Source organism: Ranitomeya imitator, chromosome 10 (assembly GCF_032444005.1).
Source record: "Ranitomeya imitator isolate aRanImi1 chromosome 10, aRanImi1.pri, whole genome shotgun sequence".
NCBI lineage: Eukaryota > Metazoa > Chordata > Amphibia > Anura > Dendrobatidae > Ranitomeya > Ranitomeya imitator.
This window is the reverse complement of record NC_091291.1, coordinates 130,294,792-130,803,533: the sequence shown is the minus strand read 5'-3', so window position 1 is coordinate 130,803,533 and position 508,742 is coordinate 130,294,792. Positions and strand designations below refer to the sequence as shown.

The 508,742-nt window shown below is 44.8% G+C and overlaps 2 protein-coding genes across 2 annotated transcripts; both read right to left on the bottom strand.

The window, feature by feature from the left end:
- Positions 1-23,237: 23,237 nt before the first annotated feature.
- On the bottom strand, positions 23,238-255,899 carry DSCAML1 (DS cell adhesion molecule like 1). Its single transcript, XM_069741278.1, has 33 exons — positions 255,751-255,899; positions 215,884-216,201; positions 208,354-208,500; positions 88,437-88,583; positions 87,193-87,471; positions 77,481-77,756; positions 76,122-76,418; positions 65,415-65,687; positions 63,297-63,575; positions 52,241-52,360; positions 51,759-51,935; positions 47,104-47,303; positions 46,902-46,998; positions 46,685-46,813; positions 45,312-45,479; positions 44,629-44,699; positions 44,225-44,465; positions 43,299-43,445; positions 42,017-42,172; positions 41,745-41,884; positions 40,134-40,287; positions 39,925-40,042; positions 38,921-39,084; positions 38,712-38,810; positions 38,293-38,481; positions 37,912-38,199; positions 33,488-33,643; positions 31,946-31,976; positions 31,551-31,669; positions 28,258-28,410; positions 25,874-26,068; positions 24,342-24,650; positions 23,238-24,156 (listed from the first exon to the last, which is right to left on the bottom strand). The coding sequence occupies exons 1-33, from the start codon at positions 255,791-255,793 to the stop codon at positions 23,708-23,710; spliced, it is 6,129 nt and encodes a 2,042-aa protein (XP_069597379.1). The 5' UTR covers positions 255,794-255,899; the 3' UTR covers positions 23,238-23,707.
- A 156,147-nt stretch (positions 255,900-412,046) lies between these two features.
- TMPRSS13 (transmembrane serine protease 13) lies at positions 412,047-449,202 on the bottom strand. The gene is made up of 13 exons (XM_069741295.1): positions 448,826-449,202; positions 436,354-436,480; positions 433,278-433,382; positions 426,759-426,881; positions 424,359-424,491; positions 423,079-423,177; positions 422,957-423,000; positions 421,798-421,972; positions 419,756-419,922; positions 417,113-417,211; positions 415,412-415,554; positions 414,092-414,244; positions 412,047-413,021 (listed from the first exon to the last, which is right to left on the bottom strand). The coding sequence occupies exons 1-13, from the start codon at positions 448,838-448,840 to the stop codon at positions 413,004-413,006; spliced, it is 1,401 nt and encodes a 466-aa protein (XP_069597396.1). The 5' UTR covers positions 448,841-449,202; the 3' UTR covers positions 412,047-413,003.
- Positions 449,203-508,742: the final 59,540 nt, after the last annotated feature.

Here is a 508,742-nt window from a genome sequence, read left to right as displayed (position 1 = left end):
TGGTAAAATTGTGAAAAAAATGCAATTTTTTTAAGGGGTGGGTTTTGATTCTAGGGGTTCACTGTGCAGTAAAAATGTCCTGGTTACAGGATTTGCTTGGTCAGTACTATTATGACAATTCCAAACTTTGTATAGATTTTTTATTTTAGTGATGAAAAAAATAACAATTTGTTAAAAAAAAAAAAAAATTTAAAATTGTTTTGGGTTACCATTTTCTGAGACCTGTAACTTTTTTATTTTTCATATGAGCTAAGTGAGGGCTTAGTTTTTGCATGACAAGCTGACATTTTATTGATACACTATTGGGGTAAATACAAATTTATTGATCACCCTTCATTGCATTTTATTGTTTTTTTTGCAGAGGTGTGACGACTGAAAAAACAGCAATTCTGGCAGTTCAATTTCCTTATTTCTTTTCATTTACTATACGAGATTGAATAATTTTATAGTTTGATAGCAATTTTATGAATGTAGTGATACAAAAAAGGGTTTTTTTTGTTTGATTTTTTTTTAAGTGTTTTTGTTTAATCTTTACACAGTCATGGCCAAAAATATTCACACCCCTGCAATTCTGTCAGATAATACTCCGTTTCTTCCTGAAAATGATTGCAATCACAAATTCTTTGGTATTATTATCTTCATTTAATTTTTCTTAAATGAAAAAACACAAAAGAGAATGAAGCAAAAAGCAAAACATTGATCATTTCACACAAAACTCCAAAAATGGGCCAGACTTGGCACCCTCAGCCTAATACTTGGTTGCACAACCTTTAGCCAAAATAACTGCGACCAACCGCTTCCGGTAACCATCAATGAGTTTCTTACAATGCTCTGCTGGAATTTTAAACCATTCTTCTTTGGCAAACTGCTCCAGGTCCCTGATATTTGAAGGGTGCATTCTCCAAACTGCCATTTTTAGATCTCTCCACAGGTGTTCTATGGGATTCAGGTCTGGACTCATTGCTGGCCACCTTAGAAGTCTCCAGAGCTTTCTCTCAAACCATTTTCTAGTGCTTTTTGAAGTGTGTTTTGGGTTATTGTCCTGCTGGAAGACCCATGACCTCTGAGGAAGACCCAGCTTTCTCACACTGGGCCCTACATTATGCTGAAAAATTTGTTGGTAGTCTTCAGACTTCATAATGCCATGCACACGGTCAAGCAGTTCAATGCCAGAGGCAGCAAAGCAACCCCAAAACATCAGGGAACCTCCGCCATGTTTGACTGTAGGGACCGTGTTCTTTTCTTTGAATGCCTCTTTTTTTTTTCTCCTGTAAACTCTTATGTTGATGCCTTTGCCCAAAAAGCTCTACTTTTGTCTCATCTGACCAGAGAACATTCTTCCAAAACGTTTTAGGCCTTTTCAGGTAAGTTCTGGCAAACTCCAGCCTGGCTTTTTTATGTCTCGGGGTAAGAAGTGGGGTCTTCCTGGGTCTCCTACCATACAGTCCCTTTTCATTCAGACGCCAACTGATAGTACGGGTTGACACTGTTATACCCTCGGACTGCAGGGCAGTTTGAACTTGTTTGGATGTTAGTCGTGGTTCTTTATCCAACATCCGCACAATCTTGCGTTGAAATCTCTTGTCAATTTTTATTTTCCGTCCACATCTAGGGAGGTTAGCCACAGTGCCATGGGCTTTAAACTTCTTGATGACACTGCGCACGGTAGACACAGGAACATTTAGGTCTTTGGAGATGGACTTATAGCCTTGAGATTGCTCATGCTTCCTCACAATTTGGTTTCTCAAGTCCTCAGACAGTTCTTTGGTCTTCTTTCTTTTCTCCATGCTCAATGTGGTACACACAAGGACACAGGACAGAGGTTGAGTCAACTTTAATCCATGTCAACTGGCTGCAAGTGTGATTTAGTTATTGCCAACACCTGTTAGGTGCCACAGGTAAGTTACAGGTGCAGTTAATTACACAAATTAGAGAAGCATCACATGATTTTTCGAACAGTGCCAATACTTTTGTCCACCCCCTTTTTTATGTTTGGTGTGGAATTATATCCAATTTGGCTTTAGGACAATTCTTTTTGTGTTTTTTTTCATTTAAGACAAATTAAATGAAGATAATACCAAAGAATTTGTGATTGCAATCATTTTCAGGAAGAAACTGAGTATTATCTGACAGAATTGCAGGGGTGTTAATACTTGTGGCCATGACTGTATATATATTTTTTTTACTTTTTAATCCGCTTTAGGGGACTTGAAACTTAGATCAACTGATCACTCGTTCTGTTTTCTGAATTGCAGATGTATTGCAGTATATAGAGACAATTGCGGTCTCTTATGAAGCGCAGCGTATGGCTGGGCTTCCCAGGAGTACCGATATGCCAGGCTTGGGGGCTTTCACATGAGGAGGGTGATGGGCAAACAGAACGGCGTGTGAGCATAAAATGCTGCAGACCGCTTGACAGCGGCATTTAAGGGGGTTAACAGCAGCAAATGGATCGTGGCTCCGATCTCTGCTGTTAGAGGCAGATGTCGGTTGTGTACTACAGCCAGCATTCCCGGATATGATGCAGGCTCAGCTCCTGAGCCCGATCCGTACTCCTGCACCCGATGTGCTGTACATGTCTGAAGGATGGAAGGGGGTTAAATCTCATTCATATCATTTATACTGTAATAAACAACGGATTTTCCAAAAGCAAATACATTGAAAAAAGTTCTGTAACTTTCTTGCGTAGGCTAATTGCAGTAGTGATACGTATGCATAACGGCAGAGTCATAGAATCGGTGGTGAATGTAGCACCACTCTCTGACATGGACATGTTGGAACAAAAGAAGGTGAGCCGAAAAACAGCAGATCAGCACTTCCGTTTCCATCAGAGACTAGCGAAACATGGGGGCTTTTGAATGGTGAGTAACACTTAGGCTATGTTCACACGTTGCATTTTTGCTGTGGTTTTTTTTTTTTCCCGGGCATTTTTGCTGTGTTTTTTTTTTTTTTTTTTTTTCCCTCTGCCCACCCATTTTTTATTTATTTTTTGCTGTGTATTTAATGTTTTTCTGCTTTATTGTTGTCTCTGCATGCTGATAAAGTTTAGCGCCCCCCCCAAAAAAAAATCATGATGCAACTTCCTTAAGGTTTTTTGCACCAAAAACAACAACGATACCTGGGTTCTTGCACTTATTGCTTTCTATGGGTGAAAAAAAAACGCTGAAAGAAGTTGCATGCTGCAGTTTGTGCAAGAGATTTCGGAAATCTCAGCTTTTGCTGGCACTGTAAAACGCAACTGAAAAATTGCACAAAAAAACTGCAGCAAAAACGCAACGTGGAATCTTTAGCCTTAATCTTCGGTTTACAGTGATCACATCGATCCGGGAAAGTTGTCTCAAACCTCTTTAAAGTGAATGTGTGATTAGAAAACGATCTGTTGATTAAATCAGGTTTTATATTTAATGTATCTAACCCTGTTTGAGAGTAATATGGAAAATTGAAAAAAAAAAATTTATATTAAAAACAATGTTAAAAAAGAAATCTTAAATTTTCCCTAAGCCTAAAACTGGACTCGCCTCCTATTCTGTACAGATGACTTTCCAGCACTCCCATTATCATCACAGACAGGGATACAATGAGGGACGACACCTTTCTATCGAGAACACACGATTTGCTATTCACAATAAATGATGTGAAGGCCGGATACAGCCGAAACATTGTTATTTTTCAGCATTTTTTCTTGATTTTTTTTTTTTTTTTTTCTCTTTAAGGGTAAAGGCTAAAGTGGAAGCAACAATTCTCTGTAAAATATGGGTGACCTCCAATGTAGAAGCGGTAACTTTTCCCGCAGCGGATACATTGGTGTCTGCTTTGATTTAACTCTTCATCTTCCAGGTCTTCACCCCCCTCCTCGCCTTAGTTTGCTTTGTTCTTCCTCTCTCCCCAGAGGGATTACATCCTGGGACAGCAGGTGCCGGATGAAGTCCTGTAATCCTATTACCAGAGTTCAGCTTCTGCCAGCCGGCGCTGGCCACTTCATAGACTGCGGCGGCTCCTCCAGCACCATGTTGGCGTCCCTGATGACCGCGTTGTTTTTCGTGGTACGAGTAATCGGCAAGGTCAGTATCTTAGATCATTGCTACCCTGTATAGTATGTACAGTTGTGGGCAGACATCCCGCTGCCAGTCAGTCCGTGATCGTAATCGCAGCCAGCGCCATCCACTTACTGCAAACGCGCTCTCACGCACCAGCGGTAATTGCACGGTTTGTTATACGCATGTATTAAGTCTTCATATTTCTCTTGTAGCAAAGGAACAGCTAATTACTGCTTTGGGATCTTACCTAGGACACGCATGCCACGAATCTGACATGCTACATTTAACCCCTCTCTGTCCTGGCCAGTTTTCGTTGCTTCCTCCTCTTCCAAATTCCATTAAAAAAAAAAAAAAGTTGTGTCCATCACTGTATACCTATCAGAGCTTCTTTTTTTGGCAGTTTTTAATTGCCAAATTAATTATTATTTTTATGTTAATTATTTTATTTATTTCCTCTGAAGTTTATCAAAAAAGGATTAAAATGCCAGTAACGCCTGTATTTATCTTTCACGATGGTTGTTGTGCAGTAAAAATAATCCAGTTCTTATATGTTGTAGCTCAGTACAATTTTGGCATTACTAAATATTGGTAATGTCGCAGGGCCTTTGATGACATTGTGGCCTGCATTGGTGCGCGGTGCCAGGGTATGATGGAGCTTATCTGTGCCCTCATAGGGATTAGTGATGAGCGAACATGCTGGGATAAGGTGTTATCTGAGCATGCTCCTGTCCTAAGCGATTGTATTTGGCGTGCTCAAAAATATGTTCAAACCCCCACGTAAATCACTGTCGAGTGGCCAGTTAGGCAGACCTGGAACCTTTTTGGCACATCCACATGTAGCCATAAATGTCTTGTTGTGCTCATGTACGTAAAGGCTGGCACATGTACAAAGCCCAGGTCCTACTAATGCTCTGGACAGGGCAGTGTGAAATGCGCAGGCGCCGGCATTTAAGGTGATCTGTGATGGCACAAGATTTACAGCTTGATGTGGATGACCTAGGAGACGTCTTAGTGTACAGGCTTAATCAGTAAATTGAGAGTAAAGGACGAGGAGAAGCAGCAGATTTCTCCTATACCGCAGTCTAGTTGTGGTGATCAGTGAGAGTCCAAGTGTTCGGACCACCAACTATCTAGCATTTGTCATCTAACCAGTAAGAAAGTGATTAATGCTTCAGGGTGAAATAGCTCCTTAAGATCAATACTAAAGCGAAGCGGTCACCAGATTTCACAAAAGAAACTGAGAATAAACATTAGACCTGATGAAGCTGGTGTACTTACTTTGGAAATCCATGTCAGAATGACTGTATAATATTGATGTTGACCCTTTAACCTCTTAGACCATTTTCATGTTTGCACCTTCGATATTTTTTTTTTCTCTTCTGCTTCCAAGAGCTATAATAAATTGTATGTATATGTATATATGTGTATATATATATATATATATATATATACACACACACACACGTGCATCTCACAAAATGAGAATATCATCAAAAAGTTAATTTATTTCAGTTCTTCAATCCAAAAAGTGAAACTCATAGAGTCATTACACACAGAGTGATATATTTCATGTGTTTATTTGTTAATGTCGATGATTATGGCTTACAGCCAATGAAAACACAAAAGTCATTATCTCAGTACATTAGAATACTTTATAACACCAGCTTAAAAAAATTATTTTAACATCAGAAATGTTGGCCTACTGAGATGTATGTTCAGTAAATGCCCTCAATACTTCGACGGGGCTCCTTTTGCATCAATTACTGCATCAATTGGCATGCGGCGTGGCATGGAGGCGATCAGCCTGTGGCACTGCTGAGGGGTTATGGCAGCCCAGGTTGCTTTGATAGCAGCCTTCAGCTCGTCTGCATTGTTGGGTCTGGTGTCTCTCATCTTCCTCTTGACAATACTCCATAGATTCTCTATGGGGTTAAGGTCAGGCGAGTTTACTGCCAACAAGCACAGTGACACTATTATTTTTAAACAAGGTATTGGTACCAGATAGTCCTTCTACCTGCCCTGACTGCCATATACTACCTCTACCCGCCCTGATCCCCATGTTCTCCCTCTACCCGCCCTGACCGCCATGTTCTCCCTCTACCCATCCTGACTGCCTGGTTCTCTCTACTTGCCCTGACAGCCGTCTTCTCCTACCCGCCCTGACAGCCGTGTTCTCCTACCTGCCCTGACTGTCATGTTCTCCCTCTACCCACCCTGACCGCAATGTTCTCTCTTTGACCGCCATGTTCTTCCTCTACCCGCCCTGAGGTCCCTCTACCTGCCCTGACCTCCCTTAACCTGCACTGACCACCATGTACTCCCACTACCCGACCTAACCTCCGTCAACGTGCCCTTACCACCATATTCCCCCTCTACCCACTCTGACCGCCCTTTATCCTGCCCTGACTGCCATGTTCTCCCTCTACTAACTCTGACCTCCCTTTATCCTGGCCTGACCGCCATGTTCTCCCTCTACCCTCTCTGACCATCATGTTCTCCCTCTACCCGCCCTTATCAACATTTTCTCCCTCTACCCGCCCTTACCGCCATATTCTCCCTCTACCTGCCCTGAGGTCCCTCTACCCACCCTGACCCGCCTCTACCCGTCCTTACCGCCATATTCTCCCTCTACCCGCCCTTACCGCCATATTCTCCCTCTACCCGCCCTGACCATTCACTACCCGCCCTGACCTCCGTCAACCTGCCCTGACTGTTATGTTCTCCCACTACCCCTCCGACGTCCCTCAACCTGCCCTGACCGCCATCTTCTCCCTCTACCCGCCCTGACCTCCGTCAACTTGCCCTGATCGCCATATTATCTCTACCTGTCCTGACTGCCAAGTTCTCCCTCTACCCGCCCTTAACGCCATGTTCTCCATTTACCCGCCCTCTACCCACCCTGACCACCATGTTCTCGCTCTACCCTCCGAGTGCCATATTCTCCCTTTACCCGCTCTGACTGCCATGTTTTCCCTCTACCTGCTCTGACCTCTCTCATCCTGCCCTGACCGCCATGTACTCTCTACCCGCTCTGACCGCCATGTTCTCCCTCTACCCGCCCTGAGGTCCCTCTACCCGCCCTGACCACCATATTCACCCTCTACCCGCCATGACCTCCCACTACCCGCCATGACCTCCGTCAACCTGCCCTGACCGTTATGTTCTCCCTGACCGCCATGTTCTCTCTCTACCCGCTCTGACCGCCATGTTCTCCCTCTACCTGCCCTGACCTCCCACTACCCGCCCTGACCTCAGTCAACCTGCCCTGACTGTTATGTTCTCCCACTACCCCTCCGACGTCCCTCAACCTGCCCTGACCGCCATCTTCTCCCTCTACCCGCCCTGACCTCCGTCAACTTGCCCTGATCGCCATATTATCTCTCTACCTGTCCTGACTGCCATGTTCTCCCTCTGCCCACACTGACCACCATGTTCTCCCACTACCCTACCTAACCTGCGTCAACCTGCCCTTACCGCCATATTCTCCCTCTACCCGCCCTTACCTCCCTCTACCTGCCCTGACCACCATGTTCTCCCTCTACCCGGTCTGACCTTCCTTTATCCTGGCCTGACCGCCATGTTCTCCCTCTACCCTCCCTGAACATCATGTTCTCCCTTCTCTACCCGCCCTGACTGCCATATTCTCCCTCTACCCGCTCTGACCTCTCTCATCCTGCCCTGACCGCCATGTTCGCTCTGACCGCCATGTTCTCCCTCTACCCGCCCTTACCACCATATTCTCCCTCTACCTGCCCTGACTGCCATGTTCTCCCTCTACCCGCTCTGACCGCCATGTTCTCCCTCTACCCTCTCTGACCTCCCTCATCCTGCCCTGACCGCCATCTTCTCCCTCTACCCGCCCTGACCTCCATCAACTTCCTCTGATCGCCATATTATCCCTCTACCCGCCCTGACCGCCATGTTCTCTATACCCGTCCTGACTGCCATGTTCTCCCTCTGCCCGCACTGACCACCATGTTCTCCCACTACCCGACCTAACCTCTGTTAGGCAATGTGCACACGTTGCAGATTATTTGCTTTTTTAGCGTTTTTGCGCTATAAAAACGCTATAAAACCGCAAATAATCTGCATACATTAAGCATCCTATCACTTTTAATGAAATCTGCAATTTCTGTGCACATGAGGTGCGTTTTTCCCGCATGAAAAACGCATTGCGGAAAAATAATGAACCTGCTCATTAATTTTGCGGTTTTTTTCGCGGTTTTCCCACTGTCTAATGCATTGGGAAATGTCTGGGAAAAACCGCGCAAAAAAACGCATGCGGATTTCATGCGGAAATCTGGCAGAAATGTCCGGATTTCTCCAGGAATTTTCTGCATGAATTCCTGAACGTGTGCACATAGCCTTAACCTGCCCTTACTGCCATATTCTCCCTCTACCCGCCCTTACCTCCATCAACCTGCTCTGACCGCCATGTTCTCCCTCTATGCGCCCTGACCGCCATGTTCTCCCTCTACCCGCCCTAACCTCCGTCAACCTGCTCTGACCGCCATGTTCTCCCTCTATGCGCCCTGACCGCCATGTTCTCCCTCTATGCGCCCTGACCGCCATGTTCTCCCTCTATGCGCCCTGACCGCCATGTTCTCCCTCTATGCGCCCTGACCGCCATGTTCTCCCTCTATGCGCCCTGACCGCCATGTTCTCCCTCTATGCGCCCTGACCGCCATGTTCTCCCTCTATGCGCCCTGACCGCCATGTTCTCCCTCTATGCGCCCTGACCGCCATGTTCTCCCTCTATGCGCCCTGACCGCCATGTTCTCCCTCTATGCGCCCTGACCGCCATGTTCTCCCTCTATGCGCCCTGACCGCCATGTTCTCTCTATTTGTCCTGACCGCCATGTTCTCCCTCTATGCGCCCTGACCGCCATGTTCTCTCTATTTGTCCTGACCGCCATGTTCTCCCTCTATGCGCCCTGACCGCCATGTTCTCCCTCTCTGCGCCCTGACCGCCATGTTCTCTCTATTTGTCCTGACCGCCATGTTCTCCCTCTATGCGCCCTGACCGCCATGTTCTCCCTCTATGCGCCCTGACCGCCATGTTCTCTCTATTTGTCCTGACCGCCATGTTCTCCCTCTATGCGCCCTGACCGCCATGTTCTCTCTATTTGTCCTGACCGCCATGTTCTCCCTCTATGCGCCCTGACCGCCATGTTCTCCCTCTCTGCGCCCTGACCGCCATGTTCTCTCTATTTGTCCTGACCGCCATGTTCTCCCTCTACCAGTCCTGAACATCATGTTCTCTCTCTACCCGCCCTGATAACTATGTTCTCTTCCTACAGTTAGGTAGCTCACTATTTCGAGAGGAACAAGCCCCATATTTTATGTACCAGCCCCTCCCGTGGCATGTGCAGTATGTATCACAGAACAGAAGAGCCAGTCGAGACCAAGAGGTAGGAGGACATGTCTATGTTGTAGTGCAATTCTGTATGTGGACATTTTCGATAAATCATTTTTCTCGACAAATAATGGAAATACCTGTGAATAAAAGCTGCATGTCAGACTGTACGGCCCTTCAGCCCGGGGCAGAGTCCCTTTGCCATGTACCAGATAATAGTGCATACTTACCGGAGTCTGTTCACCAGTGTATGGGGTTTTTTTCAACTTTATTCCTTTGTAGAGAAGAAAAGGAGACTAAAGCAAAAAAACACATGTATGTGGCCATGCAGCCTAGATACATGGACACCCCTGAGATATGCCAAATTGCTAGCCAGGGCCGGCCTAAAAATCAAGGGAAAAATAAAGTTGTGTGGATTAACTAAGCCAGGCCCCTATGGTTGGTGCACAGCCCAAGGAGGGTCTGGCTTAGCTAATGAGCCGAGTCACCAGCCAGCCCCCCTGCATCACGTTCAGTCACAAGAGGGGCCTCATTGTCTGTTGCACTAAGGGTCTTGCTGGAGCTTGGAAATGGGGTCTAAAATTGGGAAGCATAAGCCTAGTAACAGATTCTCTTTAAAAAAAACAAAAAAAACATTAATTACTATGTCACGTTATCTACGAAAAGGCAAAGAGCAAGACTGCGGTGGGCAAGACGAGCCCCCTGATCATGTGCCGCATATTAATGTGTAATGTTTTTTTTTTGCGTGTTGTAGAGGAGAGGAAGCTGTCAGTACACGTGTACGACCTACCCTGCAAGAGACAAGAATGGTCAGTATTCCTATATATGAGGGTAGAACGCATGGAGTCCACGGGGAACGTTAATGAAGGGGGTCCAGCTGTACTCCTATTTTTTTGCTCCCCAAGAAAGCATTGGATGTCATATTTGTTAATGACTTGGACTCTGTTACACGATGACAGTCAGCAGTTATCTGCATGATTTTATTTTTTTCCCACAGGGATCTAAGGGGTAACGTTTTCTCCTTGTGGAGAGTGACAAGCCAGGCTTGGCCTGTCAGAGTGAGGAGACTTATGGGCCATGCATGCTGCTCTGGGAAATTAAATATGCAAATTGCCTCCTCAGAAGGTAAGAGGACTAGAAACTCCCTGCCACCTATTGGAAGCAGCGATCCAACAAGTCAATGTCGACCCTTTTTAACGAGCCTTGCCATATGACTTGGGATAAAAGACAAACTAGAATCTTAGTTTGCAGACACCGTGTTTCGGGGTTTTTGCCTCTCATCAGAGCAAAGTATGAGATCTGATTTGTCTAGGTGAGAGGTGCTGGCCTAAGGGGTAACATTTTTCAAAAGTCACATAGCAAGGCTCGTTAAAGGGTCTATATTGACTTTTAGGATTACTACTTCCAACAGTGTTGCTAGAGTTCTAGTCCTCTTCCTCTCTGAACTGTGCCTATTTTTCCCCAAATAATGTATTTTTCTGTAAATTTTGCCAACCCCGTTTCTGTAGTCCCTAGGCACCTGCCAAGATTGCCTTCTGATTGCTATTGTCAACGAATTACCTGTTGCTTGTACAAAATAGAGAAATTTGGAGTAATTTTCTGCATTAGTAATTTGTCCTCTGGCGCGGTACTGTAATCGGATCAGATCTGCGGTAATCCTTCCAGCTGAAGAGCGGACAAGTGGCTGCTATATATAGTAGATCAGGAGATGTACAGAAACAGGACAAATCTCTCTTGTGTCTACAGGTCTGAAGGGGGCAAACCCACAAAGTGACTTGTCAATGCAAGACGCCACGGAGCAAGCTGCCCTCACCATTCAGAGCCATTACCGGAAATACCAGCAACACAAGCACCAGCAGGCGTAGACGGACCGGGCAGCGATGGCGCCAGAGAAATCCCGGAACGGAGAGAACCTGCTCATCACAAGACCGCTGTAATTAACTGTATGAACACGTGTGACACCTGAGTCCTCGCACACAGAAGTCGGGGGCTTCTACCTCACAAATGGGGTCATGTATGAAAGTGGGGCTTATACCACAGCAATAATTCTGATCTTCATACTATCCTACTGTGTGCCTGATTAGCATCAGCATAGTACTGCCTGTTTTCATATCGGGGGGGGGGGGGGGAGGAGTACTGTCTTTTCTACATAGTTCAGAAAGAGGCAGTACTGTCTGTACTGACATAGTACTGCCTCCTTGTTTCATTGTAAACTATCTGTTCCTGCATTGTTTATAGTCAGTGCGGTTTCCTTTTCTTCTTAAAGATTATGCGGGAACAGACAGTACTGAGTCATCATCTCTCTAAGTGATGCAGGAATAGACAGTACCATCTTCCTGTAAATTATTTAGAAACCGACAGTACCATCGCCTCATCTCCCTGTAAGCACTGGAGCAACAGACATTCCCATCTCCCTGTAAACGATGCAGGAATGGACAGTACCATCTCCTAGTCTTCCTGTAAACGATATAGGAGCAGACAGTACCATCTCCTAGTCTCCCTGTAAATGTTATAGGAGCAGATGGTACCGTCTCCTAGTCTTCCTGTAAACAATATAGGAGCAGACAGTACCATCTCCTAGTTTCCCTGTAAGCAGTACTGTCTGTTCCTGTATTGTTTATAGGGAGACTAGGAGATGGTACTGTCTGCCCCTATATCGTTTACAGGGAGACTAGGAGATGGTACTGTCTGCCCCTATATCGTTTACAGGGAGACTAGGAGATGGTACTGTCTGCTCATATATCGTTTACGGGGAGACTAGGACATGGTACTGTCAGTGCCATCTAGTCTCCCTGTAAACGATATAGGAGCTGTCTACTCATATTATCTCCTAGTCTTCCTGTAAACGATATAGGAGCAGACAGTACCGTCTCCTAGTCTCTCCGTAAACAATATAGGAGCGACAGTTCAGTCTCCTTGTCTCCCCGTAAACTATATTGGAGCAGACAGTACCATCTCCTAGTCTCCCTGTAAACAATATAGGAACAGACAGTACTGTTTACAGGGAGACTAGGAGATGGTACTGTCTGTTCCTATATTGTTTACAGGGAGACTAGGAGATGGTACTTTCTGCTCCTATATCGTTTACAGGGAGATTAGGAGTTGGTACCGTCTGCTCCTATATTACAGTGCTGGCAAAAAAAATCTTTACATTTGCGCAGCAAAAAAAAACTTTACATATAAAATCCACATCATAATTTCACTTTTTAAAAGTGTACACAATGGGGGAGATAATAAAAAACTGTCTAATATTAAAGCTGGCTTTATTGCAAATATCAACGCTCAATTTTCACTTCTCTGGTAAAGCGAAAGCTGCCCTCTGATTTGTTGCTATGTGCAGCTCAGCCAGTTTTGCTATTTGGCAGTCTTGTAAAGATTTTTTTTGCCGGCACTGTATCTCCTAGTCTCCCTGTAAACGATATTGGAGCAGACAGTACCATCTCCTAGTTTCTTCCTGTAAACGATATAGGAGCAGACAGTACCATCTCCTAGTCTCCCTATAAACAATGCTGGAATGGACAGTAAACAAAGGAGAAAAAGCACTGATATCAGCTTACCAGATATGGGAAAATGGCTTGATAGGGGTGCAGTTCATAGAAGCTCCAGACCGGCTTCTCGGCAATGTAGACGACAAAGGGACTTAGTCCCGGCATCCGCAAGGAAAAAAAAAAAGTATAAAAATTAATTAAACCTCACAATTATTGGTACCCTTAAAATCAGGGAAAAAATAAAATCATGAAAAATGGGAATTTAGGTGAGAAAGACACTGGGTCCACGCGTTTCGAGCTCACTGCTCATAGTCCTGACAAAGTCTGTGCCATCTCAGTAGAGATTTATGAAAGGACCCTGAAAGGAAATCAGTGGGCGAGAGTGAACACCGTGTTAAAACCCCGGAAAAGGACTACAGATCAGGTAACGCTCAAAGAAAAGTACATGACCATGTGAATATATCCAGCGACTGATTATATCTACGGTATGTGTGTAAATTCATGGATGCACCATAAGAAGTAGATATACGGTAAATCAAAGATCTGAAGAAGGTGAATAAAGTGTCACAATTAGTTTTGAAACTACCGTAATTGAATAAGTTCCCTTTTTTTTTTTTTCCATGGGTTTTCACTCTTTGGTTCTTGGAAATTACGGGCTTGTCAATTCAAGTTTGTCTGTGTAAATATTGCAGAACATTACTACTGTATGGAAAGTGAGACATTTCCAAGAATATTTCATCAGTTTTTGGTTCTGTAACCTCCTCACTCATACATGACCCCGACATCTGTTATATCAGAACACATTCATCGTGTGGGGACTTTACACATATCCATAGTTTAGAAGAATTAAAATGAGACTTTTTATAGTAGTTCTTAGAAGAAAGATCAGTATTGCTGCTTCCAACCTGACGGCTTTACCATTAGGTCCCTGGACAGGAGTTCTTCAGGTGCGCCCACGCTGAATAGAAGGCGGATACATAAGACGTGGCCACCGCAGGCCCATTGTTGGCCATGATGGCGTTGGAAGGAGTAAAAGTGGAGACTTCCTCTGCAAAAAATCTGTCTGATAACTGTGCACATTATTTGAGTTCTGTTAGTTGTTTTTCTGTCCCCACTCTGGTTGTGAATGTAAACCTTCCTTACAATAAAGAATTTTAAAAATCACCTAATTTTCTTACAGTTTTTGCCAATTTTCAACACAGTTGCTGCTACAGGAGGACAGTGTACAATAAGTACTGAGCATTGTCGCGGTTATGTAGATTGAGACGGTAAAACACCTAATAGAAGAAGCATCGGCACGGTCTCCGTGTATTTCTGCATCAACTTCCTCCAGTCTCCATAGATTTATATGAACAACAGCTGTAACCTGATCTCTCAGTGCGGCTGCTAATCTGTCTCCTCTCTCCCTTCCTGACTTTAACCAGTGAATTGCACAAAGCAGAGAGAAAGAAGCATTTGTTTTCTGAAGTTGGATATATTACAAAGTTTTTGTTATTTTTTTGTAATTGTTGTTTGTACTACAAAGTTGTTTAAAATTGGAGATAACTGTTATTATTTTATATTATCTTTTTGTAATAATGCAAGATGTATATCTTGCATTATTATAAAAAAATAAATAAAAGTGAAGCGGTCCTCCTGTGAAGCCCAGACCATGATTTTAGATTACATAGAATATATAACTATAATATATATAAATTTTCTTTTAAATTTCAGAGATATTTTTCTATAAATTTTAAAAAATATTTCACAAAAAAAAAAAAAAAAAACTTTACAAGGTAAATGGAGCTGAGCTGCACAGTAGGATATGACTTGTAGACAGAGGTGGCGCTATTTTTTTTTTTTTTTTTTTTAGAAGAAAGTCCTGTTTTTCTCGCTTTAGACAACCCCTTTGATTAAATCCCCTGGCTGAGTTAGTAATGCTTCTACAAATTAACCTGTTTGTCTTGTAAAACATATGCACACACATTAAATAATAACGCGCTCTGTTTTTTTTTTTTTTGAGCCTTCAAGCTTGGATACTGGCTTTTCCGTTAACAGATCCAGTGGTGTCTAAATAATGCAGAAAATACACAGCAGGCATTAATATTTATAACCGCCCAACTGGTACTACAACGTGGATTACAAAACCGCGCAGAATCTGTAGTTGTGCAAACATTCCATGTGATTGGATCAGAAAAAGAATTCTCTCATAGCCCTCTGAGCATCCACACTGTGAAATATTCTTCTTTCTCCACTAATGAGCCAGTTCTTTTCTTCCTGGACTCATTCTTCACTATGAAAAACTGCTAAAATCTACCTTAGACAAGGCAATGTAGACTGCTAGCTCACTGAAGGATCAGATTACAGCTTCCTATTAAAGCCTAGAGCTGCATAGGCATATAGTCGTCCAATTGTAATTTTCTAGTAAGTGTTTTATTTAACCTTCCAGTGCAGTATTCACAACTACACTGCTCAGTACTGCTGCATAGTGTCCTCCATGCTTTTGCGGCTTTTGAATATGTGCTACACAGAGACAAGAGAGCAGAAATCCCTCATGTCTGTGCGGTGTATGGAAGGAAAACATAGCCAGTGGTACCATGGTATGGATAGAAAAACATTGAGGGCTCAGATGAGAGGTCAGTTTTGAAGAGTAGATGAAAGCTCATTGCGGAGATGGCTGTGCGCAGGAGGCGATGCAAACACAGTATATGGGTCCTTTGTAATCCAATCCTCATCACAATATCCCTGTGACAATAGCAGCATTGTCTTTTGGAGGTAGAAGTGGCCCTATTACCTCTAGGGCCCTTGTATGACCGCACAGGTTGCATGCACCAATGGTATAACTGCCACTGCTGTGTTGCAAAATATTTTTCCATTTGAAGAGTTCCAGTAATACTTCTGAGAATGGTTTCTCTTTCAGTCTGTACAGGTCATTCTCCACTGTCAGATGAAGCGAGACTATCGCCTGAAACGCGTCACCGAAACTCCACAAATAGGAAAATATTTTACTGCTCAGCCGTCTCCTCTATGAATCTTCCATCTACTCTGCAATGCTGAGTATCCAGTAAGACCATCAACAGGTTTTCTTTCTCCATATCATAGAACTACTGTGTATAGGAAACATCATAGCAGCAAGTCTCCCCCCCCCCCCCCCACTAGCTCAGAGACAACTGAAAGTTAGAGCGTTTGTGTTGCCACATTACAGCTTCATAAACGTTGATAGTTTTCTATGGGTCCCTCATATGTCTCCAATGTCATACAGATGAGATTATATATACTACATTATAGAGGTACTCTCTTCTACGGGTATTGCTTCTGGAGGAGACTCGTGGTGGCACATGGAGTACCCACAGTGTGCACAGAATTTGCAGGATTTAATTGTATCAGGATTGATGTAGAAAAGCATAATCCATAGTTGAGGTACAGAAATATTTGAAAACTTCATGCAGTAAACTGCCGACTTTCTTGTTATAACGGGAGTCTAATGATACATTCACAGGCAGCGGAAACATCCCAAATTTTTCTGTCTAAATTATTGGGTTGAAAATTACATAACAGCTTTTTGTTTTATCTCGAGCTATGTCGATTTGATGGATGAACGCTCTGTAGGAAAATGGATCTTCTCCAAGCCTAGATAGGTCCACCAAAGTCTTCACCTCTGACATCTTGATGGTATCAATCCATCGGGTTGCTGGTCTTCCTCTTTACCTTGTTCTTTCTATTCTTCCGACCTGATGTCCTTCTAAGGCCGAGGTCCCACTTGCGAGTGTGATGCGAGAAACTCGCACGAGTCTCTCGCATCAATACCCGTCACTGCCGTCGGCACTCAGACCGGAGCGTGTATTTCTCGCAAGTGGGACCCCGGCACAAAGTGATTGCTCCCTTCCTATGATGTGTCTACAGTAGACAAGTCGTAAGCTTGGTGATCCTTTTAGTGACATGCCTGGCTTGATTTGTTCCAAGATTAATTTGTTTGTTCTTCTTGTAATCCATGGTATTGATAACATCCTTCTCCAGCACCACATTTTGAAGGCGTTGAATCGTCTTCTGTCTTGTTTATCATCCATGTTTCCCAACCAGTTGTTACTACCCCAACCAGTTGTTACTACAGAGAAGACCAAACTATGTAATAGTGTCTTCGAAACAAGTTCAAGGTTCCTTGATTTGAAGACCTTATCCAGCGACTTCATTGTTGATTTGCCCATAACTATTCTATTGACTTCCGGTGTCATTGCTGCATCTTGAGTGGTCGTTGATCCGAGTAGGATGAAGTCCTTTACAACTTCCAGTTTGTCACCATCCTTCTCAGATATGTCCCAGTTGTACCTGGCCGTGGTCAATAACTTTGTCCTCTTTGTGTTGAGTAGCAGTCCCATGTTCGAAATTTCCATCATGACACTTTGTAATAAGTCCTTCGTTCCATCTACGCTCGTTGCTATCAATGTTGTATCGTCTTCGTATTTAAGATTGTTGATTATTCGTCCAGTAATTTTGACTCCTATGATAGCTGGGATGCCAGACGGTCTCTGGATAGTCTATGGTCAATAGTAGGGAAAATCTGCTCCAAAATCTTCATGATTTGGTGTGGATTACCCACTTGCTGAAGCAATCTCTGGCAACGAGCTGATTTCTTGGGTTCCAACTCTTCGTGCAAATACTAGCCTGACTGCCTATCATGGGACACCTAGTCCTGCAGTGATAATCTCCTGCTGATGGAACACATCAAGTGCCACATTACTGGCATCAGACAATCTGCCTCTACATTATGCTCATCAGATTAAAAAGCAAAAACCTGCTGACAGATTCCATTTAAACCAGCAAGGATCCATTTTTTTTTCATAGTTATACATAGATATGTTTCAAAAAGGTTCTAAAAATTCTACAACTTCAAATGCAACAGAAGTTCCACGGGCGCCACCTCACTTCTGTAGACAGCAAGGACGTTTGGCGCGTTACAAGCCAAGATAAAATAAATTCATATAAAAATAGAATTCCGTCCCGGATGATTAAAATTAATGCCGCCAGGGCACAAATCCAACAGCATCATCAGAAGGTGGAAGGTCGCCTTTGATTCGTTTTCCTGTAATATTAATTACTACTGGAGGCATTTTAATTTATGGGCTTTGTTCACCTTTAAAGCGGTGGTCAACCGTATACGATATATGATGCAGAACAAACGCTGGATACAAAACCTGCAGCTCCTATCTAGGATTGCCGGGCAATGTTATAAAAATGATCGGCAGCGCTAAGCAAAAATTTCAACCCCGGAAGACTTAGAATGTTGGATTCTTCAGAGCGATTACAAATAGGAGATTCAGAAAAATATCTGTCCCCATAATCGCTACTGAAACTTTAGGCATCTTCAGTTCAGAGACCTCCAGGAACATTTACATACATGGGATGGAGTAATATGGATACATATGACTAAATGCAGAACATCTCTAACAGATCAGTAGAACACGTGTAAATAAGCAACTATAATATATTTTATCAGAGAAATCTGCTTTTTTTTTTCTCCTGGATTGATCATTCAGTCTCAATTCATGGGTAAAATCTGTATTCAGTGAAGACAGATGTTCACATTAGTGAGATAGGAGATGACAGCTAGTGCTCATAAGGTTCTATGAAGAGAAAAGGGGACAGTTGAAGGCAGACAGACATTCTGCTGCAAGTTCTCCTGAAAAGAAACATAGTAACATAGTTAGTAAGGCCGAAAAAAGTTCAGTTCAGCCTATATTCCATCATAATAAATCCCCAGATCTACGTCCTTCTACAGAACCTAATAATTGTATATTACAATATTGTTCTGCTCCAGGAAGACATCCAGGCCTCTCTTGAACCCCTCGACTGAGTTCGCCATCACCACCTCCTCAGGCAAGCAATTCCAGATTCTCACTGCCCTAACAGTAAAGAATCCTCTTCTATGTTGGTGGAAAAACCTTCTCTCCTCCAGACACAAAGAATGCCCCCTTGTGCCCGTCACCTTCCTTGGTATAAACAGATCCTCAGTGAGATATTTGTATTGTCCCCTTATATACTTATACATGGTTATTAGATCGCCCCTCAGTCGTCTTTTTTCTAGACTAAATAATCCTAATTTCGCTAATCTATCTGGTATTGTAGTTCTCCCATCCCCTTTATTAATTTTGTTGCCCTCCTTTGTACTCTCTCTAGTTCCATTATACCCTTCCTGAGCACCGGTGCCCAAAACTGGACACAGTACTCCATGTGCGGTCTAACTAGGGATTTGTACAGAGGCAGTATAATGCTCTCATCATGTGTATCCAGACCTCTTTTAATGCACCCCATGATCCTGTTTGCCTTGAAGAAGTTACGCTTTAAATCTATGGTTTAAAAAAAAAAAAAAGTTAAACTGTCATTTCAGGAGAACTTGCAGCATAATGTCTGGAAATATCTGTTAACCTTTAACTCCCCCTTCTCTCTTCATAAAAGATGATGGTTGGTGATCATAAGATTCTTTCGAGAGAGAGAGAGGAGGAGTTTAAGGCAGAGACAGCCATTCTGCTGCAAGTTCTCCTGAAAGGACAGGTTAATTTTTTTTTTTTAAACCATAGATTTAAATTGTTTCAGTAGAACTAGCAGCAGAAAGTTTGTTTCTGCCTTTAAGTCCACCTTTCTCTCTTCAACTGTCATCTTCTATGCAGAGAAAAGGGGGAAGTTAAAGGCAAACACAGATATTTTCAGAAATTTGCTGCAAGTTCTCCTGAAACAACAGTTTAAATCTATGGCTTAAAAAAAAAAAAAAAAAAAGTTAAAGTGTAACGGTCGATTCAGAAAAGCTTGCAGCAGAAATCTATCTGTCTCCAGCTCCTCCTTCCCTTGCCCTCCATAGAAGCTTATAAGCACCAACTATTATCGATAATGTGAATATCCATGAAGACAGATTTTTACCTTTAACCCATTGCTTGCCAAATTAGAAAGTTCCATTTTAGGGATTTTTCAGAAAAGGGCGTCCCAATATTCAATTACATGATTTCCTATTTTGAAAACATTCATTTTACAAACACAACACAAAAAATTGGACCTAATTATAAAAATTATAAAATCTTAGTTGCTAGAAGCAAGAGATTAGGCGTCCCAAAAAAAAGGACATTGGTGGATAATGGGTTAAGATTGAGAAATAATGATCACTCCAGTAGGAGAAAGAAGCAAATTTCTTTGAGACATATTACAATGGTGCCTATTTTCACGTGTACTATTAATTTATGAAATAAAAATTAAAATAAGGGTCACACATTAAGGTGACCATTCACATTAGATAGCCATCGAACAAACTCTCGGCTGACAACTCTCTCCTGTCTTCCCCCACACCCATGGACTTCAGGTTCTCTATGTGTGCGCTTGTTCTGTGTAGAGAGAGTAAATCGTTGTCAACACCCTTGGTGGGGGATTATCTTCTATGAGATCAAAAAACTTGAGGGCTTAGATTCCATCTGCCCATCCTTCTCTGCCCCAACATAATCTGTCAGAGAGCAGTTGGGAGACCCTCATAGACATTCGATAGCTAATCCCGCGGTAATCAGCCTTTAGCTTTGGCCAGATTTTCTTCTATGGTTTTTTTTCTGCCTCTGCATTGACCTTTTCTTAAGAAGACCACCACTTGTAGACAACTTTTTTTGGCTATTTTAAGTGGTCTTCGCAAAGACTTCAGTGATGGAGTTGTTTTGTGGGAAAAAAATAAAAATGAAGAAAATCTCATCTCATACATTTCTAAATGACTTTAGTTAGCCAGTCTCGCTTGTTTTGTCTAGGGCGGTAATGACTATACATATAAAATGGTCGCTGTCTTGTTTCACTGATATAAACCTGTTCTAGAATATTAATAGGACAGGTGCTTGTGAGCTTGTGCAGAAGGAAGCTTCACTGCAGTCACCTGGCAATAACCTATATCAAGAATTATGAACTATAATTAGGTCACGGCATCCGCTCAACATTCAGATAGACATGGTGGAAAGCAGAATGAGCAGCCTCTTCTTACCTCAGCACCCCTGAAATCTCCAGTATTAGATCAGATAGACAGGGTGGACAGTAGTGTGAGCAGCCTCTTCTTACCTCATTACCCCTGGTATCTCCAGTATTAGATCAGATAGACAGGGTGGACAGCAGTGTGAGCAGCCTCTTCTTACCTCAGCACCCCTGAAATCTCCAGTATTAGATCAGATAGACAGGGTGGACAGCAGTGTGAGCAGCCTCTTCTTACCTCAGCACCCCTGGTATCTCCAGTATTAGATAAGACAAACAGGGAGGACAGCAGTGTGAGCAGCCTCTTCTTACCTCAGCACCCCTGGTATCTCCAGTATTAGATAAGACAAACAGGGTGGGCAGCAGTGTAAGCAGCCTCTTCTTACCTCAGCACCCCTGAAATCTCCAGTATTAGATCAGATAGACAGGGTGGACAGCAGTGTGAGCAGCCTCTTCTTACCTCAGCACCCCTGGTATCTCCAGTATTAGATAAGACAAACAGGGAGGACAGCAGTGTGAGCAGCCTCTTCTTACCTCAGCACCCCTGGTATCTCCAGTATTAGATAAGACAAACAGGGTGGGCAGCAGTGTAAGCAGCCTCTTCTTACCTCAGCACCCCTGGTATCTCCAGTATTAGATAAGACAAACAGGGAGGACAGCAGTGTGAGCAGCCTCTTCTTACCTCAGCACCCCTGGTATCTCCAGTATTAGATCAGATAGACAGGGTGGGCAGCAGTGTGAGCAGCCTCTTCTTACCTCCGCACACCGGGTATCTACAGTATTAGTTGATAATATCTACTGGGAGCACCTTTCCTACATGGAGGGGCTGGAGCTTCCTACTATACACGCTCACCTGTCCCATTAACATTCCAGGACAGGTTTCTTTAAGTGTAAGACGGTGGCCATTTTAATGTAGTATACTGACTACCTCCCTACACAAAACAAGTGTGATTGGGACTTATTAGTAATTTATTTCTAATTACGGTACATTTTCTTAATAAATATTTTTTTCTGTTACAGTAGTACCACTTTAAAGTTTTCAAAGTAGTGTTGTGTTTCATTCTCCTGTAAATAGTTATTTTGACTTCCTGTACTTTTTACATGATCCGAGAACATTATGATCCAGAGACAAAAAATTATATTTAGACGCACCTCATTTGCAAATTTACTTTACACAGGCACAAAGGAGACCAGACTTTCTAAAGGGAACTGTTGCCTTTTACATGAAGTCCCATAGAGCAAGACAACCTGAAGAGATTCATATAGTTTTGTAGTAAAAGATCCAATATACTGTAATTTATATACAGTATTTAAAATTCCTACTCATTCTGGTCTTGAGAGTCCAGTGGGCGGTCCTACTCAGTGATTGACAGCCTTCCTTATGTGACTACACATTCAGAGAAAGTCACTGATCACTGTTCAGGACCGCCCACTGGACTCCTAATTCCTAGTAAAGCTGTGATTTTCATTACTAAATTAAATGTTAAACTACTTTCCCCCCCACAAAACTACCGCATATGTTCAGCTCCTGTTGCTCTATAGCTACACCTACAACATGACAGGTTCACTTTAAGTTTACACGTCGACCATAGCAGCTGGCTTCCATATTGTATTTTAAGAACTACCTTGTGACAGTGTCCATTTCCCATAAGTTTCCTTTTTTTTTGCAGGATAGAACTAGATTTCGGATAACAAAACCATGAAGTTACCACCGCTAATGGATGTAATGATTTTCCATTTCAGAATGTTATGGACCCATCCATGTCTGGATTTAAGACCAACCCCTGATTTCCAAAATTAAATATTTGTGATGGTCCAAAAGACTTTCATAATTAAACATCTCAGGTATTATAAATGTAGGTATAAAAAATAGCTAGGTTTTGTCCCCTATTCAAAGAGGACCTATCACCAGTCCAAATGTCCAGGGTTTGCTTTTATTTTGTTCTCGCTGCTCCCTTGAGTATTCCATTTTTTTATTTTTTCAAATCCGCCATACGGTTCTAGAGATATGGCTAGTTTTTATAGATTTCACAAAGGGGCGTTGCTCTCAGGATCCTCTGGGGCGTGTCTCTAGGCTGATCTGCATAATTACCCTGTGAGCCACGCCCTCTTAGTAAAGACCATAAAAATTAGCACTAAGTAAAAAAGTCCAAATCTCTGGAACCGTAAGGCAGAAATTAAAAAAACGAAAAATGGAATACTCAGGGTAACAGTGGGAACAAAATCAAGCCACTTTTAGTGATGTCTATACCTTTATTTGTAGGATTATTATTTTTTTCTTAATGCCCTGGAATCGCCACCAAACACACTGCAAGCTCATTTTTTCAGTCCAGTTCAAACTTCCTTAAAGTGCACCTATCCCTCACCACGAGTCAACAGTGCAAAGCAATTTCTAGAAATTCTTTATTGGATTGTAAACACCAGATATGGCTTTAGAAGTGGGTGACAGGTTCACTTTAAAGGTTACGTTATATACGTACGTGTCTGGAGATTCGGATGAACATGCGACTGCTCTTCTTTAACCCTCTGGCCACCTTCACTTACATTCGCCACACTCATTCAGAACACTTTGCACTCATCGGATTCTCACACTCGCTCTTACTTCGACCTCTACAGATAAAATACAGGTTTCTTTTCTTATTATTTTTTTTTTTATCCCGAAGAAGAAAATAGCTATTTTTTCATACAAAAATGTCTTTTTATCACCAAGTTTTTGTTAAATTCTTCGTTCGTCCTTTGTAGTTTTTTTTCTGTTTTAAATGTTTTTCAAAATATAGAAATACAGCCAAGACACTGCGGAGAGGGGAAGGGTCTTTGCAAGTCTGTGAATAAGTGGGGAGGGGATGTGTTTGCATGGGTAGGTGTCAGACCAATGTGTAAGATTTGGAGTAAGCTCCAGCTCCTTGTTTCTGTGCCCGACTTGCTCCGGAGCTGCTCATTTCCAGCAAAGAGTCCCGGGAGCCCCCCATCTTGCTGTGTTGGGTAGGCAGGCGATTTTCTAAAGGTCCAGCGGAAGCAGCAGGGTCAGCAGGGGCGGAGGGTGCTGTAGCTGCTGGGGCTGATGGGGCAGAGGCCGATGCCCCGGCCATGTGTAGAGTCCGTTGAGGTAAGTTCACACTAGACGGGGCTTGGTGTGATAGACCAGGCGGGGGCTTGGCGCCTGGCTCCAAAGTAAGATGGCGCGAGTGATAACTCCGAGATAGATTGCGCATGGATGCCTCTCTTGGCGGCACCACTGGACAAGAGTCATGTGGGTCTGGTTTACGAAAGTGGGGGTCGGACTTCATGTACATGGGGAGGTTGCAATATTCACCTGAAACAGAGGAAAAGAGCACAACGCTAAGTGATCAAGTCCACTTTAGGACTACAGCAGTGTAAGCAGGTCTCATATAGAAGGCCACCGACGTGACCGGTAACACGTAAGAAACAAAAGGCATTTTTGGACTCTTATGGACTGCATAAGGGTATAAAACCACATTGTTGTACAGGGCAGCTTACTTTTTGCTCTGTGGGGGATGGGCACAGCCACATTCTTGGTTGGATCACTGTCCTGTGGTTTGGGAGGAGACGCAGTGAAGCGGCAGATGCCCGGTTCAGACGGAGTGCTCAAGGAGGTCATGCTATCCCCATTGTCATTGGTTCCGGTTGTCATTTGATCAGAGGAACTGTCTGAGATAAAGCACTCAGTGATCTCAAACTTGGCATGCTGTAACTGCTCTTCTAGCTTGGCATGCTCATAGGCCCGGGCCAGTTCTTCATACGTGGAGGATGCACTTTCGGTGGAGACCATACTGTTGCGACCCTTATCTACAAAGAAAAATGTGCAAAGTAACTTCACCGCAACTAGCCATAGAAAGCAGATCTAGTTTCTGAGAAGCTGCACATCATATAAGTATATAATTTTTCACCTAAAGAAAAGTATAGGCACCTTTGGACTGTTGGTCTTAAACAGCCTCTATGTATCACAGTACATAACAGCCTGCAGAATGAGAATCCAGTGAATCTGCAGTGAGCTCACTTGTTCTGACCGCAGTCTATAACTAGTGATGAGCGAATAAACTCGTTACTCGAGATTTCCCGAGCATGCTCGGGGGTCCGCCGAGTATTTTTTTAGTGTTCGGAGATTTAGTTTTTCTTGCGGCAGCTGAATGATTTACATCTGTTAGCCAGCAGAAGTACATGTGGGGGTTGCCTGGTTGCTAGGGAATCCCCACATGTACTTATGCTGGCTAACAGATGTAAATCATTCAGCTACGGCATGAAAAACTAAATCTCCGAGCACTAAAAAATACTCGGAGGACCCCCGGGCATGCTCGGGAAATCTCGAGTAACGATTATATTCGCTCATCACTATCTATAACCCTTAACTCTCTTCTCCTGAATCTTCCAAGCTAGTGCATAACCAAGTCAAAAGTTGAACTAAAAACTGGTCATCGATAAACTTAGATAAGGGTTACAGATTCAGCAGACTGTAAAATGAGTTACAAATGAATCAGTGAGCTCATTCTGATGGTACAGTCTGTAACTCTTATCTCCATTCTCTTGAGCTGTCTTCTAACTTTCATCTGGTCATAAATTAGATTAGAAGATGGTTTTGGAGAAAAGAGATAAAGATTACAGAAGCAGCAGACTGCAGAACGCAGTTACCAGTCAATCCATCCGTGAGCTCGTTCTGACAGCTGAGTGTGCAAACCTTATCTGTCTTCTGTTGAACTGTTTTCTGAGTGGGTTGATGACCAAATCTAACTTCAAATTCGAACTGATCTTAAATTAGTTTAGAAGATGTTCAGGAGAAGAGAGATAAGAGTTACAGACTCACTGATGGATTCACTGGTAACTCATTCTTCAGTCTGATGGTCTAATGTTTCTGTAACCTTTATCTCTCTTCTCCCGAACCATCTTCTGATCTAATTTATGACCAGCTGAAAATTGAACATAGTTTATCTCATCAACCAATGCAGAGGACCATTACTGACCATAGACCATTCTCCACCTCGGTAATGCACATGGGCATAAATGACAGAACATACCCGTGTCCTGAGAAAGGCTGGCACTGTAACTATCGCTCTCAGTCACAGTAATGCCATGTTGAGAACCAACAGTCCTCCAGTCAGAGGTCAGCGTTCGTGCAGGCGTAGAACTCTGGCACTTGGTGAGAGTCCACTGGCTTGAATATCTGTTCCTGGTACTGTGAGCAGACTTTACACTTTTCCGAGAAACCGGATCTAGAATTAAAGCAAATCAAGTTAGAACTCAAAAAGGCTTGTGTCACCCTAGGTTAGTTTTCTTTACCCCTGCAGAGGGTAATAGCGCATCAGGGTTTGTCAGTGGGAAAGGAATTCTGACTTTTAGTATCAAAATATGTAATGTTAAAATTGTTACATAAAACATAAGATGAGCAGATAGGTCAGAGGGGGGAAGTTCCTGCTGCAGACAGATCAGAGGGGGAGGCTCCTGCTGCAGACAGGTCAGAGGAGGGAGGCTCCTTCTGTGGCTAGGTCAGAGGGAGGAGACTCCTGCTGCAGACAGGTCAGAGGGGGGGGGGGGGGAGTTCCTGCTGCAGACAGATCGGGGGGGAGGTTCCTGCTGCAGACAGATCAGAGGGGGAGGCTCCTGCTGCAGACAGGTCTGAGGAGGAAGGCTCCTGCTGCAGACAGGTCTGAGGAGACAGGCTCCTGCTGCAGACAGGTCTGAGGAGACAGGCTCCTGCTGCAGAGAGGTCAGAGGGAGGAGACTCCTGCTCCAGACAGGTCAGAGGGGGGGAAGCTCCTGCTGCAGACAGATCAGATGGGGGAGGCTCCTGCTGCAGAAAGGTGAAAAAGGGGCTCCTGCTGCAGACAGGTCAGAGGGAGGAAACTCCTGCTGCAGACAGGTCAGAGGGAGGAAACTCCTGCTGCAAACAGGTCAGAAGGGAAAGGTTCCTGCTGCAACCAGTTGTCTTACCGCCAGACACAGGACAATGAGAAAAGGGAGAGGGGACATGACTGATCTCCTGGGACAGACTTTTTGAGTTAATTCTCTTTTTGAGGCTTCGTCCACCTTTAAAACATTATTTTACTTTATTTTTTAGAATTAGATAAATGATTAACATAGTAATCTATATATATAATTGCCTAAGGGTTTTTCCGTCTGTCTGTCTGTCTGTCTGTCTGTCTCCTCGACCAATCAGCGACGGGCACAGCGACGATGTCATAAAGGACGTAGACATCCCGCGTCTCTGATTGGTCGAGGCCGCCAGGCCTCGACCAATCAGCAACGGGCACAGCGACGATGATGTCATAAAGGACTTGGAAATCCCACGTTTCTGATTCAGCGACGGGCACAGTATCGACGTAGATGTCATAATGGTTGCCATGGCGACGATGATGTCATAAAGGTTGCCTCGACCAATCAGCGACGGGCACAGTCTGCCGCGAATTCTGGAATCATCATTGTCCATATACTACGGGGACATGCATATTCTAGAATACCCGATGCGTTAGAATCGGGCCACAATCTAGTTAGTACATAAAGTCCAGATCTGCATTGCTCAATTTTGGATAGTGGGCAAGTCTGTAGACAGACGTGGCCCTAACAACACAGAAAGTCTAGTGTCCTGCTTACACTTCAAAGAATGCAAATTGATCACTGAAGCAAACAGTGTATAGAGAGTGACCCTGCAAAGAATGGTTGGAGATTTCAGCTCTGGAGCTTGCACTGTATAGAGCAGTGTTCCCCAACTCCGGTCCTCAAGAGCCACCAACAGGTCATGTTTTTAGGATTTCCTTAGTATTGCACAGGTGATTGAATGCTTGCCTGTCCAGGTGATGCAATTATCACCTGTGTAATACTAAGGAAATCCTGATAACATGACCTGTTGGTGGCTCTTGGGGACCGGAGTTGGGGAACACTGGTATAGAGAATGACCCTGTAAAGAATGCTGGGAGATTTCAGCTCTGGAGCTGGCACTGTATAGAGAATGACCCTGTAAAGAATGCTGGGAGATTTCAGCTCTGGAGCTTCAATTGTATAGAGAGTGACTCTGCAAAGAATGCTGGGAGATTTCAGCTCTGGAGCTTGCAAAATTGTTAACGCAGCTCTGGACTAGAACGCAGCCTGTAATTTGGCAAGAGCACAATATTTAATCAATCCATCATCTCTAACGTCTATACACATGTTGTAAAGCAGAATTTATACTGTTCCCAATAAATACGATCACTGCAGTGAAAACATGCCCGTTGCTCCTAATTATCACAGATTTCAGCAGCTACACAATAAAGCGGCGGTGGAACGCAGCTCGATTCCATAATGATCTGCCCACAGATCACGCTCTTTTGTGTAGCATTGCTCCTGTTATGAGGGTCTGCGCTCCGCACATATTATAGCAGGTTTCCTGCAGCTTCCGGTAACACATTACTATGCATCGGCCACCTACTTGTTCCTGGTCTAATGTCGGACATATCAATGAGCGGTCCAGTGTTTTGGATCAAGGCAGGATGATGCAAGGAAACGCCAGTGCAGAAACTTTGTGGATTTACAGTCGGGCTGAATTCAGGATCGGTCACAGGCAGTGTTGCTTTATCGTCACCTGCTCAAGAAATAATAAAAAAAAACCATACGAATGTTATTATAATGTACAAAGGCCAATAATAACCGAATATCGTAAGAACTGGGCGCTTTCAACATTCTGGATTCTGATGCAAAGGGCAATGCTTTACACCTCGCTATTTTCAATATATTCTATCAGGAATACATGTAGGGTGGGTTCATAGGACCATTGCTTTCTTGTTGTAGCCACATCTAGGGGGAGCTCACTGCATACAGAATAATACAGTGTGTATCAATGTAGGGCAAGTGCAACAAGCAGCTGCAGAGCGTTGAGGTTGTAATGTGTTTTTCCATACATTTAGCTCGTATGTTTAGAAAGCCCCTGATGTATGCACTAAATATTCCCATTTTACGAAAGGCCAAACAAACACATTCATTAAGCATATCCGAGTTCTGGGATAAGAGCCATACATGGTGAATGTCACTATAAGTCATCCGTCACTTATTGGTTAGGTGATTAGCTTCTCAATACATTGTCATTAAAATTAACTCCTAGCCTCTTCTACATCCAAGCAGAAAGCATTCGGCAACCTAAACCATCAGCCAGTTACGGCAGTGACTCAAAACGTCTCTAGACCAATAGTGATATTACTAGGAATATAACCACTAGGCCTGCGTGGGAAGCAAATGTGTAAGGCAAAGAAGATATAGTTATTTAGTCGATATGATGGAAACAACAAACAGGTCCATCAAGTCCAACCTCTCATCTTCCTCCATCAAGTCCAACCTATCTTCCTGCTTCATCAAGTCCAACCCATCTTCCTCCCTCATCACGTTCAACCTATCTTCCTCCTTTTTTAAATTCTAACCCAGCTCTCCCTCCCAAAAGTCCAACATACCTTCCTCCTTCTTGAAGTCATCTATATTCTCTCTCCATCAAGTCCAACCAATCTTCCTCCTCCATCACGTCCAACCCATCTTCCTCCTCCATCAAGTCCAACCCATCTTCCTCCTCCAAGTCAAACCCATCTTCCTCCCCCATCAAGTCCAACCCATCTTCCTCCTCCATCACGTCCAACCCATCTTCCTCCTCCATCACGTCCAACCCATCTTCCTCATCCATCAAGTGCAACCCATCATCCTCCCTCATCTTGTTCAACCTATCTTCCTCCTTTTTTAAATTCTAACCCAGCTCTCCCTCCCAAAAGTCAAACCATACCTTCCTCCTCCCTCAAGTCCAGTCTATATTCTCTCTCCATCAAGTCCAACCCATCTTCCTCCAGAATCAAGTCCGACCCATCTTCCTCCTCCATCAAGTCCGACCCATCTTCCTCCAGAATCAAGTCCGACCCATCTTCCTCCAGAATCAAGTCCGACCCATCTTCCTCCTCCATCAAGTCCAACCCATCTTCCTCCTCCAAGTCCAACCCATCTTCCTCGTCCATCAAGTCTAACCCATCTTCCTCCTCCATCGCGTCCAACCATCTTCCTCCTCCATCACATCCAACCATCTTCCTCCTCCATCACATCCAACCATCTTCCTCCTCCATCAAGTCCAACCCATCTTCCTCCTCCATCACATCCAACCCATCTTCCTCCTCCATCAAGTCCAACCCATCTTCCTCCCCCATCAAGTCCAACCCATCTTCCTCCTCCATCAAGTCCAACCCATCTTCCTCCTCCATCAAGTCCAACCCATCTTCCTCCTCCATCAAGTCCAACCCATCTTCCTCCTCCATCAAGTCCAACCCATCTTCCTCCTCCATCAAGTCCGACCCATCTTCCTCCAGAATCAAGTCCGACCCATCTTCCTCCTCCATCAAGTCCGACCCATCTTCCTCCTCCATCAAGTCCAACCCATCTTCCTCCTCATCCAAGTCCAACCCATCTTCCTCGTCCATCAAGTCCAACCCATCTTCCTCGTCCATCACATCCAACCATCTTCCTCCTCCATCAAGTCTAACCCATCTTCCTCCTCCATCACATCCAACCATCTTCCTCCTCCATCAAGTCCAACCCATCTTCCTCCTCCATCAAGTCCAACCCATCTTCCGCATCCATCAAGTCCAACCCATCTTCCGCATCCATCAAGTCCAACCCATCTTCCGCATCCATCAAGTCCAACCCATCTTCCTCCTCCAAGTCCAACCCATCTTCCTCATCCATCAAGTCTAACCCATCTTCCTCCTCCATCACGTCCAACCATCTTCCTCCTCCATCACATCCAACCATCTTCCTCCTCCATCACATCCAACCATCTTCCTCCTCCATCAAGTCCAACCCATCTTCCTCCTCCATCACGTCCAACCCATCATCCTCCTCCATCAAGTCCAACCCATCTTCCTCCTCCATCAAGTCCGACCCATCTTCCTCCTCCATCAAATCCGACCCATCTTCCTCCTCCATCAAGTCCAACCCATCTTCCTCCTCCATCAAGTCCAACCCATCTTCCTCCTCCATCAAGTCCGACCCATCTTCCTCCTCCATCAAGTCCGACCCATCTTCCTCCTCCATCAAGTCCGACCCATCTTCCTCCTCCATCAAGTCCGACCCATCTTCCTCCTCCATCAAGTCCGACCCATCTTCCTCCTCTATCAAGTCCGACCCATCTTCCTCCTCCATCAAGTCCAACCCATCTTCCTCCTCCAAGTCCAACCCATCTTCCTCCTCCAAGTCCAACCCATCTTCCTCGTCCATCAAGTCTAACCCATCTTCCTCCTCCATCACATCCAACCATCTTCCTCCTCCATCAAGTCCAACCCATCTTCCTCCTCCATCACGTCCAACCCATCTTCCTCCATCAAGTCCAACCCATCTTCCTCCATCATGTCCAACCCATCTTCCTCCATCAAGTCCAACCCATCTTCCTCCTCCATCACGTCCAACCCATCTTCCTCCTCCATCAAGTCCAACCCATCTTCCTCCTCCATCACGTCCAACCCATCTTCCTCCTCCATCACATCCAACCCATCTCCTGCCTGCATCACGTCCAACCCATATTCCTCCTCAATTCCAAAATTTGACTGAAGAAACCCTTTGATCAAACTCCCAAGACAGAGAAGGCATCAGTGTGGTTTGGAAGCCCTAGCTCAGCATCGTGGTTGGGGTGGTGACATGCCTAGAAGGGGGCCAATTTTTGCTCTGTGACTCTCAGTCTTCTGCGTATAAGCATATTCTTACCAAGCTGCTTGACGCCCTCTTTATCTTCAATGAGGAGCTGCACCCTGGGAATATCAATGTGTAATCTGGGTCCAGCAGGCGGACCCTTCACAGGTGTATCAAAGCTGCGATTGTTTTTGCTGGTATTAAAAGAAAAAGATCAAGAGTTCAGAGTCTAATGACGACTAATGATGAATAACTGCAACGCTTTCTGCCGTCCATTCACATGGAGCATGCAGCAATGATTTCACACTTCCCACACAATTAGAAAACACAATGTGACGACGGTAAAATAATCACCATACACCATAAATCCCCACAATCTACAATAATAATATAGAAATTAAGCATTTACACTGGGTGCTAAAAGCACAGGTAAATATTTAGAGCGATCCAATTCAATGTTTAACTCTTACCTGATCAGCATTTCGGCCAAACTTTTTGCATCTGTAAAAGAAATGTAATAATTTGTTCGCAAATAAATTCTTTATAATGAGGAATCTTATTGACAGAACATGGAGATCCCAGTAAGGAAGCAATAATAAAGCCATAATATAAAATAAGCATCTCGGCTCTAGAAAATACATAAAATGAGAAACAAGCTTTTATTCTTAATTGCTTTATGAATGAACTCACCATCAGCTCTGAATACTACCTTACGCTTATAAATCATACCTGTAAATCAGACGAATTTTCAAACTAAGCTCTCCTGTGTGTGCACTTAATGAATAACAATTTCTAGTCATTGTATGACTAGTATTCTGCACTTTCACCAGTTTTCTGCTATTTCTAATTTTCAGTTGTCTCTGAGATAGTGGGGCAGGCTAGCTGCTATGATGTCTCCTATATACAAGCACACAGACGTGAGGGATTCCTTCTCTCCTGTCTCTATGTATCACATGTTCAAAAGCAGCAGCATGGAGGACATTATACATCAATACTGAGCAGTGTAGCTGGCAATCCAACTCCGGGGCGAAATAAAACACTAACTAAAAAACATCAGCAGCCACAGCATGAAAGACATCATACAGCAGTACTGAGAAGTGTAGTTGTGAATCCAACTCTGGAATGAGATAAAACTATCAAGAAATCAACAGCAGTAACAACATGAAAGGCATCGTACACTAGTACTGAGAAGTGTAGTTGTGAATCCAACTCTGGAATGAGATAAAACTATCAAGAAATCAACAGCAGTAACAACATGAAAGGCATCGTACACTAGTACTGAGAAGTGTACTTGTGAATCCAGCTCTGGGGCAAGATAAAACACTAACAGGAAAGGAAAAATATCCACAGCATGTAACACATAATACACTAGGTACTGAGCAGTGTAGTTGTGAATCCATCTTTGGGAGAAGAAAAAATTAAATAGAAAGCAACAACATTAGCATAAAAGTGTCGTTGTAAATTCTGTTTTGGGGCGGGAAAAAAATAACTACAAACCAACAACAGCTACATCATAAAATACATCATACACCAGTACTGAGCAGTGTATTTGTGAATCTCGCTTTGGGTCGAGAAAAAAAACTAACTGGGGAGCAACAGTGGCTATAGCATATGGCCACATTCACACATTCAGTATTTGGTCAGTATTTTACATCAGTGTTTGTAAGCCAAAACTAGGAGTGGGTGAAAAATGCAGACTTGGTGACATGTTTCTATTATACTTTTCCTCTGACTGTTCCACCCCTGATTTTGGCTACAAATACTGATGTAAAATACTGACCAAATATTGAACATGACCTGAAAGACATCATACACCAGTTCAGAGCAGTGTAGTTGTGAATTAGGTTTTGGGGGTGAGAAAAAACTAACTAGACAGCAACATCAGCTACAGCATGAAAGATATACACCAGTACTAAGCAGTGTAGTTGTGAATCCAGCTCTGGGACAAGAAAAAACTAGAAAGCAATACTGAGCAGTGTAGTTATGAATCCAACACAAGTGACTCCACTCACCTCTCAATCTCTTTAGTCTCTTCTCTTTCCTTTTCTTGCGTATTATAAATAAAAGGGCGACCCCCAGTGTGGCCAAGATCACCGGACAAGCGATAGAAAACAGCTTCTTCACATCGTCTCCCTCGCCTTGCGCAGACTTTATTGGGGGAATAGTACCTGTGCAGAGAGAATAGAAATGATCATATTCAAAAACAGTATGTAGGAAAAATAATGGAGTTATCTGGGACTAAGATATTGATGACTTATCCTTAAATCGGTGGGTGGTCTCTGCTGATACCTGGTGGGTGCTGTGGCTGCTGGAAGTGCACAGTGTACAAAGCCAGAACACAACTGCTCTGTGTATTGTGTGCTGGCCATTGAAGTGAATAGGAGCGGAGTGGAAAGTATCAGATTGTGGGGGTAGATTGAATATTGATGACCTATTCTAGGGGGTAACCAATGGAAAGGATGAAAACCTATGGTTCCCAATAACAAAAGCCAAGCAAACAAAGGACAATAGGAAAAGCATAATGATATCTAGGGGTTAAAATAAAATCATGGATCTATGGTGAACTCTAGACACCCTCAGATATAGCTTCGTCATGTACAGAATTGGCCTCTTCTACACTAAAGGAGTTGTCCACTTTTGGGGACAATTTTTCCTTTCTATTATTTGCATGTATTTTGGGCTAAAAATCTTTTTTTTTTCATTGGGTTTCCTTAAAATTTTTGCGGTTTGCCTTCTCTATCCTCTGCGCTGCACTGGCTATTGCTGGCTGCAGAATGGGTTAACTGAGATTCTGTCAGTGAGCTCGTTCTCACGGTCCAGTAAGAGAGCTTCTAACTCTTTTCTTGCTTTTTCTGAGCTCCTCTCAGCTGATTTATGACCACATCAAGGTTGAATTTTCTGGAGAACAAAGAGCCCGTAGAAGCTGAACGGTCCATTTCTTCTGAGCACAAAATCAAAGAAAATAGTTCACGTGTGCGGAAACCTTTTGGAATGTGTTTTCTCAGTAAATTAAATCCTATCACAAAAAAAAATAAAGTTTCCATAAACCATTCCAATAAAACTATTTCTGGAGATCAAAGGCTTGTTAAGTGTGAAAATGTGAGGTGTGAGGTTTAGAAAATGAATAGAAATGTCTTCCTCTACATCAAACACTCCGGTGTGTTTACATGGACGGACGCCCCAGAGCTTCTGACAGCATAAAGATTATTAAAGGGAAAAATGGGTTAGATAGAGGATAACTTACTGATGGCTAGGGGTCCGACGGCTGGGATACAGATGGCCTCTGGAACGCCGTCCTGGATGGGGCAGAGGAGCACATGCTTGGCCTGCTCTCTACTTATTGTCTATGGGTCTGCTGGAATAGCTGACCACTGAACTCAGCTGTCCCATAGATAATGAATGGAGCAAAGTCCGCACCTCTGCTCCATTCAGGAGGGATGGCGGCATGCATGGAAGGGCAGTGCACATACATGGAGGGATGGCTCACATGCGTGGAGGGATGGCCAGCTTGCGTGGAGGGATGGAACCTTTAAGTGGAGGGGTCGCCAGCTTGCATGGAGGACTGGACAGCTTGCATGGAGGGTTGTGTGGAGAAGTGGCCAGCTTGTCTGGAGGGGTGGTCCGTATGTCTGGAAGGGTGGCCAGCTTGCATGGAGGGATGGCCAGCTTGCATGGAGGGTTGGAACCTTTATGTGGATGGGTGGCCAGCTTGTGTGGAGGACTGACTCTACAGCTTGCATCGAGGGGTGGCCAGCTTGCATGGAAGAGTGTGTGGAGAAGTGGCCAGCTTGTGTGGAGGGGTGGCCAGCTTGCGTGGAGGACTGACTGGACAGCTTGCATCGAGGGGTGGCCAGCTTGCATGGAAGAGTGTGTGGAGAAGTGGCCAGCTTGTGTGGAGGGGTGGCCAGCTTGCGTGAAGGAATGTGTGGAGAAGTGGCCAGCTTGTGTGGAGGGGTGGTCCGTATGTCTGGAAGAGTGGTCAGATTGCATGGAGGGGTGGCCAGCTTGCATGGAGGGGTGACCAGCATAAATGGAGGGATGGAACCTTTATGTGGATGGGTAGCCAGCTTGCATGGAGGACTGGACAGCTTGCTTGGAGGGGTAGCCAGCTTGCATGGAAGGGTGTGTAGAGGGGAGGCCAGCTTGTGTGGAGGGGTGGCCAGCTTGTGTGGAGAGGAGGCCAGCTTGCATGGAGGGGTGTGTGGAGAAATGGCCATCTTGTGTGGAGGGGTGGCCAGCTTTTGTGGAGGGATGGCCAGCTTGCATGGAGAGGTGGAACCTTTACGTGGAGGGGTGATCCGCAGCAGTAGAGGGATGGTGTGAATGACTGATCACTTGAATGTGAGAACTGGACAGCTTGCATGGAGGGGTGGCCAGATTGCATGGAGGAGTGTGTGGAGAAGTGGCCATCTTGTGTGAAGGGGTGTCCAGCTTGCATGGAGGGGTGGCCAGCTTGCATGGAGGGATGGAACCTTTATGTGGATGGGTGGCCAGCTTGCGTGGAAGACTGGACAGCTTGCATGGAGGGGTGGCCAGCATACATAGAGGGATGGAACCTTTATCTGGATGGATGGCCAGCTTGCGTGGAGGGGTGGCCAGCTTCATTGGAGGAATGTGTGGAGAAGAGTTCAGCTTGTGTGGAGGGGTAGTCCGTATGTTTGGAAGGGTGATCAGCTTGCGTGGAGGGGGGGGGTCAGCTTGCGTGGAGGGGTGGCCAGCTTGCATGGAGGGGTGGCCAGCATATATGGAGGGATGGAACCTTTATGTGGATTGGTGGTCAGCTTGCATGGAGGGGTGGCCAGCTTGTATGGAAGGGTGTGTGGAGGGGTGGCCAGCTCGTGTGGAGGGGTGGCCAGCTTGCGTGGATGGGTGGCCAGCTTGCGTGGAGGGGTGTGTGGAGAAGTGGCCAGCTTGTGTGCAGGGGTGGCCAGCTTGTGTGGAGGGGTGTACAGCTTGCATGGAGGGGTGTGTGGAGAAGTGGCCAGCTTGTGTGGAGGGGTGGCCAGCTTGTATGGAGTGGTGGCCAGCATACATGGAGGGGAAGCCAGATTGCATGGAGGACTGGACAGCTTGCGTGGAGGGGTGGCCAGCTTGAGTGGAGGGGTGGCCAGCTTGCATGGAGGGATGGCCAGCTTGCATGGAGGGATGGAACCTTTATGTGGATGGGTGGCCAGCTTGCGTGGAAGACTGGACAGCTTGCATGGAGGGGTGGCCAGCATACATAGAGGGATGGAACCTTTATCTGGATGGATGGCCAGCTTGCGTGGAGGACTGGGCAGCTTGCGTGGAGGGGTGGCCAGCTTCCTTGGAGGAATGTGTGGAGAAGAATTCAGCTTGTGTGGAGGGGTAGTCCGTATGTTTGGAAGGGTGGTCAGCTTGCGTGGAGGGGGGGGGGGGGGGTCAGCTTGCGTGGAGGGGTGGCCAGCATATATGGAGGGATGGAACCTTTATGTGGATTGGTGGTCAGCTTGCATGGAGGGGTGGCCAGCTTGTATGGAAGGGTGTGTGGAGGGGTGGCTAGCTTGTGTGGAGGGGTGGCCACCTTGCGTGGAGGGGTGTGTGGAGAAGTGGCCAGCTTGTGTGCAGGGGTGGCCAGCTTGTGTGGAGGGGTGTACAGCTTGCATGGAGGGGTGTGTGGAGAAGTGGCCAGCTTGTGTGGAGTGGTGGCCAGCTTGCATGGAGGGGTGTGTGGAGAAGTGGCCAGCTTGTGTGGAGGGGTGGCCAGCTTGTATGGAGGGGTGGCCAGCATACATGGAGGGGAAGCCAGATTGCATGGAGGACTGGACAACTTGCGTGGAGGGGTGGCCAGCTTGAGTGGAGGGGTGGCCAGCTTGCATGGAGGGGTGGCCAACATATATGGAGGGATGAAACCTTTACGTGGATGGGTGGCCAGCTTGCGTGGAGGACTGGATAGCTTGCATGGAGGGGTGTGTGGAGGGGTGGTCAGCTTGCATGGAGGGGTGTGTGGAGAAGTGGCCATCTTGTGTGGAGGGGTGGCCATCTTGTGTGGAGGGGTGGCCATCTTGTGTGGAGGGGTGGCCAGCTTGCATGGAGAGATTGAACCTTTACATGGATGGGTGGTCCGCAGCAGTAGCGGGATTGTGTGAATGATTGATCTCTTGAACGTGAGATAAGGAGCAGTGCTCGTAGCAGCCATTAAGCAAAGTGTAATGGGTCGCTGTGTTCCGGCTCGGCACATTGCGTAGATCCGTCTGCCAGTGCAGGTATCAGATGATCAGTGGCAGTGCTTGGGTTTGGATCCCCCAATCTCTTATTGATAACTATTTCAAGGATCGGTCATCAATATGTTGGTGCTGGACAACCCCTTTCATATGAATCACGTAAGACATGGAGAAGTGCGCTGCTGACTACAGAAGACGGCAGTCATGTTTTCTTAATTCTGGAGAGCCACCTTTAATACGGACGACATACTCACTCCCGTCATAATCCAAGGTTGCAAATTGTGCTGTCTCATTCCCACAACCGGCGCTGTTACAAGCCCTCATCTTCAGCTCATACCAGGTGGCCTCCCGGAGGTCGGTCAGGAAGACGTCGCTGGTAACGTTGGCCCTCAGACTTTGCCATTGCCAGCTGTTTCGCGGACGGTACTCTAGGATCACAGAAGTAATGGGACATCCGCCACTGTTCCAACCATGGAGGTTCAGCCGGGCGTGAGTTGAGTTGACGTGAGTAAAGAGGGGCTGATCTTTGTTAAAAGATGGTTCTGTAAGAAACCCAAATATAATAATGGTGACCACAAGGTGAGAGCTGAGACCTAGCAGCAGCCATGGAAGTTCCACGGTAAGGAAGTTCTCACCTCTCCCGTGAGTCTTGGCTTCAATGATTTCGCTGATTCTTCCGGCCCCGACGCTATTCTTGGCTGCCAGCTTCACTTTGTACCAAGTTCCACATCGTAAATTCTCCAGACGGAAAGATCGCTCCGAGGAACTGATAAAAACATCCCTCCACTCCTCACCATTATCCACAGAGTACTGGAGGACGAAACCTGAGGAGGACACAGGTGACATGGTGATGAACGAGGAACATGTAGAAAATAAGGCAACATGGCAACATGAATCATACCCAGAATTTTCCGGCAAGATCTGCAGGCAGGAGCGTTTTACAGAAAACTGGATGAAACTATTATATATATCATCTATGTGATGCGGAAAAAGAATAGCAGCTGAAATATGGTGTTAATGTAAGTTGCACTGCTCGATGGAAATATAAATGTACCTCTGATCGAGCTTCCACCATTGTCTCCTGGGATCCAGGCCAACGTTATGGAGGAGGCTGAGGATTTCGACACGGTGAGGCGAGGTTGATCAGGAGGGACTTCAGAGGAAATGAGACGAGCAGTCAAGACACAACATTGGTGCATTTCTCAGACATTTTCTGGAATACGTTTACCCTAATTTTTCATCCACACCTTCCGTGCTTCTTACCTTGCACAAGGAGATTAACAATTATCGTATCAAAACCCAAAGTGTTAGTGGCCGTGCAGGTGTAGTACCCGGAGTCTTCAGCTTTGACGGACCGTAGAGTGAGCGTGCCATTTGGATAAATTGCTCTATGCCCATCTAATGCCACTGGAATAGCCGAGTCCTCACTAGGGTAGAAGAGACAGATATTGCATTGTGCCATCATGCATCAAACAAATGTGTCCTTATAGATGGTCATCAAGTTAAGGTCAACTAGATGACCTTCACACGTTCATGATCGGTGTGGTCTAGAGAGCACGTGTTCTCACTGGGGATAGGGGCCACTGCCTTTGGCGGCAGTCTATCACCAGACGGAATTATTGCATTGGGCGTTGATACTTCTTTCCTTTACATTATTTGTCGAGAAGAGAGTTGGAAGGCCCCATACTCATAAGGTAGTCAGCTGGTCCCACCAAATCCACAGGCTCAGCCAACTCTGCTCTTGTATGTATGGGGGGGCGCTTAGATAAAAACCTTCTAGTAGGGCAGATCTTGATCACTCTGTGCCAAGCGGAAGCCAGATAAACACACGATGACTATGATGGCAATAAGGTGGAAAGACATTACTTTGATTGAAACCGGCATACCTGCTAATAAGGCTGGGGCTAATTGGCGACTTTGGATATGAGACCGGTTGCGCGACCAAATATCGTTGCATCATAGTGTAACGCAAATGTACGGGGTCACATTGTAACATGTTAGGAACCAGAGCCGCTCCAAGAAAGTCGCAAAGAAACCCAACTGGTTCTGACTTGCTTGTTGCAGTACCTTGGGGTTGCAATGAGACCTTTTATTCATTCGGATTATGCTGCTGGATGTGGCAGCACCATATGTGGATCTTTGGCCACTTGACCGGTGTTGCGGCCAAATTCTCAGTGCCGACCCAGCAAAAAGGTGAGCTCTCTGATCTGGAGTGACGTGATTTTCTAACCTCCGATCATAATGCATAGTCTAAAACTCAAAATGACCTGTCTTTAGTCCACTTCATGGCTGGAGCTGGTTCCCCTACGGAACTACACGGCAGCCGGACATCTTTCATCCACGGAGTGCTCACGGTACCTCCAAATGATATGATTTTGGCGGGAGCTATGACAGAATTTATATAGATGAGCATGATGGATGGATTCCATACTACATGCGATTATTATTGCAAATGTAGAGAAAAATCAGTCCTTACCTTTCCCGGCCGGCTCAATCATCACCCGCTCACTCACATTGCCTCGTCCGGCGGAGGTCACCGCCGCTACCCACAGCATATACTGCTGCCCTCGGAGAAGGTGCATAATGCGGTAATGCAGGAATTCAGGACTTGTCTCATATTCACTAGGGGCCTTTGAAAAACAAAAGAAACCAAAAAAGAAAAATGTAAATCAATTTAGTCGCAAATCAAGAAACTCCGACAACATTGACCCAAGCAAATGAAAACCCATAACGATTTGTTGGCTAAGGTGGCAATGTCGTGCCCGCAATTAAAAAAAAAAAAAATCAGTTTGGTGACAAGAAGCAAAAAAGCAGCAAAACCGAACACACAACCACATAATGTGGCTTTAAGAATTGCATATGATCAAATCATTTTACCTCGTACATAATTAAGCCTAATTAGCCGCCGCTTCTAGCCAGCGGCATCATCTTTTCCATCTAGAGACTGAAGGGGGGGAAACTTCAAAAGAGCAAAAACTTCAAACGATTTCCATTTTATGCTGATGAATTTTTCTCCTTTAGAGAGAGAAATGGAGGACGGGGGGTGGCGGAGAAAACCGAGCGCGCTGGGAAGTGTAGTAGTGGAAGACGAGGGGACAGAGGGGAGCATATTTATTAGAGGAAGGGATCAAAACCATTGGTTATTGTCAACATCTATAGAAAAATTAGATCTGAAGGGCTGTTCTGAGGTTAGAAAAATATAGTGGATCCTTTTCTAGAAAGTATTGCTCTCGGGCACGGGCTGTGTCCAGTCATCCAGCTCCACTTGATTGAGTCTGACCTCCAGTACCGGACAGAACAACTGGACTCTTCTCCGTAGACGTTCGCGAGTGGCCGTCAACTCCTCATGGCCTTAGTCAGGCATCAAGTGAAGAACCAAGGGGAAAACTAAGGCCCTCCTACTGGTGATCGCTAGAGGGCTCATCACTGGCACCCATACTGAACGACCAATTATCACCCATCCAGTAAATAGGGGATCACTTAGGCAGGCTGGAATACCCCATTAATTCCTTGGTGACATCTACCGTACAATGTATGGAAAGGACTTTGGAACTGAGACCACTCCATACAGCGCTGACGCCGGCTGCGTTACACAGCTGGCACCCGAAAAGTCACTGCTGTGACGCTCTCAAGTTCGTCACGCTGGAAAAAATGGACTAAAATGGTGCCACTAAAAGCTACAGCTCGTAGTGCAGAATAAAAATAAGCCGCAAATCAAATATTGAAAGTTATTGATGTCACAATATAGAAACTGAAGGGGTATTTTTAACAATTTTTTTTAGTATTTTTTTTTTCTAAAACAAACTAAAAATCAATGTAACCGTACTGAATCGTATTGTAGAAACTAAAGCCCCAAAACTATGGAATTGCAACCTATTTGGTCAATTAAATGTGATCATTCAAAATTACAACTCATCCTGCAGAAAAAAATAAATAAGTCCTCATAGGGCAATGTCGACAGAAAAATAAAAAAGGTGATGGCTCTCGGATGGAGATAAAAAACGAAAGCGCAAAAACTGAAATGGGCTGTGGAGGGAAGGGGGTTAATTATAGGAAGGGATGTGGGTATACACAGTATATATCTTACAGGCTGACCAGATCCGGGCACAGAGCAGAATATGGTATATTTCCGGATGATGCCGTTTGGTTTAGTTGGAGGAAGCCAGGACACCACGACGCTGCTGGACGAGGCGGGCACGGCTTTAATTCCTGCAGGGGGGCCTGGGACTGGATGGAGCAGAATGTGGGAGGATTAGCAGAGTGTACTGGTTATATACACCTATATACTGTCCTGTTACGGCAAGTAACGCTCTCCTACAGATATAGCGAGCATGCGTCCTCGGGAGCCACATTACTCACTGTCCTCCTTGGTTTGCAGGTACAGCACGCTGCTGCGCACTCCATCCCCGGCTTGCGTGTACGCCAGGACTTGCACGCTATAATTGGTGAACTTCTCCAGCGATTTCAGCTCCACACGCTCTCGAGGGGTGGTTATATTCTGCATCTCTCCCCATTCTGTCAACAAAAATGGTTTGGAGTCAAATCGATGGGAAACGTGTGCAAAGGAGAATCAAGCGTAATACTAGGGTTGTCCGGAGACACAAGACGTTTTCCGGATCTTTTGCTATTAGAAACTAATTGAACTTAATAATATAATTTAATTATGAAATCGGCGCCGATCGGTGGATCTCAGACCCTCTTATGTTCCAGAAGGCTTCACTTCCATGTTTCTACCGGCAGTGACCAGGGAAGAGGAGGGCTGAGCTAATGACCGGACCTAGATATCCAGCCCCCTTTATCACTTACCGAAACATGGGAACATGTGCCGTAACAAAAAAATTGAGATGCTAGGACCATAACGGTTCTGCAAACGAGGCAATGGTGCAGTCAGTTATCCCTTTAAATAAGCCTATTTGCACTATAATCTCACCCCTTTAAAATTTGCAATAAGCAAGATATTCTCGGAGACCAGGACTGTACAGAGACACTGTGCGTTGCGTGCAGCCAAGTGTCTGTAGAGCCTATAGTCTATGCACCTGCTGTTTGCAGTGCAGTCTGCGCGCATCATGCACATTGACTGGAATCACAGATGGGGACAACGGGTAAACAATTCGCTGAACCTACAAACAACCTCTATAGGAATTGTAACATCTAACAAGGATTGAAAAAAAAAAAATGTTCCACTCCAAGTCAATATTAAATTTGTGCTTTTATTAAACCCATTCTCCCCTTTGGACAATCCCTACTCATTAGAAGGGCTCCTAATAAACTGGTCAGAAAACTCCAGCTTGTGGAGATCCTCAGTGATCAGCCTTAGTCTATAGGGAAATCAGGCATTAACCATTCAATTTTCCTGCAGCACCCCCAGAGGGTAAAGCAAGCATTGCATAGTGTCCATTCATATCAACAGAATATCTGTGTGATGTCGGACAAGACGGGTCCTCCAGAGCGAGGGGCACTCTTGATTACTGCTCTTGACTTTGGCCACTGATGGGGGATCCTGAACAGACGCCCCCAAAAAAGTGTATAAGAAATGGTTTTCTAAAATGGACTACCCTTCTAAGGCAAAAATAATAAAAAGATGCTTTTATCAGATTTCCTCACTAACATGACTAGTCTTATCCTCCTGGTTAAAACTTACCTCCATCCGGGTAGAGTGACCAGTAGATAACTCTGTAACCCTTAAGAACCCCATTGAGCGAACTTCGAGGTGGCTCGGACCAAGAAATGACCGCCACGTCAGATGTGATGGAAAGAGCTCGTACGTTCTCTGGAGGCTGGCTAGGCACTGTGGGCGATGCACAATGGAATGCACATTATGATCTATACATATACCGAAAAAATTACATTCTCAATAAACTGAGTATGATGGTTAATACAGTCACGGATTCCTAAAATTAAATACTCTCAGGTTATTAAATTGTTTCGTTAGTCTGCAGGAAAATAAGCAAGTTTGCAAGTGACTTGCTTTTTCTATTTTCTTTTATTCTCCTGGAATGAGAACTTTTTATTTCACATAGTGTACAGCACAACAGTTACATTCCAGGATAAGAGTTAACTCCTAAGATCCTAGCCACCTCTCTTCAGCCCATTGATTCATATACAGCAGTTATCTGTTCACATCTCACCCTCTCCGTTTTAGCTCCTGACAAGCTGCTGTTATCAGTCTTGTAGAGAGGACCGCCATCAAGTCATTACTGCCCTTACTACCAGCTGCAGGATTCTGTCAGTTCAGTAACTGAACGTGCACCCTCAGATGCACATGCAGTTAAAATCTATGACTATGGGATGCATTACACTACTATGGATAACTAAGGGGTGCATTATACTATTATGGACTTGGCTTTGGTGTGTGCTGACCCTTTAAGCCCAAACACGTAACCCATAGAATGAGTGATGATCTACAATGGTGCGTAGGATGCTGGCCTCCAGATGAGCCATTAGATCGTTATATCTTGATGCGTCAGACTGGAGTTTCTTGGCCCATCACAAAAAATATTCTGAGGACCCATCTTTAAAACATTACAAAGAATCAGGACAGGTTAGGCTATAAAATATTGCACTCACCATCTTCTAATGTAGTAGCATTTATCTCGGTGGAAGATGGTCCCGTTCCCGCTCTGTTGAATGCTTGGACAACCACTCCATACTGGGCAAACTTCTTCATGTTGTCCAAAGTGTAGACTTCGCCATCGCCTGTTGCTTTCATTTCCACGATGCTATACTGGCCGTTACTACCCGGACCATTCTCTCTATATCCAATCTGGTACCCTCGGATCACGCCGTTCTGTAATTCTTTTCTTGGTGACTAGAGGGTTATATTTATTTAGTCACGCATCAAAAATCAAAATCTGAGCAGAGAAACTGGACAACGCAAACAATGGATGAACTACGATACAGAAAAGGCGCCAACAAAGGGTAATGCTTAGTACCAAAGTGCTGAATCTTGAGAAGCCCCCCATCCTTCCTACCTTCCACGTCACTTGGATACTCTGGGATGTCAACGGCTGAAGTGTAACATCCATGGGTGGTCCATCGGGAGCTGCAAAAATAAGGAACATATGAATGTCATCATCATATGCAGCATAGAGCTCACTTCAATGCTTTGTTCTTTGACATGCAAGGTGGCCATGGATCTTCAACAGACTAGTGGATGAAAACCTATTCCTTCCAACACCTCTATACATATGAATGTACGGCTTGGAGAAGCAAGCATGCATTTTCAATGGGTAGAGGGGAGCAAGTCACATTTAGAGACTTATTGCATCTTTCATCCATGGACACCAAAAAGCAATCGGTGTTGGAATTTAACAAGTCTGATCTTTCTCTCTCCCAACATCAGACCATGAGGAAGCCCCAGAATCCTTAAGATAGTAAGGTTGCCAAACTGGCAACTTCGAACGCCTTTTCTGTAATGTTTATGTGGCCTTCTCACCTCTTGTCTTGGCCAAGAGTCAAATGTTCATGTGTATGAAAAGTCAGAAGAGATCGCTAACAGTTTACAAGTATGAGCACCAAGGAGATGAACCACTAGGGAATAACGGCCTACACTGTGGTGGCTTTATGGAAACCATCATGCCTGCCATATTTTCATAAACATCAATCACTTTTTATTTTATATTCTCCTTGTCCATCCCCGTCAGGGATAACTCACCGGCTTCTTCGGTGCTGATGGTGAGCTCCTTACTTGGCTCGCTTCGCCCAATCTTATTGAAGGAATACATTCGGATGCTGTACACAGAGGCCGGGTGCAGATCCACAATGTTTGCCTGGTTGATGATCGGGGAGATGTTTCGAGTGGATTGTTTAAAATCCCAGGTGTCTAACGGAAACGGGAAAGATTGTTAGAAATGTTCCTTCAGTGCTAAAACGTCTTGTGCATAAGGCAATATGCAGTGGTACTGTGAGCCCCTCCGACCTTCAGCAAAGGAGGGCTCTCGAATCCCACTTCCATGTGCTGCCAACAATATGCAAACTGTATAAGGACCAAATCGATCCTACATCTGCACCCCCCATACTTCGCAACACCAGGGCTAAGTTACCGTAAGTCCCACATCAAGCCCAACCCAGGAAATCTCTAACCCAAATGCCACCGAGTTGAGACACCCCTAATCCTGGGAGAGCTCCGAGTCTGCTGGGATTGTACCCCCAAAATATGGACAGTTCTGCCAAATTCAGGTCTGTTTACAGCTATACATCAGCTAAATAATGCACACAGTGAAATCACATGTATGTATAGCGATAATGCACACAGTCATGTAACAGCATTGGAATAATGCACACAGTGATGTAACAGCATGGGAATAATGCACACAGTGACGTAAAAGAATGGGAATAATGCGTACAGTGATTAACAGCATGGAAATAATGCACACACGGATGTCACAGCATGGAAATAATGTACACAGTGATGTCACAGAATGGGAATAATGCACACAGTGATGTAACAGCACGGGAATAATGCGCACAGTGATCTATCAGAATAGGAATAATGCACACAGTGATGTAACAGCATGGGAATAATGTGCACAGTGATGCAACAGCATTGGAATAACGTGCACAGTGATGTCACAAAACAAGAAAAAATGTGACATAGCTAAAAGTCAAGGACCAATTTGATATCACAGATAGGAAAAATAAATAGTGATGTCATAGCTAAAGGATGTGATGTCACAGAACAGGGAAAATGAACATGATATCACAGCTAATCATAAAGTGAAAAAACATTGTGATGTCACTGCTAAAGTAAGGAAAGTGATGTCACAGAACAGAAAAAACCATAGTGATGTCACAACTCTAAACTAAGCACCGCAGTGATGTCACGTAACAGAAAAAACATAACGATGTTACAATGAAACGCGAAGGACCACAGTGATGTCATAGAACCTTGATAAGAAACATGGGCTATAAAGTACAATGGCCCTTAGAAGCTTTAGGTCGGAGGGGCTCAGTTTTGACTGCAATCACCCCTTCCCCCTCTAGCCCCCCCCGGATAGAGATCATTACATAGACAAGACTGAACCTTACCAGATTTGTTTTTGTATTCGATATCAAACGCAGTAATGATGCTGTTTCCATCAAACCTCTGCGTCCAGCGCAAGTTCATGCTGCGAGCTTTCACTTCTCGAATTTCCAGCTCAGGTGGGTCTGGAGGTTCTGGCAAATTTATTAAAATCGGAAAAGGTCAACAACTAATAAAATAATAAATATATATATGTATATATGCATTGAATATGGTCCGTACCTTGCACAGTGAGCTGAATGAGGCCCCTGTTCTCTCCATAGGAATTGATGGCATGACATGAAAAAAACACAGAATCTCCGCGCTCCGCCGGCTTAAGCTGGAAGCCCAAAAAGAACCGTTAGAAGAAGACGATGCTCCATTTTTCTTATATCATCATTGATTTCTTTATTTTCACAGGTTCCGATGAATCCGCCATTCTTACCGTCAGAGTGGAGATAACTTCGTCGCCGCTGTCTTTGGTGGCGATCACATAGCGCAGGTTCCGGTCCGGATCTATGACAGTGTCCCCTTTTTCCCAGCGGATAATAATGGGGCGCTCTCCTCGTGCCGTGCAGTTTAACCCCTTAGTCTGCCCTTTGATTGCAATCGTTGTGTTGGGGTGAGAGGTGATGGTGGCAGGAACTAAGGGACGGAAACAAATAAAAGCATGGAAGGATTAGGCGGTGTGCCAGGAGGGAAACAGATTGGTTTATTGGAATACTGCACACTGCGCTCGTCTGATGCCAAACTCGGAGACAATGTTTTATGAAGGGCACTGCAGAAAAACACGTCTGACCCTACACGGGCCACTGACACACGGCGAGAGCGTACGGTGGTCCGCACGCTCTCGTAATGCAAGCATTCTGAGATCTCTCCACCTGGGGGCACTGGCCCCCTCCCGCCAGTGATATTACAGGCTCGGGTCGCTCTGCAGAAGCAGACGGAGGCCGCGGGCAGCAGAGCTATCTCTCGCTGCGCCTGTAAAGCCGTCTCCAGTGAAGTGGCAGAGAGACACGCTCCACATCATTTCAATTTGTAGTATGGAGGAAGAGAGGGGGAGAAGGATGAAAAGAGTAGGGAGGAGAGAGAGAGAGCAAGGGAGAGAAAGGAGAAGGAAAGAGTGGAGTGACGGAGGCACGCAAAAGAAAATGGGCAGATGAGAGCCAGGAATTACGTAAAATATGGCTCGTAAGCACAAGTTTTATGGAGCTGTAATATGGCACATATACAAATCTACAAACCCGAATTAATGTGGCGGAATGGAATCCATAACAAAAAATATATATTAAGCTAGGGCTATGCAGCGGCCAGCAAGGTACTGCATCCGCAGCAAGCAAGTTACTAAAAAAAAAAAGCCAACCTGTTCAGACTTTTTATGACTTATGACTGCTTGCAGCGGTAATTTGCAGGTTGCAATTTGACCCTAAATTCACTTACCGTAATAGTAGTGGCACTAAGATCTTTTCCTGCATGAAACACATCGAAGCCAAAGTTGCCGCATATCCCCAGCTTTATTATACGCTTCACAATATACACTATAGCAATGCGTCTAAGGATCGCTACTCCTTTATTATGGTTGGTTGGTGTATGGAGAAACCATATGGCGACACATTGAACCAAAGGGTCCCACATTTAAGGCCTGTTCACATGTTGCAGATTTTTCACATCTAGAGGATGAGGATGGCGGATTAAAGTAGCAGCAAAGTGAATAAGATTGCAAAAATTGGACGCAGACACGGCTGATCATTTCTGTGATTTAATTCTGCCAATTTTCCCTGTGTATGTGGTGAAATCTACAGGTAAACCGCAATGGATTTTTGCAGTTGTGTGTGCTGTGTACCTCAACACTATCTTCGCTCACTATACAAATAGAGGGTCAGACGTATGCAGAATTGTGACAACTTCACTTTTGCTTCCTCCCCCCCGCTGTGCTATCTATACACAAAGTCATCTTATAGGGGTTCTCCACTCCTCAGACAAGCTCTTCTCAATCACTGGTTTCCCCTAGTAATACCGGCACTGGTGTCGGCACTGGCTCTCCAAGGGATCACATGACATAATGTCACACAATCCGCGGAAGAGCCAGTGCCAGCTGGAAGGTCGCCGGAATGGGAGGTGAATATAGGTGTTGTTTTTTTTACTTTTCGAAAACAGTGATAGAGAAAGGGTTGTCTAGTAGTGATGAACCCCGTTAAAGTTTTCGGCCAATTTGCATCATGTGCACATATCGATGTGGTCTGCCTTTCCTTTGAGCTGGACATTATATTGATGTGGTCTTCCATGGCTGTGTGTCTACTAGCTGGGCCCAATCCATCTCAGCCCTTATCTACATACATGTCACTTGACAAATGGTAAGGTTTTTAATAATAGAGTTAGGACGGTCCCAATTACGGTCACCGTGAAGAGGTGGGATGGCTTTCGCATGTTTTTGATCAAAAAACAAGTTTTGCTTAATCTGTTAGGGTCCGACTGCTGGTACTCGCACCCCCATTAGAATGGATCAGAAGTGCACATGTACGACCACAGTTCCATTCATTCCCTGCGGGGCTGATGAGTACTGCCTTTTTTTGGAGGCCCCATGGAGAAAGAATGGAGCAGCGATAGGACGTCCCATTTGCCACTCCATTTTGTAACCCCACTGATCAGTTCTTGTTCCAGCGGTCAGACCCCCACTTACTAGTCAGTTATCATCAATTGGTGATAACTTATTTTAACTGGACAGCCCCTTTTAACTCTTCTACTATATTATACGTTTTGGTATTTTTTTTTAGATAAAAGTCTAAAATTGACAGTGCCAATCGCCATTTCCACCATATTGAGGTCTTACACCCTAAAATTATTTTGCAACAAATTCCCTTTAAATCCTTTTTTTTTCCATATGTTAAGTGCACTTATCTACAAACAAAAAAAATCAGATTTAATACAATTTCGACTACTGAACACTTTTTTGTGCCATGGTGTTAGCAGAGGTTTGTGCAGTTCTCCTGCATAGTAAATAGTATGTATATTAGCAGGTTTAATTTTGCAATCTGTGATGTATATTTTATAGGAGCGTTTTACATTGCTGACCTGAAAACGCTAATGTAGAGCCGGGCCAATATTAATGTAGAAATAAAGAAATAACACGCTTATAAAAAGTGCAGCTCTCCTCCGTCCTGGGGATTCATAGCAGGCGGAGTGCACAAGGTAAAAAAAAAAAAAAAAAAAGTGTGGCTCTGGTGCCGGAACCTTGTGCTGATGCATAGAAACAAAGTCCTATCTTGGCTTCCCCCATCTTCTCCGACATTCTCCATGTATCCCATGGTCAGAATTTTGTGGCATTTTGTATCTCATGGTTTTTTTTTGCCTTTTTCCCCCCATTTTTTGTAGGGCGCGCCAAGATATATATTTTGCATCCTCTCCGTATCTCTTTGTATCCAGTTCACCCTGATAAAGTTGCATTCCTAGGGCTAAGTCCGGTTGTCTTATAGGGGTACTACAAGATTTAAAAAATTGCAAAAAAAAAAAAAATTCTACTTGGGGTGGAGTGTTGAAGGGGAGTGATACTGGGGTGGTACTGGAGGTCGAGGGGGGTGCAATCCAGGCGTAAAAGAGGAGGCACTGACGGTGTGCACTACAGACGTGGAGGGGATCTGGTACTGGTGAAGGCGCAATACAGGTGTGGAGGAGATTTGATTGAGGTAGTGAAGGTGAAAACTTGTGGGGGTGTGGAGAAGGCCTGGGGTTGAAGGGATGTAAGAAAAGGGGGGGCACGGCAAAAGAGCGGAGGGCGTGGCAAAAGAGCGGAGGGGAGCGGCCAAAAATGGAGGGGAGCCGCCAAAAATGGAGGGAAGCGGCATAAGAGCGGAGGGGAACGGCATAAGAGCGGAGGGGAGCCGCAGAAGAGCGGAGCAGCCAAAGAATTGAGGGGCGCAGCACAAGACGGGAGAGGTACGACACAAAAGGGAGGGGCACAAAAGAGGAGGGGCACGGCAAAAGGGTGGAGGGCGTGGCAAAAGAGCGGAGGGGAGCGGCTGAAAATGGAGGGAAGTGGCCAAAAATGGGGGGGAGCTGCAGAAGAGCGGAGGGGAGCGGTAGAAGAGAAGAGGGGAGCGGCAGAAGAGCAGGGGGAGCGGCAGAAGAGCAGGGGGAGCGGCAGAAGAGCAGGGGGAGCGGCAGAAGAGCAGGGGGAGCGGCAGAAGAGCAGGGGGAGAGGCAGAAAAGCTGAGGGGAGACACAGAAGAGCGGATGGGCGCGGCAGAAGAGCGGATGGGCACGGCAGAAGAGCGGATGGGTGCGGCAGAAGAGCGGATGGGCGCAGCAGAAGAGCGGATGGGCGCGGCAGAAGAGCGGATGGGCACTGCAGAAGAGCGGATGGGCGCGGCAGAAGAGCGGATGGGCGCAGCAGAAGAGCGGATGGGCGCAGCAGAAGAGCAGGGGGAGCGGCAGAAGAGCAGAAGGGAGAGGCAGAAGAGCAGAGGGGAGAGGCGGAAGAGCTGAGGGGAGACGCAGAAGAGCGGATGGGCGTGGCAGAAGAGCGGATGGGCGCGGCAGAAGAGGGGATGGGCGCGGCAGAAGAGCGGATGGGCGTGGCAGAAGAGCGGATGGGTGCGGCAGAAGAGCGGATGGACGCGGCAGAAGAGCGGATGGGAGCGGCAGAAGAGCGGATGGGAGCGGCAGAAGAGCGGATGGGCGCGGCAGAAGAGCGGATGGGCGCGGCAGAAGAGCGGATGGGCGTGGCAGAAGAGCGGATGGGCGTGGCAGAAGAGCGGATGGGCGCGTCAGAAGAGCGGATGGGCATGGCAGAAGAGCAGATGGGCGCGGCAGAAGAGCGGATGGGCGCGGCAGAAGAGCGGATGGGTGTGGCAGAAGAGCAGAGAGTTGTAGTGGGTGATGATCTGAAAAGAGGTCATGTCTATAGAAACAAATGTACACTCTGCAATTTGCAAGCCACAATCTCTTGCCTCCCAGGTGGCCCCCTTGGCTGGACCTTTGTTGCACATTATGGCCACTGGCTGATGTTTGCCACTGTGTGCGTACACAGCGGGATATGCTGATGCTAAATGTGGGGAATCCTCCAGATGTGAACAGATCCTTATACATTCCTTTAGAACTTACTTTTCACAGTAAGAAACATTGACTTGCTGATGTCGGTGCCCACGCCATTGCTGGCTTGGCACAGGTAATAGCCAATATCCTCTTCGAGCACATGGCGGATAAGTAAGGAGCTGTTGGGCAGGATCTGGATGCGTCCAGTGAGCGGCACCGGGTGGTATTGTTGGGGGTTTCCACTGCCTAGATTGAGACAAGAGAAAAGACATTTGATGAATATAAAAGAGAATCCGACACGTCTTCTTCTTCTGCCGCATGTGCGGAGCGGAGACTTAATGATGTGTGACAGGCAGAGCTGTAGCCCATAGTGTCGCAGTACAATACATGATGGGAGGAAGATGCCGCATCTGTTTGATGCCTATATGTCAGCGTAGTGCGGCATGATGGCGAGCTGTCACAGCCATGTAGTGCACTAGTGACAGCATGTTCTGGTATGTGAGCGTGTACAGTACGTGTCCATACAATGCCCTCAGGACCCCCGCTCTCACCTTTGGCGTGTTTCCAGACCACCTTAGGAGGTGGATAGCCGTCGACAGAACAATTCAGGACCCCGGCTTTACCGTAGATACCGTCCTGGTTGTTAGGCTGAACAACAAATCTGGGGGGCACTGAGACAAAAGGGAAGAAATAAATCTCCATGTCACAGTGGATCATAATACAACAACAGGGTGTTTATAATGCATGTCATTACTGCGGAGCACACACAATGCAGAGCAGTTTTCTTTGAAACCACAATGAAAAGACAGCTCTGCTTCTTTTTTTTTCCCTTCTTCTTCGGATCCTGTATCGCGCTGATCCTCATGGAGACGACTGCAGAACACTTCAGATTTTATGCTGAGCTGCACCAACATTCAGATTCTTAAGGGATTTTCGATTTGAAGATTATCTTTCCTATAATCATGCAGAGCACTGCACCTCTTACCCAAAGACACAGACCACTGTACCTGGTACCCAAAGACTCACAGAGCACTGCACCTTCTACCCAAAGACTCACAGAGCACTGCACCTTGGACCCAAAGACTCACCGAGCACTGCACCTTCTACCCAAAGACTCACCGAGCACTGCACCTGGTACCCAAAGACTCACAGAACATTGTACCTTGTACCCAAAGACTCACAGAGCACTGCACCTGGTACCCAAAGACTCACAGAGCACTGCACCTTCTACCCAAAGACTAACAGAGCACTGCACCTTGTACCCAAAGACTCACAGAGCACTGCACCTGGTACCCAAAGACTCACAGACCACTGCACCTGGTACCCAAAGACTCACAGAGCACTGCACCTTGTACCCAAAGACTCACAGAGCACTGCACCTTCTACCTAAAGACTAACAGAGCACTGCACCTTGGACCCAAAGACTCACAGAGCACTGCACCTTCTACCCAAAGACTCACAGAGCACTGCACCTTGTACCCAAAGACTCACACAGCACTACACCTTATACCCAAAGACTCACAGAGAACTGCACCTTATACCCAAAGACTCACAGAGCATTGCACCTTGTACCCAAAAACTCACAGAGCACTGCACCTGGTACCCAAAGACTCACAGAGCACTGCACCTGGTACCCAAAAACTCACAGAGCACTGCACCTGGTACCCAAAGACTCACAGAGCACTGCACCTTGTACCCAAAGACTCACACAGCACTACACCTTATACCCAAAGACTCACAGAGAACTGCACCTTATACCCAAAGACTCACCGAGCACTGCACCTTGTACCCAAAGACTCACAGAGCACTACACCTTGTACCCAAAGACTCACAGAGCACTGCACCTTTTACCCAAAGACACAGAGCACTGCACCTGGTACCCAAAGACTCACAGACCACTGCACCTTGTACCCAAAGACTCACAGAGCACTGCACCTTCTACCCAAAAGACTCACAGAGCACTGCACCTTGGATCCAAAGACTCACAGAGCACTGCACCTTGTACCCAAAGACTCACAGAGCACTGCACCTTCTACCCAAAGACTCACAGAGCACTACACCTTGTACCCAAAGGCTCACAGAGCACTGCATCTTCTACACAGACTCACAGAGCACTGCACCTTGTACCCAAAGACTCACAGATTACTGCACCTTGTACCCAAAGGCTCACAGAGCACTGCACCTTCTACACAGACTCACAGAGCACTGCACCTTGTACCCAAAGACTCACAGAGCACTGCACCTTGTACCCAAAGACTCACAGAGCACTGCACCTTCTACCCAAAGACTCGCAGAGCACTGCATCTTGTACCCAAAGACTCGCAGAGCACTGCACCTTGTACCCAAAGACTCGCAGAGCACTGCAACTTGTACCCAAAGACTCAGAGCACTGCACCTTGTACCCAAAGACTCACAGATCACTGCAACTTGTACCTAAAGACTCACAGATCACTGCACATTGTACCCAAAGACTCACAGAGCACTGCACCTTGTACCCAAAGGCTCACAGAGCACTGCACCTTATACCCAAAGACTTGCAGAGCACTGCACCTTGCACCTAGAGACTCACAGAGCACTGCACCTTGTAAGCAAAGACTCACAGGGCACTGCACCTTATACCCTAAGAGACTCATAGAGCATTGCAACTTGTACCCAAAGAGTCACAGAGCACTGCACCTTGTACCCAAAGACTCACAGTGCACTGCACCTTGTACCTGAAAACTCACAGATCACTGCACCTTCTACACAGACTCACAGAGCACTGCACATTGTACCCAAAGACTCACAGAGCACTGCACCTTCTACACATACTCACAGAGCACTGCAACTTGTACCTAAAGACTCTCAGATCACTGCACCTTGTACCCAAAGACTCACAGAGCACTGCACTTTGTAACCAAAGACTCAGACCACTGCACCTTGTACCCAAAGACTCACAGAGCACTGCACCTTGAGCCTGAAGACTCACAGAGCACTGCACCTTGCACCCAAAGACTCACAGAGCACTGCACCTTGTACCCAAAGACTCGCAGAGCACTGCACCTTGTACCCAAAGACTCGAAGAGCACTGCACCTTGTACCCAAATACTCGCAGAGCACTGCACCGTGTACCCAAAGACTCGCAGAGCACTGCACCTTGTACCCAAAGACTCACAGAGCACTGCACCTTGTACCTAAAGACTCACAGATCACTGCACCTTGTACCCAAAGACTCACAGAGCACTGCACCTTGTAACCAAAGACTCAGACCACTGCACCTTGTACCCAAAGACTCACAGATCACTGCACCTTGTACCCAAAGACTCGCAGAGCACTGCACCTTCTGCACATACTCACAGAGCACTGCACCTTGTACCCAAAAACTCACAGATTACTGCACCTTGTACCCAAAGGCTCACAGACCACTGCACCTTATACCCCTAGACTTGCAGAGCACTGCACCTTGCACCTAGAGACTTACAGAGCACTGCACTTTGTAAGCAAAGACTCACAGGGCACTGCACCTTATACCCAAAGACTCCCAGAGCACTGCACCTTGTAGCCAAAGACTCACAGAGCAATGCACCTTGTACCCAAAGACTCACAGAGCACTGCACCTTGTACCAAAAGGCTAAACGATAACTACACTTTATACCCAAAGACTCACAGAGCACTGCACCTTGAGCCTGAAGACTCACAGAGCACTGCACCTTGAGCCTGAAGACTCACAGAGCACTGCACCTTGAGCCTGAAGACTCACAGAGCACTGCACCTTGAGCCTGAAGACTCACAGAGGACTGCAGCTTGTACCCAAAGACTCACAGAGCATGGCACCTTGTACCCAAAGACTCGCAGAGCACTGCACCTTGTACCCAAAGACTCGAAGAGCACTGCACCGTGTACCCAAAGACTCGCAGAGCACTGTACCTTGTACCCAAAGACTCACAGAGCACTGCACCTTCTACCCAAAGACTCACAGAGCACTGAACCTTGTACCTAGAGACTCACAGAGCACTGCACCTTGTACCCAAAGACAAACAGACCACTGCACCTTGTACCCAAAGACTCACAGAGCACTGCACCTTGCACCAAAAGACTCACAGACCAATGCACCTTCTACACAGACTCACAGAGGACTGCACCTTGTAAGCAAAGACTCACAGAGCACTGCACCTTTTACCCTAAGAGACTCATTGAACAATGCACCTTGTACCCAAAGACTCACAGAGCACTGCACCTTGTACCGAAAGACTCACAGACCACTGCACCTTCTACCCAAAAACTCACAGAGCACTGCACCTTGTAAGCAAAGACTCACAGAGCACTGCACCTTGTACCTAAAGACTCACAGATCACTGCACCTTGTACCCAAATACACACAGAGCACTGCACCTTGTACCCAAAGACTCACAGAGCACTGCACCTTCTACACATACTCACAGAGCACTGCACCTTGTACCCGAATACACACAGAGCACTGCACCTTGTACCCAAAGACTCACAGAGCACTGCACCTTGTACCTAAAGGCTAAAAGATCACTACACCTTATACCCAAAGACTGACAGAGCACTGCACATTGTACCTAGAGACTCACAGAGCACTGCACCTTGTACCCAAAGACTCACAGAGCACTGCACCTTCTACACAAACTCACAGAGCACTGCATCTTGTACCCAAAGACTCACAGAGCACTGCACGTTGTACCCAAGGATTCAGAGCACTGCACCTTGCACCAAAAGACTCACAGACCAATGCACCTTCTACACAGACTCACAGAGTACTGCACCTTGTACCCAAAGACTCACAGAGCACTGTACCTTATACCTAAATACTCACAGAGCACTGCACCTTGTGCCTAAAGGCTCACAGAGCACTGCACCTTGTACCCAAAGACTCACAGACCACTGCACCTTGTACCCAAAGACTCACAGAGCACTGCACCTTCTACACATACTCACAGACCACTGCACCTTGCACCCAAAGACTCACAGAGCACTGCACCGTCTACACATACTCACAGAGCACTTCACCTTGTAACCAAAGACTCACAAAGCACTGCAAATTGTACCCAAAGACTCACAGAGCACTGCACCTTGTACCCAAAGACTCACAGAGCACTGCACCTTCTACACACTCACAGAGCATTGCACCTTGTACTCAAACTCACAGAGCACTGCACCTTGTACCCAAACACTCATAGGGCACTGCACCTTGTACCCAAAGACTCACAGAGCACTGCACCTTGTACCCAAAGACTTTCAGAGCACTGCACCTTGTACCCAAAGACTCACAGAGCACTGCACCTTGTACCCAAAGACTTTCAGAGCACTGCACCTTGTACCCAAAGACTCACAGAGCACTGCACCTTGTACCCAAAGACTTTCAGAGCACTGCACCTTGTACCCAAAGACTCACAGAGCACTGCACCTTGTACCCAAAGACTTTCAGAGCACTGCACCTTGTACCCAAAGACTCACAGACCACTGCACCTTGTACCCAAAAACTCGCAGAGCACTGCACCTTCTACACAGACTCACAGAGCACTGCACCTTGTAAGCAAATACTCACAGAGCACTGAACCTTGCACCCAAAGAGACTCATAGAGCATTGCAATTTGTACCCAAAAGACTCACAGAGCACTGCACTTTCTATACAGAGACTCACAGAGCTCTGCACTTTGTACCCAAAGAATCACAGGGCACTGCAACTTGTACCCAAAGACTCACAGAGCACTGCACCTTGTATCCAAAGACTCACAGAGCATTGCACCTTTTACACATACTCACAGAGCATTGCACCTTGTAACCAAAGACTCACAGAGCAATGCACCTTGTACCCAAAGACTCACAGAGCACTGTACCTTATACCTAAAGACTCACAGAGCACTGCACCTTGTGCCTAAAGGCTCACAGAGCACTGTACCTTATAACCAAAGACTCACAGAGCACTGCACCTTCTACACATACTCACAGAGCACTGCCCCTTGTACTCAAAGACTCATAGGGCACTGCATCTTGCACCAAAAGAGACTTGTAGAGCACTGCAACTTGTACCCAAAGACTCACAGGGCACTGCACCTTGCACCCAAAGAGATTCGTAGAGTACTGAACCTTGTATCCAAAGACTCACAGGGCACTTCACCTTGTACCCAAAGACTCACAGAGCACTGCACCTTGTACCTAAAGACTCACAGAGCACTGCACCTTGTACCCAAAGACTCACAGGACACTGCACCTAGTACTCAAGGACTCACAGAGCACTGCACCTTGTACCTAAAGACTCACAGAACACTGCACCTTGTTCTCACAGACTCACAGAGCACTGCACCTTGTACCCAAAGACTCACAGAACACTGCACCTTGTTCTCACAGACTCACATAGCACTGCACCTTGTACCCAACGACTCACAGAGCACTGCACCTTGTAGCCTGAGACTCACAGAGCACTGCACCTTGCACCCAAAGACTCACAGAGCGCTGCAACTTGTACCGAAAGACTCATGGTGCACTGCACATTATACCCAAAAACTCACAAAGCACTGCACCTTGTACACAGACTCACAGGGCACAGCACCTTGTAACCAAAGACTCACAGAGCACTGTACCTTGTACCTAAAGACTCGCAGAGCACCTCACCTTGTACCTAAAGACTCACAGAGCCCTGCACTTTGTACCCAAAGACTCACAGAGCACTGCACCTTGTACCTAAAGATTCACAGAGCACTGCACCTTGTACCTAAAGACTCACAGAGCACTGCACATTGTACCTAAAGACTCACAGAGCACTGTACCTTGTACCTAAAGACTCGCAGAGCCCTGCATCTTGTACCTAAAGACTCACAGAGCCCTGCACTTTGTACCCAAAGACTCACAGAGCACTGCACCTTGTACCTAAAGACTCACAGAGCCCTGCATCTTGTACCTAAAGACTCACAGAGCACTGCACCTTGTACCTAAAGATTCACAGAGCACTGCACCTTCTACACAAACTCACAGAGCACTGCACCTTGTACCCAAAGACTCACAGAGCACTGCACCTTGTACCTAAAGACTCACAGAGCACTGCACCTTGTACCCAAAGACTCCCAGAGCACTGCACCTTGTATACAGAGAATCACAGAGCCCTGCACCTTGTACCTAAAGATTTACAGAGCACTGCACCTTGTACCCAAAGACTCACAGAGCACTGCACCTTGTACCTAAAGACTCACGGAACACTGCACCTTGTACCCAAAGACTCCCAGAGCACTGCACCTTGTATCCAAAGACTCACAGAGCACTGCACCTTGTACCCAAAGACTCACAGAGCACTGCACCTTGTACCGAAAGACAAACAGACCACTGCACCTTGTACCCAAAGACTCACAGAGCACTGCACCTTGTATACAGACTCACAGAGCCCTGCACCTTGTACCTAAAGACTCACAGAGCCCTGCACCTTGTACCTAAAGACTCACAGAGCCCTGCACCTTGTATCCAAAGACCCACAGAGCACTGCACCTTGTACCTAAAGATTCAGAGAGCCCTGCACCTTGTACCAAAAGACCCACAGAGCACTGCACCTTCTACCCAAAGACTCACAGAGCACTGCACCTTATACCCAAAGACTCACAGAGCACTGCACCCCGTATCCACAGACACATAGTGAATTACATCTTTCTTCCAGAGAACAGAGCACTGCTTCCTGCACCTGAGCCTTGTATCTTGCACTCACAGCCATGTGACACCTGTCCCCAAGCCCCCAAGACATGGCACCTTCCTCCTAGAACCATGCAGAGCATTGCACCTTACTTACAAAGCCTTGCATGTTGATCAGCGCAGCGTACATGATTTTATGTTCTGCATTTCACTGGAGACCACTGTATGATAGAGCGAATAATGTCACCTCCAGGAGCCAGCGGAGCTTTATTCGCCTCTCAGATAACACTGCAGAGCATCGCGCCTCCCACACATGATAATGCACATACCGCGCACACTGCTCTGCAGCTCGTCGTCCCCGGATCTTCCTGCCATATTTATTCCAGGCAGCGCAGACCAATGAATATTTATCTGTATGTGTCTCTGCTCATTATATATTCATGATTATATCAACATGCGGCACTGAATCACAAGCTCATTACATATTCATGCTTACATTAACACCGCGCATTAAAAACTCGTTAAATCCACAGGGCCCATTAACCCTTTAGAAGCCGTCACTCAGGAGGGAGCCGTCCGAGAGACATCTCACCATTTCTGACAACTGCACTCTCCTCCTTAGGTAAGGCTCATTTCTAGAAGAGAGTGCTCCAGTTTTTGCATTGAAGGAGCTGTGTAATTAAAGGGCTTTGTGCTGAAGGAGGTGCCTGTCTACCTACATATACCTACCCTATACGGACAGGATATGGTCTATACCTAACTATACATGGAAGCAACAAGGATCGGGCTGGTCGATTCCAACATGCCCCATCATTTTATCCTTCATAGATGTGTCTGAAAGCAGCTTTCTCCCCTCTCTACATTGAGAACACATGCACACTCAGATTAAATGAGCATGCTTGTGCTTAGAGTGGATCCAGCTATAGGCGTCTCAAGTATATGGCAGCCTTGTTTAACGTCTAGATTCTGTGTCCACTTTAGAATACCCATTTTTATATACCCCTGTTAGTGAATTCTCAGTTAAAGGGGTTGTCCAATGCGAGGATATTGATGATCTATCCTTGGAATAGACACATGCATGCTCAATTCTACAGAGCGTACATGTATTGTCAATGGAGAGAGAAGAGTACGCTGCTGGAAGACAGGAGAACAAAAAGATCATGCATGTTGGAATCAATCAGCCCGATCCTTTTATCATCCAGAGATAGTTATAGGCTATAGATCTTGCGTCCTGTCCAAAAAGATTACTTTTATGCAAACAGACCTGGTATAGGCCATCGATATTGGCGGGGGTCTGACACTTGGTACCCCACTATCTGCTTTTACCAGTTCTGGCAGTGGTTAGCTGTGAAGAGAGTACAGAACCAGAAAACCACAGTTGATTAGAGTCGGACCCCAAAGTTACTAGGTCCGAAAATGTTATGTGGCATCAAACTTGGGATTTGTTTCTGCGGCACCAGGTACAGTCACTATCAAATGTACAGAGCCCCTCTGTCACTATGCTAAAAACGAGACAAAAGTTAAAAAAAAATTGTTCATGTTTCCGGACAATATTTTACTTTCTTACCTAAATGCATATAATTTGTGCTTAAAAATCATTTAAATAATTTTTGCAATTGGGTTTTGTAAAAATATTTGCATCGGTTCCCTTTTATAGCCTCCGTCTTGCACTATCTATTGCTGGCTGCAGAATGAGTTAACTGGGAATCCATCAGTTGGTCTGCTAGGATGGTCTGATGGGGAGTTTGTAACTCTTTTCTGAGCTCCTTTTAGCTGATTTGGGACCACAGACCACACTAAAGCTGAAAGGGACGGAAAACAAAGAGCCTGTAAAAGCCAAATGGTGCAACAATTTTCATATAACCCAATTACAAAAATGAATTTTATCTTCAAATACATGCATTTAAGCATGAAAAACCGAGGGAAGGAGGACAACCGCTTTAAGTTTAGAATTTTATTTATACTTCTTTTTGCAGTGAGGTCCTCATTTCGGCACGTTTCCTCCACAGATCTTCACCATTGGGTTTTGATAGAGAAATTTCATAGAATTAAGTCATTTGCACCCAGATGGGAACATCTCTACTCCAGAAATGGAGAAAATAAAGAATCGAGAGTTGGAAAGTGAGGTTCCAGGAGAATGTATATTTTAGGAGGACCTCTGGGATCCCGATGTCAGGTCTTCCCTTACTTGGACTTGGTTGATCTGCAGGAAAATCTTCATTTTTGGTTGGTGCCGGATTTCTTGACGGCCATTACAAGATGTATCCCGCTCCGAATATGGAGGAGAGATGGAATGATGTAGCTTAGACTAGGATTCCACCATGGTCCGGTTGGTGGGAATGTCCAAGTCCTGCTAAATGTCCATCCCAGAGGTTAGGAACCCTAGGATCTCTATGGCATAGGTGCACCACTGGATATACAGCGCGCTTTCCATTTTTTCTCTTTTGCATACTGGTCAAATTTTTTACTCAACTGCTAAAAAGTAGATGAAGGTGCCCCAATATATAAAGGCAAATGCATGCCAACAGGACTAACAGAAAGTCATGGGCATGTTTCGGTGGAGCATAGAGTCTACATGCAGCGTGCAACCAGAATGCCATAGAAGCCACTGCACCTGGGTTACTGAGCATACATGTTCTAGAAAGGGTCTCTCAATCATACCCTCAAACGTAGACCCCATTGTTTAGGAAGTTCTCCAGAAAATCCCTCTTAAAAAGCAACCTGTACTTTACTCACCCTCTCTGTCTAGTATTGTCTGCAGCAGTGACATCAATGACAGCTGACAGCACTGCAGACAATAACTGAGCTCAGCGGCTCTGTCCAAGTTGATGGCACCAGCTGCTGAGCTCACCGATTGGGTGCAGCGTTGTCAGCGCTGCAGGCAATAACTCGGATAACCAGCAGAGACTCAGTGTGGGACCCAAGGAGGGTGACTGAAGCAGAGTTTTGTTTGTTAAAGAACAAAGTGGGCCTGGGAACCGAGATTTTTTTCCAAAACTGAAAAACCCCTAAATATAATAGGATAGGTGATAAATGTATGACCCCCCAGGGGTCGGATCGTCAGGGATCAAAACTAGAGAAAAGAGGTCTGCAGGTGTTACCATCACTCTATAGACACTGAATTCAGTGCTGGTCAAGCATGCGCAGCACACTACTGATTGCAGACACAGGGACCCTCGATCTTATGATTGCTTGGACCCCAAATGATCGTTTTTCTCCCATCTGATGGGGAGAATAAAGGTGGTCCAGTGTCCCTCCTTGTGAATGAAGTGGTAGTGCGCATGCATCTCCACCCCTTCATTCACTTCTACGAGAGCTGCAAATGCGCTACCACCACTTCTATACTCCATGAACAGAGCGCTGGACACATGTGCACTACCGAATCATTGACATGGTGGGCACGGGATCCCTGCTCTTGTTACCCCATCTGATCACGAGAGAGGGGGTCCTCCTTGTCAAGTGGCATTCCGTGGAATCTATGGAAGATTGACGCGCATGTGTTACCACCAGAACGATGTGCTGATCGCGCATGCGCACTACCAATTCATTGACACGGTGGGCGTAGGATCCCTATTCTTGGACCCCTATTGATCACGAGAGAGAGGGTCCTCCTTATCAAGTGGCATTCCATGGAGTCTATGGAAGATTGACGCGCATGTGTTACCACCAGAATGGTGCACTGATCGCGCATGCGCACTACCAATTCATTGACACGGTGGGCGTAGGATCCCTATTCTTGGACCCCTATTGATCACGAGAGAGAGGGTCCTCCATGTCAAGTGGCATTCCATGGGGTCTATGGAAGATGGACGCACGTCTTACCACCAGAACGGAGCGTTGGTCGCGCATGCGCACTACTGAGCCATTCACATGGTGGACACAGGATAACTTGGACCCCAACCAATCATATACTTGTAGATAGGCGGTGGGACCGCCACTTTAACTTCCCAGGTAATGAAAGAAGTCAGAGTTAAAGGCTCCTTCTCTTACCGCGCACTATGAGCTGCCGCTCCCGGCTCACCGTAGCCGCGTCATTACTTGCTATGCAGGTGTAGTTGCCATTGTGCTTGAGGGACACGCTGGAGATCTGCAGGGAGCTCATGAATTCCTTGGTCTCGATAGTGATGCCCGAGCTGGAGACTATAACCTGCCCATCCTTGCGCCACGTGATCCGAATGGGCATATCTCCGGAGGATACCACGCATGGGATGTAAAGCAGCTGTCCGATGGAGGCAGGAGGGAACTCAAAGGGCTGGATAAGAGGCGGCACTGCGGGTACATAGAGACATAAGAAGGCATTAAAAAAAATCATGGAAGCTGCGCATTTTCTCTGTCCTGCATTGCTCAGAACTTCTGCCGTCCGTCCCTCTGTAATTCCTCCTGGAACACTATATACTGACCGCTAGAACTTACCATTCCCTTATTAATGTGGTGCCGGACACCATCCAATCAGCAGCTCATGATCTGCACCGAAATTGTGCAAGTTTCTATTTATTTATTTTTGCTATAAAAAGGATTTATTTACCTAAATTTTAAGATGTTTATTAAAGGGATGATCCCCTCGGCAATATTTACGACACATTTAAAGGATATGCCATAAATGTCTGATAGAGGAGAGTCCCACACATTAACGGGGTCAGGAATCGCTTTCCATTCATCTCTATGGCAGCTCCAAACATTGTGCAACCCCCATTCTTGCCATTTACGCAGGACTCGCATCTATTGGACACCTGCGGCATATTTGATTAATATGCGCACAATTATGCACAATCCCTTAAAGCAAAAAGTTGAAAAATGGTGCAAAATTTGTTGTAAACCTTTTTAGACGAATGGACTGTCCACTTTTGAGGACAATTTATTTTTATTTCTTACTTACGTGTATCTATTTGAGGCTACAAATTATTTTTTTTTGCATTAAAAATGTTGCACTTTTCCTGGCTGCAGAATGAGTTAACTGAGATGCATGTCAGTGAGCTCACTGTGATCTTCCAATTCGAGAGTTTCTAACCCTTTATTCTGTCTTTTTTTTTTTTTAGCCGATTTATGACCACATCACAGTTGAATGTGCCAAGAAAAAAACGGTCTACAAAAGCCAAACGATGCAAAATGGTTAATAAAACCCAATGGCAAAAATGATTTTTTAGCCCAAAATACATGCATTAAAGCAAAAAAAAAATGGAAGTAAAAAAAAATGCAGTTAATCCCTTTAAGTGGTGGATGCCTTTAACACTTTGATTCTAAAATATATATAAAAAAAAAATTAGACTGGCAGCAGGAATAAATGTAACGTGTAGAACATTAGAGGCCAATGGAACATTTTAGAAGCCTGATAAGAACTTTCATAGACATCAACCAAGAAAAGAGCCAAGAGTGGCCATTTTCACGGCCCGCCGGAGGATGCAGACTGTTATGTGAGGACATGATGCAGACTATATAGGACTTCTAGCTGCTGGATGTGAGTGCGGTAGATGTGGCGGCCACAGCGGCGGTGTAAAGTAACGCAGGGAAGCCGTGCACAATCTCAGTCTATTCATTAGGAAGGATCTCTCCCCGGGTGCTCCTGAATAATGGATGCGCTGGAGAAGCTTTTAAGTCTCCGGCAGATCTGGGAGACCGCGACGGACACATTATTTTTTAAAAGCCAACAAACACTACGGAAAACGAGAGAGCAGGGGCTGGGAGTAAAGGGCAGGGCATTAATACGCGGTGTTTACACAGCAGGTCCCTGCGCTGGGGCTTGTCGGAGAAACAGATCAGGGGTGAGGAGGGGGCCGCGGCGTGCAGCGCCGAGCCGCGGCGTTACGTAGAGCGGAGTCAAGACGTTGGCACACGAGGGGTTAATTCTCCCCAAGTCGGATGGATATCACCCCGCTGCAAACGACATAGGGATGATGAAACGAAGCAAAGCCAGTAAAAGGGGTCCCCTTTGGGGACTTTAATTTTTTTTTCTTTTATAAAAAGCATGCCACTGAGACTAAAAAAATAAAATAAAATAAAAATCATTTTCACAATTGGGTTTCATTAAAAATTTTGCACCAATTGTCTTCCGTAGCCTGTGTCGCGGGTTATAAGTTATAAGGCAGACATGCGGTTCATCTCGCCTCTGACCTTTCACGGTGATGTGGACGCTCTGGCTGATGGAAAGCTGCGGCTGTATGAGGACGCTGCACAGGTATTCGCCTTCGTCCATTCCCTTCTGTACGTCGCTCAGCATCAGGGTCCCGTTCTCGAACACCACCTGCCTGTGGTTATCGGGCAGCAGCAGCGAATCCTTGTACCAACTGATGAAGTAGTAGGGATACCCAATTACCCGGCAATGAATGAAGCTGTCTCTCCCGGCCACTGCCGTCAGGTTCTTCATAGGTCGGATACTAGGCGGTCCTGGAGTGAGGTGCAGGGAAAGTACATTAGGTGGACACAAATCAAGGAGATACGGAAGAGTTAGGGGCAAGAACGTGAAAGACAAGGAGACCCCTCCCCCGAGGAGCAGTGGAGAACTCATACGGAAATTATTGAAAAGTGCAGAAAAGAGAAAGAGGAACCGAAATGGAAGGTGAAAGGGAGGAATATGGGATATGAAGGATAACCGAGGGATTAGAGGATGGAGAGAAATGAAAGATTTCACATAAATGAAGGATTACAGGAGGAGACTAAAGCCGACGGACATGTAGAAATGTTTTACATTATGGAAGAATCTACTATTTCGATATCCATTTATAAGAGTCTAAATATTAAAGACCATGTTTCAATATTGAAAAATGTTCTGTGTTTCTGTTAAATATATTTAAGAATGTTTGTAGATTCAGTTTTTTGTGTTTTTTTTACATTTTCTTCCTTGTCCTATTGCTCTACTTTTTTTCTTAAACTGAAATCTTGCAGTTTGTACTTCGAGACTCCTAAAATGCTGCAACTTTTTGTTCTGTACAGATAATTTCTCAGCAGCCATCTCATCATGACAGGCCAGATTACAATGACCTCTATATACAGTAGATAACACAGGATCCACCATTCACAATAGGTGATGTCACAGCTCACCTCCTCCTCCTGTACAATGACTGATAACACCTCTATATACAGTAGATAACACAGGATCCACCATTCACAATAGGTGATGTCACAGCTCACCTCCTCCTCCTTCTGTACAATGACTGATAACACAGGATCCATCATTCACAATAGGTGATATCACAGCTCACCTCCTCCTCCTATACAATGACTGATAACACCTCTATATACAGCAGATAACACAGGATCCACCATTAACAATAGGTGATGTCACAGCTCACCTCCTCCCCTTCCCTGTACAATGGCATCTGCACAGACCACAGAGCATGCTCACAACATTCTTGCATAAAAGTAAATGAAGTTTTACTGTCTGTTATCTTCTAAGGACTATGAAGCTCTGTAAAGCAAATCCCGGCATGCAGCTTAGGCATGTTGGCCACCCCCATGTCCATGTCCACTAACAGTTGTTGCGTTGAGGTGGAAGACCCTTGTCCTGTACAATAATCCTCTAAATAATTTGAAATCTGAAAAAAAATTGTGACATAACTGGAAGTCTGATAGAGGATATAGGGAAACCTTTTGTTTCCATCTGGTTAACGGATCTCTACAAGCCAGGCTATTTTATACAAAGTTGAGCTAAACTTTGATGTGGTCATAAATGGGCAGAGAAGAGTCTACAAAAAGACAGATAAAAGAGTTACAAACTCACTTTAGAACGAGCTCAGTGACCGATTCTCAGTTAACTTGTTACGCAGCCATCAATTTGCAGAAAACCTTATTGAACGGGGCACTATTATCCTTGTTAGACAGGCGCAGCGACATGGGTTTACAGAGACAGAAAGCAGCCAGAAGACCACAGCTTCCAATTTCTCCTACTCCTGCACTGATTAGAAGCACTTCACCTTCTTATTGAACGGTGTAAGTTTCTTTTACCAGTGGTTAATCTGCTCAGTTGAGAGCTCCTGGAAGCTTTCCTGCATTAAGGTTCTCAGCTGTTCACTGTTAGCCACTCCCATCTCCTATATAATCTGGACCCTGACTAGCACTCATTGTCAGAATTAGCTTATGCTGCATGGCTGTAGGTTGTTATTGGAGAAGGCATTTGGTGGATTTATATGTGACTGTTTCTAGGTTCTTATTGTGTGATAATTCCCTTTCTTCTCCTACTTTGGTTTAACACCATCCTCCGCTTCCCAGTGTTTATCTCTGTTGTACAGGTCCTTCTCAAAAAATTAGCATATAGTGTTAAATTTCATTATTTACCATAATGTAATGATTACAATTAAACTTTCATATATTATAGATTCATTATCCACCAACTGAAATTTGTCAGGTCTTTTATTGTTTTAATACTGATGATTTTGGCATACAACTCCTGATAACCCAAAAAACCTGTCTCAATAAATTAGCATATCAAGAAAAGGTTCTCTAAATGACCCATTACCCTAATCTTCTGAATCAACTAATTAACTCTAAACACATGCAAAAGATACCTGAGGCTTTTATAAACTCCCTGCCTGGTTCATTACTCAAAACCCCCATCATGGGTAAGACTAGCGACCTGACAGATGTCAAGAAGGCCATCATTGACACCCTCAAGCAAGAGGGTAAGACCCAGAAAGAAATTTCTCAACAAGTAGGCTGTTCCCAGAGTGCTGTATCAAGGCACCTCAATGGTAAGTCTGTTGGAAGGAAACAATGTGGCAGAAAACGCTGTACAACGAGAAGAGGAGACCGGACCCTGAGGAAGATTGTGGAGAAGGACCGATTCCAGACCTTGGGGAACCTGAGGAAGCAGTGGACTGAGTCTGGTGTGGAAACATCCAGAGCCACCGTGCACAGGCGTGTGCAGGAAATGGGCTACAGGTGCCGCATTCCCCAGGTAAAGCCACTTTTGAGCTACAGAGAAGCAGCACTGGACTGTTGCTAAGTGGTCCCAAGTACTTTTTTCTGATGAAAGCAAATTTTGCATGTCATTCGGAAATCAAGGTGCCAGAGTCTGGAGGAAGACTGGGGAGAAGGAAATGCCAAAATGCCTGAAGTCCAGTGTCAAGTACCCACAGTCAGTGATGGTGTGGGGTGCCATGTCAGCTGCTGGTGTTGGTCCACTGTGTTTCATCAAGGGCAGGGTCAATGCAGCTAGCTATCAGGAGATTTTGGAGCACTTCATGCTTCCATCGGCTGAAATGCTTTATGGAGATGAAGATTTCATTTTTCAGCACGACCTGGCACCTGCTCACAGTGCCAAAACCACTGGTAAATGGTTTACTGACCATGGTATTACTGTGCTCAATTGGCCTGCCAACTCTCCTGACCTGAACCCCATAGAGAATCTGTGGGATATTGTGAAGAGAAAGTTGAGAGACGCAAGACCCAACACTCTGGATGAGCTTAAGGCCGCTATTGAAGCATCCTGGGCCTCCATAACATCTCAGCAGTGTCACAGGCTGATTGCCTCCATGCCACGCCGCATTGAAGCAGTCATTTCTGCCAAAGGATTCCCGACCAAGTATTGAGTGCATAACTGAACATTATTATTTGTTGGTTTTTTTGTTTGTTATTAAAAAACACTTTTATTTGATTGGATGGGTGAAATATGCTAATTTATTGAGACAGGTTTTTTGGGTTATCAGGAGTTGTATGCCAAAATCATCAGTATTAAAACAATAAAAGACCTGACAAATTTCAGTTGGTGGATAATGAATCTATAATATATGAAAGTTTAATTGTAATCATTACATTATGGTAAATAATGAAATTTAACACTATATGCTAATTTTTTGAGAAGGACCTGTATATGTGTGTATATTTGTATGATCGATATTTTCCTTTATCCCTGTTCGTATTACCTTGTCAGTCTGGTTGGTGTATTCCAGTACACTATTAAGGTACCGTCACATATAACGATATCGTTAACGATATCGTTGGTTTTTGTGACGTAGCAACGATATCGTTAAGGAAATCGTTATGCGTGACAGCGACCAACGATCAGGCCCCTGCTGGGAGATCGTTGGTCGCTGAGGAAAGTCCAGAACTTTATTTCGTCGCTGGACTTCCAGCGATGTCTTCACTGGTAACCAGGGTAAACATCGGGTTACTAAGCGCAGGGCCGCGCTTAGTAACCCGATGTTTACCCTGGTTACCAGCGTAAACGTTAAACAACAAACACTACATACTTACCTTCAGCTGTCTGTCCCCGGCGCTCTGCTTCTCTGCACTCCTCCTGCATTCTGTGTCAGCGCCGGCCAGCCAGAAAGCAGAGCGGTGACGTCACCGCTCTGCTTTCCGGCTGACCGGCGCTGACAGTGCAGAGGAAAGCAGAGCGCCGGAGGACAGACAGCTGAAGGTAAGTATGTAGTGTTTTTTTTTTTTTAACGTTTACGCTGGTAACCAGGGTAAACATCGGGTTACTATGCGCGGCCCTGCGCTTAGTAACCCGATGTTTACCCTGGTTACCGGGGACCTCGGGATCGTTGGTCGCTGGAGAGCTGTCTGTGTGACAGCTCTCCAGCGACGCTGCAGCGATCGAAATCGTTGTCGGTATCGCTGCAGCATCGCTTAGTGTGATGGTACCCTTACTCTATTACTCCCCTCTCCCCTGGGTTGGGGAAGGGTAAAGTGAGTGAGGATTCAGGAGCTAAAGCAATGTACGTGGCCCCGGCGTCTTCACCATCAGAAGTAATCTGGGAACAGTGCGAGCTAGGGCGCCCCTAGCATTAGGGACAGGGAAGGAGCCTCTGGTCCCGGGACTCCCAACAACAGAGTTGTGACACGTAGCATAAGGCATGCTCCACTTTTTTCCTATGAGGCTACAGAAAACTGTGGTTGGGTTTTTCTGAGAATCAATGGAGCAGCTATTTGGATGCTCCATTCTAAAGGGAACAAAAGCACCCCGTTTGGCATGAATCCCAGCGGTCGGACCCTGCCGACTGTCCTGCAGACAGGCGATAACTTGTTTTCACCGGACAGCCACCATTAAGCGCTTAGTCTATGAATGCGGCAATCAGACCAATGATGGATAAAACGTCTTCGCCTGCTCTCCCAGACACCTGATGGCTGAACTACATGGGAAATAACAGCAATCTTGCAATTTTTGGATACTCCGTCCTGTGCACATGGCAGCTCAGATGCCATACATCTCCATAATGTCAGATAAGTAAAGTAATGACCGGCAAAGGTTCCCGGGCAGCCATAATACGTTATTTCCCTACAAGTGTAAGCGTGGCTCTTTATTCTCTTGACTTTTGGGACCACCTAACAGTAACAGACGAGGGGGGGGACTGAAGGGATATTTATCAAAAGCTCGGGTTTTCCTGGCGCCGTTTCAAAGCATCTGCACGATTTGCACAACAAACGGCCAACGAAGGCAATTTTTGTGAAAATAGGCAGCTTTCTTCCTGCAAAACTGGGGGGTTCAGAGGCTTCATGTTTTGTTACTTCAGTGTTTCTCTGCAGAGGAGGGGTAAATCTGCCAAAAAAAACTGTCTGGTCTGGTGTACCTGGGGTGTGTATAATGCCATACTGATGTAACAATACTAAGAAAATGGTGACATCTGCAGCAAAGGAAACAATGTGACTTCATGAATGTATCACCGCTGCAATAACGACTTCTATGGCAACCAGATACCTGACTCTTAAAAGTGATTCCGTAATTAATAGAGGTCACCGGGCAAAAAGGCTTCTAAAAGGTGGAAATGAGATCTTCCGGAGGACCGAGTTAACCCATTCATTATGCAAAGTAAAGAGGAATGTTGCCAAAACGATTTGCAAAATATCAATTTGTAGGTCAATGATGGCCGGCACCGGAGTAAGCCGACGTGCGGCGAGCAGACGCTCGGTAAACAATGAGATATTTATGATTGTAAGCAGCGCGGCAGATTTATGGTCGCTAATGAAAATGTGATGTGAAGGATCGGCAACGTGGATCACCCAGAGATCTGATTGCAGGCTGCAAATTAGCTGATACATAGTCTGGGAGGCTTTTACGGTTCTCAAGCGGGAAAGTAAAAATCAGAGCGGTACTTTTATTTCTCGGGGTAATGATCAACTTAACACAAAAGTGTGGCCAGTAGTCATCTATCTCTGCCCTATTCTGGATCTAGTAAGCCAGAGCTGTCAAGCAAAGGAGAGGATAGAGGGGGAACAAGCAGGTGGGAAGGTGCAATGAAATGTTTGGCCACGCCGAGGGTGCACCGAGCGCCTGGTCTTAGTGTGACCGGTCACCCTGCGCTGTGACTCCCTATGAAAGGTTATTGATATCTAGTCCATTCTGAATTTAGACCATTTGGTTTCTACAGCCTCTATGTGTGACAGTACATAAACTGCAGAAGGAGCTCATTCTGGTGGCAGAATTTGTAACCCTTATCTCCTTTCTCCTGAATCATCTTCTAAGATTATTTATGATCACCTCAAATCTTATTACAGCCATCCCCTGCAAGTACTACAGCCGTTACCTGCAAGGACCACAGCCTTCCCCTGCAAGTACTACAGCCGTCCCCTGCAAAGACCACAGCCTTCCCTTGCAAGGACCACAGCCTTCCCCTGCAAGGACCACAGCCTTCCCCTGCAAGGACCACAGCCTTCCCCTGCAAGGACCACAGCCTTCCCCTGCAAGGACCACAGCCTTCCCCTGCAAGGACCACAGCCTTCCACTGCAAGGACCACAGCCTTCCACTGCAAGGACCACAGCCGTCCCCTGCAAGTACTACAGCCTTCCACTGCAAGGACCACAGCCTTCCACTGCAAGGACCACAGCCTTCCACTGCAAGGACCACAGCCTTCCCCTGCAAGGACCACAGCCTTCCCCTGCAAGGACCACAGCCTTCCACTGCAAGGACCACAGCCTTCCACTGCAAGGACCACAGCCTTCCACTGCAAGGACCACAGCCTTCCACTGCAAGGACCACAGCCTTCCACTGCAAGGACCACAGCCTTCCACTGCAAGGACCACAGCCTTCCACTGCAAGGACCACAGCCTTCCACTGCAAGGACCACAGCCTTCCACTGCAAGGACCACAGCCTTCCACTGCAAGGACCACTGCCTTCCACTGCAAGGACCACTGCCTTCCACTGCAAGGACCACTGCCTTCCACTGCAAGGACCACTGCCTTCCACTGCAAGGACCACTGCCTTCACACTGCAAGGACCACAGCCTTCCCCTGCAAGGACCACAGCCTTCCCCTGCAAGGACCACAGCCTTCCCCTGCAAGGGCCACAGCCTTCCCCTGCAAGGGCCACAGCCTTCCCCTGCAAGGACCACAGCCTTCCCCTGCAAGGACCACAGCCGTTACCTGCAAGGACCACAGCCTTCCCCTGCAAGGACCACAGCCTTCCACTGCAAGGACCACAGCCTTCCACTGCAAGGACCACAGCCTTCCACTGCAAGGACCACAGCCTTCCACTGCAAGGACCACAGCCTTCCACTGCAAGGACCACAGGCTTTCACTGCAAGGACCACAGCCTTCCCCTGCAAGGACCACAGCCTTCCCCTGCAAGGACCACAGCCTTCCCCTGCAAGGACCACAGCCTTCCTCTGCAAGGACTGCAGCCGTCAGATCTGTAATACAAATATGATTTTTAGCATTTTTATATAGTTAAGTAAAATACGCTCCACAGGATTTTATTTGCACTGAATGGTCCTTCCTGTATATAGTCAGTGTATTGCCATTTATTGCACACACTATGGCGCTGACCAGCACCTTATACTGTTTCTTTTTCCACCTGGCCATGGTTGTGCTCGGTCTCCACTGAATGTATTAAGAAATCAAACGTTGATGAAGTATAAACCATAGAACATCACGTTCGTTGTCAGTCTGGTCACCCAGCTGTGAAGCAATTTTTCCATAGAAGCAGAATATTTTCTAGAACGGCTTCTTTCAAAAATTAGCTCTGGGGGATATTGCTTCTCATTAACAGAGAAGCAGCAGAAGTATGGAGTCTGACAGGCAATGCTCTATGGGAAAAAAGTATGCAAATTAGCTCCCCTCCAGAAATGGCTGAAACGGTCTCTTTACTGATGAAACACAGGAGCTACCCAATAGATAGCGCTAGGAATGGTTTTCTTCCTTATAGTGGAGAGCTGCCAATCAAATAGCAAATTGGGATAAAAATGGCAGAGCCCACTAGTTCTGATGTGTTAGGGGCTTCCCGACTCATCTACGGGTGACGTTAGGGGATTTTAATTGCTGGCTGCAGAATGAGTTAACTGAAAATCCTTTAGCGGGCTCATTCTAATGTTCCAATGAGGGAATTTCTAACGCCTATCTTTTCTTTTTTGCCCAGGTGATTTATGACGATAGAACCGACGAAAACTGAATGTGCAGAGAAACAGGAATCCTGTAAAAGCCAAAAACTATGCAAAATGTTTAATGGAACCAAACTGCAAACAAATATTTTAGTTCTAAATACTTATATTTAAGTAAAAAAAACTGTCCACAGAGGTGGCCAAGGAAAGCCAGAGAAGTCAGACAGCGGCTTTCTCCCTTTTCCCCCTTTAAAGCCCATATGATAGCTTTCGAAGGTGCATGGGCACAATGAAATTACTAGAGACCCCTCCCATTAATAGTCCAGGGGTATTTCTGGCCCCCTTTTTTCCCCTCCAGCACCTGAACAATACGCAGGCACGGCACGATCGTCCAATTATCAGAGATGGTTTTTTCCTTACTTTATGTGACCTGTGCACCAGTTCACTAATTAATTCATTTACTTATAAAATATGTATAAATATTCAAATCTGGCATCCTCACGGGCAACACATCAGTACCATCAATCACTCAAGTCCCAGGAAAGCGCAGGCGGACGCGGCCTTTTAGAAACGGATAGACTCCAAGCCGGATAATTGCTTGCAGATTGGAAGGAGCGATTGATTGCAAATGGTGAATTGTAAATCTCCGGTATGTAGTATAGTGGTAATAACAAATGCAGAAGTGATACCGGGGGGCTAAAGTACCGATACTAATTTACCCTGACCAGTTATGTGACTCTTACAAGGCAGGATGCTGACTGTAAGGAAACTTGGCAGTAATGAAAGGGCAAGTCAACTTTTAAACAGTTTTGTTTAGTAATGTTTATGGGTGGTGGTCCGAGTCCCGAGACCCCCACTGACTGCACAAACCAAGAGACAAAGGGTCTTAGCTTATTCTTGAGCGGTATCTGGACCAAGAGACTTTATTCTGAGCAGAAACACCTCTCTGCTCAATAATGACCCGAGTGCTCCGACCCCTTAGAGTAACCAACTATATTTATTTATTATTTCATATATCAACAGTACATATCAAAATAAGAAACTTTGCAATTTATCTTATCAGAGAGATCTGCTTCTCTCGTCCAGGACTGATCGTTCATTATCAATTCACGTGTAAAATGTGCCTTCATTAATTACAGAATTTCCCATTAATGAGATATGAGATGACAGTTGGTGCTTATAAAGTTCTATGGAGAACTGTAACTGTTCTGCCTCTAGTTCATCCCCTCTCCAGAAGACGAAAGGACAGTTGGTGGTTTTACAATCCACTCTCAGTAATGTAACAATCTGTCATCATTGAATACAGATTTTACCCCTTGAGAGTGAAAGATCAGTTCAGGAAGAGAATGAAGCGGATTTCTCTGATGAGATAAATTACAAAGTTGCTGATTTTCAAGTTTATTATTGATTTCTGAAATAAAAATTAAAGCGACGGTTACACTTTTAAAGCCCCCCTTACACATGGAATGGTTGTGTGTGGGGGTCTCCTGATTCTAAGCCCCAACAGATGATGTTGGGGAAGATCAGAATCAACAGGTTTGAATTTATTTTCGCTGATCCTTTTCTTCTGTAGGCAGAGAAGGGACATTATTATAGGAAGGGGCCAAGATCAGGGACATTATTACAGGAAGGGACCAAGATCGGGGATATTATTACAGGAAGGAGCCAGGATCGGGGACATTATTACAGGATGGGAGAAATTGTTACATGAGAGTGCGAACACATATTTCTTCACAGGATATGGAATGCTACAAGGGTCAATACATCTGACAAATGTGCATGTGGGGACTCAGGTCCTAATTTTGAATTGGGGCCCATTGGACACTAGTTCCGCCACTGTTTATGGAGCAGTCAGGAAAGATAACTGTTGGCCGTTATCTTAGGTATAAGCTTAAGTTTGAGGAATTGGTGGGAGTGTCCGGACTAAGCCCCAATAATCATCACTACTAACCAGATAGAACTGATCAATAAATATAGAAGAGTTTAGTTACCCTTAAAATATTGTGTTTGGGTAATTGGCTGATTTGAGTTGTCAGCTGATGCATTAACTTTTTTTTAATAAATTAATTTGTGTGTTGGATATCAAACAACAAATATATTTTAAGAATAGGAAGAAAGACGAAGAAAATAATTGGGATTGAAATAAAAAAGAAAAAGAAACACAGCTTAAAGGCTCATGCACACAGTCATGTCATGGATAGTAAGGGCATAGGACTTCCAAACGGTACATGGATCTCTACTACTGTGTGCCTCCAAGGTCACACATTAGTCTGTTTCCTTGGACAGGTTGGTTTTCTGCCTTGGAAGCTTGGTCTCTTGGGGAGATTTTCTCTATACGTGAACCACCTGTGGGTACCAGTACGGATGCCCGCAGTGGCTGGGAGTCTCTGCCCACCGCCACGTATGCTTCTTCCATGTGCATGAGCCCCAAGATGAAGGTAGAGTATACGAGATGGGATGTTGGAGGAAAAGAGTGAAAAAGAAGTGAGAAGACAGAGGGTGCCCAGGTAACACGCCCAAGGAGGCATCACAGACCCTATTCTGATATGTAGAAGTAGGACAGGCACCTCTTACGTTTATTCGAGCTTGGTATTCTGCAGTCCCCACAGAGTTGCGAGCGGAACACCTGTACACACCCCCGTCCAAAATCTGTGGACTGCTCACGTTCATGTAGCTTATGGTGCTACCATCCGCAGCCGTGTATTGATTGGAGCGGTGGCCTGAGTCTCGCTGGATGGCTTCATCGTCCAAGGTCCAACTTATGGTGGGTGGAGGAGCTCCTTTTGCAGAACACATGAGTGAAAAGGGCTCCCCGGGGTTCATGACTTTTTCACTGAATGAAGAAATTATGCGAGGTGTCCCATCTGTGAAAACAAAAGAAAGACATCAGCTACCTCTCCTGACTAGCCCCCATAAATGTGTAATAAATGTGTAATAATCATAATCATGTGTAGCTGGGGAGGGGAAAAAGCTGCTGTCTGTCGACTCTGTCAATGACTCGTTCGATCCCTGTTTGGGCGCCAAACTTTACAAGTTGGTGTGCAAGACCAAATTAGAGGTGTTGTGATGAACAAACTCGGAGAATCAGCAGACAGCACACAGTGTCTAGCAAGAGATTCTGTTTTAGTGAAATGCGGATGGGGTTTATATACACCCCTGACAGAAAGGGCTTTATGCCAAAAAGTAAGTATTTTGTGGCATTTAGAGATAGATGTATCTAAGTGCCTGGTTTTATTCAGTTTCTCAGACACTTGAAATGTGTAGGAGTAGGTGGGTTCAATGTAAAAGGCCTATGTGATAAATTTGGAGCATAAAATAGGGACTGAGAAGACAAAATGAATCCTAATTTCCCACATTCCAGAGAGCAAAAGGATCAATCATGTTGAAATCCAACAGCCTAATCCTTTTTCCTCTAAACATCTTCCATGGAGAGACTGCCATTAGGTCTCCATACATATTCAATTTTAGGCGACTTCTTAGATCAGTGATCAACCAGTAGAATTTGGTGATTGCAAGAAATTTTGATCTCCAAGCAATGAATTTAAAGGACTTAATTATCACCTATCACCAAGGGATGGTATCGAGTTACTGGTTGGATTGGTATTGTGCATGCGCATCCACCTTTCCATTAACTTCTATGCAACTGATCCTGATTTCTGCTAAATTTGGAGGACTCACAAAGTGAATGGAGTAGGGTCACTGTGCGCTCCTGCTCCATATGTAGAGGGGATGAAGGACCTCCATTTTCGTGAATGTTAGAGGTTCCAGCACTTGGATGCCCGATGTGCAGACACTTATCACCTTTCGGACTGATAGAGGATATGTTCTAATTATGGAAATCCCCTTTAAGAGCAGACAATATATGCAATATATCAATTACTGGTGTTACTCTTAGGTCTTGTTCTATAGACAGAGGTCTTACTTACCTTCTAGCACCACAATGGCAAAGTCTTGTACAATTTGCATTTTCCGGCTTCCAAAACATTGATACGCTCCGGAGTGTATTTTTTGAGCACTGCTGATGACCAGTGTTTCGTTATCGGTCCCTCGTATAGAGATGAACTCATCGGCTTCGATGGGTTCTGTGTTCCGGTACCATCTCACAGTGTAGCCCGGTGATCCGCTGATGGAACAGGATAGGATAACTGTGCTGCCGATCCCCGTTTTTAGTTTCTTGGGTGATAAAGTCACTCGGAGCTTTTCTGTTATGGGAAGAAATTTAAAAAAAAGTATTTACTAAAGCAGACTTGTACGGAGAGCCACCCGTCCTCCTTAAAGGAGTTCTGCGTTTTAGACAATAAACAGATCCCAAATGCCTTTTTTGATGCTAGAACCTTTAGCAATCAATGGCAATCTGTGGTGGGAAAATCTGGCAGCATGTGTTCATTTCTCCTGCGGGGGCACTGCAGGGAAACTGAAGCATTACACAATGTCCATTCATATTAATGGGTTGCCTGTATGCTGCAGGACGGAGCAGGTCCTCCAGAGAGACAATTTTTGTAACCTCTCACGATGGCAAATCTCAAACAAGGAAATACCTTCAATTAATTCAGAATTGCCGAGTAATGAGTTTTATAAACGAGAAAATCTCTAACTATCAAATGTAAAAAAAAAAAAAACAAATCTGCAAAAGTGTTTTTTTTCCTTTTTAAATCTTCTAAAATTAACTTCACAAAGTTTTCCAACCAATCAAAATTATTCCTAAAAGGATTGATACTCAACCCAACTGATCCACCATGGCTCCTGTTCAAGCCCTTACCTGGTCCCCGCTGGTCTGTGCTTTCTGGTCTTGTTTTTAAAAAGCTCTTCTCCAGCTCCCATCAAAGTTTGTATCCCCTTAATATATTGCAGTCATCATATTATACAGCACTGTGCACTTACAATTGCTCATTTTGCCTTTCTACCCAGATAATTCTTCTCTTTTCTATTAGGTCAATGATATCACATGATTAACCCCTTAGTGACCGAGCCAAATTTTTTAAATCTGACCAGTGTCACTTTATGTGGTAATAACTCTGCAACGCTTCATCAAATCCCAGTGATTTTGAGACTGTTTTTTCGTGACACATTATACTTTATGATAATGGTAAATTTTGTTCAACATTTTTGGTGTTTATTTATAAAAAATATCAAAAATTTGAGAAAAATGTTAAAAAATTAGCAATTTTCTAAATTTGAATGATTATCCCTTTAGTCCAGATGGTCATACCACAGCAAACCATTAATAAATAGCATTTCCCACATGTCTGCTTTACATCAGCACCATTTGTAAAATATTATTTTATTTTGTTAGCAGTTTAGGAGGTTTAAAAATGTAGCAGCAATTTTTCATTTTTTCAAAGAAATTTACAAAATTTATTTTTTTAGGGACTTATCCATGTTTGAAGTGACTTTAGGGGTCCCATATATTGGGAAACCCACAAACGTGATACCATTTTAAAAACAGCACCCCCTGACATATCAAAAACTGCGGTCAGGTAGTTTATTAACCCTTCAGGTGCTTTACAGGAATTAATGCAAAGTGGTATGACAGAAATGAAAATGTGTATTTTTACCACCTAAATGTCTCTAACTTCTAAACAGATTACTACAGCCGTCAGACTCTAAAGCCGCTATTTGGCCATGAATTGCCATGGCAAACAGCAGGACAACAAAATCATGATATGAGGGTACCAATTGGGACAAAGAAGAAGCCCCCACGCTCTGTTAACCATTTATAATGATGTAGTCACTATTGACAGCAGCATCTAAGGGGTTAAACAGATTTAGATGGTGCAAATACTGATCGTGGCTGGTACAGCAAGTTGTCAGCTATAGTGTACAACCAACAGATGCTGGATTGTTACCTGTATGGGGAGGCTCTTCTCTTTTATCTCAGGTCAGTTAAAAGACGTATTGGCGGTCATTAAGGGGTTAAAAACACACTAGCTGAATCCTTCTCAGCTCCATGTAGAAACAGGATGTCTCTTTTCCCCACATGAGTCATCATTAGGACTACAAGTCAACATCAGTGTAAAGTCCTTGGTAGGGGGAGGAGCGGAGCAGCTGGATCAGGAGTTGAAGAAAGGGTGGAGCTGGGCTGCCAAGGACTCTGCAGTGATGTAGAGTTGTAGTTCTATTGATGACTCATGCAGGGAAAATTTACCTCCTGTTTCTAGATGGAGCTTTGAAGGATTCAGCTAGTCTGTTTTTAATCATGTGATGTCAAACATAATGGAAAAGAGAAGAATTAGCTGGGAAGAAGGGCAAAATTAGGAATTGTAAGTACACAGTGCTGTGTAATATGATGACTGCAATATATTAAGAGGATAAAAACTTTGATGGTCGTGTTTCTTTAAACACCGTAAAAGTGGCCAAAAATAAAGGCTCAGTCATTCACTGGCAGCAGTGGTGACCAATATCAGCGACAACTGGGCCAGGAAAGGCAGATCATCGAGGAATGAATGAGCTCTTGTATTAATTTTAACCTCTCTGATCCATTTTTCAGAAAAAAAAAAATCAAGTGAAAAATCCTATTAAAAAACAAAAACTATGAACATATTTTAAAATCCTCTTCAATCCCTTCTTCTAAGAACTGTTATCATCTTATCTCCCCACATTTAGCCTTCAAAGAACATTTCCATTTAACCCGACCTGTGAGCTCCTCTTGCAGTAACCCCTGCCCTAAATAGCACAGTATCTGCCCGGCTCTGTGGAAATGCCACTGAGCAATATCACACTTGTCTACTTCTGCGCGTTTTCTCGTCCGGAGTCTTCACACGCAATGACACAGTGATGTGCCCTAAAGTCAAGCGGCTAAACGCGTTGTTACACGTAGAATGTCACTTAGACAGGTAGCATCATGTACTGTATCCAGAAATAAAATATCCAGTACATACTGGTTTCCATTATAGGGGAATTTGTCATCAGAAAATGACCCACTGGTTTATTTTTGGGGGTGGAGGGGGATTTTTTTTTTTTTTTAATTTCACTTCAAAAAAATATCTTGAAATCGTACAATTTTCACTTTGAGCCTAATATTAGGCTGATACTTCTTATTCTGTAGAGAATATTTCTTCAGTCATTTCATTATCATCACAGGAAGGATTACAATGACAGATAACACCTTTATATAGATAACACAGGATCATTTACAGTAGGTGATGTCACAGGTCACCTCCTTCCCGTACTGTACAGTGACTGATACCTCTATATACAATAGATAACACATGATCCATCATTCACAATAGGTGATATCACAGCTCACCTCCTCCTCCTGTACAATGACTGATAACACCTCTATATACAGTAGATAACACAGGATCCACCATTCACAATAGGTGATGTCACAGCTCACCTCCTCCTGTACAATGACTGATAACACCTCTATATACAGTAGATTACACAGGATCCACCATTCACAATAGGTGATGTCACAGCTCACCTCCTCCTGCTGTACAATGAGTGATAACTGTTATGATGAGGTAATTCAGTACCACAATGGACATAGAAGTCAGAGCACATACAGTGATCTGACAATAACCCAAAAACATAGAACGAGCTCTGAGACGTGGGAACTCTGTTGACAGCAATCCCTAATCCTCTCCAACCACACTAGAGGCAGCCGTGGATTGTGCCTAACGCTCCCTATGCAACTCGGCACAGCCTGAGAAACTAGCTAGCCTGAATATAGAAAATAAGCCTACCTTGCCTCAGAGAAATACCCCAAAGGAAAAGGCAGCCCCCACATATAATGACTGTGAGTTAAGATGAAAAGACAAACGTAGAGATGAAATAGATTTAGCAAAGTGAGGCCCGACTTACTAAACAGAGCGAGGATAGGAAAGGTAACTTTGCGGTCAACACAAAACCCTACAAACAACCACGCAAAGGGGGCAAAAAGACCCTCCTTACCGAACTAACGGCACGGAGGTACACCCTCTGCGTCCCAGAGCTTCCAGCAAGCAAGAAAAAACAAATAGACAAGCTGGACAGAAAAAAACAGCAAACAAAATAGCAAAGTGGAACTTAGCTATGCAGAGCAGCAGGCCACAGGAACGATCCAGGAGGAAACAGGTCCAATACTAGAACATTGACTGGAGGCCAGGATCAAAGCACTAGGTGGAGTTAAGTAGAGCAGCACTTAACGACTTCACCACATCACCTGAGGAAGGAAACTCAGAAGCCGCAGTACCACTCTCCTCCACCAACGGAAGCTCACAGAGAGAATCAGCCGAAGTACCACTTGTGACCACAGGAGGGAGCTCTGCCACAGAATTCACAACAGTACCCCCCCTTGAGGAGGGGTCACCGAACCCTCACCAGAGCCCCCAGGACGACCAGGATGAGCCATAAGAAAGGCACGAACAAGATCCGGAGCATGGACATCAGAGGCAAAGACCCAGGAATTATCTTCCCGAGCATAACCCTTCCACTTAACCAGATACTGGAGTTTCCGTCTTGAAAGACGAGAATCCAAAATCTTCTCCACAATATACTCCAACTCCCCCTCCACCAAAACCGGGGCAGGAGGATCAACCGATGGAACCATAGGTGCCACGTATCTCCGCAACAATGACCTATGGAATACGTTATGTATGGAAAAAGAATCTGGAAGGGTCAGACGAAAAGACACAGGATTAAGAACCTCAGAAATCCTATACGGACCAATGAAACGAGGTTTAAACTTAGGAGAGGAAACCTTCATAGGAATATGACGAGAAGATAACCAAACCAAATCCCCAACACGAAGTCGGGGACCCACACAGCGTCTGCGATTAGCAAAACGTTGAGCCTTCTCCTGGGACAAGGTCAAATTGTCCACTACAGGAGTTAAAATCTGCTGCAACCTGTCCACCACAGTATCCACACCAGGACAGTCCGAAGACTCAACCTGCCCTGAAGAGAAACGAGGATGGAACCCAGAGTTGCAGAAAAACGGCAAAACCAAGGTAGCCGAGCTGGCCCGATAATTAAGGGCGAACTCAGCCAAAGGCAAAAAGGACACCCAGTCATCCTGATCGGCGGAAACAAAGCATCTCAGATATGTTTCCAAGGTCTGATTGGTTCGTTCGGTCTGGCCATTAGTCTGAGGATGGAAAGCCGAGGAAAAAGACAAGTCAATGCCCATCCTACCACAAAAGGCTCGCCAAAACCTCGAAACAAACTGGGAACCTCTGTCAGAAACGATATTCTCTGGAATGCCATGTAAACGAACCACATGCTGGAAGAACAATGGCACCAAATCAGAGGAGGAAGGTAATTTAGACAAGGGTACTAAATGGACCATCTTAGAGAAGCGATCACAGACCACCCAAATGACTGACATCTTTTGAGAGGCGGGAAGATCTGAAATAAAATCCATAGAGATATGTGTCCAAGGCCTCTTCGGGACCGGCAAGGGCAAAAGCAACGCACTGGCACGAGAACAGCAGGGCTTAGCCCGAGCACAAATCCCACAGGACTGCACAAAAGAACGCACATCCCGCGACAGAGATGGCCACCAAAAGGATCTAGCCACCAACTCTCTGGTACCAAAGATTCCAGGATGACCAGCCAACACCGAACAATGAACCTCAGAGATAACTTTATTCGTCCACCTATCAGGGACAAACAGTTTCTCCGCTGGGCAACGATCAGGATTATTAGCCTGAAATTTTTGCAGCACCCGCCGCAAATCAGGGGAGATGGCAGACACAATTACTCCCTCTGAGGATACCCGCCGGCTCAGACAAACCCGGAGAGTCGGGCACAAAACTCCTAGACAGAGCATCCGCCTTCACATTTTTAGAGCCAGGAAGGTACGAAATCACAAAGTCAAAACGGGCAAAAAACAGCGACCAACGAGCCTGTCTAGGATTCAACCGCTTGGCAGACTCGAGATAAGTCAGGTTCTTATGATCAGTCAAGACCACCACGCGATGCTTAGCTCCTTCAAGCCAATGACGCCACTCCTCGAATGCCCACTTCATGGCCAGCAACTCTCGATTGCCCACATCATAATTTCGCTCAGCAGGCGAAAACTTCCTGGAAAAGAAAGCACATGGCTTCATCACCGAGCCATCAGAACTTCTCTGCGACAAAACAGCCCCCGCACCAATCTCAGAAGCATCAACCTCGACCTGGAATGGAAGCTAAACATCTGGTTGACACAACACAGGGGCAGAAGAAAAACGACACTTCAACTCTTGAAAAGCTTCCACAGCAGCAGAAGACCAATTGACCACATCAGCACCCTTCTTGGTCAAATCGGTCAATGGTTTAGCAATACTAGAAAAATTGCAGATGAAGCGACGATAAAAATTAGCAAAGCCCAGGAACTTTTGCAGACTTTTCAGAGATGTCGGCTGAGTCCAATCATGGATGGCTTGGACCTTAACAGGGTCCATCTCGATAGTAGAAGGGGAAAAGATGAACCCCAAAAATGAAACCTTCTGAACACCAAAGAGACACTTTGATCCCTTCACAAACAAAGAATTAGCACGCAGGACCTGAAACACCGTTCTGACCTGCTTCACATGAGACTCCCAATCATCCGAGAAGATCAAAATGTCATCCAAGTACACAATCAGGAATTTATCCAGGCACTCTCGGAAGATGTCATGCATAAAGGACTGAAACACTGATGGAGCATTGGCAAGTCCGAATGGCATTACTAGATACTCAAAATGACCCTCGGGCGTATTAAATGCAGTTATCCATTCATCGCCTCGCTTAATACGCACAAGATTATACGCACCACGAAGATCTATCTTGGTGAACCAACTGGCCCCCTTAATCCGAGCAAACAAATCAGATAACAACGGCAAGGGGTACTGAAATTTAACCGTGATCTTATTTAGAAGGCGGTAATCTATACAAGGTCTCAGCGAACCATCCTTCTTGGCTACAAAAAAGAACCCTGCTCCTAATGGCGACGATGATGGGCGAATATGCCCCTTCTCCAAGGACTCCTTCACATAACTCCGCATAGCGGCGTGCTCAGGCACAGACAAATTAAACAGTCGACCTTTTGGGAATTTACTACCAGGAATCAAATCGATAGCACAATCACAATCCCTATGCGGAGGTAGGGTATCGGACTTGGGCTCATCAAATACATCCCGGTAATCAGATAAGAACTCTGGAACCTCAGAAGGGGTGGATGACGAAATAGTCAGAAATGGGACATCACCATGTACCCCCTTACAACCCCAGCTGGACACAGACATGGATTTCCAATCTAATACTGGATTATGGACTTGTAGCCATGGCAACCCCAACACGACCACATCATGCAGATTATGCAACACCAGAAAGCGAATAACCTCCTGATGTGCAGGAGCCATGCACATGGTCAGCTGGGTCCAGTACTGAGGCTTATTCTTGGCCAAAGGCGTAGCATCAATTCCTCTCAATGGAATAGGACACTGCAAGGGCTCCAAGAAAAACCCACAACGCCTGGCATACTCCAAGTCCATCAAATTCCGGGCAGCGCCTGAATCCACAAATGCCATGACAGAATACGATGACAAAGAGCAGATCAAGGTAACGGACAAAAGAAATTTTGACTGTACCGTACCAATGGTGGCAGACCTAGCGAACCGCTTAGTGCGCTTAGGACAATCAGAGATAGCATGAGTGGAATCACCACAGTAGAAACACAGCCCATTCAGACGTCTGTGTTCTTGCCGTTCAACTCTGGTCAAAGTCCTATCGCACTGCATAGGCTCAGGTTTAAGCTCAGGTAATACCGCCAAATGGTGCACAGATTTACGCTCACGCAAGCGTCGACCGATCTGAATAGCCAAAGACATAGACTCATTCAAACCAGCAGGCATAGGAAATCCCACCATGACATCCTTAAGGGCTTCAGAGAGACCCTTTCTGAAAATAGCTGTGAGCGCACCTTCATTCCATTGAGTGAGTACGGACCACTTTCTAAATTTCTGACAATATACCTCTATATCATCCTGAGCCTGACACAGAGCCAGCAAATTCTTCTCTGCCTGATCCACTGAATTAGGTTCATCGTACAGCAATCCGAGCGCCAGGAAAAACGCATCGATATTACTTAATGCAGGATCTCCTGGCGCAAGAGAAAATGCCCAGTCCTGAGGGTCGCCACGTAAAAAAGAAATAATGATCAAAACTTGTTGAACTGGGTCACCAGAGGAGCGAGGTTTCAAGGCCAGAAATAGTTTACAATTATTTTTGAAACTCAGAAATTTAGTTCTATCTCTAAAAAACAAATCAGGAATAGGAATTCTTGGTTCTAACATAGATTTCTGATCAATAGTGTCTTGAATCTTTTGTACTCTTGCCGAGAGCTGATCCACACATGAAGACAGACCTTTAATGTCCATCGCTACACCTGTGTCCTGAACCACCCAAATGTCTAGGGGAAAAAAAAGGCAAAACACAGTGCAGAGAAAAAAAAATGGTCTCAGAACTTCTTTTTTCCCTCTATTGAGAATCATTAGTACTTTTGGCCTCCAGTACTGTTATGATGAGGTAATTCAGTACCACAATGGACATAGAAGTCAGAGCACATACAGTGATCTGACAATAACCCAAAAACATAGAACGAGCTCTGAGACGTGGGAACTCTGTTGACCGCAATCCCTAATCCTCTCCAACCACACTAGAGGCAGCCGGAGGCACCCTCTGCGTCCCAGAGCTTCCAGCAAGCAAGAAAAAACAAATAGACAAGCTGGACAGAAAAAAACAGCAAACAAAATAGCAAAGTGGAACTTAGCTATGCAGAGCAGCAGGCCACAGGAACGATCCAGGAGGAAACAGGTCCAATACTAGAACATTGACTGGAGGCCAGGATCAAAGCACTTGGTGGAGTTAAGTAGAGCAGCACTTAACGACTTCACCACATCACCTGAGGAAGGAAACTCAGAAGCCGCAGTACCACTCTCCTCCACCAACGGAAGCTCACAGAGAGAATCAGCCGAAGTACCACTTGTGACCACAGGAGGGAGCTCTGCCACAGAATTCACAACAGATAACACCTTTATATACAGTAAATAACAGGATCCACCATTCACAATAGGTGATGTCACAACTCACCCCCTCCTGTACAATGACTGATAACACCTCTATATACAGTAGATTACACAGGATTCACCATTCACAATAGGTGATGTCACAGCTCACCTCCTCTTCCTGTACAATGAGTGATAACACCTCTATATACAGTAGATAATACAGGATCCACCATTCACAATAGGTAATGTCACAGCTCACCTCCTCCTCCTGTACAGTGAGTGATAACACCTCTATACACAGTAGATAACACAGGATCCACCATACACAATAGGTGATGTCACAGCTCACCTCCTCCTCCTGTACAATGACCTCTGCACATATCACAGAACATATCCACAACATCCTCAAAGAGAAGTCAATGAACATTTCCAGTCTTTTGCTCCCTATACTCCATGTGGATGTCAAACTACATAACTACCGGGCGCACATGTAAAATGGAAACCCCCATTATAATATACAGAAAATAGAATTAAAAAATCTATAATCAGAAAAAAATAAAAATAAAAAAAATTACTAAATATATTAGAAAAAAAATATTTACCACTGGTTTTAAAATGGCAAAAAAGGTAGATGACACATTCCCTTCAAGGCAGACAGACAGTGTACCAACAAGGCGCCTCTCACCTATGATGGTCAATGTGCCGGTGACCTCCGTAGACCCAAAGCTGTTGGTGATTTCACAGATGTAGGTCCCGCTGTCTTCTAGACGGAGTTCTGTCATACTCAGACCCGTGTTACGCTTACTCCAGCGACTGTCGGAGGGAACAGGGCGGCCATCTTTGATCCAGCGAGAGGCCAGGTTTGGGTATCCTGAGGCAATGCATGGCAGCTCCACTTTCTCCCCCACAAACACCTCGTGGGATTGGAAGCCGTCCAAGAGAATGGGGACGGACTCTGCCGGCTCTGTGGAGGTGTAGTGAAATATGTATAGGTATGGATGTATGACTAGCAGTAATTTAACATCTGTCCTGACACTGCAGGTGGCACAGGAGTCACAGCATGTGTTATCCTAAGAAGGCGGTCTGCTGTCTCCAATCTCGCCAGGGGGCCTTGCTAAGAACCAGAAGTGGAAGCCTTTCACACCTTCTGGCTCTTTTGAAGAGAGATGCCAATTACAGCCTGACACTATCTATCTATGAGAAACTTTACACAAAGAGTTGCAGAGAAAATAATATATTCATTGGTGGAGTGGCCATGGTCCAGTCACAAACCAGCAATTATAATATTAACATGAGAGGCTGGTCTAGACATTTGACCTCCAGGTTGAGTCTATAAATTAGGCCTACACACAAAGAAAGATGTTCACATGTGGGGGCAGCCTAGAAAGCTGATGTGGGCCATTCCATATTTCTCCCTCTCTCAGGGACAGAGTACCAGACCACACAGTCCGATATTTATCTAAGTTTTTCTCCCTTTTAACTGTTTTTGCATATTTGTATGTCACTTTTTATTCCCATATTTTTATACTTTTTTATTATAAGCATTGTACCTTTTCTATTAAAGCTTAAAACTTTAATAAGTCAACCTTGTATGCTCTAAAAGAACCCATAGCCTTAATGTGTGTGATCCTTATGATTAACAGACAGCAGTAGTAATATTTCCGGGACTCATCGCCCATGTGTTCAGTGAGTGTTGGCAGCGTGTATGAGTGGGGTGCATGGCCTGTGAGGGCGTGTGATTTATGCTCCCATTACAGCATAGGACAGAGGTTGAGTGCTGGACTGAGGGAGAGGAGATAGATTAACCTTGCAGGCGCAACCCCAAGTCACGTGCTGAGAAGCAGGTACGTGACAGGAGGAAATAAAGAAGTGTAGTAAGTTGTGAAACTTCTGGGCCATTTTTCACAAATGTTTCGCTTTGAGACTCACCCGATACTATGAGGCGCGCTCCGTTGCTTTGCCGCGTCTCTCCACTATAGCGATGTCTGGTGATGCACCGATATGTAGACAGGGCGTCCTCCTTCTGGACATCCAGGATGTAAAGTGCACCTGATGGCGAGGTGACAAATCTTCCCTCTGAAATAAAAGGACATTACAGACATAAGTGGTCATAGAGGACGTGAGGACGGAATGCATTTCGCCACCGCAGGTCAGACGGGGCTCACACACCTCTACGATCATAAATCTAGACCTCAGGGGGTGCTCTCAAGTCAGACACATAGGGTATGCCATAACTATTTGGTTGATGGTGGTCCCAGCATTTCAACAACAGGGTCTTGTGCTGCAGCGCTGTGAGTGGAGCACAGAATTTCCAATATAAATTCCACGATGGAGTCTACCGCTTATCCGCGGCAAGTTTTACATGTATGATGCCCAAAGTTTGCTGCACATTTCACTCTTATAAAATAAACTACAGGGGTTGTGTCATCACCATGAAAGGTTACATTTGCTGATAACTTTGTAAAAACAATTACTTGTTCTTAAAAAAAAAATCCTCTTTGTTTTCAAGAACAAAGGGATTTTAATTTGCACTAGTTACTGCTCCTTCCCTAGGTTACCGTCCACCTCTGCAGTCTTTCAAGTGGTGGCTGGTTGAGTAAGGAGCGCAGCGCTACAAGCTCTTTGCATCCGCTCACTCCTCCGATGCTGCACAGACCAGACTGCTTCTGCTTGCAGCAGCGGACAGCACAACTGTTTGATTGACAGTTCCGAACCATCAATCAGGAGCGCACCGCTGTCCCCGGCTAGAGGAATGGCAGGATGCACGGGAGCCATGCACCTTCAGAAATGGACTAGGTTATCATGCATCTCTGCAGTCTTTCAAGTGGCTGGTTGAGCGAGGAGTGCAGCGCTTACAAGCTCTTTGGATAAGATTTGGTCACCCTGAACTCCTCTGATGCTGCCTCTGCTTGCAGCAGCGGAGGGAGGAACTGTTTGATTGAAAGTTCTGAACTGTCAATCAATCAGGAGCACATCGCTGTGCTGGGGAAGTGGAGGAGTCATGCCCCCGCTAAAATAATAATTTCAGAAAATTTCTACGGGACGATAAAATCCATTAATACGTTGCAAATACGCCGTGTGTGCATTTATCCTAGAAGTTCCGACATTTCTTCCATGCTGTATAATCCGTTACAATGTGTCAGAAAAAGAAGCAGGTTTCAGTTGCTGCTCATTAGTGAATGTGTCAATCATCTCCACCTACCTCCACTGTCAGCACGGCAGGCGCCACAGCCGTCACCTACGCCGCTTCCCGTCACACAGCAACCCTGCGCCGCTCCGGATGCTTCCTATGTGCAGCGTTATGTAATGTGGGAGCGCAATCTGCCCGACACTATATATAGAGCATCGCCTGACTGCGGAGTATGGCACCGGGTAAATATAGATCTATTACAGCTGATCCGTGCATTGCAATTACCATGGATTCACGCGCTTCCCTGACATTCCAGAAAGGCTTCATATTTTGTAATAATTCATATCGGCATCAATAGTGCAGTGCACAAGTAAAAGTCCCGTCCGCATCTAATTGGCTAGTTCCCGTATATAAGCTACTCGCCCCCATCCATTCCTGCCTATCATGGCATGTCAATTCTACAGGGGTCCACCGCTCGATGGCCGACACGTAAGACTACCGGCCCCATTCATATTTCCTTTTTTTTTTTTTTTTTTATTTATTTATTTTTTTTTTAAGTATTTCATTTGCGCTTCCTTTCTTTTTGCAAGTTACATTTATTTTTAAAGTCTTTTTTTATATTCATTCTCCTCTTTTTTTTTTTCTTCTACTTTCTCCATCGTGGACAGCTTTTGACCCGATTCATCCATGGCGACCTTTTAAAACGTTTGGTGCATATGTTCTCCAGTCGGCCTCCTTTGAAACGATTTTATGTGGAATTTTGTGCAATTTTTGCAACATTTTAGAGGAACATGGGAATTTTTTATGCCAAAAACTCACAAAAAAAGAAGGTTAAAGGACGCTTTTGACCCTGAACAAAATTTATGAACCGCTTGGGGCGTTTTGAAAATTTGGGCGCAAGAAAAAGTCAAGCACAAAAACAAAACAGTGGTTCGCTAAGAATGGGACCCCACACTGATTTTCTGATCACCACTTACACCTCCATTTTTAAAGGGGGTGTCTAAGCATTCTTATGCCGCCATTGGAGATCACTCCTTTATAAGTTTGGTTTCAAGGTGGCAGGGCTTGTTAAAGGGTCATACTTCTAGAATGCGTAGGATAGCCATCTCCAATAGGCGGCATTAGAGAGCCAGCTTTCTTCCCCCTGGAGGAGAGCTTATTTGCATATCTGTTTCCCAGGGTGCTTTGCCCAACTTATAAGACTCCCTATGCCAACTGGTGGTCTCCACATGTGAACGGGACCCACACTGTAGTCCAGCACTGCATTCATAATGCTGCCGCTTGCAATTTTTAACAGCCAGCATGTTGTTAGACAAACCTCGGATCTCTTAGCTGAGGTCCTATAAAATATCGCAGAGGTTATTCCTTACGCTATATAATGACTGGTATTAAGGCTACATTTCTTTATTCACTAATGAATATTGGGAGATCTGAGCTCTAAATTCTGCAGAATTATGAATGCAGCTCTGGAGCATAATACAGGCTATGAGTCAGTGGAAAAGGTATTTACTCGACTGTTTAGGCAGAATTTATTAGAAAGAATGGAAATACCACGGATACTCCAATAAGGTTTATGTTCTGGCTTATAATATCCAGATGCATTTACTATTGTGACTGTGGGAGGATGAAGAACTGTCAAACATCTGCTAATAATAAGATAATAGAATCTGACCAAGAAAAATCCAACACGTCCAATCCATTATCCTGCAGAAGCAAAAGTGCGTCCGACAACCATAACTAGACAGGAGATTGTCAGAGACGAGTACGGAGCAATTCATTTATTCATGGTTTGCAGTAGTAAAATGGTTAAAATTGGAGCCGAAATTCTGCAATTGGTGAAATACCTGGGGGGCAAATCCAACTACACGACCCAAAGGAGAAGAGATCCGCACCTCACAAGGAGGGTCTATGTACAGTATGAGGGTCCCGTCAGCCTAGACATTCCAGCAGAAATTCTCCAAATGGTAACCTGGGGATGCCTATAGTGACGGGACGGCGGAGCCGGAGGGTGAAGGTCCAGCCCAAAACACCAATGTGAACGGAGCCTTATATGTAAGTGACGGGTTACCGGGTACTCTGCGCCCTACAGCAACAGCCGGATCATATAATGATTATCTTTTTTTTTTCATTTTATGCTTGTCACAGGCTGGAAACTTGTGGAAAGAGAGATTAATGAGGAGCGCGGATGGAGGGTCAACAATGTGTCACGCTGTCATTTGGATTTTTGTAGTGAAAAGAGAATCGGGAAGTGCACAATAATGAGACTGTGTGCACGGTCTGTCTATACATCCATCACTCCACCCATGTCCCTATCTGTCTATCATCCATATCCTCATCCCTCCAACCTCCCAATCCATCGCCCCAATCCTTTCCTCCATCTCCCAAATTCATCCCTTCATCTATCATGCCACCCATGTCTCAATCTCCCCATGCATCCATCTCCCTATCCCTTCACCCATCCTTCTCCCCATCCAGCCATCCTTCTCCCCATCCAGCCATCCTTCTCCCCATCCAGCCATCTTTCTCCCCATCCATCCCTTCATCTATCATGCCACCCATGTTCAATCACCCCATCCATCCATCTCCTCATCCATCCATCTCCCTATCCATCCACCCATCCTTCTCCCCATCCAGCCATCCTTCTCCCCAATCCATCTTCTCATCTATCATGCCACCCATGTTCAATCACCCCATCCATCCATCTCCCTATCCATCCAGCCATCCTTCTCCCCATCCAGCCATCCTTCTCCCCATCCAGCCATCCTTCTCCCTAATCCATCTTCTCATCTATCATGCCACCCATGTTCAATCACCCCATCCATCCATCTCCTCATCCATCCACTTCCCTATCCATCCAGCCATCCTTCTCCCCATCCAGCCATCCTTCTCCCCATCCAGCCATCCTTCTCCCCATCCAGCCATCCTTCTCCCCATCCATCCATCCCTCTCCCTAATCCATCTTCTCATCTATCATGCCACCCATGTTCAATCACCCCATCCATCCATCCATCCATCTCCTCATCCATCCATCTCCCTATCCATCCATACTTCTCCCCATCCATCTCCCAATCCACCCATCCATCTCTCCATCCACCCCCTATCCACCCATCCTTCTCCCTCCACCCATATCCACTCTCCATCCATCTATCTCCCTATCTGTCCATTCCCATCTCCTCCATCCACCCATCACTGCTAAGCTCCTTTCCGCACTGCGTACGAAGACTCTGTTCGTTCCATTTCTTTTTCCTGCCATAGAAGCGGAAAGACAGACTTCATGTAGAATATGGATCCTCCTGGTCAATACGGCCCTTTTGGTTCTGTTTGCATCCAGTCAATACCATATCAGGGTTCTATCAGAATTCTTACTGTTCCATTCTAAGAACAGAGAAACAAACTGAACTGAAAAAATCAGCTGTGAACAGAGTCTAAAGACCCCCATTCATATTGGACGATCCAACGAACATTCAGTCACTGGTCAAATAGCCCAAAATACAGACTATATTGGTCAATATTGTATTTTTTTTTTTCAGACAACGATCATCATTGGTTGGAAAGGGATCCAACTTGCCCAAACGGTGTTTTAAAGGATTACAAAACGATGTCGGTCAGTCATTGATCGATGTGACCAAGGGTTAATTTAATTGAGCCTGCCAACGAGCATCAAAATCAGCCATTGTATTCAAATTTAATCCAAGGTTTACGGGCTCCCATAAGTGTCTATGGGCGAAGAGATTTCCAAAGATTTTCCATCGAGGTTTCGGCATGGAAAATTAACATCAGACTAGAGGAACAAGCAAGTGGATGAACTTTTATTAACTCTCATGAATACACTGTGAAGCTTTTCATGAAGCAGTACCCCCCCTAAAAAAAGTTATCGCCTCTACAAAGTATAGGCAATAAATGGGGACCCCAGCATTCCCGAAAAAGAAGTCCTGAAATTCCCCATCAGAATGGAGCACTGGCCGTACATACTGTACATGATCTGAGCGAAACTTCTCCGTCACAATGTGTGCCTGGATGTGGTCAAAAAAGCCTCTGGTACAAGATACAAGGGTGTCCCCACATTAGGAACCAGTCCACCAATTTCCTCAGAAGATCAGAATGTAGGAGGAGCACAGGTCCACACCAGACAGGAGAATATCAGATCATGTGAGGACCACGAAGTGAGAGCGGAGCTTGGCCAGGAGTGCCAGTAGCCGGGCGCGGCTGACATTCATGCAAATATTATATTATCCTCTTTCACAAATTTACTTCTGCTTTTGTACGAAAATAAATTAGGTAACTGGTTGAATGAATGCTGAGATCCTGCTTTTGTCTGTACAAAGTGAACTAATGTATTGGCCAACCGGCTTACTCTTGCATAAGGGCCCACCGGAGGATTCTCCTGTTCTCCTGTGGGCCAGTCCGAGTCCGTCACTGTGGACCTGGGAAATGGAGACTTCTACTTTGTCCAGACCAGCAGACTTCATTGCGTGCTTAACCAATCATAGTGGGAAAGTCCTTCTGCCAAAGAGACTCAGGTCAGATTCTGACATGTTGTCTACATTGTTGCCGGCTTGTCGTAACTAAACCTGCTGTAGCCCAAGTGACACATGGACATTGACCGTTCCTGATCCGAGGAATCACTTGTGTCCATTGCTCATACGAGATGTCCTTTACAAACTACAATCCCTTTATGTATAAACTTTACATTTACCATCCCGGAGGGACTATTCAGCACTGTAATCAAACAGTTATAGGTGGGAAAATTGCTTCTTATTCAGAAGGGAGATTACACGGAGAACGAGAGAGCAACTCATTAGGCTGCAAAGATTAGGCAGAAGTCATAGCTCCAGCTTTGGTAAAGCCGCTTATCCTTTGGCCACCTAGAAATCAGCTGTATTCGCTTCCCCATGTGCCACTTAGTGCTAATTCTAACAATATATGACATCCAAAGAAAAACAACGGAGACCTGTGTCCTGCAGGGCAAGCATCACACCTGACGTACTGCACCATTCTGCTGCCCGGGGGGCGCCACTGAGCGCTCGCCGTTCTCTGCCCATAAACTATCAGGTGACATGTCTGTGTAGGAGTTTTTCCCAGGATGTATTATTATAGGCACATACAATTCACAGCCAGGCCTTGTACTGATCTATAACAGACCCCCATAGTTTCACATGTCCCCAACTTCACCATGTCCTGAGAAAATTCGCACAAGATGACTAGTTTAAAAAAATAAATAAAAGAATTTTGTGATATTCTGTTGGGACATATTTATGGTATACTAGATTGTGACCCGATTCGAACGCATTGGGTATTCTAGAATATGCATGTCCACGTAGTATATTGCCCAGCCACATAGTATATTGCCCAGCCACATAGTATATTGCCCAGCCACATAGTATATTGCCCAGCCACATAGTATATTGCCCAGCCACATAGTATATTGCCCAGCCTCATAGTATATTGCCCAGCCACATAGTATATTGCCCAGCCTCATAGTATATTGCCCAGCCTCATAGTATATTGCCCAGCCACATAGTATATTGCCCAGCCACATAGTATATTGCCCAGCCACATAGTATATTGCCCAGCCTCATAGTATATTGCCCAGCCACATAGTATATTGCCCAGCCTCATAGTATATTGCCCAGCCTCATAGTATATTGCCCAGCCACATAGTATATTGCCCAGCCACATAGTATATTGCCCAGCCACATAGTATATTGCCCAGCCACATAGTATATTGCCCAGCCACATAGTATATTGCCCAGCCACATAGTATATTGCCCAGCCACATAGTATATTGCCCAACCACATAGTATATTGCACAGCCCACGTATATTGCACAGCCACGTAGTATATTGCCCAGCTACATAGTATATTGCACAGCCACATAGTATATTGCACAGCCCACGTATATTGCACAGCCACATAGTATATTGCCCAGCCACATAGTATATTGCCCAACCACATAGTATATTGCACAGCCCACGTATATTGCACAGCCACGTAGTATATTGCCCAGCCACATAGTATATTGCACAGCCACATAGTATATTGCCCAGCCACATAGTATATTGCCCAACCACATAGTATATTGCCCAGCCACATAGTATATTGCCCAGCCACATAGTATATTGCCCAGCCACATAGTATATTGCCCAGCCACATAGTATATTGCACAGCCACATAGTATATTGCACAGCCCACGTATATTGCACAGCCACGTAGTATATTGCCCAGCTACATAGTATATTGCATAGCCCACGTAGTATATTGCCCAGTGACGTAGTATATTGCCCAGTGACGTAGTATATTGCCCACTGACGTAGTATATTGCCGAGTGACGTAGTATATTGCCCAGCCACGTAGTAGATTGCCCAGTGACGTAGTAGATTGCCCAGCTACATAGTATATTGCACAGCCCAAGTAGTATATTGCCCAGCCACATAGTATATTGCCCAGCCGGCAGCCACATACTATTTTGCCCAGCCACATACTATATTGCCCAGTGACGTAGTATATTGGCCAGCCACATAGTATATTGGCCAGCCACGTAGTATATTGGCCAGCTACGTAGTATATTGCCCAGCCACATACTATATTGCCCAGTGACGTAGTATATTGCCCAGCCACGTAGTATATTGCCCAGTGACGTAGTATATTGCCCAGCCACATAGTATATTGGCCAGCCATGTATTTCACAGGTTAAAAAATAAAAAATAAATACTCACCTTCCGATCCGAGGGCCCCTTGTAGTTCTGTCACCGCGCCGCAGCTTCTGGTCCCAGGGGGTGATGACGTCGCGGTCACATGACCGTGACGTCATCGCAGGTCCTTCTCATGCAGGCGCGCAGGACCTGTGATGACGTCACGGTCACATGACCGTAACATCATGGCAGGTCCTTGTCACATACCATTATTGCCACCGGAACCTGCTGGTTGCATGGAGCGGTCACCGAAGCGTCGCGAGGAGCGGGAAAGGCGGTGGAAGGCGAGTATAGAATGATTTTTAATTTTTTTTATTATTTTTAACATTAGACGTTTTTACTATTGACGCTGCATAGGCAGCATCAATAGTAAAAACTTGGTCACACAGGGTTAATAGCGGCGGTAACGGAGTGAGTTACCCGCGGCATAACTCGGTCCGTTACCGCCGGCATTAACCCTATGTGAGCGGTGACTGGAGGGGAGTATGCGGCGCTGGGCAGTGACTGCGGGGTGGAAGGATCGGCCATTTTCTTCCGGACTGTGCCTGTCGCTGATTGGTCGTGGCTGTTTTGCCGCGACCAATCAGCGACTTGGATTCCATGACAGACAGAGGCCGTGACCAATGAATATCCGTGACAGACAGAACAACAGACAGACAGAAGGACAGAAAGACGGAAGTGACCCTTAGACAATTATATAGTAGATGTGTCTACTCGCAGCCTCCCAGTGGGTATGATGTGAATTGCAGCCTATTGACGGGTTCTCTAGAATATTACAATAAAATATTAAATTTGGAGTCATTAATGAAAACTGGAGGCATCTGCTCTGAAAAAAAAAAAGTCAAGAGTCCCAGATTTTCAGGGACTGTCCAGAACTGTTGGAAAATATGGGAATCTCCTGGGCCAAAAAGAGGAGGAGCGTACACGGAACTATCCACAAATAATTAGTCCTGGGCGGAACTAAAACATCCCGACACTGCCATCATCAATGGTAACTAAGTGAAAGAGACTGATAAAAAGTTTGTAATCCTAAAGATTGTGCTAAATCTATCTAAAAACGACCTGACCTGAGAAGCGACCATGCACAGGGGCATAACGACCACCATTGCGGATGACACCATTGCAATTAGGCCCATACCGGTGGGGGTCTGCCAATGTCCGTGCAAACTTCAACTGAAACTTCCTCGGACGCACATTCAGCTTAAGTGTATTGCGGCGCAGACATCAGTCTGGTCCGAGCGCGGAAATACATACTGCTGGCCAATCACAGACCAGCAGCTGACGTCAGCGTGCAAGTGGCCGGGGGCTTATGGCAGCGACGTCATGCGCTCCTATCACTTGCATGCTGAAGTCAGCTGCCGACTCCAAAAGAGGACACCGTGCGGCGGGGGAGCGGAGGGAAGGGGAGTATAATGGTTTATTTTTTCTATACATTAAGGAACAGCAGCAGAATGGGGGACACATACCAGGATAGGGGATATGTATATCAGGATAGGGGATATATTAACTAGGATGGGGGATATATATATATATATATATATATATATATATATATATATATATATATATATATATATATATACCAGGATGGGGGACATATACACCAGTAAGGGGGACATATACACCAGGATGGGGGACATATATGTAGAGGTCAGCCTGGGCCGAACTCGTGGCGGATCTCATTATGCTTGGTGTGCCCTGACCTCCCTCCACAATATAAATCACGTTTCTGTTTCAGCTTACTTGTTTCTCCGTACACTGCGCCGTCGGAGTTCTTCCTTGGTACTCCAGGATCACCTCTGACCATTAGTGTTATAATAGAGACACAGCCCAGTAATAACTCATAACGCAGAACTTTACTTTCAAAACTTCGCAGTACTTCCATGTTTAACACAGCATTCTCAGCAGGTGTCACATTACACATTACAGATTTCCCTTAGCTTTCCAGCCTGTCACACAGTTCGAGATCAGGTCGTACTGCAGTGTACGTTTTCCTGTTTGGGCTCCCTTCTACTGGGTGTTCCCTCAGCCGCTTCGCACTGGATCTGAGGGCATCTACCCAGGCTGGAACCTGCCACATGGTGAGCGACCCGCCTATCTGTCCTGCCTTGTCCACCTTTTTAGCTTCCATCCTTGAAGCCCCTGCTTCTGCAATAACTGCAGCTGTTTCTGTGCTATTTTCCATGCACTAGATGTCTGGGCACTCTCTTGTTATCAAACGTTACAGGTATCTATTTTACTCTTAAGCCCTTCTGAGCTTTATGAGCGCCCAGGCGCTTCTGCCTCTTAACAGGAAGCTCCCCTCCTTTTACTACCATGACCCCTCCTACATTAACTATTTACACTGATCTGGAGCATTGCTAGTCTATATGCACAAAATGCCCCCTTCTAGTGGCTATATATATATATATATATATATATATATATATATATATATATATATATATATATCAGCATTAAATATACATTTTAACAGCAGTACGAGACAACGTATATACATTGACACATACTCAACCCCGGGACATGCTCGGGGGCTCAGGACGGCTGCTGTGACCCCCTTACATATACACCAGGATGGTTCCAGGATGAGGGATATATATATATCAGGATAGAGGATAAATATACCAGGATGGGGGACATGTATACCAGGATGGGGGATATATGCAAGGATGGAGAATATAATATATATATATATATACACATATACATACACACACAGTACAGACCAAATTTTGGACACACCTCCTCATTTAAAGATTTTTCTGTATTTTCATGACTATGAAAATTGCACATTCACACTGAAGGCATCAAAGAGATAGAGATATATATATATATATATATATATATATATATATATATATATATTCACACACATGTATCCAGAGTGAAGTCTGGAGGACTGAATGGGGAGCGGCAGTACAGATGAGGGACGCGCCATAGACAGGTGAGTGAGCAGTTTTATTCGTTTTTCATCCCTTTTGAAAGGCTTTTTGGGCCAGTTTCAATTTGTTATGAATGAATTTGATCCAAATTGCATTTTTTGGCTGAATCAAATTGTTTAAAATTTGTGCTATTCCATGACACAGACATCCAAGTCCTTAGTACAGTTAAAAATATTGTAAAACGTTCCAAATTCTGCTATTTGCAGGGAACAGTTACCCGCTTCATTCTTGTATCCGATCTCTTAGAACTTTTTGCATTCAGCATTTTTTTGGATAGGATTCTCTAATTCATATATAAGTCTTCGGCCCTTCCCCGACCTCATCAAGAAAACGAGAAGATGGAAAATTATGACTCGTTGCCAGCTTCTTGAATTTAAGATCAAGTGATATTAGTGTCATAGTATTTCTAGCCCGGCACATTAAAGCGAACATTCGCACTTCTTTCCGAGAGGTGTAAGTGATATTATTGTAGCAGCTAATCCATACCGAAACAAACAGGGCTGATCGATCAGCAGCAGTTAAAATAAAGTGCAAGGTGAGGGCGGCGGAGGCGGGAGGAGGCCATCGTCTCATTACTTTGGAAGAAGTGAGCCAGAGGGAAAGCAGGAGGAGGAGGAGGCCGCCCCATCGTTCAGATTAATGTGCGCTGGATGGAGCCCTGGCGGCCAATCTGGATCGATCGACATTTGTCATAACTGAATTGGGGAGTCCCCGAGCAGCTCAGCACGGGGCGTTCTCCAAGGAGGGGAAGGGGACGAGAGAGGAGCTGGAAGGTTTGGAGGGAAAGGCTGAGCGGAGAAGAGAGAGGTGCCAAGAGAAGAAGATACATCACCTGTCTGATACTACTCACGGCACAGATACAATATGTCAACCGTGACACAAGAATCCATAAAACCAAAGAGTCTCCGGATCACCGAGTGCAATATATCCATTTTACTTTGCAAATATCTACCTGAGTGAGTCGCACTTCACAAACATATCCTCCCTAGGTGGCAGTGGTTCAAGTCATTGCGAGAGGAAAGACAAAGAGATGCATATGGCATATACGAGATACCCAGCGTCGCGATGGTCATTTTAGGACAGAGACAGCTGAGGTCCCTGGAATATTTGAAAGCCAATTCAAAGTTTGTTAGAAAAGTTTTGCAAGTTTCTAAGATAATAGTTGAAACAAAAAGTTTTTTTGTATTAGTGAATAGAAACTTTCTTTACTTTCAGAGGATCCAAACCTACTGACCCAATATATGTCCCATGTGCAGTAGTGATGAGCAAACGTGCTGAGATAAGGTGTTATATGAGCATGCTCGGGTCCTAACCAAGTGTCTTCGGCGTGCTCGAAAAATAGGTCTGGTCTCGTGGCTGTTTGACAGCCTCAACACATGCGCGGACTGTCTAACAAACAGACAATGTGCATGTGTTGCAGCTGTCGAACCCCCGCAAATGAGCCCCAGCGTGGAGTGTTGCAAAATAAGGCAAATTCTTGGAACTTATGGGAGCTCGAATGGTGGTGATCGTATGTGGATCCAATTTTCTTAACCAGTATGGTAATGGTGTAAAACAATGAAAGAAGTCATCTGAACCTCCGCCGGCCCAATTACACCACTTCCAGGGTCCAGCACCAGACTTTATACCTCTTGTTCTGCCTGGAGAGACATGTGATCACTACAGCCAATACTTGTCCACAACGGTGACATGTTGGTCCTCCACCAGTTTCCGTCTCTCCATCTGGACAGACATGTGACTGCTGCAGCCAATCACTGGTCACATATCAGTCCAGATGGAGCAGGAGAGATCGGTAGAGACCTGGGAATTGTTGGCATGGGAGTAATGAGGGATAGGTATGCAGATTATTATTTCTTTTAGTATTTTGAGCAGTTTTTATACATTTTTTCTTGAAATTACCATATTAATTTCAAAAGATCAACTCCATAGCTGAGGATTTTTCCATTTTGGGGATATCTAATTATTTTTTTTGTGTGTAAGCTCTGTTATTCAGGGTAATAATACAGTTTTATACTCTACAGATCGTCCGGAATGAATTGACAATGTTTTCCCATGAAAAAAAAAAGATTTTTAAACTCATTTTTCAGGACGATGCACCAAGTAAACTCGTCTCCATAGAGTAATGCGGGCAATATACTCACCTTTGCTATATCCTGTCCCATAAGTTCAGAGTGCCGGATACCCAACCTATTGAATCAGGGTCGGACTGGCCATCGGGAGAACAGTAGAATCCTCCGGTGGGCCCCCATATAGAGACGAGCTTCTCCACCCCACTGAGAACTAGGTGGCACAATACATGTTCCACTACGTACAGACAAGGGCATCATCTCAAACTTTAACTAACAAAACTACCCCATTTATTATTACATTAAACAGGAAAAATAGAACAAAAATTATATATATTACTACTAAAAAAAGTATCAAGGACAACAGGTATACTCCAAAGCATAAATGTGTACACAGAAAAAAAAAAAGAGTATAAAAAAACCCGTTTAAATTATCAAAAAAGATCTTTTTTATTTAAATTACCGTACATCACAACATCATATTCCAAAAGAAAAAAAAATTATATGGATCAAAGAATTCAAAAGGTGAAATACACGAACAGTCAAAGGTCAAAAGCAAACACAAATTGTTGATGGACCGGGAAATTAACCCCTGATGGAGACTGATAAATATTGCACTTTTAGAGTCCCACAGTACACTGGCAACAATAATAAAACCATCAAAGAAGAAAAATCTCATAAAATTGAGGTTGCCATTAGTGCTATATCTGTATTTGGGGCACCACACCTCACTGTGAATCAAGAAAGTGTCATAGTGCCATCAGATTGGATCTTACCCATACAAGTCCTTGTGCGCAAATAGACCACGCAGCCCCAACGCGCGTTTCGCGTGGGCTTCTTCAGGACTACCCCATTTATTATTACATAGAAATACAGGCAAATTTGTGAGTGAGGGTAATGTGATATTTGCATGTACATGTAGCTGAACAGTGTGCATTCAGAGTCAATGTTACTGGTGGGCCCCTTGGCACCCCAGACCGGCACTGCTTGGCTTGATCCCGATCACTAAGGTAAGGGGTTAAACGTCTGTCTATTGGCTCTTTTCACTACTCCCGGCTACAAGGTTTTATTTCTAATTAAGCTGTAATCAGAGAGGGAAGACACCCAGGGTTTGCACCAAATGACTTGTACATACTCTGCAGATTGGGTCCCTACTCGGCCACACTGCAAGAGCATTCTCCCTGAAATTCATTAGACATGCATGAGAGGGGCCTTATGAATAGAATTGCATTTAAATGGATTTTCTGAGAGAAGAGAAAGCAGCGGAGGAGGGGGAGGGAGGAAGGGGCAGAGTGTGTAGGAGGAAGAGAAGCAAAAAAAAAAAGGGAGAAGAGAAAAAGGGAGAAGAGAAAAAGGGAGAAGAGAAAGGAAAGGGGTAGAGCTAGACCCAACGCCACCGGCACCGGTCGGCCCTCGCGGGCATGTGGAAAGGGACGGTGGGGCAGAAAGTTCTCTGAGGGCATAGGGTTAAATAAAAGAGAAAATTAAAGAGTCATGAAGTGGAAACTAAGGAAAACGTAGGAGGGATGATAGGAAGTGTTGTTAGCGAGAAACGGAGACAGCAGAAGAGGGGGTGTAAAGTGTGAGACAGCGGAAAGAAGATGAAGAACGGCAGAAGAACAGCAGAAATGTGGAGGGAACAAATCTGGACTCCTTGGTTAACCAATTCATTACAGTTGGCACCAAGATGGAAGCTTCCAGGGTGGCATTACCGGTAGCTGCCCATGTATGCCCGTCTCCCGAGGAATATAATCCCAGCCGAGCAGCTGCAGCTCGTTCATAGGATCAGCTGCCACGGGTGTAAATTAATTAGTCTTCCCAAAGAGGCCCGAAAAAGAAAAGGAGAGAGAGAAAACATGGGCTAATACCAGAAAACGACAGCCTGGGAGGGCAGGGTATTAAAGAGAAGGAGGGAGGCTGCTAATCCCATCAACCAGCTACTATCTGATCAGAACAATTAGGATTGCTGTGGCGCAGAGAAAAAGGAAAGGAGCGATGTGGGTAAAATTAGCAGACTAGGAAGGTGGCAACGTTTGAGACAAGGTTTGGTAGGATGAAAGGGGTGGGGGTGGTTATAGAAGACGGGGATGAAATAAAAGTGGAAAAAGGGAATTATAAATATGGGGTTGGGACACAGCTAGAAGAGAACGGGAAGTGGAGTGAAAAATATGGGGTTAATGAGAAGCGTGGAAAAGGGCAACAAATGGAGGAAAGAGCATGGGTAATAGGGCCATGTGGGGTGGAAGGTGAAAAGGTGGAGAAAGAAATCGTGGAGACCTCAGGTAAGAGTCAGGAGGACTGAAATAGAAAAAAAGCCCGGAACTAGGACCTTGTTCAGACGACTGATTTGTTATGTATGCAAATGCTGTCTGAGCGTCATCGGTGTTTTGGATCGGAGGGTCATCGGTGTTTTGGATCGGAGGGTCATCAGTGTTTTGGATCGGAGGGTCATCAGTGTTTTGGATCGGAGGGTCATCGGTGTTTTGGATCGGAGGGTCATCAGTGTTTTGGATCAGTGTCATCAGTGTTTGGTCCGTGTGTCAGTTTTTACCATCAGAGTGTCACATTTGGATGAATAATTATAACACCTCTCCTGGACATTACAATGTTAATCACGGACAGAGCACCGATTCCATCCATGTCCATCTGTCTGCTTAGAGACATGACAGTGTAAGGAGACTTGGAGGCCGTGTCTGCAAATTGAGATTCTGGTTTGGCTTTTACCCTAAGTCATATGAAAAAGGCTCGTTAGAGGGTCGATATTGACTTTTAGGATCGCTGCTTCCAATAGGTGGCACTAGAGTTCTAGTCCTCTTCCTCTCTGGAAAAAAAAACCCTAAAGTTCTTCAGGCGGGTATTTTGGTGATTTATTTTTTGGGGGTGGTTTCTGTATATGGGCTTCTTTTGTGCTTCATTTGATTCAGAAGTCAAGCTTGGAGTGTTTTTTTTTTCCAAGTAGAAATACTTTTAGGACATGTCGCTTCTAGGTGGAAAAACTCCACACTATGGATTTCCTCACTTAAATGAATAGGAAGCTTATTCACAGAGAATTTGATGTGGTTTTTGGAACAGAATCCGCTTCAAAATCACATAAAAAAAACCATCAGTGTGAACATAACCCCCAAAAAATCAAGTATTAAATATAAAAAAAAAAAAAAAAAAATAAAGGCCTGACTTAGTTGTAGCTATAGACAAGCTACCAATTATTCGCGGATGTGAACAGGTCAGTAATCAACAAAACGCTTGTTCATTGTGTGAGGAAATGGTTAATGAGAGCAAAAATATGATTTTGTATGGGGACAGATCGATACTAGCGATCATTTTGTCCTGATCACTATTGGTCGGCAAGTGTGACCAGACCAGTAAACCAACCAATAGTCGATCGGCGCTCGTTAAGGCGCATTGACGGCATAAAATCGGCAATTCTAAATGCAACATTAGAATCAAGATTAAAAAAAATAAATTAAAAAAAAAAAAAACAAAGACCAGAACTAGGAATCCGGACTGTGATACAAAAGAAAAAAAATAAAAAGAGAGATCTAAAATGTGATACAAAAAAAAATAAAAAATGAAAGATCGGGACAGTGAATTCCTGCTCCGCCACAGTCGCTTTGTCTAAGAATTTCCCGAACACTGCCGCGTGGAGCTTAATATGGCTGATCCAGCAGTGAAGCAGTTAATGAGTTTATAGACATATTTACATCCTCTGCAAAATGAGCAGCGCCCAGAGAAGCTTCACCAATCACTGATGAGGGAGAATAAGTGTGAGAGCGATGGAGATGAGAGAAAGCGAGGGGGAGAGCGAGCAGGAGGGAGACATGTATATATGTGTGTATGGATATGTATATCTCCATTATGAAGGATAGATGGGCAAAGTGAAAGAGGGGAACGCGTGGGAGGGCAACGCCGAGAAAGGGGGAGATGCTGCAAATAAACTGACTATATACAAAAGAAAGGATGAAAGGGAAATCAGAAATAAGGGTAAATAGGCAAAAGTAACAAAGTAGCAAAGCTGAGCACTAACATGGCACAACTCACAGAGTACGTGGATTTTACAAGGTAACTTGGTTTTTTACTTAGGACTGGAGGGAAATCTGCAATATAATCATAACTAAGGGCCCATTTAGATGTCTTTCTGCATACGAGTGCTATCCGTGGTTTTCATGGATAGCACTCGTACCTTATACTGGAGGTGTCAGGAGTGCTGACTGAGGTAAGAAGAGGCTGCTCACACTGCTATCCACCCTCTCTATGTGATCTAATACTGGAGATACCAGGGGTGCTGAAGAAGAGGCTGCTCACACTGCTGTCCATCCTGTCTATGTGATCTAATACTGGAGATACCAGGGGTGCTGAAGAAGAGGCTGCTCACACTGCTGTCCACCCTGTCTATGTGATCCGATACTGGAGATACCAGGGTGCTGAAGTAAGAAGAGGCCGATCACATTGCTGTCCACCTTGTATATCTCATCTAATATTTGAGATACCAGGGGTGCTGAGATAAGAAGAGGCTGCTCACACTGCTGTCCACCCTGTACATCTGATCTAATACTGGAAATACCAGGCGTGCTGATGTAAGAAGAGGCTGCTCACATTGCTGTCCACCCTGTATACCTGACCTAATATTGGAGGTATTAGGGGTGCTAAGGTAAGAAGAGGCTGCTCACACTGCTGTCTACCCTGTCTATCTGGTCTAATACTAGAAATACCAGCGGTGCTGAGGTAAGAAGAGGCTGCTCACACTGCTGTCCACCCTGTCTATCTGATCTAATACTGGAGATACCAGGGTGCTGATGTAAGAAGAGGCTGCTCACACTGCTGTCCACCCTGTATATCTGATCTAATACTGGAGATACCAGGGTGCTGATGTAAGAAGAGGAAGCTCACACTGCTGTCCACCCTGTATATCTGATCTAATACTGGAGATACCAGGGTGCTGATGTAAGAAGAGGCTGCTCACACTGCTGTCCACCCTGTATATCTGATCTAATACTGGAGATACCAGGGTGCTGATGTAAGAAGAGGAAGCTCACACTGCTGTCCACCCTGTCTATCTGATCTAATACTGGAGATACCAGAGGTGCTGAGGTAAGAAGAGGCTGCTCACACTACTGTCCACCCTGTATATCTGATCTAATACTGGAAATACCAGGTGTGCTGATGTAAGAAGAGGCTGCTTACATTGCTGTCCACCCTGTATATCTGACCTAATATTGGAGGTATTGGGGTGCTAAGGTAAGAAGAGGCTGCTCACACTGCTGTCCACCCTGTCTGTCTGATCTAATACTGGAGATATCAGGGATGCTGAGGTAAGAAGAGGCTGCTCACACTGCTGTCCATCCTGTCTATCTGATGTAATACTGGAGATACCAGGGGTGCTGAGGTAAGAGGAGGCTGCTCACACTACTGTCCACCCTGTCTATCTGATCTAATTCTGGAGATGCCATGGGTACTGAGGTAAGAAGAGGCTGCTCACACTGCTGTCCAACATGTCTTTTTGAATGCAGAGTAGCGGCTGTAACCTGGAGATAGCTTGGTAAAGAGAGAGAAGTAAAATGAAAAGAGAAAGAAGAGAAGATATGCAGAAGGCAGTATGGATGACTCGTAATGTCAGGAACCAGAATTGTTGTGGTAACAGATGACAAGGGGTAGAAGGAGCTTTAGCAATGACTATTAGGATATTGGAGGAGTCATTGATGTGTCCTGTGCGGTAGTATGTGAAATCGTCTTGGCCACACGTTTTATTCTTCCCACATCTGGGAATCTTTCTTATTGTTTTACTTGAGTTATGAATGCATGCGGTATATATACAGGATATATGGCGAGAGATGGCGGAATAATAAGTGTTCCTAAGTCTGCGGAGTGTCCTGATCCCACCCTTCTCTCTACCCTTACACTTCTCCAGCTGCACCCACCTCCTTCTTCATTGCCATTCACGCAGTGTGGAAGCTTGTTAGTGATTCCTAGCAGTCTGTCCGGGGGGCATAATTATTATTACTGTTAAAAAAGTAGCACTGTCGAAATCACAGGAAGCAGAGCATGCTGGGAGAAATAAAGTGTCTTCTAAAAGATGCAATCCGATAAGTGGAGAAAGCGGATAACAGAGACCACAGAAATGTCGAGGTTTTCTGCTCGGCTGACGGGACACCATGAAAACAAATTTATAAATTTTTTAAGTTTACCTTTAAAAAAGTAAAAATTATTTTTAAAGAGGACCTGTCACTTGTCCTAAATACAGAATTATTTTTACCTGGTGTCAATGCCGCTGCTCTCCTAAATCCAGAGATGTTGTTCCTGAAATATGGTCCGTTCTTTATCTAAATCCATCCTTGTTAGCCAAGTGGGTATGGTCCTGAACTCTTCAATGAAGGAGTTTTCTTGAGGGCACGCCCATTTGGCTAATACGATCAGATCTATATACAGGGAAGATGGGGCCATATCTCAGGAACGGAGAGGCACAGGAACACAAGTAAAACAACGCCGGATTCAGGAGAACAGCGAAACGACACCAGGTAGAAATAATTATGTATTTGTAGCAAAAGGTAGGTCAACTTTAAATATATTTTTTCTTATTTCCTTTTCCAACATATAGGTCTACACACATATGCACAAACACTGGTGCCATTTAGTTTAGAAAACTCCGGATATCTATGCTGGATCCCAGGCTTGTGTACCAGCCAACAGAATTAGGTCACTGGGTCCTTTCTTGGACAGTACCACGATGAACTTTTATTGGGCAGTAAACGTGGTAACCCCTAGAATTACTCCGACGGGCGAGCAGTGCCCACATATTTACCCGGATATAATAGTACATCTTGGAAACCAGTAGAGCCAAAGCTAGACTTAATCTGTAAGGTTCATTCTCTGCCCCGATCCAGTGTCTAAACAAATCAAATAAATGGATCCAAGCAACTTTGTCAATTTATTACTACAGCTTAAAAGGTTCCAGATACGTTAAAAATATTGCATCAAGTGCAAAAAACGACGACGCGTTTCGGACAAAGAGGTCCTTAATCACGGTGTATCTAAATACCCTGGAGACAAGGTGGCTTGCTGGTACCCCACCCGGCACATAGGACCCATGCCCTCATACCGTAATATTTGGAGATATATTTGCAACATTGCTCTTAATAAAGATCTCTCTAGGCGCAACGTATGGTGTCGGACTATCCGAAATATGCAGAAAAGAATCCGGAACTCAAGAGATTCTTTTCTATATATTTATGGGTCTGGACCCTATCCAGCACCAACCATTTCTAGGAGTGCCGTACGTACTTCATTGCTATACCATGTCCTAAATATGTGTTATGAAGACCAAGAAGGTGAACACTCAACACATCCATGCGATGTCTCTTTCATGGTCAGTATTGACCCTACTGCAGACCCGACTATCCCCCATAACGGGGTCCTTTTGTGCTTCATAAGGGACACCACTATTCCTCCATTCTTTAGGGTCGCCTTTTCTAATATCTCTATCAAAAACGCCCAGCAGGGCTCAGGTATGAGGGTGTCCGCCTTGCTAGGTTATAGGCGACCTGTGCCGTTTTTGCACCTCATTATGAATGGAGCGGTGAACATGTTGCTCGTTTCGCTCCTGGTTTATGAAGCGTAATGAGGCGTCTGGACCTCTTCTTACACATTGTGACACAAGCGTGGCCATTCTCTCCAATACAAATATAGCAGAAGGGTTTATCGACTCTGACGTGGTCGCGTCGGACAGATTTAATGTAATTTTTAATGCAACCTATACTATATATTTAGGCAACGCGACATTCTTAGATCCATCTTCTCATGTTGCATTTTTTTGATCCCGGTGTGTCAATCTACGTGTGCACTATGGCCTGGCATAGAGCGCCGGGTAGAAATTCCACTAGGTACGTTTGCAAATAATTATATAACCCTGTGATCCAGCGCGTGGGATTGGTGACAATAACTAAATATGGCTTCATGCAGATGAGACCGCGTACACAATCTGCAGGGTGGTGGGTGAATGTGGAAGCGGAAAGAAAGGAGAGGCGGCGGGAGGGAAAACAATGAGCCACAGAGCGATGCAAAAGAGGTGAAAGAGGTTCAAACTTGTATGCGGGATGCCAGGGAGTATTAGCCGCGGAGAGGGCAGAGATGACGGCGCCGTTTCAGCACCTTGGACAGCGTACATTCACAGCACACACGCTGCATGCATTTGCAGTTGGGTAACTCAATTTCTGGCGCTCAAGTGGAATATAAGTGAATTTAGAAGAGCATAAAAATGCACAGTGCATTGTCTCTGCATCTGTTTACGCTCCTCCGGTTACAGGATTGATGCACATAAACCAGAAGACATATTTTAGGGGCCTCTTTATGGTTCTGCAGGAGTTTGTTCACATAAACCACGTCAGGTGAAAGCACAGACACATCTGCATCAAATTGCACCAATGTTCGTGCAGATTTTCTTGCAGCACCTAAAAAAAAACAAAAAAAAACAATATACAGTGTCTTTCCAAAGTAGTCATCACCCCACCCCCTTGGCAATTTTCATGTTTTGCTGTCTCGCAACTTGTAATTTCACTGTTTTTTTTTAGGGTTTGCATCAGTTCATGTAAAGAACCTGCCTACAACTGTGAACCTTTGGTTTTCTTTTTTTATTATGAAGCAAACAACAAAAAAGGCCAAAATAACTGAAAACTTCAATGGGCATAACTATTCACCCCCCTTAAGTCAGTACTTTGTAGAGCCTCCTTTTGTGGCAATTACAACTGCAAGTCACTTTGGATAAGTATCTATGAGCTTTCCACATCTTCCACTGGGATTTTGCCCATTCCTCTAGGCAAAACTGCTCCAGCTCCTTCCAGTTAGATGTTTTTTTTTTCTGGTGAACAGCAATCTTCAAGTTTGACCACAGATTCTCAATTGGATTAAGGTCTGGGCTGTGATTAGGCCACTCCAGAACATTTACACGTTTCCCCTTAAACCGCTTGAGTGTTGCTTTAGAAGTATGATTTGGGTCACTGTCTTGTTGGAAGGTGAACTTCAGTCAGTCTCAAATCACTGACAAACAGGTTTTGCTCACAAATATCCCTGCATTTCTCACCATCCATCTTCCACTCAACTCGAACCATTTTCCCTGTTACAGATGCCGAAAAACATTGCTACAGCATGATGCTGCCTCCACCATGTTTCACTGTGTGGATGGTGTTCTTAGGGTCATGAGCGGTGTTACTTTGGCGTCAGACATAGCATTTACCTTGGTGGCTAAAAAGTTTAATTTTGGACATTTGGGGAGTCTCTCACATGGATTTTGGCAAACTCAAATAAGCTTTACAATTGTTGTCTGTAAGTAAAGGTTTTTTTTGTCCACTCTTCCATAAAGGCCACCTCTATGGAGTGCATGTCTTATTGTGGTCGTATAGACAGATACTCCAGTCTCTGCTTAGGAACGCTGCAGCTCCTTCAGGGTCACTTTTGGTCTCTGTGCTGCTTCTGATTAACGCCCTCCTTGCCCGGGCTGAGCATTTTGGCGAGCGGCCCTCTCTTTGCACGTTTGTTGTGGTACCATGTCCTTTCCATTTGATGATAATGGATTTGATGGTGCTCTGGGGGATCATCAGAGATTGGGAGATTACTTATAACCTAACCCTGACTTGTACTTCTCACAAACTTGACTGACTTGTCTGAAGCTCTCCTTGGTCTTCATGGTGGTGTTTGGAGATCTCCTCAGTCTTCATGGTGGTGTTTGGAGATCTCCTCAGTCTTCATGGTGGTGTTTGGAGATCTCCTCAGTCTTCATGGTGGTGTTTGGAAATCTCCTTGGTTTTCATGGTGTTGTTTGGAGATCTCCTTGATCTTCCTGGTGTTTGGAGATCTCCTTAGTCTTCATGGTGGTGTTCGGAGATCTCCAAACACCACCATGAAGACTTTGGAGATCACCAAAGTCTTCATGGTGGTGTTTGGAGATCTCCTCAGTCTTCATGGTGGTGTTTGGAGATGATCTCCTCAGTCTTCATGGTGGTGTTTGGAGATCTCCTTGGTTTTCATGGTGTTGTTTGGAGATCTCCTTGATCTTCCTGGTGTTTGGAGATCTCCTTAGTCTTCATAGTGGTGTTTGGAGATCTCCTTAGTCTTCAAGGTGGTGTTTGGAGATCTCCTTAGTCTTCATGGTGGTGTTTGGAGATCTCCTTAGTCTTCATGGTGGTGTTTGAAGATCTCCTTCTTGTTGGTGGTGTTTGGTTAGTGGTGCCGCCTCCGTAGCCTTTAAAAAAAACCATAAAGTGTATATACTGACAGACATGTGACACTTAGATTGCACAAAGGTGGACATAATGTGACTAAACATGTGACTCATGAAGGTAATTGTTTGCACCATAAATTTTTATGGTGCAAGCAATTTTCATAGCAAAAGTTATAGTTATTTTACTCCATAAATGTAATTCTTGCTTATATTTTTCCGACTTAACTTCACCAACTTAGACTATTTAGTACTGATGAATCACACACATCAGATTACAAAAATATTTAAACATAGCTTGTAATGTAACAAAATAGGTAAACCGCCAAGGGGACGGAATACTTTAGCAAACCACTGTATCCAATTTTTAATTTTCTCTGGTCGCTCGATGGTCTCTGTATACTCCATGATGAAGCTTGATGCGAAACCCGTCGGATGCATTTTCATTGATAGGTAAAGTGTAATCCATGCCACTGTGCATTACTATCATTAAGTGAACTTTAATGTAAAATCACGTTCGGAGCTAATTACGTAAAGACCACCAGGTATCGTGCACGTGTCGGGTTTCCGGGAAGTGTGCATCTCTGGATGGCGCCAGATAACCCTTTAAAAAATTAGTGATGAGCGAATGTGCTGGGATAAGGTGTTATCTGAGCATGCTCATGTGCTGAGTGACTTCAGCGTGCTTGAAAAATATGTATGGTGGGCCATTCATTTGTGTGTCTGCTTGTATTGCTAGACTGATGGCAGTCTTCACTGTCACCCTTGCATTCTGTTCATGGAGTAGGGCGATTAGGGAAACCCCTGCTATAGGGGCCACCCAACAGGAGTGCCATCCCATGCAATAAGGAGGCGATAAGTACAAAGTAAATCATTAATGCTACATTGTTTCCTTGGATCTGGCTTCACGATTTGGTCTTTATTTTATTATCGTCTTTTTAGAATTCTCCATCCTGATTTCCTCGGTGTGGAAGTGAAGCCGGCCTGGCAATAATCCGCCTCCTCATTGATCCGGATTCTCAATGTAATTAGTGTTCCTAAATTATTACCTTTTGTGAAGGATACACAGGAATCAATGCGGCCCCGCAAATAACCTGCGGAATATAAACACTTCCAGAGCGATTACCCAGAAGCGTCTCGCTGCTCCTTATGTCAAGCACAATCTATGGAAGCTCGCCGCCATCAATATCAATAGCCTGAAGATAAACGATGCGATGGAGTCCGGACTTTCTTGCACGTTTACACATCCCGGGTCAATAAGGAGAATTTAACACTTCTTTATGGAGGCAGAAAATGCATCTAAGATTTGCACGGTGATCACTGATCGAGGACCCTGCCTTCTCTGGGCGTTTTGGCACAGAAGAGGGGCAAAGCATTCTCATAGCAAGTCATGGCATGTGCAGGGCTCCGTACGTAGGTGGTCTGTGCAGGGGGCCGTACATAGGTGGCATGTGCAGGGGCCGTACATAGGTGGTCTATGCAGGGGGCCGTACATAGGTGGCATGTGCAGGGGCCGTACATAGGTGGTCTATGCAGGGGGCCGTACATAGGTGGTCTGTGCAGGGCGTCGTACATAGGTGGTCTGTGCAGGGGGCCGTACATAGGTGGTCTGTGCAGGGGGCCGTACATAGGTGGTCTGTGCAGGGGGCCGTACATAGGTGGTCTATGCAGGGGGCCGTACATAGGTGGTCTGTGCAGGGCGTCGTACATAGGTGGTCTATGCAGGGGGCTGTACATAGGTGGTCTGTGCAGGGCTCCGTACATAGGTGGTCTGTGCAGGGGCCGTACATAGGTGGTCTATGCAGGGGGCCGTACATAGGTGGTCTGTGCAGGGCGTCGTACATAGGTGGTCTATGCAGGGGGCCGTACATAGGTGGTCTGTGCAGGGGGCCGTACATAGGTGGTCTGTGCAGGGCTTCGTACATAGGTGGTCTGTGCAGGGCGCTGTACATAGGTGGTCTGTGCAGGGCGTCGTGCATAGGTGGTCTGTGCAGGGGGCCGTACATAGGTGGTCTGTGCAGGGGGCTGTACATAGGTGGTCTGTGCAGGGCTTCGTACATAGGTGGTCTGTGCAGGGTGCTGTACATAGGTGGTCTGTGCAGGGCGTCGTGCATAGGTGGTCTGTGCAGGGCGCTGTACATAGGTGGTCTGTGCAGGGTGTCATACATAGGTGGTCTATGCAGGGGGCCGTACATAGGTGGTCTGTGCAGGGCGCTGTACATAGGTGGTCTGTGCAGGGCGCTGTACATAGGTGGTCTGTGCAGGGTGTCATACATAGGTGGTCTATGCAGGGGGCCGTACATAGGTGGTCTGTGCAGGGCGCTGTACATAGGTGGTCTGTGCAGGGCACTGCACATACCCTGGTCATATGTATCTTCCGTATGAGCCATTTCTTTATAGACATGCATGTTTGGATTGCCCAAGCTTGCTTGTTTATGTCCCTGATGGTGGAAGGTGGTGGTGCAATTATAGATTCACTTTGAAATGTTATAATATGCAAACTTGGAATACATGAAATTGGAACAGCGTTACTGCTATAGAATATATGTTAAAAAATGCACCTGTTCACACTTGTCTTCTTCTGTTTGGAGGTGCTGGTCAGTGTTTTCATTTTTGTGCAATTCAATGACTGAAGCAGAGATTGTTTTTTTTCTACCGGATGCCAGAGCCAAACAAATGCAACTGTAAGAAACTCAATCTACGTCTCTATTCTGCTGGATCCGTTGGCTGATTGATCTGAGAATGTTGAAAGGAACTTGTCATCTCATACCAAACCCCACATACTGCCGCCATTGCACTAAATAGGATGGCAATTAGTTAAGATGTTGCTCTATAAAGATATGAAGATAAAAGGTAACTGCATGTGAAGAGTCCAGAAGGAGATCCTGGCCATGTGAAGTGTCTGGTGGGAGGTCCTGGCCATGTGAAGAGTTCGGTGGGAGGTCCTGGTCATGTGAAGAGTCCGGTGGGAGGTCCTGGCCATATGAATTGTCCAGTGGGAGGTCCTGACCATGTGAAGAGTCCAGTGGAAGGTGCTGGCCATGTGGAGAGTCCGGTGGGAGGTCCTGGCCATGTGAAGCATTCGGTGGGAGGTCCTGGCCATGTGAAGAGTCCGGTGGGAGGTCCTGGCCATGTGAAGCATTCGGTGGGAGGCCCTGGCCATGTGAAGAGTCCGGTGGGAGGTCCTGGCCATATGAATTGTCCGGTGGGAGGTCCTGACCATGTGAAGAGTCCAGTGGAAGGTGCTGGCCATGTGGAGAGTCCGGTGGGAGGTCCTGGCCATGTGAAGCATTCGGTGGGAGGTCCTGGCCATGTGAAGAGTCCGGTGGGAGGTCCTGGTCATGTGAAGAGTCCGGTGGGAGGTCCTGACCATGTGAAGAGTCCAGTGGAAGGTGCTGGCCATGTGGAGAGTTCGGTGTGAGGTCCTGGCTGAATTAGGAGTCATGAAGTCATACGCCCCATCTAGGTGAACTGACATCCCCACAGCCCTGTTCATTGCAGCATTTGGGGCATGTGATGTAAAGCTGGTTCTTCTGATTTGACAGAGAACATGTGATTTAGCTACAAATTTCACTACGTATCCATTTTGCTGGATTCTGAACCATTTTAAAGAAAGTCAATAAACTCCTTTGGTTAAGTCTCCCCAGTCTTCCACGTATCAGTCACCGCCTGGTCCTTCGATCAGCTCCTCTTACGGACTTCTCTCTTCTGGTGCTGCCATTGACTTCACGCCACGTGGTCACTCAGGAGTGTTTCCCGTCATTGTACTCGGGAAGGGGTTACAAAAAAAATAAACTCCTTGAAGTCAGAGACGCAAATAAATTCTGAGGTCACTGGAGGGAAGATCCGCAAATTGCTTTCTACCTGGTGGAATCCCCCAGCCCCTATTCTCACTTGTTGGCCCGGAGCAACGTCATCATTATGGCATGAAGTCACGCCGAGCCTACTGCCATAATTAGGCGAGACTCCAGGATTGCCGGCAGATTGGAGGCGGTTTGCAGGGCTGTTGTCTGGCAGCCACGGACTACTCATGTGGCCACTTGACCAGGGGTCCTGCAAATAGATTCGTTTCTGCTGCTCAGAAACATCGATTTGAACTTAATTTATGCAAAGTAAGTTGTATCCTCCCAAAATTAAGCAAATCTGTTCCAAATAAAATTTTTAGAAGATTCGCTTAATGAAGCACTCCTCCTATCAAAATTTGTATCCTCTTAATATATTAGTCATCATATTATACAGCACTGTGTACTTACAATTGCTCATTTTGCCTTTCTACCCAGTTAAAGGGACACGGTCACCTAAATTTGGAGGGAACAATTTTCAGCCATAGGGACGGGGTTTTCGGGTGTTTGATTCACCCTTTCCTTACCCGCTGGCTGCATGCTGGCTGCAATATTGGATTGAAGTTCATTCTCTGTCCTCCATAGTACACGCCTGCGCAAGGCAGAGGAAGCAGCTGGGTCAGGAGTTGAAGAGGTGAATGATAACTGCAGGGAAAACAGACTTCCAGTTTCTACACAGAGCCGAGAAAAGAGAAGAATTATCTGGGTAGAAAGGCAAAATGAGCAACTGTAAGTACACAGTGCTGTATAATATGATGACTGCAATATATTGAGAAGATAAAACTTTGATGGGAGGAGGAGGAGGAAGAGGAGGAAGAGGAGGAGGAGGAAGAGGAGGAAGAGGAGGAAGAAGAGGAGGAGGAGGAGGAGGAAGAGGAGGAGGAGGAGGAAGAGCAGGAGGAGGAAGAGGAGGAGGAGGAGGAGGAGGAGGAAGAGGAGGAGGAGGAAGAGGAGGAGGAGGAGGAAGAGGAAGAGGAAGAGGAGGAGGAAGAGGAGGAGGAGGAGGAGGAGGAGGAGGAGGAGGAGGAGGAGGACGACGACGACGACGACAAGGAAGAGGAGGAGGAGGAGGAGGAGGAGGAGGAAGAGGAAGAGGAAGAGGAGGAGGAAGAGGAAGAGGAAGAGGAGGAGGAGGAGGAGGAGGAGGAGGAGGAGGAGGAGGAGGAAGAGGAAGAGGAGGACGAGGAGGAAGAAGAAGAGGAAGAGGAGGAGGAGGAGGAGGAGGAGGAGGAGGAGGAGGAGGAGGAGGAGTGCTTCTTTAACACCACTTCCCATCATTTTCACACTCGCATTAGCCGGATAATGCTGCATTTGGCTCTTAGATTAATCGCTACCTGTGTGATGTCAATCAAACCATTTTTTTATGACTCCTTAGAAACCTATTAGTCGTCATGAAAAATACTCTCCCCCGATCGATGATTTTGAGGGAGAGAAAGATTGGGGCAGTTTAAACCCAAGCACCTGATCCTTTCGCTTCTGCTGGAAATAAGGCACCAAGAAAGGAGTCGGACAGTGATATCCGCCTCTCTCCCCATTGGAAAAACACACACACTCACCCAAGCCGAGAGTTCATACATTTGGGGGTTTGGGCACCTGAAAAGTCCACCATTAATGGCGGCACCATTGTGTAATTGCCATGTGTCCAATTGGCATCAATGGAAGCGCTTGCAGAACCCCAGAGTTATATAGCAGTTGGTTTTGGAACTGGATTGGGACATACATCTAGAAAATGTCCCCTTATCTCAAATGGTCACACACAAGGTATATCATCTATATATTGCATAATGGGATTACCTAACCTTCTCCTTTGGCCACTTGCCTGGTTTGCACGGTTCATGGCTCTATAAGAGTTTAGCTTTTGCAATGTATCACACCCATCAATGCCTGCGGAGGAATATCGGCTAGCGGGCTTTGCCGATCAGCACTTGGTTATCAGGATATATAATGAAGTCCCTAACTTACCCAATTATTTGACTACCCCGTTCCACACCCACGACATTTTACCAATCCTTCACTTTTTTCTAATGAACGTTAAAGGGTTTCCCTCAAGGGGTATTATGTGAGACTAATGAAGAGTCCAAATGTGGAGCAGAATGGAGAGAACATGATAGATCACCGCCATCATCAGATCAATACTCCGGCCGGGTTTCCGTGCGTATTCTAACTGTAGGTCACGTATGAAAATCTAAACTAAAAGATGCGACACTATGCAAAGAACAGAAAAGGACGTCATCCACGCCTACAGAGACAGATCAGGGCTAATGATGGGAAAATTATCTGACCCATTGCATCGTCCATCTAAGCAGAATGGGAAATAAAAGAGATGGATATGGACGGAATTTACCAATCGCTTAAATCACTCGCTCAAGTCTCTCCTCCTCCTCCTCCCTTCCACAAGATGGAATCCAATTAACAGACGCGGCATGTAAGCCGGGCCAGCAAAATAATTAAAACAGACAATGGGTTTATGAAATGGGACCTGAGACTCTGGTCACTGGGATAATAATTTGGTTATAATCAGAAGGTGCAAAATAACAGAGCGGAAGTCGGGGATGAGAAAGGTGAAACAAATAGAGACAGATACAATGTATCAAGGATGTTCCAATGTTACTGTATCGGAGATACAGCTAAGGACCTGTGCACACATCTGTAACAAATACAGTATTAAAAAAGAGCCATGGAACTTAGTATTTCTAAAGTTGTAGTTTCATTCCCTGGATTTGCTGGTAACTTGGTGGAAAGTAGGGAAGCAAACGGAATAGCCTTTATGGACAAAAAAAAAAGGAGATCCATAACCATCTTACCAAAAAAGGAATGCAAAATGGAAACCAACGTTTCCATTTTTTAACAGATCTTTAAAAAGAAAAAAAACATTTAATAATGATGCTTTAGTTCCATTTTTGTTCCTTTTAGAAGGGATCCGTTATTATTAAAGGGGTCTCTGCTTACCCATAAATGCACAGTGCTACAAATCAGATCCGCTAACGGATGACATAAAGGACCATCTGTTATGATCCACGACCTCTATACTCCAATGTTGGGAAAAAAAAAAACAGATTTATTTGCTGGTCGTTTTTTCGTCCAGACGAGAAAAAAAAGAAAATTTGCGCAGACTATATTTTGTTCTACTTAGCAAACCAAGGAAAATGGGAAGATTTATAACACTTTTCTGTGACTGTGGTCATTCAATAGCAGCAGAGCTCCGGATGGTAACAGGGCAAGTTATCCAGGACAGCTTTCCTCAGAAAACAGCGCCACCCTAGTCCACAGGTTGTGCGTGGTATTGCTGGTCAGCTCTATTCACTTTAATAAGAGCTGAGCTGCAATATCACACAACATACATAGGTCTGCGAGACGTTGTTTGTACAATTAACCAACCATGTTATTTTGAATCATGTAACACCATCCTGCAAGATGACATACTATTATGTCATGGACCGGGTGCACGTGTATGGGGTTCAAGAGCTGCGTCTATAAAAACCGGATTTATGAAAATATTAAATTATTTAACCCATTAAATAAACATTATAAAAGAAGAAATAAATTGTCTCTTCGGTCACCCACCGCATCTTTGTCAAAAAAATCAAAAAATCGATAAAAAAAAAAATAATTGTATGTGCCCCAAAATGGTCCCATTAAAAACTAGTGCTTGACATGCAAAAAAAAAAAAGTTTTTAGGGGTCAATATTTTTTTTTCAATTATAATTATAGTAAATTGAAAAAATTATTGACCTCTAAAAAAAACATGTTGGCTTATGTCACCATTTTCTTGCTGTTTTTTTCATGCCAGGTTCTTTAGTTGTTAATGGGACCATTTTAGGGCACATAAAAAAAAATTGTCTAATTTTTTTACATTCTTTTTGAAAGTTGCGGGGATCAAAAAAAGTGATTTTTTTATATTATTATTATTAATACAGATTTGATATCACCATAGTAATACTGACCTGAATAATCAGTTTGCCAGGTCACTTCTACTACACAAAGAACAATGTAAAAACAAAGCCTAAAATACAAAGGCACATTTTTTTCCACTATTTCACCCAACTTGGAATTTTTTCCCCCCCGTTTTTAGTACATTATATAATAAAGGAAATGGCGTCATTCAAAACTATAACTTGACCCAGAAAAAAAGAAAAAAAAAATCCCTTGCACGTCTACATACATGAAAAAAAAAAATGATTGTGGCTCCCAACAAAGGGGAGAAAAAAAAAAGAAGAAAAAGATTATAAATCATGGCGGGTAATGGGGGGGGAGGGGGGGTTTGGAATCTTAAAAATACAGCGCACTATACAGAACTAATATACCTGCATATTTATAAATATATAATATCAATAAATATAAACAAATGTAAATAAATACAAACATATAATATAAATATATCTATATTTACTTAGAATACAAATAAATAAATATAAATACATAAATCTATAATATAAATACAAATTACATATATATATATATATATATATATATATATATATTAATGTAAATAACTAAAATACAGCAGGCATGCCCACACTAAAAAAATCAAAAATGTAAAAATTCTGATAGTATGGGACAGAAGTAAAAAAAACTTTTTGAGTTACATTTGTTAGATTTAATAACATTTACTTTTTTTTTTTTTAATTTTTAAAGGTCTGTTTTGCCCCAAAAATCTTCCATGCCAACTACAGTGCCACAGGACTTGGGAACTTCTCGGCTGGGCGAAGTCTATAAAATGAGCTTCAGGTTTCACATAAATTATAGAAGAGTTTTGCGTCAAGAGGATCAATGACACGGTGTAACCGGAGGATGGCGGTGACAGGTATGGACCACCTGTCACCAGGAGGTGAATTCTGCAGAGAGGGGACTCGGGCACCCACTTTATCATCACCCAGATAAACCTTTATCTAGAGGAACCTCCCTCTGCAGCAAATACAGGCAGTGTTACACTTTCTCCATGCCCCTCTATATCCCTAAAGCCATCTCTTTCTCTGTAGTCACCCCTCCCGATCCCTCTCCGTCGCTCCATCATGGCCATGTTCAGAGGAGGCCATCTGTTCAGGCACAGATGCACAGGACAAGGGCTGCCAAGCAGGACAGCGAGCGGCTCCTGACACTTCTCATGCAGATAAACCTGCACAATTATGTACAAGCTCATTTCATAAAGGATTCAATGTATTCATATTTTGTAAACAATAAAGGAAATGTATCAGCAGCCGACCACCAACCATGGCTGTCCATGCATGACAATTCTGCCCACTTCCATGGGACAATGCAACCCCTAAGGGCTCTAGAGTGAGGGGCTTCGGAATTGCTGAATTGCTCTTTTTTTTCCCCACCACACAGAGATTTTCATATTTGTTAATGATTCTTCTGTCTTTTTTTTTTACAGAAAAGGACAAGAAATTGTTAAAGGTGCGTGTGCCAGGTCCCCGAGGGGCTCAGAGACAAGCAGATGTCTCTCTGCCCAACATCCTTGGTGAGACGACTGTCCCCGTATAGTCACCCTTAAACCGGTCATATTCCATGATTTTAGAATTACATTCTGTGTCACCTGGGTGCGAAGTGAGCAAAATAGATAAGAATATCACCATAGATTGTAATATTATTAGTAAGGCTTATTCTTCAACGCCAAGAAGTTCTGCAGCGCCTTACAATTCAACACCCGGATTGGACTTTACATGGTAATAAATGGATCGAGGGCGCTGAGCAGAAGAGCTTACAATCTATTGGCAGAGACGGGCGACACAAAAGGGAGAATGCGCTTGTTTGGCGGAATGGATCTGGCCATATACGCACCACTATATATCCATCTACATGTGCATCATGTGTGTGCAACAAGGACGCTGCAATGTGACAGCTGAAAGGTCATTTTTTTGGTGAATAAATCCTCTTTTTTCACCTTTATTTCTTGTAGTGCTGCCTCAATTTTTGTTTGATTGGAGGTTTACTCGTTTTATTTATTAACTTCACACTTACATCTATCTACTTATTTATCTATACATAGACAGAGAGAGAAAAAAAAAAGAGTGAAAGAAAGAAAAAGATACAGAAAGAGTGAGAAAGAAATAAAGAGAAAAATAAATAAAGAGAGTAAGAAAGAAAGGAGTGAGAGAAAGAAAGGAGAAAAAGAAAAAAAACAGAAAAAGAAAGAAAAGAGAAAGAGAAGGAAAGAGAAAAGAGAAAGAAAGACGGAAAGGGAAAGAAAGAGAAGGAAAGAGATAGAAAAAGAGAAAGAAAGAGAAAGACAGGAAAACAGAGAAAAGCGAGAGAGAGGAAGAAAGAAAGAGAGCGGGAGAGAGAAAGAAAGAAAAAAAGAAAGAAAGAAAGCTTGAAAGAAAGAAAGTTAGAGAATAAGAGTGAAAAGGAGACTGAGGAGACTAAGAAAACATGAGAGAGAGTGAAAGCAAGAAAGAGCGATGAAGAGAGCGAGGAAGTGTGAGAGCGAGATAGAGAGCGAGAGATTGAGCAAGAAAGAGCAAGAGAGCGAGAGTAAGAGAAAAGAAGAAAAAGAAAAAGAGAAATAGAGATAAAGAGAGCGCGAAAGAGAGGAGAAAAAGAAAGAGAAAAAGAGAGAAATAGATAAAGAGAGAGTGAGAAAGAAATAAAGAGACAAACATGCACACACCTTATATAATTATATAACATATATACATGATACTCATACAACCGAATGAGACAGACTGTAGCCAGTCTTTGTGTCTACCCAGATGGTAAAAGCATTGAGGTATTAGGAGTGTGGGCGATATTGTTAGGGGAAGAGATCAGGTTTAAAGAATAATGTAGAAGTGGGAGTAAAAAGAAAGGAGTTAAATCAGGTAATATCATAGATTTGCCTAAATAGATGCAATTTTTTTTTTTTGGGGGGGGGGAATGCTGAAAACTATGGATGTTGACATTTTTGCTGATTGCCCAGGGTAGTGCATTCCAGAAAACTGGTGCAGCGCAGGAGAAGTCTAGGAGAATGGAGTGGAAAGCTCGAATAATGGAGGCTATTAGATCATTAGCTGAACATAAAGGACAGCTCAGGTGGTAAACTAAGATTAGGGAGGAAATGTAGGAATGTCATTAAGGTCTAAACCTGGAGAAAGTAAAGAGTTTACGTAAATTGCTGAAAGTGGAATTCATTGATAACCAATATAGCCGAGGATCCATTAAAAATTGCTGCCACAACAGGAGTGACGTGAGATCTTAGCTAACACACATTTGCTCTTCAAGTCCCAAAAAGAGAGACAGTAACATTGAAACGCACAGGTCTCTGACACTCTCCCAAGTAATCCGTTTTAGTGAAGCCCTCACCATGGCTTGGCATGAATTCCCTTTACGCCCCCCACCTCTGGGGCGAGAAGAGGATTATGTTGCATAGAAATTTCTGGCTATGTACTTAGAGGATGAAGGGATATATAAATGTATAATACGGGGATTGTTCCGGGAATCATGGGATATAATATCACCGAGTACTGAGCGTGGAGAACTATGGAGACTAGAGCTGACACAGGGGCTACAGATGGGTCCATATTTTAGACCCTTAGTGCAGTCTTTGCACCACCGTATGGGTCCGTGAATACAAAAAAAAGCCACGAGTATGAAGAATGAATACTTATATATGTGGGAAAAATGGGTAATAATGTAATAAAGTGAGCAAAATGGTCACAAAATGTGAGTGAATGGCGTAAAAACGTAAGAACAGGTAAAAAAAAAAAAAAAAAAACGCTGCGGAGGTTCAGGTTGTAAGGTTGTAGTGTCGTGGTACCAGAGCGCTGCCGCCTACCATGAACCGGATTTAGTGTGGGAGCTCGTGTACGTTTAGATTCATGTCACATGTGTGATGGGTCATCGAGACTGACATGAGACATCCCTGTGCCTGACAGCGCCATCACCCTCTGCGGCATGACGAGACGTGGCCTGCCAGCAGAAGAGTCAGCTGTATGACACTTACCGTACTCGGCCCTCACAGACCCTATTGCCCCCGATTTGTCTAGACGTTTATTCTGTTTCTGTCTCTATCTACATATACTGTATATACGGTACACAGTGTACCACACATGGCTGTAGCAGAACTAATGTTAGTGGTCTGGGAAGATGGGACAAGATAGGTCAATACCATAAGGAATCAAATGGGGTGTGAGGGGTAATGGTGGCGCTCACCTGTCAGGGTTGTGTAAGGAAACACCACCTGTAGAAGCCCAATGTGTCAAAGCTGCAGCTCCGTGGCTGGAGGAGTGTAACGTCCCGATTGCAGTTTGGCAAAGCGGAGATGATCACGCGGAAAGGATGAGATGTGGAGGTTTTTATTCACACCAACGCGTTTCGTCCCCTTTCACAAGGTAACAAATCAAATGGGGCTTTGTGGCTTAACTTTTTGTGCAACACCCAATCTGTATAATAATGCAAACTTAACATGAGAGCTTCTATGACAATAGGACTTGGTGGTCAATCCATAAATGATCCCCGAAAGTAAAAGTGATAAAACTTAACATTTCAAACAACAGAATTATTGGGGGTCCGGTAAGGGGGGCAAATGCTCAACTGTACAATGTCAAACACTCTGGTGAGAAAAGTACTCCGAGTGACACCAGTGGCACTTGTAACTAGTCTTTAATATCATCTTTGATCATGGAGGACGTTCAACCATAGGTTGGAGGATATCAGGTCTACAGCTTTTAGGGGCGATTAACTTGTCATCAGGAATAGTTAAAATTGCAAAAAGTTTGTAAAAACAAACTTTGCAATTTAAGAGTTATTAAAAATGTCTCCGTTCTCAAGAACAGAATTTTCATTCTTTGGTTTACTGCTCATTTTAAAGATTCCCGGGGACTTCTTCCGGGACATGGGACTTCTTCTGAAAGTGGTCGGCGTTTAGCATCTGACACTAACTGTTCGGCGTTCCGAGGTAAGGAGAGAAGGAGAAAAGAGAGGGAGAGAAAAAAGAGAGAGAGAGAAAGAAAGAGAAAAAGAGAGAAAAGTGAGAAAAAGAGAGAAAGAACAAGAGAAAAAGAAAGAAGCAGAGAAAGAAAGAGAAAGGGAGAGAGAGTGAAAGAGTAAGAAAGAAAGAGAGAAAGGGAGAGAGAGTGGAAGAGAGAAAGAGAGAAATTCAACTGAAAAGTTCAAGTCCTCATTGTTTTCTGTGGGGTTCGGATTCAAGTTCGCGTAAAGTTCCAGTACCCAAATCGAACTTTGGAAAAGCTTGGGTAGGGAACGAGAACTAAAATTTGCACGGATCTGCTCTTCCCTGCAAAGCTCTTCTAAGCTTGTTCGCGCTGCTTTGAAGATGGCCAGATCTTTGGATCTGGGTAGCTTTGGTGCCTTTGTGCTTTTTTGATGCAGCAGATGTAAATCGGCCTCTGCTTGCATCATCAAAGAGCGCACGGTTTGGACCAGTGGGACATCCATGCCTCTGATCCAAACGGTAGATTAACCAGGAGCACACCGCCACCTGCAAAGCAGGAAGCCGGGAGGCTGGGGAGCGGTGCGCTCTGGTAGATTGAGAGCAGCCGCATAATTCTGAAATTGGCACATCAAAAACAGCTTGCACATCTCTTCAAAAATTTGGCTAAGAGGGAAAAATCACTGCAGAGTCCACGTGGGTAGAGGGGGGATTGTCATCGATGTGGCGCAGGTTGTGAATGTTGCCACCGATCACTGACTTTGGCGGCACAGGGGGGGATCTACAGAGCGGAGCCGCTGGATTGGCTGTGGATTTATGTTATCATAACATGCATCATTTTCTAAAAGGAAAATACTAGACAGACCCCAATATCAATGAACGTGACCTTCTGCACACTACGTATCTGCATCCGCAGCACCTATGAGAGCAGGTGGTCCACAGAGGGGGAGCGCCAGATAAGCTCATTACAGATTTACGATCTCTCAGAACCTGTCCTCAGTGTACCCAAACGAGCCGAGGCAAATTATGGAGGGGAGAGGGGTCTGTGTGCAGCGACGTGGCATGGTGGAAACCACACGGAGTGAAGCAGGGGGTCATTCCTGGGGCTCAGCCCCGTAACCATTATCTTAGCCCCATCTCATGATTTATCGTAGAACACCAATACAATAACCGTGGTGTCAGCAAATCCTCCCTAATGGCCTCTTAAGAGTTTTAGATCACAGACTTATTTTCTATTATAGGAGCCATGTTCAGCCTTCCAAATAATTAAGGAAAAATAGAAAAAAAATACAAAACTATAAATTAAAAAATAATAATAAAAAAAAAATAAAATGCAAAAGCAATGGATAATCCAAAATTAATGGGACAGCAGTGCGTGCAGAGGAAGGGTACAAATCTAAGACTAAGGATGGAGAATGCCAGAGTATTGGTGCGTTACTGTGAACCCACCAAAGTGGGGCAGAACTGCACAGAAAAAAAAAATGCAATAAAACGACTAAAATCCTAAAGATTGGAGGGGAGGAAGGAGAAGGGGACACAGAAACGGAGAGCTGGAGGTAATGAGGATGGATGTGCAGATCTACCTCTGGTTAACTCTGCTCTTCACGGTGGGGAGAGAGGAGTGTGAGATAGGGTTCACTACACTGACTGATTATTACATTACAGGGAGACACCGCAGAGAGGGGAGATCAAGACCGGACGTGCCTGGAGGGAGAAAGCGGGACAGAGCCAAGACGCTGGAAGATGGGATGATGGAAGGAACAAAGGCACAAAATGTAACATCATTAATGGCGGTCATACAGCCCAAGTACATGTTGGCTCAGTTATTTCTCCCGACCCCATAGAGATGCATACACAACTTTGATGAGCGCGCATGTGTTTTCAGACAGGAGTATGCTGCTCTTAGACCCCTCTGGAATTGGCTGATCTTCCTAAAGAACCAAAGATTGGGCATGCTGAAATGCAACATGCTTGATCCTTTTTTCCTCCTGGGTAACGTTGGGACTCAAACGCATACATTGGATAGGCGGGATGGTCTCACCAAAATGGCTGTGCTTGTCCAACTTATGTCTCATGTGTATGTCTATGTTCACATTTGTTGTAACATGCAAAACTATCGACACCACAATGTCAATTGAGTACACTGGTGTTTTCCAGGAGCATATCAATACCAAAATCCTGGCACTCCCAAAGATAGGATCATTGAAGGAGCCAAAGATCTGTCATCAATAACAAGCTTAAAAAAATGAAATCAAATAATTCGTAAAAAATCCCTGAACTCTCCCAATTCTGACACTTTTTTTGTATTTTATGCTGCGTCGTTCCATTGTAGAGATATTCACATTTGTTTCTTCTGGTGCTCAGTATGTGAAATCTCTGCTTGTAGTGCAACTGGGAGTTTCTACAGAGTCTTCTCTGGAGGCGTGCACTTTCCCCTTTTCCTCCCAAATGCTGCCAATCACAGCATGGCAGCTTCTCAGACTGCTAAAGCAGCTGCTGAACTGTGATTAGCAGCGTCTTGGACGGAGGAGTAAAAGTGCACGCCCCCAGAGAAGACTCTGTAGAAACGCCCAGTCGGATTACTAGCAGAGATTTCACATAGTGCGCTTCAGAAGATAAAAATGTGAATGTCTCTGCAATGGAGTGATGCAGCACAAAAATGGAAAAGAGCAGCAAATACAGGGGAACTCAGGGAGTTTACTTATATCATGCTATCAACAATCAGGAAAACAGGGGTCCCAAAGTTCAGGGTGTGACTGGAGTCTTAGTGAGCATGCGCAACCACTGTGTCATTCACTGCTCAATGACTCCAGTAAAAGGTACTTGAGAGAAAAGTTTTTATCCTCTTAGAAAGTTTTGCACCAGAAAAAAACCCAGTGCAATCTAAACTTAAGTCCCTGCATTATGGACCATCCACCTCAAGCACTGCACAAGACACAGCTTCAGTTTTACCTCGAGGTTTTCTTTTTTTTTTCACTTTAAAATATTCTATTCCCAGGTTTTTATGCTTCTCAATCTGCAGCAGCAAAAATAGCGATAGAGACCCCGATTCTGGTGATGTATCACTGACTAGGCTCCAAATCACAGTTTTATGTGCTGCAGCTCTGCAAGTCTTCTCGATACGGAGTTCTGTAATACCCCAACCACAGCAATGATTGATCGCTTCCTGTGTATACTGTGCATAGGCAGAAATCTGCCAGTCTAATGAAGGGCTGGGGATAGCCAAAGCACATGAATTGTGAGGGCTCTATAGGAGGAGCTCATCACGGAGAAGACTAGCAGAGCTGCAGCAGATAAAATTGATGATTTTACCAAAACTACAAGAAGAAGCCCAGTAAGTGACCCAGCACTGGAGTCAGTGGCCCTGCCCATACTTTATACAGCTCTCAATTAGGGTAACAAAAACCTGGTCACAGTCTCCCTTTAAATAAACCAGAAAAAAAAAAATCTAGTATTGGAGGTCTAATACTAATGCGCTCTGTGCACTTGTGCAGACCATGGACGAAGTGCTGGTCACGCTACAAGGCTCGCTGTATATGACCATCTAATGATCGCTCTCCACCATCTTAGTCAGCAGATTTCTACGGCTTGATGGACAACTAGACGTGAGCGGCTTTTTTCTTTTTTGCATGCTTGCAATTTGTAAATAATCTGCAATAAATCACGTGCCGACGCAGAGAAGCATGCATCATTTTCCTGTCTATCGTCTGTCCATCGTGGCTTATGATTTATATAATGTAATCCCATTTTACTGCAACTCTGATGTAATAATGGAATTACACACTTCATCCAAGGAATTCTGATTAGGTAAGAGTGCAATGTGCCGACTCAGAAAACCCTCTATTCATCATGACTGCGGGAACGAGACGCTCCATATTAGTTATAGTACTGGGAACTTCCTCTGCGCTCCCAATATTAGCAAATTACAATTGCGCCTTCATTTTTCCAGGTTGACGGATCATTGACTAAAAGGCCGGGTCGATAGCTCCTACTGAAAAAAAGCAACCAAATTCTCTAAAACCAGAAATAATAAAAATTACATATATATATATATATATATATATATATATATATATATATATATATATATATATATATATATACATATATACACACACACACACACGATGGTGGCCCGATTCTAACGCATCGGGTATTCTATAATATGCATGTCGACGTAGTATATTGCCCAGCGACATAGTATATTGCCCAGCGACATAGTATATTGCCCAGCGACATAGTATATTGCCCAGCGACATAGTATATTGCCCAGCGACATAGTATATTGCCCAGCGACACAGTATATTGCCCAGACACGTAGTATATTGGCCAGTTACGTAGTATATTGCCCAGCCACGTAGTATATTGGCCAGCCACGTAGTATATTGCCCAGTGATGTATTGCCCAGTTACATAGTATATTGCCCAGCGACATAGTATATTGTCCAGCGACATAGTATATTGCCCAGCGACATAGTATATTGCCCAGCGACATAGTATATTGCCCAGCGACATAGTATATTGCCCAGCGACATAGTATATTGCCCAGCGACATAGTATATTGCCCAGCGACATAGTATATTGCCCAGCGACATAGTATATTGCCCAGCGACATAGTATATTGCCCAGCGACACAGTATATTGCCCAGACACGTAGTATATTGGCCAGTTACGTAGTATATTGCCCAGCCACGTAGTATATTGGCCAGCCACGTAGTATATTGCCCAGTGATGTATTGCCCAGTTACATAGTATATTGCCCAGCGACATAGTATATTGCCCAGCGACATAGTATATTGCCCAGCGACATAGTATATTGCCCAGCGACATAGTATATTGCCCAGCGACATAGTATATTGCCCAGCGACATAGTATATTGCCCAGCGACATAGTATATTGCCCAGGGACATAGTATATTGCCCAGCGACATAGTATATTGCCCAGCGACATAGTATATTGCCCAGCGACATAGTATATTGCCCAAGCGACATAGTATATTGCCCAAGCGACATAGTATATTGCCCAGCGACATAGTATATTGCCCAGCGACATAGTATATTGCCTAGCGACATAGTATATTGCCCAGCGACATAGTATATTGCCCAGCGACATAGTATATTGCCCAGCGACATAGTATATTGCCCAGCGACATAGTATATTGCCCAGCGACATAGTATATTGCCCAGCGACATAGTATATTGCCCAGACACGTAGTATATTGCCCAGACACGTAGTATATTGGCCAGTTACGTAGTATATTGCCCAGCTACGTAGTATATTGCCCAGTGATGTATTGCCCAGTTACATAGTATATTGCCCAGCGATATAGTATATTGCCCAGACACGTAGTATATTGCCCAGACACGTAGTATATTGCCCAGCCACGTAGTATATTGCCCAGCGACATAGTATATTGCCCAGCGACATAGTATATTGCCCAGCGACATAGTATATTGCCCAGCGACACAGTATAATGCCCAGCGAGTATACAGCACAGAGCCACGTAGTATAGAGACTTAAAAAAATAAATAAACATATACTCACCTTCCGAAGGCCTGTTGAAGTCCTGCTATACTCACCATCCGCCGCCTTTCCCGCTCCTCGGGACGCTCCGGTGACCGCTCCATTGCAAGCGGCAGCTTCCGGTCCCAGGGCTGGTATGAGCAGGACCTGTGATGACGTCGTGGTCACATGACCGTGACGTCACGGCAGGTCCTTGTCGCACACCAGCCCTGGGACCGGAAGCTGCCGCTTGCAATGGAGCGGTCACCGGAGCGTCCCGAGGAGCGGGAAAGGCGGCGGATGGTGAGTATAGCAGGTTTTTTGTTTTTTAATTATTTTTTACATGACATTTTTACTATTGATGCTGCATAGGCAGCATCAATAGTAAATAGTTGGGGACACACAGGGTTAGCAGCGGTAACGGAGTGCGTTACACCGCGGGCCGTTACCGTTGCCATTAACCCTGTGTGAGTGGTGAGTGGAGGGGATTACGGAGCGGGCGCCGGGCAGTGAGTGCAGGGGAGTAGGGGAGGGACTAATCGGACTGTGGCCGTCGCCGATTGGTCGCGGCAGCCATGACAGGCAGCTGCCGAGACCAATCAGCAAATGAATAACCGTGACAGAAGGACAGACAGACAGACGGAAGTGACCCTTAGACAATTATATAGTAGATAGATGCAAGGGGCTTTTTAAAGGGAACTTGTCATTTTCTACAAGTAGACTGATCTGTATAGAGCTGGAGAAAAACTTGTATTTTATGCATGTAAATTTCTGCCAATTCTGGGTTTAGGAGTCCGGTGGGCGGTCCTAAGAAACGATCGACAGGGATTAGCGATTGGTAGGAATTAGCAATCGTACGGTTAGTCAGGGATTAGTGATGGACAACGATCAGGGGTTAGTGATCCACATTTCCAGATGCACACTGATGCAGGGAAGGTCGTCAGTCACTAATTAGAACCACCCCCTGGACTCATGTTTTTTTTTTTTTTAAATCGCGCCATGAATCACGTCATGGCATCCCACTTGTTTTCTTGGCTTCCTGTGATGCCCCTTCCATACCACCTCTCATGTATCTCGCTGTGTATGAATAGTCATCAATGACATAATAGTTGGCGGAAATGCTCAGACAAACACGGCGTATGCGCAATTCAGCTTGGCGTGATCGACTCGTGTCGTTAGGGCGCCTCCAATGTGCCGGTGCGAAGAGTCTCTGCACATCAGTAATGCCTGTGGTTGGAGCTAAACAAGATGCCTCAAGGAACATAGAAGCTTACTGTATCCATTGTTCTCCTGACACCTGAGGAAGGCTGGACACAATCGAAACGTGTTGTAGTTTTAATACTTTTTTTTATTCTTTTTAGTTTTTTTACTTCTTATCCTGTTCAGTTTCGGTGAACACTTATAAACATATATTATTTTTTCACTCTCATGGGAGCGTCTAATACCTGGATTCTCTAACCATAAGGGATATCTAGGCAATAAAGAGAGGAAACTGCTGCAAACCAAAAGTACAGCGTCAAAGCCAACTGGCGCGTTTCACAGCACCTGTCCTCTTTAAGGAAAGGCAGTGTAACGGGGTCTACCAAGCTGGGGTACCTCTTTCAGTACCACCCCGTGTTTCAGGAGGCCCACTCTGCTTTGGCTGGAGTCTGAATGAAGGACGCTGGCTGGAATTGCTTGGTTACATGGGCGCATATAAAAGATCACTGCTTCTCCACGTATTTCCAGTCTGACAACACTTTACTCACATGACACAGAATATATCACACAGATCCAGAGGGCAGGCCAATAGAAAAGCGGCAGGCCAGACATACATTACAATAGCCGCAGGTGGCCGGAGCCTGCCGATATTTACTGTGGGAATTACAAAGGTGGGGAGCGGACAAAAGGGGAATATCGTGTCCCCTCTGCCCAGGGTCGCAGCCTGAGGGCTGATGGATTAAGGGCATGCATCTCACATGGAACCTATTATACATACATATAACTGCACAACATATTCTGGGTGCTGAGTGGTTCCGTAACACGTAACAGGCAGGAAAATTGAAAAATGATCTATATACTAGGAACAATCTTCTATCTCTAGAACAATGCCCTTACTGTTTAATTATATGGAAGTTCCAAAAAAAGGGAAAAGACCATCGACGCGGATGAGGAAAGATACGCAGGCGCAACACTTTGTTATTTCTGGAGAACATGATGGAGCCCTGTTTTTTTGATACATGAGATCATCATTTATGGCATATCCCATGGATTGACCACCGATGTCATAGATTGGACAACTCCCATAAATGAACTAACACCAGATTTTTACCTTGACAAAGGAACCAAAATGCGTTAGTGTGGAAAAAAAAAACAACCCTTGCCTATACTCTCCGGATCTCATCCTTTCCATGAGTGCAGCCCGCACGTCGTGATAATCTCCACTTTTCCAAAACTGTTATCTGGACGATCCTCTCATCGAGTCACGGGGCTGCAGCTACGGCACATCGTCAGGCTTCTACAGGTGTTGTTTCCTTACACAACCCTTACATGTGAGATCTACCATCACTCAGCCCGTCACCCTGTTCCTTACGTTACTGCCCTGTGTGCTTTTGTCCCATCCAAATGTTCCCAAGCTGCAATACCAGAGACAGCCTTGATGCAGTAGTGGTGCTGTTACCAATCTTACAGAAATACTTTTACCCCAGAAAAGTGAACGATTGAACATAGTTTCCGACAAAAACAGAATGGAAAAGTTGGATAATGAGGTTTTGAGGTCCGCATTGAGTGAAGAATACAACTGAGGTTCTAGTGTAGGGGCCAAATACGGTGCGTCCACGCTGCAGCCATCGTGGATTCTATACGGTTATCTGCCATGATTTTTAAACCATTAGCGAAAATACCGTGACTACTAATCTTTCATTTGTTCGTTCGCATTGTATGGCTGCATTAGGATTTGGTATTCATCTAAATCTTTTGAGACAGATTTAGTATTTAGCAGCGCACACAAAATGGATTTCATGTGTCCTTGTACAGCACACAGCGATTCTAAGCGGATCGTGTCCCCACTTTATATAGCGGCTATGAAAAACAATTGGAAGCACCTGCAAAAGCGACAATCAATTAAACAGTTAAAAAAAAAATCAGTCCCAACTGCAATAATTGATAGAAGCGTCAGGGACTGTTCACATATCAGCAACAAAGCAGATATATAATTCTGCTGTGGGTATGATGCAGGGCCATCAGATCTGCACAAGGCTTCTGGTGTGCAGCGACTCAATGATGGACCACTGAGGTCAATGATTAGTTCCGCCCACTGGACTCCTAAGCCCGGAATGAGTAGAGGCTTCTTACTAAAAACCATGCTGTTGTCTTCGGTCAAAAACGACCGACCTTGAACTTCAATAGTCTTTAAAATATTCAAGATGCGACACTTAAACCCGTGGCCGACCGACCCATCCTCATTTAAGTCAATCAACCACAAGTTTCACAACCGCATCTTGAACACCCCAAAAAATACCAAAGTTCAAAATCGGTCTCCCCAGACCGAAGACAACAGCAGGGTTAAGAAGTTATACAAGTCTCCGCTGCTGCTCGCGGTGTCTGTTATGGTCTGCAGCACCAATGTCACGCCTAGAGCGCTGCAGCCAATCAGTTAGTTCTTGATGTCAACTTGCGCAGAGCCGCTGAGCTCACTGATTGGCTGCAGTGCTGCTTACATGACATCAGCACTTCAGCCAATATCAGACACTGGGAGCAGCGGCCGAAACTCGTTGCTGGACCAGGGAAGGAGGAGTAAAGAGTATTTTGTTGTTTGTTTGGTTTTTTTATAAGCAAACTGCCGGAAGGATAGGGGTTTTCCAAAATCAGAAAACTCCCTCAATTGATGGTGAGAAATGTGCTCAATTGCTGTTTTTGAGACTTTTCTGCAGCTTAATGAGCAATTTTTCAGATTTTGGGGGCTCGGTTTTTGCTAAAAGCTGGTGTAAATTGATTAATAAGGGTGGACCATCAGTTCTTAACGCTGTATACAGGAACGATCTGGTGGCACGCTCCATGATGTTCAGAAAGAATTTTGAATATTCGGAAAAAAAAAAAAAAAAAAGAAGAATTCTATAAGAATTCTATTTCTAGGAAGCGGAGCAGCAGGGATGAATCGGTTTTCTGCGAGGATGTGATGCGAGACTTGTTTCTTGTGACTCCATATATTTATGGCGCAGTCTATAATTCAGCAACATCCAATGTTCTCCCCTTCAGAGCCGCGTTATTTGTAAAGCGACGACACTCGTGGTTATTAATGTAAGATGTCTGATATAAAGCAGATTTAGGTCATGGGCACATTTCCATGGGATCTTTTATTTTATTTTTTATTTATTTTTCCCAGCGGTAGAAATTTTACCAATTTCCAGTTTTTCATTGGCCCGTTGGTAAGAGTTTAAAAGGTGCTTTCCAGGACTTTAATATTCATGGCTCATCCTTATTTTTATGCTCCTTCTAAAAAGTATACAGAGGCTTAAAAGGTGGCTATAAATATAGGAAGCAAAACCTATGACTAGAATCCCCCGAAGCGCTCTGTCAAGACCGGAAGTGATCAGGATGGAAACATCTACTTGGTTATTTTTAAATCATCTCATGAGAGAAAGACCCCAGTGGCCATGGATCGAGTCCAAACTCACTTCTAAATGCAAGAACTTTGAGACCATTATAGTTTCAGAACCCAAGACCACTGGTGGGACAATTCGACCCTTACCTTGGTGGCAGAACCACAAGTAATGCCCATCTCCAATGATGAGCTTTATAAGGTACATGCACACATGTCATATCGGCAGCAGATTTTCCAGACGGTAAATCGGCAGTATAGACTGTGGATGAGATTTTACAACTTCTCCAGCAGAAAATGAGTCTTCCTGTGGCTTTGGAAACCTGTAACAAGTGAACGTATGGTGAGTGTCAAATGTGCATCCAGTCCATGAAATCTGGAGATTGTACGCTGCAGGTAAGTCCCCTGGGAATGGTCCATTTATATGCCGGATGAGAATAAAATATCCAATTGAATTTCTTGTCTTCATAGTGGAGAAAAAAAATCTCACGAAATGAGAATCCTCGGCGGATCTTCCGTAAACCTTCAAGATGTCCAATGGGCGGTGCTGAAGTTCTCCCGCGATAATGCCCGTCAGACCCGACGCATCGGATCATATTCCTTTAGATGTGACTGTATCCACATTCATTACTTTATCAAAGCTCTTAATTCAGGCTTCTTTTCCAGCTCCGTCATGAATGGAGCGGATACAAAAGAACAAGGTCGGACTTTCTTCTATGACCTCACTAAGTGGCCGCTACTCTTTCCATTATTCGGCAGAGCGTCCCTCCCTAAACATTAGTGAAGGATATATCATTTATGTCTCCAGAAGCACAAACACTTACTGTGAAAATCACAGCTCGGAATCGGGTGCCGGGAGACTACGGGCAAACAATGGAGGCAGGTAACGCCGTGTGGACTTTACAGACTTTTTTTTTTTCTTCAGAAATTGTTTGGTTCGCTGAACCCTGTGGAGATGTATAACACGGAGCTAAAATGTAATAATTCAAGTCCTGGGTAATAAAACGCTGTACTATATAAATTGTAGCACTTTACTCCTGCGTCCGCTTAGGATTAGGACACGCGGCACTTCGGGGTTAACAAGACGCTAAGAACAGGGTTTTAATGTACGTTTTCTGTACGGCTTTCTGGAATACGCGGTCAAGTTTTTAATAAATGATAATAATGGTAATTGGAAGCGGCACCCGGACCGGGGCTAAAGTGGAGCGGAGCACTTGAGAATATGAAACAAGTTGGTACTTCTACACTGGAGTGCTTTCTTCTATCCCCATGGATGTTGATTACACTGGTAATGTAGGAGAAAAGATGCTCTCTTGATACCTACGAAGGTCTCGTCGGCGCATGCGGTCAAGGTGGGCGGTCTACCGGCCCATCCCTACGGTCACAATACAGTCTCCTAAAAGACAGGCTGCAGATACTTATCTTCTCAACGCAATTTTTTTTTTTAAAGTTCACTTTCTAGGCCAGAATTATTATCAAGTTAGTGCAATATTATTAATAATTAACAGGAAGCATTCATTAATATGGTAATGGGAATTAATCATTCATGGCCATGACAGACTGAAAAGCGCAGGACTAGATTTCTTGCATAGATGGAGTGAAGCACAATGGTCAAAGCTCGTCATTACTAGTTATCCTCCATCTATTGAAATTACGTTAACTAATAAGGAGGCAAAAAAATGTCACAATCCTGGTCCGGCGCCCACCTTCAAAGCAGTGAGAACTTCCTACTCCGGCACCTAAATGCTGGACGCATTTTGCAATTTCTGACCCCCAGCATCATTATGTATGCACCTCCCTCACGTGACCTCATAACATATGACGTGGGGGTCATATTGAGCCAACGATGCGCCCAGAATTCAAGTGCCATCAAAATAAATTCTCACTGTCGTAATCCGGCATCCGCAAAGTACCAGACTGGTGCTCAGCTCAAAAATGTGTGTGAGGACTGTCGGGGCATCATACTGTGTGTGAGGACTGTCGGTCGGGGCATCATACTGTGTGCGAGGACTGTCGGGGCATCATACTGTGTGTGAGGACTGTCGGGGCATCATACTGTGTGTGTGAGGACTGTCGGGGCATCATACTGTGTGTGAGGACTGTCGGGGCATCATACTGTGGGTGAGGACTGTCGGGGCATCATACTGTGTGTGAGGACTGTCGGGGCATCATACCGTGTGTGAGGACTGTCGGGGCATCATACTGTGTGTGTGAGGACTGTCGGGGCATCATACTGTGTGTGTGAGGACTGTCGAGGCATCATACTGTGTGTGAGGACTGTCGGGGCATCATACTGTGTGTGAGGACTGTCGGGGCATCATACTGTGTGTGAGGACTGTCGGGGCATCATACTGTGTGTGTGAGGACTGTCGGGGCATGATATTGTGTGTGTGAGGACTGTCGGGGCATCATACTGTGTGTGTGAGGACTGTCCGGGCACCATACTGTGTGTGAGGTGTTGTGGGGCATCTTAATGTGCATGTTTGGCACTGGGAGGGCATCATTATCTGGGGGCATCATAATGTGTATTGGAAATATGGAGGGCACCATTGGGGGCCTCATATTTTGTGGAGGATATACTATGGCGGCATAATATTGCACTAGAGGTGCATTATGTGGGGCATCACAATCAGGCGTGACGCTGCAAGATGAAATCGAGCGTCATGAGACCCGTAGTGTGAACAGTGGATCTATGAGGATATGAATAACCTTAAGATATAAAGTGACTTTAACAGAAACTTTAGTCTTTTCCATCCCCTTTAATATAAAGGTGTAGAGTGACGAGTGCTGTAAGAGCTGAGGCACAGAGCTGATGGCAGCCATCATCACCGAGCTATACAGTATCACCGGCGCTCGGAGTCTACGAGAAAAGATGTTCATCTACAGTCTGTGCGCCGCGCTCTATTGATCCACTATTGACGGACGGCTTTGCTGTGTTTTCCCTTCAGGAGCGCTGTACAGAGAAGGAGTATAAACTGTTGGTCAATTGTTCTCAGCAGGGTGGACCTCCCTATTCGATCAGCGAATGGTGGGGGGAACATCTGAAATGGGGTGAAATAAACCAAAAAAAAATCAGAGATCTGATACAGAGACAGAACAATATTCTGGATCAGAACTACAACATGTTTCTGCCTCTGTATAAATAAACCTTTCCTTAAAGTCCTAAGATGAAAACTTTTCTCCTATGGCTGGAGGCCAGATGACTTCTTCTGGCACATCCTGATACTTACAAGGAGCCAATGCTTGAATGTTGCGTCCCATTGGAGCCTATGAACCCAAGGTGCACAATATGGCGACAACGTCATCAAAAAAGTATACATGCAAACCATAGCAACTTAATCAGTGGAGTCAATACAAAAAAAGTGCCGCCATATCGGTATTTCAGGAACTGAAGGCGAAACGGTCATTTTACCAATGGTCTCACGTGACAATTAATTAGAGGCTATAAGCAGATAACATTTCCAATTGTCACTTCTGCAAAAAAAAAAAAACAACCCTAAAAACATGGTCAATGTGATGGGTAGAAATTTCCTTTAAGGAGTTGTCCAGCTAGTAAAAGTTTCGTTAAGCAAGTTATGTAATTGACTAATATGCTTTGTCCACTGGCGGACGCAGGAAGGCAGAAAAGGGCCCCTGCGGAAGAACAATATTTGGGCCCTTTGGAGCCCAAGAGCTCCTAAAAATGCAAAATTGCACCAGCTTTGTAGGTAGAAATGACCCACCTTTCCTCTTGGGCCCCTATCTTCTAGGATTCTATGAGACCAGCGACCAGAGCTTGTAGCTCAAGATCTTAGCACCATTTGGATACAAGTGCATTGTATTAATAAATTGAATAACTTACTAAAGTTAAGCTAATTGAACTGCAAATTTTCGTCAGGACAACCTCCCGAAAGTTGCACCTTGTGGCCATGCGCCTGACATGGCTCATTATGTTTCAGTTGTTCTGTAACATAGTAATTCGCTAAAGCTGCAATGAATGAATACAAATAATCGGAATCCTCTGTTATGATACAAAGTGACAAAAGTAAACGAACATAAAATGTAGCATCGCTTCTTAGTGCTAAGTTTTATGGATGGTCAGTGCTTCGGAGTCTCCACATTTTTCGCTTTTGGCATGGTACAATAGAAAAAAAGAGCAGCTGAAAAGGTTGGGGGAGAGGACTGGGGTACGAAGAAAGTCAGACACATAAGTAGTGAGATAGCAGAAAGCAGGGGGTGGAGTGATTCCCATGATCCATGAAGGATGCAGCCTGAGGACTCCCCCCCAGAACCCACATGTTCCCTGTCAGATCCATGCAGAGCGCTCCGCTGATGTGAGAGGCTGCGGCCCTGGGCGCTGCACACGCAATGAACCCGCAGACACATGCAGACTAAACACACAAGGTCCGCAGCAGCAGAGCCCAGGCAGTGATTTATACAGAACTCACACACATCTTCCATACTGCCACCGCCGGGGCCTACATTGTGTAGAAAGATGGAGCCCATAGGCTTTCTGCGCTTCGCCACACAATCAGTTATATGGACGGCAAAATCACTCCCCAAAAACAGCGTGAAGTGATACTGCAAAATTAGGCTGCGTGACAATCCCGTAATCCAATACTCACCCCTGGTAGATACAGGATTCAAGCAAATTGGGGATAATGCGCACGAAAATCGTCACAGAGGAGCAAATGGAGATGGATATTGGAGTCTTTCTCCCCAGGAGGTGCATGGAAACTATTATTTTTTTATTTCTTCACTTTTTTGTTTGTTTTCTACAACCAATTTATAAAGGATTGTCCCATGTGCTCTCCTCAGGAGTGCACTGCTCCCTAGCTACTCATAGGGCTATGTGCCCTGATGTCTAAGGCTGCTTTCATTGTTGTGAATTCTGTGGCAGAGCTCCCTCCTGTGGTCACAAGTGGTACTTTGGCTGGTTCTCTCTGTGAGCTTCCGTTGGTGGAGGAAAGTGGTACTGCGGCTTCTGAGTTTCCTTCCTCAGGTGATGTGGTGAAGTCGTTAGGTGCTGCTCTATTTAACTCCACCTAGTGCTTTGATCCTGGCCTCCAGTCAATGTTCTAGTATTGGACCTGTTTCCTCCTGGATCGTTCCTGTGGCCTGCTGCTCTGCATAGCTAAGTTACTCTTTGCTATTTGTTTGCTGTTTTTTCTGTCCAGCTTGTCAATTTGTTTTTTACTGCTTGCTGGAAGCTCTGGGACGCAGAGGGTGTACCTCCGTGCCGTTAGTTCGGTACGGAGGGTCTTTTTGCCCCCTTTGCGTGGTTTTTGTAGGGTTTTGTGTTGACCGCAAAGTTACCTTTCCTATCCTCGCTCTGTTCAGAAAGTTGGGCCTCACTTTGCTAAATCTATTTCATCTCTACGTTTGTCTTTTCATCTTTTTTTTAATTCAAATAAATTTTTATTAAGAATAACAAGGCAATTAACATGTTACATTTACATTTTCAATATAGAGTATTTCCCCCCCCCGTCCCCCTTCAAACAGCCCCCTTCGATCCCAAAGCCCCCCACCCCCACCCCACAAAGCAGCTCATCTTGTTAATTACTACCATCATTAAAACAATAGAGTATCTAATCCCTCAACCATTCGTATAAGCCACACTTCACATTACTATCCCATAGCAATCCATGGAGACCACATTTTATTGAATGTTTCAGTTTTCCCTTTCTTCTTATAAATCCCTTTTTCTAGTGTCAGGCCCTGTTTCACATACTGGAGGAACTCTCCTCTTGACGGCGGCTCTACCCTAATCCAGTTTCTAGCTATCACCTTCCTAGCCATATACAACAATCTGGCTATAGCTATCTTTAGGTGTTTATCCACTCCAATCTCATCCACGCATCCCAACAAACAGACAACTGGATCCCTTGGCACCGTGCATCCATACGCACCTTCCATACGACTCAAAACTACCACCCAGAAGGCAGCCAACCTCGGACATGTCCACATCATATGGAAAATGTCTGCATCCGTAGACTTACACCTCGGACATTCAGAGTCATTACGCAATCCTGCCTTATATAGCACCATCGGAGACCTATAAACTCTGTGTATCACATAGAGCTGTGACAGTCTATACGGTTCACTCAGTGACAGTCTTGGGATCCATTCCCATACAGACTCCCAAGTCTCGTTATCTATTGGGCCCAAATCCCTTTCCCATTTAGCTCTTGCCATTATTGGAAACCCCAATAGAAAAGTGTGCAACAGATCCCTGTACAGAGTGGATATGACTCCTCCAGTCGTCCCATCATTACACACATACTCCAGTACTATATCCCTTTGAATCCTAATACCTCCGTTCCTACTCTGAGCTCCAAAGGCATGCCTCATCCGCAAATATTGATACACCCCTGCAGACCCAAGACCAAATTCCGCCTGCAATTGGGAAAATGATTTCAGTTCACCTTGCTCAATTATTTGATACACATACTGAATCCCTTTGCCCAACCACTCTATCAGTACCCCCAATGCCTCAAATTCTTTCATATTGTTATTATGCCATAGCGGCGAGTATCTAGTCAAGTCCGTGATCCCACGTATGTGCCTCAATCTACTCCACAGCTTGCGTATCAACAGCAAAGTCGGATATAGCTTCCCCAAACTCTCCAAGGATCCATCCTCCAAACATTGCACCACTGGCCTTCTTTTTGTCACCACCTCCATCAACCGCTGTACTGCCCCAGATGACCCCTCATGCGCCCAGCCCCTTAAATGCTGACTCTTGGCTGCAAGAAAGTACAACTCAGGGTTAGGCAATGCCAGACCCCCATCATCCTTGGGTCGCTGAAGTGTCTCCAGTTTGATACGCGGATGCTGCCTCCCCCAAATCAGATTCCTAAACAGAGAGTTGATCTGTCTAAATTTCCCACGTGGTATCCAAACCGGCGCATTGTGAAGAATATACAGTATTTTCGGCATCAGAATCATTTTGATAAGATTCACCCTGCCTACCACAGACAAATGTAGCTTAAGCCATGCATCCGCTTTTGCCTTGAGGGCACCCAAGATTGGAGTCAGATTCTCATGTATATAGTCAGTGACCGGCATAGATACCCATATTCCCAGGTACTTAAATTTACTCGTCACCTCCAGTCGCCCGTCCTCCAATGGCTCCCCATCCACATCGTCCACCTTAAACAAGATAGACTTACTCCAATTTATCCTAAGTCCCGACACTGATCCGAATCGTTCAATAATCCCAATGGCTCCCTCCAAGGATGCAACCGGGTCAGCCAGAAACAACAAAATATCATCCGCATACAACGCCACCCTTTCTTCAATTACCCCATATTTAAACCCCGTCATCTCATCAGACTGTCGAAGCGTAGCGGCCAGTGGTTCCACCGCCAGAGCAAACAAAAGGGGGGGAAAGCGGACACCCCTGTCTCTAGCCAATTGTATGGTCCGTGACAACTCCCCGTTTACCCTAACCCTGGCCTTCGGCATCGAGTACATTAATTGAATCCATGATATGAACTGCGGTCCAAACCCCATTCTTCGCAACACCTGCCAGAGAAACCCCCACTCCACACTATCGAACGCCTTGTGAGCGTCTAAAGATGCAATAACTCTCTGGCCACAGTTATCGGCTTTGAGTTGCAAGTTCATATACAGCCTTCGTAGATTAATCGCAGTTGACCTATCAGGCATAAAGCCAGACTGGTCTGAGTGTATCAGGCCAGAAATAACACTTGTCAACCTCATCGCCAACACCTTAGCCAGGAGTTTAACGTCGATAGTAAGCAAAGAAATTGGCCGATATGAATCCGGCTGTGTCGGGTCTTTCCCCTCCTTTGGAATCACCACTATTGTGGCCTCCCGCATAGATGCCGGTAGCCTTCCACCATTCGTAGCCTCTTCCAAGACCGCCTTCAATTTAGGGATCAACACTTCCCCCAAGCTTTTATAAATTTCGGCAGGAAATCCGTCTACGCCAGGCGCCTTCCCATTAGCCATCGACTGCAATGCCCGTCCCAGTTCCTCCTCCGTAATGGGAGCCTCCAAATCCTCCCTAGCTGTGTCACTCAGCCTCGGGAGCTCCAACTCCTCAAGGAACGCCACCGTGTCCTCCATTGACCCATCTACTTGAGAGGAGTATAAGTCTGCGTAAAAATCTGCAAAAGTCTCCAAAATCTCTGAAGTCTCAGAAACAGCAACACCACTCCCAGTCACCAAAGAGTGAACAAAGGAAGTATTTCTCTGGGCAGATGCCACCGGCGACAGCAAATGACCCACTGATTCACCCTCCTGGTAATAGGCCAAATTCATGAATTCCCTCTTCCTTTCAGCCTTACTCAGCAAGACCGCCTCTAGCTGGCTTTGAGCTGCCTTTAACCTCCTCCCAGCCTCCAGAGTACCCGTTATTACCATCTCATCTTCAGCCACCCTCAGCCCATCTATCGCCAGCCTCTCTGCCTCTCTCGATTTCCGCTTACACCTGCTAATATCCCTAAACAACAGCCCTCTCAAGTACGCTTTCATGGCTTCCCACACAGTAAGCACATCTACGCTACCCTCATTTATCTCAAAAAAATTCCACCAATTCCTTCTTAATCTTCTCCAAGTCTATACTGTGTAGCCAATTAGGGTGAATTTTCCACTCCCTTCTGCTCCCGTTCCGTGTCCCCACTGATCGAAATTCCACTTCAACTGGACTATGGTCTGAGAGAGCCCTAGGTAAATATCTCACGTCCCTTACCATCGTATCTAATAATCGGTTACCCAGTGCCAGATCAATCCTAGACAGCGTTATCTTTTCATCTTAACTCACAGTCATTATATGTGGGGGCTGCCTTTTCCTTTGGGGTATTTCTCTGAGGCAAGGAAGGCTTATTTTCTATCTTCAGGCTAGCTAGTTTCTCAGGCCGTGCAGAGTTGCATAGGGAGCGTTAGGCGCAATCCACGGCTGCCTTTAGTGTGGTTGGAGAGGATTAGGGATTGCGGTCAACAGAGTTCCCACGTCTCAGAGCTCGTTCTTGTTTTTTGGGTTATTGCCAGGTCACTGTATGTGCGCTGACCTCTATGTCCATTGTGGTACTGAATTACCTTTCATAACATTTCATACGTCAGTTTTTTGCCATCGCAAGCTGCCCAGCAGCCGCTCGCAAGCATCCCAGAGGTCGCCCGCAAGCTCCCGAGGAGCCGCCAGCAAACTCCCGAGGAGCTGCCTGCAAACTTTCGAACAGCCGCCTGCAAGCTTCAGAGCAGCCGCCTGCAAGCTTCAGAGCAGCCGCCTGCAAGCTTCAGAGCAGCCGCCTGCAAGCTTCAGAGCAGCTGCCTGCAAGCTTCAGAGCAGCCGCCCGCAAGCTTCAGAGCAGCCGCCTGCAAATTTCAGAGCAGCCATCTGCAAGCTTCTGAGGAGCTGCCTGCAAGCTTTTTAGCAGTCACCTGCAAGCCCCCAAAGGGCTTCAGTGCAGCCACCTGCAATCTTCCAAGCAGCCGCCTGCAAGCTTCCGAGCAGCCGCTTGCAAGCTTCCGAGCAGCCGCCTGCAAGCTTCCGAGCAGCCGCCTGGAAGCTTCCGAGCAGCCGCCTGCAAGCTTCCGAGCAGCCGCCTGCAAGCTTCCGAGCAGCCGTCTGCAAGCTTCCGAGCAGCCGCCTGCAAGCTTCCGAGCAGCCGCCTGCAAGCTTCAGAGCAGACGCCTGCAAGCTTCAGAGCAGACGCCTGCAAGCTTCAGAGCAGCCGCCCGCAAGCTTCAGAGCAGCCGCCCGCAAGCTTCAGAGCAGCCGCCCGCAAGCTTCAGAGCAGCCGCCCGCAAGCTTCAGAGCAGCCGCCCGCAAGCTTCAGAGCAGCCGCCCGCAAGCTTCAGAGCAGCCGCCTGCAAATTTCAGAGCAGCCATCTGCAAGCTTCTGAGGAGCTGCCTGCAAGCTTTTTAGCAGTCACCTGCAAGCCCCCCAAAGGGCTTCAGAGCAGCCACCTGCAATCTTCCAAGCAGCCGCCTGCAAGCTTCCGAGCAGCCACCTGCAAGATTCCGAGCAGCCGCCTGCAAGCTTCCGAGCAGCCGCCTGCAAGCTTCCGAGCAGCCGCCTGCAAGCTTCCGAGCAGCCGCCTGCAAGCTTCCGAGCAGCCGCCTGCAAGCTTCCGAGCAGCCGCCTGCAAGCTTCCGAGCAGCCGCCTGCAAGCTTCCGAGCAGCCGTCTGCAAGCTTCCGAGCAGCCGCCTGCAAGCTTCAGAGCAGCCGCCTGCAAGCTTCAGAGCAGCCGCCTGCAAGCTTCAGAGCAGCCGCCTGCAAGCTTCAGAGCAGCCGCCTGCAAGCTTCAGAGCAGCCGCCTGCAAGCTTCAGAGCAGCCGTCTGCAAGCTTCAGAGCAGCCGTCTGCAAGCTTCTGAGGAACCACCTCCAAGCATCCGAGAAACCGCCTGCAAGCTTTATAGCAGTCACCTGCATGCTCCCAAAGGGTTGCCTGCAAGCTTCTTAGCATCCACCTGCAAGCTTCTTATAAGCACTTTGCAATTTTACCCATTTTTGAAGATGAAAATAACTCTTTAAAAAGGTAAAATTAAGGAAAAGATTACACATTAGGTGGGAATTACTATCATGCCAAAACATTGCCACAACTATAAATATGTCGCACAGGGTTCTTTGCACACACAGCGTATTTTCGGCATCATACAGCAGCAGCTAAGCAGAAGACATTTTTAAATCTCAGAAACACATTGCAGACATATTTTTTGGTATGGAAATAGGCATGTGGAGCAGATTTCAAAGTGGGGAAATCATAGTCATAGCAGATTGTTCCCTTTTGCCAAGTGGGGATATGGTGGGAAATGAGGGTGGGGGGTATATGACCTGTTAGCAAGTTGGTTGCACAGGGTCAAGCCTTTGCCTGGAGGCTGGAGCCCAAGCAGTCAGCACTCCAGAGTGGATATATTTGTATTATTTTTTGTTCTCCTTTCTTTTTTCATCTCAAATGTTTAGTGTTCCTTTAAATATTGCTCCAGCACCGCTATATAAGTATTTCTGTATATTATGCCCCCTTATCCCGATGTTCACACCATCACTCATGCTCCGCAGACACAGCCTCCTGCTATAACGATGTCGCTGGGACCGGGATCCCCTTATGTATTAATAATAATTATTGTAGGTTTGCTAACTATATAATAAAGGTTTTACGGAAGCACAAAATGTAATTAACAGGCGGAGGATAGGGGATCTCGTTATTCACAGATATTAGAGGTGGAGGAATAATTAGCCGATGTAACCACCCTCCTGGGCACAGTCACTCTTAGTCACTTACACCATTAAAGGGCACAGTCACTAAGCAGCACTCTGTAAAGAGAGGAGAGCTAGAGGCCAGCTGGGCACCAACATAGGAAACATGGGACCATGCCACCATGATGGCATCATAGCTATGGGGCACAATGGAAGCAGTTATTGGGTTTTACATCAGTGGAAGCCATAAATATGAAACATGGAAATTCAAGAAATGCTACAATTTTCAGGACATAATAAAAAAAATGTATATATTATAATATACCAGATCAACTATTACACAGTGCCAGATTTAGGGGGCAGCAAATGGGAAATTGCCTGGAGACCCAAAAGTGAACCCAAAACACTCAGCATTAGGGCACTTTTACAGAGTGCCCTAATATGAACTGAATGTGGCAGCAATGAATATGCCTCCATATGGCACTATCTTGGTATTGAGGTCAATGTATGTTGTTATAATATGAACACTGTATTTTGGTATTTAACAAGGTTAGTTAGGCAAATATTAGCCACAGTAAGGCACAGTTGACCACTGCACTGTATGCCGCTATAATCAGACACTACGGTATGGATATTTGACCACACAACTTAGGCTACTTTCACACTAGCGTCGGAATCTCCCCGTTGCAATGCGTCGGGCAGAGATTCCGACGCTAGCGTTTGACGCACTGCACAACGGGTGCAGCAGATGCATTTCTCCGGCGCATCCGCTGCCCCATTGTGAGGTGTGGGGAGGTGGGGGCGGAGTTCCGGCCGCGAATGCGCGGTCGGAAAAAGAGGTCCGTCAGGAGCAAAAAACGTTACATTTAACGTTTTTTGCTCTCGGCGGTCCGCCACAACACGGCGCAACCGTCGCTAATGTTAATCTATGGGGCAAAACGCATCATGCACACAACTTTGCAGGATGCGTTTTTTGCCATAAACGACGCATTGTGACGTCTGGCAAAAAACGCCAGTGTGAAAGTAGCCTTAGACAGAAGGTAACAAGTGCCAACAAAGTGCCGAATTGTTGTGGTTTGTTGCAAGAAGACAAGTGAGAAAGTGCAAAAAACACCTAAAAAGTGATAACACTGTCGCACATGATGAAGGAAACTTCTTATCAGTAAGTGGTGTAGTGCAGCGGTGTTCACATCGTGCGGCAAAGAGGCAGTGCCCCAGTAAAGTTCAAAGTAAAATGTCTTTAATGTACAAAAAAAAAAATCACAAATGAAAAGGCAAACGGTATCCTCTGGATCACAGCCAGGGAATCAAGACAGTCCGTATCCGAGACTTGTTAACGTGGGCGACTGCACAGCCATATCATGTGGAGGGGGCGCCAGGCGTTTGCTTCCCTTGGCTCTGTGTTGACTTCTCACACAAGCTGGATGTTGCAGAGCCACCTGCTCTGCAGCTTGCAAACCAACACTGACCCACCCAATCCTTTGCTGCAGGGTTTTTAAAATGAGATCTGTGGCCATGGGCCACTTGTAAGACCCGGTCCCACTACCATCCTGTAGTTCACTCCAAAAATAAAAGCCCGTGCCAGGTTTGCTTAAACCTGCCTTGGGCAAATATCTTGTCCAAGACCAAACTTACTTTTATTCTGCACTGCAACCACAGCTATGCCTGTGACTTTAATCCTGGGGGGCACATACCATCCCTCGCATATAATTCCCCTCACTGTCTGCCTCACATAGGTTACAAATGAGAATCTATGAAATTCTAAATCTTTGTACATTTCTTGACAAATGCGGCAAAAATGAAGAAATGTGGCTAGTGCTGCTTGGTACAAGTCAGCACTTGTAATTACGTACCAGGGCATGACACAATGAAAATATGCCAAGGCTGCCCTGTGGGACTCTGCCTGTCTGGGTAGCTTGGCAATAATACTACTGTTAACAGAGAGAAGGACAGAATATCTAAAACATTAGAGTAACTGAAAATTCCCCAATTATCTAAATAATATTCCAGATTCTGCAAGTTTCTATAATTAGAAACAAAGTAACGTGTGAGATGCCGTCCCTGCACCGCACGGGCACAGATGTTGGCACGAGGCAGACTTGGATCTAGCCGCCATCTGCACGGAGTCTGTATGATCCCCTTATGTTTGTCTGAAGTTCCTCTGAGGGGAAGAGCCTCCGCACATTGTCTAAAGATATACAGACAGGTTAATTGGCTGCCTATAGTCTGGAGGAGGGGGGTGAAGGACGAAGAGAGAAAAGACAGCTAAAGAGGAAAGAGGGCGAAAGAGAGAGCAAAGGAGATGCAGCGCCCCAGAGTCCTGGTCGTTGCAGTAATGTTGTTCTTCCACCAGGGGGAGCGATGCTAATGCACGTAGGGACCTACTACGTTACTGTGCGCAAGGGGAAGGCTACTGATTTCCACCTGGATAAGGGGACTCTGGAATTGCCATCAGACCAGCCGGACTCTGCCTACCCTGTCATCCGGCACCCTGGACTGTGGATGCTGAAGCCTTCAGTAAAGGTAAAGAGACTGCACCCATTGTGCCCTCGTTATTCACCGCGCCTTGCACCATCCACCATCATCATCTACAATTCTGGGAAGCCCTGGGGATATACTTCACTTGTGGGAAGGTATACCATCTAGCTGCCATTCCACACCCCAGTGGACCCCTAAGCAGCGTCGGTCACCCTGACCAAATACCACAGGTGGCGTCACGAACACTACCGTTATCTACAAACTATCTGAACTCTATTTAATTTGGGCGCCCCTCATAGGGCCACGGTCTGGGTCGGGCCACCGTGACATCCCAGCTGAGGGAACTGAAGGACCTGGTACAGAGTACCCCATTGCCCTTACGTGGGGGCGCGCCGCAGAGAAGACAGCGAAAAAAAAAAAAAGAGCAAAAGAGAACAGAGCGAGAGAGTGAAAGAGAGCAAAAGAGAGAAAGAAAGAAGAGAAAACGAAAGAGAAGAGAGCGAAAGAAGAGAGCGAAAAGAGAGCGAAAGAAGAGAGCGAAAGAAGAGAGCGAAAGAAGAGAGCGAAAGAAGAGAGCGAAAGAGCGCAAGAAAGCACAAATGAAAGTGACAGAGAAAGAGCAAAAGAGAAAGAGGAAGGAAAGAAAAAGAAAGAAGAGGGAGAGGGAGAAAGCAGAGAAAGAAAAGAGAAAAATATGGAGAGAAGGAAAAGAAAGAAAGAAAGAAAGAAAGAAAGAAAGAAAGAAAGAAAGAAAGAAAGAAAGAAAGAAAGAGATAGAATGGGGGAAGTAGTAAGTAAAAGACAGAGAAAGTAATAAAGAGAATAGGAAGTGATAGAAAGAAGAGGGAAAATTATAGAATTGGAGAGGAAAATACTGTAAGTGGTGGAGAGGTCAGAGAGTAAAGGAGAAAAATGGAATGGAGTCAGAGAGCACCAGAAAGAAAAAAAGTAAAAAAAAAAAAAAAAAAGAGAGACTAGGAGGGGGAAGTAGAGAGGAGGAAAGTGAAAGAATATAAGTGGCAGAGAGATATAGAGAAGGATTGAAAGAGACAAAAGGAGGACAGGAGATAGAGAGGGAGTGGGTGGGGACAGGGCCGGCTCCAGGTTTTCATGGGCCCTGGGCGAAAGGGACCCATTGGCCCCCTTTAACACATACCACAATTCATAATGCACCGATACGGCAGAGAAATATAGGTATAGTACAATGCCAAAGATTTCACTTACTTCTTGCATTACATGAGTGATATCCATTGTACATTCTACATTAGCTCAGAAACCGGACAGTATAGTCCTCTATACAGAATAATGAGCCCCATATATTGCTCCAAACAGAATGAGCCCCGTATATTGTCCCATACAGTATAATGGCCCCATATAGTGCTCCATACAGTATAATGGGCACCACAGAGTGCTCCATACAGAATGAGCCGCATATATTGCTCCATACGGAATTGACCCCCATATAATGCTCTATACAGTATAGTGAGCCACATATAATTCTCCATTCAGTATATGATGGGCCCCATCTATTGCTCCATATATAAAGGGCCTCATATAATGCTCCATACAGTATATGATCGGCCCCATCCAGTATACTGAGTCCCATATATTGCTCCATACAGAATGTGTCCCATATAATGCTCCAAAAATAATTGGCCCCATATAATATAATGCTCCATATAATTGGCCATATAAAATGCTCCATATGTAATTGTCCCCATATACTCTCTCTCTCTCTCTCTCTCTCGTCAGGACAATAATGGACCTGGTGGTTAAGAGCACACGGAATGACCTGATAGTTACTGATAATATAGGACGAGCTCTGGGACGTGGGAACTCTGCTGACCGCAATCCCTAATCCTATCAGCCACACTAGAAATAGCCGTGGATTGCTCCTAACGCTCCCTATGCAACTTGGCACAGCCTAAGGAACTAGCTAGCCCTAAAGATAGAAAAATAAAGCCTACCTTGCCTCAGAGAAATTCCCCAAAGGAAAAGGCAGCCCCCCACATATAATGACTGTGAGTAAAGATGAAAATACAAACACAGAGATGAAATAGATTAAGCAAAGTGAGGCCCGACTTACTGAACAGACTGAGGATAGGAAAGGTAGCTTTGCGGTCAGCACAAAAACCTACAAAAAGACCACGCAGAGGGCGCAAAAAGACCCTCCGCACCGACTCACGGTGCGGAGGCGCTCCCTCTGCGTCCCAGAGCTTCCAGCAAGCAAGACAACAATCAAAATAGCAAGCTGGACAGAAAAATAGCAACCAGAGAAAAACAAGCAGTCACTTAGCTTCTGCTGGGAAGACAGGTCACAAGAACGATCCAGGAGTGAACTAGACCAATACTGGAACATAGACAGGTGGCATGGAGCAAAGATCTAAGTGGAGTTAAATAGAGCAGCCAGCTAACGAATTAACCTCGTCACCTGTGGAAGGAAACTCAGAAACACCCACAGCCACCAGAGAAAGTCCATGGACAGAACCAGCCGAAGTACCATTCATGACCACAGGAGGGAGCCCGACAACAGAATTCACAACAATATACAGTGGGGCAAAAAAGTATTTAGTCAGTCAGCAATAGTGCAAGTTCCACCACTTAAAAAGATGAGAGGTGTCTGTAATTTACATCATAGGTAGACCTCAACTATGGGAGACAAACTGAGAAAATAAAATCCAGAAAATCACATTGTCTGTTTTTTTAACATTTTATTTGCATATTATGGTGGAAAATAAGTATTTGGTCAGAAAGAAAATTTCATCTCAATACTTTGTAATATATCCTTTGTTGGTAATGACAGAGGTCAAACGTTTTCTGTAAGTCTTCACAAGGTTGCCACACACTGTTGTTGGTATGTTGGCCCATTCCTCCATGCAGATCTCCTCTAGAGCAGTGATGTTTTTGGCTTTTTGCTTGGCAACACGGACTTTCAACTCCCTCCAAAGGTTTTCTATAGGGTTGAGATCTGGAGACTGGCTAGGCCACTCCAGGACCTTGAAATGCTTCTTACGAAGCCACTCCTTCGTTGCCCTGGCGGTGTGCTTTGGATCATTGTCATGTTGAAAGACCCAGCCACGTTTCATCTTCAATGCCCTTGCTGATGGAAGGAGGTTTGCACTCAAAATCTCACGATACATGGCCCCATTCATTCTTTCATGTACCCGGATCAGTCATCCTGGCCCTTTGCAGAGAAACAGCCCCAAAGCATGATGTTTCCACCACCATGCTTTACAGTAGGTATGGTGTTTGATGGATGCAACTCAGTATTCTTTTTCCTCCAAACACGACAAATTGTGTTTCTACCAAACAGTTCCAGTTTGGTTTCATCAGACCATAGGACATTCTCCCAAAACTCCTCTGGATCATCCAAATGCTCTCTAGCAAACTTCAGACGGGCCCGGACATGTACTGGCTTAAGCAGTGGGACACATCTGGCACTGCAGGATCTGAGTCCATGGTGGCATAGTGTGTTACTTATGGTAGGCCTTGTTACATTGGTCCCAGCTCTCTGCAGTTCATTCACTAGGTCCCCCCGCGTGGTTCTGAGATTTTTGCTCACCGTTCTTGTGATCATTCTGACCCCACGGGGTGGGATTTTGCGTGGAGCCCCAGATCGAGGGAGATTATCAGTGGTCTTGTATGTCTTCCATTTTCTAATTATTGCTCCCACTGTTGATTTCTTCACTCCAAGCTGGTTGGCTATTGCAGATTCAGTCTTCCCAGCCTGGTGCAGGGCTACAATTTTGTTTCTGGTGTCCTTTGACAGCTCTTTGGTCTTCACCATAGTGGAGTTTGGAGTCAGACTGTTTGAGGGTGTGCACAGGTGTCTTTTTATACTGATAACAAGTTTAAACAGGTGCCATTACTACAGGTAATGAGTGGAGGAAAGAGGAGACTCTTAAAGAAGAAGTTACAGGTCTGTGAGAGCCAGAAATCTTCATTGTTTGTTTCTGACCAAATACTTATTTTCCACCATAATATGCAAATAAAATGTTAAAAAAACAGAATGTGATTTTCTGGATTTTTTTTTCTCAGTTTGTCTCCCATAGTTGAGGTCTACCTATGATGTAAATTACAGACGCCTCTCATCTTTTTAAGTGGTGGAACTTGCACTATTGCTGACTGACTAAATACTTTTTTGCCCCACTGTATATGTGAAATACTTACCTCTCGTTGCTTGTCGCTGCTCTGCTCTGGACTCCTCACCGTCGGCGTCTTCCTGCTCTCTGTACTGCGACTGCTCTGGCAGAGGGCGCGCACTGGTGACATCATCACGCCCTCTGACCTGAACGTCACAGTCAGAGGATGGAAGACGCTGCATCGCTGGAACCGGGAGAGGTAAGTATCACAAGTGCCGGGGCCCGGAGCAGGCGGGGGTCCACTCGCGGGGGCCGGTACTATAGCGCACCAGTGTCCCCGACGGCAAGTGGGCCCCCTGCCTGCTCAGGGCCCCGGCACTTGCCCGGATGCGGACACCGGCCCTGGGTGGGGAGAAAGGAATTGGTAGACAGGGAATGGGAGAGAGAGGGGGAAGTTGTCGTAAGGTCAGAGGAAAGGACAGGAGAGGAAGAAAAATGGGGTAGAGTAAGATGAAGAGATACGTATCTAGACCGAGAGGATCCGGTTCTGAAGTCACCCCTGCATCATATATTAGGGAACTGCAATTTTAGCAATTCAATTGTCCAATCTATTTTGCCATTGCTCATAATTCCTCATGTCAGGCAGGGCTGATCTTAGTCATACAGGAGAGCAGCAGAGGGACATTACAGTCAGAGGCGACTGTCAGCAGCCATGACTGTGGAGCGCAGAGGTGACATCACCATGTGCTGGGGGCCAGGTGACCAACGCTCGCTCTCTGTATTCAATATTTTGGTGATGGATGTGAAGTCTCAGTAGTTAATAATAAATAGTCTTTATTTTTATATAGCGATAACATATTCCGCAGCGCTTTACAGTTTTGCACACATTATCATCGCTGTCCCCGATGGGGCTCAATCTAAATTCCCTATCAGTATGTCTTTGGAAATTTTACTTCTCTACTCTCGAATGTCCAGGAGGTTCCTGGAAGAGGGAAGAGCTCCCAGACACCAAATATGTCATAGGACCTCCATGTGCCCCTGACCATATACCCATCTGCTTCCTACAGTCCTCTGCACTCTGAGCACCATAACTGACAACGTTCTGACTGTTGAGTCGCAGTCAGGATGTTGTCAGCAGCGTGGCCCAGGAGAATTGAGGAGGGGGGATAATCTGCAGTCTGATCTGGGAATGTATTTATTTATGGGCTCTGGTTTGGGATCCAGATGGTTTTGTTTGAGGGCTAAGTTTTTGAAGCCTGGGGATAATATTTAAGGTGTTTATATTTATTTGGGGGGCGTTACATCTATATTTATCAATATGGTGCATGTTAAGTAGGACTGTGGTCTAAATGTAGCTAGAAGGACTGGTCTGGGATCTGTATATATTTTAAGGGTCTGATGAGGCATCCATGTTTATTTAGGGATCCTGATCTATCATCTAAATTAGGGGGTCTTGTGTGGGGTCTATGTAGGAGTGGTGCAGCTGATGGTCTGCTCCCTGACACGCTAAATGGTTAAATGTTGATAGAGTTTTATAATGCCATATCTCTGCACTAACTCTTCTTTTAAGGTCTGACATGGTCGGGGACGACCATAATTAAAGTGTGGGGGAATGTATGTTTAACCTCTAGATGGTTAAATGTATTTGATGTTTCTGTATGTTATAAAAGGATGATATCCACTAGGGCTGCAGTTAGCATAGACAGTTAACTGTAATGGCCGTCCCAGTTTGGAAGGGGGAACTGAGAGTTAGTTTCAATGACAGGAAGTGACAGGAGGAAATCAGTGTGTGGAGAGTAGTGTGTGAATCAGCAGGCCTAAGTCATTGGCTGCTAGAGACAGAGTTTGCCTAATACTTGGGGCAGTGGACTGCTGAAAATACCCTTCCGTGTGATTCCATCTAATGGCCTGGGGCAACCTTGAGATGGACATCAGGGGCCTGGGGTGCACTCAGCCTGTGAAGCTACAGGGAAAGAATGGCTCAGACTACATGGGGTGGAAGGTATTACAATCCGAATATACTGCTAGTGGTGGAGAAGATTCCCTAGGGCTAGAAAAGGCAGTGAGAGGGACATTCTACCTATACCGAGAACCAAGGATGAAGTTGTATCCGACACCTGTGGGAAAGAGGACTACCCGTTGGGCCTTATGCTCCATATCTACCTGTAAAACTGCCATTCACCAAGTAAAAGTTTGGTGGTTTTTATGAACCATGTGTCTACTGGATTATTTGCTGCCCTGATTCCAGAAGAGGGATTCCTGCACTCAGAAGAAGAGGCCTGTAGCCCTAAAGTAAGTATGATGCACTTCACACACAGCAGCACAACGGGACTGGGACACGAGTTGTCTGTAGGATTCCAAAGCGAGTGGGATCAGAAGCTCGCCCACGACTACATCACTTGGGCATCTTACATCTGTATATTTGGTCACTAGGGAGCCTTGGGTCTGTATTTGTTTAAGGAGTCTATATATTCAAGGTTACTTGGATCGGTGTGTTTTAAGAGTTTCTGTGTTTAGGGGGCCTGTGCTGGGATCTACTTATTTAGAGGGTCTAGCCTGGGATCTGTAGTTGTTAAGGGCCCGCTCTTGGGTTAGCATCTGATTAGGGGGTCTCGTCTGGGATCTGATTTTTATTTAGGCTGCCTGGTGTGAGATCTGCTTATTCAGGGTGTCTGTATAGATTTTAGGTGGTATTTTCTGTGGTTCTGTATTTATTTAGTGTAGTGATGGACAGTCTGGCTCTTTTTGGTAATCTGGAACACTTGGCTTCGCTTACAAAAGAGAAGCAGCTCTTGTGGATCCCAAATGGGTCCTTATTAATTATGTTTTCACCATTTTTATTTTTTTTTTTTAAAGCCAGTGCCCACACTATATTTCTTAAAGAGACAGTACCCACACTGCTTTTCTTAAAATTTCTTAAACGGGCCCGTTGTTATACTACTTTTCCTAAAAGGGCCCATGCTACTATTTTTTTTTTTTTTTTAAAAGAGCTAGTGCCCGCACTACATTTCAGGACCAGTGCCAAGACTACTTTTCTTAAAGGGTTAGTGCCAAAACTACTTTTATTAAAAAGGCCAGTGCCCACACTGCGTTTCTTAAAAGGCCGGTACCCACACTGCTTCTCTTAATGGCCAAGAACGTATACTACTTTTCTTAAAGAGTCAGTGCCCATACTGCTTTTCTTAAAATGCCAGTGCCCTCAGTACTTTTCTTAAAGGGCCAGAGCCTACACTACTTTTCTTAAACGAGCCACTGCCCATACTACTTTTCTTAAAGGGCCAATACATATACTACTTTTCTTAAAGGGCCAGTTTCCACACTGCTTTTCTTAAAGGGCCATTGCTTACAATGCTTTTCTTAAAAGGGCCAGTGCCAAGACTACCTTTCTTAAAGGGCCAGTGCCCACATTACTTTTCTTAAAGGGCCAATACATATATTGTACTATTCTTAAAAGGGCCAGTGCTCAAATTACTTTTCTTAAAGGGCCAGTACATAAATTACTTTTAATAAAAGGTCAGTGCCAAGACTACCTTTCTTAAAGGGCCAGTGCCCACATTACTTTTCTTAAAGGGCCAATACATATACTGTACTATTCTTAAAAGGGCCAGTGCTCAAATTACTTTTCTTAAAGGGCCAGTACATAAATTACTTTTAATAAAAGGTCAGTGCCAAGACTACCTTTCTTAAAGGGCCAGTGCCCACACTACTTTTTTTTCCAAGGGCCAGTGATCACATTATTTTACAACAAAGGGGTTATAAATCAGTTAAACCAATTCGTTTAACAGCCTTAAACATATGAAGGCTACCTCTTTTTGTAAGGGGTTGTAGTAAGACTTCTCAGTTCAGCCCCCGCTCATTCCTACAGCTCTCCCATACAGAGCGTATCCTCCTTTAGCAGACTCTGGGGCAGGTAGTATTACTCAGCGTTACACTATTGCAGTATCCTCATCTACGTGGCCTCAATAAATGGGAAATGTAAACAGGAGAACTCTTTGAACTCTGATATAAAAGTCACGTTGCCTACATCTCAGCCTGGTATGATGAGCGTGTTCCTTTCTGTGTAGATTCCCATAGAATCCAGGACAAGCAATGCCCTCCTCTAAACCACATGAAATGGAGACATCCTTAACTAACCCGCATTGTTAGTGTTTTCTCTCGGATGCTCCATTATTCTCCGGTCTATTTCTGCGCACAGATTTCTCTATTATCCAGTGACATCCGGACAGACGCTGGCCAGTGCGGAGATTTCAGCCGTCCAGGTGAGCTCCCTATGAGAGGTGTAGATCCCGCTGGTCATGAGCTTGTCATGTTGGGTTCATCTCACTGATACATTATATGGCGGTGACATTTCCACCGTATGTGGCACAAAGTACCGGCAGCGTGTGATCTACACCCGTCTGCTGAATCCAATCGTCAGGGATCCACATAGATGGGGAGAGCGGGGGGTGAAGTTTCTCCCCATCAGGGCCAGCTGTTCTAGCAACAAATTATATTAATTATTTACCCACAACGCGGCGTGAATATTAATGGAGGGAACCAGAGAAAGATCCTTCCCCCTGTCTGAGCGCGCACAGGAGGGCTGGGGGAGGGGGATCGCAGAAATGGGGGAACGAGACGGAGGGGGTCTGAAGCAAGACAAGTGGGAGGGGACCACGGAAAATAAACATAGTGCAAATGATGGGGAGGACAGAAGCGGAAGGATGGTAAATGAGGCAAAAAGAGGAAAAACGGTGCAAGATGGAAATGGGTGCCCGCTTGTATGACAATGACGGGATTCTCTTTTTTGCATCATTTTAAGTAAGATGGCAAACTAACCAATCACATGTCCGTCAGTAGGATAATAGCAGCGGTGTAGCTAGGGAGAAACAAATGGGTTCATTGGGTGCGGATACAAGGGGAGGAACCAAAAATCCACCATTTCTTGCCTATGGGAATGTAGCCATAGGGCAAGACCAGCGTTCTGGATACATAGTTTTGTAATCAGGGATCATTTAGCATCATGGCTCCTGTTCATAAAGCAGCCAGGAAAGCTGATGGATCTGCTTCAAGTGGATCAAAAAAAACCAAAATACTGAAGGATCCAACTGGAATGAAATGGAGTCGGACAGGTTTTCCAAAATGTCATCTACGTGCCGTAAAGAAAATCTGCAGAATAAAATCAACCGGTGCTGCAGATTTTTATTTTTTGCTACGGATGCGTTTGGAAGGGTGGAGTAAACTCCGCAGCTTTTCCGTAGCGGAATCTGTACAATTTTGGTTTGGATTTTGATGCTGTGGATTCGGGATGGGTAATCTCACAATGTGGCTCGTGGCGCCTGGACTGACCGTACACACAGCATCTGTCAATTAAAAATCTGCAGTTTTGCCCCTTTCTATCGTTTGCAAAACTACAACTCCCAGCTTTTGTTCCATGCTAAGAGTTGTCATTTTGCAACATCTGGAAATCCGGAGCCATCGCTAGCCTTTATTTTCATCTGAGACACAGGTCCAGTTTCCTGCTCCAGCCCTCTATCTAGATCCCGTGGCCAAGGTAAAGTGACTTGTTGGAGATCCCTCGTGGCACGAAGCATGTAGGCTCCCCTATCACTGGGAAACTACGAACACTCACATTTACCATCACTAATCAGGGATTTATTGGTGAATATTTGCATGGCCCATGATAATCAGACGCTCATGTGCACTGTGACCCAGGAACATACAGATTTGCCCCTAACAGTGGAGCTTCTCCTGTGCCGTTTCCACCATTACCTCCTCTCTCCGCTCCCCACACCCATCGCTCTACATCTGCATCTCACTCTCCTGCATACATCACATTACAGACAGATTATGATTTATGCAAATTGGCAAAATCCTGCATTGTGCCAGGGGAAGGCTCCGCTACCTCCATGCCTCCGTGTATTTATATAGGGGGGTGCAATAAAGGGAGAGGGGTCATCGATAGCAGATTTATAGAAGGATCCTGCTCTCGGAAACGTGCAAACTTGGAGAACAATTGAACGGACTGAAACAATAGGAGATAAAATCCGCCATTATCGTCATGCATGATTTAATATTACTGATATGTTTCCATTTTCCAATATAACCTGCTATTCTTATTCCCTTTTTTTTTTTTTTTACCGCATCCTCCCTCCCTGGCAGTGCCACGCTGGTTGTCACGGTGACACAGGCGGGCATACCTGCCATCGGCCCCCCTGTCAATGCCCGGCCCTGCCATCTGGCACGCTTACACAGCTGAGCATGGAGGGGGGCTGCTGATTGGCAGGATGTGTGCAGAGTACGTGCCGGAGAGCCTGATTAGTGTGTGCCAAGCCTTGGAAGCTGGCAGCCAGCCAGAGACCACCATTCCCCGAGCCCCTTCCATCTCTGCCCCTCTGCATGCCACCGAGCCTTCTGGAAAAGCAGAGGAATATTTTGCTACATTGTTTCGAAGACGACTGATAATTTGTTATCGCCTCTTCTGTTTTTTTTTTCTGTTACTTTTGTTGCCTGTACTGAATTGTAAACCTTAAAGGGCAGCAGCGATTCTACAGATTTCGCCATTTACTCCAAAGACAGAACACAAGAGTCTGGGAAATTTATACTGGTGATATTAACCCATCAGTCTATTCCTAGGCTGGCAATTTTACTGTCTGAGCAGCCGTCATTAATAAGGCTATAAGTTACAGATGAGTCTCCGCTCTTCCCCCTTCAACCGGGAACGTTTATTTTGCTCTCCGAAAACAAACAGCCTGAGTTTTATCTCCTGCACACAGAGGCCTTCCACATCATTCATCATCCCAACTACCAGAATATACTGGGAGAGAAGGGGAGAGGGAGGAAGGCGAGGTAGGGGACGCGGAAGGAGGAGGACGAGAGGACATGGCACAAACGGGCACCATGTCGTCTGCAAAGAACGAACATTATTTATCGCAAGAGGTTTCGGGGTTGGTTTGCGGACTCTGGCGCCGGGCGCCCTGACTGTGTGCAAGGCACCATGAAATCTGAAGATTACCAAAAGATTTTGGGTGGCAATGAACTGGCCAGAGTCAGAAAGCTGGGTCTACGTCTTTGGCCAAGGGTCATCCAGCAGGGTAAGGACCCCAAACATTCTTCAAGAAGCCCCCCCCCCAGAAATGGATGGAAACAAAGTACTGGAGAGTTCTGAAGTGGCAGCAATGAGTCCGGATCTAAATCCCATTGATCATCTGTGGAGAGATCTGAAAATTTATGTTGGGAGGAGAAGACGCCTTCAAATATGAGAGACCTGGAACACTTTGCAAAAGAAGAAAAGAAGAGTGGTCCGAAATTCCAGCTGAAAGGTGTAAGAAGCTTGTTGATGGTTATAGGAAGCGATTGATTGCAGTTACGGTATATGTTCCAGAGGGTGCAAACAAATATTAAGTCGAGGGTGCCAACAATTTTGTTTTGGAGATTTCGCGTGAAATTATCTCCAGTTTGCCTTTTTTCTCAGATTTGTTAGTGTTGCTCCAATACACATGTTGAGGAGAGCCATAAGATCAAATACTTAATTAACCTCAAGACGTAAGAGATTGAGAGAAGCGACCCATAACGTGTATTGTTTAACCTTACATAAGCTTTCTCAGATCAAAAGTGAGACCCTAAAGATGGCTGCCATTTCCTGTCTCACTACACCATGTGCTGGTATCCAAGATGACGCCCACCCTGATGACCTCATGGATCCACCCACAGTGACGCCCACCTTGATGACCTCACGACCAACCCACCCTGATGACCTCATGGATCCACCCACAGTGATGCCCACCTTGATGACCTCACGACCAACCCACCCTGATGACCTCATGGATCCACCCACAGTGACGCCCACCTTGATGACCTCATTGACCAAACCACCCTGATGACCTCATGGATCCACCCACAGTGATGCCCACCTTGATGACCTCATGGACCAAACCACCCTGATGACCTCATGGATCCACCCACGGACTTGCTCTATGCCCAATCCACTAACCAATGGAATACATCCGATCCCTCCCATTTTAGAGCTAACCGAGCCCCCCTTACAGGGGTTATATAAATCTGTGTTCTGACTAAATAAAGCCCTTGGAGCTGAGCCATAGATTGATCAAGAAGAGTTTACATCTGACTGTGTGTTGTCATATGTTATTTCTTTGGTGCGCACCTGATCAATATCCATTAGGCCAGGAGTAGGCAACTAGAGAGAACATTTTATTAATTGTTCAACCTAACACACACAAAGGAAATAAACATGTGCATAAGAAAATATGTGCAGTTGTAATGATCTTCTGGGGGAAATACTAAATTTTAAACAAATGTAAACAATTTAAAAAGGGTGCCAACACTTTCAGCCATGACTGTACTGTATATATAGGTCTCACATGTCGGAACTCTATGAACGAAGAGTTTAGTTGTATATTGTACCGATATAAATTGTATCATTCATTGAGAACAAAAATGATGCCTCAATGGCCTATAGAAATCGAAATCGTGGTCCAATGTAAGGCACCCCGAAAATCAAACTAAAAAGTTGAAATCACAGGCAGAAATTTAATCATGACAACCCATAATGTGATCATTATTGTGAATGGCCCCTACATGCCTGTGTGCACTCCTGACATCTGGCCATGCTCCTAATGAGGTGTGGGGGGTGTCCTTCCAGACCTGGATCGGGACATCAGTGGCTCCTGGACAGTCTGTGGCACTGCTTGGTGGCATTAGATACCCTGATACATAATGACCCAGAGGTTCTCAATTGGAATCAATTATGGGGACTTTGAGGGCCAATGTGAGAGATAGCAGATTACATGTGGGGAGGTATCGGAGATTAGGGCAGAGATGTATGGAGAGGACAGGTTATGGACTGGAGATTACATGTAGGGAGGTATCAGGAGATGTATGGAGAGGACAGGTTATGGACTTGATATTACATGTTGGAAGGCATCAGTAGATTAGGACAGATGTATGGAGAGGACAGGTTATGGACTGGGGATTACATGTGGGGAGGTATCAGGAGATTAGGGCAGAGATGTAAGGAGAGGACAGGTTATGGACTGGGGATTACATGTGGGGAGGTATCAGGAGATTAGGGCAGAGATGTATGGAGAGAACAAAGTTGTGGACTGGAGATTACATGTGGGGAGGTATCAGGAGATTAGTACAGATGTATGGAGAGGACAAGTTATGGACTGGAGATTACATGTAGGGAGATATGAGGAGATTAGGACAAAGATGTATGGAGAGGACAGGTTATGGACTGGAGATTATGTAGGGGGGTATCAGGGGATTAAGACCGAGATGTATGGAGAGGACAGGTTATGGACTGGAGATTACATGTGGAGAGGTATCAGGAGATTAGGGCAGAGATGTATGGAAAGGACAGGTTATGGACTGGAGATTACATGTGGGGAGGTATGAGGAGATTAGGGCAGAGATGTATGGAGAGGACAGGTTATGGACTGGAGATTACATGTGGGGAGGTATGAGGAGATTAGGACAAAGATGTATGGAGAGGACAGGTTATGGACTGGAGATTACATGTGGGGAGATATCAGGAGATTAGGGCAGAGATGTATGGAAAGGACATAGTAACATAGTAACATAGTTAGTAAGGCCGAAAAAAGACATTTGTCCATCCAGTTCAGCCTATATTCCATCATAATAAATCCCCAGATCTACGTCCTTCTACAGAACCTAATTGTATGATACAATATTGTTCTGCTCCAGGAAGACATCCAGGCCTCTCTTGAACCCCTCGACTGAGTTCGCCATCACCACCTCTTCAGGCAAGCAATTCCAGATTCTCACTGCCCTAACAGTAAAGAATCCTCTTCTATGTTGGTGGAAAAACCTTCTCTCCTCCAGACGCAAAGAATGCCCCCTTGTGCCCGTCACCTTCCTTGGTATAAACAGATCCTCAGCGAGATATTTGTATTGTCCCCTTATATACTTATACATGGTTATTAGATCGCCCCTCAGTCGTCTTTTTTCTAGACTAAATAATCCTAATTTCGCTAATCTATCTGGTATTGTAGTTCTCCCATCCCCTTTATTAATTTTGTTGCCGTCCTTTGTACTCTCTCTAGTTCCATTATATCCTTCCTGAGCACCGGTGCCCAAAACTGGACACAGTACTCCATGTGCGGTCTAACTAGGGATTTGTACAGAGGCAGTATAATGCTCTCATCATGTGTATCCAGACCTCTTTTAATGCACCCCATGATCCCATGATCCTGTTTGCCTTGGCAGCTGCTGCCTGGCACTGGCTGCTCCAGGTAAGTTTATCATTAACTAGGATCCCCAAGTCCTTCTCCCTGTCAGATTTACCCAGTGGTTTCCCGTTCAGTGTGTAATGGTGATATTGATTCCTTCTTCCCATGTGTATAACCTTACATTTATCATTGTTAAACCTCATCTGCCACCTTTCAGCCCAAGTTTCCAACCTATCCAGATCCATCTGTAGCAGAATACTATCTTCTCTTGTATTAACTGCTTTACATAGTTTTGTATCATCTGCAAATATCGATATTTTACTGTGTAAACCTTCTACCAGATCATTAATGGATATGTTGAAGAGAACAGGTCCCAATACCGACCCCTGCGGTACCCCTCTGGTCACAGCAACCCAGTTAGAGACTATACCATTTATAACCACCCTCTGCTTTCTATCAGTAAGCCAGTTACTAACCCATTTACACACATTTTCCCCCAGGTTATGGACTGGAGATTACATGTGGGGAGATCAGGAGATTAGGGCAGAGATGTATGGAGAGGACAGGTTATGGACTGGAGATTACATGTGAGGAGATATCAGGAGATTAGGGCAGAGATGTATGGAGAGGACAGGTTATGGACTGGAGATTAGTAGGGAGATATGAGGAGATTAGGACAGATGTATGGAGAGGACAGGTTATGGACTGGAGATTACATGTGAGGAGGTATCAGGAGATTAGGGCAGAGATGTATGGAGAGGACAGGTTATGGACTGGAGATTACATGTGGGGAGATATCAGGAGATTAGGGCAGAGATGTATGGAGAGGACAGGTTATGGACTGGAGATTACATGTGAGGAGATATCAGGAGATTAGGGCAGAGATGTATGGAGAGGACAGGTTATGGACTGGAGATTACATGTAGGGAGATATGAGGAGATTAGGACAGATGTATGGAGAGGACAGGTTATGGACTGGAGATTACATGTGGGGAGATATCAGGAGATTAGGGCAGAGATGTATGGAGGGGACAGGTTATGGACTGGAGATTACATGTGAGGAGATATCAGGAGATTAGGGCAGAGATGTATGGAGAGGACAGGTTATGGACTGGAGATTACATGTAGGGAGATATGAGGAGATTAGGACAGAGATGTATGGAGAGGACAGGTTATGGACTGGAGATTACATGTGGGGAGGTATGAGGAGATTAGGACAAAGATGTATGGAGAGGACAGGTTATGGACTGGAGATTACATGTGGGGAGGTATGAGGAGATTAGGACAAAGATGTATGGAGAGGACAGGTTATGGACTGGAGATTACATGTGGGGAGGTATCAGGAGATTAGGACAGAGATGTATGGAAAGGACAGGTTATGGACTGGAGATTACATGTGAGAAGATATCAGGAGATTAGGGCAGAGATGTATGGAGAGGACAGGTTATGGACTGGAGATTACATGTGGGGAGGTATCAGGAGATTAGGACAGAGATGTATGGAAAGGACAGGTTATGGACTGGAGATTACATGTGGGGAAATCAGGAGATTAGGGCAGAGATGTATGGAGAGGACAGGTTATGGACTGGAGATTACATGTGAGGAGATATCAGGAGATTAGGACAGATGTATGGAGAGGGCAGGTTATGGACTGGAGATTACATGTGGGGAGATATCAGGAGATTAGGGCAGAGTTGTATGGAGAGGACAGGTTATGGACTGGAGTTTACATGTGGGGAGATATCAGGAGATTAGGGCAGAGATGTATGGAGAGGACAGGTTATGGACTGGAGATTACATGTGGGGAGATATCAGGAGATTAGGACAGAGCTGTATGGAGGGGACAGGTTATGGACTGTAGATTACATGTGGGGAGGTGTCAGGAGATTAGGACAGATGTATGGAGAGGACAGGTTATGGACTGGAGATTACATGTGGGGAGGTATCAGGAGATTAGGACAGAGATGTATGGAGAGGACGGGTTATGGACTGGAGATTACATGTGGGGAGGTATCAGGAGATTAGGACAGAGATGTATGGAGAGGACTTTTTATGGACTGGAGATTACATGTGGGGAGGTATCAGGAGATTAGGACAGATGTATGGAGAGGACAGGTTATGGACTGGAGATTACATGCGGGGAGGTATCAGGAGATTAGGACTGAGATGTATGGAGAGGACAGGTTATGGACTGGAGATTACATGTGGGGGCGGTATCAGGAGACTAGGACTGAGATGTATGGAGAGGACAGGTTATGGACTGGAGATTACATGTGTGGAGATATCAGGAGATTAGGGCAGAGATGTATGGAGAGGACAGGTTATGGACTGGAGATTACATGTGAGCAGGTATCAGGAGATTAGGACAGATGTATGGAGAGGACAGGTTATGGACTAGAGATGACATGTGAGCAGGTATCAGGAGATTAGGACAGATGTATGGAGAGGACAGGTTATGGACTAGAGATGACATGTGAGCAGGTATCAGGAGATTAGGACAGATGTATGGAGAGGACAGGTTATGGACTGGAGATTATGTAGGGAGTATCAGGAGATTAGGGCAGACATGTATTGAGAGGACAGGTTATGGACAGCCTTGTAAATCATTGTCAGCACTCTCAGGGCAATGTGTAGCCAGTGAAGGGATTGGCATACGAGTAATGAGGGGAGAGGTGGATTATCAGGCCAGCAGAGTTTACTGTGGATTGGATGTGCCACGTGTTAGACGGGTGACCACAGAGGAGGATGTTGCTGCCGTTTAGTCGGCAGATGATGACAAGTATTACCTTTTGTCTTTACTTAAGGTTCTAGAGCAGATGGAGAAATATCTTTTAGTTGGAGTCATCAAATGACTATATATTCATGTAATTAATCCATGTTCATAGAAAATACAGGTCCAGCAAAAAAGTGACTCAATGACGAGTCAGATCCGGGTCCAACCCTATGCAGAGACTCAGGGCGTCATGTAGGAGAGGTGTTAAGTCAGTATCTATGGGATAGAAACATTTTGTTTTCGTGTGATCAGTCATGTCCTGCATTAAACTAGATTGCTGCCCAGAAATAAAATCCCATTTCTGTATTTTTTTGCCATCTAGTATGACTGATGTGGCGAGTCAGACGCCTGGAAGTCCATAGACTTGAAGCAGAATATTTTGGGGTGTACAATCCGCTATGTGCGGTGATTAGTAAATGCTGAGGCAGAGAGGAGGAGAGATGCTGATTTCCAACACCTCGCTTGGTTTTAACCTGAATTATTTATTGCAGATTAGATGTAAACGCGCTGTTCCTTGCTCCGGGGGCTCTGGAACCACTTTTAGTACAAAAAAAAAAAAAAAAGAAAAAAAAACACCGACTGCTACAAAATCAGCAGGGATTTCTGTCCCAGAAATCAAGATTCTCGCTGGATCCATTTGATTGCAACCCTATGGCTCTGAAACCCCTGATCAGGGCACTCGCTGAACAATGCAATTTCTTATTTATTAAGGGAAGGGTAGAGGTTAGAGTTTACTTTCTTGTATCGAGGGGATTTGTGCATTTTCGGAGTACTTTGTATCTGGATGATAATAAGGTAATAAAGGCTGAAGCTGGAAAAGATGATGCATGCGGCGGGAGAAAGACGAAGCGCCAGAGCCGTCACTCATCCCACATGGAGAATGTTCCCTGATGCTTCATTGAATACCACATGGACCCTGGAAATCTCCTGTTAACACCCGCACTCCCGAGACGGCCGCGATCGACGCTCTTTATTCCGAGCTGACAGAGACGATGCCGGCAATGATCGCGTTACACCAAAATGTTCATGATCACCACCGAGTCATCCATTCTCTACAGCGACGATGAAAGGGCCAAGCTAAAATCTACTGAATAATTCAGATGTAACAGAAATTAATCAGAATATCGGGTATTAGCCAATGTACTGTGATAAAGAGGAACATGTCTTATTCCATGCACGGTTGCAGGCAACGTTTTTACGTGCAAAAAAAAAAAACAATTTTGTTTCCATCTGCATTTTTTCTGCAGCTGTCTGCACCAAAAAAAACACAAATTTGAAGCAACTTTTTAATGCTTTTAGGCACAGACATGCTGGGATTCTGCACTTGAGGCTTTTTTTTAATGCATTTTTTTAAGGCTACCCATAGAGGAAAAAAAAGCACCAAAAACCGCAGTTCACCTTTGCCTTTAAGCGCACAGTGAGAAAGAGTTTTCAGAAAATCACATCCACTTTGCTTGGACTGATAAACGTAGCGAATTTTCTGCATTTATGCCATGTGTAACATGGCCTCACAGACATGGGAAACACGCATAAATGCTGAGCTTCATTCAAAAGATTTTTTTAGGGGGGGAAGAAAATGGCTCAAAATTTAGCAGCTCTTTCCATTTTCCAAAAACGATTGCTCGGAATTATGCAGATAAAAAACTAAGAAAAAACCGAGTGTCTTCAGCGTGCTCGAAAAATATGCTTGAGTCCCCGCGGCTGCATGTCTCGCGGCTAAAAAGCAGCCAATCCCTGCATGTGTTGCGGCTGTCAACTTACTTTTTCTTGCCAAAATATCTTATTTCTAACTATGTGTAATATCTCTTAATATGGATTTAAGGAGGAGGGCAGCACGGTGGCTCAGTGGTTAGCATTTAGAGCGCTGGGGTCCTGGGTTCAAATCCCACCAAGAACAACATCTGCAAGGAGTTTGCGTGTTCTCCCCATGTTTGCCTGGGTTTCCTTCAGTTTCCTCCCACACTCCAAATACATACTGATAAGGAATCTAGATTGTGAGCGCCAATGGGGACAGTGATGAGAATGTCTGTAAAGCTTCGAAATATGATGGCGTTATATAATTAATAAAATATTCGACAATTGTCCACAATTTTAGCAGGACAGTTTGGAACAAATGGAACTTAGCAGCATCACGCCCAAAGCGGGCATTTGTCATGTCTATTTTAGGGATATTCTGGGATGTTCCTGTAGCTGAGACTTAAATGTCCACATTTTGGGGTAAATTAGTAAAGAAGAAAAGAAAAACAACTGCAAATCCTAAAACCTCAATCTGATTTACGTGCATCTAAGATCTGATTTTTGTAAAAAAAAAAAAAAAACAACTTCACAAAAACATGAACCCAAAAAGTTTTAGTCAACGCTTCTGCAATCAGTACTTTTCCTCTTTTTCTTTTTACACCTCCGTCTAACCAGTCTTGGGGTGTAGCTCAGATTTTAATAACTTCAATTTCATCCCTTATTTCAGCCCACAATCTCAGGAAAAAGATCTTTATGTGGGAACGATCACTGACAAGTAAAATATTAAAGAAATTTACATCTGAGCGCAGCCGTTGCTATGTTATCATCGGTGCTTATATATGGTAATTCTCATAGAAAACCCACTCTGAACAGTTGTGTCTGTACAAAGTGTCTTTTCTAGGCTGTCAGTCAAGTTGATTTGCAGAAGAATGGGCTCCTCGTACCCCGATCTGCTCCCATTCTCTCGAGCATGTACAATATGCATTAGCTGAAAAATTATTGTGATAAGTCAGGACAAATGAGACAATAAACTCACCAAGAAAATTAGAAAATATAGACATGTCTTTATACCTAGGTCATTTTCCACGTGACTTTCACCACCTCCTGCAAGCATTCAGAGTTCCTTCTGCTGGAGATGGATTACACTTGACAACAGGCATTAGGCAAAAAAAGACACGCAGTGGCTGGTACTTTGTAGCTTGTTTTTTTTTTTGGGGGGGGGAAGGGGGGGGAGGGTCAAGACAAAATAATCTTTGACAAATCGCCGGTACAAGCTCCCTTCACATGGCGCTGTCCTTAAATTAACATTTTCTTTAGCTGACAGCTTAAGAGCAGACCTGAGACCATTTGCAATTTACTGCTGATGAGCAACTGCCAGAAGGAACAAGGCAAAGAGGAAGACCCGCAACCTGATGGCTTGAAGACCCTGGTGGACCCATCTAGGATTGTACAAGATCAATATTACTACAGAGTTTTCATCTATCAAGTCAACCCCCCACTCCGGGCTCGAAGTGTTTTTATGTGTGCCTTCTAATTTTGACACATTTTAGTGGAACATGCGACATTTTATGCTAAAACATTGGAAAAGTTCATTGGTGATGGTGTTTGGTAGGGGAAGTGTCCAAGTCCTGCTACCTCTTCCGATCAATGAAAGGAAAATTAAGAAACCCTCAACTTATCTTCAGCGGCCGGAGCGTGGTGTATGGGCTCTATATAAAGTCTCTCAGTCCCTGCACCTCTCTGCCGCTCTCCATGGACAAGCTGAGTATTTCAACCTTTTCTTTTGAGTGATCAGGTAAAGTCTTAGGACACAACCCCGCTGATCAAAACTACTGAATAAGGGGCTACAACCAGGAATGTGGAGTCGGTGTCCATTTTCGTAGAGTCGGAATGAAATGGACCGACTCCTAAAACATATGATAAATCGGGTGCAGTATTTCAGTGCAAGAAGTGCTGTAAATTCTTTCATAAGAATTTGGGAAAGTTATGAAATGTCCTATAAATATCTGTTCTGTTCCTGATCCTTGGCTTTTAGTTGAGATGAAACTGTGCTGCATTTTATGTACATGCTCAGTAGTGACCAGTGCTGTGGAGTCGGATTTGGAGAGTCGGAGAGTCAAAGTCAGAGAGTCAAAGTCAGAGAGTCAAGAGTCGCAGAGTCAGAGGTTTGGCTTACTGACTCCACTGCCCTGGCTACAACACTATAAAACTGTATTGGAAAAGTTTATTAACACTATGAAATCCCAGGAAAAACATAGCATGCAATCCAAGCCTAAAAGAGAATGTTGGCCCTTCCAATTATTCTTCAGTGGCCAGAACTGACTTGAATATCCAATGTGTCACAAAACCAAAAATTAAATTTTCTTTATTTCAGAGGATTTAGTACATGACAATTACACCCAATTGAGTCAATGTCAAGATGCTTTTCACACCATCAACTCTTCCCCAAAAAAGGCCTCCATTTACACTGGCTACATTTTGGCAGAGCCTGCTAATTTCGCTGGGACTGGACAACCTTTTATTATATGGTGATCTCCCGACTCTCTCTGGACACAAAGAAGGATCGGGCACGTTGAATTATTAACACCTGATCCTGTTGTGCAGTTGGAGCGCCCCCAGACACAGGGCCACGAGTTCTCGGTACCGGGCCTCTCTGATTCGGTTCTGAGGCTGTCACGGTGGCTAGACCCGGTCCGCGACCCTGCTAAGGGGCGTCCAATAAAAGTGGTGCAGTCTGTCAGGGGTTCGTGACGCCACCTGTGGTGTTCGGTCAGGGTGACCGACGCTGCTGTGGGGTCCGCTGGGGTGATGGAATGGCAGCTGGATGGTATACCTTCCTACAGGTGAAGTATGTCCCCAGGGCTTCCCAGTAAGGTAGATGGTGATGGTGTGAGGTGCAGGCAATAACAAGGACACAAGGTTGCAGTCTCTTTACTGAAGACTTCAGGATCCTCAATCCAGAGCACGCTTAACAGGGCTATCTGAGACCGGCCGGTCCGATGGGCACATCCAGAGTTCCCTTTGCAGGTGGAAATCAGTGCCTACCACTAACGCCTGTGTGTTGTAGTGCTACCCTGCTGAGCATTCGGAAGAGTCTTCACAACTGCTGTTCTCGTTCGTGCTTTCTAATTCTCTCTCGCTTGTTCCAGATGTTACTAGTTTCTCGTCCCCCAGGTATGTTATGGCTAGGACGCACCCATATGACGGGAAGGCTCGGAGCTCTTCCGGGACCCTAGAGACACCCCTCTCCACGTCTTGCCCCCTATGTCTTCGTAGGAAATTTAAGGTAGACAGCCAACCTATAATTCACTGTCCTGTGGAGTTCGAAGTAAGGCCTAGAGTCAGAGAAAATTATGCGGCACTCACCCCGATTTAGCTGTGAAGATCGTGATCTTTATTGGAGAAAAATGAAGAATACATCCGTCAGGACATCAGGTAAATGAGAGGGTGCGGTATAGGAGCATGGACGACGGCCATTTCGCACACGCAGGTGCTTTTCTTAGGATACCGCCGCGGGGTGTGCAGGCGCGGTTCCGTAACGTTCTGCTCTGTTCGCTAGGCACCTGCCAGGTTCCCATGCCCGACAGGGACCCCCATGCAACACCCCCTGCCACGGGATGTTGCCTGAATCCAACCCAGTCAGCTTCTGACTAACTTCCTATCCAACCCCTAGTTTTACCAGTGTGAGGAGTGGCCCAATAAATAAAGCCTATTTCTCCCCCTAGTGGCCGGAGTGTGAAGTGTAATGTGTGCTGGTGATACCTGGTCAGTAGAATTCCTTCAGTGCCATCAGACGTATCATCACTCCCCTTAGTAGCAGAGTGTCATACTGCAACGACCAGATCTCTGGGGCGCTGCACAGGCAGCGGCTGACTCCCCTTTTTTCACTGAGAACACATGCACGCTTTGCCAAAATGAGCATGCATACGCGCACTTTGTTAAAATGAGCATGCATATGCACGCTTTGCTGAAATAAAATGCACGGGCAATCCATTAGGAATAGCTCTTAGTCTTGGGAGCGTTCTGCCGTCAGCTGTGATCGACACGGCCAGCCCACCTTAGACCAGTACGAAGCAACACTCTGGTGGTAACACCTCGTCGTGTCTTGATGCAAAGCAACTTGCAGGCTGTCGGCTTAATGAGGACTAGAAGCTTTTCATACAGTGGCGTAGGAAGGGGGGTGCGGGGGGGGCGGTCCGCCCCGGGCGGCACAATGCGGGGGGCGGCCGGCGCTGCAGGAGAAGAAAAAAAAAAAAAAAAAAAAAAGACGCCCCTTTAAATCTTCGGGCGGCGCCGTCCGCCGCCACGACCAGGGCCAGCTCCCCCCACCACCGGACCCCGCCCCCCGCTCTATACTCACCTCTCCTGGTTCCTGCGGCGCCGGCAGCTGCAGCGTCCTCTGACTCTGCGACGTCTCATAGCAGAGGGCGCGATGACGTCACTACTGTGCGCGCCGCTCAGCCTCTCTGTCCTGAGCGTCGCAGAGCCGGAGAGACGCTGACTGGCTGCACCGGACCTGCGCTAGGAACGGGAGAGATGAGGATTTTACTTTTTTTTTTTTTTTCTTTATGTCTGACTGTCTGGGGCTGGGGCAATGCTGGACACACTGGGGCAATACTGGAGACCATGGGGCAGATTGCTGGACACACTGGGGCAGTACTGGAGACCATGGGGCAGAATGCTGGACACACTGGGGCAGTACAGGAGACTATGGGGCAGATTGCTGGACACACTGGGGCAATACAGGAGACCATGGGGCAGATTGCTGGACACACTGGGGCAATACATGAGACCATGGGGCAGATTGCTGGACACACTGGGGCAATACATGAGACCATGGGGCAGATTGCTGGACACACTGGGGCAATACAGGAGACTATGGGGCAGATTGATGGACACACTGGGGCAATACTGGAGACCCTGGGGCAGATTTCTGGACACATTGAGGCAATGCTGGAGACCCTGGGCCAGACTTCTGGACACACTGGGGCAATGCTGGACACTGGGGCAGATTGCTGGACACACTGGGGGTAATATGCTGGACACACTGGGGCAATGCTGGACACTGGGGGTAATATGCTGGACACACTGGGGCAGACTGCTGGACACACTGGGGAAAGGCTGGACACTGGGGCAGATTGCTGGACACTGGGGGCAGTGCTGGACATACTGGGGCAGATTGCTGGACACACTGGGGGTAATATGCTGGACACACTGGGGCAGATTGCTGGACAACATGGGGGTAATATGCTGGACACACTGGGGCAGATTGCTGGACAACATGGGGGTAATATGCTGGACACACTGGGGGCAGGACTTGAGGCATGGGCAGAATGTAGATACGGGGCATGATTGGAGACACGGGGCAGGATTGGATCATGGGGCAGGACGGATACGATGGAGGCTGGTGGGGCAGGATGTGGAGATCATATGGGGTAGAATGGATACTCATGAGGGCAGGATGCGAGAACATATGGCTGGAGCCAGGAATGAGAAACGGGGCCAGGGTGGGGAATATTATTACCATAGGGGTTAATTAAGGGATATTATTACTGCAGTGATGTATTTATTTTATTTTTTGAGTATACTGTTTTAAATGGGGGGGCGGTCCTGTTACTGTGCAGAGTGACACTATATCACCTTTTTTTCTTCATGTGATGTAATGTAGAAGTTGTGAAAAATTAAGTAATGTGTTCTGCAAGCGGAGCTCGAGATAACTGTGTTATTTCCTGCAGAAACGAGTCCTGGCTGGAAGGAATGATGGCGGTCTGTGCTGGATGAAAGATGAAGGACTTCACCTAGAGATGTCACTGGTGAGTCAGTGTTACCTATACACTGACACTATACACTGTATACTATATAGAGGTCCTGTGTATAATGTCACCAGTGATCTCTGTATTACCTCTACACAGACACTGCATACTAAGTACAGATCTCCTGTGAATACTGGCACTTATGGTGATAGTATTGTGGTTTTTTTTTTATTACTGATCAGTATTGTAGTATTCAGTCACTATGTGGTGGTAATATGTGGTCTGGAAATGGTGTTGTGGTATTTGTCCCTTGTATGTAGTATTATTCGGTCACTATGTGGCCTGGTCATGGTGTGGTGGTATTAAGTCACAGGTGTGGCATGTGGGGGTGACACCATTAGGCCCAGTTTAAGTTCTACAAAACAGGAAAACCGTTTTTGGTAACCTTTGTGTGTATTGAGCCGGGGGGGGGGGGGGGGGCGCCAAACTCGGGAACAGCCCCGGGCGGCAAAAGCTCTAGCTACGCCTCTGTTTTCATACATTTATCCATTAAGCAGAGTTCAGTTTATACTTTTACAGATAATATCTTCTGTGCATTCGGATATACACGTAGCTTTACAAGTGGCTTATTCCATTGAACTAAAGGTACCTTCACACATAACGATATTGTTAACGATATCGTTGCTATTTGTGACGTAGCAACGATATCGTTAATGAAATCGTTCTGTGTGACAGCGACCAACGATCAGGCCCCTGCTGGGAGATCGTTGGTCGCTGAATAAAGTCCAGAACTTTATTTCGTCGCTGGACTCCCTGGAGACATCGCTGGATCGGCGTGTGTGACACCGATCCAGCGATGTCTTCACTGGTAACCAGGGTAAACATCGGATAACTAAGCGCAGGGCCGCGCTTAGTAACCCGATGTTTACCCTGGTTACCATGCTAAAAGTAAAAAAAAACAAACACTACATACTTACCTACCGCTGTCTGTCCTCCAGCGCTGCGCTCTGCACTCCTCCTGTACTGGCTGTGAGCCGGAAAGCAGAGCGGTGACGTCACCGCTCTGCTTTCCGGCTCACAGACAGTACAAGAGGAGAGCAGAGAAGCAGAGCGCAGCGCTGGAGGACAGACAGCGGTAGGTAAGTATGTAGTGTTTGTTTTTTTTTACTTTTAGCATGGTAACCAGGGTAAACATCGGGTTACTAAGCGCGGCCCTGCGCTTAGTTACCCGATGTTTACCCTGGTTACCGGCATCGTTGGTCGCTGGAGAGCGGTCTGTGTGACAGCTCTCCAGCGACCAAACAGCGACGCTGCAGCGATCCGGATCGTTGTCGGTATCGCTGCAGCGTCGCTAAATGTGAAGGGGCCTTAAAGCCTCGATATACGTTATACAAAGTGCATTACGAGCAAACTAAATAAACACAAACAAAAGACACTAAAGTAAGCAACTTTGGCCTTGAGAAAATATAATAAAAATTATTCCTATTAACTTCAGGCGAAGATGATTTCGGGAGAGTATTTTCCATCATTAAAGCCCCCATTTTAATAAACATTATAAAAACTAAATTTTATAAAGAATGTGAACATCTCTAGAGATTTTTTCTTTTATCAATTAAATACATATCTTTGAAAAAAAAAAAACATTTTTGCTGCAGGGTTTCACAGAAAATTTGGCTTCTGCTGCCTCTATGTATCACAGTACCTAGACTGCACAATGAGTTTCCAATGACTCCGTCAGTGAGCTGTCTAACCCTCATCTCACTTTGACATAAATCATCTTTAGCAGAAGAGAGAGAAGAAATATAGACCCATTTTACTGTAGGATTCACTGCCATCTCATTCTACAGTCTGCTATGTACTATGATCCATAGAGGCTGTAGATGCCAAAAGTGACCAAAATTTATAACAAAACCATATTGAGATAATTATTTTTACTCTGCAATTAAGGGACGGAAATGCTGCAGATTTTCTGTCTGGATTTGTGCATGAAAATCAGCAGTGAAATACAGTAGCAGCAAAAACAAGTGTCAGCCACATGATGTGAAAGCTTTGTCCACCAAAATTGACCAGCAGTCAGTCTTTATGTTTGGTAAAATGTTCAGATCAAGTTCAAAGGGTCAAAATGTGCAAAAAAAAAAAAAAAAAGAGGGTCTAACTTGCAAGTGTAGAGAAGTTTAAAATAAGAAAAAAAAAAAATCCAAAAACTATACTCACCTCCCCTTGTACTCTTGTGGCAATGCTCCCCTGGTGGCCCGCCGGTCTCGGTGTCCTGTCTGTAGACACATGACTGCATCAGCCATTCACAGGCTGCAGGACAGGGGTCACAAGTGATGACACGTAATTACTGGAGGTCACATCTACAATGACTTGTGGGGGGCCAAAAAAAAAAGTTTTGCCATGAGAGCACCAGGGGAGAGGAGTATAGGTTTTCCTAAAAACGAATGCAAAAAAAATCTGCTCAGTTTGGTGCAGATTTTCCTACAAATTTGCAATTTTTGGAGTCCATATACCCCATTGCAGGAGATCACTGGAGGTCCTTGACTGCAGCCCCTTCTATGATTCTTTGATATAAGGTAACAAGGGGCATCTCTCCTTTGGGCCTGTGACAAAACACTCTGGGATCGCCTTTGCTGGGGTCAAAGGTCACGTGGTTTGTGCATTGAATCTGAGGCGTACAGCAGGTTTCTGAGCAGGCTGACCTCAGGTCAGATTTATTAACGTGAAAGCAACACAAAAAACAAAACATAAAAATAAATCCTAGCCTGTCCGGCACTAACTAAACAAATACGTTGCTATCTCAACAACTGGGGGGGCTTCTCCCACCCAGCTAACATCACACAGATCTTGAGCAGAGCTCTTCACTCACGTTTGTCTCACACAGGCAGGCAATCTGTGTGCCCCAGGCAGACACTGGAAACACCCAGCTGGTCATCTTTTATTCCTGCAATCATTAACCCATTAGCACCCTGAAGATACTGAGTGGCCTAATTCACATAGGACAAACACCTGGGCGAGATATACCTGCCTCCATCTACCACACCAGCATGAGTCTTACATATCCCCCCCCCCCTTGCTCAGACCACTCCGGTCGAGCAAGAACACTTTTGAAACAGTGCACTCGGGATAGGGCATCGGCGTTCCCCATCTGCACCCCAGGTCGGTGCTCCACCGTAAAAGAGTAAGCCTGCAGGGCAAGGAACCACCGGGTTACCCGACTATTACGGTCCTTGTGGAGGTGCATCCACTTGAGAGGGGCATGGTCTGTGACCAGCCTAAACTTCCTACCAGCCAGGTAATACTTGAGGGAGTCGAGAGCCCATTTAATGGCTAGGCACTCTTTTTCAACCACCGCATACCTCTGCTCATGTACATTCAGTTTCCGACTGAGGTAGAGGACCGGGTGTTCGACTCCGTCCCTCACCTGGGAAAGTACAGCTCCGACACCAGTATCAGAGGCATCAGTTTGTACCACAAACTCGCTGCTGAAATCAGGAGTCACTAGTACGGGCTGAGAGCACAAAGCCCGTTTCAGGCTGTGGAAGGCCTCTTCAGCAGCTGAGGTCCATTTTACCATGACGGAACCCTTCCCCTTGGTAAGATCCGTCAAGGGAGTAGCCATGGCTGCAAAATTGGGTATGAACCGGCGATAATAGCCGGCAATCCCCAGGAAAGCCTGCACTTGTTTCTTGTTCACTGGTTGTGGCCAGCCCTGAATTGCCTGTATTTTGTCGATCTGGGGTTTAACCACTCCTCGGCCAATCACGTAGCCCAAGTATCGGGCTTCTTCAAGCCCGATGAGGCATTTCTTGGGGTTTGCCGTTAAACCTGCATCTCGCAGGTCATCAATCACCGCTTGTACCTTCTGGAGATGAGTTTCCCAGTCCATGCTGTAAATTACGATGTCATCCAGGTAGGCAGAAGCGTACTGTCTGTGAGGCCTCAAGACTCGATCCATCAATCTCTGGAACGTTGCGGGAGCTCCGTGAAGTCCAAACGGCATATAGACATACTGGAACAGACCTTCCGGTGTAGCAAATGCCGTCTTCTCTCTGGCCGCCTCGGCCAGAGGAATCTGCCAGTACCCCTTTGTTAAATCCAGGGTCGTAATGTATCGGGCTTTACCAAGCCGGTCGATCAACTCATCGACCCGGGGCATAGGGTACGCATCAAATTTAGAAACTGCATTCAGTTTCCTAAAGTCATTACAAAACCGGATGGAGCCATCCGGTTTAGGTATCAACACAATTGGACTGGACCAGGCGCTGTGTGACTCCTCAATGACTCCTAAGTCCAACATTGCCATCACTTCCCGGGAGACGGCTTCACGGCGGGCTTCCGGAATCCGGTAAGGCTTCACATGAACAGTGACGCCAGGCTCTGTGACAATCTCATGTTTCACCAACTTAGTCCGGCCAGGTTTTTCGGAGAAAAACTGTCGGTTCTGTAACAAAAATTGCTTAACCTCAGATTTTTGTCGTTCTGAGAGAGTCTCAGCAACCTGCACCTCTGGTACAGTAGGTGAACAAACCGGACGGGGCAGATCCGCCGTTAGGGCAGAGCGGTCTTTCCAGGATTTTATCAGATTCACATGATAAATCTGTTCCGGTTTTCTCTTACCCGGCTGGTACACTTTATAGTTCACTTCACCAACTCTTTCTCGGACCTCAAATGGGCCCTGCCATTTCGCCAGGAATTTACTATCCACCGTGGGGATTAGGACCAACACCCTATCGCCGGGTGCAAATGTACGGACCTTAGCGCCTCTATCATAACTTTGCCTCTGGGCCTGTAACATATGGTCCCTAACAATGGGCATGACAGCGGCAATACGATCCTGCATTTGTGTTACATGGTCGATCACCGTTTTAAAGGGAGTGACTTGACATTCCCAGGTTTCTTTTGCGACGTCCAGCAGTCCCCGGGGACGACGGGCGTATAACAGTTCGAAAGGCGAAAACCCTGTGGAAGACTGGGGAACTTCCCTAATGGCAAACAGCAAATAGGGTAACAAGTAATCCCAGTTCTTCCCATCTTTGTCTATCGCCTTCCGGAGCATCTGTTTTAAGGTTTTGTTGAAGCGCTCAACCAGGCCATCTGTTTGAGGGTGATAGACAGACGTACGCAACGGGTCTATTTGTAAGAGCCTGCAGAGCCCCTTCATTACCCTCGACATAAAGGGAGTCCCCTGGTCGGTGAGTATCTGTTTTGGAATTCCCACCCGACTAAACACTTGTACCAATTCCTTGGCGATCGTCTTGGTAGCTGTGTTACGCAAAGGGACGGCTTCCGGGTAACGAGTGGCATAGTCCACGATGACGAGGATATGTTGGTGCCCACGTGCGGATCGGGGAAGGGGCCCAACCAAATCCATCCCAATTCTCTCAAAAGGGACCCCGATGATAGGAAGGGGTACCAAAGGGCTACGGAACTGAGATTTAGGGGCCGCGATTTGGCACTCTGGACAGGACTCACAATAGTTACGCACATCACAATGTATTCCAGGCCACACAAAACAATGCAATATCCTTTCTGTGGTTTTCTGTACCCCCAGATGTCCCCCCATTATATGTCCGTGGGCCAAATCCAGTACCTTCCGCCGATAAGGTTTGGGTACCACTAACCGTTGCACTGTGTCTTCCCCTTTTTTTTCTACCTGGTTTCAAGAACCATATACGGGTACGCTAGCCTAGTGTCAGGTTCTACGGGTACCCCATCTATCATTTTTACATTTTTCCTAGCCGAAGTCAGGGTAGGATCTTTCATTTGCTCGCTGTGGAAGTCATCCACCTGGACTCCCAAATCTGGCAGGCAGGGTGCCGGATGGCTGTCTGCCTCCGCCTCTCGCTGAGGTTCCTCAGTTTCCTCTGTTTCCCCCGCCATGACGGAGAAGGGGTACTGAAGGTTAGATTCACTAACCTCCCCAGCAACATCTTCCTGTGGGGTCTCCTCTAGGGACTCGGGACCTCCAGATGGAATGGGAGAAGATTCACGGGTACAGCTACCGTGAAGGAGCAACTGATTCTCCCACAACTGCCAGAAATAGGGAAAATCCCTGCCCAGGATTACATCATGTAACAATGCGGGAACGAGTCCCACTTTGTGCTGCACTGACCCATAGGGAGTAGAAATCCATATGACCGCTGTTAAGTACGAGCGGGTGTCACCATGCACACACGTCACAGAAAACTTGTCAGACGGACCAGACGGAAGTGCCACCAGACTAGCTTTCACCAGAGTCACCACACTTCCGGAGTCTAGTAATGCCACAACATTTTTCCCATCAACAGATAATTCACACAGGTGTTTCACTGTATCATTTTGACCCGCATTCACACTCACTAGCTGTGTAACCAAAGACATGCGTTTTCTAGAGTCTATAACGTCGCACTGCATGGGTTCAGCGGTAACAGGACAGTTCGCAGAAACATGACCCTTCTCATGGCAGCGGAAACACCTAACAGGTCCCCTACTGAGACCACCGTCCAATACTATTGGTCTCGGAGTGCGAGCAGTCCCGGACTCCTCCCCCACAGTTTTAAGCGATTTTCCTTCACCCGTGGTCCCTGGAACAGTCTTACCGGTTCCACGAGGAGGAGGCACAGACCGGCGGTTGGCGGTGTCGTCGGGAAGTCCTTCTGCCACGGAATAACGCTCGACCAACTCCACAAGTTGATCCGCTGTCGTGGGATTTCCTTCGCTTACCCACCTTTTCAGCGCTGGGGGTAGTACTCTCAGGTACTTGTCCAGGACAAACCGCTGGATTATTTCGGGTATTGTCAGTACCTCGGGTTGCAGCCATTTCTTTGTTAAGTAGATCAGGTCGAACATCTGAGACCGCGCCGGTTTATCTTGCTGGTATGTCCACTGATGTACCCTCTGTGCCCGGACAGCCGTCGTCACACCCAGCCGGGCCAGGATCTCAGCTTTCAGTTTCTCAAAGTCCTGAGCGACCTCCGGGTCCAAATCATGGTAAGCTTTTTGGGCCTCGCCGGAGAGAAACGGGGCAATCAAGTCGGCCCATCGTGCCTTCGGCCACTTCTCTCTCAACGCCGTCCGCTCAAACGTTGTCAGGTATGCCTCGACGTCATCTTCTGCAGTCAGCTTTTGCCAGTATCGACTCACATGGATCCTTCTGGACTCTGCTTCCGGGTCAGCGTCAGGCATGCTCACCAGGCGCTGCGCCACCTGTTGGAGAAGTTGGCGGCCTGCAACCGTCATGTCCAGTAACTCCTTCAGCTGTGCGGCCATCAAGCGATTAGCTTCGTGCTGTGCGGCAGTGGCCTGCTGCTGTACGGCAGTGGACTGTACTAAGGCTTTCACCACGTCTTCCATGCTGTCGCCTGTGCCACGGTATGCCCGCATTCTCCACCACAATGTGACAAAACACTCTGGGATCGCCTTTGCTGGGGTCAAAGGTCACGTGGTTTGTGCATTGAATCTGAGGCGTACAGCAGGTTTCTGAGCAGGCTGACCTCAGGTCAGATTTATTAACGTGAAAGCAACACAAAAAAACAAAACATAAAAATAAATCCTAGCCTGTCCGGCACTAACTAAACAAATACGTTACTATCTCAACAACTGGGGGGGCTTCTCCCACCCAGCTAACATCACACAGATCTTGAGCAGAGCTCTTCACTCACGTTTGTCTCACACAGGCAGGCAATCTGTGTGCCCCAGGCAGACACTGGAAACACCCAGCTGGTCATCTTTTATTCCTGCAATCATTAACCCATTAGCACCCTGAAGATACTGAGTGGCCTAATTCACATAGGACAAACACCTGGGCGAGATATACCTGCCTCCATCTACCACACCAGCATGAATCTTACAGGCCATACCCAGATATTGTGTTTTTCCTGCCGAATCCACCCAACGCTTGATGCCCCTCTTGGTCTACAAATTGGAACAGCATCTAGAAGTAAGAAGATAAGTAGCAGGCTCGGGCTAAATTTCCATTTTTAATTTTCATAATGGGTGCGCTGTTTGCTCTTCCTTATTTATGAGCATTAGCTGCTGCAGGAACATTGATTTCCACTGGTCAAAAGACTAAATGCTCCCGATTGATCGGCGGACACTGGCCATTGTTTGTGTTTGGCAGTGATAATGACACAGAGATTTGTGTCAGTGCACGGAAATCATCCCGCGCGACACAGCGGCTCTCTCTCTGCCTCTCAATGATTCATTTATTTGCCCTAACAAGCTGCAGGAAGAAGCCTTCCAGACATTTGGAGGGGACTGCAATAAGCTGGCAGCTCTTCATCTGCGTCTCAGTCTGACCTCATGGATATTAAACACTTAAAGGGAACCAGACCTGTTGATACCGCTACTGAACCTAGTGGTACAAGTCCTAGTATAGAAATAATAGTGGTCTTGTAGTAATCTGATGTGCCAATGCTGCAAAATTAAACTTTGAAGCCACATGCAAATCAGTCTGGAAGTGCATTGGGGGCGTGTGCATGTCTTCCAAGTGCACCGACACGCCCCGGTGCACTTGCAAGTTAATTTGCATATGACTTCAAAGCTTGATTTCATCAGATTACAGGTGAGTCAATCTCCTGCAATTTCATTTGGTCACATTGAAGGGATTGAAAAAAAAAAAAAATCACCTCTTTTCTGCCCTCCCTCATTTTTTTTCCTCAGTTTTTTCCTCTTTAGGACGGGTTCACATGAGTGTATATTTCACGGTCTGAAATGCCTGGACTGGTGGCGAGAAATGCCAGTCTCATAGATACATCTTTGGCTGTAAGGTTGGGTAGGGAGACCCACTCTGTATACGGACCATGAAATACGTTTGTGTGAACCTGGCCTTAGGGTATGCTCACACGTTGCATTTATGCAACGAAAAAAAATGCAACATTTTACTGTACCAGCAAAATAAAGGAGATTTCGGAAACCGCGTGCACTTGCCGAGCAGTATCAAATCTGCAGCATGCATGTTTCTGCAGCATTTTTCACCCATAGAAATGGGGGGTGGGATGCATTAAAATTGCATCAGAAACTAGGGAATTTTATGCAGCGTTTTTCCAACACATCGGGACTTAGGAAAAATCTGCTCCAAAGGCTGATCTTCCAAAGATGACCTGGTCCCATGCAGTCACACACATCAGTTGGCGTCTGAAGGTCCAGACTGAAGAGGAGCCAATGGAGGACAAGGCGGAGAGCTACAGTGACGGGATAAGGGACACGAGGGCCTAGGAAAGGCAAGTCTATCATTTTATGGTTATTTTTGTGTAACCCCTTCCCAGCCCTTAGAATTAAGCCAAATTCCATGAACCAAATTCCAAAAAAGAAAAATGCAGAATTTGCTCAACTCTCATTTTGAGAAACGTGGAGCAATTCCTCTAGAATCTATTTGCCCATCTCTAACTAGGACAGACCTTAGTTTCAGTAGTAGGTTGTATCCAGAAACATAAGAAAATCTACAAGACTGATGGTAGAGGAACTTGAATTGTGACGTTTTAATAAAATGTTTACAAAGAAGTGGAGAAATTCTGAATTCTTTATCGTTTGTCCCCCCTTCCCTGCATGACTGGTGAGAGCTCCATTCCCTGGACCCAATTACAGATATGGGGAAACCTCTTGAACTCATCTGTACATACTGTCGTTAACGTGGTTTAAAAAAAAAAAAGTCTCAGCTGGACATAAAATTGTCCAATGAGAATATGTAATAAAAGAACAGCGCAGAAATAGTGACAGATTCTCATTAGTGGCATCACTAAGGAAGTCTGCATGAAAAGGCAGCAGAGAAATACAGCCGCGCGATTGTGCGCCACGGCACAGCTAATTATACAGGGATTGCTACATAGTGAGAAGTTCCATTCACTGACCGTGTATTTATAACCAGTCCTGCCATCACCAGATACATAATATTTTATAAATATCATATTCTGGCAATAGAACACTCATTAATAAACAATAGGTGAATCTACAACATTTGTAGTGTAACCGAAAAGTGGCCACATTTTGCCGAGGAGCGCTCTACGTACATGATCGGTTGAGATCTGACCTCCTTTGGCTTTTCACTTGAATAGCGCAGAGTGGCGGCCCCAGATATAACCACAACTATGGACATGCATTGATGGCCTAGCCTAAAGATGTGTTTTATTTTGTTTATTTGACCTCGTGACTTCCCCATCACAAATGCACGCTCAGTTTGATGGAGCATGCATGCGTTCTCAATAGGGCCAGAGGAGTAAGTTGCTGCCAGACAAGTCAGGCGGAGGTTAATATCCTTAAAGGTTTTGACCAACGGACACAAGATAGGCGCCACATATATGTTCACTAGGGCCCCTAATAACGTTACTCCAACGTTTACAAGAACAGGGTTCCCATACTGCCAGTTTGCATGGAGAAGAGTGACCCAGCCGCACGTATGCACCATTTGAAGTCTTATCTTTCCCAGTTAATTCTATAAACTTTGAATGGAGCGATTGTCACTTTTTCTCAGCATCTCTCCTTTCAAACAGGGGGCACAAAAATCAGTGACGTACCGCCAATGGCATCAGGCCACGTGGCTGTTATGGGGCCTGTGAGCCCAGGGGGCATCCTGGATACTGATACAGTTAAAAGCAACGATAGAGGAGGGAGTGTCAGCTGACGATCCCTCCTCAGTCATTCTTCCTCTGCGTCTGACATCTCAGCGCAGCAGGCGCAATTATGTCACTATATGGAGCCCGCTGCCCTGAGACGAGCAGTGCTTTAGAATGCTGGTTGCAGAACAAGGAGGAGAGGTGTGTACTATATTTTTTTAAATCAGTGAATAGATTGTGCTGGCGAGAATACTGTATGGATGACTATAGGGATACATTATACTGTATGGAGGACTATGTGGAGTGCATTATACTATATGGAGGATTATGCAGAGTGCATTATACTATATGGAGGATAATGGGGAGTGCATTATACTATATGGAGGATAATGGGGAGTGCATTATACTATATAGAGGATAATGGGGAGTCCATTATACTATATGGAGGATAATGGGGAGTGCATTATACTATATGGAGGATAATGGGGAGTCCATTATACTATATGGAGGACTATGGAAGTGCATTATACTATGCGGAAGACTATGGGGTACATTATACTTTATGAAGGATTATGGGGAGCGCATTACACTGTATGGATGACTACTGGGGTACATTATACTGTATGGAGGACTATATGGAGTACATTATACTATGTGGAAGACTATGGGGTGCATTAAACTGTATGGAGGATGATGGGGTACATTATACTCAATAGAGGACTATGGAGAATACATTATACAATATGGAGGACTATGGGGAGTGCATTATACTATATGGAGGACTATGGGGAGTTCATTATACTCTATGGATGTCTTCATGGAGTACATCATACTATATGGAGGGATATGAGAAGTGCATTATACTATAGGGAAGGCAATGTGGGAACCATTATACTATACAGGGCTATATAGGTTACAGTCTGTTTAGAAAGGATCGTAAAAATCGGAGAGGAGGAGGGGTTTGTCTCTATGTAAAGTCTTGTCTAAAGTCCACTTTAAGGGAGGATATTAGCGAAGGAAATGAGGATGTCGAGTCCATATGGGTCGAAATTCATGGAGGGAAAAATGGTAACAAAATTCTCATTGGGGTCTGTTACAAACCCCCAAATATAACAGAAACCATGGAAAGTCTACTTCTAAAGCAGATAGATGAAGCTGCAACCCATAATGAGGTCCTGGTTATGGGGGACTTTAACTACCCGGATATTAACTGGGAAACAGAAACCTGTGAAACCCATAAAGGCAACAGGTTTCTGCTAATAACCAAGAAAAATTATCTTTCACAATTGGTGCAGAATCCAACCAGAGGAGCAGCACTTTTAGACCTAATACTATCTAATAGACCTGACAGAATAACAAATCTGCAGGTGGTCGGGCATCTAGGAAATAGCGACCACAATATTGTACAGTTTCACCTGTCTTTCACTAGGGGGACTTGTCAGGGAGTCACAAAAACACTGAACTTTAGGAAGGCAAAGTTTGACCAGCTTAGAGATGCCCTTAATCTGGTAGACTGGGACAATATCCTCAGAACTAATAATACAGATAATAAATGGGAAATGTTTAAGAACATCCTAAATAGGCAGTGTAAGCGGTTTATACCTTGTGGGAATAAAAGGACTAGAAATAGGAAAAACCCAATGTGGCTAAACAAAGAAGTAAGACAGGCAATTAACAGTAAAAAGAAAGCATTTGCACTACTAAAGCAGGATGGCACCATTGAAGCTCTAAAAAACTATAGGGAGAAAAATACTTTATCTAAAAAACTAATTAAAGCTGCCAAAAAGGAAACAGAGAAGCACATTGCTAAGGAGAGTAAAACTAATCCCAAACTGTTCTTCAAGTATATCAATAGTAAAAGAATAAAAACTGAAAATGTAGGCCCCTTAAAAAATAGTGAGGAAAGAATGGTTGTAGATGACGAGGAAAAAGCTAACATATTAAACACCTTCTTCTCCACGGTATTCACGGTGGAAAATGAAATGCTAGATGAAATCCCAAGAAACAATGAAAACCCTATATTAAGGGTCACCAATCTAACCCAAGAAGAGGTGCGAAACCGGCTAAATAAGATTAAAATAGATAAATCTCCGGGTCCGGATGGCATACACCCACGAGTACTAAGAGAACTAAGTAATGTAATAGATAAACCATTATTTCTTATTTTTAGGGACTCTATAGCGACAGGGTCTGTTCCGCAGGATTGGCGCATAGCAAATGTGGTGCCAATATTCAAAAAGGGCTCTAAAAGTGAACCTGGAAATTATAGGCCAGTAAGTCTAACCTCTATTGTTGGTAAAATATTTGAAGGGTTTCTGAGGGATGTTATTCTGGATTATCTCAATGAGAATAACTGTTTAACTCCATATCAGCATGGGTTTATGAGAAATTGCTCCTGTCAAACCAATCTAATCAGTTTTTATGAAGAGGTAAGCTATAGGCTGGACCACGGTGAGTCATTGGACGTGGTATATCTCGATTTTTCCAAAGCGTTTGATACCGTGCCGCACAAGAGGTTGGTACACAAAATGAGAATGCTTGGTCTGGGGGAAATTGTGTGTAAATGGGTTAGTAACTGGCTTAGTGATAGAAAGCAGAGGGTGGTTATAAATGGTATAGTCTCTAACTGGGTCGCTGTGACCAGTGGGGTACCGCAGGGGTCAGTATTGGGACCTGTTCTCTTCAACATATTCATTAATGATCTGGTAGAAGGTTTACACAGTAAAATATCGATATTTGCAGATGATACAAAACTATGTAAAGCAGTTAATACAAGAGAAGATAGTATTCTGCTACAGATGGATCTGGATAAGTTGGAAACTTGGGCTGAAAGGTGGCAGATGAGGTTTAACAATGATAAATGTAAGGTTATACACATGGGAAGAAGGAATCAATGTCACCATTACACACTGAATGGGAAACCACTGGGTAAATCTGACAGGGAGAAGGACTTGGGGATCCTAGTTAATGATAAACTTACCTGGAGCAGCCAGTGCCAGGCAGCAGCTGCCAAGGCAAACAGGATCATGGGGTGCATTAAAAGAGGTCTGGATACACATGATGAGAGCATTATACTGCCTCTGTACAAATCCCTAGTTAGACCGCACATGGAGTACTGTGTCCAGTTTTGGGCACCGGTGCTCAGGAAGGATATAATGGAACTAGAGAGAGTACAAAGGAGGGCAACAAAATTAATAAAGGGGATGGGAGAACTACAATACCCAGATAGATTAGCGAAATTAGGATTATTTAGTCTAGAAAAAAGACGACTGAGGGGCGATCTAATAACCATGTATAAGTATATAAGGGGACAATACAAATATCTCGCTGAGGATCTGTTTATACCAAGGAAGGTGACGGGCACAAGGGGGCATTCTTTGCGTCTGGAGGAGAGAAGGTTTTTCCACCAACATAGAAGAGGATTCTTTACTGTTAGGGCAGTGAGAATCTGGAATTGCTTGCCTGAGGAGGTGGTGATGGCGAACTCAGTCGAGGGGTTCAAGAGAGGCCTGGATGTCTTCCTGGAGCAGAACAATATTGTATCATACAATTAGGTTCTGTAGAAGGACGTAGATCTGGGGATTTATTATGATGGAATATAGGCTGAACTGGATGGACAAATGTCTTTTTTCGGCCTTACTAACTATGTTACTATGTTACTATGTTATATGAGGCCCATTATAATATATGGAAGGCTATGTGGGGACCATTGTAATATTTGAAGGGCAATGTGGGAGCCATTATAATATTTGGAGGGCTATATGGGGCCATTATAATATTTGCAGCGCTATGTGTGGGCCATTATACTGTATGCAAGCAAGTATAGAGTGTGAACATTTGTGTGGGGGTCCATTGTGGAGGGCTGTGTGGGGGTCATTATACTGTTTTGGAGGGTTAGTGCAGGCTATTACACAGTGTTGAAAAGTGTGGGGGCAATTATATTTATTGGAGGACTGTGTGAGGGGTCACAGTTGGGGGATCACAGTGTGTTGGGTTGGGGTCGTCATACTTTGCAGAAAGAATTGAGGTGGGATACAGTAGGGTCATCATACTGTGCATGTGGCGTGTACTGTGGAGGAATTCACTGTGAGGGTATCATACAGCATTTATGGGACTCTCTCGTTAGAATCATACTTTATGGGTGCAATGAAAGGCGAATCTAGGGCTTCAGGAGGAGGAAAATTACTTTGTAAAGGCAATAACTTCAACTTGCCCCCCCTCTCCTCCCAAACATGTGGCACCTGGACAATTCAGGGCATTACCATACACTTAAAATGGTCTGTAGGTTCTGCCGAAATCAGAAAGTTCAGCCGAAACTTATGTACTGTATGATCACAAAGGATCTTACTGTTTATGAAAATGTGGATTCCGTGCCCCATAGAAGAGTCCACCATCTCTGCCAGTACTTTGAAGGAACCGATACCGTGCCGCTCCATTCATTCATAGGACCCGTTCTTGTGTTTGACCCAAGTGCTCACAGTACCACTGACAACCAGAAACAGGAAAATCATACTACCTTATACAGTACCAATGACCGTGCCATAGATACCAGGTGCTAAATATACTGTCCATCCATACACAGTACTATGCATGACAGTGGCGTGACTGATAGGGCAGGTCGGTGGGGTGGCGCTGCCTAGTTGCAGCTTTTGCACCCGATGCATTGCTCATACTTCAGCATGCACTCGGACAACACTGCTCCTACTTAGGGTGCATAAAACGTGTACAAACCGAACAGATGAGAGAGATGCATTTCATTTAGCAATAATAAAATGGTCTAAAATGGAGAAACTCGTGCTAAGCTCCAGGTGCACGGTCTCATTTCAGAGCAATTCAGCCCTGTAGTATCACAGATACATGCTGGGAATAAAAGGCATAGTATTACTGACTGCATGTGTACACAGATACTCAATATTTCTGACAGGAGGAGTACACAGATTCTTAGTAATGCCGACAGGAGGCATACACAAACATTCACTATGTCTGACAGCGAGTAGAAAAGGTATTTAGTTCTCCAGACAGAAGACACAAGATCTCCAGCCTCGTAGCCGCAAGGGTCATAGATTTATTACGGAGTGCGGAGAGACTAACTTTCATCAATGTGGTTGGCATGGATGTCTATATCTATCTAGTAAAGGGGTTCACCCTCTCTGGCCGCAGTTTGGTATACTGTGGGCACAGGCGCAAAGTTGCGTGGTGCAAAAGAGGTGGATTTATTGCAGTCCATAAATCTTCACCCAGAGGAAAAAGAAGCAGCTTTTCTCATGAAAAATGTTATAAAATAAATGTACAGGCTGCACCCGTTTACAAAGGTGTGCACACATAAATCTGCACAGGATCACAGGTCTTTCCACCCTTCACTCACAGAACCTGAATGAGGCAGCTAGGGTTGAGCGAAACGGGTCGTTCATTTTCAAAAGTCGCCGACTTTTGGCAAAGTCGGGTTTCATGAAACCCGATCCGACCCCTGTGCGGGGTCGGCCATGCGGTACGCGACTTTCGCGCCAAAGTCGCGTTTCAATGACGCGAAAAGCGCCATTTCTCAGCCAATGAAGGTAAACGCAGAGTATGGGCAGCGTGATGACATAGGTCCTGGTCCCCACCATCTTAGAGAAGGGCATTGCAGTGATTGGCTTGCTGTCTGCGGCGTCACAGGGGCTATAAAGAGGCGTTCCCGCCGACCGCCATCTTACTGCTGCTGATCTGAGCTTAGGGAGAGGTTGCTGCCGCTTTGTCAGAAGCAGGGATAGCGTTAGGCAGGGTCCATTAACCACCAAACCGCTTGTGCTGTAGCGATTTCCACTGCCCAACACCACCTTCAGTGTGCAGGGACAGTGGAAGCTACATTTTTTTTTCCCTCAGCGCTGTAGCTCATTGGGCTGCCCTAGAAGGCTCCCTGATAGCTGCATTGCTGTGTGTACGCCGCTGTGCAAACCAACTGCTTTTTTCAAAGCACAAATCCTCTTGCTCCTTCCTTTCTGCACAGCTATCTTTTTTGTTTGTCCACACTTTTTATTTAATTTGTGCATCAGTCCACTCCTTATTGCTGCCTGCCATACCTGGCTGAGATTACTGCAGGGAGATAGTAATTGAAGGACACTCCCTGTTTTTTTTTTTTTTTTTGTGGGAGATTAAGATTGACATTTCTGCTAGAGTGCCATCCCTGTCTGTGTCATCTCTCACTCAGTGGGCCATAGAAAGCCTATTTATTTTTTTGCTTGATTTGGGTTATAAAATCTACCTGAAAAAATCACTACATCAATCAGTGGGAGAAAAATATTGGCCTCAGGGCTTGTGTGCCACTCCTGACTCCTGTGTGCATCATCACTCACTCAGTGGGCCATAGAAAGCCCATTTTTTTTTTTTTTTTGCTTTATTTGGGTTCTAAATTCTACCTGAAAAAATCAATAAATCAATCAGTGGGAGATTAATATTGGCCTCTGGGCTTGTGTGCCAGTCCTGAGCGTGCCATCTCTCTCACAAATAGTGGGCCATAGAAAGCCTATTTATTTTTTTTTTTTTGGTTTTATAAATTCTCCCTTAAAAAAAAAAAGGGAGATTAATATTGGCCTTTGGGCTTGTGTGCCAGTCCTAAGCGTGCCATCTCTCTCTGTCTCTCAGATAGTGGGCCATAGAAAGCCTATTTATTATTTTTTTTATTGGGTTTATAAATTTTCCCTGGAACAAAAAAAAAAAAGTGGGAGATAAATATTGGCCCCTGGGCTTGTGTGCCACTCCTGACTCCTGTGTGCGTCATCTCTCACTCAGTGGGCCATAGAAAGCCTTTTTTTGTTTTATTTGTTTTCTAAATTCTCCCTGAAAAAATCATTTTATTTTATTTGGTTTCTAAATTCTTCCTGAAAAAATCATTTTATTCTATTATTTTTTTTTCCTAAAGTCTCCCTGAAAAAAAAAAAAAAATCAAATCAGTGGGAGATTAATATTTACATTTGTGCTTCAGTGACAGTCCTGCGTGTGGCATCTCTCTCATTTGTTGCCACCAACAACAGAGTGTGTAACATTGTGCCTGATTTTCGTTGTGGTCTCACTCACCTGTAAAGGGGTAGCTAAATCATACTGAAGTTATAGCTCACCGTGTAATTTGTGTGACAGCAACAAATACCGTTAGTTTGTTTACGTTTTTAAAACAAATGAGGAAGTATGGTGGAAGAGGTCGTGGCCGGAGGCGTTCATTGTCAGCTGGTAATGAGGGTAGTGGTAGTGGTGGAGCATCAGCTGGTCGTGGGAAAAAAAAATATTGCACCTAAGTCTGGAGCTGTGGAGCCAGGTTCGTCGTCTGGCTACACAAGGCCTCGAACGCTCCCTTTTCTGGGAGTAGGAAAACCGCTTTTAAAGCCGGAGCAGCAAGAGCAAGTTTTGGCTTATCTTGCTGACTCAGCCTCTAGCTCTTTTGCCTCCTCTCGTGAAACTGGTAAATGTCAAAGCAGCGCGTCGTTAGTGGATGTTCACGGTCAGGGACAAGTCGCTTCCTTGTCCTCTTCAGCAAAAACAACAACAGAGAAGAATGCAGCAGGCGACACAACGGGTTACTCCATGGAGCTCTTTACACATACCGTCCCTGGCTTAGAAAGTGAAGCAGTTAACAGTCCATGCCCATTACAAGTTGAATCTGACATGGAGTGCACTGATGCACAGCCACAGCCAGACTACTATGCTGGTCCTTTGACTCAGACCACAACATTGCCCTCGCAGGGTGCTGATCAAGAATCAGACCCTGATGAGACTATGTTGCCCCATCACGAACGCTATACCACCGACCGACATGGTGACACAGACGAAGTTGCACACGAGCTACAAGAAGAGGTAATAGATGACCCAGTTCTTGACCCCGATTGGCAGCCATTGGGGGAACAGGGTGCAGGCGGCAGCAGTTCTGAAGCGGAGGAGGAGGGGCCGCAGCAGGCATCAACATCGCAACAGGTTCCATCTGCCGGGCCCGTATCTTGCCCAAAACGCGTGGCAAAGCCAAACCTGTTGGAGGACAGCGTGGCCATCCGGTTAAAGCTCAGTCTGCAATGCCTGAAAAGGTATCCGATGCTAGAAAGAGTGCAGTCTGGCATTTTTTTAAACAACATCCAATTGATCAGCGCAAAGTCATCTGTCAAAAATGTTCAACTACCTTAAGCAGAGGACAGAATCTGAAAAGTCTCAATACAAGTTGCATGCATAGACATTTAACCACCATGCATTTGCAAGCCTGGACTAACTACCAAACGTCCCTTAAGGTTGTAGCACCCTCGGCCAATGAAGCTAGTCAGCAACGCAACATCCCTTCCGGCAGTGTAGGGCCACCATTTTCCGCACCACCTGCAGTATCTGTGCAGGTTTCTTTGCCAGGCCAAAGCAGTCAGGGTCAGGGAATCACCAGTTTCGTAGTAGGAAACACTGCATCTAGGGCACCGGTGGCAACAATACCATCTCCCACCGTCTCTCAGTCTGCCATGTCCACCGGCACCCCCGCTAGTTCCACGATCTCCAGCTCTCCAGTCCAGCTCACCCTACATGAGACTATGGTTAGAAAAAGGAAGTACTTAGCCTCGCACACAGGGTTTGAACGCACACATAGCTAGACTAATCTCGTTAGAGATTATGCCCTACCGGTTAGTTGAAAGCGAAGCTTTCAAAGCCCTGATGGACTACGCTGTACCACGCTACGAGCTACCCAGTCGACACTTTTTTTCCAGAAAAGCCATCCCAGCCCTCCACCAGCATGTTAAAGAGCGCATCGTCCATGCACTCAGGCAATCTGTGAGCACAAAGGTGCACATGACAACAGATGCATGGACCAGTAGGCATGGCCAGGGACGTTACGTGTCCATCACGGCACACTGGGTAAATGTGGTGGATGCAGGGTCCACAGGGGACAGCAAGTTTGGGACAGTTCTGCCTAGCCCACGGTCTAGGAAACAATTGGCTGTAGCCGTTCGCACCCCCTCCTCCTCCTCTTCGTCCTCCTGCAGAAGCGAGAGCTCGTCCACAGACCGCAGTCGCACAACCACTCCATCCGCAGCTGCCACTGTTGCACACCAGGTCTCCCATTATGGGGCAGCTACTGGCAAACGTCAGCAGGCTGTATTGGCTATGAAGTGTTTGGGCGACAACAGACACACCGCGGAAGTTCTGTCCGAGTTCTTGCAGAAAGAAACGCAGTCGTGGCTGGGCACTGTAGATCTTGAGGCAGGCAAGGTAGTGAGTGATAACGGAAGGAATTTCATGGCTGCCATCTCCCTTTCCCAACTGAAACACATTCCTTGCCTGGCTCACACCTTAAACCTGGTGGTGCAGTGCTTCCTGAAAAGTTATCCGACCTGCTCCTCAAAGTGCGTGGACTTTGCTCACATATCCGCCGTTCGCCCGTACACTCCAGCCGTATGCAGACCTATCAGCGTTCTTTGAACCTTTCCCAGCATCGCCTAATCATAGACGTTGCAACAAGGTGGAACTCAACACTGCACATGCTTCAGAGACTGTGTGAACAGAGGCGGGCTGTTATGTTTTTGTGGGAGGATACACATACACGGGCAGGCAGTAGGATGGCAGACATGGAGTTGTCAGGTGTGCAGTGGTCGAAGATTCAAGACATGTGTCAAGTCCTTCAGTGTTTTGAGGAATGCACACGGCTGGTTAGTGCAGACAACGCCATAATAAGCATGAGCATCCCCCTAATGCGTCTGCTGATGCAAAGTTTGACGCACATAAAGGATCAGGCGTCTGCAGCTGAGGAAGAGGAAAGCCTTGATGACAGTCAGCCATTGTCTGGCCAGGGCAGTGTACAGGACGAGGTAGCGGGCGAAGAGGAGGAGGAGGACGAGGAGGATGATGGGGATGATTATATTTTTAATGAGGAAGCTTTTCCGAGGCCACTGGAAATTGGTGGCGCGGCAAGGCCGGGTTCTGGTTTTTTGAGGGACACAAGTGACGTGGATTTGCCTGAAACTGCCCCTCATCCAAGCACAACCGCAGATTTGAGAACTGGAACTTTGGCCCACATGGCGGATTATGCCTTACGTATCCTCAAAAGGGACACACGCATAACTAAAATGATGAATGATGACGATTACTGGTTGGCCTGCCTCCTTGATCCTCGCTATAAAGGCAAATTGCAAAATATAATGCCACATGAGAACTTGGAACTAATATTAGCAACCAAACAATCAACTCTTGTTGACCGTTTGCTTCTGGCATTCCCTGCACACAGCGCCCGTGATCGTTCTCACACGAGCTGCAGGGGCCAGCAGACCAGAGGAGTTAGAGGGGCAGAAATCAGAAGTGGCGTTGGCCAGAGGGGTTTTCTGACCAGGTTGTGGAGTGATTTTGCTATGACCGCAGACAGGACAGGTACTGCAGCATCAATTCAAAGTGACAGGAGACAACATTTGTCCAGTATGGTTACAAACTATTTTTCATCCCTTATCGATGTTCTCCCTCAACCGTCATTCCCATTTGATTACTGGGCATCAAAATTAGACACCTGGCCAGAATTGGCAGAATATGCATTGCAGGAGCTTGCTTGCCCGGCAGCTAGCGTCCTATCAGAAAGAGTATTCAGTGCTGCAGGTTCAATACTAACAGAAAAAAGGACTCGTCTGGCTACCCAAAATGTAGATGATCTAACCTTCATTAAAATGAACCACAACTGGATTTCGAAATCTCTTGCCCCACCTTGCCCGGCTGACACCTAGCTTTCCTATGAAAAGGTCTTGCCTGTGGACTATTCTGAATGCCTTTTCCAATCTCGTAATTTTCTGCACCTGATTGTCCAGCATACGACATGTTTACACCTCACTAAATGGCCAAACTCCCCACACGGGGCCGTGGTATCGACACTTGGCGACAGCACCCGTGAGAGTGCAGTTTGTCTGAAGAGGTGGGTGAGCCCGCTTTTGGTCGACGGCACTGCCACTCGGTCCCTCCTAGTACAATAAAGTGTCTCTGGCGGTGGTGGTGCGCACCCAACGTCAGACACACCGTTGTAATATGAGGGGCCCTGGGCCTGTACCGCCGGCCACAAGACAGTTTTCCCCCACCCCAGCTCAAACAGTGCTCTACCACTTGCAAAATTATCTCACAGCTCCACCAATGTTTAGTCTATGCGCTGACATCCTTCAATGCCTGCCACTGACAATACCATTGTATTGACATTTTTGTTATGTTAGGCCTTCGATGCCTGTCTGTGGTCACTCCTTCCACTAGGCCTCCACTGACCACACCACTGCTGCCCGTGTACCCCTGGAACCAATTTAAAATTGCCTACAGCCATGTGTTATTATTTTAGGCCTTCGATGCCTGTCTGCGGTGACTCCTTCCACTAGGCCTCCACTGACCACACCACTGCTGCCCGTGTACCCCTGTAACCAATTTAAAATTGCCTACAGCCATGTGTTATTATTTTAGGCCTTCGATGCCTGTCTGCGGTCACTCCTTCCACTAGGCCTCCACTGACCACACCACTGCTGCCCGTGTACCCCTGGAACCAACATCAGAAAATATAAAAATAAGTATTTTGCTTATAAAAAAGAAAATACTGGAGAGATATCAAATGCAGACATTTTAACATTAAAAACAAACACATACAACAAAAATCTGGTACAGTACTAAAAATGGCCACCAGCTACAATAACTTTCTCCTGCAAGTAGTTAACTGAAAGGTTTTTTCAATTTTAACCCCTTAATGACCACCAATACGTCTTTTAACTGACCTTAGATATAAGAGAATATCCTCCCCATACAGATGACAATCCATCATCTGTCGGCTGTACACTATAGCTGACAACTTGCTGTATCAGCCACGATCAGTATTTGCACCTTCTAAATCTGTTTAACCCCTTAGATGCTGCTGTCAATAGTGACTACATCATTATAAATGGTTAACAGAGTGTGGGGGCTTCCTCTTTATCCCAATTGGTGCCCTCGGATCATGATTTTGTTGTCCTGATGTTTGCCGTGGCAATTCATGACCAAATAGCGGCTTTAGAGTCTGACGGCTGTAGTAATCTGTTTAGAAGTTAGCAACATTTAGGTGGTAAAAATACACATTTTCATTTCTGTCATACCACTTTGCATTAATTCCTGTAAAGCACCTGAAGGGTTAATAAACTACCTGACAGCAGTTTTCAATATGTTTAGGGGTGCTGTTTTTAAAATGGTATCACGTTTGGGGGTTTCCCAATATATGGGACCCCTAAAGTCACTTCAAACATGGATAAGTCCCTAAAAAAATAAATTTTGTAAATTTCTTTGAAAAAATGAAAAATTGCTGCTACATTTTTAAACCTCCTAAAATGCTAACAAAATAAAATAACATTTTACAAATGGTCCTGATGTAAAGCAGACATGTGGGAAATGTTATTTATTAATGGTTTGCTGGTGTATGACTATCTGGATTAAAGGGATAATCATTCAAATTTAGAAAATTGCTAATTTTTTAACATTTTTCTCAAATTTTTGATTTTTTTTATAAATAAACACAAAAAATGTTGAACTAAATTTACCATTATCATAAAGTAGAATGTGTCACGAAAAAACAATCTCAAAATCACTGGGATTTGTTGAAGCGTTGCAGAGTTATTACCACATAAAGTGACACTGGTCAGATTTCAAAAATTTGGCTCGGTCACTAAGGGGTTAAACACAGATATGGCATCCACCGAGTGTTGTCCTGTCGCGTCTTCTTTATATTATTGCCAAGATGATGCAAAACAATGAAAATAATAAAATCATTATTTACCAAAAAAATAGAGTAAGTCAAAACCACATTGCAAATAAACATTCATTACAAATAAAGAAGCAGGGCGCGTCCGAGGGTGAGTATATACCTAATAAGAATATAATCACCCTCGGACGCGCCCTGCTTCTTTCCGACAGCCTTCCTTCCTAAGAATCAGCCCTTCCGTGGTGTAGAGAGAGGGTTTGTTACACTCCAAGGTGTTCCCCAGGTTGCCTTTCCTGAGCTTCGATCTTCCGGCTCTCGTTTAGTAGTTGTTGGAAACTACGCTGCATTGGGCCTACAAATTGGGTATGGGGTGTAGAGAGATGGTGTGTTCCACTCCAAGGTGTTCCCCAGGTTGCCTTTCCTGAGCTTCGATCTTCCGGCTCTCGTTTAGTAGTTGTTGGAAACTACGCTGCATTAGGCCTACAAATTGGGTATGGGGTGTAGAGAGATGGTGTGTTCCACTGTAGAGAGATGGTGTGTTCCACTCCAAGGTGTTCCCCAGGTTTCCTCGCCAATGCTTCGATCATCATGCTCTCGTTTAGTAGTTGTTGGAAACTACGCTGCATTAGGCCTACAAATTGGGTATGGGGTGTAGAGAGATGGTGTGTTACACTCCAAGGTGTTCCCCAGGTTTCCTCTCCATTGCTTCGATCTTCCGGCTCTCGTTTAGTAGTTGTTGGAAACTACGCTGCATTAGGCCTACAAATTGGGTATGGGGTGTAGAGAGATGGTGTGTTACACTCCAAGGTGTTCCCCAGGTTTCCTCTCCATTGCTTCGATCTTCCGGCTCTCGTTTAGTAGTTGTTGGAAACTACGCTGCATTGGGCCTACAAATTGGGTATGGGGTGTAGAGAGATGGTGTGTTCCACTCCAAGGTGTTCTCCAGGTTGCCTTTCCTGAGCTTCGATCTTCCGGCTCTCGTTTAGTAGTTGTTGGAAACTACGCTGCATTAGGCCTACAAATTGGGTATGGGGTGTAGAGAGATGGTGTGTTCCACTGTAGAGAGATGGTGTGTTCCACTCCAAGGTGTTCTCCAGGTTTCCTCGCCAATGCTTCGATCATCATGCTCTCGTTTAGTAGTTGTTGGAAACTACGCTGCATTAGGCCTACAAATTGGGTATGGGGTGTAGAGAGATGGTGTGTTCCACTCCAAGGTGTTCTCCAGGTTGCCTTTCCTGAACTTCTATCTTCAGGCTCTCATTATATTGTGGTTAAACGGAACAACTGCATTTGGCGTACTAGTTGGTTTGGGGCCTACTATCGGTGTCTGCCGCTCCTTGCTGTTCTCCTGGTTTCCTGTCCTGAAATTCCGTTTTCAGGCGCTCGTTAAGTAGTTGTTAATGTTAGACTGCATTTGGCCTACTAGTTGGGTTGGGGCCTACTATCGGTGTCTGCCACTCCTTGCTGTTCTCCTCCACTGAACAAAGCTGTGCCGCCTGTTTACTACTGTTGCCAATTTTGAACTGCATTTCGACTACTTACTGATTTGGCCCTACTCTCTGTGTCAGCCTCTCATTCCAGTTGTCCTCCACTGCAATGCCCCCTGATTAGTCCTGTGTTACCAATTTTGAACTGCATTTAGCCCACTTTATTCTTTGGGCCTATATCTGTGTTTCCTCCTCATCCTGCCCATTGCCCAGCCAGTGATAGATGAGTCTGCTGGTACATTGACCCATAACGCAACATTTCCCGTGCACGCTACACTGCAAGATTGTGACCCTGCTGAAAGTCAGGTCCCCCTTCCCGCATACCATACCACCTTACACGGAGACAAACAGGAAGGTGCAGATGAAAGTGCAGGTTCCTTCATCAGGTGGGGGGAGGAATACTAGTTGGCGACGTCACTGGCACAGGGCCTCTCATGGTACGCAAAAGTGTTGCTGCCGGTGGGAGGCGCCCCCGCCGTGCAAACACACCGCTGTACTTTGAGGGGCCCTGTGCCAGTGCCAACGAGTGGGCCCCCCCTGCTTGCTCAGGTTCACAGCACTTGCAAAGTTGAAATACTTACCTCTCCCTGCTCCACTGCCGTGACGTGGTCCAGATTTCCTGGGGCCACTAATTACTTGAACCAGCCCTACCCACCACAACTTTAGCCAAATGACCCCCAATTTCAAATGCCTTCCAATTATTATAAGGTAAATTACGCTTGACAAGCTTCATTAAGAAGAATGGATGGTTTTGACATTAAAATGGGCACTCTAGGTGTTTTCCTGGCCCCCACTCACTGCCGACTATGCTGCCCCATTGACTTGCATTGGGTTTCGTGTTTCGGTCGATCCCGACTTTACGTCATAATCGGCCGATTTCACTCGACCCGACTTTTGAGATAGTCGGGTTTCGCGAAACCCGGCTCGACTCTAAAAAGGTCAAGGTCGCTCAACTCTAGAGGCAGCTGAGCTACCTTATATAGGGCATGCCAAGGCCTGGAACTGGAGTTATGGGAACGGCCGCTCCCACACAGCTCTTCTGGATGTTCCCAGAACCTGGACCCAAAATAAAGGCCCATTAAAAATAACAACCCAATTGTGTGGTTCCCACATCACTGAGGTTAGCCACCTCGGCGACACATACCTCCCATTCAGGACTTGTTTAGATGTAACCTTACAATATAATTGTGAATACCTAGATTCATCTATAACTCTATATATACACCCTAAACATATCTATATACACGGATACACAGAAATTTAATCAATAGCTCACTGAGCACAAGAACAATTTCAAAAATTTTGACTGTGTCATAGAACATCAAGCAGGAGGAGGAGCTGGGAAGGGAATAGAGCTGGAGTGACAAGAGGCTTCAGATCAACCAGAGCCACCTCCAAATCAATTCAAACGCTGATTTCTCAGTAACGGAGGAACAGACTGTGGGTAAAGGTATTGTTGGACTTGTCTTTGAAAGAACTACATGTCCATATTAATAATTTGGGGGCTGAAATCCTAGTCACAGATCCCTTTAAAAGGGTTTATCTCAAGTTTGAAAGTCATTAACTATAGGTGAAAACTTGCTGATCGCTGGGGGTCTGACAGCCTCATACACTAGGTTGTGCAGCGCAGATGAGGGTCTGCAGAACCCTGTTATCAGGATCAGTGGGGGTCCCCAGCGATCAGCATATTATCACCAATAATGCACAGCAAACCCCACGTTCCAGGTTTGCAATCTTGGACATGCGGCCATATTTAAGGACAAATTGCGTTAGCATTTTGCATCAGTACCAGGTTTAGAAACAAGCACAGAAAGATGGGAAGATTGTCACTTACTCCATGTTTTGTAACTAACTACTCCTACCTTTTGCTTACAAATACTGAAGCACAATAATAACATTTGCATCACTTATTACAATAAATGTGTAATAATAAACATTTATATGAAAATGTAAAATATATCACATATTTATTGAAAAAATTACAAAAATAAAGTACAAACTCCATGACAGTAAAAAGTGTTATCCTGCGCCAGTTCCACATCGGGTGGTGAAAAGCGCTGCAGGTGCGAGAACGGACGGCAGCTTGCAAAGTATTGGCAGGTCCTAATTATTAGGACAGGTGCACGATACCTGCTGGGCGTCCATGAGACCTGACATGGGGCTGACAGACGCTACATCATCAGCAGCCATCACCTCCCAATGCGGAAGAGCCCCACATCATCAGCAGCCATCACCTCCCGATGCGGAAGAGCCCCCAATAATCCTACCCGAGACAAAGGGACATATTCTCCTGTAACATGCCCGCCTGTCATAAGGGAAGTATTGGCGCATATATGTATATGTATCACTGACAGAAGGTACACAGATAGGCAGCTCAAATACTTGGCATGGCGGACAGCTGCTGCTGATCTCATGTACGCAGCTCGTGTACCATCAATTCCCAACCAATAATGAGGCCAAATCATTTCCATAATAAAGAAAAGACCAGGAATAATCTGGCATCCCGACTGAAATATTCATCAGTGATATGCATAGCTGGGGCGGCAAACAAGAGTTTGGAAAGAATACTTGTAAGGCAGTAATGAGAACTCTGTAACATCATACCGGTATATGCATGCAATAAAGCGATTCTCTGAGACGCAGTCAACCATCTAAAGATGTAGCAGAGTCGATTTTCCCAATGATCAGTAGAACCGTAGATTTACAGAATATTTTTTGGCAGCACAACCTTGCAAGAACCGTCCTGCTACAAGTGAGTTTGGCATCCTGTTGCATGATCCTTCTTGTATCTTGCTCATAATTAAGGGTTCGGTCACACAAGACTCCTTTTCCATGCAGATTTCACAAGTGGAAAATCTGCAGCATGTTACAGTAGCAGGAAGGCGGATGAGATTTCAGCAACAATGTAACTTCCTCAGTATGTCAATTTATGTTGCAGATTTTTACTGCAAATGTGCAATCATATTTTGTTCGTTACACTACAACATCCAAGAGCAGAAAAAAAAAGAACAATCCGCACCGGAATTGTATATAAAAGTACGGCCTGGTTATAGCCATAGTTCCTAACGCTTAGGAAATCCCCCTGAAAAAGTATGGACGAAACGCGCGTCGGGGTGGAGGGACATGGCACAATCCCTACACATTGTAAGTATATCTGGGATGATTTCAGTCTATATTGCTATATTAATTATTGAGGAGTTCCTTCTTTGGCTGCGGCATATGAGGACTAGTGGCACCTTGGTATTTAAGCATTAGGAACTATGGATATCGCCAGGCCATGCTTTTATACACAATTCAGGTGCGGATTATTCTTCTTTTCTGCTTCGTTGCATTCATTTGCCTCCTAAAAATTGTATTATAGAATGTTCCCAGCAATTCTGTCATCCATTGTCATTGGTGTGTTTAAAGGGACTTGTAGCCTGATGTGTCTCTCACATCTGAGATTGCTTTTTTTTTTGTTATTGTTTAATTGTTTTCATTAGTCAATTTTTTCATAAAGAATTTCATAAAATACAATTTTTATGATAATTTTGAATTTGTGCATTTCAGTTCACTCCCTCATGGATGTTGTAGTGTAACGGACGGAATAGGATAGTTTGCTTAGCACATTATTATTGGTCGATCATTTATTGATAAATACAAATTTGCAATGCAGCATAGCGTGAAATTTGCTGCAAATTTACAGCAAAATCTGCATGTAGATTATTCCACAAATTCCCCAGTGAATCTGCGACTATTTTTTCTGCTGCAAGTGACATTTCCTGTAGATGTCCCCTTACAAGGTTATCACCTATCCATAGATGCTGAGGTCCAGCTACTGGAACTCCAAGCTATTCAGGGGACAGGGCTCTGAAATTCCCTACTAGGATCATTGGATGACCAGACATGCACACCGCTGCTCAATTCATTGACTTCAGGACTGCCGACTGCTGTTCAGTTCAACAGACAATGAATGGAGTCTGGCGATTACCCCACTCATAGGGCGTCTTTCAGAGCTCAAAGTTGCCGGAGTTTCAGCAATCAGCAGGTTATGACTTATCCTGTGGATAGGTGACAAGCTGCGTTGGGATGAGCGAGAGTGCACGGATAAGGTATTATCCCAGCATGCTCGGGTCCTAATAGAGGATTCTTGGCATGCTCAAAATATATGCTTGATTTCCTGTGGCTGCATGTCTCGTGGTTGTTCGACAGCTGCAACACATGCAGGAATTGCCTAACAAATAGCTCATCACTAGGAATAAACCTTTGGGTTCAATCAATTTCTTTTTTTTTTTTACTTAAACCATGCACTTGGAGCTAACTTTTCAGTTATTTTGCAAGTTCACTTTTGCATTAAAAATGCTGTACCGCTTGCTTTTGTATGCTGCAGAATGAGATATCGGAGGGTCCGGCAGCGAGCTTATTCTGCGGGAGCTTATAACTCTTATCTGTCATTTTCTGAGCTCCTCTCAGCTGTAAAAAAAAAAAAAAAAAAAGAAAGAGCCTGTAAAAGCCGAACTATGCGACATTTGTGCTGAAGCCCAATTGCAAAAACGATTTTTAGTTTAAAATACATTCATTTAAGGAAAGAAGACTTTGCCCGTGAAGATGGACGAGCCTATAAAGTGGCCTTGTACACTTCGCTAAACAAGCTAATTAAGGAGGAATAGATGATAAAGGTAAAAAATGGATTGAAGAGGTTGATTTTGTTCCTGGTAATTGTCTCCCAATTGTGAGCGTATGCACACTCGCCAAAACTGAGCATGCATGTGCATTGGGAGTCGGGTAAGGCTTCTTTCACACTTCAGTTGTTTGGCGTCAGTCACTTCCGAATAGTGACGGATCGACGGATCCGTCACAATTGTTGAGAAAACGGTTCTAACGGATCCGTTTTGTTGACAGATCCGTTACTTGGGGGTTGTCTGGGAAAAGTATCTACTTTTTGGAGCATGCGCAATTGAAAAAGCGGATTGGGGCGATGGATCTGCTGGAATGGCGGACGTGACGGATCCGTCGCGATCCGCCATTTCGGCGTTGACAAAAAACGTTATAATGTCCGTCTATGTCTAGACGACGTCCGCCAAATTCCGCATGGCGGATGGAACGTACGACCATCCGTCACAATCCGTCGCTAATGCAAGTCTATGGGAAAATAGCGGATCCGTAAAAAAAAAATGACGGATCCGTTATTTGAGGAAAATGGCGGTTTTAGACTGACGCCAAACAACTGAAGTGTGAAAGAGGCCTAAGATTGCATGCCCGTGTATGAGGGCCCAGGAATAGATCACTCGCCCGGCTTATGGGCACCTTCAGTAGAAGTATGGACGCCCGACGTGCCGCTCAGGACACGTTATGGATCATGTAATCAATCGAACATGGCTTCGCCAGCACTAGTTTTCCCATCTCCTCTGTATCTGATCTCCATTTTCCTCTAACTGCTTCTTCTTCCTATTTTTCCCCCCGATTTCTTCCCTACTTCTAATATTCCCTCACATCCCTCCATCAATCACAGCCCTCGTCCCCGAGCCCCCCGTTCCTTCCTTTGTTCCCTCCTCCCCTGTTCCCGTCTCCTCTCTCTCCTTTCTATGCACGGCTCACAACTTCATCTGAATATCTGAATTAACACAGAAAATGAAAACATCTCGCACCTTCTCTTCCCGTTACCACGGCAACGAGATAAGAATCACGCCAGGCCTCACAGGGAAGATCGCTGAGCGCTTCATATTCCTCCCCCCCACCCCCCAATCAGCCCCAATATACCCCAAACCCTAATTCAACATCCTATAGACAACGGGGGTCACCGGAGGTCAGAAAATAAAATTATTTATCAGCGCCATTATGGGACATAAAGTAGTAAAATATTAACCATGTATATTAATCATATCCATTATAATCCCAAGATCAATAATGTCCGGACAAATATATGAACCCTATCTAACCCCAAAAACACTGGAAATTACCCATTTTGCTTCCTTTCTGGTTATTCTCAGTTCGCCAGATTTTCGAAAAACTGTCTAAATGGAAAAGTTGTCCTGGCTGCCCATAGCAACCAATCACAGAGCAGCTTTCATTTTATCTATGTTTTCTACAGCCTGCATGGGCGGGTCTTTGTCTCTCTACAGCCTGCAGGGGCGGGTCTTTGTCTCTCTACAGCCTGCAGGGGCGGGTCTTTGTCTCTACAGCCTGCAGGGGCGGGTCTTTGTCTCTCTACAGCCTGCAGGGGCGGGTCTTTGTCTCTCTACAGCCTGCAGGGGCGGGTCTTTGTCTCTCTACAGCCTGCAGGGACGGGTCTTTGTCTCTCTACAGCCTGCAGGGGCGGGTCTTTGTCTCTCTACAGCCTGCAGGGACGGGTCTTTGTCTCTCTACAGCCTGCAGGGGCGGGTCTTTGTCTCTCTACAGCCTGCAGGGGCGGGTCTTTGTCTCTCTACAGCATGCAGGGGCGGGTCTTTGTCTCTCTACAGCCTGCAGGGGCGGGTCTTTGTCTCTCTACAGCATGCAGGGGCGGGTCTTTGTCTCTCTACAGCATGCAGGGGCGGGTCTTTGTTTTTCTACAACATGCAGGGGCAGGTCTTTGCATGAAAATCACGACAGCTTCTGGACATATCAGATCAGTATGTGCACATAAAGCAGGATTTTTTTTAAGGAGAATAGCTACTGTATAATGAAAATAGCAATGACTATAAACTAATATTACTTTAGTTGCTTGTTTTTTTATCCAGTGATATTACCTTATGCTACAATAATGACTACAAATCATTAGCATAGTACAGGAGATGTGGTCACAGGTGTTATATAGAGGCTATGTCCTTAGTTCTCTCGAGGGTCTCAATACGTATATTGCTATACACAGAAAGCTGGACGGCATTCCCCCCGTCTCAGAGACGCGTTTTTGCACCTGTGCCTGTTCGGCACTAATTATAGTCTCATCGTTAGCATTACCAGTAATAGTATTTGCCTGTAATAGCCTTATAATTAGCTGTGCACCTGTATATCGAATAGGGAAGGTGTCCCATCTGGGCGTCTGGTGGATCTATGGGATTACTCAGTGTCCTGCAGTATGTTTGCAGCCGCATTTAATTCGTTAGCGACTAGCGGCAGCTGAGTAATGACTCGATGGGTTTTTGCTGACCAGTAGTGCATCTTATGTCGCAAGGTTCATGGAAAACACAGATAATGATCTATCTCAGGATGTACAAATATAAGCAAACGGCAATAAAATGAATGGAAGAAACATCAAATTAGCTCCATAATGTAGTAAACAGACTGGTGCCATGAGAGGTAAGCTTAGGAATAATGAAACAACTTTATAGAAAAATGTTTTTTAGTATTAATGTATGTAACTTTTAATGCTCTTCCGAGAAAAAAAAAAAAGGAGTATGTGGCTCACATTATACCAGTATTGCTGCCTATAATTAAGACAGTGAGGGCTTAAAAGGTAGACCTACACCTAAAATATTTCAGTATTTTTACAACATTAAATTGCTCAATACAAATTGACCGTTCAAACCAAGCGCAGGTGCTCGGTGTACTGTTAGAATGGGTAAACAGGTCTGTGCACCTTCCAACCCATCCCGGCCTTCCTTAGGCTTCTGCACAACTGTCAATCAAGGAAGAGACGAGTGGAAAAATGCACTGTAGGACTTATTATGGTGTGTGAAGATGGAAAGCAAGAACATGGGATTGCTACTCAACACAAAAGCGACAAAGGAATTAACTACTGCTCATTATGACCGGGACACATTTGAGATGGACGGCGACAAACTGAAAGTTGTAAAGGTCTTTGACCTATTGGGATCAATGATAACTTAAGATGTGGTGAAAAGACCAGAAGTCAATAGAAGAGCTATGGACAAATCAACAGTGAAGTTACTGGAGAAGGTCTTCACAAAGAGGAACATTTCACGGTCGACAGACACGGCTCGTATATAGTTTGGTCTTTTCTGTGGTAATATGGACGTGAAACCCGGACGATAAAGAAACAAGAAGGAAGAAGAATCGACACCTTCGAAATGTGGTGCTGGAGAAGGATGTTATGAATGCCATGGATGGCAAGAAGGAGAAACAAATCAATTTTGGAACAAATTAAGCCAGACAGGTCACTCAAAGCAAGAATCACCAAGCTATGACTTGCCTACTTTGAACATATCATATCAAGAGAGAAATCAATGGAGAAGGACATCATGGTCGGAGGAATAGAAGGAACAAGGCGAACAGGAACACTAGCAACACGAAGGCTTGATACTATCAAGACCCTGGTGGACCAACCAATGCTTTCGCAAGATCAATCTTACTATAGATTGTTCATCCATCAAGTCGCCATGGTTCGAGATTGGCAGAAGGTCAGTTGAAAAAAAAACCCATACCAAGGTTGCTTGGTTTGAACAGTTATTTTATGTCTAGAGGACCCCATACATAAAATTGGAGGACTTCATGTGGAAAGTGCCCTTTAGGCTACATCGCAACAAAAAGATCAAAATGCCCCATTCAATATTGAATATACTAATGTGACCATGATGCAACCGATGCTTGCGCACTCAATTCAGCCACGTATGCATGTATTTCTAATGGGAAGCGCATAGTAGGACTCTGCCAAGATCAGAAAAAAACGCAACTTCATTCTTCTTTCCCCATCATCTGGAGGAGGAGAGTCACGAGTCCCCGAATTAAACAGTTAGCCAGTCCCACCGAAATTGGAGGGCTCGACTAATATTAATCTAATGTGTGTGATGGCCTGAAATAATGTTACAATGTACTGCTACAGTTTACTCTTTGCATAAATTCATTGATTAAGATGGAGCAGTATTTTTCAGACGAGTGGATTATCGATAGATATCAGGGTACATAAACCAGGTAGCTATAAAAAGTATAGAAAGCTGGGCCTACAATTATCCAACAGCAACGAGGATGTCACGTCCCATCAGTGGCAGGCCGGAGCGATAGAATGATATATTTCCATTTTTATGATCCTTGAGCATAATTGAAAAGTCAATTGCTACTTTATTTTTTCAATCCGGGTCAAATAAAATGAATTTAATTTGTACAGTGGAGTGTTCTCCAGTAATTTGTTGTATATCTATTAAAAAAAAGGGATTATGGCAAATGCAATTATTCAACAGTTTCTTATCTCACTGGTTAAAGCTGCATTCACACAGGTGTAATAGATCTCCCTATATTTAATGACAAGGGAATCAGAGACCATCCTGTAAGAACTAGAAAACTATAGAACTTTATGGCAAAGTCCCATCTATTGGAACCACGTGGGGCCTCGGTGGTGCCGGCCAACTCCATCAGGTAGGACTCACTTTAGAAAACTAGGCCTTTATATGTAATCCCATTGCGCAATGGGTCTACCTACATTTTTCTGGCATTTATGTATCATGATTCTTCATTCAACTCCACGGTGACAAGACATACCATTAACAACCTGAATCTCCCAACGCCCTAGACAGTCTATTGGTAACTGCACAGCCATTATAGTAAGCACATCCCATTTCCATGCCAATAGAATGATCTCGAGATGGTAAAGCATTAGAGGATAGGTAAGCTAAGGCCATGTAGTGGTCGACGTAGTCATCAAAAATTCTTCATATGATTCCTCACACCATTATCCTAAAACTATCAGTGGGAACCAATAAAAAAGTAACTGCACTTTCCCAAACTTTATGTCACAGACATTTCAGAAGCAATGATTTTTGGAGGTTAAACTGCTGCTAAGACCCTCACCAATTGGCAAGACAAAGCGGTACAAGCATTTAGCAAAGAGCAGCTTTCTTCGAAGACTGAAGACAGTTTAAATAGAAAAATCTATCAGATAGATAAAGGCCACCATACATATTAGATCATTGTTGGCTGAACGATGGTTTGGCCATTTGTTCAGCTGGCAGCCATTTTGGCCGTCTCTTCCATATGCAGGAGTGCTTGTTCGGCCACGTGGTCCTGTGTTCTCTAAGAGAGAGCCGTTTATCAGACGTGTCCTGGAGAACAAATTGATCGGCAGCCCGAAATTGGACATGCCCGATCGACAACTACCCCGACAATCAGTTGTCTGTGACCCCTGTACACCTAAGACACTCAGCCAAACCCGTTGAGGTTCAGCCATCATTACTCTACTTTAGTCTTCAGTCTTGGAAGAGAGCAGTGCTTGGCTTAGAACTTACATCCTTCGTTGTGATAATTGTGGGGACCCTGTCGCCATCACCCCACTGATTGTTAACATTCTTAGCGGAGCGCCGCTCTCCTCTGAGGCTGAAGTCAGTACCCGAAAGAAAGCCTATAGTCTTAGAGAAGAGCAGCTCTGGGCTGACCTTTTTTACCCCTTTCTTTTAGTGATTGATGAAGGTGTCAACCCCAGAACACCAATGATCAAAACGCCCGACATGTCAAAGAAGTTCTGTGAAGGTACAACTACATCAAAGAACTGGACCCTCAGTTTCCTTTCTTTGCTGCCATGAATGGAGTCCAGTGGTACCAATGTTCATCCATTTCAAGGTCAACATGTGACACGTGATTATTAGCACTATGGTCACTTTCTTCTGAGCATAAACCGGTCTGGCTAGTCTCCAACATCTCTCAAAGCCATTTTTCATGTGCAAAGTTAGCAGATAATGGTCTACTCAAAACTACTGCTGTCTGTGAAAATCCAGAGAATAGGCATTTTATGAAATACTAGAAATTTTTGTTATATTAATTACATTTCACAGCAAAAAATGTTTCCCCCATTTTTTTCTTTAAAAAACAAACAAACAGGCATTATGTAGCAAATAAATGACAATAATTTCATCAATTGGCAAATGAGCAGCAACTGAACCAGAGATAAATTCAACATAAAACGTTAAACATTTTGAATAAGAATTAGCAATTACAATTCGTGCATCGGAGCTAGAGATTGATGACCAAAGTCATCTAATGTTATGTTATGGTCACATTCCTCGAAGAATTCAATGTGGTCATGCAGCAAAAGTGAAAAATACTTATATTTGACTGAATATTCTGCGTCACATTTAAAAATAAATCCCACAACACTTAAAGTGACTTGTCCTGCAGTTTTGATAGAATGCAAAAAATTATTCCAGACAATTTCTTTACTTTTTCCGGCTTGACCCGCCTTAGCAGACATTGGATGCAGCCATATAGTCCAAGCAAATTAAATCTGATTACAGTGGGCTTTGATATTGCAGACAAGTGATCGACATACCTGATATGAGGGATACAGTGTCCTTCTCCCAGGACACAACACTGACGTACTCCTGCACGGAGGGTTGAGTGAGGCACTTGAATACAGCGGCACTTCCACGCATGGCGCTCTGGTCCTCCACACGGACGGTGTACGGCTCCCTGAAAACTAAGGTACACACATTTTGTCACTTGATGTGGAGCTTTTTTAAACAGATTGGGCAATTATGTGACTTCACTGTCTACACAGAAAAAGCACCCTACCTATCGTGGTGGCTGTGCCTGGTAAAATGAATCGAAAGAATATTTCCATCTCAAAGGGATGACAAATCAGCAGGCTATGCCATCACTTCATGATTAGTGGGGGTCCAAGGTCAGAATCCCCCTCCCATAATCCTGAGACTGAAGACCTCTCCATAAATAATCCATAAATAACAGAGCCTCCGCTACCCAGTGCACAGACCAATTACAGGACAGCTCCAATTGAAGAAAACCTATAGGACGAAACATGCTGCCTTGAAACATTGTAGCTACTTTTAAAAGCTGGCCACATTCCAACTAGACGTGCCTGGCCTCGCTTCTACACCTGCATTGGGTGAGGCCATGCACGTCTAGTTGGCACATGACTATCACATACTTGTGGTCACCAAATACCAACGCCGGCACCAAATAATCCTGTGCAGACTCACAAGTCTGCAGTCACAATGAGTGACTGCAGACTTGCAGTTTTAGGCTAGACAACCCCTTTAATGAATTGGGTCAGCTTTTCAAAGTATGTTTTCTCTGAAACGTCACAGCTTTTCAGAATATAGCATACATACCTGCAATAATGCAGCCCATGTTTGATCCATGCTTCACATGGTTGAGACAGCATGAATGTCCTGACAGGTTCCCTTTAAATGAATGGGGCTGGCAACAATTCTCTGCACAGCTCGATGACTGACAGTACAGCTGCGCATGAAAAACTAGTAAATGGGCCACAGCACTGAATCAGGTCTGACGATCACCAATCATAGTGGTAGGTCATCGCCATTGCATAGCTTTGTGACAGTTCGTTTTGGAGGGAGAGGGTGCTTGTCTAGGCCTGTGTGCACAGTATAATGAATAAGAGGCTTGTAGTGTTGATACTAGTGCTGAAGCTGAGCCATCAGACTTAAGGTACCGTCACATTTAGCGACGCTGCAGCGATCTAGACAACGATCCCGATCGCTGCAGCGTCGCTGTGTGGTCGCTGGAGAGCTGTCACACAGACAGCTCTTCAGCGACCAACTATGCGAAGTCCCCTGGTAACCAGGGTAAACATCGGGTTACTAAGCGCAGGGCCGCGCCTACTAACCCGATGTTTACCCTGGTTACCAGCGTAAATGTAAAAAAAAAAAAAAACACTACATACTTACATTCCGGTGTCTGTCCCCCGGCGCTGTGCTTCTCTGCACTGACTGTGAGCGCCAGCCGGAAAGCACAGCGGTGACGTCACCGCTGTGCTCTGCTTTACGGCTGGCCGGCCCTCACAGTGCAGAGAAGCAGAACGCCGAGGGACAGACACCGGAATGTAAGTATGTAGTGTTTGTTTTTTTTACGTTTACTCTGGTAAACAGGGGAAACATCGGGTTACTAAGCGCGGTCCTGCGCTTAGTAACCCGATGTTTACCCTGGTTACCAGTGAAGACATCGCTGAATCAGCGTCACACATGCCGATTCAGCGATGTCTGCGGGAGTCCAGCGACGAAATAAAGTTCTGGACTTTCTGCTCCGACCAACGATGGCACAGCAGGATCCTGATCGCTGCTGCCTGTCAAACTGAACGATATCGCTAGCCAGGACGCTGCAACGTCACGGATCGCTAGCGATATCGTTCAGTGTGAAGGTACCTTTACAGGCCTTCTAATGACTAATCATTTGCTTTGCTGTTTGTATCACATACAATCTGCATTTAGCCTAAGGAGGGAGATAGAGTTGCAGGAGCAGGCAGAGAGACAGAATCCAGTCTATAGACCGGGATTAAGCCTGTGCAATCCGTTGGCAAATATATAGATGCAGCTTTTTTTGTGGGGGCTGAAAAAAAAAATGTATTTTGATTATACAACACACCCAAAAATTGTTGAAACATTTTCCTGGGCTACATTTCTCAGCCATACACTATTGCGTAGTGTGGAGTACATTTTTGTGATCTCTAAAACTGAGAAAAAGCTTTTAAAAATGTTGTAGGCTTCTGTTTCTCAGGGGGGGGGGGGGGGGGATTTCTAGCAACTCAGAGGTCTATGGATGACCTTTCTCATAATTTCTGTCTGGCTTTGATCTTTCTGCAAGGCCTTTATGACTGTATAAGTACATCAACTACACCTTCAAAATACATTTGTTCAAAAAAATGTTATGGATTCAATTACTCATCCATACAGTTTAATATGGTTATTGTTGTATTACGGTGGCATGTAAAATGTACAAAAAAAAGCAAAAAAGCATTTGAAAATTTTGCTTGCTTGTTAACATTTCTTACCCATACACTATTCTCTGTTCTGGAGTAAATTCAGCAGCCTTGCATATACATGTCCTGGTGTGGCTCCCCTGATGAATCTTATATGAGGAAACTCATTGGGAGACTATGGGAAGGACTTACACCAAATACTGAACAGGGGGTACCATAGTATAAATAACTCCCTCATAATTTGTGAGAATGTTCCTGTATTACTACATTGATTGCAATGTTTATGGGTCATAATAGCTTGATGCTTATGTTATATTTGTGCTGCATGTACTTTGACCTATAAAGGCACCAAATCATGTATTATCCTGGATGCCTTCCATTTATTTCTATATGGTTTTCTGTAATATGAGGATAAATTAGCTTTGATTGTGTTTGCTATATCCTCAGGTTTGTTCCCTAGAAGCATTTTTACCATTTAATTATGATCATGCTATTACTCGGGACAACACTGTAGCCGGAGAACTGGTCCCATTATTACATTGTAAGCTTGGTGTATCAGACTATTAGGCTTCCAATACACCCACAGTTTGGCCCTCTTTATAGGAACCAATGAAGCAATGTCAGTGGGCCCTGCTTCATTTTATAAGCAACTGGATCTCTAAACATTGGGTGTATATGTAAATAATTTTTTTCCAACCACACACTGAACCTCTATTTTCGCCTGTGTCCGTTTGCACATCACTCACTTGCACATAGCACTTTTTAATAAGTCATAAGGTAACCATCTTTGACTTAAATAAAAGTTATTTTTACCCATTTGCCATTTCTCTCACATTTCTTACCAATACACTATTCCATGTTCTGGGATAAATTTTTGTGATATAGAAGACTAAAAAAAAAAATAAAAAATAAAAAAATTTTTTTTTGCTGGGCTACATTTCTCATCCATACAGTATTACGTGTTCTTCGATACATTTCGTTGTTATTTAACCCTCAAAAAACTTGCTCAAAATTGAATCCGTATTATATTAGTCACCCATAGAGTGTTCTATCTTCTTGGGTACATTTGGCTGCTATAGGAGCCTCAAAAAAAATTGTTCTAAATTGTTATCATTATTACATAGATTGCGTGGTCTGGAGTCTATTTCGTTGTTATAAAAGACTCAAAAAAAAAAATGTTCAACATTTAATCGGAATTATATTGCTCACCCACAGACTATTCCATGGTCTGGAGTATGTTTCCTTGGTATATAACGTTCAAGAGTATCGCCTTTATGAATCTAGGAGTACCAATACAAGACAATTTGAACAGGATGTGTATGAGGTCCTTCTTTATGTATTATACAAGGTGTATCAGAGTCCCTCATTTTTGGCAGTTTCTTGCTTCCTTCAAAAATTGCACTGAAATTTCCTTTTTTTTTCTTAAATTAAAAAACTATTTTTGTTTACCTAAATTACGGTATATATATTTTTAAATTCTTTTTAAAATTTTGCCTTATGTGCGGTGGGCATTCATGGGTTATATTTCATATGTGTGTTTTTAAATGTTTTTGGTGTGGTGTTTAAATCAATAAATACTAATTTTATAGGTGGTCCCTGACGTATTAGCATGTTTCCTTTCTTCCTTAATTTGTCCCCATGCTGTTCTACTTCCATTCAGCACTTTTTCTATCCATTTGAACATTTCCACTGCTTCCCCCCCCCCCCCCCTCAAGACCTCTTTATAGAGGTCTGCCGGAAAAAAAGCTGGACTTTCCCATTGACTCCCATTATTCTCGTTACTCGAAGAAAGCATGCGAGTATTAGGAATTGCTTGGTTCCAGTAACGAGCGCGCGAGTATTTTAGCGCTTACTCATCTCTAATCTGTTCCTAAGTAATTTGGCATGGTAATGTAGCCCTCTAAGGCTACTGATCTTAAAGATTACAGATCATGGACCTCCAGTAATATGATTATATCTGTGTTATTGTTCCCAAACATCTACAGATAAACCTTCATTTATACACTTGTTATATGTGTATTTGAATATCACGCTAGAACACAAAAACCTGGTCACTACTCTTTCCTCCAATTTCCGAGCTTTGCTATCCCGCTTTCCATAATACAAAATTCACATAAAACTTATCATATGATCAATAAACCTTGCTCTGCAAACTACAATATTGAAAATATGACCTGCCATTCAAGCTATAATAGATCCATTCTTCTGGCTGCAAGATTATTGAAAAACAATTACTAGCGAGCAGCACTAAAGACCATGAAAAGAATAACCAGCTCGATCGTGTGCTCAATCTCCTTATGATCAATTCAAAGACTGCAGTTTCAATTTCTGGAAACAATGAGGAATGTATCTAAAAAAAATAAAAAAAAAAGTCATCAAGCGCAATATTATAGACTGTACACACATGTTCTGCACTTTATTTCCTTGTTCCGTAGCCAGAGAAGTAGCTGGGATTTTTTTTTTTTCTCCAGCCGGAGCTGTCCATGGTCCTGATTATAGTGCGCTAACCGGGATCTATTCATAAAGGAAGGGTTATAATTTATGGTGTGATATTATGCAGCCATGTATCCCGTTTAACCATCTGTATTCTGGAGACCGCAAGGAAACAGCGTATGTCTAAGAATGGTAGAGTGTTAGGTAGGTTACGATACACTCGTTTATTGGGGTAGTGCTCTGGTGCTGGACTTGTAGCAGTTTGTTTATGGGTGGGTTGCAGCTTGGTTTTTTCCTTTCCCGGAGTCCAGAAAGGGAATGAAAAATGTTGGATTTTAGCTAAATCTTCCCAGGACTTGTTGACTTTTCCACTCCTGGGAAACACTGGTGAAAGTTATCCATTTTCCGTTTAATAATCATGATTGAGAATCCATTCCGATGATCCTGTATTCAACTCTCGGAAGCTTGGTGGGTCTACCGAACTGAACGCAGAGCCCTATAGAGACACATGTTATGTTTCTATTAGGGTTGGCGGGCCAGTTGCACAGCTTAGTTGTCAACCACAACTATGGGAACTTACTGCTGCCAGATATGGCCAAGTACAGCAAGCAGCAACTTCCATTAGTCCCGTACACTTTGGAAAAAGCAGCAATGCGCAGGTTTGACTGCCGCTCATTCCAGAGAGAGCCTGGTACTATAGCGGGATGCCTTACGAAACGGGGACACTGCACCTACAGTGGTACAGTCTTTTGGCAATAAAAATACAGACTCGAAATCTGTCCCAAAACAAAATATGTTCTCACGAATGTGCCCTTAAAGGGTTGACCTCAAATTTTCTTTGCGCGTGCACCATCACCAACGAAGACTGATAGTTTGGGTCGGCTGTTTGGTCCCACCACTGGCCTTAAAAAAGCACTACCATCAAAGTGTTTATTCTCGTAATATCTTGCAGTCATCATATTATACAGCACTGTGTACTTACAATTGCTCGTTTTGCCTTTCTACCAGATAATTCTTCTCTTTTCTCTGCTCTATGTAGAATCAGGAAGTCTCTCTTTCCCCTGCATGAATCATTCTGATTTTCACCTCCTGATCCAGCTGCTCCCTCCGCCAGGGACTTTTGCAGTGATGACTCATACAGGGAAAAGTGACCTCCTGTTTCTACATAGAGCTTAGAAGGATTCAGCTAGTCAGTTTCTAATCACGTGTTGTCGTGGATGTAATAGAAAAGAGAAGAATTAACTGGGTAGAAAGGCAAAATGAGCAATTGTAAGTACACAGTGCTATATAATGTGACGACTGCAATATATTAAGAGAAAACTTTGATGGGAAAAGGAGGAGAAGGAAGAGGAAGAGGAGGAGGAAGAGGAAGAAGAGGAGGAAGAAGAGGAGGAAGAGGAGGAAGAAGAGTGCTTCTTTAGCTAAGCGTTTCCCCGAGCTGCAAACGTAGACAGAGAAACTGAGATTGGTTGCATCCAGCCAGCTTCGTGCTCCTTACCTAGGTATCTGGCCACTCGGAGACTGCAGTGGTGGCCGGTAACCTAGGTAACGAGCTGTACACTATTGAATAAAAAATCCCTCCTTTCTTGGGAACGGAAAGGATTTTTAATAAGATGTAAATTGTAAAATTGCTTGTTTTTCCAAGCACTTTGCAATGTTTCACCATTTAATAATTTGAGACAACTCCTTCAATCCCAGGAATGACACTTAATCTCCGCACACCACAGAACATAGATAATATACAAGGTGTAACGTATACAGCAGTATGATTTCACATGGCGCATTAATGCTAATGAAACAGTGAAATTTAATTAACATTGGAATATAACACTGTATTACTGAAAATTTTCATTGCTAAAAGGTTACGTAGGAAGTGATGCAAATGTTTTGTTACTATGTCATCCAGGAAATAACGTTTCCAAGCACATTTTTGTTTTTCCGTTTTAACGAGCCGTTGTCACATCACAATCAATGGTATAGTACAATATGTGCTGATTTTTTGGGGGGAAGTTTTACTTAGATTTGGATGAACCTAAAGGTGGATTTTGCTTTGGGGATTCAACCAATCATATTCAGTTACTAGACGTGTACGGCCATGTTTGCCAAACGGGATGTACAAGGGTGGGATCCCTGATGAATATTCATGAGCATCAACACTGAGAAATTTACAGCTGCAATTGAAATTAATCAACCCCGGTTGCAGATTAGATTTATTAGCAAAACTCACAAACTTGCCAACTATATCTCTAGGAACTTTCAATTACTTTCTATCTTTTTGTGCTCTTTTCATGGTTTCTGCAAAGCAACAATCTCTACACTTTTTGGACCGCTCTCTTGACAACCCAAGAATATTAATGACCCGAAGGCCATTATTATAGTCCGAGTGCTGTCTCATTTTATCATGGACCCATAGACTGGCATTGGAGAGTTTGATCAGAGAAATCAGTCATGACTCCGTGATTTTAAGTGAACCACGGACCTATGAACTGCCCCATAGACTATAAGGGCTCATTCACACGTTCGATAAAAATGGACCGATTATTCTGATAAGACTTTGATCAGAGTTGTGGGGGTCTCAGTCGTCGGATCTTATGATCCTCTCGGACACGTAATGTCACTTTGAAATCCATATATGTTACAACTTCTCACTTATCTATAACTTTTTCCGCCACTACAAACATCGTTGCCACTTACCAGCTTTGACGCGGATGTTTGGACTCCGGATTTTGCCAGCGGAGTTCTCTGCCGTACAGAAATAGTCATTGTCATGTATAAAGCTATTAAAAGCGGACTGAGAAAAGGGGTAGAGCTGGAGTGTGCCATTGGCGTGGACGTGCCTAATATGAGGCACATCATAGATGTCATCTCCTGTCCCCAGGTACCATCGGAGGGTGGCGCTGGGAGATCCAGCTGCAGGGCAGGGGATGAACACCCCCACTGTGCTGGAGAATGTGATCTGCAGCAAAGAAGTGTTCACAAAGTATAAACTCGTGCTGGCATCCTCAGAGCAAGCTGTGGAGAGAAAGAAGAAGACGGGTCAGACGCAAGGTTCTTCTATGGTCATCAGATGTATAGAACACAGCAATAATTGCACTAGAGGGTACCTGCCATTTTAACAAACTTCTAAAATTTCAGAAGATTTGATTGGTGGGTGTGGGAGAACCCCCATAATCACTGAAACAATGGGGAGGAACTTGAGCTCCACCAGCCAAGCTCAGTTGGGTTCTCTGCCCCATTGTTTTAGCGATCAGTGGATGTTTTATTATTTGGACCACCACCAATCTAAACTCATTACATATCAGGAGGTTTGCAAAAATAAAAAAAAATGGGTTACTCTATAAAAACCATATAAAATAAGCATATAACAGCTAAATACAAGGGCTGCACATACAACAATCTTGACCATGATAATGGTTAAACCCTAATTAAAAGAGGATCTGTCACCTTTGCCGACATGTCCGATTTAGCAGAAAAATCCCGGAACCAAGGTACTAAACGTCCTCCGTTTGGCAGCTATATTAGTACTAACATATCACAACTCTTTGGCAGTGCAGGGCCTTTATCAAGTCATAAAAAACAGAGATATGCATAGCTTGATAAAGGCCCTTCATGGTCGAAACGTTGTGATTTTTCTGTATCAAAAAAGTTAGCACAAGGAGGATGTCTGGTGAACTAGTTTCTGGATCCCTCTGCATTGCTACAACCTTGTGGAGGGTTGCACCAAGTGTGCACAGACAGTCAGGAGATTACATACAATTAGTGCTAAGTGTAAGGGGCCACGACCACCCCGAAAGCAGGTGCAATTGTGCATTATGAGGAGCTATTGGACTGGGAAGGGCCCATATATTGCTCTTGCACAGGGGCCCTCTTCTGTCTGTGTCCGCCAGTGAACAGAGTGGAGTACGGGACTCCTCTATTGCAAGTATAAGTGTCCAATTTAGCAATTACTATTACTTCTCATAAAATAAGTCTGGAACATTTTTTTCTCAGAACTCGGTTTTGTGATATCCCTCCATTATTTCTTCCAGAAATGCCTACATAAACTGGGTGCCATTCTCCACGACACGACTTGACTGGACAATGGCAGGCAGTGCAGGGACATCCTACCAACTGGTAATACAGCGGTCAATTTATATAAGTTAATAAGAGAAATAGAAAAGAAAAAGCAAAACATAGAAGTCTAAAAAAAAAAAAATTGCACCAGCATTGTTAAATCATGGTGAACACACGTATTTACTTAAAAAAAAAAAAAAAAAAGATATGTTAGGAGAGGTGATGGGTCCTCTTCAAAGAGTACCTAAACTTTAGTAACTCTTTAAGGACATGTTTGTTTTGGTAAATACTTGTATTCTCCTTGATATAGCAGTGCAGAAAGTACTGTTTTAACTGCTTAGTTAAGAAGCTGCTTTGAACTAATGCAATCCCTATTCAAAGCACAATTTAGAAACATTTCTGCGTCTTAATATGGTGAACGGGAGCAGAGAATCTAGAACACGAAAGGGTTTAGGAATAGTGCCCTTCGTAAAGCAGTAGTTCCAAGAAGCTTCTAATAACGCATGAACTAGGCAGTTAAAACAGCACTTTCAGCAGGGAGTTCAGGAGAGAAGGAAGCAAAATAAGGTAATTAAGTAGTTTATAAAAATTCAAGGTCGATCAATAGTTTAAAAAAAATACTCCAAGTTTCACTTGATTAACAGTCCCAAAGACGTGAATGAAAGAACTTGCAAAAAGCTACACGATTGTCATGGTTGTTATTATTCTACAGGACAAGGACCATGATGATCCTTAAATTCCACGTCATCAGTTACGAATTGGGAGCCCCAAATACACATCCGATGGGTGACAAACCCCATCAAAATCAAAGTTTGGTGGACTATATCTGCTGCTATAGCCTCACCACCATCAGTTGTTAAAAACAGGCAAAAGTTACAGTATTTCCATCATCAATACCAGTACTGTATATATGTACACTCAGTGCTGCTTTGGTTATTTCAATACGCGTTACAGTGTTATAGCCAACATTAAGTGTGAGTTATCACCTATCCATGGAAAAGGTGATAACTTGATGATGAGATGGGAGTTTGACCACTTGGACCTTGTTAAAATTGGCGCTGGTCGTGCATGTGTGTCCTGGTCCATCTATTGACTATTGGACTGCTGGAAGTACTTTGTCAGTCCAGCAGCCCTATAGAAAATGGAAGGAGCAGAAGCATACGTGTGGCCATTGCTCCATTCCAACCGGACAGTTCAGAGTCCTTTTCTCACATTTGGTGGGAGTCCCAGCGGTCAGCCTCCCAACGATCAGCGAGACATCGCCTATCTTGTGGATCAAGGTTAAAATAACCCTTTAAGTACACTCAGCTATCCAATTTCATAGACCAGAGCACAATGCGAACATAATTCACACAATATGTGGAAAACTGAATGTTACAATCCCAACCTGTCCACATATGCGGAAGAGATGAACTTTGATATAATATTCACCTTCCATGAACCAATATATAAATTAACTAGGTAAGAAATAAAATGCTCTGCTTCCCCCATTAATGCGCCCAAGGGGCCACTTTCCCTTGACTCGGTGGAACTGACTTTAATTGGATGTAAGTGTGGAGGCCACTCGCACTTCTGCACATTGTGTGAGGTTTCCTTGTATTCTGCGAGGATAAGACACAGAAGGGATCTCTGGATCACTGACCACATGCGTCTCCGTACGTGGGCGTTTGTGCTCACCCGTGCGTGTACAATGTAGAAAAAAAAGTGTCCTTGTTAATGAGCCATTATTGAGAAAACTCATTTTAAGATGCTGTAAAATGAAAACATACAAATTATTTTTTGTGTATGCGGGGCTTCTAAGACCCTGGACATCTGGTTTCTACGGCAACTGAATAATTGTGAAACTCGGGACAACAATGCAAAATTAAAGTGAGCCTTTTGTAATGCCCCTTAAGCAGCTGAATATTCAATGAACTGCAGCTAACTTTTGCGTCTAACCTGTTTTTTTTTTTTATTTTAATTTGTATTAATTTTTCTAGTATACTGTACAAACTATTGTTCTCTGCAGGCTCTAATTTTCAGTTGTCTCTTATCTAGCAAGTGCAGACTACCTGCTACATCTTCCATACAATGCACTCAGAGCCATGAGGGATCACTGCTCTCCTATCTCTATATTGCACATGATCAGAAGAAGCATCAGTATGAAGGACGGATAGTATACAGCATGACTGAGCAGTGTACCTGTGAACCCAGCAATGAAAATGAGAGAAAACACTTCCTAAAAAACAGCAGCATCTCTATCTCGGTAGCTTCCGTCTTTTTTTTTTACCCCTTTCTTGTTTCTCCCTTCCCTCTCCATATGTAGCGCATTATAAGGAGTAGCAGCATGGAGGACATTAAACAGTGGTACTGAGCAGTGCAGTTGTGAATCCAGCACTCAGATGAGATAAAACACTTCCTAGGACATTAAACACCAGTACTGAGCAGTGTAGCTGTGAATCCAGCACTGGGATGAGTGAAAATGCTACCTAGAAAACAGCAACAGCTTCTCTCTCTTGGTAGCTTCTTTGTTTTTTTGACCCAATTTCTTATTTCGGTCTTCCCTCTCCATACATTTTTATGGGCAGCATGTAGCCTGATGCTTAAGTTAACTGAAAGTCAACCTTGGCTCTCAAGACAAATATGAACATACACATATATACACACACACACACACACACACACACTGGCATGTAAAAGTTTGGGCAACCCTGGTCAAAATTACTCTTATTATGAACAGTTAAGCAAGTTGAATATGAACTGATCTCTAAAAGGCCTAAAGTTAAAGATGACACATTTCCTTTGTATCTAACGCAAAAAATTGTAGTTTTTTTTTATTTAAAAAAAAAAATTACAAAAGGAAAATGGACAGATGCAAAAGTTTGGGGATCATTGGATATTTGTGTGCGGAGATAACTTTGACCAAGGTTTCAGACCTCCATTAGCCTGTCAGGGTTATGGGTTGTTGTTGTTGGATGTTGGAGATGATGATGATGATGGATAATGATGATGAATGATGGGTGATGAATAGTGGGTGATGCATGGTGGGTGATGAATCATGGGTGATGAATGATGGTGATGATGGATAATGATGATGGATGAGGATTGTGGTGAAATATAGTGTGTGTGTGTGTGTGTGTGTGTGTGTGTGTGTGTGTGTGTGTGTGTGTGTGTGTGTGTGTGTGTGTGCACGCAGTGGACTATGTATAGATTTATTGTGTCACTGGCAATAATGTCTTGAAAAGCTGCAGGTCTCACCCAGGTGTTAATATGTATTTTCCTGAGACAAGTAGACTTCTGTCTCCAATCTCACCAGGGGGTCCTGCTGGAAGCCAAGAAGAAAGGTAACATTTGAAACCTCCTAGCTCTTGGAAGAGAGATGTTAATTACGGCCTGATAGTATCTCTGTGAGAACTTTTACACAAAGGATCTCAAGAGAAAATAATATATTCATTGGGGGGCGCGGCCATGGTCCAATCAAAAAACAAGCAATTATGATATTAACCTGAGGGGCTGGGCTAGAAACCTGACCTCCAGACCAAAGCTATAAATTAAGGCTGTATACAGAGAAACGTGTTCACATGTGAGGGCAGCCTGAGATGCTGATGTGTTCCACCAACTCCATTCACCCCCCCTCAGGGAGCAGAAAGCAAACTACCAGTTAGATGATTTCTGTAAGTTTTCTCCTGTTTATTTTTATACTGTTTTGCATAAGTTGTATGTCTTTTTATTATCATATTTTTATACCTTTTCTTCCTGTAAGCACTGAACCTTTCTGTATTAAAGTATAAAACTTTAACAAGTTGAACCTTGAATGTTCTAAAATAATCCATAGCCTAAGGTGTGTGAGCCTTCTGAGTGGTAGACAATATTATTATTAATATTTCCGGGACTCATCGCCCGTGTGTTCGATGATTGGTGGCAGCATGTATGAGCGGGTGTGTGGCCTGGGTTGGTGTGTGATTTATGCTCCCATTACAGCATAGGACAGAGGTTGAATGCTGAACTGAGAGTGGGGAGATAGATTTACCCTTGCAGGCACAACTCAAGTCACGTGCTGAGAGCAGGCACGTGACGAATTAGTTACACCTCGGAGAAGGGATCCGTGACAATGATGATAGAGGAGGATGATGGATAATGATGATGATGATGAATCATCGGCCAGCTTTATAAATACCCAGCCTCCTCTAACCTTGTGCCAAAAACTAACAGCCATGGGTTCTAGCACTCCGAAAATGAAAATGGTGGAGGCCCACAAAGCAGGAAAAGGCTATAAGAAGAGAGAAAAGAGTTTTCAAGTTGCCCTTTCCTCAGTTCGAAATATAATTAATAAATGGCAGTTACTAGGAACAACGGAATTGCTAGAGAGGCAATTGCTAGAGAGGCAAGTCAGAACCCCCCCTTGACTGCAAAAGACCTTCAGAAAGATTTAGCAGACTCTGGAGTTGGGGTACATTGTTCTACTGTTCAGAGACACCTACACAAATATGGTCTTCATGGAAAAGTCATCAGAAGAAAACCTCTCCTGCACCCTCTCCATAAAATTCAGCGTCGAAAGTATGCAAAGAACATCTAAACAAGCCTGATGAATTTTGGAAACAAGTCCCATGGACTGATGAGGGTAAAATAGAACTATGTGGCCACAATGATCAAAGGTATGTATGGAGAAAAAAGGGCACAGAATTTCAAGAAAAGAACATCTCGCCAACCATTAATCATGGGGTGGATCAATCATGCTTTGGATTGGCTTGCAGCTAATGGCAGGGGGAACATTTCACGGGTAGAGGGAAGAATGGATTCAATGAAGTTTCAACAAATTCTTGATGCAATCATAACACTATCTGTAAAAAAAGCTGAAGGTGAAAAGAGGAAGAGGATTGGCTTCTACAGATGGACAATGATCTTAAACACACATCAAAATCCACAATAGACGACCTCAAAAGTCACAAGCTGAAGGTTTTACAATGGCCCTCACAGTCCTCTGATCTGAACATCATTGAAAATCTGTGGCTAGACCTCAAAATAGCAGAGGATGTAAGCAAGACGACCTAGGTATCCCACAAAAGTGGAAGAATGTTCCAAGGAAAAAATGGATGAAAAACTCTCAAACAAGAAAGAAAAGACTCTTTGGCTACAAAAAATGTTTACAAGCTGTGATACTTTCAAAAAAGGGGTGCTACTAGGTACTAACCATGCAAGGTGCCCAAACTTTTGCATCAACCCATTTTCATTGTTGTAATTTTTAAAATGTAAAAGATACAAATATATAATTTTTCCATAAAATACAAAAGTAATGTGTCATCTGTAACTTTAGGCCTTTAAGAGATCATTTAAATCTTCAACTTGCCTAACTAGTCACAAGAACAGTAAGCTCCTGATAAAGCTATGGTCTGTACATCACTATGCACAGGCTCATGCAGGAGCTGAACACCTCTGTGCAGTCGGTGGGGGATCTCAGGACCTGGACCTATGCCAATCTACAGAACATTTAAGACATATGCAAAGAAAAACTTTTCAAAGTTTAGTTCCACTCTAAGTTTGCTTCCACCGTCTTGTCCGGCGCTCCCTGGAGGGATCCTGTACATGGCTCCAGTTATACAGAAATCAAATACTGCTGATAAAATATATTTTTGGTGTAAATATAGAAACCGTCTTGAACTTCGGAGCCCTGGACTAAATATTCATGTGGCGGGAGAATTTCAGATTAAGGATTCAGTCAAGCACAAGGATGTCAGGGCGCCGCGCTGGGACGCTCGCTTGAAGGAAGCCTATTTGCAAACATCAGAAAGGTCAATGTAAAGTTTGTGCCGTAGGTAGTATTGCTGCATGGGCGGTATTATTTTTATTATTAATTGTGCCTTTAATTAGTATATTGCTTCTTTGTAATTAGAGGAAGAACTGGAGCGATCACTGACACAGTACCTGCACAGCATGACATTACCGTCCTAGAATCAGAAAACAGAGAGGGACATTGAATACTGTGGATCACGGACATCTGAGCTGCCCTAGTTTTATCAGCCAGCGACTTGGATATCTGAGGTGCTTGCTGGAAGAAATCACCCTTTACGGACCTTAATGGGTTTTCCAAACTTTATCCTTAGCAGAAGTGGCCATGCATATCATAGGACCCCTGTGCAAAACAGTATACGAGACCCATGCTCTTCAGTGGTTCATCATGGAGTACTCCCTTATGTCTCTCTAGCAATCCACCAGTAATTGTGAGCGTGTAATCTAATAAAAAGGAAAACGAAAAACTATTTGTAAGCAGACAATGGTCCTCATTCATCTTCTGGGCCTTTGTGCATCTGCATAGGTAACATATGGCATGTCCTCCACTGATCCTTAGTATCCATGTAGGATTCATGGGGGTGAGACCAATCCATATCAATTGCCAACAGTCCCTAATTTGCCAGGACCGTATTGATTTATTTATTTTTTTAGAAACAGTCCTGGCAAATTCAGAGATGTCCTGGGCCAAGAAGGGTTTGGGGTCTACATAAATGGGAGGTCCATGGTAGAACCTGCAGTGGGAGTAATAGGTCTCGAAATTGCCAACAGAAATGTTGGTAACTCTGCCATGTAGCATAATGATGGCGCTCTTACCCTTCACCCTGTGTTTTGTTGTTTGGTGAGGGTCCGAGGGTTAGGACCCTCACTGATCATATGTTGATGGCTTGACCTAATGAGGTTATTAAATACAACCCATCTACGAGATGCACCAAAATATTGGTATTAAAGGAGAACTTCTGCAATGTGTAGACTCGAAAGTCACAACCTTTACTCATCGGGACCAAGAAGGAAGTTGTCGGACATGTTTTCTGTTATGTCTCACACACCCTGGTTCTACTTTGTGTTTGCTCTGAACATCTGTCAGGTGTAATAAGATAAGAAGGGTTAATTATTACAGATTATTAGCCCGGTCTCCTTGTTGTTGGGTACAATAAACTCATGGGAATATATTGTTCTGAGCTTCACCAAATATTGTGCCAGCGGGGTGCAGGAAAGTCATCGATCCGTAACGAGAGTTTGTCGAATGATGTAAAGTCATGGTAAAATTAATACCATTTTTTTCTGAATGGGGAACACACGCTTTATCTTGTGAGATCAAGAACTTTGGAGTCCGGAAGTCAAAAGAAAAAAATGGAAGATTGATCTATTGTGGAGAAAACAGAAAGATTAAAGAGCATTTCTCGGAGAGAACACATTGACGGACTCGTCTTTGAACTGACCACCAAAATGTTTTCGTCTTGGGTACAAGCCCTGTAATCAGCAGAGCAACTTTCATCCATCCTCATCGGCTTGTTCTCCCAAGCAATGCTGTTCCCAGGGTCACTGATCCTACATTATAGCCCAAGATATCAGAGACAAGAGAGTCCTCTTCTGACTAGTAGGCCTGGCGTGACATATACAATGGCCTCTCACTGGGCTTACAAATCGGAAGAGACGCTGGTGGTCTGGGGTCCTGCACATGTATTCACCCATCTCCATTGGATATCTGGAAAACCCCATCTATTGGATTTGCTAGTCCTTCACAGTCCTAGTGAGCTTGTCCTGTGCTTACTGACTAAGGAAACAAACTGTTCCCTCCAGGTCTGCTGACTCTGAATTTATGCTGCATATTCATATGTGATATTTGCATATCATTAAGTGCAATCTGCATTAATTACCTGAATTTGCATACAGAAGATTCAGTATAATTTCTTGCACAAACAGGTCAGTAATTGATACATGTACTGTGTACCCAGGGGTGTATTGCAGCATGCAGGGCAGTATCAGTAGGATATTGCATGATACCAGTATAAGGCTGTGTGCGCACGTTGCGGATTTGGATGGGTTTCCGCAGCGTTTTTGGACACAGTGTAGTACAGTAACAGTGACAGTCAATGGGAATTTGAGAATTGCTGTGCACATGATGTGGAAAAATCTGCGAGGATTCGCTGTTTTTTTTTTCCGCAGCATGTCAATTCTTTGTGCGGAAACGCAGCGTTTCTGCACCCATTGACTATACATTGAATAGGGCAAATCCACACATCAAAAAATGCATGACAATCCACAAGAAACCTGCATCAATTCCGCAAGCTTTTTGGCCTGCGTTTTCTGCCATGAGATGCAGACAGAGCCTTCGCGTAGTACAACACCCTCCCCCGTATGGCACAGTGCCCTCGCCTAGTACAGCGCCCTCCCCCCGTATGGCACAGAGCCTTCGCACAGCGCCCTCCCCCGTATGGCACGGAGCCCTAACGTGGCACAGCGCCCTCCCCCCATATGGCACAGAGCCCTCACGTGGCACAGCGCCCTCCCCCGTATGGCACAGAGCCTTCGCACAGCACAGCGCCCATCCCTGTATGGCACAGAGCCCTCCCGTAGTACACTGCTCTCCCGTAGTACACTGCCCTCCCGTAGTACACTGCCCTCCCGTAGTACACTGCCCTCCCCCGTATGGCACAGAGCCTTCGTGTAGCACAACGCCCTCCCCCGTATGACACAGAGCCCTCCCGTAGTACACTGCCCTTCCGTAGTACACTGCCCTCCCATAGTACACTGCCCTCCCGTAGTACACTGCCCTCCCGTAGTACACTGCCCTCCCGTAGTACACTGCCCTCCCGTAGTACACTGCCCTCCCGTAGTACACAGTGTACTGCTTGCATACTATGCAGCAGAGCAGAAGAGACGTGTGTCACAGAGTAGCGATCTGCAATGTGCTGATAAGTGATCTTCGGAAGTTTACAGGTCACTGACTGTAGAGTGGTCGTCTGCGGTAATGAATGCAGCAGCCCTTGTGTATATTGTGCAGTGCCGTGTCGCTGAGCAGTCTTCCCTTATACTGAGTGCACCAGGGTGATGGCCGGCTGAGTAGTTATTTTATATGTGCATTGCTGTGATAGTCATTTATACTGTCAGCTGTAATTTTCATTCATATATATGATGTAAACTACACATGAACTGGCTCCAGGGTCATCTTGGCCTTTTACAAGGGATGTGAAAAGGTGTCAAAGAGGCAACAAGCTCATGTCCCAGAATGGGCTGTGTGGTGACATGAGCCACAATCAGCAGAGGATAGCCTTTTTTCTTTAGTCGGTCCGTCTCTCTTAGGCCTCATTCAGCCATCCGATCTTTTCATGTCAGAGAAAATCGGACCGATTATTCTGATCAGAGCGTGGTGCGAGTTTCATCCGATTTTCTGGTGCATGAAATAAATGAAATTCAGATGTCATCCGAGCGGAGTCCGATTATTTCACAGACCCATAGACTTGCATTGCAGATTTTGATCCAACTCTTGACAGATCTACAATATTTTCTGTGGACCACTTGGTTCAGGAAAAAAATTCAGACATGTGGATGACCCCATAGCACTCGTACTTGTGATAGTCTATCAGTGAAAAACACGGATCGCAGTCGTATGCGAAAATTGAACGTGCGAATGAGCCCCTATATGAAGGACCCCGTGTATATTAGCTAACCTCAGAATAAACAGGAATTCAGCTTGGCTGCGAAGAACGATACAATCAGTTTGATAGTTGCTCGTTAGTGGGACAGGTCTCTCTCCTCTCCCCTCTTCATATACATGGACGCTCAGTCTGAATGTGCATGCTTATACAGCATGAGGATGGGAGAAGCTTCTGATAGACAGTTCTGCCGATCGATTATTTCTCATGGGTATAAAAGGGTCGAGCCGTGAAATTCAACATGTCTGACCCTTCTTTCTGTCGTGTGACAGACATCGGGCTCCATACACATGACATGGCTGCCTGGTCCCTTCCCTGGCTGAGAAAACCGGTCTAAAATACATTGTTAAATGGTGGATTGAACCAGACAGAAGACATCCCATCCCTGCTCAAGAACAGAAATGTGTGCCTTTTGCAGGCCAATAGCACAATTCCCTCTATTTTGGGGGTGCATATGGGACCCCTTTGGCTCCTGGGCGGCTGCACAGGTTGCACCAATGATATGTCCGCCCCTGTTAGAAAATTATGAATTTATAGGGGCGGTCCATATTCATGACGCCCATTGTCGGAGAGCACCTCTCCATCTGGTGTGCCATTTCAATGGTCATCGAATAATGACTTATTTCCCGTTGGGGCACCCTGGGGAATCTGCTGCCATTTCGCTGTGTTCCGGGACATAGTGCGCCGGCGCATGCGCACTAATGCTTTTCGGCTTTGCCCGCAGTCGGGCAAAGCATACTGCGCGCGCGCGCAAGGCAAGATTGCCTTGCACAGGCGTGTACTACGGAGGACAGAGAATGAACTTCAATCCAATATTGCGGCCAGCATGCAGCCAGCAGGTAAGGAAAGGGTGAATCAAACGACCGAAAACCGGTCCCGCCAAATTCAGGTGACAGGTTCCCTTTAAGGATGGGACTAGACCGGCGCCGCCCCCTGGTCAGCTATTCCCAGCACCGCTATAAGTGATTGACAAGGAAATACCTGTCAATCAACTACAGCAATGGGAGGAGAATCTGGCAAAGGGCAACACTGGACTAATCCCATCTATGGCAATGATCTCCAGCCAAATTTTTAGGGCTTGTGCACACGTTGCAGATTTGGTGTGTTTTTGCCATGTAGATTTTCTAAATAAAAACAAAAAAAAACTAAAAATAAACCCTGAATTAGTTGATGAATGAGAAACCTAGCAGGTCATGCGCACGTTGCTTAGTTTTGATGCAGAAAATAATTCGCTGCGTGTCAATTGACGGCGCGTTTTTGACCACTGACTTCTCTCAAATCAGTAAGAAAAAAAAAAGCGGAGCAAAAATGCACCAAAAACACACATTTTTTACAGCTGTGTTTTTCCTACCAAGAGATCCAGAAATTTTGCTCAACTTGTGCACATACCCTTAAGGGATTTTTTACTTGAAACACTGCAGAATTTCAGAAAGTTCTCATGCCCGACTGATGTTCTTCTACGAGTGTGCTGCCTTATTTATTTAACTAGATAAGAGTTGGCGACTCTAGGTTCAGCACCTGTTCACACTGAGTCTATGTTTGGATGTGCCAGTCAGGTTTTTGAAATGTATTCTTTAGCCTTCTGATCGTGCACTCCACCTCCTAGCCACAGGTGTTTTAATTACAGCAGGTCCAGTACCCCTCCACAGAGAGAGAATTTTAGTCTAGGAAGAGGTTTCACATGTACCCATTCAGATGGAGACGTTTATTCTCAGCGAGGTAAGGCAAGTTTAGGACCTGGTATAAGAGAGATGCCGTAAAGGGGCTACCAGGTACACATAAAATTGGCCATTTTTATGCGCTAAAAGCTCTCATTTTTCATATTTCTAGTGCAGTAATGCAGTTCAAATTTCGTTTTTCAAGTTTGTATGTTCTAGCGCTGCAGTGTGCTGCCTTATTTACTTAGCTATAAACGAGTTGGCGACTCTAGGTTCAGCACCTGTTCACACTGAGTCTATGTTTCGATGTGCCGGTCAGGTTTTTGAAAAATAAGTTCTTCTACGAGTGGTAGCTTTGGTTTTACAACTCTACGGGGCTCAGCACGTGTCCAATTTTTCCTTGGACCGAGCCAACCGTGGGAAAAAAAAAAAAAAAAACTTGAGACATGACCACGTTTGATCCGAGTGTTGGAGAAAAATCGACGATACAAGTGTATGGGTCCGTGAAAAAAAAAACAGACCGCACTCAGATGACATGTGGAATTTCAGCTCAGCCCCATTCACTTCCAAGAATCTCACTTGCAATTCCAGTCATGACCTATAAAAAAGGTGTGGCACTGTTTTAGGAAATAATCAGGCTTGACTTTCTACTCTTAAGAGAAATTCATTCTCGCACTTTACGAGCTGTGTGTAAAGATTAGAAAATCTGCTGAAATTCAGATTCGGCAGACACAAATTTATTTGATGTGAATTGAATGTGCCCTGTGTACCTAGTCAGTGCTGGAGGCGCCGAAAAGTGAGGACTGAACAGAAGAAAACCAGAGATGGACGGAAGAGGCTGTAAACGACAAGACAGGTGAGACGAAGAGTGAATAATAACTTTGTAAAAAAAAAAAAATTACCCTTCAGAACCATAAAAAATAAATAATATCAGCAAGCATTTTGCTGCAATCAAGCAAACCAAAACAGAAAAATTAGGATTTTGGCGACCATTAATGTAAGGCCGTGGCTACATGGGGACATGTGTCGCTACATCGCAGTGAAACACTGCACTATTAGATGTAATAATTTCCTAAGGTGTCCCATAGGTTTCCAAAAGTGTTGCATTCTTCTTGTGACTAGCAACAAAATCCAACATACTTGCCATAGACTTCAATGCAAGCTGCATGCGATGTAAGGATTCACGCTTCTTGGTAGCCTCCAGAGCACACACAGGGATTTGGTTTATTAAAATGTCCATAACCAGTTCGGATCACAAACCAAACCAAAAACAGCCGTTCCTTGGCGCAAAGGCAAAAATAAACAAAAACAGTTGTCAGATACCGATTTAATGCAATGTCCACTTTCAGTCAGCCTCTAGCAAAAGACTGACCAGCAAACAACAGGTCTTTCCTCCTTCCGCACAAAGACATCACTGAGGCAGCTCAGCTGTCTTATATAGTCCCATCAAAACATAGAATGGAGGTCTGGGAGCGGCCAGTCCCACTCCGCTCTTCTGGTTGCTCCCAAAACCCGCACCCAAAAATCTGGGCCCATTAAATAAAAACTTCACAGCAACCCATTGTTGATGGAGTCTTCTTTCCAGGACTCACGTAATTGAGGCTAACCACCCCAGTGACACATAACTAGGACTCACGTCATTGAGGCTAACCACCTCAGTGACACATAACTAGGACTCACGTCATTGAGGCCAACCACCTCAGTGACACATAACTAGGACTCACGTCCTTGAGGCCAACCACCTCAGTGACACATAACTAGGACTCACGTCATTGAGGCCTACCACCTCAGTGACACATAACTAGGACTCACGTCATTGAGGCCTACCACCTCAGTGACACATAACTAGCACTCACGTCAGAGGCCAACCACCTCAGTGACACATAACTAGGACTCACGTCATTGAGGCCTACCACCTCAGTGACACATAACTAGGACTCACATCATTGAGGCCAACCACCTCAGCGACACATAACTAGGACTCACGTCATTGAGGCCTACCACCTCAGTGACACATAACTAGGACTCACGTCATTGAGGCCAACCACCTCAGTGACACAACTCCCATTCAGAACCTGTTCAGCTGTTTTCTTACAGAGACTAAGCTTTGATGGAATATGATTGTGCCCATAGCACAAATTCCATATAGACATGGAGGGGAAAAACATGACCGGCCGCACAGAGCCCGGATCTAAGCCCCATCAAACACCTTTGGGATGAACAAGACTGGAGATTGTAAGCCAGGCCTCTCCCAACATCAAATTTCTGACCCCACCAATGATCTTCTTGATGAAGGGGCAAAAATTCCCACATAGTCCTCCAAAATCCTGTAGAACTTCTTCCTAGAAGAGCGGGAAATGTTACAGCTGCAGAGAGCCGGCTCCATATTAATGTCTATGGATGTAGGATGGGAGGATAGGAAAGCTCCTGTTGGTGAATGTGGAGGGGGCACATACTTTTCTCCATATAGTGTGTATATATTGTAAAAGGTTGTATTCCTCCTGTATACATTTTTCATATGGCTTCTCTATGTAAACATAGTAAATACCATATGTCGGACCTGATGCAATAGCTCAATATCTGTCATGTATTAGCAAACAGTGCTGGTCACACGGCTTACAATCTGTCTCGCAGCTTCTTGGTGCTATCATTTTAATGACTGGTACAAAGTAATGAGGAAACAATTCATACCTTTTCCTGAGGCCTGGGGTCCGTTTTGCTCATGTAACAAATATCATACAATAAATCATCACAATTCAGAGTAGTTTTCGTTGATATTCTTTGTATCCATGGCTGTGTGTAATAGCACCGTCTGATATTACAGCTGAATTTCTATGTCATAAATGGATGCTTTATGAGGGTTAGACCACCGATTCGAAAAGTGGGGGTCCTGGGTGAATGGTAGTGCATGAGTGATCACGGCACAGTTCACTTTGTTGGATCTGCGGGAGCCGTAGTGTACGTGTGTGACCACTGCTCCATCTACTTCTATGGGGCTAAAACAGACACATAGCACATCCATGAACATCTATCCATTCATTCTGGATGCATGGGAGCTGGGATGTGCATGTGTGGCCACCACTCAAAACAATGACTGAAGCATCAGTGACGCATATGAGCTCTACAGTTCAATTTACATGTGGACATGGGATCCTCATTTCTTGGAACCCGCACCGATCCTATATTTACTACCTAAGAGTTGGTGTAATAACCCTATTCAGATAATCATATACATAAAAAAGTAGTAAGTCGATAGTTGAGCAGGCAACCGTCCGGGCATCGGTTGACCGGGCAGACAACTGTCCGGGCATCGGTTGGCCAGGCAGGGGACCATCCGGGCATCAGTATGCAGGGCAGGCAACCGTCCGGACATCGGTCGGCAGGGCAGGCAACCGTCCGGACATCGGTCGGCAGGGCAGGCAACCGTCCGGACATCGGTCGGCAGGGCAGGCGACCATCTGGGCATCGGTCGGCAGGGCAGGCGATAGTTTGGGCATCGCTGGGCAGGGTAGGTGACCGTCCAGGCATCGGTCGGCTGAGCAGTCCTACATGGGGGCATCAGTCGGCCAAGCAGGCAACCACCGGGGCAGACATCTGTCCAAGCATTGGTTGGCCAAGCAAGCGACAGTTGGGGAATCAGTTGGTCGAGCAGTCATCTGTCTGGGCACCAGCAATCGAGCAGGCGACAGTCAACTGATCAACCCTGATCATTGGGCACATGAGAGTTGTATTCTTATACAATATGAATTTAAAATTTAGTAAGGAACAGTAGGTCATCCGATGGCCGAGCAGGCGACCACTGGGGCAGACGTCTGTCCAAGCATTGGTCGGCCAAGCAAGCAACAGTCGAGGAATCAGTTGGCCGAGCAGGTATCTGTCCGGCCACCAGCAATCGACCAGACGACTGCCCACTGATCGACCATCATCACTGGGCACGAGAGGTGTATTCTTATACAATATGGATTTAAAATTTAGTGAGGAAGAGGATTGTGAGATATGATGAAAAAAAAAAGAAGAAAATCCTGCAGACAGGGCTCGTAATGTAACATATGTTGATGAGTGTGGACAATACATGTCTAATAAGGCATCTACCAGTCATGGGAGTCCATGTGATTTTTTAAGTGCTCTCAAAAGGGATTATTAACAGATTGAAGCCCCTTAATGACAGGGGAGTCCTGTCTAAGCAGTGTCAGACAGACAGGTCAGCGCAGACCCAGACACACGGGCAGGTGAGGACATGGGCGGTTTAGAGAGAACATATGCTGCACAGAATCAGGAGAGATTTTAGAGTCTTAAAAGACAAAATTGTCAATAGTAACAGCAATAATATAATAGCAAAAACATGCCCTTCAGTGGCGACACCCTGCCGTCCTAGCATACACCTTCCCTATGAATGTGACGTATACACAGCTCCCATATCCTGGACGCCTTTGTGGGTGACTACATGTAGGAAAGATCACTAAGTATTCGCCCCAAAACCAGAAGTTAACACATTGTAATTTTATGTGACGGATGTGGCTGCCCAGACCACCACAGTCACTAGATAGGAGGTCCCGAGTCCCCTGTCTGAGTGGAGCCCAGGACGCACATGCGCTCTGCTGCGCCATTCATTCTGTAGGGGACTGGCGGAGACACCCGAGTGCAGCTCTTGGATACTCGGATGCTTTCTGAAAACCTCGATATCCAAAAAGGTAATAAATAACTTTTGCTCTTTGTGAAAAAAGAGAAGTTGCATTACATATTTGGATAATTTAATAACCTGTCTTAAAGGGCCCGCTGACCCGTAGAGGGCTCCTGCGTGGGGCTATCTTGGCTAAGAAATGCACAAGCGGAAAAGCAAAGATGATAATAAAGGAGGGCAAAAGGTGAACAAAAGGGTTCGCTGGGCGGCTGGCACACTTATCTCAGCATTGCAAATTGAAATAGGAACAGATATGAAGAGAAATCCTGGGGATTATAACAGAGGATTGTTCCAGCCATAGAGGGGGTGGATTTTTAATAATGGGAGTGGGTGGGTGGGGGGGGATGAGATATGGACGGGGTGTGTGGGGGAAACATGACCTTAAAACCACATAATCTTCTTTGAAATATAACAGGGACAGCACTATCCTAATGCCGCCTTTTCATATAAAATCGGGTCCCAATCATGCAGATTAAAAAGAAAAAACATCAAACTAAGACTGTAATATTGCTAAATCACAGGAGACATCTGTGGATGCGGCCACCTGCTACCAGAACGGGACCTGGGAGATAAACCGTCCTCACAGCGAGCGGAGACCCCCATGGATGGACAACAGATATATCAGACTACAGAAAATAGGAAAACGCTCCCGATTATATAAATACATTAGTGAAATGCACCCACCAGCCATTACATTAAAACCACGCAGACATGAGAACATTATCTCATGAGAATAGTAACGGTCAGGGAAAATCAGACAGCAAGTGGTCAACCAGTGGTGGACATGATGTGATGGAAGCCAGAAAATGAGCAAGCGTAAGGATATGAGCGGCTGTGGCAAGGGCCAAATTGTGATGGCTATGCGAACCGGATGAGAGCATCTCCAAAATGGAAAGTCTCCTGATAAAGGGGCCTGTGAGGTGATCCTGGTTTATCAAGAGTCTCATCGGGTATTCTAAATATACAGGTTGTCTTGTCGGGTGCTCCCGGTACACGGCTGGTCCCGTGGGGTGCTCCCGGTACACGGCTGGTCCCGTGGGGTGCTCCCGGTACACGGCCGGTCTCGTTGGGTGCTCCCAGTACATGGCCGGTCTCGTGGGGTGCTCACAGTACATGGCCGGTCTCGTGGGGTGCTCCTGGTACACGGCCGGTCCCGTGGGGTGCTCCTGGTACACGGCCAGTCTAGTGGGGTGCTCCCGGTACACGGCCGGTCTCGTGGGATGTTAAGAATATACAAAGGGTCTCAAGGGGTGCTACCAGTATATGTTGGGTCTTATGGGCTGTGCCCAGTATACAACAGGTCCTGTGGGATGTTCGGAGCATGTAAAAGGTTCTTCAAGGGTGTTCCCAGTATACGTTGGGTCTTATGTGGTGTCCCCAGTACATGCCGGGTCTTGAGCGCTGCTGTCAGTATATAATATCTCTCGTGGGGTGTTGCCGGTATACGGTGGGTCTCGTGGAGCGTTCCCAGCACATAATGGGACTCATGGGGTATTCCCAGTATATGATGGCTCTTGTGGGGTTTTCCCAATATATGACAAGTCTAGTGGAATATTGCTGGCATGCAGGCTGCTCCTGGTACACGATGGGTCATGTTGGAGGATTTTCAGTATACAGAAGTATCTACTAAAACTGGTTTAAGGAAGGACAATCTGTGAACTAGTTACGTCTCAGATTCAAATGTGTGTGGCGCCCCAGGGTCCTGGTCGTCACAGTAGCATTGCTTTCCTCACGGGTAGAGTGATGTTACGCTTGAAGGCAAGAAGGGATAACTGCAACCAGGTACCACAAACATGCAACACATTCACACTCCAAGCCACCAGGGGGAGCTTTTGATCCTTCTTGCTAGGTGACTCCCCATATATATATATATATATAAAGTAGTTTTGGAAAGAAAGTTAGAAGGTTCCTGCCAGAGACACAGAGGGAAAGGAGTCAGTTCAGTCTTGCGAGGAAACAGACTGTATCAGTCTGAGGCTGCCATCACACTAGCAGTATTTGGTCAGTATTTTACATCAGTATTTGTAAGCCAAAACCAGGAGTGGAACCATCAGAGGAAAAGTATAATAGAAACATATGCACCACGTCCGGATTTATCACCCATTCCTGGTTTTGGCTTACAAATACTGATGTAAAATACTGACAAAATACTGCTAGTGTGACGGCTGCCTGAGGCAGAGGAAGGTTTTACGGAGCTGTGCCGCGCAGTGCAGTAGTTCCTGGAAAGAGACATTTAGAAGGCCGAATTGATTGCGGAGAACGTGCAGGAGAGCAAAGCACAGGAGAGAATACCAGGGGGAGACCAGCCCCGAGCAGGCTGCCTCCTTTTGAAGCGCAGAAACCGGTAGCCGGAACACCGAAGTTGTAAGGACCTCTATGACTTACATCAAAGATCGGCAGGAAAGCCAAACTTTAAGTTAACTGTCCGACCTAACACCCAGGAGGCACGGTGGCACCCTTCAGAGGCCGGGGAGTGCTAGAGTCCCTATAAACAGCCTAAAGCCACCAGTCTTACGGGTTATGTCCTATCCTATCCGGGGGACAGAGACAGATAACATCTGTGAGGACCTTATGTGGAGCTTTAAGCCGTAAGGGACTACACCACCGCGGCACTAAAGGAAGGCTTTTGATTTCCACCTGGGTAAAGGGATTCCTAACTTGCCTTCAAGCAGGCCTGACCCTGCCTGCCCTGCGTTCTGATGCTCTGGTCTGTGGATGCTGAAGTCTTCAGTAAACCAAGGTAAAGAGACTGCAACCTTGTGTCATCATTCTTTACTGCACTCCTCACCATCTTCCATCTACACCACGGGAGCCCTGGGGACATACTTCACCTGTGGGAAGTTATACCATCTAGCTGCCATAACATCACCCCAGAGGACCCCTTAAAGCAGCTTCGGTCCCCACTGATCGAACACCACAGGTGGTGTCACAAACAAACTTTATTCCCTTTAAAGACCTTCCCCTTTAACGTTGATGCCCAGGGCCACGGACTGGGTCACAGCCACCGTGACATCCCCCTCTGCGACCGGACCCGGTACCGAGTACCCCACTGCCCTGTGGGCGCGTCACGTGCTAATCTTGTATTCCCTAATGGTAGAGCCTCTTTTTGCAAGATAATGCTTGGTTGGGAAATAGTTGGGGAACATGACATGAGTTGAAGGTGTCTCCAAATTCCAAGATCTCAGTCAGATCAATCATCTGTGGGATGTGCTGGAAAGACAAGTCTGATCCTCGGAGACCGTACTGACCAAAGCACAAGATCTGCTGCTAAAAGGTCTGGATAATACAGGACACCTTCTGAGGTCTTGTGGAGTTCATACCTCGATGGGTCAGAGCTGGTGGCACAATGGCGAACTCTACGATCTTAGGCAGGTGGTTTTTAACAGTTTGGCTGATCGCAGCCCCTACATGGACTCCCCAACCAACATGTACATTGGACATAACATTGTTCTCTCGTGTAGACATGTGATCACGACTTGGTCTCATAGGGTACCGTCACACTATACGATTTACCTACGATCACGACCAGCGATATGACCTGGCCGTGATCGTAGGTAAATCGTAGTGTGGTCGCTGGGGAGCTGTCACACAGACAGCTCTCCAGCGACCAACGATGCCGAGGTCCCCGGGTAACCAGGGTAAACATCGGGTTACTAAGCGCAGGACCGCGCTTAGTAACCCGATGTTTACCCTGGTTACCAGAGTAAAAAAAAAACAAACAGTACATACTTACATTCCGGTGTGTCCCTTGCCGTCTGCTTCCCGCACTCACTGACTGCCGGCCGTAAAGTGAAAGTGAAAGCACAGCACAGCGGTGACGTCACCGCTGTGCTCTGCTTTCACTTTACGGCTGGCAGTCACAGTGCGGGAAGCAGACGGCAAGGGACCTGACGGACACCGGAATGTAAGTATGTACTGTTTGTTTTTTTTTAGTTTTACGCTTGTAACCAGGGTAAACATCGGGTTACTAAGTGCGGCCCTGCGCTTAGTAACCCGATGTTTACCCTGGTTACAAGCGAACGCATCGCTAGATCGGTGTCACACACACCGATCTAGCGATGACAGCGGGAGATCCAGCGACGAAAGAAAGTTCTAAACGATCTGCTATGATGTACGATTCTCAGCAGGATCCCTGATCGCTGCTGTGTGTCAGACACAGCGATATCGTAACGATATCGCTGGAACGTCACGAATCGTACCGTCGTAGCGATCGAAATGGCAGTGTGTGACGGTACCCTTATAAGAAGATGTAAATGTGCGTGCAATTTATTGTCAGCCTTTTCCGACCAAGAGGTGGAGATAAGCCTCCTTGTCATCTTCTTTAACGGGATTTATAATGTCTGGCACATACTTCCAGAATCTGACTTTCCTTCAGTGCTCCGACTCTCCCACTTCCAGGACTAACCTCCTATGTTGCAGTTATTACAGTTGATAGGACGTTGTTGAGGAAACAAGCGGCTGAAGGAAGTGAAACCGGTAATAGAGATGGGGGAAGGTTACAATCCGACCCCCTCCTCTCTCATTACCAGGCTGACAGTAATTACCCCTCTCACATGCACTGACTGACGCCCAGGCTTTGTCTCTGCACTGTGCCATACATTAACACCTTAGCTACACAAGGCTTCCAGCTATAGGATGTGCCCAACAACAGGCCTGTAGATGTAGGACACCGCGCACACAACTTACACGTTAACTCACTTTAGAAGAATTTTGCATTCTAGAAAAAAACTCAGATTCAGGGGCGTTTGTGCACGGAACCCAAAAATTTGCTGGTTATTGGAAAAGTAGCAATATGAACAATATTTTACAATGTTTTATTCCTGCGCTGCAGATTTTCCAAACTGCCAAGTGCTTCGGATTTGCAAAGTGTAAAATCTACAGAAAAAAAAAATTGCAGTGAAATCCGCGTTTTTTGGTGTGAATTTTTTTGGGTGGGTACGCGCAAGAGATTTGGTAACATCTCAACCACAATGTTAGTACAGTAATATATTGCGGATCTGCAAACCGGCAGCGGAAAGTCCACTCTATCAGTCTCATGTCGATGCACCCTGCATTTCCTATAGTCCATGGATGTGACTCTGCATGGAAAATTGCTGCCACAGTGGAAAATCCATGGAAGACTTCTCTATTAAGCAGGGAATAGTGAGGTGGAAAAATGAAAAATAAAACCTTGGTTACTAACATTTTCGTAGCGGGAAAAGGTGGTGCGCTACAATGGAGCCATTCTATGTCTGGCCACTCGTACTAGATGGCTGTGGACCAAACGAAGCTCAGGCTGATCATTTTACCTACGGCCATCTCAGCAAAGACTCCCATACAGAGGAGAACTCGCTCGGAACAGCGCTTGGGTGTTCTCCATGAGAAAGCCACCGGCTAACACATCGGCCAGCGCCTTATCTCTAGGAGAATATTGTGACTGGGAGCCTGAAATCAGAGATGCCCGATCGATATCTTCTCCAACCATCAGTCGGCCGGCGCCCACGATCACATTGATATCAGCAGGTTCATCCAACATTAGTCTAATGTATATGAGGGCCTTTCGAGCAAAATTAGAGAGGTGCAAAACCTTGGATGCCCAAACCTAATTTTTGTGCCCATCTTGTAATTGTAGCACCTTTTCTTTTTTTGCAGGATAATGGTCAATCGGCCAGGAATCGTTTGGGGAACATGACAGGGTTCAAGGTGATGACGTATCTCCAAGGCTGTAATCTCACAGATAATTTGTAGGATATCAGATCCATGGAGGCAACACCGAACAATGCACAGGATCTTCTGCTAAAGTCTTGGTGCCGGATAACGCAGGACCCTTTCAAAAGGTCTTGTGAAGTCCACACCTTGATGGGCAGAGCTGGTGGCACATGGCAACCTACCTTTATTTTTGGTGATGAATGCCATTTTTTGGTAAAGTTAAGGATGAGTATTTGTCAAAATGGACCAATGAAGAGTGGATAAATTCCCGGATCTCCAGTCCTTGGTGGAGCAATAATGAGGGCTCAGTATGATCATTACTCTAGGCCCTGCTGTAGTTATCCTTTTGGGGCATACAGGAGGTTTGTCAACTTTTCCTGGAGTCTGGGTGGTCTCCCCTTTTTCTGGGAGCCACCGAGACGATCTGGTTGAATTGCCAAATATGGCTTCCTATATGGTGTTTAATAAGCTGAGGGACTGCAATGAATTCCATGGTCCACGTTCTTGCGGCTTGTAGTCTGCCATAAATGTTGGGGCATTCCTATTAAAGAATTGGACACCATTAAAATATTTTAAAAAATGGCGCAGTAAACGGCTAACGCATCGACTGCCCGGTGACAAAAAGCAAGACATGAGCCGTTCTTTGAGGAGCACAATGATGTAAATGAACACTGAACCTGACGGTGGGAAGTGAGAAAAGACAAAAATTAAAGAGTGTGAATTCCAATTTACGGTTCTTATTAAATTTAGCCCATAGGCTGTTAATGTATATTGAGCAGCTCGGATAAATGTCAGGAGAGTCACAAGGCGCATACTAAAACATAGCCATTCCTGCATGTATTATGCCCGAGAGACACACATGGAATATCTTGGTGATTTTTTTTGGAGTAGGTTGTCAAAAGGAAGAAAATTAGAGCTAAACAAATAAAATGGTCATTTTAAGCAGGTACTGTAGTAAGTAAATGTGTCATTACCTCTATTGTCATCTATGACTTTTATGGGCCATGTTTTGTTTAAGAAGATCAAAACCAATACTTTACTTATTTACGGTAAGTGATAAGTCCTTTTTTGTGATGCTTTTATCTGGTGTAAACTCCGCTGCTCTCTTGAATCTGGCAATGTTTTTCTTTCGTTCCTACCCCTCTCCATTCCTGAGATAAGGTCCAATCTTCTCTACATAAAAATCTAGTCTTGTTAGACAAGTGGGTGTGGTCTTCTATAACGGTGGGAGTTGTCTTTACGACCATGCTCAGTTGCCAAAAAAAAACAACACCACAGATTTATGTACAAGCAAGAAGGTGCCATATTTAAGGAATGGAGAGGAGCAGGAACAAATGAAAAATATTGCCGAATTCAGGAGAACAGCAGCATTTACACCAAATAAAAAAATTACATATTTATGACAAGTAATTTGTAAAGGAGTTGTGCCATTTAGAAATCCCATTTTCAAATATCTTTAGTAAATCAGAGTTAGAAATTAAAAAAAAAAAAAAAAAGACACTCAGAGCTTAAAAATAGAATATAAAAGTACCATACTGATTCCTGCCCTCTACTCTTCTATTATTGTCCAATGTTCTCCTCCCAGTCTCAGTGGTCTTCCTGGCCAGAAGTGTGTGACCGCTGCAGGCAATCCCACTACAGCAGTAAATCACTGGTGCTTGGCTGAAGCCATAAACATGCCTGTGTGGCCAGAAGAAGAAGAAGTACCTAGATTGGGTGGAGACGGTCAAGTGACGGTAAGTCTTTAAGGTGAATATATTTCATAATTTTACTTTTAAGCATTCTGGGCTGGTTCTGAAAAATAAAAATAAAAATCCCTTTAATGAAGATGTGCGTCTATTGGTTGTGGGGGAAGTCACCCATTCAGAGTCATGAACTATCACAGTGAAGATCACCTTAAAAAAAACATTTTGTAGTCTGATGGACTCGGCCTTTCGCTAGGTCTATGCAATAGAAGGATAGAGCTGTGTAATACTTTATTTCCCCTCTGGAGGAGCTGCAGGGGAATTAAACACATGCTGCTAAGTTCTCCTACAGATCCAGAATCCTTAGGGTTAAGGTACCTTCACACTAAGCGAGGTCGCTAGCGAGATCGCTGCTGAGTCACAAGTTTTGTGACGCAACAGCGACCTCAGTAGCGATCTCGCTATGTGTGACACGTAGCAGCGACCAGGCCCCTGCTGTGAGATCGCTGGTCGTGTCGGAATGGCCTGGACCTTTTTTTGATCGTTGAGGTCCCGCTGGGTAGCACACATTGCTGTGTTTGACACCTTACCAACGACCTCGTTGACGACTCAGACACCGACACATAGGCGTGCATTTGCGTTGCCTTTTCCGCACCCCTCCGCTCCGATTGGTGGTCGCTTCTGCGTTCTGATTGGCGGTCAACAGAAGGCGACATAGTAGCGCTTCCATCCTTTGTTCCTGACCGCGTGGTGGTTTGCAGATCGTTGTAGAGTTCTCCGGCCTGCGACTCCTCTTCGATTTATCTATTCTTCAACGGTTCTTCTGACATCTTTTGTGCACGGTAGGTATCATTTGGGGTCTCAAATGCGTTCCCACCGAAGGGCTATTGTGTCGCCTCATAAGGCAAGGCCACCACCAATCAGAACGCAGTAGCGACCACCAATCGGAACTGAATGGGCGCGGAAAAGGCAACGCAAATGCACGCCTGTGTGACTACAACGTCACACAGGACGTCCCTCATCGAGGTCAGAATCGTCATAATAGCTGCCATGTGACAGGGTCACAACGACCAACGACATCGTTGTACAGGTCGCTACAGGTCGCCGCATCGCTGCTGCGTCGTTGGGAAGATCTCACTGTTTGACATCTCACCAGCGACGCAGCAACGATCCCTGACAGGTCGTATCGTTGTCGGGATCGCTTTAGCGTCGCTAAGTGAGACGGGGCCTTTAGACCTTTCTATCAAGATATTTCCTAAAGAACGTAACCCTATTAAGTCCGAATTCAACAAAAATTAATGACAACATGCCATCCAGAAGAACAATATTGTTGGTCGCAATTATCCAATCCTCACCATATTTGCTTCTGCTGTGGCATATGTCAAATGAGTCTCATTAGGACATTAGCGAGTACCGAGTAGAACATCAGTAGACTGGGAGGTCTGGGCCCACCAGGGATGGTCCTACTGATCCCTGAGGGCAGATGTTGGTGGCGGAGGGAAGGATCGGGCTTATGGACTGCAGCATGTCCAATCCTTATGTTCTCATGGGAAATAAGCTGCCGATCAGAAGCTTACTTCTCTCAAATGCAAAACGCACGACCACTATGGACAACCAAAGGGTTGTGGAGGGATGAGCGCTGGCTGAACAAGTATTTGGCTGACAACTATCTAACGTTTATCCCCAGCTTAACCCTGCTGTTGTCTTCGGTCAAAAACGACCGACCTTGAACTTCAATATTCTTTAAAATATTCAAGATGCGGCTCTGAAACCCGTGGCCAACCGATCCATCCTCATTTAAGTCAATCAGCCACAAGTTTCAGAACCACATCTTGAGCACCCCAAAAAATACCAAAGTTCAAAAGCGGTCTCCCCAGACAAAAGACAACAGCAGGGTTAAAGATGCGCTTTATTTTATAAGCTACGTGAAAGGCACATGATCAATTCATTGTTTAGGGGCGATTTTTGGTTATAATTTTGCACCGCTCTTTTAATAACACGTTCAGATGGGCGGCACAAACTGTATGAGATCAGTCGTTCGTACTGCCCCTATAGAGGATACACAGGGCACAATCACGAGGTTTTATTGCTGCCGGCAGTGATGAGCTACAAAACATCAGCTCGCACTCGGACCAATGTTATTCTATGGGGCCGTGCACATGTAAAACGTTAGATTCGATATTCGGAAGACATCTGAGTGTAGTCCAATTTCTGCACACTGACAGAATGGAGAAAATTGAGACATTTTTATCTTCATCTTTTCATTCAAAAGATTCAGAGCACACTATGCTGACACTGTTACATAGGTCAATCACCAAACAAGTGTTTATTGGCCCATGTAAAATCTCTGAGCTCCACAGATTCTGCCACTTTTTTTCGTTTTGCGCTGAGTCGTTCCACTGCAGAGATATTCACATTTGTTTCTTCTGGACTGCATCTATGTGAAATCTCTGCTTTCAGTCCAACTGAACATTTCATCAGAGTCTACCCTGCGCTTTCACCCCTCTCTCTCAGATTCAACCAATCACAGCTTGGCAGTGAATCTAGCAGTGTCAGACTAACGCATGCCCTGAGAGAAGATTCTGAATAAAAAGCCGAGTTGGACTACAAGCAGAGATTTCACTTACTGTACTCCAGAAGAAAGAAATGTGAATATCTCTGCAATGGAGCGACGCAGTACAAAACGGAGAAGAATGGCAGAATCAGTGGAGCTCAGGGGTTTTTACAAGGTATTTAACTGAATTATTTGAGGTCCTTTTTAAAAGGCCATATTAACTTTGAACCAATGCATCTACAAAAATGTAACCAATTTGTAATAGGTCTTAATTGGCAATGAGCACAAGTACTGATTACTGGAGTTTGCCTAGGGTACTCGGGAATGCACCGAGTATCACGAGTGCTCAAATGATATGTTGGAGTCCCCACGGCCGCATGTTTCGCTGCTGTAGCCACAAAACATGTGGGGATTGCCCGCGTATGGCAGTGAATTCCCACGAAACATGCGGCCGCAGGACTTCAAAATGTCACTCGAGCACCCGCGATACTCACTGCAAACTCAAGTAGCGAGCTCTTGTGATCATCACTAATCTTAATGAAACATTTCCTATTGTTCTTTTTCTATGACGCATCACCATGGTAGCAGACTACAAACAAACCCAGTGTAGTCAGACTCCCTTCAATCTGCCCCTTACATATATTTGTAGGTGGATAAAAGGGGAGTATGGCTTCAATATCAGAATACATATAGTACAAATAAAAATGGAAATATTGCATCCCTCTCCTTTATAAAATCCCTAAACTCTGTGCCGCCGTCATCTTCTCTATGCTGCAGTATATATCTGTATATACTGGAGAGTATATGAACAATTACATTGTATAACCGATACATGGAATGTGACTAATTTCAGGGGTTTTGTCTGTCGCCATTGTGGTGTAAATGCCGGACGATTACATTGTATCTGTCTTCTACCTCTGTATAAAGATATTTCTGGTTAACACAGTGAGGAGTTTTGTTATGCTCCGTGTAGGTAGACTCATCCTTTCTGTTTCCCTTCCATTCTTCATCTTTCATTTCTATACTAAATGTGAATTGTATAGCCGGAGGTACAGTGAAAGTTGTGAACACTGAAGCCGAGATCCGGAACGACAGTTGTAACAATGGCTGTTGTTCAATATGGTTATATACCGGGCCTGGAGCATTGTTACAGAAAATAATGAAGGCATCTCTGTAGCCCTTCTATAGATACATTATATAGTAATTAAAGCTAATCTCTCTGCATATGGAGTGTCCGGCATGTGTCCCACATGATGGGATCTCGTCAGCCCGGCACAAACCTCTCCAGAGCTCATGGCAGAACACTGGATACTGTGGTGAGGTTTCCAAAATACGAAAAAGTTAAAGGGTTACTGCCACCTTTAGAAGTTGTCACTACTGATGAGCGAACTGCTCCACTCATTCTCTACGGAAGTGCTGGAGAAAGCCGAATACAGCAAGTAAAAAATAAGGATTGGGCCGATAACTCAGCATGGCCGATCCTTCATTCCTTAACATCATCTGCGCGGGAAGAGTCAGCAAGGACCACCATGAGTACGGGGCTAGTTGAAGACTTTCTGCAAAGACTACAACCCCTGGCAAAAATTATGGAGTCACTGGCCTTGGAGGATGTTCATTCAGTTGTTTGGCACAAAACTAAAGTCATTTCAAATGGCAACTTTCTGGCTTTAAGAAACACTAAAAGAAATCAAGAACAAAAAATGTGGTAGTCAGTAATGGTTACTTTTTTTTTAACCAAGTATAGGGGAAAAAATATGGAATCACTCAATTCTGAGGAAAACAATTATGGAATCATGAAAAAACAAACAAAAAAAAAACCACTCCAACGCATCACTAGTATTTTGTTGCACCACCTCTGGCTTTTATAACAGCTTGCAGTCTCTGAGGCATGGACTTAATGAGTGTCACACAGAACTCTTCATCAATCTGGCTCCAACTTTCTCTGGTTGCTGTGGCCAGATCAGCTTTGCGGGTTGGATTCTTGTCATGGACCATTTTCCTCAACTTCCACCAAAGATTGTCTATTGGATTGAGATCCAGACTATTTGCAGCCCACCTTATGTGTCTTTTTTTCCAGGAATGTTTGCACAGTTTTTGCTCTATGGCAGGATGCATTATCATCTTCAAAAATGATTTCATCATCCCCAAACATCCTTTTGATTGATGGGATCAGAAAAGTGTCCAAAATTTCAACATAAACTTGTGCATTTATTGAAGATGTAATGACGTCATCTCCCCAGTGCCTTTACCTGACATGCAGCCCCATATCATCAGTGACTGTGGAAATTTGCATGTTCTCTTCAGGCAGTCATCTTTATAAATCTCATTGGAACGGCACCAAACAAAAGTTCCAGCATCATCACCTTGCCCAATGCAGATTTGCTATTCATCACTGAATATGACTTTCATCCAGTCATCCACAGTCCACGATTGCTTTTCCTTTGCCCATTCTAACTTTGTTTTTTTCTGTTTAGGTGTTAATGGCTTTCGTTTAGCTTTTCTGTATGTAAATCCCATTTCCTTTAGGCGGTTGACTCCAGTTTCCTCCCATTTGTTCCTCATTTGTTTTGTTGTGCATTTCCTGTTTTGGAGACATTAAGTTTCTGGTCTTGATGCTTTGATGTCTTCCTTGGTCTACCAGTATGTTTGCCTTTAATAACCTTCCCATGTTGTTTGTATTTGGTCCAGATTTTAGACACAGCTGACTGAACAACCAACATCTTTTGCAACATTGCGTGATGATTTACCCTCTTTTAAGAGTTTGATAATCCTCTCCTTTGTTTCAATTGACATCTCTCGTGTTGAAGCCATGATTCATGTCAGTCCACTTGGTGCAACAGCTCTCCAAGGTGTGATCACTCCTTTTTAGATGCAGACTAACGAGCAGATATAATTTGATGCAGGTGTTATTTTTGGGTATGAAAATTTACAGGGCGATTCCATAATTTATTCCTCAGAATTGAGTGATTCCATAATTTTTCCCTATGCTTGGTTAAAAAAGTAACCATTACTGACTACAACATTTTTTGTTCTTGATTTCTTTTAGTGTTTCTTAAAGCCAGAAAGTTGCCATTTGAAATGACTGTAGTTGTGCCAAACAACTGAATGACCATCCTCCAAGACCGGTGATTCCATAATTTTTGCCAGGGGTTGTATAACAACTCAATTCCATCAGTAGGGGTGGGGAGATTTATTAACAGCTTTGCACTAGTATTTTTCAAAAGTTGTAAAATTTGAGCGCATGCCATATTTGCATAAACTTTTTATTCTTTTCTCACCACTTTTGGAAAATGGGGAGAAAAGTGGATGATGACAAATAGGGGAAATATGATCCGGATGGATTATTATTATTATTATTATTATAAAAAATGGGTTGTCCAGTTGCAAAAAAATATATGTTATCATAGGTTTAAAAATACAGACAACTTACTAATAAACTGGAATTAATAAAAGATACTTTTTATCAGGTATCAGAGCTGGTCACAGGTCTCGCCAGCTTAAGGGTATGTGCACACGTTCAGGATTTCTTGCAGAAATTTCCTGACAAAAAACAGACATTTTTGCCAGAAATCCGCATGCGTTTTTTCTCGTTTTTACACATTTTTGGGGCGTTTCTCGTTTTTACACATTTTTGGGGCTTTTTTCGCATTTTTTTTCTGGAGCTTCCCAATGCATTAAATAGCGGGGAAAACGCGAAAAAATTGAAAAATTAATGAACGTGCTGCTTTTTTTACCGCAATGCGTTTTTTTTTTTTCGCAGAATGCATTCTAAATGATAGGATGCATATGTATGCGTTTTTTATGCATTTTTATTTAGTTTTTATTGCGGAAAAATGCGACAAAAACGTGAAAAATCCTGAACGTTTGCACATACCCTTACTTTGGGTTCAACACAAGAGTTTTTGGTGTGCAAACCAGACTTTACCCTGTGTGTAGGGGGCTGCCTGCTGCCTGACCGGCTCATTTCAGTAGCCAAGACAGACCCCGTCTCTGTCCATTTATCAGACAACCACCCAGTGTTGCATCCCAGCTCTGGAGGGAACTGCAGCTGGCCACAGTTATCTGATTGCAGTTCTCCTACATAGCAGGTGCGGGGAGCGCTGCTGGTGAGGACACGTCTGGAGCGCTGCAGCCCCTTTATTTCCTCTAGGTCATACCCCTACCAAAACATCCTACATAAGAGAACAAAAAAATGACAGTGGCACTCACAGTGACATTTATGATCATTGATGAGGTGGGAACATCTTTTTTTATAAGGAGTCCTTTCATATAATTTAGAGAAAACTACAATGGACATTAATTTATTTATTTTTTCCAAAATTTGTTCATGGATTGTGTCTTGTAGCCCAATAGGTCTATGGTGCAATACCATACACAACCTGTGGACAAGTGTGGCGCCATTTTTGGAAGAAAGAAGCCACATTTTCTAATAGTGGACACACCTTTAAAGGGAATCTGTCAGCATGTTTTTGCCATTTAATCTGAGAGCAGAATAATTTAAGGGAAAAGAGCCTGATTCCTGAAAGGTGTCACTTGCTCAGCTGTAGTTTCAATTTAATCTCCTGCTGATAAAACACTGATTATAAGGGCAGGACTAGGTGTCTGGTGTCAGGCAGTCCAGATAATCTGTGTAACCCCGCCTCCACCAATGATTGGCTGCTTGCTCACAGTGTACACAAGAAGCAGCCAATCGGGAGTGTGGGCAGGGTCACAGCATTGCTACATCTACAGAAGAAAACAGGGATTTTATCAAAACTGCACCAAGCAGCCCAGTAAGTGATATATCACTGGAATTACGGTATCTGTCCCTACAACATGCTGCTCTCAGACTCCACGGCATAAACTTGGTGACAGATTCCCTTTAAGGTCACATGGCAGAAGGCACATAGAGATCGCACGTACAGCTGACTATATAGTCATGAGCCACATGCATAAAAGTCAATGCGGTTCATGGAAAAAGCTCGAAAATAAATGACTGTTTTGGCCATTAAACGGCGATCCTTGAGATTTCTGAAGATATCTGAACTAGGCGTCTATATGAACAGCGACATGGAGTAAGATGTGCACGGACGACTCAGCCTCACCCGGATAAGCTCTGAAGACTTTCACAGACCTGACAGAGGGGCCGGGGTTTGGCGTAAAACTACCAAAAGTCATCAAACTTTTGAGCAAATTGGAGGTGTAGAAACATTTTGCAAAATTTCAAGCATTTTTTCACCAGAACAAGGCGCATAATCTGCTTAATGAATCAGGGCGCAGTCAGACGGCCACATAACACAGACGACCATCGCATCGCAGTAAGCGGACAGGCCGGCGGCTCTCCTGACCAGAGCGCGGCATAGAAATACATGCCACCATGATCGGGTGAGGAGAGCCGCTGGTCAGTCCGAGCACTGTGATGCCATGGTCGTCTGTTATACGGCGTCTGACTGCGCCCTTAGTGCAATGTATTACTCAGAGATCCAAACAGACTTCTTATGTCAAATATGGGGCTTAGGAAATGGTCACAGTAGAGATTGGTAGGAATCCGACATCTCCACCGATCTCCACCGTTATCTGCTCTGGATGTAAACTGTGCATGGAGCCGGGACAGCACCGGTCCGTACATTGTGTAGTGGTCATCCGGGCTGCCACCAGGAATTTCAGGGTTCCATACTGGCAACATTTTAGGGCCCCCTTGAGGCTCCACACCAGCTCTCCCTCCACCCATCAAACCTTCCACAGTCCCACCACCCACTCACCAATCACACACTAACCGTTCCCATCGATTACCAGATCACTTCCATAGCCAACAGCTTTTGTTTTTTTCCCAGAACTGAACTGCCAGTCAAATGAATCGAGCGGCTGGACACGTCTGACCAGCAGCTCTATTTCGGGGAGCGGCTAGAGTTATGGGTCCCTGTTCTCGGGATCAGTGGGAGTTCGACTTCTGGGACCCCCCATCGATCACAAGAACAGGATCCTCATAAATCTCATCGCCTCCTGAAATGAGTGGAGCAGCTGATCGAGCGGCTGCATGCATGCCTATCTGTTAAGGGTCAGCTCATATGGCAGATTTTCACGCAGAATTGCGGACAGCTCCTTCCTCGGCACGCCTGCAGCTGAAGCCCGCCGTTTCGTAATCCTCTTCACTGTCTCCCATAGAGATGAATGGGAGGCATGAAGGAAGCGGCCGCCGTGGATATTCAGCAGAAAGTCGGAGTGGCTGTCCGCGACAAACGTCTGCTTGAAGATCCGCCATATGAACTGGCCCTAATAATTATCTTATATGTTTGTGTATAAGGGATAAGTTACTAGAATATCCCTGTTAAGGCACAACTGTACCTTATTGCAGGCAGGCAGAGTGGTACTTAGTAGTTTTCAGGAAGGCACAAGATGGCCTCCAACTTCATGGGGGCACAAGAAGAGTAGCAGGTGGGCGAATGCGAGGTCAGATGGGCGAGTGGGCAGGAGGGCCCTCAACTCCTGCATATAACGTGGCGCAAGGGCCGGGGGCGCACCAGCGGCTTGGGAATGGCGGGCAGGCCGGCAGCGCCTAACATTACTGATGTCAGATGCGGCCAGCCCCCTCTGTTTCAATCATACAATGGAAGTAGCTACGGCTGTGAGTGACTGAACCCAGGGGCTTAATAAAGCCAAGTAATTAGCCCGGACCCCAGGGTGCCTCAGTCTGCCAGGCCGTTAGGCTGATCAGCTGTCTCCCCCAGTCCGGGTCCCATACACCAGTAATGCCTTGATGGTGGGGTCCTGGTGGTCGTCCCCAGATTCTGCACATCAGATACATCTCGGATCGTTCATCTACTTGGTGGTAACACTTTACACTCTTAGCTAAAGATGTGAAGTGGTCATTCAAAAAAAAAAAATGAGTGAAGGACCATTTCTACAGACCGGCAATCGGCTGACTGAGAACTTGGATGTTCGTGGTCACCACTTCACATGAACAGGTCAGCCGATCAAACACTTGGTTATTTTTGTTCCCATGTTTTATACGGGCCTAAAACTGACTGCTTACATGAGCATGCTCGGGTGCTCACCGAGTGTCTTCGGCGTGCTCGAAAAACATGTTCCATTCCCGGCGGCTGCATGTCTCGCGGTTGTTTGTCAATAAACAGTTGAACCCTGCATGTGTTGGAACTGTCGAACAGCCGCGAGGACTCGAACATTTTTTTCGAGCACGCGAAGACCCTCTGTTAGCCCCCGAGCATGCTCTGATAATGCCTTATCCCAGCACGGCCGCTCATCACTACTCACAACCTTTCCTTACGCCGAAGACACAAATAACATTTCTAAATTCAGATCCAAATAAATTTAAAAAATCCAGTTTTATTTTTTAGAATCCGCTTGCCATAAAAGTATAAGATTCTCAAAAATCTCTCTACACAAGCGCAAGATAAACCTTCCAGTTCAGTCAGATGGTACACCCCAACACCCACCCTCCGGCATCCATCCCCCCACCTTCCTGCATCTTATTTCTGTCGCAAACATTAACATAAACAAATGAAGTGCAAAAAAGCGACCCCTGCGTGGCACAGCCGACGTCTCCGCCAAGCTTAACCCTCTCCTGCGCCTTATTACGACATTCCGAGAGCCTTGCTAAAGTAGAAAGGAGGAATGGGGCCCAATATTGGCGAATGGCGATGGAAATATTCTTATCAGGGGGGTCAAATCTCAAAGGGGATTTAGAAATAGTGGATTTAGGGGACCACTTTATCCAAAGAGGCACAAGGCAAAATGTTTCAGTGCACTTGAGAACGTTTTTTTTTTTTCCAGCTTCTGCTAGAAAATCTGTTTAATGGCTCGGTATACGAGCTCCTCATTTGCAAGTCGAAAACAAAAAAACGAACGTGGAAAATAAAGGATGAGAAACACAAAAGGGGAGACGACAGGCGTGCGAGATTTTCACTGTGGGTTTAACGGTGCCCTATATGGAGGAATGAAGAGCTGGGAATTGAAATGAAATTCTACATCTTTTACTAACGAGGAGTGGGGGGACTGAAGCGACTTTACATTCCTCCCCCCTCTGCCCCACCTAAAATGTGGCTCTCTTTCTGAAGAGCAGAGGATATCTGGCGTATTTGTCCACGCTCCGCTACATCAGGATGTGATCAGGCACGAGCATCTCTTAAATCTGCGATGGCTTCTTATGATAAAATGCATCGCAAGGCAAATCAAGACAAATGGCTGCCTCCCCCCCCCCCCCCCCTTCCCATTGACATCTTGCAGCCTTGGAAGAGTTAATGAGCTGTAGGTACAGGAATAATTAGCGGCAGCACAGCGCCTACTTGCAGCATTTCCTACTGAAAGGTGCAGAAATAGAGACTTTATTCCAAAACTGACCTTATTCTTCCCCCTATATCTCCAGCATATGGAAGGGCAAAGAATAGGGTTAATTGAGCTAATTAGGAGACAATGAATGGTATCCCTGGCAGTGGGATATTAAGTCTTGGACAGAGAAAGAGTCTCAGAGCCCTAGAGGTCTGACCTACTGATTAATGGGGAGCTCGGGGTCCATCCCAGAGGGCACAAGTTACAGTAAAGAGGAAGGAGGGAGCGATGAAGAGCAGAAGATTACCCCAAGCAGAACGAAACAAACAAGCAGCCTGATGAAAGCAAACCACAGAGGGACAGAAAGGTTCCATACATATGTACGGCGGTTCCATACGGAAACACCGAAAATCACAAGTCCACTGACCCAACAAATCCTAATCCAGCGAGAAGGAAGATCAATGACGATGAAATGTAGAAAATGACTCAAAGGCAAGTTTTCAAGTAGGCAAAAAAAAAAAATCTATTAATACAAGTAGTGGATAGAAGACGTCGGCGTCAGGATGGAAAAGATGGACAAAGAAGGAAACTGGAATACATGCAAAAGTAGTGTACGATGAAATATGAATGTGCAATATTATATGTATATATACACACACATACTTATCAGATATATATATATATATATATATATATATATACACACACACGTGCATGCATGAGCATGTGTGCATGTATGATACTGATACACATGAATATACATCACGTGTGTGGATCAGTCTGTGTGTGTGCGTGAATATATGCATGTGTGTATACATGTGTGAGTATGATAAATATATATAGAGAGATATATACACACACATGTACGTGTGTTATGTGTGAATGTATGGGACTGAGTGTATGCGCATGTAATATATATATATATATATATACACACACACACACACACATACACAGTCTTCATAGATATATATGCAAACACGTGTGTGCATTTATGTACATGTTTGCATGCATATGTATGGATTTGTATAGGTTACCTGTATTTATGAGTGTATGTATATAAATGTGTGCCTGTACATGTAATATATGTGTATGCACATTACACGCACACACGGATATATATATATATATATATATATATATATATATATATATATATATATATATATACTGTAGGTCTGTGTATACATGTCTGTTTGTACATATATGGTGTGTATATGTATAGAATTATGTATATGCATATAGGAGTATGTACATGTATGAACATTGATATATGTGTCTGCTGCGGCCTGTATACGAGTATGTCTGCATATATGGGTCTATACGTCCCGGTGCCGGATTTGTGTATGTACATAGAGAGATCGTTCTACATACGAGAACAAACAATCAGGAGGCCCGGCTCGCCATGATGTGCACTGCAGATATTACTGACAGAGCTAATTATTGTCTGACGGCGCTTATGTAGAATAATTGGGGTGAAGAGAAATTCATCAGACGGAGAAAGGATACAAAACATATTTACTATGGGAGACACAGAAACTTGTTAGAACAATACAAATATCGATCGATAACCGCGCTGCACCGATGATGATTATTGCCTGGTGGCAGCACAATCTAAAACGCACGACCAGAGAAGAACTAGAGGAAAACATTTCCCTGCTGCCTAAACATCACAGACATATACCGGAGCGCGGTACCAACGCATTGCCATGTAAGAAGCCCTGAGTCTATAGGCGGCCACATATATGTATTTATTAAAGTCTGCGGCGGGATTTACGTTTATTGCGTTAGTAATAGAACGCTTTATAGATGGGTAAAAAATAAAGTGGATTATTTTTTTTTCTTATATGAAATCCTGGAAGTTTTCATAGCTCCTTGTCAGAGGTACAAAACGAATCGGGCACTTTCTAGGAAAACCATTAAGGACATGACTGCCCTGCTGAATAGTTTTCCAGCGGTGATGGAAGAGGAGAAGAGATCATCGTTACAACACAGAAGGCCAAAAACTCAAAGCATCTGCGAAGTCCTCCGGTGTACTATAGGGGCATGGCGCTGACCATATTATCAACACATGGAATTGCAGTAGAGTTGCAAAATTTGGCATTTTGGATATTAATATTCCTGGTAGGACACCGATCGGATGAGGTAAGGACAGGGGAAAAGTCCACGAGCCCTTCTGCCACGTAATATGCCTGCACATTTTTGCTGCGTATAGATCCTATATAGCTTTACATAGTCGTATTGTTTGCGTCCAACCCAAAAATGGTGGATTTAGCTCCAGAGGAAAACGTATGATCTGCAATGGAAGTCAATGGTGCATCCAGTTCAGTAGGCGCCTCCATTATATTCGCAGCCTGTACCGTACAGTCGACGACAACAGATGGCATAGACACCATTGAATTTTCACAATTGGCAAAGTATTTGTTTATAGGTGGAGAATTTTGGAGGGCTCCACAGGTAATGGGGACAGAGAATTAGGGAAAGGGACTTTAACCCTATAAGTGAACAGCCCCAGCAATTTCCTCGAGTTTTCCTACAGGTCCAGACTTGTCCCAGGTCAACCACAGTATCCCTTCTGGTTTATGACATCCTGTGTTTTCGCCTCGCTCCTGGCAACAGAAACAAAACGTGTGTCCCTTTTGTTAAAAGAAGGCAAACAAAGGGAGTTGAGAACCGGCAGGTACTCGAGGACATGTAAACTCAGGTGCAGAGGACGGAGAACGGATAAAAAGGTGAAAGAAATGAGAGAGGAATCCTAGAAGACGAAGACGAGCCAAGAGGTCCAGTCTGCTCCATGCTGCAGATCAACGAAAGCAGAAAAATCACATTCATTGGGGAAACGCCATGAAATCCAAGATCACACGCGATATGATCGATGGGATACGATGCAAATCCTTGGATTATTTATCACATCTGTTTTAATATGGATTTACCATTATACACATTACACATTTTATCCGCCATGTTACAGGCTGGGAGACGTTGTGTTCTGCTGCTTCCAAAAATCAAGAGGAAAAAGAAAAATCTTGGAGGATACATTTTAGACAATTGCTGCCTCTATGGCCAACTGTACCATGTTCTGCAAACTTTACTCACTGACCACCGCTAGCAAATGTTAGAAATAAACCCTGGAGTCATCAACCATCCATCTGTATCATGGGAATCACAGTCTGCACCCTATAAACAATGAATAGGGTTTGGCAAGCCTGGTGATGTATGGATGCACAGGAATCTGCATGCAATGCAACCGCAGCTCTACAAGACACGCAAGATTCAAGAAATGCATTCTCTGTACAAGTGCACACACTGTAGTGATGGCCATAAAGGCAACTGCTGCTACATTGTAGGGTCTCTGCAACAGGCAATGGTACAGGATGACTGGGGCAGCCAGATTCTCTGGGCACAATCACTTTCCCCTCTAATTGCTCTGCAGCACAATAAAGATGCAGATTGTGCACGCTGCACCGTAAAATGCATTATTGGCACTTCACGTGGACACGACATGCGCAACTTCGCCTGCTCAGTGCAAGTTCTGGAACATACAGTCCCTCAAGGGGTCTTGTTAAAACATGAGAGCAAGAAAAGTATCCAACAATAGAAAGAAATAGACCAGATGCAGTCATGCAATAGATACAGCGTAACACTATGTGTCAGGATTTGATAGTAGCCATATGTTCTAACTACTGGCATAGATTAGGCAAAATATTGTTGTTTTTTTTTGTTTTTTTTTTGCAAATAGTTTTTGGCGCCAAGTCTGAAATCAGCCTAATAATGCTGTTTTTACCAGCTGTAATACCGCCAATAACGACCACAATACTACCAATATACTTCCAGTATTGGTCGCAGTGCTGTTTAAAGTGCCCACACCGACGTGGATGGAGTGTAGAAAGGCAAGGCACCCATTCACAAAAAAAAAAAAAAATTATATAAAAATAAAAATCATTATTAACCCTTTATTATCTAACTATACACACCCTATTACATTGAGGACATATACATACACATAATAATATGTTATTGCCCCTCCTGCTCATGTATTTGTGACAATCAGCATCCCCCTCATTTCCTCCAAAATCATCAACAGCAGACATATGTCACGGGGCCATAAACATACAGAGCGCACATATAAGCCATAAATATACAAGCAGAAAAAAAAAATAAAAACAAAATAAAATAAAATATTTTTTTTTTTTTACTCAGGAAGCTTATGTAAAGTGTCAGCCCTAGCTGCATTGTGAACATTTATTCACCAGCCGACAGGATACAATGTATTTGATAAGTAAACAGAAGGAAAGTAACATAAATAGAGAAACAATCAGCGCTGGCATATGGCTCCTGAGTGGCATTCACTACCCAGATCCCTTATTAATGCTATTACTGCACACACCAATGTCACAACTAAAGGGGGCGAACTCGCAAACACCTCACATCCCAGGTGCAAAGCACCCAATAAACTCTGCTCCAAGTGTAGCGAGTGGTCAGTGTGTGCCGGGTCGGTGTGTGCAGGGTCAGTGGGTGCAGCGTCAGTGAGTACCCAGCGTCCCGCACTCACCTGTCTGCACTGAACACAGCAGGAAGAGAGTAACCAGCAACATTCCATCCAGAGAGGGGCAATGCCGGGTGTGAATCCCTCCTCAGCCCGAGCTCAGTGCTCGCAGCCCTCCGTGCTCCCGTGCAGCAGCAGCTCCTCCTCTGTCTCCTGTCATCACTAGGGTGGGGAGGAGTGACAGGATAAAAGCCATGCAAACACCAGATCATGAAGACCTGGATATGCAGATCCGGAGATTACACCTGCTGCAGCCACAGTCTGGATTGTTTGGAAGCTTTCTCATAGGTTGTAAGAGCAGTGACCTCTGGAGGGAGAAAGTTGGTGAATTCAGTATCACCAAGCACAACACAGATCCCCCCATATCCTCAGCACATGGACAGTGGGAGCCTAGGGAGGAATGATGGCACACTGAGGGGCGTTTATTATTTTGTAGTTACATTTTATATATGTATCTAAGATCTACAATGCAGAGAGAAAACATGCTAATGTAATAAGCTTCCGACCTGGACCTTTCCTTATAGGCTATGTGCACACGTTGCAGATTTCCTGCAGCTCCGCAGCGGGTTTTTTTTCCCCGCGCGGAAACGCTGCAGATCCGCAAGTAATTTACAGTACAATGTAAATCAATGGGGGAAAAAAAATGGTGCCGAAAAAATCCGCACAGAAAATGCAGCAGATTAAAAAAAAAGATCATGTCAATTCTTTTCGCAGATCTGCACCCATTTCATAATAGAAATCCGCAAAAAAAAACAAAAAACACAAAATCTGCAAAAAACAAAAAAAAAGCAGATTTTGACCAGCGTTTTCTGCCAAGAAATGCAGAATCTGCACAGAAGATTCCACAGTCTAATCCGCAACGTGTGCCCATAGCCATAACATGACGGCAAAAGGCCGACCAGCAACTTCAGTGTCAGTCATGAAGCAAATGTCTCATAGAAAAAACAATGAACTGCCAGATGTGTCCAATTTAATAGCGGTGCAACGTCTGATTATAAAAGACTTGCACCTGACTGCAATTTTTATTCTCCCTTTCAAATTGATAGGAAATGTGTGTGTGGGCAATTTTTTGGGTCTCACAGAATGTAAGGCTATGTGCACACGATGCGGATTTTGCTGGGGATCCGCAGCAGTTTCCCGCGAGTTTACAGTACAATGTAAACTTATGGGAAACCAAAAACGCTGTGAACATGCGGAAAAAGCTGCGCGGAAACGCAGTGGATTATTTTCCGCAGCATGTCAATTCTTTGTGCGGAATCCGCAGCGGTTTTCCATCTGCTCCAATAGAAAACTGCAGATGGAAAACCACGGCGGAATCCTCAGTAGAATCCGCAATAAATCCGCATTAAAAACCGCAGCGGTTTTCCAATGCGGATTTAGCAAATCTGCTGCGGAAAAATCCGCAGTAGCCCATTTTACGTGTGCACATACCCTAAGGGCTCATTCAGACGTCAGCGTTTCACGTACACGCACTGTTCACGGATAACACTCGTGCTCATGAGAGTCTCCTGGGCCAGTCACATGTCTGATTATTTTTTCCAGACCAAGCGGAAAATATCAGAGACCTGTTCAATTCTGATCCGAGAGTTGGAACAAAATTGTCAAGGGGTCTGTGAAAAAAAAAATCAGACTGTACTCGCATGATATGATTGTGATTTTCAGATTGTGTCAGAAAGGAGAAAATAGAGAAACTTTTTTTTTTAATGTTGTTCGGGTATGTCCCCACGCTGCGGACTTTGCTGCGGATTTTTCTGCAGCGGATTTGGAAAATCCGCAGTGCAAAACCACTGCGGATTTTTTTGCGGTTTCTTCTGCGGATTCCACTGTGGATTTTCAACTGCAGTTTCCTATTGGTGCAGTTGTAAATCCGCTGCGGAATCGGAACAAAGAATGGACATGCTGCGGAAAATAATCCGCAGCGTTTTCCGCAGCATGTGCACAGCGGTTTTTTTTCCCCCATAGGTTTACATGGTACTGTAAACTTAGGGAAAACTGCTGCGGATCCGCAGCGTCAAATCCGCTGCGGATCCGCAGCAAAAACCGCAGCGTGTGCACATACCCTTACATGTGAGAAAAGCGGATGACACTCGTACCACACTCTGATCAAACTCTGATCAGAATAATTGGATGTGGAACAAATCAGTCGTCTAAATGAGGCCACAGGGTAAGTGCACTTGGGGTATTTCGAGAGGTCTTTTGGAGCGGGGTCTGTTCTGAAAAAAAAGAAAGAGGAAAAGAAAAAGTGGATGTCCCTTTCGTAAACTTTCTTCCAAAGGAAGACGCTCCAAACTTAGCACTGTCCAGTCAAAAGGCTTAAAAAAATGCTCCAGGAGGAAGATGAAGGTGTCTTGTTCTGTAATGTCTTTTTTTGAGTCTTTTTGGTCGTATTGGAACGTCTTTGACAGATACAGGTCCTTCTCAAAAAATTAGCATATAGTGTTAAATTTCATTATTTACCATAATGTAATGATTACAATTAAACTTTCATATATTATAGATTCATTATCCACCAACTGAAATTTGTCAGGTCTTTTATTGTTTTAATACTGATGATTTTGGCATACAACTCCTGATAACCCAAAAAACCTGTCTCAATAAATTAGCATATTTCACCCATCCAATCACATAAAAGTGTTTTTTAATAACAAACAAAAAAACCAACAAATAATAATGTTCAGTTATGCACTCAATACTTGGTGGGGAATCCTTTGGCAGAAATGACTGCTTCAATGCGGCGTGGCATGGAGGCAATCAGCCTGTGACACTGCTGAGATGTTATGGAGGCCCAGGATGCTTCAATAGCGGCCTTAAGCTCATCCAGAGTGTTGGGTCTTGCGTCTCTCAACTTTCTCTTCACAATATCCCACAGATTCTCTATGGGGTTCAGGTCAGGAGAGTTGGCAGGCCAATTGAGCACAGTAATACCATGGTCAGTAAACCATTTACCAGTGGTTTTGGCACTGGGAGCAGGTGCCAGGTCGTGCTGAAAAATGAAATCTTCATCTCCATAAAGCATTTCAGCCGATGGAAGCATGAAGTGCTCCAAAATCTCCTGATAGCTAGCTGCATTGACCCTGCCCTTGATGAAACACAGTGGACCAACACCAGCAGCTGACATGGCACCCCACACCATCACTGACTGTGGGTACTTGACACTGGACTTCAGGCATTTTGGCATTTCCTTCTCCCCAGTCTTCCTCCAGACTCTGGCACCTTGATTTCCGAATGACATGCAAAATTTGCTTTCATCAGAAAAAAGTACTTGGGACCACTTAGCAACAGTCCAGTGCTGCTTCTCTGTAGCCCAGGTCAGGCGCCTCTGCCGCTGTTTATGGTTCAAAAGTGGCTTTACCTGGGGAATGCGGCACCTGTAGCCCATTTCCTGCACACGCCTGTGCACGGTGGCTCTGGATGTTTCCACACCAGACTCAGTCCACTGCTTCCTCAGGTTCCCCAAGGTCTGGAATCGGTCCTTCTCCACAATCTTCCTCAGGGTCCGGTCTCCTCTTCTCGTTGTACAGCGTTTTCTGCCACATTGTTTCCTTCCAACAGACTTACCATTGAGGTGCCTTGATACAGCACTCTGGGAACAGCCTATTTGTTGAGAAATTTCTTTCTGGATCTTACCCTCTTGCTTGAGGGTGTCAATGATGGCCTTCTTGACTTCTGTCAGGTCGCTAGTCTTACCCATGATGGGGGTTTTGAGTAATGAACCAGGCAGGGAGTTTATAAAAGCCTCAGGTATCTTTTGCATGTGTTTAGAGTTAATTAGTTGATTCAGAAGATTAGGGTAATAGGTCGTTTAGAGAACCTTTTCTTGATATGCTAATTTATTGAGACAGGTTTTTTGGGTTATCAGGAGTTGTATGCCAAAATCATCAGTATTAAAACAATAAAAGACCTGACAAATTTCAGTTGGTGGATAATGAATCTATAATATATGAAAGTTTAATTGTAATCATTACATTATGGTAAATAATTAAATTTAACACTATATGCTAATTTTTTGAGAAGGACCTGTATATATATATATATATATATGTATTTATTTTAGTAGCTTTGCATGTTTGGAAATGCTCAAAAGGCTTAAACACATGAGCACCAAGTGGTTTTTAGGGTATGTGCACACGTCAGGATTTTTTCCTGGCAAAATCCTGAGAATTCTGCCAGAAATCCGCGTGCTTTTTCCCCGCGGATTTCTCGCGGAATTTGCGCGTTTTTTGTGCGGAATTTTTGTGGATTTTTTGCGTTTTTTTATTTCTATTTTCCGGAATGTCCTTTTTGATAGGAAATCCGCAGAAAATCCGGAAAAAGATAGAGCATGTCCGGATTTTTTGCGGTATGCGTTTTTTTTTTGCGGAAAAAACGCTAACATATGCACAAAAAATGCGGAATGCATTCTAAAAGATAGGATGCATAATGTTAGCGTTTTTTTACCGGATTTATAGCGTTTTTATGGCGAAATTCCGCAAAAAAAAACACTAAAAATCCTGATGTGTGCACATACCCTTACACCGCAGTGCAAGGGTTCATTCTTTTTGGTGTTTAGTGCTTTTTCAGGCGCATACCGAGTGGAGTCACATAAAAAAAAGACTTTGTGCACCCATGCTGTAAAGCTGCTTGCAAAACTAGTGGTTTCCACTAGAAAACTCGTAGTTTTTTTTTTTTTGTAATCACCTCGTAAAAACTTTCTGTGCGCACACCTAACGATGACCCTGATCCAAAGCACTGGCGACCAACGGTCCGTTTTTTTGTAACATAGGAAGCTGAAGACGCACAAGGATGATGAATGAGAAAAAAAATTGTTCTAGTTTTCTGGATGAAACTCTGACAATTTTTTGATACACGTGTATGAACCTGCGATGTAGCAGCAGAATAGAGTAATGTTTGCCCGTGACACCTGTATGGTGGCCACTGTAGAGGCTTTTCTCTAAAACACATTTTGACCCCCAAAAACACTAAAAAAAACCTACTAAAATGCTGTGAATCCAGCCTTAAAGCCCAGAGATGTCTATTATTTCGGTATATACTAATTAGAACTTAATGTGAATGAGCGCCATCGTTGTTTTTTTTTTAAGTGTTGGTTTATTATTAAATACAGTAAAATGCAGTAGGATCGTGTATACGGGTTTTGGGAAATCTGGTGGACAGCAGCTGCCTTTTGATGTCTTCCCGTCCACTTCTTCTGTACGAGTATTCGTAAAAAAAACAAACCAGCTGTCATTCCACAGAAAACAGTTGACATTCCTTATAGTTTTATTAATATAGCCTTGCATCAAAGCGGAGGCGCCATACAGTATGGAGTCAGTGTGCGGTTTGGACGTGCATTGTTCCCGTCTTCTCTCTATATTTAGGAAAGGGGCAAAAAAATACCATATTTATAATCTGTTCAGTTGCACAAGAGTTAAAGGGACACTGTCACCTGAATTTGGAGGGAACAATCTTCAGCCATGGAGGCGGGGTTTTTGATTCACCCTTTCCTTACCCGCTGGCTGCATGCTGGCTGCAATATTGGATTGAAGTTCATTCTCTGTCCTCCATAGTACACGCCTGCGCAAGGCAAGATTGCCTTGCGCAGGCGTGTACTATGGAGGACAGAAAATGAACTTCAATCCAATATTTCAGCCAGCATGCAGCCAGCGGGTAAGGAAAGGGTGAATCAAAAACCCAAAAACCCCGCCTCCATGGCTGAAGATTGTTCCCTCCAAATTCAGGTGACAGTGTCCCTTTAAATAGGTAAATTGGAGGGACGCTTGTCTCTGGCAATCTCGCCATGTCATCATAGCGTGTTTTGTCTCATCCGTGAGAATTGGGCAGATTATGAGCAAATTACACTCTGATCAGTGTGATACGATCTTCTCAGATGAGGATTAAAGATGGGGGAAAAAAAAAAATTCTCCATGCTATCGGTACGTGAAAATCAGACTGCACTCAAATGTCATCCAAGTGCAGTCCAATTTGTTTTCCATGGACTCATTGACTTGCATGGCCGAATGTGATCTGATAATCCAATTGAAGTCGGGTAAGTCGTCATTTTTTTTTTTTTTTAGACTCCGTCAGGGGAAAAAATTGGACATGTGCATGGCCACATAGTGCGATCCGATGTTTTCTCAGATTGCGCTCGGACTGCTAATACGCCATGTGCACGAGCCCTAAGGTTGATATCTGCACTACATTTCACATGTGTGAGATAGGAGTCCTGATCCTTCTACTGGAAGGTATTACTATGGGTGAGACCTTCACACACTTCGCCCCCACATTCCTTCCATGTATACAGTCAATACGCGGCTCGTTGTGTAAACCACGCGCTCACTTTGTACGGTACACCGTAAACGTTTGCTATCATACACATTGGGGCAGAACTACAAACTTTACTACAGGGCACTGAATGCCTTGTGTTTATATAGCAACTACCTGGACATTTTATTTTTTCCTCTAGAGGCCAAAAGTTTTCGGTTTATTGCTGTAATTAAGATTTTGTCATTTCTTTTGGAATTTTTGTCCCTTGATCCAGAAGATCATTTGTGGGGTCAGACCCTGATGTTGGGGGGGGAGGCCGGGCTCACAATCTCCATTATAGGATGGGGCTGAGGTCCGGGTTCATGTTCTCCCCTCCATGTCTGTATGGACCTCGTGCACTGGGCTCAGTCATGGGGACCAGAAAAGGGCGAAGCCCAAACTGTTCCCATAAAGATGAAGCCGCAATGTCTTGGAAGGGAACATCCTCGTCACCAGGTGATGATGGAACTTCCACACTTGAAGAAAATTGCCAAAACATAACAGTATTTAAGCTGACGACAATCAATAAATGTTTATTGTTCGTAAAACCAGGAGTTGTCAGCCCAGGACTTGGTGCTTTTAAGTGTTGATGTGTGGCATTAGGAAGGTGACAAAATGGGATTAATTGTCCTCAGATTTAGGGCAGGCTGTGATGTGGACATGACCTGGACATGCCTGGACCTGCCACTGGACATGTCAGGGGGACTAACCTAAGGTCCTTTTAAATGGACTAGAAAAATATTTAGAATTGAGACGAGTCCTCAGTTGTTGATACCTTTTTTAATGGCTAACTGAAAAGATGGTAACAAATTTCGAGCTTTCGAGACTCATCAGGTGTCTTCATCAGGCAAAGACTAATACAAAATCTGAAATTTATGCACAACACAGCGCAGAAATAATAATGCCGTAGATAAGACAGGTGGACTAGTAATCAATTCTACCCATTGGCCCCTGTACACATGGCAGCGATCAGCCGACCAACGGGGAATGGCTTGTTCATTGGCCGACCGCATGCTTTATGGAGCCTAAAAATTAATTGTTGGCAGAAGATTTCTGTGGACAACCTGCTCAACGTTGGCACATGCCTATATAGTTTGCATTGGCCTGCAGACGCGAAGGAGCAATTTATTAAAAATGTGCACGTTTTAGACATAAGGGGAAGCACTGCTTTACGTTTCAATACATCGCTCGTTGGAAAGCAATGTGTCTGTGTGAACCCAGCCTAGCCCGTGTGTGGCTACCTACTGTAAAATTTGGGATTTTGTTCCCGTTGGTTACCAAAATGTTGAAGGGATTCTACGGTGCAGGGTTTCTTTTTGTGGAGAGTGGCATGACAGTGTAAGGAGGCTTATAAGCCATGCATTGCTCCTTTGGGAAATTTAAATATGCAAATTGCCTAAAAATTGCCTCAAGAAAATCCTTGAAAAATGACTCCTCCTGCACATGGCGATATGACGGAGGATATACGGCAGCGCTAAGTATCCTTTTTGACTCCATGAAAGCAGTTTCTCTAGTGGAGAACACTTCCATGTTACCTTGACAGATGGAGAACGCCAACACTTTTTTGGGTTGGATTAAAAACTTCTGATTTTTCCATATGAAATTGGAGATATCTAATGGTCCAGTAGGACCAAACCCAAGGCACCTGCAACAGTTTTCATGTGATTTTTAAAAATATGATCGGGAAAAGTGTAAGGAAACTGGGACATGCAAATAAACCCTTAAGCGCCGTGAATGCAGCCATGAGCACTTGCAGCTGTAATTAAGATGGAGCGTCTCATAGGAGCGTGTCAATGATGACAGACGCACATCATTCACAATCAATAATCATTACTCCTACAGCAACCGTCTCATAATTCTCAATATTTAACTGGATCTTTTATAAAGCTGACCACTCAAATTAGAAGAAACGTTGGTCGAATCTGCCAATTTGGTGACATAAGCCTACCACATTATGAGGGTGTTCTGATTTTCAGTGTTGGAGGATAGAAAACGAAGATGTTGGATTTAAACACGCGATTCATATATTCTCCAACATACCAATTCATTTGTTCTCCGACACGTCGACTCGTTTGTTCTCCAACACGCCAACTCGTTTGTTCGCCCCACCCCCGATTTTTTTTTTTTTTGTTCTCCAACACGCCAACTTGTTTGATCGCCAACACGCCGACTTGCTTGTTCCCCAGTACGCCGACTCGATTGTTCTCCAAAATGCAGATTTCTTTTGTTCTTGCGGTCACTGGAAGGCTCTGTCAGCCTACCACATTATGAGGGTGTTCTGACTTTCAGCGTTGGTAAATGTTGGTGGATAGAAAACCAAAATGTTGGATTTAAACACTCGATTCGTATATTCTTCAACACACCAATTTGTTTGTTTTCCAACACACTGATTCATTTCTTCTCCAACACGTCGACTCGTTTGTTCTCCAACACGCTGACTTGTTTGTTCTCCAACACGCCGACTTGTTTGTTCTCCAACACGCCGACTTGTTTGTTCTCCAACACGCCGACTTGTTTGTTCTCCAACACGCCGACTTGTTTGTTCTCCAACACGCCGACTTGTTTGTTCTCCAACACGCCGATTCGTTTGTTCTCCAACATTCTGATTCGTTTGTTCCCCAACACGCCGATTCGTTTGTTCTCCAACACGCCAACTTGTTTGTTCGACCAACACGCCAATTCGTTTGTTCCCCAACACGCCGACTCGTTTGTTCTCCAACATGCTGATTCGTTTGTTCCCCAACACGTTGATTCGTTTGTTCCCCAACACACCAACTTGTTTGTTCCCCAACACACCAACTCGTTTGTTCCCCAACACGCTGATTTGTTAGTTCCCCAACACGCTGATTTGTTAGTTCCCCAACACGCTGATTTGTTTGTTCCCCAACACGCTGATTCGTTTGTTCCCCAACACGTTGATTTGTTTGTTCTCCTTCACGTCGACTCACTTGTTCCCCAGCATGCCAACTCATTTGTTCTTGCTGTTACTGGAAGGCTCTGTCAATGCCTTATGTCAGAACCTGTGTATTGGGGGTCTCAAAGGAAAATCTCGTTAAGCGAGCATTCAACAGAGGCATAACTACAATGTGGAGGCCTAAAAAGTCAGTTTGGCCCATACTATTAAAGACCTGGCCCTGGTGGCAATTTTGGATTGTGTCCACTAGCTTCAAGTTTCTCCACTGGCTTTCAAACAAAAAGCGTCCATAAACAATGCATACGTGTCGGCCGAACCTTTAAAAATTTTAGTGGGACTGACTGACCATCCATTGTGCATGGGGGGTCTTCTGACTCTCCCTCGATTTATGATATTGGTGAAAAAAGGATTGGGTATGATACATTGTAAGATCTGATTTGAGTTCTTCTGACATAAGAAACTGTCCAATGTGTCGCCATGGGTCAAACATTTGTATGAACGATTGATTGATTGAATGAATGATTATTCCCTGTGAACATGTCAACATGTTAAACGCTCGTTCCTCAGCTAAGTGGATCATCTATGAGGTCAAAACATCAGTCTCATATCTCATCTTGTTAATGGTGCATTCTATGAACAGTATGGAAACTGTATAGGGACCTTTTACACAGTTTGCCTCGGCCAGGGACAGGATATGTGCACACAGTGGACATCACTTCCTTCTTTGAGCAGTTTTTCATTTCCTAATACTTCTTCTGAAGAGGATTTGAACACTTTTTGAAGCGGATTTGCAGAGGGTTTTTTTCACCTTTAAAAGAGCTTTGTGTTTGCATCATTCTGATTGGACTTGTTCCTATTTTGGAGCATTTTTTTCATCAGAACATGTTTCAAAGAAATGACCTGCTCTTTCTTTTTCCTACCAGGCGTTTTTCATAACCTAAAGCGGAAGGAACTTTCAAAAGACTTTCAAAGTAGTCTTAAAATAGAGAAGAACAGGAAGTCATTAAAGCGCTTTTTGGGATATTTTTTGTTTCCAGGCATCTTCTGGAGCAGATTCACTCTAAAACAAAAACATTTAGTAAACTTTGTGTGCACATACCCTGAGGGTATATTCACATAGAGTCTATTAACGAGGATTTTGAAGCAGATCTGCTCCAAAATCCACATCAATAACCACTCAAAATAATCTTTGCAGATTTTGGATTATAGGAATGTTACTGTACAGTTATACATCACATACACCCAGTCTACTGATGATTATACCGAACATCTCCTCGTCATACTGTGCAGATCATGCAAATTAGAAATGAGGAGGTGAAAATTCTGCAATTACAGAGCGTTCTCGTAAAGGAATAGACCCAGGGGGCTGATGGACATGTCCGCACATGATCAAGGACCCCTAATCACAAGGCATGGAGTCCAGATGTGTTTGTGAGTTGATTAGATCTTATGATGCCATCTACATTGGGTTTTATGGATTCACTGCACTTTCTAGAGTAATTATCATGTGCTACCATGTGACATTTTTTTAGCACATCTGTGGTTTTGCTTGTGACTTGTATCATCGTATTTTCTGATTATACCGTGAGAAAAATACATTAACGTGCAGTTCATGGTAATTACTGGACGTGCACTTTGCAAATTTTCACATATAAGAAAAAATGGCATGTACTAAAGGAGTTTTTCACCCCACGACAATCCATGTCCAAATGTCCTAAAATGTAATATGGACTGGGTCCTTAGCTCTGGATCCAGAGTGGTGAGCCGTTTTGGAGGATCCATGCAGTACGTGGATGGACAGTCATTTTATTAGTCTCTGGTGGCCACTGGGGCTATTTTGTAGACTTGTGGCCAGAGCTCAGTTATGATTATTCTGCACCCTAGAGTCCATGATTGGACCGTTGCAAAATGGATGAAGATGCCAAAGATGGCCATGATGACAGTGGCCACCGAAACCCAGGAACAGCACCAAAAAGGGGCCCAGGCAAGTACACCCATGAGTGGTTCTGGGCACTCGAGGACACACCTGACAAGGGCAACAATTAGGACATGCCGATAAGTAACTGGTGTGAGGAGACGTGTGACTAACGTGTCAGCCAACCGGTAAAGAGAAAGAGAGATATAGGTGCCAGGGTCAATGTCTTTTAGGGGTTTACATCACCTGCCCTAAAGTGAGTACATACCTGTGCTTGGGGTTTGCAATGGGTTCTCTGCAAAAGGTAAGGCAAGGTTGCCCTGTAAGAAAAGCTAGGCATAAATTTAAGCCAAAGTTTCCTACAAGGGTCCAAAGTGAGAGTTGTCAGACCCCAGGAATAACACCGAGAGAGTCAGGAGCTGTGACAAAGAAGAGATTTAACAGGTGGGAAAGCATTGAGATGGCCATCTGAGGAGAGTAAGCTGGCCCCTGAAGGAAGTGACCGTATGCCCTGTCCTGTGGACCTTCCTTATAGTGACAACCTGATTAATGGTTCTGGAAAGAGTGTTGCAGAGAGGACAGAGGGGTCGGGTGCTAGGGTGACTCTATAGACGTAGACACGTAATAGTGACGCAAGGCTAGTGGGAGATGTCAGGAGATGAAGAGCTGATAGGTAGAACCTGGCCTGTGAATGTAGGCATTAAGGAGGTGTTACTGGTCTTTATATACAGTCGGACTGGTACCATCATCCCTTGTGTTCGTATGGCTGAATATGGACTGGTCAAGTTAAAGGCGCCCTACAATTGACAGATTGTAGATAATTCCAAACATTACTCCCACTTGGAAAAACTTATGGGGGACCACATGTTTTAATTAACATGTTTTTAACCTATCTTATGTTCTTATATGCTGTGAATTTAATGGTATAGATTGTAGATAAATTACAGTTGTTCTTGAAGATTTGGGGGCAGATTTATTAAAAAACCCGTAGAAGAAAAACAGTCTTTGCTGACCATAGTGAGCAATCACAGCACAGCTTTTATTACACCAGAGGGGTTCACAGGGTAACCGCCTTTTTTATTTCATAAATGAATAGTACATATGAAAATAAGCAACTTTGTAATATATTTATTGGATAAATCTATTTCTTTCTCCTCCTTTCACTCTGAATGCTTGGGTAAAATCTGTATTCAGTGAAGACAGATTATTTACATTACTGATATAGGAGATGACAGCTACAAGTCATAACTCTCTATGCAGGGGGAAGAGCGAGAAGACACAGACATTCTACTGCACGTTCTCCTGAAATGACAGATTGAAGTCACAACATTCTATGGAAGGGGAAGAGCCAGTGGAACACAGACATTCTACTGCAAGTTCTTCTGAAATGACAGTAACGCATCATAATATTCTATACAGGGAGAAGAGCTCCCAGTGACCTCATCAGTGGCATTTTCCCACAGTGCTGAGGTCACCACAGTTCAGCCCGGCCTTGACGATGTCACCGCTGGTGAATGGTGCTGCGCTCTCAGCATCTCATTCTCCAGGGGTTTTCAGTCAGGATGGTCGCATCTTGGCACTGTCCAGGTTGGAAACTATTTAGCACCTAGATATTGATAACAGCATGGGACACAACGACTGACAGATATGGTATTTTGCTGTTTTTTATTTTATTTTCATTACAGGAGATTGAAGGCTTCGGGGAATTAGGTGTCGCAGTAAGTATGCTTTAATATTAAAGGTGTCCATGTCATTTTTTTCAAATAAAGGATATTATTCTGGCTGTGTCTTTATTTAACATATAACTATAGAATAGTAATGGATGAGTGTCTTATAGACGCCTCTCCATTACTAAGCCATGGGATTGATGTCACCTGACAATACAGAGGTGACATCAACTCCACAAATATGAACCCCATTTGCCACCGCTGCAGGGCAAGTGGGAAGAGCCAGGCAAAGCGCCAGAATTGGCGCATCTAATAGATGTTCCTTTTCTGGGCAGCTGCAGGCTGCTGTTTTTGGGCTGGGGGGGACAATATCCATGGCCCCTTACCAGCCTGAGAATACCAGCCCCCAGCTGTCTGCTTTAGCAAGACTGGTAGTCAAAAATGGGGGACCCAACGCTGTTTTTTAAAATGTATTTAAATAATTATAAAAACAGCGTGGGGACTCCTCTATTCTTGATAACCAACCTTGCTGAAGCTGGTAGCGGAGGGTTGCAGCCCCCACCTGGGAGTCTTGCCTGCTTGGTTCAAGAAAATAGGGGGAACCCACATCAGGTTTTTCATTCATTTATTTCATTAGATCGCAGGCGGTGGCTGAGGGATACCCCGATCATCCGCTCCTGCTGTCACTGTTATTAGCGGCAACAGGTGTTGGATGATGAGAGTAAGGGTTCCAATAGCTCCCACCTGCTGTCATAGCTCGGACTTTATTATAACTCTCATCATTCTCCTCTGCTCGCGCTGATCGTCGGCAGAGCAGGGGAGAATGGTGAGAGCCGGCTTCAGCACCTGCTGCCGGGGAACAGCGCGTACAGTAGCGCTTCTTCCCCGGTGCCGATGCGTGTCACATGGAGGACATCAATGTGTGTTCTCCGTGTGCATGTGTGAGGGACGTTTTGGTGCTGACGTAAAAAAATGGACATGTCTATGTGTGGGGCACACGGACACATGATCCGAGGAAGCACACAGACATGTGCACAGATGGGTCTACGACGTGTGTACGTGTCTCCAGTACATGTGAAAACTATCATCACACGTACCAGAGACACGGACGTGTGAAAGGGGCTTTAGACTGAATTTAAAAATGACACTGTTTTCTGAGTGTGCCATTTTTAAGCCTGACTTTATTTCTGCACCCTCCCCCCCCCAAATCTGTTCTTACAATTGCTTCTCTACTCTTTGAAAGGAAGTGGTTTGAGCATTCCTTATTTAAAAGAGAATTGCTGTGAATGCAGTTCTCTAATTTAGTAGTATTGGGCCTGGTTCAGCACTTTTTGGATCATCTGCATTTCTGGGGTTAATAACGTTAAGCTTCTGCTGAAATAATTGAATGAAACGACTTATTCTGTGGAGAGGAGAGATGATCAAACACGCAGAACAAGTTAATAAATTTTACTTATCACTACGGTTAAACATTTTATTAAAAAAAGAATAGTACATCAAATGCTCTAAATCATATTGTAAATTTGTTCCAGCAACACTTCTATTTTATATTTCTGGCTGCTTCGCTGGAGGCTTATCCAAAAAACACGGCAGAAATGTACCGTCAGCGCCGCCATGGAAAGCCATTCAATTTATGGTACCGCTATGTAAAGTAGGAGAGGGCCATAAATTATCGGAGATAAGGAATCCGTAATGCAAAAAAATAAATGTCCATTTCCCCTTTGTGGTTTGAATGACGCTTTTATGGCCTCTTTCTTCAGAACTTACAGTAAAAACGCTTCCTCCATTGTCCATCGTCACACGACTGCTCAGACACTCATCGTTGTTCCCGAAGTCCAGGAGAGGATTATGAGAAGCCCAACCATACAGGTCAAACCCACCTTCTGTTTTTTTTTTTTTGGGGCCCACTCTGTATTTCGGGTTCGAATGGGCAGGGTTATATATATTTATAATTTTGGGGAAGCTTCCCTAATAAGAGGAACCGTCAATCATCCTCCTATTATTATTTTTTTTCTCCCCTTGCACATAACCTGTTCTCCATAGATGTCCTGCTACTTGGAGAAGTGAACAGCCAATCATCATTTTACTTTGCAAAAAATAAAACTTTTGTGGCCCCCACTGGAATCAGCCTTTGTGTATCACGTGGATCAGAAGCAGCGCTTTTCCTTCCTACTGGCTCTCGCTTGCTCTATGCAAAGGCGCAACTCCGAGTCCTTCCCTTTTTCAGTCTTTGCAGTCACTTCCTTCCGGCCCAGACCATCGTGACAACTTCTTTTAGCTGCAACTTGTCTACAGAGTTTGTAACACAGACACATTTCACTTCTCACATTTATAGCAGCATCATCAACTATTCGCAGCGCTCACAAACTATCCATCCTGCTTCTACTCCCCAATGCCGAGCCGATTGATGCCGTATTTATCGATATTACTGCACCTGCTGTGCTGCTCAGTGATAATGCCCATCTTACTGCACCACATGCAAATAATTCCCAGAAAATAGGAGAAAATTAGCTCCACTATGCAGTCAGGAGGCTGAATTTCCCCTGTAACTGGGGCTAATGTACCAGCCCCAGTTACAGGTGAAGGATAAAAAAAAGTATTTAAATGCTTAAAGTGGTTTTCCCATGAACAAAAGTTAATTTAAATCAATTGATTTTGGAATAATAATAATTTTCTCAATAAAATGTTCCTGTGCTGAGATAAACTTACAAATGTGCCCCCGCTGTGTACTGTGTAAGGCCGGTTTCACACGTCAGTGGCTCCGGTACGTGAGGTGACAGTTTCCTCACGTACCGGAGACACTGACTCACGTAGACACGTTGTAATCAATGTGTCTCTGCACATGTCAGCGTGTTTTCACGGACCGTGTGTCCGTGTGCAAAACACGGAGACATGTCAGTGTTCGTGGGAGCGCATGGATTACACAGACCCATTAAAGTCAATGGGTCCGTGTAAAACACGTACCACACACGGACGCTGTCCATGTGCAGTCCGTGTGCCGTGCAGGAGACAGCGCTACTGTAAGCGCTGTCCCCCCCACTGGTGCTGAAGCCGCCATTCATATCTTCTCTCCAGCAGCGTTCGCTGAAAAGAAGATATGAAAAATCCTTTTTTTTTTTTTGTCCTCGTGTTTAAAATAAAGATCCCTGTCCCCACCCCCCTCCCACCCCCTGTGCGCCCCCCCCGCTGTTACTAAAATACTCACCCGGCTCCCTCGCAGCGTCCTGTCCTCGCCGCAGCTTCTCCTGTATGAGCGGTCACGTGGGGCCGCCGATTACAGTCATGAATATGCGGCTCCCTGGCGACAGGGATCTTTATTTTAAACATGAGGACAAAAAAAAAAGGATTTTTCATATCTTCTTTCCCGCGAACGCTGCTGGAGAGAAGATATGAATGGCCGCTTCACCACCAGATGCAGGGGACAGCGCTTATCTCTAGCGCTGTCTCCTGCATGCTCCGTGTGGTACCCAGTCGGCACACGGGCGGCACACGTGTGCCGCACGTGTGCCACACTGATGTACCACGGGAGCACACGGACACATGGACACGGATAATTCCGGTACCGATTTTTACGGTACCGGAATTATCTGGACGTGTGAGACTGGCCTAATGGTCGTGTCTGACCATGCAGGGACATAGTCTGACATTTGTGGAAATTATTATTATTCCAAGATCTACTAATTAAAATTAACTTTTGTTTGTAGGAAAACACCTTCAAATTCCCCCCAAATGTTTTTGATGACCTTATTGTTTAAATGAAATTAAAAATAAAGAAATGTATAAATAAACTAGATGGTGGCGCGATTCTAACGCATTGGGTATTCTAGAATATGCATGTCCACATAGTATATTGCACAGTCCACGTAGTATATTGCCCAGCCACGTAGTATATTGCCCAATCACGTTTTATATTGCTCAGCCACGTAGTATATTGCACAGTCACGTAGTTTATTGCCCAACCATGTAGTATATTGCCCAACCATGTAGTATATTGGCCAGCCACGTAGTATATTGCCCAGCCACGTAGTATATTGCCCAGTCACATAATATATTGCCCAGCCACGTAGTATATTGCCCAGTCACGTAGTATATTGCCCAGCCACGTAGTATATTGCCCAGCCACGTAGTATATTGCCCAGTCACGTAGTATATTGCCCAGTCACGTAGTATATTGCCCAGCCACGTAGTATATTGCCCAGTCACGTAGTATATTGCCCAGTGACGTAGTATATTGCACAGTCACGTAGTATATTGCCCAACCATGTAGTATATTGCCCAGTGACGTAGTATATTGCCCAGCAACGTAGTATATTGCCCAGCAACGTAGTATATTGCCCAACCACGTAGTATATTGGCCAGCCACGTAGTATATTGGCCAGCTACATAGTATATTGCACAGCCACGTAGTATATTGGCCAGTGACGTAGTATATTGCCCAGTTGCGTAGTATATTGCCTAGTGACATAGTATATTGCGCAGCCACATAGTATATTGCCCAGTGACGTAGTATATTGCCCAACCACGTAGTATATTGGCCAGCCACGTAGTATATTGCCCAGTGACGTAGTATATTGTCTAGTGACGTAGTATATTGTGCAGCCACGTAGTATATTGCCCAGTGACGTAGTATATTGCCCAGTGACGTAGTATATTGGCCAGCCACGTAGTATATTGCCCAGCCACATAGTATATTGCCCAGTCACGTAGTATATTGCCCAGTGACGTAGTATACAGCACAGAGCCACGTAGTATATTGCACAGCGAAGTAGTATACAGCACAGAGCCACGTAGTATATTGGCCAGCCAGGTTTGTCACAGGTTAAAAAATAAAAAATAAACATATACTCACCTTTCCGAGGGCCCCTTGTAGTCCACGGCAGCTTCCGGTCCCAGGGTTGGTATGAGCGCAGGACCTGTGATGACGTTGCGGTCACATGACCGTGACGTCATGGCAGGTCTTTCTAGCGCAGGTGCCGCAGGGCCTGTGATGACGTCGCGGTCCTTCTCCCATACCATCTTTGCCGCCGGAACCTGCAACGGAAGATGGCGGCCGGCACGAGCGACTACGGAGGGTGAGTATAGCAGGTTTTTTTTTTTATTATTATTATTTTTAACATTACATTTTTTACTATTGATGCCGCATAAGCAGCGTCAATAGTAAAAAGTTGGGGACACGCAGGGTTAATAGCGGCGGTAACGGAGTGCGTTACCCGCGGCATAACGCGGTCCGTTACCACCGGCATTAACCCTGTGTTAGCGGTGACCGGAGGGGAGTATGGAGCAGGCGACAGGCACTGACTGCGGGGAGTAAGGAGCGGCCATTTTCTTCCGGACTGTGCCCGTCGCTGATTGGTCGCGGCAGCCATGACAGGCAGCTGGCGAGACCAATCAGCGAATGAATAACCGTGACAGAAGGACAGACAGACGGAAGTGACCCTTAGACAATTATATAGTAGATAAACAGCATGGGAGAAAATAAATAAAACAAAAGTTGCTGCCAATCCAAATCGCTGTTACTACCATCGAAAAAAAAGTATCCGATATATAAAAACAAATATTATGGAAAGAGGAACAAATTGTGGTCATAAACAAAATGTGAAAAGCAGACAACAGAATATTTCCTCTATTTTCCCACTGACATCAGCAAAAAATAGAACATAAAAAAGGAGAATATAAAAAGAACAGAAAAAAATTAAACCCCACGTATAATGAAAAAAAATGCAAAAATTATTTCAACATCAGAATATGATTTTTTTTTTTTTGTAGCATTGCATGTAGAAAAAAAACATGAAAATGGGCCTGGGCAGGAATGGGGGTTAAAGGGCCTAGTCTGGAGATGGTTAAGAAATGGGATCAAAAGGGACAATTATCAATAGAGATAAAGGGAAGATATGCAAATCTCCATGCACCCTGTCTGGTGCATATTTTTCATATTGCAAATATCACGTTAGTTGTCTCTAAAACTTCTACGTAAAATAGGTAAAACAATACGTTAAAAAAAATATTTTCTGCAAATAATTTGGTTATAGATACAACGGACAGTATAAAGGTACCGTCACATTAAGCGATGCTGCAGCGATATAGGCAACGATGTCGATCGCTGCAGCGTCGCTGTTTCGTCGTTGTGTGGTCGCTGGAGAGATGTCACACAGACAGCTCTCCAGCGACCAACGATGCCGAAGTCCCCGGGTAACCAGGGTAAACATCGGGTTACTAATCGCAGGGCCGCGCTTAGTAACCCAATGTTTACCCTGGTTACCATTGTAAATGTAAAAAAAACCAAACACTACATAATTACATTCCGGTGTCTGTCGCGTCCCCCGGCGTTCTGCTTTCCTGCACTGTGTAAGCGCCGACCGTAAAGCAGAGTGGTGACATCACCGCTGTGCTCTGCTTTACGGCCGGCCGGCGCTGACACAGGATGCAGGAGGAGTGCAGGGAAGCGGACGCCGGGGGACGCGACAGACACCGGAATGTAAGTATGTAGTGTTTGTTTTTTTTTACATTTACAATGGTAACCAGGGTAAATATCGGGTTACTAAGCGTGGCCCTGTGCTTAGTAACCCGATGTTTACCCTGGTTACAAGTGAAGACATCGCTAAGTCGGCGTCACACACGCTGAATCAGCGATGTCTGCGGGTGATTCAGTGACGAAATAAAGTTCTGGCCTTCTAGCTCTGACCAACGATGTCACAGCAGGATCCTGATCGCTGCTGCGTGTCAAACACAACGATATCGCTATCCAGGACGCTGCAACGTCACGGATCGCTATCGTTATCGTTCTAAAGTCGCTCAGTGTGAAGGTACCTTAAGTGTGAACATCTTCTGAAAGGAATTGTCCAAGATTAGAAGAACAGGTTGTTGCCCGTTATTGGAGATCCGCTACATTTTAAGGGTTCGCTCACATCTGCGTCTAAAACCGGCGAGTGCAATGTGAGAAAAAAATCAGATTGCACTCGCAACAATGTTATTCAACGTGGCAGTGTTGAGCTGTGAGTTTTTCCTCAGCATGCTGTTTATGGCCGTGTACAATGGCTGAGACTCACCAATGCAAGTCAAAGGGTGCGAGAAAAAAAAAATGGACGGCACAGGGACCACTTCTCATAGGAAAGCCAACATTTCATCAGCCGAGTACAGTAAATTCACAGCTTGAACCATCAGAACAGGCAGATATAAAGATGTCAGTGAGATATAGAATCAGTTCATGTGTACTGTATTTTTCTGAATAAATAAACAAATGAAAATATATGGTGTGGGCTGCCCCTTATTTTTATTAACCAGCAGAGGGAAAGCAGACAGCTGAGAGCTGGTGTTATTATTCTGGGAAGGGGCCAATATTCATGGAGCTTCCTATCAGTTTACATATGTCTGCATAGCCTTTACTAATAAAACCAGCCCTCAGCCGCTACATAAATGGTGCATCCATTAGATGCGCCATTTCTGGTGCTTAGCTTTGGCTCTTCCTGATTGCCTCGGTGCGTTGGCAATCAGGGTAATGGTTTTGGGGTTGATGTCAGCTTTGTAATGCCAGCTGACATCAAGCCCAGGGGTTAGTAATGGAAGGCATCTGTAAGACACCCCCATTACTAACACTGTAAGTTTAAAGCAAAACACACACCGAGAAACGTCCTTTATTTGTTCAAAGCACTCCCCGACAATTACCCTATTTTATCCATTTAATAGGAAACGTAATCCAAAGGTTTTCCTGTAATCCATAATCTGGACATCCCACTATGATTCTCGACTCATCTGGAGGCTGTGATGAGCGGTGACATCAGTAACGTCACCGCTCACCACGGCCGCTGGTACACACTGAGAGGAGCATGAGAACCCAGCTGCAGTGACAAACGGTGACGTCATTGAGGTTACTGCAGGTCCAGATGGTGATTCTCACAGGAGACTCTGTGTAATCCGTCAGCTGTGGACTGCTTTAACCTTACTGATGTCACCATGAGAAAGGTCGCGTTTAGGAGTAACCTTATCAGGAGGGTGGCTGTTATTTTCTTCGCCTATGTGACTTGTGAGATTTCCCTTTTCCTAGCGGCTTTACCCGGTGATGACTTCAAATCCTACCGGTGTTACTGATTTGCAAATTAGCGCTCGCCCCAAAGGAAAAAGAAAGGATTCTCACCCAGCCAACCAGTAATCTGCTCTGGGGGGGAAGAACCCTGAAACAGCTGACTATGGATGGAGGACTTTTATTTGGCTGAATATCCTAAGCCATGCGGCAAAGCTCCCTATAGGGTCAAAGTTGGAGGATGGCTACATCCAATAGGTGTCACTGGAGAAAAAGTCTTCTTCCTTCTAGAAAAAGACAAATTTGAATACCTAGGGGCCATTGTCCTCTTTATAAGCCTGCCTGCGCAGATTTGGTTGTCTCCACATTGCAGATACTTTTGCTCCTTCTCCTGATCACAGTGAAAAATGGTTTTCAGGCTTGTTATTAGCCTCAAGTCTAAAGCAAGGGCAGTGTTATATTGCTAGATGTGTCTTCTTGTGCCATTCCTCCAGATGGGGTCATCATTGGTAGAGAGGAACCTCTGAGAAATCCATAACGGCACAGTAGGACCCACTGTGAGCCGCCCGGCAGACTTGGTGGGACATCCGGCAACATTGAAGCCCCTAACCTGGACCGTCACTACCTTATAAAGCTGTGGTTCTAGGAAGCCCCTAGGGAGCTGATTAGACACTCACACAGTGCAAGAAGTCCCAAAATGTGCTCTTAGGGGCAGGACTGTAACAAAAGGGGTGTAGAGAGGTTATACTCACATCTGGTCCCTGGAGAATGTCAGTAATAGTTGAGGATTGTTTAGGAAATTTTGCATAGTGTCCCTGAAGTTCCACATTATCTCTTCTGGAGGAAGTTTCTAATGCAAAGCAGAGCACTAGGAGAGCACGGGAGGAATCATATAAACCATTCACAGACTTCATTATTTTTACATTTAGAAAGAAAATGCAAATAAAATAATGCGGCCGACGCAGCAGTGACCTCTGACCCTAATGCTCTGCAGCTTTACTCAAGCAAAAGTCAATATTGTGGTTACAAAGGCTCCATCCGGAATCAGCCAACTCTGTACATATCCGGTACACCTGGTTCCCACGGTGGAAGGGAAAATGTAGCCGGGAAGGTATGGACAGAAGGGATAGGGAGGACCGACAGCATCAAGGTGCAGGGGTAGGGCAGGGTGAGAAGCAGGATACACCGATAAGTCAGAGGAATAGGGTAGCCGGCTACTGCACGGAAAATCAAGTTATTGTTTGGTCAAATTGTACCAATACTGATTTGCTCATTTAATGGGTCGTGATTGCAGAGACAGCGCCACTCTTGTCCATAGGTTTTGTGTGGTACTGCAACTGAAATAGACTGGGCCTGATTCTAGAAACATGTCAGACCTTTATGTCTTAAGGCTGACCTGAGTGTTAATCGCTCCCTGTTTGATGAATGTTAAATGGATGTTCCCTTTTTTGCAAGTTATCTCTATCTGCCGGAGAGGAGTCCGCTACTGATCCCGAGAACAGGGCATCTTAGAGCGAGGAGGAAGGGCTGTCGAAAGAAGTCGGAAGCTGTCCCATATATTGAACAAAGCGGCCACCACACCATGTAAATGGAGCATTTCAGAGTGCGATTCTTGGGAACGGTGGGGTCCCTCACAGTCAGACCCCCAGTAAGTAGCAATTTATTTTGATAGGGGATAACTTGCTAAGATGGGTATCCCATTAAGCCTAACAAAACGCACATCGCATGATAGTAGATCCGGGAAGTAGTTTGTCATAGGTCTCAGTCCTGAAATCAAGATCAGATTCTAGGAGGGGTATAAGAGGGAGTTGGTAAGTGGCTTTTCCACCTTCGAGCATCCACCATTAGTTTTCACATACTTTCCACCTGTCCCAAAACGCTCTGAAGGCTTTCAGAAAAAAGGAGAGACCTCCTAGACTTCTGGAAGAGTTGACAAATCTCTCCACAGCCCCCAGAAAGCAGATTCTATATCTTTGCGAAAGTTTTTGCTTACATCTCTTTAATTTGATGGAATAAAATGTGGTAGCTTTAAACAGTGGAGAAGACTTGTCCTGGACATTCCTTCGATTCCATGACTTTATGTCTAAGGTATCTCAATGCTGAGCATGTCCACAAGCTCCCATGTCCGTAGGTTCCCATGTTCGTAGGTTCCCATGTTCGTAGGTTCCCATGTCCGTAGGTTCCCATGTCCGTAGGTTCCCATGTCCGTAGGTTCCCATGCCTGTAGGATCCCATGCCTGTAGGTTCCCATTCCTGTAGGTTCCCATTCCTGTAGGTTCCCATTCCTGTAGGTTCCCATGCCTGTGGGTTCCCATTCCTGTAGGTTCCCATACCCGTAGATTATCATCTCTGTAGGTTCCCATGTCCGTAGGTTCCCATGTCCGTAGGTTCCCATGTCCGTAGGTTCCCATGCCTGTAGGTTCCCATGCCTGTAGGTTCCCATGCCTGTAGGTTCCCATTCCTGTAGGTTACCATGTCTGTAGGTTCCCATACCCATAGGTTATCATCTCTGTAGGTTACCATGTCTGTAGGTTCCGATGCCTGGAGATTCTTATGTCCATAGGTTCCCATGCCTGTAGGTTTCCATGTTCGTATGTTCCCATGCCCGCACGTTCCTGTTTGTAGGTTGCCATGTCTGTAGGTTCCCATGCCCAAAGGTTCCTATGTCCGTAGGTTATCCAACACGCTTATACACTGCAAAAACAATCTACGGCTTTGCATAATTTACATATAATGTCCAATCAAGCAGTAAACCACCCTGATTATTGCAGAGACATATAGCTGTACATTGTCATAGGAAACTACGGCTAATGGTGGTTTGTGTGTTTCTGTCCTCCTTCCTTGGAAAATGACTTTTAAAGACATTACTAAAGATTTTTCCTGTTCCAACCAGAAAATCTATGAGTAGTTTGTCTAGACCACAATAGGGAAGCATAGTGGGGTCAGAAAGCCGGAGAAGGACAGGGAAGTATAATTCATGACAATACGGATTTATCAGCCCTTATAGATCTATAGAAAGCAGACCGGCCATCCACATGGGCACGACTATGGCTGTCACCATCCAACATCTGTAATTTAAATGTGATACTCCGACCATTTTTGTAAAAATTAATTAGAGGTTGTCAAAGTCTCATTCAAGTAACGCAATGTCGAAAGACGCCTTCTATAAATTATGAAATGAGGCCATTATTAGGATAGTGAAAGTCGTAGTCCAGAAGCCAAGCTAAAGGATTCCGGAAATCCCCGCAACAAGTCTACTATTTTTCTGCAGCGCCACCACAGGGGTAAAGTAGAATTGCACAATTCTTATTGAATCACTAATCTGTTGGTGTAAATGTTAGACGTGCCTGAGCTCCAGGGTACGACACTCTGTGCAGCTGTGTTCTCAGCAGACTAATGATCCTAAACTTGGGACTTTCTATATTAATTCAATACATATTAGAAATTGTGTTTACTAAGCCAGACAACCCTATTACGGCACGGTCCTTACGGTCTCTTCTTGAAACATGGATTTGTCATATATATGTATCACAATCTTAGAACACTTCCATACCAGACAGCTCTTCATTCGGTTCCCACATTGCTCTCAGTGCATAACAACTGGCCCCTCCCCCCCCTCCGGTGTATGACATCCAGCCTCTGACCCCTCACGCCCCGGTGTATAACTTCCTTCCCCTCACCCCTCAGTGTATAACCTCTGACCTATCACCCCCAGTGTATAACCTCCAGACCATCAACCCCCAGTGTTTAACTTCCAGCCCCTCACCCCTCCAATATATAACCTCCGGCCCCTCACCCCCCCCAGTGTATAACCTTCGTCATCGCCCGGTGTATAACTTCCTGTCCCTCACCACCCCAGTGTATAAACTCCGGCCCCTCACCCCCAGTGTATAAACTCTGGCCCCTGACCCCCCCAGTGTATATCCTCCAGCCCCTTACCCCCAGTGTTTAACCTCCGACCCCTCACGCCCCTGATGTATAACTTCCTGCCCCCTGCCCAGTGTAACCTCCAGCCCCTCATCGCTTGGTGCATAACTTCCTGCCCCTCACCCCCCAGTGTATAAGCTCCAGCCTCTCACCCCTCCAGTGTATAACCTCCGACCCCTCACAACCCTGTGTATAACTTCCTGCCCCTCACCCCCCAGTGTATAACCTTCGGCCCCTCACCCTCCAGTATATAACCTCCGAACCCTCACCCCTCCAGTGTATAACCTCCGACCCCTCACACCCCTGTGTATAACTTCCTGCCCCTCACCCCCCAGTGTATAACCTCCGGCCCCTCACCCCTCCAGTATATAACCTCCAAACCCTCACCCCTCCAGTGTATAACCTCCGACCCCTCACACCCCTGTGTATAACTTCCTGCCCCTCACCCCCCAGTGTATAACCTCCGGCCCCTCACCCCTCCAGTATATAACCTCTGAACCCTCAACCCCCAGTGTATAACTTCCTGCCCCTCACCCTCAGATGTAAAACCTTCTGCCCCTCACCCCCCAGTGTATAACCTCCGGCCCCTTACCCCTCCAGTGTATAACCTCTGACCCCTTCACCTTCCCCGATGTATAACTTCCTGACCCTCACCCCTCCAGTGTATAACCTCTGACCCCTTCACCTTCCCCGATGTATAACTTCCGGACCCTCACCCCCAGTGTATAACCTCCGGCCCCTCACCCCCCCCCAGTGTATTCTGGCTCCTCACTCCTAAGTGTATAACCTCCAGCCCCTCACTCCCGGTATATAACATCCAGCCCCATTGTCCCTGGTGTATAACATTCCAGCCCCATTAGCCCCGATGTATAACTTCCGGTCCCCCGCCATGCCGTCTGCCTTTACTAACATGTGACATAATGGCTGGTGGTTCAGAGCTCACTGATACCAGCGCGGTCCTGTAATAGGAGTCACCGGGGTAACAAGTCCGTCCATGACATTTCTTCCTCCTGAATTTTCCCCCATCACCTGTGAGTGATATTATTGAGAAGTGGAAGAAACCGCAGCAACTCAGCCACAAAATGAAGACCCCGTAATGTTACAGACTGGGGGGCTGAACATTGAGGAGCAGAGGGCAGAGAAGTCACCACTGCTCTGCTGACCCCATAACTGCAGAGTCCAGACCTCCTCTGGTATAACATCAGCACAAACACTGCGCCTCCACCAGGAGCTTCATGGCTGAGCAGCTGCAGGCAGCCGTACATAACCAAGCACAATGCTGAGCGTCGGATGGAGAGGTGTAAAGCCGCCACCACTGGACTCTGGAGGAGACGTGTTCTGTGCAGTGACGGATCACACGTCTCTATCTGCATCTGATGGAGGAGTCTGGGTTTGGTGATTCCAGGAGGACGTTACCCCCTGACTGCATTGTGCCCCCTGTACAGACGGTGGAGGAGGATAATGCTATGGGCTGTTATCAGGGGGCGGCCCCGAGACCTCCGTTCCAGTGACGAGAAATCTTACTACTTCAGCACAAAACATTATGGACAATTGTAGCTTCAGCTTTGTAGGAACAGTTTGGAGTTCTCCCTTTTCTGTTCCCCATGACTGAGCCCAGTGCACGAGGTCCATACAGACATGGCGGCGGGGGTGGGGGGTGGGGGTGGGGGTGGTGAGTTTGATTTGGAAATATATATTGTAATTGCCTTTCAATGACTGTGTACAAGAACATACGCACATTCTTCATCACTAATCAATGGGGTTAGGAGCAAAGTCTCCTCCAGTGAGTGAACGAGGACGACAGCACCGGAGATGCAGATGGTCCGTGGCTTTAGAGGTTGTCTGTTCTGAGGTCAGGACACTTTGGAGACATAAGGTTATAAGAGCATTAACCAGCACTAAGTGTGAGGTGAAGAAATGTTTTACACATTAAAGCCTAATCTTAAAGGAATTAGACATCTGAAACATTGACGCAAAAGAAAGAAACTGTCCAACCTTGTATGTACGAAATATGACATAAAGACATAAAAATTGGGCTAACCAAAAAAGATTATTAGATTATAATAAAAAATTAATTCTGCAGCTGAGATCTTCCTGGAATTGTTTGTGACTGCCATTTGCTGAGCCCCTGAGGTGTCAGAACAGCCGCGAAACCCAAAAGGTGATAACATTTTGGAAATTAAACTTCCTTGGTGAGTTCAACTATGGATGGAGAGACTGTTTTGGCACCGCAGGCGTTTTCCAGAAACGAGCACCCAGTGGAGATTGTGGAGTAAAAATGAGTGCCCATACATTGTGCCCTAGTTAGTACCTACAGTGGGGCAAAAAAGTATATAGTCAGTCAGCAATAGTGCAAGTTCCACCACTTAAAAAGATGAGAGGCGTTTGTAATTTACATCATACGTAGACCTCAACTATGGGAGACAAACTGAGAAAAAAAAATCCAGAAAATCACATTGTCTGTTTTTTCATCTTTTTATTTGCATTTTATGGTGGAAAATAAGTATTTGGTCAGAAACAAACAATCAAGATTTCTGTCTCTCACAGACCTGTAACTTCTTCTTTAAGAGTCTCCTCTTTCCTCCACTCATTACCTGTAGTAATGGCACCTGTTTAAACTTGTTATCAGTATAAAAAGACACCTGTGCACACCCTCAAACAGTCTGACTCCAAACTCCACTATGGTGAAGACCAAAGAGCTGTCAAAGGACGCCAGAAACCAAATTGTAGCCCTGCACCAGGCTGGGAAGACTGAATCTGCAATAGCCAACCAGCTTGGAGTGAAGAAATCAACAGTGGGAGCAATAATTAGAAAATGGAAGACATACAAGACCACTGATAATCTCCCTCGATCTGGGGCTCCACGCAAAATCCCACCCCGTGGGGTCAGAATGATCACAAGAACGGTGAGCAAAAATCCCAGAACCACGCGGGGGACCTAGTGAATGAACTGCAGATAGCTGGGACCAATGTAACAAGGCCTACCATAAGTAACACACTACGCCACCATGGACTCAGATCCTGCAGTGCCAGACGTGTCCCACTGCTTAAGCCAGTACATGTCCGGGCCCGTCTGAAGTTTGCTAGAGAGCATTTGGATGATCCAGAGGAGTTTTGGGAGAATGTCCTATGGTCTGATGAAACCAAACTGGAACTGTTTGGTATAAACACAACTTGTCGTGTTTGGAGGAAAAAGAATACTGAGTTGCATCCATCAAACACCATACCTACTGTAAAGCATGGTGGTGGAAACATCATGCTTTGGGGCTGTTTCTCTGCAAAGGGGCCAGGACGACTGATCCGGGTACATGAAAGAATGAATGGGGCCATGTATCGTGAGATTTTGAGTGCAAACCTCCTTCCATCAGCAAGGGCATTGAAGATGAAACGTGGCTGGGTCTTTCAACATGACAATGATCCAAAGCACACCGCCAGGGCAACGAAGGAGTGGCTTCGTAAGAAGCATTTCAAGGTCCTGGAGTGGCCTAGCCAGTCTCCAGATCTCAACCCTATAGAAAACCTTTGGAGGGAGTTGAAAGTCCGTGTTGCCAAGCGAAAAGCCAAAAACATCACTGCTCTAGAGGAGATCTGCATGGAGGAATGGGCCAACATACCAACAACAGTGTGTGGCAACCTTGTGAAGACTTACAGAAAACGTTTGACCTCTGTCATTGCCAACAAAGGATATATTACAAAGTATTGAGATGAAATTTTGTTTCTGACCAAATACTTATTTTCCACCATAATATGCAAATAAAATGATAAAAAAAACCAGACAATGTGATTTTCTGGATTTTTTTTTTCTCAGTTTGTCTCCCATAGTTGAGGTCTACCTATGATGTAAATTACAGACGCCTCTCATCTTTTTAAGTGGTGGAACTTGCACTATTGCTGACTGACTAAATACTTTTTTGCCCCACTGTAACTGTGCTCTAGGTGGAATCTGGGGCTCGGAAGGGAGGAAGCATTTGGACAGTTAGATTTCGGAGCACAGATTTGTTTTTTGTCAGAGGGAGCATGTCCATTTTCCAGAGCCTTTGTGCTGCGAATATAGTGGAAACCCAACATTTTCTGTTGATAGATGACAAACTTAAATGTGGACTTGTTTCCTTGTTGGATGAGTCAAATGATTTTTTTTTGGTACCATTTTGGGATACTTAACAATTTTTTTTTATCATTTTTAATGCTCAGTCCACGTTTATCCAGTGCTGCACGCTGAGCACTTACATAAGGGCTTCCATCTAACTCCTCAAAACACAAGATTCCATCAGAACTCCTGACGGATCCCTCGGAATCACTTTGGACTCCTGTGTTCCATCTTGGTACCAAGTGAATACTTGATAGTTTCACTTGGTACCATTTCAGGTTGCATAACAGTTCTTGACTACAGATTTTTTGGACAAAAATTTAGGATTTTTTTTAAATAAATTTATATTTTGTTAGTTAAGTACCAGATTCCTATAGTATTTTTTCTGATTTGCTACTTCTGCACAGTAAAAACTATTTTAAAAAATAAATAAAAATTTGGTTTCACACCGCTGTAGTCTGTGAGCTGTGAAGAGGGCTCGTTTTTTGCCCACTGAGTTGACGTTTTCAGTGTTACCATTATACATTGGGCTTTTTGATCACTTTTTTTTTTTGACATTTTGTGTGTCAGTATGATAAAAATTCCATTTTTATGGACCTGGATGGGGGGTTTCATCATTGTAAAGTGCTGCGGAATTTGTTGGCGCTATATAAATAAAAATTATTATTTTTATTATTATCATTCTTCTATCTCTCAGACCTGCTCATTACTCAGACCTTGATCTCACATAGCCCATTCTAGAGCATCCCACCTTTCTGGCTCCTTAATAATCCACCAATAAGTGTGTGCCGTGGAAATAATCAGTTTAAAGGGATTGTCCAGAATTTAGACATTGATGGCTTATCTTTATGGTAAGTCATCATTATCAGATTGATGGGGGTCCGATACCCGGCACCACCACTGATCAGGTATATATGCAGCCCCCGATGCGACGGGATGTACAAAGTGTGCAGAATTGGTCTATCACAGCGCCGTACGCCCTGTAGTGGCCATTCCTGGGTGCTACAGCTCAGATCCCATTGAAGTGAATGGCAAAGCCTTCAAAGACTGACTTCCTGTCTACCCATTAGCTGATGTACCGGACTAGTTGTCACACGGCCTCATTTCCTATAATAAAGATTTTTGGATAAAATAAATCAGCGAGAATATTAATGATGAATATGCATTATATTTGCAAGAAAAATTCTGGAGAGTTTTTTTTTTTTTTTTTAAGAGAAAGTCTCACTTTTTTGAGGTTCTTTGCAACATTTTGCAAAATCCTTTTGGTTGCTACTTAGCAACAGACTACAAACCGCTCACTCGTAAGCTCGCGGCATAACTAATTTGCATGAAAAAAAAACCGATCTCCATGACATTTGTTTCCAAAACGCTTAGGGAAAAATGGTTGTTGGGACTACCGGGTAATCTACTGCAACTTCTGGATTTTTCTCCGATAAATTTTTATTTGTCGTTCTCCAGGACTGATGTTAGGAAGCATAACCGCATTTTTATAGGACTGCGCTCGCCACATTAGCCAGCGGATTAAGCCTGCGGATTCTAGTCTTTGTCTCCCTCTAGTGGCTGCTCTACGGTACTAACCCAACCCCTGACACTGATCTTTCGGGAGGTCCCTGTGGGGATGTCATTGAGTTGTTCTTCTGTCAATCTTGTAGATGGAGACTATGTAGCACTGTGCTTCTTTGTAATATGTGCCATTTTCCATTTTCTTGTCTCCGGTGCTGAGTGCTATTCGCTGTTCTGTAAAGTGCTACCTGGATTTATCACGTGCCTGCGTCCTTTATTCATCGATTCCATTAGCATCTACTTGTAAAACAGCATTAGAGGAGATTTGTGCTTATTCTTGCAGTGTCGGTGTGTTACCGTGGCTCAGAGATATGCAATGCTAGGAATAAAGATTTATATGTAAAAACAAAAAAAAAACGGAAAAAAAAAATTGTAAATTTTTTTAAAGACAAGACATAGTAGAATATTGAGTCTCGTTAAAAAGACTCACTGGCAATGATCCATGGAAAAAAAAAGAAAATTAGCCCTCCTAAAAAGGAAGAAATAAATGGACTCCTGCAAAATGAGTTTCTGGATCTAAAAGATCATTTAAAACGATGAGAAATTGTTTGGGGTTTAAAAAAAATACTAACAACAGGAACGTTAATAAAAGAATTTTCTCCATTCATGCTGGGATGCCGCGGCAACCTGATGCGATCTTGTGACGTTATTCTCCAAGGCCATGTAGTCCGGCGCAGGCGGCAGGATGTAGTTGTTGTTCTGCCACTACAGGTGTTTGGAGCTTTTTCTGCCTCAAATTTGCTACTTTACTGTATAACTGTACTATCTCATAGCTTCAGCACTGCTGCATCGGGCTCCACTGGTTAACTATGATTGCGGCGCTGCTACTTCAAAACTAGGCCGAAAAAGTCTACTTTTTGTGTTTCCAGGACTGCTACATCAAGCTGCGGTGTACAACCCTGCTATTCCATGCTTTCAGCACTGCTATATCAACCTCTGATGTACAGTTTCTCTTTTTCGTGTTCCAGCGCCGCTACATCAAATATTTGCTGCCTATCTGCCTCAGTTGTAAATTCACTTCTGCTATATCAGCTCCACATTGCTGAGTCAACCAGTGCCATATCTGATGCATCAAGTACTGAGTTGCAAACTCAGCTCTGCCACACCTCTTTGTTGTCTCTGAATCAATTCTGCTACATCGCTGTTCCAGCTCTGCTTCCGATGTTCCAGTTACTGGTTTTTCAGCTCTGCCACATATGTGAGTTAACCAGTACCAGCTTTGATACATCAAGTCTGTGTTGCAAACTCAGCTCTGCTACACTTCTTTGTCGTCTCTGAGTCAAATCTGCTACATCGCTGTTCCAGCTCTGCTTCCGTTGTTCCTGTTTTGTTTCAGCTGTTGCCACGTATGCAGCCACAGTTCCAACTAGATTGTTTGCTGCACCAGCATCCTTTGTCTCTGCTGGATTAGTACTGCTCATCCGGACCAAGGACTTCTAGGATCCACCTCGCCAGGTGAACACATGTACAGACTGAATTTTATAGGGCGGTCTTCTGTAACTTTTCATTGGACAGTCAGTCTGGTACTTGGAGATACAGCCAGATGGCTACAGACAGGTGTGACTCCCAGAACACCAGGTGGCCTCGGAACAAAATAATACAACTACACAAAAAAGCTGCATGGATTAAATTGTGAGACTCCCAATTATGGATAATAGCGAGGAGGCAAAGAAGATTTCCAGAACATCCAAGATGAGACCCTTTTTAAGAGATTAGGGTAACGATTAAGGTGCAGCCTGGAGCCCCTCGCACCAAGCTCCTCTTCTAAACTTTACCTCCCTATAAGACTGTTCCTAAGCCCAGATTCTCACATCCGTGGTTTGTGGTTCCAATGTGGACCACAGTGCATGAGCGGCTGTGGATCTCCTGAGCCGAACTCAACAGCTACATATGTGCCTAGGACGCCGTCTCAGGATCCACGTTCTAAGAACACATAATCCACTGGATCTATTGTGCATGATTACATACGTGCCCATACACAAGGGGAAAATATCTGCTAGGAAGAGTTAGGAATGTCGAATTTCAGAGCCTGATCTATTTGTTCTCACAAGAAATAATCTTTTGACAGAGGTGTGCGTCAGCGTCCTATCCCCACCACCCCATTCAAAATACATGCACTCTTTGCTGAAAAGAGCATGCACGTGTATGGGGAAATCAGAAGAAATAGATAATGGCCAAAATGAGCATGCATGGGGGAGTCGAGAAGAAAAGCTGGTGGCTAAACTGAGCATGCACGAGTGGTGGGCCACGGGGAGGTGACAGTTGTTGCAGAGGGGCCAGCTGGGGCATGTTGTCCCACTGGCAGCAGATAATGATGTCATGGTAGCTGAAGCGGGTCGCTAGACCCCTCAATACTTCCCTTGTGTCTACAACAATTGTCAATAGCGGCAGGTGGCACGTGTGGACGGTATAGGACCCCCGGGGGCACTCCTGTAGCGGTGGTGTCTGGGTGCAGGGTTTGGAGCGACCCTGGTGTTTGTGCAATCTCAAACAGCCAGACACGCAGGTGAACTTGTGAACATAACAATTTTTCGGAAAGAGGTAACTGGGTACAGTCTCTCTCTTAGGCCGGGGTCATGCTTGTGTGTAATGCAAGAAACTCGCACGAGTCTCTTGAATCAATACCCAACACTTGAGACTGGAGTATAGAAAAACATGCAGCCGCACACTCCAGTCTCGAGTGCTGGGTATTGATGCGTGAGTTTCTTGCATTACACCTGCAAGTGTGACCCCGGCCTTAAAGGCAAGGTACACAGTTTTGTGTGCATATGAAAGTAATGGTTCTCTCCTCATGAGACCAGCGAGGTTATGGCCTCTCAGCGTGGCTGGAGCAGAGTTCTCTTCACTTGCTATTAGAGGAAGTGCTATGCGCAGTCCAAGAAATATTACACTGATGGAGGGACCTTCACAGATTGACTTTCTGTGGAAACACAGTAAAGTGTGGAAGTACTCACCGTTTTGAGCCTACCGTTTCCTTTCCCAGGGGGTAGGTTAGCAAAGTCGGTGGCGTGGCAGCCAAGTGGATCTGGTCCTGGCTAGAAGCATACCTGCAGGAGAGCACATGTGCAGCATTATCTCTCCTGACAGGATGACTGCACTCCTTTGTGGAGGAGATTATGTGGAGAAAGATGTCCCCTTAGTTTGGGCTCTCAGGGAAAACTATGATGGGAAAAGTAGTGTTTGCTCCCTCAGGGAGCTTGAACTGCCCAGAACTGGAATTTACCTCAGGGAGTGTGAAAGTCCTGTGATGGGAATTACCCCAGGAATGGTGTGAGCCCTGAGCTGGGAATTACCTCAGGGAGTGTGAGAGTCCTGTGCTGGGAATTACCTTAGGAAGTGTGAGAGACCTGAGCTGGGAATTACCTCAGGAATGGTGTGAGCCCTGAGCTGGGAATTACCTCAGGAAGTGTGAGCCCTGAGCTGGGAATTACCTCAGGAAGTGTGAGAGTCCTGTGCTGGGAATTACCTCAGGAAGTGTGTGTGAGCCCTGAGCTGGGAATTACCTTAGGAAGTGTGAGAGACCTGAGCTGGGAGTTACCTCAGGAAGTGTGAGAGTCCTGTGCTGTGAATTACCTCAGGGAGTGTGAGAGACCTGAGCTGGGAATTACCTCAGGGAGGGTGAGAGACCTGACCTGGAAATTACCTCAGGAATGGTGTGATCCCTGATCTGGGAATTACCTCAGGAATGGTGTGATCCCTGAGCTGGGAATTACCTCAGGGAGTGTGTGTGAGCCCTGAGCTGGGAATTACCTCAGGAAGTGTGTGTGAGTCCTGAGCTGGGAATTACCTCAGGAAGTGTGAGAGACCTGAGCTGGGAATTACCTCAGGAATGGTGTAAGCCCTGAGCTGGGAATTACTTCGGGAAATGTGAGAGTCCTCTGTTGGGAATTACCTCAGGAAGTGTGTGTGAGCACTGAGCTGGGAATTACCTCAGGAAGTGTGAGAGACCTGAGCTGGGAATTACCTCAGGAAGTGTGTGTGAGCCCTGAGCTGGGAATTACCTCAGGAAGTGTGAGAGTCCTGAGCTGGGAATTACCTCAGGAATGGTGTGATCCCTGAGCTGGAAATTACCTCAGGGAGTGTGAGAGTCTTGTGCTGGGAATTACCTCAGGAAGTGTGTGTGAGCCCTGAGCTGGGAATTACCTCAGGAAGTGTGTGTGAGTCCTGAGCTGGGAATTACCTCAGGAAGTGTGAGAGACCTGAGCTGGGAATTACCTCAGGAATGGTGTAAGCCCTGAGCTGGGAATTACTTCGGGAAATGTGAGAGTCCTCTGTTGGGAATTACCTCAGGAAGTGTGTGTGAGCACTGAGCTGGGAATTACCTCAGGAAGTGTGAGAGACCTGAGCTGGGAATTACCTCAGGAAGTGTGTGTGAGCCCTGAGCTGGGAATTACCTCAGGAAGTGTGAGAGTCCTGAGCTGGGAATTACCTCAGGAATGGTGTGATCCCTGAGCTGGAAATTACCTCAGGGAGTGTGAGAGTCTTGTGCTGGGAATTACCTCAGGAAGTGTGTGTGAGCCCTGAGCTGGGAATTACCTCAGGAAGTGTGAGAGTCCTGAGCTGGGAATTACCTCAGGAATGGTGTGATCCCTGAGCTGGAAATTACCTCAGGGAGTGTGAGAGTCTTGTGCTGGGAATTACCTCAGGAAGTGTGTGTGAGCCCTGAGCTGGGAATTACCTCAGGAAATGTGAGAGACCTGAGCTGGGAATTACCTCAGGAATGGTGTAAGCCCTGAGCTGGGAATTACCTCAGGAAGTGTGAGAGTCCTGTGCTGGGAATTACCTTAGGAAGTGTGAGAGACCTGAGCTGGGAATTACCTCAGGAATGGTGTGAGCCCTGAGCTGGGAATTACCTCAGGAAGTGTGAGCCCTGAGCTGGGAATTACCTCAGGAAGTGTGTGTGAGTCCTGAGCTGGGAATTACCTCAGGAAGTGTGAGAGTCCTGTGCTGTGAATTACCTCAGGAAGTGTGAGAGACCTGAGCTGGGAATTACCTCAGGGAGTGTGAGAGACCTGACCTGGAAATTACCTCAGGAATGGTGTGATCCCTGAGCTGGGAATTACCTCAGGAATGGTGTGATCCCTGAGCTGGGAATTACCTCAGGGAGTGTGAGAGTCTTGTGCTGGGAATTACCTCAGGAAGTGTGTGTGAGCCCTGAGCTGGGAATTACCTCAGGAAGTGTGTGTGAGCCCTGAGCTGGGAATTACCTCAGGAATGGTGAAGTGTGAGAGACCTGAGCTGGGAATTACCTCAGGAATGGTGTAAGCCCTGAGCTGGGAATTACTTCGGGAAATGTGAGAGTCCTGAGCTGGGAATTACCTCAGGAAGTGTGTGTGAGCCCTGAGCTGGGAATTACCTCAGGAAGTGTGAGAGTCCTGAGCTGGGAATTACCTCAGGAATGGTGTGATCCCTGAGCTGGAAATTACCTCAGGGAGTGTGAGAGTCTTGTGCTGGGAATTACCTCAGGAAGTGTGTGTGAGCCCTGAGCTGGGAATTACCTCAGGAAATGTGAGAGACCTGAGCTGGGAATTACCTCAGGAATGGTGTAAGCCCTGAGCTGGGAATTACTTCGGGAAGTGTGAGAGTCCTGTGCTGGGAATTACCTCAGGAAGTGTGTGTGAGCCCTGAGCTGGGAATTACCTCAGGAAGTGTGAGAGACCTGAGCTGGGAATTACCTCAGGAAGTGTGAGAGATCTGAGCTGGAAATTACTTCAGGAAGTATGAGAGACCTGATCTAGGAATTACCTCAGGAAGTGTGAGTCCTGTGCTGGGAATTACCTCAGGGAGTGTGAGAGTCATCAGCTGGAATTTACCTCAGGAAGTGTGAGTGAGCCCTGAGCTGGGAATTACCTCAGGAAGTGTGTTTGAGCCCTGAGCTGGGAGGCTCCTGCCAGCTGTTTCGATGGCAGCTTGTTGTGGGGAGAATTATCACCTAGCTTTCATACACACATTGGTCAGTAGATGGCAGAAAAGAACATTTATGAGTCGTTGGTATACAATGCAATGTATTACATCTCCTAACTCACAGCGCCCAAACTAATTCTGACACACTGGAACGAATCTACTGCTACACAACAACTGCCTCACTCAGCAGCAGTAGAACAGGTACTGGGATACCACACATGTGTATGAGGGAGACAGGAGGAATAGCAAATGGCCATACTGAGCATGCATGTGTATGGGGGAATCAGGAGGTATAGCAGGTTGCCATACTGAGCATGTACGTGTATGGGGGAGTCAGGTGGAATAGCAGGTGGCCATACTGAGCATGCATGTGTATGGGGGAGTCAGGAGGAATAGCAGGTGGCCATACTGAGCATGCATGTGTATGGGGGAGTCAGGAGGAATAGCAAGTGACCATACTGAACATGCATGTGCATAGGGAAGTCAGGAAGAATAGTTTGTTTTGAAACTGAGCATGCAAATTAATGGGGAATAGGGAGAATTGGCTGTCAGACGAAGCGAGTGTGCATGTGTATAGGGGAGCTGGGAGAAATAGATCCCAGTTAGAACCTCTTGGGAATGTATATGGGCGCTGTCAGATTTCTGCACAAATCAGTCTGAGAACGGAATGCAATGAACAAACATACCATGGGTCTCCCGGCCGGAGCGTGACAGCTTCATATATATCTATAAGGTCAAGTTCACACTAGCAGTATTTGGTCAGTATTTTGCATCAGTTTTGTAGCCAAAGCCAGGAGTGGAACATTCAGAGGAAAAGTATAATAGAAACATATGCACAACTTCTGGATTTATCACCCACTCATGGTTTTGGCTACAAATACTGATGTGAAATACTGACCAAATACTGAACATGTGAACGTGGCCTAATATTGGAGGTAATGTTTCAAAATGACCATTTGAAAGGTTCCTCCTATTTTTATGTCTCTGTCCATTTGCCAAAGTGAATGTCTCAGTGACGCTCTCCTCGGGAGTCCTGCTGATGGTAGTAATGTGGTGGGGGTGGTCAGTAATGTCCACGCCGTGGTCTCTATACCTACATAGTATCCTCTGTTCTGCAGAGTCTAATACTATCCTTTATGTCACCAGGGACAGTGATTATTAATGCTGCCATATTCCAACTAGTACTGCTGCAAATAACAATAGAAAGAACGTCTCCTCCACTCATCTAGGACGGCTTTGCTTTACCAACAATTCCTTAGATCATCTTGAAAAATATTTAGAATTGAGTCCTCAGTGGTTGATACCTTTTTAATGGCTAACTGAAAAGATGGTAACAAATTGCAAGCTTTCGAGACTACTCAGGTCTCTTCATCAGGCATAGACTAGGTATATACTATATACAGTGGAGATGACACACAGGTATATACTATATACAGGAGGAGATGACACACGTATATACTATATACAGGAGGAGATGACACACAGGTATATACTATATAGAGGAGCAGATGATACACAGGTATATACTACTGTATATACAGGAGGAGATGACTTACAGGTACATACTATATACAGGAGGAGATAACACACGTATATACTATATACAGGAGGAGATGACATACAGGTATATACTATATAAAAGAGGAGATGACACATAGGTATATAGAAGAGGAGATGACATACAGCATTTACAGTGGGGCAAAAAAGTATTTAGTCAGTCAGCAATAGTGCAAGTTCCACCACTTAAAAAGATGAGAGGCGTCTGTAATTTACATCATAGGTAGACCTCAACTATGGGAGACAAACTGAGAAAAAAAAATCCAGAAAATCACATTGTTTGTTTTTTTAACATTTTATTTGCATATTATGGTGGAAAATAAGTATTTGGTCAGAAACAAAATTTCATCTCAATACTTTGTAATATATCCTTTGTTGGCAATGACACAGGTCAAACGTTTTCTGTAAGTCTTCACAAGGTTGCCACACACTGTTGTTGGTATGTTGGCCCATTCCTCCATGCAGATCTCCTCTAGAGCAGTGATGTTTTTGGCTTTTCGCTTGACAACACGGACTTTCAACTCCCTCCAAAGGTTTTCTATAGGGTTGAGATCTGGAGACTGGCTAGGCCACTCCAGGACCTTGAAATGCTTCTTACGAAGCCACTCCTTCGTTGCCCTGGCGGTGTGCTTTGGATCATTGTCATGTTGAAAGACCCAGCCACGTTTCATCTTCAATGCCCTTGCTGATGGAAGGAGGTTTGCACTCAAAATCTCACGATACATGGCCCCATTCATTCTTTCATGTACCCGGATCAGTCGTCCTGGCCCCTTTGCAGAGAAACACCCCCAAAGCATGATGTTTCCACCACCATGCTTTACAGCAGGCATGGTGTTTGATGGATGCAACTCAGTATTCTTTTTCCTCCAAACACGACAAGTTGTGTTTCTACCAAACAGTTCCAGTTTGGTTTCATCAGACCATAGGACATTCTCCCAAAACTCCTCTGGATCATCCAAATGCTCTCTAGCAAACTTCAGGCGGGCCCGGACATGTACTGGCTTAAGCAGTGGGACACGTCTGGCACTGCAGGATCTGAGTCCATGGTGGCGTAGTGTGTTACTTATGGTAGGCCTTGTTACATTGGTCCCAGCTCTCTGCAGTTCATTCACTAGGTCCCCCCGCGTGGTTCTGGGATTTTTGCTCACCGTTCTTGTGATCATTCTGACCCCACGGGGTGGGATTTTGCACGGAGCCCCAGATCGAGGGAGATTATCAGTGGTCTTGTATGTCTTCCATTTTCTAATTATTGCTCCCACTGTTGATTTCTTCACTCCAAGCTGGTTGGCTATTGCAGATTCAGTCTTCCCAGCCTGGTGCAGGGCTACAATTTTGTTTCTGGTGTCCTTTGACAGCTCTTTGGTCTTCACCATAGTGGAGTTTGGAGTCAGACTGTTTGAGGGTGTGCACAGGTGTCTTTTTATACTGATAACAAGTTTAAACAGGTACCATTACTACAGGTAATGAGTGGAGGAAAGAGGAGACTCTTAAAGAAGAAGTTACAGGTCTGTGAGAGCCAGAAATCTTGATTGTTTGTTTCTGACCAAATACTTATTTTCCACCTTAATATGCAAAAAAAATGATAAAAAAACAGACAATGTGATTTTCTGGATTTTTTTTCTCTCAGTTTGTCTCCCATAGTTGAGGTCTACCTATGATGTAAATTACAGACGCCTCTCATCTTTTTAAGTGGTGGAACTTGCACTATTGCTGACTGACTAAATCCTTTTTTGCCCCACTGTATATACTATATACAGGGGAGATGACATACAGGTATATACTATATACAGGAGATGACATACAGGTATATACTATATATAGGAGGAGATGACATACAGGTATATAGTATATAGAGAAGAGTTGACATACAGAATATACTATATACAGGAGGAGATGACACATGGGTATATACAATATACAGGAGGAGATGACATACAGCAGGTATAAACTATTTACAGGGGAGATGACATACAGGTATATACTATACCTGTAGAATGTAAGCCCGCAAGGGCAGGGTCCTCGCCCCTCTGTATCAGTCCGTCATTGTTAGTTTGTTTACTGTATGTGATATTTGTAACTTGTATGTAACCCCTTCTCATGTACAGCACCATGGAATCAATGGTGCTATATAAATAAATAATAATAATAATAATACAAGAGAAGACATACAGGTGTATACTATATATAAGGGAGATGACAAGCATATATATACTGAGGTGAAAATGAGGGGTGTGAGGTGAAAAAGAAAAGGTGTGAGTGCAAAATGAGAGGAGTGAGGGAAAATAGTGGAGTGATCGGAAAATTACAGATGTGAGGTCGAAATGACAAGTGTTAGGGGGGAATGAGAGGAGTGAGGGGGGAAATAAGAGGAGTGAGGGGGAAAATGAGAGGTGTAAGGGAGAAAATGAGAGGCATGATGGGAAAATAAGAGTAGTGACGTGCTATAACTAACCACAGATATTTACTATGCCCAGGCAACGCCGGGCTCTTCAGCTAGTTCTAAATATTTTTCTATCCACTGGCTAACACGGTACCAAGATATATATCTTTCTTAGATCATCTTGGTGATTTGTTGAGGATTACTCCAGTTTGTGGAAAAAAATGGTGTGCCTTTCCCTTGTTACAGTGTGATACATGTGTGTCTAAGGGCTCATACCCATATGTGAGAAAAAAACGGTCCGATTTCTGGACCAAAAAAACAGAGGCAAAACATACGAGGAAAGAAAAAAAGAGGTTCCAGCTTCTCCAGATAAAATCGAAAGGCTTTATTGCTATAACATCATTAAAATATGAAAAGCTCCCGAGACATCACCATAACAGTATGTACGGCAGGCTACGCGTTTCGACCGACAAGCTTTGATAAAGACCGCTTGTCGGTCGAAACGCGTAGCCTGCCGTACATACTGTTATGGTGATGTCTCGGGAGCTTTTCATATTTTAATGATGTTATAGCAATAAAGCCTTTCGATTTTATCTGGAGAAGCTGGAACCTCTTTTTTTCTTTCCAAGTGTGCTTCATCACGTCTCATCAAGGACGGAGTTCCCTGCTTCTCTATGGGATCGGTGAGCTGGCTTTTTCCTCGTTTCATCTGCTTTCATTTAAAACATACGAGTGTCATGCGATGTCAATGCAATTTTTTTTTATTGCAACATCTGTATACACATCGTTTTACAACGAAATATTGTTCAAAACACAAATATGTGTGTATATATATATACGGTATATATATATATATATACACTAGATGGTGGCCCGATTCTGACGCATCGGGTAATATATATGTATATATATATATATATATATATAACAGATAGATACTGTAGATAGAAAAGCCGTCAATTCCTGTGCGCTTACAGTAAAATCTAACTGACAGGTTGCAATAAAATAGATAAAATAAATGTCTACACATAGTATAGGTAGATATATACTGTGTGTATATGTATATATATATATATATATATATATATATATATTATGTGTGTGTGTGTCAGTGAGACATATATATTTTATATTTCATACAGCACTAGATAGGAGAATAGCCGGTTATTCAATTGCCGGCTTTTCCTGTCTCCTTCCCAAACCCGACAGGATATGAGACATGATTTACATACAGTAAACCATCTCATATCCCTTATTTTTTTCTACATATTCCGCACTAATAATGTTCCAAGTGTATGTGTGCAAAATTTGGGGGCTCTAGCTGTTAAAATAAAGGGTTAATTCATGGAAAAAACTGGCGTGGGCTCCCGCGCAATTTTCTCCACCAGAATGGGAAAGCCAGTGACTGAGGGCAGATATTAATAGCCTGGAGAGGGTCCATGGTTATTGGCCCCCCCTGGCTGAAAACACCTGCCTCCAGCCACCCCAGAAATTATATAAAATTATTTAACCCCTTCTGATGGATTTACATTGTGGGACATGACTGTAGTGGCGGAGAAGTATGGGATATTGTTGTTTGTTTTTTTTACCTTTTTTACAGAAGACAAGGGTCATCATTTGGATTGAGCGTATAATAAACATATTACACCACCCTGTGTATTTATTTCATTAAAATACTTTTTTCCTATTTTGTGCCTTTTCTGGGGTGGCTTGGGGCAGATATTTTTAGCTGGGGGGGGGGGCGATTTTTTTCTCAGTCCGATTTCGGCTGAGAAAAAAATTGCAAATGAGATGCCACCTATTGACTAACATTGGTCCAAGTGCAATCCGATTTTTTTTTTTTTATCGGATTGCACTCATCCGTTTTGCTCGCAAGTGAGTATGAGCCCTAAAACTATGATGTAATTGCCCTCATTCCCCAAGTCTAATGTGTCCAGAAACAATCAGCATTCTACCAGCACTATATGTGCTGCAGCTTGCTTACCCCTATTTACCAGTATGTATTGGTTTTGCCTTGTCCAATGATTTCTCTGCCTTGAACTATAAGACCACCACTCACTTTAGATAAATAAAGCACTTAGCAGTTTGGTTATCATATGAACTTAAGTTTCTAGAAATGACAGTGACTTCTTAAAAGGGATTTGCAGAGTTCTTAAAGGCAGTTTACATTTGGTAATGTGTGCATCCTCAATCCAGCCCTGGTTCCAGTCTATGGTTTGCTGGCTTCTAAGATTCATCATTGTAGGTCATTTTATCAGGTTGTCCTCCATTCCACATGCTTGGTGGTATCCTACATAATCACCAATGTCTGCCAGCCTGACCATGACTAGTGAGGAGCAAACGTGCTGGGATCAGGTGTTATCTGACCATGCTCGGATCCTAACAGAGTATCTTCAGCGTGCTTGAAAAATATGTTCAAGTCCCCACAGCTGCATGCGTTGCGGCTCTCGAATCTTTTTTTGTGGGTCCATACAGGCTTTGACCTCTGCTCTCGTGACTTCCCATTGAACGGCCTGCACACACGGCGACGATGTCCCTCGGGTGAGGTGTAGTTGCTTTGACCTATGTTCACACATGGCCATGCTATCTCCGCTGAGCGTTAGCTGTAAACAGGAGCAGCTGATTTATTTCTTGCAGGGTTCAGTGAACCTTGTATTCATTGCTGATGCAGCTGCATTCCCTAAATGTTAAGCCCAGCTCAGAGCGATGTGCGGCATAGATCCTGTGCACATCATCAGCTCTCACTGTATTACACCCGAAACCCAAGTAATATTCAAATGACGGCAGCCAAAGACTCTGATATTATTGCCAGCTAATTCTGCCTATTTACCGGCATTCGAAACATTACAGGAGTTTAATTAGGACCTGTCCTTTATCACTTCTCCCGTGCTTCCCCGATACTCTGGAACTCTCTACCCCAACACATCAGACTTGCGCCTACCATAGAAACCTTCAAAAAGAACCTGAAGACTCATCTCTTCCGACAAGCCTACAGCCTGCAGTGATCCTCAACCTACTGAACAGCCGCACAGCCAGCTCTTCCCTCTCCTAGTGTATCCTCACCCACCCCCTGCAGACTGTGAGCCCTCGCGGGCAGGGTCCTCCCTCCTTATGTACTCGTGTGCCTTGTTATCTGCTCATGTTTAATGTATTTGTCTATATTTGCCCCGTATTCACATGTAAAGCGCCATGGAATAAATGGCGCTATAAAAATGTATAATAATAATAATAATAATCACAAATATGGCTTTTTTTTACCTGGTGTAAATGTCGCTGATCTCCTGAATCCGGTGATGTTTTTCTTTTATTCCTGCTCTTTTCCATTTCTGAGATATGGCCTCTTCTTGTCTGTGTATAAATGTAGTAATGTAGTCATTATAGCCAAGAAGGTGTGGTTTTTAAGAAAACTCCTCCAAATAGTTGAGCGTCAAGCCCACTTGGCTAAAAAAGACTACATTTATATACAGAGAAGAGGAGGCCTCTAGTGATGAGCGAATGTGCTCGGATAAGGTGCTAAATGAGTGACTTTGGGGTTCTACGGCTGTTCGACAGCAATGTCTTGGGTTTACCACAACAGAGAGGAGCCAGAAGACAGCAACTTCTGCTTTCTCCTACTCCTGCACTGATTGAAAGCACTTCACCTTCATATTAAATGGTGCAGGTTTCTTTTAGCATTGCAGGGGTTAATCTGCTCAGTTGATCACTCTTGGGAGCTTTCCTGCATTAAGGCTCTCAGCTGTTCACTGTTAGCCACGCCTATCCCCTATACAATCTGGACTCTGACTAGCACTCATTGTCAGAGATAGCTTATGCTTCATGGCTGGAGATTGTTGGTGGTTGTTATTGGAGAAGGCGTTTGGTGGATTTATCCGAGACTGTTGCTAGGTTTTGAGTGTGTGATAATTTGCCTTCTACTCCTACTTTGCTTTTAAACCATCCTCCACTTCTCGGTGCATACCTCTATTGCATTTGTCTAAGCTTACGATTTTTCTGTTGGAGTGTTTTTCCCAGTAATATAGGCTAGACATGAGCTCTGTGTGTATCCAGGGTGCTGATGTATATCATTAGCTCATATATCAGCACTAATCATGAGCGAATGTGCTCGGATAAAGTGTTATCTGAGCATGCTCGTATGCTAACCAAATGTGTTCAGCGTTCTAGAAAGATACGTTCGAGCACCCACGGCTGTTCGACAGCCGCAACACATGTAGGGATTGCCCAATAATCAGCACAGCTTCTTTCCTGTACTCACTTCATCTTCACATGCTTTCCTCCTTATCTACAACGTGTTTACTCTGCCCTCTCTGAGACTGTAGATACTTTCCTTTTTCTTTACTGCAGATCTGTGCACAACCACCTCCCTGCTGCTATCCCCAATACTAATAGAAGGGCGACATCAGAACCAGGGGCAGGATTGTTGATGGTTTCCGATTTTGGATTTTCAATGGTAGTAAAAGTTTTCATGAAGACTATTTGGAAAGTTACTTAACTTTGCATTTAGGAAGCCAAATTTTCTGTGAATATGAACGGCTTTAATGTTAAGGTTCCGGGCGGTTACAAGGTTCAGGGACTTTTGAACAGATAAACCATTTACCCCGTGTGCGTCTTTATGCGATGATATCTGATGGCTATGCTCCGTGTATTGTCACATATAAGTAAATTAGATTGTTGCAATGTGCGTAGTGCCGCAGAATATAAAAGTATCATATAAAACCTGTTAATATATCAAAAAGGTGACACATAAATGTGCCCATAACAAAGGGCATATTCTAGCTGCGATCGATGGGGCGCGTGCAGCGTAGGGTCCATTGTGTCTCTATGGACAAGAGGATTTCAGCATGCTGGCAGACAATGTATTCAACTTTAATAATACAATAAACACAACATAAATGATAGATAATTCTGCACGGAGCTGGATCCATCCAAGGAAACAAGAGGAGCGAAGGCGGCGCTGTACACAGCGGAGCGCCCCATAACCGGAGTCTATGGGGTATAGTAATGATCACCCCGGGGTGCAGAGACTCCTTATCTTCCCTATGTACCTGTCAGATAATTCCTTAAAGGGATTATATGAAATTTGAAAAACATGGCGGCTTCCTTCCATATATATGAATTTAGTATTATCTACCTGGTATTGCAGCTGACCTTGGCTGCATTACCGGACATATCCATAGGCGAGAGAGGCGCTGTTTCTGGAAGAAAGCCATATTTTTTTTTTTAACCTCATTGAACCCCTTTAAATCAGCTCTTCTTTAACGCCTCCGATACACATCAACATGAATAAGGAAATCTTTTTGTGCATTTCTTTAGCAGTGAAGCAGGGTGAGACTTCTTATACTTGATGGCATTTTACATATGTATCCTGCGATATCACCACAGCGGATGGGGGGCAGTACAATGCAGAAGACGTCTGTACAGTTGGGTGGCGTTCGCTGGTCCAGATCTGGCTCCCTATGAGAGATAAAACAGAGGCGAGTTAATATTTAATCCACATTGTGTATAAGAGCGGCTTTCCAGCTTTTAATATCTGTCGCTTACCATAAATATGTCTTTTCTTTTTTTTACCTGGTGGAAACGTCGCTGTTCTCCTGAATCCGGCGTCGTTTTTCTTTCGTTCCTGCGCCTCTCCGTTCCTGAGATATGGGCCCTTTCTTCCCTGTATCAAAATCGTGCCTTGTTGATCAAGAGGGGGTGGTCTCCAAGAAGAAGCATCAAGCACCACGCCCATTTGTCTAACAAGATTAGTTTTATAGAAAGGGAAGATGAAGCCATAACTCAGGTATGGAGAGGCGCAGGAACAAAAGGAAAACGGCGTCGGATTCGGGAGAACGGCGGCTTTTACCCCAGACCAAAAGTACATATTTCTTGCAAGTGACAGGTCCTCTTTAAAGGGGTAGTGCAGAGATTATCATTGTGCCAGCCAACTGTATAACTTTGCAAAACTTGGATACAATTTCTTACAAGGCTTAAAAATGGCTACGCGAGTAATGTGAAACCAGAAATAAATTCTTACATTTACACTTCCAGGCTTGGGAGGTACTCACTTACCTTTCCTGGAGAATGGATGTCATACCCTGTCCTTAAAGATCACATATCATCAGCCATGGCTCTGCTGGGAGCAAAAGACACAATCATGTGAAAAGGCTGCCACCTGCTGGTCATGTATCTGCACTGCAATATGCCAAATAATAGTTGGCGCCTAGGTTTACACCTACCCAAGCTGCTTTTTCCTTCCACAGCGGAATCTGCCACCTACAAGAAACCAAATGTTGAAATTGGAAGGGTGTAGATTTTCGTGTGTGCACCTATATTGTTTGATGTGCTGGTCATAAGAAATCTTACATAGAAGTCATATGCAAATAAGGCTGGAAGTGCACTGGGGGCGTGTTACTGTACATGGAAGAAACCGTGAGGACACGCCCACATGCACTCTCAGCCTTTTTTACATATGGCTTCTATATTAGATTCCTCTACCAAAAAAAAGCTATCGGTCTGTTCACACACGGCTCAAGTCACACGTAGACACAGGAGATTGGAAACATATCGGCTGGGACCCGAGACCCCAACTCAAGACTCAAGACTGATGTCGACCCCGGACTAATAAGAAGAGACGAGTTACATCATCAGTGCGATGAGCGACGTGGATGCAATGATATCGATTATTGATCTGAGTCATAAATCAGATTCCCGGGGATTGTTCTCTGATTATGGAGGATGTAATATACAGAGACTCACTGAAGATGACCAGCAGCCCCACCACGAACGCTATGGCGGCAAAGATGAGACCTCCGCGCCGGACAGCCTCATAATCTGCGGACACAAGGAAAAGCACAAAACGGTTTTGTTAGAAAATAACCAAGTGAAACAAGAGTAAAAGTGCAAGAAACATATATTTTTATATTAATTTATATAGCGCCATCATATTCTGCCGCGCATTATCATCGCTGTCCCCATTGGGGCTCACAATCTAAATTCCCTATCAGTATTGTCTTTGGAATGTGGGAGGAAACCGGAGAACCAGGAGGGAAACCCACGCAAACACGGAGAGAACATACAAACTCTTTGCAGATGTCGTCCTTGGTGGGATTTGAACCCAGGACTCCACAGCAACAGTGACTATTGAGCCATCGTGCTGCCCACGATGTCTCCTGTATACGGTCACTATATGGTCTCCTGTATACGGTCACTATATGGTCTCCTGTATACGGTCACTATCAGGTCTCCTGTATACGGTCACTATATGGTCTCCTGTATACGGTCACTATATGGTCTCCTGTATACGGTCACTATATGGTCTCCTGTATACGGTCACTATCCATCCTCCTGTATACGGTCACTATCCGGTCTCCTGTATACGGTCACTATCAGGTCTCCTGTATACGGTCACTATCCGGTCTCCTGTATACAGTCACTATCAGGTCTCCTGTATACAGTCACTATCAGGTCTCCTGTATACGGTCACTATCCGGTCTCCTGTATACGGTCACTATCCGGTCTCCTGTATACGGTCACTATCCGGTCTCCTGTATACGGTCACTATCCGGTCTCCTGTATACGGTCACTATCCGGTCTCCTGTATACGGTCACTATCCGGTCTCCTGTATACAGTCACTATCCGGTCTCCTGTATACGGTCACTATCCGGTCTCCTGTATACGGTCACTATCCGGTCTCCTGTATACGGTCACTATCCGGTCTCCTGTGTACGGTCACTATCGTGTCTCCTGTATACGGTCACTATATGGTCTCCTGTGTACGGTCACTATCCGGTCTCCTGTATACGGTCACTATCAGGTCTCCTGTATACGGTCACTATCAGGTCTCCTGTATACGGTCACTATCCATCCTCCTGTATACGGTCACTATATGGTCTCCTGTATACGGTCACTATCATGTCTCCTGTATACGGTCACTATCCGGTCTCCTGTATACGGTCACTATCCGGTCTCCTGTATACGGTCACTATATGGTCTCCTGTATACAGTCACTATCAGGTCTCCTGTATACGGTCACTATCCGGTCTCCTGTATACGGTCACTATCCGGTCTCCTGTATACGGTCACTATCCGGTCTCCTGTATACGGTCACTATCCGGTCTCCTGTATACGGTCACTATCCGGTCTCCTGTATACGGTCACTATCCGGTCTCCTGTATACGGTCACTATCCGGTCTCCTGTATACAGTCACTATCCGGTCTCCTGTATACAGTCACTATCCGGTCTCCTGTATACGGTCACTATCCGGTCTCCTGTATACGGTCACTATCCGGTCTCCTGTATACGGTCACTATCCGGTCTCCTGTATACGGTCACTATCCGGTCTCCTGTATACGGTCACTATCCGGTCTCCTGTATACGGTCACTATCCGGTCTCCTGTATACGGTCACTATCCGGTCTCCTGTATACGGTCACTATCCGGTCTCCTGTATACGGTCACTATCCGGTCTCCTGTATACGGTCACTATCCGGTCTCCTGTATACGGTCACTATCCGGTCTCCTGTATACGGTCACTATCCGGTCTCCTGTATACGGTCACTATCCGGTCTCCTGTATACGGTCACTATATGGTCTCCTGTATACAGTCACTATCAGGTCTCCTGTATACGGTCACTATCCGGTCTCCTGTATACGGTCACTATATGGTCTCCTGTATACGGTCACTATCCATCCTCCTGTATACGGTCACTATATGGTCTCCTGTATACGGTCACTATCCGGTCTCCTGTATACGGTCACTATCCGGTCTCCTGTATACGGTCACTATCCGGTCTCCTGTATACGGTCACTATCCGGTCTCCTGTATACGGTCACTATCCGGTCTCCTGTATACGGTCACTATCCGGTCTCCTGTATACGGTCACTATCCGGTCTCCTGTATACGGTCACTATCCGGTCTCCTGTATACGGTCACTATCCGGTCTCCTGTATACGGTCACTATCCGGTCTCCTGTATACAGTCACTATATGGTCTCCTGTATACAGTCACTATCAGGTCTCCTGTATACAGTCACTATCCGGTCTCCTGTATACGGTCACTATATGGTCTCCTGTATACGGTCACTATCGGGTCTCCTGTATACGGTCACTATCGGGTCTCCTGTATACGGTCACTATCGGGTCTCCTGTATACGGTCACTATCGGGTCTCCTGTATACGGTCACTATCAGGTCTCCTGTATACGGTCACTATCCGGTCTCCTGTATACGGTCACTATCCGGTCTCCTGTATACAGTCACTATCAGGTCTCCTGTATACGGTCACTATATGGTCTCCTGTGTACGGTCACTATCCGGTCTCCTGTATACGGTCACTATATGGTCTCCTGTGTACGGTCACTATCCGGTCTCCTGTATACGGTCACTATCAGGTCTCCTGTATACGGTCACTATCAGGTCTCCTGTATACGGTCACTATCGGGTCTCCTGTATACGGTCACTATCGGGTCTCCTGTATACGGTCACTATCGGGTCTCCTGTATACGGTCACTATCGGGTCTCCTGTATACGGTCACTATCGGGTCTCCTGTATACGGTCACTATCGGGTCTCCTGTATACGGTCACTATCCGGTCTCCTGTATACAGTCACTATCGGGTCTCCTGTATACGGTCACTATCGGGTCTCCTGTATACGGTCACTATCCGGTCTCCTGTATACGGTCACTATCCGGTCTCCTGTATACAGTCACTATCCGGTCTCCTGTATACGGTCACTATCCGGTCTCCTGTATACAGTCACTATCGGGTCTCCTGTATACGGTCACTATCCGGTCTCCTGTATACAGTCACTATCGGGTCTCCTGTATACGGTCACTATCGGGTCTCCTGTATACGGTCACTATCCGGTCTCCTGTATACAGTCACTATCGTGTCTCCTGTATACGGTCACTATATGGTCTCCTGTGTACGGTCACTATCCGGTCTCCTGTATACGGTCACTATATGGTCTCCTGTATACGGTCACTATCCGGTCTCCTGTATACAGTCACTATCGTGTCTCCTGTATACGGTCACTATATGGTCTCCTGTGTACGGTCACTATCCGGTCTCCTGTATACGGTCACTATCAGGTCTCCTGTATACGGTCACTATCCGGTCTCCTGTATACAGTCACTATTGTGTCTCCTGTATACGGTCACTATATGGTCTCCTGTGTACGGTCACTATCCGGTCTCCTGTATACGGTCACTATCAGGTCTCCTGTATACGGTCACTATCAGGTCTCCTGGGGTCTCCTGTATGTGGTCACCATCGACCCTCAGAGCTACTTACCATAGAAGAATCTTTCCGATGTGTCTCCTGCCAGATCTGTAAATATAAAGAAAGTGAAGCTTGATGACGATACAATGGATAAAAGAGCGAGGCGCCATCATCTGCTGCTGAGGTGTCGCGGGTCCGAGCGGGAACTAATGTTCTGTCCACAGAGATAATGTCTGTTTACCGTCCGCTGAGTACAGGCTCCGCCATCTGTTGCAGATCATTGCCTTCATAATATATAACTTAGCGGCATAAGTGTGACACATTGTGTCCTTATCCTTTATGTTTGCTCGCTTATGTGCTTTATTTCTGTTTGCTCAGCGTTTGCCATTTACATCCAGAGTCAGGAGGATCACACAGGGGCGCAGGTCAGACCATGGATTAATTAGTGCATTACAGGCTCACTAAGCGGAAAAACCCTAGTAACCTATAAACCACCACAACCTCCAGACATTGAGGCTTCCTGGGGTAAAATGGAGCAGAGCCGCATTTATGGTTCCTGGTTCGTGCTTCATGATGATCAATGCCATACAATGCGCTTGTACACACAGTGCAGACAATAGATATTTCTTAGTTTTTCTGCAAGGAAACAACTTCAAGAAGATAAATGAAAGAAAAAGCAAACCAGAAAAAAACAGCAAGTCAGATCACAAATGCACAAGCAGGATGCAGCAGACCCCCATTATAAAGGCAGGGGCAAAATACTTATGAAAGCAGCCACTCACAAACCTACCAAATCATGGAGGGGTCGGCTGCCTAGTAAAAAATGCCCAGAAATGAGGCTTGAATAGAACGCCAGTAACACAGGGACGTGTGATGCACAGTGTCCGGCTTACAGCCTATTATTGATGCCCATAATATTATATCAGGTGGGCTGTACATCACTAAATGAGTACACCACACAAGGACAGACACCCTAATTCACCCAACCAACAAAAATGGGGCCTGCCTGCATCCTGCAAAAATGATAAAATGTGCAATAAAAATGAAAAAATAAAACAACTTTGCAAAATTTTAACAGGTGGCGCTATAGAGTTCCAGTCCTTTTCCTTTCTGAAAAGGGAATTTGCATAGATATCATTGATGCAAAAACTCTTTTGTTATTATACAGTCTGTCTTTTTTTTATGCTGCTTTTAAATTGTCACATGTAAACTTTGTCTAAAAGTTAATGCACACAGACCTGCACTTGTTATCAAACCTTAACTATTGGAGGACAGGACTGGTTGGCTATCTGACAGGCTAATAACTTAGGTGACTATTTGGAGACTGTAAAGCTGGCACAGGTAGTCACTAGTCTATCAAAGCAGTTTCCCAAAGCCAAACTGTACTTACGAGGGTCAAGAACCCCAAATTTTGTACTTACAAGTGTCAAACTCTACCTATGAGGGTCAAAAAACCCAAAGTTTGTATTTACGAGGGTAAAGAACCCCAATTTTTGTGCTTATGAGGGTCAAACTGTACTTACGAGGGTCAAGAACCCCAAAGTTTGTACTTACAAGTGTCAAACTCTACTTATGAGGGTCAAGAAACCCAAAGTTTGTATTTACGAGGATCAAGAACCACAAAGTTTGTACTTACAAGAGTCAAACTGTACTTACGAGGGTAAAGAACACCAAAGTTTTCACTTACAAGAGTCAAACTCTACCTATGAGGGTCAAAAAACCCAAAGTTTGTATTTACGAGGGTCAAGAACCCCAATTTTTGTGCTTATGAGGGTCAAACTGTACTTACGAGGGTCAAGAACCCCAAAGTTTGTACTTACGAGGGTCAAGAACCCCAAAGTTTGTACTTACGAGGGTCAAGAACCCCAATGTTTATATTTGAAAGGGTCAAACTGTATTTACAAGGGTCAAGAACCCCAAATTTTGTACTTATGAGGGTCAAACTGTACTTACAAGGGCAAAGAACCCCAAAGTTTGTACTTACAAGGGTGAAGAACCCCAAAGTTTGTACTTACGAGGGTCAAAAACCCCAAATTTTGTACTTATGAGGGTCAAGAACCCCAATGTTTATACTTGCAAAGGTCAAACTGTACTTACGAGGGGCAAGAACCCCAAAATGTGTACTTATGAGGGTCAAGAGCCCTAAAGCTATATTCACATGGAACTTATGTACTTCCGAGGGTCAAGAACCCTAAAGTTTGTAGTTGCAAAGTTCAAGAACTCCAATGTTTATACTTACGAGGGTCAAACTGTACTTACAAGGGTCAAGAACCCCAAAGTTTGTTTTTATGATGGTCAAGAACCCCAATGTTTATACGTGCAAGGGTCAAAGTGTACTTATGAGGGTCAAGAACCCCAAAGTTATGTTCACATGGAGCTTCTGAACTTACAAGGGTCAACAATCCCAATGTTTGTGTAGTTACGAGGGTCAAACCCCAAAGCTACGTTCACAGAGAGCTTCTGATCCGCTCTAATATCCTCCTGAAAAATTGCCTCAAAAGAGCTTGGAAAACACTTCCTACTCATTTCAATGGGAAATCCATTTGTGGACTTTTTTTCAATTTTTTCTAAAAGACGTTTTTAAAAACATCTAGTGGAAAAAAAAAAAAAGTATGTCTCTTGTTTGAAGCGGATCCTACTAGAATTCACACCAATCTAGGTAATGTCAAATCAAAAGGCTGCAAACAAAAAAAATAAATAATAAAAAAAAAAAGTTTCAGGAAAAAAAAAAAACTTTTCCAAAATAGTTCAAAACTGCTTCAGGAAAAGAAAAGTTCCCCAAAAACTCTGCACTCCTCAAAAAAAGTGACTACACTTATCTGACTGACCTTTTAAGGCTGGGTTCACATTTTGTGCTGATTTTTTTTTTGCACAGATTTGCAGAATTTTACTGTACCAGCAAAGTGGATGAGTTTTAACTTTATCTCAATTACTTGCTACATTTCTTTTTTTTTGTTGTTGCAGAATCCATGCGGAAAACTTATTTTTCTTACATTTTTTTTCTAAATCTGCAGCATGTCAATTTCGGTTGTAAAAATACACGTTTTTGGTTACAGATTTTACTCATTCTTTTCACTGGGAACCCTAAATCAGAAGGTCACACCGCTGGTCTGCCATTGTTTTGTTGCAGTTTGTATACAGTATATGCGTAGATTTCAGTTTACAAATCCATGCATAAAACCTGCTCCAAATACGGAATATGTGCATACAGCATAAGTTTCCTTATACCAGCTTGGTGGTCTACGCTCCCACTGATGAGGACAGAACCCCAAAACACTTGTCTGCAAATTGAGATTTTGGTTTTTGGCTTTTAAGTCATGTGACAAGGCTCGTTAGAGGGTCAATATTGATTTTTTGGGATCGCTGCTTCCAATAGGTGGCGCTAGAGTTCTTGTCCTCTTCCTCTCTGAAGACACAATTTGCACAAGCTCTGACTGTAAATACCTATGTGTAAGTGTTTGTGCGCAAGACTGTAAAAAACGGACAATTACTATCCATCGTTTTGATGGATCGCACTTGTCTCCACGTTATTCTATGGGGCTGTGCCTGATTTTTTTTTTCCCCACGGACTGCGTCGTTCCAAGGAAAAAATGCACAAGTTGCATCCGATTCAGACCACGATTGGCCATTCATTTTTATGAAAAACATCGGACTGCCCTTGGATGACATCTGAGTGCAGTCCAATTTTCGCAGACAGACTGAATGGAGAATTTTTTTTTTCTTTAAATTCTTCACATCTGAGAAAATTGGATCAGACTCTTATGAGCGAGTGATTGGCATAATCGGCCCGATTTCTCCGATGAGAGAAACTTTTTTTTTTTGTGCGACCAGTTACTAAAGCTATGTTCACACATTGATTATTTGCAGCAGATTTCTGCTCCAAAAACCTGAGTGTTGGCTGGAAAAATGCATAACACGCTTGCTTTTTAGCGCCTTTTTTTAAAGTGTGCTTTTGATGCATTTTTAATTGCGCTTCCCCCCCCCCCCCCCCCCATTCGTTGAAACAATTGACATGCTGCAGATTTGAAAAAAAAATAAATGTTCTGATGGTTCATATCGGCAAGGCAAAAATAAACATTTTCAGGAGGTTTCAGAAATCTCATTTACATTTCTGATATTGTAAACTGCATCGTTTTTTTTACCCTTGAATAGCACAAGGGGAAAAAAAAACGGCAAAAAACGTAATATGTGAACAAGACCTAAGCAACAGAAGGGCACAGGAAAGAGAGGAAGACCCGGAGAAAATTCTGATCCATGGATGTCTCATAGGGTGCGTTCAGACGATCGTATAAATCGGACCGTAATGTACAAATTTGGTAAAGAAGACTAAATATGGAAGACGAAAGATCTACCCAGGATTATTTGTACTATGCCTAAAATTTCCAATAGTTGTCACCTATGTATACTATACTAATGCCATTTTCCAGTGTTACAGATGTAGCAGAGCTGATCTGGATCCACTGCATCACTACTTGATTACACAGAACTCTCATGATTACGTCAAATTTCTATACTTTACTTCCCCCCCAAAAAAAAAGTTAGAAAAACTTTAAAGAAAGTTTGAATTATTATTTATTAAGTAGATTTTCTTCCACTTTTGGCCCCCTCCCAAAAAATAAAGACCCTTCCTGACGATATGGTCATGTGAATATAGCCTTAAAATAATGTAGCAATCTATGTAAATACTAGAAAACATCATTATTGATATTACGATACATTGTGGCACGTTGCGGAATCATCTCTGCTACATCTTATTATGAAGATGGGAACTTTTAGAATTTCGGAATTTAGAATTTTAGAGTTAAAAGACGGTAAGAAAATGCATCGCCTTGGAAAGAAGAAAAGTCTAATAATGGGGGACGGTCAGAATACAGAAGACTCGGGGGGCTCCAGCATCTCCTCTTACCATCAGCCATGCCTCAGGTGTCCCTTCCTCTTCACCAGTCCAAGTGCACAATGGCCGCTGTGACTCCGCGGATAGGACAAATATTCAAAGGCAGCCTTCATCAAACATTAACCACCCCGGAGTAATATTTCTTGCAGTCACGAGGATGCTGGATTTGGATAGAGGAGAATGGGGAGAGGTTCTGGAAAATTACAAGAACACTTTCTAATCTCCAGACAATGGAGGCAAAGAAGAAGCAAAAGGGTGAAGGAAGAGGTTCTCATTGTTTCCTCCAAGCCTAAGGGCTTATTCAGACGCCCATCGTCAAAACCAGCTGATTTCCATCCTGAAAAAATCCAGCATGGAATGCCCTTCCCATTCCTATGTGGCTTTTCTGTGTTCCTTATTCCGGATTTTGTTGTCCGTTTTATTTTCACGACTTTTCTTCTTGTTTTATTTTTAAATAAATTCACGTTTCTCCTCTGTTCTGATTGACGGATCACATTTTGTTATTTTATTGTGTCGCCAATTTATCTTTAAATTAGAACGTGATACTTACCCGATTTCCATCATTTGTTCCGCTGACTTAAGAATTTGCGCATTAACATATAAGTGATATAACCCCTTTATCCATAACCCCTTTTTGTTTTCTTCCCTTGTCTTTCTTTCCCTCTTTTTCGTATCCTGTGTCTTCCTTCTACATAATATAGCGGATACTTCCTTTCGTGAAGGCCTTGTCGGTACTGTTATTGTCTACCATGGCATGTCTGACTTACTGTTAAAAGTGGTTTTCTCATTTTGAATACTAGATATTTTCTATGATTCTATATGTTATCATTTTTCATATAATATATTTTTTGTTTATAAAGTGTTTAATAAAATTGAACATGAATTAGAACGTGACGAAGCGCTGAGAGCTTATGGGATCTGAATTGGTCGGATGATAACATTGCTGGTTTACATGGGACTGCTCACTGCATGAGGCTCAGTGCGCCGCGCAATGTGCAGACGTCCGAGGGGAGCAAATAAATCTAATATCTGTTGTGTGAGTCTAGACGTCGTCTCCCCATACACAGCAGACCAAAGTTGGCTGAAGCCGCCAATATCGATCAGTTTGGCCGATGGTCTAATGTTGTGGAGGCGCCGGACAGCACATTGTGTTCACATCGCTCAGCACACGGACACCACAATCGCCATGAAAGTTAATTTGACAATTCAAATGATTGATTTTCATCCACATTTAGCAGCTACGAGTCTGAACTTAAAGGGGTTTTCCCAAAATCACAATTTCCACTCCATCCAAAGTCCGTCTCTTCAGTGCTCTGACCTCTGGCTTTCTCCAGTCTCAGCAGGAACCTTGTTCTTGGAGTTCCAGAACCCCGTTCTCGGGATCGCTGGGGGTCGCAGCAGTCAGACTCACAACGATCATCAAGTTAAATTGTGATTATGGCAAAAGCCCTTAAAGATTGTGTCAAATGCAAAGAATAAGAAAGGTGCGTTCAGCTTACCATGGCCTGTGTTTGGACTCCGCGATGCCAGCCAACGCCTCGCACCGATCAGGGATGATTAGGGAACAAAGGAAAAAAAAATAATCCAGTGATGTGCGGGGGTGGCTAAAACATAACTTTTATTGTAAAGTTATAAAAACAGTGAAAAACACAAATTGTCGGGCACTGTACACAATTAGGGCAGATCAGCACGTTTCGACATGCGTCTTACTCAGGATCTAACCTCTTGACAAAACAGAAAACCTTAAATAATGTGTCTAACAATCCTATCGTCGCATGATTAAAATAATTAGAATACACAAATTCAACCTCATGTTTAACATAATTAAAACCAACATAGATATACAAAAGACTGAAGGATACATAGCAGATATAATGGAGTAGAAAACCATGCCGGTAAGACAACATCAATATTAACTGAAATGAAACACGGGGATGTTTGAATATTGTTTAATTAAGTCCTATCGCTCCACATTTAACCCCTTAGTGACAGAGCCAATTTGGTACTTAATGACCAGGCCAATTTTTGCAATTCTGACCACTGTCACTTTATGAGGTTATAACTCTGGAACGCTTCAACGGATCCCGCTGATTCTGAGACTGTTTTTTCGTGACATATTGTACTTCATGATAGTGGTAACATTTCTTCGATATTACTTGCGATTATTTATGAAAAAATGGAAATATGGCGAAAATTTTTAAAATTTTGCAATTTTCAAACTTTGTATTTTTATGCCCTTAAATCAGAGAGATATGTCACGCAAAATAGTTAATAAATAACATTTCCCACATGTCTACTTTACATCAGCACAATTTTGGAAACAAAATTTTTTTTTGTTAGGGAGTTATAAGGGTTAAAAGTTGACCAGCAATTTCTCATTTTTACAACACCATTTTTTTTTAGGGACCACATCACATTTGAAGTCATTTTGAGGGGTCTATATGATAGAAAATAATGAAGTGTGACACCATTCTAAAAACTACACCCCTCAAGGTTCTCAAAACCACATTCAAGAAGTTTATTAACCCTTTACATGCTTCACAGGAACTGAAACAATGTGGAAGGAAAAAATGAACATTTAACTTTTTTTTGCAAACATCTTAATTCAGAACCATTTTTTTTATTTTTACAAGGTAAAATCAGAAATGTAACCATAAATTTTGTTATGCAATTTCTCCTGAATACGCCAATACCCCATATGTGGGGGTAAACCACTGTTAGGGCGCACCGCAGAGCTTGGAAGAGAAGGAGCGCTGTTTTACTTTTTCAATGTAGAATTGGCTGGAATTGAGATTGGACGCCATGTCGCGTTTGGAGAGCCCCTGATGTGCCTGACAGTGGAAACCCCCCACAAGTGACACCATTTTGGAAACTAGACCCCTTAAGGAACTTATCTAGATGTGTGGCGAGCACTTTGAACCCCCATGTGCTTCACAGAAGTTTATAACGTAGAGCCGTGAAAAAAAAAATTGCATTTTTTCTACAAAAATGATCTTTTTGCCCACAAATTTTTATTTTCACAAGGGTAACAGGAGAAATTAGACCACTAAAGTTGTTGTGCAATTTCTCCTGAGTACGTCGATACCCAATATGTGGGGGTAAACCACTGTTTGGGCGCACCGCAGAGCTTGGAAGAGAAAGAGTGCCGTTTTACTTTTTCAATGTAGAATTGGCTGGAATTGAGATCGGACGCCATGTCGCGTTTGGAGAGCCCCTGATGTGCCTAAACAGTAGAAATCCCTCACAAGTGACCCCATTTTGGAAACTAGACCCCCCATGGAACTTATCTAGATGTGTGGTGAGAACCTTGAATGCCCAAGTGCTTCACAGAAGTTTATAATGCAGAGCCGTGAAAATAAAAAATATTTTTTTTTCCACAAAAAAGATTTTTTAGCCCCCAAGTTTTTATTTTCACAAGGGTAACAAAAGAAATTGGACCTCAAAAGTTGTTGTCCAATTTATCCCGAGTACGCTGATGCGCCATATGTGGGGGTAAACCACTGTTTGGGCGCACAGCAGAGCTTGGAAGGGAAGGAGCGCCTTTTTGGAATGCAGACTTTGATAGAATGGTCTGTGGGCATTATGTTGCGATTGCAGAGCCCCTGATGTACCTAAACTGTAGTAGCCCCCTACAAGTGACCCCATTTTGGAAACTAGACCCCCCAAGGAACTTATCTAGATGTGTGGTGAGAACTTTGAATGCCCAAGTGCTTCACAGAAGTTTAGAATGCAGAGTCGTGAAAATAAAAAATATTTTTTTTTCACAAAAAAGATATTGTAGCCCCCAAGTTTTTATTTTCACAAGGGTAACAAGAGAAATTGGACCCCAGAAGTTGTTGTCCAATTTATCCCGAGTACGCTGATGCCCCATATGTGGGGGTAACCCACTGTTTGGGCGCACGGCAGAGCTCAGAAGGGAGGGAGCACCATTTGACTTTTTGAGCGCAAAATTGGCTGTCGTGTTTGGAGACCCCCTGATGTACCTAAACAGTGGAAATCCCCCAATTCTAGCTCCAACCCTAACCCCAACACACCCCTAACCCTAATCCCAACCTGATCCATAATCCTAATCACTAACCCTAACGATAATCCCAACCCTTACCTCAAAACAACCCTAATGTCAACCCTAACCATAACCCTAATCAAAACCCTAAATCCAACACAACCCTAATCCTAATCTCAACCCTAACCTCAAACCTAACCCTAATCCCAATACACCCCTAATCACAACCCTAACCTTAACCCTAATCCCAAACCTAACCCTAATCCCAAGCGTAACCCTAATGCCAACCCTAACCCTTATACCAACCCTAATCCAAACCCTAACCCTAATCCCAGCTCTAACCCTAACTTTAGCCCCAACCCTAGCCCTAACTTTAGCCCCAACCCTAACCCTAAGGCTACTTTCACACTTGCGTCGTTTGGCATCCGTCGCAATCCGTCGTTTTGGACAAGAAACGGATCCTGCAAATGTGCCCGCAGGATGCGTTTTTTGCCCATAGACTTGTATTGCCGATGGATCGTGACGGATGGCCACACGTCGCGTCCGTCGTGCACTGGATCAGTTGTATTTTGGCGGACCGTCGGCACAAAAAAAGTTCAATGAAACGTTTTTTTGTACGTCGCATCCGCCATTTCTGACCGCGCATGCGTGGCCGTAACTCCGCCCCCTCCTCCCCAGGACATAGATTGGGCAGCAGATGCGTTGAAAAACTACAGCTGCTGCCCACGTTGTGCACAATTTTCACAACGTGCGTCGGTATGTCGGGCCGACGCATTGCGACGGCCCCGTACCGACGTAAGTGTGAAAGAAGCCTAACCCTAAATTTAGCCCCAACCCTAACCCTAAATTTAGCCCTAACCCTAAATTTAGCCCCAACCCTAGCCCTAACCCTAACCCTACCCCTAACCCTACCCCTACCCCTAACCCTACCCTTACCCCTACCCCTAACCCTACCCCTAACCCTACCCCTACCCCTAACCCTACCCCTAACCCTACCCCTACCCCTAACCCTACCCCTAACCCTACCCCTAACCCTAACCCTACCCCTAACCCTACCCCTAACCCTAACCTTAGCCTCAACTGCTGTTCTCCTGCCGGCCGGCAGATGGAGACAGATGGCGGGCGCACTGCGCATGCGCCCGCCATTTTCTTCTGCCGGCGGCCAGGAGGAGCAGCAAGAGGATCCAGGGACACAGGTGAGTATTGTAGGGTCCCCGAATCCCCCTATTTCTCTGTCCTCTGATGTGCGATCACATCAGAGGACAGAGAATTACACTTTACTTTTTTTTTTTTTTGCGGACGCCGGTAAACAGTTAATTACCGGTGATCGCAAAACAGGGGTCGGTAAAACCGACCCCGATCATGCTCTTTGGGGTCTCGGCTACCCCCGGCAGCCGAGACCCCAAAGATTCTCGCGGGGCCGGCCGGTGGGCGCACTGCGCATGCGCCCGCCATTTTTAAGATGGCGGCGCCCACCGGGAGCCACGAAGAGCATCGGGGGAGCTAGGTGAGTATTGGCGGGCCACCTGGGACCCCTTTTCTCTGTCCTCCGATGTGCGATCACATCGGAGGACAGAGAAATTAAAAAGAGATCGCTTTTTTTTTGCGATCGCCGGTAAACGGTTAATTACCGGCGATCGCAAATGCGGGGTGGGTTAAAAAAACCCCGAATCATGTTCTCTGGGGTCTCGGCTACCCCCGGCAGCCGAGACCCCAGAGAAAATCGGCCTCAGGGGGGCGCTATTCACTTTTTCCACAGCGCCGTTAATTAACGGCGCTGTGGTTTAAGTATCCTTAGCGGCCGCCGTTAAAAGGCGTATCGGCGGTCGCTAAGGGGTTAAAGAAACCTTTTACATCAAGCCAGTTTTTTTGTACACAAGATGTATCTGGATTACTGCAAAAAAGACTTGGGGAAAGAAGTGAACCTAAAGGGGGGGCTTTTATGGCTGTAGGATCATTCTCAGTTTATCATCTTGATCGATCATTTGAAAGTATTTGTTTATGATTGTTATTATGTTATTACAGTGGGGCAAAAAAATATTTAGTCAGTCAGCAATAGTGCAAGTTCCACCACTTAAAAAGATGAGAGGCGTCTGTAATTTACATCATAGGTAGACCTCAACTATGGGAGACAAACTGAGAAAAAAAAATCTAGAAAATCACATTGTCTGTTTTTTTAACATTTTATTTGCATATTATGGTGGAAAATAAGTATTTGGTCAAAAACAAAATTTCATCTCAATACTTTGTAATATATCCTTTGTTGGCAATGACAGAGGTCAAACGTTTTCTGAAAGTCTTCACAAGGTTGCCACACACTGTTGTTGGTATGTTGGCCCATTCCTCCATGCAGATCTCCTCTAGAGCAGTGATGTTTTTGGCTTTTCGCTTGGCAACACGGACTTTCAACTCCCTCCAAAGGTTTTCTATAGGGTTGAGATCTGGAGACTGGCTAGGCCACTCCAGGACCTTGAAATGCTTCTTACGAAGCCACTCCTTCGTTGCCCTGGCGGTGTGCTTTGGAACATTGTCATGTTGAAAGACCCAGCCACGTTTCATCTTCAATGCCCTTGCTGATGGAAGGAGGTTTGCACTCAAAATCTCACGATACATGGCCCCATTCATTCTTTCATGTACCCGGATCAGTCGTCCTGGCCCCTTTGCAGAGAAACAGCCCCAAAGCATGATGTTTCCACCACCATGCTTTACAGTAGCTATGGTGTTTGATGGATGCAACTCAGTATTCTTTTTCCTCCAAACACGACAAGTTGTGTTTCTACCAAACAGTTCCAGTTTGGTTTCATCAGACCATAGGACATTCTCCCAAAACTCCTCTGGATCATCCAAATGCTCTCTAGCAAACATCAGACGGGCCCGGACATGTACTGGCTTAAGCAGTGGGACACGTCTGGCACTGCAGGATCTGAGTCCATGGTGGCGTAGTGTGTTACTTATGGTAGGCCTTGTTACATTGGTCCCAGCTCTCTGCAGTTCATTCACTAGGTCCCCCCGCGTGGTTCTGGGATTTTTGCTCACCGTTCTTGTGATCATTCTGACCCCACGGGGTGGGATTTTGCGTGGAGCCCCAGATCGAGGGAGATTATCAGTGGTCTTGTATGTCTTCCATTTTCTAATTATTGCTCCCACTGTTGATTTCTTCACTCCAAGCTGGTGTGCTATTGAAGATTCAGTCTTCCCAGCCTGGTGCAGGGCTACAATTTTGTTTCTGGTGTCCTTTGACAGCTCTTTGGTCTTCACCATAGTGGAGTTTGGAGTCAGACTGTTTGAGGGTGTGCACAGGTGTCTTTTTATACTGATAACAAGTTTAAACAGGTGCCATTACTACAGGTAATGAGTGGAGGAAAGAGGAGACTCTTAAAGAAGAAGTTACAGGTCTGTGAGAGCCAGAAATCTTGATTGTTTGTTTTTGACCAAATACTTATTTTCCACCATAATATGCAAATAAAATGTTAAAAAAACAGACAATGTGATTTTCTGGATTTTTTTTTCTCAGTTTGTCTCCCATAGTTGAGGTCTACCTATGATGTAAATTACAGACGCCTCTCATCTTTTTAAGTGGTGGAACTTGCACTATTGCTGACTGACTAAATACTTTTTTGCCCCACTGTATATTGTGGACTATATTGCCTTGTAAATATAACACCAGAATTATTGTTGTGAATGCTCCTGTTATGTTGATATTTATTTCCCAATAATCTATTAAGATCCATTTTGATCACTGTATTTCTGGCTTTATCGAGATAAACAAATACTTTCAAATGATCGATCAAGATGATAAACTGAGAATGATCCTACAGCCATAAAAGCCCCCCCTTAGGATAACCTCGCTATGCTCGTCTGTCACAAATATTATTAGACTCCTTCAAAAAAAGTTCCTGTACCGGTACAATTGCGTTTAAGTAGAATTAATTCACCATAAGGAATGTTTCTAATAACGTGAGGAGGGTGACATGATTTCGCTGAATACCAACACGAAAGACTAAGCAAACAAAAGGGAAAGTATTAGAGAGACATGCTCCGAAACTAATCTACCAACCTACATATGAAAACGAGTGCACACAAAGGTCTCATAAAAGCTAACAATTTATTAATTAAAAATTTAAATACAAGACATACATATACTAAAACAGAATGTTCCTAGAAGTCACACTCCCTGGCAAAGCCTCTGGGTGAAACGTGCGTTGGTGCTGGTGGACCAGGACGCATGTACTAGTAAGTACTTGCCTTATGCATTTTTACACTAAACTATTTAGTACTAGTCATGACACTTGTTAGTTGACTTATTATGTTGATGGGGTTCTTTGTCCTATTTGGAATCTGTCGTGTTACTTTACATCTCTCACTTTGTACATGCTACTGGTGCCACTTCTAGGAACATCCTGTGTTGGTATATGTATGTCTTTTGTATTTAAATCTTTTTTAAGTATACAGTACAGACCAAAAGTTTGGACACACCTTCTCATTTAAAGATTTTTCTGTATTTTCATGACTATGAAAATTGTATATTATTATTATTATTATTTATTATTATAGCGCCATTTATTCCATGGAGCTTTACATGTGAGGAGGGGTATACATAATAAAAACAGGTACAATAATCTTGAACAATACTAGTCACAACTGGTACAGTAGGAGAGAGGTCCCTGCTCGCGAGGGCTCACAGTCTAAAAGGGATGGGTGAGGATACAGTAGGTGAGGATAGAGCTGGTCGTGCAGTGGTTTGGTCGATCGGTAGTTACTGCAGGTTGTAGGCTTGCCGGAAGAGGTAGGTCTTCAGGTTCTTTTTGAAGGTTTTGATGGTAGGTGAGAGTCTGATATGTTGGGGTAGAGGGTTCCAGAGTACGGGTGATTTGCGAGAGAAATCTTGTATGCGATTGTGGGAAGAGGAGATAAGAGGGGAGTAGAGAAGGAGATCGTGTGAGGATCGGAGGTTGTGAGCAGGAAAGTACCGGGAGACGAGGTCACAGATGTATGGAGGAGACAGGTTGTGGATGGCTTTGTATGTCATGGTTAGGCTTTTGTACTGGAGTCTCTGGGCAATGGGGAGCCAGTGAAGGGATTGACAGAGGGGAGAGGCCGGGGAATAGCGGGGGGACAGGTGGATTAGTCGGGCAGCTGAGTTTAGAATAGATTGGAGGGGTGCGAGAGTGTTAGAGGGGAGGCCACAGATCAGGAGGTTACAGTAGTCGAGGCGGGAGATGATGAGGGCATGGACTAGGGTTTTTGCAGATTCTTGGTTTAGGAATGTATGGATCCGTGAAATATGTTTGAGTTGAAGGCGGCAGAAAGTGGAAAGGGCTTGGATATGCAGTTTGAAGGAGAGATCAGTGTCAAGGATTACCCCGAGACAGCGAGCTTGTGGGACTGGGGACAATGGGCAGCCGTTTACTGTAATGGATAGGTTCGTTGGAGGGGTCGCGTGAGATGGGGAAAGACAATAAATTCTGTTTTGTCAATGTTAAGTTTTAGAAATCTAGCGGAGAAGAAGGATGAAATAGCGGATAGACATTGAGGGATTCTGGTTAGTAGGGTGGTGATATCTGGTCCAGAGATGTAGATCTGTGTGTCATCAGCATAGAGATGATACTGAAAACCATGAGATTCTATGAGCTGTCCCAGGCCAAAAGTGTAAATGGAGAAGAGCAGGGGCCCTAGAACTGAACCTTGCGGGACTCCGACAGATAGGGGGCGAGGTGAGGAGGTGGTGTGTGAGTGGGAGACGCTGAATGTCCGGTCTGTTAGGTATGATGAGATCCAGGATAGGGCCAAGTCTGTGATGCCAAGGGTGATGAGAGGGTCTGTAGTAATAGGGAATGGTCCACTGTGTCAAAGGCAGAGGACAGGTCCAGGAAGAGGAGGATAGAGAAGTGTTGCTTGCTCTTGGCGGTCAGTAGGTCATTGGTGACCTTAGTTAGGGCAGTTTCAGTGGAGTGGTGTGACCGGAAGCCTGATGTAAGCGGTCGGAAAGGGAGCAGAAAGATAGATGGGAGGACAGTTCAAGATGGACGTGTTGTTCCAGTAGTTTTGAGGCATAGGGGAGAAGTGATATAGGGCGATATCTAGATACAGAGGATGGGTCAAGAGAGGGCTTTTGAGGATAGGTGTGATTGAGGCATGTTTAAAGCTTGAGGGGAAAACATCAGTTGTTAGTGATAGGTTGAAGTGATGGGTTAGAGTTGGGATGAAAACTGTGGCGAGGTTTGGGATGAAGTGGGAAGGGATCGGGTCAAGTACACAGGTGGTGAGATGTGATCTTGAGAGTAGAGTGGAGAGTCGATCTTCTGTAATGGTGGAGAAGTTGATTTTCAAGGTGGAGGGCTGGGTAGTTGGGTGGAAGGGCTCTGGGGGTTGTCGACTAAAACTGTCTCTGATGTTCTCAATCTTCTGCTTGAAAAATGAGGCAAAGTCTTCAGCTGAGATGAGTGGGGAGGGAGGAGGTGCTGAGGGAAGGAGGAGAGAGTTGAAGATGTTGAATAACTGTTTAGGGTTGTGAGACAGGGAGGATATGAAAGACGAGAAGTAGGTTTGTTTAGCTGTGGCGAATGTGGTCTTGAAAGTAGTGAGGGACTGTTTGAATGCGATAAAGTGCTCGTTGAAGTGGGATCTTTTCCATCTCCGCTCTGCAGCCCTTGAAGCTTGCCTCAGTTCTTTGGTCAGGCTGGTGTGCCAGGGCTGTCTGTTGATTTTGCGAGCTTTGGTATGTGTGAGAGGGGCAAGAGATTCCAAAGCTGCAGCTATTGTGGTGTTATATAGAGCGGCAGCGTCATCCGCATTGTGTAGGGAACTTATGTCTGTGAGAGGGAGGAGGGATTCAGAGAGTGAATGTAGATCAAGGTGTTTAAGATTTCTGCGAGTGTGTGCAAGTTTGTGGGGTGGGGATTGTAGACAATGAGTGGAGAGGGAAGAGAATGTGAGTAGATTGTGGTCAGAAAGAGGAAGAGGTGAGTTAGAGAGGTTAGATAGGGAGCAGAGGCGGGTGAAGATGAGATCCAATGTTTGACCATCTTTGTGAGTGTGAGTACATTCACACTGAAGGCATCAAAACTATGAATTAACACATGTGGAATTATATAATTAACAAAAAAGTTTGAAACAACTGAAAATATGTAAAAATATTTTAGGTTCTTCAAAGTAGCCACCTTTTGCTTAGATGGCTGCTTTGCACACTCTTGGCATTCTTGTGATGAGCTTCAAGAGGTAGTCACCGGGAATGGTCTTCCAACAATCTTGAAGGAGTTCCCAGAGATGCTTATTACTTGTTGGCCCTTTTGCCTTCACTCTGCGGTCCATCTCACCCCAAACCATCTCGATTATGTTCAGGTCTGGTGACTGTGGAGGCCAGGTCATCTGGCGTAGCCCCCATCACTCTCCTTCTTGGTCAAATAGCCCTTACACAGCCTGGAGGTGTGTTTGGGGTCATTGTCCTGTTGAAAAATTAATGATGGTCCAACTAAACGCAAACCGGATGGAATAGCATGCCGCTGCAAGATGCTGTGGTAGCCATGCTGGTTCAGTATACCTTCATTTTTGAATAAATCCCCAACAGTGTCACCAGCAAAGCCCCCCCACACCATCACATCTCCTCCTCCATGCTTCACGGTGGAAACCAGGCATATAGAGTCCATCTGTTCACCTTTTCTAAGTACCACAAAGACACGGTGGTTGGAACCAAAATCTCAAATTTGGACTCATCAGACCAAAGCACAGATATCCACTGGTCTAATGTTTATTCCTTGTGTTCTTTAGCCCAAACAAGTCTCTTCTGCTTGTTGCCTGTCCTTAGCAGTGGTTTCCTAGCAGCTATTTTACCATGAAGGCCTACTGCATAAAGTCTTCTCTTAACAGTTGTTGTAGAGATGTGTCTGCTGCTAGAACTCTGTGTGGCATTGACCTGGTCTCTAACCTGAGCTGCTGTTAACCTGCGATTTCTGAGGCTGGTGACTCGGATAAACTTATCCTCAGAAGCAGAGGTGACTCTTGGTCTTCCTTTCCTGGGGCGGTCCTCATGTGAGCCAGTTTCTTTGTAGCGCTTGATGGTTTTTGCAACTGCACTTGGGGACACTTTCAAAGTTTTCCCAATATTTCGGACTGACAGACCTTCATTTCTTAAAGTAATGATGGTCCCTCGTTTTTCTTTACTTAGCTGCTTTTTTTCTTGCCATAATACAAATTCTAACAGTCTATTCAGTAAGACTATCAGCTCTGTATCCACCAGACTTCTGCACAACACAACTGATGGTCCCAAGCCCATTTATAAGGCAAGAAATCCCACTTATTAAACCTGACAGGGCACTCCTGTGAAGTGAAAACCATTCCCGGTGACTACCTCTTGACGCTCATCAAAACAATGCCAAGAGTGTGCAAAGCAGTCATCAAAGCAAAAGGTGGCTACTTTGAAGAACCTATAATATAAGACATATTTTCAGTTGTTTCACACTTTTTTGTTAAGTATATAATTCCACATGTGTTAATTCATAGTTTTGATGCCTTCAGTGTGAATGTACAATTTTCATAGTCATGAAAATACAGAAAAATCTTGAAATGAGAAGGTGTGTCCAAACTTTTGGTCTGTACTGTATTTAATAAAATGTTAGCTTTTATGAGACCCTTGTGTGCACTCGTTTTCATATGTAGGTTGGTAATATAGAATTGCTGGCTGATGATTTTCTGTATGGTGAAATTATAACCGAATGATTAACGGAATCTCCCCGAAGTGATAAATCTAAAAAATTAATACAATTTTTCTCAAAAGAATAAGTGAATCTCAAATTACAATCATTGTTATTGATATGGTCAGCAAAATTGACAGCCTCCTCCCGTGTACCCCCACACACCAGGAGGATGCATAGAGTAAGTACACCAGTCCACAATGCAGTGAAAGCGCCGATATACTCAGAGTGCAGTTTGTGTGATACCTAAGAGGGGTGCAGGGGGTGAAATGATCCTGGGTGTGGGAGAAACAGCATGGAGGAGGAAGATTATATGATGAAAGGGATAAACGGACCTTACATTGAGTAGGTAAAAAGTGAAAAATGCATAACTGCAGGTTCATCAGACTACGCTGGGACTGTCTGTAGTCTGTTACCATGGAGACACATAGAACTTTATAAGAATTTTGAATAAAAACCTATAGAACCTAGAAAGGTCGTTTGCAAAGTTGCTCAGTTTTTCATTGTGTTTACATTAGAAAAAAAATGGAGTGAATGAAGACAAAGAATTTAATTAGTTTCCTTCTATGGTGGTTGTAATCTCAGGTGGAGGAAGGGTGTCAAAATAATCCAGCACAGGATGCCAGCTTGCCAAAGGCTGATCCCGGAGATAGATATAGGACTTACTCAATATTGTGGAAAATTCTGTGTTGCTGGTATTACTTTGGTGGCATTGTTTAGTCCTTCACGCAGGAATATGACACCGCTGTATAGGTGATCTGTTACCTCCCAAGGACGCGGCCGACCGAGAGCAACTAATTGGAACAATTCATGAGTGTCAATTGTGTCACTAGTTCTGTGCACCGGGCTGAGAAAACAGGATTGTCCTAATGTTGTACCTAAGATTATTATCCAAGCCAGAAAAAAAGGAGGGGGCAGGGTGTAACACTGCGAAACCGCTCCGAAAATTACAGCAAAAGGCAATGTGATTTTCCTAAAGAAGCAATGTGTGAGGAGACCCTGAGGCCATGAGCCATGCTGCGCTTTTTTGTGTTCAGAAAATGTGGTGCGTTTACAGGGAGTCGGTCACCCCCCCCCCCCCCCCCAAGTGCAAAAAAAACATTTAAAGAGGATATTCAGCCCCTATAAAAGTCACATCAGTAACCAGGGTTGGACTGGCCCACCAGAGAACCAGAGAATCCTCCGGTGGGCCCTGGCTTCTCCTTCAGGAGAGTTCATAGTGCAAACATTGCAGCTGCTAAGGGGCTTTTCAGTGGGGGAGAAAGGTGGGCCCTCAGAATCAAATCCTCCGGTGGGCCTAATGTTCTTCATTCTGACACTGCCAGTAACTCAAATTGTAACAGTGTAGTTGCTGGACAATTAACCATTAATCCACATGCAAATGAGAGTGCTGCGGTGCACCCTTGGTGTGGCCAATGGCTGGGTGATCCGTTACACCTTCCATTGACAGTGACAGTGATGGCTTTCTCACAGTGATCGCTCCCTGCATGTGTGCACGGAGCCCAGTGGCACACTCACAGTGTCAGTGTCGGTGCGCACATAGTGCTGCAAAATCTTAGCATTCCGTGTTGCTGTATAATTGTGGCTCGCTGGTGACAGCGTCGGTTGTGTGCACATCCTCACCAATAGCCCACACTTATCAGGCGTGTGACATTATGGTGGTCTTCCTCCAGCTATTTCTGTGATCACCAGAACATTGATATTCCGTAGAAACACCGGAGGATATCGTATCCAGCTGTAAGAAGAAAACAGAAGTGTTATCTCTCCTTTAGGTTTACTTTCTATCTTTACACATTACACACATGATGCCTTGCTGTAAAGTGTGCCCCACTCAGTTACAGAGCGGGGGGGTCGAGTGCTGAGGAGCAGAGAGCGGAAAAGTAACCAACGCTCTGCTGCCCCCATAACTGCAGAGTCCAGACCTCCTCAGGTAGAACATCAACACAAACACTGCGCCCCCGCTGGGAGGTTTATGGCCGAGCAGCTGCATGCAGCCGTACATCACCAAGCACAATGCCGAGCGTCGGATGGAGTGGTGTGAAGCCGCCACCACTGGACTCTGGAGGAGACATGTCCTGTGCAGTGATGGATCACACTTCTATATCTGCGTCTGACGGAGGAGTCTGGGTTCGGTGATTCCAGGAGGACGTTACCCCGACTGCATTGTGCCCCCTGTACAGATGGTGGAGGAGGATAATGCTATGGGTTGTTATCAGGGGGCGACCTCGGACCCCTTAGTTCAAGTGATGGGAAATCTTAATCTTCATCACAAGATATTGTGGACAAATGTGGCTTCAGCTTTGTGGGAACAGTTTGGGATTCGCCCTTTACTGTTCCCCATGATTGTGCCCAGTGCACGAGGTCCATACAGACATGGAGGGGAGAACATGAGCACAGAGCCCGGACCTCAGCCCCATCCAACACCTATAATGGAGAAGAGCGGAGCTGTTATATCTGCAGAGGATCGATTCCATATTATGTCTATGGGTGTAGGATGGGGGGTAAGAATACCACCTGATGATGAATGTGGAGGGGGCACATACTTTTCTCCATTTAGTCTATCTATCTATTCTCTATCTATCTATCTATCTATCTATCTATCTATTCTCTATCTATCCTCTATCTATCTATCTATCTATCTATCTATCTATCTATCTATCTATTCTCTATCTATCTATCTATCTATCTATCTATCTATTCTCTATCTATCCTCTATCTATCTATCTATCTATCAATCTCTGTTATCTATCTATCTATTTATTTATCTATTATCTATCTATCATCTATCTATCTATCATCTATCTATCTATTATTTATCTATTGTCTATTCATCTATTATCCATCTATTTATATATCTATTCTATCATCTATCTATTATCTATCTATTATCTTTCTGTTTACAGTATCTGTCATCTATTATTTATCTATCTATCTATCCATTATCTATCTATCTATCATCTATCTATCTTATCTATGTATCATCTATCTATTATTTATCTATCTATTATCTATCTACCTATTATCTATTTAATTATCTATTATCTATCATCTGTCTATTATTTATCTATCTATCTATTAATCTATCTCTTATCTATCTAGCTGTTATCTATCTATTGTGACAGAGTAACTGGTGAAGTGATGGAGGGGAGATACGTGTCACTGCGCATGATGGCGTCAGTGATGTAAAATCAGATTAGTTTTCTCCAGCACACTATGTGTTGGGACGGTTTATTGAGAGTTATGTTATTGGCTGTTTTTAGAGGACCTCCATATGGTGGACCTCCTCCACCCACTCTATCTCCACATGCAGAGTCCTGACAGGACCTGTGTGATGTCAGGATCATGTGATGAATCACATGATGGAGGAGTCACATGGTCTGGGCTTAAATGGCTGAAGGCCAGAGCTTTTGGTGTTCAGTGTAAGTCTGGAGAGAGAGGACTCCAGGAAAGTGTGTGCTAAACCTGATCCATGGGCATTGCTGCCTGTGAGCGGGTGGATTCCCGCTGGGAAAAGGACTGTGTTTTTTTTGTTTCTTTGTTTTGCTGTTTTTCCCAGAGGGCTGTGTTTACTTTCCCAAGCTTGGTTTATGCAGTCTTCAATAAACCAAGCATTTTCTTAAAGAGACAGTGTCTATCACCCTGCTTTGTTATGTTATTCCGCCTAAAAAAAAGTATTAATAAATTGACTAGTGGGTGTTACCCTTTACCTTTTCTATGGGATGTGCAGCAGAATTTTTATTTCACGAAGAACACAATAATTTACTGAAACCTGACATATTGGGAATGCTGGCATAGCCTCTGACTTTTGGGTCTTTCAGTCCAATATGTTGGTATTCTAGGCTCGGTTGGGCCCCAGTCAGTTGCGTTTGTCGCGTAGAAATCTGCATTGAAAAAAGAAAGATCTCCATCAAGTTCAACAAGGCTGATTCTTCTACTCACATCCTTTGATTCCTTTTTAAAACATGGAGCCCAAACATGGAGCCCATATTCAGGAGGGATCTGCTGTGCTCTGTCTGTAAGGTGCATTTTAGGTGCGGAGTATGACCCTCAGCATTGTCCGCAGCTCTGACCTACAGCTGACACTATATCCACACACGCGGTTTTTGTAGTTCAAATAAACTGAAAACATTTACAGACATCCTGCATGTGACACAGGCATAAAACAGGGAGCCGTAAAAAGGTGACATAAAGCCGTAAGCTGCTATTTTCTACAATGGAAACTATTTACACAGAGGATTGGATCAGCGACAGTGAAGCTGTTATTGCTCGGGCATTATAATGTGTGGGTTACACTGCTGCACCTACCGAGGCGAACAAAGAGGGGTGCAGGAGCCATCAAAAGCAAAATATGGCCCCTGCCATAGCTGCTCCGTGCCATCCTACAATATGGCATTTGTTAAAGAGGTCGTCCACTACTTTATCATCCTTAGGATAGGTCATCAATGTCTGATCTGTTGGGGGCCGACACCTGGCACCCAATCTGCTGTTCTCGGTAGATGGAGCAGCTCCGCAATTGAAAATTTCCAGCCAGCGGCCACACCCGACAGCTGATAGGCGGGGGTGTTGGGTGTCGGGCCCCGACCGATCAGACATTGATGACTGTCAGGACCCAGCATTGTATCTTAAGACAAAAATTCAGTAGGCCCAGAATCATAAACTGTTGTCTGAAGTATTGACTCGTCTTTTAGGATGAATATTTACCTCTAATATTATCTCTTACAGTTTATTTTCTGTTATCTTTGCAAAACAGCAATGCATGGCCACTGAACAATGATATTTGCTGATATGTTGATTACATGCATTGTCCGTACCAACCAGTTTGTTGGCAATTCAAACTAGTATGGAGGGGCTGTACTAATACATTACGTAGTCGAACAATGCAGATTGGCCTCATTCACATCTCTCTCTGACCTCTGGATGCAGGTTAAAGGCCAGTTGTGAACTATATAAAGAGACTGCCAGAGATTCCGCCAAGAGATCCAGACATCCAGAGAGTCTCTACAGGACAGCAGCCAATACATCATGGCTCCATGACGAGGGACACAGATTTATCATTCTACAGGATGCCGGCTTATTGGACCTCGCCCCCGGCTGGAAGAATACATATCTGCTCCATTGACCATCGTGAATCCATGGGTAAGTTTGGAGAAAGCCAGGATTGGGACCTGCCAGTCGCCTGGCTCCATGGAGATGTTTGGAGAAGCCAGGTTGTGACCCTCCTGCCAACTGGCCTTATATCTCAATGGACTGTCCTGTTCTTAGGCTTGTTGTTACCTTCTCTCTGCGTGTGCCACAGGTGGGTAGTCGACCCTAGAAGATGAAGCCAGGTTGAGACCCTCCGGTCAACTGACACTTGTACCTGAATGGACTGTCATCTTCCTACACTTGTCGTTACCTTATCTCTGTGTCTGCCACAGGTGGGGTAGTCGACCCTGGAAGATGTGAAGTAGCAGCTACTCTTATCTCGGCGAGCCAGTGGAAGGAAGAGACTCTGTAGTGTGCACCATCTTGGGTATTTTGCTGGGACGGTTCTATATATTATCTGCCTGTTTTGTGGTTCAATAAACATTGCCACAGTCTTTTACCTTCACCCTGTGTTGTCTGGATAGCATTATGCCCATGTTAAAGGGAGAGCGGGGCGATCAGTGGGATGATCACGGTGTACACAGTTTCGGCTAGCGGAGCATAGCGCCCGCCAACCCCCGTGTCTCCACAATGACCTATCCTGAGGATAGGTCATTAGTGATAAAGTAGTGGACAACCTCTTTAATCTTCTTACCTCTATTGTGGAATTGGGAGAACTTTGGAATCTCTGTCTGGTAGTTTCTTACCTTCATTTGCAGATTTGGAGCCTTGTGCTTGTTCTCACTTCCCATGGAAAAGTTCCCATTTGCTATTATATGGGTCAGTTCTTGGATGCACTTCTGTATCTTTTGCATTGGATTTTGTGTGTAATTTTTGGATATAAAGTATAAACAGATGTAGGACACAAATTCTCCTGCATGATTAGAACTGGAATTAGATAAGAGCTGCATCATTACATCTTAATCAAAAGCTGAATGTATCAATGTGTCACAATGGCATTGTGTGAACCCGGCTTTGATGAGAAAATAGTTGAAAACAACAGCACAAAAATTAAAAAGGCAGAAAAGAAATATCCGCTGCGCTCTCAGGCAACATGTTTCAAACCTACATGGACTTTTGTGAAGCCAAGCTTGACAAAAGACCAGGCAGGTTTGAAACATGTTGCTTATGAGCGCAGGAGATATTGATTTTCTGCCTTTTTAATTTTTGTGTTGTTGTGTTCAGCTATTTTTTTGTGACTTTTATACTACTAGATCAATAAAGCAATATTTTAAGATGATGTGAGTGCCGGTTATTGTTTGGACTGTTACTCTGGGTGTTCAGCTCACCCTTGATGGAAACCAGTTAAGTTTCTGGTTGGGAGAAGCTCGAAGTCTCATCTCCGACAGACATTGATATTGCTTGTGAAGGAAGTAAGTCTAGCTTCAATCCCAAAAAATCAAATCCTTTATTTCATGATTAAAATAGTTACGTATTAACACGATCTTTTATAGAAATAGGGCGATACACCGCCATACAATATTTTTACACACAACCTCATTCGTTGAATTGAGGAGAAAGATGTTAAATTTCAAAATAAATGTATTTATTAAAATTTACATTTTTAATGATACATTTTTAAAAACATAATAATAAAAATTCAAGCATGGAAAACAAAAATGAAGTGCGCTGACACCGGGGTCTATCTGGAGGAATAGCTACTGAATGTTAACAACTGGTTTGTTTGTTAACCTGAAGGGGTTAATGATTAAGTAAGTCTATTGTCTACAAGGATGCAAAATATAGTTGAGCCCTAGAGGGATCGATTACAATAGTCAAAGTGCATGGTGTAAACTTAAAGATATATTAGCCTAAATGGCAGAGACTCTAAGGACGGAACGGTTATTTGTATGTGTCTCAATGCATAACCCAAGACGTTATACAAGACCTAAGAACAAAGGTATAAAAAACAATATACATAGAGAGTATACAAGACCAAGCATATGAAAGGGACAGGTGTTTCCCCAAACCCCCTGAGTAACCTGTGCTTCTCCTCTGTGCGTCGCGCGCTCCTACCCCGATGACGCTGTTTCGCCAAAGCTTCTTCAAAAGACATGGCATTAACGGCATGGTGGTCAGGTGTTCTTTAAATTTGCCTCCGTTACTGGTTATTGGTTGCCGTACCTATGACCTGGGAATTGCTGCGCATGTTCGCTCTGTCAAGCCATTCCCATCTGTATAGTAAAGACTTCCCGGACGCCGCGCTGGAACACACGGGTGGAACGCATGTCGTTCCTCTCTGTGCAGGAACGGAAGTCTAGGTGGCCATGGAGCGAATAACCGCACTCCCCCCGTAATTATAGTGTGGAGGGGCGGGTTAAAAGAGTATTTAAAATAGATATATCAACACTAAAATATGCCTAGGCATGATTGGGGTTAAGGGGTGCAAGGAGGTGAAACCGGACGCGTTTCGATCCACGGCTCCGTTCTTAAACTCAACCTTAAACTGTGTCCTTAAACTCATCAGACCGAGTTTAAGAACGCAACAGTCGTTCGAAACGCCTCCGGTTTCAACTCCTTGCACCCCTCATCCCCAATCATGCCTAGGAATATTTTAGTGTCGCCATATCTATTTGAATAAAGGATTTGATTTTTTTGGATTGAAGCCGGGCTCCCTTTCTTCTCTGAGACAGTTGTGCGCTGCTGCTATTGTGCGGAGGATTCCCCAGACTACATACAGTGGTTTCCATCTCTCAGCTTAAAAGAAGACTATAAAAAGATAAGAAGAGGAAATGGCGCCTCTCCAAGTCAGAATCTTACAGCCGTGTAATGGAAAGCTACTTACTTCTTAAAGGGAACGGGTCATCTGATCCACGGGCAGCACGAATCGCAGCCTGGTATTTTATTCTATGAAACTCGCCGGCTCTTCCCAGCGCTGTTAGAGGTGATTGACAGGTCTCTCCCTTGCGTGTATACAGGAAGAGAGATGTCAATCATGTCTAGCAGCGCTGAGAAGAGCCGGCAAGGGGAGGAGTGAAAAACTTTAAGATATATTTTTTCCGAAATGCTGGAGTGTTTTAAAGAATAGTGTACCTGGCCTCAAACCACAAGTGTTAGGAATTGCCTGATGTGTTCCCTTTAAGTTTGTGCTAATTAATTTAGAGCCACAGCATTAAGTTCCCTTCATCCGGTCATTATATCATGGTGGGTCTGGTGCCGGATCTGGCGCTTTTATTTTGCAAAAACAGGTTTAAAAAAGAGCAAATCTGTACAAGTTATCGGCCCCTGGATGTGAGCAAGAATGGCCACATTCACTGACCTAAGGCAGAGATCTTGGAAAATGTAATAGAGTTAAAAAGTCACCCAGTTACCCAATACTTAGTGCCCTCGCTTCATTTATATATTGCTGGAATTTCTCTTTAAGAAATATTTACACAAATTGACTTCTTCGCAAAATTGTTCTACTTTTGGGGTCTGTTCCTCGTATCTCTCTTCTACTGAATACTTCTAAGCTGATTTATGACCTGAGCTTAGAAGATGGTTAAGTAGAAGAGAGGTAAGAGTTACAGACTCTGATGTCAGAATGAGCTCGCAGAAGACTCATTGTCAGCTCATTATGGATTCTGCTATGTACGATTATACATAGAGGCTGTAAACAGTCCAAAATGCTTAAGGAAGCCCCATTGTAAAAATGTTTTTAAAAGGGCTGTGCAATTCTTTTTAGCAGGAGCCCACCACACTGCTCCCCAGTTGCATGGATTCCTCCTTACTGGGGGGAGGTGTCCTCCTGATTGATTGACAGTTTGGACTAGTGCTGTGGCCAGGCTATTTCTCTGCAGTGTAGGAGCAGCACTTACAAACTCTATAGGAAAGAGCTTGTAAGCGAGGGGGACCTCTGATAGTTCTTAAGAACAGAGAAAAATTGTAATAAGAGGTAAATTGCAAAGTTGCTTGTTTTTGAAAGCACTTTTCAATTTTATCCACTTTATATATCCAGAAACATTTTTGTTAAGCCAAAATTTAATGCATTTACGTAGAAATTAATTGCCCTTTAAAGGAGTCCATTTCATTCAAGGTTTCCGAGTATTGATTTTCTTACAATATAAAACTTCACCCAACACAAAACAGACAGGAAAACACAATCACATGTATCTGACCTCCAGGACTGGTTCTCAATGCCAAAGAACACGTCGGACTTAATAAATAACTGCTCGTTTCCAAGCCTCACAATAGTTATAGTCAGTGCTCACCGATCTCCTCTCCATGTCCATTAATGGTAAGAAAGTCACCTTATGGCATAAGTTAGCGCCGTGTATATAGGAGCGGGAACAAGCCTTGTTGATCAGTCTCCGAACTGGAGATCACTGGTTATAAAACGATGCGAGATGACGATGTGTGCTGAAGATGGACGGTATCCGGTGATGTAAGGCACAATATAATGACACCTGTATTTTGTAATGGGAAATTACTTACAAAGTTTGGAGGACTTGAAGACATCCTTCTGTCCTTCATGTGTCTGTCAAGGGTAATGTTCCTTACCAAGCCTTTTATCAAATCTACTTATAACCCTCCACCTCCTTAAATTCCCTCCCATCACCGTCAAAATGTAAACCCTAAGGGCCCAAAGTCTTAGGAATGTGAAAGGCAGCGAAGCATGGAACGTCTTAAGGAGCTATTAAGGGTTATGTAGGGTAATCGCGGGAAGAAATCTAAGCCAAAAGGAGTGGATTGGAGAACTCTACGTTATGCTATGATACAACCGAAGAAGACAAAAAAGGGGTTATTCCCATGTTAAAATAATTGGTGTAGTCAGATAGACAGTGCGAAAATAAGAAGGTTTGCAATTTATTTGCTTTTTCTATCTGCATCTGTTCTTCTACTGTGCCTTCTATTGCGAAGAAGACCGACCACCGATGCTGTATCGGAGCCGTGGCTGGACTTGTGGATTTCCTAGATAGAAGTTTCCACTGAGGTCGGCCGGGATCTCAAAATCGTGCATGTGCACTAGCTCCTGATTCTGGCCACCACTGTGTCCTGCCCCATTATAGAGCAGCTCCTGAGCATGAACAGCCACCCAGGTGGACTCCTGAAGACCAATGTGAAGAACCCTTGAAGAAGGGCTTATGTGGTCACTTACTTTAGTTGCCATGTTTGCTACCCAAATAAGAGCGTTCAACCATCTTTCCTTGTGTAGGGGCCCTTAGATGGGATTGTAACCATGACCTACTGTCTAATCCTGAAGGTCAACACTCCATCCTAAGTCTTCTAGATGAGTCCTTCCTCTATGAAATTGATGACCACTTTCCAGATTCCTTCCCACCTACAGTAGATCCTATGAGATATTCACCGTTCTCACACAATCTACCTTTTGTCTTCATGTGTGGATGAGTCATAAGCTTTCTCCTTGGCCCATTATATTTATAACATACAGAGCCTTGAAAAAGAACTCATACCCAATGAACTTTTCCACATTTTTTCACATTATACCCACAAACTTAAATGTATTTTTATTGGGCTTTTATGTGATATATATAAACACAAAGTAGCAAGTATTTGTGAAGTGTAAAGGAAATGATACAGGGTTTTCTAAATAGTTTAGAAATATAAATCTGGAAACTGTGAGGTGCATTTGTATTCAGCCCCTTGTAGTCTGATGCCCTTAAATAAAATTCTGAGAGACCAATCGCCTGTAGAAATCGCATAATTAGTAAATCTGTGTAATTTCTTCTCAGTATAACTACTGCTGCTCTGTGATGGCCTGAGAGGTTTGTGTGAGAACATCAGGAACCAAGCAGCATCATGAAAACCAAGGCGCACACCAGACAGGTAAGGGATAAAGTTGTGAAGAAGAATAAAACAGGGTTAGGCTACAAAAATAGGTATTGTAAGCCTACTATACAGTACCGACCTCTTATCAAGTCATATGGTTTACAGACAAATGACTTTTGAATATATAATACATCCTTACTCCACCTTAAAGGGGTTGTCCACCTTTGGGAATATTTTTTTTCTTAAAAGCATGTATTTTTGGTTAGAAATTATGTTTGAAATTGGCTTTTATTCCATATGTTGCACCGTTAGCCTTTTATTGTCTGGTGTTGGATGGTCTTTTGCTGGCTGCAGAATGGCTTAACTGACAATCCATCGGTGAGCTCATTCTACTTAGCTGATCTTGAGCACAGGCCACATCAAGGTTGAATATGCAGGTACACAAAGAGCAGGTAAGAGTCAAATGGTGCATCATGGTTTTGTGTCTGCACTTCTGCCTTGAATATAATACAGATGTGCCTCTGACTTATCCATTGACTTCCATGTAATAAATGTAGTCTAAAATATGAAACTTTGGATTCCATTCCAGTGTAGAAGACTTATGGACTGCAAGAGTTGTAGGTCTGCCCCACTCACAGTCATGTCCCCTGTTGCTTCTGGGAAGCCTTGTAAGAAATGACTATCTATCCAATCTCAGTATATTGCCATTTTTTGTTCCTGAATGTCTGTTAGATGTTCTCCCTTCATTTATTATTATATATTACACTTTTCTCAAGCTTCATCCTGCTTAGGAAGAAGTCACTGCTGTCAGGGAATAATGCTGCCATTAAAGGGAAGCATTTTTGGCCTATAAGCTGCGGCCACCGCCATTAGGGGCTTATCTACAGCATTCTGGAATGCTGTAGATAAACCCCCGATGTAACCTGAAAGATGAGAAAAAGAGGTCAGATTATACTCACCCAGGGGCATTCCCGGTACGGTTCAGTCCGATGGGCATCGCAGTCCGGGTCCAGCGCCTCCCATCTTCATGCGATGACGTCCTCTTCTGATCTTCAGCCGCGGCTTCGGCGCAGGCGTACTTTATCTGCCCTGTTGAGGGCAGAGCAAAGTACTGCAGTGCGAAGGCGCCGGGCCTCTCTGACCTTTCCCGGTGCCTGCGCACTGCAGTACTTTGCTCTGCCCTCAACAGAGCAGATGAAGTACACCTGCGCCGGAGCCGCAGCGTGAAGACAAGACGAGGACGTCATCGTATGAAGATTGGTGGGGGTGCTGGACCTGGACCATTACTAAAAAAATATGAGATCACGGCAGTGCCGTGCTTAAGATTTGCCAGCTCGTCTTGGAATCTAAGGGGTTGCCCTTACCAGGGAGCCTCCTGGATCTTCCAGTAGAGTTGACATGTATGACTTTTGTGATTTAGTACCAAGTATTGAGATCTAAACAGAAATTCTTGAATATTTTATCACCTGCACTGCTATGATATATTTATTGGAGGGGAGTGATCTGTTACCAGTGGGTGTAGGGAAGGGTCAGTGCCACTATAAATTGATCATATTCTTGTCACTTTCGGTGTAATTAATAAAGCAGCTGAGGACAACTCACAGCAAGTGACGAAAATGACTCGAATGTCCTTGAATTACGCTGAAAGTCATTGACTCCCTAGGACTCTTTGTGGACACGGCACATGAACCTTATTAATGATTTTGTGCCGTGATCTCTTTGGTACATGACTCTAATTCTGGGTGAATTTATAGCTGCTCTGAGCTGGTTCTCACCTGCACTTGACGAATACTTGTGACCACTAATGTTGTCACACATTCCCAGTGCACGGTCCATTGCTTTGCTACAGAATTAATCACTCTTACCTGGAAGGACACCCAATGCAAACACTGGAAAAGGTAAAGATTAATACAACTGTGCACTATGTGGGATAAAAGAGATTTTAAAAAATCGCTTAGCTCCGAAGATAATTTAAAAAAAAAGTTTTATCAACTTTACATCAAATGATGTTAAAATAGCTAAAGTGTAAACAAACTTCCAAAAGGTTTTTTATTTTTACATTTTGTAGCCTCTTTAATGTTCTTTGGATGGGTCTGGATTTGAGTCCACACCAGTCTCCCAAAATATTGTCCCAAAGAGTCGAGCTCCTGCATGTGTGCACATACTAGACTGTGGTGTACTGGCTCAATTAGAAGTCTATGGGTCTGTACACCACCTTGTGCAAACTCATCCAGGAGTTCTTTTCAGCAGTCGTGGTGGTCTAAGGACGCAGACCCCCACTGATCTAAAGAACATTTAAGTGGTTACAACTTATAAAAAATGTTTAAGTGTTTAAGAGGAATGCACTGAGGGGGCATAATACTGCGTGCAGTGTCGGACTGGGGTGCTAAGGGCCCACCAGTAACATTGACTTTGAGGGGCCCATTTTTCACCTGCATACAAATATTACACTACACTTGTTCACAAATTTACCTTTATCCATATATATTAATAAACTGGGTAGTGTGGTTAATGAATGAGGATATGCTGCTTTTCCTGTACAGAGTGAATCAAGTGAATTATGCCAAGTACTGCCCATACAGTGGAGTTTGGGGGCCCAGATCCGCACACGGGGCCCACCAGGGGATTACCCTGTTACCCTATGTGCCAGTCCGAGCCTGACTGCGTGTATATGGGGACCACTGTCGGCATATTGTAGCTGCACACCCCTTTTTTTCCTCTCTTTCATTGTTGGAAGGAATGTATATGTACTATACAATATATACAGTACAGACCAAAAGTTTGGACACACCTTCTCATTTAAAGATTTTTCTGTATTTTCCTGACTATGAAAATTGTACATTCACACTGAAGGCATCAAAACTATGAATTAACACATGTGGAATTATATACTTAACAAATAAGTGTGAAACAACTGAAAATATGTCTTATATTCTAGGTTCTTCAAAGTAGCCACCTTTTGCTTTGATGACTGCTTTGCACACTCTTGGCATACTCTTGATGAGCTTCAAGAGGTAGTCACCGGGAATGGTCTTCCAACAATCTTGAAGGAGTTCCCAGAGATGCTTAGTACTTGTTGGCCCTTTTGCATTCACTCTGCGGTCCAGCTCACCCCAAACCATCTCATTTTTGAATAAATCACCAAAAGTGTCACCAGCAAAACACCCCCACACCATCACACCTCCTTCTCCATGCTTCACGGTGGGGACCAGGAATGTAGAGTCCATCCGTTCACCTTTTCTGCGTCACACAAAGACACGGTGGTTGGAACCAAAGATCTCAAATTTGGACTCATCAGACCAAAACACAAATTTTCACGGGTCTAATGTCCATTCCTTGTGTTCTTTAGCCCAAACAAGTCTCTTTTTCTTGTTGCCTGTCCTTAGCAGTGGTTTCCTAGCAGCTATTTTACCATGAAGGCCTGCTGCACAAAGTCTCCTCTAAACAGTTGTTGTAGAGAAGTGTCTGCTGCTAGAACTCTGTGTGGTATTGACCTGGTCTCTAATCTGAGCTGCTGTTAACCTGCGATTTCTGAGGCTGGTGACTCGGATAAACTTATCCTCAGAAGTTATCCTCAGAAGCAGAGGTGACTCTTGGTCTTCCTTTCCTGGGGCGGTCCTTGTCACGATTCCCCTGACCGCTGTCACCAATGGGTCAGGATTCACACCGTGACCGTCACCCCTACGTCACGGATTGAGGTGACTTTAGGCCAACAGACGGCTATCACATGTGCAGGGGGGGCTTATCTTAGTTATCCCTCCACTGCTAACAATGTGATGAAAAAACACACACAAGGCTATTGACCTCTTAGTTTACAGCAGGGGCTTATTCTAGGTATCCCACTGCTTTCAATATATCACAAACTGTAGGGATTTATGTATATCCCACTTACAGTTCCACTTAACACTTGCAGCTCTCTGGCGCCCCCTTACTCTCAGGTCAGATTAGGTACTGCACCCTGGGTAATTAGTCGCCAGAAAGGCTGCCTGCTATGTACTGGCTACGGGGCACGCTGCAGCGACGCGATAACTACTCCCACTCAGGCAGGAACAATAATTATTAACGTCGCAGCCGCTACAACATAACCCAAAAGTCTGCACACTTCTCGCTGCCACCAGCTTCGATTAAACGGGTCCGAAGCTAACCCAACACAACAGTAACAGTAGCGTATTTCACTTCAGAAGACAGGGTAAGTTTAGAGCATGGATGAACGAACTAATATATAATAGTATATTCCATTGAAATTAATTAGGCAGTGCTTTATGAAAAATATTTTATAAAGAAGTTACAAAGGAGACAATTGCAAATATGTACAAGGGTAATTATGAAATAAACAGGGATTAAATGAGAAAAAAGTATCACTCACATGTTCAACGCATTGCAGGCAATCAGGCTAGGGCAGTTTCCATATATCCCAGTCCATGGGATGCTGCTGGCTTCAGGAGAGGACAAGAAGTCAGGAAGAAATCTAGCAGAAAGTGACTCCTCAGAGCCTGCCAGACACTTAAAACATTAAGGCTGTGACATCACAGAAAGGCTGGCTTATCCAGACCCTCCTCTCTCTACATTCTGCCTAAACTTTAAACTATTCTCTCTGATTTCTATAACTTCACTACAAAACATGTCAGAGTCAGACCAAACTCATCATTCATCTCAGATTAACGTGGGCATTCTAATGAGATCAAATATGTCCTATCTGGGATACATATTTCCAGAGAAATCCCTACTTCTTTACCAGATGGAGTTAGAAGCTCGTGTTTCGCGGGTTGTGTAGATACACCGAGTGAGAATAAAAATATATATTTTCGTATTTCTAGCTTAAATCGTTTGCCTAATATCTAACAAAAACTAAACAAAGAATCTTTCCTGAATCTTGGAGCCACTTTTCCAGTTTGAACTAGAGAATGTGGGAGGGGTGAGGGACTTTCCTCTGAGCCTGGAATTTACGACCCCAGAGCAATAAAACCTCTCTTCCCCCATACTCTCAGAGAAGGAAAGCCAGGAATTTGCAGCTACAAACTGTTGCTCCAAGAAGGGGGGGCTTAGCCCACTCAGGCTAGCAAGAGAACTACTTATCGTGACAGTCCTCATGTGAGCCAGTTTCTTTGTAGCACTTGATGGTGTTTGCCACTGCACTTGGGGACACTTTCAAAGTTTTCCCAATTTTTCGGACGGACTGACCTTCATTTCATAAAGTAATGATGGCCACTCATTTTTCTTTACTTAGAATTTGTATTATGGCAAGAAAAAAAGCAGCTAACAGTCTATTCAGTAAGACTATCAGCTGTGTATCCACCAGACTTCTGCACAACACAACTGATGGTCCCAACCCCATTTATAAGGCAAGAAATCCCACTTATTAAACCTGACAGGGCACACCTGTGAAGTGAAAACCATTCCCGGTGACTACTTCTTGAATCTCATCAAGAGAAGGCCAAGAGTGTGCAAAGCAGTCATCAAAGCAAAAGGTGGCTACTTTGAAGAACCTAGAATATAAGACATAATTTCAGTTGTTTCACACTTTTTTGTTAAGTATATAATTCCACATGTGTTAATTCATAGTTTTGATGCCTTCAGTGTGAATGTACAATTTTCGCAGTCATGAAAATACAGAAAAATCTTTAAATGAGAAGGTGTGTCCAAACTTTTGGTCTGTATTGTGTGTGTATATATATATATATATATATATATATATATATATATATATATATATATATATATACCAGATGTTTCCCACTAAACTTTCTTATTCCAATAATGGGGTCATAAAAACCCTAGTAGTGTCAACGCCTATGATACCCAACAAGAATCGATGGAGTAAACATATATGGCCAACATCAGTTGTAAATGGTTGTCCTATGTATGAATACGAGGATTTATAGAGCAATACAGGTTATATGGAGTAGAGATTATAGGAAACCACAGAATTTATACGCAATAGGCAAACAAAGGAGAGGCCATGTGCGCCAATGAGACGAGAGGCAAAAAGCAGTTATGGGATCGATAGGAAGAGTTATAGGAAAATGTCACGTGGTGGAAGTTACCCATTGATCTCGAGGAATGTACAGAGTAAGGTGGCGGAGGGTCAGATATACAAGTTTATTTCACATTGTTCTGACGTCACTAAATATACAGACACAATAAAAAAAAAAGATGCTTGTGTTCTCTCAGAGGAGGAGCAGGGGCTGCCCCAGAATCACAGCGAGATCGGTACATATTTTAGGAAACATAGAATTGATTGTGTTAAGAACATGCCACAGAAACAGCCACGTCTGTACAGGGACCAGGGAGGAAGAGAGCTGGAAATGAAGACAAAGCCGGGCGACGGGGACACAGCACGAGATTTAGTACCTCGGACAACGTGGAGTATAGCGCTTCTTTTTATTATACAGATGTGTCGCTCTTACCTTTCAGAAAAATCTGTTAAAAAATAACTAAACTTTTATTTATTTTTCTTTTAGAATTTTGTCCAGAACAGAAAATTCTGAAACTTTGCAAATCACGTTATTACAGGATTTGTCTTAATTCTAGTAAAAATTTTTAAAAAAATTGCATATAAGTGGCTCCTAAACCTCTGATTATTCGCAGTATATTTGCTGCTTTCAGTTGCATTGATATCAGAACGTACTGGAGTACAGCTGATGGCAGTGATGGGTTAGCTAAGCGCCTGTCTCCTCCTGCTTATCAGAACAATCTCCTGCAGCAGCTTTTCCAGCGTTAGTGACACAGGTGCTGAGCTGACCCATCACTGCCATCAGCTGTACTCCACATGTAATCAATGCAGCTGAAGGCAGTAAAGAGATGGGGAAAAGCAATGGAATTTGGAATTTGGAAGTCACATACCTGCAGAAATGAAGATAATTCCCCTAATAAAGTGATTTGCAAAGTTTCATAACGTTCCACGATGGACAAAATTATAAAAAAAAAATATGAAAAGTTTAGTTACTCTTTAAAAACTTTTGAAGGCTGCAATTCACCTCACAACCACTAGATGGCCACATATAGAGACATGCAGAAAAAAAACCATCTGGCAGAGTATCGCAAAATCTTATTTTTTATCTCAACGCTGGACATATTTTTCCTACACATCGAGAAAAGTAAGGAAGGACACATCTGCACTTGTATTGGGTTTTAATGAAAGAATTCTATTGGGAATTACCCAAGTGCAAGTGCAATTTCCGGATGTACAAGCGTTGCTTCATCTATGACCAAAATTCAGGATTTGCAGCAGAAATTTCTGCATCTCTTGGCAGGAAAAACGTTGGGTAAAGTGCGCCATATTTTTGCTGCATTTTTTTTTTTTACAAGCGTTTCTGTTGCAGATTTTTCTCCACTCAATATTATGGGTGAAAATCTGTAGTAAAACCCTGAAAGAATTGGCATGATGCAGATTTAAATGTGGAAGGATAAAAATAAGCGACATGTGCATTCACCCTTGCTGCACAGAAAAAATGTGACACGTGCACAGGCCCTTAGTCAGCGATAGAGAAGATTTGTCCAGAATAGCACAAGAGAAAAATGAAAAGTTTTCCATAACATCCATAAAAATTATTATTTTTTTAATTAAAGGAATTTGATTGGTGGCCATTGGCATCACCACTGTTTCTTTGCACTTGCACTTTTGATTGCTGGCCATGGGCATCACAACTATTTCTTTGCACTTGCAATTTGATTGGTGGCCATGGGCATCGCCACTGTTTCTTTGCACTTTTGATTGGTGGCCATGGGCATCACCACTGTTTCTTTGCACTTTTGATTGGTGGCCATGGGCATCGCCACTGTTTCTTTTCACTTTTGATTGGTGGCCATGGGCATCGCTACTGTTTCTTTGCACTTTTGATTGGTGGCCATGGGCATCGCCACTGTTTCTTTGCACTTTTGATTGGCGGCCATGGGCATCACCACTGTTTCTTTGCACTTTTGATTGGTGGCCATGGGCATCGCCACTGTTTCTTTGCACTTTTGATTGGTGGCCATGGGCATCGCCACTGTTTCTTTGCACTTGCACTTTTGATTGGTGGCCATGGACATCACCATGTTTCTTTGCACTTGCACTTTTGATTGGTGGCCATGGGCATCACCACTGTTTCCTTGCACTTGCACTTTTGATATATGGCTCTTCCATTTGAGAAACCTTGACTATAAAGTCTGACGATGCTACTTGGATCTCTGGACTCACTCTTGTGGGTTGGTGCTCTCTTCTGTTGCATTGTGCAGCAGTGCAGAGTAATACAGCATTGTGGTCACTGAGTGCTAGTCTGCGGCACGATGCTCTGCGTAGGGTTCACAGTGCCACGTGAGTGATTCTTACACTGTTGGGCATATGGTAATATTGTACACAGTGTTCTGCAGCTCACGGGTGCACAGTACTTTGTATATGACTACGTATGCATGATCACATACACATAACATATATCCTAAACACACAGGGGTCAATGGCTTCGCAGTATTCGCCGTGCCGCTCCACAGTGCTCACCTAACAAGAATATTTAAAGGCACAAGCACACTTTTGATCTGGCTGTCAGGGCATATAGAAGTAGACTGTTCTCCACGGCTGTCTTCATAAAGTTTGGATTTTGGAGGTAAATGGTATGAGAAGATCGAACGGAAAGGAATACATGTGCTATGGCCGGCAAAATTCTCTGCTCTAGAGAGCCGGACCAAAAAGTTGACCGCACAGTACCCACATCTCCGCTGCTACAAAACCTCTACGAAAATTTCTGCCACCGAGTGCTAAGACATTACAAGTGACGGCACTGAGAAACAAAGTTCACACGTGGCGCGGACGCACAATATGGCGGAGAGGGGAGGCCTGGTTACGATAGGTGGTAGAGGGTAAAGCGCTCTGTAAATTTTTTGCGTAGTTTGTTCTCTGTTAATCCCTGGGGTCCTAAGAAAGAAACCAGAAAGGCGGCATTATATTCTGCATGATAAAGGAGGCATCTACATACAGCAGTTCTCTAAGGTGCCATATTTGACCCCTTTTGCGCAAGGTCCCCATGTATTTGCTTTTAGTTCTTGGTTCCAACAAGAGCAAAGATGATTGACAACCTAAAAATCCCAATAGTCTGCAAAGAAAAACTGAAGTTCCTTCTAGCAAGTCAACTACTTTTTGGCACTGGACATTTTAAGGGATCGTCCACATGGGGACTTTATGGCTACAGACTTTCCACAGTGGAAAATGTGCAGCGAAATCCTTAAAAGTCAAAAACACTGTGGATTTCTTTGAGGAAATGCTACAGATTTTTATCATTTTCATTGATATGATGCAGATTTACCCCTTTGTGCTGCGGATTTCAGATCTGCATCACAAGTCAATTTCTGTTGCAGATTTTCTCGAGTGGATGAGATTTCCTATAATTTGATCCTCTTTTCTGGTATTGTGTAATATGCATCTGATTTTTTGCAGGCAAATTTACCACTGTGTGAATATAGTCTAAAACAACATTAAGCAAAACTCACAAGTTTTTAGTTCTCTGTTTTCTGAGCTCCTCGAGCTATGAAAAAAGGGAAACAAGTTAGAATATTATGACAGCATACAGTACATCTATCTATGTATATATACACTGCTCAAAAAAATAAAGGGAACACTTAAACAACAGAATATAACTCCAAGTAAATCAAACTTCTGTGAAATCAAACTGTCCACTTGGGAAGCAACACTGATTGACAATCAATTTCACATACTGTTGTGCAAATGGAATAGACAACAGATGGAAATTATTGGCAATTATTAAGACACCCTCAATAAAGGAGTGGTTCTACAGGTGGGGACCACAGACCACATCTCAGTACCAATGCTTTCTGGCTGATGTTTTGGCCACTTTTGAATGTTGGTTGTGCTTTCACACTCGTGGTAGCATGAAACGGACTCTACAACCCACACAAGTGGCTCAGGTAGTGCAGCTCATCCAGGATGGCACATCAATGCGAGCTGTGGCAAGAAGGTTTGCCGTGTCTGTCAGCTTAGTGTCCAGAGGCTGGAGGCGCTACCAGGAGATAGGCCAATACACCAGGAGACGTGGATGGGACCGTAGGAGGGAAACAACCCAGCAGCAGGACCACTACCTCAGCCTTTGTGCAAGGAGGAGCAGGAGGAGCATTGCCAGAGCCCTGCAAAATGACCTCCTGCAGGCCACAAATGTGCATGTGTCTGCACAAATGGTTAGAAACCGACTCCATGAGGATGGTCTGAGTGCCCAACTTCCACAGATGGGAGTTGTGCTCACAGCCCAACACCGTGCAGGACGCTTGGCATTTGCCACAGAACACCAGGATTGGCAAATTCGCCACTGGCGCCCTGTGCTCTTCACAGATGAAAGCAGGTTCACACTGAGCACATGTGACAGATGTGACAGAGTCTGAAGATGCCATAGAGAGCGATCTGCTGCCTGCAACATCCTTCAGCATGACCAGTTTGGCAGTGGGTCAATAATGGTGTGGGGTGGCATTTCTTTGGAGGGCTGCACAGCCCTCCATGTGCTCGCCAGAGGTAGCCTGACTGCCATTAGGTACCGAGATGAGATCTTCAGACGCCTTCTGAGACCATATGCTGGTGCGGTTGGCCCTGGGTTCCTCCTAATGCAGGACAATGCCAGACCTCATGTGGCAGGAGTGTGTCAGCAGTTCCTGCAAGATGAAGGCATTGAAGCTATGGACTGGCCCGCCCCTTCCCCAGACCTGAATCCGATTGAACACATCTGGGACATCATGTCTCGCTCCATCCACCGTCACGTTGCACCACAGACTGTCTAGGAGTTAGCGGATGCTTTAGTCCAGGTCTGGGAGGAGATCCCTCAGGAGACCATCCGCCGCCTCATCAGGAGCATGCCCAGGCATTGTAGGGAGGTCATACAGGCACGTGGAGGCCACACACACTACTGAGCATCATTTCCTTGTCTTGAGGCATTTCCACTGAAGTTGGATCAGCCTGTAACTTCATTTTCCACTGAGTTTGAGCATCATTCCAACTCCAGACCTCCGTGGGATATTACTTGTGATTTACATTGATCATTTTTAGGTTTTATAGTTCTCAACACATTCCACTATGTGTGTCTCAAAGAATTGATCAATTGTTTGCTAAATGTCTCAGTTTAAAGTACAGTTAGAAATCAATATGAGCATGTGCACTTTATGTATTGCGTACTAACCATAGGCAGCGCTGGCTTCTTGGCTTCCTTTTTTTTGTATATGTGTATCTATGTATGTAATATATGTTCGGTATGTAAGTATGTATGTATCAAAGTATGTGTATTTATAGTGTGTATGGATATATGTATACATGTACATATATATTGTATGTGTGTATAGTATATATGTATGTTGGTGTTTGTATATAGTGTATGTAGATGTGGTTTTTATCTATGTATGTCTATTCTGTTTGAGTAAAAATAAATATATTTAGGTGCATGGAATAAATGGCGCTATAAAAACGTATAATAATAATAATAATAATGTACATTTGCATATGTGTGTGTGCGGTTTCCATTACTTATAAACCACCTTTTGAGACAATAAGGTTTTCTGCCTGAGCTTCTTCATCACCGGGAGCCCTAAGAAATAAAAGAAAAACTTAATTCAATTAAACCTTCTACAATTTAGAAGATAATCCATTCTGCCTGTCATTCCTCGGGCGCACACGAACATACACGGACCCGTGTTACACAGGTCTGTAATGTCCTTTATACTGGGGACGAGTACTTTTCTAAGTCAGAGGACCTGTTTCCTTTTCTCCTTTCGTGGGGACCATTCCTTACCTTTGTTTCTGGTTCAGATTATTGCATCTGCACCTTCGACCTGCACAAAGAAAAAAACATCTCATCATTTATCCCATATTTTCTTCTAGATTCTCAGGATTTACAAATCCTGTGCAACGTTTAGTGCAAACTTAGACTAGACAGTCTGCAAATGCGGTAAATTTATAACGGCGGCTCGTGCCGGATGATACATTTGGAGCAACATTAGACATTCTCTTTTGGTTTTACACTTACTATCCGTACTATCCGTATTACTTTGCTCCACTTTTTTTTGCGCGCACATTTTGGTGCGGATCGGCCCATTTTTTACTCACACGCATTCCCTGTCACTTGAGCTACAAAAGCATTTAATGCAAAATTATTTAAAATACCTCCAAAGGTGTCAGGCCACATCCATTTTGCATTTCTTTTTTAATCATCCATATGCGTCCATTATTCAGGCACGCACCCATCATAAAGTCACCCAGACGCGCCTGTTTTTGGTGCAAGTCCTGGATTACACATGCAAGTCTATGGGCCCTCAGATGCCGTCAGTGTGCAATCTGTGTGCTGTATGTTATTAACATTGTATCGTGCAGGAAAAGTTTAGACATTTTTTTTTTCAGCATCCAAGAATATCACTGACGGTAAAACCTGATACACTGTCCGAACGTTGGAGAAAATCGGATCAAAAACACTGATCAAACTCTCTTCGATCTGATCAAAATTGGGCATCAGAATGAGGCCTGACACCTGGCAATGGACTAGTTAAAAATGGATAGAGAACAGACGGAAATTAGTTGGAAAACGGATGTTTAACGGATCCTCATCGACTTGGATGGCAAAGTCTAATCTGCAAAAACAAATGAGAATGTGACATGCAAGAATGGACGGGTGAATGGTTCCACTAAGAATGGACAGGTGAATGGTTCCACTAAGAATGGACGGGTGAATGGTTCCACTGCTCACGTTTCGCTCTTGAAACTTTCTATAACCATCTAGTCCTGCTGCAGACCACTAGGGGGCGCTGTAGTCTGTTATAAAAAAAAAACAACTTTTCACCATAAAGCAACTTACTCAGAATCAACAGAATCCCCAGTGTGAAAAGGACGACTGCAAACACCAGACCTCCAATCCGCAGGCTCTCATAATCTGAGGAAAGAGCAACCATATTACATCAGCCCAATGCAACATTTTACCAAGATACCAAGAGAGCACGTAGAAAACCAAAGGGAAAAGAAAAAGGCGTAGTCAGGTAACGGCTTCAGATCAGAAAACCAGGAAGAGCGAAGGGTCTAGGCAAGTGGATTGTCAGAACAAGGTCCAAGTCAGGCAGCAATAGATCAACAAACAGAGCACAGAAATGCAAGGAAAGTTATGGGGCAGATGCTACAATTGGCAGATATTTGGGGCTGACAGCTTAGCTCAGTAGTTGGGTAACCATTGAGAACAGGGAACACCTGAAGGAGGCTCAGCACCTCCCAGTCTCAGACTGGGTGGCTGACCTGTCAATCAAAATACCCACAGCTCAGCACGGCCCTGCACGCTCAAGACACACTGAGCGGAGGAATCGATTCATGACAGTCACTATATTACTACTATATAGCTAAAAAATTTGTTTGTCTGATTCCATCCTTGGGATATGTTTGAATGCCAGTTTTCTAGAGGTAAAATCCTGTTTCCTCTTGCAGTTGGATCAGATCTTGCTCAAATGAGAATATTAGCTGAAAGATAATATTAAAATATTATAATATTATACTGATATATTATAATATTATACTGAAAGAGTTAGCAGAGGAAATGGCAGAGCCACTAGCCAGGAACTTTAACAAAATCCTGAGGTACAAGAGAAATCGCAGAAGATTGGAGAATGGCGAATGTTATCCCTATCTTCAAAAAAAGAAAAGAAGATGGAGCCAGGAAAATACAGGCCAGTGAGCCTTACTTCTATACCAGGAAAGCTATTTGAACAAATTATTAAACAGCATGTATGTAAGTACTTGGATAAGAATACAGTAATTAGCCAGAGCCAGCATGGGTTTGTAACATACAAGTCATGCCAAACTAATCTAATTTCCTTCTATGATGGAATCACTGACTGTGTAGATCAGGGAAATGTGGTTGATATAGTATATCTCGACTTCAGCAAACAATTTCATAAAGTGTCTCATACTAACCTTACTGAAAAAAATGACCAAGTATGGGATTGAGGAGGCCCCGGTTAGGTGGATTCAGAACTCGCCCAGTGATCGTACTGAATGAGTAAAAATAAATGGTTGCACATCCAATTGGAATAGTGTTTCAAGTGGTGTACCACAAGGCTCTGTCCTGTTGGTCAACATTTTTATAAATGATCTAGATAGGCAAATTAATCACATTTGCAGATGGCGCAAAGCTAGGAGGGATAGCTAATACTAGAGATGACAGAGAAAGGATTCAGAAGGATCTATATAAGTTGGAACAATGGGCAGCAACTAATAAAATGGTATTTACCAAGGAGAAATGCAAGATTCTACATCTGGGCAAAAAAAATTATGTCTACAGAATGGGAGGAATAGAACTAAGCAACAACATGTGTGAAAAGGATTTGGGTATACTAATAGATCATAGACTGCACATGAGTTAACAGTGTGATACAGCAGCAGAAAAAGGCAAACACAGATCTAGGATGTATTAAGAGAGCCGTAGAGTCTAGATCACGTGAAGTAATTATCCCCCTCTTCTCCTCCTTGGTCAGGCCTCATCTGGAATACTGTGTCCAGTTCTGGGCACCACATTATAAAAAAGACATTGACAAATTGGAGCAAGTTCAGAGAAGAGCGACCAGGATGGTGAGCGGACTGTAAACTATGTCCTATGAGGAATGGTTAAAGGATCTGGGAATGTTTAGCTTTCAAAAAAGAAGGCAACGAGGAGACTTAATAGCTGTCTACAAATATCTGAAGGGCTGTCACAGTGTAGAGGGATCATCATTATTCTCATTTGCACAAGGAAAAACGAGAAGCAATGGGATGAAACTGAAAAGGAGAAAATACAGATTAGATATTAGAAAAACCTTTTTGACAGCAAGGGTGATCAATGAGTGGCACAGGCGGCCACAAGAGGTGGTGAGTTCTACTTCAATGGAAGTCTTCAAGCAGAGGCTGGACATACATCTGTCTGGGATTGTTTAGTGAATCCTGCATTGAGCAGGGGGTTGGACACGATGACCCTGGCGGTCCCTCCCAATTCTATGATTCTATGATTTTACATACGTGTGCTATTGCTTGATAGAATCGGATATCACATGGACCAATATTATTGAATTGGGCTTTTCAAATGAGACTGTTTTCACATGGTCTGAGTGTTCTTGCTGAAAAACATGTGCACTATTCCGTTACAAAATTTTGATAAAACACGCCTACTCTAGTCTATGGGTGCGTAAAGGAAAACAGATCCCATGCTGATAGAGTATTGAAACCGATTATTGCAATTATTAACATGGGAAACTGTATTTGGTCTTGTAAATTTGATTTACTGCTGACGTATAAAAATGAATACCGTATGCAGGGTATGTTCACAGGAAGTAATTGCACCACTTTTTGCCTCGATTTTTGAAAATCACTGCAAAACAGTACGTCTCTCCCACTACTTCAGAAAGCCAAATCCAACGTGATCGCATCTTGTGAACATTCCCTTAACTGTATTCAATTTGGATTTTTTTTTAAGTTACAACGGGATGATGTTGACTGGTTCCCTTACCGTAGATAAATGGATTTGTTTCCTTTTTATCTTCTCCGACACCTGCATGGAAAACAGAAAAAAATCACAATGTCTCAACACATAGATTTATATGACTATATGTGTCACTTTTACTACAACTTCAGTATCTTCAGTTACTTCGTGGTAACTAAACCTTAAAAAAAAGTTTGAACATGTTAGAGCAAAATGTCTATCATTTTAGTCCGGAGACTCCCGTTGATCTCTAAAATCAAGGTTTAGTAAATCTTCGAGTCCGTATGTCGCTCTGTCCACTCTTTCTGGAACAGCTGAGCTCTCCTGCCCCTTCATTTCAGTGATTAGTGGGGTCTCAGAGCCTGGACCCCCCTCAACTAAAAGTTCTAACATGTTGCTAAGACATGTCAAATTTTTGTTTTTTTTAAATTTTACTAACCCTGTAAAATAATCACCCGACCACCACTATGATTCCACCAAATGGAAGTTTGGTCATTGCCAGGCTTTTTGGCACGTGCCAGCTAGAGATCCAGACAAAGGACCGCCATGGTGCTTACAGTCACTGCTTTGTACAGATGCTTCCCTGGTCTGGCATTCACTTTGGTACTCTGTAGCAGCCGGACTACAGCAGTGCAAACGTCCTCGGCCAGCACTTGAATGCCGGAATATTCGGCACCTTATGCAATTACTATGTCTTTGTGACGCTAAGGCATGAAGCATGTCAGAAAGTCACACCAGACCTAGTGACGAGACGTCATGCAATGTTATAAAATAACAGGGGCCAAGTAACTGCAAGAGATGTCAAGAATGCTGGCAACCGAGAGCCGGCCAGGGAAGTTTGCACTGCCCTGATCCGGCTGCTACAGAGTACGGAAGTGGACACTGGACAAGAGCAGTGCAAATCTTTTTGCTACACTCTGCTGCTCTTAGATTGAACATCATGGAGGACATGGTGTCGTATTATATACCCTATGGTGATGACCCATTACCAGGATGTGATACTATTTGGGCATGAGGTGTCATGCTGCAGATCTGCAGGTAAATGCAAACTCCACTAGATGGCAGCAGAGTGGAGAGAGGGCTGAAATCCTGCTCAGAGATGACCAGCAGAACTGCAGCGATGCTACCACCAGGTGGCAGCAGAATAGTCAAACAAGCCAGGTTGATACCAGAAAGTAGCGTAGTACCAAGGGGAATTCCAAACAGAGTCAGAGGAGCGCCAAAAGGTCAGTACCAGTCTGTAGCAGAAGTACCAGAAGGAAGAGACAGAATCAGGTCAGAGCCAAAGCCGAGTAGAGTACCGGGGAGTCCAAACACACAGGGAAACACAGAGTCGGGGCAGGAATAGAGGAATGAATAGATACGGCAAAGACCGCTAAACACAGCAGGACAAATCAGGGTGTCACCAGAGCCAGCTACACACGCCGTAGGAATGAAATATAACTGGCACTGCCTGCAGGATGCAAAGCAGAGAAATAGCAGACTCAAAACCAGAACGAGGCAGAGAAAGTTAACCCCTGACATGACCAGACCGGGAAAGGAGAGACCAGACCCAAAACACGGTCTGGACCATGACACGAGGCATATGGATATATATAGCTTTCGTATTGGCTAAATGTCATGATTGATTACAATCCCTACAATCCTTATTGAAATTCTGTGTATTTACTGCCACTTTTCAGATTCAATAAATTGTACAGACAGAAGGAATGATGTATGTTCTTACCCAATACTGGTACCAAGACCGAACAGAGGAAAATCAGAGCAGTCTCCATGAGCCCTGCAAGAAACAGAAAGATGTTGGTGAGAAGGCGGATGCAATGCGTGCACCAAGAGTATATACAAACATAATATGGTCTGAACGGAGTACGGTTATCTTCTCTGTTCAGGAGCGCACCCCTCCCCTGCATTCCGGCTTCCTGCTCGTCGGGGCACGGCGTGCTCCCGATGATTCACAGTTTGGACCAGCGCATGGCCACTGTACACGTTCCATGCTGCAATCAGAGGCAGCTTCATGATTACAGGATCAAAAGAGTGCAGGGATAGCGATCCAGCCAACATCAAAGCAGCGCTTACAAGTTCTATTAGCAAGAGCTTGTAAGCGCTGTGCTGCTTGCTTAGGAGACCGGCCACCGCCGATAGACTGCAGTGGTGGCCAGTAACATAGCAATCAGCAGTAAGCAAAAAGGTTACAAATCCCTCTCTTCTTGAAAAGTTCTTGAGAAGGGAGAGGATTTTTAATAAGAGGTAAATTGTAAAGTTGCTTGTTTTTACCAGCGCTTTGCAATTTTAAACATTAGAATATGAGAAAACCCCTCTATTAGCCTCGAACTATGTAATCTGAAAAGAAAATCGAACAAATTATATGGTAGGAAAATGGCCAGAGCATTAAATTGCTACACCGGAGCTAACTTTTCGTATCAGATCTGGCACCAGACGTGCATGCAAATTAGCTGTGCAAATTGGTCCTGGCACCAAATACAAATGCGCATAATACCTACGGCATTACATGTAACTGAGTATATTATCATATAAGCAGGATATGAACGACGTATAACTTGGTATATTGGTCCTGACACTGGCATGGACATACATATGGTGCCAAATGTGACATTACCCATTAGATTAGATTTGACCAAATACTGCTGATTCTGGAGCCTGACACAGTCATGCATTTGCATAGGAGCCATGATGATATACATATACAGTACAGACCAAAAGTTTGGACATACCTTCTCATTTAAAGACTTTTCTATATTTTCATGACTATGAAAATTGTACATTCACACTGAAGGCATCAAACATATAAATTAACACATGTGGAATTATATACTTAACAAAAAAGTGTGAAACAACTGAAAGTATGTCTTATATTCTAGGTTCTTCAAAGTAGCCACCTTTTGCTTTGATGACTGCTTTGCACACTCTTGGCATTCTCTTGATGAGCTGCAAGAGGTAGTCACCGGGAATGGTCTTCCAACAATCTTGAAGGAGTTCCCAGAGATGCTTAGCACTTGTTGGCCCTTTTGCCTTCACTCTGCGGTCCAGCCCACCCCAAACCATCTCGATTGGGTTCAGGTCTGGTGACTGTGGAGGCCAGGTCATCTGGCATAGCACCCCATCACTCTCCTTCTTGGTCAAATAGCCCTTACACAGCCTGGAGGTGTGTTTGGGGTCACTGTCCTGTTGAAGGTGTGTCCAAACTTTTGGTCTGTACTGTATATGTATATCATCATGGCTCATATGCATGACTGTGTCAGGCTCCAGAAACAGCAGTATATGGTCAAATCTAATCTAATGGGTAATGTCACATTTGGCACCATATGTATGTCCATGCCAGTGTCAGGACCAATATACCAAGTTATACGTCGTTCATATCCTGCTTATATACGTCGTTCATATATGGCTGTACATACTGGCACTGATGACAGATGTAGCAGTGCATATTGGTCCCGATATTGCATATGACTCTGATTCCCTAAAAATGGACACAAGCTTTGTATTCTTCCCAGAGGTACAAGGTGCACCATCTCTGCAGCTTTCCCCTCTATGACAGGTTCTCTGTAATGAACATGTATTTCTCGGCTTCTGCAGTAGTATTGGGCGAGCAGCACTGACCTTTACATATGGTTACAGGTGTATGTATATATGTAACACATGATACAGGTATGAATACAGATACAGATACAAGCACAGCCATACAGACTTCACAAAGAAAATCCCTGATAGTGTTTTTAGATGGTGCTGTTTATTGGTAATTGGGATGCATTACCACTTCAGTTGGGATATGTTACACAGATACGGTACAAGACACAGATACAGTACAAGACACAGATACAGGAACAAGTACAGCCAATGTCAGAACAATGCAGCCAGCAAGAGTTACATGAAAAAATGAGCTTTGCTATATCTATTATGACCAGCAGGGTGTAAATTAGCTCATGGGGCACCATCATCTGGGCGATAAGTGGTACCAAAACAACACAGTGGATTAGAGTCAACATTTACATTAAGCTTTTTTTAATCATCATACATTACAAAGCAACTCACAAAGAAAAATAAATCCTAGGCTGCCTAGTAATGAATTCAATAGGTCAGTCAACTCTTCTTGACTTCTCTGTGTCTCTGACCTTGACTACACTATACAGACAATATAAAGTCCAACAGCTTCACTCAAGCTTAAAGAGGTATTGTCAAGTTTGGAAGTTATCCGCTATCTATGGGATAGTGGATAACCTCCCAATCGTTGCGATTCCGATTGCTGGGACCCCCACTGATCTCGAGAACTGGGGGACTGCAGTGGTTGATCATATGCCCCACTGCTCCATCCATTCTTAATGGGACCACTGGAGATAGCCGAGTGCTGCATTCAGTCATGTAAGGCACATGATGGACCTCGGCTCCATTCACCTGGGGCGCAAGACAACATAAGCTATCCCCTATACCTTTAGACAAAAAGAGTGTCAGGTCCGACTATTTTGCATCCTCATAAACTTTGGCACCCGAGGCAGCCACCAATCCCTGCACCACCCCATGCTACGCCACTGCGCTAGGGTATAAGACCTAAGAATTATTTGCATCAAACTGTAAGTAATATGCCCGAAACAATGTTTATGACGCTATGAGGTTCCTCCAGATCCAAGGAAAATAAAAAAAAGTTAAAAAATCATACCCATAGGCCCTCACCTGGCTACCTAAACCCCCACTGCGGTTGCTGCAGCTTCCCTGATCCTCCGCATGGGACCAGGTTCTCCCATTGCAAAAGTCCATAGGGTCACGTGACCCGGTCACGTTGCCCCCCTCCATGTGACCGTGTTAAGCGGCATAAGGAGCCAAATATGAATCTACTCTAGCAAAATGGCGACTGGCTGGTGTCATATGAATCCATATAAAAATTCATAGCAATATTTGAAATTTGCAAGAATCTGACATTTTCGGTAAAATTTGGAACAAACTTATTTGTTACAAATTGTTTTTCTCATCTCTGCTTCTCAGTGATTCCCTATATCAGAATAAAAAGGGCAACAAATGCCGGAGCCGCATCATTAGGAGCATTAATAATTAACCCCAGGCATGCTGGGTGAATGCAGTGATATCATGCTATAGGAGCTGGTGATGTTCTGCTGCCTTGTCAGGGACGGTGGCTTTGAAGGATTGCCTGGATGTTGCACTGCAGACTTCTGCAGATCCCAAGTAGTGGGAAGAAGTGCGGGAGGAGGCGTTCTCTGCCATATCCCTGACTCAGGACGTTACAAGGATGTGGAACACAGCCGGCTAAGGGATGGGAAGAAATGGCACACAGCAGTCATGATGCAGGTACTGACACTTTACAAGGATTACCATCTGCGCTCCATACTGATTCGCATTGTCCTTCCTTATTAAGTATTTTCCTGTTTCCCAATGTCTCCTTCCTGCTCGGAGTTTAACCTTCACGTTATGGTATTTGTCCCCTGCCTTATTCTACTGCACCAGGACTTTCCACACTCATCTTTTCATCTGCATGTACAATGCCAAGGAAAAGGCTAAAGGGGGCACAGCACCCTAATAATGCATACTGTCTCCTTTATGGCAGGGATCACACTGGGCTCAGGGGTGTAAATATTGGGGGTGCAGGACGTTCCTACTAGAATGATATTAAAGGACCCAATGACAGATTTTCTATCGTTGCCCAAGAAATTCAAGTTACGTCTCTTATGCTCCAGTATGTGGGTTTTATTGAGAATTGTGGTACTAAAATTGGACCCAATTAGTTTAGGATAACGTAAGGGGGTCTGGCAAGTCAGTCCTAAGTGTTATCACATACAATGCTGACATACATACAGTAGACCTAATTTCTACAAATCTATTGTCTGGAGTTATCATTAATATTAACACTTTGCATTCTGCAAAATTCTTTTTCATAATGTTAGTACTCATATTGCCCCATTATAACTAGAAGCCATTGCTATTGTAAACCTAAATAGCCCCCCATTCCGCTCCTTGGAAATCAGGTTTTCTGTGACTTCCCTACATTGCGGTATTATGCAGGTTCTGCCTACATCGTGCTGGTGGGCAGTACTACGGTTCTGGGATCATTCACACTTACACAATACAATTCTCATTCAAGAATAGAATGACGAATAGGAAATATCTGTACAGGACAGGAGAAGCTGGGCAGATTACTATACAGATTTATGGGAAAAGATTCAGTATAAATTGGGGCTTCGGACATGGGGGCGGTACTAATTAGTAATTGAAAACGAGAAAGCAGACGCACTATCAGCTCCACACCACCAATTGTAATCCCTCAGAACAGTCAGCGTTCTTTTAAGCCACTACGGAATGCGGTGCTCGTAGAAAACAGGTGAAAGTTCTGTAGAAACAAAATATAGAAGAATACGAGCACTCACCATTCGTGCAAAAAGTGTCCATCCTTTAATGAGGCTTCATAGTAAAACAGCAGGACATAGCAGGGAGAACCTGTGGTTCCAAACGACGACGGCCGTTTCGCTCTCCTGAGCTTCTTCGGGTAGAAGCTCAGGAGAGCGAAACGGCCGTCGTCGTTTGGAACCACAGGTTCTCCCTGCTATGTCCTGCTGTTTTACTATGAAGCCTCAATAAAGGATGGACACTTTTTGGTACTAATTAGTGATTGACAGCCTGCATTGTGTAAGTATGCATACTGATGTGCCGAGATACCTATCTGAGTGACCGCCCGCTGGACTCCTAAGTAAGGATGAGCAAACCCATAACGGTAACTTTTCCCGGAAGTCCGTGTTACTGTTCGAAGTTCAGATGCTTAATAAAGCTTGTTGAAAGGCTGCAGTGCAGCCAATCAACAAGCTTTTAAGCTGTGGGCATTTCCGGAGTCATCACAGTCATGCCAAGTATTGTGGCATGATTGTGATTGGCCTGGACCACCCGTGACCCTGAATTACCACCGGATCACAGATGGTGACGCTGCTCGAGTGGGGGACAGTGTAAAATAAATAATTAAAAAAACGACATGGGGGCCTCTGTATTTTTAATAACCAGCCAAGGGAAAGCAGACAGCTGTGATCTGGTCTTATTATGCTGGGAAGGGGACAATATTTATGGAACTTCCCAGCTTATTAATATCAGCTCCCAACTGTGTGCTTTGCCTTTGCTGGATATTAAAAATGGGGAGGTCCTAAAAATATGATGTGTGCCCCCCCTTATTTTTAATAACTAGATAAGGCAAAGCAAACAGCTGAGGGGCTGATATTATTTTGACACTGATTTGTCTTGTGATAGATACATTTGCGTGGAGAGACAGAGATAGGGCTATCATGATTTAGGCTAAATTATAGAGAATGTGTCATCAGAAAATAATCCAATAGGAAATTGACATGTACATTAGCAGCAATATACTGACTCGAAACATGACATTTGCAGTGAAGCATTTAATAAGCGCATGCAAAGGTCATTTTGAAGGGAGGGATAGACACCACCTATTGTGAATGGTGGATCCTGTTTAACCTACTGTACATAGAGGTGTGATCAGTCACTGTGCAGGGGGAGGAGGTGAGCTGTGACATCACCTATTGTGAATGGTGGATCCTGTTTAACCTACTGTACATAGAGGTGTGATCAGTCATTGTACAGGAGGAGGAGGAGAGCTGTGACATCACCTATTGTGAATGGTGGATCCTGTTTAACCTACTGTACATAGAGGTGTGATCAGTCATTGTACAGGAGGAGGAGGAGAGCTGTGACATCACCTATTGTGAATGGTGGATCCTGTTTAACCTACTGTACATAGAGGTGTGATCAGTCATTGTACAGGAGGAGGAGGAGGTGAGCTGTGACATCACCTATTGTGAATGGTGGATCCTGTGTTATCTACTGTATATAGAGGTGTTATCAGTCATTGTACAGGAGGAGGAGGTGAGCTGTGACATCACATATTGTGAATGGTGGATCCTAAGTTATCTACTGTATATAGAGGTGTTATCAGTCATTGTACAGGAGGAGGAGGTGAGCTGTGACATCACCTATTGTGAATGGTGGATCCTGTGTTATCTACTGTATATAGAGGTGTTATCAGTCATTGTACAGGAGGAGGAGGTGAGCTGTGACATCACATATTGTGAATGGTGGATCCTATGTTATCAGTCATTGTACAGGAGGAGGAGGAGGTGGTGAGCTGTGACATTACCTATTGTAAATGGTGGATCCTGTGTTATCTACTGTATATAGAGGTGTTAACGGTCATTGTACATGAGGAGGAGGTGAGCTGTGACATCACCTATTGTGAATGGTGGATCATGTGTTATCTACTGTATATAGAGTTATCAGTCATTGTACAGGAGGAAGAGGTGAGCTGTGACATCACCTGTTGTGAATGGTGGATCCTGTGTTATCTGCTGTATATAGAGGTGTTAAACAGAAACTCAGTCTATAGTAACTTGTGAGCAAAGTACAAAGGTACACTTAGCCACAAAAGAAAAAACACTCCAAAAATAGAATAGCAAAAAAGGAGAAGTAGTGTGTTATGCACCCGTATTCTCCTGCTACACGAGATAGATCTCAAGCCTTGTCTGCCTCTGTGGTCCCCCATTCAGGTTTGGCCACAGCAGGTGCTGCTGAGCATAGACGTCGGTCCCAGCATCTAGCTCAGACTTGTGCTATACGGTTACTGCAGGCTCTCCAGCCAAATGCATACTAACCAGTGTTTAACAGCAGTAACCTGCCACTCTGGAGCCTAAGTCCAGAAATCACCTTACTGAGCATGTCCGTGATGTGGCGTCTTCCTATTGGTGTACGGACGTCAGCTGCTCTGGTGATCTGGCAGGTCCAGATTGATCCACGGGCAAGGTCCTGTCCAACTGTCATGAGCCTACTGTATAAAGGGCTCTCAGAGGTGGTGCTACTAGTATCATTTATGTGTTGCAGTTGCCAGTGGATTCTCTACCACTCTGTCTGTATGTGTTGTGTGTCTGTGCAGCTTGGGGACTGTACACGTAGGCAGGCAGCTAGCATCAGTGGGGGCAGTTAGCCATTGGCTTAGCATCTGGTTCCAACATGTGTGTGGTTAGCACAGTAGAGTTCCAGAGCAAGCACAACCCTGGTCAGGGTATTATACAGAGCATCTGTTCCGTTTCTGTGTGCAAGTGACACAGCTCAGTTGCAGAGCATCTTTTGTTTGTGGGCAAGTGACACAGCTCAGTTGCAGAGCAGCTCTTTCGTGTGTGTGAGTGACACAGCTCAGTTGCAGAGCATCTTCCGTTTCTGTGTGCGAGTGACACCTCAGATGCAGAGCATCTCTTTCGTTTCTGTGTGCGAGTGACACAGCTCAGTTGCAGAGCATCTCTTTCAGTTCTGTGTGCGAGTGACACAGCTCAGTTGCAGAACATCTCTTTCGTTTCTGTGTGCAAGTGACACAGCTCAGTTGCAGAGCATCTCTTTTGTTTCTGTGTGCAAATGACACAGCTCAGTTGCAGAGCTGCTTTTTCGTTTGTGTGTGAGTGACACTGTTCTGTTGCAGAGCTGCTTTTTTGTTTGTGTGCGAGTGACACTGTTTTGTTGCAGTGCGAGGTCAGTCCATGTGCTTGTTCAGTGATGTTTAACTGGATACAGCACTCAGTACTCGTTTGTGCTGTTCCCCTCTGTGGAGTAACAGAGCTTGAGAACTCAATCTCCTGTTCACACTGAGTGGCGTTAACTCTGTGTGTTCAAGTAATTGCTCTCCGTGTGTTCCGTCATTGCTCACTTGCAGCAGTTCAACATCTCTGCACGGTGGACCCCGGGTTGCGATTGCATTTTATTACTAATTTTATTTAGTGCAATCTGCCAACCCTAACATAGTGTTTTTTTAATGCATACAAAATTTTATTAACACAATTGGACAGACAATAACATAACATGTAAAAACGGCAAATAAGAACACGCAGTAGTGGTACCCAGCAGTATATAAACTTGTAGTCATCAACTGCTAGAATACATAATTAAGTAAAAAGGTAAGATCTGCTGTATAGATAAACCATTATGAAAAAGTGCCACTAATTAAACGTTAATCACATGCCCCACACTAGTAAGGGGTCTTAGCATTTGTGGATCAATGGTATGTAAAGGTGTACTCGGTCAGTCACTGAAAAGGTTAGACATGCACTGTAACCTAAGTTACTACATAGTATAAGGCAGATTACTGTAGAATGGATCATTTTACCTAAATCAATAGACTTTAGGGCAAATCACACAGACGTTTATCAACCCCGACGCGCGTTTCGCTTGTTGAGTACGCCATGCTTTCTCAAGAGGAGATTAGCTGTGATATCACTTATTGTGAATGGTAGATCTGGTCTAGAGACTACAAGTATAAATATAAGAATAGTGTCCAATGTAAATTATGATGGATATTTTGTGTACTCCATATATTTTGTATTTCCATACAATGTTTATGAAGCTTTTAAAATACTGGAATATAAGGCTCATGTTGAAAGTTATAAATGGGGTGTACCAAATATAGAGCGGGTATAATAACAGAGCACATGTATGACAATAATGATAATGTGTGCAAACTGTAAAGCGCTGCGGAATATGTTAGCGCTATATAAAAAAATAAAAAGATAATTACCGTATTAAAAAAAAAATTAAAGATGTATTACTGGTGCAGAACGTGTTTCATTTGGGACATAACTCATAATCCTTGCAACAATATAATAAGCATGTCTCAGGTAGCAATCACGTTGACGACAGGCAGAATTATCAGTGGGACGTCAGCTGTCACTTACAAGCCAGGCAGCTATTCTCTACGTCCAGATGTAAGCAGACACCTAGGAGTATATTCACATGAACGTATTTTCGATCCATGTGTTCTCGGTTTGCACAGTGGTTAGTATATAGACCAATGTCAACCAAAGAGCTTTATGTACTCCTCATCCCGCATTGAAAAAATTGTTCCCCTGTGGTCTGATAAGAGACCGGACTGGTGGAGGTGTTCTGCAGGCAGCTCTCGCACCGTCCATTGCGCAGACGAGCAAATGAAGCTGCACATGGAGCCAGTCACATCTGCAATTTTCAGAGCCTGCAAGGCTTAGCGCTCATATAAACCTTGTTTGAAAAGGTTTAAATATTTTTTTTCCTTTAACATTATTTTATTTCTTTATCAGGTATGAAAACCAAAAAAAAAAGACAAATAAAACATTCAAGGGCATTCCAGCTAGACACTGCTATTAATACCATAAAAGAAAAAACAACGCCGCACAGTCGTCCCTTCTTGATATTACAACTCATTTCTGTAGGACTGAAGTTGCAAAAACAATAAATGCAATAAAACCAACTTTGCTATGAGAAAGAGCCAATTTTGGCAGGTATTTTTTTTAATGACACTTTCTCCTCTTGATAATGAAAAATATACAGAAGTGGACAAAGAGGTGGCGCGTTACCATACAAAAATATCACCATTTCACCAACTTGCCTCCATAGTCCATGATACAAGTTGTTAGGCGCCGGGATTCTCCCACTGCACAGGGTAGATCCCGGGCCTTGTCTGCCTCAGTGGTCTCCCATTCGGACTCGGCGGGTGCTGCTCAGCACAGACGTCGGTCCCAGCGTCTAGCTCAGGTTCGTGGTATCCAGCCAAGGACTTTGTAACCAATGTTGTACAGGAACAACCTGCCACTCTGGAGCCTAAGTCCAGAAATCACCTTGCTGCGCATGTCCGTGATGTGGCGTCTTCGCATTGGTGGTCGGTCGTCAGCTGCTCTGGTGATGTGGCAGTCCCAGACTGGTCCACGGGCAAGGTCCTGTCCGACTGGACATGAGCCTAGTGAATAAAAGGCTTCCAATGGCGCCCGCGTGCGCGCTAGTATCATTTGTGTGTGGCTGAGTATAGACGTTTCCACTCTGTCTGCAAGTGTCGTATGTCTGTCTATGCTTCAGGACTGTACAGTTAGGCAGGCAGATAGCGTCAGTGGGGGCAAGTAGCCATTTGGCTTAGCATCTGTTACCTGCATGTGTGTGGTTAGCACAGCAGAGTTCCAAAGCAAGCTCAACCCTAGTCAGGGTATTATGCTCAGAGCATCTGTTTCATTTCTGTTTGCGAGTGACACAGCTCAGTTGCAGAGCATCGGTTTCATTTCTGTGTGTGAGTGACAGCTCAGTTGCAGAGCATCGGTTTCATTTCTGTGTGTGAGTGACACAGCTCAGTTGCAGAGCATCGGTTTCATTTCTGTGTGTGAGTGACAGCTCAGTTGCAGAGCATCGGTTTCATTTCTGTGTGTGAGTGACACAGCTCAGTTGCAGAGCATCGGTTTCATTTCTGTGTGTGAGTGACACAGCTCAGTTGAAGAGCATCTGTTTCTGTGTGATAGTGACACAGCTCAGTTTCAAAGCATCTGCTTCATTTCTTTGTGCGAGTTCATTTCACCTGCTTGTCCTGTGCAATTTAACAGGACAAAGCACTTAGTACTTGTGTGCACTGTTCCTTCCTGTGGAGTGACAGCGTTTGGAACTCAGCGTCCTGTTCACACTGAGTGGCGATAACCCAGTGTGTTCAAGTAATCGCTTGCTGTGTCTTCCGTCATTGTACACTAGCAGCAATTTTCCATCTCTGCACGGTGGACCCCGGGTTGCGATTGCGCTTCATTACTTATTTTATTTAAAAATGTATTGAAATTATACGTTTTGTTTATACACATGTTTATTTCCTTGGTGTGTATTGGAAGAACAGAAAAAAACTAGAAAGAAAAGCAAATTTAACATAATTTCACACAAAAATCTCCAAAAATGGGCCAGGGAAAATTGTTAACTTAGCACCACGAACTTAATATTTGTTTGCGCATCATTCAGAATAAATAACTGCAATCAATCACTTCCTATATCCATCAACAAGCTTCTTACACCTCTCACCTGGAACTTTGGACCACTCTTCTTTTGTAAACTGCTCCAGGTCTCTCATATTTGAAGGCACCTTCTCCCATCAGTAATTGTAAGATCTCTCCACAGATGATCAATGAGATTTAGATCCTGACTCATTGCTGCCACTTCAGAACTCTCCAGAACTTCCTTTCCATCCATTTCTGGGGGCTTCTTGAAGTATGTTTGGGGTCATTAGTCTACTGGAAGACCCATGACTAGGATGCAAACTCAGCTTTCTGAAAATGGACACACACTACATTGTGACCCATTTGGTAATCTTCAGATTTCATAATGCCTTGCACACAGTCAAGATACCCAGTGCCAGAGGCAGCAAAACAGCCCCAAAACATCTTTGAATCACCACCATATTTGACTGTAGGCACTTTGTCCCTTTCTTTGTAGGCTTCATTCCATTTTCGGTAAACAGTAAAAAGATGTGCTTTACCAAAAAGCTCTATCTTGGTCTCATCTGTCCACAAGACACTTTCCCATAAGGATTTTGTCTTGTGTAGATTTTGGCAAACTTCAGTCTAGATTTTTTATGTCTCTGGGTCAGCAGTGAGGTCCTCCTGGGTCTTCTGCCATAGTGTTTCATTTCATTCAAATGTCGACAAGAGAGTTTGCTCTGTCACTGATGCACCCTGAGCCTGGAGGACAGCTTGAATTTCTTTGGAACTTGATTGGGGCTACTTATCCACCATCCGGACTATCCTGCATGGCAACATTTCATCAATGTTTCTCTGGCAACCACGGAGATTATCTACAGTGCCATGGGTTGTAAACTTCTTGATTGTGTTGCCCACCGAGGACAAAGGAACATCAAGATCTCTGGAGATTGACTTGTAACCTTAAAATTCTGAAATCTTCAGACAGTTCTTTTCTCCTCTTTCTGTTCTCCATGCTCAGTGTGGCAGACACAGACATACTGTCACGGCTCTGCTGCAGGATATCTCGGGGCTAGAGGCTCCTTCCCTGTCCCTAAAGCTAAGGGTGCTGTAGCCATCCCAGCTCCCTGGATTTCTTCTGATGGTGAAGACGCTGGGACTGCGTGCCTTGCTGAGTTCTTAAATCAACCATTATCTGTCTCCTCCCCCAAGGAAGTAGGGAACTGTAGTGTATAAGAATACATAAACCAGACTAACAAGGGAAGACATACAGGGATAAATGAAAGTACTAATCATACAAATATGCACTCACAACCAACAGAGTGGAGCAGGGAAGTAAAGCAAGGAAAAACCAAATAGGAGAGGTTGAGGATATGAACACAGACATATTACCAAGCAACATGCTACTGAATAACTCTCCAAACACCTTCTCAAGCAACCAACACCTCCAACTCCAGAACCAGGCAGTATAAAACTAACGCTGTCAATCCCTGATTGCTAGAAGCGAGTATATATATAGCAGAGGGGAGTGGTCAACAGCTGAGATCATCAAAGCAAGAAAGCTCTAGGAGCTCTCAACTGAACACATTAACCCGTGCACTGCTAGCAGAAACCTGCACTGTTTAATAGGATGGTGAAGTGCTTCTAATTAGTGCAGGAGCACATGAAATCAGACACAGCAGTCTTCTGGCCCCACTCTGTTGTAGTAAACCGGTGACACATACAATGCAAAGATTGAGTCAATTTCTCCCCTTTTTATCTGGTTTCAGGTGTGATTTTCATATTGCTCACACCTGTTACTTGCCACAGGTGAGTCTGAACGAGCATGACATGCTGCTTGAAACAAACTTGTTTCCCCACAATTTTGGAAAGGTGCCAACAATTTTGTCCAGCCCATTTTGGGGGTTTTGGGTGAAATTATGTCCAATTTGCTTTTTTTTTTGCTCTTTTTTGTGTTGTTCCAATACACACAATGGGAATAAATATGTGTATAACAAAACATATGTAATTGCAATAATTTTCTGGGACATATGCTTCATTTTCTGGAACAGTTTTAATAGTGCCAACACTTTCGGCCATGACCGTATATACCAATGGGTGAGGAACAAAATACAAAAAAAAAAAAATACAAAAATACAATGGAAATTGTTTTTTTGTGCTTCTTTTTTTCACCCTTTCCTTTAAAAAAAAAAATGAAACATACGATATATTTACTCCAAAATAGTAAAAAAAATTATATATAAAAAAATATAAATATAGTTAAGACTCCCAAAATGCAGTGATGAAAAAAATAAAAATATAAAAAAAATTTTTGCAGAATTATTCAGCACCAAAATAGGCCTCGTACTTAAAGGGTTAAACAGCAGTGATGTAGCTGGTGCCACGTCAGTATCTGAAGACTAATTTGTAATCCCAGGCTTCATTCATGCATACATTGGCATATCTCCCCGCTCTCCGGAGTCACCGCGGCAGGAAAACACAAGCAAGTCTGCTCTATTATCTGTGTCCCTGCGTGCAGATGTGGTCCTCGCACGTCCCATCTCCATAGCAACGTGGGGAGGAGAGGTTGCTATGGCAACAGCAGGAGATGGTAACACAGACAAAACAAATATGGACTATCTCCTGGCATCCTCCTCGCTCGGATTAACCTAGTGATCCACACGCTACAGGGCAACGGGATCTAATTTGCCTCGTAGAGTCGGGCGTTTTCGCGTCGCCATCATCGCACGCAATAGATAACATGGCTGCCCTGCCTATCTTGCTCACCAATCACGCAGTATTGATACAAAAGTCCGTCTGTGTAATTATCATCACAATCCTTCTAAATAAACATCGTTAGCAACCAATGGTTGATTAAGAAACTGTCCATAGCAACCAATCACAGCGCAGCTTTCATTTCGTATTCTGCTTTTGAAAAATGAAAGCTGCGCTGTGATTGGTTGCCATGAGAAACAAGAAACGTTTTATAGTCAAGGTATTAATACAGCTAATGATGGATGATGATAATTGAGGGGCGTGGGGCCTAATAATTAGCACTTATTCAGCATGGCTGACTTGCTCTCTTGCTGAATCAGCGACAGCAACCGGCAAATCTGGTCAAATATCTGGACCCTCTACATCTAGGGGGCCCGCTCTATAGAGCGCCAGCACGCAAGTCCAACATCTGCGGTCTAAACTAGGTCCGACTGAACCAGTTTAACCACCTCAGATGCCAGTGTCATTTGTAGCAGCGGCATTTAAGAGGTTGGAAATGGGGTATCGATGGCATTGTCCTGGCAGTCAAGGTGCCTGTGTCTGCCAGACTTTGATCAGAGTAGGATCCAACTTTGTCGAACTTGAGGAGAAAAAAAATGTCCCCACCTTTTACATTACGTCAGTCCGTGAAAATCAGACTGCACTCGGATGTCACCCGAGTGCAGTCCGATTTTTTTTCACAGACCCATAGACTTGAATTAGTGAGTGCAATACCATTTTTGGCAGAAAATCGTACATCCTGCAATTTTTTTTCCTCTGACCACACACACCTGAAAAATGTGTACAGCCCCTAACAGTGAACAGACTGGTACAGAGGGGACAGGACCATGCCCTCACAGGCTTACAACCTACAGGGATATACAATATACAGAAATTTAAGTAAATCAATAAATATAAAAATCTAAAGAAAAATTTTGAATCACTGCCCTTTTCCAGAAATATAAATAAAATCGTAAATATTTAAATATTTAATATTGCTGTGTATTGTGTATGTTTGAACAATTAAAACATTATATTTATCCCATATGGTAAACGCCAAAATTAAAATATAAAATAAAAACATCAAAATCACTTTGTCTCCCCAAAAAATGGAATCAATTAAACCAGAAAGTGGTTTGGACCCCAAAATGATAATGATACAAACTATAGCTCGTATCGACCAAAAAAATAAAAAATGAAAAGGAGTACACTGGGTTGCTGTTGCCCAAATACCCACAAATGTTTTTTTGTGTTTATTTTCTATTTGTGGAGTTACCCATTTTTTATTCAGGGGTTTGATTTTATGATACATTATATACCCGGCGGTCAGGGGTGGTCTAAGATTTATTACTGGACTTGATAATATAATGGCTTAAAAGGACCTTGCACCTTTTTTATGTTGAATTAGACACATAATGTAATGGTGACTGCTTTTTCTTTTATTTTTCTTCTTAATTTTGCAGAGATATTAGCAAACAAAATATTTGACACCTAATGAGTTAACTTTTTCTTAAGTCCAAGTGGGTGTTATCAGATAGTTTTCACTGGAGGCGTGTACTTCTTCTCCCTGTATGATTCTGACCAATCATAAGCAGGCGGCAACACTCAAAGGAAAGAAGGACATGCCCCCACCATAGCCACCCTGATCGCCTTGTCTAACCTCCTGCATTAGTCAGTGTGGGGGAAGAGTTAGCGCAGCTGAGTTTATATGTGTCACATTACAAACCCTTCTTCAGCTCCCCTGATTGCTGAGTGTGCCAGTAATCACACTTATGTCTGCTGCGGTCAAGGAACTTGTAATCCTTCTGCAATGAGATCACCCAGTGGTTGTCCACCATTAAATTTTCTTTTACAAATAGGCCCATGGTGGTCCTTGTAGAAATATATAACCATACTTATTGGACCCTGCCATTGCTCAGCACCACTTCCCATGTCCATTGTTTCCTCCTTTAGACACCGTGTGACTGCTGCAGACAATCAGCAATCACTGATTGGCTGACGCATTGATGTTTCGTCTGAGCCAGGTGAGTGAGCGAGGCGACTGTTTCTTCTGGCTCAGATAAATACATCCGAAGTCAGTCACTGGCCAGACAGACAGAAGACTGTTAAAAAAGCAGCAGAGAATCGGCATGGGTCCAGTTACAGTACGTGCATACAGAATATTTTTGTAGAGTTTTTGGAGCAGAAACAGAGCAGAACCTCCAAGTTTTAGAAGAGTTTTGGAGGAGGATTTGGATAGTTTCCGCTCCGTTTCTGGTCCAAAATTTATAAAAATAATAATCTCTGTATGCACATAAAAAAAATTAATTAAACAAGCAGATGCAAAAAAAAACCCCAAAACATAATTTTCTGTTCATCCAATGAATTCCACGACAAAAAAGGCGCTCTCCCCAGGTCTTAAATCTAATATCTATCCCAACATTGCAGTGCCTCCATACAGTATAATGATGCAACGTGCATTACAAGGGAAATTGCACAAACATTGCTCATAAAGATCTCAGATCATTGAAAGTTGTGGTTGCTAGCTGTGTAAGCAGGTGACCGGATGCAACGCGCAGACGAGGACAAGTCGGAAGTAACCAATTAAACTATTTATTTCTCTAATGTGGAGGGAAACTGCGGAAACTATAACAATGGTGAATAGTGAAAAGCAGAGTAATTACAGCGTGAAATATAGAATATGCAATGAATCCTCAGGTTCACTCTATTACAACAGTCTCTTGTTATATAATCTTAGAACTTTCTAGGAGGGATAATAATCCCGGCACTATGAGAGTCACTGTGCTGCTTCGTCCTCTAACACAGGCTCTAGCAGGGGTCTCCGGTTCTTCCCGCTAGGCCACAATTACTCCTGACAAAGTCTAACCAGGCTCATTGGTCCTCCTTCACTTCCACCGGTCCACGCTCTGTCTGTTATGCTAGCCCAGAGCAACCCCTGTACTGTATGTCAGTGCTGGGAGTGACAGCCCGGATCACTCATGCTTCCCATTCACCACAGCAGGCATTCACTCTTGAGTGGACTTTTCTCGCAGATCTTTGGTGCTTGACCAATGGTAGATGTCTATCATACCCGGTGGTATGATGGCTGGGCCTTTGTTCTTGACTGGTTCCGGGTCTTTACCAACATAGGTTTGGTTTTCAGGCCTTGATTAATGTTGTCTGGATTTTGGAGCTTGCCTGGCGCAGCCTTGGTTTCGCTTCTAAGACTCTGGTTCACGCTTCCTGCCACGCCCTGGCACCTCGGCATCAACGTCTTCCTCAACACATGTCCTGACTGTCCCTTCTCTTGGCATTCCCGTTTTGGTGCACTGGCCTTTTATACCAGGGAACTGCATCATTAAAGTCACCAGACCCGGTGCTCCATCCAAACTCAACCCTCCTGAAACTCTCCCTTTTCCCGTCGGTTCCGCAGGGTCAGTAGATAGCAGTAGATAGCAGTCCTCATGCACAACTACCGCACAGTGTTGAGGATCATCATCCTTTACGTCACATCATCTTATAGTTGATAATTGCTCGTTATAGATAATTTTCACCTAGCAACGATTGGAAGGGGATTTGTGCAATTGATAGTTTGTACGATTGTTTTTTCCTCTCTTGGCCGTACATCCCTTTACACAAAACGGTCATCGACTGATCAGTCGATAAAAGAGCTTTTTGCTTGTTTGTTGGCTGATTGTTTACATGGGGCAACGAATGGGAACATTTGAGCACTTGACTGATTTTCCTTAAGCCACATGGACAGCATCCTCTCTTGGCTGGGGCACATATATTGGTGAGATGTGGTGGCTTATATCAGTCTTTAGTATTAGAGATGTTTGTTATAAGCTGTGTGCATATCACTGACATCACTTACTGGCAGTTTTTACATAGCGTCTCTGCAACATTATTGATCGGTCTGACCTACTGTGACCATTTGATGGCTCTAGAAATAGCACACCAGCTTCATAGACTGCACGGGGCATGCCAGTATGACTGGGGTGATCTAGTTAATTTAGCCTTGAGTAATAAAGCTGAGCTGATGTGATTTTTTTGCTTTTACTGCTACCATACAGTATATCAGATATCTCCCTGTAACTTGGAACAAAATGGGTCTGTGTCATTTCCGAGCCCCTGGAGATATGCTCTGTAGCCACAAAGTGCCAGTGACACTAATACAATTTTCTTCTTCTGCATGATATTAAAGGCGACATTCAGTTTGATAAATTTGGTCTCCATGGTAGGAATATCTTCTTGTAGACCATGCTTGAGGACCCAGTTGTGTAGATAAATATAGATATATCCAGCGCCAAGGTCAAGGCAGATATGTTGTACCCCTTAAACCATGGACCATTAGTGTTTTTTTCCACTAGTCCATTATTGAACCTCTTATCTTCCAAGTATACATATTGTAGTTAAAGAAAATATTGGTGTAATTACAATTTTCCCTTTGAAACTGTTGTCATTTTTTTTTTTTACTAAGAACCAACATAATAGGTTGAAAATAAACAGTTATACATTTTCATGTTTTTTTCTTTTCATTTTTTAGCCCTATCTCTAACCCTATCCCTATCCCTTTCCCGAACTCTAGCCTTCACCCTAGACCTCAATCTAAATCTAACCCCCACCCCCAGCCCTAAACTTAAGGTTGGAAACGTGTTCAAAATGTGCACCTCCAAAAAATTTGGCGCCCAAGATAACGACCCAGTGTCCTCCTATCCTCCACTCTCATCCCATACACACGCACTTGCTACCTCACTAGACATTTCTTTAAAAAGTTGTCTACTTTTGATTATCCATTTTTGTAGGGTTTTTGCTCCTCCACTTACAATAAACATTATCAGAGTGCTACTGAGACATCTGGTCATTGGCTGTTATTTTTTTGAGAACCCAGCGGCAAGTCTTTAATTGTACTACAGCATCACGAGAGGAGGAAAGAAGAATTATAGAATTTTCATAGACATCTGTAACTGTTCTATGTAATTCATGGGGGTGCTATTCCTTCAGAGCAATTCATTCATAGTAGTATCTGATTAAGGTTGTAGGTAAGGGGCCTAAACTTAGGAGTTAACTTTGATATCTATTTGAAAATGGGATTTCTAAACCACGCAACCCATGCAAGGCGTTGTCTTTAAGTTCTCCAACTGGAACATGGATTTTTACAATGTTAGAATACTTTGATTGCTGTCATCACTCTTCTAATTGACGAGATTCTACACCTTCGAAATGTGGTGCTGGAGGAGGAGGTTATTAATACCATGGTCGTCAAAAAGAAGAAACAAATCAATTTTGGAACAAATCAAACCAGACATGTCACTGGAAGCAAGGATCACCAAGCTATGATTTGCCTACTTTGTACACATCGTATGAAGGGAGCGATCACTGGAGAAGGACATCATGGTCGGAAGAATAGAAGGAACAAGGCGAAGAGGAAGACCAGCAACCTTATGGTTGGATACAGGGTGGAGAAGAACCTGGTGGACCTATCTAGGCTTTGACAAGATCATTGTTCCTATAGATCAAAGAAGAAAAAAAGATTTTCCGGCACTTCCAAAAATGTATGTCTTTATTAGAAATTCATTTAAAAAAGGAGGATCCATATCCTCATGATGAATCCTCCTGTTTTTAAATTAATTTCTAATAAAAAAAATATTAATTTTATGGATGGAATTTCCGGAAAATCCTTTAATCTTCTTCCATTCTACAATAGCTGAGCTCCACCAGCAGGAATTGGCACCCATTCATCAACTTTCCGGTGTATCCAGAACAATATTGGTGTAGTGACGTTCTTTATTTCCTCCCTAAAGATCGTTTATCCATCAAGTCGCTATGGCTCGAGATCAAGCCAAAGGCCGTTCAAAAAAAATAATCACCCTCAACCACATACGCACATGTGATTCAAACACGTTCTTCATCTGGTGGCTTTTTTTCCCCCTAAAATAAAGGATTGAACGTGACGAAACTAAACATGCCCAATGCTTTTTTTTCTCTGACATCATCAGTTGTGGAGGAGCTGAGTGATTTCCATACCCATAAAATACCACCAAAACCGATAATGGTTAACTAACCTTAAAAGTAAAACAATCCTAAAATCTATTTTATCTGCAATTTCTGTCCACTTCAATTATTGACTCCCGTCGTCGTTGGCAGCCTCAGGATAAGGAGAAGTTGGCTGGAGGTCCTTAAAAAGGGTTTTAGAGGTAAAATCTAAAGGAAATTTTTATCTCATGTCAGATGATCTCATGATCTCATCTCAGAAGAGGCAATTTGCATATTATCTCATGTAGAGTTTTAAAGGTACCTTCACACTGAGCGACTTGAGAACGATATCGCTAGCGATCCGTGACGTTGCAGCGTCCTGGATAGCGATATCGTTGTGTTTGACACGCAGCAGCGATCTGGATTCTGCTGTGACATCATTGGTCGGAGCAGAAAGGCCAGAACTTTATTTTGTCGCTGGATCTCCCGCAGACATCGCTGAAAAGGCGTGTGTGACGCTGATTCAGCGATGTCTTCACTGGTAACCAGGGTAAACATCGGGTTACTAAGCGCAGGGCCGCGCTTAGTAACCCGATATTTACCCTGGTTACCAGTGTAAATGTAAAAAAAAAAAAACACTACATACTTACATTCCGGTGTCTGTCGCGTCCCTCGGCGTTCTGCTTCCCTGCACTGTCAGCGCCGACTGGCCGTAAAGCAGATTAGAGCAGTGATGTAACTGCTCTGCTTTACAGCCGGCGCTCACAGTCAGTGCAGGGAAGCTGACGGCGGGGGACACGGCAGACACCGGAATGTAAGTATGTACTGTTTGTTTTTTTTTACATTTACACTGGTAACCAGGGTAAACATCACGCTTAGTAACCCGATGTTTACCCTGGTTACCCGGGGACTTCGCATAGTTGGTCGCTGGAGAGCGGTCTGTGTGACAGCTCTCCAGCGACCACACAGCGACGCTGCAGCGATCGGCATCGTTGTCTAGATCGCTGCAGCGTCGCTTAATGTGACGGTACCCTAAGTTCCTGAAACATTTATATGCATAAGTTAGCGTGACAGACGGATCCAAGCAATGTACTATACACTATGTAGCGGCCGTTTTCTTCCACGTATCTCAGATCACCCCACTACAACGGAACAGTGGGAGCTGTGGGGTGTCCCAGATCCATATGGATTTGACATCCAGAGCTACAAGACCAGCAAACGGCTGACTGCTGGGGGGCCAAGTGCCGCGCTCCCACCAATGTGATATTGATCACCTATCCCAAAAATAGGACATCAATAGCTAAGTCCTGGACATCCCCCTTAGGGCCATATGAATGTCAGAGAGAAGTCTCCCGCTGTAAAGAGCGAGGACTTTGGTTGCAAGGATGGTCAATTGATTTCAGCTTTGCAGGAAAATGAAGATAGCTCATCGTCAAAATACCAGTTATGTGTTAGGAAAGCTGTCCAAACTGGACAACCCCCCCAAAAGCACTGCCTAAATATCTCATAGTCATAATTCATATATCCACTGGAGGTGTCACAATGTGCTACATAGGGGAGCACACCATGTTATTTCCTATGGAATATCTGAATGACATGGCTTCTTGTAAAAGGTGAAGGATAGTCATCAATAGTCTAAAGTGAAACACTAAAAAGACAAAGAGGGGGTGGGGTAGATACAAAGAGAACTGGAATGGAGGTGGTGGGTGGAGGATGGAGCAAACATCTGCTATAAAAAAAAAACACTGAAAGTTCCCAAAAGGAGGAGGAAGATAAGATGCGCTGTCTTCTAATACAGTCTTCAGGCACACCCCTCTTATCCGAGATAAAACACATCTCTTTTCTAATCCTGAAGGCACCGCGTATGGTCTACATTCTGGATATGTAACCTATAAGCCTACTGCCTGCCGGGGTACACCGCCTGTGACCCAGTGGTACAGTTATCGCCAGCATGTGTCTATATCAAAATAAATACGTAGAAAAGCTGTAAAGCGTTGTGGAATTAATGGCGCTATATTAGTGAATAAAATAAGTACAAATAAATATAATAATAAATACAAACCCCATAACAACATGCCCACTCTCCTCCATCTGTTAGACACCTGTCTATTTGCTAAGATGTTTTCGCTTGAAATTCCACTATAACCACAAGATCATCTAGAGATGAGCAAATTAGAAAAAAAAAATGTAATAAAAAATTAGAATCCCAGGAATCCATTTTTTGCAATTCACTTCATACAAATTCAGCAAAATGGTGGACAACCGGCTTTTGTAAAGGACTAAGGAAAGGCTTAAAACAATGTACACTCACCTAGCCTATAATTGTGGCACCTGCGTCAGTGCCTGCGCTTTCTGCCCCTGCTTCTGTCGCTAGGCAGCACTGCGCTTTCGTTGCAGGTGACTAGGGGCAGAAGTTCTGATTGTTTGTTCCCTGGGACTTTTAGTCCCATTCATACTGAGAGATATAGCGTTAACTGCTGTGTGGTTTGGGTTGGGCTGCGAGCTGTTTAAGCTCCAGAAATCCTCCTGTCCACTGCCAGTTATATTTTGACTTGCTCCTGTGTAACTTGCTTTGCTTTCTCCCAGTGGACAGTCTTGATTTTTGACCTCGCCTCGCTTTTTGATTACCGTATTCTCATTCTTTGTGATTTTGCCTCTACACAGACCTCCTGGTTCTGACTCAGCTACCCAACTATTCTCTTGCCTTTGGATAGCAGATCTTCCGTGTAAGCAATGCAGTGGATCCTGTTTTAAGTCCAGATCCCTGTAAGAGGATTTTCAGCCTTTCTCAATCTGCACCGGGGCGTCAGGCACCGAGAAGACCTCTGATGTCATGGCACACGTTGTGACGTCTTGCGCATTTTCTAGCGTCATGACATTGGTACGTGCATCGCCTGAGGCTCTGACTAAGCCTTGGGTGACGCACATCATAATGTCATGACATCATTGAAGGTAGAAGTCTACAGTGACTTCAGAAGACCCAGAATAGAATGAAGAAGGTCAAAGAGGATGTTGTGTGATGGGCGACGAAGAGGCTGGATGACCAGCAAGACTGAGGGGTAAATAGATTTTTTTAGGATATCCATCAAATCAAATGAACATCTGAGGACAGACTATGGAGTGAGTTGTGGAAATAACATGTAGATGGATTAAAACCAAAGAGAATGGTTCAATTTAATAATTAGAACCAAATATCAAATAGTCCGGTTGAAGTCCAGGAGGTTAGGAAGTGACTTTAGGAAAAAAAGCGTTATCAGTAGTGATGAGCGAGTATACTCGTTGCTCTGGTTTTCCCGAGCACACTCGGGTGGTCTCCGAGTATTTGTGACTGCTCGGAGATTTAGTTTTCATCGCGGCAGCTGAATGATTTACAGCTACAAGACCGCTTGATTACATGTGGGGGTTGTCTGGTTGCTAGGGAATCCCCACATGTAATCAAGCTGTCTAGTAGCCGTAAATCATGCAGCTGTGTCAGCAAAAACTAAATCTCCGAGCAGTCACAAATACTCGGAGGTCACCCGAGCAACGAGTACACTCACTCATCACTAGTTATCAGGTAATTCCATAGATCAATTCCAGAAGGACAACAAAAGGTTTAAAAGGCAAAATAAAGAGGGATGAGCCAAGTCCAATATTGGTGGTCAATCCACAATAAGGCAGCAAATCCCTGCTAATGAATACAATGTCCGGTGAAAAGTGCTCCTACTGTTCCATCACACTGCCTGCTGATTGGGCAAGTGACTTGTCCTGATATTTGGCAGGACCATCATAGAAGTGGCTCGCTATGTCTGTCAAACTGGGTGGGCAGAGCACTCAATGCCCAACCTGGAAGAAGGTTCCCGTCTAATTTTTTAGACTTATTGGGTGGGCACACACTGCCCGACATGGCAAGAGAAACTGCCCTCATGGCTGTCAATGGTACCCACCAAAAGTGAAGTGATAACTGGACTGTGGTTGCCCAAATCTTGTTCATGCACATGGGGAAATGGCTAACCCGTCTGGGCCAATGCCACAGATGAGCTTCTGTAGCACAATCACTGCTTCCCATGATGAAAAGATGGGGAACGCAAAGAGCATGGCAGTATGCGGTATTTGGGGAACCTTAGCCCCCTGTCCACTAATGAATACCTCTAATGAGCATCAGAACTTGACTGTGAGGAAATGGAAGAAGGTGGCCTGGTTTGCGGAATCTTATTATCTATGCCACCATATGGAGGGCCGACTGCGTGTGCATCGATGACCTATAAAAGAGATGGCACAAGGATGTGCTATGGGAAGAAGACAAGCCGGCGCAGGCAGTGTAATGCTTCGGGCAATGTGCTGCTGGAAACATTGTGCCCTGACATTCGTGTGGATTTCACATGTATCACCTACCTAACATTGAACATACCGAGTACCCCCAACAGCAGGACATTGAGATCACGTGGATTACTTGTCTCCAACTGGAGATCCCTGTATCTTAATCTGATCCATCATCCGTGGGATGTGCGGGAAAAACAAGTCTGATCCATGGTTGTATCGCCGAGGAACACCCAGGACTTAAGGGATCTCCTGCTGATATCTTGTGCCGTATACAATCGGACACCTCCAGAGGTCTGTAACCGTCCATGCCTCAGTCCGTCAGAGCAATATCAGAGGCATGCGGGGGGGAGGCGACACAATATTAGGCATTTATGGTTGCTCCATGCATCTACTTTGTTCAAGGCGGATAGACAATCAGTAAACGAACTTTCAAAATTGACCACTGATTTCCAATCCGCTACAACAAGAATATTTCCTGCATTTTATCTAACAAATAGAAGATATGATAAAAATGTCTGACTATGCAGAACACAGAAATGTTGTCGGCATTGCTGATAATCTCATGTACGGCAACTGTCCCCCAACGTCTCCTTAACTTTCAGCACAACCGATCATCTCTTTTTGCTTTATGGTGGAGAGATGTTATAGGTGCCTGGCATCGCTTATCCCTCTCATCTGCACCCAAATGTAAATGCGTGATTGGGGGACACAAGTCTACACGGTTATATTGAAGTGCATGGAGATTGTGTGCGCCACCATGCTATACTGCGTATGCTCAGCAGCAATGTGGCGCAGCGTTATTAATGCAATTCACCCTGGATCTCCAATAACACTCTGTATAATTTACTGTTAATTGGTAGTTATAAAAGTCTACAGTTTATAACTTTATAAAAGCCAAGCTAATGAAAGCGCTGCTAATCAGTCACAATGCTGTACACTTGTTAGTTGTTCAGTCGACCCTTTCTCCCAGCTGATGACGGAGAACAACATTGTATCCAGCGGCACAGTATATATAACTCTCAAACAATGCGTTTGATACTAAATTGATATTAAATTAGTATAAAATATGTTAATACTATCAATCACTTTCGCACTGCTGTCCTGCGTGGAAAAGCTATAATAGATTTGGTCCAACCGCACAGTAACTTCCAGGTTAGAATCATGTCGCTGATATTGACTGCTTAATCCTCTTTTAGGACTTGTAAAGAGATTAGTGACAGAAGATAGCCACGAAAATAATAACCCATTATATATGCCAAATATTATATATATATATATACTGTTAAGGTGGCTTAGTGGGCAGCCCTGCAGCGCTGGGGTCCTGGGTTCAAATCCCACCAAGGACAACATCTGCCAGGAGTTTGTATGTTCTCCTTGTGTTTGCATGGGTTTCCTCCGGGTTCTCCGGTTTCCTCCCACATTCCAAAGACAATACTGATAGGGAATTTAGATTGGGAGCCCCATTGAGGACAGCGATGATAATGTCTCTAAAGCGCTGTGGAATTAATAGCGCTATATAAGTGAGCAGAATAAATAAGTAAAATAATAAATAAATATTATTTCTAAAGGAACATGTAGGTAAGTGTCAATCAAACATCATTGGCCATGCTTATAAGACAGCTAGTAAAAATTCATACTTTTGGACACTGGCAGACACAGACAGAAACAATATACCGTATGTGCCTCTTCCAGTCCAATAGCTCATCATAATGCACCTGTTTTGGACGTGGTAGTTGCCCCTTACCTGGAGGTGGTAGTTGCCTCTTTACCTATTAGACCCAGGTTGCACCAATGGCATGTCCGCCCCCCCCCCCCCCCCCCATGGCATAACTTGAAGTTCATGGACCCCAATGCAAATGTTCCAAAGGAGCCCCCAATTATTGCAAGTCTTTATTACTATTGGTCTTTTCATAAAAGTCCAAAGAGGCTAGTGGGGCTCCTTAGGCTCCAGGGCCCTTGTGCGATTGCGACCCCTGCACCTATTGTAGTTACACCCCTGTCTGCCCCTGATTTTGGTCCCAGTTCCTCCTAATAGAACACATCATGCTGGATTGATAAATATCCGATTTTTGACCAATCCTGGTATCACTATCTAATGTCTATACTCAGTATTATATTGTCCATTGATCACATCCTATATATATCTATTGATGTGATATGAAAAAAAAAATAATTGTGACCAGTTTTCCCTGCCAGGGGCGCTGCACTATTTCTAAAAAAAAAAAAGAAAAGGAAAAGCATTCATGAAAATATTCTCATAATGTATATGAAAGGTGAGGAAATAGTTCTGGGAAAAAATAGCATGTGTTATTATCATCAAGCTGTCCTAGTCTGTAGGGTATTCTCTAGGCGTGTGAATGTTTACACCCATGTGCAGAATTTATCACTGTCTATCTGCGCTGATGGGATCTCATTCCATAACCAATGGTCCTTTTAAAAAAAAAAAAAAGAAATCCAGCGACAATGATCCCTCCTTGTTACATGTTATCTCTTATTTGGGGTCATCGTAGCCTACCAGACAAAAGATGTGTTTAAAAATAAAATGGTGGAAATGTTAGTAATAGAATGCATTTTCCACTACTTGTCTACTACTTTACCCTCTGCTGGCTCCCTTATGGGCTTTATAATGGGTTATTGTAAGGTAATGTAAATTGCGCCAAGTTGATTTCTTGTGCAGCGCTTCCTTTTTTTTTAACCGCTTAGCTGCCATTTTGCCCTAAATACTTCCGATCGCCAGAAACTCAAATGTAACAGTAGCCATAAAAATACCCTAATACTTAACTAATGATGATGTTTTACAAAGTGATCAATATTTGTAAACAAGGTAAATGCAAAGAACTTTGCTCCGTCATATCTATGCCCTACATTGTCATCTGCAGAAATCTGGAGCGGGTTCAAGAAGAAAGAAGGAGAAAGGGATTTCTAGGATTTAACAAGGGGTGGGGGTCCACAAAGAACTGGCATAAACACCCCTCTCTATACCAGCACAGATGAGAAGATTAATAGGGATAAACCTCAAATCTCTGTAATGTCATAGTGCAAACACCTGTGGGAGTGGGCAAAGAGAAGACAAAGAGAGGGGACAATGGAGAAGGGGGGAAGAAGGGAGAACAGAGCAGAAACAATGGATCTCAGCTAGATGTTGCACACAATGTAACAATCTCTGGTCTTGGTTACTTCCTCCAAATACAATCTGATTGCACAGAATCTAAGATGGCAATTAATCATTTGTTACAATTGTAGCACACAATCCAGGGTCTGCCAGAGCCACTACCATTCATTCACTAATATACTAATATCTGTACTGCTGCACAGACACATCCACAGCACAACATTGATTTTTGTTTTTGTTGTTACCTTGTTGCAGTGATGTTCCCTGATGGTGGGATCAGCAGGTGGGTATATTCTCTGGACTGTGCAGTGTGTATGTTGCTGCCTGTGTGTGTGCACCACTGCTGGTGAGGATGGATGGAGGCTGCTGTGCAGCTTGATGGCACATCCTAGAAGGGAGGGAGAGTCTTCCTTATGGACCAGCAATGGGAGGGGGTGTATATGTGTTGTGTGACTCTGGCTTATGCTTCTGTGCTTGAATTTTTTTTTTTATTTTTTTATACCCTTTCCTTAATTAACCCATTATCTACCAATGTTCTTTTTTCTTTGGGGACGCCTAATCTTTAGCTTCTAGCAACTAAGATTTTATCATTTTTATAATTAGGTCCAATTTTTTTGTTTTCAAAACAGGAAATCGCGTCATTGTCATTTTTAGATGAATATCGGGACTCCCTTTTCGGGAAAAAAAAAATCCGTACTTGTAAAAAAAAATGTTAATTTGGCAGGTAATGGGTTAAGATGAGATGTGTTTCTGTAACCTAAGGAGCTCCCTTTATATAACTATCACACGGTGGTTCTACTTGTCAGTGTATAGATTCCAGCCTGGAAGAAATCTCCCTGGGTAGAGAAAGTTTCCCATAAGTGTGGACTATTGAAATGCATGAATCAAGTTGTCGCATTTGATGATTGTTTATGATTTCACACGTCTGTTCGTTATTAGATGTAGCTCAACCGAGTCCATTCATTTAGTGAATCACTTTAGTAAATTAACTCCCAGAACTATAGTCGTGGCTGCAGATGCCATCATTAGGTCAATGCTCTGTGGATCTAATAGGATTCAATATTTCTTCCTTATTACCTGGTGGACCGCCATTACGGCCATTATATAATGTCATGCTGCTGCTATAGGTATGCCTTCCCTATAAGATTACTATAATGCACGAGAAAAGTGTCTAAACTGGTTGGCCTGGGGCTCACCGAGCGACTGCAGATTTATTGGCATACTTCTGGACACATTCCAACTAGACGTGCCTGGTGTCACTCAATTCACTTGTCTTGAGCACGTCTAGTCGGCACGTGACTGCACGTACAGAAATCGCCTACTTGCAGTTACGCTCCCACCCTCTCCTATCACCGACACTGGAGAATACTGACAGCACGCACTGCGAGGATCACAAGTCTGCAGTTGCTCTGTGAGCTCTAATCCTGGACAACTCCTTTGAATATTTAGTTTTTTTGCAAGATAAATTTAGGTCCTACCTATGAAACCTGCAACTATCTTTAGAACAGGGGTCCTACCCAACACCCGTCTTGCATCCACCGTAAATCGAAAGATGGATGCGCACAGTGTCTCCATTCACTTCTATGGGAATTAGAAAATCAACAGGGGATATGCCATGGATATGAAATGGGAATAACCCTCATATACTTTAGAATAATGCTTTTCAACTATTCTGTGTTCACGGAGTTACTGATTTATATATACAAGATTCTTTACTAAGTTATGTGTATGAGGACCTCCTTACTTACGACCTCCCTTCTTCACGTCTCCTGCCCGACGTCACAATTTCAATGGTAACTGCATCCTCGGGATGTAAAAGCCGCTGTTCTCCTGAATCCGGCGCTGTTTTCCTTTTCTTCCTGCGCTTCTCCATTCCTGAGATATGGCCTCTTGTTCCTGATTATAAATCTAATATTTTGAACCAAGAGGGCGTGGCCTTCAAGAAGGAACCTACTGAGAAGATCTTGGCAATCACGCCCACTTGGCTAAAAAGACTAAATTTTCAGACATGGAAGAGGAGGCCATATCTCAGGAACGGAGAGGCGCACAGACAAAAGAAAAACAACGCCGGATTCAGGAGAACAGCGGCGTTTACACCAGTTAAAAACAAAAATACATATTTATGGACAATGCCAGGTCCTCTAACCTAGGGTAGGAAGTTCTGTAATTTGTGGAATAATCATGTGCATAGATCTATCCTTTAAATGGTTCCCCTAGGCCAAATCTGTGAAAATATGTATAATATGTCTGTTTTCCTTCCCTTTTATCCTTATGGGATTGAGTCTTACTAGATCCAGCTTTTCTTACCTTTGAACAGAGTTTTTTTCCTTGTAAACACGCTGTCACCATGGCCGTTGCTCTCAGATCCCCCCGGGAATCGGCTAAGTACAAGCTTTCAGCACCACAACAGGTTTAATCACTATGACAATGATGCTAGAATTCAGGAGTAAAAATTCTCTGGTTTAAAGACTTCTCTCCACTTTTTCTTTCCAGACATGTCAAAGTCCTCCACAAGCCTTCTACAGACATCAGCGACGTCACCTGTCATTTGTCAGCCCAAAAAATAGCGTGGCGCTTCCGCGTTTCCGTAAATCGACTCAAGCGTCTTTCTTATGTTCTGTATAATATCTCTTGCTGCAAATAAAACTGATTTTGATTCTTATTGATATAAATTATGATTGTCACTTATCTGAAACTTTGTATAAATGGTTATGAAGGCTCAGCCTCCATTGGCATATTCATACTTTCCAAAGCGAACTGATCTATCCAGTCCTGGAAACATACCATGTGTCACTGAGTGGTGTCTCCGTGAGCCAGGTTACTACACAATTTGTATTAAAGGGATTGACTGGGACTTTAACATTAATGTCCTGTCATTATTACTACTAACATACACATGTTGTTTCCTGAAACATGAAGTTAGAATTTAAAAAAGCCCCTGGTCAGTGTGAAATTAACAAGATTTCTAATTTTTATTTTTTTAAAACAGTTGTCTGGGACTTTAACATTGATGGCCTGTCATTATTACTACTAGCATACATGTGTTGTTTCCTGAAACAGGAAGTTAGAATTTAAAAAAGCCCCTGGTCAGTGTGAAATTTACAAGATTTCTAATTTTTATTTTTAAAAGAGTTGTCTGGGACTTTAACATTGATGGCCTGTCATTATTGCTACTAACATACACGTGTTGTTTCCTGAAACATGAAGTTAGAATTTAAAAAAAGCCCCTGGTCAGTGTGAAATTAACAAGATTTCTCATTTTTATTTTTTAAAACAGTTGTCTGGGACTTTAACATTGATGGCCTGTCATTTTTCCTACTAACATACACGTGTTGTTTCCTGAAACATGAAGTTAGAATTTAAAAAAGCCCCTGGTCAGTGTGAAATTAACAAGATTTCTCATTTTTATTTTTTAAAACAGTTGTCTGGGACTTTAACATTGATGGCCTGTCATTATTACTACTAACATACACGTGTTGTTTCCTGAAACATGAAGTTAGAATTTAAAAAAGCCCCTGGTCAGTGTGAAATTAACAAGATTTCTAATTTTTGTTTTTTAAAACAGTTGTCTGGGACTTTAACATTGATGGCCTGTCATTATTACAACTAACATACATGTGTCGTTTCCTGAAACAGGAAGTTATAATCTAAAAAGGCCCCTGGTCAGTGTGAAAATTACAAATTTCTAATTTTTATTTTTAAAAGAGTTGTCTGGGACTTTAACATTGATGGCCTGTCATTATTACCGCTAACGTACATGTGTTGTTTCCTGAGACAGGAAGTTAGAATGGCCTGTGTTAAAAGTGCAACATTACATATTTTTGTTAATGACGATCATGATAAAGAAAATGAAGTTGTCAACAGTTTTTAAAGTCTAAGTGGTAACCACTTTAATTTTGGAGAGTGACATGACTGAAATTACAGTGTAAGGAGACTTAAAGGCCATGCAATTATCCTGTGGGAAATTAAATATGAAAATTGCCTCTTTATAGAAGAAAATAACTTGATTTCTGGTGCCATTTATTGGAAGTAACAATCCAAAAAGTCAATATCGACCTTTTAATGAGCCTTGCCACATGACTTAGGATACAAACTACACAAAAAATGTGTTTCAGGGTGTTGCCACTCCTCAGTGCAAAGCAAGAGATATGATGTGGCTGTATGAGAGACCTCTAAGTGAAGTCTAAGGGGTAACGTATTTTTAAAAATGCATATAGCATAAAAAGTTGATTAAAGCAATAGGTCATTTTCTGGTATATCATCCCTTTAAGGTCACAATAATTATAGAGCAAATAGTACAAAAACTTCTTGCTTCTTTAGATAGGACATCAATGCGGGTTATATCCGGCCACTGCAACAATGTATGGGGTTATGATGCTGAGGGACATGGTGGGTCATCTTGGCAGAGGATTTATAGGGTAACTGTGGTTGGCACACACTTGGCCTATTGTCTGGCGTTATTGCTGGGAAATGTCCCTTTTTTCAGGGTATTTTCCCTTTTCTGAGAACATATGGATGTGTTTGTGTGCAGAAAACATGGCTTGTTTGAACATTTGCATTTTTACAATCTGGTGGCAGCTGGTGCAGTGGGTACGGTGCCAGTTTTATAAATATTCACTACTGTGTCAATGAAGTCTGGGATTGGAAATGAAATTCTGCCTTTGATGTCTGATTTATCACTTGACGCTGTGTCTCTTCTGGGCCCGGCTTTCATTCTGATCATAAATTAGTATTCTACAACCCAAACGTCTATATCTAAGTAAAACGTCCGCCCCCATTTATTTGGTTTTTCCCTCCTTATTTATATATTATTATCCTGTGAACTTTGGATAGAAAGAACCATAATGCCACGTACTTCTGATCCGAATTGTAATTAGGTTTTTCCTTACTTGGAGCAAATATTTACTCTGCTGCCCTGTCTGGGTATCGAGACATCATGACCAAAGCCTAGTGGTGTCCCCCTGGCTCCTGGCACAACGCCTGCCAGTCCGCACTAGCTATGTCCATACTCTATGGATGAGAAATGAGTGAGTTTAGTTCCAATCTCGACAATCACATTTCAAATAGTCCCATATGAAAAAGTAGAAATATTTGGAATGACCTTTATTTTTTGCTGTTTCCACAATATTGATCTTCTTGCAGCAGAGTCTAGGTGTCACGAGTGTGTCACGTCCCCCTGGAAGACCTGGAGTTAGAAGGCATGTCGTGTAATGAATCACAGGTCTTCTATAGAAATGGTGTGATTTGTGTCCCATATTAAACGGATTTAATTTCCTCTGTTTCTGAAGAGGTTAATGACCCTTTCTATGCTGGTCAGAAACATGCAGCTCCATTTCAGCTGTTTCTGATATGGTCATTACTTTTTACTATAAAAACTGGTCAGACCTTCTTGTCCCTGCCGGCGAAAGATTTGTCTTCCTGTGCTGTGTGTTAAAGTTAAGTGGTTGGAGTAGATTTGTTGTTGTAGTGTTCTGTGGTCTCCTGTAGTACGTGTGTGTTTATCTCCTGGTCCCTTTTCCTGCTTAGTTTATTCCTCCCTGTCCCTATCCTCCTCCCTATTGTTGGTTAGTGCTTTTGTATGATAGAGGGTTTCTGTTATCCCTGTTTTGTCTTTGCGTCTTGTTTATCTTCCATTTCTGTCATATGCATCATGGGGTCTGAGAGGGTTTCAGATTAGGGTTTAACAGGAGCAAAGTAAGATCAGAGGCTCTGGCCTCTCTAGCTTCAAGAGTACTCCCGGGACAGGGATAGTTAGGGTCCCAGCTCCAGGAACAGTTTGAGGCGCCCTTCCTTATTGAGACCGTCACAACATGACACTAGTCTTGTAGAGATGGGTCTGTATTGATATTTATGGAGACAAGGTTTTTGAGAGTGTGTATCAGTTGTACCTGCCCAGCACCTCTCCGTTAGGCCACCTTTTTCCTTTGTGCTAAAGACACAAATAGGATGTCTCTCAAAAATGCAGTTACTCCCTACCCAAGCCCAGGGCCGTATATGCCACCAGGCACTTGAGGGCACGTGCCTAGGGTGGCAGGATGCGGGGGGCGCACTTGAGCAAGGTTTTTTTTTCTTTTTTTTTTTATAAAGTCTGGGGTCAAGCAACCACCCACCCACCCTCTCTCCCTTGTGCAAAATGGGTTTGGTTGGGACATGGAAAGGGGGAGGCAGCACTAAAAGTGCCTAGGGCAGCAGAAACTCTAAATACGGCCCTGCCCAAGCCCCTCATCAGCCCTGTGTAAGAGCAGTGGATAGTATGGTTTCTAGACATGCTGAGCTATTCTCCGCTTTTTGCTCTGTGCTTTAGCAGCAAATGAGATAGATCTGCATCCTGCCTCCACTTTCCTGTGCAATAGCAGCAAATAGGCCAGCACCCAAACATGGGTAGTAGCTCCCAGTCTGGCCATCACCTTCCTCTACCTTGAGGAACAGGACAGATCCCAGACATGTAGAGTAGCTCCAAGCCACCTCTCCATTGGCTGACACAAAAAGAAAAAGCCCCCTATGCAAGAACAATGGGCCCTTAGCATTCTCCTAGCTTATCATAATGGATAATCCCTCCTGTAAATGGGTCCTCTTACCTGTTTGTGTGGCTGCACACGTTGCATCAATGATATGTCCGTCCTGGTACCTCTCTCCCCTATCTGTGCAATTGTAGTCAATAGGACAACTCTGGAACTAGCGCCATCAGCCATCCTGCTCCACCGTCCGCACCTCCAGAACTCCGGCAGAGTCCTTTACACTACTTACACTATGAAGACACAAGGTTATATAGCAGCACTTATCGTGTACCTAAAAGTAAGCAGGGAGTGTAAAAAAAACGGGGAGACCTTCCAGACTCCAGGAAAAGCTTGCAAAATCTCCCAAAACCTCTTAGAAAGCACTTGTGGAAGTTTTGTTCATGGTGCTGGGATCCTTCACCATGCCACCTCACAATTAGGGGCGAGGTATGAAAAACCTGATCAATGGTCACGCTCCGGAACCTCCTGCAAATCTATTTCTAAAGCTATGGCCTTACTGCGGGGTTTCTCAAATTTTACCAGCCAGAACGTAGTGGTCAAAATTCACAGCAAAGTGCACCCATGGCAGCTGTACGGATTTCCAGTATACACACCTTTCACAGCAGTTTGTTGAAGCCATTTTTAATATTTGCTTTTCACGCCCACATTCTAGGCGGCACATACTTTCTTTGGGTGAGTAAACATTTCTTCCTTTTATTTATCAAACAGTAGCCTTCCTGCACAGCCTCCTAGAACACTAATTAAGCAGGATGAACAAATCACTGCATCACTTTAGATTTTAGCCCAATTTCAATGGGAATCGTCAGAGATAGAAATGGAGACAACACAAAAATATAAGCTTGGGTCCTTGAGATTAGTCAAGTCTGAGCTAAGACTTTCAGAGGGATTTATTTAATGTGCAACAACTAAAATGAATATTTAGCAAAGAGTAGTTAAACTTAAAACAAACAAACTATTTTTGACATGTTATAGTCACATGCAACTATACACCAAAACAATGCGTCTATTGTGGCAATGCATGAACAAAAATGATACGTTACCTAAAAATTGATACGGTACATGCCAAAAAAAAAAAAAAGTTGAAATATATTCATACTTTAGTATGACACGATAAATTAGAGTTTTAGCAGCAGTAACGATGTTGAAGAGTTGTCAACCAGGCCAGGTAGGAGATACAACAGCAAGGAGGAGGAACACTGAGGAGCTGTCAGAAGATAGATCAGAGCCAACTCCACTATCGGATTAAATTAATGTGCAAGTGCACGAACACATGGCCAGTATACAGAGATATATAGAAACACTAAGCAACCATGTACTGGCAGAATACTGAGGAGTTGTCACTCGGGATAAGTAGGTATAGATTCAACAGCACGGAGGGGGGACACTGAGGAGCTGTCAGAAGATATAACAGCATCAACACAACTATTGGGTTAAATTAATGTGCAAGTGCACATACACATGGCCAGCATACAGAGATATATAGAAACGCTAAGCAACCATATACTGGCAGAATACTGAGGAGCTGTCACTCGGGATAAGTAGGCATAGATTCAACAGCAAGGAGGAGGAACACTGAGGAGCTGTCAGAAGATAGATCAGAGCCAACTCCACTATCGGATTAAATTAATGTGCAAGTGCACGAACACATGGCCAGTATACAGAGATATATAGAAACACTAAGCAACCATGTACTGGCAGAATACTGAGGAGTTGTCACTCGGGATAAGTAGGTATAGATTCAACAGCACGGAGGGGGGACACTGAGGAGCTGTCAGAAGATATAACAGCATCAACACAACTATTGGGTTAAATTAATGTGCAAGTGCACATACACATGGCCAGCATACAGAGATATATAGAAACACTAAGCAACCATGTACTGGCAGAATACTGAGGAGTTGTCACTCGGGATAAGTAGGTATAGATTCAACAGCACGGAGGGGGGACACTGAGGAGCTGTCAGAAGATATAACAGCATCAACACAACTATTGGGTTAAATTAATGTGCAAGTGCACATACACATGGCCAGTATACAGAGATATATAGAAACACTAAGCAACCATGTACTGGCAGAATAATCAGGAGCTGTCACTCGGGATAAGTAGGCATAGATTCAACAGCAGGGAGGGGGGACACTGAGGAGCTGTCAGAAGATATAGCAGCGTCAACACTACTATTGGGTTAAATTAATGTGCAAGTGCAAGTACACATAGCCAGCATACAGAGATATATAGAAACACTAAGCAACCATGTACTGTGTTGTGAATTCTGTGGCAGAGCTCCCTCCTGTGGTCACAAGTGGTACTTCGGCTGATTCTCTCTGTGAGCTTCCGTTGGTGGAGGAAAGTGGTACTGCGGCTTCTGAGTTTCCTCCCTCAGGTGATGTGGTGAGGTCGTTAGGTGCTTCTCTACTTAACTCCACCTAATGCTTTGATCCTGGCTTCCTGTCAATGTTCCAGTGTTGGACTTGTTTTTTCCCTGGATCATTCCTGTGGCCTGCTGCTCTGCATAGCTAAGTTCTTCTTTGCTATTTGTTTGCTATTTTTTCTGTCCAGCTTGTCTAATTGTTTTGCTGGAAGCTCTGGGACGCAAAGGGTGTACCTCCGTGCCGTTAGTTCGGTACGGAGGGTCTTTTTGCCCCCTTTGCGTGGTTTTCTTTAGGGTTTTGTGTAGACCGCAAAGTTACCTTTCCTATCCTCGCTCTGTTAAGAAAGTCGGGCCTCACTTTGCTGAATTTATTTCATCTCTACGTTTGTCTTTTCATCTTAACTCACAGTCATTATATGTGGGGGGCTGCCTTTTCCTTTGGGGTATTTCTCTGAGGCAAGGTAGGCTTATTTTCTATCTTCAGGCTAGTTAGTTTCTCAGGCTGTGCCGAGTTGCATAGGCAGAGTTAGGCGCAATCCACGGCTGCCTCTAGTGTTGTTTGGAGAGGATTAGGGATTGCGGTCTGCAGAGTTCCCACGTCTCAGAGCTCGTTCTATGATTTTGGGTTATTGTCAGATCACTGTATGTGCTCTGACCGCTATGTCCATTGTGGAACTGAATTGCCTTTCATAACAGTACTGGCAGAATACTCAGGAGCTGTCACTCGGGATAAGTAGGCATAGATTTAACAGCAGGGAGGGGGGACACTGAGGAGCTGTCAGAAGATATAGCAGCGTCAACACTACTATTGGGTTAAATTAATGTGCAAGTACACATGGCCAGCATACAGACATATATAGGTAGGCATAGACTGGATAGCAGAGAGGAGGGACACTGAGGAGCTGTCAATCAGGTTAGATGGGCAGAGATGCGGCAGCACTGAGGATCTGTAAATCAAGCTTAATGATCAAGAGATCAGTAGCAAAAAGGACCCTGATGAGCTGTCAATCAAAGTATTTGAGAAGAGATACAGCAGCAGGGAGGAGGGACACTGTGGAGCTGTCAGTCATGCTATTTAGGCAGAGATTCTGCAGCAGTAAGGTGGAGGGACACTTAGGAATGTTTCAATCAGGCTACATGGGCAGAAATTCAGCAGCATGGAGGAGGAACACTGAGGAGATGCCAATCAGACTACATGGGAAATAATTCAGCAACCAGTAGGAAGGAAACCGAGCATATATGACTCAGGCTAGGTGGGTGGAAGTTCAGTTTAAACTTTTCTGACTTGCATTTTCATAGTAATTGCACCAGTCACATCAGGTCTAAGAGAGATGTTTAATTATGTATGGAGGTCATATTTGAACATTTTGGAACAGTTCTCCTTTAAAAATCAGTAAAACAGAAACGTATTGACCAGCACAAAAAAAGTCTCATGTAACAAAGCTATACTCGTCAAGTTTTTAGAGCGATCCTCTGCGGATTAGCTAATTTGTCTGCTAGTGGCAGATTGAAACGAATAGGTGGTTGTTAGCAGGCACGGAAAGGGGAGAGGCTCCTGCTGCAGACAGATACCTTACAGAAAGACACAAAAATGTGAAAGTGAGGAAGGAATATGGTTGGGCAGCAGAGACACACAGACATAGTTTTTTTTAAGCTATTTCCCAATTTTAATTGTAATCTCAGCCAATATGGGCTCAAAGCAGATTGATGCAGGAAGAGTTGGGATGTTTTTTTTTTTCTTGGTGCATTTTCTGTGTTTAGTTGAGATTCAGCTGTAGCCTTGTGCACATGTGTATAGGGAGGAGGGAATCTGCAGCCGTGCTATTAAAAGCTTGTCTATCAACTGTGTGCATGTTAATTACCAGTTAGGGGAGGGGAAAAAAACCTCTCTGCCTTTTACGAAATTCTTTTCTTGGCTCGTTCCCAAGCAGCTTTCACTAAATGCGCCTGATAAGCAATTCAGATCAAAGAATTTTTCTCATTCCCTCAAAAGCGCAGGAATTATTGCTGCCGCGATCAACTTTGTCTTACCGGGTGCAAAATTAATGGAAACAAAACTTAACGTAACCAGGGTGGAAATATGGAAATCCCACAAATAGAGCAGCTGGAATGTGAGGACATACTTAATCCTGCGGCTGCCGGAGGCTTTCCTTCTGGAGTGCAGAGAATGGTAATAATGCTAATACTAAGGACTGATGGTGATCACATGCACACGGCAGAATTATTACACTTCTGTCCTGTTCGCTTACAGCATATATGAATATTCATCACCCGGGTTCATAATATTATAATATACGGTCCTTTAGTCTCTGACCTATTTATTGGTTTCACATGGAGGATGGAAAACAACCGCAAAACTTCAAAGATCCAAATAGATGGTACAAGCCATGAAAGCGTAGGCATATCTCTGTAACAGCAAATGTCTCCTGTCTAAAGCTGCGCACAGGCCACGATCTGATGGCTAGCCTTCACTCTGCAGCACGGTAAGAAGCACTTTGGGCAGCCGTCAACTCTCTTTGTGAGTCCCATGAGTTCAACCGGTTGTATAAAGTGGGTGTAATGCAACTTCAAGGCAGTTGCACGCAACCTCCACCAGGGGGCGAAGGTAAGGGGAAAAGGTTTCATTCACCGTGTAGCACCACTGTGCAAAGCCACTAGGGTGCAGCAGAGAAGTCAGACAGGCCGGTCAGCAACAAACAGGAAGACGAAGTACCAGAGGTCACAGCAAGGTACGTTTTCAGAGACAAGCCAGAAACCAGAACCAGGCGGGAGCGTGAGATCCAAAACGTGAGACAGAAGACGTAGCCAGGGTACGGGTCAGAGAGTCAAAGCCAGATGGGAACGTAGTAACAGAGACGGAAAGCAGGAGGCGGGGTTCAGAATTCAAGCCGAGTCATACACTGTAAGGAAACCACCAAACGCACACTAAGTGAGGCATAGAGAACGGGACAAGCACAAATACAGGTAGTAAGAGGCAGAAGGATCACTAGGGTATATGGGTCAGCTGCTCAAGCCAGAGACTGGAACTATCACTGACAAATGCTACCAGGAATGGCACCAATAAATAGCCACCCAGGAACCAAAGAGAGGCAGGAAAGATTAACCCCACCATAACCAGGCCAGGGAAAGAAAAGCATGAGGCAAACCCCGACCTGGATCATGACAGTGGGTAGGAGATTCTTGGGACATTCCAAAATTAGCTATCTTTTCAGGGCTTTACAATCATTTTATAGACTTTAATAGATCTTCTCCAGCATTATACTTTTTCAGGGCTTTACAGGCAGCTTACTGACATCAATAGATATTCTCCAGCATTACATTTTTTTAGGCTTTACGGGCAGCTTACTGATGTCAATAGATATTTGCCAGCATTACGTTTTTTTCAGTGCTTTACAGGCAACTTACTGACATTACTAGTTGTCCTCCAATTTTACATTTTTTCAGGGCTTCACATGCAGCTTACTGACATCAATAGATATTTGCTAGCTTTACATTTTGTCAGAGCTTCCCAGGCAGCTTACTGACATTAATAGATGTCCTCCAGTTTTACATTTTTTTCAGGGCTTCACAGGCAGTATATTCCAGTATTACTTTTTTCAATTCATTACAGGAAGCTTGCTGACAATAATAGACATTCTCCATCATTACATTTTTCTCAGGAGTTTACAGGCAGTTTACTGACATCAATACATATTCCTCAGCATTATGTTTTTTACAGGGCTTTACAGGCAGCTTACTGACATTATTAGTTGTCCTTCAATTTTAGATTTTTTTCGGGGCTTATCAGGCTGCTTGCTGACATCGATAGATATTCCCCAGCATTATGTTTTTTTCAGGGCTTTCCAGGCAGCTTACTGACATTACTAGATGTCCTCCAGTTTTACATTTTTTTTCAGGGCTTCACGGGCATTATTCTACAGTATTCCAGTATTACTTTTTTTCAGTTCTTTACAGAAAGCTTGCTGATAACAATATATATTCTCCATCATTACATTTTTCTCAGGAGTTTATGGGCAGCTTACTAACATCAATAAATTTCCTCCAGTGTTACTTTTTTTTCAGGGCTTTACAGGCAGTTTACTGATATCAATGAATATCCTCTGGTATTACGGTACTTTTTTTCAGGGCTTTATAGGCAGCTTACTGACATCAATAGATATCCTCCATCATTTCATTTTTTTCAGGCTTTACAGGCAGTTTACTGACATCAATATGTGTACTTTGGTATTACTTTTATTTACGGTTTTACAAGCAGCCAACTGACATCAATAGACATTGTCCGGTGTTACCTTTTTCAGAGCTTTACAGACTGCTTGCTGACAACAGTAGATATTCTCCAGCATTACATTTTTCCAGGGCTTTACAGGCAGCTTACTGACATCAGCAGCTGTCTTACAGCATTTAGATCTGCTCCTGTACAAATTCAAACATTAAACAAGACAACCTGTGGGCGATTACACGTTTACCCCGGACTTCTATGTAATACAATCATTATACTAATTATAATACATCTTTGCAATCCACCTGGCTCTGCTCCCATATTGTGGCTGCATTCATCCTCTACATGCTGCAGAATTAAAATAAACAGCAAAGGAATATAATACAAAAGTCCTGCCTGCTCTCTTTCTGCCTTATTGCTAAAAGTGATGCCAGATCTCATTTTTGTCAGTGAATTCAACGGAAATCAAACAGATGGCGGCTTTATATGGAAACATGTAAAATCTGCCATTTAAATGAACGCTAAACACAGAAAATGCACCAAAAAATATCCCAGAACTTCCTCTCTTAATCTCCTACTGTTATTGGATCCTATTTGACTAATATTATAGTCAAAACTGAGAAAATACATAAAAACACAGTCTGTGTCCTCCCATATCCTCATTGTCCTGTGTGTAGCTGTGAGACAACTGTCTGCAGCAGGAGCCTCTCCCCGTGGATCACTAAGCTTCATCCTTTGGCAAAAAGGTTAAGGTAGAACTGATCTCTGCAGGATTTCATCAAAACCCACTCTGTGTGGCTAAGAATTTTAGCCATGTCCTCTCCTCCTCCTCACTGGGGTGACTGTAAAGATAATGGGCTGAAGCAGAAGCCTCCCCCTATGTCTTATCTACAATAGTACAGAAGACACAGAAGTTGCATCCACTGACTAATAGATTCCCGCTATATTATTTGTGAAAAATTCCTAAGAATCAATCTAGCTGACATCAATAGAACTAGAGAGAGTACAAAGGAGGGCAACAAAATTAATAAAGGGGATGGGAGAACTACAATACCCAGATAGATTAGCGAAATTAGGATTATTTAGTCTAGAAAAAAGACGACTGAGGGGCGATCTAATAACCATGTATAAGTATATAAGGGGACAATACAAATATCTCGCTGAGGATCTGTTTATACCAAGGAAGGTGACGGGCACAAGGGGGCATTCTTTGCGTCTGGAGGAGAGAAGGTTTTTCCACCAACATAGAAGAGGATTCTTTACTGTTAGGGCGGTGAGAATCTGGAATTGCTTGCCTGACGAGGTGGTGATGGCGAACTCAGTCGAGGGGTTCAAGAGAGGCCTGGATGTCTTCCTGGAGCAGAACAATATTGTATCATACAATTATTAGGTTCTGTAGAAGGACGTAGATCTGGGGATTTATTATGATGGAATATAGGCTGAACTGGATGGACAAATGTCTTTTTTCGGCCTTACTAACTATGTTACTATGTAATAGATATGCTCCAGCATTACATTTTTTTCAGGGCTTTTCAGGCAGCTTACTGACATCAACAGATATCCTAAAGAATAACATTTTTTCATGGTTTTACGGGCATCCTACTGACATCAATAGATATTCTCAATCATTATATTTTTTCAGGGCTTTACAAGTATCTTATGACATCAATAGATATCCTAAAGAATTACATTTTTCATGGCTTTACAGGCAGCTTACTGACATTACTAGCTGTCCTCCAATTTTACATTATTTTTAAAGACTTTACAAGCAGCTTCCTGACATCAATAGATATCCACCAGCATTACAATTTTCCAGGGCTTTACAGGCAGCTTACTGACATAAATGGCTGCCCTACAGCACTAAGATCTGGTCCTCAGCAAATTCAGACTTGCCTTGCAGCATTTAGCGTCCTCGGTGTTCCGGCTACCGGATCCTGCGCCTCAGAAGGAGGCAGCCTATGTAGGGCAGAACTCCTTCTGGTTTCCTCTCATTTTGCTATGACTTCGTTTCTCACCCTCTACAATACCATTCGCTGTTCGTGTCCTTTCTTAGGATGTTGCCGCACGTGGGGCAGGCGCAGCTCCGTGTCCTTCTGTCTACGCCTCTGACAGGATCCCACCCCTATCAGGCACCAACTACCTGAGCGGAGCTCAGATAGCAGTTAACTGGGTGAAGCCCAGCCAGCTTCTGCCTAACTTCCTATCCAGACCACCAGTTTTACCTCATTGTGAAGAGTGCCCTACTAAATAGGAGCATAGCTCCCCCTGGTGGACTGGAGTGTGAAGTGTGTTGCATGTTTGTGATACCTGGTAAAGAGATCTCCAGGTAAGAGATTCCAGTAAAAACTTTGCCAGCGTATGTTCCTCAGATTGCTCCTCTAACAATCCTATCATTGACAGCTTTGGTTCCCCAAAGTCAGCATTGAAGGGTCTGCTCTGAGGCCTAAATGCATTTTGATTTCTAGTCTGGGATTTGATGTACAACAACTTGGCTGCCGAGTTGGACAGGGAGCATCTGAGAATCTGCATGGTGTGGGACGAGGGCGACATAAGCAGACAACTCAACTCAATAATGCCAGTTCTTGTGCCAGGCACAATGTCGACCAGCGTTTGCACCTGACTTTCGCTATAGCCCTGATGGTGGCGATAGACTTGGCTCCCAATGGATGCGAGGTGATATTCTGGGACAGACCTTGGGACCCCAGAGGGGCAGGTAGATGGAACCGCCAAGACTAGATGGGCTGCATAAGTACAGGCAGGCACGACAGAAATACTGGGAGACACAGCAGGTGTAGACAGGTGCAGCTGGTATACAGGCTGGCATGGCAGGTGCAGGCAGGTTCGACTGGTATACAGACTGGCACGGCTGATGGGCAGTCAGAAAGGTGCTGGCGGGCACGACTGAGATACAGACAGGCAGGTACAGCTGGTATACAGACTGCCATGGCAGGTGCAGGCAGGTACGACTGGTATACAGACGTGCTGGTGCAGGTGGGCAAGTCTAATATACAGGCAGGCAGGTGCTGGTGGGCACAGCTGATATACAGGCTGGTGCTGACGGGCATGTTTGATATACTGGCAGGCTTGTGCAGGCAGGCAAAGCTGATATACAAGTTGGCGCAGGTGGGCACAGCTGATATACGGGCAGGTAAGTGCTGGCGGGCACAGCTTATATACAGGCAGGCTGGTGCAGGTGGGCATGGCTGGAATACAGGGACAAAAAGCAAGTACAGGCAGACAGGTACAGGACAGGTAAAGTGACTGGCGTATACTAGGGCCCTGACAACTAGCAAGCATGCAGGCAACTGACTTTACACATTGCTCAGGCACCTCCATTCAGGTGGAGGTGCCTTAAATAATAAATGTCTTCCAGCCACTGGCTGGGGACACTTTAGGATGGCACAGATCGGCGAGTGGTGCACAGACCCCGGGCAGCAGCTGGAGCAGGAGCAAGTGCGTGAAAGGGGCCAGGTGGTGAGTGAGTTGGTGACCCTGCAGGGAAGGAAGAAGCATGTACCGATGCCACCGATGCTACAATATCACAATATACTATACGACATCCACTCAGCCATTAGTAGAAACCTTTGTCAGATATAAAGGACATCTTTCTATTCCGGGAACGGTCATTGTTATGAATCTACTGTATTTGGACGGTGCAATGGCTGAAGATCCTGCTCTGGTCCTGGATGGGTTGGTGTTCACATTAGACCTCGAGACATGCAAATAATGGTAAGGATGCTAAAAATAAAACAAGATCTAAAAATGCAAAATCTGAGGGTGTTGTGACACTTTTACACTTACGGGATTCACTGCTCACCTCAGGTGGCACCTCGGCAAAAATAGAACCTGTCATGTTCTCACTGAATGTATTATTAATTGTTCCCAGCCTTCTTTGTTCCTGTCATGGGTGTGAAAGTTGTTTGCCTTGGAATGGAAAAATCCAACAAAGACCACATTATATTTACACTGCAAGCCAAGACCAGATTGTATAGAGGGCAAAATGGGCAACTGCTAAGAGCTTCCACCGCCGAGGGACCACCACACCCCAAGACCCTCAGACGCCTTCCGGGCATAACCACTTTTTATTGAACATCTGACAGTAATAGCTTGTCACCAGTAACGATTACTAAAGTATATTGGAGAGGTTGGATCTATCCACAATGGAGCTTTGATGGTCCCTGTCTATTACTAGCTAGAGGTCTCCTGGCCAAGCATTTATGTTTATTGCCGTGGAGAGCGGGAGATCATTAAGGTGTTTACAAAGTTACACAATGAGAAGGAAAAAGTAAAAAAACAACAAAACGTTTCAATCTACAATAATGGAGCATTGATCCAGGGGAAGGAACAATTCCCGTTATTGCTAATTATCCTCAAGAAGACATGTAAGGACATCTCATGTTCACAGTAAACTTGGACATTACATGCTCCGATGCAAACTTATCCCCACCGCCATGCCCCTCTCTGACCATGCACCCTCTCTGCAACTTCCAAGCCCTCCACACCACACCTCTTTCATGCCCCCTCTGTGCATCTTTCATGCCCTCCACATCTCTTTCATGCCTCCTCCGTGCCTCTTTCATGCCCCCTCTGTGCCTCTTCCATGCCCTCCACATCATCTCTTTCATGCCCCCTCTGTGCATCTTTCATACCCTCCACACCTCTTTCATGCCTCCTCTGTGCCTCCTTCATGCCCTCCACATCTCTTTCATGCCTCCTCCGTGCCTCTTTCATGCCCCCTCTGTGCCTCTTCCATGCCCTCCACATCATCTCTTTCATGCCCTCCACATCTCTTCAATGCCTCCTCTGTGCCTCTTCCATGCCCTCCACACCTCTTTCATGCCTTTTCTGTGCCTCTTCTATGCCCTCCATTTCATCGTTTTCATGCCTCCTCTGTGCCTCGTCCATGCCCTCCACATCTCTTTCATGCCTCATCTGTGCCTCTTCCAAGCCCTCCACACCTCTTTTATGCCTCCTCTGTGCCACTTCCATACTGTCTATATCCCTTTGATGCCTCCTCTGTGCCTCTTCCATGCCTTCCACACCTTTCATGCCCCCTATTTGCTTCTTCCATGCCCTCCACATGTCTATCTTGCCTGCCCTGGGGGGGGGGCAAGCCCTTTTCCTGGAATAAACCTTTCAAAACTGTTTTTGGAGACCTCAGTATATACCCAGGACATTTGCCTAATCTCCAATGAGTCCTGACATCCTCTGGACATCCCGGTAGAGTTGGCCAGAATGATTCACCCGCTATTTCACCATGTTGTTTGCAGTGTTTTTCTGATAATGATGTGTAATGGTGGCCTCGAGCTCAGGGTTTATTGTGATATTCTGATGGTTGGGTCCAGTAACAAATGCATTGCGTTCTTCCTAGGACCCTTATCTTGGAGACTCTCTGGCTTTTCTTCTTGCTACCACAGACCTCAGATTTCCTGGCACTTCTCCTATAAATAGTAGATTGTGGTGAGGACTCGCAGACTAGAAACGCAAATTTGGGCCGGTGGCGACAACGAGGACCCGAGCCCGGAGCAGTGCTGGAACATTCAGGGAGGGAGGGAGCGCCACGGATCATGTGGCCAAGACAGTGGTAGGAATAAAATGAGAAACTTGAGGATTAGTGTGAAGCTGAAGGACAGCGGAACCTTGATGATGATGACGGTGGGACTACTTAACCCTATAAATACTCGAGGAACCTCCGGAGAATGGCTGAAGCGTTCGCTATGGTGTATATGACAACCGCTGCCAATTACTGCAGAAATCATTAAGAATCGGATCGCTTCATGCTGCTCCACTCTCATTCTTCCAGCCGAAGGCTTACAAATTTTCTTGTGATTAATCATTCATCTGTTTTCACCGATTTATTTCCCTTAACAATTGTAAGAAATACAGCAGCACGAAACACAGAAAATGCTTTAAAAAGTAAAAAAAAATCCCTGAAAATTCCTCCTTTAATCCCCTCCTTTTACATTAAAACGGAGAAATATGTAAAGAAGTTTCCTCTGTGATACCCAGGAGCTCATCTATGTCCTTCCTCCCTGCCCAGTGTGTGGCCGTAAGACAACTGCCTGCAGCAGGAGCCTCCCCCCTCTGTCCAGATTGTAGTAACTTATTTATTTTCCTTAACAATTGTAATAAATAAAGCAGCATTAAACATAGAACATGCATTAAAAAGTAAAAAAAAATCCCTGAAAATTCCTCCTTTAATCCCCTCCTTTTACATTAAAACGGAGAAATATGTAAAGAAGTTTCCTCTGTGATACCCAGGAGCTCATCTATGTCCTTCCTCCCTGCCCAGTGTGTGGCCGTAAGACAACTGCCTGCAGCAGGAGCCTCCCCCCTCTGTCCAGATTGTAGTAACTTATTTATTTTCCTTAACAATTGTAATAAATAAAGCAGCGTTAAACATAGAACATGCATTAAAAAGTAAAAAAAAAATCCCTGAAAATTCCTCCTTTAATCCCTTCCTTTGACAATAAAGGTGAGAATGTATAAAGAAATCTTCTCTGAGACTAAAGAGCTCAGCTATGCTCTTCCTTCCCGCTGTGTGTGTGGCCATTAGACAACTGGCTGCAGCAGGAGCCTCTCCCCTCTGCCCAGATTGTAGTAACTTATTTATTTTCCTTAACAATTATAATAAATAAAGCAGCGTTAAACACAGAAAATGCATTAAAAAGTTAAGAAAAATCCCTGAAAATCCCTCCTTTAATCCCTTCCTTTGACAATAAAGGTGAGAATGTATAAAGAAATCTTCTCTGAGACTAAAGAGCTCAGCTATGCTCTTCCTTCCCGCTGTGTGTGTGGCCATTAGACAACTGGCTGCAGCAGCAGCCTCTCCCCTCTGCCCAGATTGTAGTAACTTATTTATTTTCCTTAACAATTGTAATAAATAAAGCAGCATTAAACATAGAACATGCATTAAAAAGTAAAAAAAAATCCCTGAAAATCCGTCCTTTAATCCCTTCCTTTGACAATAAAGGTGAGAATGTATAAAGAAATCTTCTCTGAGACTAAAGAGCTCAGCTATGCTCTTCCTTCCCGCAGTGTGTGTGGCCATAAGACAACTGGCTGCAGCAGGAGCCTCTCCCCTCTGCCCTGTCTGTAGTAGGACAAAGGATCACCCCTTTAACTAAATCAGCAGCAGCAAATGAAACTGATGATCAGATTCCTTTTGTCCTCTGCATTATGGACAGTCACCAACTGAGAGGCGAGACCATGAGAAACACAGATACCATCAGTGTCAGCATTAGGAGCAGAAGATCATCCTGGAATGGACTGCCATCATTGTCGGCTTTATGCTGTATCAACAGATGTATCTCCTGCTTGGAGTATTTTTATATTATTTTCTTTACATAATTAATGTGAGTCACCGTCTTTCCGGAGCTTACGTTAATAGTCTATAGAGGTATACAGCAGCCACATAGATCATAGACATCAATAGACAGGCTCTGACTCATTCACTTCTATAGGACAATGTTGTGGGCATGCTGTGTACACTATGCAGAGGTCATTGTGCAACAGTAGGGGGAGGAGGTGAGCTGTGACATCACCTATTGTGAATGATGGATCCTGTATTATCTACTGTATATAGAGGTGTTATCAGTCATTGTACAGGAGGAGGAGGTGAGCTGTGATATCACCTATTGTGAATGGTGGATTCTGTGTTATCTACTGTATATAGAGGTGTTATCAGTCATTGTACAGGAGGAGGAGGTGAGCTGTGACATCACCTATTGTGAATGGTGGATCCTGTGTTATCTACTGTATATAGAGGTGTTATCAGTCATTGTACAGGAGGAGGAGGTGAGCTGTGACATCACCTATTGTGAATGGTGGATCCTGTGTTATCTACTGTATATAGAGGTGTTATCAGTCATTGTACAGGAGGAGGAGGTGAGCTGTGACATCACCTATTGTGAATGGTGGATCCTGTGTTACCTACTGTATATAGAGGTGTTATCAGTCTTTATACAGGAGGAGGAGGTGAGCTGTGACATCGCCTATTGTGAATGGTGGATCCTGTGTTATCTACTGTATATAGAGGTGTTATCAGTCATTGTACAGGAGGAGGAGGTGAGCTGTGACATCACCAATTGTGAATGGTGGATTCTGTGTTATCTACTGTATATAGAGGTGTTATCTGTCATTATACAGGGGGAGAAGGTGAGCTGTGACATCACCTATTGTGAATGGAGGATCCTGTGTTATCTACTGTATATAGAGGTGTTATCAGTCATTGTACAGGAGGAGGAGGTGAGCTGTGACATCACCTATTGTGAATGATGGATTCTGTGTTATCTACTGTATATAGAGGTGTTATCAGTCATTGTACAGGAGGAGGAGGTGAGCTGTGACATCACCTATTGTGAATGGTAGATCCTTTGTTGTCTACTGTATATAGAGACGTTATCAGTCATTGTACAGGAGGAGGAGGTAAGCTGTGACATCACCTATTGTGAATGGTGGATCCTGTGTTATCTACTGTATATAGAGTTGTTATCAGTCATTATACAGGATGAGGAGGTGAGCTGTGACATCACCTATTGTGGATGGTGGATCCTGTGTTATCTACCGTATATAGAGGTGTTATCAGTCATTGTACAGGAGGAGGAGGTGAGCTGTGACATCGCCTATTGTGAATGGTGGATCCTGTGTTATCTACTGTATATAGAGGTGTTATCAGTGATTGTACAGGAGGAGGAGGTGAGCTGTGACATCACCTATTGTGGATGGTGGATCCTGTGTTATCTACTGTATATAGAGGTGTTAGCAGTCATTGTAGAGGAGGAGGAGGTGAGCTGTGACATCACAAATTGTGGATGGTGGATCCTGTGTTATCTACTGTATATAGAGGTGTTATCAGTCATAATAGAGGAGGAGTAGAAGGTGAGCTGTGAAATCACCTATTGTGAATGGTGGATCCTATGTTATCTACTGTATATAGAGGTGTTATCAGTCATTGTACAGGAGGAGGTGGTGAGCTGTGACATCACCTATTGTGAATGGTGGATCCTGTGTTCTCTACTGTATATAGAGGTGATATCAGTCATTGTACAGGAGGAGGACGAGGTGAGCTGTGACATCACTTATTGTGAATGGTGGATCCTGTGTTATCTACTGTATATAGAGGTGTTATCAGTCATTGTACAGGAGGAGGAGGTGAGCTGTGACATCACATTGTGAATGGTGGATCCTGTGTTCTCTACTGTATATAGAGGTGATATCAGTCATTGTAGAGGAGGAGGAGGGGGAGGTGAGCTGTGACATCACATATTGTGAATGGTGGATCCTGTGTTATCTACTGTATATAGAGGTGTTATCAGTCATTGTACAGGAGGAGGAGGTGAGCTGTGACATCGCCTATTGTGAATGGTGGATCCTGTGCTATATACTGTATATAGAGGTGTTATTAGTCATTGTACAGGAGGAGGAGGTGAGCTGTGACATCACCTATTGTGAATGGTGGATCCTGTTTTCTCTACTGTATATAGTGGTGATATCAGTCATTGTACAGGAGGAGGTGAGCTGTGACGTCACCTATTGTGAATGGTGGATCCTGTGTTATCTACAGTGTATAGAGGTGTTATCAGTCATTGTACAGGAGGATGAGGTGAGCTCTGACATCACATATTGTGAATGGTGGATCCTGTGTTGTCTACTTTACATAGAGGTGTTATCGGTCATTGTACAGGAGGAGGAGGTGAGCTGTGACATCACCTATTGTGAATGGTGGATCCTGCATTATCTCCTGTATATAGAGGTGTTATTAGTCATTGTACAGGAGGAGGTGAGCTGTGACATCATCTATTTTGAATGGTGGATCTTGTGTTATCTACTGTATATAGAGGTGTTATCAGTCATTGTACAGGAGGAGGAGGTGAGCTGTGACATCGCCTATTGTGAATGGTGGATCCTGTGCTATATACTGTATATAGAGGTGTTATCAGTCATTTTACAGGAGGAGGAGGTGAGTTGTGACATCACCTATTGTGAATGGTGGATCATGTGTTCTCTACTGTATATAGTGGTGATATCAGTCATTGTACAGGAGGAGGAGGAGGTGAGCTGTGACATCACCTATTGTGAATGGTGGATCCTGTGTTATCTACTGTGTATAGAGGTGTTATCAGTCATTGTACAGGAGGAGGAGGAGAGCTCTGACATCACATATTGTGAATGGTGGATCCTGTGTTGTCTACTTTACATAGAGGTGTTATCGGTCATTGTACAGGAGGAGGAGGTGAGCTGTGACATCACCTATTGTGAATGGTGGATCCTGCATTATCTCCTGTATATAGAGGTGTTATTAGTCATTGTACAGGAGGAGGTGAGCTGTGACATCATCTATTTTGAATGGTGGATCTTGTGTTATCTACTGTATATAGAGGTGTTATCAGTCATTGTACAGGAGGAGGAGGTGAGCTGTGAAATCGCCTATTGTGAATTTTGGATCCTGTGTTATCTACTGTATATAGAGGTGTTATTAGTCATTGTACAGGAGGAGGAGGTAGCTGTGACATCGCCTATTGTGAATGGTGGATCCTGTGTTATCTACTGTATATAGAGGTGTTATCAGTCATTGTACAGGAGGAAGAGGTGAGCTGTGATATCACCTATTGTGAATGGTGGATCCTGTGTTATCTACTGTATATAGAGGTGTTATCAGTCATTGTACAGGAGGAGGAGGTGAGCTGTGATATCATCTATTATGAATGGGTGTTCAGGAATATAACTGCAATATTTCAGTATTTTTATGTAGATAGTGACATGAAGAATTAAAAATTAATTTCTGTTTCTAAGTGTTTAACATAGAGGTTAAATTCCAATCTTATCTGTCACCAGATTGCACATTACAAACTGAATACACTATTAAATATATATTGCAGACCTGATGATGTTGGTGTACATGCTTTGAAAATCTACACCAGAAAGAACGTACAGTCCCTTATGAATGTTTTACCATCTGAAGATTTTTTTAATAAGGTGTTTATTACAAATATAAGGCTTACCAAAATACCCAGCCATTCTGACATGGATTTTCACAGCAAATACACCAGTTTCATTAAGTCTAAGATATATAGTTAATAGTGTATACAGTTTGTATTATGAAACCTGGTGACAAATCCCCTTTAAACACTGTACCATTTTCTGGCTTTTTCTCTTTTAGAGCTGGGGTTGGAGGGTACATTACAAGGACACGCTTGTTGCTGTACAGTCACTGATCAGCGGGGATACAATGTGTCATGGGAACTCTATGCCGCCTCTCTGCTGAATAGTCAAAGCTTGAAAACCATAAAGCATTATAACATGAGAATCTCCCAGTCTATAGAACAAACAAGTTCCTTACTGACATCCACATTTACTGCTGCTCATTAATGAAAAACATTTCTGTAAAATTATGCACTTGTAGCATATTATCTTTATTTATGTTTCCATCTGTTTGCAATATTTCTGTGCTTCTTTGCATATTGCAACACATGAGATACGTATCGATATCTGCATCCATCATTCACATAGATAAGATAAAGCAATGATCATAGGGGTAGATATTGACCCCATGGCAGTACCCTGGATCTAAAATGGCTGGTAACAGATAGTAATAAATTGTAACTGCAAATCGCAAAGACACTGTTGCACATAGTAGTCATCTATACTGTCCAGGTTGGCAGGTACTGGTTCCATCAAAAAATGAAGGATTTGCAAATACAGATTTATTTGTAGACTCTTTACACATCTTGTCAACTGTCCCTCAACTCAAAGAATTCTCATTCTGAATTATGTCTGTAGATGCCATCTTTATCCACCAAACCTCAAGTATAACCACCCAGCCATGCTTCATAACCGGCTTCGTCCAGCCATAGATGGAGTGAGAAGAGTAGTGAGAAGAGTAGTCTGTGTCTCTCTCCTGCAGTCTCTTCTAGGTCACCTCACTTACCTCTTGAAGTTTGTCTCCACTTTCTGCCTTATTTTTATCCACCGGAGTTTACGTCTAAATCCACAGTCTGGTGGTAGAATGAGCCTTGCCGTTTACTTTCTTGGGCGGACACTCCTCTCTTCTGTCCCTATGACACACATTACACGACAGCTGCACGTGCTAATCAAACAGCTGCACTTTTCCCACATTCTGGAATCTCCACTATGGAAAGTGGAATCAGTCCGAGCCGAGAACTATGGGATATATTTAACTCGTTGTACCAAAATAACAGATACAAGTGTCAGTCTCTGGGCGATCGTAGGAAACTGGTGGGAAGTTCCACTAAGTTCTTGTAACAGTAAAAGGTCATCGCCACATTGTCTGTTACATAAATACAAACCGAGAAGAGAAACATTACAATTTAGATACTAATATTGCAGATTTTGTCTTTTTTTGTTTATTTATTTATTGTTTTAACAACTCCAAAAATCAGACAAACAACATTTTTCTGGACACTGGAAAAAAAAAACCCGAATATGAAATGAACACGCTGTTCATCAGCTTTTTAGTTACATTCCACATACAAATCTGGTTCTTGTATCCCGATGGAAGGGCCTAATAGTGACAGCACTGGGCATGGGGTGCGAGAGGATTATTACTGTTCAGCCGATGTGCTATTCGGAGTGGGGTGAAGGGGCAATATACGAGAGGGAAGAGTGTGGGGGAATCATACTTAGTGTGTTAGCACTATGGGGGCACTGGGGACATTATACTGTATGGGGACACTGTACTGTGGGGACATTATACTGTATGGGGACACTGTACTGTGGGGTAATTATACTCTATGGGGACACTGTACTGTGGGGGCATTATACTCTATGAGGACACTGTACTGTGGGGGCATTTTACTGTATGGGGACACTGTACTGTGGGGGCATTAAACTGTATGGGGACACTGTACTGTGGGGACATTATACTGTATGGGGACACTGTACTGTGGGGGCATTAAACTGTATGGGGACACTGTACTGTGGGGACATTATACTGTATGGGGACACTGTACTGTGGGGGCATTAAACTGTATGGGGACACTGTAGTGTGGGGGCATTATACTGTATGGGGACACTGTACTGTGGGGGCATTATACTGTATGGGGACACTGTACTGTGGGGGCATTATACTGTATGGGGTCACTGTACTGTGGGGGCATTATACTGTATGGGGACACTGTACTGTGGGGGCATTAAACTGTATGGGGACACTGTAGTGTGGGGGCATTAAACTGTATGGGGACACTGTAGTGTGGGGGCATTATACTGTATGGGGACACTGTACTGTGGGGGCATTATACTGTATGGGGACACTGTACTGTGGGTAAATCATACTGTATGGGGTCACTGTACTGTGGGGGCATTATACTGTATGGGGACACTGTACTGTGGGGGCATTAAACTGTATGGGGACACTGTACTGTGGGGGCATTAAACTGTATGGGGACACTGTAGTGTGGGGGCATTATACTGTATGGGGACACTGTACTGTGGGGGCATTATACTGTATGGGGACACTGTACTGTGGGGGCATTATACTGTATGGGGTCACTGTACTGTGGGGGCATTATACTGTATGGGGACACTGTACTGTGGGGGCATTAAACTGTATGGGGACACTGTAGTGTGGGGGCATTATACTGTATGGGGACACTGTACTGTGGGGGCATTAAACTGTATGGGGACACTGTAGTGTGGGGGCATTATACTGTATGGGGACACTGTACTGTGGGGTAATTATACTGTCTGGGGACACTGTACTGTGGGGGCATTAAACTGTATGGGGACACTGTAGTGTGGGGGCATTATACTGTATGGGGACACTGTACTGTGGGGGCATTATACTGTATGGGGACACTGTACTGTGATGGCATTATACTGTATGGGGACACTGTAGTGTGGGGGCATTATACTGTATGGGGACACTGTACTGTGGGGGCATTATACTGTATGGGGACACTGTACTGTGGGGGCATTATACTGTATGGGGACACTGTACTGTGGGGTAATTATACTGTCTGGGGACACTGTACTGTGGGGGCATTATACTGTATGAGGACACTGTACTGTGGGGACATTATACTGTATGGGGACACTGTACTGTGGGGGCATTATACTGTATGGGGACACTGTACTGTAAGGACATTATACTGTATGGGGACACTGTACTGTGGGAGCATTATACTGTATGGGGGACACTGTACTGTGGGGGCATTATACTGTAAGGGGTCACAGCAGGAGGACCTAGGACACTTGTAACTATGGGTGAGTGACGGCATCCTATTGATATGTGTAGGGAGTTTGGGGATCTTATATTGATGGTAGCATCTATAGGTGTTCATGCGCAGAGCCTGGATGTTAGACCCACTTATACTCTATTTCTCCTCCCCCCTCACTTGGCTCAGGATTAGCTGTACGTGCCCTTACATATATTGTATTATTGGTCCATATAGCCTGCTGTGCTAGCAGGTTCCCTGTATTCTTCCTCTTTTTTGTATTTTGCCCTTTGATTGGGCTGTTTTTGTACATTTTAAGTGCATCAATAAAATGATTGTTTTACTTTTTCAATCTGTTGGTGTTTTTTGTACTCCATGTTCTCTAGTCTTCTATATGTTTTGGGAGTAGTACACCTATGATTATTTTGGTTATACTTATGTATTTACGGAGGGAGCAGGGCTTTAGCCCCTCTCAGTCTGGATATTTTGCTATATTTGTTGTGATTTTCGTTCTATGTATGGGGACACTGTACTGTGGGGGCATTATACTGTATGGGGACACTATACTGTAGGGACATTATACTGTATCGGGACACTGTACTGTGGGGGCATTATACTGTATGGGGACACTGTACTGTGGGGGCATTATACTGTATAGGGACACTGTACTGTGGGGGCATTATACTGTCTGGGGGACACTGTACTGTGGGGGCATTATACTGTCTGGGGGACACTGTACTGTGGGGGCATTATACTGTATGGGGACACTGTACTGTGGGGGCATTATACTGTACGGGGATACTACTGTGGGGGCATTATACTGTATGGGGACACTGTACTGTGGGGGCATTATACTGTATGGGGACACTGTACTGTGGGGGCATTATACTGTACGGGGACACTACTGTGGGGGCATTATACTGTATGGGGACACTGTACTCTGGGGGCATTATACTGTATGGGGACACTACTGTGGGGGCATTATACTGTATGGGGACACTACTGTGGGGGCATTATACTGTATGGGGACACTGTAACATAACATAGTAACATAGTTAGTAAGGCCGAAAAAAGACATTTGTCCATCCAGTTCAGCCTATATTCCATTATAATAATATATGGGGACACTGTACTGTGGGGGCATTATACTGTATGGAGACACTACTGTGGGGGCATTATACTGTATGGGGACACTACTGTGGGGGCATTATACAGTATGGGGACACTGTACTGTTGGGGCATTATGCTGTATGGGGACACTGTACTGTGGGGGCATTATACTGTCTGGTGGACACTGTACTGTGGGGTAAATATACTGTCTGGGGGACACGGTACCGTGGGGGCATTATACTGTATGGGGACACTACTGTGGGGGCATTATACTGTATGGGGACACTGTAAAGTGGGGTAATTATACTGTATGGGGAACACTTTGGGTCACTATATTTAGGGGGCACTGTGGGGGGATCATATCAGTAGGGGTACAATGGAGCCATAACAATATGTAATGGGCACTGTGGGAGCCATCAATGTGAGTGTGGATAAGCCACAAAGAAACAAAACTGACTAGCAGAATAAAGCAAGTGTGAGATGAGCAAACATTGACTCTAATATTGTCGCAGCTGCCAACCGTCGTGTCTCAGACTCCATACCCAGTGACATTTGTGGCACTCAGTATTTGGCTGCCTTATAACATATTTATCTGAATTTCTGAATACCTGATAATTACAGTACACACAACTGACGCTGGGAACCGATATCAAGGTCAGATTCCACTATAATGAAACCAAAGTCGTAGTATTTACACTGGAGCGACAGAAACAGCGCCTGTACCAGGCATCGAGCAGGTGCCAGGGCTGATATGTAAATGGTGACTGTTGTTTTAACAAAGTTATCAAACATCGATAGTACAACTGAATATAAGAACATTTGTAATATATTTTACCAGAAAAATATACTTCTTTCTCCACTTATGAGCCACTTTGTCTAATCCATCTGCCTCAGTTACTCGTACACTCTGAAATACAAGACAAGAAGGACTGACAGCAAAAACCTCATAAAGTTTATTTAGATTGGTGGAGGAGCAGAGCTGATCTTGCTTTATAGTAAGTATTTTAGCTAAGGTCAGAGTTGGATTCACAGCTACACTGCTCAGTACTGCTGCATAAAGTCTTCCATGCTGCTGTATCTGAACATATGCTACATAGAAACGGGAGAAGAGGAATTACTCTTGTCTGTGTGTGCATTCTAAGCCTCATAAATATTAGACTTGATCTAGTAGCTTAGTGGCAACTGAAAATTAGATATAAAGCCGACAGATGAGAAAATTGTTAAAATGAATTCAGGATACAAGTTATATAATGAGCAGAGATCATTATTCCTCATGTACACACATGGCAGCTTATAGCTGATATCTATGAGTCACTGTACTGCACCCATGATCAAAGAAATTTGGTTGTTCTTCTTGTACCTTTATCAGAAGTGGGGCGTAAGAGATCCCTCATTTCCTTTATTACTCTCCATCACTTACATGTCAAAATATTTTGCTTATATTATTTGTATCTTACAATGAAAACAGAACTAATTAAACCTTTATAGACAGTAGAGAATAGTTATCAGTCGTTGTACAAAAAAGGAGGAGGTGAGCTGTGATATCACCTATTGTGAATGGTGGATTCTGTGTTATCTACTGTATATAGAGGTGTTATCAGTCATTGTACAGGAGGAGGAGGTGAGCTGTGACATCACCTATTGTGAATGGTGGATCCTGTGTTATCTACTGTATATGGAGGTGTTATCATCAGTCATTGTACAGGAGGAGGAGGAGGTGAGCTGTGACATCACCTATTGTGAATGCTGGATTCTGTGTTATCTACTGTATATAGAGGTGTTATCAGTCATTGTACAGGAGGAGGAGGTGAGCTGTGACATCACCTATTGTGAATGGTGGATCCTGTGTTATCTACTGTATATGGAGGTGTTATCATCAGTCATTGTACAGGAGGAGGAGGAGGTGAGCTGTGACATTACCTTTTGTGAGTGGTGGATCCTGTGATATCTACTGTATATAGAGGTGTTATCAGTCATTGTACAGGAGGAGGTGAGCTGTGACATCACCTATTGTAAATGGTGGATCCTGTGCTATCTACTGTATATAGAGGTGTTATCAGTCATTGTACAGGAGGGGGAGGTGAGCTGTGACATCACCTATTGTGAATGGTGGATCCTGTGATATCTACTGTATATAGAGGGGTTATCAGTCATTGTACAGGAGGAGGTGAGCTGTGACATCACCTATTGTAAATGGTGGATCCTGTGCTATCTACTGTATATAGAGGTGTTATCAGTCATTGTACAGGAGGAGGAGGTTAGCTGTGACATCATCTATTGTGAATGGTGGATCCTGTGATATCTACTGTATATAGAGGTGTTATCAGTCATTGTACAGGAGGGGGGGGTGAGCTGTGACATCACCTATTGTGAGTGGTGGATCATGTGTTATTTACTGTATATAGAGGTGTTATCAGTCATTGTATAGGAGGAGGAGGTGAGCTGTGACATCACCTATTGTGAATGGTGGATTCTGTGTTATCTACTGTATATGGAGGTGTTATCAGTCATTATACAGGAGGGGGAGGTGAGCTGTGACATCACCTATTGTGAATGGTGGATCCTGTGATATCTACTGTATATAGAGGGGTTATCAGTCATTGTACAGGAGGGGGAGGTGAGCTGTGACATCACCTATTGTGAGTGGTGGATCCTGTGATATCTACTGTATATAGAAGGTGTTATCAGTCATTGTACAGGAGGGGAGGTGAGCTGTGACATCACCTATTGTGAATGGTGGATCCTGTGATATCTACTGTATATAGAGGGGTTATCAGTCATTGTACAGGAGGAGGTGAGCTGTGACCTCACTTATTGTGAATGGTGGATCCTGTGTTATCTACTGTATATAGAGTTGTTATCAGTCATTGTATAGGAGGAAAAGGTGAGCTGTGACATCACCTATTGTGAATGGTGGATCCTGTGTTAACTACTGTGTATGGAGGTGTTATCAGTCATTGTACAGGAGGAGGAGGTGAGCTGTGACATCACCTATTGTGAATGGTGGATCCTGTGTTATCTACTGTATATAGAGGTGTCATCAGTCATTGTACAGGAGGGGAGGTGAGCTGTGACATCACCTATTGTGAATGGTGGATCCTGTGTTATCTACTGTATATAGAGGTGTTATCAGTCATTGTATAGGAGGAAAAGGTGAGCTGTGACATCACCTATTGTGAATGGTGGATCCTGTGTTATCTACTGTATATAGAGGTGTTATCAGTCATTGTACAAGGAGGAGGAGGACATGGGAGCCAACCTGCAGCCAAAGTTCTGTGGTTGCCATCCGGGGGTCTTTGCAGCAAAGTCCAGTTCTCTTGTATAGGGATAAAAGATTGAAGACGGTTGTGTCCCTGGGACCAGCTGAATGGACCTGCTTCCATTATGTCTGGCCATGGAAGCTGTGTTTGAGATGTGCATAACAGTAAAGCATAGGAGAGAATTATTTTTATCAAGGGCGAAATCAGTAGTGAATATAAAACCCTTAAAAATCATATTTTATTAAGTTTAGCATTGTGAGGACCTCAGATCATAACAGCTTGCTACAGTTCATATATATATATATATATATATATATATATATATATATATATATATACATATGTACCTTACTTGTATAGCAAGTGATCAGGCTGTTAATCTCATGTCTACAACACTTTCTAAGTTAAAATAAATTCCTACGATCAGTAGATGCAGATACAAGCGTAGACTCGCAGACTGGATAAAGATATAATAATGATGACATATCTCACTGTGGAGTCAGATCATTCCCATAAGATTCTTGCAGTCAACAAATGTAGATACAGATATGTAAATACATTATACAAAGATACACTGACATTTTTGCATGCATTCAAATCCTGGCTGTGTCATATTCATTCCTGATCAGTTATCCCAGGTATTATCCCAATTATTGGGACTATACAACCCTATAGTGTCCCCGAGGCTGTCTCTTCCTAGCAGCAGAGGTCGGCACCCTATTGCACGAGGTTTTGGCGCCCTGCTCCACGGTGACTTGCCCTTACTTGCCCTATTATTCCTTTGATGCTAGGGTAAACAACATTCTATTCTAGACGAAGTAATCCTATTCTACAGTAATGAAGCACACCCAATAAAAGATTAAAGACTAATCATTTGGTTGTTCTGTTATGATGTCAGTCTCTACAGCTCATGCCTCAACGTGTTTCTCCATGTGCAGAATCAACAGGTACAAAAAGTAATGACAGACATTAGATGCAGGGTGATGGTGTGCCCATTGTGATACAATCATGTGATAATTGGGATAATACCTGGGATAACTAATCCTGAATGAATATGACACATTATATCTTTGTACAATTTTATATATTTATTATTTATTATGCGTTATTTACAATGCATTTATATATCTGTTTCTATATTTGTTGACTGCAAGAATCTACGGGAATGATCGGACTCCACACTAAGATACGTCATTATATCTGTATCCAATCTGTCAGTCTACGCTTGTATCTGCATCTACTGATTGTTGGAATTTATTTTCCAGAACATCTTTTATGATAGAAAGTCTTGTAGACACAAATAAGTGATGAGATCGGCAGCCTGATCACTTGCTATACAAGTAAGGTACATACATTTATAAGAACTGTAGCAAGCTGTTATGATCTTAGATCCTCACAATGCACTGGGGTTTGGGGTGCAGTTTTATCTAAACTTAATAAAATATGATTTTTAATGGTTTTATGTGCACTACTGATTGTGCATAGCAGCAATTTCATGATAAAACTCTGAGCGAAAAGACGACCAACGCAGAATTGCACCGCCAAGGCATTTATGAAAATACATTTATTACAGATTTCACAAAACATAATTAATTTAATCGTATTTACTATTAATATACAAGATGCAGAAGTTCAAGTAATCTGCACACGATATGGCGAGACGCTGACCACTTTGCAGTCTGTTTAGTAGCAGATGGATTAATAAGAGTCTTATCATTATGAACAATGGCAATAGCTTTCCTCCAAGACTGGTGATATACTACTATCCACATATATATGTATATCCAATATGTGCCAAACCATTGCCAACCCTACTCTTCTTCGCACCAGACCCCCTGAGTTAACTTTTACGTGTTCCAGATCACTCCTTCCCCAACTTCATGCTGCCATATTGCAATTTTCCCTACATTTTCCAGCTTTGCATCCAAGTCTTGTTCTGCAATCTCTTCCAACTCCCATCATCAATACATAGAGAGGTTGTCTGCATTTCAATCCTTTTTTCGTTAGCCCATCACGGATCGATTTCCTGCTAATGATCAGCAAGAAAAAGTGTCACATTTCTTTGCAGTGCCATTTCTGGGGGAAATAAAATATTGCACAGTCCCAGCTGAAATCAACAAGCTCCTTTATAAGGCACGATCTCGGTGGGTCCTCCAAAACGAGAGATGTTCCATCTCAGAATTTTAAAGTTTGGATCTAAACTTTATATTTTTTACTTCTAAGAGGAAAACTAAAATCCTAGACACAAACTATTACATGACTGCAAATCTTTTGGCGTCTCCATTCTGGCTACAGTATGTTCTCTTGCACACTTCCTCGCCTCTGACTTTTGGTTATTTCTTCTTATGGCATTTTGATTCAAAGTATATTGAATGCCACTATGTGTCCATGTCTTATAAATACCCCTCCTCACATTATTCCCCTCTACTGTAGTTCTTCTGTGTCACAGTGAAATGCGTCCTCTTCCTCCACTGCACTTTTAGGGTCACCGATTCCTCGCCATCTGTAAAAAGATGGTTATTGATGATCACAAATTCCTCCAAAACATGATTCCTATTGCTAGTTATTGATGCAGGTGGATAGAAAATTCTACATTTTAAATCACGATCAATAAATAATGAAAACAGTCAGCTGTATCGCTGCAGCAGGTGCATCCAGCACTCGGTCTAAAATCCTCTATACATTATTAGCTCTAACACATAGTAAAAAAATGGAAAAAACTCATTTTGAGCCATATATACATTTTACTTTATGCTATGTTATGCTTTTAGTATTAGTAATTAGTACTGAAGGCTTCCTTCTCTCTTGTAAAGATATTTCTAGATTTGCTGGCTATTAAAATATTTTAATATATTTTAACTTTCTATTATGCTAGTGAAGCATTTCACTAGAAAAGCTAAAAACTGCCACTGACCCTTCCGGTTCCTGTACAGACTAGAAATCCTGACCCGCGCAGTCCCTAGTGGTACCTGCGTGAGCGGAGATAGCCCTAACCACAGCCTAGAAGATGGCAGCTCGGTCCTACACTGCCTGAAAGGCCGTCAAGTGCTTCAAGTTCCTCCTAAAGAACCAGAGGGCAGAGCAGAGTGTGAATTACCAACAAAAGGGAAAGTGTGCTGAAAAAAAAAGAAAGATCCCAGCGTGAGTAAACTAAACCACAAAATATAAAATAAAGTATTAAGTATGTACTGTTAGATAACATGCTGTCTACTTGTCCTAAAAGGAAACAAGATAGGTGCAGAGTATAGAACAGAAACAGCTAAGAGATAAACCCTAGCTGGTATTTCACTGACTGGTTTTAAACAGCAGAATGTCTGACCATCGACATGAAACGATTACCAGCAGGAAATGTCATCAGGGAGAAAGAACATAAAGCCGCACCCGAAAGGTGATAAACCAGACAAACGAATACCTGTGCTAAACAGGCCGCAGTCAGAATAACAAAACCTAAATACGTGGAGAAAAGGTGTGTTTGCTGTGGCTTGGCAGACAGAGAAGACAATGACAAAACACAGGCTCAAGGGTTCGAACCCAGGAGCAGGACACTTTCTTTTTACAAGTGTTGTTTCTTACCTCCATTTTGATATATATCCATTGCAGGATCTCAGTAACACGAGTATACACCCCAGGTTTATTAGGCTGTCCACAACCAGTGCCCCAACTTGTCACCCCAGCCAGGTACCAGCGATCCCCCTGCATACAAACCAGGGGTCCTCCACTGTCCCCCTGAAAACAATTGACAGAAAGTATAGACTCATATACACTGCACAAAATGACTGTATATTTAGATTATATAGCATTATTTACTCTACTCATTATCTGGCCATTATTTTAGTTCACACCATCCTGGAGTATATTTGTTAATGAGTAGGGGCCCGAAAAATAAGCCATATGGGACCAAAAAATAAACACTTTAAGTGTAACACTTTAGTTTGTCACTTTACCTTTTTGGCTTTTGGTTTTCATTGATATTTATTGTGTGAAACTCTTCAAAATGTTTGTGCCAAAATCTACCATTTTGCAAAATAATTGAAAATTTGCAACTGGAGTACATTTGCACAAAATTTAGCAACTTTTTTTTAAAAGTTGCAATTGACAAATTAGTCAAAAACATCTGGAAATTCCAAACCATGCGTTGCGCACAGTGACAACCAAAAAAAGGCAAGACAAAAAGGGGGATATTAGCTCAACACTTCAGGTATTTTCACAACCACATAGTACTTGGGATGGCAGCAGGCCCATCGGCTTATTGAGGCAAAGTATCCGAAAAAAGAAAATTGGCCGCAAAATCCAATGTAAGAGAAAACTTCGGTATTATTTTATTTAATATCCATTAAAATTCAAAGGGCATTGTGGTGATGATACAATGTTATGAATAAGACCTTAATGTCAAAAATGCGTCAAACACTATGTAACGCCACGATGCCCTTTGAATTTTAATGGATGCTAAATTAAAGAATATTTTCCATTCATTCTGGATTTTGTGAACAATTTTCTTTTTTTGGATTAAAAAAAAATGTTGAGCACATAAAATTGACTTAAAAAAAAAGATGCAACTTAAAAGTAGAATGAAAAACAAGAGAAAAACACAAAAAAATGGATTAAAAAAGGTGCAAGTGCAATGATGAATCGGGCTCTTTATTTTGGGCGTATGCAAAAATAATAGTAAAATAGAGAAAAAGAATCAGCAACTTGACATGCCATGATGGGAGAAGAAGTTATGTTCTGTGAGTAGTGAGGGACCATCAGTGCAGTTTGGATGGAGACTATTGGTGATCGATTCCTGGGAATATTAGAGGTGATGGTAGAAGAGGCCACGGCCTGGTGCAGTCTCTATTCGCTCTTTTTGTCATTGCACTTGCACTTCCAAGGTCGTCCGCTTGCAGTACGTACCTGGCAGGAATCTCTTCCCCCTCGGAGGTCGCCTGCACACATCATCCTGCTAGTAATGTCACCATTGTAAACGCTCGTACTGTTACACACAGGAGTGCTGATAATAGACACCTCCGTGTTCATCAGCACCGGGGACGTATCCTCTGCAACCCAGAAAACATGGAGATTACTTGTCATTATCGACCTGCTCTTAAAGTGTCCATACACCTCATATAGTGGCTGAGCAAATAGTTATCTCACCCACTACCTACACACTCGACAAAGGGAAGGACGAGATGACCCATACACATGCACTCCCAACTCGTGAAGGGTCAGGAGACCCCCATACACATGCTTTCCCAACTCGGGGACAGTCAGGAGACCCCCATACACATGCACTCCCAACTCAGGGAGGGTCAGGAGACCCCCATGCACATGCACTCCCAACTCGGGGAGGGTCAGGAGACTCCCATACACATGCATTCCCAACTCAGGGAGGGTCAGGAGACCTCCATACACATGCATTCCCAACTCAGGGAGGGTCAGGAGACCCCCATGCACATGCACTCCCAACTCGGGGAGGGTCAGGAGACTCCCATACACATGCATTCCCAACTCAGGGAGGGTCAGGAGACCCCCATGCACATGCACTACCAACTTGAGGATGGTCAGGAGACCCCCATACACATGCACTCCCAACTCGGGGAGGGTCAGGAGACTCCCATGCACATGCATTCCCAACTCAGGGAGGGTCAGGAGACCCCCATGCACATGCACTACCAACTTGAGGATGGTCAGGAGACCCCCATACACATGCACTCCCAACTCAGGGAGGGTCAGGAGACCTCCATACACATGCAATCCCAAATCAGAGAGGGTTGGGAGACCCCATACACATGCACTACCAACTTCAGGATGGTCAGGAGACTCCATACAAATGCCTTCCCAACTCAGGGAGGGTCAGGAGACCCCCATACACATGCACTCCCAACTTGAGGATGGTCAGGAGACCCCCATACACATGCACTCCCAACTCGAGGATTGTCGGGAGTCTCCCATACATATGCATTTCTAACTCGGCGAGGGTCAGGAGACCCCATACACATGCACTCCCAACTTGAGGATGGTCAGTAGACCCCATACGCATGCACTCTCAATCAGGGAGGATTGGGAAGCCCCCATAAACATGCAGTCTCAATCAGGGAGGATTGGGAAGCCCCCATAAACATGCAGTCTCAATCAGGGAGGATTGGGAAGCCCCAATACACATGCACTTCTTTCAATTCAGGGAGTGTCAGGAGATCCCATACACTTGCATTTCCCACTTGAGGAGGGTCGGGAGTATCCACACACATGCAATCTCAACTCGGAGAGGGTCGGGAGGCCACATACACTTTCATTTTTAATTTGGGGAACATTGGGAAGCTCACTTACCCATGCACCCTGAATTCAGGAAGGGTCGGGAGACCCTATACACATGCAATCTCGACTTGGGGAGAGTCAGGAATGACTCCCGCACAATCCTCCACACGCTATAATGACCCCCATAGCACTCCATATAGTATAATGCCTCTGCATACATATGATACAGGTGGAGACATGCGGTTAGAATGAGCATAAGAATAGTGTGGTGGTCTATCTAGTCCTTCCCACATGCACAAGCGCCCTCGGTTTATGAAAGATGTCTGACCACTTGTGCCACTGTTATCTTATGTTACTTACTCGAAGAGGCGACAGTTTTTCCAAAGCCGCTAATCCAGCATCGGGTGTTGGGGTTAAACATCTGCCGGCTCATTGGAAGGCAGGCGGGCTGAACCACAGCTAGAAGACAGATCAAGAGGAAATCAAATTATTTTTAATAAATGATTCTGCAAACTTTTAAAAGTTTAGGCTCAGAATTTGCACAAGAAACTTATTATTAAAGATGCAGCAGAAACAGGGGCGTACATAGAAATTATGGGGCACCATAGCAAAAGTCCTAATTGGGCCCAATCAAGGAAAAAATATTCGGCGGGGGCACAGAAGAGCATATACTACAATTTTGCAACCCCTAGAAAGTAATTTTGCCCTTATAGAAGCCACTTAGTGTTACCACACATTATAATGCCCCCCACTAGCACTCCAAACAGTATAATGGACACATAGCCCTCTGGACAGTAAAAAAGTCCCCACACAACCCTCCACACAGTATATTGCTACCTGCACAACCCTCCACACAGTATAATAACCCCCATAGCACTCCAAATAGCATGATGGCCCCCACATAACCCTCCAAATAGTATGATGACCCCACAAATAGCCCTCCCCATAGTATGATAGCCCTAAAAATAGCATGGTAGCCCCCAAATAGCCCTCCAAATAGTATGATGGCCCCACAAATAGCCCTCCACATAGTATGATAGCCTCACAAATAGTATGATGGCCCCACAAATAGCCCTCCATTTAGTATGATGGCCCCACAAATAGCCCTCCACATAGAATGACGGATCCACAAATAGCCCTCCCCATAGTATGATGGCCCCAAAAATAACCCACCACATAGTATGATGGCCCCACAAATAGCCCACCACATAATATGATGGCCCCACAATTGCCCACCACATAGTATGATGGCCCCACAAATAGCCAAACCACATAGTATGATGACCCCACAAATAGCCAAACCACATAGTATGATGGCCCCACAAATAGTCCTCCACATAGTATGATGGCACCACAAATCGTCCTCCACATAGTATGATGTCCCCACAAATAGCCCACCACATAGTATGATTGCCCCACAAATAGTCCACCACATAGTATGATGGCCACATAAATAACCCATCACATACTATAATGGCCCCACAAATCGTCCTCCACATAGTATGATGTCCCCACAAATAGCCCACCACATAGTATGATTGCCCCACAAATAGTCCACCACATAGTATGATGGCCACATAAATAGCCCATCACATACTATAATGGCCCCACAAATCGTCCTCCACATAGTATGATGTCCCCACAAATAGCCCACCACATATTATGATGGCCCCACAAATAGTCCTCCACATAGTATGATGGCCCCACAAGTAGCCCACCACATAGCATGGTGGCCCCACAAATAGCTCACTACATAGTATGATGGCTGCATAAATAGCCCACCATATAGTATGATGGCCCCAAAAATTGCACAGAAACATAGTATGATGGCCCCACAAATAGCCCACCACATAGTATGATGGCCCCACAAATAGCCCACTACATAGTATGATGGCTGCATAAATAGCCCACCATATAGTATGATGGCCCCACAAACTGCACAGAAATATAGTATGATGGCCCCACAAATAGCCCAACATAGTATGATGGTCCCACAAATAGCCCACCACATAATATGATGGCCCCACAAATTACCCACCACATAGTATGATGGCCCCACAAATAGCCAAACCACATAGTATGATGGCCCCACAAATAGCCAAACCACATAGTATGATGGCTCCACAAATAGTCCTCCACATAGTATGATGGGCCCACAAATAGTCCTCCACATAGTATGATTGCCCCACAAATAGTCCTCCACATAGTATGATGGCCCCACAGATAGTCCACCACATAGTATGATGGCCCCACAAATAGTCCTCCACATAGTATGATGGCCCCACAAATAGTCCTCCACATATTATGATGGCCCCACAGATAGTCCTCCACATAGTATGATGGCCCCACAAATAGCCCACCACATAGTATGATGGCCCCACAAACAGCCCACCACATATTATGATGGCCCCACAAACAGCCCACCACATAGTATGATGGCCCCACAAACAGTCCACCACATAGTATGATGGCCACATAAATAGAAACAATCTAAAACACTCACTTCTCTCCGTTCCCCCGCTGCTGGGGTCTCTGCAGCCTGTGGTCTGGGTCTGCACTGCTCAGTAAAATGATGTAATGACACCTTTGTGCCCATTGTGCTGAGACATCACACACACAGGGAGAATGACGGAGGAGGTATACTCAGCAGATGGCTCCCTCCTCCATCACTAATTTCATCTGTATCTGCACCCAGGATGTGGATACAGTTGAAAGTCAAGCGGAGGGGGCAGGAGCTGGCGCTGGCACGGGGCGCCCCAGACTCTCGGGCCCTGTAGCGGCCTCATGATCTGCCGTTATCAGCGGTACCCCACTGGGAAGAAATCCATAAATGAAACTCAGATTTCTGCAGCGGATTAGCACATGCACAGTGTAGAGAAATTTGCTCCATCCAATAATAATAACCATCATTATCCCGAGCAGATATTTTCCGGAGTGTGCCGACGGAGCAAAAATAATAAAAGAATTCAATGACTGAAACACAAATATCTATTTTTCTTTTACCTGTGAAAGTCAACGGGTTACTTAATTTCAGCAAGACCACATCAAAGTCATCCGTGCGGTCGTTATAGTTCTCGTGCCTAATCACAGCCGCGATAGATGACACGATGCCAGACTCGGCCAGATTGACCATGCCGGTCACTATCCTCCAGTAATGAAGGGGATCTTTACTGTTGGGAGAAATCGGATGTGTTCAATCAATGAAGTTATGCAACAGTCTTAAAAGAAAAGAAAAAAATAAAGTGTGTACATAGCCTCTACAAAGAAGAAAAAGAATATTGCCCCTTTAAAGATCCTTGCCAATTGACCGATGGCTCATTCAGACGTTGGTGCAAATTCATCTGAAAATGGACCACAATGTATGGACTGGCCGAGGCTCTTCCGACCCAAGCATGGTAGCCTTATAGAAATATACGAAGCTGTCATGCAACCCACGGCCAGTCGGACCGCTGACCAAATGTCTGAATGAGCCCTATGGCTGTAAGAAAAACTTAAAAGAAGGAAAGAACATGATCTTTAGTGCCACCTGACGGAGGTAACAATCCTAGAAGTCAATATTGACCCTATGAAAAGCTTTGCCACATGACTTTACTCCAAAATGAAAAGATCTCCAATTGCAGACATCTGTTTCAGCATTCTTGCTACTAAATGTGAAATGTAAAAGACTGGTTGGCTGGGTGAAGGGCCTTTGACAAAGCTGTGGGAGATAACTTTCTCCTTGTTAAGAGCACCAGGTCTGCATAGGAAGACCTATAGGACAAGACAAGATGCCACTTTGCACTGATGAGAGTTACAAATCCCAAAACAGCTGTCTGCACATGGGTGTCTTTTCCTTTTGGAGAAGATTCTGGTTTGGCTTTTGTCCTAAGTTATGTGTCAAGGATCTTTATAGGGTCAATATCGACTTCTAGCAGTGCTGCCAATACTTGATACTCTATTATGTTCCTATTTTTCATCCAGGTATAACACGATAACAATAAACTTTTTCTAAAAGAGACATAGGGTAACGCATGAGGTTGGCCTTCCTTCCATATCATGCTTTGGACATAGATCCCTAAGGGGCCATTACTTTGGGTCATTGGACCCACGATCACCACCTAAGGGAGGCTCTTGATCACAACCTAAAGGAGGCTCTTGATTACAACCTAAAGGAAGCTCTCAATCACAACCTAAAGGAGGCTCTTGATCACCAACTAAAGGAGGCTCTCAATCACCACTTAAAGGAGGCTCTCAATCACCACCTATAGGAGGGTGTCAATCACCACCTAAAGGAGGATTTCAAACACCCCCTAAAGAAAGCTTTTAATCAACAACTAAAAGAGGCTCTCAATCTCCACCTAAAGGAGGCTCTCAATCACCACTAAAGGCGTCTCTTGACCACAACCTAAAGGAGACTCTTGATTACACCTAAGGGAGACTCTCGATCACAACCTAAAAGAGGCTCTCAATCACCACTTAAAGGAGGCTCTCGATCACCACTTAAAGGAGGCTCTCAATCACCACCTATAGGAGGCTCTCAATCACCACCTAAGGGAGGCTCTCAATCACCACCTAAGGGAGGCTCTCAATCACCACCTAAAGGAGGCTCTCGATCACCACTTAAAGGAGGCTCTCAATCACCACCTATAGGAGGGTCTCAATCACCACCTAAGGGAGGCTCTCAATCACCACCTAAGGGAGGCTCTCAATCACCACCTAAAGGAGGCTCTCGATCACCACCTAAGGGAGGCTCTCAATCACCACCTAAAGGAGGCTCTCGATCACCACCTAAAGGAGGCTCTCGATCACCACCTAAAAAATTCTCTTGATCACAACCTAAAGGAGGCTCTCAGTCTCCAACTGAACCCTTGAAAACCTAAAGGCAAGCACATCCAAAAAATGTCCTGTGCCTAATAACACAGTACTCCAAAGATTGATAGGATGTAGACCCCAAAAGGAGATTGGTTCTAACTGAGACACTTGTAAGTGTGTTGTATGTACATCACAAACCCTTCCTGTAGTACATATTCATAGGATTGAATCCAAACCATCCATCCTCTATTTACCCAGTGAAGCAGTGAGCTGCAGACAGCACATACTGGTTGTTCATGATTGTCCCTCCACATACATGCTCATATTGTCTCTCTGTGCGGATCTGCAAGCTCGCTTGCCAAGGCCAGTCACCAAGGTTGGCCTCGGTACCGCCGATGATCCTGCTGCTCCTCTTCTGCTGCCCACAGTCTGTAGAGTAAATAATTCATTGTTAAATGAAGAAATGAGACAAACCCTCCAAGAATAACGAATCAATAACCCGCCGACCTGTGCATCTTCTGCTTTTTAAATGGGAACCTGTTAGCAGGTTTTTAAGACCCAAACTGTTGTCTATGAGAAGTTGCTGTGATGTTGATTAAATCCATACTTTATTTTTAGTTTTTGAGAGATTCATTGGCAATTTTTTATGCAAATGAGCCATAAATAGATCGGGATTGGCACTGCACTTACAGCTCTCCAACCTCTTTCCTTCTTTCCCTGACCACTGCCGGCCTCCTGTCAGTGACTGACCAGTCACTCTTGTGTCCCCTGCCCGAGATCTGGCACATCTTTCCCTGGAGGCTTGCGTGAGCAGTAAGGTCCTGATTATTGATGAGCGAGCATGCTCGGATGATATCAGAGTAGCTTGTAAAGCTTGTATATTATGTTCGAGTCTGCGCGGCTGCATGATTTGCGGCTGTTAGACATGGATTGCCTGTTTGGTAGGGAATCCCTGCGAGTGTTGAGCCACAAATCATGCAGCCACGTGGACTCGAACATAATATACGAGCACACCCAAGATACTCGGGTAACACCCGAGCATGCTCGCTCATCAATAGTCCTGATAATGTTTTGAGAGCCTGACTATCGTTTCGCGCATGCGCCGCCCAAGAGAATAATGGCAAAAGTGACCTATCAGAGGAGGCAGGTGGCGAGTAGGAAAACGGGCAGTGCGGCCGGAGAGGAGCGTCACCGTCTCTAGCGGCACAGCCACGCCTGAGGTCATGTAAGCTTTCTCGCTCTGAATCAATTCTCTGTTTTTTGGGGGTGAAATTGCAGTGGACATTTTTTCAATGAATTTCCAAAAATTTGCCACTAATTTAATTAGCATCAATTCGATTTTCTCATCTCTAGCAAATATTTACAGGGCTAGATTAAGAAGCGTATGTAGCTACAGCAAACTGTGCCGCTTACCTGAGCATCTCACCGACAGATACTGGCCGCCCGAACAATATTGACTGAGATAATAAGAAAGGGCAAAAATAAGTAGTTGTGCAATGAATTGCAACTAAAAATTCAATTAGGAATATTCATACCTGTCCAGACCTCCTTGTATGGTGTCGGATGGTCTAGAGGCAAAAAGCCCTACATTGTTAGGGTTGTCACTCATGGCCACCGGGGTTATGGTTGGGTTTCTAGAGAGGGACAAAAAATATGATGTCATATAAGATAGTAATACGCTGTAGGATGAGCATTAGTAAAAAAAGAAACTCATACTGTAATGCCATAAAGAGGGAAGAATGAGCCAGATCTGTAAAGGGAATTTGTCAGGATGATGGTGGGAACAACAGAGAAGAGGCGCTGCAGCAGCAGAGCCTTCAAAAGGTAAGCACTGCTAAGTTTGTTATTTTCCAACCTTACCTGCCAAAACTTTACTGAAAATGGACAACCCCTTTAAATGATAAAATGCCTGCTGCACCATCAGGAGAGATCAAGAGGCCAGCACATGACCACTGCAGCCAATCAGTGTCTTCAGTGGTCACATGCTGCACTACTGGTACTAAGGAGAAAGGCATGCACTCTGGGGGTATGAAGCTGGTGCAGGCTGAATCTGGACTTGATCCAGTAGGCTCATGCATTAGAAGAAGCAACCGCACTCAGAGGATGAATTTAGAATGCGTCATATACGTGAAATTTTATTGATGAACACCACAGTAATTGGTAAAAGTGTTGAGGTAACGTTTCGACCCCTTGATGGGTCTTTATCAAACCTCACTTGAAGATGAAAGTAATAGCGAAAGAGGAGGATGCCGTCCTAGAGACGGACACAAGCGTTCCAAAAATGATAGAGGGTGTGAGGGTCCAGTATGGCACGGACAGGGAACAAAATCCCAAGAGCGTCTGTGGGTCCGGAGACAGGGAGATCTGTGGTGGTGTGTCGCACCCTCTATCATTTTTGGATCGCTTGTGTCCGTCTCCAGGACGGCATCCTCCTCTTTCCCTATAACTTTCATCTTCAAGTGAGGTTTGATAAAGACCCATCAAGGGGTCGAAACGTTACCTCAACACTTTTACTAATTACTGTGGTGTTCATCAATGGAATTTCACGTACATGACGCATTCTAAATTCATCCTCTGAGTGCGGTTGTTTCTTCTAATACATGCTGCACTACTGGCATAATTGCTCAGTGATTGGGCCACATGACCATGGAGGACACTGATTGGCTGCAGTGATCACATGTGACATGAGCAAAAAAAGCTGCTAAATGCTCTATAAACAGGGAAAAAGTGGCCAAAAGTCTCGGACAGGTGCACATAGGCGCTCCGCTCAGGACTGATGTGATGAAGAAAATGTCGAAGTTACGGTAATACTCACTCCAGAAAGCCAAAGCGCTGGCACACGTACGAGGCAAAGTTTCTATCCACCCCAGTAGAGCAGACTGGTAACCACAGGTTCTCCTGGATTCGAGACATGACTTGGAGTTCTGAATTATCCCACATAAAGCGAACTGTTAGGAGTAAAATATCGGGGTCAGGTCAATGAAAATGTCCTCTGCTGCGTTCACTTTAAGGCTGGGGTCATCTGAGAGATGGGCGCGATTATGCTAGTCGCACTATGAACAGTGTGTGGTCATAGCGTGAAGATGGAAAAAAAATTCTCCATCTTCTCCATTGTGTCAGACCGTGGAAAGGCCACCAAAGGTCCGCCAATAACATTGTTTCTTGGGGCCAGCTGTTCAGTTGCAGGCAAAAATAACCTGACCCTGCTACACAAATTTACTTTTGCTTCTATGTAATATTAGCCTGGCTAGCTTGTAGATTAAATCTTTTTCTGTAAATTGTGAATGAAGTTAATAGAATCAGCACTACTTCACAGGGGGCCTACCGGAGGATTCCCCTCTTCTCCTATGGGCCAGTCCGAGCCTGGACTCAGCCTCGTAATCAGCGCAAATAAAAAAAAGGAAAGCCCATCATGTCCATCTTCGGTTTACAGAGGCAGGACCCTGCCAAAACTGGACTGTACAGAAGTATTAGCACTTTCTCTAACCTAGACCAATCAAGACTAAAAGCAAAAAAAAAAAAAAAACTCTAAACTAAAAGGAGCATCCATTAATCCCTTCACTAGACTAGGCTACCTGGGAAGAAGCTATTAATTGTTTTGTTATCAAAGACCTCCATGGAAGGAACAATTAATTAATTATCATAGCTAGAGATGAAGGCATGTGCCACTCTACTACACTAGACCACCAGGGAAATGTCATTAACCTCTAACAAACTGCCAGGGAAGATGTCATAGACTCTAGACATTGCCCTAGACCACTAGGGAAGCAGCCTTTGACCTTGTAACTACTCTAAACAGCTCGGAAAGTAGTAACAAGTCTATTACTCAAGACCACCAGGGAAGATGTCATTAACCTTTAATAATGTTAAACAGCTAGGTAATTAGACACAGATTCTACACATCACCCTAGACCACCAGGGTAGCAGACATTAACCTTTCAACTACCCTAAACAGCTAGGGAAGAAGTTACAAATCTATTACTCTAGACCACCAGGAAAAGTGCCATTAACGTCTAACAATCTTAAACAGCTATGGAAGACATCATAGCCTGTAGACATTGCCCTAGACCACCAGGTATGCAACCATAGCCTCTACACTGCCTTTATCAGCAAGGGAAAAATGCTCAAACCCACCTCTTACCCCAGACCACCAGGGGCACAGCCATTAATTTCTGCACTACTCTAGTGCATAGTGGATGCTTTCCTGAAACGGAAAGTACTTGCAAGCAGCATAATACAAAGAATAGCAGGTTTACCCAGAATCCTTTGCAGTAGGCGGAGCTATGCAAATCATCTCTTTCCACCCCAGTCTAATCCACAGCGCTTGGAATCGCCAAGCGTGCAATGCTGCGGATTAGTTTCTAAATTTACACAGCCAACCAATTCCTACCTGTGGACACATGTTTCAGGCTTTAGGTCCTCATCAGCACAGGGCTGGAATTGGTTGGCTGTATGGAGTGGGGCTCGGTGAGCAAACGATACATACATGCTAGCCACCTTAGGGAGAGACCCAAGTTGGGCTAAATGTAGCGGGACGAAAGAGACCGAAAAGCCCTCTACTTAAAGGAAATACATAGTGGATGCTTTCCTGTGGATTAGACTGGGGTGGAAAGAGATGATTTGCATAGCTCCGCCTACTGCAAAGGATTCTGGGTAAACCTGCTATTCTTTGTATTATGCTGCTTGCAAGTACTTTCCGTTTCAGGAAAGCATCCACTATGTATTTCCTTTAAGTAGAGGGCTTTTCGGTCTGTTTCGTCCCGCTACATTTAGCCCAACTTGGGTCTCTCCCTAAGGTGGCTAGCATGTGTGCACTACTCTAGGCAGCTAAATAAATAGACACAAACCCCTCTGTTACTATTGCCCTAGACCACCTGGGACGTGTGCATTTACTCAATAATACCTAATATTTTTAGTGTAACGGAGCTCCGATCAGGAATGAACCAGCATAGTCTGGAGTGTTGCTTCTTAGATGTCTACACTGTTTGTAGAACTCTGTATATTGTTGTTGTAACCATAAATCCGACCACTGATTAGTAGCGGAGATGTTCTCCATTATGTCTCATGGTAGTCATATTATATTGGGCACTCGGGGGCATCCGATTTTCTTGCTATCTCTGTGAACATGTTTTCCCCCAAATCTTTGTTTCTAACCCTCTCTAACATTCCGTGATACATTCTTCATATGACGTGAAGTGAAGCAGAGTGACATTACCGCATCCGGCCTCGTCTCCTCCTTCCGAACACTCCGCGATCCCATTGCACAAAGTCTTGTTGGGAAAGCATTTCTCCTTGGGCTGGCCCGATGAACTCGAGCTCCCGAATGCATTAAGTTTATCTGGAAAAAAAAGAAGAAAGCAATAACGGTGTCAAGCTCCTGGTGCTGGGCTCATGATGCAGGACATGGTTGTATTATACAGACGGGTTTATCTGGTGTCACCTCAACATCAATGCCGAGCATGTGTACCGCCAACTCCATCTGACATGTGGCTGCTCCAAATATCTGTAGGATGGAGTTTAACAGATTCATTTCTACTTTAATGTATCGGTAAAGCCTATACACTGCTTCACAGTCTGTATAGGAACATGTTTTTGGAGGGTTTTTCTCACGTTGTGTCTTGAGCAGCACACAGCTCTCCAGTCTCCTTACTTCCTCGTTGCTGCAGGGGGCTGAGCACTTTTCTTTGAGTGACAGTTCTGGTTCAGTAGCTTTGTCCTACTACTGAGACACATTAATGGACTGTCACTACTTGTCTACACTGTTATCCCTATATTTGATATATCACTATATAGAGATACAATACTACTGTGTGTTTGAAGTAACTCAGCAGGGACTTTGTTCCAAACATCTTGGAGAACTAACCGCAGATCTTTCGTGTATGAGTCTTGTGCAGATCCTTCTGTTTCTTCTTGTAATTCCAGACAGCCTCAAAAATTTAAAGATCAGGGTTCTCTGGGGTCAGAACTGTACTTCCAAGACTTCACATTCTTATTGACATTGCTGGATGTTTGGGGTCGCTGTTCTGCTGCAGAATTAAATTGGAGCCAATCTGACACCTGCCTGATGGTATTACATGATGGATAAGTATTTGCCTGGATTTCTCGGCATTGAAATCACCTTCTATCCTGCACTCATTTCCTCCTTATCTGTAGCCTATTTTCTCTGCCATTTCGGAAACTGTATTTATTTTCTTTGATTCATCGATCTCCAAACTGTGAAAATCTGTATACAACCCTTCTCCATCCTTCCTGCTACCTCTAACACTGAGAGAAAGAAGGGAGAAAACAGAGAGAGAGACCTCAGAACCTGGAGCAGGAACTCTGACAGATTTGTATCTTTTTTTTGCAGAGCACTCAGCTAGATAAAGCACTTTGACTCTCTGTATCAGCTAAATGGTAGTAAATTTGTGATGAAGACTATTTAGAAAGTTGCATAACTTTATATTTAGAAAGCAAGTGAACATTAAAAAAAAAACGTTTGAAGGTGTACATAGCCTTTACTCTGTGCCGAGTGTCACATTCCCCTGGAAGACCTGGAGTTAGACGGTCACGTCGGGTAAAGACTCGCAGGTCTTCTTTAGAGATGATGTGATTTGTAGTCCCATATTAAATAAATTTGGTTTCCTCTGTTGCTGAAGAGGTTAACAATCCTTTCTATTCGGGTCAGAATCATGCAGCTCCATTTCAGCTGCTTCTGATCTGGTCATTACCTCTTCCTATAAAACCTGTTCAGACATTCTTGTCCCTGCCGGTGAAAAATTTGTCTTCCTGTGCTGTGTGCTAAAGCTAAGTATCAGGAGTATAGTTATTGTAGTGGTGTTCTGTGGTTTGCTGCAGTACGTGTGTGTTTATCTCCTGGTCCCTATTCCCATTTAGTTTATTCCTCCCTGTCCCTATCCTCCTCCCTGTTATTGGTTAGCACTTTTGTATGATAGAGGTTTTCTGTTATCCCTGTTTTGTCTTTGTGTCTTGATTACATTACATTTCTGTCCCATGCCTCATGGGGTGGGGGAGGGGACAGATCAGTGTTTAAAGGGAATCTGTCACCACATTTTTGTGATATCATGTAAAAATATCATTCAATTTAGTGCCACCTATGCATTATACCAGTACTTTTGATACCCCTTGACTCCCCACCTTTGATCCATAAATACCGTTTATATTCCTCCGGCGGTGTATGTAAATCTGCTCAGTCCGATGGGCGGGGCTTATTGTCCATCTCCACCCCCCTCCTCAGCTTGCTGTCCGTATTATTTTCTGTGAATATCACAGCTCGCGTAGAGTTACCACGCATGCGCATTCAAATGTCCTCTCGAGTGTTGGCAAAGCATAAAAACAGTATTGCGCATATGCCGGCATACTCCATTACGTTCTATGACCTGGAAGTAATGCAATGCAATTGTGTGTTCCCTCGCGCCGGAAATCTGTCAAAGGTCCTGCACATTACACCGGAAGAATCGGAAAGTCCTCAGAGATTCACTTTCCGATTCTTCCGGGGTAATGTGCAGGGACGTACAATAAGCCCCGCCCACCGTACCAGACCGAGCAGATTTACATACACTGTGGGAGGAATATAAACGGTATTTATGGATCATATGTGGGGAGTCGAGGGGTATCAAAAGTACTGGTATAGTGCATAGGTGACACTAAATTGAATGATATTTTTACATGATATCCCAAAAAACTGGTGACTGATTCCCTTTAATAGGAGCATAATAAGGTCGGATACCCAGGCCTCTCTACCTTCAAGAGTACCCCTGGGAAAGGGATAGTTAGGGTCCCAGTTCCAGGGACAGTTTGAGGCCCCCCTCCCTTGCCGAAAACCATCAAAGTGTGGCAACTATTTGACAATAGCTTCTCAATTTCAATTCAATTCAATTCAAATGAGCTTTATTGGCAGGACTAAGTACATGTTAGCATTGCCAAAGCATATGGTAAAAATACGGGGTGGGGGAGGGGGGCATATAGAGGTCCAGGGAATATCAAATTCCTTTTAGAGGATAGGGGATGTTTCCAGGGTGGGGTATAGGAGTCCATGACATATCAGGCTCTTCAGTCGGGGGATAGGGCTATGTCCAGTGTTGGGGTACGGGAGTCCCGTATATGATGGAATATAGGCTGAATTGGATGGACAAATGTCTTTTTTCGGCCTTACTATGTTACATATCAGGCTCCTCTTAGTCTGTGGCAGGCACTGACATATTCCGCTGCTACGGCCGCTGCACTTTCCTCTTCCCCCAGTATTATCGGCAGTTTCTCTTCCTCCTCCTTGGAGGTGAAGTCTGGGAGGAGATCAGACAGTCTCTTGAAGCGAGTGTCCCTCACTGCGGAGTATTTGGGGCACCTCAGCAGGAAGTGGGCCTCATCCTCCACGGCCTCCTGGGGGCGCTGCTGGCAGAGTCTGCTCTCTCGGGGCTTGTAGTTCTGTCGGTGCCGCCCGGATTCGATGAGTAGGCTGTGGGCGCTCAGTCTGTACCGGCTCAGGATCTGTCGATCTTTGGGGTTTTCTAGTTTCTCTAGATATGGGGCCAGTTTGTACTCCCTCTGTAGATTCCGGTATATTGTCAGTTTCTGGGATTTGTTTATGTCGTTCCTCCAGATGCTGAGATATTCCTCTTTGACTTTGTGTACCATTTTCTGGATTTCACCTTTTGTCAGGCCATGGAGGTTGATGGGTTGGTCAGACTGGCTTTGGGTACTTTTACTTGGGAGGCTTCCTGAGGCTTCCTGGTGTAGGAGGGCTTTGTGATGGTAGGAGCTGGGACTGCTACTTTGTAGAAGATGAGCCTTGAATGACAGCGCCTTCTTCTTTATTGCGATGTGTAGTGGGAATCTGCTCGGCAGCCGCTATTTGATGTGCTCCGATGGACTGGGAGAAGATGCTTGCAGAACTCTAGGTGGCTTCTACTAATGCGATAAAGCTCAGTGTACAATGAAACCTACTGTCTTTGTATCTGCTGAGTGTTCTGCAAACATGGATTCTAATGGCCAAGCTGCTGTAAAATACCAAAGTTTACATCCAGGGTCAAAAGTGGCAAATTGGTCAAGGAATTTGGCTGCAAACTTTCAGCAAAATCATGGCAAACAGAATTTGCCACAGATGCTATGCGTTTTGGAAACGTGATGGAAATTTCCGCTAAGGCTGCAGCTACGCTAAAGGTTTCACAGTCCTTCAGATATTCAAATTTTTTTCCTGTATGCATGGAATGGTTCCAATAAAATCGCTATTAGGGGTTTGATGATCTTTAATGTAATCCTAAAAGAGAACCTGTCACCTTCCATTGTTATCAAATATAATGAAGATTAGAAAGGGTGCTGCCACTTCTCATTACATTACTCTTATGGAGGCTCTGCAGAAAATCAGCGAGTCAGTACAACCAGCAAAGTCACACCGGATGCAAAGTCTGCACAGGAATGATGGAATACTCACATCACCGGGAGAATTTTTTTACTTAAATGCTTGTTATTTTTGTTGGCTGAATTTTTTTTTTCAATTGAGTTTCATTATAAATATACAGTTTGGCTTCTACAGCCTCTTTGAATTACAGTACATAGCAGACTGCAGAATGAGCTACTGGTGAATCCACCTGTGAGCTCGCTCTAAACTGTAACTCTTATCTCTCTTCTCCCCAACCATCTTCTAAACTGATTTACCCTGCCCTCGGAACAGTCTCACTGACAGATTCACTATTAACTCATTCTGCATGTCTGTTATGCACTCTGATACACAGAGGCTGTAGGAACTAAACAGTCCAACATTTATTATTGGAAGCCAAGATATAAGAATTTAAAGGGGTTATCCCATGAACAAATGTTCATTTTATGCAATGGATCAGGTAAACTAGCTATGTCCAACCAAATGTCTTACCTCAGAAGGAGCAGATGAAAGAATCTCTGCCATTGATATCGGTATATTCACTTAAGCCTCCTCCCCTTGCCAGAAGTTGTGTTTGTGCAACCATCAGCTATAGCATCTCTACATGGTGAGACACAGCCATTACCCAGTACATAGCAGGGACACCTTTATAGGATTATCTCAGCACAGGAACATTTTTGTTAAACACATCCAGTTCTGGAAGTTCTTAATATTCTATGATCAACCCCTTTAAGTAAAAAAAAATACCCCCAAAGATGTTCATCTCCTATAACTTTTTCTGCATGGCTTTTTTTTTTTTAAATCCCTGATGGACTTCCTTATTACATATTCTACATCCCAAAACCAGATAATTAAGGTGCCTATTCACATTAGATGAATGTCAGCCATACCTGTCCTTTTTGGAAGGATCGGAAAATCATGTAATGTGCAAGTGAGTGACCTGACTCTCCAATAAAAGTAGGGGAGAGGAAATAAGGATTGAGCATGTTGAATTTCAATGTGGCTGATGCTTTTTTTTTTTTTACATGCGACAAAAGCCTCTGCCGCTAGTGTCTGGCAGCAGCTTTTACATAGATAGTTGTCTGAGCACTAGGTTGACACTTATCTAACATGTATAGCGTCCTTTAGAGGTAGTTCTTCAGTCAGTTCTTCAGTCAATCTGTGGTTTTCCAAGATGAAGGTGTTGACCATGCATGTATTGTGCTGCACGGGTAAAACCAGTATGATAATGCCCTAATGGTGGAGCTGGACAGGTACGTCTGCATTACTGGCAGTGTGGCATTCATATAGGATGATGATTCCAGAAATAGAATAATACACATTAGATGTCTCCCATGTAGCCACAATTTGGATCATAGTGGATTGTAACAGATCATAAGGGACCATGAGGGATTGTAACAGATCATAAGGGACCGTGAGAGGTTGTAACAGATCATAAGGGACCATGAGGGATTGTAGCAGATCATAAGGGACTATGAGGGATTATCAAGAAGAAGATGAAAGACACCAGACCCAACAATGCAGACAAGCTGAAGGCTGCTATCAAAGCAACCTGGGCTTCCATAACCCCTCAGCAGTGCCACAGGCTGATCGCCTCCATGCCACGCCACATTGATGCAGCAATCGATGCAAAAGCAGCCCCGACCAAGTATTGAGTGCATTTACTGAACGTACATTTCAGTAGGCCAACATTTTGGATGTTAAAATAATTTTTTCAAGCTGGTGTTATAAAATATTCTAGTTTACTGAAATAATGACTTTTGGGTTTTCATTGGCTGTAAGCCATAATCATCAACATTAACAGAAATAAACACTCAAACTAGATCACTCTGCGTGTAATGACTCTATATAATATGTGAGTTTCACTTTTTGTATTGAAGAACTGAAATAAATTAACTTTTTGACGATATTCTAATTGTATCATAATGGATCATAGTGGATTCTAACCGATCATATTAGATCATGGTTTATTGTAACAGATCACAGTGGATCATCAAATAATAATGGCAGTCTTGGCTCCAGTGTTTCCAGAGCTGTAATGTGGCGGTGTTATTCTCTGGGGGTCTGTATAGTGGGGTAGATAATTTGCAGGCAGCACAGACTCTGGCGGAGTTCTACATTAATACATTAGTATAATCAGTGAGCGCACGCTGACACATATACACATACTCTGCACGTAAGACTGCGATACTCCCCCCAAATGTCAGAAACAGATCCCAGCCTTATATCCAGATGTGAGTGTTATACTGAGGCCAATCCTAATAAATGTGACTACAAGATGTATATAACGTGTATCACTGATTATCGGCTGGGAATACTCTGCCCCGGTCAGCAGGTAACACGAGCCGCCGTACTCACATGCCGTGATGAGGCCAATCCCAATGAGTGCGATGACAATGACGAGGAAGACAAAGATTCTGGAGCCCCGGTGCGAAAAGAAGGAAAACGGAAACTTGTTTGTAGCTGAAAGCAGAAGAGATCAGATTAATTACGCTACTCGAAATTGTCCAATGACTAAATCTCACACATCTTGTACTGATCTCTCAGTACAGCCTGTATTATATCCCGGAGCTGCAGTCACAATTCTGCTGTTTGTTTTTGGACAAAATAATTTTTGGACAAAATAATTTTTGGACACATCCTTTACAACATCTAATGGGCTCATCTAATGCAGTGGATTTGTTAGTTCTCAGATTTTTGTCCATTGCTTTGTATACATCAAATGGGTCTTCTTTGGCTGAGACACACTTGGCGAGTCCAAAGATCCCTCTGTACGGATGCTACATTGCAGTGTAATGCAGATGAATGGTGTTGCATTGTGGCCCTCAAGATACCTTGACTACAACAAGCAAGTTGTGAATAGTTCAACTTATCCTGACTTTTAATGACTTGCTTGTCACGGTAACAAGGCGACTCCATTCACCTACATTACGATGTGATGTAGTATCCGCACAGAGCAAATTTTTGGCCTTTCAACGAAGAAATTACTTAAAAGCTCAATGAATAATTCTAGGGCTTATATTTTGGGGATTTTTTTGCATTTCGGTAGAAAGGCTCCAAAGATTTATTTAAAGTGGATGTATTGCAAGATTTTACTTTATAGACTGCATTTAGATCTGATGAGGCTGGTGCACTCACTATGAAAATCCATGTCAGAATGACTGTACAATCCTTTTTTTGAACGTTGCCAAGCCTTATATTTACATGAGCTCTTCTAGCTGGAGTAAAAAAAATGCTAATTTCAATATCAAGATTATACGTTATTTTGGAAAGGGTTGGTAAAATGTAAGTACATCCGCCTCATCAGGCCAAAGAAATTTTAAAAATCATTCTTAATAAATTAACTAAATAAAAAAATAATTTCAAATAATAATGAAAACATCTGGTGACAGATCTGCTTTCAGAATATTTGATTTAAGACCGGTTGATCTTTTTTTTTTCTCCTAGGTAACATAATTATCATTAATTCCGGAATTTATATCATCCTAATAAATGTTCTGTACACTTGGCCATCCTTTCATTCATAGCCAGGATTCCTTCACGTATGCAAGAAAAAGTATCAATGTGTCCAGCTTCTTCTTATATAATATAATTAACGACAAGTTCAAAAATTACATAAGAAATTAATGAAGCCGAAGTTTGCGGTAATTAATTATGACTCTAGCGTTTTTATGTTCAGTGAAATAATATGGTTCAAAATGAGGGGAGCATTAAAGACTAATCGTAAAGTGTAAACTGTGAAGGTGGCGACACCAGATCCTGGAGACGTAAGTTATATAACAATTCAAGGAGGAACACACAAAGTTTTCCATATGGGCAAAAGTTGGAAAACTTTTGGAAAGTTTAATTTTGGCTTCTTCTCACCCCCTGACATTTTATTTACTTTCTCTGAGATTCCGCACTTTCTTCTATTCATTCTCTCCACTATTTGAGCTCACATTTCTTCCTGAGCATTATTAAACCAAGGGATCGTACAAGGGATATTCCTCTATACAGCAAAAAATGGGCAAATTTTCTCTTTTCCCGAGTGTGACAGCTTCATAGAACCGCCGGCCAGTCCGTGCATTACGGTCCGATCTCAGTCCGAGTTACGGCTGTCTGATAGCACCCTCAGTGAGACAGCTAGTTGTCATGTTTTTTCTTTTGAAGAATTGCCTAAAAATGTAATACTCCCTTAAAAGGAACCTGTCAGACACATCTATTCGTTATGGTCTATCCAACACCAAGTTCTACTTTCCTGCCACTTTCACTGTCTTTCCTTAAAGTAAACCTATCAGACACTTCTGACCCCCCCAAACCATATATGACTATTTAAAAAATGAGCCAGTCGATCCCTTTATGGTCACAAAATGCTGCTCCAGCATTGAGAAATCACATTTTGAGATTCAATATACATTAATCTGGACGCGCGTCGGGGCCATGACGATGCACTTCCAGCTTCTCAGCCTCATGCTGTATTCTCTGCCTAGTGCTGCCCTCCTATGGCTGATTGACAAATTTAATGGCTATGAACCAGAGCATTCGACCTGTCAATCAACCAAAGGAGGGTGCCCCTAGGCAGGGAATACAGCGGGAGGCTGAGAAGCTGGAAGTGCATTGTCATGGCCCCGACGCGCGTCCAGACTGATGTATATTGAATCTCAAAATGCGATTTCTCAATGCTAGAGCAGCATTTTGTGATCACAAAGGGATCGACTGGCTTATTTTTTAAATAGTCATACAGGAATATGGGCAAGAGGATATTTTTAATCGTTTGATTCCGGGTTACGTTAGATCGATAGAATCATCTGGGTTACGTCTTGGACTGGGATATGGATTACCTATTCTTACAATAGGTCAGATCGGTGGTCCGACACCTAGCACACAACCGATCACATGTTCTGATCTGGGGTACTCGGGAATGAACACCACACAGTATACGGGGTTCCAACAACGGACACTGTGTACATCCGGCAGAGCCAGGAGAAGATGGCAGACGATCGTCCTGATGCCGGGTGTCGGACTTCCCACCCATCTGATATTGATCACCAGCAATATTTTACCAAAATGCAACCGTGGGATCAAGAAAAAGTAACCGAAAAGAGTTTTCCTTCATCCCAGAGTTGCATTTTGGCGAAATATTGTTCTCTGCTACGAGTAAGAAAAAGTTTCTACTAGTTATTGCAGACTTTGTTGTGGTTTCTGCTACGAAGATGAAGATCATGATAATTACTTGTTATATAAACCTATAATTAATATCTATGTTTAGGAAACCTCCAAATCCTCAGAGCTTACACGGAATAAACCTTTCACCATCACGCACTTTTTATATCATATTCTTCATAATACAACAGACTGGTTGAAACTCTAGAAGTGAAATAAGTGATATAATTCCATTGTATCCAGGAAAGTAGTCGTTAATCTTCTGCTACATATTAATGTGTAAGATACTCACACGGCCTCTCAATCACGTAGGACGGCGGAGGGGGACCTGGCTGAATGGTATATGGCTGGTAGTTGGTTCCATAGTTTCCTGGCGGATTAAATCCTGAATATGGTGGATACGGGGCATTGCTGTAACGCTGCAAAACACAGAAATCTAGGTGAAATTGAGATAAAAGAAGTAAATGCGTCTTATAAAAGGCTTGTCCGCCTTTTGAATCAAATTTTTTTTTACTTAAATCGATGCATTTGGTGCTAAAAATCATTTTTGCAATTGGGGTTCATTAAACATTTTGCACCATTTGCCTTCTATGGCCTCGGTATTGAACTGGCTGCAGAATGAGTTAACTGAGAATCTATCAGTGAGCTCACTGTGACAATCAGACGAGGAGTTTTCAACTCTTATATCAGTCTTTTTCTGAGCTCTTCTCAGCTGATTTATGATCACAAAAAATAAAATGGGCCAGAAAACAAAATGCCAACATTTTATGGAAACCTAATTGCAAACTTGATGTTACTTGCATTTGAGTAAAACAAAATTAATTGTCCCCAGAGGTGCCAACCGCTTTTACATGTTATAGAACGTCAACATGTGCTACATTAATACTAATTCTTTTGCCCATGGATCGTAAGACGGACAGTTTTGGATCTGTAGCTTACAGCCATTAAGGGGTTTTCACGGTTCAAAATATTGATGGTCTTTCCATCAATATACTGTACAACTTTTTCCCCCTTCAAACAGCTCACAGCATCTTCGAATATCTGATTGTGGGGGTGCTGAGTGTTGGGACACAGAACTAAATGTTGATGACCTGTCCCAAGGATAGACTACCTGGAAATGCCTTTAAGGCTGGTGCAGTAACACATACAGATATGGCAAGAATTACCTACAGAAGGCATCAGCACATGACAAGGTTACAGTCTCTCTCTGTAGGCAGAATTTGGGTGGTTACACACAGAATGATGGTACAGAGCTTGGTGGTTATGCACAGAATGATGGTACAGAGCTTGGTGCTTACGCATAGAATGATGGTACGGAGCTTGGTAGTTACGCACAGAATGATGGTACGGAGCTCGGTGGTTACGCACAGTATGATCGTACAGAGCTTGGTGGTTACGCACAGAATGATGGTACAGAGCTTGGTGGTTACGCACAGAATGATCGTACAGAGCTTGGTTGTTATGCACAGAATGATCGTACAGAGCTTGGTGGTTATGCACAGAATGATCGTACAGAGCTTGGTGGTTACGCACAGAATGATGGTACAGAGCTTGGTGGTTACGCACAGAATGATGGTACAGAGCTTGGTAGTTACGCACAGAATTATGGTACAGAGCTTGGTGGTTATGCACAGAATGATCGTACAGAGCTTGGTGGTTATGCACAGAATGATGGTACAGAGCTTGGTGGTTACGCACAGAATGATGGTACAGAGCTTGGTAGTTACGCACAGAATTATGGTACAGAGCTTGGTGGTTATGCACAGAATGATGGTACAGAGCTTGGTGGTTACGCACAGAATGATGGTACAGAGCTTGGTGGTTACGCACAGTATGATCGTACAGAGCTTGGTGGTTACACATAGAATGATGGTACAGAGCTTGGTAGTTATGAACAGAATGATGGTACAGAGCTTGGTGGTTACGCACAGAATGATGGTACAGAGCTTGGTAGTTACGCACAGAATGGTGGTACAGAGCTTGGTAGTTACGCACAGAATGGTGGTACAGAGCTTGGTGGTTACGCATAGAATGATGGTACAGAGCTTGGTGGTTACGCACAGAATGATGGTACAGAGCTTGGTGGTTACGCACAGAATGATGGTACAGAGCTTGGTGGTTATGCACAGAATGATAGTACAGAGCTTGGTGGTTACACACAGAATGATGGTACAGAGCTTGGTGGTTACCCACAGTATGATCGTACAGAGCTTGGTGGTTACGCACAGAATGATGGTACAGAGCTTGGTGGTTATGCACAGAATGATGGTACAGAGCTTGTTAGTTATGCACAGAATGATAGTACAGAGCTTGGTGGTTATGCACAGAATGATCATGCAGAGCTTGTTAGTGACGCACAGTATGATCGTACAGAGCTTGGTGGTTACGCACAGAATGATGGTACAGAGCTTGGTGGTTACGCACAGAATGATGGTACAGAGCTTGTTAGTTACGCACAGAATGATGGTACAGAGCTTGGTGGTTATGCACAGAATGATCGTACAGAGCTTGGTGGTTACGCACAGAATGATCGTACAGAGCTTGGTGGTTATGCACAGAATGATGGTACAGAGGTTGGTGGTTACGCACAGAATGATGGTACAGAGCTTGGTGGTTATGCACAGAATAATGGTACAGAGCTTGGTGGTTACGCACAGAATGATGGTACAGAGCTTGGTGGTTAAGCACAGAATGATGGTACAGAGCTTGGTGGTTATGCACAGAATGATGGTACAGAGCTTGGTGGTTATGCACAGAATGATGGTACAGAGCTTGGTGGTTACGCACAGAATGATGGTACAGAGCTTGGTAGTTACGCACAGAATGATGGTACAGAGCTTGGTGGTTACGCACAGAATGATGGTACAGAGCTTGGTGGTTATGCACAGAATGATGGTACAGAGCTTGGTAGTTACGCACAGAATGATGGTACAGAGCTTGGTGGTTACGCACAGAATGATGGTACAGAGCTTGGTGGTTATGCACAGAATGATGGTACAGAGCTTGGTGGTTACGCACAGAATGATGGTACAGAGCTTGGTAGTTACGCACAGAATGATGGTACAGAGCTTGGTGGTTATGCACAGAATGATCGTACAGAGCTTGGTGGTTACACACAGAATGATGGTACAGAGCTTGGTGGTTATGCACAGAATGATGGTACAGAGGTTGGTGGTTACGCACAGAATGATGGTACAGAGCTTGGTGGTTATGCACAGAATAATGGTACAGAGCTTGGTGGTTATGCACAGAATAATGGTACAGAGCTTGGTGGTTACGCACAGAATGATGGTACAGAGCTTGGTGGTTAAGCACAGAATGATGATACAGAGCTTGGTGGTTATGCACAGAATGATGGTACAGAGCTTGGTGGTTACGCACAGAATGATGGTACAGAGCTTGGTGGTTATGCACAGAATGATGGTACAGAGCTTGGTGGTTATGCACAGAATGAAGGTACAGAGCTTGGTGGTTATGCACAGAATGAAGGTACAGAGCTTGGTGGTTATGCACAGAATGATGGTACAGAGCTTGGTGGTTACGCACAGAATGATGGTACAGAGATTGGAGGTTGCACTTCAGAGTCAAGGCACAGAGCTCAACCACTTTGTCTTTGTCAAACTCATTAAAAAGTTTTGCCAAAATGGCAAAATATCCCTTTCCTGATTACTGGGTGTCCAACAGTTATCCAACAGTTATCTAGTGATCCCAAGAACGTTACTGCTATCTCTCCCATCTTAAAAGGAGCATTTACTGGATCTCCACTCCTTTCATTGTTTGCAGAAAGTACTGGAGCACGATAGTTGACTTTCTCCGGCAGTCTCATAGACAATGAATGGAGCAAAGGCTGAGAATGTGCAACCCAGCTCCGTTCAAGACCCTTCTTTTCAGAGCTCTATTCTCGGAAGGTTGGACCCCAGTATTCACAATGTGATCCACCATCCTACAGATTGGAGATAACTTGCAGTTTTGGCAAAACTACTTGAACTAATGGACCCTCCAGGTACTGAGCATTTACATCACACACTTACCTGTGTGTAGGTAATCTCTTATGCAAATTGCCTCTTCTGAGAAAAAGAGGACTTAAACTCTATACACCTGTTGGAAGTAGCGATCCTACAAGTCACAATCAACTCTTTAACGAGTCATGCAATATGACTTAAGGTACTTTCACACTGAGCAACTTTAGAACGATAATGATAGCGATCCGTGACGTTGCAGCGTCCTGGATAGCGATATCGTTGTGTTTGACATGCAGCAGCGATCAGGATCCTGCTGTGACATTGCTGGTCGGAGCTAGAAGGCCAGAACTTTATTTTGTCGCTGGATCACCCGCTGACATCGCTGAATCGGCGTGTGTGACGCTGATCCAGCGATGTCTTCACTTGTAACCAGGGTAAACATCGGGTTACTAAGCGCAGGGCCGCGCTTAGTAACCCGATATTTACCCTGGTTACCATTGTAAATGTTAAAAAAAACAAACACTACATACTTACATTCCAGTGTCTGTCGCGTCGCCCGGCGTCAGCTTCCCTGCACTGTGTCAGCGCCGGCCGGCCGTAAAGCACAGCGGTGATGTCACCGCTCTGCATTACGGCCGGCGCTTACACAGTGCAGGGAAGCTGACGCCGGGGGACGCGACAGACACCAGAATGTAAGTATGTAGTGTTTTTTTTTTTTTACATTTACAATGGTAACCAGGGTAAACATTGGGTTACTAAGCGCGGCCCTGCGCTTAGTAACCTGATGTTTACCCTGGTTACCCGGGGACTTCGGCATCGTTGGTCGCTGGAGAGCCGTCTGTGTGACAGCTCTCCAGCGACCACACAACGACTAAACAGCGACGCTGCAGCGATCGGCATCGTTGTCTATATCGCTGCAGCGTCGCTTAATGTGACGGTACCTTTAGGATAAATGCCAAATTAGTATCTCAATTCGTAGACACGGTGTTTCGGGCTGTTGACCCTCGTCAGTGCGAAGCATGAGAACTAATTTGGCTAGGTGAGAGGCTCTGGACTGGGGTCTAAGGGGTATCGTTTCTCCTTGCACGGCGAATAAGCCTCCTTACCTTGACAAGCCAGAGATGGTATGTCACTCTCCATAAGGAGAAGCGATACCCCTTAGGTAATCTCTGTAATTTTTGGGACTTTTCCAGTTGGGCTTTTGGTGCAACAACATAGATTGAATCAAAATAAAGGAGGGGGAATGTTTATGTAATTAATCATCCTCGAACTTATCTCTTTGAAATGCTTTTATCATTTTACACTTTTCCAACAGATACATTGGTGTCTGGGTTTTTTAAGGTCACAATGCCGCACCTGTACATTGAGTTCCTGTATAAAAATAGTCTTCACCCATTAAAGGTCCTTATGTCACATCTTATAATTAAAGGAGCACTCCTGCAATATAATGATTGTCAATTAAAATAAATACTCAAACGCGTTCGGCCTGTAGTGTGATCTGTGCGGTTCTGCCTTAACTATCGCAACAAAAGGGACAAAATCCTTTGTAACCAGACATATTAATCTCTGAAATGTTCCAGCAGTTCATGGAGGAAATACTTTAAAGAGATGGTTGAGGACGATAGATGAAGACCAGACCAGAAAGTATAGGTGGAGAATCCAGAGACGAGACTAGCCCAGCCCTCTCACCGGCCAACTCTTCCTAGCGCTGCTTCAGATGATTGACAGGTTTTTCCCTTATAGGAACATATGGAAAGAACCGTCAATCACCTAGAACAGCGCTGGGAAGAGCCATCTAGTGGTGGTGCCAGGCTACTCTTGTGTCCGGATGCTCTAAATCAGGGGTCCCCAACTCCAGGCCTCGAGGGCCGCCAACAGTGCAGGTTTTCAGGATTTCTTTAGTATTGCATCGGTGGTAATGTGATCATCTGCACAGGTGATGATTCCAACCCCTGTGCAATACTAAGGAAATCCTGAAAACCTGCACTGTTCGCGGCCCTCGAGGCCTGGAGTTGGGGACCACTGCTCTAAATAGACCCTCTCTGAGCATTTAATAGAATATAGACCTTGCTGATTTATGCAGCATACATTAGATGACAGGTTCCCTTCAAACCAAACTTAAAAGCAACAGTCAGATCTCTGGAAAGGTCCTGGCACATGTCAGACCAGCGATGGTGCAGCAGGATTGGCGCCAAAGACCTATTTATCCAATACCTCTGTCCTCATTCCAAGTAATTCTGTGAAAACCACCCAATTCCCAGGCTGTTTGTTACTCACCTTCCCCAGGTCCATCACTGAGTCTCCACCATTGCTTGACGTTATGTCGACAGTGCGACAGCCAATCAGCTGCTCTGATACGGGTGCTTTGTCTACATGGGCAGAGCTGCTGAGCTTAGCGATTGGCTGCCGCTCTGTTGACGCAACGTCAAGGCTGGAGCCAATATCAGATGCCAGGAATCGTGATGGAGACTGAGTGTTGGACCTGGGGAAGGTGAGTAAAGACCCCATACACATTAGACTAATCGGTGGATCGGTTTGGCTGACGGTGTAATGAGTATGGGGGCATCGGCTAAATGACTGAGATATCGATGGAACATGTCTGATTTCAGACTTCCGATCACATTGTCCCAGCCACCAGCTGATGTACCAGCCAGCCACTTTCTCGTAGAGAACACAGGGGCGCTTGGCCGAACGAGGTTGGGCACTTTGGTTTGGTACTTTCCTATAGGGTACAACCCCTTTAAGTATAAAAACAATTAGTTTCGCTGCTTGTCCCAGAGTAGCTGTCGCTCTTCCTCCTGTTCCTTGCATTAAATAGCAAATAAACCCGCCATAATAACCCCCGTCTATTCTTCTATAACTAAACCCGCCATAATAACCCCCGTCTATTCTTCTATAAATGAATTGAGGTTTTATTTCCGCAAACTCCAGGTGAATGCAACAAAGTCTCCATTGTTTTGTCCACAGATTTGTCACTTTGGACGTTCTCCAGAAGCACCGCAGGCCGTCACCTGTGACTGGTAACAGTGTAAAATCCAGAACAAAAGTGAAATCTGCAGGTTCTGATAATGACCCAATATGAATGGGGTCGAGTCCAGCCGCTCTCGGAAAAGAGAAGGGTCTTGTTACCCAGGATTTGGCAGATCGCTGTGTTACTGGGATATAACCCACTGCAGAGTAATGGAGTCTGGCAGCAACGTATCTCCCACTGAATTAAAGGGAATATCTCATCAGAAAACGATCTGTTGTTTAAATCAGGATTTTACATTAAATGTATTTTTTTAATTTTTGACAATGTTTTTATTCAAACTTCCATAATACAAACTATGTAAAAACAATGACAATTTTTGTCGTTTTCATACTACACGCTCTAGACACTGTACAATGAATGATAACTCCTCTATATACAGTAGGTAACACAGGATCCAGCATTCACAATAGGTGATGTCACAGCTCACCTCCTCCTCCTGTACAATGACTGATAACACCTCTATATACAGTAGATAACACAGGATCCTCCATTCACAATAGGTGATGTCACAGCTCACCTCCTCCTCCTGTACAATGACTGATAACACCTCTATATACAGTAGATAACACAGGATCCAGCATTCACAATAGATGTCACAGCTCACCTCCTCCTGTACAAAGACTGCTAACACCTCTATATACAGTAGATAACACAGGATCCACCATTTATAATAGGTGATGTCACAGCTCACCTCCTCCTCCTGTACAATGACTGATACCACCTCTATACACAGTAGATAACACAGGATCCACCATTTATAATAGGTGATGTCACAGCTCACCTCCTCCTCCTGTACAATGACTGATAACACCTCTATATACAGTAGATAGCACAGGATCCACCATTCACAATAGATGATATCACAGCTCACCTCCTCCTCCTGTACAATGACTGAAAACACCTCTATTTATAGTAGATAACACAGGATCCACCATTCACAATAGGTGATGTCACAGCTCACCTCATCCTCCTGCACAATGACTGATAACAGCTCTATATACAGTAGATAACACAGGATCCACCATTCACAATAGGTGATGTCACAGCTTACCTCCTCCTCCTGTACAATGACTGATAACACCTCTATATACAGCAGATAACAGGATCCACCATTCACAATAGGTGATGTCACAGCTCACCTCCTCCTCCTCTACAATGACTAACACCTCTATATACAGTAGATGACACAGGATCCATCATTCACAATAGGTGATGTCACAGCTCACCTCCTCCTGTACAATGACTGATAACACCTCTATATACAGTAGATAACATAGGATCCACCATTCACAATAGATGATCTCACAGCTCACCTCCCCCTGTACAATGACTGATAACACAGGATCCACCATTCACAATAGGCGATGTCACAGCTCACCTCCTCCTCCTGTACAATTACTGATAACACCTCTATATACAATAGATAACACAGGATCCACCATTCACAATAGGTGATGTCACAGCTCACCTCCTCCTGTCCAATGACTGATAACACCTCTATATACAGTAGATAACACAGGATCCACCATTCACAATAGGTGATGTCACAGCTCACCTCCTCCTCCTTCTTCTGTACAGTGACTGTTAACACCTCTATATACAGTAGATAACACAGGATGTACCATTCACAATAGGTGATGTCACAGCTCACCTCCTCCTCCTGTGCAATGACTGATCACACCTCTATATACAGTGGATTACACAGGATCCACCATTCACAATAGGTGATGTCACAGCTCACCTCCTCCACCTATACAATGACTGATATCACCCCTATACACAGTAGATAACACAGGATGTACCATTCACAATAGGTGATGTCACAGCTCACCTCCTCCACCTATACAATGACTGATCACACCTCTATATACAGTGGATTACACAGGATCCACCATTCACAATAGGGGATGTCACAGCTCACCTCCTCCTCCTGTACAATGACTGATAACACCTCTATATACAGTGGATTACACAGGATGTACCATTCACAATAGGTGATGTCACAGCTCACCTCCTCCTCCTGTACAATGACTGATAACACCTCTATATACAGTGGATTACACAGGATGTACCATTCACAATAGGGGATGTCACAGCTCACCTCCTCCAAATATACAATGACTGATAACACCTCTATTTACAGTGGATTACACAGGATCCACCATTCACAATAGGTGATGTCACAGCTCACCTCCTCCAAATATACAATGACTGATAACACCTCTATATACAGTGGATTACACAGGATCCACCATTCACAATAGATGATGTCACAACTCTCCTCCTCCTCCTCCTGTCCAATGACTGATAGCACCTCTGTATACAGTGGATTACACAGGATCCACCATTCACAATAGGTGATGTCACAGCTCACCTCCTCCACCTATACAATGACTGATAACACCTCTATATACAGTGGATTACACAGGATCCACCATTCACAATAGGTGATGTCAAGGACTTTTTTTGTAATAGATACACATAATAGTGAGATGAAAATTACAAACACATTTATCAAATATTTAAAAAAATACAATCAGCATAAAATCTTGATTGCGTTGCTCATTGTTCTTGTGTCTGCGCCGGCGGGATACATCATTCTCGTTAGGCGTCTCCGCCATCCTACTGATGTGTAACCTGCTCTCTGTAATATCAGGGACACGGGAAGATGATTCTCTTTATAAGCAAACACTAGATTTACAGAACAAAGGAACGGGGCGAATAGCGGGTGATATTGTGTTACAGTTTGGGGGATTGTTGCCAGCCAGCATGGAAACATATACAATGTCCCTGCACAAACTAACCACAGTCACTATAGAATATATATCAGCCCTAGGCTCTATAGTGAGGAGCAGCTGCCCCAGAAATGGAGACTCTCCCCACCTCCTCCACAATATGAGGACTCTTGTTGGTAAGGTCTAATTGCCATGATAAAATCATTCCAAAAATATGATACTTTCATTGGGTTGTATGAGACCACCAAATTATTAATTTTTGAAGCATTATTTATTTAATTATTCATTTATTTCCCTTCTATTTCCCCCTATTTACTCTGTTTTTTTTATTTTTATTTTAAATGAGCCATACGGTTCCAGAGATATGAACCTCTTTATTTTCTGCCATTTTTCATGGTCTTTCCAAGGGGGTGGAGCTCACAGGATCCTCTGGGGCGTGTCTTTATGCAGCTCTGCATGATTACTCTGCAAGCACGGCCCTTGCAGGGCATAAAAATTATATCTAAATAAAAAGACCCATATCTGTGGAATCATAAGGCACTTAAAAACAAAACAACACTGCACACTCAGGGGAGCAGTGGGAATAAAGTTCGAGGAAGAACTTGGCACTTTTCACCAAGAGATATGTCCCCTTGATCCTGAAGAAGAACATGCAAACTCTATGTACATGCTATCCTCGGTCAGATTCAATTTCATGACCCTAGCGTTACTGCTTAAAGAAAACATCAATTTTTAAGCTGCATTGTTTTATGACATTATTTAGGTCCTATAGGTAAAAAAAAGACCGAAAAAATTCGCACTTTAAGAATCCTCTGTATAAAGTCATTGTTAGGGCTATGTAAAGAAAAAATGTTATTCGTTATCAGCGCCAGACTGAGCTCCCAATGGTCCACCGGTGACACTGATTCTTTGGGTCAGCTGTTCAGTGACATGAAATATTTCCTGACCCTTTTTAACAAATTTGACTCTGCTGGTCACTTTGGAAAATGATTGAGAGATGCTTATTTTGTTTGTACTACATATTGCATTAAGTGTACTGTGCCAATGACTGCTCGGGTTGGTGTATGGGTGACCTACTCCTGACCTGTCCGAGTCTGGTCATTAATGACAATTACAAAGTCTATGTCATGCGTCTGTGTTCGAACCCTTGAACCTGTGCTTTGTGGCCAGATTCTCTGTCCATAGAGCCACAGCAGATACACCTTTTCTCTGGGTGTTTAGTTTTTCTTTTAGGTAACATGTTTTAATTTACTAATTTGTCTGCCCTATCACCTTTTGGGTGCGGCTTTATATACTTTCCCCTTGCTGGTACTTCCTTCTGGTGATAGTCTCATTTTGATGTTCAGCCATACTGCTGTATTGTAAGCCAGTCAGTAAAAGACCAGCTAGGGTTTAACTCATTGCTGTTTATGTTCTTTTCCCTTCTGCAGGTAACTAACTCTTTTCTCAGATTCTTTAGGAGGAACATGAAGTGCTCGACGGCCTTTCAGGCAGCTTAGATCCAAGTTTCCATCTTCTAGTCTGTGGTTATCTTGGCTCACGCAGGTACCAGTAGTGGCTGCGGAGTCAGGACCTCTAGTCTGTACAGGAATCGGTAGGGTCAGCTGCAGTTTTTTGTGTGTTACCTAGTTTTCCTGATTGAGTAGTTACACTGTCTGTTATCAGCTTTATATCCTGAAGTTAGTTGCAATGGATGAAGTGCCTAGGAGAACTATCCACAATCCATGAGACACGCTCAGAATGAAGTGCTAGGACTAGGGTCCATAGATACCGTATTGTTCATGACCAATTCCTCACATAGCACCGACATATTGTTACTTACTCATATGAGTCACCATGCAGATCACAGGCTTCTTCCTTATTTAGAACAATTTTGCAGTGAGTTTCATAGGAAGTCAATTGACATCTTGTGTAAAGAGAGCAAACAACTTGCAGATGTTGTCCTTGGTGGCAATTTGAACCCAGGGCGCCCCAGATCCAGCATAAATTGGTAGATCTGGTTTTAAAACTTCTATTAATACTTTAGTGTCTAGAACAGTGAGGACCAACCTGATCACACCCAGCCAGTAGGATTGATGGGGCTGTCAGCATCACTAATGGTCCAGCTGACCAACCGATCTCTACGGGACCAATCAGCTAGTGGTTCGAGGGGCCAACGGGTGGTCTATTTAAATTCTCACAGCGATCTCCACCTATCTAACCCCTAGATACCCTAGTAGATTGACCACTTGACTGCCCAGCCTCAATCGCTCTACCTTCATTTTATTATGGCCTAATTGCCCTTGACTTACTTTGGTTCTGAATTTGTCTATGTTCCAGTCTCTCCGGATCTGATCCGACATGTTGACATTATTTTTCCTAAACACACTTAGCTCAACCTGGGGAAAGGGGGGAACTAAGGCAAAGTCCAAATCCCTGGATAGAGGTGTAAGAATGAGAACCAGGATGCCCATGGGGACCTGCTATGGATTATCGAAAAGTATTGGGTCTCCTGTGCTGCTGGTATAGAGCCAATCAAGGAGCCAATTCAAGCAGAGAAGTAACAGTGCGGATTATTCTCCACGCTTCTCGAAGTAATCCAACTTCTTCTTCAGGAGCCCCATAGAGATCCTTGTATGGGACCTGCTAAGCACAGTGGCCAGCGCGAAGTCTGCCCAGAGATGCCCATTTTGAGCTGACGTATTCCTGCCAGAAAGTATTATATATAGTAAACCTAGATAGAAACAAAACACTTTCTGCAAACTCCCAGATAACAACAAGGACAAATATGGTTCTTATTGGAATATTAGTGCCAGCTACTCCAAGAAGACACTGGTGGAGGACATCTTCACGGGCTATAATAGTAATGGAGGCCAAAGGTCGAAATACAAAATATCTACATTGGTCCTTCTCTACTTTTTCTATCTTGACCAAATAAACAATAAAATGCTATAACAAGGAACACAACGACAGTGTTATACAAACGTCTAAGAATATCTGAAATGGGTTCATCCTACAGCCGAGGAATCGAGTCTGGTTGCAAAGTCAAGTACTTACTGGAGCGTTGTCCATTAATCAAGGCGAGAAGATCAGATGAGAAGAAGATGGTTCATGTCAGTCTTTTCTCTGTTTCGGATTAAACCTGAGTTAATGAAAACTCAAGTAAAACTTTTGGCCCTTTAGTTTCCTTTCTTGTCCCACCGCTGGTTCTGGTTGCCTCGTATGGACTCAGTTTTATCTCCGTTTCTTTGCTATAGGGTGGTGATACTTGTAAGTAATCGTGGAATAGGTTACACCACTGATATTTGTTTTTCTCCAGGTAACGCTTTAGCTTATGTCCTCTGTGGTCAGAGGTAAAGTGCGTCTCCTTTGTGTTTCGGCTGGTGCCAACCCTCTTCTTCCTCCCCCTTTCTCTGTCCCGGGCACAAGGAGTCCTCTTCTCTTGTATTGCTTTGCCTTTTTTCCTGTCCTAAGAAGCATCCCAGCTCTCCTCCCTCCCAGGTAATTTCAATCCTGTCCTCATCCCCTCCCAAACTCACCCAACCTGTCACACTGGCCTCATCCAAGTCCTGTCATCGCTCCACTGCTCCTACTTCTTCACAGGTAAGCTGTGGGTGGCATCCAGCATAGTGGCACAATTCAAGAGGAAAGTGCAATGTATCACTTTCATAAGGCTACATGGCAACACCGGTAAATGGGAGCCAAAGTGGTCAACACCTTCTTGGAATCGTGAATAATTCATATATTAGGTCTGGCCAAGTACGGCTTTGTGGGCTATGGGTACAGGGGGCAACCACACAAGTTCCAATGACTACAGGGGGCAACCACACAAGTTCCAATGACTACAGGGGGCAACCACACAAGTTCCAAACCTAAGATTCCATCGGCCCACCACAGTGACCCCACTGATCTAGCACATGGGGCTCTAAAATGCTCCCTCGGAAGCGAGTGGTGGCTTCTTTGCCTCCGGAGGGGAGATGGTCGTCCATAACTCCCCGGTAGGGCCATAGAAAATGGGCATTCCAGAGCCCCGTTCTCAGGATTTTTGGGCATCCGACTGCTGGATAAGTGAAGACTTTTTATGATGGGAAGAACTTCTTAAGCTTCGATCCGGGTTCCTCTTTTAGATTGTCCCCAAAATGTGTCAGTACATGACCGAGTAGGGATCTCAGTGATTGATTTGTATTATTTGCTAAGCCAGCTCCTTTGTGTTTCACAGTCAATACGTAGGCATAGAAAGGGGCTGGCTTAGCTATTGAAAAAAAAAAAAAAATAGGAAGCCAGCCTCCTTCACAAACAGCTTTCTTTAGGACCCGACAGAGGAAATAATGTGCTATGTCAGACACAATCTAAAAGAGACAAAACCCAAGAAAGAAAAACAAAAAAGCAAAAATGAGCATATACCATACATAAAGTAAATAATACATGTAAATAACATAGGGGACTTAGTTAACACTATTTTGATTTAAAAAAAAGCATAAAAGCCATCCCACCGCAATAACGTGTAACCTTCGGGACGGTCCTTATCTGTCTTTAGTTTAGGATCGTCCCGATGAGTACACCTTGGATGGCTTTTATGCTTTTTTTTTTTTAATCAAAATAATGTTAATTAAGTCCCCTATGTTATTTACATGTACTATTACAGGGATCTTTATTTTAAACACGAAAAAAAAAAAAAGGGGGATTTTTCATATCTTCTATCCAGCGAACGCTGCTGGAGAGAAGATATGAATGGCGGCTTCAGCACCAGATGCAGGGGACAGCGCATATCTCTAGCGCTGTCTCCTGCACGCTCCGTGTGGTACCCAGTCGGCACACGGGCGGCACACGTGTGCCGCACGTGTGCCACACGGATGGCCTACGTGAGCTCACGGACACGGATAACTCCGGTACCGATTTTTCTGGTACCGGAATTATCTGGACGTGTGAGACTGGCCTAAGAAAGCGCAGGCGGCTCCTAGAGCTGCTCTGACCGCGGAGGGTGGATGTTACAAAGAAGATTTATCTCCTTAGATCCATTTCTATGATCCATTTCTGGATACATAATAACTATATACAGGGACACTATGGATATAAACCCATTGGATTGGGCACAGTGTGTTAGCAGGTGAGGAGGCTCCTTATATTAGTCATGCGAAAATTGCAGCGATCTGACTAAGGAAAGAATTCCCAACTATGCAGTAAAAGAAATCATCATGTAAAAGAAGAATTTCTTGCAGGAAGTCCTCTGCAAACATATTATGTATACTCCATCCGCGTAGTATCCAGGAGTATAATCAGCCAGGGGAATGTAATTAATAATTGAATGTAAGGAGTATTAAAAAGGAAGAACTCAGCGGAAAAGAGTTTACACTTCAGGAGAAATCCATGATGATATAAGAAACTGTGAATCATTAAGGCATAAAATGTAAACTGTGGTCAGGAAAGCAATGTTTGGCTTCTGCATCCTCTATGTATCACAGTACATAGCAGAGCTCAGACTGCTGCTGGAGAGCAGCCAGGCTCCACGCTGGGATCTGGCAGATCCATCAGAGCAAAACACTTTGCAAACTGTCTGCAAGATGAAGGCTGTGAACCGAGGGCTCCTTTATTAAAGGGATTGTCTGTGGACAGACAAAGTTTTTTTTTGCATGATAAAATCTAGCATTATACAGTCCTTTAATCATAGTCTCTGCCCTGAGGTCCTGATTTCAGCGCCTGTCTTGTGGCTGTAGCAGCTCCCCATCTATAACACCAGTGGAGAGTTTTTTCTACCTCTCATTTCAGAGGTATTCCTAAAGGGGGCTGGCTTTTATTAGCTAAACCGTTACCCATTTTAATCATGGTTGATGCAGAGTGAGAGAGAAACAAGTGGATTGCCTGGCTAAGTTTAATGGCTAAGCCAGTCTACTTTTCCTTATCAACTGACATAGAGCATGAGCCTGGTTGCCTAACTTTTAGTTTATTAGCTAAGATAGCCCTCTTATTTGTCACCCCTGATTCAGAGACAGAGGAGGGGGCTGGCTGTCTATTTAGCATATTTTATTAGCTAAGCCAACACCCTTCTCCTTCAGGTGAGGCAAAGACAGAGAAGTGGGCTGACTGCCTGGCTCAATTTATTAGCTAAGCCAGCCTCCTTCTCCATCACACCTTATTTAAAGACAGAGAACTGGGCTGGCTGCCAGACTCAATTCATAAGCTAAGCCAGTCTCCTTCTCTATCCCACCTAATGCAAAAACAAAACAACAAAAAATACAGAGAAGGAGGCTGACTGACTGGCTCAATTTAGTAGCTAAGCCAGCCTCCTTCTCCATATCACCTAATTCAAAAACAGAAAACTGAGCTCACTGCCTTTCTCAATTTATTGGCTTAGCCAGCCTCCTTCTCTATTACATCTAATGCAAGACAGAGAAGGGGAATGACTGTCAGGCTCAATGAATTAGCAAAACCAGCCTCCTTCTCTATCACAATGCAAAAAAAAAAAACAGAGAAGGAAGCTGACTGCCTGGCTCAATTTTTTGCAGCCTCCTTCTGCATTATACCTTATGCAAAGACAGAGAACAGGGCTGACTACCTGGCTCTGTTTATAAGCTAAGCCAGCCTCTTTCTCAACCACATATATTGCAAAAGAAAACAGAGAAGGGGGCTGACTTTATGGCTCAATGTCCTAGCTAAGCCAGCCTCCCTATCCATCTCACCTTATGCAAAAAAAAAAAAAAAACAACAGAGAAGGGGGCTGGCTTAGCTACTGACCAGAGCCAGTGACAGAGGCCAGTAGATTGCTTGCAGTGAGTGTAGCTGAGATCCCTTTAGCATTCCTGTTATTTGCAGGATTCTCCATGTTATTAGGACGTGTGGCCTGAACCAGGCGCATAAACCTCTGCGACAGCCGAATGATTCACAACCTCACCCAAAGCTGCAGCACAACAATCACGGTCACAAAATGACATCTGCGAGAATAATGTGGAGTTCTCGGAAAACACATTTATCACCACTCAGATGTTTTCTGCGTTCATTTCTACGGCTAATGTAGAGGCCGAGCAGCAGAAAATCATTTCTGCCCATCCGAAAAAATCTGTCAATGCTGGCCTTCATGTGCTCCTTTTTCTTAAAGGGGTTGTGCCCAGCTTGTACTATGGCATGTGTACCCCGCCGGTCTCCTAGCGCTGCTGCTGCAGCCAATCAGCGTTCTCCAGCGCCGCCTGCGGGAAGAGGAGGCCAAGAGACCGGCGGGGGACATAATCAGGGGGTTTCACCAACACCAAAATATGTCTTATTTATGGGGGTTTCCCTTTATTTCTAATGGTGTTTTTTATCGTTTATCCTACATGGGGGGCATGGACTTAAAAGGGGCTGTGCAATACTTGGGCAACCCCTTTGTAAATTCTGTAGTCCCTCATGTAAAATAGAAATAACAGATACTCACCTAGTTCTTCGGCGAAGCCCCTGTGACCGCTGCAGGCTGTCAATAGCTGATGATGGGCTGCAGCGCTCACACTTCCTGGTGACAAAACTCAGAACATTTTTTCACACCACATAGAAGATGTGATCAGCCAATAAAGAAGTGTTAGATCCTCTGAGGACGGCCGCCATGTTGACACGGGCCAATGGTCGGGTAGGAGAGTTAAAGGGACAGACACAAATGCTTCAGCCCAGCTCAGTACTCGGATGACTCATGTGTTACATCACCGATGACAGCGCCGGGGCCGCCTCTCCCGAAATAGCTTATCAGAGGCTGGCTGTGGAGGTGAAGGGGTTAATCTCCTCGTCCTCGTTAGTATTAGGATTTGGTAAACGGCTTATAAACCCAGACGGGTGAAGTCACCATTCGGCCGCTCGTTACTCACCGGGCCGGGCGTGGACCCGATCCTCACAACTGCCAGAATCTCAACAAAACAAAAGAACGGAGATCAGAGAGTAATCTGCCGGAATGGACGAGTATGATAGGATGATACAGGGAAGTATCGGGACACATGGCTGATTCACTGAACTACGGGATCCCTGAGTATAACATCCGGCTCCTCACCGCTGGTGTATAACATCCGGCTCCTCACCCTCCAGTGCATAACATCCGGCTCCTCACCCCCGCTGTATAACATCCAGTTCCTCACCCCCGGTGTATAAGATCTGGCTCCTCACCCCCGGTGTATAAGATCTGGCTCCTCACCCCGGGTGTATAACATCCGGCTCCTCACCCCCGGTGTATAACATCTGGCCCCCCGCCATGCCATTTGCTTTTACTAACGTGACAGAATGTGACAAGCAGTCCAGGTTTTCCCTCTGGTTCTGCGTTAATGAATATCTTGTAGAAGAACCTGCACATTTTTATTTTTTTTATTATTTTTGTTTTTCCAATAATAGAAACAAGCAATAATGGCTCAAATATAAAATGTAAAAAGTGGAGCTACAGCGTCAGAGAACATGATGCGCCTTGTCTGCGGAGCGGTCTGCCCTCCTTTATCATATTACATGCCCCCAGACGAGGGCTGAGCAGGGTTCCCATCCCGGACGGTGTAGTGGCAGCGACCTGTCGGATAAGGTTTCGCCGCGCTGCCTTCTGATGGTTTCCATCCTCCGTCCGGATACAATGCCCCGATTGTCAGCGCTCCGTCCTCATTCATTGGGTGGTGATGATCCTCACAGACAGCTGATCACACTGGCGGGACCGCTTCATGGATTTTCCCATTGTCACATGACCCGCGGGATCGGGTAAGGCTATACGGGGGCTAAAAGGAGGAACCGGGATTTAACCCCCGCACTACTGCATCCGATCAATAGAACACCGCTGCGTTAAATAATGCAATTGTTGTATTATTTTTATATTTTTTTTATTGTATGTGATGGGAAATATAATTAACAAATACCAAATATAATTTTGATAGAAAATCAATGAACAAGTTTTTACAATTCCTTTTATTCACAATTATTTTCGGGTTTTTATCCCACTCTAGCTGCATTTTGGGGGGGGATATTCTCTACGTGTAATGTGTTTTTTCATGCGTTTTACCATCGGCTTTTCTATAGGAAAAAAAAACTGCAGCTGTTCCGTAAATTATTAGGAATCTGGTATAAATTGATTGTTTTTAAAGGGATTCTAAACTACTTTAAAAGCTAACCTTAAAGGATGGTGTGAGAAAAAAACCCATCCTAATCTCATGTACCTGACCGTCGCCAATGGCCGCTCATCCTCACTCAGGCCGGTTTCACACGTCAGTGGCTCCGGTACGTGAGGTGACAGTTTCCTCACGTACCGGAGCCACTGACTCACGTAGACACGTTGTAATCAATGTGTCTCTGCACATGTCAGCGTGTTTTCACGGACCGTGTGTCCGTGTGCAAAACACGGAGACATGTCAGTGTTCGTGGGAGCGCACGGATTACACGGACCCATTAAAGTCAATGGGTCCGTGTAAAACACGTACCGTGCAGGAGACAGCGCTACAGTAAGCGCTGTCCCCGCAGCGTGTTGCTGAAGCCGCCATTCATATCTTCTTTCCAGCAGCGTTCGCTGGAGAGAAGATATGAAAAATCCTTTTTTTTTTATTTTTCGTGTTTAAAATAAAGATCCCTGTCCCCTCCCCCCTCCCACCCCCTGTGCGCCTGCCCGCTGTTAATAAAATACTCACCCGGCTCCCTCGCAGCGTCCTCTCAGCGCCACCTTCTCCTGTATGAGCGGTCACGTGGTGCCACCCATTACAGTCATGAATATGCGGCTCCACCTCCCATAGGGGTGGAGCCGCATATTCATGACTGTAATGGGCGGCACCACGTGACCGCTCATACTGGAGAAGGTGCGGCGCGGAGAGGACGCTGCGAGGGAGCCGGGTGAGTATTTTAGTGACAGCGGTCGGGCGCACAGGGGGGTGGGGACAGGGATCTTTATTTTAAACACGAAAAAAAAAAAAGGATTTTTCATATCTTCTCTCTAGCGAACGCTGCTGGAGAGAAGATCTGAATGGCGGCTTCAGCACCAGATGCAGGGACAGCGCTGCCGCACGTGTGCCACTCTGATGTTCACGGTAAGCACATGGACACGGATAATTCCAGTACCGATTTTTCCGGTACCGGAATTATCTGGACGTGTGAGACTGGCCTCATACTGTTTCCCCTGCCTGTCTCCTTGCATCTACATGCTGCACATAACGGCTGCAGACGATCATCAGCCTCTGATCAGCTGCAGACGATCATCAGCCTCTGATCAGCTGCAGACGATCATCAGCCTCTGATCGGCTGCAGCCTTCTGCAGTCATGTGACCCATTTCCCCTCTAGATATTGATAACAATGGTGAAACATTATGGAGAAGTATCCAGTAATGAGCATAGTTTTTGTTTGTTTAGTTATTTACACCATTCTTCACTCGTCCACCTTTGAGGTCATTTTTGTTTTAAATTAAATGCATGTAAACGCAATTTTGCAATTGGGTTTCATTAAGAATTATGCCTTCTATAGCTTCTGTGTTGCACTGTCTATTACTGGCTGCAAAATGAGTTAACTGAGGATCCATCAGTGAGCTCTGACAACCTCATGGCGCGTATTTAACTTGTTTATCTTTATCGAAACTTTTATGACCGCAGACCACATGAAAGTTGAATGTGCCGGGAATAAAGAGCCTGTAAAAGCCAAACGGTGCAAAATTAATAATGAAACACAATTGCCAAAATGTTTTTTTTGGGGAAAAAAAATATCCCCTAAAATGTTGACAACCCGTATAAGGTTACATTTTAAATTGTGGACTCTTAAATGGCCTCATTGCCAGCAACCATAAGATATCTAACATCACTGACTTTCTAAGAATCTGCAAAGTAAAGAAATTGTTCCAATTTAGTTACATTTTCTCATTGTCCGTTACCACAAATTGCTCCAATTTACCAAACTACGATAATTGTAGTAGATCTATTGCTACGAGATGGTGTGAGCGATATTTATTGCTCTGCTTCTCCTAGAGCTGCGCCTTCCTCTGAGCGGTCAGGTTGCTGCTCCTGTGGCTTTGGCATTATTAGCTTTTCATTGTGTCGTTGTGTTTTTTTTTCCAGCACCTTTATACTGTAATTATGGCCAGAACCTTGTGATTTATACTTTATATAAACAATGTGAAAATTTACACCCTGGATCTTGTTGTTCCCTAATGTCATGTGGATTTCACTCACTAAACCGCCACTACTCTATTATTGGACTATTTAAAGGGAATCTGTCAGCATGTAATCTGAGAGCAGCATGATGTAGGGACAGAGACCCTGATTCCAAGGATGTGTCACTTGCTCAGCAGCTCGCTGTAGTTTCAATATAATCAGTGTTTTATCAGCAGGAGATTATCACTGCCGGACTAGGTGTCACATGCAAGTCAGTCCGGCTAATCTGCGTAACCCCGCCCCCACCACTGATTGGCTGCTTCCTTTGCTCACAGTTCAGGCTGCCAATCAGTGATGTGGGCGGGAATATACACAGTTCAGCATTCATAGTACCGCTACATGATATCTACAGCTGAGAAAACAGGGATTTTATCAAAACAGGCAGCCTAGTAAGTGATACATCGCTGGAATTTGCCGCTATATACAGTATTGCTGCTCTCAGAATTCATAGCAATAAAGCTGCTGACAGTTTCCCTTTAACAGATTCCATGCTTGTATGTAAAAAAAATTGGAAAAGTCAAATCATGTCCTAGGCTAAGTTCACACTGGGCGTTTTTTGCTGACTTTTTTTAAATGCTTTTTTTTATGCCAATTTTCAGCTGCTTTTTACAGCAAAGCCTATGAGATTGTAAGGAAGTGAAGCACAAGAAGAGTCCGGGGGCCGGTTACCTTCTCGGCTCTGTGCCTGGAACCATTGAGCTGTGCTACAGGTTCCCCGGGGGGCAGACTTAGAGACTGGGACAGGAAGGAAGCTGGGCAGAGAGCCGGAAAGGAGCGCGCGCAAGGAACAGAGCAGCGTGAGCAGCGGTCAGAGCAGGGTGCAGCTGCGCTCCGGGAGAGAGAGAGAGAGCTCCCGGTCAGAGGACAAATACAGGGAGATTGCCCAGAAAGACTGCATCTTGTGAGTACATGAAAGCAGACTCTGCTGTGACTGGAGAAACCCGTGTAGAGACATTGGCCTGTGTAGAGACTGTGACCCCCTGGTACCCGCGGTATCAGTGCAGAGCCCCTGATTCCTGGTGAGAGACTTAATAATAGACTGACCATCGTTTTCCCGAGATAGGCTGTGCTGTAAAAGCTAAAGACTCAGAGCCTGTGCATTTCACATTAACTCCCAAAACCCCAGGCAGCGGGTTCCTAGGGACTACTCAGCCCACGGACAACAGAGGGACGACAAGTGCCGCTGTTTCTTGGCGCCCATGTTGGAGAAGACGACCCTTCAAGCAAGTCCTCATCAGACTGATAAGTGTTCTTTTCTCAAGAAATCCTGCTTACTTCTGTTACAGTGTTTGACTCCCATATTTTTGCACTGTTTTATTGCTGGTTATATTCCATTGCTTCCTCCCTGCGAGGAGAACCTGATTCCTGTTATTAAACCCCTCAACTGTTGGTCTGTCTGTTCCGTGGTGACATACTCAGTACCTACACTCTACACTCTACTCTCTACACTCTATGCCCTCCACTCTCCACTCTCCACTCTATACCCTACACTCTACACTCTACACTCTACATTCTCCTCTCTCCACTCTCCACACTATACCCTACACTCTCCACTCTCCACTCTACACTCTACACATTCCACTCTCCACTCTCCACTCTACACTCTCCACTCTCCACTCTCCACTCTCCACTCCACACTCCACACTCCACACTCCACACTCCACACTCCACACTCCACACTCCACACTCTCCACTCTACACTCTCCACTCTACACTCTCCACTCTATACCCTACACTCTACACTCTACATTCTCCTCTCTACACTCTACACTCCACACTCCACACTCCACACTCTACACTCTCTACTCTCCACTAGTGTTGAGCATTCCGATACCGCAAGTATCGGGTATCGGCCGATATTTGCGGTATCGGAATTCCGATACCGAATTCCGATACTTCCCGCGTATCGGATACCGGAATCGGAAGTTCCCAGAATTCAAACTGAACGCAGCAGCCAATGAGGAATGATTGGAAGTGTGGGCACATCATGTTTAGCATGGTGGGCATGTAAGTACTGGCAAGGCTGGGATTGGCTGCTGAAATGATGTCACTCTGCACTATAAAAAAGCGCTGCCGCCATTTTGCGCTCACTCTGCTGTGATTTCAGTTAGGGACAGGATGCTGTGTTCTAACTGAGGGCCAGTCGAGCTAGCTAATTGCTTTATTTTCCTTTCCAAAGGCTAATTTAGCAAAACGCTGTGTGTTCTTCACTGTTCACCTTGCTCTTGCCTTGCAGCGCTGTTTTAACAGCGTTCTGCAAGGTCTCTGTGTGTGTGTGTGTGTGCAGCTCACTCTGTAGTCTGTGTGCAGCCATATACCCGGTTGTATTCAGCTCAGGGGGGGGTTCACACTGCCTCACACAGTTGTCCTTTTTTGCTCTTAGTGCAGCCTGCTGCACATTTTTTCTCAAATTTCCTATTAGTGTTTTTCCACCAGTCTCCAGCTCTATTGTGGAAAAACACTACATAGGATAACCTAGAGGGGGGTTTTTTGGCCTTGCAGCGCCGTTTACGGCTGTCTGCACGGTCTCCGTGTGAGCCCAGCTCGCCCTGTAGTCTGTGTGCAGCCATAGCCGGTTGGATTCAGCTCAGGGTTCGTTACTGGCTCATACCTAGAGAAAAATTTTACTTTTTTTCAAATAGTGCAGCCTGTTTAAAATTTGAAAAAAAAAAATTCCTATTAGTGTCTTTCCACTCGTATCCAGCTAAATAGTGGAAAAACACTATATAGGATAACCTAGAGGAGGGTTTTTTGGCCTTGCAGCGCCGTTTACGGCTGTCTGCACGGTCTCTGTGTGAGCGCAGCTCGCCCTGTAGTCTGTGTGCAGCAATAGCCGGTTGGATTCAGCTCAGGGTGCGTTACTGCCTCATACCTTGAAAAACAATTTCCTTTTTTTCAAATAGTGCAGCCAGTTTAAAATTTGAAAAAAAAAATTCCTATTAGTGTCTTTCCACTCGTATCCAGCTAAATAGTGGAAAAACACTATATAGGATAACCTAGAGGAGGTTTTTTTGGCCTTGCAGCGCCGTTTACGGCTGTCTGCACGGTCTCTGTGTGAGCGCAGCTCGCCCTGTAGTCTGTGTGCAGCCATAGCCGGTTGGATTCAGCTCAGGGTGCGTTACTGCCTCATACCTTGAAAAACAATTTCCTTTTTTTCAAATAGTGCAGCCAGTTTAAAATTTGAAAAAAAAAATTCCTATTAGTGTCTTTCCACTCGTATCCAGCTAAATAGTGGAAAAACATTATATAGGATAACCGAGAGGAGGGTTTTTTGGCCTTGCAGCGCCGTTTACGGCTGTCTGCACGGTCTCCGTGTGATTTAAACTAGCTCTGTAGCCCGATCTGCACCAAAAAAAAAGTAAAGTTCACCAAACACAACTTAACACTTGTGTAGGCCACATTTGAAAAATAATAAAGTTTAGTCCACAATTTACAACATTAGTGTTTCTTACACCTGTTAGGAGGAGCATTACAGGAATAAGCACACTAAGGCCTTAGTACTTTTCTGCTTATCTTTATCTGTCAACCAAGATGAAGAGGGCAGGGAGTAAGGCACGTGGGCGTGGGCGCGGAGCAGGGAGAGGAGCAGGGGGAGGACGTGGTGATTCTGTGCCTGCTGCGGGCGCCGGTGACTCGTCGTCACTCAGTTTCAGCAGGGAACAGTCCTTCATGCGCAGCTTTGTCGGAGAGCGCCGTGCACCGCTGCTGCGTGAAGACCAAATTGAAGCCGTTGTCGGGTGGATGGCAGCTAACGCCTCGGCATCGACTTCAGTTAGTGCCACATCCTCTCAGGCACAGAGCACTGGAGAGCAGCCATCTGTCTCTTCACCACCTGCCAAATTGGCCAGGCAGTCAGAGAGCCCAGGACAGGAGCCGTCTCTACTTCTGTTCTCTGAATCTCTTGGCTTGGAAACAGGGGGCCAGCCAAGCAGCATTGGAGAAATGGAAGAAGAGGCAGTGTGCAGTGATGCCCAACAGCTTTTTCTCTCTGACTCTGAAGAGGCAGGTGGGCCAGTGCCTCCGGTGACCACAGCGCAGTACGCATCTGATGATGAAACTCAGGTGCCGCTTTCTGATGCGTACTGTGCTGCCGAGACTACCCAGGAGGAGCAGTTGGTGGCAGAGGGTAGTGGAGATGATGAGGTCGTTGACCCATCGTGGCGTGAGGAACAGGAAGGTGGTGGGAGCAGCTCTGAGGAAGAGCTTCCCCTTACGGGCCAAAGAGGGAGAGGGAGGGGGAAGACTGCGGAGCCTGTAGCCTCCACTTTGGCACCCGTTAGGAGCCTGTCTCTTTCCAAAGCCAAAAAGGGCGCTCCCAAGACTTGCAGTGCCTGGTCCTTTTTTGACACAGTTGCAGATGACATTTGTTTTGTCAAATGCAAGCTGTGTCATCAGAAAGTAAAAAGAGGTAAAAGTGTCAGCAACCTCAATACCACAAATATGTGGAAACATGTGCGGAACAGGCACGCGGTGGAGTTACAGAAACACAGTGAAGACGTAGGCCAACCAACAGCGGCAGCTACCACCTCTTCATCTCGTGTTGCCTCTTCCTCCACTGTTGTCCAGAGACCTAGTGTAATTCCACCCACAGCACCACCTTCCCAGTCATCCTCACACTCCCAGTCTACTCTACAGCCATCGATAGTCCAGGCATGGGAGAAAAGGCGTGCATTCTCGGCCAACCACCCCCGAGCACAGGCTCTGAATGCAGGCATTGCCAAACTGTTGTCCCTGGAAATGCTCTCGTTCAGGCTGGTGGAGACTGACAGCTTCCGTGACTTGATGGCATTGGCAGTCCCACAGTACAAGGTGCCCAGCCGCTTTTACTTCAGCAGGCAGGCTGTCCCTGCCCTGCACAGGCATGTTGAGGCAAACATAAAACATGCGCTACTGAACGCCGTCAGTAGCAAGGTCCACCTCACCACCGATGCGTGGACCAGTCAGCATGGACAGGGGCGATATGTTTCCCTCACTGCCCATTGGGTTAATGTTGTTGAGCCAGGTACAGATCGTGCGAGTGGCGCAGGACGTGTCCTGCCCACTCCAAGGATTGCAGGAATCCAGTCTGTACGCATCGACTCCTCCTCTTACACCAGTTCCTCTGATTCCTCTCTGCAGGATCCGTCACAGTCCACCTCCACATGGACCCGTGAACGTTTACCTATGACCGACATGAGCACAGCCGTGGCCAAACGTCAGCAGGCCGTCTTGAAACTAGTTTCATTGGGGCATCGAAGCCACACAGCGCAGGAGCTCTGGAATGCCATCAAGCAGGAGAGCGATGTGTGGTTACTGCCAGCGAATCTCCAGCCAGGCATGGTAGTGTGTGACAATGGCCGAAATCTGGTGGCAGCTTTGGCCCTTGGCAACCTCACTCACATCCCATGTCTGGCACATGTGCTCAATTTGGTTGTGCAGAGTTTTCTGAGGGACTATCCGGATCTTGATGCCCTGCTGCACAAGGTCCGCCTAGAGTGTGCTCACTTGCGGCGTTCCAGCTTGGCCAGATCCCGCATTGCTGCTCTGCAGCGCCGATTCCGCCTTCCGGAACACCGCATCATATGTGACCTACCTACCCGGTGGAATTCCACGTTACATATGTTGGAGCGGTTGTGTGAGCAGCAGCAAGCAGTTATGGAGTACCAGCTGCATCAGGCGCAAAGAAGTCGCAGTCAGCGCCGATCAGACTTCACAACCACAGAGTGGGCCACTATGAAGGACGTCTGCCAGGTTTTGCGTCCTTTTGATTATTCCACGCGGATGGCAAGTGCAGATGATGCACTAGTCAGCATGACTGTCCCCCTTATCTGCCTGCTTCAGCAAACTTTGCAAGGGTTAAGGGATGATGTGGTGGAAGAGGTGGAGGATGAGGAGTCACCTTTTCCATCAGCTTCTGGAGAGTTAGCGCCACGTGGTTCCTCACAAAGGGGTACGCAGGGGCCAATTTGTGAGGAGGATGAGGAGGAGTCAATGGAGGAGGAAGAGCTCCGTCCAGAGGAGGGAGCGACACAATTGTCCAGTGGTCAGTGTGTACAGCGAGGGTGGGGTGATGACGAGCGGGCAGAGATCATGTCTCAAGCAGGGGACAGCGTTTCTGGGCCAGTTGGCACTCTGCAGCACATGGTGGATTTCATGCTGCAGTGCCTGAGAAACGACCGCCGCATCGACCACATTCTCAACATGCCTGATTATTGGGTGTTCACCCTCCTCGATCCTCGCTACCGGGACAACGTCCAAAACCTCATCCCTGCGTTGACCCGGGAGCGTAAATTGCGGGAGTACCACGACACACTGGTGAATTCCATCATCTTCTCCTGTCCAACTGAGAGGAGTGCTGCTAGTGCTTTACAAAGCAGCTCAGTGCGTCGAGGCAGTGGGGGAGGCTCTGCCCAAAGAGGGAGCAGAAGCAGTGCCTCTGCCCAAGGCAAGCCCAGTATGGCACAACTCTGGCACACTTTTGTGTGCCCGCCCCAAATGTCTACACCATCACCGGCGGCTCCAGTCAGCAGGAGGCAACGGTTCTGTCAGATGGTGACAGACTACATGTCTTGCCCTCTTACTGTACTCCCAGACGGCTCTTCCCCGTTCAAGTTTTGGGTCTCTAAGCTGGATACATGGCCAGAGCTAAGCCAGTATGCATTGGAGGTGCTGGCTTGCCCTGCAGCTAGTGTCTTATCGGAACGTGTCTTTAGTGCCGCAGGTGGTGTACTAACAGACCGTCGCATGCGACTATCCTCCGATAACGTTGACCGGCTTACTTTCCTGAAAATGAACCAGGCCTGGATCTCGCAGGAATTTGCCACTCCTCTGCCTGATTAAGTAATTGGGTGTCATCCAGGTCTCCTGCTGTGTTCATCTTTCTACCACCTGAACTGCTATTCCTGGGCTCCAACACCGCCAGTTGCGGCTCAGAAGTGCAGGCTGCACAGTAAAAACATACGACCCAGTGTTATTGGGTTTCAGTAACGTCAGCTGATCCCCAGCTGTGTAGCCGGCAATGTGTCCTGCGACCGCCACGCTGGCACAACAACCTAAATGTAAGGGAACCTGTCCCCCCCCCCCGTCGTTTGTTACTGAAAGAGTCATCTTGTGCAGCAGTAATGCTGCACAAGGAAAAGGTAGCTCTTTTTTTTAGCTCCTTGCACACGCAGAACTTAACACTTATAAAATGTGTTCACTGATACCGTTATACCGTCCCGGAGCTGGGACTTTCCTTCGTAATGTGACGCAGCACAGCCGTCATTCCTACCCCCTTGGTGCCATGCGCTGCCTCCTCAGCGTTGTTTTAAGCTGTCACGGAGCCTGCGCTGTTCTGTTATCCCTTGGGCATGCCCTATTTGCGCTGCCTGTCTTCTGACATAATTTGGTGTCAGGCTGGCTGCGCCTGTGCGGCCGCGCTGCCCGAGATCCCGCCTCGCAGTGTCTTCTGATTGAGTCACACTGCGGGCCTGGGATCCATGGGCATGCACAGTGCATATCTTCCCCTCGGGCTCTCGCTCATTTCCCTCCGCCTTCTTTAGACTGTGCGCCGTCAGCTGATCCCTAGCATGCCACGGCCGTGACACCGCACAGTCTGAAGAAGAGGGAAGGAGGGGAGTGAGAGTCGAGGTTATGCACTGTGCATGCCCATGGTTCCAAGGTCCGCAGTGGGATTACGTTAGACGAGACTGCGAGGTGGGATCTGGAGCAGCGTGGACGCACAGGCACTGACAGCCTGACACCAAATTATGTCAGAAGACAGGCAGCGCTAATTGGGCATGGCCAAGGGCTAACAGAACAGCGCAGGCTCCGTGAAAGCTTAAAACAACGCTGAGGAGGCAGCGCACGACACCAAGGGGATAGGAATGACAGCTGTGCTGTGTCCCATTACGAAGGAAATTCGCACCTCCGGAACGGTTTAACGGTATAAAGGGACACATTTTTAGTGTTTACTTCGGTGTTTGCAAGGAGCATAATTAAAAGAGCAACCTTTTCCTTTTGCATCCTTAGTGCTGCACAAGATGGCTCTTTCAGCTACAAACGTCTTGGGGGGGGTTAAAGGTTCCCTTTCAACTTGCTCCAATCAGGCTTCGGCCTACACTCTGTTCCTCTGCTCCTCCTGCTGTCCCTGGGCTCTAACACCGCCAGTTGGTGCCTGGAAGTGCTGTGTGCACAGTCAACAGTCGCTCCTCTGTTATTGGGGTTCAGTAACGTCAGCTGATCCCCAGCTGTGTGTGCGGCAATACCTCCAATCTGCTCCTCCTGCTGTCCCTGGGCTCTAACACCGCCAGTTTGTGCCTGGAAGTGCTGTGTGCACAGTCAACAGTCGCTCCTCTGTTATTGGGGTTCAGTAACGTCAGCTGATCCCCAGCTGTGTGTGCGGCAATACCTCCAATCTGCTCCTCCTGCTGTCCCTGGGCTCTAACACCGCCAGTTTGTGCCTGGAAGTGCTGTGTGCACAGTCAACAGTCGCTCCTCTGTTATTGGGGTTCAGTAACGTCAGCTGATCCCCAGCTGTGTGTGCGGCAATACCTCCAATCTGCTCCTCCTGCTGTCCCTGGGCTCTAACACCGCCAGTTTGTGCCTGGAAGTGCTGTGTGCACAGTCAACAGTCGCTCCTCTGTTATTGGGGTTCAGTAACGTCAGCTGATCCCCAGCTGTGTGTGCGGCAATACCTCCAATCTGCTCCTCCTGCTGTCCCTGGGCTGTAACACCGCCAGTTGGTGCCTGGAAGTGCTGTGTGCACAGTCAACAATCGCTCCTCTGTTATTGGGGTTCAGTAACGTCAGCTGATCCCCAGCTGTGTATCCGGCAACGTGTCATGCGACCGCCACGCTGGCACAACTAAAATGTAAGGGGACCTGTCCCCCCCCCCCCTAGGCGTTTGTTACTGAAAGAGCCACCATGTGCAGCACTAATACTGCACAAGGGAAAGGTCGCTCTTGAAATTATGCTCCTTGCAAACGCTGAACTACACACTCATGTAATGTGTCCCCTCACACCGTCCAACCGTCCCGGAGGTGGGACTTTCCTTTGTAATGTGACGCAGCACAGCCGTCATTGCTACCCCCTTGGCACCGTGCGCTGCCTCCTTAGCGTTGTTTGATTCCGTCATGGACCCTGCGCTGTTATGTTATCCCTTGGCCATGCACAGTTTGCGCTGCCCGTCCTCTGACATCATTTGTTGTCGTCCTGGCTGCGCCTGTGCGTCCACGCTGCCCGAAATCACACCTCGCAGTGTCGTCTAATGTGATCCCACAGTGGGCCTGGTATCCATGGCCATGCGCAGTGCATATACTAGCCTCTCACTCCCCTTCTTCACGCTTCTTCAGACTAGGCGGCGTCAGCTGATCCCTAATAGCATGCCACGGCCGTGACGCCGCACAGTCTGAAGAAGCAGGAAGGAGGTGAGTGAGAGGCGATGATATGCACTGCGCATGCCCATGGATCCCTGGCCCGCAGTGGGACTACATTAGATGACACTACAAGGTTGGATCTCGGGCAGCTTGGACGCACAGGCACTGCCAGCCTGACACCTACATGATGTCAGAAGACGGGCACCGCTAACTGTGCATGGCCAAGGGATAACATTACAGCGCGGGCTCCGTGACAGAACCAAACAACGTTGAGGAGGTGGCGCCTGGCACCAAGGGGGTTGGAATGACGGCTGTGCTGTGTCACATTACAAAGGAAAGTCCCACTTCCGTGATGGTTTGACGGTGTGAGGGGACACATTATATGAGTGTGTACTTCAGCGTTTGCAAGGAGCATAATTTTCGGAGCCACCATTTTCCATGTGCAGTATTACTGCTGTACAAGATGGCTCTTTCAGCAACAAATGCCTGGGGGGGGGGGGGGTTAAAGGTTCCCTTTCAACTTGCTCCACTGCAGGCTTCGGCCTACACTCTGCTCCTCTTTGATTCCCTGGGTTTCAACACTGTCAGTTGCCACCTGGAAGTGTTGTCTACACAGAAAAAACACTAGGTGATGTGTCAGTGGGGTTCAGCACCGCCAGCTGTTCCCCTGCTGTGTAGTCGGCAACGTGTCCAGCACAAGCCACGCTGGCACAACAGAACAAAAGCTGCCACCAGTGCAGGCTTCGGCCTACACTCTGCTCCTCTCCTCCTCCTGCTGACCCTGGGCTCAAACACCGCCAGTTTCTGCCCGGAAGTGCTAGCTGCACAGAGAAAAACACCAGCCAATGTGTTAGTGGGGTTCAGCACCGCCAGCTGTTCCCCTGCTGTGTAGCCGGCAACGTGACCTGCAAACGCCACGCAGGCACATGAACTGAAATTGAAGGGAGCCTGCCCCCCACCCCCAGGTGTTTCTATGTATAATAGCCACCTTGTACAGCAGTACTGCTGCATTTGTACAAGGTGGCTGACCTTTTCTCCTTGCCCACGTTTAATTAAACGCGTACTAAATGTGTCTCATTGAGACCATTCCACTGTCCCTGAGGTGTGACTTTCCTTTCTAATGATACGCAGCACCACCCTTGTTAGCGCTGCCCGTCTTTTGACATCATTGGTTAGCTGGCTGCGCCTGTGCGTCTGCCCTGCTCGAAACAACGCCCCTCGGTGTCTTATTTTTTTGGACAGCGAGGGTGTGATTGATGGGCATGTGCAGTGCATATGTTTGCCTGTGTTCACTCATCTCCTTCCGCCTTCTTCAGACTGGGTGTCCTCATGGCCGCGGCAGGCGATAAGGGATCAGATGAGGCCGCCCAGTCTGAAGCAGGTGTAAGGACATGTAACATAGTAACATAGTAACATAGTTAGTAAGGCCGAAAAAAGACATTTGTCCATCCAGTTCAGCCTATATTCCATCATAATAAATATCCAGATCTACGTCCTTCTACAGAACCTAATAATTGTATGATACAATATTGTTCTGCTCCAGGAAGACATCCAGGCCTCTCTTGAACCCCTCGACTGAGTTCGCCATCACCACCTCCTCAGGCAAGCAATTCCAGATTCTCACTGCCCTAACAGTAAAGAATCCTCTTCTATGTTGGTGGAAAAACCTTCTCTCCTCCAGACGCAAAGAATGCCCCCTTGTGCCCGTCACCTTCCTTGGTATAAACAGATCCTCAGCGAGATATTTGTATTGTCCCCTTATATACTTATACATGGTTATTAGATCGCCCCTCAGTCGTCTTTTTTCTAGACTAAATAATCCTAATTTCGCTAATCTATCTGGGTATTGTAGTTCTCCCATCCCCTTTATTAATTTTGTTGCCCTCCTTTGTACTCTCTCTAGTTCCATTATATCCTTCCTGAGCACTGGTGCCCAAAACTGGACACAGTACTCCATGTGCGGTCTAACTAGGGATTTGTACAGAGGCAGTATAATGCTCTCATCATGTGTATCCAGACCTCTTTTAATGCACCCCATGATCCTGTTTGCCTTGGCAGCTGCTGCCTGGCACTGGCTGCTCCAGGTAAGTTTATCATTAACTAGGATCCCCAAGTCCTTCTCCCTGTCAGATTTACCCAGTGGTTTCCCGTTCAGTGTGTAATGGTGATATTGATTCCCTCTTCCCATGTGTATAACCTTACATTTATCATTGTTAAACCTCATCTGCCACCTTTCAGCCCAAGTTTCCAACTTATCCAGATCCATCTGTAGCAGAATACTATCTTCTCTTGTATTAACTGCTTTACATAGTTTTGTATCATCTGCAAATATCGATATTTTACTGTGTAAACCTTCTACCAGATCATTAATGAATATGTTGAAGAGAACAGGTCCCAATACTGACCCCTGCGGTACCCCACTGGTCACAGCGACCCAGTTAGAGACTATACCATTTATAACCACCCTCTGCTTTCTATCACTAAGCCAGTTACTAACCCATTTACACACATTTTCCCCCAGACCAAGCATTCTCATTTTGTGTACCAACCTCTTGTGCGGCACGGTATCAAACGCTTTGGAAAAATCGAGATATACCACGTCCAATGACTCACCGTGGTCCAGTCTATAGCTTACCTCTTCATAAAAACTGATTAGATTGGTTTGACAGGAGCGATTTCTCATAAACCCATGCTGATATGGAGTTAAACAGTTATTCTCATTGAGATAATCCAGAATAACATCCCTCAGAAACCCTTCAAATATTTTACCAACAATAGAGGTTAGACTTACTGGCCTATAATTTCCAGGTTCACTTTTAGAGCCCTTTTTGAATATTGGCACCACATTTGCTATGCGCCAGTCCTGCGGAACAGACCCTGTCGCTATAGAGTCACTAAAAATAAGAAATAATGGTTTATCTATTACATTACTTAGTTCTCTTAGTACTCGTGGGTGTATGCCATCCGGACCCGGAGATTTATCTATTTTAATCTTATTTAGCCGGTTTCGCACCTCTTCTTGGGTTAGATTGGTGACCCTTAATATAGGGTTTTCATTGTTTCTTGGGATTTCACCTAGCATTTCATTTTCCACCGTGAATACCGTGGAGAAGAAGGTGTTTAATATGTTAGCTTTTTCCTCGTCATCTACAACCATTCTTTCCTCACTATTTTTTAAGGGGCCTACATTTTCAGTTTTTATTCTTTTACTATTGATATAGTTGAAGAACAGTTTGGGATTAGTTTTACTCTCCTTAGCAATGTGCTTCTCTGTTTCCTTTTTGGCAGCTTTAATTAGTTTTTTAGATAAAGTATTTTTCTCCCTATAGTTTTTTAGAGCTTCAATGGTGCCATCCTGCTTTAGTAGTGCAAATGCTTTCTTTTTACTGTTAATTGCCTGTCTTACTTCTTTGTTTAGCCACATTGGGTTTTTCCTATTTCTAGTCCTTTTATTCCCACAAGGTATAAACCGCTTACACTGCCTATTTAGGATGTTCTTAAACATTTCCCATTTATTATCTGTATTCTCATTTCTGAGTATATTGTCCCAGTCTACCAGATTAAGGGCATCTCTAAGCTGTTCAAACTTTGCCTTCCTAAAGTTCAATGTTTTTGTGACTCCCTGACAAGTCCCCCTAGTGAAAGACAGGTGAAACTGCACAATATTGTGGTCGCTATTTCCCAAATGCCCAACCACCTGCAGATTTGTTATTCTGTCAGGTCTATTAGATAGTATTAGGTCTAAAAGTGCTGCTCCTCTGGTTGGATTCTGCACCAATTGTGAAAGATAATTTTTCTTGGTTATTAGCAGAAACCTGTTGCCTTTATGGGTTTCACAGGTTTCTGTTTCCCAGTTAATATCCGGGTAGTTAAAGTCCCCCATAACCAGGACCTCATTATGGGTTGCAGCTTCATCTATCTGCTTTAGAAGTAGACTTTCCATGCTTTCTGTTATATTTGGGGGTTTGTAACAGACCCCAATGAGAATTTTGTTACCATTTTTCCCTCCATGAATTTCAACCCATATGGACTCGACATCCTCATTCCCTTCGCTAATATCCTCCCTTAAAGTGGACTTTAGACAAGACTTTACATAGAGACAAACCCCTCCTCCTCTCCGATTTTTACGATCCTTTCTAAACAGACTGTAACCCTGTAAGTTAACTGCCCAGTCATAGCTTTCATCTAACCATGTCTCGGTTATTCCCACTATGTCAAAGTTACCTGTAGATATTTCTGCTTCTAGTTCTTCCATCTTGTTTGTCAGGCTTCTGGCGTTTGCGAGCATGCAGTTTAGAGGATTTTGTTTTGTTCCAATCTCCTCACTGTGGATTGTTTTAGAAATGTTCTTACCTCCCTTCTGAGTATGTTTTCCTGGGTCGTCTTTGTTCGAGTCTAATGTTTTTCTTCCCGTCCCCTCTTCTTCTAGTTTAACGCCCTCCTGATGAGTGTAGCAAGTCTTCTGGCGAATGTGTGTTTCCCAGGTTTGTTGAGGTGTAGTCCGTCTCTGGCGAGGAGTCCATCATACCAGTAATTCACACCGTGGTCCAGGAATCCAAATCCTTGTTGTCTGCACCATCGTCTTAGCGTCAAACATATGTGTGAGCGTCAAACATATTTACTGAACAAGGCCACGAATCCCAGCCACGCAGTGTGATTTTTTGAAAACACACTGTGGGTCTGGGATTCATGTCCATCGCTAACCGTAACGGCCGACATGAAATGAGGTCAGAAGACAGGAAGCGCTCACAGCGCATGGCCAAGGGATCACAATAGCGCAGACTCCTGTACAGCAAATAACAACGCTCAGGAATCTGCGCACAGCAGCTAGGTGTAAATTTTTACACCTGTGCTGCATCTCCTTAAAAAGACAAGTCACGCCTCCACTACTGTTTGACAGTATAATGGGCTAAATAGTGTACGTGTTTTATTCAGCGTGTGCAAGGAGCAAATTAAATAGAGCAACCTTTTACTTGTGCAGCATTAATGCTGCACAAGGTGTGGCTCTTGTACCTTTCAATACCTGAGGGGGGGTAAAAGGTAACCTTTGAAATTGGTTCAACTAGGCTTCGGCCTACACTCTGCTCCTCTACTCCTCCTGCTGACCCTGGGCTCAAACACCGCTAGTTTCTGCCCGGAACTGCTAGCTGCACAGAGAAAAACACCAGTCAATGTGTTAGTGGGGTTCAGCACCGCCAGCTGTTCCCCTGCTGTGTAGTTGGCATCGTGTCCAGCACAAGCCACGCTGGCACAACCGACCAAAAGCTGCCACCAGTGCAGGCTTCGGCCTACACTCTGCTCCTCTCCTCCTCCTGCTGACCCAGGGCTCAAACACCGCCAGTTTCTGCCCGGAACTGCTAGCTGCACAGAGAAAAACACCAGCCAATGTGTTAGTGGGGTTCAGCACCGCCAGCTGTTCCCCTGCTGTGTAGTCGGCATCGTGTCCAGCACAAGCCACGCTGGCACAACTGACCAAAAGCTGCCACCAGTGCAGGCTTCGGCCTACACTCTGCTGCTCTCCTCCTCCTGCTGACCCCGGGCTCAAACACCGCCAGTTTCTGCCCGGAACTGCTAGCTGCACAGAGAAAAACACCAGCCAATGTGTTAGTGGGGTTCAGCACCGCCAGCTGTTCCCCTGCTGTGTAGTTGGCATCGTGTCCAGCACAAGCCACGCTGGCACAACCGACCAAAAGCTGCCACCAGTGCAGGCTTCGGCCTACACTCTGCTCCTCTCCTCCTCCTGCTGACCCCGGGCTCAAACACCGCCAGTTTCTGCCCGGAACTGCTAGCTGCACAGAGAAAAACACCAGCCAATGTGTTAGTGGGGTTCAGCACCGCCAGCTGTTCCCCTGCTGTGTAGTCGGCATCGTGTCCAGCACAAGCCACGCTGGCACAACTGACCAAAAGCTGCCACCAGTGCAGGCTTCGGTCTACACTCTGCTCCTCTCCTCCTCCTGCTGACCCTGGGCTCTAACACCGCCAGTTTTTGCCCGGACATGCGATCTGCACAGAGAAAAACACCAGTCAATGTGTCAGTGGGGTTCAGCAACGCCAGCTGTTCCCCTGCTGTGTAGCTTGCAACGTGACCTGCAAACGCCACGCAGGCACATGAACTGAAATTGAAGGGAGCCTGCTTCCACCCCCAGGTGTTTCTATGTATAATAGCCACCTTGTACAGCAGTACTGCTGCATTTGTACAAGGTGGCTGACTTTTTCTCCTTGCCCACGTTTAATTAAACGCGTACTAAATGTGTCTCATTGAGACCATTCCACTGTCCCTGAGGTGTGACTTTCCTTTCTAATGATACGCAGCACCACCCTTGTTAGCGCTGCCCGTCTTTTGACATCATTGGTTAGCTGGCTGCGCCTGTGCATCTGCCCTGCTCGAAACAACGCCCCTCGGTGTCTTATTTTTTTGGACAGCGAGGGTCTGATTGATGGGCATGTGCAGTGCATATGTTTGCCTGTGTTCACTCATCTCCTTCCGCCTTCTTCAGACTGGGTGTCCTCATGGCCGCGGCAGGCGATAAGGGATCAGCTGAGGCCGCCCAGTCTGAAGCAGGTGTAAGGACATGTGTGAGCGTCAAACATATTTACTGAACAAGGCCACGAATCCCAGCCACGCAGTGTGATTTTTTGAAAACACACTGTGGGTCTGGGATTCATGTCCATCGCTAACCGCAACGGCCGACATGAAATGAGGTCAGAAGACAGGAAGCGCTCACAGCGCATGGCCAAGGGATCACAATAGCGCAGACTCCTGTACAGCAAATAACAACGCTCAGGAATCTGCGCACAGCAGCTAGGTGTAAATTTTTACACCTGTGCTGCATCTCCTTAAAAAGACTAGTAGTCACGCCTCCACTACTGTTTGACAGTATAATGGGCTAAATAGTGTACGTGTTTTATTCAGCGTGTGCAAGGAGCAAAATAAAATAGAGCAACCTTTGACTTGTGCATCATTAATGCTGTTCAAGGTGTGGCTCTTGTACCTTGCAACACCTGAGGGGGGGGGTTAAAGGTAACCTTTGAAATTGGTTCAACTAGGCTTCGGCCTACACTCTGCTCCTCTCCTCCTCCTGCTGACCCTGGGCTCAAACACCGCCAGTTTCTGCCCGGACATGCTAGCTGCACAGAGAAAAACACCAGCCAATGTGTTAGTGGGGTTCAGCACCGCCAGCTGTTCCCCTGCTGTGTAGTCGGCATCGTGTCCAGCACAAGCCACGCTGGCACAACTGACCAAAAGCTGCCACCAGTGCAGGCTTCTGCCTACACTTTGCTCCTCTCCTCCTCCTGCTGACCCTGGGCTCAAACAACGCATGTTTCTGCCCGGACATGCTAGCTGCACAGAGAAAAACACCAGCCAATGTGTTAGTGGGGTTCAGCACCGCCAGCTGTTCCCCTGCTGTGTAGCTGGCAACGTGTCCTGCAAACGCCACGCAGGCACATGAACTGAAATTGAAGGGAGCCGCCCCCCACCCCCCCAGGTGTTTCTATGTATAACAGCCACCTTGTACAGCAGTACTGCTGCATTTGTACAAGGTGGCTGACTTTTTCTCCTTGCACACGTGGAACTCAACAAGTACAAAATGTGTCTCATTACAGACCATTACAATGTCCCTGAGGTGTGACTTTCCTTTTTAATGACACGCAGCACCCCCATTGTTAGCGCTGCCCGTCTCCTGACATCATTGGTTGGCTGGCTGTGCCTGTGCGTCCCCCCTGCCCGACACAACGCCCCCCGTTGTCTCATATATTTTGACTGCGAGGGTGTGATTGATGGGCACTAGCAGTGCATATGTTCCCCTGTCTTCACTCCCCTCCTTCCGCCTTCTTCTGACTGTGCGGCCTCATGGCCGCGGCATGCGATAAGGGATCAGCTGAGGCCGCCCAGTCTGAAGCAGGTGTAAGGACATGTGTGAGCGGCGAACATATTTACTGCACAAGGCCACGAATCCCAGCACCGCAGTGTGACTTTAGGAAAAGCCACTGTGGGTCTGGGATTTATGGCCATCGTTAACCGCACCGGCCAACATGAAATGAGGTCATGAGACGGCCTGCACTAACAGGGTATTGCCAAGGGATAACACAAGAGCGCAGTTTCCTGTACTGCAAATAACAACGGTAAGGAATCTGCGCCCAGCACCTAGGTGTAAATTTGTACACCTGTGCTGCGTCTCCTTAAAAAGACTAGTAGTCACGCCTCCACTACTGTTTGACAGTATAATGGGCTAAATAGTGTACGTGTTTTATTCAGCGTGTGCAAGGAGCAAAATAAAATAGAGCAACCTTTGACTTGTGCATCATTAATGCTGTTCAAGGTGTGGCTCTTGTACCTTGCAACACCTGAGGGGGGGGTTAAAGGTAACCTTTGAAATTGGTTCAACTAGGCTTCGGCCTACACTCTGCTCCTCTCCTCCTCCTGCTGACCCTGGGCTCAAACACCGCTAGTTTTTGCCCGGAACTGCTAGCTGCACAGAGAAAAACACCAGTCAATGTGTTAGTGGGGTTCAGCAACGCCAGCTGTTCCCCTGCTGTGTAGTCGGCATCGTGTCCAGCACAAGCCACGCTGGCACAACTGACCAAAAGCTGCCACCAGTGCAGGCTTCGGCCTACACTTTGCTCCTCTCCTCCTCCTGCTGACCCTGGGCTCAAACACCGCCAGTTTCTGCCCGGAACTGCTAGCTGCACAGAGAAAAACACCAGCCAATGTGTTAGTGGGGTTCAGCACCGCCAGCTGTTCCCCTGCTGTGTAGTCGGCATCGTGTCCAGCACAAGCCACGCTGGCACAACTGACCAAAAGCTGCCACCAGTGCAGGCTTCGGCCTACACTTTGCTCCTCTCCTCCTCCTGCTGACCCTGGGCTCAAACAACGCATGTTTCTGCCCGGACATGCTAGCTGCACAGAGAAAAACACCAGCCAATGTGTTAGTGGGGTTCAGCACCGCCAGCTGTTCCCCTGCTGTGTAGCTGGCAACGTGTCCTGCAAACGCCACGCAGGCACATGAACTGAAATTGAAGGGAGCCTGCCCCCCACCCCCCCAGGTGTTTCTATGTATAACAGCCACCTTGTACAGCAGTACTGCTGCATTTGTACAAGGTGGCTGACTTTTTCTCCTTGCACACGTGGAACTCAACAAGTACAAAATGTGTCTCATTACAGACCATTACAATGTACCCTGAGGTGTGACTTTCCTTTTAAATGACACGCAGCACCACCATTGTTAGCGCTGCCCGTCTCCTGACATCATTGGTTGGCTGGCTGTGCCTGTGCGTCCCGCCTGCCCGACACAACGCCCCCCGTTGTCTCATATATTTTGACTGCGAGGGTGTGATTGATGGGCACGAGCAGTGCATATGTTCCCCTGTCTTCACTCCCCTCCTTCCGCCTTCTTCTGACTGTGCGGCCTCATGGCCGCGGCATGCGATAAGGGATCAGCTGAGGCCGCCCAGTCTGAAGCAGGTGTAAGGACATGTGTGAGCGGCGAACATATTTACTGCACAAGGCCACGAATCCCAGCACCGCAGTGTGACTTTAGGAAAAGCCACTGTGGGTCTGGGATTTATGGCCATCGTTAACCGCACCGGCCAACATGAAATGAGGTCATGAGACGGCCTGCACTAACAGGGTATTGCCAAGGGATAACACAAGAGCGCAGTTTCCTGTACTGCAAATAACAACGGTAAGGAATCTGCGCCCAGCACCTAGGTGTAAATTTGTACACCTGTGCTGCGTCTCCTTAAAAAGACTAGTAGTCACGCCTCCACTACTGTTTGACAGTATAATGGGCTAAATAGTGTACGTGTTTTATTCAGCGTGTGCAAGGAGCAAAATAAAATAGAGCAACCTTTGACTTGTGCATCATTAATGCTGTCCAAGGTGTGGCTCTTGTACCTTGCAACACCTGAGGGGGGGGGGTTAAAGGTAACCTTTGAAATTGGTTCAACTAGGCTTCGGCCTACACTTTGCTCCTCTCCTCCTCCTGCTGACCCTGGGCTCAAACACCGCCAGTTTCTGCCCGGACATGCTAGCTGCACAGAGAAAAACACCAGCCAATGTGTTAGTGGGGTTCAGCACCGCCAGCTGTTCCCCTGCTGTGTAGTCGGCATCGTGTCCAGCACAAGCCACGCTGGCACATGAACTGAAATTGAAGGGAGCCTGCCCCCCACCCCCAGGTGTTTCTATGTATAACAGCCACCTTGTACAGCAGTACTGCTGCATTTGTACAAGGTGGCTGACTTTTTCTCCTTGCCCACGTTTAATTAAACACGTACTAAATGTGTCTCATTGAGACCATTCCACTGTCCCCGAGGTGTGACTTTCCTTTCTAATGATACGCAGCACCCCCCTTGGTAGCGCTTCCCGTCTTCTGACATCATTGGTTGGCTTGTTGCGCCTGTGCATCCGCCCTGCCTGAAACAATGCTCCTCGTTGTCTTATTTTGACTGCGAGGGTGTGATTGATGGGCACGAGCAGTGCATATCTTCACCTGTCTTAACTCATCTCCTTCCGCCTTCTTCAGACTGTGCAGCCTCATGGCCGCGGCATGCGAGAAGGGATCAGCAGAGGCCGCCCAGTCTGAAGCAGGTGTAAGGACGTGTGTGAGCGGCCAAAATATTTACTGCTCAAGGCCACGAATCACAGCACCGCAGTGTGACTTTATGAAAAGGCACTGTGGGTCTGGGATTTATGGCCATCGTTAACCGCACCGGCCAACATGAAATGAGGTCATAAGACGGGCAGCTCTAACAGGGCATTGCCAAGGGATAACACAAGAGCGCAGACTCCTGTACAGCAAATAACAACGCTCAGGAAGCTGCGCCAAGCACCAAGGCGTTATTTGGGACACCTGTGCTGTGTCTCCTTAAAAAGCCAAGTCACGCATCCACTACAGTTTGACTGTAGAATGGGCTAAATTGTGTACGTCTTTCATTCAGCGTGTGCAAGTAGACAAATTAATAGAGCAACCTTTCACTTGTGCAGCATTAATACTGCACAAGGTGTGTCTCTTATACTTTGTAACACCTGAGGGGGGGTTAAAGGTTTACTTTGAAATTGGTTCAAATAGGCTTCGGCCTACACTCTGCTCCTCTCCTCCTCCTCCTGCTTCAACACGGGCTCTAACATCGCTAGTTTTTGCCTGCAAGTGCTAGCTGCACAGAGAAAAACACACGCCATTGTGTTAGTGGGGTTCAGCAACGCCAGCTGTTCCCTCACTGTGTAGCCGGCAAAGTGTCCTGCAAACGCAACGCAGACACAAAGCTGCCTCCAGTGCAGGCTTCGGCCTACACTCTGCTCCCCCTGCTTACCCTTAGCTCCAACACCGCTAGTTGGGGCTCTAGGAAGACAATCTTTAATAGGCAACGCATCTGGGTTCCACCGCCAGCTGGTTCTCGGCAGTGTTCTTGTCACAGGTACTCCCTCGTGCCAAGCCTGGTTTCAGCACCGTCAGCTGTTTCCGGGTTGTGTCAAGCTCACTGAGACGCCTATGCTTGCCCCGTCGTGGTGCTGTCGGGTTAGCCAACTCCAGGGTGCCTCCAGTTTAGGAGCTTCCTATGTGGGCTGCGTGAACTGGTAGTCAAGGCTGGTTCTGTAGTGCCAGTAGGCCCAGCTCCCCCTGTAGGACTGTTGGGGTTCAGTAACTGCGGCTGCCTCGCGGCCTAGCTGTTCTCTCCTCTCCTGTGGACCTTGGGGTCCACCACCTGGTTCCAGCACCGTCAGCTGGTTCCGGGCCGAGCCTTTGGCTTAGGTGCCTCCTCCTGGGTATCCGAGTTCCGCCAACGCCAGGCGGTCCTTGGTAGTGCTTTTAAGCGCGGGCACCTACAGCTTAGTAACCGGGTTCCATCACCGCCAGCTGGTCCTCGGTCGTGCCATTGGCTCTTGCACACTGGGGCAACGCATCTGGGTTCCAGCACCGCCAGCTGGTTCTCGGCAGTGTTCTTGTCACAGGTACTCCCTCGTGCCAAGCCTGGTTTCAGCACCGTCAGCTGTTTCCGGGTTGTGTCAAGCTCACTGAGACGCCTATGCTTGCCCCGTCGTGGTGCTGTCGGGTTAGCCAACTCCAGGGTGCCTCCAGTTTAGGAGCTTCCTATGTGGGCTGCGTGAACTGGTAGTCAAGGCTGGTTCTGTAGTGCCAGTAGGCCCAGCTCCCCCTGTAGGACTGTTGGGGTTCGGTAACTGCGGCTGCCTTGCGGCCTAGCTGTTCTCTCCTCTCCTGTGGGCCTTCGGGTCCACCTCCTGGTTCCAGCACCGTCAGCTGGTTCCAGGCCGAGCCTTTGGCTTAGGTGCCTCCTCCTGGGTATCCGCAGGGCTGCCACTAGGAATTTCAGGGCCCCATACTGGCAAAATTTTCAGGGCCCCTTAAGACTCCGCCCAGGCTCCACCCCAGCCCCGCCTCCACCCCTCGAACTGTCAACAGCCCCACCGCTGTCTCTTGCCAAAACTCCACTTCTCACAAATCACACATTAACAGTTCCCATTACCAGATCAAACACATAGCCAGCAGCTTTTGTTTTGGCCAAAAGGTTGTTTTAAATTTGAGACGACAACAAGGTAGACTCTTTTGGCCGAGCCCTACTCTACTCTAATCTATTAAACATTTGTTAAAATATGCAATACAATTTAGGTGTATTTTTATTTATTTTTCAATTGACCAATAATACCACATACAAGGGACAAATACCACAACACCATGACCAGACACCATATTATCACCACATAGTGACCTATAATACTATCTACAAGGAACAAATACCGCCACACCATGTGCAGACCACATATTACCACCACAGTGACTGAACAATATCACATACAAGGGACAAATACCACCGCAGCATGTCCAGACCACATATTACCATCACATGGTGACCAACTACATACAAGGAACAAATACCAACACAACATGAACAGACCACATATTACCACCACACAGTGACCGAATAATAGCACATACAAGGAACAAATACCGCTACACCATGGCCGGACAACATATTACCACCACATTGTGACTGAATAGTACAATACTGATCATTAATAAAAAAAAAAATACTATCACCATAAGTGCCATTATACACAGGAGATCTGTACTTAGTATGCAGTGTGTGTACAGGTAATACAGTGGTCGCCGATGCCATTATACACAGGAGCTCTTCATATAGTGTCAGTGTACATGTAATACAGCGATCACTAGTGACATTATACACAGGAGCTCTGTATATAGTGTATAGTGTACATGTAATACAGCGATCACTAGTGACATTATACACAGGAGCTCTGTATATAGTGTATAGTGTACAGATAATATAGTGATCACTAGTGACATTATACACAGGAGCTCTGTATATAGGGTACAGTGTACATGTAATACAGCAATCACTAGTGACATTATACAAAGGAGCTCTGTATATAGTGTATAGTGTACAGATAGTATAGTGATCACCAGTGACATTATACACAGGAGCACTGTATACATTATACAGTGTATGGTGTCAGTGTACAGGTAACATACTCACCAGTGAAGTCTCTAGCTAAAGTCCTTCATCTTTGCGTTTCTTTTTAATCCAGCGCAGACCGCTATCACTTCTTTCTGCCAGGACTCGTCTCATCTGCATAAAATAACACAGTTATCTAGAGCACCGCTTCCAGAGCACATTCCCCATTTTTTCCCTTTCTTCTACACTACACATCTGACTACAGACGTTCACCCACCATTAATATATAATTGGTTATTATGCAACCCACCATTCCAAATATAAATTATAATCCGCCACTGTGCCCCCACTATCTGTATATAGCCACTTTCCTCATTTAATATATAAATTAATTAGCACCTGTATTCTTCCAATTTATTACCAGTTACTTTATCCTCAACGAACCCACTATGTACCTCCCGCTCTAACCCTTACCCCAATTCATTATAGTTACATGCCCCTTCTGCCTCAATTCATTGCCACGTCTTCTCTCTCTCCCACCCTCTATTCATTATCAATTGATCTTCCCCACCCTCAAAATTCATTATTTGCTCTCCCCACCTTTAATACATCATTTGCTCTTCCCACCCCCAAGTTCAATTCAATTGCTGTCCACGTCCCTCACACTCACTTCATGTGCAGTCCCCATCACCCCCACTTCATCATTTAGTCCCCTATCATCATTTAGTCCCCTATCCCCCCCGTCACTTCATCTGCAGTCCCCCTTACTTCATCATTTGCAGCCCCCTATCATTTCATCATGTGCAGAACCCCCTCAAACACACTTCATCATCTGCAGTCCCTATCACTCCCACATCATTACCTATCCCCATCCCCCCCACATCATTTGCAATTCCCATCACCCCCACATCATTTGCAGTCCCCATCTCCCACATCATCATTTGCAGTCCCCATCTCCCACATCATCATTTGCAGTCCCCATCACCCCCACATCATTTGTAGTCCCCATCACCCCATCATCATTTGCAGTCCCCATCACCCCCACATCGTTTTCAGTCCCCCAACATCATTTGCAGTCCCCATCACCCCCACATCATCATTTGCAGTCTCCATCACCCCCACATCATTTGCAGTTCCCATCACCCCCACATCATTTGCAGTCCCCATCACCCCCACATCATTTGCAGTCCCCATCACCCCCCATCATCATCTGCAGTCCCCATCACCCCCACATCGTTTTCAGTCCCCCAACATCATTTGCAGTCCCCATCACCCCCACATCATCATTTGCAGTCTCCATCACCCCCACATCATTTGCAGTTCCCATCACCCCCACATCATTTGCAGTCCCCATCACCCCCACATCATTTGCAGTCCCCATCACCCCCACATCATCATTTGCAGTCCCCCAACATCATTTGCAGTCCCCATCACCCCCACATCATCATTTGCAGTCTCCATCACCCCCACATCATTTGCAGTCTCCATCACCCCCACATCATTTGCAGTTCCCATCACCCCCACATCATTTGCAGTCCCCATCACCCCCACATCATCATTTGCAGTCCCCCCACATCATTTGCAGTTGCCATCACCCCCACATCATCATTTGCAGTCCCCATCACCCCCACATCATCATTTGCAGTCCCCCAACATCATTTGCAGTCCCCAACACCCCCACATCATCATTTGCAGTCTCCATCACCCCCACATCATTTGCAGTTCCCATCACCCCCACATCATTTGCAGTCCCCATCACCCCCACATCATTTGCAGTCCCCATCACCCCCACATCATCATTTGCAGTCCCCCAACATCATTTGCAGTCCCCATCACCCCCACATCATCATTTGCAGTCTCCATCACCCCCACATCATTTGCAGTCTCCATCACCCCCACATCATTTGCAGTTCCCATCACCCCCACATCATTTGCAGTCCCCATCACCCCCACATCATCATTTGCAGTCCCCCCACATCATTTGCAGTTGCCATCACCCCCACATCATCATTTGCAGTCCCCATCACCCCCACATCATCATTTGCAGTCCCCCAACATCATTTGCAGTCCCCATCACCCCCACATCATCATTTGCAGTCCCCCAACATCATTTGCAGTCCCCATCACCCCCACATCATCATTTGCAGTCTCCATCACCCCCACATCATTTGCAGTCCCCATCACCCCCACATCATTTGCAGTCCCCATCACCCCCACATCATCATTTGCAGTCCCCCAACATCATTTGCAGTCCCCATCACCCCCACATCATCATTTGCAGTCCCCCAACATCATTTGCAGTCCCCATCACCCCCACATCATCATTTGCAGTCTCCATCACCCCACATCATTTGCAGTCTCCATCACCCCCACATCATTTGCAGTTCCCATCACCCCCACATCATTTGCAGTCCCCATCACCCCCACATAATTTGCAGTCCCCATCACCCCCACATCATCATTTGCAGTCCCCCAACATCATTTGCAGTCCCCATCACCCCCACATCATCATTTGCAGTCTCCATCACCCCCACATCATTTGCAGTCCCCATCACCCCCACATCATTTGCAGTCCCCATCACCCCCACATCATCATTTGCAGTCCCCCAACATCATTTGCAGTCCCCATCACCCCCACATCATCATTTGCAGTCCCCCAACATCATTTGCAGTCCCCATCACCCCCACATCATCATTTGCAGTCTCCATCACCCCCACATCATTTGCAGTCTCCATCACCCCCACATCATTTGCAGTTCCCATCACCCCCACATCATTTGCAGTTCCCATCACCCCCACATCATTTGCAGTCCCCATCACCCCCACATCATTTGCAGTTCCCATCACCCCCACATCATTTGCAGTCCCCATCACCCCACATCATCATTTGCAGTCCCCCAACATCATTTGCAGTCCCCATCCCCCCCACATCATTTGCAGTCCCCATCACCCCCACATCATTTGCAGTTCCCATCACCCCCACATCATTTGCAGTCCCCATCACCCCACATCATCATTTGCAGTCCCCCAACATCATTTGCAGTCCCCATCCCCCCCACATCATCATTTGCAGTCCCCATAACCCCCACATCATTTGCAGTCCCCCAACATCATTTGCAGTCCCCATCACCCCCACATCATTTGCAGTCCCCATCACCCCCACATCATCATTTGCAGTCCCCATCACCCCCACATCATCATTTGCAGTCCCCATCACCCCCACATCATCATTTGCAGTCCCCATCACCCCCACATCATCATTTGCAGTCCCCTATCCCCCCTTCACTTCATCTGCAGTCCCCCTTACTTCATTTGCAGCCCCAATCATTTCATGTGTAGTACCCCCTCAAATACACTTTATCATTTGCAGCCCCCTATTATTTCATCATGTACAGTACTCCCTAAAACACACCCCATCATCTGCAGTCTCACTCCCCCCCACCTCACCTCACCTATTAAAAAAACAAAAATGTTTTTTATACTTACCTCAGTCGTTCCCGGGGCGTCTAGTGTTTCCAGCAGTGAAGCAGCAGCTAGAATGTATGTGCTGCTGAGAGGACCTGACAGGAGCCCCTACATTCTAGCACATTCACTACTGAGACGGCTAGAATGTATGGGCTGTAGTCAGGACCTGCAGGGAGCCCATACATTCTAGCCACAGCCGAGCAGGAGCTGTGCAGCCGACTAGGTGAGACGGCCGTGCACAGCTCCAAAAAGGCTCCCGGGCCCCAGCGCCGCAGTGCACAGTATTTTACTACATGATGGGGCCCGATCAGTAGAAGCACAACAGTGGGGCCCCGGATCTGCGGGCCCCTCTGTGTACTGCTGCTGACCGGGCCCCATACAGCAGTAATGGCTGTAATGCCCTGATGGCGGCCCTGGGTATCCGAGTTCCGCCAACGCCAGGCGGTCCTTGGTAGTGCTTTTAAGCGCGGGCACCTACAGCTTAGTAACCGGGTTCCAGCACCGCCAGCTGGTCCTCGGTCGTGCCATTGGCTCTTGCACACTGGGGCAACGCATCTGGGTTCCAGCACCGCCAGCTGGTTCTCGGCAGTGTTCTTGTCACAGGTACTCCCTCGTGCCAAGCCTGGTTTCAGCACCGTCAGCTGTTTCCGGGTTGTGTCAAGTTCACTGACACGCCTATGCTTGCCCCGTCGTGGTGCGGTCAGGTTAGCCAACTCCAGGGTGCCTCCAGTTTAGGAGCTTCCTATGTGGGCTGCGTGAACTGGTAGTCAAGGCTGGTTCTGTAGTGCCAGTAGGCCCAGCTCCCCCTGTAGGACTGTTGGGGTTCGGTAACTGCGGCTGCCTTGCGGCCTAGCTGTTCTCTCCTCTCCTGTGGGCCTTCGGGTCCAACTCCTGGTTCCAGCACCGTCAGCTGGTTCCAGGCCGAGCCTTTGGCTTAGGTGCCTCCTCCTGGGTATCCGAGTTCCGCCAACGCCAGGCGGTCCTTGGTAGTGCTTTTAAGCGCGGGCACCTACAGCTTAGTAACCGGGTTCCAGCACCGCCAGCTGGTCCTCGGTCGTGCCATTGGCTCTTGCACACTGGGGCAACGCATCTGGGTTCCAGCACCGCCAGCTGGTTCTCGGCAGTGTTCTTGTCACAGGTACTCCCTCGTGCCAAGCCTGGTTTCAGCACCGTCAGCTGTTTCCGGGTTGTGTCAAGTTTACTGACACGCCTATGCTTGCCCCGTCGTGGTGCGGTCGGGTTAGCCAACTCCAGGGTGCCTCCAGTTTAGGAGCTTCCTATGTGGGCTGCGTGAACTGGTAGTCAAGGCTGGTGCTGTAGTGCCAGTAGGCCCAGCTCCCCCTGTAGGACTGTTGGGGTTCGGTAACTGCGGCTGCCTCGCGGCCTAGCTGTTCTCTCCTCTCCTGTGGGCCTTCGGGTCCACCTCCTGGTTCCAGCACCGTCAGCTGGTTCCAGGCCGAGCCTTTGGCTTAGGTGCCTCCTCCTGGGTATCCGAGTTCCGCCAATGCCAGGCGGTCCTTGGTAGTGCATTTAAGCGCGGGCACCTACAGCTTAGTAACCGGGTTCCAGCACCGCCAGCTGGTCCTCGGTCGTGCCATTGGCTCTTGCACACTGGGGCAACGCATCTGGGTTCCAGCACCGCCAGCTGGTTCTCGGCAGTGTTCTTGTCACAGGTACTCCCTCGTGCCAAGCCTGGTTTCAGCACCGTCAGCTGTTTCCGGGTTGTGTCAAGCTCACTGAGACGCCTATGCTTGCCCCGTCGTGGTGCTGTCGGATTAGCCAACTCCAGGGTGCCTCCAGTTTAGGAGCTTCCTATGTGGGCTGCGTGAACTGGTAGTCAAGGCTGGTTCTGTAGTGCCAGTAGGCCCAGCTCCCCCTGTAGGACTGTTGGGGTTCGGTAACTGCGGCTGCCTCGCGGCCTAGCTGTTCTCTCCTCTCCTGTGGGCCTTCGGGTCCACCACCTGGTTCCAGCACCGTCAGCTGGTTCTCGGCAGTGTCTTTTGCTCTTGTACCTTCTGCTCCCCATCCTGGTTCCAGTACCGTCAGCTGGTTCCGGGCAGAGCCTTTGGCTTAGGTGCCTCCTTCTGGGTATCCAAGTTCCACCAACGTCAGGTGGTCCTTGGTAGTGCTTTCAGGCACGGGTACCTCCTGCTTAGTAACCGGGTTCCAGTAATGTCAGCTGGTCCTCGGTAGTTCCATTGGCTCTTGGACCTTCGGCTACCCATCCGGGTTCCAGTACCGTCAGCTGGTTCTCGGCAGTGTCTTTTGCTCTTGTACCTTCTGCTCCCCATCCTGGTTCCAGTAACGTCAGCTGGTTCCGGGCAGAGCCTTTGGCTTAGGTGCCTCCTTCTGGGTATCCGAGTTCCGCCAACGCCAGGCGGTCCTTGGTAGTGCTTTTTAGCACGGGTACCTCCTGCTTAGTAACCGGGTTCCAGTAACGTCAGCTGGTCCTCGGTAGTTCCATAGGCTCTTGAACCTTCGGGTAGCCATCCGAGTTCCAGTTCCATCAGCTGGTTCTTGGCATTTTCTCAGCCTTCTTGTACCTTCTGCTACATTTCCAAGTTTAAGACCCTAAAGTCGACGACCCGGAAGACCACCCCGATGACGACGACCCGGAAGACCACCCCGATGATGACGACGACGACGGCGGAGACGACGACGGCGGAGACGACGACGGCGGAGATGACGACACTGAAGACGACGACCCTGGAGACGACGACATGGAAGACCGAGAAGCAGAAGAACAAGAGGCTGCAGAACAAAGAGCAGAAGAACATTAAGCATAAGACTTAATATCAGAGCAAAAGATATTATCTAAATTATATGCAGAAGAAGACTAAGCAGTGTATGGGGGTGAGTCCGTTCCTCCTCGTGGTGCCCCTGGATAAAGCCTGATGCTGCAGGCCAAACTGAACGCGGACAAATGTAACTTTTGTGACTGGCAGAACGGAAGGTGTAATCTTCAAACTTTTATAGATAACAACTACGGGAATGCCTGTCACAAATGAGAATATGATGAAGAAGTAGAATAGGAAGAATAATAACAGTGGAATAAAAAGAATATGTAGAATAGGAAGAATAATAATAGTTGAATAAAATGAATATGAAGAATGTAATAAAAAAAAAAATAGGTAGAAGATGAAGAAGAAGATGAATAAGGTGAAGAAGAAGTTGATGTCAAAGATGCTGATGATGATGAAGATGAAAGTGTGGGAAAAGTAAAAAAAAAAATAAAAAAAAGAAGGGGAAGGGCGTGGAATAGTGAAACATCAATATCTGACAAAATAAAAAAAAATTTACATAGTCAATATCTTTTTCACTCCGAACGTCTTTAAAAAAAAAAAATTCATGCTATTCTATTTGATTGGGCTAAACCTCATTGCCTTTAATGTCTCCGCCACCTCCCACAATACATCCTACATTATTCTTAGTTGTTTTCCTTGATGTTGAATGAACCTACAAGGAAAGAAAGGGTTTATTTTAATTCCGATATTTTGGTCCCATTGACTTGCATTGGGATCGGGTATCGGTGATATCCGATATTTTTTGAATATCGGCCGATCCAATCCGATACCGATACTTTCCGATATCGGAAGGTATCGCTCAACACTAGTTAGCACTGCACTATATATAGGGAGCCCGGTGATGCAGTGGTTAGCACTGTACTATATATAGGGAGCCCGGTGATGCAGTGATTAGCACTGTACTGTATATAGGGCAGCTCAGTGGTTAGCACTGTATTATATATAGGGAGCACGGTGGCTCAGTGGTTAGCACTGTACTGTATATAGGGAGCCTGGTGATGCAGTGGTTAGCGCTGTACTATATATAGGGAGCGCGGTGATGCAGTGATTAGCACTGTACTGTATATAGGGCAGCTCAGTGGTTAGCACTGTACTATATATAGGGAGCCCGGTGATGCAGTGGTTAGCACTGTACTATATATAGGGAGCCCGGTGATGCAGTGGTTAGCACTGTACTATATATAGGGAGCCCGGTGATGCAGTGGTTAGCACTGTACTATATATAGGGAGCCCGGTGATGCAGTGGTTAGCACTGTACTATATATGGGGAGCCCGGTGATGCAGTGGTTAGCGCTGTACTATATATAGGGAGCGCGGTGATGCAGTGATTAGCACTGTACTGTATATAGGGCAGCTCAGTGGTTAGCACTGTACTATATATAGGGAGCCCGGTGATGCAGTGGTTAGCACTGTACTATATATAGGGAGCCCGGTGATGCAGTGGTTAGCACTGTACTATATATAGGGAGCCCGGTGATGCAGTGGTTAGCACTGTACTATATATAGGGAGCCTGGTGATGCAGTGGTTAGCAGTGTACTATATATAGGGAGCCCGGTGATGCAGTGGTTAGCACTGTACTATATGTAGGGAGCCCGGTGATGCAGTGGTTAGCACTGTACTATATATAGGGAGCCCGGTGATGCAGTGGTTAGCTCTGTACTATATATGGGGAGCCCGGTGATGCAGTGGTAAGCACTGTACTATATATAGGGAGCCCGGTGATGCAGTGGTTAGCACTGTACTATATATAGGGAGCCCGGTGATGCAGTGGTAAGCACTGTACTATATATAGGGAGCCCGGTGATGCAGTGGTTAGCACTGTACTATATATGGGGAGCCCGGTGATGCAGTGGTTAGCACTGTACTGTATATAGGGAGCACGGTGATGCAGTGATTAGCACTGTACTGTATATAGGGCAGCTCAGTGGTTAGCACTGTACTATATATGGGGAGCCCGGTGATGCAGTGGTTAGCACTGTACTATATATAGGGAGCCCGGTGATGCAGTGGTTAGCACTGTACTATATATAGGGAGCCCGGTGATGCAGTGATTAGCACTGTACTATATATAGGGAGCCCGGTGATGCAGTGGTTAGCACTGTACTATATATAGGGAGCCCGGTGATGCAGTGGTTAGCACTGTACTATATATAGGGAGCCCGGTGATGCAGTGGTTAGCACTGTACTATATATAGGGAGCCCGGTGATGCAGTGATTAGCACTGTACTATATATAGGGAGCCCGGTGATGCAGTGATTAGCACTGTACTATATATAGGGAGCCCGGTGATGCAGTGGTTAGCACTGTACTATATATGGGGAGCCCGGTGATGCAGTGGTTAGCACTGTACTATATATAGGGAGCCCGGTGATGCAGTGGTTAGCACTGTACTATATATAGGGAGCCTGGTGATGCAGTGGTTAGCACTGTACTGTATATAGGGAGCCCGGTGATGCAGTGGTTAGCACTGTACTGTATATAGGGAGCCTGGTGATGCAGTGGTTAGCACTGTACTATATATAGGGAGCCCGGTGATGCAGTGGTTAGCACTGTACTATATATAGGGAGCCCGGTGATGCAGTGGTTAGCACTGTACTATATATGGGGAGCCCGGTGATGCAGTGGTTAGCACTGTACTATATATGGGGAGCCCGGTTATGCAGTGGTTAGCACTGTACTATATATGGGGAGCCCAGTGATGCTGTGGTTAGCACTGTACTATATATAGGGAGCCCGGTGATGCAGTTGTTAGCACTGTACTATATATAGGGAGCCTGGTGACTCAGTGGTTAGCACTGTACTATATATGGGGAGCCCGGTGATGCAGTGGTTAGCACTGTACTATATATAGGGAGCCCGGTGATGCAGTGGTTAGCACTGTACTGTATATAGGGAGCCCGGTGATGCAGTGGTTAGCACTGTACTGTATATAGGGAGCCCGGTGATGCAGTGGTTAGCACTGTACTATATATAGGGAGTCCGGTGACTCAGTGGTTAGCACTGTACTATATATGGGGAGCCCGGTGATGCAGTGGTTAGCACTGTACTATATATAGGGAGCCCGGTGATGCAGTGGTTAGCACTGTACTGTATATAGGGAGCCCGGTGATGCAGTGGTTAGCACTGTACTATATATAGGGAGCCCGGTGATGCAGTGGTTAGCACTGTACTATATATAGGGAGCCCGGTGATGCAGTGGTTAGCACTGTACTGTATATAGGGAGCCCGGTGATGCAGTGGTTAGCACTGTACTATATATAGGGAGCCCGGTGATGCAGTGGTTAGCACTGTACTATATATAGGGAGCCCGGTGATGCAGTGGTTAGCACTGTACTATATATAGGGAGCCCGGTGATGCAGTGGTTAGCACTGTACTGTATATAGGGAGCCTGGTGATGCAGTGGTTAGCACTGTACTATATATAGGGAGCCTGGTGATGCAGTGGTTAGCACTGTACTGTATATAGGGCAGCTCAGTGGTTAGCACTGTACTATATATGGGGAGCCCAGTGATGCAGTTGTTAGCACTGTACTGTATATAGGGCAGCTCAGTGGTTAGCACTGTACTATATATGGGGAGCCCGGTGATGCAGTGGTTAGCACTGTACTATATATAGGGAGCCCGGTGATGCAGTGGTTAGCACTGTACTGTATATAGGGAGCCCGGTGATGCAGTGGTTAGCACTATACTGTATATAGGGAGCCCGGTGATGCAGTGGTTAGCACTGTACTATATATAGGGAGTCCGGTGACTCAGTGGTTAGCACTGTACTATATATGGGGAGCCCGGTGATGCAGTGGTTAGCACTGTACTATATATAGGGAGCCCGGTGATGCAGTGGTTAGCACTGTACTGTATATAGGGAGCCCGGTGATGCAGTGGTTAGCACTGTACTATATATAGGGAGCCCGGTGATGCAGTGGTTAGCACTGTACTATATATAGGGAGCCCGGTGATGCAGTGGTTAGCACTGTACTGTATATAGGGAGCCCGGTGATGCAGTGGTTAGCACTGTACTATATATAGGGAGCCCGGTGATGCAGTGGTTAGCACTGTACTATATATAGGGAGCCCGGTGATGCAGTGGTTAGCACTGTACTATATATAGGGAGCCCGGTGATGCAGTGGTTAGCACTGTACTGTATATAGGGAGCCTGGTGATGCAGTGGTTAGCACTGTACTATATATAGGGAGCCTGGTGATGCAGTGGTTAGCACTGTACTATATATAGGGAGCCCAGTGATGCAGTGGTTAGCACTGTACTATATATATAAGGAGCCCGGTGATGCAGTGGTTAGCACTGTACTATATATGGGGAGCCCGGTGATGCAGTGGTTAGCACTGTACTATATATAGGGAGCCCGGTGATGCAGTGGTTAGCACTGTACTATATATGGGGAGCCCGGTGATGCAGTGGTTAGCACTGTACTATATATAGGGAGCCCGGTGATGCAGTGGTTAGCACTGTACTGTATAAAGGGAGCCCGGTGATGCAGTGGTTAGCACTGTACTATATATAGGGAGCCCGGTGATGCAGTGGTAAGCACTGTACCATATATGGGGAGCCCGGTGATGCAGTGGTTAGCACTGTACTATATATAGGGAGCCCGGTGATGCAGTGGTAAGCACTGTACCATATATGGGGAGCCCGGTGATGCAGTGGTTAGCACTGTACTATATATATAAGGAGCCCGGTGATGCAGTGGTTAGCACTGTACTATATATGGGGAGCCCGGTGATGCAGTGGTTAGCACTGTACTATATATGGGGAGCCCGGTGATGCAGTGGTTAGCACTGTACTATATATAGGGAGCCTGGTGATGCAGTGGTTAGCACTGTACTATATATAGGGAGCCCAGTGATGCAGTGGTTAGCACTGTACTATATATATAAGGAGCCCGGTGATGCAGTGGTTAGCACTGCACTATATATGGGGAGCCCGGTGATGCAGTGGTTAGCACTGTACTATATATAGGGAGCCTGGTGATGCAGCGGTTAGCACTGTACTATATATAGGGAGCCCAGTGATGCAGTGGTTAGCACTGTACTATATATATAAGGAGCCCGGTGATGCAGTGGTTAGCACTGTACTATATATGGGGAGCCCGGTGATGCAGTGGTTAGCACTGTACTATATATGGGGAGCCCGGTGATGCAGTGGTTAGCACTGCACTATATATAGAGAGCCCGGTGATGCAGTGGTTAGCACTGTGCTATATATATATGGGGAGCCCGGTGATGCAGTGGTTAGCACTGTACTATATATAGGGAGCCCGGTGATGCAGTGGTTAGCACTGTACTATATATGGGGAGCCCGGTGATGCAGTGGTTAGCACTCTACTATATATAGGGAGTCCGGTGATGCAGTGGTTAGCACTGTACTATATATGGGGAGCCCGGTGATGCAGTGGTTAGCACTGTACTGTATATAGGGAGCCTGGTGATGCAGTGGTTAGCACTGTACTAAATATAGGGAGCCCGGTGATGCAGTGGTTAGCACTGTACTATATATTGGGAGCCCGGTGATGCAGTGGTTAGCACTGTACTATATATATAAGGAGCCCGGTGATGCAGTGGTTAGCACTGTTCTATATATGGGGAGCCCGGTGATGCAGTGGTTAGCACTGTACTTTATATAGGGAGCCCGGTGATGCAGTGGTTAGCACTGTACTATATATAGGGAGCCCGGTGATGCAGTGGTTAGCACTGTACTGTATATAGGGAGCCCGGTGATGCAGTGGTTAGCACTGTACTATATATAGGGAGTCCGGTGACTCAGTGGTTAGCACTGTACTATATATGGGGAGCCCGGTGATGCAGTGGTTAGCACTGTACTATATATAGGGAGCCCGGTGATGCAGTGGTTAGCACTTTACTGTATATAGGGAGCCCGGTGATGCAGTGGTTAGCACTGTACTATATATAGGGAGCCCGGTGATGCAGTGGTTAGCACTGTACTGTATATAGGGAGCCTGGTGATGCAGTGGTTAGCACTGTACTATATATAGGGAGCCTGGTGATGCAGTGGTTAGCACTGTACTATATATAGGGAGCCCAGTGATGCAGTGGTTAGCACTGTACTATATACAGTGGGGCAAAAAAGTATTTAGTCAGTCAGCAATAGTGCAAGTTCCACCACTTAAAAAGATGAGAGGCGTCTGTAATTTACATCATAGGTAGACCTCAACTATGGGAGACAAACTGAGAAAAAAAAATCCAGAAAATCACATTGTCTGTTTTTTTAACATTTTATTTGCATATTATGGTGGAAAATAAGTATTTGGTCAGAAACAAAATTTAATCTCAATACTTTGTAATATATCCTTTGTTGGCATTGACAGAGGTCAAACGTTTTCTGTAAGTCTTCACAAGGTTGCCACACACTGTTGTTGGTATGTTGGCCCATTCCTCCATGCAGATCTCCTCTAGAGCAGTGATGTTTTTGGCTTTTCGCTTGGCAACACGGACTTTCAACTCCCTCCAAAGGTTTTCTATAGGGTTGAGATCTGGAGACTGGCTAGGCCACTCCAGGACCTTGAAATGCTTCTTACGAAGCCACTCCTTCGTTGCCCTGGCGGTGTGCTTTGGATCATTGTCATGTTGAAAGATCCAGCCGCGTTTCATCTTCAATGCCCTTGCTGATGGAAGGAGGTTTGCACTCAAAATCTCACGATACATGGCCCCATTCATTCTTTCATGTACCCAGATCAGTCGTCCTGGCCCCTTTGCAGAGAAACAGCCCCAAAGCATGATGTTTCCACCACCATGCTTTACAGTAGGTATGGTGTTTGATGGATGCAACTCAGTATTCTTTTTCCTCCAAACACGACAAGTTGTGTTTCTACCAAACAGTTCCAGTTTGGTTTCATCAGACCATAGGACATTCTCCCAAAACTCCTCTGGATCATCCAAATGTCTCTTCAGACGGGCCCGGACATGTACTGGCTTAAGCAGTGGGACACGTCTGGCACTGCAGGATCTGAGTCCATGGTGGCGTAGTGTGTTACTTATGGTAGGCCTTGTTACATTGGTCCCAGCTCTCTGCAGTTCATTCACTAGGTCCCCCCGCGTGGTTCTGGGATTTTTGCTCACCGTTCTTGTGATTATTCTGACCCCACGGGGTGGGATTTTGCGTGGAGCCCCAGATCGAGGGAGATTATCAGTGGTCTTGTATGTCTTCCATTTTCTAATTATTGCTCCCACTGTTGATTTCTTCACTCCAAGCTGGTTGGCTATTGCAGATTCAGTCTTCCCAGCCTGGTGCAGGGCTACAATTTTGTTTCTGGTGTCCTTTGACAGCTCTTTGGTCTTCACCATAGTGGAGTTTGGAGTCAGACTGTTTGAGGGTGTGCACAGGTGTCTTTTTATACTGATAACAAGTTTAAACAGGTGCCATTACTACAGGTAATGAGTGGAGGAAAGAGGAGACTCTTAAAGAAGAAGTTACAGGTCTGTGAGAGCCAGAAATCTTGATTGTTTGTTTCTGACCAAATACTTATTTTCCACCATAATATGCAAATAAATTGTTAAAAAAACAGACAATGTGATTTTCTGGATTTTTTTTTTCTCAGTTTGTCTCCCATAGTTGAGGTCTACCTATGATGTAAATTACAGACGCCTCTCATCTTTTTAAGTGGTGGAACTTGCACTATTGCTGACTGACTAAATACTTTTTTGCCCCACTGTATATAAGGAGCCCGGTGATGCAGTGGTTAGCACTGTACTATATATAGGGAGCCCGGTGATGCAGTGGTTAGCACTGTACTATATAAAGGGAGCCCGGTGATGCAGTGGTTAGCACTGTACTATATAAAGGGAGTCCGGTGATGCAGTGATTAGCACTGTACTATATATGGGGAGCCCGGTGATGCAGTGGTTAGCACTGTACTATATATGGGGAGCCCGGTGATGCAGTGGTTAGCACTGTACTATATATAGGGAGCCCGGTGATGCAGTGGTTAGCACTGTACTATATATAGGGAGCCCGGTGATGCAGTGGTTAGCACTGTACTATATAAAGGGAGTCCGGTGATGCAGTGATTAGCACTGTACTATATATGGGGAGCCCGGTGATGCAGTGGTTAGCACTGTACTATATATAGGGAGCCCGGTGATGCAGTGGTTAGCACTGTACTATATATGGGGAGCCCGGTGATGCAGTGGTTAGCACTGTACTATATATAGGGAGCCCGGTGATGCAGTGGTTAGCACTGTACTATATATAGGGAGCCCGGTGATGCAGTGGTTAGCACTGTACTATATATGGGGAGCCCGGTGATGCAGTGGTTAGCACTGTACTATATATAGGGAGCCCGGTGATGCAGTGGTTAGCACTGTACTATATATAGGGAGCCTGGTGATGCAGTGGTTAGCAGTGTACTATATATAGGGAGCCCGGTGATGCAGTGGTTAGCACTGTACTATATATAGGGAGCCCGGTGATGCAGTTGTTAGCACTGTACTATATATAGGGAGCCCGGTGATGCAGTGGTTAGCACTGTACTATATATAGGGAGCCCGGTGATGCAGTGGTTAGCACTGTACTGTATATAGGGAGCCTGGTGATGCAGTGGTTAGCACTGTACTATATATAGGGAGCCTGGTGATGCAGTGGTTAGCACTGTACTGTATATAGGGAGCCTGGTGATGCAGTGGTTAGCACTGTACTATATATAGGGAGCCTGGTGATGCAGTGGTTAGCACTGTACTATATATAGGGAGCCCAGTGATGCAGTGGTTAGCACTGTACTATATATATAAGGAGCCCGGTGATGCAGTGGTTAGCACTGTACTATATATGGGGAGCCCGGTGATTCAGTGGTTAGCACTGTACTATATATGGGGAGCCCGGTGATGCAGTGGTTAGCACTGTACTATATATGGGGAGCCCGGTGATGCAGTGGTTAGCACTGTACTATATATAGGGAGCCCGGTGATGCAGTGGTTAGCACTGTACTGTATATAGGGAGCCCGGTGATGCAGTGGTTAGCACTGTACTATATATAGGGAGCCCGGTGATGCAGTGATTAGCACTGTACTATATATAGGGAGCCCGGTGATGCAGTGGTTAGCACTGTACTATATATAGGGAGCCCGGTGATGCAGTGGTTAGCACTGTACTATATATAGGGAGCCCGGTGATGCAGTGGTTAGCACTGTACTGTATAAAGGGAGCCCGGTGATGCAGTGGTTAGCACTGTACTATATATAGGGAGCCCGGTGATGCAGTGGTTAGCACTGTACTATATATAGGGAGCCCGGTGATGCAGTGGTAAGCACTGTACTATATATGGGGAGCCCGGTGATGCAGTGGTTAGCACTGTACTATATATAGGGAGCCTGGTGATGCAGTGGTTAGCACTGTACTGTATAAAGGGAGCCCGGTGATGCAGTGGTTAGCACTGTACTATATATAGGGAGCCCGGTGATGCAGTGGTTAGCACTGTACTATATATAGGGAGCCCGGTGATGCAGTGGTAAGCACTGTACTATATATGGGGAGCCCGGTGATGCAGTGGTTAGCACTGTACTATATAAAGGGAGCCCGGTGATGCAGTGGTTAGCACTGTACCATATATGGGGAGCCCGGTGATGCAGTGGTTAGCACTGTACTATATATGGGGAGCCCGGTGATGCAGTGGTTAGCACTGTACTATATATAGGGAGCCTGGTGATGCAGTGGTTAGCACTGTACTATATATATAAGGAGCCCGGTGATGCAGTGGTTAGCACTGTACTATATAGGGGGAGCCCGGTGATGCAGTGGTTAGCACTGTACTATATATGGGGAGCCCGGTGATGCAGTGGTTAGCACTGTACTATATATAGGGAGCCTGGTGATGCAGTGGTTAGCACTGTACTATATATAGGGAGCCCGGTGATGCAGTGGTTAGCACTGTACTGTATATAGGGAGCCCGGTGATGCAGTGGTTAGCACTGTACTATATATAGGGAGCCCGGTGATGCAGTGGTTAGCACAGTACTATATATAGGGAGCCCGGTGATGCAGTGGTTAGCACTGTACTGTATATAGGGAGCCCGGTGATGCAGTGGTTAGCACTGTACTATATATAGGGAGCCTGGTGATGCAGTGGTTAGCACTGTACTATATAGAGGGAGCCCAGTGATGCAGTGGTTAGCACTGTACTATATATATAAGGAGCCCGGTGATGCAGTGGTTAGCACTGTACTATATATGGGGAGCCTGGTGATGCAGTGGTTAGCACTGTACTATATATAGGGAGCCCGGTGATGCAGTGGTTAGCACTGTACTATATATAGGGAGCCCGGTGATGCAGTGGTTAGCACTGTACTATATATGGGGAGCCTGGTGATGCAGTGGTTAGCACTGTACTATATATAGGGAGCCCAGTGATGCAGTGGTTAGCACTGTACTATATATATATAAGGAGCCCGGTGATGCAGTGGTTAGCACTGTACTATATATAGGGAGCCCGGTGATGCAGTGGTTAGCACTGTACTATATATGGGGAGCCCGGTGATGCAGTGGTTAGCACTGTACTATATATGGGGAGCCCGGTGATGCAGTGGTTAGCACTGTACTATATATAGGGAGCCCGGTGATGCAGTGGTTAGCACTGTACTATATATGGGGAGCCCGGTGATGCAGTGATTAGCTCTGTACTATATATAGGGAGCCCGGTGATGCAGTGGTTAGCACTGTACTATATATAGGGAGCTTGGTGATGCAGTGGTTAGCACTGTACTATATATAGGGAGCCCGGTGACGCAGTGGTTAGCACTGTACTATATATAGGGAGCCCGGTGACGCAGTGGTTAGCACTGTACTATATATAGGGAGCTTGGTGATGCAGTGGTTAGCACTGTACTATATATAGGGAGCCCGGTGATGCAGTGGTTAGCACTGTACTATATATAGGGAGCCCGGTGATGCAGTGGTTGGCACTGTACTATATATAGGGAGCCCGGTGACGCAGTGGTTAGCACTGTACTATATATGGGGAGCCCGGTGATGCAGTGGTTAGCACTGTACTATAAATAGGGAGCCCGGTGATGCAGTGGTTAGCACTGTACTATATATAGGGAGCCCGGTGATGCAGTGGTTAGCACTGTACTATAAATAGGGAGCCCGGTGATGCTGTGATTAGCACTGTACTATATATAGGGAGCCCGGTGACGCAGTGGTTAGCACTGTACTATATATAGGGAGCACGGTGACGCAGTGGTTAGCACTGTACTATATATAGGGAGCCCGGTGATGCAGTGGTTAGCACTATACTATATATAAGGAGCCCGGTGATGCAGTGGTTAGCACTGTACTGTATATAGGGAGTCTGGTGACGCAGTGGTTAGCACTGTACTATGTATGGGGAGCCCGGTGATGCAGTGATTAGCACTGTACTATATATAGGGAGCCCGGTGATGCTGTGATTAGCACTGTACTATATATAGGGAGCCCGGTGACGCAGTGGTTAGCACTGTACTATATATAGGGAGCCCGGTGATGCAGTGGTTAGCACTGTACTATATATAGGGAGCCCGGTGATGCAGTGGTTAGCACTGTACTATATATAGGGAGTCCGGTGATGCAGTGGTTAGCACTGTACTATATATAGGGAGCCCGGTGATGCAGTGGTTAGCACTGTACTGTACATAGGGAGTCCGGTGATGCAGTGGTTAGCACTGTACTATATATAGGGAGTCCGGTGATGCAGTGGTTAGCACTGTACTATATATAGGGACCCCGGTGATGCTGTGATTAGCACTGTACTATATATAGGGAGCCCAGTGATGCAGTGGTTAGCACTGTACTATATATATAAGGAGCCCGGTGATGCAGTGGTTAGCACTGTACTATATATGGGGAGCCCGGTGATGCAGTGGTTCCAACACTGGAACATTGACAGGAAGCATGGATCACAGCATCAGGTGGAGTTAAGTAGAGAAGCAGCTAACGACCTCACCAGATCACCTGAGGGAGGAAACTCAGAAGCTGCAGTACCACTTTCCTCCACAAACGGAAGCTCCCAGAGAGAATCAGCCGAAGTACCACTTGTGACCACAGGAGTGAACTCTGCCACAGAATTCACAACAGTACCCCCCCCCCTTGAGGAGGGGTCACCGAACCCTCACCAGAGCCCCCAGGCCGACCAGGATGAGCCACATGAAAGGCACGAACAAGATCGGGAGCATGGACATCAGAGGCAAAAACCCAGGAATTATCTTCCTGAGCATAACCCTTCCATTTAACCAGATACTGGAGTTTCCGTCTTGAAACACGAGAATCCAAAATCTTCTCCACAATATACTCCAATTCCCCCTCCACCAAAACCGGGGCAGGAGGCTCAACAGATGGGACCATAGGTGCCACGTATCTCCGCAACAATGACCTATGGAATACATTATGTATGGAAAAAGAATCTGGAAGGGTCAGACGAAAAGACACAGGATTAAGAACCTCAGAAATCCTATACGGACCAATAAAACGAGGTTTAAACTTAGGAGAGGAAACCTTCATAGGAATATGACGAGAAGATAACCAAACCAGATCCCCAACACGAAGTCGGGGACCCACACGGCGTCTGCGATTAGCGAAAAGTTGAGCCTTCTCCTGGGACAAGGTCAAATTGTCCACTACCTGAGTCCAAATCTGCTGCAACCTGTCCACCACAGTATCCACACCAGGACAGTCCGAAGACTCAACCTGTCCTGAAGAGAAACGAGGATGGAACCCAGAATTGCAGAAAAACGGCGAAACCAAGGTAGCCGAGCTGGCCCGATTATTAAGGGCGAACTCAGCCAAAGGCAAAAAGGACACCCAGTCATCCTGATCAGCAGAAACAAAGCATCTCAGATATGTTTCCAAGGTCTGATTGGTTCGTTCGGTCTGGCCATTAGTCTGAGGATGGAAAGCCGAGGAAAAAGACAAGTCAATGCCCATCCTACCACAAAAGGCTCGCCAAAACCTCGAAACAAACTGGGAACCTCTGTCAGAAACAATATTCTCTGGAATGCCATGCAAACGAACCACATGCTGGAAGAACAAAGGCACCAAATCAGAGGAGGAAGGCAATTTAGACAAGGGTACCAGATGGACCATCTTAGAAAAGCGATCACAGACCACCCAAATGACTGACATCTTTTGAGAAACGGGAAGGTCAGAAATAAAATCCATAGAGATATGTGTCCAAGGCCTCTTCGGGACCGGCAAGGGCAAAAGCAACCCACTGGCACGAGAACAGCAGGGCTTAGCCCGAGCACAAATCCCACAGGACTGCACAAAAGTACGCACATCCCGCGACAGAGACGGCCACCAAAAGGATCTAGCCACTAACTCTCTGGTACCAAAGATTCCAGGATGACCAGCCAACACCGAACAATGAAGTTCAGAGATAACTCTTGTTAGGACTACAGAGATGGGTACGAGAGTGGACCCTCTGGACCGTAGAAGTCCCCCTCGTGGGCGAGCAGACCCGGTGTTAACCAACCCCTATACAGGGGCTGTTTAGGAGCAGGCCCAGAGGTTACCTTACCATGGTAGCGGATACCAGAAGGGACGGCTCAAGTAAAGGGAAGGCTGAAGAGTAGACAAAACTGAGGACCAGAATCAGCAGCGGAAAATCCAGAGGCAGAAGACACGGGAACGGAAGGCAGGAATCGGCAGAGGAGAACCAGGGACGGAGAGGGAACTGAAACAAAGTAACGGAAAACAAACACAGTAAATAGTAGCGCCGGAGCACAGAGCAAGTACAGAGACACAGCGAACGGCCAGAGACTAAGCAAACACTAAAGATACTCAGGCACCTCCTAGCAGAGGAGGTGGCCTGAAATACCGTGCTCTCCATGGTGATTAGCTGCAGATGCACCACACCCGGTGCTAGGTGATCCGGAGCTGTGAGGCTGTATCTAATGCTGAAGCCTGTGCGCCTGCGCAGGAGCGCCGGAAGTAGGGGCACAGGAACGAACGATGCCGGAAGAAGATGGCGCCGCCCGAGAGGAGGAGAGGACAACGCACCGAGCGCTGAAAGAAGAGCGCGCGAGGGGGGCGGAGGCAGCACGCTGAGGACCAGGAACAGAGCGGTGAGCAGCCGCTGTAACAACTCTATTCGTCCACCTATCAGGGACAAACAGTTTATCCGCTGGGCAACGATCAGGTTTATTAGCCTGAAATTTTTGCAGCACCCACCGCAAATCAGGGGAGATGGCAGACACAATTACTCCTTCCTTGAGGATACCCGCCGGCTCAGATAAACCCGGAGAGTCGGGCACAAAACTCCTAGACAGAGCATCCGCCTTCACATTTTTAGAGCCCGGAAGGTACGAAATCACAAAGTCAAAACGGGCAAAAAACAACGACCAACGAGCTTGTCTAGGATTCAAGCGCTTGGCAGACTCGAGATAAGTCAAGTTCTTATGATCAGTCAATACCACCACGCGATGCTTAGCTCCTTCAAGCCAATGACGCCACTCCTCGAATGCCCACTTCATGGCCAGCAACTCTCGGTTGCCCACATCATAATTTTGATCAGCAGGCGAAAACTTCCTGGAAAAGAAAGCGCATGGTTTCATCACTGAGCAACCAGAACCTCTCTGTGACAAAACAGCCCCTGCTCCAATCTCAGAAGCATCAACCTCGACCTGGAACGGAAGAGAAACATCTGGTTGACACAACACAGGGGCAGAAGAAAAACGACGCTTCAACTCTTGAAAAGCTTCCACAGCAGCAGAAGACTAATTGACCAAATCAGCACCCTTCTTGGTCAAATCGGTCAATGGTTTGGCAACACTAGAAAAATTACAGATGAAGCGACGATAAAAATTAGCAAAGCCCAGGAACTTTTGCAGACTTTTCAGAGATGTCGGCTGAGTCCAATCATGGATGGCTTGGACCTTAACCGGATCCATCTCGATAGTAGAAGGGGAAAAGATGAACCCCAAAAATGAAACCTTCTGCACACCAAAGAGACACTTTGATCCCTTCACAAACAAAGAATTAGCACACAGGACCTGAAAAACCGTTCTGACCTGCTTCACATGAGACTCCCAATCATCCGAGAAGATCAAAATGTCATCCAAGTACACAATCAGGAATTTATCCAGGTACTCACGGAAGATGTCATGCATAAAGGATTGAAACACTGATGGAGCATTGGCAAGTCCGAACGGCATCACTAGATACTCAAAATGACCCTCGGGCGTATTAAATGCAGTTTTCCATTCATCGCCTTGCCTGATTCTCACCAGATTATACGCACCACGAAGATCTATCTTAGTGAACCAACTAGCCCCCTTAATCCGAGCAAACAAATCAGATAACAAAGGCAAGGGGTACTGAAATTTAACAGTGATCTTATTAAGAAGGCGGTAATCTATACACGGTCTCAGCGAACCATCCTTCTTGGCTACAAAAAAGAACCCTGCTCCTAATGGCGACGATGACGGGCGAATATGCCCCTTCTCCAGGGATTCCTTCACATAACTGCGCATAGTGGTGTGCTCAGGCATGGATAAATTAAACAGTCGACCTTTTGGGAATTTACTACCAGGAATCAAATTGATAGCACAATCACAATCCCTATGCGGAGGTAGGGCATCGGACTTGGGCTCATCAAACACATCCCGGTAATCAGACAAGAACTCTGGAACCTCAGAAGGGGTGGATGACGAAATTGACAGAAATGGAACATCACCATGTACCCCCTGACAACCCCAGCTGGACACCAACATGGATTTCCAATCCAATACTGGATTATGGGCTTGTAGCCATGGCAACCCCAACACGACCACATCATGCAGATTATGCAACACCAGAAAGCGAATAACCTCCTGATGTGCAGGAGCCATGCACATGGTCAGCTGGGTCCAGTATTGAGGCTTATTCTTGGCCAAAGGTGTAGCATCAATTCCTCTCAATGGAATAGGACACTGCAAGGGCTCCAATAAAAACCCACAACGTTTAGCATAATCCAAGTCCATCAAATTCAGGGCAGCGCCTGAATCCACAAACGCCATGACAGAATACGACGACAAGGAGCATATCAAGGTAACGGACAGAAGAAATTTTGACTGTACAGGACCAATGGCGGCAGACCTAGCGAACCGCTTAGTGCGCTTAGGACAATCAGAGATAGCATGAGTGGAATCACCACAGTAGAAACACAGCCCATTCAGACGTCTGTGTTCTTGCCGTTCAACTCTGGTCATAGTCCTATCGCACTGCATAGGCTCAGGTTTAATCTCAGGTAATACCGCCAAATGGTACACAGATTTACGCTCACGCAAGCGTCGACCGATCTGAATGGCCAAAGACATAGACTCATTCAAACCAGCGGGCATAGGAAATCCCACCATGACATCCTTAATGGCTTCAGAGAGACCCTTTCTGAAAATGGCTGCAAGCGCAGATTCATTCCATTGAGTGAGCACGGACCATTTTCTAAATTTCTGGCAATATAGCTCTATCTCATCCTGAGCCTGACAAAGAGCCAGCAAATTTTTTTCTGCCTGATCTACTGAATTAGGCTCATCGTACAGCAATCCAAGCGCCAGGAAAAACGCATCAATATCACTCAATGCAGGATCTCCTGACGCAAGAGAAAATGCCCAGTCCTGAGGGTCGCCACGCAAAAAAGAAATGACGATCCTAACCTGTTGCGCTGGGTCACCAGAGGAGCGAGGTTTCAAAGCCAGAAACAGTTTACAATTATTCTTGAAACTCAGAAATTTAGTTCTATCTCCAAAAAACAAATCTGGAATAGGAATTCTCGGTTCTAACAAAGAATTCTGAACCACACCACAAAATTTTGAATATCTTGAACTCTTGCCGTGAGCTGATCTACACATGAAGACAGACCTTTAATGTCCATTGTAACACCTGTGTCCAGAACCACCCAAATGTCTAGGGGAAAAAAAAGACAAATCACAGTGCAAAGGAAAAAAAATGGTCTCAGAACTTCTTTTTTCCCTCTATTGAGAATCATTAGTACTTTTGGCTTCCTGTACTGTTATGATAGGCAATTCAGTAACACAATGTACATAGCGATCAGAGCACATACAGTGATCTGACAATAACCCAAAATAATAGAACGAGCTCTGAGACGTGGAAACTCTGTAGACCGCAATTCCTGATCCTCTCCAAACACAACTAGAGGCAGCTGTGGATTGCGCCTAACGCTCCCTATGCAACTCGGCACAGCCTGAGAAACTAACTAGCCTGAAGATAGAAAAATAAGCCTACCTTGCCTCAGAGAAATACCCCAAAGGAAAAGGCAGCCCCCCACATATAATGACTGTGAGTAAGATGAAAAGACAAACGTAGGGATGAAATAGATTCAGCAAAGTGAGGCCCGATATTCTAGGCAGAACGAGGATAGGAAAGATAACTTTGCGGTCTACACAAAACCCTAAAGAAAACCACGCAAAGGGGGCAAAAAGACCCTCCGTACCGAACTAACGGCACGGAGGTACACCCTTTGCGTCCCAGAGCTTCCAGCAAAACAAATAGACAAGCTGGACAGAAAAAATAGCAACAAATAGCAAAGAAGCACTTAGCTATGCAGAGCAGCAGGCCACAGGAATGATCCAGAGAAACACAAGTCCAACACTGGAACATTGACAGGAAGCATGGATCACAGCATCAGGTGGAGTTAAGTAGAGAAGCAGCTAACGACCTCACCAGATCACCTGAGGGAGGAAACTCAGAAGCTGCAGTACCACTATCCTCCACAAACGGAAGCTCCCAGAGAGAATCAGCCGAAGTACCACTTGTGACCACAGGAGTGAACTCTGCCACAGAATTCACAACACTGCCCCTGACTATGTTAAGTACCATCATACATGTCAACACAATGGTATTGTCAGTGGCAGGAATGGAAGGATGTCAGCGCATAGACTAAACATTGGTGGAAGTGTGAGAGATAACTGTGGAAGTGGTAGAGCAATGTTTGCCCTGGGGTTGGGTGAACTCTCTTGTGGCCGGCGGTACAGGCCCAGGGCCCCTCATGTTACAACAGTGTGTCTGACGTTGGGTGCGCACCACCACCGCCAGAGACACTTTATTGTACTATGAGGGACCCAGTGGCAGTGCCGTCAACCAAAAGCGGGCACACCCACCTCTTCAGACAAACAGCACTCTCAAGGGTGCTTGCGCCAAGTCGCGATACCACGGCCGCGTGTGGGGAGTTTGGCCATTTAGGGAGGTGTAAACATGTCGTATGCTGGACAATCAGCTGCAGCAAATTAGACATTCGAAAAGTAATTCACAGTAGTCCACAGGCAAGAGCTTTTCGTAGGAAAGCTAGGTGTCTGCCGGGCAAGGTGGGGCAAAAGAATTCGAAATCCAGTTGTGGTTCATTTTAATGAATGTTAGATCATCAACATTTTGGGTAGCCAGACGAGTCCTTTTTTCGGTTAATATTGAACCTGCAGCACTGAATACTCTTTCTGATAGGACACTAGCTGCCGGGCAAGCAAGCTCCTGCAATGCATATTCTGCCAATTCTGGCCAGGTGTCTAATTTTGATGCCCAGTAATCAAATGGGAATGATGGTTGAGGGAGAACATCGATAAGGGATGAAAAATAGTTAGTAACCATACTGGACAAATGTTGTCTCCTGTCACTTTCAATTGATGCAGCAGTACCTGTCCTGTCTGCGGTCATAGCAAAATCACTCCACAACCTGGTCAGAAAACCCCTCTGTCCAACGCCACTTCTGATGTGTGCACCCCTAACACTCCTGGTCTGCTGCCCCCTGGAGCTCGTGTGAGAACGATCACGGGCGCTGTGTGCTGGGAATGCCTGAAGCAAACGGTCAACAAGAGTTGATTGTTTGGTTGCTAATATTAGTTCCAAGTTCTCATGTGGCATAATATTTTGCAATTTGCCTTCATAGCGAGGATCAAGGAGGCAGGCCAACCAGTAATCATCATCGTTCATCATTTTAGTAATGCGTGTGTCCCTTTTGAGGATACGTAAGGCATAATCCGCCATGTGGGCCAAAGTTCCAGTTGTCAAATCTGCGGTTGTGATTGGTTGATGGGCAGTTTCAGGCAAATCTACGTCACTTGTGTCCCTCAAAAAAACAGAACCCGGCCTTGCCACGCAACCAATTTCCAGTGCCCCCGGGAAAGCTTCCTCATTAAAAATATACTCATCCCCATCATCCTCCTCGTCCTCCACCTCCTCTTCGCCCGCTACCTCATCCTGTACACTGCCCTGACCAGACAATGGCTGACTGTCATCAAGGCTTTCCTCTTTCTCTGGTGCAGACGCCTGATCCTTTATGTGCGTCAAACTTTGCATCAGCAGACACATTAGGGGGATGCTCATGCTTATTATGGCGTTGTCTGCACTAACCAGCCGTGTGCATTCCTCAAAACACTGAAGGACTTGACACATGTCTTGTATCTTCGACCACTGCACACCTGACAACTCCATGTCTGCCATCCTACTTCGTGCCCGTGTATGTGTATCCTCCCACAAAAACATAACAGCCCGCCTCTGTTGGCACAGTCTCTGAAGCATGTGCAGTGTTGAGTTCCACCTTGTTGCAACGTCTATGATTAGGCGATGCTGGGGAAGGTTCAAAGACCGCTAATAGGTCTGCATACGGCTGGAGTGTACAGGCGAACGTCGGATATGTGAGCAAAGTCCACGCACTTTGAGGAGCAGGTCGGAGAACCCAAGATAAGTTTTCAATAAGCACAGCACCACACTCTACACTCTGCACTCTACACTCTGCACTCTGCACTCTACACTCTACACTCTACGACCTCCACTCTCCACTCTATACCCTACACTCTACACTCTACATTCTCCTCTCTCTACCCTACACTCTACACTCTACACTCTACACTCTACACTCTACACTCTACACTTTAAACTCTCCACTCTACACTCTACACTCTGCACTCTGCACTCTACACTCTATACTCTCCACTCTACACTCTACACTCTACAGACACAAAAGAGAATGGTAAAACCAAAAACACTCAGTTTGAAAAAATGTTTGCAGTAATCCGCAAGTGCTAGTAAAAGATGTAAATAACAGGGTATTTGGTTGATACCCTGTTTCCCCGAAAGTAGGACCCCCCCGAAAGTAAGACAGGGTGGGGGTTTCGGGGGGGTCCTCCAATGTAAGGCCTCCCCCGAATGTAAGGCAGGGTTGGGGGGGCCGCTGTGAAATGTAAGGCCCTTACCTTTGGGCCGCCGCTGTCCCCCATTGGGTCCCCAGGCTCCAGAGGTGTCCTCAGGTGCAGCTGGGCGGGTCCAGCGCTCATGGGGTTAACTCGCCGTGTTAACCCCGCAATCCGCCCAGCTCAACAGCTCATTGGCCGCCCCTGCTCCCCACGTCACCGCCGGCCCCCGGCTCGAGCGCTGATTGGCCAATCAGCTCGAGTGCTGATTGGCCCAGCAGCTCGGGCTGTAATTGGCCGCCCCAGCCCCACGTCACCGCTGTTTCCCTGCTGATTGGCACAGCGTTCCCTGCAGCACAGGCCTTCCGCACCCACAGGCGCACCGCAGAGGAAAACGTCCAGCATTTAAAAACCAAGTAGGGAAACATGTACTGTATAGGGTATGGGGCTGTGTGCAGTGGGATACGGCACTGTTATGGGGTATGGGGCTGTGTGCAGTGGGATACGGCACTGTTATGGGGTATGGGGCTGTGTGCAGTGGGATACGGCACTGTTATGGTATGCAGGCAGAGGGTATACGGCAATTACCGTACAGTACCGTACCGTAGTGTGTTACTGTTACCGTACTTTGATTTGTTGTCTGCTTTCCAGTTGAACGGTGTAACGTTAAGTACTGTACTGAATTTGAAAATTGTCATTTTTTTTTCCGGCTAATGTAAGACCTCCCCTGAAAGTAAGACAGGGTGGGACTTTTTGGGGTAAAATTAATGTAAGACAGGGTCTTACTTTCGGGGAAACACGGTACGTTTTTTGCAAAAAATGTATACTAAGCTGCTCTACCAATCTTCACGGTATACCCATATCAGAGCAGTCCTAACTAATGTATGCAATCCCTATCTGATGTATTTAAAAACCTGATCATCTGTATATTACCTGTGTGAACAGGGTTCAGAGAGGAAAAATCCATGTGTGCATACAGGACAGAACAGCTTTTGTGCAGCTAGCCCAAGAGGAGTGGTGGAACTCCCCAGTCTTGTAGACACAAGAGAACAATCATGGAAACAGGAACACATGGGCTACTTGCACAGTGAACAAGTCTGTAAGAACATGTTCACACACCACCAAGAAACCTGAAGACACAAAAGAGAATGGTAAAACCAAAAACACTCAGTTTGAAAAAATGTTTGCAGTAATCCGCAAGTGCTAGTAAAAGATGTAAATAACAGGGTATTTGGTTGATACGTTTTTTGCAAAAAATGTATACTAAGCTGCTCTACCAATCTTCACGGTATACCCATATCAGAGCAGTCCTAACTAATGTATGCAATCCCTATCTGATGTATTTAAAAACCTGATCATCTGTATATTACCTGTGTGAACAGGGTTCAGAGAGGAAAAATCCATGTGTGCATACAGGACAGAACAGCTTTTGTGCAGCTAGCCCAAGAGGAGTGGTGGAACTCCCCAGTCTTGTAGACACAAGAGAACAATCATGGAAACAGGAACACATGGGCTACTTGCACAGTGAACAAGTCTGTAAGAACATGTTCACACACCACCAAGAAACCTGAAGACACAAAAGAGAATGGTAAAACCAAAAACACTCAGTTTGAAAAAATGTTTGCAGTAATCCGCAAGTGCTAGTAAAAGATGTAAATAACAGGGTATTTGGTTGATACGTTTTTTGATACGTTGATACACTCTGCACTCTACACATTCCACACTCTACACTCTACACTCTGCACTCTACACTCTGCACTCTACACATTCCACACTCTACACTCTACACTCTACACTCTACACTCTGCACTCTGCACTCTGCACTCTACACATTCCACACTCTACACTCTACACTCTACACATTCCACACTCTACACATTCCACACTCTACACATTCCACACTCTACACATTCCACACTCTACACATTCCACACTCTACACATTCCACACTCTACACATTCCACACTCTACACATTCCACACTCTACACTCTACACATTCCACACTCTACACTCTGCACTCTACACATTCCACACTCTACACTCTACACTCTACACATTCCACACTCTACACATTCCACACTCTACACATTCCACACTCTACACATTCCACACTCTACACTCTACACTCTACACATTCCACACTCTACACTCTACACATTCCACACTCTACACTCTACACATTCCACACTCTACACTCTACACATTCCACACTCTACACTCTACACATTCCACACTCTACACTCTACACATTCCACACTCTACACTCTACACTCTACACTCTACACTCTACACATTCCACACACTCTACACTCTACACATTCCACACACTCTACACTCTACACTCTACACTCTACACTCTACACTCTACACATTCCACACACTCTACACTCTACACTCTGCACTCTGCACTCTGCACTCTGCACTCTACACTCTGCACTCTACACTCTACACTCTACACTCTGCACTCTGCACTCTGCACTCTACACTCTCCACTCTACACTCTACACTCTCCACTCTACACTCTGCACTCTACACTCTACACTCTACACTCTACACTTTACACTCTCCACTCTATACTCTATACTCTATACTCTTCACTCTCCACTCTCCACTCTGTACTTTATACTCTACACTCTCCACTCTCCATTCTCCACTCTCCATTCTCCACTCTCCACTCCACACTCTATATTCTACACTCTACACTCTACACTCT

Excerpts from the sequence above, each read along its gene's own strand:
- TMPRSS13 (XM_069741295.1), bottom strand. Across the intron at positions 433,383-436,353 it reads CTACGTGATTGAGAGGCCGT|CTACAAACAAGTTTCCGTTT; the intron begins GTGAGTATCTTA and ends TTCTGCTTTCAG. Across the intron at positions 423,001-423,078 it reads ATACAAGGAGGTCTGGACAG|TCAATATTGTTCGGGCGGCC; the intron begins GTATGAATATTC and ends TTATTATCTCAG.
- DSCAML1 (XM_069741278.1), bottom strand. The coding sequence starts at position 255,793 with ATGTTGCTGGTTACTCTCTTCCTGCTGTGTTCAGTGCAGACAG. Across the intron at positions 42,173-43,298 it reads GTCACTCTACCCGGATGGAG|AATGGGGAGAGATGCAGAAT; the intron begins GTAAGTTTTAAC and ends TTTTGTTGACAG. Across the intron at positions 31,670-31,945 it reads TTGGCCGAAATGCTGATCAG|CAAAAACAATCGCAGCTTTG; the intron begins GTAAGAGTTAAA and ends TTTTAATACCAG.